The 576,716-nt window shown below is 45.8% G+C and overlaps 1 protein-coding gene and 1 pseudogene across 1 annotated transcript; both read left to right on the top strand.

Annotated features, from left to right (window-relative positions):
- Nucleotides 1–191,198: 191,198 nt before the first annotated feature.
- Nucleotides 191,199–417,419, top strand: LOC138247076 (IgGFc-binding protein-like; annotated as a pseudogene).
- Nucleotides 332,082–477,736, top strand: LOC138247075 (IgGFc-binding protein-like). The gene is made up of 5 exons (XM_069201820.1): nucleotides 332,082–332,246; nucleotides 428,116–428,714; nucleotides 455,182–455,749; nucleotides 474,657–475,252; nucleotides 477,149–477,736. The coding sequence occupies exons 2-5, from the start codon at nucleotides 428,382–428,384 to the stop codon at nucleotides 477,734–477,736; spliced, it is 2,085 nt and encodes a 694-aa protein (XP_069057921.1). The 5' UTR covers nucleotides 332,082–332,246; nucleotides 428,116–428,381.
- Nucleotides 477,737–576,716: the final 98,980 nt, after the last annotated feature.

Here is a 576,716-nt window from a genome sequence, read left to right as displayed (position 1 = left end):
ACCACATTCACCACCCCACTATCAGAGTTGCTGGCTGGCTAACACAATTCCCAAAACAAGACAGCCACGGATGAGTAGAAAGAGAAATAAACTAGAAGGGTAACCCACACATTTCAAGACTGTTCAACAGCCCTAGTGTAATAAGGATGTTAAGTTGGCCTGAATCATGGTCACAATTGCAATAAGGAGAGATTCATAAAACATATACAGTTATCATATAAACCCAATAAAAACCTTTATCAGAAACAAACATTTAGCATTTGACTGTAATGCTCATAACAGCCTCTAGAGAACACCACAATGAAAATGTTACCATATAGTTAGCCCCTAAAATACATAACTCCATGAAATGAAAATGACTGAAAGTATTGCAGTGTAACCATACATTTAGCTCCTAGAGGACATAGTGCATTTCACATTTTCGAGGCTAGCAGGTCTACTGCAATTATATTACAAACAAGACCCTTAACACACAAACTACTCTGCTGTAAAACAAAAGTTCCAGCCATAAGAGAGATTACAAAGACACTGAATGGAGGAAGGGGCAATAATTCTGGGATACCCACTAACCTAGTGTGGGGACCCAGAGATGATCTAGACAGAAAGAGCAGGTTGTGGTGAATGTTTTGAAGGTGGTCCCATTGTCCTAGGACCACCACAGGCTGATTTACGTACAAAACTGTTTTGTAAAAGAATGCCCTGGAAAGCACTATGGGACGACCAAGTGCAGCAAATATTGTAGCATGTTGACTGTAATGCTCAGAACAGCCCCTAGAAGATACTACCACAAAAATATAATTTGTAAGAAACATGGTCATGTAACTAAATAATTAGCCCCTAGAGGGCATAACCACACAAAAATAGAATGGCACAAAGTAATGTAATGCAACCACATACGTAGCCCTTAAAGGACATAGGGCCACATGTACGAAATACAGGTTTTGCGACTCTCAATTTGCGAGTCGCAAAACCTTATGTACAACAGTGTTTCCGATTTGCAAGGGGGTCGCAATGACCTACCTCATGAATATTTATGAGGTAGGTCACAATTTGCGACCCCATTGGGATTGGCCGCCCTCACAGGGATGGTGGCCTGGTGGAGACAGCAGACCACCATGTCTGTGACTGCTTTTTAAATAAAGCATTTTTTTTTTTTTTTAATGCAGCCCATTTTCCTTAATGGAAAACAAGAATCATTTCAAAAACAAAAAATGAAAAGTTTTCTTTTCATTTTTTCAGAGCAGGCAGTGGCCCATAGGACCACTGCCTGCTTTGAAAAAATATTTTCACTGTCATTCACAAAGGGGAAAGAGTACAATGGGAACCCCTGCCTGTTTGCGAATGGGTTGCTTTGAGACTGGATTCACTATCACAAAACAATTATACATGGGATTGCAATTCGGAAGAGAACACCTTTTCCTAATTGTGTACAATTCTGTAAATAGATTATTAAATTGCAAAAATGGGTCTGTATATTGCAAATTCCACATCAAAAACAGCCACCTATTTACAAGCCTATAAGATCTTCTATAAAACTAAAACCCTTAGAACACTAACTACTCTAAGTTATGGAACAAAAGTTCCAACCATAAAAACAACTTAAAAAGGGACTGCTGTGTGGGAGGGGTTATTATTTTGGTGTCCCCACTAACCTAGTGTGGGGACCCAGAGATTACCTAAAGAGAAAGAGCGTGTCAAGCTGAATGTTTTGGTGTTGCTCACATTGTTCTTGGAACACCACAGGCTGAGATCTGGGCAAAAATGTTTTGAAAAAGAATGGTTGCAAAGCATTATGGGGGAACTTTTCCCAAGTGCAGTGAATATTGTAGTATCAGCTCTCCTTCTGTGCTGGGAGAGCACCGTTGAGGATTTCTGTGTTTTTTAGTAAAGCATTTATCAATTATATGTGTTTTGGAGGAAGCTATGGCACATGAAGGGGAGAGCCAAAGGAAATGACTCTGATTAGGTAACAGTGTGAACAATGTGGCCAGCGCTGTAAAACTAATAATGGAGTTTGCGCTGTTGGCACTGTGAGCGCTGTGACTGCCATAGCCGCCGTGGTGCACGAAGGGGAGAGAAAAAAGAAAAAAAACTGTTTACCCATGCTGAAATATATTGGCAATCATGCAATTATCCATGTACAGGGTCAGTCTGCATGGCGGTAACAAAACCAACCCAAGGAAGGACGAACGTAAAGCATTTACTAATGACAACACAGGATTTTTTAAAGGGAAGCGCATGAACGAGTGAAAGTGATAGACATGACATGGGAGTAGTTAAATGCCCACAATACTTACAACAGGTCAAAGTGCTTGCACACTCGACCTACAAATAAGATAAACTCTGTTCTCTTTCACAAATAACCACTCATCTCCACAAAGACACCACGCACACTCTCACTGATGAGAAACCATAAACAATTGCTTTTCACATTACTGTGACAGCCAATGTCGTTTTGCTTTCCTACATTAAGACTAGCAGAGAGGCCATACTGCCTCCAATGTATTTAGCCTCTTTTTCATGCTTGGCAGCTCGAAGAATGAATTTCAAAATCACCTGTTTAGTTTTGTGAAGTTTACATTTCCTCTATCGTTCCTGAATGCCTTTTGCACCTTTCTCATGACAACGCTATACACCTGCAACCATACATGCCATGGCCAGTTAACTCCACAATCTCTGTTCATACTTCACATCTGAAGTACAAGCTCATGGGTACTCCGGTACAGAATGGGGCACAGGTCAGTTCTGAGTTCTTTCCAATTTCAAAGCAACAAGAAGGGCCATTATTTCGTCTGCAGCTTATCTCTGCCCAGAGATGATGGAAAGAAATACTATGGCTCCCATTAGGCACTCCTTTCCTTGTGTCTCCATTAACAGTAAGAATAAAATTCAAGATATGCAGTGTTGTTGACAAAGTTATTCATTTCAACCAAACCTTACACTGATCAAGAAAACTGACTATAATAGAAGTCTATCAGAAGCAAGTCGATTGCAAGATGTATTACTACCTAAGATTCTGGAACTCTACTTCAATCAAAATTATGGTATGTTATGAAGATTTCTAGGGCACATCACCTACGGGGTATTCTGGTGCCCAAGAAGGAGGTGGGGAGCGGCTCTGACTGGGAACCGAATGAAGGAGCAATGTTTTCAGTTTCTTGTGTAATTCAAGTTTGGAAGTGTTGCATCTGATCTGTAACCGAAAAAGGTGTGACCTCTGGCTGGCACTATAGATGAGGGGACGTGAGTGTGTGAAAACAGGGCTGACTGCAGAGGCCTCCTAACTTTTTGCCCCCATTTTTCACTTTTTGCTGGTGTTTTCCTGACTCTGATGGTGCCCTGAGTACTGCTAACCAGTCCCAGGGCCTGTGCTCTGTATACAATGAGTATGCAAATTAGGCTAAATATAATTGGCTATGCCAACCTACCTATAAAGTCCATAGTATATGGTAGGGCATGTAGGTTTTGGGACCCCAGCATAGGTAGTGCCCCATAGGTGTACTGCTGAGGTGCCTAGTGTCATTGTAAAGGCAGGCCTGCCTTGCTGGCTGCTTTTAAACTAAAGTTATATGCAAATTTGACTTTGGAATTAAAAGCACTTCCAAAGTCTTAAACAACCTTATTGTTACATATAAGCCACCCCTAAGGTGTGCCCTATATGCCCCTAGGGTTGGGTGCCATGTAACTATAAGCAGGAACCTTATAAAAATTGTTTTATAAGCCCTGGTGAGGTAAAACTGCCACATTCATGTTTCCCTCACTGTAGTGAAGGGCCTCCATAGGCTAGTGTGGGGAGACTTCATTTTAATTAACAAAGTCCTCATAAGAGACAGATACCTTCAGTTTGGTATCCAAATGATTGTTATAATAAATCCCACAACTTGCCATTGTTGTATTTAATACAACTAGTGCAGGTAAAGAGTTTTAAAACTCTAAGTAAAACTTGCCAACTTCAGCTCTTTGGTGCCCTTCTCTGATTGTCCAGCCTCTGGCAGGCTGGCCAGGTTGCCTTGATGATGTGTGAAGTGGCCTGAGCTGAACACAAAGGATGTGCCTGGGAGAGGCAATCTGCCTCAGCAGATGGTGAAACAGGATGGGGGAGAGCAGCCAAACTGGTCTTCAAAGGCAAACAAGGACATTTGGAGCAGCTCTGGGCCTCCCACATTTCCTGCAACCCCAGACAATTAGGTGCCCTCTTGATTAGATTAGGAAAGGACAGGAGAGGGGTGTGTTTGGGATTTTTAGCCACACCAGTGGGTGGGCTCAGTCATATCTAACCTCCAAAAATCACTTTCAGTCATGTTGGATTTTTGAAGAATGTTGCTCCCTGGGATGGATTTTTGCCACACTTCCCAGGAAGTGGTCCTCAAAGGGGAAAGAGCCTGCCTGAGATTGGAAAACCAGGACCCTCCTGCTTTCACCCCAGGAGCAAGGATGAATATTGCAGAGCTGCATCCACACCTCAGGTTCCTACAAGGAACAAGACAAAGAAGAAGAAGGACTGCTGGACCCCTGACCTGTGCCTGCACACTGCACTCTGAAGGACTGCACCAGCTGCACTCTTGGGCTTCACCACTACAAGGACTTTGACTGTCTTTCACTGCTTCAAGAAGGGACTCCCTGTTTGCTTCAGGTACAAAGGATCTGCCCAGAGTCCCCTGCATCAAGTCCTGCAAGCAGAGCCCAGCTGACCAGCGTCCAGTGGCCATTTGAGTATTCTGACCAGGTGCATTCTGGGAATTGTAGCCGCAACTCCCAAGGAGCAACTCAGAGCTTCTGTAACCTTGGTTCAAGTTGCAAACACTTCAAGGACCCAAAAAGGACCTCTGGAAGAAGATCCCGAAGTTTGGAGATCTTTGGAGCATCTCCATAAACTGAAGAGGTGCATTGTGGAAGTTGTAGTCCCAGGCCCCAAAAGGCAGACCAGAGCCTCTGAACCCATGGCTGTTGCTGTGGACCACTTTCCTGAATCAAGAAACAATTCTGAAAGTAAGTGTAACAGTGTTACCGCGTGGGTGGCCTGAACTCTGGACTTTGTCCCTGTCCAGTGTGACCTTTTTTAACCTTGTGTGCACTAGTTGCTTCTATGCGCTAGAAAACATAAATTCTTTAAACATTCATATCTCTGGTTCCCCTTATGCAATTTTAAACATTTTGGTGTCATTTTAAAAATAAAAATATATCTATTTTTATAAATTGGTGTTGGATTTTTGTTGTGTTTTGTGTCTCACTTATTTATTGTTTTATGATTTTTGTTACACACTTGTCTCCTAAGTTAAGCCTTGTCGCTCGTTACCAAGCTATCAAGGGTTGAGGTGGGTTTAATATATTGAGACCTAACTGGACCTAAGTGAAGGTTAGTGGTCTGTTGCTACGTGTAGGTACTTACCTGCCCTTACCAATATTCCACTTTCCAACAGTGGGCACGGAGGAAGTTGGCAGAGTGAAGGTGTCTGGCCAGGGTGCGGAAATTGATGGAAGTGTTGAGGTATGCAGACCCTTGCTTGTGTAAAGCTCTGTAGGTTTGAGTGAGGAGTTTCAAGAGGGAGTGTTTGTGAATAGGGAGCCAGTAAAGGTCACAGGGGGGGTAGGGGCGTGTGTGTGTATGTGTGTGTTGTGTGTGTGTGTGTGTGTGTGTGTGCATGTGCGTACACACATGCGTCTGTTCATCTGTCCAGTTGGAAGATGACCAGTGCTTCAGTGATGTACGTCCAGGTGCTTACTGGGAGCCATAAGAAGACTTTCTTAAGGAATTGGAGGGTGTGGAAGCAGCTGGATGTGAAAGTGTTCACCTGCTTAGACACTGAGATATGAATATTGATCACAATCTTGAGGTTAATATCAGAATTGTTGGTCCTACTTCTGAGAGCCATCAGGCTGTGGGCCAGAGGGAGGGATCTTACCTGAAGAGGACCACTTCCATCTTGTCAGAGTTGAGCTTCTGGCAGCTGGACCTAATGTAGTTTATTGCTTCAGACATGCAGCTGGGAAACTTCATCTGGTGCTGGAGGTGTTGCTGCATGGGAAGAGGATGAGCTGGGTGTTATGCTGAGTTAGTGGTATCGAGTGATACTGTCATGTGAGGGTATGTAGATGTTGAAGAGTGCTGGGGTGAGCGAGGAGCCTTGAGGGATGCTGGCATTCAATGCCTTCTCCCATATTTACTTCTAAAAAAACTTACAGACTTTCCTTTCAGGTGCCACTATGGAGACAACCCTTAAAAAGGCACACAGCTGCCTTCACTTACCAATTCTAACCTATTGCTCTGCCTAGGAATTAATAGTCATCCAATAACATAACAATCTAAAAATTCCACATACTACATTGCCAGTATTTGACTTTTTGGTGGCTTGTGAAGCACTTTGGGATTAATTTGGCTAAATCATTGTTTACAAATCCCATAATTTAAAAAAAGGCAAGGCAGTGCATAAACATGAAGGTATCCATGAAACAAACTGAGACAACTGATGCACATGCTCTACTCACTGCTGTACCTCTTTCTGGCAGAGCGTTCTGCTGCTTGCAGATTGATTGACACTTTCTACTAGGCAGCGCAATACAGAATTAGTTCACATACATGTGCTAGTTATGAAACAGTATTAACAAGGGTAGATACATAAGAGATTTTCTACAGCCTCTTTTCATTTAGGTTTGCACTATATAAAACCCCACAGACACAGATGGGTAGTGTCTACTTATACGTACTTCCTCTGAAGTGATCGTTGCTTAAATACGCTCACAGCCATGTAGATACCATGTAGATGCCCCCTCAACGGTGCTTTAAGGTGGACATTCATAAATCACAGTATGCATCTGCTCAAATCTACAGAAGTGGTCAGCTTCTCTTGCCATATGTTGTTACTTCTGAAAAATCGACTTATTCCTAAATTCTATCAGAGATTAAGTGTTGTGATTTAACATAATCCACTGATAAATCCCTGAAATGTCCAATGGCTATACCATGATGTGGGTTTAGAAAGTGCATGATCGCTCAGGGGTTTCTTGGCACTATATAAATGCATGTTTATTGTTTCACAACCCAAAGCACTTAGGGGCAGATTTATGAAAAGTGGCGCTGCACCTAGTGCAGCGCCACTTTTGTTGCGCCCCTTAGTGCCCCCAAAGGGCACCATGTGTGTGCCGTATTTAAAATACGACGCATCATGGCGGTAGTTAGGGCGACTAGTATCATAATTTTATATGCTAGTCAGGCCCTTTGCAGGATTAGCGGAAAAAATTAAGATGCTAACCCTGCATAGCACCCAGAGGCCCACTGAAAACAATGGGAGCCTCTTTTTAATGCCTGCTTTTAGCAGGGATTACAAAATGCCGATTAAAATGAAGCAAAGAAACTTCTTAGATTTATTTGCACCATTTTATTCACCCCCACCAGCGCTGGAACGCCCCTCTCCCATACATTATGCATAGTGGAGGCATAATGTGGTGCAAGGGGTTACAGAGTAGCACAGTGCAAGCATTTTTGGCCGTCCAACACCACATTAGCATAAAAAAAATACTTTAATGTGGAGTTGGAATGGCACTAGGAGGCCCACAAAAATCTGGCCCACAATTTATCATTCTCGAGTGAATGAAAGATGGAGTGGGATCAAATACATTTTCCTTTGCTTTAGTCCAGTCCACTCAGCCACTAGACCCTGCTCAGTGAGCAGTGAGTTCCTTACACACTAAGCGCCTGTCCTCCACTCACAACTGGAAACTGCAATGTCCAAAATGTTCAGCCTACTCCTGCACCAACACAGGCACTGCAGTGAAGAGTGCCTGCATCACTTGATCTAAAACCCGCTAACACTAAGGGACAGATGGTACAGAGAAGACGGCACTGCCTCACAGGCCAGTTCACCCTATTAACCCATAAACGTGCTGTGTGCAGCGGCTTCATGCATGCAGGGAAAACTGTAGGAAATAAGCCACGAGTGGGGCAACCCATTTCTCTATCTCCCGGCCATCGGTGAGCAATCAGAGCAGCGAGGGTCTGCCTTACACTAAGAAGAATGTTACTGTAATCAGGAACCATAATATCTCCCCAGCCAACCTCACACATGCAAGGATCTGCAGATTCAGCCAGATCAATGACATTCTCAACCCCACACAATGCTCTTGTGAGCATTTGCAGCAACAATTTCATAAATGAGGCTCCCAATATTCAGATGTCACTTATTTTACACATAAATAGTAAAAGAAAAGTGACCATCCTGTCTGTCACATCAATCAAGTGCAAAGTGAAAAGGAGTTATAAAAAGCATTTGCAATGTGTTAGGGGTGACCACCCTAAGGCTGTCAGGTCTAATACAATACAATAAATCTTGCATTTAGTTAATTGTCATCTTTTGACAACAGCGCCCACGAGCAACAAAAAAAAACAACATGAGTGGAGATTGAGAAAAGACGACTTAACAAAATAAAGTTAGCTTTAAAAAATAAAACATTGCAATTTTGTTTGTCCTGCTGGGCACATTTTTGCCAGTCAAAAGCCTTCATTTTGCTGGAAGTTAGAACAAAATAGTACCTCAATCATGTCCTGAGTAGCCGACGGGCACTAATTAAGTTGAAATCAATTATTGCTTGATCCCTACTCCACACAAAGAAATGGAAGGGAGGTCATGCGAGTCTTGATGAATTACGAGGCTGTAAAGAAGAGTGTCACGCAATCCAACAAATGGTGAGCGACAGGCGGGCTCCAAGCCCCGTACTAAACACATGGGAGTCTGGCATACGAGACGCAAGCGCATGTACTCACAGGCTTGACCCTAAAAAATGGGTGTGGGCACATAGTGACTATTCATTATTTTATTGGAGAAAGTCCTTTTGGAATAATAAAAGGGCATGTACCATTTTCCAGCGGTAATGCAGGTTGGATGAAAAGAGGAAAGAAAGCTTCATGGAATGTGGAGGAAGTAAAACAGTGCATTTTAGCATCCCAGGAAAAGATTAAGGAATGTTTTAATGCTAAACATGGTGTAAGAAAGGTTAAGTTGGGAGTGGATCAATGGGTGCTTGTGAAATCCACTAAGCAAGTTGCTAAAGGAAAAGGTTCAGAAATCCTAAACAAATTGTAAAAGTAATGAACAATACGGTGGAATTGGATGATGGAAGTATCCATCACATGACTTGTTTAGAAATGGCCAGGTGCAATGTAGACAAGATGGAAAACAATGATCATCGGAAAAAAAATGGAATGACAAGTATTGGTGGATAAATATTATAAATATTATTCCAGAAAGTACAAATGAAGAAACAGTGAATCAGAGTGAGTTGTATGAGTTGAGAAGTACAAGTAGTCTTGACTGTGACAATCAGAGTACTGGCACAGAAAGGGTTAAGACATGTGCTTTTGGTAGAAGTATAAATAATAAAAAAAAACGTAGAGGACTATGATTGTAGTTCAATTTTTCCATACCTTTTTAGGTTATTTATATATGGTATTGTTTAAAATGTTGTATTAGGATATTGCACTATCCAGGCTGAGCCTGGAGATTTAAGATTGATTAAACAAGTTTGAATTCTACCTGCCTTCCAGTGCTAGCTCTCTCTCTTATGGAAGTTTGGGAGGTTGCAGAGTGTTAAAATACGCTAGTGTTGGCACCCTTCTAACCACCACCAGTTTATATGGAAGCACACCAGCAGAAACAGCAATTCTTTTAGATAGATAGATAGATAGATAGATAGATAGATAGATAGATAGATAGATAGATAGATAGATATACATTTAACTGCATTTGTTTTTGTTTCTCCTTAAATCTTTAGACCATTATCTTTAGGAGTGCCCAGTAGTGTTTAATGTTATTAATAAAGAGAAGGGATGTGTGGTATTAGTATTATCTTTAATAGGAGTTTATATGTTGAATATAGAATGTAGAGTTCAAATTAGTCAGTAGGTTCCAGTAGGTTCCAGTAGGTTCCAGGTATATTAGTAAAAGAATATAATGTTGCTGACAGATGATGCAATACTTGTATGGTGTCGGTACCAATGTCTTTTACCTCTGCGAGGTTGGTAAATAAATAAGGATTTCCATAACCGGATTGTATTGGAAGTTTCTGCACCTCTCATGTTGTCCATCTTTATCCTTGTCCTCTTTTAACTCCTTGTCCTGTTCCACCTTGACCTGGTATGGAAGATCCTGATACTCCTGGGCCTCTGTGACATGATCTACATTTTCCCCTTGTTTGTGGTCCCACTGGTCCTCCTTGTCCTGTTCTTTTCCTGCTGAGTTCCCATGCAGCTCCAATGGATTTTGATGCATCCCTAGATTTAGAAGAACTTAGAAACCTAGGGATGTGTCAAAATCTTACACCTTCCCAGGGGAGGCTAACGAGGAGAAATATCTCTATTTCTCATTGTTTCTTCATCTTTCTATGTGTGCTACATTCTGCAGCACACATAGATAGAGAAATGTGCCTCCCAGGATTGTTTTTATGCAAGAAGGTATACCTTCCTGCATACAAACAATCCAACATGCAATGTTGCTGTTCTACACTGCATGACGTCCTCATAAATGAGACCCCAAGTACTTATTTCATACAGAAGACAACAGGGCATCTATTAAGTCCAAGAGGTCAGAGTAAACTGATCTGTCAGGTTAAACGCTTTATTGAAGCAGAACATACTAGTATTCAAAGGTATACAGAACATTCAAAGCAATACAGAAAATGGAGTCAGATAAGGTAATAATAAGCACAACTAAGAGAGAATCATTATGGGAGAAAGAGAATGCAAATGAATGAATGTGAACACACTACTTCACTATTAGCATTGCAAATGCTTAATTTTAATGTGCTAAACTAACACATACGTTCTTTAGTTTCAGTTAATTTTTAGCAACTGCAGCTGAATCAGATATATTTTTGGGTTATCAAGCAATGCAAAGTCACTAAGTTTGGGTTACGTGTTCAGAAGGTTTTGTAGATGATATTACTACCTTCTCTGACAAGACTATATACTTTTCTTCCCTCCCAAATGCATGCAGGTTAGCCATGAAAACCACTGCCGGTTAAATATAGTAGCAGTTTTTTTTGCATAAGTTGGACATGTACCAGTGCCATTATTAGGTTTGGTGCAAACAGCAGTGATAATGACAGAAAGCTGCTGTTGTGGTTTATGCATTTTCAAAATGAGTTCTACCATTCCCATAGCTGATAACTAGACTCAAGTCATGAGGGTGACAAACACACAGTCTCAGTCCTCAGTCAGCTGTGATAACTCTGCTGGAACTTCAAATTATAATAGCTTTGATGGGCCTATGAGGCAAATTGCTTTTTGCTATTGGTTGTAGGATCATGACCAACAAAGGTACTCTGGTTTCAGCTGGGGACTGCCAACCTTTGTCATAATATGGCAGGACATTAGCAGTGTGTCAATTAGAATTAGAGAACTTGGCGATCCATAGGTTGACTGTTAAATGAGCCCATTTGGCCAGATACTTATCTGTAGCTGTTTCACAATTTCCCTTGGCAATGGATGTATCTTGACTTTGTCTTTCTGTTTTACAGGTCCTTGTTCATCAGGCCCTCTTGGGAGAAACTTTGTCACTGTATTCATGGAGAATTACAAAGAAGGTTCTAGTAATCAACTATTACAACTGCTCATCCACAGCTACTTCGACTTAACAAAGATTACAGTGACAGTCCAGAAGTCCAGCTTCACAAACAACTTTCAGGTGGATCAGAACAAGATGATAACCTTGGAAATTCCAGAAGATGCACAAATCTCTGGGACAGTCACATTCTCAAAAGTAACCACCATACAGGCAAACAAAGACATCTCTATTGTTTCAGTTAACTCAAAGGCATTCACCTCTGAAGCCTCCATAGTGTACCCAGTAGAAGAATGGGGCACAGAGTACTATATTGTGACACCAAACAATGGACCACCAGAAGGCCTGAAAGAGTTCTGTGTCATCAACAACCAAGAAACCAACAACATCAACATATACCTTAAAGGTGCAGTCATCTTTGACAACTTGCTCTACCCGGCAGGAACTACTCTGTCAGTTATGCTCAAGCCACTGCAGGCCATCCAGATCCAGAGCGAGGATGACCTGTCAGGCACCAGGATCATGTCCTCAAAACCCTCAGGTGTGTTGACCGGCCACTCACTTACAAGTCAAAACAGCAAAGGCAACCATGTTTATGAGCAGCTGCTACCCACCACTAGCTGGGGCAACACATTTATTGTGCCCGCTGTCCCCTTTCAGACTAAATCTGACTTTGTCTTCATCGCAGCCTCAAAAAACACACGTGTGGACTTCCAAGCAGGAATCATCAAAAAAAGTCAGAACCTGGTAGCCGGGCAGGTGATTACGCTTGAGGTAACAACATTGAGACCGCTATACATTAAGGCTACTGCTGGTATCCAGGTCATACTGTACTTCACCGGCTTGACTGGAGGATATGACATCATAAACAATCCCTTCATTATCAACATACCAGATGTTGGAAGTTACTGCACATCCTACTTCACGTACGGACTGGACAAGTTTGATAACTACGCCATCCTGGTGACTGAGAGGTCAGCAACTAGGGAGATTACTTCAAACAAACTGCCACTCTCTGGACAGCAGTGGATTCCAATTGAGGGCACAGATTACTCTTGGAGTTACTTTCCTGTAGGCAAAAAACTGAGCAGTGACTTGATAGAAGGCAAATCGCCATTTATGCTCCTTAATTTTGGAGTATCGCAAAGAGACGGGTATGGATCACTGGGTATTTGCATAGATGGTATGTATAACAGATTTCTTACACTATCTAAACCAGTAAGCATGTCTGCATATCTTAGGGACTGTCTTCCTTAGTGTATGTCTGACAAGTAAATCCAAATGTATAGAAGGATGCATATGGGAAAGTAGTAGAAATATCTGAGTCTATCAAGGAGAGCATACTTGTTTATTTCCAGAAGTATGTTCTTCAGCAAATAGGTATATCTGAGTGAAACTAAGAGGGTATACACCAGCAGCATATATATATATATATATATATATATATATATATATATATGATTGCCACCTTTCACACCAGAACCTAAAGACACTTGCAGCGGAGTTCCCCAAGGATCCCCACTCAGCCCCACGCTTTTCAACATCTACATGACCCCGCTCGGTAAGATCACCAAACAACACGATTCAAACATAGTTTCCTATGCGGATGATAATCAACTGATCCTCTCCCTGTCAGAGGACTCTGTGCAAGCCAAGAGCAATTTTCACAACGGGATGAGAGCAGTCGCCACCAGGATGGAGGCCAGCTGCCTCAAGCTAAAGTCGGATAAGAGAGAGATCCTCATGATCGGCTCCACCCATACTGCCTGGAACGACTCCTGGTGGCCCACCGCTCTGGGTAATGCCCCTGCATCCACTGACCATGCACGGAACCTGGGCTTCATCCTGGACTCCTCTCTATCAATGACCCGCCAAGTTAATGCTGTCTCCTCATCAAGCTTCCACACCTTCCGTCTTCTGCAGAAGATTTTCAAATAGATTCCACCCGACACAAGGAAGACAGTTACCCACGCACTCATCATCAGCAAGCTGGACTACGACAATGCATTCTATGCCGGCATTACCAAGAAACTTCAATCAAGATTACAAAGAGTCCAGAATACAGCATACAGACTCATCCTGGACATCCCCCAACACAGCCGAATCTCCTCCTTTCTCAGAGACCTACACTGGCTCCCAGTCAAGAAGTGCATCACATACAAACTCCTGATTCACACCTTGAAGGCACCGCACAACATAGAACCAGCATACCTCAACCACCACCTCACCTTCTACCTACCCAACAGACATCTCCGTTCCTCCCAGCTCACCCTTGCAGACATTTCCAACATCAGGAAAAGTACAGCAAGAGGAAGATCCTTCTCCTACTTAGCAGTCCGGACATGGAGCACACTGCCCCTCAAGCTCAGGCAGACTGCATCTCTAAAGCAGTTCAGGAAGGACCTTAAGACCTGGCTCTTCAATTGAGCAGCATGTCTACATTCAGTGCCTTGAGACCCTATGGGTGATTAGCCACGCTTTTCAAAGCCATGATTGATATAAATATATATATATATATTCACTGAAAAAAACTATGATTACAGGGATGTTATAGTTAGGTTCACATTTAAACAAAATTAATCTGTTAGAGTTATCTCATGTAACTATAGCTCGTGCCCTAAGGTAACGATAACTCAATATTACATTGATATTATCAATGATGTTATGAAAGATGTCATGAGGGGCATAATTTGTAGTGTAATTAGCAGTGCATGGCGAGGACGCGAGTTATAGTTACCTTAGGGCATAAGTTTTAGTTACTTGAGATAACTCTAACTATAACAGGTGAATTTTGATGGTTTTCCACATTTAAAATGTGAGCCTAACTATAAAGTCCCTGTTAATTTGTTTTTTTTTCAGTGAATTGCTGTGGTTTTAAAAATTCTGTTTCCTAACTATAACGTCCCTGTAACCTTTTTTTTCAGTAAATTTACATTTTTTTTTAAAGATATAGGCCCTCATTCTGATTCTGGCGGGTGGCGGAGGCCGCCCGCCAGAATTCAGCCCTCCATAATACCGCTCCGCGGTCAAAAGACCGCGGAGGGTATTATGAGTTTTTCCCTGGGCTGGCGGGCGGTCTCCAAAAGACCGCCCGCCAGCCCAGGGAAAAACTCCCTTCCCACGAGGATGCCGGCTCGTAATCGAGCCGGCGGAGTGGGAAGGTGCGACGGGTGCTGTTGCACCCGTCGCGTATTTCACTGTCTGCAAGGCAGACAGTGAAATACATTTTGGGGCCCTCTTACGGGGGCCCCTGCAGTGCCCATGCCGTTGGCATGGGCACTGCAGGGGCCCCCAGGGACCCCGCGACTCCCCCTCCCGCCATCCGGTTCCCGGCGGGAGAACCGCCAGGAACTGGATGGCGGGAGGGGGAGTCGGAATCCCCAAGCCGGAGCAGCAAGCTGCGCAGGCTTGGAGGATTCCTTGGGGGCATCGGGAAACCGGCGGGAGACCGCCGGTTTCCCTTCTCTGACCGCGGCTAAGCCGCTGCGGTCAGAATGCCCCGCGGGGCACCGCCGGCCTGTCGGCGGTGCTCCCGCGTGCCGCGGCCCTGGCGGTTCTATACCGCCAGGGTCGTAATGAGGGCCATAGTCATTTTCATTGTTATTCTTTAATTCAGCCACCACCTCGTTCAGCCTTTGCCCAGGCCCTGAGACCAACCCCCTATAAGCACCCAAACTTGCACCATGCACAGCCTTCACCTGTGCGCACAAGGGGCTGTCTGCAAAGCCTGGCCTTCATCCAGTCCCTGTAGCCAACCCCCCCCTAACCACCCAACCCTACGCTGCACACTTCCCTTTGGCCGTGCACTGTGAAATCTGGTTGCAGCCTAACTCTTTGGGTGTGAGAATTGGTGTAAGAGGGTATATCTAGGGGTGAGTGTGGTTGTGAGAGTTTCTGTCTGGGTGTAAGAGTGCGTGCATCAGTGTCTCAGTGGGTGCGTCAGTGTCTGCACAGGTCTGTGAGTGGGTGCATGAGGGTGTCAGTGGGTCTTTGAGTGGGTGTGTGAGAGTATGAGTGTATCTGTGAGTGGGTAAGTGGGTGTCTGGATGGGTCTGTGAGTGGGTGTGTGTAGGAAAGTCCTTTTTTTTGCCTGATCACCCCCACTCTTTCTGGATAGGTACTGGTGGTTACTGACTCTTGGCTGTGCCCTGGGTACTGCTTACCAGTCCCAGGGCCAGTGCTCTGTGTAAAATGGATATGCAAATTAGGCTAATTATAATTGGCTAAGTTAACCTACCTATAAGTCCCTAGTATATGGTAGGGCATGTAGGTTTAGGGACCACAGCATAGGTGGTGCACACCTAGGTGCATTGCTGAGGTGCCCAGTGTCATTTTAAAAGCCAGCCTGCCTTGCTGGCTGCTTTTAAATTAAAGTTATATGCAAATTCGACTTTGGAATTAAAGGTACTTCCAAAGTTTTAAACTACCTTATTTTTACATATAAGTCACCCCTAAGGTGTGCCCTATGTGCCCCTAGGGCTGGGTGCCATGTAACTATAAGCAGGGACTTTATAAAAATAGATTTATAAGCCCTGGTGAGGTAAAAACAGCCCAATTCGTTTTTCCCTCATTGAAGTAAATGGCCTTCATAGGCTAGAATGGGCAGACTTTATTTTAAATTTTAAAGTCTCCTTAAATGTTACATACCAAGAATTTGGTATCAAATTGATTGTTATAATAAATCCCACAACTTCCAGTTGTTGGATTTAATATAACTAGTGCAGGTAAAAAGTTTAGACTTTACCTAAAAAGTTGCCAATTTCAGCTCTGCATTGTTTTTGCTGCTGTGCTCTGATTGGCCAGCCTGCAGCAGCTTCTGCCAGGCCACTTTTATGAGGTGTGAAGTGGCCTGGCTTTACACAAAGGAATGTGCTTGGGGGAGAGAATCTCCCCTCAGCAGATGGGGAAGCAGGAAGGGGGAGGGCTGCCAAACTGGTCTTCAAAGGCAGAGAAGGACATCTGGAGCACCCAGCAACACCCCCACATCCTGCAACCCCAGACAGCTAGGTGCCCCCTTGATTAGATTAGGAGAGGGCAGGAGAGGGGTGTGTTTATGATTTTTAGCCACACCAGTGGGTGGGCTCAGCCAGATCTCTCCTCTAAAAATCAGATTCATCCATTTTGGATTTTTAGAGACTATTGCCTTCTGGGATGGATTTTTGCCACACTTCCCAGGAAGTGGTCATCACAGGGGGACGACCCTGTCCCTGATTGGAGGACCAGGGCCCCCCTGCTTTTCACCCAGGAGCAAGGATAAAACTGGCAGACCTGCACCCACGCCTCAGATCCCCACCAAATTTCAAGAAGAAAGAACTACAAGGAGAAGAAGGACTGCCCTGCTGGACCCCTGGCCTGCACCTGGACCCTGCACTCAGAAAGACTGCACCAGCTGCACACTTGGGCTTCACCACAAGAAGGACTTTGCCTTGCTTCCACTGGTTCAAGGAGGGACTCCCTGTTTGCTACAGGTGAAAAATTGCTAACCAGAGTCCCCTGCACCAACTCCTGAAAAAGTGACCAGCTGACCACTGCCCAGTGGCCAAAAAGGAGTTTGCGCCAGGTGCACTCTGGGAGTTGAAGTCCGCACTTCCCAAGGACCATCACAGAACTTCTGGACCCTTGGGGTGAGCTGTGGACCCCAAAAGAACCTTAAAAGAACATCTGGGTGAAGCCCCAGAAGTTTGGAAAAGATTGGAGAAATTTTAGAAAAAAGCTCCATAAAGTGACCGACTCGACGCGGAAATTCTAGCCGGCTTGCCTCAACCGCGACCCGGCCTGACTTCGTGGTTCGTCCCGGTCAAGAAAAACATCCGAAAAAAAGACTAAGTCCGAACGTAAAAAGTTGACCGGGACCTTCCAGCCATCGTATCCGAGAAGGGCTCCACGGACGTCGGATCAAGATCCAGGTTTACCCCGGTCGAAGGATTTTCATCTCGAAAAAACGACTAAGTCCGAAGGTAGAAATCACCACCGAGGAAACCGACTTCGCGTATCCGGACAAGGGCTCCAGGAGGTCGGATCCAACTGGCAGGTTCGTCCCGGTGAAGAAAAACTTCAAAATAAAGACTAAGTCAGAAGGTAACTTTTTAACCGAGGCTTCCCGCGACCTGTAGCCGAGCAGGGCTCCATCGCGGTCGGCCTGAAAGTTTGACTTTGTCCCGGTCCTGGTGCAACCAGATGACCCGATTGGCGCTTTTTGTTTCTATGCGCTAGAAAATAATAATACTTTAAAAATTCATATCTCCGGTTCCCCTGAACCGATTTTAATCGTTTTTGTGTCATTTTAAAGATAAAAATATAAGCTATTTTTATAAATTGGTTTTGGATTTTTAAACTGTTTCCTGTGTTTTATTTAATTACTGTTTTGTGATATTTGAATGCTTTACACTTTGTCTCCTAAGTTAAGCCTTGACGCTCGATGCCAAGCTACCAAGGGTAGAGCTGGGATTAATTTACTGAGACCTAACTGTACTTTTGTGGAGGTTTGTGGCTTGTTGCTAGGTGTAGGTACCTACCTGCCCTACCAATAACCCATTTTCCAACATAATTGGAAGCAGCGACGGGATCCTGTACTTGTGTTCAATATCACGTTACAGTTTTAGATAAAACAAATTAAAAATCCTTTAAATTGTCCTAGTGCAAAAATTGTTTTTAATTTTTAATTTTAATTTTTTTTAAAATTAATTTGGATTAATTTCAATTATTGAATTTTTGTAATTTTTCTAAATTCTTGTTTCCAATTTTTGCAAAAAGCTTTTGTTGACACAAAACTAGGGAACCATGGAGCTTGATCTGGCTAGCCTACCCACACTGACAGTAGTCCAGCTTAGGGGGTTGTGTATTGAGAGGGGGTTGCCTGCAACCACTAATCTCAGGAAGGAAATCCTGATTAAATCCCTGACAGCATGGGCTGAGGCCCAAGAGGTAGAGACAGAGGAAGCTCCAGAGGAGGAACCAAAAGAAGATGATGCTAACTCTAACCATTCAGGGGAGGAAAGGCATCAGACCCCAAGTGAGGAAGAGGAGGAACGGTCCTCACTGGACACAGTCACTAGGGGCAGACCCAAAGCTAGTGGTAGGAAGAGGGTCCTTTCAGGAGGAGAGAACCCATCCATCAGGGAGAGAGAGCTGGAAGCCCAGCTAGCCTACATAGCTTTGGAGGCAGATAAGCTTGCCCTAGAAAAAAAGAAGTGGGCAAGCAAAGAAAAAAAAGATGGAAGCAGCGAGAAAGAAACTGAGGTGTCCCCGGGTGGGGGTTTTGCCCCCAGATTACCCAAAGGGGTGGTTCCTGCCTATGTAGAGGGGGATGACATCGATAAGTGGCTGGGGGCCTTTGAGAGGGCCCTCCAGATGAGGAAAGTCAAGCCTCAGTACTGGGGTTCACTCCTTTGGGAGTTAGTTCCCAACTCTGGGAGGGATAGGCTCCTAACCATGAGTGGGGAGGATGCAGACTCATACCCCAGTATGAAGAGATGCTTGACTAAAAAGTTTGGTCTAACCCCAGAGCAGTATAGGCTTAAGTTTAGGGACACCCAAAAGACAAGCACCCAGTCCTGGGTGGACTTTGTGGACATTTCAGTGAAAGCACTGGAGGGCTGGATACAGGGCAACAGGGTAAGTACCTTTGAGGGGCTGTACAATTTGATTATGAGGGAGCACCTTCTAACTAATTGTGTCCAAGAGAGGCTCCGCCAGTATCTAGTAGACTCTAGGATGACCAACCCCAGAGAGCTGGGGGAGGCAGCAGATGACTGGTTAAGAACTAGGGTTAACCAGAGACCCCCAGGGGGTGATCAGAAAAAGGGAGGACATGGTTCTTCTCAGGGGAAGAACCAGGGGAAAGATGACAAAAAACCCAAAGAGTCCTCACAAGAGTCCCCAAAAACTTCTCAGGGAGGGGGAGCCCCGAGCCAATTCACTTCTAAAGGGAAAGGGTATCAGGGAAAGAATTTTGATCCTGCTAAAGCAGGAAGGTTTCAGGAGCTTGCTAAGGCCGGCAAGTGTTTTGACTGTTATCAGCCAGGACATAAAAGAGGAGATGCTATCTGCACCAAGAAGCCCCCCACTGGTGGGCAATCCCAGGGGATTGCTAGTGTAGGGTTGGGGGTGGAAGTTGGCCAGGGGTGGAATCAGGGTACACTGAAGTCACCTTAGTATCCGTGGGTGGGGTGGACATTGCAACTATGGCCACCTTACCTCCCATCATGCAGAGGTATAGGCAGAGGCCTAAAGTCAATGGGACTGAAGTGGAAGCTCTGAGAGATACAGGAGCCAGTGTGACCATGGTTGCAGAAAAGCTGGTTTCTCCAGAGCAGGTCTTACCTGGTGTCTTCCACCAGGTGACTTATGCAGATACCAGAACCAAACTCCATCCCATGGCTATGGTGAGTCTGGAATGGGGAGGTGTGACTGGCCCTAAAAAAGTAGCTGTAGCTCCTGCCCTCCCAGTAGAGTGTCTGCTGGGAAATGATCTTGAAGCATCTGAATGGTCAGAAGTGGAGAGAAGGGTCCATGCAAAGATGCTGGATCTCCCTGAATGGGTGTGTGCTGTGACCAGGTCACAGGCAGCACAACAGGGAAATGCTGGACACTTGGACCCTGGAACAATGGGCCAAGCCTCCAAGAAGAAGAGAAAGGGCACTGGGTCTGGCTTGCCAGCCCCAACAAGTACAGAGGGTCAGGAAGAATCCAACCCTGAGGGGGAGGATCTGAACTCTGAGGGAGGGACACCTTCCCTGCAAACTCTGCCTGACTTGGCAGAACTGCAAGGGGCAGGTGGGCCCACCAGAGAAGATTTGTGCCAGGGACAAAGAGAGTGTCCCACTCTTGAGGGCCTGAGGCAGACTGCTGCCAGGCAAGAACAAGGGGATACCAGTGGTACCCACAAGGTTTACTGGGAGGATGGAGTTCTCTACACTGAGGCTAGGACCCTCAAAGAAGGGGCTACTAGGAGAGTAGTGGTCCCCCAAAAGTATAGAGAATTCCTCCTTACCTTAAGCCATGATATCCCCTTAGCTGGTCATTTGGGACAGACCAAGACCTGGAACAGGCTGGTCAACCATTTTTTTTGGCCAGAAATGTCAGAAAAAGTCAGGGAGTTTTGCAGCTCCTGTGTCACCTGTCAAGCCAGTGGCAAGACAGGGGGCAAGCCAAAGGCTCCCTTAATTCCACTGCCAGTGGTTGGGACTCCCTTTGAGAGGGTGGGGATTGACATTGTTGGTCCCCTAGACCCACCAACTGCTTCAGGTAACAGGTACATTGTGGTGGTAGTGGACCATGCCACCAGGTACCCTGAGGCAATACCCCTCCGGACAATCACTGCACCCACAGTGGCTAGGGCCCTACTTGGTGTGTTCACCAGAGTGGGATTCCCAAAGGAGGTGGTCTCAGATAGGGGCACAAACTTTATGTCAGCCTATCTGAAAGCCATGTGGGAGGAGTGTGGTGTTACTTATAAGTTCAGCACACCCTACCATCCACAGACCAATGGTCTGGTGGAAAGATTCAATAAGACCCTGAAGGGCATGATCATGGGTTTGTCTGACAAACTCAGGAGGAGATGGGATGTCCTCCTCCCATGCCTGCTGTTTGCCTACAGGGAGGTGCCACAGAAGGGGGTTGGATTCAGCCCCTTTGAGTTACTGTTTGGGCACCCTGTAAGAGGCCCATTGTGCTTGGTGAGAGAGTCTTGGGAAAAGCCTCTCAAGGAAGCCAAGGAGAATGTGCTGGATTATGTACTAGGCCTGCGGTCTCGCATGGCTGAGTATATGAAGAAGGCAAGCAGGAACCTGGAGGCCAGTCAGGAGCTCATGAAGCTCTGGCATGATCAAAAGGCTACCATGCCTGAGTATCACCCAGGACAGCTGGTGTGGGTTTTGGAGCCCATGGCTCCTAGGGCACTACAGGCCAAATGGACTGGGCCCTATCCAATCCTAAAGAAAAAAGGTGAGGTCACCTACTTGGTGGACCTTGGCACCCCCAGGAATCCTCACAGGATCCTGCATGTTAATAGGATGAAACCCCACCAGGACAGGGCAGACATGACCATGCTGATGGTCACTGATGAAGGGAAGGAGGAGGAGGGTGAACCTCTGCCAGACCTCCTGTCCTCAAAGGAAAAAGATGGGTCAGTGGAGGGAGTGGTACTCTCTCCCAAACTGACAGATCAGCAACAACAAGACTGTAAGCAAGTCTTGGGACAGTTTGCTAGTCTGTTCTCCCTGACCCCTGGACTCACCAATTGGTGTGTCCATGATGTTGACACTGGTGACAGCTTGCCTGTCAAGAACAAGCTCTACAGGCTGTCTGACCAGGTCAAGGCCAACATCAAAGCTGAAGTGGCTAAGATGTTGGATCTGAAGGTAATTGAGCACTCTGATAGTCCTTGGTCCAGTCCAGTGGTACTGGTGCCCAAAGCTAGTCCCCAAGGTGGGAAGAAAGAATTAAGATTCTGTGTGGACTACAGAGGTCTAAATGCAGTCACTAGGACTGATGCTCACCCCATACCTAGAGCTGATGAGCTCATTGACAGGTTGGGGGCTGCCAAATTCCTGAGCACATTTGATCTGACCTCAGGATATTGGCAGATTGCCTTAAGTCCAAGAGCTAAGGAGAGGTCAGCATTTTCCACACCAGAGGGCCACTTTCAGTTCAAGGTGATGCCCTTTGGGATGAAAAATGCTCCTGCCACCTTCCAACGGTTGGTGAATAGAGTCCTATCTGGGTTGGAATCTTTTAGTGCAGCTTCTTTGGATGATATAGCTGTATTTAGTTCCACATGGAGGGACCACCTGGTCCACCTGAAGGAAGTGCTTCAGGCCCTGCTTCAAGCAGGCCTGACTATCAAGGCAAGCAAGTGCCAGATAGGGCAAAGTTCTGTTGTGTACCTGGGCCACCTTGTTGGTGGAGGCCATGTACAACCTCTCCAGCCCAAGATCCAGACTATCCTGGATTGGGAGGCTCCAAAAACCCAGACTCAGGTCAGGGCCTTTCTTGGCCTGACTGGGTATTACAGGAGGTTTGTTCAGAATTTTGGGACCATAGTGGCCCCTCTGACTGAGCTTACCTCCAAGAAACAACCCAAGAAGGTCATTTGGACCCCAGAGTGTCAAAAAGCTTTTGACACCCTAAAACAGGCTATGTGTTCAGCACCAGTGTTACTGGCCCCTGACTATAGCAAGGAATTTGTAGTGCAAACAGATGCTTCAGAGGAAGGGATTGGGGCAGTGTTAGCACAAGTTAATGAAGAGGGCCATGATCACCCAGTTGCCTTCATCAGCAGGCGACTACTCCCCAGAGAGAAAAAATGGAGTGCCATTGAGAGGGAGGCCTTTGCTGTGGTTTGGTCCCTGAAGAAGTTGAGGCCTTACTTGTTTGGCACTCACTTCCGTGTACAAACTGACCACAGACCTCTCAGATGGTTGATGCAGATGAGGGGGGAGAACCCAAAACTGTTAAGGTGGTCCATTTCCCTACAGGGGATGGACTTCACAGTGGAGCACAGACCTGGGACTGCTCATGCCAATGCAGATGGCCTTTCCAGGTTTTTCCACTTAGCTGATGAGGACTACCAGGGTGTAGGTTAGTACCCATCACCTTTCATCTGGGGGGGGGCAGTGTAGGAAAGTCCTTTTTTTTGCCTGATCACCCCCACTCTTTCTGGATAGGTACTGGTGGTTACTGACTCTTGGCTGTGCCCTGGGTACTGCTTACCAGTCCCAGGGCCAGTGCTCTGTGTAAAATGGATATGCAAATTAGGCTAATTATAATTGGCTAAGTTAACCTACCTATAAGTCCCTAGTATATGGTAGGGCATGTAGGTTTAGGGACCACAGCATAGGTGGTGCACACCTAGGTGCATTGCTGAGGTGCCCAGTGTCATTTTAAAAGCCAGCCTGCCTTGCTGGCTAGGGCTGTGAGTGGGTGCGTGAGGGTCTGAGTGGGTCTGTTAGTGGGTGCATGAGTGGGTCTGTGAGTGGGTGCATAAGGGTCTGAGTGGGGCTGTGAGTGGGAGAAAGAGAGAGCGAGAGAAAGAGAGTGAGAGGGAGATAGTTAGAAAGTTTTTTAGGCTTTGATTGATGATATACTTATAATGAGATATTTCTGGACAAATTGAAAAGAAACATGTATTTGTCAATTAAAAAGAGTGAGAGCACCTTTCAGTATGAGCCTTAAACATTTCAGGGTTAAAAAAAATTAAAGGAGGGAAATGATCATGGACATGCCAGGAGCAGAAATCTCAACTTCCAGTGTGAGGGTCTGAAACCTTGACCATTAGGATATAGACATTTTTTTAATTTTTTTTCATTTTGTGCCCTTTATGGGCTATCTGGGACCGCGGGGTAGCCTCAAGACTTCCCCCACGGTCCCTGCTGATTGTTTTTATAAATAAATTGTTGCATTGTTCAGGCTTTCTGGGACCGCTGGGGGAGCCTCAAGGCCTCCGCGTGGTCCCAGCTGGCTACCGCCTCCTGCGTGAGCCGGCATTGAGCCAGCAAGCAGGGAGCTGCTTTTAATATCTGCATGCAAGGAAGACAGATGAAAACTCAGCTTTCTGACAGCAGGACCCGTTTGACAGCTGCCGCTGTCAAAAAGCAGCATTATGTTTGCTTTTGCTTGGTGAGAGCAGTCAGCTCCCACCAAGCATAGACAAACAGCTATGTCCTGGGTGTGGGCACCCTGGGATATAGCAGGAGCCGGTCCAGAGGGTGGCGGTCCCCAGAGCTATCTGTAGCTCCTCGAAGGGGGGTGCAAGAGAACCTAGCTGCCTTAGATGGTAGTTGACTGTTCTAGCAGGACAACCTGGATGTTGGCTGGAGGGCTTACCTCATTCTCTAAATCTAGAAATAAATAAGAACTATCAATTATACATGATGGCTGGAGAGTTGTTTTCAAGTAGTGCCTAAACACTACAGGGGTTCCTCTGAATGTTTGGGGGCCTCCTAAAGGGTTGGGGTCCCTGCGCCACAGGGGTTGCAGGGCCTATGTTACCCACCGAGTAAATCATTACAAGGGAAAGTTTTCCTAAACAATGCTAGCCCTTCTATGGGTGAGCCCAACACAGGAACTGCTGTACAGTGGAGACTGGGAGACCCTGCTGCCTCTCCAGAAATGGCAGAGGGCTCTGTTTGGTGCCCTCAGTCCTGACCTCTAACACCTCCTGGTGGTCATGTAAAGACACATCCTAGACATCTGTCTCTAACCACAGATCTTCAGCAGTGGTTCTTAGCCAATTAAAACTATTACACTGGTCTGTACATTGTGGCAAGCTTGACAACCTCATGCCTAGGGGCATATTTATACTTTTTCACGCAACATTGCGCTAACGCAGTGTTGCGTGAAAAAGTATACCGCCAGCTAGCGCCATTCCAAGACGCCGGCCGGGCGTCATATTTATGGAATGATGGTAGCCGGCGGTAAGGCCTGGCTAGCATCATGAAAAAGGACGCTAGCCGTATGGGGGAGGCGTAGGGGGAACATGAGATTGTGCGTCGAAGGATGGCGCTAGTATGAGCAAAAGCATAAAAAAATGTCTCTAACCTGACTAGCGACATTTTTTGATGTAAAACCCCAATGGACATGACTCGTGTCTTATTAAAGACAGGAGTCATGCCCACCACCCCAGTAGCCATGCCCAGGGGACCTATCTCCCCAGGGCATAGCCATTGGGCCCAGTGCCATGTAGGGGGCCCCAGATAGGCCACCTTTGGCACTTTGCAATTTTTTTTTAAAATACCTGTACTTAGCTCATTCACCTGGGATGGGCTCCTCCCATCCTCTGGCATCCCTCTGGTGTGGGTGGGGGAGTCCCTGGGGCTAGGGAAGGGCACCTGTGGGACCATTCCATGGTCTCTGACCATGGAAATAGGCCCACAGGTCCCCTAACACCTGTCCTGACTCAGGTGTTAAATAATGTCGGTAAGCAAGCTTAGCACCATTATTTAAGGTCCCCTTCCCCCGTGCGTAATTTTTGCATGGGGAGATAAATATGCCGCTAAGGCCGTACCGTCATTTTTTGCACGGGAACGCCTACTTTGCATCTCCTTGATGAAAGGTAGTTTTCCGCAAGCAAAAAATTACGTTAACTCCAAAACATTGGGGCTAGATGTTTCTAGCGCCAAAGTATAAATTTGTAATTAGCTTTGCGCCAAATTTATGTTACAAAAATGACTCAAATTCAGGTCAAAGCAAGTATAAATATGGGGGCTAGTGACTTAGCTTTAATAGACATGAGACAAGGGTGTTTTTTCAAATCTAATAGTAGACATGCTTCCAAATTGCTGTGAATATTGAATAACACACTCTTTAGAGTTTTTGTGTTCCTCTCTAACAATGATTGTAAATGTCACAACTTTGACCATGCCTTTCAATACGCTTTTTTTTCGGACTGTCGGCAAGATATTTATCTGCCCATAAAAGTGGCAGATGGTGTACTGCACTGGAGTCCAGAGCTGGGACACTTTTTTTAGGTTGTGGTGCTTGTCTGTGGCATTCATTAACTAAAATCACAAGGCTTCTGAAAAATATTGGTGTTGATACAAGTGATTTTAGCAAGTTTGGAAAACCCCTTCTCAAGTAAAGCGTGGGCTAAGTCCTCATCCATTTTGGTGTTAAAGCGATGCCTAGTGGTGCATTTTGGACTCCACATATATTTTTTAGCTTTGTATTACACAAACATGGCCCAAGGGCATTGATGCACTTTACATGAACACCAGTTTACATTACACAAGTTTGGATTCATTTGAATTTAAACACAGGAGATTAAGTGATTTGCTCGGAATCAAAGGATGTTGTACACGTGCTGCTACTCAAGCCTAGTTCCCCAAATCGAAAGTCAGCAGCTCCGGCTGTTGGGCCACATCCTCTGATGTTGATTGATCTGTGAAAGTCCTACATATGTTTGATGACATTATGATTATGTAGAGTGAGGACATTCTCTGTTTAAATTGCTTTGTGAAGTAAAAAGCACAGCAGCAACAAATACTAAAAGGTTTACTCAGAGCCTTTGCTTGGGAATACTTGCATGGATTTGTAAGAAAACTGAACTTAGGGACATATTTCAGAAGCTTTGTACCAGTGCTTCAAAGTGAGGGGCTGGCATCAACTTATATCATTGAAGTCTTGGGATTGTGAAAAATCCTAGGTTCTCACAAAGGACAAGTGTAGCAAATGCATTCTGCAGGGGTGTGATACAGGTGTAGTATAGAGCTGGTGGTATATTTTGGAGCACACTCTTGCAAATATAGTGCACTGTCAGGGCTGTGGAATTTAATAAAATATCTACTTGTCCATGGGACAGGTTGCTTCTTAAATCTATTGTACTTGCCCTGTACAAAATCTACTTGTCCATTTGGTGCCATGTAGTGTGGCAACAAAATATGGCAGCACTCTCATTATGTAAGAGCCCTGATAATAGCCTCTCTGGTCATGCTAAGGCTAATTATATAGTAGAGCTTGAATACTTGCAATTTCAATCCCTACTATAGCAATTTCCTTATGTTGCTACCTTTCCTCAGATCTACATGCAGGGACTGGAGAAAGTAGTAAGCAATAGTTCCAGGGCTGGAATGCCTTTGTGTCTGCAAACCTACTAACTTGCATGTTTTAAAGATGTTCAGTAGCTTTTCTTGAATCTTTTCTATAAACTGAAAAAGTTGGAAATTTACTCCTGACAACGGCAAAAGTAGAAGTTCTTCCAGGATCGGGAAAAAAAGTGGTTGGAGTCAACATGAACTTATAAACGCTCAACAGATTTTTGTATGAGCAAATATACACATGCAGATATTTTCTAGGAGTATGATTTCCTGGTCTACTTCTGTACGTTCTTGTGAATTAATGAAAGCCACTAATCCAAAGACATTTAGCATGTGTGCACTTTTGTGACTTTTTAAAGAATTGGGTCCCTAATTAGGTCTGGTGTTAACCAAGACATTTTCTTTTTATTACACTTCTATTTATCTCTCTTTCTTTTGGCTGGCTTTACTGTGAGTGATCACATTCTGCTGTTCTGCAAGGAGCATTTTGGCACAGAAAGTAGTTTTTTCAGTGCTAGGAACTACTGTGGCAGTCAGTGGCATAACGAACCAGGACGGGCCCTTCTGCAAAGAACATGGAGGGGCTCCCCTCTCCAGACTCACTCAGGGCAGGTGCTGTGCTGAGGGGGTGGCCTTGAGGGGTCCCTGCACAGTAGGGGCTGTGAGGCCTTTGTTACACCACTGGTGGCAATATGTGCTTTTTGAGACCAAAAAAACTTTTTTTGCTTTTTGCTAGTGTTCACTACAATGGTGAGGGCCTGGCAGCTCTCACAACAATAAAGTATTACAAAAGGCATGTGGAAACAAGGCAACCATTGATGAAACCAAAAGACTCACAACGAATGTCGGATTGGTTGGCTTTGCTAGTGCTTGTTTATTTTCATGCTTCCCATAATCTTGTTGAAAATGGTTACACTGATTTTCGGGAAATACTAGCATGCATCAACTAATTTTACTAAATGGCGCTTCAAAGAAATAGCACCTAATGTCATAATAGCGAAACAACATTATTTTCCTACTTGCATTTTTGTTTCTGAAAAATTTATTTTGAAAGTAAAGAATCATCACTATTGCTTACAAGCTTCTGCACACATTTGCATCTAATCAAATGTTTGTACTTTTTTTTACTGGAACCACTGTCAGTATTGCAGTGTAAACTTAAACCGTTTATTTACAGTGCTCACCCTGATAATAAATGCTTTTCAATAATGAACCATAAATACAAGTTTGAACACCATTAACTTACAGATGCACATATTACCTCAACTACAGACAGTCCTTTTTCTGTAAACTAGCAAACAAAGGGTTTGTTCTGCAGGGGGTTACACCTACATGTCCCAAGGACAAAATAAACATGAAAACTTGTTGCCCTTGACCTCAAACAATATGTACAGGGCAACAGGCAATAGGCATTCCACTTCCCTGACTGTCATGTACAGATAGCACATTTTCCACCAAAATATCCACTAACTATGTACAGATCTACTGATAAAACTGTATGACACACAAATGACAATATATAAAAATTGGGTTTCATTGATTAGTTTTCGATTGTGAGTCGCCAAGTAAAATGCTTTGATGAGTCTTGATCCTTTTAAAATTGTTGTTTCCATTAGACATAATTAAAATTAAAAATGTGCTTGTTTATGCTTTCCTAAGTGCTGATTTATTTTAGAATATGTGTACATTTCATTTACAGGTATTTACATTGTTGTGTGTTACGAAAATGACATCCTACGACCTTTCATTTCACACATTGTATCCAGAAATGTTGTCATATAGTTCACATTAAAAACTTCTCTCAGCAGTAAGAAAAAGAAAAGTTAACACCAATCCCCATTTTAAAAGAATAAGCAGCAGTTTGTCAGAAGAAGCCTGAGAGCCTGAAATTTGTCCTCGAGCTTTGAACTGCAGCAGAAGTGACTAGACAAATACAAAATTTAAAGGCATCTTTATTTATTGCTTAGACTTTCACAAACCACAAAACTTCATCTGGCAACCCACCAGTGGGTTCCGGCCCATTCTTTGGGACACATTGGTCTACACTGAATAACTTCTACGTTATATGCAAAGCTCTTTTTTAGCTATTCAGGGTAGTTTGTACTTAGGCCTTGTTGAAAAGTGGATTATTGGTAAGGGCAGGTAAGTACCTACACTTAGCAATAGGCCACTAACCCCCAACTGGGTCCAGTTAGGTCTCAATAAATTAATCCCAGCTCAACCCTTGGTAATGAACAGTTAGACTTAACTTAGGATACAGGTGTGTAAAGCAGTTAAAAATCACAAAATAGTAAATAAGTAAAACACAAAACACAATAAAAATACAACTTGAATTTATAAAAATAGATTATATTTTTATCTTTAGCTTCAAAATGACACTAAAACAGCAAAAATCCAATGTAGGGAACCGGAGAAATGAATTTTTAAAGATTAAAAGTAGCTCTGGTGCTTAGAGGCAAATAGCGCTCAAAGGGTTAAAAAAAGGTCATGCTGGATAGGGACAAAGTCCAGAGTTCAGGCCACCCACAACGTAACACTGCTACACTTACTTTTAGAAGTGTTTCTTGATACAGGAAAGTGGTCCGCAGCACCAGCCAAGGATTAGAGGCTCTGCTCTGCCTCTTGGGGTCTGGGACTGCAACTCTCACAATGCACCGCTCAACTTATGGAGCTGTATACAAAAATTGCTCCTAATTTCTCCAAACCTCTGGATCTTCTTTCAGAGGTCCATTTTGGGTCCTTGATGTGTCCACAACTTGATCCAGGGCTCCAGAAGCTCAGGGTTGGTCCTTGGGATTTGGGAAACCAATTCCCAGACTGTGTCTGATCCGAATTCTGAAAAGGTCACTGGACGCTGGTCAGCCTAGCTCTTCTTGCAGCACTTGATGCAGGAGACTCTGGGCAGTTCCTTTGTACCAGAAGCTTAAAGGGAGTCCACTCCTGGAGTTGCAGAAGCAAGGCATAGTCCTTTTCTTGATGAAGCCTCAAATGTGTGCCTGGTGCAGTCTTTGTAAGTGCAGCGCGCAGGTACAGGCCAGGTGAGAAGACCATGTCCACTCACCTGAATTCCAGGTTCTGCAGGAGCGAAGATAATAATACCCTCACCCCTAAACACTATCATCTTGTATCTGAAATGAACAGTGAACGAGCGAATAGCCTCCAGGGGAAAGGGATAGGGAACAGGGATTTGGCAAGGGAAGAGAAACAAAACACTGGTTCATGAAGGAGTGTCACTGTTGTTCTAAGAAAGTTGCCTCAGGGGTTGGTGCAGGAATTCTAAGACCAAAAACAAATCAAAAACAAAAGAACTACAAATAGCACAGAGTCTTTCAGCAAAATAACAATTATTATTATCATTCGATTGGGCAATCACCAAATCTTTCAGCAAAGTCACAATAATTATTAACGCTTGATTGCTCAACTATTAAGCACGCTTTTGTAACTCACAACAAAATCGTTATGATATCAAACTTATGAATTTGTCTTTTGTTATTCGTTTTCACACAATAGACTTGCTCCAAAACAATCAGAATAAACATTTAAGTTTGCATAGATATCGAGCAACGCTTTCAGGAGTTCACAACACTTAACTTCAATGCTGCTTTTAAAAATACTTCTCAAGCTGTCTTTGGAAAATAGTCTTGTATCACAGGTTTCTCAGCTTCGACGAATGTCTTTCATAATGTACCAAAAGGTCACTAACCTCAAGAAGGCTGAAAACAGAGAGACGAAAGGGGAATTACTCATGAACCTACTTTTCCCAGAATGTGTCAATTAAGATGGAATACTGCTCGTAAATTCTCCAGCTGCTGCGAAAGTAATCTGCTTCAGAAAGGGAAGCTCTGATGAAGCCTCACACTAAAAAGACCACTCTGGAAAAAATCACGGAACTCCAGCTGAACCGGGAACACCTGCAAGCGAAGAAAGACTCAAAGCCCAGCACAGGAAACACCTTGGCAGTTCTAAATATAGGCTGGTGTGCAGCGTGAGTGTTGTGGATGCTGTGCTGGTGATGAGTCATCAGACACATGCTGGTGATGAGTTGTTGGAAAATGGGTTATTGGTAAGGGCAGGTAAGTACCTACACTTAGCAATAGGCCACTAACCTCCACTTAGGTCCAGTTAGGTCTCAGTAAATTAAACCCAGCTTTTTTAACCCTGGGTCTCCCTGTCTCTGCTTGTCAGAGTGGGAGTGGGATTTACTCTCCTCCTTCTTAGGGTTCTGGGGTACAGAGTGAGTCTCTGTGGGGGGCTTACCACCTCCCTCCTTAGGTTTTTGGGGACCTGACCCCCCCTTCTTGGAGTCTCCCCCCTGGGACTTGACAACCACCCTGGTTCTCAACCACTCATCAGCTGCCTCCCCTAGCTCTCTAGGGTTGGTCAGCTTAGAGTCCACTAGATGCTGGCGTAACCTTTCTTGGGTACAATTGGTCAAGATGTGCTCTCTCATGATCAGATTGTATAACCCCTCATAAATTTTTACTTTGTTACCAATAATCCAGCCCTCTAGTGCCTTAAGTGAGGTGTCTACAAAGTCAACCCAAGACTGGGTACTGACCTTCTGGGTGTCCCTGAACTTCATTCTATACTGCTCTGGGGTCAGACCAAACTTCTTGGTTAAGCACCTCTTCATACTAGGGTACGAATCTGCCTCCTCCCCCTTAAGGTCAGAAGCCTATCCCTCCGTGAGTTGGGGACCAACTCCCACAAAAGGGAACCCCAGTATTGAGGCCTAACCCTTCTCATTTGGAGTGCCCTCTCAAAGGCCTCCAACCACTTGTCTATATCATCCCCCTCTACATAAGCAGGAACCACCCCCTTGGGTAATCTGGGGCAAACCCCCCCACCCATGGACACCTCAACTTCTCTGTCGCTGCCACCATCTCTTTTCTCTCTCTTTGCCCACTTTTTCTTTTCTAGGGCCAGCTTCTCTGCTTCCAAAGCTATAAATGCTAGCTGGGCCTCCAGCTCTTTTTCTCTGAGGGACAGGTTCTCTCCTCCTGAAGGGACCCCCTTCCCCAACTAGCTTTGGGACTGCCCCTAGTGACTGTATGTAATGAGGACCGGTCTTCCTCATCCTCACTTAGGCTCAGATGCCCTCCCTCCCCTGAGTGGTGAGAGCTAGCATCCTCCCCTACTTCTCCCTCCTCTGGAGCTTCCTCTGGGTCTACCTCTTGGGCCTCAGCCCATGCTGTCAGGGATTTGATCAGGAGATGCTTCCTGAGGTCAGTGGTTGCAGGCAACCCTCTTTCTGTACACAACCCCCTAAGCTGGACTACTGTCAGTGTGGGTAGGCTAGCCAGATCAAGCTCCATGGTTCCCTAGTTTTGTGTCAACAAAAACTTTTTGCAAAAATTGGAAACAAGAATTTAGAAAAATCACAAAAATTCAATAATTGAAATTAATCCAAATTAAAAACAATTTTTGCACTAGGACAATTTAAAGGATTTTTCATTTGTTTTACTTAAAACTGTAACGTGATACTGAACACAAGTACAGGATCCCACCACTGCTCACCAAAAATGTTGGAAAATGGGTTATTGGTAAGGGCAGGTAAGTACCTACACTTAGCAATAGGCCATTAACCTCCACTTAGGTCCAGTTAGGTCTCAGTAAATTAAACCCAGCTCAACCCTTGGTAGCTTGGCAATGAGCGTCAAGGCTTAACTTAGGAGACTGAGTGTAAAGCATTCCAATATCACAAAACAGTATTTAAATAAAACACAGGAAACAGTTCAATAATCCAAAACCAATTTATAAAAATAGATTATATTTTTATCTTTAAAATGATACCAAAACGAATAAAATCGGATTAGGGGAACCGGAGATATGAATTTTTAAAGATTTTTTTTTTTTTTAGCGCCTAGAAACAAAAAGCGCCAATCGGGTCATCTGGTTGCACCTCGACCGGGGCAAAGTCAAAGTTTCAGGCCGACCGCGATGGAGCCCTGCTCGGCTACAGGCCGCGGGAGGCCTCGGTTAAAATGTTACCTTCACACTTAGAGGGTCATTCTGACCCTGGCGGCCGCCACCGACCACGGGAGCACCGCCAACAGGCTGGCGGTGCTCCAACGAGCATTCTGACCGCGGCGGTTCAGCCGCGGTCAGAAGCGGAAAGTCAGCGGTCTCCCGCCGACTTTCCGCTGCTCGTGTGAATCCTCCATGGCTGCGGAGCGCGCTCCGCAGCCATGAGGATTCCGACCCCACTTACCGCCATCCTGTTCATGGCGGGAAAGCCGCCATGAACAGGATGGCGGTAGGGGGGGTCGCGGGGCCCCTGGGGGCCCCTGCCGTGCCCATGCCAATGGCATGGGCACGGCAGGGGCCCCCGTAAGAGGGCCCCGCAAAGTGTTTCAGTGTCTGCCTTGCAGACACTGAAATACGCGACGGGTGCCACTGCACCCGTCGCACCTTCCCACTCCGCCGGCTCGATTACGAGCCGGCATCCTCGTGGGAAGGTCGTTTTCCCCTGGGCTGGCGGGCGGTTTTTCAGCAACCGCCCGCCAGCCCAGGGGAAAACTTGTAATACCCGCCGCGGTCTTTTGACCGCGGCGCGGTATTTCAGAGGGGGGAATTCTGGCGGGCGGCCTCCGCCGCCCGCCAACATTGGAATGACCCCCTTAGTTTTTTTTTTCGAAGATTTTCCTCAGCGGGACGAACCTGCCAGTCCAATCCGACCTCCTGGAGCCCTTCTCCAGATACGCGATGCTGGAATCCTCGGTGGCGATTTTTACCTTCGGACTTAGTCGTTTTTTCGAGGTGAAAATCCTTCGACCGGGGTAAACCTGGATCTTGATCCGACGTCCATGGAGCCCTTCTCGGATACGATGGCTGGGAGGTCCCGGTCAACTTTTTACCTTCAGACTTAGGGGGTCATTCTGACTCCCGCCGGGCGCGGTCACCGCACGCCCGGCGGGAGCCGCCAAAATACCGTACCGCGGTCGGAAGACCGCGGCGGGTATTTTGAGTTTTCCCCTGGGCTGGCGGGCGGCCTTCAAAAGGCCGCCCGCCAGCCCAGGGGAAAACGACCTTCCCACCATGAAGCCGGCTCGTAATCGAGCCGGCGGAGTGGGAAGGTGCGACGGGTGCTACTGCACCCGTCGCGTATTTCACTGTCTGCTATGCAGACAGTGAAATACAAGCGGGCCCTCTTACGGGGGCCCCTGCAGTGCCCATGCCATTGGCATGGGCACTGCAGGGGCCCCCAGGGGCCCCGCAACACCCCCTACCGCCATCCTGTTCCTGGTGGCCGAACCGCCAGGAACAGGATGGCGGTAGGGGGTGTCAGAATCCCCAAGGCGGCGCAGCATGCTGCGCCGCCTTGGAGGATTCTGACGGGCAGCGGAAAACCGGCGGGAGACCGCCGGTTTTCCTGCACTGACCGCGGCCAAAGCGCCGCGGTCAGAATGCCCTAAGGGGCACCGCCAGGCTGTTGGCGGTGGTCGGTGGCCCTAGCGGCCACCGGTCGCCAGGGTCAGAATGACCCCCTTAGTCTCTTTTTCGGAGATTTTTCTTTACCGGGATGAACCAGCAAATCAGGCCGGGTCGCGGTTGAGGCAAGCCGGCTAGAGTTGCTGCGGCGGGTCGGTCCCTCTATGGAGCTTTTTTACAAAAATTCTCCAAACTTCTCCAAACTTCTGGGGCTTCTCCCAGATGTACTTTTAAGGTTCTTTTGGGGTCCACAGCTCACCCCAAGGGTCCAGAAGTTCTGAGATGGTCCTGGGGGGGTGCGGACTACAACTCCCAGAATGCACCTGGCGCAAACTCCTTTTTGGCCACTGGACAGTGGTCAGCTGGTCGCTTTCTTCAGGAGTTGGTGCAGGGGACCCTGGATAGCAATTTTTCACCTGTAACAAACATGGAGTCCCTCCTTGAACCAGTTGAAGCCAGGCAAAGTCCTTCTTGTGGTGAAGCCCAAGTGTGCAGCTGGTGCAGTCCTTCTGAGTGCAGGTTCCAGGTGCAGGCCAGGGGTCCAGCAGGGCAGTCCTTCTTCTTCTGTTGTTCTTCCTTGTTGGATGTGGTAGGGAACTGAGGTGTGGGTGCAGGTCTGCCAGTTTTATCCTTGCTCCTGGGTGAAAAGCAGGGGGGTCCTAGTTCTCCAATCAGGTGCAGGGTCTTTCCCACAGTGATGACCACTTCCTGGGAAGTGTGGCAAAAAGCAATCCCAGGAGGCAACATTCTCTAAAAATCCATCATGGCTGAATCTGATTTTTGGAGGTTACATCTGGCTGAGCCCACCCACTGGTGTGGCTAAAAATCATAAACACACCCCTCTCCTGCCCTCTCCTAATCTAATCAAGGGGGCACCTAGTTGTCTGGGGTTTCAGGATGTGGGGGTGTTGCTGGTTGCTTCAAATGTCCTTCTCTGCCTTTGAAGACCAGTTTGGCAGCCCTCCCCCTTCCTACCTCACCATCTGCTGAGGGGAGATTCCTTCCCACAGGCACATTCCTTTGTGTGAAGCCAGGCCACTTCACACCTCATCAAGGCAGCTTGGCCAAGCTGCTCAGGCTGGCCAATCAGAGCACAGCAGCAAAAACAATGCAGGGTTGAAATTGGCAACTTTTCAGGTAAAGTTTAAAACTCTTTACCTGAACAAGTTATATTAAATCCCACAACTGGAAGTTGTGGGATTTATTACAACAATTAATTTGATACCAAACTCTTGGTATGCATCATTTAAGGAGACTTAAAAAATTAAAATAAAGTCTCCCCATTCTAGCCTATGAAGGCCATTTACTACAATGAGGGAAAAACGAATTTGGCTGTTTTTACCTCACCAGGGCTTATAAAACTATTTTTATAAGGTCCCTGCTTATAGTTACATGGCACCCAGCCCTAGGGGCACATAGGGCACACCTTAGGGGTGACTTATATGTAAAAATAAGGCAGTTTAAGACTTTGGAACTACTTTTAATTCCAAAGTCGAATTTGCATATAACTTTAATTTAAAAGCAGCCAGCAAGGCAGGCCTGCCTTTAAAATGACACTGGGCACCTCAGCAGTGCACCTATGGGTGCACCACCTATGCTGTGGTCCCTAAACCTACATGCCCTACCATATACTAGGGACTTATAGGTAGGTTAACGTAGCCAATTATAATTAGCCTGATTTGCATATCCATTTTACACAGAGCACAGGCCCTGGGACTGGTTAGCAGTTCCCAGGGCACCATCAGAGTCAGGAAAACACCAGCAAAAAGTGGAAAATGGGGGCAAAAAGTTAGGGGGCCTCTGCAATCAGCCCTGTTTTCTCACGAGTCATCAAACACTTCTGATGATTCATATGAAGAAACTCGATGTCTCCACAAACAGCTTGGTACACAGTTCACAAATGGAACAACACTTGCTTTTATCAATATAAACAAACATGCAATGTAATATTCGGTCTTCAGACGGAAGATCGTTTTCCTCACAAGTTACAGGGAAGAGCTGTGCTGTAAACACATTCATGGCATGTTTTATCTTTTTTCATACATGCTGATTTATTTTGTGAGGGAACAGCAAGAAGCATGCGTGTGTGAGTGCGAGTCCTAACACCAGGGGTCCAGTAGGGCAGTCCTTCTTCTCCATTATCTTCTTCCACCAGTGATCTGAGGTGTGGTTGTAGCTCTGCCATATTTATCCTTGCTTCTGGGATGGAAAGTGGGGGGGGGGCATCTGTCCAATCACAGGCAGGCCACCACCCTCTTCGATGACCACTTCCTGGGAAGTGTGGCAAAAATCAGTCCCAGGGAGCAACATTCTTTAAAAATCCCAAATGGCAGAATCTGAATTTTGGAGGTTAGGTCTGGCGGAGTCCACCCACTGGTATGGCTAAGTACCCTTAACATAGCCCTTTCCTCGTCTAATCAGGGGGCACCTGACTGTCTGGGTTTTCAGGAAATGGGGGAGGTCCTGAGCTGCTCCAAAAGTCCTTCACTCCTATGGAGACCACTTTGGCTGCTCCCCCCAAATCCTGTTTCACCATCTGCTTAGGCACATCTCCTCCCCGAGGTACTCCCTTTGTCTCTAGCCCAGGCTACTTCACACCTCATCAAGGTAGCCTGGCCAGGCTGTGAGAGGCTGGCCAATCAGAGAAGGGAACTACAGAGCTGAAGTTGGCAACTTTCAGGTAGAGTTCTAAAACTCTTTCCCTGAAGTAGCTATATTAAATGGCAAGTTGTTTATTTGTTATAACAATAAGTTTGATACTAAACTTTATATATGTAGCTACTTCTGAGACTTTATTAATTAAAATAAAATATCCCCATTTTAGCCTATGGAGCCTATTTACTACAATGAGGCAAAAACAAATTTGGCTATTTTTCCTCACCAGGGCCTATAAAGCATCTTTTATAAGGTTGCTGCTTATAGTAAACTGCACCCAATCCTGCCGGCACTTAGGGTAGACCTAAGGGGTGACTTATATGTAAAAAAGGTAGTTTAGTACTTTGGAAGTACTTTTTGTTTCAAATTTACATTTGAAGGTAACTTTAATTGAAAAGCAACCAGAAGGGCAGTCCTGCCTTTAAAAGTACACTGGGCACCTCAGCAGTGCACCTATGGGTGCACTACCAATGCTGGGGTCCCTAAACCTACATTCCTTACCGTATTCTAGGGACTTATAGTTAGGTTGGCATAGCCAATTATAATTAGCCTAATTTGCATACTCATTTTAATGAGGACACATTCCCTGATACTGTTTAGCAGTGCCCAGCACATCATCTGACTCGGGAAAACACCAGCAAAAAATGGAAAATGGGGGCAAAAAGTTAGAGGGCTACTGCAATCAGCACAGTTTTCTCATAAGCCTTCATACTTTTTGTTCCACATAAGGTATCAATACCCAAATTGTGTTCTTTTTCCCTAACAGCCTGGAGATTCTATAGGTACACTGGGTTTGTGGATTTGCATGGAGGGAACCAACATAATGTGGTGCATAATAGGCAAAATATAGCAAAATGTTAATTTATTTTTTGAAATAGGAAACAAGTGCTCTGCGCCAAGTGTCTGGTTTTTCCTAAGAACGGCATCAATGAAAGCTTGGCAGTGGCAAAATCACCATCTGCCCTGCTTCTAGGACCACACAGAGCTATATCAAAAAACTAATTTTTACCACAGTTTTGGCATTTTTCTAAAAGGTATTCAGTTTTTCCTAATTTTTGGACTGTTTGTGCTTTCAACCTACTTTCAGTTTGTGATGAAAACAGGTGTGAAATCCTTTGCTGATGCCAGAAAACTATACACTTCTGAAAAGTAGACAAAAATTCTGAATTCAGCAAGGGGCTATTTGTGCAGATCCGTCAAGGTTTTTCCAAAGAAACTAACTGCTGAAATCAAATATACTGAAAATGAGAAGGAAAAAAACTGTAATCTGTCGCAAAGTTTACATCTGAAGCTTCTTGTCAATTTAGGACATTTTGAAGGCATCTTTATTGCTTGTTCACCTTGTGAAGTCCATGAAATTCGTTAGACATCAACAATTGCCCTACAATTCACCAGTGGATCACAAACCACAGTTTTGCAAACTCTTTTCTATCTGTATGTAAGTATGGGTTTTTTATATAGTGCAAACCTAGCTGTAAAGCAGCAGAACGCTGTGCTTTACATGAGGGTTTGGAAGCTAATTCACAAGACTTGAAGACTGTGTACTTCAAGTGGAAATTACACTAATATGTGCATTTAGGTCCAGTGAGATTATGTGATGTCCCAGAATCACACATTGTTGGGTCTGGCTGCTGAAGCCAGGATTTGAAACTGGGTTCCCAAGTTCCAAAGACAGCAGCTCCAATCACTAGGCCACATCTCCTCTTTAAATGCATCTTAGTGACCAGCAGTACCTCTGTTGTTCTAGTGCTAAAACTAAACATGGATTGCTGTACTCTTGAGGCTCCAACACTAGTATCTAACCTGAACAGCATTGCCCTTGTGTTATGGTACTGGAATCAACCCGGCAGGGAGCAATTCTGTCAGACAACCCAGACCATAGTACTTAATAATTGCACCACATCTTGGCTGCAGTATACTAGCTGAACCAGTACTGTTATCAACTTTGATGATCAGTAGTGATCCTGTTATTCCAGACCATGAACCAAACCTTGATGCAGTACCCTAGCTTTTCCATTACTGGTACCCAACTCAATAATCTCCTCCTGTTCCATTACTGGAATCAAACCTCTCATGTCTTACAAATATGGACTATACTGGTCGAGCATATCATATTTTACCTGTAGTACTTCTGCTAATGATGTACCTCAAGAGGTATGATTCATAACTGTGCATGTCTCTGTGAAACCCATTTTACATTCTTAAGTGTATCAATCAGAATTCATCACTCCTGACCATTAGTTGCTGCTTTAGAAGTACAAGACATAACAGACCAGTCCCAGTTTTTTGGCAGTCAGCTACCAGCTCAATGACTACAAGTTATTCTCAATTCAGAAACATGCACAAGCCATTGATTCTCCCAGACACTGGCATTCGACAATTGTGACCCATTGACAAAGCTGAACTCCCTGGCTAAGAGCTTGAAATGTATTCCAGTATGGTAATGCCTGCAATTGAGGTAAACCCATGACTTTTATGCAGTTCATCACTAATTTCAGGAAGGTTTGCAAATTCAAAGAACTCACCTGTGTTGCAGAATAATACCACTGCTGCTGCCTGGTTCTCAAACAATAGAGAGGGGGTAAAATCCATCCCTAAACCTCTGACCTTGATGGAGGCTGTGCACAAGAGCAAAGGTCTGATGGCCACGATGTACGTTTTCCCAGTGTTAAGCTTCAGCCAATGGCATCTGAGCTGCTCCCAGACCTCCAGAACAATAGCATTCCATGAAAGTGTTGTCAGACAAACATCCTGAAAGTCTGTACAAATTTTGTGTGTCATCAGAGTTTGAGTAGAATATGAGGCCATGATATCGGATGAGAGTTGCAAGAGGTTGTGCACACAGATTGAAGTGGTGCGGGCACTGCAATGCATTTTAGTGAGAGAAGATGAAAAAGGGCTCTGAATAATAGTATTCGGATTTTATCCAGGTAGATGACACGATTGAGCACAGTGCCACCAACACCAGATGTCTGAATTTTAAGTAGGGGATTGCTGGGCTTCCCTCTTGAAGAATGTGCTAAAGAAAGGTAATTAGCTTAAATACAGAGAGAAATCATTTTCCAAATCATCCAAACTGGAGCAAACCTATATGACTAGATGAAAAAATCTGTTAGTCGGACGTCATCTGTGTGATCAGCAGGGAGGAGATGCCAAGTGCTGATCAGCTGTGGAGCAGCAGGCCGTAGAACAAACTGGTGTCAGACCACTGCTCTGTGCTCTGTCAAAAAAAGTTCTACAGATGGAGCTGGGAGCAGAGGAGCTGCAGCAGCTCCTCAGGCTGTAGCGGGTAAGCCATGTCTCTCTCTTTTTTTAAATAATTTTTTGAACAGGCTGGCAACATCATCCTGACACGTTGCCTGCCTCTGCTCTTGCTATAGTACTCATGTGCCAGGGGCACCCGCATGTCCTACCTCTTACTGTGTAACTTGTGAGCAATATTGACAGTCATGCCTGGGGGTGCGTACCCTGCTGTGGAGTGCTTGAGGGGAATAGCAAGTCCTGTTTCACTGCAAGTGCAGCACCAGTCTGGACCCTAAGGCACTGCCTGCGCTAGACAGTCTCTCAAGTGAATGACATCTGGAGGGCAGATAAAATGTCCCAATGGAAGAATACGCTACTATGGGCATGAGGTGTTCTGCAGTGATAACCTTGATAGGATCACCTCTTGTTTTGCACTACAGAAGATGTGCGGTTATCTATGTTAATAAACAGAGAGAATAAGGCTGTCAATTGTGGGTGGTGCTGAAAGACTTCTCACCAAGGGAGCAAAGCAATGCACCACTATTGATAATTTCTGCGGTGAAGCTTCTTATTACCTCTTGCATTCTGTTACTTGTAGTTTACACAGTCCCATGCTTGACACATGTCAGAAAGTACCAGAAAAGAAAACAAATACAAAAAACTCAACAGTGCATTGCTATTGCCTCCTCGGGCCACTTGAGACCCTTGATTCAGGACATGGTATTTGATGGCTGACTTGTATTTGGGTGGGCGGTGCTGGCACCCTTTACTGCGCCCTCTCTCCATGATTCACAAAAATATGTTATCAGTCCTGCCCCTGGCACTGCCGGGTGCCTGGTGAAAACTGTCCCATGGATAGTGCCGTTCTGCAATGCTAGCTGCCAACCAAGAGAGGCACTTGTAAATAATTGTCTTGTGAGTTATAATATGACAGGGGTTGTATAGGGGCGGGCTCTCTTCGCAGGGATCTGCCCAGACCTCTGCTGGCACGGGTCAGCTCTGGAGGAGTTGTAAAAAGTTTCTGGCATTGCCCCTAGCTCTGTGCAGTCTTGGTTTTGCAGTAGGCGAGAAAAGGGATCCACATGCTTTCTGCATTGATTTCCATACAACCTGTGTGCGTCTTATTAGGCAAACTGAGAGTGGCCTTTTGCCCCCTGCTGTGATGGAAAAGCTGTGCTTGCTCACGGTGGTGGGAAGGAAAGGAATAGCGTGTTCTGTTCGGTGTACACAGAAGAAGGACGAATGATGTGATCTCTCCTCGTTAGCCTTCTATTTCCAATACGGGAAAAAATAAAACGGAACAAGTGTGAGACTTACTCTAATGCCTGTATGTTCCACAAACTTATCTGACTGGATGAACAAATCTGTTAGTCTGACATCATATGTTTGATCAGCAGGGAAGCAATGCCAATTGCTGATCAGCTGTGGAGCAGCAGGCTGTGCCTGCTGGAACAAACTGGTGTCAGACCACTCCCCTCAGCTCTGTCAAAAAGAGTTTTACAGATGGAGGCTAATAACGCCAACAAGCAAAGGGAGCTTTAAAGGGCATTACCTTCAAAGAAGGTAATGGCACATCAGTGTGTCACACTGAATAAACATGCAGCAGTCACAGAGCAGAGAGTTGGGGGATGGCGGGAGGGCAGATGGTGTTCTTGCTCGGAATTAAAATAACAAAGTTCGAAGTGGATTAAAGCAGTACTTAAGCCATAGTACTCTGATAATAAGAACACACCAGAAACAACAGGAAATGGCATGTTACAAGCAATAGAAATGGAGAGAAAGTAAGTGGCAAGCACGCAAACTAAAGAAACTTAAGGGCGGGATGTAAGACTCTTTCAAGCTTTATACAAAATACAATGGATTTCACAAGCACAGCACAAACGATAAGCAAACAAAACCTAAAAATTGTGTTGTAGTTTTAAGTGTGAGCTTGAAAGATGGCGTGTTTATAGGACAGTAGGGAGTTTTTTTATTTGTTTGTTTTTAACATAGTAGTTGGATTTTGTTTTCAGTATTTAGCAAGAGAGGAAAAGCAGTTACGTGTGGTTGAAATTTAGGCATAACTGTTGTCGTACTTTTGAGAGAGATCAGCCTCTGTTAAGCCACATGTGAAGGCAGTTTCTGAGACAGATTCGGGAGACATTTTCCTTCAGTCATGTGTGAGCATCTACAAGTCTGATACAGTATGAGCGTGTGAAGAATGAGGGATTTCAGTGATGGTGAGGTGGTTTTCTGAGCCTACAACTAAGAATAGTTACATTGAGGAAATACTGTCTAGAGAGGGATCAACAAGTCAAGCAAATGTCCTAAAAAGTGAGCGGTAGCTTTAGTGTGTTGCTGGTGGGAGTGGGTTGGAAGAAGGAAGACAGAGTATTTTGTATTGGAAATCACTTACAACCACAGGGCAGGAGTATTAAGTGTTATAACAGGTTATAGCCTCAGTACAATTAGAAAGAAAAGGTTGGGGTTGCCAGGTGGATGTTAACTGCGCTACAGGTAATATGTTAATTGGCAACACCTCTGTTCTTCTCAATGTAACTTTTTTTTACAGTGGGGAACCCTCATTATCCTTCAACCTTATCAAAGTTGGGGCTGTTTCTCACAATGAATAGGCATTTAGGAATTTGCTTGGTCCTAGGCGAATATTGACAAACTAATATTTCTGGGTATTCACTACTTTTCTTGTGTACACCCCCTGAAACAACAAAATCCCCAAACCCTAAGAGAAAGCCTCAGTAGTGAGGCCAACACCTTACCTTCCTAATTTCTTGAATCACAAAAATAGTTTAGTCTTGTAAATTCCACTATTCACGTGTTTGCCTTGTTCTTAACTCCCAAATCGCTCTTTGAAATTACCCTACATGTACAGGTATCTGAATGTCTAAGCTATTTTTTGTATCTTATAAAATGTTCATATGCTCATTCACACAATCTATTTTGGTTACAGGAAAACTCTCCTGTAGCTCAGTGTCCTGCCGGAAGAAGGAGACGTGCAAGCTCATCAATAACAGCCCAATGTGTGTCCCACAGTCAGAATCTGTATGCTGGGGATGGGGAGACCCACATTACCACACATTTGATGGGTACAACTATGATTTGCAGGGCACTTGCACCTACACCATCGCCTCAACGTGTGGTGCAGACAAAACCCTGCCGGTATTCAATATCAAGGCCAAAAACGAGAATAGAGGAAACACAAGAGTATCCTATGTCAGCTTTGTAACAATAGAAGTCTACAACTACACAATCTCTCTGATAAGATTTGAATACGGTCAAGTGAGGGTAAGTATCTAAAGAATCATTTTTTATGTTTTCCAACAGTATGGTTTTGTTGAAGAACACATTATGGTGATGAAGCCCTCGGCATAAGGTGTTTGGGGGTAACTATACAATCTGTTTTCCCATGGTTTAAGATAATCATAAACTTTCTTAAGTCAGACAAAACAGTTGTTATGTTTTGGAAAGTTTTTAAACTTTGTCCAGGAAAGATGAGTCTGATTTACTAAGTCTTATCCCAGACTTTAGATAGTTTCATGACAGCCTTCAGGCAGTGAAATCATTTATCTATGATGGACAATATTCTTAGATTTTCTTAAAAAGGAAAGTCAATCGTAAACAGGTGTAAAGCTCAGTAAATAGGAAAGCTAGTACTAACATTATTTCAAGGCTGTAAAGATGGTATCTTAAACCAGCAAAAAGTTCCATAAATTAGTGCTGTGGCAAGGGCAGGAATTTACTGTATTGAAAAGAGTACATTGCTTTCCTTCCTCTGTCCCTGCACTGGCCCCGTTTTGACTGCCTAGCGCCATTGCAGGCACCCTTGCACAGTGGTGCAAGGTAGTCTGCATTGTAAGCAGGATTGTTGTTCTGTAGGAAGGAACACCTTCCTGCACAAAAACAATCCCCTGATGTATTTTCATCTTTCAATGTGTGATGCAGAAAGACGAAAACATGAAGAGAAATAAAGATATTTCTCTTGTTACACCTCACCTTGGAAGGTGTAGCATCTTGGTGTATTCCCAGGTCCACCACTCCTGGTAAATCTGGTACTGGGTCACAATCTATGGATGTTGCTTGGGGGTACCCATTCAACACCCATGGAGTGATGGAAGGCAGCGATTTGCGCTGCATTTCATTACTCCAGAGTTATCACGCCTCTCAGGGTTGTGTAAGGTGGCCTTGAGTGGCATGATAAATTGCATTTTGGGCTTGCGTTATGCATGCACCAATTTGCGTGGTGCAAGAGTGGCACACTTCCAGTTATAAATATGCCCCATATTGGAGACAGCCTTTCAAAAAAGGATGAATAATCGTCTGTAAATCAGGCCCTCTTGCTGTATCTTGATTTCAGGAAAAAAGTCTGATTTACTCCACATAGGCATAGAAAGGAATTCTTTTTTGCAACCATGTATTGTAGCGTGCACAACAAAGGGTCCACTGCCTATTCTCTCATATGCATGGAGCACCTAATTACAGTTTGCAGTGTGGACCCAGTCGCCAAATCTGTAATATCTTCAAAGATAAGCATGTATCTGCCAGTGCAGCATTGCTTTTTTTTATTTGTTTGCCCTAACTTTCTCAATTCCTTTACCATCAGTTTCAGGCATTATTCTTAATTTATTGTTGTGCATTTGTTCCTCATAGTGCATATTACGTCTAATGTCAAACAGTGCTTACCCAACCTGTTTTCCTATTGAAGGGTGGATATTTCTTTGCTGTTAAAAATTTAGGTCATTGAGTTATTGTCACCCTCCATTTTGTAGAGTTTGGACAGAAGCTGTAAATACCCGATGACCATGGCCAGGTGAGGTGATAGTACTATATTGTCTGCCCCATAGACCCTTTTTCTTCTTTGTGATAGAATAAGAAGTAAATTAATGTATTAATTAGTGGTATTACCATTTGTGAGATAGTCAATCTGTTTTTAATATCTTTTTATTGATATTTTCAAAAGGAAACAAGTGGTGGGAACCGAGTTGTGCTCTATGAAAAATCAGATACGTTAACAACTACTATATAATCTCAGTCTTTCGCATGCCGTCTCACTGAACACAAATTTTAGCAACACATACAAGACTGAGCATAGTCGGTAAGCCAGCCCTTTTATCAGCTACAGTCACAGGTTACTTCTGCTAGGCCCCAATCATGCTGCTGGTGGGCATGACTGAGCTAGAAGGTCTAATTGAAAGTAGTCCATCAGACGTTTACATGCATCCTTAAATATTTTCCTCATATCCTGCATATTAAGTGTGACTATTTCCATGACACTTAATGACCAGAGCCTCCTTGACTATTTTGTGATGTCTGCTGCAAGTGATTTCTTATAATGAGCTGCTAATTCTTGCTTCGTCATTGGAAACATATGTGATATGACTATCCAAGTTAGTATGACATTCCCATTGCTTCAAGACAGGAATTCCAATTTTCTCCAAAGGGTACCAAAGAATTTTGCCTTAACTGTGTTTGCTGGCTGTTTTACTCTGTGCACTTTACCACTGCTAGCCAGGGGACAAGGACCTGCACTCCTCCTTTCAGCATGATGAACTTGCTATAGTATATTCATCTTGCATATACACACTAGCATATTGTACAAAATGCACTCAGGGCTTGTAAGGAAAATATCACTAGTGGACTGCAGCACCTATTGTGCCACCCAATACAGTAATAATGTAAAACATGGCTTCATGCATACTAGTCTGACTTTGGCTGCAATTCGACCAGTTCACACCAGGTCAAAACCTCCCTTTTTATTATTAATAAATCACCCTTATGTATGCCTTGAAGCTCACAAAGCAGGGTGCATAGTATTTAAGAGTAGAATATGCAGAAATGTAATGTTAATATTCCCCTACATCAACTAGCCTGAAAAGCTATTTTTTCACTATGACAGGTCTACATAGCACATCAGAGTAAATATTAAAATCCTAATACTGTGTCTTGGATGTCTCTGGAATGGGACTAGATACAAAAATAATTAAACAACTATTTTTGATAGTCATTAAAAATCCAATTCAATGGTGAAGTCTGATTTTAATTAATATGAAAAAAACGTGATTCTTAGAAAATGTTTTCTCTGCCTGAAGTTCTTTAACTCTAAGGCCCATATTTATATTTTTTGATGCAAACCAGCGGCAGCTCTGGTTTGCGTAAAAAAATTTAACGCCATTTCATAGCGCCACCCGGGTGTCAAATTTATACTTTGACACACGGCGGTGCAAACCACTGGTGAGAATCATTTTTTTTTACTCAAACCAATGTGCCACGTCGTAAAGAAAAATGACATTAATGCAGCAAAAATGACTTTGATCCGTTTTACGACATCGCAAACCGGATACATGCCATTTTTTTACGCAATAGGGTCAAAAAGCGTCGCAAATACTGCAAAATGTGCAAAGGAGCCCCAAAATGGATTCCAGAAGCTATGATAGACCCCAGGAAGATGACAACTGACCAGGAACCAGTCAGGAGGACACACACAAGACCCATAAGAGGGAAAAGAAGAAAAAGAAGTGTCGGTTCAGTGCAGAGAAGCATGAAATACTGGTGAAAAAGGTGACAGAACACCGGCACCAACTTTTTGTCACCTCTAAATTGCCAATTGGTAGGAGAGAGGCAATTTGGCAACAAATTGTCGATAATATCAACAGTGTGGCAGAAGTACGGAGAACAATCACCGAGTGTAAGAAACGCTGGCATGACTGCAAGCGCAGGATAAAGGAAAAGATGGCAAGGAACAGGAAGGCAGCACTGCAGACTGGAGGTGGGAGTCCAGCACCGCAGGAGGCCCTGGACCACATGGAGAAGATGGTGGCAGCCGTCATCCCTGAGGAGATCGTCACAGGGATTCAAGGACAGGACAGCACAGACTACCAGAAACAACACAGATGCAGGGTGGGTTGCTTAGGGAACTAAAATGCCTAATTGTTAACTGCAAGCGGGGGGGCATACCTACTACACAATGCATGTACGCCATGATAATCAGGTAGTGGAAAGGGCAAAGGGGCATGGCACGGGGGCATGGGCGGTGCTGGGCAAACCTGGGGCACAGCACAAAACTACACCACCAACCTTTGCATGGGGGTATGCTGCCATGCAAAGGATGTTGGAAAGGCAAAGCCAGTTCAGGAGGCTAGGGTGCAACGTAAAACTGGCAGCCTGTCACACAACAGCTGTCATTCTCGCTACATGAAGTAGGGCGCAATGAACAGTCTCAGGCCATATCCGCAAGTGGAATTTAACATTGACAACAGTTGCCACTTCCACCTCTGCTGTGTGTTTAGTTTAGTTTAGTTTATAAGATTTGTAAAGCGCATGGTGACCCGAAGGCATCCCAGCGCTAAAAGCAGCAACGCACAAATAGGAGGGGGGATCAATGCTAATTACAGAATAAAAAAGTTTTGAGCTTTTTCCTAAAGAGGTGCTCGGAGGATTCATAGCGGAGCTCCAAAGGAAGGGTATTCCAAAGGTGGGAGGCCTTACTGGAAAAAGAATTGTTGCCCCAGGCTCTCTTAGATCGAGAAATGTGTGCATACCTAAGAGAGGAGGAACGTAAGCAGGAGTATGCAGGGAGATCCGTTTCCTTAGAGAGATGGGACCTTTACCATGTAGGTCCCTATGGACAATGCAGAGAGATTTAAAATGGATCCGTTCTTTGATGGGGAGCCAGTGGAGGGTGGAGATAGCCAATTTGGCGCATGAATATTTTGAGGAGTGAGTAAGAAGCCTGGCAGCTGCATTTTGCACTCTTTGCAGCTTCTTTATAACATAAAAAGGGGAGCTAAGGAACAGAGAGTTTCCGTAATCCAGACGGGAAAGAATTAAGGCTTGGATGAGAATTCTTCTGGCTGTAGGAGGAAGAAGAGAGAGAATCTTTCTGAACATGCGCATAAGACCAAAGCAGGTAGAAGAAACTTTACTGGCTTGAGAGTCCATAGTAAGCCTGGGGTCAAGCATTACACCTAGAGTTTTAACCTGAGATTTGGGGGGAGGAAGAGTACTGAAGGCATCTGAGAGCGAGGGAAGGGGAAGATGGGGGGGACCGTTGCCCAAAACCAGGACTTCCGATTTTCCATCGTTAAATTTGAGTTTGGACTTGGTCATCCATTTGGCGATGTCACTCATGCAGCGGGAGAGATTGGTCACCGGCGAGTCTCCAGAGCTGGAGAGGGATACCACTAACTGGGTGTCATCTGCATAGGTGACCAAGGACAGATTATGAGGGGCAACTACTCTAGCTAAAGGTGACAAGTAAACGTTAAAAAGAGTGGGGCTAAGGGACGAGCCCTGGGGGATTCCACATGCCAAGGGGAAAAGGCCAGAAAAGAAGGTCCGGTCCAAGACTTGGAAAGATCTGTCTCTAAGGAAGGAGGAAAACCAAGAGAGGGCGGAACCTCCGACTCCTACATCCGATAGTCTCCGACAGAGAAGATCATGGTCGACAGTGTCGAAAGCTGCACTTAGGTCAAGCAGGATGATGGCTACGTGAGACCCTAGGTCTAAGAGCTGGCGGGCCGTCTCAGTTACTGAAAGGAGAGCTGACTCAGTACTGTGCAAGGCTCTAAAGCCCATTTGGGTGGGATGAAGAAGTTCATTGCTTTCGAGATAGTTGGTTAGTTCAGTGTTGACATGTTTCTCAAGGATTTTTGCGGAGATAGGGAGGAGGGCAATAGGTCTGAAATTTTCCAATAAAGTGGGGTCAAGTTTGGGTTTCTTCAGAAAGGGCTTAACCACAGCATGTTTAAATGACTGGGGAAGGGAGCCCGAGGATAAGGAGCTGTTATGAATTTTAGTGAGAGGAGGAGCAATGGTGCCTGCTACCTGCAAGAGAGCAGAGGGAGGGGCGGGTCCAGAGGGGAGCCGGATTTAATTTTGGACAGGAAATTAATGGTCACCTCCTCGGTGAGAGGGGGGAAGGAGGTTAGAGAGACTCCTACAGGGAGGGAGTCAGTGTCATTACAAATAGAGGGATCATTCATATAGATGGGAAACCCAGAGTATATACTGATGACTTTGTCCTGAAAAAAGGATGCCAGTCGATCACTGTGGGAGACGGAGGCTTCCGTCATAGGGGTAGAAATGGGAGGGGAGGTAAGGTCTCTAAAAATTAGAAAAATGTCTTTCTGAGGACATGAAGAACATTCTATTTTTCCACCATAAAAGGTAGACTGGGCAGTTTTAATATTGTGGTGATAGGTTCTGACTGATTGCTTGTAGATCTCTCTGTTAGAGAGACTGTAGTTTTTAAGCCACAGTCTCTCAAGTTTTTTACAGTTCTTTTTGAGTTCAAGCAGGTAAGGGGAGAACCAGGGTTTAGATTTGTGGGGTGAGGGAACCACTCTGGTTCTGATGGGTAGAACAACATCCAAGGAGGATGAGATCCATTTATCAAAAGAGTCTGCAGTTTCTGGGGCAGATGAGTGACCAGTTTTGCCATAAGTCAAGAGGGCCTTACGCCATTCTTCAGGGTCCAGTTTTGACCAAATGCGTCCAGATGTGGTGGTGCTGGGGAGGTGCCCTTGGGTGGCATCATACGGGAAAGTGAAAGTGAGAAGGGAGTGATCGGTCCAGAGTAATGGCAGGGGAGGGGCCGTCAGCAAGTTGGCAATATTGCTGAATATAAGATCCAACGTGTGACCCTTCTGGTTGGTAGGGCCAGATACATGCTGAATTAGTTGGAGTGCTGCGAGAGAGGTTGCCAGTAATTTAGCCGAAGGGCAGTCGGAGTTGTCGAGATGAATATTAAAATCTCCTAAAATAGTTAAGTTGGAGAGATTGCAGATATGACTGGCTGCAACCTCCGGAAGAGAACCCAGGAAACGTAGCACAGGTCCAGGTGGTCGATAGAGCAGAATTCCTGAAAAGGTGAAAGTGGGGGACAAACATAGTGAGAACATTAGGCTCTCACAATCAGGGATATCTAAGGGTAAGGTGGTGCATTTAATAGTAGTTTTATGAATGATAGCTATTCCACCACCTCTGGTGGAGGGCCTATCTAGATGAATCATGGAATAAATGGAAGGCAGAGAGTTACAGATGTGTACTGTAGAATCTTAATCGAGCCAGGTTTCAGTAAGAAACAGTACATCAGGCAAAAGATCTTCAAGGAGATTATTGATGTGTAGAGAATGAGCGGAGAGGGATCGGCAGTTAAGCAGCATCATTCTTGCTGGGTGGGGAGAAGGAATTTAAGAGGACGTGGAGGGCAGGGCGGTCCAACCACAGCGTGGGCAGGAAAGGAGGAAGGGGAAATGAAGGTCGCTTGAATGGGTGAGACAGGAATTAGAGGTCCTACAAGCCAATAGCTGCGAAGAAGAGTAGACTAACCTCATTGGGGAAAAAAGAACAGCATCTCTGGGCTCAGAATGCTCAGGACGCTCCAGGGCGCGGACGGGCGCAGATGGGCTTGTCTTTGGCGTGCCAGCGGCGTGCCCGCTACGCGCGTCCGCTGCGCGCCTGGCTCCCCTCTGTCATTAAATACTGACGAGAGGCAGCCTGAGCCGGCTTAGGGGAGAGAAAAAGACTATACCGTCAACCTAACAAAATGGCGGTATAGAAATGTCCCAGACAGGAAGAAGGGTAAAAGAAAGCTGAGCACCCGGTAGCCACTAACCACGGGCTCCGTTGCTCAAACACGGTGTGAATAAAGAAACAGAAGTCAAAGGTAAGTTTAAAAGGCCCAGAGTGAAAGACCCATGAATAAAAAGTAATTATTTAAAAATCGTAATTCTTTTTAAAAAAGCAGTCAAATTCAACAAACAGTAATTATTTAAAAATCGTAATTTTTTAAAAAAGTAGTCAAATTCAACAAACAGTAATTATCACAATCATCAATGTTAAAAAATGGGAGCCTACTCGTGTGTCACTCGATGTGCGGCCGGCTCCCCTCTGTCATTAAATACTGACGAGAGGCAGCCTGAACCGGCTTAGGGGAGAGAAAAAGCCTATACCGTCAGAAATGTCCCAGACAGGAAGAAGGGTAAAAGAAAGCTGAGCACCCGGTAGCCACTATCCACGGGCTCCGGTGCTCAAACACGGCGTGAATAAAGAAACAAAAGTCAAAGGTAAGTTTAAAAGGCCCAGAGTGAAAGACCCATGAATAAAAAGTAATTATTTAAAAATCGTAATTCTTTTTAAAAAAGCTGTCAAATTCAACAAACAGTAATTATTTAAAAATCGTAATTTTTTTAAAAAGCAGTCAAATTCAACAAACAGTAATTATCACAATCATCAATGTTAAAAAATGGGAGCCTACTCGTGTGTCACTCGCTGCGCGCCGGCTCCCCTCTGTCATTAAATACTGACGAGAGGCAGCCTGAGCCGGCTTAGGGGAGAGAAAAAGACTATACCGTCAACCTAACAAAATGGCGGTATAGAAATGTCCCAGACAGGAAGAAGGGTAAAAGAAAGCTGAGCACCCGGTAGCCACTAACCACGGGCTCCGGTGCTCAAACACGGCATGAATAAAGAAACAGAAGTCAAAGGTAAGTTTAAAAGGCCCAGAGTGAAAGACCCATGAATAAAAAGTAATTATTTAAAAATCGTAATTCTTTTTAAAAAAGCAGTCAAATTCAACAAACAGTAATTATTTGAAAATCGTAATTTTTTTAAGAAGCAGTCAAATTCAACAAACAGTAATTATCACAATCATCAATGTTAAAAAATGGGAGCCTACTCGTGTGTCACTCGATGCGCGCCCGGCTCCCCTCTGGCATTAAATACTGACGAGAGGCAGCCTGAGCCAGCTTAGGGGAGAGAAAAATACTATACCGTCAACCTAACAAAATGGCGGTATAGAAATGTCCCAGACAGGAAGAAGGGTAAAAGAAAGCTGAGCACCCGGTAGCCACTAACCACGGGCTCCAGTGCTCAAACACGGCATGAATAAAGAAACAGAAGTCAAAGGTAAGTTTAAAAGGCCCAGAGTGAAAGACCCATGAATAAAAAGTAATTATTTAAAAATCGTAATTCTTTTTAAAAAAGCAGTCAAATTCAACAAACAGTAATTATTTAAAAATCGTAATTTTTTTAAAAAGTAGTCAAATTCAACAAACAGTAATTATCACAATCATCAATGTTAAAAAATGGGAGCCTACTCGTGTGTCACTCGATGCGCGGCCGGCTCCCCTCTGGCATTAAATACTGGCGAGAGGCAGCCTGAGCCGGCTTAGGGGAGAGAAAAATACTATACCGTCAACCTAACAAAATGGCGGTATAGAAATGTCCCAGACAGGAAGAAGGGTAAAAGAAAGCTGAGCACCCGGTAGCCACTAACCACGGGCTCCGGTGCTCAAACACGGCGTGAATAAAGAAACAGAAGTCAAAGGTAAGTTTAAAAGGCCCAGAGTGAAAGACCCATGAATAAAAAGTAATTATTTAAAAATCGTAATTCTTTTTAAAAAAGCTGTCAAATTCAACAAACAGTAATTATTTAAAAATCTTAATTTTTTAAAAAAGCAGTCAAATTCAACAAACAGTAATTATCACAATCATCAATGTTAAAAAATGGGAGCCTACTCTTGTGTCACTCGCTGCGCGGCCGGCTCCCCTCTGTCATTAAATACTGACGAGAGGCAGCCTGAGCCGGCTTAGGGGAGAGAAAAAGACTATACCGTCAACCTAACAAAATGGCGGTATAGAAATGTCCCAGACAGGAAGAAGGGTAAAAGAAAGCTGAGCACCCGGTAGCCACTAACCACGGGCTCCGGTGCTCAAACACGGCGTGAATAAAGAAACAGAAGTCAAAGGTAAGTTTAAAAGGCCCAGAGTGAAAGACCCATGAATAAAAAGTAATTATTTAAAAATCGTAATTCTTTTTTAAAAAGCTGTCAAATTCAACAAACAGTAATTATTTAAAAATCGTAATTTTTTAAAAAAGCAGTCAAATTCAACAAACAGTAATTATCACAATCATCAATGTTAAAAAATGGGAGCCTACTCGTGTGTCACTCGCTGCGCGACCGGCTCCCCTCTGTCATTAAATACTGATGAGAGGCAGCCTGAGCCGGCTTAGGGGAGAGAAAAAGACTATACCGTCAACCTAACAAAATGGCGGTATAGAAATTTCCCAGACAGGAAGAAGGGTAAAAGAAAGCTGAGCACCTGGTAGCCACTAACCACGGGCTCCGGTGCTCAAACACGGCGTGAATAAAGAAACAGAAGTCAAAGGTAAGTTTAAAAGGCCCAGAGTGAAAGACCCATGAATAAAAAGTAATTATTTAAAAATCGTAATTCTTTTTAAAAAAGCAGTCAAATTCAACAAACAGTAATTATTTAAAAATCTTAATTTTTAAAAAAAGCAGTCAAATTCAACAAACAGTAATTATCACAATCATCAATGTTAAAAAAAGGGAGCCTACTCGTGTGTCACTCGTGTGTGCAGGACAAGTAGCTAATGGCAGTTACGTGCCCATGGATCAAACATACCCAAATTAGAGGGTTCAGAATGACAACGTTATCAATCCCCTGTAATCAATAACAATGTAATAATCCTGTCAAATGCTTATGTCCATAGTCGCTACAAACATCAGCCATTGTCAAAAACATTATGAGGTACACAGCAGTAATGTCATACACATGCTGCACAAGTCAGGGTCTACCCTCTGCTTGGATCACAATAGTTGCAATGCCACCATGCAACACCCCAACTGTCATAGTGCTAAGATAACAGCATTGAGGGGGAGGACATATGTTTCCGGCTAGTGAAACACACCCGCACAGTCAGAAGAGGAAATGGAACACTGCTAGGACCATCAGAGCAATCCAATGTAGCACATATTCCCCAACATCAACATTACACACTACCAATGCTGACACCTGTATTGTGCCATGCCAATGCTATACATAGTATATGCTAGGTCTCAGCAACATATAGCTGGATGTCCGCAGAAACCACAGTACCGAGACTGCACTCATTGTTGCCACAGACGACATTAGGACCATGCTCAACGAAGGAGAAACAGCTGTCCATGGGGTCAGTCAGTCCACTACAGGTGAGGAGGGTGTCCATCTAGGATAGACACAAGCATTGTACAATCCCATCCACATTTATGTTCCTAATTGCGGACAATTGTCAACATCATTTGATACCACCAATACCTGTCCTACAACAAGCACACAGAAGCACATGCAAGCACCCATGTGGGCATGAGCTGCATATATACCTATGACATTGCACTCAAGTGCCACATAAACGTAGCACAACATGTGGAGCTAGATGCTGCTAGGAATTCAAACATACAGTCTAACATGTTCATTAGTGAACAGGGAGGCTCAAGTCTGTGGGTAATACTTCGGCATCCCTACTCTATGTGAATCGGTATATGACTTGCTGACTAACTCATGAAAATGGCTCTCTCCAAATATTTCATTACAAGAAATGTAACAACAAATGTCACCCTATTCAAATCGCCATGCCTACAGGGCTGCACTACAATCCCAAAATATGACTCCATGCCACTGATTGTCCAACTCAAATATGGAAAAACAAGTCAAACTCCAGTCAAGTCACATATCAGATCATGTGCCAGCACATCATACCTTGCTATGTGTCCAGCACACAGGAGTCAATCACACAACAGCTGCAAACACAACACAGAACTGAAATATCAACAACTACTGGATATGTCTGGGTCCGCAAATCGAGCCGCTTCTCCAATTGTGTAGAGGGCAGGTCCACTTGTAAAGCATGGAAGGGTGAAATGTGTTCAATGTATGTGCACTGTACAGCACTTTGAAGAAACAATTACTGTGTGTGACATTATATCTGAAAGTCCAGCCCCTCAGGCATGATGACACTCCAACAGACATACCACTGCAAACATGTATAGACCCTGTCACTCCAGTGAGTGATACACACACATATGCACACATGCAGTGGTCCTAACTACCATGTGGTCAGAAACATGATTCACCAATTGGTTGCAGATTCAGTTATAGAGTGTACTCAATTTCATCATTTGTTGTTATGAGAGACATGCAAAGCCACATTCCTGGTGCACTGCAATACCAGTCACTCAGGTATTGTGGCTTGTGCATCAAGGGACAGTTACTGTGTGATGCTCAGGTGGGTTGAGTTAAGCTCATGAGTTCTTATGTTTTCTATGGTCCCTTACATGTGGACCTGTGTTGTGTGTAGGTTACATATGCTACATTTACAGTGTAAATGAGCCACATATGCCCTCTATGACACCATAATGGCAGGGATCCTGTGCGTTACTTGATGATAATCTGACGCTAAACATGGATTGGCCACTTATCTAAATTAATACAACAAAGAAATATATGCTGACGGTGTATATTTTGGTCATCCATGACAGAATGCATGGGCACAGGTGTAATTATTGCACCTAAAATGTGTCACTCATTACCCTGTGTACCCATATCTGGTATTGGAATTCACAGTTAGCCACATTCATCAACTTACATTAGCCAAGTTGGGAGATCATCGGGTATACAGCAAACTGACACTGTCCCATTATTGAAACATGGTTTAGCAAATGTCCTACTGTGGCAATCATGATGATGTAGGTTTCAATTTGTATGCACCTTGGGAATGGCAGCAGTCACAGGAATGCTGGTCTTCTGATTTTTGCATACACCCATTTTGTGATAGCCTTCATACTTGGAAGTTAGCTATTGTACATATGCTGCACTAGATCAGCAGGGGTGTAGCAAACGTAAAGTAGCAAAGTATTTGGGGACTTTATATGTATGATGGAATTGGTCTGGGGTGCCTTGCACAACATCATGCAAGTTATACATTGTGACCATGCCTTCACCAACTTCAGGTATCCCATGATGACCCAATAACTTATGAGAAGTGCATGGCTATAAAGTAACACAGAAGGCAAATGCATCAGCTCTGTTCCAGCTACTGTGCCCAAGGCAATTTAAAACACACAGGAACAATAAACAGAGGTCCAGGGATATATTTTTATTCCTCAATTTGTAGCACTTGCTTCATGTTTTACGCTACAGCTATGGAAAGTAGCACCAAACATTTAGATATGAACCTGTGTGCATTACTTTGGCATCCATTTCTAAGTTAATTGCAGCACAAACCAAGTCCAACTATCAGCCTAAGATATTACCTGAGGTTAGGAAGAACTTTGAACGTATGGCCCGGAATACAGTTCAGACATGTATTCCAAATAATTGGGGACCACATTAATTCCTTGCTTTAGCTTGTGAAATACATCTCTTTCCTGGTACACTCACAGACCATGGATAAAACATATGTTTGAGCCACATTTCCATCATCTAGTGACGTGAAAGCAGAACTAATTTGCAAGATCAAGTTGTGTTTTGTAAGTTTGTGCAGCTGTTGCGTCAACAAATGACTGTAATGTGTAGCAAGTATTGTATAACTCAGGGCCACTGTATATTTAACTTGCATTCCACATGTCCAAAAACATTGCCTGCAGCATATCAACAAATCTGCTACTGTCACTACAGAGCATTTAAATGTGCACATTACTCTGAATTGTACTCATCAACAGGGCCACCAATCACAACACCCTGGTGGTCCAGCAGGTCTTGCTCTCTGGCAACAAGGTCATACCAGCGGTGCTTGAGTTGGTGGTTGTTGCGCGGTGTGTTGAAAATTCTCCGCAGATGGTGCAGCACCTTGGGCCACCTGAGCCTCCTTGCCTCTGTGTGATACCCCTGTATCACCCTGCCACCTGCCTCAATCATCAGGGTGAGAAAGTGGCACACCAGCCAAATGAATGACCCCAGCTCCTCCTCACCCATTCTCCCCAGACGTGGCCTAACCAACATGACCAAAATAATAGTAATAGGAAAGGGTACAGAGGAAAATAAAGGGAAAGGAGGGAGGAAAATGAAAGTAAAGTAACCCACAAACAGCCCAACTATCCCCAAACTAACAATACCCACTACACACTCCCAACAGTACAAAGACAAACTTAGACACCAATTATGACAAAAACACACTTACAATGAACAACTGAGACAATTACAAATAAAACAGATGACAAATAGGATGGCACACAGGAGACAAAAGCACAATGTGGACAGACAAAACTCTCAGCACAGCCAAACAGGAAAATCACAGGCTGCAAAGTGAAAGTGAAAGTACACCCACTGTACCATTTCTGTAAACAGGATATCCTATTACATCCCTTCCTGCCTCAAATGCGGTGGGTTTTTATTATAATGCATCATACTTTTATGACGGTTACGGTCTGTGCATCAAATTATTTTGACGCAAATGCTTAAAAATTCCCCAGTATTCATAGTTCCAAATATTTTTAATTGGTAACCAATTTAATGGGGTACAGTGTAGGAATTACCGCTCGAGGCCAATGGATGTATAATGGCTGTGGGTGTCAATTATCAAAGCATATCAGCAAATTTTGACGCATATACGTCTTTTTTGACGTGTTTGTGTCAAAATAAATCTTTTACTGTGTTTGTGTCATTTCTATCATTTTTAAAGTACATGAAAGCTGTAACTGTACAGAGATAGGCTGTTTGCACCTGCATTGTGTGTTCCAGTGTTTGGGCACATGTGGCAGACCACACTACCGCGGACCATAATACTCATGTTGTTGTACTAGATGAGCACTCTTCACTGACGCAATAGATAACCAAACTTTTTTAATACAAATTTGTATTACCCAGTTTGAGCAGGTTGTGTGTCAATAGAGGATAGCAAGGCTACGCAACTTAAAGCATTAACTCATTGCCTGTGTGTTAATGTCTGTGAACTGGCTATTTCCATTGTAGTTGGGCCTCTGTGTGAACGTCACAAAATGTGCTTTCATTAATGTGCTTGTATGCATGTGTTGTAAATGTGGATGACCATCAGATGCTATTCAGTGTAGAAATGAGTCAGGATATGTGTTTGTCAGACACGTAGCATCTAATGCTGTGTGAACTGCACTGACTTTTGGGACAATACATCTCCCATGACAAACTATGCACAGGATAGATAGAGGACGGTTGATAATGGCAATGAGTAAGCCATCACATGTAGAGGCATGTTGGATACCACATCCTGGTCACTTGTTTGTATACTACCCATGAGTCAGTCATTTGAAAATGCTATGTAGGTACTGTGTTTGTGACACAGAGTCGCAAAACCAATCCAAAAATGTAATGTCACTCCACAGTTTGAGTCATATATATGACCTATGTTTCTCGTGTGGCAGTGGAGGACCAGCAGACCAAGCTGCATGTGCTCACATATTTTCAATGGTTAATTGCACAAAGGTGTCCAGTTCAAGTGTGTGGCCATGTATACCCTGTGTCATTATTGTCCTCCATGTTGTCACTGTTACGTGCATGTCTACTCATTAGTCTGTGGATCCATTCCCTGCATTAACAGAGTATCCTTCAAAGCAGAATTGACCGAAAGCCAAAGAGGAATCGGCAACACGCATGGCTATGGCACTGCAGAAGTTTTATGAGGCTGATAAAAGGGCAACCTTGGTGTGCTCACAAACGTAATGGATCAGCAAATAGAACCCGGCAGCTTTCATCACAACATTTGTACACAGGGTGGCGTTTAAAATTCCCACTGCAACAGTGAACATCAGTGCCTCTGTGCTGATTATTCTCACAGCTAGTCACCACGCAAGCACCATCATTGGGTTGCAGTCAATGTGAATCTGTGTGTGGACCGTCAGGGCACAAACATGTGCTGTCCTTTCATACATATTAGCAAACGTTGTTTGTTGTGCTGGAGGCACCATATCCAATCCATGCATACAGCCATAGTACCCTGTCACTGTTTGTCACTCATGCATACATAAAACCCAGGCAAGGGATAGGGCCGGGATTAGGCTATTTGAATACATGTCCCAGACCTTGATACCATATGTAAACTGATTAATCTATACAATATATTTGTGGATTCATCGTAGACACAATACCCCAGGAGGAAAGTGAGGGCATGGAAAGCAACAATGAGAGAAATGTAGCCACAGGGAACCTCTATGGTAACACAAAGACAGGAACCAATCAGGCTAACAGAATGCACACTCTGTCAAGAACTAACATGAACAAGGCAAATGCACAGTGAGCAGATTCAGACTGGGAAAAGCTCGAACAAGGATATACATAAAATGGCAGCTTCTAAGCAGTTCCAGGCAGCAGCAATGGCAGGGCAGGTTCAAATGGCTGGTCTGCATGGAAGTACTCACAGGTGTGTGCAGCTTCAGTCTCTCACAAGTCCTGTAGGTGTGAATCCAGTTCAAAGAGCCAACAGTGCCTTTCACATGGGAAGCAATGGACAGGTGATTGCAGGTCCTACAGACTACCAGGCAGTGCATTTATGGACCTGAAGTCCATGCAGACAGATGCACTAGGACTATGGCATGCCATACTAAAGAGGGAAGCAAACTGGAGTCATGACTGTGGCAGAACTTATAACCTGGGATGGCATGCACAGGGCATGTCTTGTGAGCAATGCTTGTCATACCTGGGGCACTATGCTATCCATTTGCAGCTTACATGGACTTCTTGTCACACATGCTCCTTGCAGAGATGGCTGATGTCACACTTACTTCTGTCAAGGGTGTGGTCATACATTCCTGTTACCAATGCAATTGCACATCCACTGCCTCATGTATGAAGCAGTTTATTTACTTGTGATTGATGATGTCTTAGTTCTGTGCAATATGCGCTTTATTATCTGTTGTTATTTGCATCTGTCATTTGTCCATAGGTGTGTATCCCATTGGGTCAGGAATTCAAACATGGCTAGCAGTGTCACAACCTCAGTGTCTTCCTGGCCACATGTCAATGTAGTGGTGTATGTGTTGTGTGTCCTACAGGGTTGCTGTGTTGTGTGTATATCAGTAGGTTTCTGTACTTACTAACAAGGAAGCCATTTCCATATCGTCCATCCTGGAAGTGTTGATTGATGGTGTGGTGGCGGAAGATGAACGAATCATGTACACTCCCAGGATACTTTGCCACGATGTTGGTGATCAATCCCCGGTGATCCACAATGGCCTGCACATTGATGGTGTGTTTGTGCTTCCTGTTGCGGTATAGATGCTCAGTTGCAGCAGGTGGCACAATCCGTACATGTGTGCCGTCAATGGCACCAAGCACATGTGGGAAGCTGTTGATTTGGTAGTAGCCCTGTTTGGTCTCCTGCTGCTTCAGCTGTGTGTTGGGGAAGCTGATGTGGCGGGGTGTGAGGGAGATGATGGCCTCCAGTACCTTGGGTAGGAAGGCGGAGAATGAGGGCTGTGAGATCCCGGCAACCAGGGCACCAGTGGTTTGAAAAGAGCCACTTTCCAACATGTGGAGGACAGCTAGCAGCTTGGTCTCTGGTAGAATGATGTGGGGTGCCTGCAAGCTGGGTGCCAACTGTGGCGCAATGTGGCCCAGCAGCTGCTGTATGGCTTGCCAGTCTAGTTTGTACCTCTGGATGATGTCATGTTCCCTGAGACCCAGAATGGTTGTCCATGGCCGGAATATCCTCTCCTGCCTTCTGCCTTGCCTTTGGGCTCCCTGTTGGTGTTGTGGAAGCTGCTGGTGTTGGTCCTGTGCTCTGAGACTTCGTGCATGCTGGATGAATAGCACCTCCATGTCTTCCTTTTGGAGCTCTGATGTTGCTTCTGTGTGTTTTCCTTAAGTACTGGTGTGTTTGCCCATTTTAATGCCTGCCCCGACCCAGGCATTATTTTTTGACGCAAATTGGGCTGCGCACCATTTTCCAACTCCACCTCCCAGTTGTGCGTCATTTTTGTGCGGTTGGATAAATATGGCGCACGGGTGATTAAGTCATTTTTTGGACGGGAGCGCCTACCTTGCATGTCATTAACGCAAGGTGGTTTCACGCATCCAGAAAATGACGCACACGGTGGAATTTTGGCATCCGCGGGGTTGCGTGTCAAAGTATAAATATGGTGTTAGGTTTGTGCCAAAATTGCGTCAAAAATTTTGAAGCAAATTCGGCACAAACAGAGTATAAATATGGGCCTAAATTTGCATTTGCTCTCCCAATTCAGCCAGCCTGTCATTAGCATGTAAAAAGGCATTAAAAAAGTGTGGAAATTCTTTCCAGCAGCAAACAATGGGCTGACGTGAATGGGCAAAGAGTCATCTCTGCCTCTGAACCTCCACGAATATGGAAGGTGTGGGCTGTGGCATCCTTTTATCATGATAGTGTCAAATCCTTTTTGGGTGTCAAAGCCCCATCAAAAGGTCTGCTGAGTACATATATAACAATTTGGGGGCACATGAAAGGCCAAGAATGAGATGGCGAGATGATTGTCTCAGTGGTTCCCAAATCTGTGCCCCACAAAACCCTAGTGCACCATCAAAACTAGCCAGGGGCACCGAGAACAGATGCACCTAATGAGCTGTGCTGATGGTGCTAATTAATCTTCTGACTCAATAGGAAATCAAGCTTTAAAACTGTAAATTGATATTGTACTTGGTCTTTTTGTTCATTCCTCTGTTACTGGATTTTGTTAAGTTCCACATCAGCCAAATAATTAAAACATACAGGTACCAAAGACCAATTTGGGATTTTCATAGAATACTACACTTGACACACAGAGGGAATTTCACACACTCTCACACCACCTACTGTCAGGAGATTGAATGATATTCATGTAAAACCACTTCAATCATTTCTGCACAATATATAGAACATGGTTGTCATCTAATCTAGCCACTATTCTTAGCCCTGCTTGAGTCTACTGCTTTGCTGATTCTCCCCCCTATTTTTCCTCACAATTAGCCAATCTATACCACCACACTCAGACTTAGAAAAATGCATGTAAAGCCATCACCTACTTACAGCTGCTTACCCTTATACCATCAGATTATTGTGTTTGGAGGGTACACTTCCCGTGCACATCGGCGTTCTGTGTGCCACCATCAGTGGCACACATTTCTGGCACAGTCTGGCTTGCCTACAGAGCTGCACCAATCCAGAGAAAAGGTTAGATTGCAGCTCTGTTGGTGTGCACAAGGTTTACAATGCAAATGTAATCCCACTTTGAGCCATAAGAATGGGCTATAAGTAGGATGCATGATTTCCGTTTTATCTCATGCCTATAGTGATCACGTTATTTTTTCTAATAAAACTTGTTTTGGAGCAGAAATGTCATGCAAGAATATGTCCAACATCTATTTTAATTTCGCACTGAAGCTCTATGTAGGTGCCACCTAAATGTTTTGCATGTGAATACATAACCCAAATACCTTTTTCTTGAGATACGATTAACAGTGGAGACCTTAATAGAACCCGTAGTCTTCACAAATATTTAAAAGAAAGTGTAACCTGCAACGAACAGTCCAGGCCAGATATAGTTGAGCCTTCCTACCAGGCTTGCTTTTTCCTTTGGCATGGAGATCCTGCAATAGTACAGTTCCCAACTACCTGGCTCGTACAAAGAATTAAGTAGACATAGAAAGAGGCATTCCAGTGGAATTCAGGGGAGCTGTTGCCGTGCTACCTGCCTCTCAAGGTGCCTTTCGGGTGAAGCAAAAATGGTGCATGTATCCTATAAAGCATCTCGTTTTAGCTTGTAAACGTAGGTTCAGACGGAAGTACTGATCACCCATTGTCTGCTGTAGACCAGGTCAAAAAGACTGTCTTCAAGCTTGCAGGCACTGTATGCTCACAAGTAAATGTAAAACTAGCATACCTATCATTAGCCCATAGCACAGCTTTGGAATCACTTTCTTGATTTATTATATTTTTATTTGTTGTTTGTACAATTTGTTTGACTGTTGATAGAGCGTTCCGTACTAATAATTTACCTGTATTTGGACGCTCTTTAGGCCGATGAATCTTTTGGCTAAGTGGGACTCTCTTCACCCGAGATCAGTCAATTTAATCAAATCAATAATCAATAACGAACATAAGCAATACCCTGATCAACATAACACTTAACAATTAATCCAGAATACATTTCGGCGAACCATGACCTTTCAGTCAGGAATAACCACACCAGTTTATTCAAAGTTAGTGAATTTATTTCCCTATATTAACAAAGCTAGCACAATATAGATGTGTCTCAACACCAAATGATAAACATAAATGAACATTAATAGCTGTCCATAACGGCGAAAAAGATGCAATCTATGCAGCATTTGAATAACAAGGCATTCGATAATAGCAATCCAAATCACTAGAACTATAATCTGTAATGGGCTAATTGCATACATTGGTCAGCATAGCAAGGTCTCAAATTGCATCGTGCAACAAAAGGAATCCTCATCTAACCTCAAATTAGCATCGGCATGTGGGACTTCATGCAAAAACAATTTAGCAACATTAATTTAGAAAACTCCTAACTAGGGCTCTTATCAAAAATCAGCAGTTGGTTACCTAAAAGAAACACAATGCAATTGTACAATTTCCTTTCATATTTACCAATTACAATCAGCATTCAAGGAAGTCTTCGTCTCACAGGTACCGTTTCTCGATCAGCATGGGACGGGGCAAAGGGGCAGGGGTGGACGGGGCAAGTTGCCTCACGGCGGCAAAATAAAACTACTACTTCATGCAAAAGGGATCAAAGTTAAAGTCTCTAGGGCAAGAATCATTTAAAGTCTCTTTCTCTCGATTAGAGAAAGCATCAAAGTCTCTTTCAAAATGGCGTCACAGCAAGATGGGCCATATTAGCTGCAATGTCCTGCAAAATGGCGGGTATCGGGTTGGTAATGGCTGCAATGGCTATGATGGCTAACTTCTTCTCGTGCACCTGGTTTAAATAGACAACAGTTCAAATCCAGTAGGGTCTTCCATTGGAGGGTTCATAGGTTGGCTTCAAATTGTCCAATCAAAAACAACAGTTCTCAAGCTTTTACTTAAGCATACATTATCCTTGGAGACGGGTACGCAAGTTGCAACATTTTATACCAATTAACTCATTTTCAGAGCTTCCATTGTCCGCACCTGCAGATTGACCTTGGAGCAAAGAGAAAAATGCCAGGCTGGCACGAAACCTTAAGATAAGCATGTGAACGATCTCAGTGGAAAAGTACAGCTTCAAGCAAAAATACACGTTTATTAGCACATTGGAAAAATACGAGCATCTAAATCGTGAGACCAGGCTACTAGGCCGAAGCCTGCACTAAAGTAATGCTAAGCTAAAACATTTTGAACAAGCTAATCTTAGCACACGTTTATGATTATGTCGGATTAGTGCAATTCTAATACATCACGTTATATAAAGCACGCTTATAAATGTCGGCAAACTACTCTGAGGGCACATTTTGTCCCCGTACAATCTTTATTAGTTCGGTTAAAGTCACACATGATTATTGCAGCACTACGTTTACGCGTCAAATAAATGTAAAACCTTCATTTCAGCTTCATCAATCCCTCCTCTGATGACTACTTGTCATCACACCAAATCATGCCCACAAATTTTATTCCATTAACATTCTGTCAGTTCTCTTTTCCTTTTAATTCCCCTAGTTTTCTCTTTATATTCTTCTGCCATTCTTTTCATCATTTTCTCTTCCTTCCTTCTTTTAATTCTTTCCATAATCATTATTATTCCCCTTTTTATTCCCCAAATTCCAAATATGCAAATCAGTACTATTAAAATTCCCTGTATTATTTTTAGTAATATTCCATTCCAAATTCCCCCAATCCAATTTCCCACTGAAGCAAGTCCTTTTCCAACCTTCTCCCACACTCCTGGTTCTTTCAGTTCCTTCAAATCTGCACTCTCTTTTGTTAGATTAGCAAGCATAGTTTTAATTTTCACACTGTTGTCGGGAATATACGTGCAACAGTGGCGCGCACCAAGCATTTTGCAAACGCTGCCATCCTTTGCTAAAAGAATGTCTAAGGCAAGCCTGTTTTGAAGAGTCATAGCTCTTTCCGCTGCAAGTTCAGCATCTATCAGGATTATAGCACCTGAAAACTTTGTCAACATGTTATCCACTATAGTAGACAACTTTCTTATTTTGATGGAATTCAGCACAACTCCCAACGAAGGAATCATGGCTCCAAATATATCTCCTACCACAGCAGCTGCGGTCTCTCTTTTCTGGATACGATGGGATCCAGATGTCTTTGGAATCATCGATAGGTCATCCAGTTGATAAACCTTTGGGAACACTATACCCAAATAACATCTCCCCCACCATCCCTTTGGAAGACGATAATAGGCATTATACCCACAAATGTAATATACACCTGGTATGACAGGGTCAAGTCCGTTCATCATGAATGTCCATTTGGCCTTAAAGATAAACGTATGTTTACACTCACTCGCTCCTACGAAAATGTTATCATAATAAGATTCACCTCGATATATACAAAATTTCCCTACATGCCAAGCATCTAAAGCTATTCTCCCTTGTGTTTTTATTGCGGCAAAATCATAATGATCTACTGAAGTCCTCTTACTTAACCCCTTAGCTGCTGGGCCTTTCCCTCCCCAGTGCTGAGCCCTTTTTTGGCTATTTGGGGTAGTTCGCGCTTAGGGCTTCATAACTTTTTGTCCACATAAGCTAACCACGCCAAATTTGTGTCCTTTTTTTCCAACATCCTAGGGATTCTAATGGTACCCAGAGTTGGTGGTTTCCCCTGGAGGAGACCAAGAAAATAGCCAAAATACAGTGAAAATTTTGTTTTTTCCAAAAAAATGGGAAAAAAGGGCTGCCGAAGAAGGCTTGTGGTTTTTTCCCTGAAAATGCCATCAACCAAGGGTTTCTGGTGCTGAAATCACTATCTTCCCACCTTTCAGGAACGGGCAGACTTGAATCAGAAAACCGAATTTTTCAACACAAATTTGGCATTTTACTGGGACATACCCCATTTCTACTATATTTGGTGCTTTCAGCCTCCTTCCAGTTAGTGACAGGAATGGGTGTGAAACCAATGCTGGATCCCGGAAAGCTAAACATTTCTGAAAACTAGACAAAATTCTGAATTCAGCAAGGGGTCATTTGTGTAGATCCTACAAGGTTTTCCTACAGAAAATAACAGCTGAAATAAAAAAATATTGAAATTGAGCTGAAAACAACAGCCATTTTTCTTTATGTTTTACTCTGTAACTTTTTCCTGCGATGTCAGATTTCTGAAAGCAATATACCGTTTTGTCTGCTGGACTCTTCTGGTTGCGGGGATATAAAGGGCTTGTAGGTTCATCAAGAACCCTAGGTACCCAGAGCCAATAAATAAGCTGCACCCTGCAGTTGGTTTTCATTCTATACTGGGTATACAGCAATTCATTTGCTGAAATATGAAGAGTGAAAAAGAGGTATCAAGAAAACCTTTGCATTTCCAAAATGGGATCAAGATAAGGTTTTGAGGAGCAGTGGTTATTTGCACATCGCTGAATTCCGAGGTGCCCATACTAGCATGTGAATTGCAGGGCATTTCTCAAATAGACGTCTTTTTTACACACTCTCTTATATTTGGAAGGAAAAAATGTAGAGAAAGATAAGGGGCAATAACACTTGTTTTGCTATTCTGTGTTCCCCCAAGTCTCCCGATAAAAATGATACCTCACTTGTGTGGGTAGGCCTAGTGCCCGCGACAGGAAATGCCCCAAAACACAACATGGACACATCCTATTTTTTTTAAAGAAAACACAGCTGTTTTTTCCAAAGTGCCTACCTGTAGATTTTGGCCTCTAGCTCAGCCGGCACATAGGGAAACCTACCAAACCTGTGCATTTCTGAAAACTAGAGACCTAGGGGAATCCAAGGAGGGGTGACTTGCGGGGCTCGGACCAGGTTCTGTTACCCAGAATCCTTTGCAAACCTCAAAAAGTGGCTAAAAAAACAAGTTTTCCTCACATTTCGGTGACAGAAAGTTCTGGAATCTGAGAGGAGCCACAAATTTCCTTCCACCCGGCGTTCCCCCAAGTCTCCCGATAAAAATGATACCTAACCTGTGTGGGTAGGCCTAGCGCCCGCGACAGGAAACGCCCCAAAGCGCAACGTGGACACATCAAAATTTTTGGAAGAAAACAGAGGTGTTTTTTGAGAAGTGCCTACCTGTAGATTTTGGCCTCTAGCTCAACCGGCACCTAGGGAAACCTACCAAACCTGTGCATTTCTGAAAACTAGAGACCTAGGGCAATCCAAGGAGGGGTGACTCGCGGGGCTCGGACCAGGTTCTGTTACCCAGAATCCTTTGCAAACCTCAAAAAGTGGCTAAAAAAACAAGTTTTCCTCAGATTTCGGTGACAGAAAGTTCTGGAATCTGAGAGGAGCCCCAAATTTCCTTCCACCCGGCGTTCCCCCAAGTCTCCCGATAAAAATGATACCTCACTTGTGTGGGTAGGCCTAGCGCCCGTGACAGGAAACGCCCCAAAGCGCAACGTGGACACATCAAAATTTTTGGAAGAAAACAGAGGTGTTTTTTGAGAAGTGCCTACCTGTAGATTTTGGCCTCTAGCTCAGCCGGCACCTAGGGAAACCTACCAAACCTGTGCATTTCTGAAAACTAGAGACCTAGGGCAATCCAAGGAGGGGTGACTCGCGGGGCTCGGACCAGGTTCTGTTACCCAGAATCCTTTGCAAACCTCAAAAAGTGGCTAAAAAAACAAGTTTTCCTCAGATTTCGGTGACAGAAAGTTCTGGAATCTGAGAGGAGCCACAAATTTCCTTCCACCCGGCGTTCCCCTAAGTCTCCCGATAAAAATGATACCTCACTTGTGTGGGTAGGCCTAGCGCCCGCGACAGGAAATGCCCCAAAACAGAACGTGGACACATCACATTTTTTCATAGAAAACAGTGCCTACCTGTGGATTTTGGCCTCTAGCTCAGCCGGCACCTGGGGAAACCTAGCAAACCAGCACATTTTTGTAAACTAGAAACCCAGGGGAATCCAAGATGAGGTGACTTGTGGGGCTCGGACCAGGTTCTGTTACCCAGAATCCTTTGCAAACCTCAAAATGTGGCTAAAATACCACGTTTTCCACACATTTCGGTGACAGAAAGTTCTGGAATCTGAGGGGAGCCACAAATTTCCTTCCACCCAGCGTTCCCCCAAGTCTCCCGATAAATATGATACCTCACTTGTGTGGTTAGGCCTGGTGCCTGCGACAGGAATAGATCACACAACGGTCAATGTTGGTCCTTACGTGAGGCAGCTGTTGACCCTGGGGTGATCCATTCCTGACACAGGCACTAGGTGTAGGCACTCAAGTGGGGTAGTGTTTTTATCAGGACAGGTGAGGAGTCACTGGGTGGTAGGAATGTTGTGGATCCCAGCATATTCCTGTAGTTTGTGTGACAGAAATGCGAGAAAAATAGAGTTTTTTCTCAACATTTCAGCTTTGCAGGGTATTCTGGGTAAGAAAACTTTGGGGAATCCACACAAGTCACACCTCTGTGGACTCCCCCGAATGTCTAGTTTCCAGAAATGTTTGGGTTTAGTGTGTTTCTCTATATGGCCGCCGAATCCAGGACCAAAAACACAGGTGCCTGCCTTACAAAACCAGTTTGTTTTGCCATAGACAATTTTGATGTCTCCACAATATGATTTGGGTGGTGGAATTTGGGGCTGAACTAAATTGGTGAGCTCCCAAGAGAGCACTCTCTCTCTGCTTGCCGCCGCATTCACCTGCTCTCTGGGTTGGCCTAACCCACTATTACCCAGTTGCACGAACAGCTTGCGAAGGGACAGCAGGACTGTCCTCATCACCTCCCTCATAATGTACTGGAAGAGGAGTTTTCGAATGGGACTCCTCTGACTGAAAAATCACTCCCAGAGTCTGCGCCATTGTCCTATCCCTCAGATGCTGTCTCAGTATCTGATGTCTCAGTCTCTGATCCTATGTCAGAGCGGTCCTCTATAACCCGAGTGCAGGCAGCAGTCATCCATCAAGATGCCATCTCTGCTATTGGCTAAACTGTTGCTCTAAAACACTAGCCTACGTAGACAGTCACAAAATCGATGGTGTGTGTGAGATACGTGCAACAGTAGAGGCCACCTTACCTGCGCTTCTTCCCTCAATCAGCACGTACTTTCAAGACACTCAAAAAACACCTTGTCACATACCATTCGTCACAGTCTTTAGCACCTCCTGCGCCCAGTCCAACAATCATTATTGGTGCTCCCACTCCCTCCTCCTCGGATTCCCTCATTACCACCCAGCAAAAGTGCCCTTCATCTCTCCATAGACTTTACTAATGTACTCAGCTATTTACATAAAATACAGATGTGCTCTTTGCAGTAGGCATATAAACCTTCTGCGCTTCTTTATGGCACTAAAACTGCCACTAGACAAGTCGGACCCTTTTCCCCCCAGGGAAACCACACACATATTGACAAAAGTGATGTATATATGACAGCCAACCACCTGAAACTCAACTCAAGCAAAACCGAAATAATCCTCTTTGGCCCTCACCAAAAAAACCTGGGACCCCCCATGGTGGCCCACCACGCTAGGCCCTGCACCCACCCCCGCCAACTACGCACGCAACCTCAGCATCATCCTAGACTCCTCCCTCTCTATGACCCAACAAATCAACGCTCTTACCTCCTCATGCTTCAACAAACTCCGTATACTGAAAAACATTAAAATGGATCCCCACAGAGACCAGAAAAACTGTCACTCACGCACTCATCAGCAGCAGGCTTGATTACAGAAACGCCCTCTACGCCGGCACCACTCTAAAACTCAAGTGCAAACTACACGCATCCAGAACTCAGCAGCACGACTCATCCTCGACCTCCACCGACACGAACACATCTCTCCACACCTCAAATCCCTCCACTGGCTCCCCATTGACAAAAGGATCACCTTCAAGATCCTCATCCTCACACACAAATCACTCCACAACACAGGCCCTGCCTACCTCAACGAGAGTCACCTTCCACACCCCCACACGAAACGTCCGTTCAGCTGACCTCTCTCTCGCCTCTGACCCCCGCATCAAACACACCACCACCGGGGGCAGATCCTTCTCCTACATTGCACCCAAAACATGGAACGCACTCACAACTCACATTCGCAAGACCCAAAACCTACTTCTTTTCAGGAAGGGCCTCAAAACCTGGCTTTTTGAACAGTGAACCTCCTAGCCCCTTTCCCTCCCCCCCATCCCCCCCCCAGCGCCTTGAGACCCTCACAGGTGAGTAGCGCGCTTTATAAATCTCTTTGATACAGATCTACCTATATATATATATATAAATATATCTATAGATATATCCATGTACCTAGATATATCTATCTACATAGATATATATATATAGATATATACATATATTTTTTTTTAGTTGTTGTATGGTTTCCTTGGGGGCCAAAATGGCCCCCAGGGAAACCCTACAACATCTAAAAAAAAAATTGCCCCCACAGGGGGTCACCCTGCCCACGGGCGACCCCCTGTCATTTCATTTTTATTTTTGTATTTTTTATTTTTGAAAAAAAAAAAAATCCCCTGGGGGGGGGGGGGCGCGATCGCGCCCCCCCCCTCCCCAGGGGGCACCTACCTTTTTATTTTTTTAGGAAAATTATGCCGGGGGGGGGGGGCGGCCCGTTTTCCGGGGGGGGGCTGCCCCCCAAAAGTGAAATCCCTGGTGTCTAGTGGGGTTTCCTGGCCCCCGATCGCAGCTGTGCTGCGATCGGGGGCCAGGAAACCGTTTCAGAAGGCCTCATAAGAAAGGGGAGACTCTCCCCTTTCTTACGAGGCCTTCTGAAACTGTTTCTGGCCCCCGATCGCAGCACATCTGCGATCGGGGGCCAGAAACAGTTTCAGAAGGCCTCGTAAGAAAGGGGAGAGTCTCCCCTTTCTTACGAGGCCTTTTCAAAATGTTTCCTGACCCCCCCGATCGCAGCTGTGCTGCGATCGGGGGAGCCAGGAAACCTGAAAGTGTTTCCTGGCCCCCGATCGCAGCACAGCTGCGATCGGGGGCCAGGAAACACTTTCAGGAAGGCCTCGTAAGAAAGGGGAGACTCTCCCCTTTCTTACGAGGCCTTCCCGAACGTGAAAAAGGCCGTTTTCCCCATGAAAGCAGGAAGCGGCCGCAAGGCTGCTTCCTGCTTTCATGGGGAAAACACCTTTGCAACGTCAGCGCGCCTCGCGGCGCGCTGACGTCACAAAGGGGCGGGTGGAGGGCGGGGGGAGACACAGTAGCTTCCGTGTCTCCCGGGGGGGGGAAAAAAATAAATCCTCGGGTGCGACGCACCCGAGGATTTATTAATGCCCTTCCTGGTGTCGGCCACTGGTCGTGACCCGCACCAGGGAGGGTGTGTGGGCGTCGGCCAGTGGCCGACGCCCGCATTTAAGAGGTTAACTCTGTTTCTAATTTCGCATTCATTTGTGCCCTTCTATCATCTGTGCGATCTAAAAAGCTTATTTCTACTGCAGAGAGCGAGCAGGTAAGGTTTTCCCTATGAGCGTGAGCCGTTTCAAAAGGTTGCATTGGCTCGAAAAATTCCCTCATTATTTTAGCATCCCAATCTTTAGCAATCTGGCTTAGCTGCGCTATTATAGGAACATATGCAAAGGTAACATCATAATTCGAGTAAAAATACTGTATGTTAGTTTGACCATAAAATCTAGACATTACTATACTACACGTAATCCCGTATGTAAGAGGCATGTGGTGATAAGTCACCCCTTCCTTTACTGATGTCGGTATCTGTGTACACACATAATAATCTTTCGCATCCATAGTCTCAACATATTCTGTTAGCAAGCGATAGAAAACATTATACAAAAGATCTTTCTTATCATGCAAGTGTCTCTCATCTAATTCTAGTCTTTTCAATGCGGTTAGTTCAGTGACATTAACAGGAGCAAAAGTAGAAGCATCAATTTTCTCATTCTCACCCTTACCATGCATTCCAAGCACAATTGCCATTATTATTAGTACACATGCAATTACCAAGCCTACACACACATATTTACAATATTTCTTTCTACTGTTTTGCGTCATGATCTGTATAGAATCAGAGAGCTAGAAGCACCTATAAAGAAACTATTTAGCAATTCAGTTACAAAGCTGAACGAGCGCAATGTTCACACAGTTTTCTTCAAGAGGCCAGTCACTTATCGGTTAGCAGCATTTGTCTCAATTCGGCAATAACTCAGTCTTTTATCAGTTCAGCAAGTGTCTTATCCGGTTTAGCAATGTCTCAGCTGGTTGTATCACGTTAGATTGTAGCAAGCAATGTCACTTATCACCCTTTCAATCAACAGTGTCCATGAAACTTTTCTTTTCTATTGGTATCTCTTCTTCTTCGTTCTCGAGGCTTAGAGATACAAATTCGTCAGTCCAACCGTCATTGACTGCATAGGCCCATTCTGGACCGGAATATCTCCTGTTTGGTATCCTTTTCCTTTTCAATTTTGCTTCTCTTTTCGATTCTGCCTCACTAGTACTCTCCTCTTTTGCCAAGTCTTTTCCTTCAGTTGAGGATGGTACCACGACAGTCACTTCCTTTCTTTTCTCTTTCACTTTTGGCCTTTCTCCGTCGTTCAAACTTTCTTTAGTCCTTTGTTTTATTGGTGATATACTTAATCTCCTCTTTGCACCGTGTCCATTTGATGGACCTGCGATCTTTTCTGTGGAAGCTTGAACTTTTTTGTTCTGTTCTGCCTTGTCCCCTCCTTCTGGGGAATCAATCACGTTCTCTTTTTCTTTTTCTGTATCGTCTGCTTCTGGGAAAGCCCTCCTCTGATCAGGCTCTCCTGCTTTTTCACCTCTTTCGAGCCCTTCGTCACCGTTACTTTCTTCAGACTCTTTATCACTTTCAGCTGCTTCAGGCTCTTTGTCACCTTCAGCTGCTTCAGGCTTTTTGCTACCCTCAGCTGCTTCAGGTTCTTTGTCACCTTCAGCTGCTTCGTCGCTGTCTGAACTTTCTCCTTGGTCTTCCCCAAGTGAGTTGGTTGCTTCGTCCTCAGAGAATATTTCTCTCTCTTCTGTTCCTGCCTGTTCGCTTTCAGTTCGGTTTTGCTCTGTCTCAGCGCTCAGCACTGTTTTATCAGGCACTGGCAGTTTCAGCGCTTCAACTTCCTCATCTGTGGGACACAACACTTTCTTTGTGTGACTGGCGTGAATCCAGTTGGGAACTCCCGCACACTTCACAGCGGTAGTGGTCGTCAGGATCACTTGGAATGGGCCTTTCCAACGGGGTTCCAGACACGACTTTCTCACGTGCTTCTTTACCACGACCCAGTCACCTGCTTTCAGTGTGTGTCCTGGACCTTGGATCGGTGGCAAGGTGGTCGCTTCCACCTGGTGAGAGAAAGAGCGAACCACGTCAGCCAGACCTTTGCAGTAGTCTAACACCATATCATCTGTAATATTCAGAAGCGCGTTTGCGGGAACTGCAGGAAGTCTCATGGCCCTGCCCATGAGAATTTCGTGCGGAGACAATCCGGTCTTTCTATCAGGGGTGTTTCTCATTGACATTAAAACCAAGGGCAATGCGTCAGGCCATTTCAAATTTGTCGATGCACATATTTTCGCCATTCTTGATTTCAATGTACCATTCATTTGTTCCACCAGTCCTGAGGCTTCAGGGCGATAGCTACAATGCAGTTTTTGCTCAATGTTCAGCGCTGCGCAAAGTAACTTTATCACCTCGTTATTGAAGTGACTTCCCCTATCTGATTCTAAAGAGATCGGGAATCCGAAACGTGGTATTAACTCCCTCAACAATAGTTTTGCAACTGTAAGGCTGTCATTTCTACGTGTGGGGTATGCTTCAATCCAGTGACTAAAAATGCACACAATCACCAACACATACTTCAGACCTCCATGCACAGGCATCTCAATGAAGTCCAGCTGCATCCTACTAAACGGGCCACTGGCCCTGCCAATGTGGCTCGCGTTCACAACTGTTCCCTTCCCTGGGTTCATCTGCTGGCAAATGACACATCGATGGCAAACTGCTTCTGCAGCTTGACGAAATCTGGGGTTAAACCAATCAGTTTTGAACAATCTTATCATGGCATCTCTCCCTAGGTGAGCCTGCCCATGATAGAACCGCGCAAGCTGTGATAAGAGACTATTTGGCAAAACAAATTTTCCCTCATTTGAAACCCATAACTCATCTGGTCTCTTTATACATTGTGACTTAATCCAGGAATCTCTTTCATCCTCCCTGACGTTATTCTGTAATGATTTTAGTTCATCTATTGTATCTACGACCTTCAAGGCAAATGCTTCAGCTGGTTCGAGTTCTGGTTCACTTATCGAATTCCATTCATCCCTGAGTAATATACAGTTCAAGGCACAAAATCTTGCGACTTGATCCGCATATGCATTTCCCAGAGAAACATAGTCCTGTCCTTTTGTATGAGCACTACACTTTACCACTGCAACTTCGGCTGGCATCTGAATGGCGTGTAACAATTCCCTTATTCTCTCCCCGTTTTTCACTGGGGATCCTGAAGAAGTCAGGAAACCTCTCTGTGACCATAGTTGTCCAAAGTCGTGCACAATTCCAAACCCGTACTGACTATCAGTGTAAATGGTGACTTTCATCAATGCAGACAGTTGACATGCCCTTGTAAGGGCTACAAGTTCTGCTACTTGTGCAGAATAGACTCCTTGAAGCCAGGACGCTTCCAAGACACCTGTTACAGTACATACAGCATATCCTGCTTTCAAAATTCCCATCCCATCTCTTAAACATGAACCATCAACGAAAACAATTTGGTCATTTTCATCAAGCTTAGTATCCTTAATGTCAGGTCGAGGTTTTGTGCAAAATTCAGTCACCTGAAGGCAGTCATGCTCGACGTCTTCAGCGTTCTCAATTTCAGCATTTTCACCGGGAAGCAAGGTTGCTGGATTCAACGTAGTGCACCTTTTCAGCTGCACATTCGGTGAGCCCAGAATTATCGTTTCATACCTTGTGAGTCTCGCTCCAGTCATGTGTTGCGTTCGGGAGCGGGTCAAAAGTATCTCAACTGAGTGAGGGACCATGACTGTTACTGGGTGTCCCATCACTATTCCTTCACTCTGAGTGAGGCTGATACCAACTGCTGCTACGGCGCGCAAACACCCTGGAAGTGCTGCTGCGACCGGATCCAAAGTAGCTGAAAAATACGCTACTGGTCTGTTTATGCCACCATGGTCTTGAGTCAAGACAGACAAAGAACATGCATCACGTTCGTGACAAAACAATATGAAAGGCTTTGTGTAATCAGGCATACCTAAAGCTGGAGCCCTGCACATGCATTCTTTCAGTTCAATAAAGGCATCCATCTCATCTCCTTTCAGCTCAATTTGATCCAAGGCATCCTTCTGGGTCAGCTTCAGTAAAGGCTTTGCTAGAGTTGAGAAGTTGGCAATCCACTGACGACAGTAGCTTACCATTCCCATAAACTTCCTCACCTCCCTCCTTGTCTTTGGTGGACTCAGTTGAAGTATACTCGTTATTCTTTCCTTCATTATTCTCCGTGACCCTTTCTCTATCTGGTGACCCAAGTATTTCACTTTCTTCTGACAAAACTGCAATTTGGAAGGAGACACCTTGTGTCCATTCCTTCCCAAATGGTTCAACAGAGCAATGGTTTCGGCTGTGCAGCCACTTTCTGTCTTTGATGCAATCAGTAAGTCATCGATGTACTGTACTAGGGTTGACTCGAATGGCAATTCTAATGCTTCCAAGTCTTTCTTTAGGATCTGATTGAATATTGACGGTGACTAGGAGAACCCTTGAGGAATTCGACACCAACTGTGCACTCTGTCTAAGAATTTGAAACAAAAGAGAAATTGGCTGTCCTCATGAAGAGGCACCGAAAAGAATGCTTGTGACAAGTCGATGACTGAGAACCACTCAGCATCGCAAGGGACTTGAAACATTATCACAGCTGGATTTGGTACGACAGGGCAGCATTTGACTATGATGTCATTTATTTTCCTCAAGTCCTGTACAATTCGGACCTTTCCACTCGGCTTTATTAGTCCCATGATTGGTGAATTACATGGACTGCTTAACACTTCTTTCAGTACTCCCTGTTTTACAAATTCGTCAATGAGTTGGGCAACTTTCATGAGGGTGTCTTGTGCCATGTGGTATTGTGGGGTCTGGGGAAAGGTTGCATTGGGCTTTACAGTCACTTTCACTGGTTCCACTCCTTTCATCAATCCCACCTCTTTCCCTGTCATATCCCACACTTCCTTTCCGACTGTTTCCCGTAATTCAGCTGGAATATCTTTTTCAGTTATCATCGGGAAGAGACAAATCAGAGGATACTCTTCATCGACAGTTTCCATCTCATCCCCCTCTACACTGTCCTCTTCTTCCCCATCACTGCTCGTCTGAATTTTAATTCCCTCGTTCGAACACATAATCGAACAACCCAATTTGCACAATAGGTCTCTCCCTAACAGTGCTATCGGACTTGAGTCACATACTACAAATTTATGTAACCCTTGGTAGTTACCAATGCTGACTGGTACCGGATCTGTGATTGGGTTTGTCAGGTGCCTGTTTGCTACTCCCACCACTTGAACTGTTCTCCCTGAGAGTGGCAAATTTGGTACTTCACTGCTCTTAACAGTTGAACGTGTGGCTCCTGTGTCAACCAAGAATGAGACACGATGACCCATTACTCTTCCTTCCACGTACGGACCCTTTCGATCAACTTCCAAGGATGCTGCAAGCACACAATCTCCTTCCTCTCCTGAACTTTCGCTCTCCCATACATTGTTTATTCCACTCTCACTGTGTAATGGGAACTGTTGTACGGTGCCATTTGTATTCATTACCTGACCCGAGACCTGTGGAGGAACCATCACTTGCTGCTGACTCATTGGTGCCAAGGGTATTTGCATTTGCTGATTAGGTACCATGGGAAACTGCTGTTGCATTGGCTGCATTTGCGTCATCTGCATACGGGGCATCTGCATCTGCTGCGGCTGCATGGGCTGTAATCCCTGTAGCTGATTTATGGTCTGAAAATTTGGGTTTGGACCTCTCATTTTCGGTCCCCTCATTGTCTGAAATGCATTGACATCATTGTTTTGCTGACCAACACCTGCACCTTCCTGCACCACCATTGGGCACTCGCGTTTCCAATGACCGACAATTCCGCACACGTGACACGGCATCACCTTTTTCAATGCTTGCACACCATTCGGAGTCACAACAGTGTTCAAATCCGGACCATTATTCACAAAACCTCCTCTGCCTCTGCCTCTCGCCTGTGGCTGAAACGTCATATTTCCCTGCAACTGCGGCTGCGGTTGCGGTACCTGTTGTTGGAACCCTTGCAACCCTTGCAAACCTTGCAGACCTGTCTGAGCTGCTTTAAGCTGCATCATCATCACTTTCTCTTTCAACTTTTTCTGTTTCACTTCAATTTCGTCGGTACAGTATTTCGCATAATTCAACACCTCATCAATAGGTTTCGACTGCCAACAAATCAAATGCGACTTTATCATCTGACTTATCTCTGGTCTCAGCCCTTCCACAAATCTAAACACAAAATGAAGCATGTCCTTCGCCTCTATTGTTTCCGTACCACTGTAGTTCGTGAACGCTTTCAACAACCTCTCATAGTAACTATGAATCGACTCTTTAGCCTTTAGGGCAGTTCGATCGATCTTCTGCCAATCCACATTTTTCGCGGCAACCTTCGTCTTCAAATGCTCAATCACCTTATAGTACAAGCTCATCACCATAGGTGATGGTGCACCCGTATCCCTGTCTCTCTCCGGTTCACTTGTCGGCCAACCTACAGCTCTTTTGCAATCCTCCCACAAATCTGCCGGAACCACAATCTCAAAGAGAGTGTTCAGGTCTTCCCAGAGACATTTTGCAAGCTTCACAAACCTATCAGTCTGTTGATACCATTCAATCGGTTTCTCTCTCAGTTTGGGAAAATCATCCGTAAAAGACTGGATGTCGCTTCTGTGCCATGGTACATGTATTAAATTTCCCCCCTGCTGTCTCCCTCATTGGTAACATGGTTACTGCATCGCTACTCTGTGGTCTTTTCTCGTTGAGCTCTGGGACACTGTCTTTCCTCTTTTCCTTTCTCTTTACCCATCTGCTCTTCCATTTGTCTAAGCACCTCCACACTTGTGCACTCTGCAACAATTCTCTAAGGTGCGCCTTCATGCCTGCTGACCTCATGTGTTCAAAATCTGTGGTCCCGAAATCCAACCTGTAGCTCCTGCTCAAGTGTTTTGTCTTGTCTATGTCAACCCCGTTTTTGTCAGCTATTTCTTGCAAGCTTCTATGTACCTTGTTCACTTCTCTCGTAATCCTGGGACATAGATACCTCAGCTCTTCTTCCGAGTAGGACTCTAACCTATTCACACCCATAGTCCCTTCCACCAATTCTTGTGCTTCCATGTTCAACCTGACCCTATTCAGATAATCTTCTCCCTTCCCACTGGCTGAGCTTTGTGTGGAATTCAGACTGTTGAACCACTGTGTCAGCTGTTGCGCATTCAACCCCATCAGTGTAGCATTCACATCGACTGCCATTGATGGTTGCGGCAACTTTTCAGTGTTCGATGATAGCGGTATCATCAGTGGGGGACTCGACCTCACCAGCGTTGACTGAGCACATATGGGACTAAACTCCATCAAGGACCCAGATCCATTTGGCTGAGCCGCTATCGGAGTTATCCCTGGAGTGTTTTCTATGCACCTCCTTTCTGTCCCATTCTGCAGCATTGATCCCTGACCGCTCATACCTAAGTTAGACTGACTGTACAAAGGTACCGGTGGACCTACAGTAATAGGTAGTGATATCGCGTCTGGGTTCTGTCCATTTCCCATGTTCTGAGACATGTTCATTCCCACACTATGGGTCATCATTGCCGGCATGCCCATCTGACTCCCCGTCATCTGAGCATGTGCGTTTCCCCCCTGCATCTGCTTTTGAGGCATCAAAAACTGGGTTGATTCAGCTTGTGCCAGTGTTGGGTTGTGACCATTCTGTCCTCCCATTACGGTTGGATCTAGAATCATTCCCGTACTGTTGTCACTGCTGTAGTACCTTGGGACCTGCGGCTGATAATTTTCTGCTGGTTTCAGTATGGGCACATCTGGATATATTCTCCTAACCTGCGGTATCTGCGGGGTGAACAGTAAACTCGGGTCCTTAGATCCCGATGATGCTCCTGAACTCTGAGTTTCACTGTTCTGTGCTGGTGCCGGAGGGGCAGAACTGGTACTTGGACCTTGTCCACTCTCTGCATAAGGTGGTGGACGGTCGTTCAGCAATTGCATGATTAACTCCTCATCCTCTAACTCCTCTTCTCTTCTCAACTTTTCCTCGTCCTCTCTATCCTTGGAACACCTCCTGTTTGTCTTACAGGTAGCTTTCTTACCTGTCTCCTCTTCTTCCTTAGTAATTGCGGGAAACAATTTTATCCCCTGCAATACATCTGACCTCCACACCTTCTGTGCATTATCCCACCTAGCGTCCGCTAGTGTCTTTTCTACCTTCCTTATCCTAGTCTCGAACTTATTTTGCTGCTGCTGTCTAGCCATTAGTTCCCAAATCGCTAGAGCCTCAAACTGTGCTGGCCTTGGAGGTACCTTCATGTCGTACATCGCGAATCTCAAATTCTCTAGGATCCTTATATTGAATGTCCCATGAATCGGGAACGCTACGCTCCCATGTTTCTCTGTCAGCTTGTGCCATTGCTTTAGCCAAAGACACGGAGCTACCCCCTTTTCCTCCATTACAATGTAAGCTGGTGTACCTTCGGGTGGCGTTTCCTCTCCTACGCTCGCTTTAATGTAAGACTCTCCCTTCATCGCACTCCTTAATGCTTTAAAAAATTTCATTTTCTCGTCTTTTATTTCACAAAGTTTGTAATCAATAGGTGACTTTAATTCCCGGAATACTCTTCGCCTGCCTTTCCCCTTCCAATCGAGCCCCACGGACTGCGTCCAATCCGTGCGCGACCCTTCTCTACAACCAACCTATCCCAGCGCGGCTCCTAGTGACGTCACACTCGCACACTCTGCGGCTGACAAAGCCTCGCGGCTTGTCCTCCTTCACTCAGCTCCTCTCGTAACAACTTCTGGCATGTATCGCGAGCTACCAAAAAAATTTATAATAAAACAGATCTGTCGGTTTACTACAGGAAGGGTAACACAATCGCTTCAGGACCTTAGGGATTTTTCACTAGCCTCGGCAGTTATTCCATCTTTCTCGGTCCCCACGTTCGCAAGCAAATCTGACCCGCAGACTGCTCTCAACTTGTCAGTGATCTATTCTAGTGCACTTTAGAATTTTGTCAAAGCCCGAAGTTTCTTTCACTCCCTTAACACACGTACCGACTCGTTGACCACGCCCGATCAACCTACTAAACCGACCAGACCACAACATAAAACAAGTGTCTCATACACTTTTCAACATACTCCGGAGTCTCTTGACCTCGCAGGGCCCGTCTCAACAATAACAACCACGTGGACCTTTTTCTGCACAAAGCGCCACATACACATGAAGTTCGACGACTTCCCTACTCTCACACTCGGAGTCGCACCTCCGCTATTTCTATGAAGTTCGACGACTTCCCTACTTCTACACTCGGAGTCGCACCTCCGCTATTCTCTAAAATCCTCGCAACCTTTTCACACAATCTGCGGCAATAAGCTGTGCAAGCGCAAAATCCTAACTTCACTCATACCATCACTAGTACCGCCAACGCTGATCTCACACCTCCATTCTCTTCATTCGCAAGCTCCGAGATCCCGGGAAAGTCGTGGTGGACTTAGCCCACCATCATTCTCTCAATCTGTTTTATCCAAGAAAAATCTAATTCAACTTCTCGAGTGGGGTCTCAAAGGGCGTAACCGTTAATTCAACACCATGTACTTTAAGAGTACGGGGTCCCAAAAGGCGAAACCATCCTCTGCTACCATCTACAAAGGGGCAGGGGTGGACGGGGCAAGTTGCCTCACGGCGGCAAAATAAAACTACTACTTCATGCAAAAGGGATCAAAGTTAAAGTCTCTAGGGCAAGAATCATTTAAAGTCTCTTTCTCTCGATTAGAGAAAGCATCAAAGTCTCTTTCAAAATGGCGTCACAGCAAGATGGGCCATATTAGCTGCAATGTCCTGCAAAATGGCGGGTATAGGGCTGGTAATGGCTGCAATGGCTATGATGGCTACCTTCTTCTCGTGCACCTGGTTTAAATAGACAACAGTTCAAATCCAGTAGGGTCTTCCATTGGAGGGTTCATAGGTTGGCTTCAAATTGTCCAATCAAAAACAACAGTTCTCAAGCTTTTACTTAAGCATACATTATCCTTGGAGACGGGTACGCAAGTTGCAACATTTTATACCAATTAACTCATTTTCAGAGCTTCCATTGTCCGCACCTGCAGATTGACCTTGGAGCAAAGAGAAAAATGCCAGGCTGGCACGAAACCTTAAGATAAGCATGTGAACGATCTCAGTGGAAAAGTACAGCTTCAAGCAAAAATACATGTTTATTAGCACATGGGAAAAATACGAGCATCTAAATCGTGAGACCAGGCTACTAGGCCGAAGCCTGCACTAAAGTAATGCTAAGCTAAAACATTTCGAACAAGCAAATCTTAGCACACGTTTATGATTATGTCGGATTAGTGCAATTCTAATACATCACGTTATATAAAGCACGCTTATAAATGTCGGCAAACTACTCTGAGGGCACATTTTGTCCCCGTACAATCTTTATTAGTTCGGTTAAAGTCACACATGATTATTGCAGCACTACGTTTACGCGTCAAATAAATGTAAAACCTTCATTTCAGCTTCATCACTGTTACCAACTTGAACAATGAATGTGATTTTTGCATTGTACAGATGACTCGGTACTTCCACTAGTTATTCTCCGGCAATCTGCACCACCATTCTTGAGACACAGTGTATACATTTTCATTTCTCTCCAAAAAACTTTGTAATCAATCATATTTCCCCTGACCTCTACAATCTATTCTTTATGTTTTATTTTGTTGACAACAGTCTTTTGCATTTCTTGTGTACATTTGCAATCTTGTTTAAGGGCTGCTGCTTATGCGACCTGCATGCCCACAGCATTAGTTCTTTCACTAAGCACTTTAACTCCTTGTTACCCACTGTCTAGTTTAATCCTTGGGTGATTTTCTAGATCTAGTCTGTCAAGTATTGCAATACCAACTCAACAGGTGCAGACTTTTCAAACTGCAATACACATTACAAGTGAGAGCTAATTAACATACTTGATGTCAACACGAGAAGGGATATTAGAGAAATCCTAAATATATATAGAACACCAAAACCTTACCAAAGTGGACTAATGGCTAATAGGATTAGCAGAGAAGCTTTCTTATAATTCAAAAGTGGCTCCTTCACAAATAAAGAGTGCCAAAGAATGTACCTGGAGGGACTCCAGGAAAGGTGGACCAGTTCCCCACCAGTAAAAGTAGGCAGAGCACAAAGATAGTCAGTGGGATTCCTTGAAAGCCCCAAATGACTTTCCAGGGAGACTTATTCCTCTTTTGACCATGGGAGTGGGTGTTCAGTTAAAAGAATCTCATGGGGGCTCAACAGCCCTGATAGCGCGTCCAGTCCTTATAAATTACTTATACTTGGACACGCCGGAGGTCGGTGAATCTTTTGACCGGGTTGAGGTCTTCTCATCCAAAGAATTGTCGGATCCCTCAATTCAATAGTCAATAACCATTTATAATCAATAACCAATACTCAATTAGTAATCAATCAACAAATTAGTTGAACAAAAAATCAATAATTGAACACACCATGACCTTTCAGTCATGAATAACCACACCTGTTTATTAAAGGTTAATGAGTTTATTTCCCTATATTAACAAAGCTAGCACAATATAAGTAAGTCTCAAAATCAAATGGTATACATATACGAACATTTCTAGCTGTCCATAGAGACGGAAGAAACGCAATCTAGGCAAGATTTGGATTAAAATGCACTCGGTAATAGTAATGCAAATCACTAATATGAGTAACTGAATTTGACTAATCGCATTCATTGGTCAGCATAACAAGATTTCAATTCAGCATGGTTCATCAAATGAATACCTCAACTAACCTCTGATAAGCATTGGCATGTGGGGCTTCATGCAAAATAATTTAATCAACATAAATTTAGAAAACGTCTAGCTTAGGCTCTGTCAAAATAAGCAGTTGGTACCTAAGAAGGAAAATACAATGAATAATACATTTATCCTTTCATAATTACCAAATACAATCAGCATTCAAGGTAAGTCTTTGTCCTACAGGTACCGGTTCGATCAGCATGGGGCAAATTTCAAAGGAGGCAAAGTTGAAGTCAAGTTTTCCTTGCAGCAGCAAGGAAAATGGGGCAAACATTATTGCATGGGCAAGACGTGGTAAAGTTAAAGTTAAAGTCTCTAGGGTGAGAATTCTTTAAAGTCTCTCTCTCTCAGGGATAGAGAAAAAGCATCAAAGTATCATTTAAAATGGCGTCTTGATTCTGGCTTCAAAATGGCATCAAAGAAAATGGCTGGCTTCTCTTTGTCCGGTGGGTTAAAAGTAAGAAAACGTTCCAAATTCTTCAGGGTCTTCCATTGGAGGGTTCATAGGGTGGCTTCCTTTAGACCAATGAATAGTGTCTTTCTCTTAGTACTCATTTATGCATAAGGTGTCCTTGGAGCTTTGGAACACAAGTAGCAACAAAGTTTGCCAATTATTTCTGTATCAGTGTCTTTATTGTCTGCACCTGCAGAAACTGACCTTGCTTCAAAGGGGATGAAACTTGCCTAGCACGAAACCTTGAGATAAATGTATTAGTCATTCTACTGTAAAAATACAGCTTTAAAAACACAAAATATATGTTTGTTAATACAAGTGAAAATCACGCTGTTAAAATTGAGACCAGGGGACTAGGCCAAAGCCTCTGCTAAATTTAAGCTAAGCATATAACAGTTTTAACAAGAAAATCATAAGATACATCTACAATTATGACAGATTACTACTTTGTCGATTCTTCATGATTAATCAAGCTCACTTATACTAAATAGCGAACTATTTCGTGGGCACATTTTCTACACACATTATATTTTTCTTTGCTAAAATCATGTTGCCTTATACGATTTTGTTACATGATATATGAATGCTTGTTAGCCTTTCTTTTTCGAGGAGGTCAATCAGGTTTTCTCCTTCTTTTCCCGTCTCGTCTGCTTCTGGGAAAGCCCTCCTTATATCAGGCTCTCCTGCTTCTTCACTTGAGATAGGACCTTTGTCACCTCCTGAGGCTTCTTCTCCCTTTTCCTCAAAAGGAACGACCTTGTCTTCTTCAGAGAATATTTATTCTGTCCCAATTTCTTCTTTTTCGCTTTCAGTCATGGAACCCGAAGGAATCTTACGCATTCCCAGATTTACAAGTCTTAGAATGCGTCAGATTCCTATGCCACGTCAGGCGTTGCATAAGAATGATGCAACAAGGAGAAATATTGTTGTTTCTTCCCATTTTTTCCTCTTTGTATGTGTGTTTCATTCTGCTGCCCTGTGCCACGGGCCTCGTAAAGGAGGACCTCAGTGTCTGAAAACCCCATTACCCATGACTTCAGTATGCACTGCATAATCCTGTGCAAGATTAGTGGTTTGCTGTTTTACCAAATGGATATATCACAGGCATATTGCAAATATGCAAGGTCTTGTTTAGAAGTTCACTGAGAGGACTGTAAAGAAAATGCTATAACCTAGGGAGAGTATTTAATGTCAAGTTTGCTCTTCTGTTGATTCAAAAGATACATAGGGGACCAATCTCTGCAGATCATTCCTTTTTTTTATTACAATGTTTGGGTAGTCAGCACAATATAATTTATGTAATATTGGGGTAATGTGGATGCTCAAGTATTTGATACTGCCAGTTACCTATTTCGGACAAGACAAGAACTGAATTTTGCTTTTGGTAATGAGGAATGATGTACACTCATCTCCAATTTGAAAAAAAATTACCTCAAAGCTGGATACTTTGCTAAAACACAGTCCAGTCTGTATTGGTACATGCTTGGATATTTTGGGATTCATTACAGTCAGCGGGATATCATTGGCAAATAAGTTTATGTTATACAAGAACCCTTGAAATTCATGCCGCAAACCTCTGAGCTTTGTCTATTCAATTCGGCTAGGAGTTAGACCAACAGAGCAAACAGTAATAGGGAGAGTGGGCCTCGCTGAGGGGTGCCTTTAGAGAGGGGTACTCTTTTTTTATCCTAGTTGACTACTAACAGCCCTGGGGGGACCATGTAAACAAAAGAAATTAACCTCTGGATGTGGGGGCCCAATCCAACTTTTGTGATGGCCTGCTTTAGAAATGCCCACTTCAAACAGCTTTTCTGCATCAATTGCAAGGACAAGCATTGGGATAGAGCTCCTGTTGGATTTTTTAATGAGTTATAACATGTGCCAAATATTGTCAAACATTTGTTTATTTCTGATCAACCTGGACTGGTCAGGGATTACCAAGTATGGCATACATCCCTCCAGTCTGCTGGTCAGTACTTTCATATAAATATATCTTAAAGTCCCATTATGTAATAATATAGGTCTGTAATACTAGCACTGCTCCGTTGATTACATCTGCTTTCCCCAGTTACTAGATACCTGTACCAAATACATGTAAAAAGTAGTATAGAACAGTTAAGGCCAACATAGAAAAAAATCGTTTGTAGAAGATGTTTCTAAAACATTCCAGGCTGAGGTACTGGGTTTTTCAGAACCGGTACTGATCCGGTAACCTAGCGGTGCCAGGGTACACCCAAAGACCTCGGGTACTTTCCTGATTCAGACCACAGAAACTCAGAGTCTTCTAGGTGAAGTCAAAGATCGAATTTATTGGCTGCAACCAAGTAACAAGCGTCCTAGAAGTACAACAGCACGGTTTGTATGTTCTCAGGAGACTGTGTTTCAATGCAAAGTCAGGTTTCCTTATATACAGTTTTTTAAGCTTCAGGCAAACATTCTTGACATTTTGGTTGGTCATTCACATGTTTTCACTACAAAAGAAAAAACAGTGTCATATGAAACCCAATATTTCATGTCATCCAACCCATAATAAATTACCCGGCAAGGCCTAGTATTTTACATCAGATAAGTGTGGACCCCCAATAAAAATGGGCACCTCCCCCTCGTAAAGTAAGAAGAAGAAAAGAGCAGGTGCAGGTGTGAGCAAGATTAGGCAGGGTGTGTGAGCGATAATAAGGGTTTTATGGCATGGTGTGCCTTGATGCTATCTGATTCGGCCACTGGGAGAGGGACTGACCAAACAGGTTTGGCCTGAGGCAATGGTTCCAGCTTGCCCAGGTCAGAGAAAAGTCAATCAATGTGTACGTGTCCTTGGAATCAAATCTGACTGTATTATAAGCCTATGTGAGGGCAACTTTTAAAAATGGCTGCCGTGTATAAAATGGGAGCCACGAGTGCAGGACGAAAATGGCGATTTCGAGGTGAAAACGCTGCTGGAATTGAGCGAAAATGCTCATGCTTAGTGTACTAGTCATTATCGGTCTTTTGATACTAAAATCGTACTGCTGTGGCAAAGTAAATTACATGGGTCCAGAATTTTTAGAACCACAAGGCCTGGCAATGTGTGGGATGTAAGTTTTTAATAACTAATTCTACTTTTTCTACCAAGATCTCACACTCCAGGTTAGTTACTGTTGACTGTGGCAGAACAGGGAGTTATATGGTCTCCAGAAAATCCTCCGGACCTCTGGGTGTTGACTGTTGTACAAATCCCAATAGAATTCCTGGTAGATCCCCTGTTTAGCTGTTTCTGTTTTGAAAAGGGAGAAATTCTGTAGTAGTATATTTGCTGTTCTAGTGGTGGTTTTACAGCCTTGAAACCTGACTGCCAGTAACTTATCAACTTTAGTAGCTTAGGACTGTGTTTTAAGTGGAACAGAGTTCTTTCCGAGCTTTCTGTCAGCAATAGGTAGTTGTCTCCTTAATTTAGTCACTTCCCTCATCAAGTAGAGGGTTTTGTTTTACTTTTATTGCACTTATTTGTCTCAAGGATTCTCCTGTTCTTTGGTTCTGGCGAGTACCCACCTGTGACACAGGTACACTCTGATCAAAATCACCATACCCTGGAGTAGTGCCTTGAAGGCATCCCAAATAACTTGAGGTGGGGTTGTTCCTATGTGATTCAGCTCAAAGTATTCACAGATTTAATCTTTTATCTCCTTTTCTATAATCTGCCTTCCATGATGATAGATCAAACATATGTATTTCCTAGATCTACATGCTTCCCCTCAGGTGAGATTCCCATATTATGGGTGCATGCTCTGCAACTGCTATGAGACATATCTCAAAAAACTCAACATTTAGTTCTTGATTTAGCTGACTGTGCTTGTGCCTCAGACCAAATCTATTCTATAACAGAATCTGTGGCTATGTGAGAAGAAGGAACACTCCTTCTGCAGTGAATTTGTCTCCCACAAAGTGTCCACCAGTCCCCCCTCTACTATATGCAACTTGAAGGCCCTGGACATCCCCGTGCTCTATCTAGCTCTTAATTTGAGGCAAGAATGAAATCGTCCACCCACATCACTTCTCCCTGTCATTGATAATATCTAGGGCTTAAAACAAATTAAGTTCCTGCTGTACAATTGGTTCATAGGATACTGGTATAGTAACATTGTGTGATGTTAGTTTGCCTTTGATGATTACAGCTATGATTGTTTTAAATATATCCATAGGCAGAATTTTGTGCAGGGCTAACAGAACCAAACTTATATTTCTCTTATGCTTCTGCCCTTTGATATTGCGTGATATTGTACAGAGTAGGTTCTGTGGACAAGTAGTTGGGTATCTCTCGAGAGAAGGGGCATTTATTTAAACCATACCATGTCAGTGTGATCCCTCATTATACCACTCAACATCTTGTGTTTTTTAACCAGGATTTTTAGACCATGCATGTTCCATGACAGGGGGCTAACCATTGAGTAGAAGCAGAACAATAATGAGCTCTTAGCTGGGTTGGTGACTAACTTTAGTTCCCCTGTGTTTGGTAGGCATGTATTAGCTCCAAGTTAAGATGCATTTGGTAAATTCCTGCCCCCTTTCCCTAGTTGTTGCATAAGCATAGAACCACAAAACAACTGTTTCCCTATTGGTGTATAAAAGTTGCTGTGCCAAAGAAATCAACCCCATGCTCAGATTCCCCCACCTATCTCTATTAGCGAAGAAGCACAATACCACTAGGAACAGGACAATCATGCTATGCCCAGGTTAGCACATCTCATCTCTTCTAACAAAAATGTTACTTAGAGGGCATGTTCCCATTGCCTCCTCCCTTGGGGTTGCAGATCTTCTTTCCTTTCCCCCAGCTGGTCTGTCATGAATCTTTGGGATGGTAATGGGTGGTTTCCCGTCAGCATACTCAGGCACTCCTTGACTTTCCCTATGATCTGATGGTGTGCTCCTGCCCTTGAAGGCTCGGATTAAGGCAAAGAAGAATGCCAACCTGTTCTGTCTATTTCTAAGCTCAGCCACGATTTTAGATAAAGCCCTCCTGGTGGCTAGGTAACCTTGGATAGGCCCAGATAAAGTTGCATAGAGCATTCCTCAAAGACAACAGCTTCCTGCCATTTCACAGCTTCCTGCTTTCAGAATGTCTTCCTTCCTCTTTGATGTGATCTCAATTTAGCAAATACATCACTTGGACTGGGTTTCAAATTGGGAGGAACTGTGAGCCTGTGGTATGTCAATTTCCTTGGGGAGCCCTCAGCACTGATAGCCTGGATGAAGTCTCCCACCAAATGCTACTGCATTTGTTCCTTCAATGCATTTGTGAGAATTCCCTATGTGGATATTGTCTCTGCAAGATTAGTACTCCAAGTCATTGCATTTTATTTTTATTTCATTCATTTCTTTTTTTGGTGCTCTCAGGGTTGTCTGGCCCTCTTCCTTCTTAGATTGTAGTCTTGAGATTGAGTTCTCATTGCAACTGACACTGTCTCCGATGGCCCAACATCACTGGACAGGCTTGCCAGAGAGGTCTGCATTTTGATCCTGGCTGTCTGCAATTGTTCTGTCAGCATGGATGTTAATTTGTCCTGCAGGTACACTAAGTGGGAGAGCAGGTCAATGGCAATGCATTATTTCTTTTGAAGTTAGCAATTATTGAATCCGGAGATTGCGAAGAGGCCAACTTTTTTTGGTGAGACAGTTAACAATCATCTATATGTCTGGTATTCCAGCAGGATTTGAGATCTCGCTGGGTCTATTCTTTTCATGTGGCCCACTGGCTTTGGCCACTTAACTCAGGGGTCCACTGTCGCTCACCCCAATAATGTTCTGGGTAGCTCTGCACCCTGGTCCGCCAGCTTCCATTCTCCCCACTACATCAGTCAATCAATCAGTGTTCTTGGGCTAATCACTGGTTAGGGTCTCAGGGCACTAGAGTAGGACAGCTGCAGTTCAGTCGAAGAGCCAGGTCTTGAGGTCCTTCTTGAATTGAGGCAGTGATGGTGATTGCCTGAGATGTAGCGGGAGAGCATTCCTGGTCTGCACAGTGAGGTAAGAGAAGGACTTTCATCCGGCTGCATTCTTGTGGATCCTTGGGATGGTTGACAGGGCCAGTTCAGTGGAGCGGAGATGTCTGGTGGGCAAGTAGAAGAACAGGCGGTGGCTGAGGTATGCAGGTCGATGTTGTGGAAGGCTTTGTAGGCATGCATGAAGAGCTTGATGGTGATTCTTTTGTTGATCAGGAGCCAGTGAAGGTGTTTCAGGTGAGGTGTGATGTTGCTGTGGCTGGGGAAGTCCAGTAAAGTCTGGCCAAGACGTTCTAGATTCTCTGCAGTTTCTTTTGGAGTTTTTGGATGGTGGCGGCATAGAGCGCATTGTCGTAGTCTACCTTGGTGGTGATGAGCAACTGGGGGACAGTTCTCCTGGACTCGTTGTGGATCCATTTGAAAATCTTTCTGAGCAGACAGAGAGTGTGAAAACAGGAGGATGAGATGGCAGTATTGGCAGTTCATTGACAGTGAGGAGTCAAGGATAATGCTGAGGTTGCATTTGTGGTCGGTGGATGTGGAGCGGGGTTCAGAGCGCTGACATCCATCAGGATTCATCCCAGGTGGAATGAGTGAAACCCAGGAGGAGTACCTTGGTTTTGTCGGAGTTGATTTTGAGGCAGCTGTCCTTCATCCAGGCGGCAACTCTCTTCATTCTGTTGTGGAGGTTGCTTTTAGCAACTGTAGACTCGTCGGTGAGGGAGAGAATCAGCTGGGTGTCGTTGGCATAAGAGACGATGTTGAGTCTGTGGTTTTTGACAATGTTTGCAAGCAGACCATGTAAATATTGAAGAGGGTGGGGCTCAGAGAGGAGCCCTGAGGAACTCCACAGCTGATCTCTGTCAGTTTTGAGGAGAATGGTGGGAGCCTGACTCTCTGGGTTCTGCTGGGGAGGAAGGAGTGGATCCACTCTAAGGCTTTGCCATGAATGCCCCCATACCTAAGCAAAGGCATGAAGTCTGCATGAGCAGCTGTAGCGAAGCGTCCAGCAATCAGCATACAGTTGTGGTTCTCTGGCTGGATCCTTCACCTAACGTGTAAGGGACAGGGAAGTGTTTTATATTAAAACAGCTGATGTTCTGAGAAAATATCCTTACGTAAGGATGTGTGTTTTTCTATGAATGTTAGAGACAAAGCCTCACTATATATGTAAAAAATGTCAATAGTGACAAGTTAAAGGGACACATGAGTATATGTAAAGAGACACTATAAAATGTTAACATGTGGCTGAAAAGGTACCGAATTTCAAGAGTCAGAGTCATTTTTAAAATGTTCAATCAATTTCAGGAAAATAGAGGACAGGAAATCTTTCACTTTGGCAGGTGTTAAAGTTGGAAAGGCATCGCCGAGAAGGACCAAGGAGCAGTCGTGTTCCATAGCCTGAGCCTCAGCCAGGGCAGCAGCATTCCGTGGTGGGCCCAATGATGAGTTAAGGGCTGCATCCTCCAGGAAGGGCAACTCATAAGCAGCTTCTCGTAACAAGCGCATCCTCAATGCGCGTGTCCGGTAATGAACCCTCAGCGAGAACATCAACTGATCAGCGTCCAATGAAAACAAGTGCTGCGTAGAAAGACAAACTTCCAGAGCATGTTCGAAAGAGCTCCAGAGGCACCTAAACATGGGCTGCACACAATGTAAAACCGGTCTGAATGGCAGGGACAAGTCACACTCCAATTGCTCCAGGAGTGTTGCTCCAAAATACTGCATCATGCGTTCACGACACAGCTGCATTGATTTGAGTACTTTCATTCCTCCTTGTCTCTGTGGGACAGCCATTGCGCATAACAAATAGCAACAGCAAGACGCCAATTATCATAGCCAAAGTTATTGGAAATCCCCCGAAAATACTGGAGAATGTTGAGTGGAGGGCTGATGGTATTAAGCCGAATATGGAGAAGGTGTGATCAATAGCGGAACCAACAGCCTTAAAGAAATTTGCGATTCCAGTAGTACTGGACACATTAAATATCCGTCCCACGAGTTCACCAAAGTGTCTTGGAAAGTTGGTACTTGAAAGGGACTGTATCTCTGCTGGCAACCTTGCCACCTGAAGTGCATAGGTCACGCGTGCAGATGTGAGAGATTGAAACAGTAAAGACTTGGGTCTACTCAACTTGTCAAAATTCACATTAGAAGTAGCAATATGGGGCCAAATATCAGCTACTTCTTTTAGGCCCCCATTACAACACTGGCGGTCGGTGGTATAGGCCGGCGGTAATAAATATGATATTATGACCACGGCGGAAACTGCTCAAACAGACAGCTACATTAACACATCGACCGCCAGGGCAGATTCAACAAGCACCATGGCAGTGACCGTCAACAGCCAGACGGAAGACAATTTTCCACCCACAGTAATGATACACCTATCCGCCACCTTTTCCGGGGCGGTACCAACGACATCAAAAGCCTGGCAGAAACACTGCACAGAAGGGAAGCGACTCACCTCTGGAGACTCAAGGAAGAACCATGCTGCCATGGAGCCGAGTTGCATGTGTTCCTGATGTTGTTTTATGTCCTGCTCCACTACGAAATCCAACGCCGGCGAAGACGACCACGGTGAGTACAGCCGCCTCGCACACAGGGGAGGGGGAGAGGACAAAGAGAGTGACACACACATGCAACACCCCCACCCCCAACACCATACACACAGCCAGACACAGCAACATAACATATTTACTGCGTACTCCACAGGAATAATGCAAGGACGAAATGAATGAGGCCCCACCTCAATCCTGCAACAACACGGAGAGAACACTGCAGGGGCATCAGGCAGGTTGAAAATAGGCACCTCAGGGGGACGGGGAACGGGGGGCACCTCAGTCGGAAGATAGTACAATGCCACAAGTCCTAGTGGGAGCAACATGCCCATTACTCTGTCCTGGGGAGTGCAAGGCCCGGTGAGCTTCATCCTGGGGAGGATGGGGTGAGTGGAGGGCTTCTCTACTGGTTCTGGAGGGGGCATTGTGCCCAGTGAGCTTCATCCTGGGGAGGATGGGGTGAGCGGATGGCTTCTCCATTGGATCAGGAGGGGGCATTGTGCCCAGTGAGCTTCATCCTGGGAAAGATGTGGTGAGTGGATGGCTTCTCCACTGGTTCTGGAGGGGACATTGTGCCCAGTGATGCTGATCTCAGGGAGTGCAAGGTCACAGTCTCTCAGCTGAGTGTCATACCCACAGGATTTGCGGGGTCCAGGCTGCACAGTAGCCCACTGAGGCAGGACTACACACTGACCGCCGGCGGTGACGGCTGTTCAGTGATGGCAGTGGTGGTACTGCTGATGACAGTGGTGGGGGGAGGCTTCAGCCCTTCTCCTGCAGCCTCAGATGGCTGCCCACTGGGGCTGCTGCTGGTGGAATTTGTGGAGGGAAGCTCCAACCCTTCCCCTCAACCTCGGATGGCTGCCCACTGGGTTTGCTGGTGCTGGTGGCGGTACTGGCAGTAGTTGGTGGAGGCTCCAGCCCTTCCCCTGCAGCTTTGGACGGCTGCACCACCATGGTTGGTGGTGGGGGCTCCGACTGAGTCCCTGCACCAGGGCCCTTGTCTACTGTCTGCTGTTGCAGGCCCCTTGCCCTTCCTTTCTGCAGCTGGGGCTGCCTCCTTGCCCTTCTTTCCTGCAGCTGGGGCTGCCTCCTTGCACTTCTTTCCTGCAGCTGGGGCTGCTTCCTTGCCCTTCTTTCCTGCAGCTGGGGCCAACTACTTGCCCTTCTTTCCTGAAGCTGGGGCTGCCTCCTTGCCCTTCTTTCCTGCAGCCTCCTTCCCTTCCTTGACGCACTTGGGGCTGGCACCCTGTCCATCTGGCTGGCTGGTGGCAGGGATCCTTTCACACCTGGAGTAGTTGGGGACACTACTGTGCCTGTGGACTGGGTGGCTGAGGTGTTTGCCTGGGTATTGACCGCCGTGGCCTGACGTGAGGGACGGGGGGAAGGACTAGGGAAGAGGTCAATTGTGGCGAGGAAAAGCTTCTTAGGGACATTTGGGTGGGAAGAGGGAGATGGTTTGGGAGTGGAAGAAGAGGGACTGTTTGTAGGAAGTGTCGGTTTGCTGTGTTTGGGTGCAGGTGCATGGGCTGGATACTGATGTGAGGTGGATGGCTGTTGGGTGTCTGAGTGCTTGCATTTGGGTACTTTGGGAGGAGGGGGGACAGACACAGTGGGAGAGGACACAGGGGACTTGTGCACGGATGTTGGGGTAGTGGCTGCCAGTGAGGGGTGTGTACTGATAGGTGTGCTGGTGATGGAGGTAGTGGATGAGGATGTAGTGCATGCATGTGTGAGTGTAGACACAACTGGGAGGGAGGTGGAGCATGAGTAGGAGGGGGCCACAGTGGAGGCAGTGGATGTTGGTATGTCTGATTCTGGATGGTGTTCGTATGAGTGCCTGTGGGATGAGGTGTGGTGCTTGTGTTTGCCATGTCCACTCTTGTGTGTTGTCCTGGGTGCATGCTCGTCTGCCTGTGAGCTTGGGATAGGTTGGGGTTGAGGGGAATGGGATTGGGTAGAGGAAGTTGGAGGGGGGAGGGAGGAAACAGGGACAATGGCTGCCATCAGAGAGGAGGCCAGAGCCTGGATTGATATCTGTTGGGCCGCCAAGCCAGTGTAAATGCCCTCCAGGAATGCATTGGTCTGTTGCATTTGGGCTGCCAGCCCCTGGATGGCATTCACAATGGTCGAGTGCCCAACAGAGATGGATCGCAGGAGGTCAATAGCCTCCTCACTCAGGGCAGCAGGGCTAACTGGGGCAGGGCCTGAGGTGCCTGGGGCGAAGTAGATGCCCACCCTCCTGGTTGAGCGGGCACAGGAAACTCTTTGAGGGGCTGCTGGTAGGGCGGTGCTGGTACGGGGATGGTGGCTGTACCTATAGCTGGGGTGGCCACAGAGGTGTCCACCACCACCTGGGTGCTTCCATCGGAAGAGGTATCATTGTCAGAACTGTCTCCTCCTGTCTCCTCCATGATGCTCCCCTCGCCCTCCGTCCCACTGGTGCCCTCACCTTCGGTGGAATCGGCCTCCTGGGTCATGTGGGATGCAGCTCCCTCCGTCACCGGTGCCTCTGCTCCTCCGCCAGATGATGCTAATGCACATAAGGACAGGGTGACAAAGCAAAAAGGGGGAGAGAGACAAAGGATTCACTTGGTCAATGGCGGCACCAACACCACAGTTGTCGTACACAACACACACACAGGGAACAGCCCTACTCAGTAGGCAATGCACTAGCAGTCACAATGCTTGTCACCAGCCCATGGATAGGGACACCTAACGCCAATTGCAGCATACCTGAGACCCACAGACCCCTGCACAGTACTGGATGGTTTGTTACAAGCCCGGTTTGAGTACTTTCAAATCAGAACCCTGCACAACATGGGATCTAACCTGCAATGCCAGGCCTGGCCTAGGGGCACCCACAAGGCCCACACCCCCTGCCCGGATACCACCCCACCAGGTGCAAGTTGTATATTAGGGTACTGTACTCACACCCTTGTTGCCGCTGTGAGGCCCCCAAGCGCCCATCCAGCTGTGGATAGGCCACGGTCAGGATGCAGGCCATCAGTGGGGGTCAGGGTTTGAGGGGCACCCCTTCCTCGTTGGGAGGCCATCCCCAGCTGGGCCTCCGCAGTCTTCCGTGCCCAGCGCCTCAGGTCCTCCCACCGTTTCCGACAGTGGGTGCTCCACCTGCCATAGACCCCCAGGATCCACACATCCTTGGTGATGGCATGCCATATTTCCTTCTTTTGATGGGCGCTGACCTGCAGAGGAAATACACACAGTGCAAGGTATAAGTCACACCGTCCTACCAGTTTCACTCATGGCCCACCATACCGCTTCCCATCCCCTTACGCACACACATGGCCTAGCATACATGCAGCACGCTTCCCAGGGCCCATCCACCCCCCCTACATGAGACCTGCACACACAGCACTCCATGCATTCACGCCCCATGCATCGTACACACTGTGTACTCACCTGTTGGTCTGGAGGCCCATATAGTGGTCGGTACTGGGGTAGAACCCCATCCACTAGTCTCTCCAACTCCGCCGAGGTGAAGGCAGGGTCCTTTCCCCAGTCACACGAGCCATGGTCGGTTCCAGACACAGGTCACAGCAGCACATGCAGTGTAGGTCCTCTTCTGTTGAAGGTCAGGTAGCAAGTGAGTGAACAGATAGAAAATGGCAGTCACATCCGCGGTGGTGCACACCGTCACAGCCGGCATACATCACTATTTGCCACTGTAACCCATAGGGCCCAATATAAACCAATGAGGAGTTGCACGGCGGATCTCGACTGCCTCCCGCAACAGTGCACAACGTCAGTGGAATTACCTCATTTCCACCTGTCCCACCATACAGGACAGGCGGATGCCATTTCAGGGGGGGGCGGGCCATGAATCCTAACTGCGTCTCAGTATACAAATACACATTATGGACATATCCCACAACATTAGCGTAACAATCACTAAATGCATTGCTCTGTAGTGGTTATCATGTACAGATAATGACCAACTACTTACTCCTTTGCCCCATAGAGTGCAACCGCTACGGCTGAATAGGAGATTGAGACATCCCCCGGTGTACAGACCCCTGGTGGACTTGGCAACTATGGAGGTCAGGCACATTGTCCTCACCTATAGACTTGACAGGGCCACAGTCACTGAGCTGTGTGCCCAATTGGAGCCTGACTTAATCTCTGCTATCCATCACCCCACCGGGATTCCCCCTCTTGTGCAAATGCTCTCAGTGCTCCATTTCCTTGCAACTGGCTCCTTCCAAGTGACAGTGGGCTTGGCAGCAGAAATGTCACAGCCAATGTTCTCAAACGTATAATACAACAAACAAGAGGTGGTAGATGCCATAAGCTCGCACATCCAATTTAAGTGTATATACACAGTGTTCTGGGAAGAAACCTGTGTTGCTGATGAGGTTCAACATCATGAGTCCCAACCTAGTACAACACCCAACCACCAGGGGTGTCAAAAATTGCTGACTGGAATAGTCAGTAATTATAATTGTCAGTGTAGACCAGGGCACACCAAAAGGTGGTCCATCATAGTTAATTTAAGTGGAAAACAAATGAAGGTCCAAAACCACGTAGTTGGTGAAGATAGAGTTGATTCTTATCATGAAAGAAAAAGTCCCATCCACAGCTTACAGCCGACACATGTTTTGTCACAATGACTTTATCAAGGCTAGTATGGAAAAGGTTGTTCAAAAGAAGGGGGACGTCCAGTAGTACACGACGATATGCGTATTCGCAATTGATGTGTAAAGCGGTGTTTTAAGCCATCTCGGGCAAATAACGTCCATGATGATGAACCGAAGATATCAAGGTGATTTCATAATGTATGAATTAGGAAAAATGGCCATGGTAAGCCTAGTTGTGGAGTTAACCATGCTGCAAAGTGTCGGTACAGATCGTATCTCAAACGTGCTGACCAGAGTGTTGTCTGCCCCGATAAAACACGTGCAGCTACATCGTTTTCTACCAGGTGGAGGATTTGGACACAGTGAAAGCTGATTTCTATGCTATGAGACATATCTCCAACATAATTGGGGCTATTGATGAAGCACATATTGTATTTGTCCCCCTTCGACAAAACGAACAGGAGTTCAGAAATCAAAAGAGCTTTCACTCCATGAATATGCAGATGGGTGCTTGGTGGACCAGTACATCTCCCACATCAATGCAAAGTATCCTGGGTCTGTGCATGATGCCTTTATCCTGAGGAATAGCAGCATCCCAAATGTGATGGCCTAACTCCAGAGGCATTGGGTGTGGCTAATAGGTGAGCCCTGGTTCCCACACAGTATATGTTGGTGTATGGTATGGGCCCTAAAGGTGAATGTGTGGCTAACAGTTTTCCCTCGATATTTGCTGGTGACTCTGGTTACCCTAACCTCTCATGGCTACTGACCCCTGTGAGGAATCCCAGGACAAGGGCAGAGGAATGTTACAATGAGGCACATGGGCAAACAAGAAGAATTATAGAGAGGACCTTTGGCCTCCTGAAGGCCAGGTTTTGTTGCCTCCATCTAACAGGTGGATCCCTGTGCTACTCACATAATAAGGTCTGCAAGATCATCGTGGCATGCTGCATGTTGCACAACCTTGCCTTCCGTCACCAGGTGCCTTTTGTGCAGGAGGAGGCGGTTGGAGATGGCCGTGTGGCAGCAGTGGACACTGTGGACAGTGAAGATGAGGAGGCAGAGCATGAGGATGAGGACAACATAAGTGCAATTATTCGTCAAGACTTCCAATGAGACACAGGTAAGACAGTGTTGATACACATGTAATTGACAGTTTGATGTTTGACATTGTCACTGACAGGCTGTGTATTCCTACTTCTCTGCCCACTCACTGTACCCTTTGGCATCTCTTTTTGGAGATGTTGGTGCCCCACTATTGCTCCTGGTGTGTTCAGTGCAGCCAACTACAGGTCTTTCCAATGTAAACATTACTGTACAGTTGAACTGCATTCTTTGAACCTTTGTTAAATGAATACATTCGGACAAATCTGACATACGCCATACTTGTGTAATATCACAGTGTGTTTATTGAAGTGCTCTGAAGAAAAGTGGGTAGTGCAATGGGCTGGGGTGATGGTAGGGGAAAGTCCAGGATGGAGTCCAGTCTATTTGTATCACAGGTGCATTGTCCAAGCGGGCATAGGGAGTGGAGCTATGGCAGTTCAAGGTGGACAGGGTGACAGAGTGATAGGAGGGTCTTATTTCCTGGTGTGGTCTCTGCAATAGTCTCTGGCTTCTGCCTGGATCGCAGGGAACATTTGCGGGGTGGTTCTCCTTCTGCAAGGGGAGGGGTGCTGGTGGCCTGTTGGTCCTGTGGCAGGGCCTCCTGTCCACTAGCGTCAGTGGATGTGGAGGGCTGTTCATCGGTTTGGCTAGTGTCAGGGGCCCGGTGGTGTGCCACCGTCTCCCTCATAGTGTTGGCCATGTTTGCCAGCACCTCTGCAATGAAGACCAGGGTGGTGTTGATGTCCTTCAAGTCCTCCCTGATCCCCAGGTACTGTCCCTCCTGCAGCCGAATGTTCTCTGCACCTTGTCCAGTATCTGGCCCAGCATATCCTGGGAATGTTGGTATGCTCCCAGGATCGCGGTGAGTGACTCCTCGAGGGTCGGTTCCCTGGGCCTGTCCTCCCCCTGTCACACAGCAGTTCTCCCAGCTTCTCTGTTGTCCTGTGCCTCTGTCCCCTGAACCGTGTGCTCACTGCCACTGACCCCAGGTCCCTGATCGCCCTGTGTTTGTGGGGTGACCTGGGGTCCCTGTAGTGGTGGACACACGGCTGATGGACGTGTCCTGTGGACAGAGGTATGGGCCCACTGGGTGGTTTCTGTGGTGGTGTTTCCTGAGGGGAGATGCTCTGTGGTGGTGTGAGATTGTGCCTGGGTAACTGAATGTCCGTAGGTCCCTGATGGGCCAGATTAGTACCCCATATCCAGGCGAGCTGCGCTGCTGTCATCACTGTGGGCCTCTTCTGGGGGGGACTGGATGTTGCTGGCACCTCTTTGCCAGTGACATTGACTGGGTTACCTGTGGGAATGTAAATGCAGTGTTATAGTTTCTGTGTGTGACATAATGTGCATGGGTGTGTTGCCCTCTATGGTTGTTATTGCCCTGGCAGCTTTGCCTTGTGTGAGTTATTATTTGGTGGGCTAGGTGATTCTCCCTAGTGTGCATGCTATGGTGATAGGTGTCCATGCAGGTCTGTGAAGGGTGTCCATGGATTGGTGTTACATGCAGGGCTTGGTATTGGGAGGAGTGGGTCGTGATGGTGGGGTATATGGGAGGTGGTGGAGTGATGGGAGTGAGGGTAAGGGTAGGGGTATGTGATGGCATGCAGGTAGGGGGGTGATAGTAATAGAGAGTTGACTTACCAGAGTCCAGTCCTCTTCCTACATCGGCCAGGCCCTCAGGATGCATGATTGCCAAGACTGTCTCCTCCCATGTTGTTAGCTGTGGGGGAGGAGGTGGGGGTCCACCACCAGTCCTCTGTACAGCAAGTTGGTGTCTTGCTGCTTTGGACCGCACCTTCCCCTGTAGGTCGTTCCACCTCTTTCTGAAGTCATCTCTTGTTCTGGTGTGCTGTCCCACGGCGTTGACCCTGTCCACGATTCTTCGCCGTAGCTCCATCTTCCTAGCAATGGATATCTGCTGCACCTGTGATCCAAATAGCTGTGGCTCTACCCGCAGGATTTCCTCAACCATGACCCTTAGCTCCTTCTCAGAGAACCTGGGGTGTCATGTGTGTGGTGTGGGTGAGGGTGTGTAGGGGTATGTGTTGGGGTGTGTGATTTGGGGTGTGTGGCTGGTGTATAGGTGATAGTGGTATGTGGCTGTGGTCTTGTCTGTGGTCTTGCTATCTCTCTTGGGGCAATTCTTTGTATTCGTAAAGGGTTGTGGGTAATGTGGGTGTGTGTTTTATATTGGTGTGGGTGTGTGTGTGTGATGTGTGTATGTGCGGTTTGAATTGTCCAATGTGGTGTTGTTTTGTTTGAGTGTGTGTATTTTGAGCGCAGCGGTATGTACCGCCAATGGTTTACTGCCATTGAATGTCCGCTGTGGTGATTCGTGGGTCATAATGTTGTGGGCGTAGTTCTGTTGGCGTAACGGTGTGGGTTTTGCTACCGCCAGTTTAACACTGACCTTTGGGCTGGCGGACTTGTGTGTGTGGCTGTATAGTGACAGATTGGTATGTGTGTGTCATATTATGGGTAGCGGAAATCCGCAGTGGCGGTGTTAGGTTGACAGCAGTCAGTATGGCGGTAAGTGGGATTTACCGTCAATGTCATAATGTGGGCCTTAGTCTAGTGGGAGGGAAAATTAAGTTCCCGCAGTGTGTAACAATCTTACAGACCGAAACAACATAAACTATTCCGGCACGCATCCCACAACAGTCTTCACCATTGAGGAGGACATAGCTGCCGTTTGAAAGCACCTGGAATGTAGGTCTTATTGAGGGGACTGGAACTCACTTCAGATAACAAGCCAAGTTTGCTGCAGACGCGTTACACGCCCCATTCAAGGACAGCTGCTTACAAACCATCAGAAGTCTTGCATTCACTACCGCTAAGAAAGACTTCTTTAATGCCACTGAGACATTTGTACGAGAATGGTAGCTCCCACACCTCATGGATGTAAATATCTCCCAGCCTTTCATATCTGCCTACCGGAATGTGTTTTAAACAGGAGGTGAATTGAAGTGTGGAAATAGGCAGATTAATGACCCCATGTATTAACCACTCAGCAGATGGTATTTCAGCCACACTAAAAGGCAACTTTTTTTACTTTTCGATGTTTAGCATGACACAAGTCGCTTCTTTCTTAGCCATTAGTTGTTGTTGTTGTGTTAAATTAAAAGTAGAAAATATTTCCCTTGCGCTGGCAGGTTGCCAGGGAACGCGACCCGCCTTCATTGTTTGAAGTGTCCAACCCAACTGCAAAATTGACCTTAGTTTACTCTGTCCACGGTGTAATGAAGACATATCTGTTTGTATGATGTCTATAGCAGAAGAGACAATGTTATTTAAGGTGTTTATCCGGTCGGACAAAATTTACAGAAGGCATTAGCTGTTGTAGATAATGGGATTAATACCCTGTCCCGTATTTGTCAATGTCTAGTTCCCCACACACTTTTTAAGTCAATCGACTTCAGCCAATATTCATAGCCTTCTATAGTCAACCGGGAAACAAAGGAATCCGAATAAATACATTTAGTATTCGTCAACAGTATGCATACATTTTCTGTAGGTGGCAATTTAAAATAATATTGGACAATGTTCCCATTGTTTGTAATTAAAAACAGCCTTTGGGGTACTTGCTCTGTGGATGAAATGATGCCCATAATAATTATATCAAAACATATCACCATGATTCTCTTTAGATTGATAAACATCTTCGTTTTCAAATACAGTGTAATACTGCAAGTCAGTCATCAGAGAATCAACTGTTTTCACATCCCAATGATCAGAACAATGTGTATTATTATATTGTTCATTGAAAGTTTAAACACATATGGTATTTGAATGACCTCTGTAGGGCCATATATATTGAATGTCACTTTATCCCAAACAATCCCTTCAGGAATCGCTATGGCAGAAATGTTCACAAAAGACAAGTCTCGGCGGACCTTGCGAGAAGAAAAATGTGGTTTTAGAACCTCATCCACCAGTTCAACTGTTGATCTTTCAGGAAGAAAATGACCATGTATTAACAAAAAGAATGTTATAACAAACCCAACCCAATCCAAAGCAGGAAAGCCAGTACAGTCAAGGAAAGCCACAGATAGTTCTATGGAATAATAAAATAAGTTGTTTATGCCAATTTATCAGCTTACGTGTTTTTGACAGTTCAGGTGTCGGAGAGGCGAATGAGTCAGAAACGTCGTCTTTGATGTTGGCAAAATAACCAGAAACTGTTCGTGCAAAAATTGGAGCCGTATTTATAGGTGGAGTTGGTGTTTCCCGTGGCGGTACAGAATAAATGGCACCATCCGTCTGTTTTGAAGCTGTGTCAAATCGATCAGTTATTTCTGTATTGTTTGATGTCAGTGGAACCAATGCAAGATCATTTTCCACCCTCTTCAAGCTCGGAGAGGTGTCAGTGTTGCTACTTACAACTTGTAGAGGAACTTCTTGACCAGTACTGAGAGGGATTCGGGAACTACTGGCTGTTCCTTTTGGTCGTCTGTGCGGGATCGGCCACATGGTGTAGTTTGACATTGTTGATGGAGACAAAGCAGTTTTCTTTGGCACCTGCCAACGGTGGTAGAAGGATAGTTCTGGTACCATGTATCCCCAAGACTGGGACTGGTACACGATAAGAAGGACCAAATTCCTTTGTCACAGCAACCTTTTCATGTTCTAGGTCCCCAACTTTAGGAATCCAGCCTGTAGGCATTACAGGTACATCCTCAGTTCCTGTGGAGGCAGCACTGGCAGAAGTTTTGTCGTCACTGAACTGTTGCAAGTCCTGTAAGACAGTGACACGTTCATTTATGTAAAATGGTGTTTCTGCCACCTCCACGCCAGGACCATCAAGATCTGGAACATACATTTGAGTTCCAAACAGGCACTCATATGATGTACGACCCCCCAGCGACCTTCTAGGCAGATTGTTAAGTGCTCTCTGGACTCCATTCGGGTGATTAAGCCAACTACGACTTGTACCTAGGACTCTGGCTGTTAAGGATTGCTTTAGATCATGGTTTAATTGCTCCACAACACTATTTTCGTTGGGATGAAATGGAAACGAGTACAGGAGTTGGACCCCCAACGAAGCCATGGCGTCCCTGAATGCCCTTGAGGTGAAAGCAGGGACCTGGTCGGAATGGAAAGTCACAACTGCATATGTACCGATAAAGACTTGCAAATCTTTAATAACAGTCCGAGCGTCAGCCGATCGTTGTGGCCACACCAACAGAAATAGGGAGCAGGAGTCTACAGCGACTAAGATGTATTTGTATGCACTGTCCGGTGTTAGGGGACCACAATGGTCCAAGTACACACATTGTAAAGGTTTGTTGGAAATTGGGAGGGATGTCTGCGGTGGGCGCGTAGCAGTGGAAACTTTAATTTGTTGGCAGATGTCACAACAAAGGACATACTGCTTAGCCTCTTTGTATAGGCCTGCCCACCAATAACGGGCTTGTAGCAAGGACATCGTAGCTGCCACACCAGCAGGGGCAGATGCCACCTCTTCATGCGCTGCTTTAATCAACTCTGGTCTTATTTCTTTGTTGGGAATATCTCAAACCCCTACGCCTGGTATCTTAACCTCAGCGTTTAGCCAGCCTCCCATTCAGTAGGAATATTTAGCAGGAAATGCTTTTGGATAGGGCGTACCATGAGCTGTAGCTTTCACTGTAGCCCATATGTCTTCGTCCAGTTTTGCACCTAAGCGGGTTACTGCAGCAACAGTGGCCATAACAACTGCTGACTTTGCAGCTTTATCAGCCAGTGTATTCCCAGCAACATGTATTCTAACGCTCTGGTGTCCAAGTGTATGTACAACATGGACGTTTTCCTTTAGAGATGCTACTTTCCCCCACAGAAGTCTGTGTTTAATAGTTTTGCTTTTAGAATCTCTGAACCCATTCTGGCGCCAGTAATGCAGCTATTCATTGAAGGTCTGGACACAGTAGTACGAATCACAAACAATCAACGTCAGTTCTGCAGGAACTGTATGTTCCAGTGCCAGAGCCTTTATCTCTGCTAGTTGTCCTGTGCAATCCTCTAGGGTTTGCGTGTATGTATGTTGGGGGCAAAATTTATTATCCTCCATGTAGCCACTTACGACTGCACAAGCAGCGGAGTATTGATGCTTTGTGCCAATTGCAGGTTGCGCTGAGCCATCGGTGTACATGACTTTGATATTGATCAATAGGCAGTGTATTTGCAGGAACTGGGTATTCTAGTTCATATTGCAAGAATTCTTGAGTTTGTAATTTTGGGTCAAAGATGTAGTCTACATCAGTGACTGTCAAAGACGTGACCCATTGAATCCAACATGGATGTAATGCCTTAGCGTTTGGAACGCTGGCTATTGTGACAGCCTCAAAGGCTGGAATGGGAGAAACAGCAATAATGCGTTTACCCTGGGCTAGAGGTCTTTCTTTAATGACATCCATTGGAACAGCAGTGAGAATTTTCTCAGTGGGAGCAACTGTTCTACTGCCAAATACAAATGTGATTTGTATGCAATTGGGACGGTCTCACCCTCATTAAAGTTTACATAGGTGAGACGAATGGCTCCAGAAATTACTCTGATGACCAAATGTGTTTTGTTGTCCCTTGTGTACAAATGTTGTGCTGAAAGCATGTCTGTTTGCAGAGCCCTGAGAATGCATGTGTGTTAGACTGTCCAAAATTTACTTGAAAAGTCTGGACGTATTAAGTCATATATTGGTTTTATGCATGTGGCATAATCAGGAATGTAAGTTCTGCCAAAATTTAGGAAACCCAATAGAGATTGGAGTTTTTTAATGGTATTTGGAGGTAATAATTGTGCAGATTTTTTCTAAAAATTGTGGTGCTAGGCTCTTTCCTTCACTCGATAGCTCATATCCCAGAAACAAGACGCTGAGGAAGGCTATTTTTTGTTTTTTTTAAGTTGAATTTGTAGCCAAATTCAGCAAATCCCACAACAATGCGGGCTACCCGTCTTAAATGTTGTAGCAATTCATCATCCGTGAGATAGATATCATCTACGTAGGACAATGCGTTAAGGGTAATTGTCGTGCAAAATTGCAGTCACATGAGCTGCGAACAGTCCTGAACTGCTCTTGTGCCCATGGGGTAAACCACAGAACTTTTCTGGAAGCCTAGTGCGCTGAAACTTGTTAAGTCTGTACTCTCAGGCGCTATATTTTGTCAGAAGAAACTATTGGAAATATCCAGTGTTGTTTTGTATTTTTTACACACTATGGCCCTCATTATGACCCTGGCGGTGTTGCACCACCAGGACCAACGGGGGCGGGAGCACCGCCGACAGGCCGGCGGTGCTCCCTTGGGCATTCTGACCGCGGCGCTTTGGCCGCGGTCAGAAATGGAAAACCGGCGGTCTCCCGCCGGTTTTCCGTTGCCCATATGAATCCCCCATGGCGGCGCAGCTCGCTGCGCCGCCATGGGGGATTCTGACACCCCCTACTGCCATCCTGTTCCTGGTGGTTCGCCCGCCAGGAACAGGATGGCGGTAGGGGGTGTCGCGGGGCCCCTGGGGGCCCCTGCAGTGCCCATGCCAATGGCATGGGCACTGCAGGGGCCCCCGTAAGAGGGCCCCGCTAGTATTTCACTGTCTGCATAGCAGACAGTGAAATACGCGACGGGTGCAGTAGCACCCGTCGCACCTTCCCACTCCGCCGGCTCGATTACGAGCCGGCTTCATGGTGGGAAGGTCGTTTTCCCCTGGGCTGGCGGGCGGCCTTTCGGCGGCCGCCCGCCAGCCCAGGGGAAAAGTCCAAATACCCGCTGCGGTCTTGCGACCGCGGTACGGTATTTTGACGGCGGGACTTTGGCGGAGGCCGCCCGCCAAGGTCCGAATGAGGGCCTATGTTGTTTATCAGTGCTGTGCTATGTTAGTTTTGTATTGCATATGTACATGTATGACTATTTAAGTGTCTGTAGTCTAAGACTATTCTGTATGAATGGTCTGGTTTGGCTACTGGGAATAAAGGATTATTCATTGGGGAGACACAGGGTTCAACTACGCTCTGGTACTCCAGTTGTGTGGGAATTTCTCTCACAGGTTCTTTGGCATCATGTTTATTGGATACTGAGGTTGAGTTTGTCCTGCATTTTAATAGGAATTACATGGTAGGGGGAATCTTTATCCCATCCTACATGGTTGTGATATAACGCAGGTGCCTGCGCCAATGCCCAATTGATGGCGTAGGATTCAGCGAGTAACTCCGGAACAAGGGGCGAGAAAGAAGGTTTAATAACATCTTCCCCATATGAGCAGGCACTAGAAGACTCCGGCGAACTATTGTGACCTCTGCTGCACTGTCTAGCAGCGCTAGTGCCCACTTCCTGTTCTTCAAGAGGACCCTCTTCTTGAGTGGCATGTCGGACTGCAACTGCTGCCACTTTTTTTCTTTTTAAATTGGGGTTTTTGATGAGGAGGTTTCTCTTCCTTTTAAACAGAAACCTCTGTTGAGCGTTGTGATTCCTGTCTCAGTTTCACGTACTCTGTTCTTCGCTCTGACCGTCCACCTCTCTCACTGCGTTTTTCCGATGAGTCCTGAAAGGAACGAGATTGGCTGGCATGCATCATTATATTGATATCCATCAAGCATTTTTATATTATCTCTATTTCGGAGATTATATCTATTCTGTGGGGTCACCGTAAGCGGAGAATCTCTCCTTTCTTTTTTAGGAGTTTGCAGTTTTTTATCTCAGCGTTTCTTGTTACCCTCAGGAGCTTGCTTGGAAAAATCTTCATTAGATTTACCCTGAAATTGTAGTTTAGTTGGTCTGGCCCCTAGACTATCTCGACCAATACTAGAATAGGTCTCTGCGATAATCTTTTGCAGCTCGCGTTCTTGATCCTGTTGAGGAACATCGTGGAGCCGCATGCGCACTGCTAATGCATCTGCTTCCCCTTTCAAATTACTCAAAATAATTGAGGATACTGTGGCAAAGTTGCCCATTAATTGCATCCCCAAGTGTAGGGCCGGGACAGGCCCGTATTCAACTTGAATCTGTTTCAACACTTCTTGTAAGTTAGCAAGTTGCGGTGTACCGTGTGTGGTAGTATAGAGCGCGGCAAATACTGTGCCCCAAGTATTACAGTTATCTATCGTGGGAACCATCCCAAATGGTGAGCACATTGTTAATATTCTTTGTTTATCCTGAGGTCCCGTATGGGGAAATACTGCTTGCAGTGCATTTATTTTTTGAGCTAGCCAAAACGGAATCTCTTCTCATTTGGCGGGTACCTTACCCATGATTGAATGTAAAGTTGCAGGGTTTTATACCTGGTGTCACTGCATGTGGTTGCACTGGAGCAGCACGTGCTGGGTTTGTATTAAATGTCTGCATTACAAACTGTACTAATCATCTGTATATAGCTGTCAGCTCAGTATATAAGCGACGGATTTCAGCTACCACTAAATTAGCTACTACAGGGTGCGGTATATAAGTGGCCAATAAAGGCCAGGTAGGACCATCATTACCTAGAGGACCTAACCTAACTGGTAAAATCGTGTGGGGTAGGACGCCATCAAGCCAATTATTATGTTCTTGATAAGATAAAGGTATTTCTAAATATAAGTATATCTGTATTGTCCAGGTACGTTTGCAGGTGTATAGTGATGAAATGCATTTGTGTTCCCATCAACTACTGAAAATTTGACCCAAAAATAGAAAAGTTCTGTTCTGTATGCTGCAGGTGCATCCACCACAAATGTGACAGGACACCCCTGAGCTGTTAGTTCATTTGCCAGTAAATGTGCAGTCAGGGGTTGTCTCATATTGACTGCTATTGCTACCTGTCGCGGATTCGCCATATTAGATGGTAAATCTGTTCAGAGATAAGCACACCAGGTGGGGATTTTCCTTTTAGGGTGCAAGCTTGAACACCATGTAGTGTCAGATAGGGTGCCCTACTTAGCTGAGGTGGAAATCCTCAATACCACAGATGTCTCCGTATATAGTACTGAGGTGTCTTTGTATATAGTGAGACAGAGATGCTCAGGAGGACCCTAAAATTAGAGCCTGACCAAACGATGACGGCGCCTTGTCACATAGGCTCTCATTATTCTAATGAGACTACTGGATTTTGAGCGGCAGAATCGTCTGTGGTGTTGGAGACTGAGTATGACCCACTACAGGTGACACCTGTCACTCCAATCCGGGCTCTGCTCCGGCTAACTAGCAGTGCCTCATCTCCACCCAAGGGCGGGACGATTGGGCAGCCGAGCGCATGACATAATTGATTTCTCAGGGAAACCATGGTCACTCAGGACTCATCCGTTTCTCTCAATTACAGTAGTCTCACATACACAATGACAAACAGAGGCAGTATATGTTTCAATAATGTTTTAATGAAGTGACTGCATCTTAGATAGCAAAGCATGGGCTGCAATAACCAGGACAATACAGCATGACAAGATTAAAATTGTGACAAGGAGAGTAAAGCATAAAAATAACACTACCATGTTGTCACTAGAGTCAATAGACTAATTCCTACCTAGGCTATAATAGAGCACAGAGTGTTAAGCTCTAATTCTGCCCTTCAGGTTCCCCTGGAAAGACATCATCTCCCATACCTGAGCAAAGGCCTGAAGTCTGCATAAGCAGCTGTAGCAAAGCATTCAGCAATCAGCATACCGTCTTGGTTCTCTGGCTAGAATCTCCCTCTGATGTGTAAGGGACAGAACACTTGTGAGACAAAACTTGTACCAAGTTCACTTGCAACCTATCTTACTGCAGCATTGGAAGAAGCACAGAGCGAGCAAGAATGTCTTGTTTGAGAACAGAGTGCTGGCCTAGGCAAAAACAGTTAGATAGAGAGAAATAAAACAAGACCATAAAAGTGGCTATTGTTACAATAATAAAACAAAGCCGAATAAATTATATCTAGGTTGAAGTGCACAGCGGCAGGCCTAGCATGTTAAAATAATGTGCATGGAGCTATGACTAAAATGGCTACACAACAGGGTGTGGTGGGGGAGGGTGTTGAAGGCAGCAGAGAGGTCCAGGAGGATGAGGGCTGTGGTTTTGCCTCAGTTGAGGAGAGTGAGGATGTCGTCCTTTGCGGTGAGGAGTGCAGTCTAGGTGCTGTGGTTGCCTCTGAAGCCTGATTGGGAAGGGTCCAGGGATTGGTTGGTGGTAGTCCACCTACGTAAACTACTTTTTTTTGTTTGTATAAAAAAACAGGACACAGACATTGATAATAAATACAGAAGCATCTTAACATGACAAGATGAACTTACAACAATCTATAAAAGCAAAATTTAGGCTAGAAATGTTAACAGAACTCTAGATATGACAGAATAAGAAAACAATAACAGAAAATGAATACCAGCCAACTATGATTACTTCACAAGAAAAAAAATTAACCAGGTGTGAAGTTACACCATGTGCTGTTAAATTTCTTAAGTTGATTAGTTCTTTTTTGTTAAAACGTGTTGAAAAAATCTCACCGATTTAATCTGATCGATTTTGATCTGCCAGTGAACCAGGAGCAGTGGGAGGGGTGAATTCTATCACTGGAGAATCAAGGAATGTGCCACCTTTTTTCTAGTAGTGAAGATTTTAGGAACCTAGACCTATTACTCAAACTCACATTACTAATAATCCCAAACAAAACTGTGAAAGGATATGACAGGAAAGTCTTATTTATAGATTGGCCACTGCCCTAAAACCTAAATTGGCTTCTTGATGTACTTCTGCAGAGGAATGATGTTGGACCCAAACCAATATGATCTTGCAATAAATAAAAACACATGATAATCTGGAATTTGTAATTATTTAAATGTTACACTTTTGCGCAAACGTAGACACTGGATCACCTATTGGTGTAGGAGCCTCTACATTATTATATATCATAGCATAGATTAGGCAATTATCAAAACTCAACACCAAACGTGCAAACAAACATGAAAGAGTATCCAATAGAGCTGCCTGATAGTATACCTCCAAATGAGGAATAGCATGGCCCTGTGCTCTTTATCTAGCTATAGTTTAGGAAAACTCAACCGGGGCAGTTGGTTATTCCAAATAAATGAATGAAACAAACAAACATAAATGACTAAGGTGGTCATTACAACCCTCGCGGACAGTGTTAAAGCAGCGGTAAGACCGCCAACAGGCCGGCGGTTAAAAGATTGGAATTACAACCGTGGCAGAAACCGCCAACAAAGACAGCCACTTTAACACTCCGACCGCCACGGCGTTACAAACAAACAGCTTGGCGGTCACCGCCAACAGACAGGCGGAGGACAATGTACCACCCACAGTATCACAACCTACCAATCCGCCACCTTTTCCAGGGCGGATTCAACGCGGACAAAAACATGGCAGAAACAGGACCTCGAAGGGGAAACCCTAACCTCTACACACCCCACGAGGAACCAGGAGGCCATGGAACCAGAGCTGCAGATCCTGCCAGCCCTTATCTTCTTGCTCCTCTACCAGGAGCACGAACGCCGGCGGCAAAGACCACAGTGAGTACTGCACCTACGACACAGGGGAGGGGGAGGGAAAAAACAGGGACACACACATGCAACACGCAACACCCCCACCCTCACCCACGACAACACACACACTAATACATCATGATACATTATAGTTACACCCCCTAACCCCCCCCCCGGAAGAATGCAAAGACCAAAGAAAATGATTGTAACCATTGTAATATATTAAAATCCAGTATGCAAAAATATATATATACACTATAAACAAAATATACACCAAGAATAGTAATCCAGGTAGTGCTCCATTGAAGTCCGTGGACCACTGGGCCCACACGGTATGGGCGAGGCCCACACAAGATCCCTGACCATGGCGGAGAGAACACTGCAGGGGCATCAGATACCAATAAAACAGACACCTGAGGGGGAGGGAAAGGGGGGCACCTCTGCTGGTTAAGTGCATGACACCAAATCCACGAGGGGGCCACATGCCCACTGTTCAATCCAGGGGAGTGCAAAGCCACAGTCTCTCAATTCTCTACAGTGGGTGGTTTGCCCACTGTTCAATCCTGGGGAGTGCAAAGCCACAGTCTCTCAAGTCTCTACAGTGGGTGGTTTGCCCACATTTCAATCCTGGGGAGTGCAAAGCCACAGTCTCTCAAGTCTCTACAGTGGGTGGGTTGCCCACTGCTGCATCCTGGGGAGTGCAAAGCCACAGTCTCTCAAGTGGATGACAGTCTCCACTGGTTCTGGATGGGGCTTGGTGCCCAGAGTGCTTCATTCTGCTAAGGACTGAGGTAGTGGATGGATCTCTCCACTGGTTCTGGAGGGGGCATGGTGCCCAGAGTGCTTCATCCTGCCAAGGACTGAGGTAGTGGATGGATCTGTCCACTGGTTCTGGAGGGGGCCTGGTGCCCAGAGTGCTTCATCCTGCCAAGGACTGAGGTAGTGGATGGATCTCCCCACTGGTTCTGGAGGGGGCTTGGTGTCCAGAGTGCTTCATCCTGACAAGGACTGAAGTAGTGGATGTATCTCTCCACTGGTTCTGGAGGGGGCATGGTGCCCAGAGTGCTTCATCCTGCCAAGGACTGAGGTAGTGGATGGATCTCTTCACTGGTTCTGGAGGGGGCTTAGTGCCCAGAGTGCCTGATCCTGCTCGTGACGGAGTAGCGTCAGTGCCCTTTGTGCTCATGGGCCAGCGGTGCATGTGGCAGCGGTGCCCTGTTCAGAGGTGCTTGTGGCGGCGGTGCCCTGTTCAGTGGTGCTTGTGGTGGCGGTGCCCTGTTTAGCGGTGCTTGTGGCGGCAGTGTCCTTTGCAGTGACTCAGCTGCTGGCAGTCCTTCATGGCCCAGCAGGGCTGGTGCTGGCAGTCCTGTCTGGCCTAGCGGGGCTGGTGCTGGCGGTCCTGTCTGGCCCAGCGGGGCTGGTGCTGGCAGTCCTCTCTGGCCCAGCGGGGCTGCTGCTGGTGCTGGCGGTGGCCTCTTGGGCAGCAGGGCAGGTGCTGGCGGTGGCCTCTTGGGCAGCAGGGCAGGTGCTGGTGGTGGCCTCTTGGGCAGCAGGGCAGGTGCTGGCGTTGGCCTCCTGGGCAGCGGGGATGATGGCGGTGGGCTCCTGTGCAGCGGGGATGATGGCGGTCTTCTCCGCCATCCTGCTCTTCCCAGACCTGCTGACTTTCTTGTGGCCCTTCCCCACCTTTGAAGGTGTTGCAACTGACTCCACACTCCCACCTGTACCCCTGGGAGCGGCTTTGGTGGCTGGAGTCTTCCCCCTCTCCCGCCGGATACTGGCCAAACTTTTGATGCTTGATAGGTGGGGGACTGTCCGTGCTGTGGCTCCGTGCCACACTGGCTGCCCTGGTGGCCAGTGCTCTCCAGATTCCGGTGACTACAGACACCATTCGTCCCGGAGATGTTGTGGCTGAGGTGCTAGGTTGGGACCTGGAGAGTCGGGCCCTAGGAGACGGACGGGGTGGGGGAGGTGTGGGAAAGAGGTTAAGGTTGGACAGGAAAAGTTTTGGGGAAACACTGGGACGGGTAGCTGGGACAGGGGGTTTGGGAGTGGAGGAAGAGGTAGTGGTTGTAGGAGGTGTTCGTTTGGTGACTTTGGGTGAAGGTGCATGCGCTGGAGGCTGTCATGAGGTGGATGGCTGTTGGGTGGGTGTGTGCCTGCGTTTTTGTATCTTGGGAGGTGGCGTCACAGACACACTGGGAGAGGACACAGGGGACATGTGAATGGCAGTGGGGGTGGTGGCTGCACGTGAGCGGGGTGTGGTGGTGTGTGCTGGCGATGGCAGTAGTGGCTGTAGATGTAGTGCATGCAGGTGTGAGTGGAGACGAGACTGGGAGGGAGGAGGGAGACGAGGAGGAGGGGGACACAGTGGGGGCAGTGGATGTTGGTGTGTCTGCATGTGTGTGATGCTTGCGTGAGTGCCTGTGGAATGTGTGGTGCTTATGTTTGCCTGAGCATCCCTTGTGTGTTGACGTGTGTGCATGCTGGTCTGAAGGTGTGCTCGGGATAGGCTAAGGTAGAGGGGATTGGGTCTGGGTGGAGGAAGTTGGAGGGGGAGGCTAGAGACAGGGACAATGGCTGCCATCAGTGCTGAGGCCAGGGTCTGAAAAGCTCGCTGAAGGGCCACCTGACCAGAATGAATACCCTCCAGGAATGCATTTGTTTGTTGCAACTGCCTTTCTACACCCTGGATGGCATTCAAAATGGTAGACTGCCCAACAGTGAGGGACCTGAGGAGGTCAATGGCCTCCTCACTGAGGGCAGCAGGGGTGACTGGGGCAGGGGCTGGGGTGCCTAGGGCGAAGGTGATGCCCACCCTCCTGGACGAGCGGGCACGGGCCAAAGGCTGAGGGGCTGCTGGGAGGGCAGTGCTGGTAGTGGTGGCGGCTGTACCTGTAGATGCGGGGGACAAAGATGTTTCCGCCACCACAAGGGAGCTCCCATCAGAGGAAGAGTCTGTGTCACTGATGTCAGCTCCTGTCCCTTGCGTGGAGCTCCCCTCGCCCTCCGTCCCACTGGTGAACTCTGAGTCCATTGTCTCGTCCTCCAGGGCCATGTGGGATGCAGCTCCCTCCTGCTCCGTTGCCACTGCTCCTCCACCTGATGATGCTAATGCACACAAGAACAGGGAGACCACAAGAAGGTGGGGGTCGACAGAAGAAAGACATGTTGAGTGAATGCATTACCACTACCGTTGGCGGACACGACAGACACAGAAGCCACCTGCACTACGCCGCACACTTGGTCTCCACTGTTCAATCCCTGGGACATGGCCTACAAGGCTATGGACAACATGTGCGCACATGGATGAAACAGGAGCCTGACTAGGTGTACTTGGCACTGTACACAGGTTGGGTGGGGTGCCACAGGCTCTACCAGAACAAGGGGACCTTGCCTCCTAAACTCGCCCTGGCCTAGGGAAACCCACAGCCCACCTCCCCACCCATACACCTCCACTGCATGCAAAATCAGAAGAATGAGAGTGTACTCACCCCCTTGTGGCTGCTGTGATGCCCCCAAGCGCCCATCTAACTCCAGGTATGCCACCGCCAGGATTCTGAACATCAGGGGTGTCATGGTGCGACAGGCACCCCTCCCACGTTGGGAGGCCATCCCCAGCTGGGCCTCCACCATCTTCTTGCTCCAGCGGCGAATGTCCTCTCATCTTTCCAGGCAGTGGGTGCTCCGTCTTTGGTAGACCCCCAGGGTCCGGACGTCCTTGGCGGTGGCACGCCAAATATCTTTTTTCTGGTGGGCGCTGACCTACATGAATTGTACAGGGGGAAAAGAAAAGTTATTACCAAATGCACCATCACAGTCATTGGTCCACATCCCTACCCTTGCCATGATGCACATGCACTCACCGTTGTTTCATGCACACCTCAATCTCCCACCCCCCCATCTTTCATCCACCCCACTCAACACAGGCATAGCCCATACAGCATGCTCCCAGTGTATTTACCTGTTTGTCTGGAGGACCATAGAGTAGCGTGTACTGGGGGAGGACTCCATCCACGAGTTTCTCCAACTCCTCCGATGTGAAGGCAGGGGCCCTTTCCCCAGTCGCACAAGCCATTGTCTCTTCCAGACCGAGGTCACAGCAGCACTTGCAGTGTAGGTCCTCTCCTGTCGAAGATCAGGTATCGAGTGATTGAACGGATAGAAAATGGCGGTCACGTCCTCAGCGGTGCGTACCATCACCGCTGGCGTACATCGTCATTGGCTTCTGGGACCCACAGGGTCCAGTGGTAACCAATGCAGCATTGCGCCGCGGTCTTCTACCGCCTACCGCGACGGTGTACAACGCCACCGCAGTTACCTCACATCCCATTGTCCCATTTTACAGGTCAGACAGCCCCCATTTCAGGGGCCCACATGGCTTATTTTTTAACTGCGTCACACATACCTAGGCCTAGCCTCAACACACATACAGGCCAATTTTCGGATTATGATTCATGTTCTGTGTAAGCTGTGGGTACGTACCTCTGAGTTGTTTGACTCTGTGCTCACTGTTGTCCTTTATAGGCACCATCCACTGGGACATGTGAGGAGATGGCGGCATCCTCCAGTGTTCAGAGCACTGGTGGACCTGTCGACAATGGAGGAAAGACATGTGATCATCACAATCCAGGAACTGTGTGCCCAGCTGTAGCCAGGCCTGATGTCAGCTATCCGCCATCCCACAGGAATCCCCCCTCAAGTGCAGGTGCTGTCAGTACTCCATTTCCTTGCAAGTGGGTAATTTCAAACAACAGTGGCCATAGCATCAGGGACGTCCCAGCCTATGTTTTCCAACGTGTTGTCCAGAGTGTTGTCTGCCCTGCTGAAACACATGTGTTGCTACATCGTTTTCCCTCAGGTGGAGGATTTGCCTACAGTGAAAGGAGACTTCTATGCCCTGGGACATATCCCCAACATCGTAGGTGCCATTAATGGGACCCATGTGGCTTTGGTACCCCCCTCAGGAGTGAACAGGTGTACAGAAACCGGAAGAGTTATCATTCCATGAATGTGCAGATGGTGTGTTTGGCAGACCAGTACATCTCCTGTGTGAATGCTAAGTTCCCTGGCTCAGTGCATGACGCCTACATCCTGCGGAATAGCAGCATCCCTTATGTGATGGGTCAACTCCAGAGGCACCGTGTGTGGCTAATAGGTGAGCACCTGGAAGCAAGTCAGTGGGAATGGTTGTTTGGGTCTGGGGATATCCCTCCAGGTTAGTGTGTGTCTAACAGTTGTCTCTCACCATTTTCAGGTGACTCTGGTTACCCCAACCTGTCATGGCTGCTGACCCCAGTGAGGAATCCCAGGACAAGGGCAGAGGAACGCTACAATGAGGCCCATGGGCGAACTCGGCGGATAATAGTGTGGACCTTCGGCCTCCTGAAGGCCAGGTTCAGGTGCCTCCATATGACGGGTGGATCCCTATTCTACTCACCAAAGAAAGTGTGCCAGATCATCGTGGCCCGCTGTATGCTTCATAACTTAGCTTTGCGACGACAGGTGCCTTTTCTGCAAGAGGGTGGTCCAGATGGCGGTGTTGTTGCAGCTGTGGAGCCTGTGGACAGTGAAGACAGGGAAGCAGAAGAAGAGGACATGGACAACAGGAACTCGGTGATCCTGCAACATTTCCAGTGAGACACAGGTAAGAATACAAACCTGCCTACTACATGTACTTTAACACTACTACCTCTCTACTGTCTATCGTTTTCACCCGGTGTATGGTCACTGAGTTGTCACTTTCCCTTACGATTTAACATATGTGTGTCCCACAGTGTGACATCTGCTTTGTTTTCTCATGGACTGGAGCTGGGTGACATAGGTACGTTGACATTACAATTGAAAGAACATTTTGCAACAGTAGTTGCTAATACACTATTCCGAAATCACAGACTGACTCCAGATTGTTTTGTGCTTCAAGGGTGTTTATTTAAGTGCTCAATATTGGAGGGGGTTGTAAAATGGTGAGGGGTGATGGTGGAGTAATGATCATGGCAGAGTCCAGTCTAATAGTCTCACAGGTGCATTGCCCAAATGAGCATAGGAAGTGGAGCTGGGGCAGTTTGAGGATGGACAAGGTGACAAAGTGGGACAGAAGGATGACATTCAGGGTGGTCTCATTTCTTGGCGGGGGTCTTGGCATCGTTCTCTGTCTTTGTCCTGGATCTCAGGGACTGTTTGCGGGGTGGTTCTCCCTCTGCAGGGGGTGGGGTGCTGGTGGTCCTTTGGCAGTGCCTCCTGTCCACTAGCACCGCCAGAGGTGGTGGGCAGTTCATCGTCCATGCTAGTGTCAGGGGCCCCTTGTTGTGCCACAGTGTCCCTCCTGGTGTTGAGTACTTCCTTCAGCACCCCTACAATGATGCCCAGGGTGGAATTGATGGCTCTGAGTTCCTCCCTGAAGCCCAAATACTGTTCCTCCTGCAGGCGCTGAGTCTCCTGAAACTTGGCCAGTACCGTTGCCATTGTCTCCTGTGAGTGGTGGTAGGCTCCCATGATGGAGGAGAGGGCCTCGTGGAGAGTGGGTTCCCTTGGCCTGTGTTCCTGGGCCTCCGTCCCCTGGACCGTGTGCCCACGACCACTGCCCCCAGGTCCCTGTTGTTGTTGGGGTGGTGGGTTAGCCTGGGTTCCCTGTAGTGGTGGACACACTGCTGATTGACGTGTCCTGAGGACAGAGGTATGGGCCTGCTGGGTGGGTGCTGTCTTTCCAGGGGGGGGAAGGTCTGTAATGGCCTGTGACTGTGTGAGGGGAACCGACTATCCCGAGGTCCCCGATGGGCCGGATTGGTCATCTAGATCCAGTTGCACAGAGCTGCTGTCATCACTGTGGGCCTCTTCTGTTGGTGGTGTGGACATGTGTGGACCCTCCTGTCCGGTGACGTTGGGTAGGGGTCCTGCAGAGGTATAAAAGGATGTTTATTACATCTGTGTGTGCCATGGTGTGCAATGGGTGGGTGTCCGTGTACCCCAGTGCTTGCATTCCTGTTTAGGACCTTGTGTGATGATGGTTTACGGGGTGTATGGGTATTTGCAGTGGGCATGCTTTGGTGATGGGTGTCCATGCTCTGTTGTTGCATGCAGGGCTTGGTGTTGGGATGGGTGGGTTGTGATAGTGGGGCATTTGTGAGGAGTAGGAGTGATATGGTGAGGGTGAGGGTGGGTGTATGTGATGGCATGCAGGTAGGGTGGGGGATGTAATAGTTAAGATTTGACTTATCAGAGTCCATTCCTCTATCTACTCCTGCGAGGCCCTCAGGATGCAGAATCGCCAAGACCTGCTCCTCCCATGTTGTTAGTTGTCGGGGAGGAGGTGGGGGTCAGCCGCCAGTCCGCTGAACCGTAAGGTGGTGTCTTGAGACCACGGAACGCACCTTCCCCCGTAGGTCGATCCACCTCTTCCTGATGTCATCCCGATTTCTTGGGCGTGTGGCTGTGTTTTGTAAATGTGTATGTATTTTGAGCGCGGCGGTGTGTACCGCCAATGGAATACCGTGGTTGAAAGACCGCTGTGTGAATTTGTGTGTCGTGATAGTGTGGGAGTATTTCTGTTGGCGTGACGGTGGTGGTTTTGTTTTCGCCAGTTTATCACTGACCTATAGTGTGGCGGACTTGTGTGGGTGTCTGAATTTTGGCGGATTCCGTGCTGTGGGTCATAATAGCTGTGGTGGAATTCCGCGGCCGCGGCGGTGTATTGGCGGTCTTCTGCGTGGCGGTAAGCGGCTTTTACCACCAATGTTGTAATGAGGGCCTAAGTACCTTATTGGATGAAAAGGACTGTATTCGTGGCCCAAACCCCGGGAGGATAACAACCTTAGAAACATTAACACTGAAATTGTTTGGTTTTCCTAGATTTAATTTATGCCACCTAGCGATGTGAATTCCTTAATTTTGTTGAGTAAATTCTGGGTATTAGATTTCTCACCCTTCATATCCACCACCAAATCATCCACATATAATTTCAATTTGGAAGCACCAGGGAGTGGAGGAAAGATATTCTCATCCTCCCGAATAGCTATTGGAAGGGGTTCAATAAACAGGGCAAACAGAACAGGGGACACTGTACACCCTTGTCTGGTTCCTCGAGTAATCTTGATTTTGCCTGCTTCAATCAAGTTAATAATCGCAGCAGAAGCATTTGCATAAAGGTTTTTAAATCAATCATTCAGTAGATTTACGAATCGTGGCTAATCACCCAAGAACACTACTTTAAAAATATCTGAAAACCAAGAAGAAAAAGATAAAGCCCCCAAAATATGTGACAGTGCATCCCACAAAAGCAAATCAAAGGCCTCTTCAGCATAATGTATCAGTATAGCTTGGTGTAGTTTATTCTTAGTGAAATAGCTGGTCGCCTGTAACACATAAGTGTTGGTTGAAATTGATCTATTCACCAAATACCCACTCTGATCTCGGAGAATCAAAGTTGCAACTACCAACATGACCCTATTTTCTAAGACTTTCATCAAAAGCTTGTATTCAAAATTTAAAAGGTTAATTGGGTAATAGGAATCAGGGTAGTCAGCTGAAATATCTTTCTTCGAGGTACTAATAAAATTTGCTTAAGTTAACAGAATGGGTACTTGCCCCTGTCAGGATGGCATTGAATAATTTAACAAATATGCCTTGCAGTTCAAACCCTATCAGTAAACCATCACTCCTTACAGCCTTCCCATTCTCAAAACCCTCCAAACTGAGCTTCATTTCTTCAACTGAAATGAGGGCAAGAGGTCTGACCCTTGAGTTGCTGATATTTCTGGGAAATATAATTTGAAGTACAAAATCAGAAATCTAGCTAGATTCCCTAACATTAGCTGATTGATAACGCAATGAGGATTGGATACAAAATGTGTGTTAATCTTGGATATGACTATCCAGGCTAACAATTTGCCATTGTGCTCATTCTCCTCGTAACAGTTTTGTTTATATTCTGTCTCCTCAGCAATTCCTCTCAAATTAAAAAATCTGTAAGTTTTTGGTTGGCTGTATCCAATCCCCACAAATTTGACTCAAAGTTTAGAGACGCAGCTGAGCCTAGAGAGAAAATATCAAGATCAAACTTCTTCTGAAGGGTTGAACCAAATTCTTTCTATTCTTACTATTCAATTCTATTCTTTCCAGTAATGCAGAACATTATTTTGCCTGTCTGCCTTAAAAGCATCCCACGCTTTGGAAAAGGGGGCAGCATACAAAGTAAACTGAAATAATTCTGTCACAAACATATAGGTTACTGCAACCCAATCAAGATCGACAACTGAACTTTGATGAAACACTACCTTCTATATAGGCGAGGGGCCCAGTCCCACGTGAAATTCAAGAGAAATCACTGCATGATCAGTGGAACTATTTGTGATAGTTTGAGACTGTAGACCAAACAAAAACTGAGATTTTTTTTTAAAAGTCTAATCTGGAAGCTACACTATACTTTGCAGGTGTATTGTGTAAGTAAAGGATATTGAAAAGCCCACAGAACAATATGGCCAAAGTCAGACTTGAAAGTGATAATAAAGCCTGCTGTCTTGGGTTTAGATTGCCTAACCTTCCTCCATATTCTTAAGAAAATTCTAATTACTCCCCAATAATAGTGCCGTTACAATGGACAGCAGAGGAATACATTGCTGCAGAGCCTCAATTTGATTAGGAATGGGTCCATAGTTATTTGCAAAGTTACACCGGCCCACCCCGACCAGGGTGATGACCCAAATCCATCTCTCTGGTTGAACCTGACAGGATAGTCTCTAGTAAAGAATAAAGTGAAGGAGTCAATACAGGAGATACATCTGCCATTTCAACAGAAGAAGGGCCAAAGGATGGTCATTTGGAGAGGACACAAGGACCTGAGCCTGAATGACCATATTTACATTAGCGGGCGACTTAGCAGAGTCTTTCTGAAGAAGTAATAAAGCCCGTAGCTTCGAATCCAGAAAGGCCAATGGGCAGACCAAAATGATTCTAAAGCAGAGCAGGCTGTGTTAAGCCTCCATATGCTTTGGTGGAGCAAAAAGGGGATATTGCCAACCTTTGCCTGCCACAACTTGAAATCCCACAGGGGGATCTAGCTTATCCACCTGCATGGCCATATTACCTTTTAAAGCTGTGCCAGCCAAGGAGAGTCCTGAACAGTAGAGCCAGTGGTCCCTACAGTGCCCAAAGTGCATTTATGAGCAACAAGAGGGGTATTTCCTTTCCAACTATGATGCTTAATTTGTGAGGCAAATCTTTACCTCACAAACAGGCACTCAATGGCCGCAAATAGGACAACAGCCAAGAAGACAGCAGGTGAAGGACTGTAACACCTAACAAACAAAGCAACATAATATTTATAGTGAAAATACAGGGGTTCACAACCAAAACCACAAGATACATAGACATTGTGTAGTTATGGTGCAGTTAAAATCTCTCTTACCATGTCAATGAACATACAACCCACTTATGGAATATCATGAGACTGTACCCAAACAGAGATTCAGGCCTCACAATCCTAGAGATAAGTTGGGTTATACGTCAACATTTCAGTTTCAGTTGTAAACATCAATGAGACCATCTTCAGGACAGGCAATTAATCTGAAGAGGAAAGACCCCTTAGGTGTTGTCATAGATTAAAAACGGCCGATACAGTTATGAAGTTCAATATCAATCCAAAGTCATAAAGTGAGTGTTTATCCAAATAGAACGCACCCGTATGTGCAGGACTGGAACTGTTTCAAAAGTGAAGTTCAAATCAATCCTCAGGGCCGCGGCATAAAAAGGTCATCTGTCAGCAGGCAAAAATGGGACATAAAGGGGGTGATTCTAACCCTGGCGGTCGGTGATAAAGCGGCGGCCAACCCGCCAACAGGCCGGCGGTCCAAAAAATGGAATTCTGACCCTGGCGGGAACCGCCAACAGAGACCGCCACTTTAACACTACGACCGCCACGGCGGTACAGACAAACAGCTCGGCGGTCACCGCCAACAGGCAGGCGGCAGACAATGTAACGCCCACCCTATCACGACTCACCAATCCGCCACCTTTTCCGGGGCAGGAGCACCGCCGATAAAAACACGGCGGAAACAGACTACGAACGGGAAAACGCTCACCGAAACACACTCCACGCGGTATCGGGACAGCATGGAACCCGAATTAAACATCCTACTTGCTCTCGTCTACCTTCTCATCTACCACGAGTACGAAGTCCGGCACAGACGACAACGGTGAGTACTGCACCTACGACACACGGGAGGGGGAGGACGAGGTTACTGCCACACACATATGCGATACACCCACCCCCCCCAACTATGTACACACCAATGCAGAGCAACAAGTCACAGTGACACCACCCAAACACCCCTGAAAAACACAAACACAGAAGTAAATTGTGAGGATGAATTTATGTAAATAATAGGCTCAGAAAAATATAGGTCGACTATGTAAAAAATATATACAGAAATCAAACTATATACACTGCCATGGTGAACCCAGGCAATCAGTCCTGTACAACCAATGTCCTTAGAACAGTCCGTGGGCCACAGTGTAGCGACACAAGGGCAAAGCCCACACCGGAGACCTGAGTCCATTGGAGAGAACACTGCAGGGGCATCTGATGGAAAAACTACAGGCACCTCAGGGGGAAGGGAAGGGGGGGGCACCACAGCCACATGAGTCCACGACACCAGATCCACGAGGAGCCACCATGCCCACTGTGCCATCCAGGGGAGTGCAAAGCCACAGTCTCTCAAGTCTCACAAGTGGGTGGATTGCCCACTGTGCCATCCTGGGGAGTGCAAAGCCACAGTCTCTCAAGTCTCTACAGTGGGTGGATTGCCCACTGTGCCATCCTGGGGAGTGCAAAGCCACAGTCTCTCAAGTCTCTACAGTGGGTGGCTTGCCCACTGTACCATGCTGGGGAGTGCAAAGTCACAGTCCATCAGGTGGATGACAGTCTCCACTGGTCAAGGAGGAGGCATGGTGGGTACAGTGAACCATTAACAGTGCATGAGACAGCAGTGCCCAGCGGAGCGGTGCTTGAGATGAAGGGCCCAGCAGAGCGGTGCATGAGACAGCGGGGCCCAGCGGAGCGGTGCTTGACAGGAAGGGCCCAGCGGAGCGGTGCTTGACAGGAAGGGCCCAGCGGAGCGGTGCTTGACACGGCGGGGCCCAGCGGAGCGGTGCTTGACAGGAAGGGCCCAGCGGAGCGGTGCTTGACACGGCGGGGCCCAGCGGAGCGGTGCTTGACAGGAAGGGCCCAAAGGAGCGGTGCTTGACAGGAAGGGCCCAGCGGAGCGGTGCTTGACAGGAAGGGCCCAGCGGAGCGGTGCTTGAGACGGCGGGGCCCAGCGGAGCGGTGCTTGACAGGAAGGGCCCAGCGGAGCGGTGCTTGACACGGCGGGGCCCAGTGGAGCGGTGCTTGACAGGAAGGGCCCAGCGGAGCGGTGCTTGACAGGAAGGGCCCAGCGGAGCGGTGCTTGACAGGAAGGGCCCAGCGGAGCAGTTCAGAGACGCCGGGGCCCAGCGGAGCGGTGCTTGACAGGAAGGGCCCAGCGGAGCGGTGCTTGACAGGAAGGGCCCAGCGGAGCGGTGCCTATCTTCACGGCGGGGCCCTGTTCAGCGGTGCCTGTCTTCACGGCGGGGCCCTGTTCAGCGGTGCCTGTCTTCACGGCGGGGCCCTGTTCAGCGTTGCCTGTCTTCACTGCGGGGCCCTGTTCAGCGGTGCCTATCTTCACGGCGGGGCCCTGTTCAGCAGTGCCTGTCTTCACGGCGGGGCCCTGTTCAGCGGTGCCTGTCTTCACGGCGGGGCCCTGTTCAGCGGTGCCTGTCTTCACGGCGGGGCCCTGTTCAGCGGTGCTCTTCTGCACGGCGGGGCCCTGTTCAGCGGTGCCTGTCTTCACGGCGGGGCCCTGTTCAGCGGTGCCTGTCTTCACGGCGGGGCCCTGTTCAGCGGTGCTCTTCTGCACGGCGGGGCCCTGTTCAACGGTGCCTGTCTTCACGGCGGGGCCCTGTTCAGCGGTGCCTGTCTTCACGGCGGGGCCCTGTTCAGCAGTGCCTGTCTTCACGGCGGGGCCCTGTTCAGCGGTGCTCTTCCAGTCAGTGTAGGGAGTCAGACCTGGGCTGGACAACCTGCTCACTCGCCCTCCGAACGTGCAGTGCCAGGCCCCTTCGGAGACGGAGTCCTGGGCCCTTTGGTGCCGTCCCTTGCAGCCGGGATGGGGCGTGTGGGGCCCTCCTGCTCCGCGCTCCTGCTGGCTGGCCTCTCCGCCCTGCTGCCCTTCAGCTCCTTTGATGGGGCTCTCGGGCCCTTGCCTCCATTGGCTGTTGTGGCAGGTGAAGTGGCCGGAGTCACCTCCATGGGAGCTGCCGTCTCAGTCCGCTCACGGCGGCCCTTCACCTTCCGGGTCCTCTTGCCTGGGGGGGGGCTGCCAGTCCCCTTGCTGCTCAGTGACGTGTCACTGCCGCCAAAGGGTGGACTCCACATTCCATGCACCACTTGTATTTTTGAAGCTGGGCTGGTGGTGGCTGAGGTGCCTTTGGGACTTTTCCCAGATGGAGGGGGTGGGTCAGGGGAGGGAAAGAGGTCAACAGTAGTGAGGTAATGTTTCTTGGGACCAGGGTAAAGGGTAGGAGTAGTGGAGATAGAAGTGGAGGAAGAGGATGTGGTTGTTGGAGAGTCAGGTGTGCTGTCTTTGGGTGCAGATGACTGAGACGTAGGCTGTCGTGAGGTGGTTGGCTGTTGTTTGGGTGTCTGCCTGCGTTTATGTGTCTTGGAAGAGGGGGTGACAGACACAGTGGGAGAGGACACAGGGGATGTGTACATGGTAGTGGGGGTGGTGACTGCACGTGTGAGGACTGTAGTGGAGGGTGTGCTGGTGATGGAAGAACTGGCTGATGTTGGTGTGCATGCAGGTGTGAGTGGAGACGTCACAGGGAGGGAGGAGGGAGACGAGGAGGTGGGGGACACAGAGGTGGTAGTGACTGTTGGTATGTCTGCAACTGGGTGTTGCTTGGGTGAATGCTTGTGTGTTCTGTGGTGCTTATGTTTGGATGAGCTGGCCTTGGGTGTTGAGGTGTGTGCAGGCTGGTCAGATGGTGTGGATGGGATAGGCTGAGGAACAGGAGACAGAGAAAGGCTGGAGGCAGTTAGAAGAGGGAGACTGGAGACAGGGACTATGGCTGCCGTCAGTGCTGAGGCCAGAGAGGTGAACGCTCGTTGACGGGCAGCCTGACCCGAATGAAGGCCCTCCAGGTAGGCATTGCTCTGTTGCACCTCCCTTTGCACCCCCATGGATGGCATTCAAAAGGGTAGTCTGCCCAACAATGAGCGTCCTCACCAGGTCAATGAGCTCCGCACTGAGGGCAGCAGGGGTAACAGAGGCAGGGGCTGAGGTGCCTGGGGCGAAGGAGACGCGCGCCTTCCTGGCCGAACGGGCACGGAGCAAAGACTGAGGGGCTGCTGGGAGGGCGGTGCTGGTGCGCTGGGTGGCGGCTGTACCTGTTGTTGCGGGGGGCACAGATGTTGCCGCCCCCGCTAGGGAGCTCCCACACGAGGACGTGTCCGTGTCGCTGGTGTCTCCACCGGCCCCCGTTGTGGTGCTCCCCTCGCCCTCCGGATCACTGGTGCCCTCGGTGTCTGTGTCAGTGCCCACCGGGGCCTGGTGACCTGCAGCTCCCTCGTGCTCCGACGCCAAATCTCCTCCGCCTGATGATGCTAATGCACAGGAAAGAAAGAATAAGGGTGGGGGGAGAAAGAAAACAAAGTTGAGTGCATGCCTTGTCAACAGCCTTGGCGGAGAGGACAGACACAGGTGCCTCATGCACTAAGCCGCGAACTTGGGGTACACTACTCTGTACTTCTGACTAGGCCAACAGGTCTGGGGACATCAGACGCGCACATGGGTGATGTTGGAACATGGACAGCTGCACTTGGCACCCTACAGAGGTGGTGGGCGGGGCCACAGGGCCATGTCTAAGGGAGGGGACTAGACTACAGAAAGCGCCCTGGCCTATGGTCACCCACAGCCCTCCTCCCCCACCCAGACGCCTCAACTGCGCGTATAGATATGAGAATGTGCTGATACTCACCCCCTTGTGTCTGCTGTGATGCCCTCAAGCGCCCATCCATCTCAGGGTAGGCCACCGCCAGTATCCGGGACATCAGGGGGTTCAGGGTACGACTGGCACCCCTCCTAGGTCGGGAGGCCATCCCCAGCAGTGTCTCTGCGGTCTTACGGGTTCCGCGGCGGATGTCCTCCCACCTCTTCCGACAGTGGGTGCCCCGTCTGGTGTAGACCCCCAGGGCCCGGACTTCCTTGGCGATGGCACGCCAAATATCGATTTTCTGATGGGCGCTCACCTGTTTGACAAGTACAGGGTGGGAAAGAGAAAACGTCACATTTCTGCATGTTTGGAGTACATGCCCCCCCCCCACCCTTGCCATGTGGGCCATACTCCCATCAGTCGTGCGTTGCATTCCTCATTTTCTCCCCACCCCACCAACTGACAGCCACCCCACTCCACACAGGCATTACCCATTCAATGTGCACTCCGTGTACTCACCTGTTGGTCTGGAGGACCGTAGAGTAGCGCAGGGTGAAGGCAGGGGCCCTTTCCCCAGTCGCAGCAGCCATTGTCACTTCCAGACCGAGTTCACAGCAGCACTTGCAGTATAGGTCCTCTCCTGTGGATGATCAGGTCTCGAGTGATTAATCAGCTACAAAATGGCGGTCACGCCCGCGGCGGTGCGTACCGCCGCGGTGCGTACCGCGACCGCCTGCGCACTTCGTCATTGGCTCCTGAATCCCATAGGGTTCAATGTTAACCAATGCTACTTCGTACAGCGGTCTTCGACCGCCTACCGCCACGGTGTGCCACGCCAGCGCATTGACCTCACATCCCATTGTCCCACTTCACAGGTCAGGCAGCCGCCATTTCAGGGCCCACATGGCTCAAATTCTACTGCGTCACACAGGCCTAGGCCTTGCTTTTGCACACATACAAACATAGCAATCAAGAAATGTTCGTGTACTTTGCAAGCTGTTTTGTACGTACCTGTGAGTTGCTTGACTCAGTGCTCCGTGTTGTCCTTCGTAGGCACCGTCCGCAGGGACTTGCGAGGAGAAGGAGGAATCCTCCCGTGTACCGGCCGCTGGTTGACCTGTCGACAATGGAAGAACGCCATATAATACTCCGATACCGACTTGACCGAGCCACTATCCATGAACTGTGTGCCCAGCTGGAGCCAGCCCTGATGTCCCCCATCCGCCAACCCACAGGAATTCCCCCTCTAGTGCAGGTTCTATCAGTCCTCCATTTCTTTGCAAGTGGGTCATTCCAGACAACAGTGGCCATGTCATCTGGAATGTCTCAGCCTAGGTTTTCAAAGATTCTGTCCAGAGTGTTGTCTGCCCTGATGAAACTCATGAGGAGCTACATCATATTCCCAGAAGAGGGTGATTTGCCTACAGTGAAGGGTGATTTCTATGCCCTTGGACATATCCCCAATATCATTGGTGCCATTGATGGGACCCATGTGGCATTAGTACCCCCAAATGACGATGAGCAGGTGTACAGAAATAGGAAAAATTACCATTCTATGAATGTCCAGGTGGTCTGTTTGGCTGACCAGTACATCTCCCATGTAAATGCCATGTTCCCTGGGTCAGTGCATGACGCCTATGTTATGCGTAATAGCAGCGTCCCCTATGTGATGGAACAGCTACAGAGACAGCGTGTGTGGCTAATAGGTGACTCTGGTTACCCCAACCTGCCGTGGCTATTGACCCCAGTGAGGAATCCCAGGACCAGGGCAGAGGAACGGTACAATGATGCCCATGGGCGGACTAGGAGGGTGATCGAGGGGACCTTCGGCCTCCTTAAGGCCAGGTTTAGGTGCCTGCATATGACAGGTGGATCCCTAATGTACTCACCTAAGAAGGTGTGCCACATCATCGTGGCCTGCTGCATGCTTCACAACCTGGCTTTGCGACGCCAGGTGCCTTTCCTGCAGGAGGATGATCCAGATGGTGGTGTCGTAGAAGCCGTGGAGCCTGTGGAGAGTGAAGAGGAGAAAGACGATGGTGAGGAAACAGACAACAGGGAAGCTGTCATACAACAGTATTTTCAGTAGCACACAGGTAAGGTTCTGCCACGCCATTTCCCATTTACTTAGCGCCTCATGCATGTCAAATTGAAGTATTTCACCACAGTTCTTTTAAATAACATATACTTTTTCCCTTCCCTTCTCAGTGCCTCATGAGTCATAGCCCGACTTCTGCTTGGTTTGGCCATGTACTACAGCGTATTTACATTGGTATGTTGTCATCACTGACTGACATCACATATTGTGAACTGTTATGTGTTGTACACTTTTTTTGAGATTACAGCATGACTCCAAACGGTTTTCTGTGCAATTACTGTTTTATTTTGTGTGCTTAGATAATGGTACATTATGTGAAAACGGTGACGGGTGGGGGTGGAGTAATGTCCATGGCAGAGTCCAGTTCTCAGTCTGACAGGTGTATTGTCCATATGCCTGTGGAAGGATGGAGCAGGGGCTGTTTGAGTTTGGACAGGGTGGCTATGTGGGACAGTGGGATGACTTCTGGGGGTATCTCATGGTGGCGGTGGTCTTGGCATGCTACTCAGGTTTTTTCTTTGGTCTTAGGCTCCTCTTGCGGGGTGGTTGTTCTTCAGCAGTGGGTGGGGTTCTTGTGGCCTGTCGTTGTGTGTGGGCCTCCTGTCCACTAGCGCAGGCGGAGGTGGTAGGCTGTTCCTGGCTAGTGACAGTGGCCCTGTGTGGTGCCACATGGTCCCGCAACGTGTCTTCTATCCTGTTGAGGGCCTGGACCATGGTCCCCATGGCGGTGGCGATGGTGGTGAGTTGGTTGCTGAACCCCATGTAGCGTTCTTCCTGCTGTGCCTGTATCTCTGTGAACCTGCCCAGTACCGTCGCCATCGTCTCTTGGGAGTGGTGGTATGCTCCCATGATGGTAGTGAGGGCCTCTTGGAGAGTGGGTTCCCTGGGCCTCTCCTCCCCCCCCTGTCGCACGGCAGCCCTCCGAGTTGCCCTGTTTCCCTGGGCCTCTGTCCCCTGGACGGTGTGCCCACTCCCACTGGCCCCAGGTCCCTGTTGTTGTTGGGGTGTTGGGTTAGCCTGGGTGCCCTGTAGTGGCAGACACACCGCTGCTTGACCTGTCCTAGAGACAGAGGCATGGGCCCGCTGGGTGGGAGCTGTGCTGGTGTTCCCAGGGGGGTTTGGGTCTGCTGTGGCCTGTGTCTGTGTTTGGGGAACCCACTGCCCAGAGGTCCCCGATGGTCCGGGCTGGTCAACATCTTCCAGGTCGACAGAGCTGCTGTCCTCACTGGGTGCCTGTTGTGGGGGTGGGATGGACATTTGAGGACCCTCCAAACCGGTGTGTTGGCGTTCGGGTCCTGCATGGGGTGAGAGAGTATGGTTATTGTTTCTGTGTGTGAATTAGCGTGCGATTTCAGGGTGCCCTTGTCCCCCAGTGCAGGCATTCCCTTGTGGGTGGTGTTGTGAGGGTGGTGTAGGGGGGGATGGGTATGTGCAGTGGTCATGCTTAGGTAATGGGTGTCCAATGTTTGTGGTGGCATGCAAGGGTTGGTGATGGGTTGGGTGGGTTGTGCTAGGGAAACATTCTCAGGGATGATGTGTGCTGGGGGGTTGGGGGTGAGGGTGGGGGTGTGGTTTGGCATGCTGGTGGGGGGGTGGGGAGGGTGAAGTATATGAGATAGGACTTACCAGAGTCCATTCCTCCGGGTACTCCAGCGAGGCCGTTAGGGTGCAGGATGTTGAGGACCTCTTGCTCCCAGGATGTGAATTCTGGTGGTGTGGGTGGGGGTCCTCCGCCAGTCTTCTGCACCACGATGTTGTGCCGCGAGACCATCGATCGCACCTTCCCCCGTAGGTCGTTCCATCGTTTGCGGATGTCGTCCCTATTTCTGGGATGCTGTCCCACCGCGTTGACCCTGTCCACGATCCGCTGCCATAGCTCCGCCTTCCTTGCTATGGTGGTGTGCTGCACCTGTGAGCCGAAGAGCTGGGGTTCCACTCTTAGGATTTCCTCCACCATCACCCTGAGTTCTTGATCCGTAAAGCGTGGGTGCCTTTGTGGTGCCATGGGGTGGTGTGTATGAGGTGTGTGGTGGTGTATGTGGTGATGAGTGTGTTGGTGTGTGGTGCTTTGTGCTTCTATGTGGTGTGTGTGATGTTGTAGTGTGCCTCTGTGTGTCTGGCTCTCTATTCTGTGATGTGTCTCTCTCTCCTTCGTCTCTGATTGTTGGTTGTAGGGGTTTGTGGGTGATGTGGGTGTGTGTTTTATATGATATTGGGTGTGTGGGAGTGTTGTGTGTATGTGTATCAGGTGTGTGTTTTTTAAATTGTCCAATGTGGTTGTGTTTTGTAAAGGTGTGTGTATTCTGACCGCGGCGGTGTGTACCGCCAATGGACTACCGCGTTTGAAAGACCGCCGCGTGGATTTGTGGATCGTAATGGCATGGGCGTACTTCTGTTGGCGTGGCGGTGGAGGTTTGGTCATCTCCAGTTTATCGCTGGCCGCTGATGTGGCGGACTGCAAGGGAGGTCGGATTTTTGGAGGTTTTTCAGTTGTGGGTAAGAATGTCCGTGGTGGCTGACCGCGGCCGCGGCGGTATTGTGGCGGTCTTCTGACCGGCGGTAAGCGGCTTTTACCGCTGAGGTCGGAATGACCCCCAAAGTCTCCACAGTGTGACAAATGAGACCCATTAGAGAAATAGAATAAAATGTAATAAACAAAATGATATAAAAATGATGAAAATCCAGTAAGGGGAACCAGAAGTATGAAGTTTTAGGTTTAAATAGAAATAGCACCAAAAAGCACAAAGCACTACTGATAGTCAATGGTCACAGTAGAGTAGAACCTAGGGCAATTTTTGTCTGACTCAGATAGAAAGCAGAATGGATATGCCAGCCAGATCCATCATAGTCAAAGATTTTACCTACTGATTTAAGGCATGATTTAGGGTAACTATGTCACAAATATGACTGGTATTCCGTCCGCCGTATTACAATTTCCATAGGATGTAATGGAATTATAATATTGTTGACGGGATATCCGTCAAGGTGCCCCGGACCTCAAGAGAGGCACTTAAAGCCAGCTTCACAGAGTGTTAGACAGAGGCCAACAGCAGGATCTACTCCAGGTTCATTTGTCAGCTGGGTACTTACAGAAAAATTCCTCTTGCAGCCTGGTATGGTCTTGTAGCTACACAGGACGTCAATAAGCTAACCCTTTGAGTCCAGATGTTTGTCCGGGTACAAGAGGGAGCAGGTTAATTTCTTCAGAACTCCTTTCTTGTCACAGACAGCAAGCCCAGACTTCTTGTGTTCATCCCCATGGTCAGAAAGTTTTCTGAAAAGGTTGTCTTGAGGGTCCACTTTTATTTCTGGCACTAGCTGGTGGGAGGGATTGACTTTGGCCCCATCCTATACAATATCATAAAGGTTCCCAGGCTCTGACCTACCTACTTCTGTAGTAGTTCCTGTCTGCCTTACTGCAAAGATGCCCAAAATGCCATGCTACAGGGCATTTTCAAGATGGCAAAGGTCTTCAGTCTCATTAAACGTAGACTCTGAGGGCTGTTGGTGTGAGTGGTCAGTTTATTATGGTAATCCTAGTGTCCTTCCACATCTAACACTGGAGCAGGTATTGTACCAATATCAAACAGATATCTGGTAGGACAAATGAAGAGTCATTCAGCAAGTAGATGGGGAATTCACACAACTTGTATTAGCATCTGTTCCAATTCCTTCAAGTGTGTATTAATTGCTACATGCATACCCATCAGACCTGTCAAAAAGGATCTGATATTGTGCTGGCAAAAGAAAGCCTACAGCCCCCACCTTTTTTCTGATCTAAAAGGAGTCACCCTTGCCCATTCAGGCTAGCTTGTCAATCACAGTGACCTACTTAATAGCTCCTGCGATGAATTTCACACATTTTCACACCTATTCAAAGGCTAATCAATGCCTGTGAGAAGCAGGAGAGCCAATGCAAATTAGTCTCCAGGAAATTCAAGCATGAAAAGGTAACTTTCTAAATGTGACTTTTTATTAATATCTACTAAAAAGAAAGGACTTAACCAATTAATTGAACTTTTATTAATCTATTACAAACAGTTGTTTAGTTAGATTTCTAGCTGGTTCTTTTCCTGTTTCTCTATAGGCCAGTCTGTATTCCTACAGTAAAATTTACATCTGGGTACTAGTCACTGTATGGAAGTGTTAATATTACCTTTCTATATGTCCTCATTTAAATGTCATGTACCTTGCATTCTGAGCTGTGAGGCCTGTATGAGATCTATATTGGTGTGATTTATTAATATTTACAAGCAAGGTTTTTGCTGGTCAAAAGGGTTTATTTTGACTAATTGATATTTTACACTGCTGCGGCCAGGCTACATTCATAGCCTGAAGCAATGTTTCCACTACCACTGTAGTGGATGGCACAATAGGTGCTGTAATCCACTACTTTTAACTTCCAGGCCATCAGTACATTTTCTACAGAATATACTAGGGACCTAAAGGTAAGTTAAATATTTCAATTAGGATTGAGCCAATGTAACCATGCTTAAATGGGGAACACATACACTTTACTATTGGTTAGCAGAAAATTGCACACATTTTAAAGCATATTTTTAAAGCCAGCAAAAGGAGAAAAATCCAAGGTGATCATGCAGAAAAGGCAAATTTCCTACACAAGCAATCAGCATACCTGGCCCAACTAATACACATTTCACATTTCACCACCAGCTGTGTAATATATAGATCCACCCTTCAAAGGTGATGGAGTGGAGTTTTCTATATCTCAGTCTAGTCGAGTGTAATCATTAACTAACCCCTGTATGGACCTTTGTTGGTTGACGAAGAGAAATGAAGAGCAATCATCTACATAGTCAATAAATTATTATATAAAGATTTAGTGTGAGTTAAACAGCTTTATTTTCACATTTTTTAGCTTTTCATCTATTCATTTATTAGGCATTAATCATTGGACTCAGCATTAAAAGTTAATATAATCAATCAATATTTGATTATAAAATAAATCAAAATATTATTCAAGATCACAGTGAAAATAGTAATAATACAACAAGCGTGTTCCATAAAAGAAACTCCCCATTCTAAATAAGCTGCGATAAAGAGTGGAAAATTGTCAGTTCAGATGCCCATTAAGAGTTCAGATGAGAGAGACATCTATGTGCAAGCATAAAGTCTTTGCAAATCAGACTGGAAATTATTCAGTCATAACTTAATTATGCATATAAAACTAGGCTAAGTAACCTCACATGTAGAGATGTCCAAGCAATCAGAGATGAGTATTTTTAGACTTTTCATCCTTGGCATGGTCTCCCTTAACTTTTTGCCTCTGTTCCCCAGGTTATTGATGTGTGCTGGACTCTGATTTTACTGTTTTTGTTACTCTGGGCACTTTACCACTGCTAACCAGTGCTAAAGTGCAAGTACTCCTGTTTAAAATGTGTACGTAATTGGTTGTCCATGATTGGCATATTTGTTTTACTGTTAAGTCCCTAGTAAAGTGCACTAGAGGTGCCCATGGCCTGTAAATCAAATGTTACTAGTGGGCCTGCAGCACTGGTTGTGCCACCCACATAAGTAACCCTGTAATCATGTCTCAGACCTGCCACTGCAGTGTCTGGGTGTACTTTTACACTATGAATTCGACTTGGCAAGTGTACCCACTTGCCAGGCCTAAACCTTCCCTTTTCTTACATGTAAGGCATCCCTAAGGTAGGCCCTAGGTAGCCCCAAGGGCAGGGTGCAGTGTATGGATAAGGTAGGACATATAGTAATGTGGTTTATATGTCCTGACAGTGAAGTACTGCCAACTTTGTTTTTCACTGTTGCAAGGCCTGTCTCTCTCATAGGATAACATGGGGGCTACCTTTCAATATGATTAAAGTGCAGATTCCCCTAGAGAGTAGATGAACATGTGGAGTTTGGGGTCCCTGAACTCACAATTTAAAAATATATCTTTTAGTAAAGTTGATTTTGAGATTGTGCGTTTGAAAATGCCACTTTTAGAAAGTGAGCATTTTCTTGCTTAAACCATTCTGTGACTCTGCCTTGTTTGTGGATTCCCTGTCTGGGTCAGCTTGACAGTTGGGTTGTTTTTCACCTCGCACTAGACAGTGACACAAAGGGAGCTGGGGTGTAACCTGCATTTTCTGATTAGCCATCTCTGATAGGAGGGAGGGGTGGAGTGGTCACTCTCATCTGAAAGGACTGTGCCTGCCTCTGACAATGCAGACTCCAACCCCCTGGTATGTGTCTGAGGTATTGCCTGGGAAAGGCAGGATTTCACAAGTAGGTGTGAGTCCCCTTTGAAGAAAGGTGACTTCAAAGACTAAAATGGGTATAAGAAGGGCACCCAAATCTACAGACTTTAGAAACACTTCTGGGACCAAGAGGAACCTCTGCCTGGAGAAGAGCTGATAGCTGAGGAAGAAGTGCTGCCCTGCCTGTGACTGTGCTTTGTGGAGCTTTCCTGCAGTGCTGCTTCTGCCAGAGTAAGAGGGCAAAGACTCGACTTTGTGTGCATTCCATCTTGTGAAGAAATCTCCAAGGGCTTGAGTTAGAGCTTGCCTCCTGTTGTTTGAAGTCTCAGGGACAGCAAAGACTTCTCTCTGTCAGCACCTGGAGTCTCTGGAGAGACTCCTGCTCTGACAAGTGGTGCCCTCTCCAGTTCCTGGGCCCTTGAAAAGAAAGCTGGTGGAAATCCAAGGAAATCGACTTCGGACGACTCCGGACCGCCGCCACTGCTGAATCCGGTAACGCCGCCTGCACCCGATGCCGTGACCCTCGCTGGAACGCGATGCTCTTCGCAGGCCCGACGCCGCTGCAGCCCCGCTGAAGTCTGCGACTCCGTGGAAGTCGCTGCACCACGTCGTGACCAATGCCGCTCGAAGTGCACGGATTCAACGTTTCGCACAGACGCCGCGATCCCCGACTTCGCGCATCAGCTTGTTTTCACTCTTCACCAAAGGTACTGTACTTGGGGGTCTACAGGACTCCGTGTCCGGCGCCGCTGGTGTCGGCTTGTTGGGAACGACTCCATCACGACGCCGTGTTAACATCTCATCGAAGCATTTTTGTTTCTAAGCGCTATTTTTGAGTTTAATCTCTAAAAATGCATAACTTGACTTGTGTATGTCGGATTTTTTGTCGTTTTGGTCTTGTTTTGTTTAGATAAATATTTCCTATTTTTCTAAACTGGTGTTGTGTCATTTTGTAGTGTTTTCATTAAGTTACTGTGTGTGTTGGTACAAATACTTTACACCTAGCACTCTGAGGTTAAGCCTACTGCTCTGCCAAGCTACCAAGGGGGTAAGTAGGGGTTAGCTGAGGGTGATTCTCTTTTACCCTGACTAAGAGTGAGGGTCCTTGCTTGAACAGGGGGTAACCTGACTGTCAACCAAAGACCCCATTTCTAACAAGTCTGTAGTCAGAATATCAAGGACAGGCATTCCACTGTACTCTAGAAATACACACTAATATAAACAGACAAATTCTATGTTGCTACAATATTTTCTGTCATCTTCTTCATCCACCTATACAATATCAACAAACTCCTAGGAACAAGTTCACTCCCCACGCTATCACCAGAGTATATAAGACTCTCAGACGTTTAGTCCTTGAAGAGTTACACCAGTGTTTTCTTGCGGTCCAAAACATCTTCCAATGAATCATTCTTCCTTCTGTTTTCATGTCCTCCCGATGAGCATCTCACTATCAGTTGTCTAATACAAAACAAGTGTCTTTCAATAGTTCGCAGTAGGCTTCTAAATTTGCGACATCTGCAGTAAAGCAAAAACACATCAACCACAAACAAATATTCAATTAAAAAAGGCATTTCTGTGTTACTGCATCATTTTTATGGTAACATGGCATCAACAGCTAGACTAACATAGTTCAGCACTTTACTTGCTTGCAGGCCTACAACAATTAAGTATGGTTTTCCATTTAGCATATGTTTTATTCAAATGTCAGTTTGTGCACATTATTAATAGAAGTGTTTTTAATAGCAAATTACATTTGTTGCAGCAACGTCCCCCTTCTTATGGTTGAAAAACCACCCCAAATTAATCTTTAGAGTACACTCTCACCTGGCTGAATCATTCTTTTTATTTTTAAGAATTTCAGCTTAACTATTTACACTGTCTTTTCTTTCTCTTCTCCATTTCTAATTCTTTGATTTTTCCTTTACTTTCCTTATTTTCTTGTTAAATATAATCTAAATCCTCTATATAATACATATAATATTATCAAGAAAACACCAATGATAAGTATAGGTCTTAATATGACTCTGAAAAGTCATCCCCCTTTTGTTGCAAACCAATTGCCTATTGTTGAAAACAAATAGATTGTCGAAATTGTGTGAAGCCGGATATGACTATGTTGTAAGAGAGGATCGAATTCCAGGCATCTGTCCTTAATACTTAATATGCTTTTGCTTGCGAATGTTTAGGGTTATTCCTTCAATTTTTTTCGACGCTTGATACACATCCTTTGTGAGAAAATCGCACATATTGTGAAAAAAACGCCAAAGCTATTATGTGCTTGAAAATCGTACATGAGACACATAAAGAAAATAAAAGGAAGATATCTATTCAAGATGTTTTCACTCACTTTCTAAAGGGATGTGGTGAACATTGCTAGCACAGTGAATAATGCAGTTGCATGCATCTAGCATCAAATATACTGTGAACATTTTCTGCTGAATAAAACCTTGTTGTGAATAAAAATTATGCAAAAAGTATGCTCATAAGAAAAACATAAACTAAGTAAAATATTGAAAATTGGTTATTAGGAACGTAAGTGTGAAAGCGCTCATGAAATCAAATTTCACTGGAACTATCTTGCCAACTTCTGACGAGCAGGTGTAGTAGTGCTAATGTTTATAACGGAGGTACCAATGAAAGTGGCTAATGATGATTCTGTGGTTATAGTACTGTTCAGTTCACAGAGCAGAAAATGGCAATTGGAAATGATAATGATGTTCTGTTAAAAGACATTTAGCTTTTTCATGAAGGATACGTTGATCATGCATATTTTGCTAACAACCAGGGCTTGCTTTTATAGGTGAACAATGAGAAGTTAAGTATTCCTGTTATCCTGAATGATGGTAAACTTCGGCTTTTTCAATCCGGAGGCCTCATCCTCATTCAAACTGATTTCACTCTTAAAGTGTACTATGACTGGAACTACTTTCTAAAGATCGAGATCTCAAGCAGCTTCTTTGAAAATATTTGTGGCTTGTGCGGAAACTACAACGGAAACCCTAATGATGATTTCATGACGCCCTCGGGCGTACTGGTTATGAATCCAATTGATTTTGGGGCAAGCTGGAAAGTACAAATGGAGACGGTACCTGTTGGCATAATTGTAATGGTGTATGCAAGACTTGCAGTGCAGACCTGGTGAAAAAGTACGAAGACCAGGCTGTCTGTGGACTCATAACCAAGTTGGTGACTGGACCTTTCAGAGAGTGCCATGCCGTAATTGACCCCAAAATCTACATGGACAACTGTGTCTATGATATGTGCATGAACGACGGATTTAAGCAAATTTTATGCGAGGCTCTGAAAACATACGCCGATGCTTGCCTGAGAAAGAAAGTGAAGATCTATGAGTGGAGAAGTATAGCAGAATGCCGTGAGTAGAAACTTTCACTTACTTGTTGTGACAGTAATGACCAGGCAGTATTTACATAGGCACTTTCAGGGTTTTCTTTATGGAAACAAAGCCATCAAGCAAAGCAATATATGGGTTATAGTGTTTTTCTGGATGGCTATGTGTATGCACACACAAAATGCAGTGCTTCCTGCAAGCAAAGCAGAGAGTGAGAGTAAAGTTACAACTTACTCATAAGGGGCCATAAGTATCAAAGCGAATGCGAAAAGCCCTTTCAGAATGTATCAAAGGCATTCTGAAAGCAATTTTAAGGAATCACTAAAATAGCGATTCCTTAAAATTGCGACCCTGTTTAGAGAGTCGCAAATTGCGACTCTCTAAATAAGAAATCGCAAATAAGGACTCCTTATTTGCGATTTCTAACGCACATGTATGAAGCAATTCCTTAATGCGAATTGGGCATTAAGGAATCGCTATTCCACCAAGTTGAAATGGTGGTAACCATCTACAATGCATTTTTAAAATTTACCTGTAAAGCACACATGCCCTTTTGGCATGTGTGCACCTTACATGTTGTTAAAAAATGTTTTGCGGTGCAGCAGAGGGGACCTTAGGCCCCCAGCACCCTGGACTTTGCATTTCCCAAAATTGCAAATTCCAATTAGGAATTCGCAATTTGGGACATGCAAAATATTCACAAATATGGGCCGACAGGCCCATAGATGCGAATGGGGGCTGGTATCACAATTTGCGATTCGGTAATAGCATTTGCGATTTTTAATAAATCGCTATTACCGAATCGCAAATATGATACACTGTATTTTGCGAATCAGAAATAGCGATTTCTTAAAAATCGCTACTTCCGATTCACAAAAGGTTTTTTCATACATCTGGCCCATGATCACTTACCTTTATTAAAAACCCTCTTAACTGCTAACAGAGTGAGGGAAGAACCAGAATAAACAGCTATTCAAATTGTGTAAGGACAATTACTTGTGAATCACTGGTGATTGGAATTTTTCCCCACAACGTAAGAGACCATTAATTTCTTCTAACAAGCGCTCTTCCCCCTGGCCTGGAGAGGATTTGACAACGTGTTTTCAGACGCTGAAAGTAGAAGTGGTGGCTGGTAATTCAAGCATGGGGGAGGGCCACCCACCTACATGTACATCCACTCATACTCATCCATTCACAAGCATGCACACTATACACCCACCATTCACAAGCACATAGACACAGTCACAATCATTAACAGCACGATAACACAAATACACATCCATTACCTCTATGTCCCTTGTCCTCGACCCAGTCCTAACTGAATGAGTTAATGCCCAATTAACGACAGGAAACAAACCAGGAAATGCTTGCTGACCCCACCCACCCTCCAGCTAAGACAAATAATGCTAACTTTACCTTAGCACTTCCTGTTTGGTTTACCTTGGTCCAAAGACTCAACTAGATGATGAGGTGGCTGCGTGCCTTCTCGCCTCCATCGTGTTGAAAGGTATCTTTCTGTGCCGGGCTCAGGAGGACCCTGGAAACCTCAAGGGAGCGGCAGAAGACAGAGCAACGTGCTTGGTATCCTATCACATCCTACGGGCAGGTGGGTGATTGCCTCAGGTTGCTGGGCGGCGGGGGTTCCACTGGCCCTGTATGGAGCAGTGCTGCCCGGGGCTGTGGGGTTGTCCTGTTGTCCCGGTATCCTGCTGACAGCTGTATGTTGCAACAGCGTACCATCCTGCTACCAGGTGGGTTTCCTCCTCTGCAGTATGCTTGCGGTAGAGCGTGGCTGGACTGTTACAACGTGCTACGATGTGCAGTGTTGGCAGGCTTACTGCTGGGAGTCTGCGGGTCCATTCTGCAGTTGCTGCATGCCGCTGGGCTCTGTGGTGTCCGTGAAGGGAGAGCGGTGGGTGCGGCCTCTAGCTTACGCGTGTACATGAGGCTCACTACTTTCGTGTTTTTTTAATTAGCAGGTTGGTGTAAATGGTATTGCTTACCTGATAGGAGACAGCTGTTTTGCCCTGCACGCGCCATGGCCTCTCTGATATAAAAAGGCTTCTGGCGAACGGTTTTCTGTTGGATATTGTAATTTGTTGTTTGATATACCTGTGTTTTCTGCAGCCATACACACAAGCAGCAACATTGCTCCTCTGCATCCCAGGCTTCATCAGCATTTTCTCTGTGCTCCTTATCTTCTTCTCAGCCTCCTTCTAAGAAAATGAAGAACTGATTTGGGGTTAAGTTGAGGAGGAATATTTTAGAAATATTGCCGTCTTTACAAAAGAAGAAAAGAGCCTCTCTTGATAGACTGGGGTAAGATTGTTATTCTAATATCTCCAGTTTGGATTCAGCTGATGACTCTTCACATGGTTCACCAGACCATAGGGGCAAATATCTTTCTAAAGACATGTTGCCAGTTGTATTCACCCATGTCAAGGACAAAATGGGGTTTCCTGCGGATTCTGTGCCCAGTTCCTCCAGGGACACTTTTTAAGAAGCAGATGAGTACAGCATTGCCTCTTCATCAATTTGTCATTGATGAGTTGCTCAATGAATGTTCCTTGGCATTGACACTCCCCTTTACAGGGTCTCACCTGTTTGGCCATGACCTGGAGAACAAATTGCATTAGGCTTTTAAAGAGAAGAAGCATTAATTGTCCTTTCGGAAACATCAATGCAATAGGCAGTCCTTTTTTGGGTCATCATCTAAATCCTTTCAACAGCCTTCTCGCTGGCAGTAAACCACTGCAGGGAGCCAAAAAGTTCAAGGATAGAGATTTCAAGGGAAGTTTCAGAGAAAACAGCACCGAGACTCACGACTTGACAATCAGCGGATCGGACTATGCTGCCAGCACCTCAACTGAAAAGCCTCTTGTGGTTGGTGAGAGGCTCCAACTGTTTCAGGACCACTGGGGTCTCACAACATCCGACAAATGTGTATTGAACATCTTGGCCATCGGGTACCAGCTCAAGTTCCTGTTGTCTCCTCCTCGTTCAGGGACTGTGGTTACTCCTCTTCTGAAGGGCCCAGTCCAGGAACAGGCATTATTGACAGGGATTCAGTCTCTTCTTATGAAGAAGGCAATTGTTCCGGTTTCCCCTGTCCAGCGGGGAACAGGAGTCTATTCCATCGTATTCCTGGCCCTGAAGGTGACGGGGGGCTTCTGGATTGATATCAACCTCTTATCTTTGAACAGATTTATCTGGAAGATCCCTTTCAAGATTGAGACCCTGCAATGCCTTATTCCCTTGATACAGAAGGGTTCTGTCATGCCTGCACTGGATATTTAAGATGGGTACCTTCACATCCTCATGGTGCAGAACTAACAGAAGTAGCTCCAGTTTGCAGTGATGGGTCACCATTGGCAGTACTGTGTCCTTTCCTTTAGCCTTCTATCATCTCCCACAGTGTGTACAAAGGTAGCACCTCCCGGGGTGGCTCATCTTCAGGGTATTTCAGTATTCCCCTATCTGGATGACTGGCTTCTGCAGGCTCCTTGAATTTCCCCCAGTGGAACCGTCAGCCTGCAATTCATAGGCTGTTTATTGGCACAGAATTCAGCACCTTTCAGGACATAGTGTTTCTTCCTCACTCCAGCCTTCTATGTCTTTAGTCCCTGTTGCAGGCATTGTTGGCCTAGAAATCCACTCCATTTTTTTCAGTGGATGGAAAAGCAGAGGCACATGGCATCAACTGTGTTCATGGTTCAATGGGCCAGGCTGCATCTCCGGGCTTTTGTTGTGGCATCTTCACAGGTTTGAACAGTTTCCCATCCAGGACATAGCTCTGAAGATTCCTGGGTCACCAGCCATTGTCTTCCGTCTACAATGGTGGTTGGACCCCTCCAATCTCAACAGGGGTGTGTTGATGCATGGGATGGGGAGCTACGTTGAATCAGACATCTGTCCAAGCCTGCTGGCTTGGCTGCCATCGGAGGTGAGACGATCATCCAATTGTAAGGAATTGTCAGAGGTGGAGAGGGCCCTCCACCATTTCCATTTCACATCTACTGGGATGCAATGTGTTGATCCAGTTGGATAACAACATGACTGTTGCCTACGTCAATAATCAGGGAAGAACTCACAGTCAGTCACTCAATCAGGTGACTTGTTCCCTGGCACTTTAGGTGGAGGGTCATCATTAGTCCATCAGATCTCCACACATCAGGGGTGTGGACAATGTAGTGGCAGACTCCCTGAGCAGGAAGTTTCCCTCCTCTCTCGACCTGGGACACGCTCCTTGGGTGTTTAGTTTGATTTGCAGGAGCTTCGGGTGTCCCCTGTTGGATCTGTTTGGATCAAGGTCGATCTCGCTTCGGCTTCTGTTCTGTTCCAGTAGTCCAGAGGAGGGTTCTTGGAGAATGGATGCATTGTCAATCTGATGGCCTCCTGGCCTGCTTTATGCATTTCCTTCCATTCCTCTCATTCAGCCCAGGTTAATGAAGATATAGCAGGACAGAGCACAGGTGGTAGCTGTGCTCCCCTTTTGGCCATTGCGGTCTTGATTCCCTTTGTTGTCTAGCCTGGCTGTTTGTCCTCCTTGGATCCTGCAGAGGGACTAATCCCCATTGTCCACACTTCAAGATTTCCCTAAGTTTGTGGTTTGGATATTGAACAGCGGGCTTTGCTGAGGCAAGGTGTGCCCGCTCATGTTATAACAATGGTGCAGGGCTACTGTAGGAAATCTACCCTGTCTTCTTACACTAAGCATTGGGCTAATTTTGGTTCATGGTATTCCCTTTATGGTCTTTATTCTGCTCATGTTCAATTTCTGCTGTCCTTCAATTTTTGGCAGATTGGTTTGAGAAGGGATATAAGCTGTCTACTCTGAAGGGTCAGTGGGCTGCTATTAAGTCACTTTATGATCCTGGCTCTCTTTCTGAGTCTTCTGACTCCTTGATGTCCAAGTTGTTTTGCAGTTTCTTTCTGCCCACTTCCTTGGTGAAGTCTGATGTTTCAGTGTGGAATCTTTTTTTGGTTCTTCGAGCTCTTAGGTCTCTACCGTTTGAGCCTTTGCCCTCAGTAGACCTGAAATGTCTTTCCTTTGAGGTTGCATTTCTGGTAGCAATTACATCCACTAGAAAGCTGGGTGATTTGACTGCTCGGTTGTTTCTTAGTAAATGTTTGCACTGTTTGGAGGATGCTGTGGTTCTGAGACTTGATCCAGGGTTTCTTTCTAAGGTTGCTTCTAAGGTCCATGCTTCCCAGGAACTTATCCTACCCTGTCTCTGTCCTTCTCCTTCATCTCCCGAAGATCATCTGTTGCACAGTCTGGATCTTAAGCATGCTTTTTCTGTGTATGTTGACCAAACAGGAACTTTTAGGATTTCTAACAGTCTTTTTGTGACTTTTGGTCTTGCAGGTCGTGGGAAATCGGCCTCCAAGTTGACTCTCAGTTGATTGATAATGGATACAATTTCCTTGGCATATCAGGGTGCTGGTGTACCTTGTCCTGGGAGTGCCCAGGCATGTTCATCTAGGGGCCTCTCAACATCTTGGGCTGCTTTTAAGGTTGTTCCCTTGGATGGGATTTCACGAGCAGGCACCTGTGCTTCCGAATCCATGTTCATCAGACAATATCACCTGAAATGTGCACAGCCTGCCCACCTGAACTTTGACAGGGAGTTTTACAGGCTGTGGAAGGGTCTACCACCGTCTAATTGTTTTTTACTGTATCATTAAATCACTGCCATCTGTATGTGTCTGGTTGGTGTGGTCCTTCACTGTTGGTTGGGCATTCACAAAGGCCCTAGTGTTGGATTGATTTGGTACTCCTCATTTAGTTAGGGCTGGGTCGAGGAACGTAGAGGTAATGCCCTGATTACTTATCGGTAATCCTCATTACTCTTAGTCCTACTCGTCCTTGACCCAGTTGTACTTCCCAGCCACCCTACCGATACCAGGCCTTTGTGGTGCTTGGTATGACAGGAAATGCTAAGGTAAGGTTAGCATTATATGCCTTAACTGGAGGGTGTATGGCGTCAGCAAATGTTTCCAGTTTTATTTCCTGTCATTGATTGGGCATTAACTCATATAGTTAGGACTGTATCAAGGACAAATAGGACTAAGAGTGTTGAGGATTACTGGTAAGTAATCAGAGATTTCATACATACAGAAACATACACCCATTCAAGCATGCACCAAACAATTTAAAAAAGTACAAGGTCGGAAGGGTGATATTTGGTGGTGGGATGGAAGCCTCAGTGGTTCCTGGAGGATTAGGACTGATGCCTCCTCTCACTGGCTGACCTTGTTATGGGTTTGTCACAGAGTGGGATAAGGTCAGTGAGACTGTTGACCCCACCCCATTCTATGATAAGTCATAACTAATGGACAGTCAGTCCCAGGCATTTCAGGGCTTAAAACTGAAGCGCCCAGGTCTAGGTGTATCTCTGACATGCCCACTAGCCATAAAGGGAAGGACCTCCAAGCTCTGTGCTGGGCTGAGGAGATTACACCCACAGGGCTGTGAATCCTTCATGCCCGCGAAGTTCAGCTCAGCCAGTCAGGCGTCTGCACTTCAGAGCTGCACAGCACGTGGCTATCTGACCTGAACATAAAGAGTGTCTGTCAAGCTAACCTTTGCTCAGCCTGACAGACACTTTTCATGTCTACAAAAAGGTGAGGGGGGCTCTGCTCTTAAGGACGGGCCACTACTGGGAAGGAGATGGATGCTTTTGACTGCAGAAAATCTATAGCTTCAGAACCAGAGAAGTTTCCCTTCTGAAAGAACAAAGAGGAAATGTACTGTAGAATTTCTCATGCTGAATGGGGAGATTGTGAGAGTCACATGTGGAAAACTGTATAGCTATTGGGTAAATGGAAGCAAGAAAACTATCCTGGCCTACGTGGTCACATAAATGTATGTCAAGTTGCAGTGTAATGCCAAGTTATTACAATTCAAAGGGAACATGGCACAAAGCAGTGAATCTAAACCTAAACCTACAATTCAACACAATTTAAAGAACAAATTGTCCTAGATTTAAAATGCAGACTATGGTGTATACTGAAGGTGTGTGCTACCTTTCATGTTGCTGCCTTCAGATTATGGTACATATGTGATATATATTATTACTTTTTATAATTATTCATTCACATAAGACTTTATTAATATTGTTTGCAAAGCAGAATATTCATAGAGAAACAGCAAGAATGTGCATGGGTGTCTCTGAAGAATCTGAAGGATTGAGATGTAACTGTGAGGTATCTGCTAAACCGAAAAAGTAGCATCAGCAATCCCACATGAACTATAAGGAGCACCCTTTTACAATGGAAATCAATAGAGTGCCCATGAACTGGGGAGAGTAAGATAGATGGGATAAAGAAAGGTGGGCCAAAAAGTAACCCTCTGATTTTCAGTTAAGTTGTTAAAGTTCCTCAGGAATCTAGAAGTTGAGACATAAGCCAAGTGGTTTAAGGTAGTCTGTACTAGGCAGGGCAAGAAGGACGATAGAAGAGAAGGGGTGCATTATTTTAAGCCCTAAAACCTCATGAAACTAACAGGGTTTTTCAATTAATGTAATACACACACATCTTGTAAATAAATAACCAATTAGCAGATCCTACCCTAGAGAAACTGTAGAACTATAAGTGGAGTGATAATAATAGTAGTGGTAAATCCAAGTGCTATCCTATGGAAGCCAAGATTAGACATTTTGATCGAAGTCCATAATGGCTATTGGCAGAACTTTCTTTGGCATCTTTCATTTCTGACTGCGTAGTTCAAGCATCAGAATTATTTCCATCTGGGAGTGGTATAAAGACCAAGCATGCCAGATTGGGGTGTGAGACCAGGTTTCAGTGGATAGAATTTATTACTTATTTTATTTATCTGTAGATTGCATGCTTGCCTGATGCTGGCTATGCCACGTTCATCTTACTATGACAGCCATTACCAATAATCAGACAGTAGGATGTTTGGTAGATGGGACATTCCATCATAAATGTGGCAGCTGTCTGGGCCCCTGTATTGCAAATGCATTGTAGACTAAGGCACATGTAATACTGTGGTTAAGAAATCCACAATGTTTTGAAGGATTTTCCCGCACAGGGAACTCAAGAAAAGGCCCATATTTCCTTAGATAGTATCTTCATATGGAGAATTGTTCACATATGGCATTTAAAGTAATCATTTGGGGAAGAAATTATATACAATGAAGCCAAGTATGCAGTAATACTGCCTGTAATATGCATATATGAATGATGTTTGCTCCAGATATATATCTAAGCATTCTTTCACTAAAAGTTAATTCATATGTTTACATTTTTCAAAAATGTACAATTGTGACACAGTTACGCAGCTGACATTCTTCTTTGTCATCTTCCTGAATCTCTGTAGCTGTCCAGTGCCCTTTGAACAGTCAATTTGTACCATGCGGCAGTGCATGCCCTGCCACCTGCAATGATGCCGCTCTTCCTGAGATGTGTTCAGAAGCCTGCGTGGAGTCCTGCCAGTGTAATCCAGGCTTTGTGCTGAAGGAGGGCAAGTGCATTGCCAAGAGCACCTGTGGCTGTGTCTTTGAAGGGCGCCAGTATGGCCCAGGTCAGACATTCTGGCGCAATGATAAGTGTACGGAAAAGTGTGAATGCAGTCCAGAGACCAACAAAGTTAACTGCAAAGAGGCCAAGTGCAAATTAAATGAAAAATGTGATGTTGTCAAAGGCATCCGAGACTGCTACCCTACAAGCTATGGCACCTGCTCAGCCTCTGGTGACCCACACTATGTAACCTTTGATGGTGTGAGATACAACTTTATGGGTACTTGTGTCTACCTGCTTGCAGGATTGTGTAAAAAGAGCAATGATTTGACGGTTTTCCAGGTTTTTGTCCAGAATGATAACAGAGGAAGCAAAGTTGTATCCTTCACATCCCTTGTACAAGTTATGGTCTATAACTTTGATATCACCATAAGCAAGGAGTATCCAAACAAGATCATGGTATGTATTTATACACATTCAAGAAGCTTTACATAATAGATTCTTGATAAAAACACTTTAACAGTTAGTTTTCTAAAATAAATATTTTTAATTGCCTAGTGTCTTGCAGGAGCCAGCACGCCCCCTGTGCTTTTGTGGGACTCCAACGGGAGTTCTGGGGGCCTCACTGGCTCCTTTCAGGACACCCACGGGATCTTGGAAACCCAAAAGAACATTTCTATAAAAATCTGGGGACTGAATCCTCATGTCCTGAAAAGGAGGCATAGGGAGAGAAACCACAATAAGGAGGGCCAAGGGAGATTTAGAAACCAGCAAGTATTATCTACCAGCTATATCAATATAACACACAACATGAATGTATGGGTTTGCATCAAAACAAAGGCAGGCTAACCGTCAGGGGTATTCCTACTTTAAGGACGAATTCCCTCATCCTCCGAAGGTGGCATGCTTCATCATAGGGAATCTCCCTGCACCATGGTAGCTCATCATGGTACAGACTACAACTCATCAGCCAAGAGAAAGAGCTCAGAGAATGTTTTCTGTGATATAGTCAGTAGCCTATGGTGAGCTACAGTGTAGAGAGGTGAGCAGAGTGTGTGAAAGGTCAAAGTGAAAGCTTAAAACTGGCTACATGGTGTGCATATACCTTTATTCATGCGCCCCTATGTCAGGATCAAAAATAAGGGACAGTGCAGGATTAGATTAAAGCTGCTCGGGTGTGTCACACAAAATGGTCAGCATGTTTCTACTGTGTTAACCCTCAACAGAGGTGTATTTGTAATTCATCAGGACCAAACAGTAATACTTCTGCTCCTAGGATGTCAGCATAACCATCCAGATATACAAAGTTTTTAACCTTAATATCTCAAATACTATTGAACGAAGTTACACCAAATCACAAAAAAAAAGTGTTTTCGACCAAGCTCTTGCTTTCTGTAAAATTTGATGTAATTTTGCTCAGGCACTTTTCGTGGTATCACTGTTCAATATATATGAATATATTGTATGGGAATATGAACGGTGAAACTGCTTTATTGGGACTAGGACCTGCTTGAATCTTTGCAGAACGGAGCTGAGTTGGATGAACTTTTTTTTTGGAAAGTTTCACGAAGACTCGTAAAATGGCTCTAAAGTCCAAAGTTATTAGCAAATCAAAAAACACTCTTCTTATGATAACTAGGTCTTAACTATAACTACAGAGTGGCAATTTTATATATATATATGTGTGTGTGTGTGTGGGTGAATATGAATGTGTGCATATGTATATATATATATATATGTATATATATATATATATATAGTCACTGAAAAAACAAAGCTCACAAAGACACAATAGTTAGGAAATAGAATAAAAACATATTAGATATTCACTATAGCCTTAGGACCTGCTGTAGCGGCCTCTACTGGCCATTAAAGGCCCGCTCTCGCGTTAAAGGCCCGAGCCGAAGGCAAAAACAATTTTTAGGGGAACACTGGGTGTGAGCCCTGGTCATGTCATGGTTTTCACTGGGCTTACCGTCGAAGTTGATGAGGGTTGGGGAACGACCCCGGTTCCGGCAGGTTCTGCTCTGGCCGAGGTAGGGGCGACCCCTTCCGGTAGCCACGGTGCTGTTTGACAATAGCAAGCCACTACAGTCCATGCCCTCCAGAAGGAGTCCCAGAGGAAAAACCCCAATAGGGTAAAAAACCTCCAACAGGAACTCCCTGAAACAGAAGGAGGACACCAAGGCGTTAGAACTGAAGATCCGAGAGTACAGGAAGAATGGAGACGAAGACAGGTCAGGAAATACTGGATTCACAAGAAGAAACCAGCCGGAGCGTGACTACCACCAAAGGAGTGTTGCAACGCAATGAGAAAGAAGCTAAAGTCCCCTTATATTCCCATAGACAGGAAGTGAAAAACAGGAAGTAGAAATACCACCATCTTGGATTGGGGAACAGGTTATTTTAAATGATAGGGAATATGTGCCTAGAAAAAGGAAAGCAATGCATGCAGGGAAGAGAGGATGTGAACAGCATGCTGGGAAAGGAGGAAGCATGCATAAAAAAAAATCATGTGCATGCAATCGGCTTTTGCCCTTGTAACCGGTAAGTAAGTGACAAGAGGGTTTCTACATGTAAAGGATTATGTAAATGCACCTTTAGAATGTTCAGCGCACTAAATGCGCTGTACGCGGCAGGTTCGAGACCCGACTCCGAGTCTCTTCCCCTGCCGCGTCTGCCCTTGATGTATGAAGCAAAAGAAGGGAGTGCGGCGAGTGCCGCGACCCCTGACCTGCGTCGCGGCCTCTCCCCCGGTCCGCCTGCAACCCGCGGCTTTCCCCACGGCTTGCCTGCGGGCCGCGGTGTTCAGAGAGTGCGCGCCGCGGCGGCCCGTGCTTGCGGCCGCGGCGCAACAGTAGGTCCCCTCCCCGAGGCCCCAGGTTTGTGAGGGAAGAGTCGAAAAAAGCGACGGACCAAAAGAGGAGCATGAACCGAATGGGCATCTTCCCAGGAACAGTCACTCATAGGATAGCCCTTCCAATGAATAAGATATTGGAGGCGTCCATGGAAAAACCGAGAGTCACAGATTTCCTGGACCTTGTACTCGGGCACATTATCAACCAACAGAGGGGGAGGACAGGAGAATTGTCTGTGAAAAGGATCAGGAAGGTAAGTTTTAAGTTGAGAGACATGGAATACAGGGTGTATCTTCCAAGTCCGGGGCAGGCGAAAAAATCTTCTTGAGAATCATGAAGGGACCATAAAAACGGGGTTTGAATTTGTTCTGAGTAAGTCGGAGAGGTAGGAATCTAGAGGAGAGCCAAGCTTTATCATGGACCTGATAGTGAGGAGCCGCACATCGTCTCTTATCAGCTTTCTTTTTCATGCAAGACTTAGTGGCCACAAGGATGGAATGGATAACACGTTGGACACCCCGTAGCTGTCGAATATAGGAGGAGATGGCAGGAAGATTGGAAGTATCTTTCAGGGCAGTTGGAAAGGCCTTAGGATGGAAACCGTAGGAGCCATAGAAAGGAGAGACCTTCGAGGCGCTGTGAATGGAGTTGTTGTAGGAGAATTCTGCAAACGGTAAATAGGTAGCCCAATTACTCTGCGTAGCATTGCAGAAGCTACGTAAATATTGTTCGAGGCCTTGATTGAGTCGTTCTGTCTGCCCGTTAGTTTGAGGATGGAACCCTGATGATAAGGCCACTTCGATTCCCAAGGTCTTACAGAATTGTTTCCAGAATCGGGAGATATATTGAGGACCCCTATCCGATATAATGACCTGAGGTAATCCATGAAGTTGAAAGATTTCTTGTATAAAGAGTTGACCTAATTCTTTGGCCGTTGGTAACTTTCTTAAGGCCGTGAAGTGAGCCATCTTAGTGAAGGAGTCCACGGTTACCATTATTACGTGATTTCCATTTGAAGAGGGTAATGAGCACATGAAATCTGTGGAGATGGTGTGCCATGGACCTGGGGGAACAGGTAGTGGGTGAAGTAATCCTACTGGTTTAGTATGGGGTCTCTTGGCTTGAGCACATATAGGACAGGATGATACATATTCTTCAGTATCTGTCTTGAGAGTTGGCCACCAGAAGGAGCGAAGCAGAAGTTCTTGAGTAGCTTTCATTCCTCGATGACTTGCGATGGGGGAATCATGGCACATACGTAAGGCTTCAGTCTGTACTAGTTTAGTGAGTAAGAACAGGGCCTTATCATGATAATGATACCCTTGATCTATATGAAGTTGCGGACGCAACTTATTCAACTCTGTGTCTTCTAGACGGGCATATTCGGACCAGACTTGGTCTAAAAAAGTCTGTACTAAACCAATGATCTTGTTATTGTCAAATAGGTTCTGAACATGAGAATTGCTGCACTCAGGGTAACGTCGGGACAAGGCATCTGCCAGGATGTTCTGAGAACCAGGGATGTATGTGATATAAAAGTCATATTGGCTGAAAAAGAAAGCCCATCGAGCCTGCCGGCTATTCTGACACTGAAAGTTTCTTAAGCACTGTAGATTTCTATGGTCTTTCCGGGCTTCAAAGGGTTCTTTTGAACCCATCAGAAAGTGTCTCCATTCTGTGCATGCATTCTTTAAGGCGAATAATTCACGTTCTAGCACGGAATAGTTTCGTTCTGAGTTGGATAAAATGGGGGAAAGGTAGAATACCGGGTGCTCTAAATCATCATCGTCTTGTCTTTGCAGTAAGGCAGCCCCAATGGCTCTTTCGGAGGCGTGTGCGCCAACAATGAATTGTTTGCTGGTGTCTGGGTGTCGTAGAATGGGGGCTTGAATAAAGGCTTTCTTTAAGTCTTGAAAGGCTAACTCTGCGTCTTGTGTCCAACAAAAGCCCTTCTTTAGATGGTCTTTTTTAAGGGTTTGAGTAATGTAGCTGGTTCTCTGGGCAAAGTCTGCTATAAATTGTCGATAGAAATTGGCTAATCCCAAAAAACACTGAGTCTCCTTGATGGAAGAAGGAGATGGCCAATTCAATATGGCTTGCACCTTGTCTGAATCCATAGCGACTCCAGTTTGGTTAATGCAATATCCCAAGTACTTTACTTCCGTCTGATCAAACTCGCACTTTTCAGGTTTGCAGAATAAATGGTGTTGTCGGAGTCTCTCTTGAACTTGGCGAACATGCTCAGTGTTCCTCTGGGTGAACAGAAAAGATCAAAATGTCGTCGAGATAAACCACTACTGTTTGTTGCAAAAGATCGGAAAAGATAGAATCCGTGAACCTTTGAAAAATGGAAGGGGCATTGGTGAGTCCGAATGGCATTACTCGATATTCGTAGTGACCAAAAGGTGTTCAAAAAGCGGTCTTCCACTCATCACCTTCTTTAATTCTTAAAAGATAGTAGGCTCCTCTGAGATCCACCTTGGTGAATCTCTTTGCCCCTCTGACTTCTTCTAGGATGTCCCTAATGAGGGGTAACGAGTACCGATCTTTAATAGTAATCTTGTTTAATCCTCTGAAATCAATACAGGGACGCAAATCTTTAGTCTTCTTAGGCACAAAGAAGAGAGGAGCCCCTGCAGGTGAAGAGGAGGGAGCAATCAACCCACTCTGTAGGTTCTCCTCAAGGTATTCTTTAAGAATCTGCTTCTCAGGTTCTGTGAGAGAGTACATTCGCCTGAAAGGAACCACTGTATCTGGTTCTAAAGGAATGGCGCAATCGTATTCTCTATGGGGTGGCAGTTCAGGTCTTTCTGGCTTCTGGAATACGTTGGCATATTCCTGATAATGCCTGGGAACTCCCTGTAGGATGTTAATAGAGCATCCCACCTTAGGGGGTGCTGCTAAGAGACCTTTTTGGGACCAATAATCCCCTGCTAGGTAGCAGTGGTGCTGGCAAAAGTGAGAGGATAAAGAAATAGTTCTTGTTTCCCATTTGATGTAAGGGTTGTGCCGTGTCAGCCATGGAATTCCCAGGATCATGACGTGGTGTGGTGATTAAATTAAATCAAACGAAAGGTTTTCTTGGTGTTTCCCAAACTGTAGACAGAAAGTAGGGGTGGTATATTGTACGGGTCCTGAGGCCAAGAGTGATCCATCCACCGTGTGTACTTGTTCTGGTACTTCCTTAGGTATTTGTGCTATCTTTCGTTCTTTGGCCCATGCTTCATCTAAATAGATGCCACTGGCTCTGCAGTCCAATAAAGCCAGGGTTCTTTCTTCCCGGCCATCAGTTAAGTGAAGGATAACTGGTAAAAGAAAAAGAGCAGTTCCTTCCTCCCTGGAAGGACAAATGAAAGGTATTTCACATTATCCCATCCTCACCCTTCTCACTGAGGACGGGAGTTGGCGTTTCCCAAAGGCTCGGTTGAACGAATGGGGCAGGTGCGAATTAGGTGACCAGCTGCACCACAATATAGACAAAGTCCCTTCCTTCGTCTGTGTTCTCTTTCACTAGCTGATAAAGGTCCTCGAGCCGTATCAATTTGCATTGGCTCTTCCTCGGTAGCCCCCTTAGGTTCAGGACGGACTTCCTCGGTACGATGAGAGAAGGTGCAAGACATCACTGAGTGTGATGGCAAACAACTCTTCTTTTTCTCCATTCTTCGTTCATTCAACCGATATTCTATCATCAGAGTCTGGTCCATCAATCCTTTAAGGTTCTCTATTCTAGCAGAGTGCACCAGTTTGTCCTTAATGTCCTCTCTGAGACCTCTGCGGAACAGTGTCACCAAGGTACGTTCCACCCAGGATGTTTCTGCTGCTAATTGTCTGAAACGGGTGATGTATTGCAATACATCTTGATTCCCTTGTAGGATATCGCAAAGAGCTTCTTCTGCTGAAGCCTCGAGTCCAGGGCGCTCAAACATCTCTTTAAAGGTAGTGACAAAGGTGGAATAATTAGACAGGCAGGGATCATTTCTTGTCACTGAAGGAGTGGCCCAAGCCAAGGCTGGCCCCGATAAGGCGCTAATCAAATACCCCACTTTGGTCTTGTCTTGCACAAATTGCGAGGGGCGAAAGGCAAAATAAACCATCAAGGCATCCAAGAATTCTCTCAATTTGTTAGGATCCCCGGAGAAACGAGGTGTAGTGGCAGATACTGAGGGGACATCAGTGGTCCTGGATGCAAAGGCTTGTCGATAGACGGTATTTTCAGTACGTAGCTGTTGGAGTTCTTGAGCCTGTTGTTGTATCGTCATGAGCAGGGTCTGGCTGGTAGGTTCCGTATTTGCCACTGGATTATCCATGATTCCGGACTGCAACTGGATTTTTGGGCGTTGCAATCTGTCACGGTTTTCACTGGGCTTACCGTCGAAGTTGATGAGGGTTGTGCAACGACCCCGGTTCCGGCAGGTTCTGCTCTGGCCGAGGTAGGGGCGACCCCTTCCGGTAGCCACAGTGCTGTTTGACAATAGCAAGCCACTACAGTCCGTGCCCTCCAGAAGGAGTCCCAGACGAAAAACTCCAATAGGGTAAAAAACCTCCAACAGGAACTCCCTGAAACAGAAGGAGGACACCAAGGCGTTAGAACTGAAGATCCGAGAGTACAGGAAGACTGGAGACAAAGACAGGTCAAGAAATACTGGATTCACAAGAAGAAACCAGCCGGAGCGTGACTACCACCAAAGGAGTGTTGCAACGCAATGAGAAAGAAGCTAAAGTCCCCTTATATACCCATAGACAGGAAGTGAAAAACAGGAAGTAAAAATACCACCATCTTGGATTGGGGAACAGGTCATGTTAAATGATAGGGAATATGTGCCTAGAAAAAGGAAAGCAATGCATGCAGGGAAGAGAGGATGTGAACAGCATGCTGGGAAAGGAGGAAGCATGCATAAAAAGAAATCATGTGCATGCAATCGGCTTTTGCCCTTGTAACCGGTAAGTAAGTGACAAGAGGGTTTCTACATGTAAAGGATTATGTAAATGCACCTTTAGAATGTTCAGCGCACTAAATGCGCTGTAAGCGGCAGGTTCGAGACCCGTCTCCGAGTCTCTTCCCCTGCTGCGTCTGCCCTTTATGTGTGAAGCAAAAGAAGGGAGCGCGGCGAGTGCCGCGACCCCTGACCTCTCCCGCGGTCCGCCTGCAAGCCGCGGCTTCCCCCACGGCTTGCCTATGGGCCACGGGGTTCAGAGAGTGCCGCACCGCGGCGGCCCGTGATTGCCGCCGCGGCGCGACAGGTCAAGCAACAGCAACAAACCCTGTCAGGGTGACACAAAAAGTCACTAAATTAACCTGTGCTTGACCCTGGGTAGCTAGGCACAAAACGAGCCAGTCTAAGCTTAGAGGCAATGTGTTAACTAGTTATGCAGTACACAAACAGCAACACAGTGAAAGCACAACACAATAAAAATCCAAAATCAATTTAGTAAAATAAAGAACATTGTGATAAATTATTTGAAATCAAAACCATCAAAATTCAATTAGTAGAACCAGAGTTATGATTTTTTAAAGTTTAAAGTTCAAAATAGCCAGTCCTCAATTGTAGAAAATGGCCCTCCGGGCACCTTTAGCACTACAGCCAAGGGTCCAGGAGTGGAGGGAGACCTCTTGGGGGTGCAAGACTCACTCAGGCTGGGTCCCGGTGCAGTTTAAGATGCTGGGAGCCTGTTATGTCCTGGTCGCTCAGAAAAGGAGACCAGCTGAACTAGCCCTTGGATTCACTTCTGGAGTCCTGGGTGTAGGTGGTGATGCAGGTCTGGTCTCTTAAGATCACAAACAGGCTCCAGGCAGCAAAGAGGTCCTTCCAGGTACAGCAGCAGTGTGGCACAGTACACACCAGGTCAAAGCAGCAGGCAGTCCACTGAGAGTCCTTCCATATGTCTACTGGTGAACTGAGGAGGATGTCTGAGAGCGCTCATTTTATACCCTGGTGCCCTGCTCCTAGAAGCTGGGAGAAGTTTCTAGAAGGGTTCTCAGAAGGGCCAGGAATTTCCTGCCTCCCCTGCCCTGGCTCCTAGTCAGTTGCATTGACAATACAGGGTCATTACGCCTATTGTGTGGTGGCAGAGCCCAGCCTATTCAGTTGCAAGTGGGGCTACACTTAGCTTCGCCCCCCACTACCAGCAAGTCAATTAATGGCACATTCAGGCTCTGCTAATCCCCCTGTTGTGTGACTGTCTGGGGGGAATTCACAAACTCCTAGCTGTCAGTTGCACATAGTCATGTGCTCTACGGCAGGCTGCAGGCACAGAGGGCTAAGGGCAGGAAAATGCCAACCTTTTTAAAAGTGGCATTTTCAAACTTGTGATGATAAATCCGGCTTCACCGTTAAAAAGGGTTTATCAATTACAAGTTCATAAGTCCCAAACATAACATATCTATCACCTCTGGTTTAGGAATTAGAACATATTATTTTTAATAAGGAATCCCCAATGTTACCCTATGGGAGGGGTAGGCCTCTCAGAACGCATTTGGGAGTTTTTCACTACTAGGACATGTACAACTAAAAAGTACATGTCCTACCTTTTAATTACACAGCACCCTGCGCTATGGGCTACTCAGGGCCTACCTTAGGGGTAATTAATATGTAATAAAAGGGGACTTTAAAGCTTGGCAAGGGGTTTTAAATGCCAAGTCAACACTTCAGGCTGCAACTGCAGGCCTGGGACAAGCTTTAAGGTGCCACTAAAGTGGGTGGCACAATAAATGCTGTAGGCCCACTGGTAGCATTTAATTTTGAAGGCCTGGGTATATGGTATATCATTCTACAAGGGACTTACATGTAAATAAATATGCCAATCAGGTATATTCTAATCAAACCATGTTTAAGGGAGTGAGCACATGCACTTTAACATTGGTTAGCAGTGTTAAAGTGCACAGAGGTCAATGGCCAACAGAGCAAAAATCCAGACAAAATGGAGGCAAGTAGACAAAAAGTTGGGGGGAAGACCACAGTAAATATGATAGATCTAACAGACGTTATAGTTAGGTTCAGATTTTACATGCACAAAACCATACAAGTTCAACTGTAAATTGCACCCTAGCCATGAACTACTACTTACCCCACATATTACAACAGGGATGATTTCTTCTATGACATTATTAATAATATAACTGAAACATTTGCAAAAAACGTATTGATGAGAAAAGTGTGCATGGTGCGGGCACAGCCTAAACCGCTAAACAGAATTATATCAAATTTGGCAGAAAGGTAGCTCTTGGTCTAGAAAGACCCTGTTTCGTTCTTTGGTCTAAATCCATTCAGTCAACAGCAATGTTGAAATTGGCTGGCAGCAACCTGACTAGAAAGTTGCAGCTACCAATTTATGTATCATGGAACGGTTCCTGGAGTGCAGCGTATGTTTGTTTTACAATTGCAAATTTGGGGCACCGGTCAGACCCCTCACGCTAGCACCAGTTGTTGAGTGTGCGGGGAAGAGATGTACTGTGGCAGCGCCCAGTATTTCAAGACGGAATTGGAGAATCCCACCAACACTGGAGTTCTCCCCGAGGTGAGCAACACCGTATCTATGTCATTGAAGCTGACGCGGTCCTGTGCATGCCAAAGTTTATACTAACTGCAGCATTAACATGTTCCAAAACTAACTAGGACAGGAACTTTTATAACTTTTGAATGAGACAACCGCGGTGAGCAACTTAATCAATATTGTGTGGCAGTAAGCAAAACCTATGGCAATCTTCTGACTTTGGGTGTCTGCAGAGGGAAGCAAGGGAGGGCACTTGCCCTTCCTAAATTTAGGTACAGCCTGGTGTGCAGGCTCACAGTGCAGCATAACACCACGGGACACCCCCCCGAAAAGTTTTCTGCAGATGCCCATGCTTCTCACTGAGGCAGAGAAATTAAACTGAAGCCCTACAATGTGCCAACTTATCAGATCACTGTGAACACTTCAAAGCTGTGCCAGCAGAATTCAGTGTGTGTATTTACAATATCTGACAATTACATTTAGGCTCATGATTATCATAACTATAGTCGCAGTTGGACTATTGCTGACAAACACAGTCCCAATCAGACAAATGTCAATTCCGAAACAAAGTGAGACCAATAAATCACATATGGAAAGTATCACTGAATTCATTAAGTCGCCTGTCTGCAAAGTTGAAGGTCTATGAATACTGTGTGCTACACCACTGCAAGCATAATCAGTAGCAATCTATGCTGAAAATACAGACTTTGACTGACATTGCCAATCATATGAAAGTACCATACAAAGAACCAGCATCACAACTAGCCTCGAACAGAGTGGATAAAGTATAGATCAATTACATGGTATGTAAAGGAGATAAGAAATTGGAAAGCTGTGTCCACGACAATTATGTAAACTGTGGTAGATAACACCTGTTTGTTCTGGTTGTTCAAATGTGTTAAAGCTATTCAGGCCAGAACCTACTACAACGTAATCATTTCTAAAAGTGACACTGTGGTGAGCAACGTAACCAACATTGTGTGTTAGTATGCTGTATTGACGGCAATCCTCTGACTGAGGTGGACAAAGTACATGCAGAGAACTGCTACAATGTGTTAAGTTGTCAGATTACTTTGAACAACTCAAGCCACGCCGGAGCGGCTTTCAATGCTTGATCAACAATAATTGACATTTACATTTATCCTCATTACCATGGTAACCAAAGCCCATTGGGATTATTTCTGCTAAAATAAAGAATGTTTGCAAGCAGACAAACTTTAATTATGAAATAAAGTGAGACCAATATATCACAAATGTATCAATGAATTCACTAAAGCCGCCTCTCTGCAAAGTTTAATGTACATGTGAATTACACCACTGCAAGCATAACTGGCAGCAACCTATGCTGCAAATACAGATTTTGAATGACCTTGAAAATCACAAGAAAGTAAGATGCAAACAATTAGTATTACGACTATCCCCAGACAGAGCGGAAGAAGCATAAACCAATTATATGGTTTGTGAAAGAGATAAGAAATAGGAAAGCTGTGTCTACAGTAATCATCTACCCTGAGAGGGATAAAATCTACTTCTTTGTTCAAACTGCATCATTGTTTCCAACTCTTCACATCCTTTGATAATATTCAGACTAAGGGCCTGATTTAGATATTGGCAGACGGGTTACTCCATCACAACAGTTAAGAATATCTCATAGGATTCAATGGGATTTCAATTTCGGCAGAAGGGGTATTTGTCACCTTTGTGACACAGTAACCCATCCGCCAATATCTATCAGGCCCTCTATCTGAATTTCCAAAATACTAGGCCCATGGAAGCCACGTCTATGGCAATTTGTCTACTAAAACAAAGTTAAATATAGTAATTACACATTGTCTCAACTAAGAAAATCCTCTCAAATGACTCGACAGGTTGTGCTGGAGTGGCTATATCACAAATACTTTGACACTGCTTGAAAGCCATTTCATATAATAAGGGAACCATCAAAACATGTTTCATAAACATACTGCTAAATAAATTGCAGATACAGGAGTCAATAATACATGCCTATAACCAACATCTTCATAGCTGTAATAATTTATTGTGAGTTTTTTCATGTTAGTTTACAAAGTGGTAGACATAAATCTTTGCTGCTTCAAAATCAAAACTAATTACAGAGCAGCCTATACCCCTATTTACACAATGGAGGTCGGAAAAGTGAAACAAACCAACAATTTAAGGGATCTACCAACAATGTTGTGGATGGATCGATTGAAGCAAGAACAGAAGCTCCATTAAAACAATTTTTAATCCAAGCAGAATGCATATATAGGAAAGGGATCTTGGATCCAGCCCCAGTGGAAAAATATACACACTCACAGACCCACTTACACACTCTCTCAAACCCCCATACTATTCCTTAAACACCCACTCATAAGCTCTGGCAGGCACTCACACACCCACTTAAACATTCACAAAAGCACTCACACATTCACTCATAGACCCATGCAACCACTCACACATCCACTCACAGATCCATACAGCCACTCCCATATCAATCACACACCCATACAACCACTCACATACCCACTCACACACCAATACAATCACTCACACACCCATTTAGCCACTCATGCAGCCACTCACACACCCATAGAACCACTCACACACCCACTCACAGACTCATACAGCCACTCACACAGCCACTGGCAAATCCATACACCCACTCACACACCCACAAAACCTCTACACTCCCATTAATAGACCCATACAGCGGTTTAGGCTGTAGTTGTGTCTAAAATCCCTGGAAAAATGCATGGGGAAAACACATTGGGGACCCCCTATTTTTCTCGCTCACCGCTTGACAAATCCTCCCGAAACTTTCAAGACAACAGCTGTGTTGTGAAGGTTCGACAAAAAGTGCCAACGTTATTGGCAACAAAAAAAAGATTTTCTTATGGAAACAAGATCCTAACTATAACTACCTACTGGTGACTGCCAGTAGGTAATTGTTAGAACTGGCATCCTTGACGTGGTTTCTACTGTCTTTCTGCCTCTGCTTCCTGTGTTTTTGACTGTGTGCTGGACTTGGATTTTGCTGGTTTTGGTACTGTGGGCACTTCACCACTGCTGATCAGTGCTAAAGTGCAACGGCTCTCTGTGTAAATTGCAACTTTAATTGGATTTTGCATGATTGGCATATGTCATTTACTAGTAGGTCCCCTGCAGAGTGCACTAGAGGTGCCCAGAGCCTGTAAAACAAATGCTACTACTGGGCCTGCAGCACTGGTTGTGCCACCCACAAGTAGCTGTTGAAAAGTAGATTATTGGTAAGGGCAGGTAAGAACCTACACTTAGCAATAGGCCACTAACCCCCACTAGGTTCAGTTAGGTAACTGTGTGCAGTGAGGACCGGTCTTCCTCATCAAGGCTCAGATTCCCTCGCATGAGTGGTTGGAGCTGGCATCCTCCCCTACTTCTTCCTACCCTTCCCCCCCGCCGGAGCTTCCTCCGTGCCCACTTCTTGGGCCTCAGCCCAGGCTGTCAAGGATTTAACCAAAACATTCTTCATGATGTTAGTGGTTGCAGGCAACCCCCTCTCAGTACACAACCCCCTAAGCTGGACTACTATCATTGTGGGTAGGCTAGCCAGATCAAGCTCCATGGTTCCCTAGTTTTGTGTCATCAAAAACTTTTGCTAAAAATTGGAATCAAGAATTTAGAAAAATCACAAAAATGCAATAATTGAAATTAGTCCAAATTAAAAATCAAAAACAAGGTTTGCATTAAGGCAATTTAAAGGCTTTTTAATTTGCTTTACTTAAAACTGTAGTGTGGTACTGAACACAAGAACTGGATCCCACCACTGTGCACCAAAAAATGTTGGAAAGTGGATTATTGGTAAGGACAGCTAAGTACCAACACTTAGCAATAGGCCACTAACCCCCCACTACGTTCAGTTTGGTCTCAATAAACTAACCCCAGCTCAACCCTTGGTAGCTTGGCAACGAGCAACAAGGCTTAACAATTACAACCCCGGCAGTCGGTGGTATGTTGGCGGTAGTACCGCCAACAGTCTGGCGGTACATACTGCCATATAATGACATTGGGGATTTGGCTAAAGCCAAAACTGCCAATGTACCACACCGACCGCCAGGGCGGTAACGACCACCAGGCTGGAGGCAATATGACCCCACCCACCGCCATGGATTCCTTAGCTTTTGTACAGCCACGAAAACCATGGAGGTAGGCACTATCAGTGCCAGGGAATTCCTTCCCTGGCACTGATAGGGGTCTTCCCTGCCCCCGTCCCCCTCCCCAGGGTCCTCCACCACCCCCCTCCCCAATCCGTCCCCCCCAACATTAACACATACACACGGCAAAGAACACGCACACACACATGCATACCCACATTCACCTACGCATGCATACATTCATTCACACACACATCACTACACACTGACATACATTCTAGCACACATGCATTCACACATCACACACGCCCCACACCTGCATACATGCACGACAGACACAAACACAAACACCCCCACTCACACACACAACACCCCCACCCCCTGTCCTGACAGAGCACCCGACTTACCTGCTTGCATGGGGTCCTCTGACAGGAGACGGGATGTGGCGCTGCTGCCAGCAGCAGCGTCCGCCAGCGGAACCCTGCCAGGCAGTATCATGTGTCATGATACGGTCAGCGGCATTCTTCTGATGTGGCGCTGCTGCTGGCAGCAGTGCCACCTTACCGCCGTAATGACCGTAGCCGGAATTCCGCCAGCCTTCTGGTGGAATTCCAGCCACGGTCATATTTTGGTGAATGGTAGGTAGCCACGGCGACGGTCTAGTGGCGGCCGTATCCGTGGCAGTAAGCAGCATTTGCCACCATTGTTAAAATGAGGGCCAAAGTGTGTAAAGCATTCAAGTATCACAAAACAGTAATTAAATAAAACACAGAAAACAGTTTAAAAATCCAAAACCAACGTATAATAATAGGAAGTATTTTTATCTTTAGTTTGACACCAAAATGAATAAAATCGAATAAGGGAAACCGGAGATATGATTTTTTAAAGAATTACTGTTTTGTAGCGCATAGTAACAAAAAGCGCCAATCTGGTAATCTGGTCGCACCTTGACAGGGGCAAAGTCACATTTTCAGGCTGACCGTGATTGAGCCCTGCTCGGATACATCAAGCGGGAGGCCTCGGTCAAAAGTTTTCGTTGGGACTTAGTCGTTTTCTTGAAGATTTTTTTCAGCGGGATAAAGTCACAAATCCGATCTGACCTCCCTGGAGCCATCTTCGTATACACATCACTGAGACCTCGGTTACGATTTCTACATTCAGACTTAGATGATTTTTCGGGATGAAAATCTTCATCTGGGCCAAAGCTGAATGTTGATCCGACGTCCTTGGAGCCCTCCTCGGACACGCTGCGCAGGAAGTCCTAGTCAACTTTTTACCTTTGGACTTAGTCCGTTTTTTGGAGGTTTTGCTCTCCGACGTCGGACGACTCTCCACAGCTAGCCGATTTTGAGTCAACGTCATCAGATTGCCTTTCCAGGGGCCCCCGGTGAAATCCTGGAAGTCGGGGGTTCCAGAGCTTTTCGGCGGGTGGAACCTGCAAGTCAGGCTGGGTCTCGGCGGTAAGCCAGCTTGACTCTCGAAGCCAGGTTGGTCGCTTTATGAAGCTTTTTACAAAAAGTTCTCCAATCTTCTCCAAACTTCTGGATCTTCTTCCATAAGGTCTTTGAAAGTCCTTTAGGGGCCCACAGCTTACCCTAAGGTTCGAGGAGCTGTGAGTTGCTCCTTGAGAGTTAGGACTCCAACTCCCAGAATGCACCTGGCTCAAACTCCAAAATGACCACTGGAGAGTGGTCAGCTGGTCAGTTTCTTCAGGATTTGATGAAGAAGACTCTGGTTAGCTATTTGTCACCTGTAGCAAGCAGGGAGTCCATTCTGGAACTAGTTGAAGCCAGGCAAAGTCTTTCTTATGGTGAAGCCCAGGTGTGCAGCTGGTGCATTCCTGCAGAGTGCAGTGTCCAGGTGCAGGTCTTCTGATGCTCTTCCTTGTAGGGATCTGAGGTGTGGGTGCAGCTCTGCCATATTTATCCTTACTCCTGGGGTGGAAAGCAGGGGTATTGTGGTTGACCAATCACAGACAGGCTGCTTCCCCCTTTGATGACCACTTCCTGGGAAGTTTGGCAAAAATCAATCAGAGGGATCAGCATTCTTCCAAAATCCAACATGGCTGAAAGTGATCTTTAGAGGTTATATCCGGCAGAGCCCACCCACTGGTGTGGCTAAAAATCCTAACCACACTCCTCTCATGCCCTCTCATAATCTTATTAAGTGAGCACCTAATTGTCTGGGTTTGCAGGAAATATGGGAGGTCCTGAGCTGCTCCAAATGTCCTTCCCTGACATTGAAGACCAGTTTGGTTGCTTTCTCCCCATCCTGTTTCACCATCTGCTGAGGCAGATCTTCTCTCCAGGCACATCCTTTGTGTTCAGCCCAGGCCACTTCAAACCTTATCAAAGCAGCCTGACCAGGCTGCCAGAGGCCGGCCAATCAGAGAAGGGCACTACAGAGCTGAAGTTTGCAACTTTCAGTTAGAGTTTTAAAACTCTTTACCTGAACTTGTTATATTAAATCTAACAATGGCAAGTTGTGCGATTTTTTATAACAATTAATTTCATACCAAACTCAAGGTATCTGCCTCTTATGGGGACTTTGTTAATTAAAATAAAGTCTCCCCATGTTAGCCTATGGAGGCCATTCACTACAGAGAGGTAAAAACGAATTTGGCTGTTTTACCTCCCAGGGCATATACATTTTTTTATAAGGTCCTTGCTTATAGTTACATGGCACCCAACCCTAGGGGCACATAGGACACACCATAGAGTTGACTTATGTGTAAAAATAAGACTTTGGAAGTACTTTTAATTTCAAAGTTGAATTTGCATATAACTTTAGTTTAAAAGCAACCAGCAAGACAGGCCTGCCTTTAAAGTGACACTGGGCAACTCAGCAGTGTACCTATATGCTGGGGTCCCTAATCCTACATGCCCTACCATATACTAGGGACTTGTAGGTAGGTTGATACTGCCAATTATAATTAGTCTAATTTGCATATCCACTTTACACAGAGCACTGGCCCTGGGACTGGTAAGCAGTACCAAGGGCACAGCCAAGAGTCAGTAACCACCAGTATCTGTCCAAAAGGTTTGGGGGTGACTAGGGCAGAAAGGAGGGCTTTCCTACAGTAGCCCCCTAAACATGGCTCAGACCTTCCACTACAGTGTCTGTGTGTGCAGTTTTAAACTGCCAATTCGACTTGGCAAGTGTACTCATTTACCAGGCCCAAACCTTCCCTTTTTGTAAATGTAAGGCACCACTAAGGTAGTACCTAGGGAGCCCCAAGGGCAGGCTGCAGTGTATGTTGAAGGTAGGATATGTTCAAATGTGTTTTACATGTCCTGATAGTAAAATCCTGCCAAATTCTCTCTCATAGGTTAACATGGGGACTGCGTTTAAATTTCTTTTAAGTGCAGTTTACAATCGGGAGCAGATAGCGAGTTCAGTTTGGGTTCTCTGAACTCACAATTTAAAAGTACATCTTTTGGTAAACTTATTTTTTTAGATTGTCAGTTTGAAAATCCCACTTTTAGAATGTGGGCATTTCCTTGCTTAACCATTCTGTGCATCTGCCTACTTGTGGAATCCACGTCTGGGCCAGACTGACAGTTGGGCTGTTTGTGAATTCCCACTAGACAGTGACACAAATAGAGCTGAGGAGTGTCCTGCATTTTCTGATGGGTCTCCTGGGCTAGAGTGGGGGAGGGAGGAGCTGACACTTACACCTGAAAGGGCTGTGCATGTCTTCACACAATGCAGTCTCCAACCTCCTGGTGTGTGTCTAGGGCCAGGCCTGGGAAAGGAAGGATCTTGTGAACAACATAGACTTTCCTTTGAAGTTTGCCTACTTCAAAGGCAGAAATAGGTATAAGTAGTGGACCCAAAACCCCAGACTTTAGATTATATTTGGATCAAGAGGAACCTCTGCAAAGAGCTGGAGGAGGAGTACTGCCCCTTTGCCTGTAAGTGTGCTGTTCTGGGTTGGCCTGTAGTTGCTGCTTCTACCTTAGAGAGGACAAAGACTGGACTTCACTGTGTTTTCCTGCTTGTGAAGTGTATCCAAGGGCTTGGACTGAGCTTGCCCCCTGTTCTGAAGTCTCACGGCCATCAAAGACTTCCTCTGGCAACACCTGGACTCTCTTGCTGAGACTCCTTCCCTGCAAAGTGGAGACCTATCCAGTCCCTGGGCCCTAGAAAGGAGAAGCTGGTGGAACCAAGGCTGAAATCCACACACTGGAGCCGAGCGGGAGAAAAATTGACACAGCACCTGCATTGTACCTGGAAAATCAATGCAACTCCCGCTTGCCGAAATTGACGCATCACCCATGCAGTGTGGCTCTTCGTCATCGAGCGTCAGGAGTTCACACACACCATCGCTCGGTGTTAAAACCACAGTAAACCTGCACGGACCTGAAGGTGCTCATCCGAAACTCGACGGACCTGTCTTCTGCAGGAGAGAAAAGCGATGCATTGCCTGCCCGACCAGAGAAGAATCAACGCAGGCCTCACTTTCGAGTCAGGAATAAGTACATCACATACTTTTCCGATACACGCTCATGATAGAGCGTTCCGGCTTAATAATTTACCTGTATTTTGGACGCTCTTTTGGCCGATGAATCTTTTGGCTAAGTGGGACCCTCTCCACCCGAAATCAGTCAATTTAATCAAACCAATAATCAATAACGAACATAAGCAATGCCCTGATCAACATAACACTTAACAATTAATCCAGAATACATTTCGGCGAACCCTGACCTTTCAGTCAGGAATAACCACACCAGTTTATTCAAAGTTAGTGAATTTATTTCCATATATTAACAAAGCTAGCACAATATAGATGTGTCTCAGCACCAAATGATAAACGTAAATGAACATTAATAGCTGTCCATAACGGCGAAACAGGTGCAATCTATGCAGCATTTGAATAACAAGGCATTCGATAATAGCAATGCAAATCACTAAATCTATAATCTGTAATGAGCTAATTGCATACATTTAGTCAGCATAACAAGGTCTCAAAATTGCATCGTGCAACAAAGGGAATCCTCATCTAACCTCAAATTAGCATCGGCATGTAGGACTTCATGCAAAACAATTTAGCAACATTAATTTAGAAAACTCCTAACTAGGGCTCTTATCAAAATCAGCAGTTGGTTACCTAAAAGAAACACAATGCAATTGTACAATTTTCTTTCATATTTACCAATTTCAATCAGCATTCAAGGAAGTCTTCGTCTCACAGGTACCGTTTCTCAATCAGCATGGGACGGGGCAAAGGGGGCAGGGGTGGACGGGGCAGTTGCCTCACGGCGGCAAGATAAACTACTACTTCATGCAAAGGGACAAATCAAAGTTAAAGTCTCTAGGGTAAGAATCATTTAAAGTCTCTTTCTCTCGATTAGAGAAAGCATCAAAGTCTCTTTCAAAATGGCGTCGCAGCAAGATGGGCCATAATAGCTGCAAAATGGCGGGTAACGGCAATAGTGGCTGTAATGGCTACCTTCTTCTCGTGCACCTGGTTTAAATAGACAACAGTTCAAATCCAGTAGGGTCTTCCATTGGAGGGTTCATAGGTTAGCTTCAAATTGTCCAATCAAAAACAACAGTTCTCAAGCTTTTACTTAAGCATACATTATCCTTGGAGACTGGTACGCAAGTTGCAACATTTTATACCAATTAACTCACTTTCAGAGCTTCCATTGTCCGCACCTGCAGATTGACCTTGGAGCAAAGAGAAAAATGCTAGGCTGGCACGAAACCTTAAGATAAGCATGTGAACGATCTCAGTGGAAAAGTACAGCTTCAAGCAGAAATACACGTTTAATAGCACATTGGAAAAATACGAGCCTCTAAATCGTGAGACCAGGCAACTAGGCCGAAGCCTGCACTAAAGTAATGCTAAGCTAAAACATTTCAAACAAGCAAATTATAGCACACGTTTATGATTATGTCGGATTAGTGCAATTCTAATACATCACGTTATATAAAGCACGCTTATAAATGTTGGCAAACTACTCTGAGGGCACATTTTGTCCCCGTACAATCTTTATTAGTTCGGTTAAAGTCACACATGATTATTGCAGCACTACGTTTACGCGTCAAATAAATGTAAAACCTTCATTTCAGCTTCATCAATCCCTCCTCTGATGACTACTTGTCATCACACCAAATCATTCCCACAAATTTTATTCCATTAAAATTCTGTCAGTTCTCTTTTCCTTTTAATTCCCCTAGTTTTCGCTTTATATTCTTCTGCCATTCTTTTCATCATTTTCTCTTCCTTCCTTCTTTTAATTCTTTCCATAATCATTATTATTCCTCTTTTTATTCCCCAAATTCCAAATATGCAAATTAGTACTATTAAAATTCCCTGTATTATTTTTAGTAATATTCCATTCCAAATTCCCCCAATCCAATTTCCCACTGAAGCAAGTCCTTTTCCAACCTTCTCCCACACTCCTGGTTCTTTCAATTCCTTCAAGTCCGCACTCTCTTTTGTTAGATTAGCAAGCATAGTTTTAATTTTCACACTGTTGTCGGGGATATACGTGCAACAGTGGCGCGCACCAAGCATTTTGCAAACGCCGCCATCCTTTGCTAAAAGAATGTCTAAGGCAAGCCTGTTTTGAAGAGTCATAGCTCTTTCCGCTGCAAGTTCAGCATCTATCAGGATTATAGCACCTGAAAACTTTGTCAACATGTTATCCACTATAGTAGACAACTTTCTTATTTTGATGGAATTCAGCAAACTCCCAACGAAGGAATCATGGCTCCAAATATATCTCCTACCACAGCAGCTGCGGTCTCTCTTTTCTGGATACGATGGGATCCAGATGTCTTTGGAATCATCGATAGGTCATCCAGTTGATAAACCTTTGGGAACACTATACCCAAATAACATCTCCCCCACCATCCCTTTGGAAGACGATAATAGGCATTATACCCACAAATGTAATATACACCTGGTATGACAGGGTCAAGTCCGTTCATCATGAATGTCCATTTGGCCTTAAAGATAAACGTATGTTTACACTCACTCGCTCCTACAAAAATGTTATCATAATAAGATTCACCTCGATATATACAAAATTTCCCTACATGCCAAGCATCTAAAGCAATTCTCCCTTGTGTCTTTATTGCGGCAAAATCATAATTATCTACTGAAGTCCTCTTATGTAGTTCTTTTTCTAATTTCGCTTTCATTTGTGCCCTTCTATCATCTGTGCGATCTAAAAAGCTTATTTCTACTGCAGAGAGCGAGCAGGTGAGATTTTCCCTATGAGCGTGAGCCGTTTCAAAAGGTTGCATTGGCTCGAAAAACTCCCTCATTATTTTAGCATCCCAATCTTTAGCAATCTGGCTTAGTTGCGCTATTATAGGAACATATGCAAAGGTAACATCATAATTTGAATAAAAATACTGTATGTTAGTTTGACCATAAAATCTAGACATTACTATACTACACGTAATCCCGTATGTAAGAGGCATGTGGTGATAAGTCACCCCTTCCTTTACTGATGTCGGTATCTGTGTACACACATAACAATCTTTCGCATCCATAGTCTCAACATATTCTGTTAGCAAGCGATAGAAAACATTATACGAAAGTTCCTTCTTATCATGCAAGTGTCTCTCATCTAATTCTAGTCTTTTCAGTGCGGTTAGTTCGGTGACAGTAACAGGAGCAAAAGTAGAAGCATCAATTTTCTCATTCTCACCCTTTCCATGCATTCCAAGCACTATTGCCATTATTATTAGTACACATGCAATTACCAAGCCTACACACACATATTTACAATATTTCTTTCTACTGTTTTGCGTCATGATCTGTATAGAATCAGAGAGCTAGAAGCACCTATAAAGAACTATTTAGCAATTCAGTTACAAAGCTGAACGAGCGCAATGTTCACACAGTTTTCTTCAAGAGGCCAGTCACTTATCGGTTAGCAGCATTGGTCTCAATTCGGCAATAACTTTTTTTTTTTTTCTCCAGTTAGCAACGTTGTCTCAAATCGTGTTTAAGAGTCAATCAGGTTTTCAAAGTCTTATCAAGTTAGCAAATGTCTCATCCGGTTTAGCAATGTCTCAGCTGGTTGTTTGTATCATGTTAGATTGTAGCAAGCAATGTCATTTATTACCCTTTCAATCGACAGAGTCCATAAAACTTTTCTTTTCTATTGGTATCTCTTCTTCTTCGTTCTCTATCTGGTGACCCAAGTATTTCACTTTCTTCTGACAGAACTGCAATTTGGAAGGAGACACCTTGTGTCCATTCCTTCCCAAATGGTTCAACAGAGCAATGGTATCGGCTGTGCAGCCACTTTCTGTCTTTGATGCAATCAGTAAGTCATCGATGTACTGTACTAGGGTTGACTCGAATGGCAATTCTAACGCTTCCAAGTCTTTCTTTAGAATCTGATTGAATATTGACGGTGACTCAGAAAACCCTTGAGGAATTCGACACCAACTGTAAACTCTGTCTAAGAATTTGAAACAAAAGAGAAATTGGCTGTCCTCATGAAGAGGCACCGAAAAGAATGCTTGTGACAAGTCGATGACTGAGAACCACTCGGCATCGCAAGGGACTTGAAACATTATCACAGCTGGATTTGGTACGACAGGGCAGCATTTGACTATGATGTCATTTATTTTCCTCAAGTCCTGTACAATTCGGACCTTTCCACTCGGCTTTATTAGTCCCATGATTGGTGAATTACATGGACTGCTTAACACTTCTTTCAGTACTCCCTGTTTTACAAATTCGTCAATGAGTTGGGCAACTTTCATGAGGGTGTCTTGTGCCATGTGGTATTGTGGGGTCTGGGGAAAGGTTGCATTGGGCTTTACAGTCACTTTCACTGGTTCCACTCCTTTCATCAATCCCACCTCTTTCCCTGTCATATCCCACACTTCCTTTCCGACTGTTTCCCGTAATTCAGCTGGAATATCTTCTTCAGTTATCATCGGGAAAAGACAAATCAGAGGATACTCTTCATCGACAGTTTCCATCTCATCCCCCTCTGCACTGTCCTCTTCTTCCCCATCACTGCTCGTCTGTATTTTAATTCCCTCGTTCGAACACATAATCGAACAACCCAATTTGCACAATAGGTCTCTCCCTAACAGTGCTATCGGGCTTGAGTCACATACCACAAATTTGTGTAACCCTTGATAGTTACCAATGCTGACTGGTACCGGATCTGTAATTGGGTTTGTCAGGTGCCTGTTTGCTACTCCCACCACTTGAACTGTTCTCCCTGAGAGTGGCAAATTTGGTACTTCAATGCTCTTAACAGTTGAACGTGTGGCTCCTGTGTCAACCAAGAATGAGACACGATGACCCATTACTCTTCCTTCCACGTACGGACCCTTTTGATCAACTTCCAAGGATGCTGCAATCACACAATCTCCTTCCTCTCCTGAACTTTCACTCTCCCATACATTGTTTATTCCACTCTCACTGTGTAATGGGAACTGTTGTACGGTGCCATTTGTATTCATTACCTGACCCGAGACCTGTGGAGGAACCATCACTTGCTGCTGACTCATTGGTGCCAAAGGGATTTGCATTTGCTGATTAGGTACCATGGGTAACTGCTGTTGCATCGGCTGCATTTGCGTTATCTGCATACGGGGCATCGGCATCTGCTGCGGCTGCATGGGCTGTAATCCCTGCAGCTGATTTATGGTCTGAAAATTTGGGTTTGGACCTCTCATTTTCGGTCCCCTCATTGTCTGAAATGCATTGACATCATTGTTTTGCTGACCAACACCTGCACCTTCCTGCACCACCATCGGGCACTCGCGTTTCCAATGACCGACAATTCCGCACACGTGACACGGCATCACCTTTTTCAATGCCTGCACACCATTCGGAGTCACAACAGTGTTCAAGTCCGGACCATTATTCACAAAACCTCCTCTGCCTCTGCCTCTCGCCTGTGGCTGAAACATCATATTTCCCTGCAACTGCGGCTGCGGTTGCAGTACCTGTTGTTGGAACCCTTGCAACCCTTGCAAACCTTGCAGACCTGTCTCAGCTGCTTTAAGCTGCATCATCATCACTTTCTCTTTCAACCTTTTCTGTTTCACTTCAATTTCGTCGCTACGTATTTCGCATAATTCAACACCTCATCAATAGGCTTTGACTGCCAACAAATCAAATGCGACTTTATCATCTGACTTATCTCTGGTCTCAGCCCTTCCACAAATCTAAACACAAAATGAAGCATGTCCTTCGCCTCTATTGTTTCCGTGCCACTGTAGTTCTTGAACGCCTTCAACAACCTCTCATAGTAACTATGAATCGACTCTTTAGCCTCTTGGGCAGTTCGATCGATCTTCTGCCAATCCACATTTTTCGCGGCAACCTTCGTCTTCAAATGCTCAATCACCTTATAGTACAAGCTCATCACCATAGGTGATGGTGCACCCGTATCCCTGTCTCTCTCCGGTTCACTTGTCGGCCAAGCTACAGCTCTTTTGCAATCCTCCCACAAATCTGCCGGAACCACAATCTCAAAGAGAGTGTTCAGGTCTTCCCAGAGACATTTTGCAAGCTTCACAAACCTGTCAGTCTGTTGATACCATTCAATCGGTTTCTCTCTCAGTTTGGGAAAATCATCCGTAAAAGACTGAATGTCGCTTCTATGCCATGGTACATGTATTAATTTTCCCCCTGCTGTCTCCCTCATTGGTAACATGGTTACTGCATCACTACTCTGTGGTCTTTTCTCGTTTAGCTCTGGAACACTGTCTTTCCTCTTTTCCTTTCTCTTTACCCATCTGCTTTCCCATTTGTCTAAGCACCTCCACACTTGTGCACTCTGCAACAGTTCTCTAAGGTGCGCCTTCATGCCTGCTGACCTCATGTGTTCAAAATCTGTGGTCCCGAAATCCAACCTGTAGCTCCTGCTCAAGTGTTTTGTCTTGTCTATGTCAACCCCGTTTTTGTCAGCTATTTCCTGCAAGCTTCTATGTACCTTGTTCACTTCTCTCGTAATCCTGGGACATAAATACCTCAGCTCTTCTTCCGAGTAGGACTCTAACCTATTCACACCCATAGTCCCTTCCACCAATTCTTGTGCTTCCATGTTCAACCTGACCCTATTCAGATAATCTTCTCCCTTCCCACTGGCTGAGCTTTGTGTGGAATTCAGACTATTGAACCACTGTGTCAGCTGTTGCGCATTCAACCCCATCAGTGTAGCATTCACATCGACTGCCATTGATGGTTGCGGCAACTTTTCAGTGTTCGATGTTAGAGGTATTATCAGTGGGGGTCTCGACCTCACCACTGTCGACTGAGCACATATGGGACTAAACTCCATCAAGGACCCAGATCCAGTTGGTTGAGCCGCTATCGGAGTTATCCCTGGAGTGTTTTCTATGCACCTCCTTTCTGTCCCACTCTGCAGCATTGATCCCTGACCGCTCATACCTAAGTTAGGCTGACTGTACAAAGGTACCGGTGGACCTACAGTAATGGGTAGTGATATCGCGTCTGGGTTCTGTCCATTTCCCATGTTCTGAGACATGTTCATTCCCACACTATGGGTCATCATTGCCGGCATGCCCATCTGACTCCCCGTCATCTGAGCATGTGCGTTTCCCCCCTGCATCTGCTTTTGAGGCATCAAAAACTGGGTTGATTCAGCTTGTGCCATTGTTGGGTTGTGACCATTCTGTCCTCCCATTGTGGCTGGATCTAGAATCATTCCCGTACTATTGTCACTGCTGTAGTACCTTGGGATCTGCGGCTGATAATTTTCTGCTGGTTTCAACATGGGCACATCTGGATATATTCTCCTAACCTGCGGTATCTGCGGGGTGAACAGTAAACTCGGGTCCTTAGATCCCGATGATGCTCCTGAACTCTGAGTTTCAGTGTTCTGTACCGGTGCCGGAGGGGCAGAACTGGTACTTGGACCTTGTCCACTCTCTGCATAAGGTGGTGGACGGTCGTTCAGCAATTGCATTATTAACTCCTCATCCTCTAACTCCTCTTCTCTTCTCAACTTTTCCTCGTCCTCTCTATCCTTGGAACACCTCCTGTTTGTCTTACAGGTAGCTTTCTTACCTGTCTCCTCTTGTTCCTTAGTAATTGCGGGAAACAATTTTATCCCCTGCAATACATCTGACCTCCACACCTTCTATGCATTATCCCACCTAGCGTCCGCTAGTGTCTTTTCTACCATCCTTATCCTAGTCTCGAACTTATTTTGCTGCTGCTGTCTAGCCATTAGTTCCCAAATTGCTAGAGCCTCAAACTGTGCTGGCCTTGGAGGTACCTTCATGTCGTACATCGCGAATCTCAAATTCTCTAGGATCCTTATATTGAATGTCCCATGGATCGGGAACGCTACGCTCCCATGTTTCTCTGTCAGCTTGTGCCATTGCTTTAGCCAAAGACACGGAGCTACCCCCTTTTCCTCCATTACAATGTAAGCTGGTGTACCTTCGGGTGGCGTCTCCTCTCCTACGCTCGCTTTAATGTAAGACTCCCCCTTCATCGCACTCTTTAATGCTTTAAAAAATTTCATTTTCTCGTCTTTTGTTTCACAAAATATGTAATCAATAGGTGACTTTAATTCCCGGAATACTCTTCGCTTGCCTTTCCCCTTCCAATCGAGCCCTACGGACTGCGTCCAATCCGTGTGCGACCCTTCTCTGCAACCAACCTATCCCAGCGCGGCTCCTAGTGACGTCACACTCACACACACTGCGGCTGACAAAGCCTCGCGGCTAGTCCTCCTTCACTCAGCTCCTCTCGTAACAACTTCTTGCATGTATCGCGAGCTACCAAAAATATAAAACAGATCTGTCGGTTTACTACAGGAGGGGTAACACAATCGCTTCAGGACCTTAGGGATTTTTCACTAGCCTCGGCAGTTATTCCATCTTTCTCGGTCCCCACGTTCGCAAGCAAATCTGACCCGCAGACTCTGCTCTCAACTTGTCAGTGATCTATTCTAGTGCACTTAGAAATTGTCAAAGCCCGAAGTCGAAGTTTTTTTCACTCCCTTAACACACGTACCGACTCGTTGACCACGCCCGATCAACCTATTAAACCGACCAGACCACAACATATAACAAGTGTCTCATACACTTTTCAACATACTCCGGAGTCTCTTGACCTCGCAGGGCCCGTCTCAACAACAACAACCACGTGGACCTTTTTCTGCACAAAGCGCCACACGCACATGAAGTTCGACGACTTCCCTACTCTCACACTCGGAGTCGCACCTCCGCTATTTCTATGAAGTTCGACGACTTCCCTACTTCTACACTCGGAGTCGCACCTCTGCTATTCTCTAAAATCCTCGCAACCTTTTCACACAATCTGCGGCAATAAGCTGTGCAAGCGCAAAATCCTAACTTCTCTCATACCGTCACTAGTACCACCAACGCCGATTCCACACCTCCATCCTCTCCATTCGCAAGCTCCGAGATCCCGGGAAAGTCGCTGTGGACTTAGCCCATCATCATTCTCTCAATCTGTTTTATCCAAGAAAAATCTAATTCAACTTCTCGAGTGAGGTCTCAAAGGGCGTAACCGTTAATTCAACACCATGTACTTTAACAGTACGGAGTCCCAAAAGGCGAAACCGTTAATTCAACACCATGTACTTTAAGAGTACGGGGTCCCAAAAGGCGAAACCGTCCTCTGTTACCATCTACTGATAGAGCGTTCCGGCTTAATAATTTACCTGTATTTTGGACGCTCTTTTGGCCGATGAATCTTTTGGCTAAGTGGGACCCTCTCCACCCGAAATCAGTCAATTTAATCAAACCAATAATCAATAACGAACATAAGCAATGCCCTGATCAACATAACACTTAACAATTAATCCAGAATACATTTCGGCGAACCCTGACCTTTCAGTCAGGAATAACCACACCAGTTTATTCAAAGTTAGTGAATTTATTTCCCTATATTAACAAAGCTAGCACAATATAGATGTGTCTCAGCACCAAATGATAAACGTAAATGAACATTAATAGCTGTCCATAACGGCGAAACAGGTGCAATCTATGCAGCATTTGAATAACAAGGCATTCGATAATAGCAATGCAAATCACTAAAACTATAATCTGTAATGAGCTAATTGCATACATTTAGTCAGCATAACAAGGTCTCAAAATTGCATCGTGCAACAAAGGGAATCCTCATCTAACCTCAAATTAGCATCGGCATGTAGGACTTCATGCAAAACAATTTAGCAACATTAATTTAGAAAACTCCTAACTAGGGCTCTTATCAAAATCAGCAGTTGGTTACCTAAAAGAAACACAATGCAATTGTACAATTTTCTTTCATATTTACCAATTTCAATCAGCATTCAAGGAAGTCTTCGTCTCACAGGTACCGTTTCTCAATCAGCATGGGACGGGGCAAAGGGGGCAGGGGTGGACGGGGCAGTTGCCTCACGGCGGCAAGATAAACTACTACTTCATGCAAAGGGACAAATCAAAGTTAAAGTCTCTAGGGTAAGAATCATTTAAAGTCTCTTTCTCTCGATTAGAGAAAGCATCAAAGTCTCTTTCAAAATGGCGTCGCAGCAAGATGGGCCATAATAGCTGCAAAATGGCGGGTAACGGCAATAGTGGCTGTAATGGCTACCTTCTTCTTGTGCACCTGGTTTAAATAGACAACAGTTCAAATCCAGTAGGGTCTTCCATTGGAGGGTTCATAGGTTAGCTTCAAATTGTCCAATCAAAAACAACAGTTCTCAAGCTTTTACTTAAGCATACATTATCCTTGGAGACGGGTACGCAAGTTGCAACATTTTATACCAATTAACTCACTTTCAGAGCTTCCATTGTCCGCACCTGCAGATTGACCTTGGAGCAAAGAGAAAAATGCTAGGCTGGCACGAAACCTTAAGATAAGCATGTGAACGATCTCAGTGGAAAAGTACAGCTTCAAGCAGAAATACACGTTTAATAGCACATTGGAAAAATACGAGCCTCTAAATCGTGAGACCAGGCAACTAGGCCGAAGCCTGCACTAAAGTAATGCTAAGCTAAAACATTTCAAACAAGCAAATTATAGCACACGTTTATGATTATGTCGGATTAGTGCAATTCTAATACATCACGTTATATAAAGCACGCTTATAAATGTTGGCAAACTACTCTGAGGGCACATTTTGTCCCCGTACAATCTTTATTAGTTCGGTTAAAGTCACACATGATTATTGCAGCACTACGTTTACGCGTCAAATAAATGTAAAACCTTCATTTCAGCTTCATCACTCACCTGTGCGTCTTTATTTGTGACGCATACCAGGTACTGTGTGTAAAAACAACACATCCATTGATTTCTATGAATTAAGACTCTTTTTAATTTAAAAATTAATTACTTTGCTTGTGTATGTTGGATTTTTGTTGTTTTGGTCTTGTTGTATTCAGATAAATATTGGCTATTTTTCTAAATTGATGTTGAATACTTTTGTGGTGTTTCCCCTGTGTTACTGTGTGTGATTTTACAAATACTTTACACCTTGCCTCTGAGATAAGTCTGACTGCTTGTGCCAAGCGAACAAGGGGGTGAGAAGGGGTTATCTTAGCTGTGTATCTCCCTTACCCTGACTAGAGTGAAGGTCCCTGCCTAGACGGAGTGCAACTGACTGCCAGAGACCCCATTTCTAACAGTAATATATATATTACTATTACTATATAATATATATTTATATATATTACTTAAAACAGCTCCCTGCTTCCTGAAGCAATGGCACCAGATAGCCTGTAAATGGCATTTTGTATAAATAATAAAATTAAAATGAATAAATAAATGTGTAGGGACCATTGGGGAGCCTGTTGAGGCAAGGATTGCAGCTCAAGAAGAGAGCCTTCTTGTTACATGGCGTGTTGTGGGTCAGTTATATGTGAACCTCCACCAAAACCTAAAGTCAAATATATTCAAGAGGGGAGGGGATGTGGTGTAACAACCAGAGGCGCCGCCTTTGAAACTGTGGAACCAGTTTTGAGTCTCAGGGTCAGTTCAATGTCCTGTGATTCTCGGCAAATCACTTCATCTCCCTGTGCCTAAAATTTAAAAAATGGATGCATCCTTGTGTGCTCATGTAATGCGCTCCAATACCATGGGGTCGAGTTTGTGCTATATAAAACAGCAAAAAAACATTTTAAACAAGCCCAGTATCTCGCAGCTTCTAAAAACTTTTATCTTGCAATTCTCTCACCTATAAAAGCCAGCAGTTAATGGAGAGAAGATGGAGTGGCAACAAACACAAGCCTGATGGCCACAAGAATCCTAAAGCTTAGTAAAAGCACAGAACATCCACAAGACAAGAATAAGTGATTCTGCAGACTACCAGAACATTCAATACAGTGTAATTTGACTGCTTTGCTGTTCAGAGGCACACACTACAAGTGCAACAAGTATGACTGCACAGTTCATCTACACTTCACTAGGGCACTATTGGGATAATTGGCAGGCGTTGGACTAAAACCAGGTTCTGGCTTAAGAGTAGCAGTTTGAACCAGATGGTTCACACTCTCTTCTAGCACTGCTTGTTGAGCCTCTGTTTTATTGGTATCTAATTTCCAGAACAGTGGGGAACATATGCAGATCTTCATTTGGACTGTTTAACATTGTCTACTTGCTTCGAAGAGCTATAAAATGTTGAGATGAGGAGAAAACCATGAGATTCGATTCTCTGAGCACATGAAGAGTCCAAGTTACATATGTCCTACTCATCTCACTAACAGTTCTGGGGTGGAACTTGGAGTTTAACTCCTTGAAAATGAAGTGATGCAGTGTGTGATATGAGGCAAGTGACCTCTATTTTAATTTTGCTTGCAGAAATGGAGGACAATAATGAATTTGCGCAATACAATCATATCTAAAATGTTCTGCCCACCAGTTTTAAAATTCACCAGATGCCACTGATGGCTCCTATTCCACAAAATTGCTTTCACAAGTGCCACACATTTCTCACAAGACTGAAAAAGATATTTGTGAATATGTAGAAGACGTGTCATCATTTCAGCTACCAGAGCACCTTCCTTTACTATGAGAAAACCATGACAGAAAACTATTTTTCACTCAAGCATAGTTCATCAAATCCCAGCAGAGGGTAAGCATTTTTCACTGAGTAAAATCAGTTTAGAACTCATCAGAACTCCTAGACGTGGAATGGCACCACGACAAATGATTTATATTGTGACTACAATCCTTTAACACCCATTATAGTTGTTCCTCTTGTGGCCTTCGAAAGCAGGCTCTCCCTACAATCGATTTCATACGACAAAAATGAAAGTGCGTCATCACCCAAAAAACAAATCTGATAGGCATACTTCTTGTAAATCTCTTCCTAAGTAGCCCCATTAAAACAAGCTACCTAAGCAAAATATATAAGTATTTATTTGTTGTTAATACCTTTTCATGGTCTTTGGATATTGAGAGTACTCCCTCGAACTTCAGCACAAAAAGACAGCTGCAGGTAAAAAAGGCATATGCAGAGGCAACAATGGGTTAGACAGATGCAGGTTCACACATAAAGGTAGGAATCCATCCTGGGAAGGGAAAAATGGGTTCCTGTTCTAGACGTGTGGATATCTCACAGTGTCTTTATGGCCAGGTGGAGGGCAGCATATTGTTAGCCCACTCTGACAGTACAAATACACCCTGAACTGCCTGAGTATGTAACTGGTTAATAGATGTTAGTAGTGATGTCTACATTCTGATTTCTGTTTACAGCTCAATGGTTTGTTAATCAACCTGCCCTACAGCGTCGACAACCTCTCCATTTACACGCAAGGATATCAGTGCTACGTACAAACCAGTTTTGGTCTACTCGTCACCTTCGACTGGAAGTCCTACGTTTCAGTCAAAATCCCGAGCACGTACGCGGGTGCCGTGTGCGGTCTCTGTGGTGACTTCAACGGGGATAAAAGCAAGGAGCTGACCATGAAGAACAATAGCTTAACAACAGATGCAACCGCCTTTGGGAAGAGTTGGAAGGTCAGGGACGTGCCCGGCTGCTCCGAACGTGACAATACTGATTGTTCTGATCTGACGTCTGTGGAGAGGGAGCAGAGAGAGAAGAAAAAAGACTGCTTTATACTGGTGGATCCCAGTGGCCCATTCCGGGGCTGCCATGCTGTCATTGACCCACAGGGTGCTTTCAAAGACTGTGTGTATGACACTTGCTTCTACAAAGGGCGCCAGGACATTATATGCCAGGTCATCGCTAGCTACGCTGCTGCTTGCCAGGATGCTGGAATTACTGTGTACCCCTGGAGGTCTGCCAATTTCTGCAGTGAGTATATTCACAATTTAAAGAATGGTAGTTTTGCTAACCTTTCTGAGGTAGACACTGGGTTAGACTAAATTGCTGTTAATGAACATAAATACACATTTCTGAAGCAAAAGTACGCCACAGAAGACTCCAAATCACTCTTTGATGATTTTGCTCTATGATTCACAGATTTCGAGTGTATCAACTACTGTCCACATTTCTGAAAAATATATGTCAAGAAAGTTTAGGGTGTTGTCATTTAGCTAAGTCAGCTTTTAAAAAGAAGCAACCTCGTATATCCAGCTATCACTTCCTGCCCTGCAGAGTGCATCTTTACAGCAACACTTTGAGGTAAGAAGGAAAGGTAAAATTAACAAAAATGCTTAGATTTTAATAAACATTGCAGTAGCGAGAGAAGGGACACCACACAAACAACCTCTTGTAAGGGAGATGGAGTTGACATCTCAGTTGTTGGATTATTTCTGCTAAATATATACTTTTCTAATTTAATTTGAGTATTTCGCATCTGATGGTGATTTCTTTTGCTCTGAAGAAGCGCATCTAACCATATTTTGTTGTGCTATTTGAAGTTAATGTAACTTGCTGTCAATTATGTTTTCCATTTTAAGGTAAAGATAAGATTTAGGTAATATGAAACACAAAGAATATTACTCCAGTTTTTCAAAAGCATGTACTTTTACTGGTAGACTAAACAAACTAATGTAATAAGTTAATTACTCTAATCTTGAAATTGCTCTTATGCATAGCTATTGCCAATGTTAACATTTTTGTACATGCCACTTAAAAATAAGTGCATTAACATCATTCTAACACACAACAACTATTTATTTCCTCAACTAACTCTGTCCAAAATCCCATCCATGTAGCACAGAGCAGACAAGGGCCAGTAACATGAAAGTATGGAGAGTAATTTGGGTCATCCAAAGTGTTGCACTGAAGACGTTTTGTGCCAGTAGTTCATTTTGTAAAAGGAGATGCTGTAGCTAGAGTTTTCAGGTGTAGCTGAGCTAAGTATTGATGGTTCCTTTAGAACGCGCTGTCAACGAAGATGTCTATAGTCACTGGTTCATGTTTAAGGTTGCTTGAAGGACGGTGGTGATTACAGGAGCAATAATTTCACACAAGAGTTCCAGAGGCAGGGTTCAGAGGGGTCAAATCACCTACCACCTACCACAAAAGGTGGAACACAGAAAGTTTACATTTGGAAGATTAAGAGGAAATATTAGAGGGTCTTATTTTGTAAGTAGTCAGAAAACATGATTGGATTTATGCAGCTCACATGGAACCTAAACTGGATCTTTGCTTCCATCTGCAGCCAATGAAGGACCCTTCTGACTGCTGTAAAAGTTGGCATTTTCTATACATGTGTGTGCAGTTAGTCCCGGATATGCTGCATTTATAACCAGTTCTAGTTTTGCCATACCTAGATAGAGGACATTACAGTAAACTAATGTAGAGATTACCCTTTCTATATACAAAGGCTGGGAGAGTGGCGTGCTCTATCAACAGCAAAGACTCAGGTTTATTGTTTTTAAGCTTAGGACAATTTTGCTTCTTCCAGGGTTCCATATGTTTGAGACTAGCTAGAAAAGTGAGGACCACTAGATTCTAGGTATGGAAATTATTGATTTCCTGTAGCAGGGCTAGGCACTGTTATGTCAGCTACCTCCGATCTCGTGGACCTACGCTGGCCCATGTGGACGCTCACCAACTCTCCCCCTCCCCTGATTGCCCCCCATCCTTCCTCCCCCCTTTTCCCTCCCCTCCCCGACCTCTCCTGTGCCTTTGACCCCTCTTTTCTTTTCACCATCAATCAGTCAATCAGTGCTTGTGAACCCCTGCGCACACAGTGGATTTGATGGGCTGCCGCTTGCTATGTACTTAGGGCTGCACCTGTTTTGTAATATATGATTGCTTCATGTATCAAGTTCTCCAGCCCATTTCTTTACCCTCTGTTTTGTTTTAACCCTTCATTAAAGAATTGCGAAAAAAAAGAAAGAACACTGAGAACCTTTACTGAATGTATTTATTATCATCTTAGTAAGAATGGTATATCATGTGGTGTTTAGATATGTGACTTATCTGTAAGATCTTCAGATGCATTTTGAAAATGAAGGGAGGATCAACGACAAGTATGTATGAGTGTTACAAACATGAGAGATCAAAACAGAGAAAAGGAATGGGGGTTTATGTGTTTAATGGGATTGTTAGAGAGAGTTACTTAACTGCAGCAGTGATATGTCATAAGGGTTTCCATCAATGGATCAGGGATGGCAAACTCTTCTTTTCCATGTAACATAATTAGCACAGAACATTTATTGTATGTTGGCTTCTTTTTCTGGACCACTGAAATTTAACCATTAATTTTTCTGGAATTTTGGGAAAACTTAACTTGATGAGCCATGTGTGAACTATCCAGACTCCAGACACATACAGAGAAATATCATAGAGAAATTACATAGAGTGGTGGACACTGTTTCAAGAGTCAATCATTGCTTATGGCCTCTCTGTTATCTCCTAATTTCAGGTCCAGCCTGTGGAACTAATAGTCACTATGAAATGTGTCCCAGTGGCTGTCCCACCACTTGCTCCAGCTTTACTCGCCGAGTGGAATGTAATGAAAACTGCAAGGAAGGCTGTATATGTGACGATGGTTTTGTACTCAGCGGTGGCCAGTGTGTTCCCCTCTCCAAGTGTGGATGTGAATACAACGGTATCTACTATAAGTCTGGAGATGTGTTCTACCCCAAAGGACAATGTTCCATCGAATGCACCTGTGTGGGAGGTGGAATCGTGGACTGCAAACCATTTTCTTGCAATACCAACGAGGAGTGTAAGATAATTAATGGCATCCAGAAATGTCACCCAATTGGTTCAGCCCAGTGCTGGGCGGCAGGCGATCCTCATTACCTGACTTTTGATGGGCGGCCTTTTGATTTTCAAGGCACCTGCACATACACACTGTCAAGAACCACCCCCCTTATAACTAGATTGGTTCCCTTCACCATCAATGTGGAGAATGAAAAGTATGGAAACGGGAAAGTATCGGTGACAAAGATGGTTGTGGTTGAAGTCTTTGGATACAGACTTATGCTCCTGCAGAAGAAGAGAGGAGTTGTCAGGGTAAGCCAGGATCATGATCTGACAATGCGTCACCCATTGCAAAGTTCTAAACTAACCCTAACTCAGTCAGTCATTCGTCACATTAAACCTTGTTGCTGACATCTATTGAGATCTGCAAGTTCTGCATTACCTCCAAGGTGGATAAACTAAGTAGCATCAAGTTGTGTAACATTAACATATTTACAGTCCTTAAAAACTTAGAAAGTGCATTATGAAGTGCTACATATAAGCAATATGTTATACCTCATGTTCCAATATCCTAGTGGCTGAAACATACAACTGCCCCATCCCTTTGCAATTATCCTCAGAATATTAACAGTAGCACTTAATTATTGATCTTTTACACTGACCTGAAAAACCACTGTCAGTCAAAGTCAAATGTTAGTTTATTAGTTAATAAAAACCATAAAACCATAAAAGCCATCCCTCTCCATGGAACCATCCAAAACATTATAACCTTTGATAATGCATAATACGTACACTCCTCATTTGGCTGGTTTACAAATATAAAACATGGGTAAAATTATAATTGAATAGTAAGAGGACAAAGTCTATACAATGGACACATAAATACCTCAAGTGGCTGTTTATAGGTGTAAGCATCATTACAATCTTGATTACAATGACATATGCACCCCGTAAACGTATTGTATGACTCTTTGTAGATGTACAAATGTGTAACATGTTTTAAAAGCATGGCTGGTCACTTAATTATGTGGTTCCTAACCCCCAAACCCTCAACCCCCGAAGGGCCATTAAAATAAAATTGAACTAGCACACAATCACTACACCGTCCCTAAGATTCTGGGGGGTACAGAGGTAAGTGAGGTAAAAGTCTCCAGAAATTGAACCAGCCTAATGTTCAGAATCTCATTTCTGAGATGGAGTGCTTCAATTAAGGCGTGCCTATACGTTCTGATCCCTAGGTTGTTAAATTCATTCTTCAACATTTTTTCCTGTTGAGTCACCAGGGCTGGGCAGATGCAAACCACATGCTCCAATGTCTCTACGGCCTGGTGGCATAGGCGACATTCCTGATTGGCACTTGTGTCTCATTCCTCCATTTTGGGCAAAAAATCTAACTTGGGGATCTATCCCCAACCCTAGTTTTAAAAAACGTTGTTTAATTGTCAAGATGTAGAGTGCAGCCATCAATAATGATTTCCTATGTATTGTATACGATTTAAGGAGTAACCAGCCATGCAACCTTTTGGCCAGTTCCTCCCTGTCTTCTAGCCAGCTATGCAATTTGCTTGATTTATTCACCACCTTCTTATATACTGGACAAGACAGTGACAGGTCCCAAGCATCAGCCAGATCAAACCGCTTTAGGCCTATTTCCAGGTATTCCTTATAGTTACAAAAAATCTAACTTGGGGATCTATCCCCAACCCTAGTTTTAAAAAACGTTGTTTAATTGTCAAGATGTAGAGTGCAGCCATCAATAATGATTTCCTATGTATTGTATACGATTTAAGGAGTAACCAGCCATGCAACCTTTTGGCCAGTTCCTCCATGTCTTCTAGCCAGCTATGCAATTTGCTTGATTTATTCACCACCTTCTTATATACTGGACAAGACAGTGACAGGTCCCAAGCATCAGCCAGATCAAACCGCTTTAGGCCTATTTCCAGGTATTCCTTATAGTTACTGTTGCCCCTTTCTTGGTTGATTTCCTGCCATACTAGTTTAGCCAGTGTCCCATCAGAGGCTTGCCGCAACTTATGACAGCATTTGACTGGTCTAGCTATGGTCTGCTTTACTAGGGAGAATTCTAATCTGACCTAGGCTGGTTTAGCCGCTCTGGGTTGTTGTAAAATGTGCTTATATGAGTTTACCAGGAGACTCCATCCCCCTCATCATCTCAGTACCACAAGCCAATGTTGGCAGTTGTTTTACTCTCATTAATGCTGTTAAGGGCTTGCTGGAGTGCCTACGAATGATCTTAGCTAGAGTTCCAAAAACGTGAGTAAGTGAGTGTGCCTTGTTCGTTATCCCTTACCTGTGACATGCATAATTTCCTCTTGAGTCTATTGTGACCCCTAGGTATGTATAGGTAGTCACCTCCTCTATTGTCTTACCATTTAGGTACCATTTGCATTGATTAGAGGGCCTGCGATTGAGGGCAATATTTTTTGTTTTGTTCTGATTTATCTCCAGCTGATTTATTTTAGTATACTCTCCTAGGCTATCCATCAGTTTACACATTCCTACTCTGGTATTACTTAACAGGAGCAGGTCGTCCGTGTAAAGTATGTTGAATAGCTGATATCCCCCTAGGGTGGGTGAGTGGGCAGATAGACTATTTAGCCGTGTGGAGAGATCTGCAATATAAAGATTAGAAAGTATCGGAGCTAGGACGCAGCCTTGTTTCAGATCGACTGCTGTTTTGACAGCCTTGGATAGATCTGTGCCATCCCCGAGTTTAACCATGTATCCGAGTACAATAGTTTTATAGCATTTAGAATATTTGGGAGGAGCCCCCATAGCTGTAGTTTTGTCCATAAGTTACTGCGGGGTACACAGTCAAATGCTACTTTAATGTCAACAAAGCACATATATAGTGGAGTCCCGGTTGCTTTTGCCCTATTGATGGTCAGACCCAGAGCTATGAGGTTCCTTATTGTCCTTTGTCTTTTAATAAAGCCCGTTTGATTTATTGGAAGCTTACCATTTCCGACTGCCCATGATTCTAGGTGCTGCAGCAAGTAGGTAGAGAAGTATTTAAGATCCACATTTAGGAGGGCGATTAGTCTATAATTGTTTGGGGAGGCAGCCGTTCCCCCTTTGTATATCGGATAGATTATTATTGAGCCCTTCCAACTTGCCGGAGCCTTTCCAGTTGACAAAACATAGATAAACAACGCTGCCGGAAAAACTGCCCATCTTTTCATTGATTCTTTTAATATTGCTTGTGGTAAACCATTTGGGCAGGGCGCACAGTCAGATCTGGAATTCCCAATGTTCTTTGTTATCTGGGACACAGAGATCTCCAGAGTATTCATGTCATCTTTCTCGCATTGAGTTTGCATTTCTCTTCTGGTGTTGCTTTCCCTGAAGTGAGTTTTCAAGAAGTTGGCCCAGACTTCTTCAATTATGTTAGCATTATTTGCGGGTGCTTTTGGGCCTTTTTCAATGTTGTTAATCAGCCTCCAAAAGCGTTTTGAATCTGATAAACGTGACCCATAATGTAATTTAGCCCATAGTATTTCTGGCTGGAGGTTTTAAAGCACCATCTTTCCTTTTTTAGGAGTTTTCTTTGCTCCTGGAGTGTGCTGAGGAGTGATCCTTCCTCAGGGGCTCATTGCAGTTACCTAAGCAGCAGCTTACATATAGCTGCTTTCTTTGTGCGGATTGCACCTGGCCACTCCAATACCCTAATTTGACTCCCTTTCTGTTTTTTTCCCATGGGTACTGGCTAGTGAGATCCTTGGTTAAGACCTCCCAGGCTGAGGTCAGATTTGTGGTCCCCCATATCCGTGAGTTCCAGTCTACGCAGGGCCTTTTCCGCTTGGGTTCTAATGGAGTTGGCGAACCATTTTAGTCATTTGAGGTTTTCAGTGCCAACTTCCCCCGTAAGGCATTCCACTTTTTCCAATTTACACCCTGTGTACTGTGTCTGAATTATGTGTGGGTTATGATGGAATTCTGCCCACTCCCGCATTTTGAAATCCCTCACCCGGTTATACAGTGTAAAATTAGCCAACATGTAATCCAGGTACGATACCATTTTCTCATCAGGTCTTGTCCATGCGGGGGCGTGTTGGCTGGAATCAGATCATTTAGGGAGAAGAGACCTGTGACCTCACATCTCTTTATTAACTTCTGTCCCAGTTTGTCCTCTTTATGTTCAATGGGATAATTCAACTTGGCACTACTACAATTGACTGTGTTCTGCATCTGGACTATGGAATAAATTGTGGTTGAAGTCACCCGAGATCAACCAGTGTGCCGGAAATATTGTGCTTTTTATGTAAAGTAGTTGTTTTATCAGGTTGTTAGCTTCAATAGGAGTTTTACCAATACCTAAATGCCATCCATTTATGTATTATTTTGTCTCTCAATGCAGCTCAAATCACTTGCCAGCACAAGTAGGGAAGGCTAGAACAGCAGGTCTATATGGACAGAGATTAGGGACTATTAATCGAAGAGGACCTGGAAAAAGCTTGGCTGCTAATGAAAAGTGGGCTAGGAAAAGAACAAGGGTCTCTCTCCCAAACATGAAGGGTGGATGTTTTTAAAAGACTGCTTATGGTTTGCACGTTCCTTTCAAAAGCCCCTGCAGTATTATTCATGGATATTGTACAGAGCGGGGCTCACATGAGAGGATCTGAAATGCTCTATAGAGCAGTACCGTGGCTCTCACTATTCTGCCCCTGTGGTTTTTCATCAAGTATCAATCAGATTGGTGCAGCATAATCTGAGGTTACATCTTGGTGTTTAGGAGAGAACCTATTTTCAGAGGTGCACAGTACTTTGAATTTAGTTCTTGGCTGAACTGGTTTTCATTCGATTAAAACAGAGGTTTAGGGCCACATGTCCAAATATTAGCTGCCAATGTCAAAGGCACTGTTTATTATTCCCAATGGGGTCACAAATGACCTACCTATTAAATATTCATGAGGTAGGTTGCAATTTGTGACCCCAATGGGAATGGCCGAATTCACGGGGATGTTGGCCTGCTGGGGAAAGCAGACCACCATGTCTGTGACTGCTTTTAAATGAAGCAGTGTTTTGTTTATTCTTCCTTAAAGGAAAACAGGATGCATTTTTAAAAAATGAAAAGTTTTCTTTACATTTTTTCAGAGTAGACAGTGGTCCGTGGGACCACTGCACTGCCTGCTCTGAAAAAATATTTTCGTATCCATTCACAAAGGGGCAGGGGTCCTGGTGGGACCAATCCCCATTTGGGAATGGGTTACCACTAATTTGAAATTGATGCTAACTGCGATTGTTCTGTGACTGCATTCACGGTCACAAAACAATAATACATTGCACTGTGACTAGCATTTAGGAAGGGAACGCACCTCCATAACTGCAACTCGCAAACCCTTTTTGTGATTCGGTAACTAGATTACTGAATCACAAAATTGGGTCTTTGCATCGCAAAATGCTTTTTTCTTGTTGCAAACGGGCCGATTCTATGTGAATCGGGCTGTTTATGACAAGAAAACAGCTTGTACATCTGGCCCTTGGTGCTTACTTCTGCATTCACTGGAGTTTCCGGAGTTTTCTCTTTAGAATATAGTTTTACACTCTATTACAAAAGTCTCATTTTCATAGGCAAACCTTGAGTGCTTTTGATGATTGTTTAATCGGAATCGCAAGAGCAACCTTTTCTGTCTCATCTTCTAAACCTGCTAGATCAACAAGACCTTTCAACCAGACCATTGCTCATAATAAAAAAAACACAGTAGTGGAAGCTTAGTGCAGGTTTTGTGGCCACTCGGTCAGAAGTACAGCATTGCCACGGTTTCCTATGTTCAAGACTTTAGTTTTGCAACCTTATTAGTGCAAATGGTCCTTCCTGCTGTATCACATATGGCCATTAGATATCTTAGAACAAACATCCAGATTATTTTTATGTGGTATATGGACTTGTCATCAGTGTACAATTCAAAATATAACTAGAGTAGAAAAATGACCTCTCAAAGTGCCAGTATGTAAATATTGAGTAGTGACAGAGTCAGGGGATCAATACATGTCACAGTGTTTTGGATTAGAGGAAGCCAGAGCAAGTAATGCCAGTTGACAATCCCCTTGTTTGAATAATTATGTGCTGATTAACAATGTTGTGTCCTACTGACTGAGATTTGTACTAGAGGTGGGTTAGAACTGTGGGATGATAGGAGGTTGTCTCTAATGCCTTCCAGTGTGGGTTCTGTGTTCTTGTGCCCCTGGCAAAGCTGGCCCCGAGACAAGGATGTTGGGTGCTTCCACAAACTTGCAGAATTGTTGCGTTGCCTCCCAGTATTGTTATGGGGATACATGGAAAGAGAAACAACTAATTCCGCTGATGGCAAATGTACCCAACATGTGCATGTGTGCACACTTGTGAGAGTGGGGAGGGGGGCTGGGCAACTGTTTGATAACATTTTTTTATATGGCATTAAGACTGTACTTAAGGTATTCTGAATGCTACTGTCAAATGCAATAAAGACTGCCTCCAGGATATTACTAAGCAGTGCAGATTGGAAATGATAAAGATGGTCCATTGGTCTATAGGATAAGCTGTAGTTTTTCATAGAATGGAAAGATTAGCATGAAGGCAGTTGGAACTACACTATAGTTGAGGAATTAAACAGATCAGAGTTGTATGGAACAACTGCTCAGACATTCATTAGTAGTCCACTAAGGCTAAGATTTTGGAAGCCTTCAGTTTTGCAGGTACTAGTAGATTTATTGTTGGCTCAGAAGTGTAAAGGAGCTCACGCGTTTTGATATGTTACTCATCTCTGGACTGGTGGATAGTAATAGATTTTCATTTGAAGAGTTTAAGGAGATCTTTGTGGAAATCAGGAATTGCTGTGAAAGTAGTTTATATGGTAGCTGAGTGTGAGTTTTCATGATAGCTGACAACTTATACACAGAAGTAAAAACAGTAAAATAAGTGCATACTTTGAATAATAGAGATGTAATCAGTTACCATAGAAAGCAACTGTGGAGGAACAAATTACAACTGTTGTTATGCTGTTACCTAGATTGAGTGACTACATTTTCTGCAGCAAGGAAGTCACATTAGCCAAAAAAGTGACCCAAACATGCACGCAAAAAGTTGAGTTGAGATTTACTTTCCAATGTAAATCATTATTTGCATTAGAAAGTTGCCTAAAGAAATGCAAAGTAGTGATATACATTACGGTGCACGTATCATGGGTAGAACATCGGTGTTCCCTGAAACCACTCATTGGTGTTAACACAAATCCATACCTACTAACATTTCTAAACAGGGATTAGCACCAACCCAATTATGCCTTCTCAAACCAAGTGTGACAGTGAAGCATTTTCAAAACGTCTTTATATTTTTACAACTTTATATGTGTACTGCACTGTACAGTGCACATACAAAGTGGGAAAGTTAAAAAAAGAGTAGTTTTGCACTGTGAGGGTTTCCTTCCAATACAAAACATATGCATCAAGGAAAACACACACCCATGCTTTGGCACACAGCAGCCTAAAGTTCTCCAGTGCAGGGGAAGAGAAAAATAGGCTATATCTTTGGGTGCTAACCTGCGTTGTGCCAAGACGTAATGTAACACATACAGGTAGTAGTGGTCCATTTACTACACCTCCACTCAAATGCGTATTAGTATGATGGGAATGGTCAATAGCAGTATAAGCAATCTATGTGGTGCTGGTCAGGTATGAAAGCCCGTCTACCCGAGCTAATAGCTCATTGGTTCCATTAGGAACCAATCTAAATTATTTACCGAAAATGACCCTCCACAAATATTAAAGTTGCAAGAAATTACTCAGTTCAAAATCATTTTGCAGTAAGGATGCATGGAAAAGCCGATGAATTTCAGCTCCTTTTATTGGCATACAATGTTGATCACCTACAACCGAATTGTGTTTCGTCACTTTTGTGACTTTTTCAAGGCTATAAAAGTGACAAAAAATATCAAAATGTAATGATATAACTGGGACGCATACGTTTAAAACACAGATTCCTTGTATGTGTCAAAAGGGTGCTGCTAGTGCCAATGTGAGGGTGATTATAGTATCACGTGAGAAATGGTGATTAAAAAAAGGGAAGCCAATTCCAAGAGATATTGAGTGTAAAGGATAAATGGATGTGACTGGTACTTTAAGGTCATGTTAATGCCCTAGAGAACCAGTATGGTGCCACTGCCAGAGGGGAGTAGGGTAAACATGTTAAAGTGGAATCAAAAAGGAAAATAAAAAAGAGGAAAAGAGTAACTAGACACATACTGTATTCAAACCGTGAAACAAACCTAATGATGATGTCATGAAATAAGTGGTACGGGCCCGTGTGAGGAATCTTCACTTTACTGCTAACCCTTACAATATCTGTTTTACACCTCACATGGACTCAAAACAAATAGGATCTTTGGATGTAACCCTTTACATGGAGGACGCTAAAATACTACCTAAGATCTCCAGGAAGCCCACTTCATGCAATTCCATATTACATGCATAAAGTGGACACCCAAAAGTAAAGATTGATTTCATCCCTTTAGGTGAATGACCCATCTAAGATATAGTTGTAGTGATGATCACGTATTTGAACATGAACTAGGCCTGTTAGAAAAGTGTTTCAGACAGAGGGGTTATCCTGAGTCTGTACTAATCAGAGCCAGGGAGAAAAGCTCCAATAGAACTAGTTGTTTGCTCACTAGGGAGCATGCTAAAAAGAAAAAGGACAAACGCCTTAACCTTATTACTACAACAGACAGAGTCATAACATATAAAGTATTCCACAGAAACACTGGCATTTACCTAAATTGGACAACACGTTGTCTAAGTTCATTAGCACCAGGCCCAGTGTTACACACAGTAGGGGCAAGACTTTAATATATGCAAGCTAGATCCCTCCAAGTTCACAAAGGCCACTTAGAACCTGGCTACCAGACAGACTCAAGGGTTTTTACAGATGCATTCACTGTAACGTGCCGGTTTACAATGGATAAGAATCATGACATATGTCACAAAAGATTTAATGAATTGCAATTTCAAGATTGTGGTTTATTGCATTATATACATCAGTGAATGGATATATGTTGGCAGCACTATACGTCCTCTCAAAGAAAGGATTCAGGAGCACATCAGGGCAATCAAAATAATAATCCCAATGATCCATTAGCAGTGCATTTCATTACAATTCAAAAGGGAATATAAATCATTGATGTGAAATGCTATGAATTAGCACAAGTTGAAGCCAATGTCTAGGACTCAGGTCTACTGACTCCAAAAACAGCAACATAGACCCTGGACTAGTTTTCCTTCCTAGAGTTGTTGAAGCTTTTCTTGTTCTTTATAGTGTGGATAATAATTATGCTGTAGTGATGCTCACAAGGTAGTCACAGTTTTATTAAAAAAAGAGGAAACTGGTCAAACTTCCACTGAAAAAGGTTTCTGTCAAAGACAAACCGGAGACCTGGGATGGAGGTCACTTAGCTTCTAGAAAGCCACCTGGTGCCAAGGAAAGCCATAACTTTCACAAGCTTTTGATTGATTTCACCTCCTTTCAATGTTCTTGTCATATTTGGGCACAGATTTACTTACATTTTGCATCAGAGTTGCATCACATTTGTGGCTTAGTTCCGGTGCAAAATCCTTCTTGGTATTCACTAAGCCATACAAAGTCGATTTGCGTGGTTTTGCATTGTTTAATAAATAGAAAGTAATACAATGCAGCACCCCACGTTATATTGGGTAGGCATCACGTAAATAGAGCATGGGGGTTTCCATGCATCCACCCATATACTTCCATTACGTGAAAGAAAAGTAAATCTGGCCCCAGACTTATAGAGCCAGAGAGCGTGCGCGCATGTGAGTGTGTGTGTGTGTGTGTGTGCCTATCTTCATAATGGCCTAGTTACGCACACTAGGGTATCACTAAACCTTACAATCAAATTACCCTACAGACCATAATCTTGTATCCTCATTCTCTTGATATAAAGTTAGAATCTTTTGCAGTAATTAAACTAAATCTAAAAAAGAAACAAAAGCAATGGAAAATGTCCCATAGTGATTGAAAAGAGCTAAGTATTATTTTTTTTCCAGCAAAATGTCTACAGTGGGCATGCTTTTGATGCACTGCATTTCTGCTGGCTAACAGTTCAGATGACAACCAGCACTGTGATCTCAAGAGTAATAATTTGAAAGCTAATAATGCAATGTTTTACTTTTTGATAGGTGAACGGACTTAACAAAAACCTCCCGCTGACCTTGCAGCAAGGACAAATTCGAGTCTATCAGCATGGAATCCGAACCATTGTGGAAACTGACTTCGGTCTAGCAGTCAGCTACGACATGATTTACCAAGTTGTGGTCACAGTCCCTGGAAATTACAGGGGTAAACTAGAAGGCCTGTGTGGCAATTACAATGGAGACACCAGAGATGAGTTCCTCCTGCCCTCCAACACTCTGGCTTTAGATGCTACAAAATTTGGCACAGGATGGAAAGTCAATGTTGAGGGTGTGAACTGCAGTGAAGGCTGCGGTGGCAGTGGTAATGCATGCCCATTCTGTTCAAATGCAAAAATGAATGTCTTCCAGCAGGACAACTACTGCGGCTTCTTCAAGCAAGCAGGAGGTCCTCTAAGTGCTTGCTATGCCACCATCAACCCGGATCTATACTACAACAACTGTCTCTTTGACCTATGTGCTGGCAATGGCGACCAGAACATCCTGTGTCACAACATCCAAAGCTGTGTGGCCGCATGACAAGCTGCTGGGATCACTATCCAGCCCTGGAGAAGTGCTTCCTTCTGCCGTAAGTATACCCTAAAACGGCCATACCTTCAGGTGTAGCCAGCATTCCCCCCCTCCTATTTCACTCTGAAATAGCTTTTCTTTCACCTTAGTATAAATAATTTCTTCTCTGCCTCGCACTTGTCAAGAAGTTTACTCTTACATCATCAATATATATTTGTGTTTCGGCTCTTGCGCTCTGTTTAGTTATCTGCCATCACACCAAACTGTTTAATTCGGTGTATTTCTGATGCTCCTTTTTACCTGTTACACATATGTACCCATCTCTCTGAACATCTCCGTGTTCTGCCACTCTTGATGAGTTTCCTCTTGTTTGGTTATTTTTAGTTTTGCTTTACGTGTTGAAGCTGCAGCTCCTTCTCTTCCTCAAGGTCCTCTGATCCATTTTTCTACCCCTTCCTTTGCATTTTCATGCTTCTTCCTCACACTCACTCATCACTTTCTCAAACCATATTCGTATTCTACACTTCATGCACATTCTTTCGCTCTCTTTGTCCCCCTTTCAGGTTCTATCAGTCCATCACTCTTCTTATTTCAACTGCTTCCATCCCTTACTGTCCATGATGTACAAACCTATGTCACTTTCATAATCTCCTCTCTTCTTCTTTCTATAGCTGCCTCTCTCTTGCCTCCTCTCTCTCTTAATCTTCCTCTTTGCTTGCTTGTTCCACTCCATCATTGTGTCTCACATTCAGTCCTTACACTGCAGCATACCCTATTCCTGGTGGGCATAGTCTTATCCCCAACATAAATGATGTCTCAATTTCCTCACTAAACAACTATTCTATTGTATGATGCTTATAAAGAGCCTCTGTTGTTTTTTTCCCCGTTTCTGAAAATCATACCTCCTTGCTATGACATATACTTGTTACCCACTGTGACTTCATAAACGCCTTCCAGGCCAGGTGACAGGACTCTGAGAGCCTGCAGTGCATCTCTACTTGTCTGCTTTTAATGCAGAAAGCCCAGCTACAGGAGGGTGAAGGATGGTAGTGGGTTTTTGATTAACAATGGAATGCAAGGTTGTTAGACTTGGCATCCTTGACGTGGTCTCCCCTAACTTTTCCCCTCTGTTTCCCAGGTTGTTGATGTGTGCTGGACTCTGTATTTGTTGTTTTTGTTACTCTGGGCTGCATCCCAGGCGGCTGACGAGGAGCCAGGATCTCACTTGATCTGTTGGGAGGATGGCCTCTTGTATAGTGAGCCTAAGGTGCCAGCCCGTGTGTTGGTGGTACCCCAGTGCTTTAGAACCTTCCTACTGGGTCTGGCTCATGACGTGCCTTTAGCTGGACATTTGGGTCAGGGCAAGACCTTTGACAGGCTTGTCACCCACTTCTATTGGCCCCAAATGTGCAAGCACTCTGATGCCCACTGTTGGTCTTGCCAAACTTGTCAGGCAAGTGGAAAGAGTGGGGGGAAATGTAAGGCTCCCCTCCAACCTTTTCCTGTTGTCAGTACCCCCTTTGAAAGGGTTGGTATTGACATTGTTGGGCCTGTTCATCCCAAGACAGCCATGGGCAACAGGTTTATCCTGGTCTTGGTGGACCATGCCACCCGGTACCCGGAAGCCATTCCTTCAAGATCAATCACTGCCCCTGGTGGGCTGTGCCTTGATGGGAGTTTTAACCCGCATGGGGTTACCCAAGGAGGTGGTGTCCGATAGGGGTACCAACTTCATATCAACTTATATGTAGTCTCTGTGGGAGGTGTGTGGGGTAACGTACACCTTCACCACATCTTACAATCCCCAAAGCAATGGTCCTCTTGCCATGCCTTCTGTTCGCTTACAGGGAGGTGCCTCAAAAGGGACTTGGCTTTAGTCCTTTCTAGCTGGTCTATGGCCACTCTGTGAGGGAACCATTAAGTCTGGTGAAGGAGGCTTTGGAAAAAGCTCCTAGTAAACCCCCCTGGATGTATTCAGTTACATGCTGGCTCTGAGAAACCAGACTGTCCAGCTTCAGGGGTCTCACGTGGGAGAACCTAGATGCAAGCCAGGAGGATATGAAATGCTGGTTTGACCAGAATGACACTCTGGTCAAGTTTCAACCTGGTTAGAAAGTGTGGGTGATGCCACCAGTGGAGCCTAGGGCTTTCCAGGACAAGTGAACTGGGCCATTTGAGGTGGTGGAGCACAAGAGTGAAGTCACCTACCTGGTGGACTTGCAGACTCCCAGGAACCCTTTGAGGGTCCTGCGTGTGAACCGGCTCAAGCCACACTTTGAGCCGAGTGGATTGTCCATGCTCCTCGCAACAGATGACTGGGTGGAGGAGGAGAGTGAGCCTCTTCCTGACCTCCTGTCTGCAGGAGAGAAAGCTGGGTCTGTGGAGGGATTGAACCTCTCCCCCTCCCTAACTGCAGAGCAGCAGAGGGACTGTCGCCAGGTGCTGGGACAGTTCGCCTCACTGTTCTCCTTGATACCCGGGGACACACACTTGTACACACATGATGTGGAGACTGGGGACAGTACACCCATTTAACAAAAGGTTACAGGGTGAATGACAAGGTCAGGGCTAGCAACAAAGATGAGGTAGCCAAGATGTTAACCCTAGGGGTTATTGATCAATCCAGCAACCCTTGGGCCAGCCCTGTGGTTGTGGTCCTAAAAGCTGCTTCACCTGGTGCCACCTCAGAACTCCAGTTCTACTTGGAGCTGCCAAATACTTAACGTCTGGGTATTGGCAGACTGCCTTGACTGAGGGGGCTAAGGAGAGGTCTGCATTTTCTACCCCAGATGGGCACTTTCAGTTTAAAGTTATGCCATTTGGGATGGCAAATGCCCCTGCAACCAGGTGTTGACTGGATGAGTTCAGTGCCGCCTACCTGGATGACATTGCTGTCTTTAATCCCACATGGAAGGAACATTTGCAACACCTCTGCAAAGTGGTGGAGGCCCTGCAAAAGGCAGGCCTCGCTGATAAGGCAAGCAAGTGCCAAATAGGATTCAGTTGTGTACTTGGGACACCAGGTAGGGAGTGGCCAGGTTACAACCCTACAGCCGAAGATTGACACCATTCTGGCTTGGGAGCCACCCAAGACCCAGACTGAGGTGAGAGCCTTTTTAGGCTTCACTGGCTATTAAAGGAGGTTTGTCAAGGGGTATGGCACCATTGTTACCCCCTTGACTGAGTTGACATCCAAGAAGCAACCAAAGAAGGTGATCTGGACTGAGGCTTTCCAGACCGCTTTTGATGCCGTGAAGGCTGCTATGTGCACAGTACCTGTGCTGAAGGCACCTGGCTACTCCAAGGAGTTTGTTGAGCAAACAGATGCCTCAGAGCATGGTATAGGAGCAGTAATCTCACAGCTTAATGAAGAGGGCCTAGATCAACCTGTACCATTAGCAGGAGGTTACTTCCCAGGGAACGTAGGTGGAGTTTAATAGAGCGTGAAACGTTTGCTGCGGTCTGGGCGCTGAAGAAGCTAAGACCTTTACTTGTTTGGGGCTCACTTCTGGGTTCAGACCAACCAAAGGCTCCTCAGATGGTTAAAGCAGATGAGGGATGAGAATCCAAAATTGTTGAGGTGGTCCATTTCTCTACAGGGGATGGACTTTACGGTGGAACTCTGCCCTGGCACAGAACACACCAGTGCTGATGGTCTGTCCAGATTCTTCCACCTTAGTGATGAGAACTCCCATGAGGTTTGGTAGTTGCTCCCCACTTTCAGCTGGGGGGACATGTGTTAGACTTGGCATCTTTGGCGTGGTCTCCCTTAACTTTTTGCCTCTGTTTCCCAGGTTGTTGATGTGTGCTGGACTCTGTTTCTGCTGTTTTTGTTACTCTGGGCACTTTACCAATGCTATCCAGTGCTAAAGTGCAAGTGCTCCTATATTAAATGTGTATGTGATTGGCTTTCCATGATTGGTATATTTGAGTTACTGGTAAGACTCTGGTACAGTGCACTAGAGGTGCCCAGGGCCAGTAAATCAAATGCTACTAGTGGGTCTGCAGCACTGGTTGTGCCACCCTTATTAGTAGCCCTGTAAACATGGCTCAGACCTGCGACTGCAGTGTCCGTGTGTGCAGTTTCAAACTGCCAGTGCGACTTGGCAAGTGTACCCACTTGCCAGGCATAAACCTTCCCTTTTCTTACATGTTAGACAACCATAAGGTAGCCCCAGGGGCAGGGTGCAGTGTATGTTTAAGGTAGGACATATACTAATGTGTTTTATATGTCCTGACAGTGAAATTCTGCCAAATTTGTTTTTCACTGTTGCGAGGCCTATCTCTCTCATAGGTTAACATGGGGGCTGCCTTTAAATATGATTAAAGTGTAGATTACCTTTGGGAGCAGATAGATATGTGGAGTCTGGGGTCACTGTACTCACAATTTAAAAATACATCTTTTAGTGAAGTTGGCCACTTTTAGAAAGTAGGCATTTTCTTGCTTAAACCATTCTGTGACTGCTTGTTTGTGGATTCCCTGTTGGGGTCAGTTCGACAGTTGGGCTGTTTGCACCTCTCCTCTAGACAGTGACACAGTGGGAGCTGGGGTGTAGCCTGCATATACTGATGAGCCATCTGGGCTGAGGGGAGGGGAGGAGTGGTCACTTACACCTGAAAGGGCTGTGCCTCCCCTCACACACTGCAGTCTCCAACCCCCTGGTGTGAGTCTGGAGCCTGGCCTGTGCAAGGCAGGATCTCCCAAACAAGAGAGACTTTCTGTTGAAGTAGGCCTACTTTAAAGGCAGAAATGGGTATAAGAAGGGCACCCAAACCTCCGAAACTTAGATCACTTCTGGAAATCAAGAGGAACCTCTGCCTAGAGAAGAGCTGAAGAGCTGAGGAGAAGTGCTGCCCTGCCTATGACTGTGCTTTGTGGAGCTATTCTGCAGTTGCTGCTTCTGCCGGTGCAAGGTGACACAGACTGGACTTTGTTGTGCATTGCTGCTTGAGGAGAAATCTTCAAGGGCTTGTCCTGAGCTTGCCTCCTATTGTCGAAGTCTCAGGGCCATCAAAGACTTCCCCAGCCAGCACCTGGACTCTCTGCTGAGACTCTTGCCCTGCCAAGTGGTGCCCTATCCAGTTCCTGGTGCCTTGAAAGGTGAAGCTGGCCGACCAAGACTGAAAATCCACGCACGGCGACATTTTCGACGACCCGCCGGCTTCGTGGCTGAAATCTATGCTCCACCTGCATCGCGGCTGGAAGATCGACGCACGCAGCTGGAGAAACGACACGCAACCCCCGCTGACGGAGGCTGATAACGTCGCAACCCACATAGCGTGGTTTTTCTGATACCGTGCTGCTGGATTTTCGCAAACCTCGCTGGGCGCGGAACAACAACGCAAAGCCTGCCCGGACCTGATGTGCCTGTCCGGATCGATGCATCGCTCTCCTGCGGAGAGGAAAAACTACGCACGCCGACCCGACTGGAGGAGGAACGACACACTGTCTCACTTGCGAGTGAGAATTCGACACATCACTGGCCTTTTCCGACGCACACTCGCACGTGCGGTGTTATTTTGCCGCAACCCAGGTACTTTTTCACGCTAACAGCGTTCACACTGCTTTCTAAGAATTTAAGACTCTTTTTGCTTTGTAATCCATAACTTCACTTGTGTATGATGGATTTTTGTCGTTATGGTCTTGTTTTGTTTAGATAAGTATGACCTATTGTTCTAAACCTCTGTCATGTCATTTTGTAGTGTTTTTACTGAGTTACTGTGTGTGTTGGTACAAATACTTTACACAGTGCTTCTGAAGTTAAGCCTTCCTGCTTGTGCCAAGCTACGAAGGGGGTGAGCGGGGATCAACTGAGGGTGATTCTTACCCTGACTGGAGTGAGGGTCCTTGCTTGGACACGGGTTAACCTGACTGCCAACCAAAGACCCCATTTCTAACAAAGCTATTACTTTTTCAGATTTGCATCAGGGAGGAAAGGGCATACTAAGCATGGCTGTCCCATTATCCTTTGCCCATGCGTAGAAGTTGAAGGCAGGGGCAGATGATTATGGGGTGCCATAGATAACGTAAAACTATAGATGGGTAAAAAGTGAATGATGTGGAGGTTTCACATTGTGGTTTTGAGTGAATCAAGCAATCAGTTAGTACTTGTAGAGCGCAGCTTATCACCCGTGGGGTCTCAAGGCGTGGGGGTGAGCATGCTGATCATTCAAAGAGCTAGGTCTTGAGATCCTTCTTTAATTCCTTCAGTTTTGTGGCCTGTCTAACGTTGAGAGGGAGTGCATTCCATGTGTGGGCTGCAAGGTAGGAGAAGGATCTTCCTCTAGCTGTGCTTTTCTTGATTCAGGGGATGGCGGCGAGGGCAAGATGGGAGGAACAGAGTTGCCTGGCAGAGGTATAGAAGGTCAGGCAGTGGTTGAGGTTGTCTGGTCCGATGTTGTGGAGTGCCTTGTAGGCATGAGTCAATATCTTGAAGGTGATGTGTTTGTCGATCGGGAGCCAGAGTGGTTATCTGTGATATCACAGACAACTCAAGCTTTCCACTTGGTTCTATTTGAAGTCACTCAGACCCCCTTGGTCAAAAACATCCCCATAATTTACTGTACTATGGGATCATTACAACCATGGCGGACGGTGTTAAAGCTGCGGAAATACCGCAAACAGGCTGGCGGACAAAAAAAGGGAATTACGACCCTGGCGGAAACCGCCAACAAAGACAACCACTGTAACACATCGCCCGCCACAGCGGTACAGACAAACAGCGTGGCGGTTACCGCCAACAGACAGACGGGAGACAATGTACCGCCCACAGTATCACAACAGGCCAATCCGCCACCTTTTCCGGGGCAGATTCACCGTGGATAAAAACACGGTGGAAACAGCTTTTGCTATGGAAAAACGCTCACCTTCTACACATCCCACGAGGAACGACGACTCCATGGAGCCGGAACTCCAAATCCTACCTGCCTTTGTCTTTCTGCTCCTCTACGACCAACAGCGATGTAGGCACAGAAGATACCGGTGAGTACTGCATCTACGACACAGGGGAGGGGGGGAGGCAAAAGTTAGGGGGACACCCACCAAACACCCCCACCCCCACCCTCGCATATTACAACATACACACCAATGCATTTACAAAATTCACATGAACAACCCACAATCCCCCCGGAAGAATGCAAAGACAAAGCGAATTTCGGTCAAACATTGTAATGTGCCAATATACATGTCATACAAAAAAATACTGATATATATCTCGAAATCTGTCATAATTATATATACAGTACAAGAAGTAGTGCAGATATGTACACAACAATGTCCGTGCACCAACAGTCCAAAAATGCATGGGCGAGGCCCACAATAGATACCTGACCAAAATCCGAGAGAACACTGCCGGGGCATCAGATAGAAACACTACAGGCACCTCAGGGGGAAGGGAAAGGGGGGCACCTCAGCCAGATGAATGCAAAGCCAGATCCACAACGGGGCTCCATGCCCATTGATGTATCCTGGGGAGTGCAAAGCCACAGTCTCACAAGTCTCTACAGTGGGTGGGTTGCCCACTGTTACATCCTGGGGAGTGCAAAGCCACAGTCTCTCAAGTCCCTACAGTGGCTGGGTTGCCCACTGATTCATCCTGGGGAGTGCAAAGCCACAGTCTCTCAAGTCCCTACAGTGGCTGGGTTGCCCACTGTTACATCCTGGGGAGTGCAAAGCCACAGTCTCACAAGTCTTTACAGTGGGTGGGTTGCCCACTAGACCATCCTGGGGAATGCAAAGCTACATTTTCGCAAGTATCTGCAGTTCTCTACTGGTACTGGGTGGGACTGGTGCCCAGACAGGATGAGTCTCCCCGTGAAAGTTCATGTCCTGTCACTGTCCCTGCTGCACATGGGATAAGGATGTCTGATGTGGCGGCCTATTCATACCCCCACGGTGTTTGCCTTGTTCAGCGGTCTTCACCATGGCGGTCTTTGCCCTGTTCAGCGGTCTTCACCATGGCAGTCTTTGCCCTGTTCAGCGGTGCTTAGCCATGGCAGTCTTTGCCCTGTTCCCCGGCGCTTAGCCATGGCAGTCTTTGCCCTGTTCAGCGGTGCTTAGCCATGGCAGTCTTTACCCTGTTCAGCGGTGCTTAGCCATGGCAGTCTTTGCCCTGTTCAGCGGTCTTCACCATGGCAGTCTTTGCCCTGTTCAGCGGTCTTCACCATGGCGGTCTTTGCCCTGTTCAGCGGTGCTTAGCCATGGCAGTCTTTGCCCTGTTCAGCGGTGCTTAGCCATGGCAGTCTTTGCCCTGTTCAGCGGTGCTTAGCCATGGCAGTCTTTGCCCTGTTCAGCGGTGATTAGCCATGGCAGTCTTTGCCCTGTTCAGCGGTCTTCACCATGGCAGTCTTTGCCCTGTTCAGCGGTCTTCACCATGGCGGTCTTTGCCCTGTTCAGCGGTGCTCTGACATGGCGGTTCGGATACTGACATTGGTGTGTGGCATGACGATCTCCACACTGGACATTGGTGTGTGGCATGACGATCTCCACACTGGACATTGGTGTGTTCCATCATTGCCCAGTGGGGCTGTGGGATCCTGGTCCCTCCTGGGCTGTGACTCTGGCGGTGGTCTCCTGACCAGTAACGATACTTGGGCCCTCCTGGGCTGTGACTCTGGCGGTGGTCTCCTGACCAGTAACGATACTTGGGCCCTCCTGGGCTGTGACTCTGGCGGTGGTCTCCTGGCCAGTAACGATACTTGGGCCCTCCTGGGCTGTGACTCCGGCGGTGGTCTCCTGACCAGTAACGATACTTGGGCCCTCCTGGGCTGTGACTCCGGCGGTGGTCTCCTGACCAGTAACGATACTTGGGCCCTCCTGGGCTGTGACTCCGGCGGTGGTCACCTGACCAGTAACGACGGTGCTGGCGGTTGTGTCTGGACCGCCGGAAATGATGGCGCACTTCTCCGCCGTGACACTCACAACAGCCTGGGAAGACTTCCTCAGGACCTTCCCCACCTTCTTTGGAGTTACAGCTGACTCACCAATCGCCTTCAATCCCATTTCACTTGTTGTCCCACCAGGAGTCTTGACACGGTCCCGTCATCCACTCTCCAATTTCAGAGCCTTTACAGGGGGTGGGCTGCCAGTGCCTTGGCTCCGGGTCCTACTGCCTGCCCTGGTGGATGGTGCACTCCAAAAACCTGGAACACGCACCACCGGCACTGGAGGCTTTTTCGCTGAGGCGCTACGATGAGACTGATGAACTGGAGGGGGGGGCAAACAGGTCAATTTGACATAGGGTCAGTTTCTGATGGATACTGGGATGGGTAACTGGAGGGGGTGTGGGAGTGGAGGTAGAGGAGGTGGTTGTAGGAGGTGTCACTTTAGGTGTCTTGGGTGCAGGTGCAGGTACTGGAGGCTGTCGTGAGGTGGATGGATGTTGGGTGAGTGATTGCCAGCATTTGGGTACTTTGGGAGGGGGCGTCACAGACACACTGGGAGAGGACACAAGGGACGTGTACATGGCAGTGGAGGTGGTGAGTGCAGGTGAGCGGCTTGTGGTGATGGGTGTCCTGGTGCTAGTCCTAGTGCCTGTAGATGTGGTGCATGCAGGTGTGTGTGTAGACAACACTGGGAGGGAGGAGGGAGAAGAGGAGGAGGGGGACACAGTGGAGACAGTGGATGTTGCTGTGTCTGTATGGGTGTGATGCTTGTGTGAGTGCCTGTGGTGTGTGTGGTGCCTATGTTTGCTTGAGCTAGTTTTGGGTGTTGACTTGTGTGCCTGCTGGTCTGTAGGTGTGCTTGGGATGGGCTAGGGTACAGGGGATTGGGTCTGGGTGGAGGAAGTTGGAGGGGGGAGGCTGGACACAGGGACAATGGCTGCCATCAGTGCTGAGGCCAGAGATTGCAGGGTTCGCTGAAGGACAGCCTGACCAGAATGAATGCCTTCCAGGACTGCATTACTGTGTTGCAACTCTCGTTCTACACCCTGGATGGCATTCACAATGGTAGACTGCCCAACAGTGAGTGACCTGAGGAAGTCAATGGCCTCCTCACTGAGGGCAGCAGGGGTGACTGGGGCAGGGCCTGAGGTGCCTGGGGCGAAGGTGATGCCCTCCCTCCTGGGTGAGCGGGCACGGGGCGAACGCTGAGGGGCTGCTGGGAGGGCGGGGCTGGTAGGGGAGGTGGCGGCTGTACCTGTAGAAGTGGGGCGCACAGATGGTGCCGCCACCACAGGGGAGCTCACATCGGCGGACGAGTCCGTGTCGCTGGTTGGTGATCCTGTGGCCGATGTGAAGCTCCCCTCGCCCTCCGTCCCACTGGTGCATTCAGAGTCTGTGGTGTGGCCCTCCATGGCCATGTGGGATGCAGCTCCCTCGTGCTCCAGTGCCACTGTACCTCCGTCTGATGATGCTGATGTACAAAAGGACAGGGAGAGCAGGAAAAGGGGGGGAGACAGAACAATGAGAGTTTTAGTGCATGGCATACCGCTACCGTTGGCGGACAAGACAGACGCAGCAGCTCCATTCACAACGCCGCGCTCCTGCCCTCTGCACATGCAATTTCTGGGTTATGGCCTACATGGCAATGGTAGAAATCTGCGCACATGGATGGCAAAAGGGGCAACTATACATCAACTTGCCTCTATTCTGAGCTGGGGTAGAGTCCCACATGGCCTACATTACGGAGGGGCCTTGCCTACCTAACTCGCCCTGGCCTAGGGACACCCACAGCCCACCTCCCCCACCCAGACACCTCCACTGCACGCAAAGTCCACAGAATGAGGTTGTACTCACCCCCTTGTGTCTGCTGTGATGTCCTTAAGCGCCCATCCAACTCCGGGTAGGCCACCGCCAGGATCCGGAACATCAGGGGGGTCATGGTGCGACGGGCACCCCTCCCACGTTGGGAGGCCATCCCCAGCTGAGCCTCCGCCGTCTTCTTGCTGCAGCGGCGAATGTCCTCCCGTCTCTTCCGGCAAGGGGTGCCCCGTCTCTGGTGGGCCCCCAGGGTCCGGACTTCCTTGGCGATGGCACGCCAAATGTCCCTCTTCTGGTGGGCGCTGACCTACATGACATGCACAAGGAAAGAGGAACAGTCATTACCTACTGCACCGTCAATGTGAGTGCCCCCCTCCCAACTCTGTCCATGTGGCCCATTCATCCCCAAACATTTCTGTTGTAAGAACTCTGCCCCCTTCCCTCTCCCACCCAGCACTGTCCACCCAGGCCTAGCCCATCCAACGTGCTCCCTGTGTACTAACCTGTTGGTCTGGAGGACCGTAGAGTAGCATGTACTGGGGGAGGACCCCATCCACAAGTTTCTCCAACTCCTGTGCAGTGAAGGCAGGGGCCCTTTCCCCAGACGCAGCAGCCATCGTCGCTTCCAGACCGAGGTCACAGCAGCACTATCAGTGTAGGTCCTCCCCTTTCGAAGGTCAGGTATCTAGTGATTGAAGAGATAGAAAATGGTGGTGACGTCCGCGGCGGTGACGTCCGCGGCGGGGCGCATCATCACCGCCAGCGCACCTGTTCATTGGCTCCTGAGACCCATAGGGTCAACTGTTAACCATTGCAGCATTGCGCCGCGGTCTACGACCGCCTACCGCGACGGTGTCCAACGCCAGCGCAGTTACCCCACAATTTCATTGTCCCAGTTTGGAGGTCAGGCAGCCGCCATTTCAGGGGCCCACATGGCTTCATTTACTACTGCGCCACACATACCGAGGCCTACACTCAAAACATTTCCCGGATGGGTTAATTGTCTGTTGTAGTCTTGTGTGTGACTGTGGGTACATACCTGGAGGTATGGTGACAGTTTCTTCGCTGTTGTCCTTCTTAGGCACCGTCAGTTGGGACATATTGGAAGATGGCGGAATCCGCCGGTGTACCGACCGCTGGTGGACCTGTTGACAATGGAAGAGAGACATTTGATCGTGACCTACCGGTTCGACCGTGCCACAATCCAGGAACTATGTACCCAGTTGGAGCCAGACCTGATGTCACCAATCCGCCATCCGACTCGAATCCCCCCTGACGTTCAGGTGGTGTCATTTCTCCATTTCCTTGCAAGTGGGTCATTTCAGACTACTGTGGCCATGGCATCAGGGATGTCCCAGCCTATGTTTTCCAACGTGTTGTCCAGAGTGTTGTCTGCCCTGCTGAAACACGTAAGGAGATACATAATTTTCCCTGAGATGGAGGATTTGCCTACAGTGAAAGGTGACTTCTATGCCCTTAGACATATCCCCAACGTCATAGGTGCCATTGATGGGACCCATGTAGCTCTGTCCCCCCCGCAGGAGTGAACAGGTGTACAGGAACAGGAAGAGTTATCATTCCATGAATGTCCAGATGGTCTGTTTGGCAGACCAGTACATCTCACAGGTAAATGCTATGTTCTCTGGCTCAGTGCATGACGCCCACATCCTGCGGAATAGCAGCATCCCTGATATGATGGGTCAACTCCAGAGGCACTGTGTATGGCTATTGGGGGACTCTGGTTACCCCAACCTGTCCTGGCTATTGACCCCAGTTAGGAATCCCAGGCCCAGGGCAGAGGAACGGTACAATGATGCCCATGGGCGGACTAGGAGGGTGATCGAACGCACTTTCGGCCTCCTGAAGGCGAGCTTCAGGTGCCTCCATATGAAAGGTGGGTCCCTATTCTACTCACCGAAGAAGGTGTGCGACATCATCATCGCCTGCTCCATGCTCCATAATTTGGCATTGCAACGCCAGGTGCCTTTTCTGCAGGAGGATGATCAAGATGACGGTGTTGTAGCAGCGGTGGAGCCTGTGGAGCCTGTGGACAGTGATGAGGATGAAGCTGATGAAGAAGAAAACGACAACAGGGAGTCAGTCATACAGCAATATTTCCAGTGAGACACAGGTGAGTACATTTTCAGGTTTAACATAACATTAACTTTCACACGTCTACCTCTATCCTGTACCCACATTTCACTCACTATTTGTTAACTGAGTTGTCCCCTTCCATTTCAGTTTCACAAATGTGGTAACCTACGTGTCAACAGCTTGCACCCTTGAAAGGCTTGTGATGTGTGACATTGGTATGTTGGACTTCCAATGGGTAACCATTTTTGACACTGTAATTGACAATACAAAGTTCAAAATCATTGACTGACTCCAGTTTTATTAGTGTTTCAAGGGTGTTTATTTAAGTGCATAACAACGAAGGGGGTTGTGAAATGGGGATGGGTTATGGTGGAAGAATGTCCATGGCAGAGTCCAGTCCATTAGTCTCACAGGTACATTGCATATCTGGCCATTGGAAGTGAAGCTGGGGCAGTTCCGCTTTGGACAGGGTAACAAAGCTGTACAGTGGGGGGACAATCAGGGTGGTCTTATTTCCTGGCGGGGGTCTTGCCATCTTGCTCTGTCCTGTTCCTGGATCTCAGGGACTGCTTTCGTGGTGGTTGTCCGTCTGCAGGGGGTGGGGCGCTGGTGTGTTGGTCCTGTTGCGGGGCGTCCTGTCCACTAGCGCCGGCGGAGGTGGTGGGCATTTCATCGTCGTGGCTAGTGTCAGGGGCCCCTTGGAGTGCCACGGTGTCCCTCAAGGTTTTTTGAATGTCTGTCAGCACCCCTACAATGGTGCCCAGGGCGGAGACGATGGTCCTGAGCTCCTCCCTGAACCCCAAATACTGCTCCTCCTGCAGTCGCAGGGTCTCCTGCAACTTATCCAGGACCGTTGCCATCGTCTCCTGGGAATGGTGGTATGCTCCCATGATGGAGGAGAGGGCCTCGTTGAGAGTAGGTTCCCTTGGCCTGTCCTCCCTCTGTCGCACAGCAGCCCTCCCTGTTCCCCTGTGTTCCTGTGCCTCCGTCCCCTGGACTGTGTGCCCACTACCACTGCCCCCAGGTCCCTGTTGTTGTTGGGGTGTTGGGTTAGCCTGGGTGCCCTGTAGTGGTGGACACACCGCTGATTGACCTGTCCTGGGTAGGGAGGTATGGGCCCGCTGGGTGGGTGCTGTGCTGGTGTTACCAGAGGGTGGAAGTTCGGTGTTGGGCTGTGGCTGGGCAAGGGGAACCGACTGTCCTGAGGCCCACGATGGTCCGGGCTGGTCATCAAGATCCAGTAGGGCAGAGCTGCTGTCGTCACTGTGGGCCTCTTCTGGGGGTGGAGTGGTGTTGTCTGGACCCTCTGGTGTGGTGACGTTCCTTCGGGTTCCTGCGGGGGTATAAGTACATGATTATTGCATGTGTGTGTTTCATGGTGTGCAATGGTTGGGTATGCGTGTACACCAGTGCAGGCATTCCTGTGTGGGGGCTTGTGTGCTGAATGTTGGGGGGTGTTCTGGGTATGTGCAGAGGGCATGCTTTAGTGATGGGTATCCATGCTTAGTTGTGTCATGCAGGTCTTGGTGTTGGGATGGGTGGTTGGTGTTATGGGTACATTAGTGAGGAGTTAGGGTGATAGGGGAGGGTGTGAGGGTGGGGGTGTGTGATAGCATGCAGGTAAGGTGGGGGATATGATAGTTAAGATTTGACTTACCAGTGTCCGTTCCTCCAACGACTCCTGCGAAGCCCTCAGGATGCAAGATGGACAAGACTTGCTCCTCCCATGTTGTTAGTTGTGGGGGGGGAGGTGGGGGTCCGCCGCCAGTCTGCTGAACCGCGATGTGGTGCCTGGATACCATGGAACGCACCTTCCCCCGTAGGTCATTCCTCCTCTTCCTGATGTCCTCCCTATTTTTTGGATGCTGTCCCACAGCGTTGACCCTGTCGACTATTCTTTGCCATAGCTCCATCTTCCTGGCTATGGATGTGTGCTGTACCTGTGAGCCAAATAGCTGTGGCTCTACCCGTACGATTTCCTCCACCATGACCCTGAGCTCCTCTTCGGAAAAGTGGGGGTGTCTTTGGCGTGCCATGGGTTGGTGTGTGTGATGTGTGAGGTGGTGTATGTGTTGATGAGTGTGGTGAGTGTAGTGGTATGTGGTGTTTTGTGCGTGGATGTTGTGTGGGTGATGGTGTAGTGTGCCTCTGTGTGATGGGGTTCTCTATTCTGTGCTCTCTCTCTGGCCTTCTCTCTAATTTTGGGTGGTACGGGTTTGTGGGTGATGTGGGTGTGTGTTTTATATTGTGTTGGGTGTGTGGGAGTGGTGTGTGTCTGTGTATCAGGTGTGTGTATTTGGAATTGTCCAATGTGGCGGTGTTTTGTATATGTGTGTGTATTTTGAGCGCGGCAGTGTGTACCGCCAATGGAATACCACGGTTGAAAGACCGCTGCATGGATTCGTGGGTCGTAATAGCATGGGCGTGTTTCTGTTTGCGTGGAGGTGGAGGATTTGTTTCCGCATGTTTATCGCTGACCTTTGGTGTGGCGGGTTTGTGTTGGTGTCTGAATTCAGCGGATTCGGTGATGTCTGTCATAATAGCTGTGGCGGTCTACCGCGGCCGCGACGGTGTATTGGCGGTCTTCTGCACGGCGGTAAGCGCCTTATACCGCCAATGTTGTAATGACCCCCTATATGTTCTTTGTTTATTCTATATGTTCTTTGTTTATATTACCATTCCACTTCTCTTCAAAATATAATTCTTTTCTGTGGACATCGTTTAATGCTGATGTAGGAAGGAGTAAACACTGGCAGAATTTCAGCCATGATACTCCTCTTATGAGAAGGAAATTAAGCCAGTGTATTCTCCTCCAGATTTAGCACATCTTCTGAAATCAGAGGGTTTCCTCTAGAACCCAACTTTAATTCATGCTCTTTATCTCTATTACCATCTAATTTTGTTGTCTCCATTCCTTCACCACAGAAATAATTTTGTTGTCTCTTAATGTCTCCAGATGCTGCTGCTTGGCACAGGTAGTTGACTGTCCACTTATATGGTGACACAGGGTTAGCACTAGCTCTGAGATGTCAACTGAAGTGTCTGTGTTGTCTGTCTTTGATGGTCCTATACAGGATGCAGGTGGACCATTGCGTAATTTGGGTCTCCAGATTGAGGGTGCAGCTGGATTAGACACAACACTAATAGGGTTGGGTGGCTGTCCATTTGAATAAGTAAGCATATTATTGGTGTAGGTTCCTTGGGACTCAGTTGGGCATTGTGAGAAACTAGGGCTGATTGCAGAGGCCCCATAACTTTTTGCCCCCATTTTCCACTTTATGCTGGTGTTTTCCTGACTCTGATGGTGCCCTGGGTACTGCTAACCAGTCCCAGGGCCTGTGCTCTGTGTAAAATGGATATGCAAATTAGGCTAATTATAATTGGCTAAGTTAACCTACCTATAAGTCCCTAGTATATGGTAGGGCATGTAGGTTTAGGGACCACAGCATAGGTGGTGCACACCTAGGTGCATTGCTGAGGTGGCCAGTGTCATTTTAAAAGCAAGCCTGCCTTGCTGGCTGCTTTTAAATTAAAGTTATATGCAAATTCGACTTTGGAATTAAAGGTACTTCCAAAGTCTTAAACTACCTTATTTTTACATATAAGTCACCCCTAAGGTGTGCCCTATGTGCCCCTAGGGCTGGGTGCCATGTAACTATAAGCAGGGACTTTATAAAAATAGATTTATAAGCCCTGGTGAGGTAAAAACAGCCAAATTCGTTTTTCCCTCATTGAAGTAAATGGCCTTCATAGGCTAGAATGGGCAGACTTTATTTTAAATTTTAAAGTCTCCTTAAATGTTACATACCAAGAATTTGGTATCAAATTGATTGTTGTAATAAATCCCACAACTTCCAGTTGTTGGATTTAATATAACTTGTCCAGGTAAAAAGTTTAGACTTTACCTAAAAAGTTGCCAAATTCAGCTCTGCATTGTTTTTGCTGCTGTGCTCTGATTGGCCAGCCTGCAGCAGCTTCTGCCAGGCTGCCTTGATGAGGTGTGAAGTGGCCAGACTTCACACAAAGGAATGTGCTTGGGGGAGAGAATCTCCCCTCAGCAGATGGTGAGGCAGGAAGGGGGAGGGCTGCCAAACTGGTCTTCAAAGGCAGAGAAGGACATTTGCAGCACCCAGCAACACCCCCACATCCTGCAACCCCAGACAATTAGGTGCCCCCTTGATTAGATTAGGAGAGGGGTGTGTTTATGATTTTTAGCCACACCTGTGGATGGGCTCAGCCAGATGTAACCTCCAAAAATCAGATTCATCCATGTTGGATTTTTAGAGACTGTTGCCTTCTGGGATGGATTTTTGCCACACTTCCCAGGAAGTGGTCATCACAGGGGGACGACCCTGTCCCTGATTGGAGAACCAGGGCCCCCCTGCTTTTCACCCAGAAGCAAGGATAAAACTGGCAAACCTGCACCCACACCTCAGATCCCCTCCAGAAATCAACAAGAAAGGAACTAAAGAAGAAGAAGTACTGCCCTGCTGGACCCCTGGCCTGCACCTGGAACCTGCACTCAGAAGGACTGCACCAGCTGCACACTTGGGCTTCACCACAAGAAGGACTTTGCCTGGCTTCAACTGGTTCAAGGAGGGACTCCCTGTTTGCTACAGGTGAAAAATTGCTAAACCAGAGTCCCCTGCACCAACTCCTGAAGAAAGCGACCAGCTGACCACTGTCCAGTGGCCAAAAAGGAGTTTGCGCCAGGTGCATTCTGGGAGTTGAAGTCCGCACCCCCAAGGACCATCACAGAACTTCTGGACCCTTGGGGTGAGCTGTGGACCCCAAAAGAACCTTAAAAGAACATCTGGGTGAAGCCCCAGAAGTTTGGAAAAGATTGGAGAATTTTTGAAAAAAAGCTCCATAAAGTGACCGACCCGACGCGGAAATTCTAGCCGGCTTGCCTCAACCGCGACCCGGCCTGACTTCGTGGTTCGTCCCGGTAAAGAAAAACATCCAAAAAAGAGACTAAGTCCGAAGGTAAAAAGTTGACCGGGACCTCCCAGCCATCGTATCCGAGAAGGGCTCCATGGACGTCGGATCAAGATCCAGGTTTACCCCGGTCGAAGGATTTTCATCTCGAAAAAACGACTAAGTCCGAAGGTAAAAATCACCACCGAGGAAACCGACTTCGCGTATCCGGACAAGGGCTCCAGGAGGTCGGATCCAACTGGCAGGTTCGTCCCGGGGAAGAAAAACATCAAAAAAGAGACTAAGTCAGAAGGTAACTTTTTAACCGAGGCCTCCCGCGACTTGTAGCCGAGCAGGGCTCCATCGCGGTCGGCCTGAAAGTTTGACTTTGCCCCGGTCCTGGTGCAACCAGATGACCCGATTGGCACTTTTTGTTTCTAAGCGCTAGAAAATAATAATACTTTAAAAATTCATATCTCCGGTTCCCCTGAACCGATTTTAATCGTTTTTGTGTCATTTTAAAGATAAAAATATAAACTATTTTTATAAATTGGTTTTGGATTTTTAAACTGTTTCCTGTGTTTTATTTAATTACTGTTTTGTGATATTTGAATGCTTTACACTTTGTCTCCTAAGTTAAGCCTTGACGCTCGTTGCCAAGCTACCAAGGGTTGAGCTGGGATTAATTTACTGAGACCTAACTGTACCTATGTGGAGGTTAGTGGCTTGTTGCTAGGTGCAGGTACCTACCTGCCCTACCAATAACCCATTTTTCAACATAATTGGAAGCAGCGACGGGATCCTGTACTTGTGTTCAATATCACGTTACAGTTTTGGGTAAAACAAATTAAAAATCCTTTAAATTGTCCTAGTGCAAAAATTGTTTTTAATTTTTAATTTGGATTAATTTCAATTATTGAATTTTTGTAATTTTTCTAAATTCTTGTTTCCAATTTTTGCAAAACGTTTTTGTTGACACAAAACTAGGGAACCATGGAGCTTGATCTGGCTAGCCTACCCACACTGACAGTAGTCCAGCTTAGGGGGTTGTGTATTGAAAGAGGGTTGCCTGCAACCACTGATCTCAGGAAGCAAATCCTGATCACATCCCTGACAGCATGGGCTGAGGCCCAAGAGGTAGAGTCAGAAGAAGCACCAGAGGAGGGAGAAAGAAGGGAGGATGCAAGCTCTAACCACTCAGGGGAGGGAAGGCATCTGAGCCTAAGTGAGGATGAGGAAGAACGGTCCTCAGTAAATACAGTCACTAGGGGCAGACCCAAAGCTAGTGGTGGGAAGGGGGTTCTTTCAGGAGGAGAGAACCCATCCATCAGAGAAAGAGAGCTGGAGGCCCAGCTAGCATACACAGCTTTGGAAGCAGAGAAGCTGGCCCTAGAAAAGAAAAAGTGGGCATACAAAGAGAAAAGAGATGGAAGCAGCGATAAAGAAGCTGAGGTGTCCATGGGTGGGGGAGTTTGCCCCAGATTACCCAAGGGGGTAGTTCCTGCTTATGTAGAGGGGGATGACATAGATAAGTGGCTGGGGGCCTTTGAGAGGACACTCCAAATGAGAAGGGTTAGGCCTCAATACTGGGGTTCCCTTTTGTGGGAGTTGGTCCCCAACTCAGGGAGGGATAGGCTTCTGACCTTAAGGGGGGAGGAGGCAGATTCATACCCTAGTATGAAGAGGTGCTTAGCCAAGAAGTTTGGTCTGACCCCAGAGCAATATAGAATGAAGTTCAGGGACACCCAGAAGGTCAGTACCCAGTCTTGGGTTGACTTTGTGGACATTTCACTAAAGGCACTAGAGGGCTGGATTATTGGTAACAAAGTAGATACTTATGAGGGGTTATACAATCTGATCATGAGAGAGCACATCTTGACCAATTGTACCCAAGAAAGGTTACGCCAGCATCTAGTGGACTCTAAGCAGACCAACCCTAGAGAGCTAGGGGAGGCAGCTGATGAGTGGTTGAGAACCAGGGTGGTTGTCAAGTCCCAGGGGGGAGACTCCAAGAAGGGGGGGACAGGTCCCCAAAAACCTAAGGAGGGAGGTGGTAAGCCCACCACAGAGACTCCCTCTGTACCCCAGAACCCTAAGAAGGAGGAGAGTAAATCCCACTCCCACTCTGACAAGCAGAGACAGGGAGACCCAGGATTAAAAAAACTCTTGGACAGTAGGGCTTGCTTTGACTGTCAGCAGACAGGTCACTTCAGAGGAGATGCAGCCTGTCCAAGGAAGGTGGTTAGCACTGGGCTGTCCAGTGTAGCCATAGAGGAGGATTCCTCAGATGATGAAGTCCTCCTAGCATTGTGCTGGGAGACAGGACCAGATGGTAAGCTGGTGATCCCTGAGGGTGGGAGTAGGCACTTCCACCACATTCAAGTGAATGGGATCCCTACCACTGGCCTGAGGGACACCTGTGCCAGTCACACTATAGTGAGTGACCGGTTAGTGACCCCAGACATGTATGTCCCAGGAAAGACAAAGAAAGTCAAGATAGCCACAGGGAAGGTCACCTCCAAACCTGTAGCCATAGTGCCCCTAGAGAGGGAGGGTATCCTTGACTGGATTAGGGTGGTAGTCAGTGCTGACCTTCCCCTAGATTGTATCCTGGGCAATGACCTTCCAGAGGTGAGTCTGGTCACAGATGGGGTGGTCGCCCAGGGCGCCCCCCCAACCCAAAGTCCTGGGGAGTCAGTCCCTACAGTTAGGAGACAGGGGTCCCCAAGAAAAGGAAAGAAGAAAAGAAAGGGTAGGCCACTCTTAAAGAGAGTTCCAGGGAGCCAAGGGCCTTCTGCCCCAGTAAGGGGGGAGCCCAGAGTTGGCACTGGTGAGGCCTCACCTGACCCCAAGGAAATCCTGAGTAGTCAAGCAGCTGTCCAGATGCAAGGTGTTGCCCCTGCACTGACAGAAGGGAGAGTGGAAGGAGGGTGTCTGCCACAGGAGGTGGTAGCCCCCCACTCTAGACAGCAAGAGGGGTGCCAGGACCCCAAAGAAGCCCCTAAAGCAGCTCAGCCACCTGTCAGTGGAGAGCTTAGGGTGTGGTTCTGGGTACTGACAGCTGTCAGTAGCCTCTGCTGGGTGCTAGCCTTCCTGGCAGCACTGTACTTGGCCTGGGAGGCAGACCCCAAGGCCAATAGCAAAGTAGGCCCCCTGACCCTGTTGGTCATGGTGGGGTTGCTCAAGTGTTGGGTGACCTCTTTGGGTAAGCTAGGTGTTGCCCTAGCAAAGTTAGGAGTAGGGGAGGTGGGCACCTCACTACCCAAGTTGGCAGAGAGAGAGGAGGAAGACCCCCCTAGAGGGAAGTTTCAGTTTGAGTTGGGTCCTTTTACTGTTGGGATGGCTTCACTACCCAGAGGGAGTGACCCTGACAGGAGGATATAAGGCAGAGTAGGCCCTGCAAAGGTACAGCCAGTTTTCTTCACTGTCTTCCTCGCCTAACAAGCCAGGAAGACTCTCCCAGGGTTGGGCTGAGTCTCCTGGGCGTGTGGGCTGGGGGGGGGGGTTGTGTGAGAAACTAGGGCTGATTGCAGAGGCCCCATAACTTTTTGCCCCCATTTTCCACTTTATGCTGGTGTTTTCCTGACTCTGATGGTGCCCTGGGTACTGCTAACCAGTCCCAGGGCCTGTGCTCTGTGTAAAATGGATATGCAAATTAGGCTAATTATAATTGGCTAAGTTAACCTACCTATAAGTCCCTAGTATATGGTAGGGCATGTAGGTTTAGGGACCACAGCATAGGTGGTGCACACCTAGGTGCATTGCTGAGGTGGCCAGTGTCATTTTAAAAGCAAGCCTGCCTTGCTGGCTGCTTTTAAATTAAAGTTATATGCAAATTCGACTTTGGAATTAAAGGTACTTCCAAAGTCTTAAACTACCTTATTTTTACATATAAGTCACCCCTAAGGTGTGCCCTATGTGCCCCTAGGGCTGGGTGCCATGTAACTATAAGCAGGGACTTTATAAAAATAGATTTATAAGCCCTGGTGAGGTAAAAACAGCCAAATTCGTTTTTCCCTCATTGAAGTAAATGGCCTTCATAGGCTAGAATGGGCAGACTTTATTTTAAATTTTAAAGTCTCCTTAAATGTTACATACCAAGAATTTGGTATCAAATTGATTGTTGTAATAAATCCCACAACTTCCAGTTGTTGGATTTAATATAACTTGTCCAGGTAAAAAGTTTAGACTTTAGCTAAAAAGTTGCCAAATTCAGCTCTGCATTGTTTTTGCTGCTGTGCTCTGATTGGCTAGCCTGCAGCAGCTTCTGCCAGGCTGCCTTGATGAGGTGTGAAGTGGCCAGACTTCACACAAAGGAATGTGCTTGGGGTAGAGAATCTCCCCTCAGCAGATGGTGAGGCAGGAAGGGGGAGGGCTGCCAAACTGGTCTTCAAAGGCAGAGGACATTTGCAGCACCCAGCAACACCCCCACATCCTGCAACCCCAGACAATTAGGTGCCCCCTTGATTAGATTAGGAGAGGGCAGGAGAGGGGTGTGTTTATGATTTTTAGCCACACCAGTGGGTGGGCTCAGCCAGATGTAACCTCCAAAAATCAGATTCATCCATGTTGGATTTTTAGAGACTGTTGCCTTCTGGGATGGATTTTTGCCACACTTCCCAGGAAGTGGTCATCACAGGGGGACGACCCTGTCCCTGATTGGAGAACCAGGGCCCCCCTGCTTTTCACCCAGGAGCAAGGATAAAACTGGCAAACCTGCACCCACGCCTCAGATCCCCTCCAGAAATCAACAAGAAAGGAACTAAAGAAGAAGAAGGACTGCCCTGCTGGACCCCTGGCCTGCACCTGGAACCTGCACTCAGAAGGACTGCACCAGTTGCACACTTGGGCTTCACCACAAGAAGGACTTTGCCTGGCTTCAACTGGTTCAAGGAGGGACTCCCTGTTTGCTACAGGTGAAAAATTGCTAAACCAGAGTCCCCTGCACCAACTCCTGAAGAAAGCGACCAGCTGACCACTGTCCAGTGGCCAAAAAGGAGTTTGCACCAGGTGCATTCTGGGAGTTGAAGTCCGCACCCCCAAGGACCATCACAGAACTTCTGGACCCTTGGGGTGAGCTGTGGACCCCAAAAGAACCTTAAAAGAACATCTGGGTGAAGCCCCAGAAGTTTGGAAAAGATTGGAGAATTTTTGAAAAAAAGCTCCATAAAGTGACCGACCCGACGCGGAAATTCTAGCCGGCTTGCCTCAACCGCGACCCGGCCTGACTTCGTGGTTCGTCCCGGTAAAGAAAAACATCCAAAAAAGAGACTAAGTCCGAAGGTAAAAAGTTGACCGGGACCTCCCAGCCATCGTATCCGAGAAGGGCTCCATGGACGTCGGATCAAGATCCAGGTTTACCCCGGTCGAAGGATTTTCATCTCGAAAAAACGACTAAGTCCGAAGGTAAAAATCAACACCGAGGAAACCGACTTCGCGTATCCGGACAAGGGCTCCAGGAGGTCGGATCCAACTGGCAGGTTCGTCCCGGGGAAGAAAAACATAAAAAAAGAGACTAAGTCAGAAGGTAACTTTTTAACCGAGGCCTCCCGCGACTTGTAGCCGAGCAGGGCTCCATCGCGGTCGGCCTGAAAGTTTGACTTTGCCCCGGTCCTGGTGCAACCAGATGACCCGATTGGCGCTTTTTGTTTCTAAGCGCTAGAAAATAATAATACTTTAAAACTTCATATCTCCGGTTCCCCTGAACCGATTTTAATCGTTTTTGTGTCATTTTAAAGATAAAAATATAAACTATTTTTATAAATTGGTTTTGGATTTTTAAACTGTTTCCTGTGTTTTATTTAATTACTGTTTTGTGATATTTGAATGCTTTACACTTTGGCCCTCATTCTGACTTGGCGGGCGGCGGAGGCCGCCCGCCAAAGTCCCGCCGTCAGGTTACCGTTCCGCGGTCGAAAGACCGCGGCGGTAATTCTGACTTTCCCGCTGGGCTGGCGGGCGGTCGCCTTCAGGCCGCCCGCCAGCCCAGCGGGAAAGAGGCTTCCACGATGAAGCCGGCTCGGAATCGAGCCGGCGGAGTGGAAGCTGTGTGACGGGTGCAGTTGCACCCGTCGCGTATTTCACTGTCTGCGCAGCAGACAGTGAAATACATTTAGGGGCCCTCTTACGGGGGCCCCTGCAATGCCCATGCCAGTGGCATGGGCACTGCATGGGCCCCCAGGGGCCCCGCGACCCCCCCCTACCGCCATCCGGATCCCGGCGGTCGGACCGCCGGGATCTGGATGGCGGTAGGGGGGGTCGGAATCCCCTCGGCGGCGCAGCAAGCTGCGCCGCCTTGGAGGATTCAATGGGGCGGCGGTACACTGGCGGGAGACCGCCAGTGTTGCCGGTCCGACCGCGGCTTTACCGCCGCGGTCGGAATCCCCATTGGAGCACCGCCGGCCTGTCGGCGGTGCTCCCGCGGTCCTCCGCCCTGGCGGTCTTTGACCGCCAGGGTCAGAATGACCGCCTTTGTCTCCTAAGTTAAGCCTTGACGCTCGTTGCTAAGCTACCAAGGGTTGAGCTGGGATTAATTTACTGAGACCTAACTGTACCTATGTGGAGGTTAGTGGCTTGTTGCTAGGTGTAGGTACCTACCTGCCCTACCAATAACCCATTTTCCAACAGGCATGGTGTGTTGTTTAGTTCAACTTGGGTGCTTGTGTCTACTCTTCCTTTGACTGGCGGAGTGTGGAGGTTTGCCTCCTTGCGTAGCCTTGGTGGGGCCGCCCCTGAGTTGTTCACTGAGACCTATATTGGGTACAGAGGGACACCTATATTGGGTACAGAGGGGTAACTTCACAATGAACTGAAGAATTAGGAGGTTTGTGGGCATTTAACGATAAGGGCTCTTTATTAGGTGTTGCGCTTTTCTTAAGCTGTTTCCTAAGCTTTTTCTTTGTTCTCCGATAGCGTGGCTGAGTGATCTGGATTAAAGGAGATTCTGCCACCTTGATGTCACCTTTAGCTAACACAGCGTTGTTGTGTGTACTACTCTCAAAGTTAGGAGATAGTTGGTTTGAGGGTGGCTTTTAAGTGTGTTATCTCTGTTCTCCTTGAGGGCCTTCCCCTTTCCTCATTTGTGTTATGTTGAACATCTAAACGTTTTCTTTCTCTTACATATGTTCAGGGTTTGCTGTAGAAATACTATTGCTTGTAGATGTTCTGGCCACGCATCTAACTGTGGTGACCAGCTTCAATAGACTCTTTGGGAGTGAGCCCATTTTGTCAATGATGGGGTGCATGAGCACAGCCCTCCTTCCACCTTGCCTTGGATTTTGGCTTCTACAGAGTCCAGCTTAGTAATCAGATCCGATGGGTAGAAGGCCAGTGATTGTAAAAGGTCAATTTGAAGCGGCATTTTGTATGACTGCCATAATAGTGCTTTGGCTATTGCCTCTTGGGAGGCACTAATCGAGGACATAAACAGGTCAGCAGATTGGGGAGGCTCTGGAAGTTCATGCCTTGTTGTGGTGGATGCTCTGAGAGGCTCTGGGGTGAGCTACAATGTTTTTTTATTTGTATGTCAATGATGGGTCAGAAGGTTGCTGAGAGATTGCCTAGTTTATAATTGACTTGAACTTTGTTGCACTGTTTGCATTCAGGATAGTGGATTTAAGTGGTACCGTCTGAGAAGAAGCAAGACAGCTAGTGTGGATTTGAGCGAGAAATTGATTTTCATGCTCTGCTAGTGTGTCAGCGGCGTGAAGCTTAGGGGAAGATGTTAACCCTTCATTTCGTCCATGACGTGGCCCTTCTAAAGTGTAAGGTCCACCGTAGGTTGTGGGGGAGATTGGCTTCATCACCAGTGCACGCTTGGAACCGACTCAGCCTTGGGCAGGAACGAGTCCTATGAGTAGATCTAGAAACTTTCTAAGTGTGCCCCACACTGAACAACAGGTGCCAGTGACTGAAAGAATGTATGGGCGGTGAGGAAGTTCAGGGTTAAATTTCACTTCTAAATTTCTACAGTAATTTGCAGGTGGGAATAAAGAGGGAGTTCATCTGTCAACCGGAAACTGGGAGAAAAATGTTGATCTTTCAATAAATTAGTAATTCAGTCTTTCGCCTCTATATCAACAAGGTATTGCCTCCCCTTGTCAGATACCCATGAATCAGATGTTTTTCTTATTTCTTTCTCCAGCCCTCAGCTGTCCACCAAACAGCCATTATGCTGTATGTGCAGACAGCTGTTCCACATCTTGTGTCGGAATCACAAATCTACCTAAGTGCCCAACATCTTGCAAGGAGGGCTGCGAATGTGATGATGGATTTGTATTTGATGGCCAAGGATGTGTCTATATTGAGAATTGTGGCTGCTTCGAGAATGGAAAATACTACAATGTAAGCATTATTACTCTATATACCTAATTAGCTAAAAAGAGTGAGAAGCTTGGGGAGAAGAATGATGATGCATATAATTTATTTTCAGTGGCACACAATGGATTTCAGTATCTAAATCTCTCTGTCTGTTTCTCTCTCTCTCTCTACCTATACATACATGTATATACATAATATATACCCATACAAATATATATGTACAGACACATGTATATATATATATATATAATAATAATATGTATATGTATATATAACAACATATAATATGGCTCATTCACAAATACGCATGATATTGCAGAAATATTGGCATATATTGAAAAGTGATCAGATCATAGAAAAAGGCATCAGAAAAAATACCCAGATAACTTACAGGAGAGGTAAATCTATGCGTGATGCACTTGTAAGAAGTGATATCAGACAACATGATAACAAACAGATGTGGCTAACTCCTAATGATGGTTTATAAATGCTCCAAATGTAAGGCATGTAAAAATGGCGAGAGCATTAAGACAGTTGTTAAAAATGGAAAAACCATTCATAAGAATAAGGGAGTATATACGAGTTAGAGTGATTATGTTATTTATGTACTCAAGTGTAGCTGCCTTAAGATGTATATAGGCAGCATGAAATTGCAGGTACATAAACGCATCCTAGAACATTTGTGAGCAGTCCATTACAAAGATGATTCTTATCCGGTAGCTAGGCACATTCGAGAAGTACATGGAGGAGACATAACGAATCTAAAATACAGTGTGAACGATGGGATACCTAAGGACCCCAGGGGTGGAGATAGAGAGAAGAAGCTAAGAACTCTTGAGTCAAAGTATACATTAGCGTTTGATACTAAAGAACCTAACGGATTAAATAAGAGTGAAGAGCTACATATACATTTAAAGATTTAAATCACTTCATGGGTAATTATTGATCATGACAATCTTTTGTATATGAAGCCATCCGGGTTGATTTTCTAAAATGTGAAAATGTTATTTCAATCATAAGAGTGAAGTGATACGTGGATTAACATGTAATACAGCATGGGGAACAATGAGTTGATTGAATATGTTGAAATTGGTGAGGAGGTTTTTTTCATCGTTTCCGTTTACTATTCAATAAAACTTAATGAATATTGGGATTTTTTCACATTCCTTCTTATGATATATACATTATTATTTTCACATAGTATTTTATATATTTATAGATAAGCCCACATTATTGTTTGTAATGATTTAAATAGCATTTGAGGTGAAATAGATTTGGCAAGATTATTCACCTAGGATGAATGTTTTGCCATAGAGATTAGGCAGAGTATTGTTTAGCAATCGTCATCATTATGCCGAATGTTTGGCCGATTTCACAGAAGCATAGTAAATATGTGATATATTAATTTTTACTGTATGATTTGGTATATAAACTACGAGTAATTATGTATTTAGATTGCATCAGTGTAAGAAATAGATTGTAGTGTGAAATAGATTTGGCGTGAATATTCACCTAGGAAGAATGTTTTGCCATAGAGATTAGGTAGAGTATTGTTACGCAATCGTCATAATTATGCCGAACGTTTGGGCGATTTCACGGAAGCATTGTAAATACACAATATATTAATTTCTACAGTATGATTTGGTATATACATAATGATTATTTATGTATTTTGATTGCACAAATGTGAGGAAATAGATTGTAGTTGAATGGACAGGAAAAGAGACGATCGTATTAAATTGTATAAATAGTGAATAAAGATGGCAGCCAGCAGGCCGATGAAGGCAGTCATGCCGAAATGCATTCCTGTTGTGCTTGCACAATAAAATTCAAGATTACACGCTCTGGTGTGCTGTTCCCCTGATTTATTATTAGAGGCAAGTGTGGATATATACATATATATATATATATATATATATATATATATATATATATTGAATTAAAAAAACAAAGGCTAAACCTTAGTTAGAATTAGGAAAACTTAATTTTAAAGTTATAGCTATAACATATAATTATAATTTACCCACAACCTTAAAATTACTGTAACTCCAATGCAGCTCCAAACAGTGTTGTCAACTCCCTTGGCACACTACATTAACTATAATTGAGCCTTCGTGATTCACTGCTTATACACTTTCATTTTACGTCATCTACACCATCATAGCATTCATAACAATACATATAACATCTCAAATAACATAATTTGTGAGAAAACTGTGCATAGCAGAGTGCTGAGTTATAGTTAATGTAGTGTGTCTAGCGTGCTGATGCCACTATGTACAGAGGTGGTGCTCAAGTGAAAGTAATTTTAGTTGGTGAGTAAATTATAAATTTATATGTAGAATGGAATGGCATGTTGTAGAGTGTAGTGGAGTGAATAGTCATAGGGCCTCATTTACAAGGATTTAGCGCTGTTATAGTGTAATTGTGTCTGATGCTGCAGCAGCGCTACAATAAATCCAGATTTACAAAGTGACACTAGAGGTCTCTAGCATCACTTTTCCTTGCCTAACATCATTTTTTAACAGCGCCGGATCTGGCTGCATTATATACTGACAATGATTTGCAAGGTAGGCATTCCCTCTTAAAAAATGACGTTGGGCAGCTAGCGCCATATTTACAAGCCTTCCGAAAAATGGCACACGTCTAGGAAAAGTCGCACTAACTCTGACTAGCATTAAAATTTAAATGCCTGGTCATACCAGATGTTAATATGACTCAGATACAGGTATATAAGGAGAACACATCCAAAACACTCTGGCAACCTGGAGTACACAATGGATTTACTCTTGCTACAATTTGGGGCACAAATGAGACCACTGCAACCCTCACCATCACCACCACATCCACCTGCACCACCACAGTCACCACTACCTGGACCGGAGAGGCAGCACAGAAGAAAAGAGCGCATCTACTGCCAGCGGTCATCCCTGACTGCCCTCAGGGAGGAGGAAATTGCGCAGAGAGTCCATCATACAACTACTCTATCTCATTGCACCCCAACTGCAGGCAACGATTGAGAGGGCCACACTATCGGGGCCCCTACCAGACTCCTAGCTGTTCTTCATCTGCTTGCATCTGGATCCTTTCAGACCACTGCAGCACGATTGGGCCGAGTAACACAGCCACCCCTGTCTGCACTCCTGCCTTCTGTCCTGGATGCAGTCCTCCGTCTCACACCCCGCCACATCTCTTCCACAACACCCAGCAATTACAGCAGGAAATTAAACAGGACTTTTATGCCTTTGCTGGGTTTCCCTATGTGCTCAGTTTGTCGGACTGCACCATGTGCAACTTGAACCTCCTGATGAATCTGAACACATATACCACAACAAGAAACACACCCACTCAATGAATGTGCAGGCCATTGTGGGTTGTGCATCAATGTGCTGGTCAAATACTCGGGCAGCATCCATGATAGTTATATCTTCTGCCAATCCATCATCAACAAAAGATTTCTGGATGGCCAATATGGAAATGGCTTGCAGGTAAGCAGACAACAGGAAACTAACAGACAGAATAGCAAATAGAGATGGGGACACAATACACAGACAATATTCTGTCTGCACACATCGGGACAACACAATGAGGCCTGTCACACCTACATGCACCATGCGTTCATGCACATATCTAATGCAAATAATCCTGACATACAGGTAAATACATCTCAAGCCACTGCTGCACATGTTGCAGACAGGATATTTGTTCTACATCTGTGTGTGCAAGGGAAGTGTAACATCTATACTGGGGGTTGTCACATGCAACACACATGGGACATCAGCAGTGTCATGGGCCAAAAATCACGGACTAGTGGCCTCAGTTACCAGGCCCTTGCACCACTCTGTGCCACCAGAGCAAAATTTTATGGGTACTCCGCTGGCACAGTGTGCCAGTCCACATTTACAAGGCCATGCAAAACCACCTTGTGTGACTTTTCATGGCCTTGTAAATATGGACAACTTACACGCACAACGCTATGAGAAAGGGGCGTTCCAGGGATGTTACTTGGAGTATGCCCATGCAATACCCATGGAAGCTGAAGGTATCTGACGTATTCACAGATTTACAAGACTGGGAATTTTTTTTTGCCATCTCAGGCGGGGTGCATGAGTGATGTAATGGGGAGAATCATCTTTATAACTGCCGGTAACTTCCTCTCTCTATATGTGTGCAGAATGCAGCACACATAGTAAGATGGAAACACCTCTTGTGATGTTTGTGCAGGAAGGTGTTCCTTTCTACACAAAAACAATCATCCCCACAATGCAGGCATCCATGCACCATGGTTCAAGGCTGCCTGTGTTGGTGCTAGGCAGCAATTTGTGTGTCAGTGTAGAGGAAGGGAATAGAAAGATGTTGTATCTTGTAGATATAGGGCTTTCCTGCCCTTCCCTGGTGGCATATGGCAGCACAGAAAGGCACTTGCTGTGGGGCCCTGTGCCATGAGCCTCCTATATGAGGTCCTAGGTGCCAGATGACAAACCATGGCCCATATGCAGGTGACATGTAATAGTACAAATGTACAATGCTATGTCACATAACTCACAACTCACGTGTGAAGTGTAACGCTACACACAGAGATCACTCACTATGCTTTGGAAGCAGCTGCCTTGGCTGAAAAGTGCTCCCACATATACAAATTCCATCCTGAAAGCTAAGTGAAACAACTACAACCCCTGATGCAACTTGTGTGTAAGTCTAGTTGCATGAACCCCAAATTTGCATGAGGCCCCAAGTAATGTGTACCATTTCCCCTTCTTAGAGACATTGGGGGTCATTCTGACCTCGGCGGTAAAATGCCCTTACCGCCGGTCATAAGACCGCCATAACACCGCCGCGGCCGCGGTCAACCGCCACGGTCATTCTGACCCACAACGGCCAAACCTCCAAAAATCCGTACTCCACTGCAGCCCGCCACATCGGCGGGCAGCGGTAAACTGGAGATGACCAAACCTCCACCGTCACGCCAACAGAAATACGCCCATGCCATTACGACCCACGAATCCACACGGCGGTCATTCAAACGCGGTATTTCATTGGCGGTACACCCCGCCGCGGTCAAAATACACACACATCACCAAAACACAGCCACATTGGACAATTTGAAATACACACACCTGATACACATACACACACCACTCCCACACAATCAACCAACTATAAAACACACACCCACATCACCCACAAACCCCTGCGACCCTAATTACTGAGAGAAGGAGAGAGAGACACAGCAGACAATCCATAGCAAGACACACTGAGGCACACTACACCATCACACACACCACATAGTAGCACAAAGCACCACTCACCAACACACTCCTAATCACATACACCACCCCACACCTCACCCACACCACCCCATGGCACCCCAAAGGCACCCACGCTTTTCGGACCAAGAACTCCGGGTCATGGTGGAGGAAATCCTAAGAGTGGAACCCCAGCTCTTCGGCTCGCAGGTGCAGCACACCAGTATAGCCAGGAAGGCGGAGCTATGGCAGCAGATCGTGGACAGGGTCAACGCGGTGGGACAGCATCCCAGGAATAGGGAGGACATCCGCAAAAGATGGAACGACCTACGGGGGAAGGTCCGATCGATGGTCTCCAGGCACAACATCGCGGTCCAGAAGACTGGCGGCGGACCCCCACCCACCCCTCCCGAATTTACATCGTGGGAGCAAGAGGTCTTGACCATCCTGCATCCTCAGGGCCTCGCAGGAGTAGCCGGAGGAATGGACTCTGGTAAGTCCAATCTCAACTACTATATCCCCCCCACCCCACCAGCATGCCAACCCACACCCCCACCCTCACCCCCAACCCCCCAGCACACATCCTCCCTGACAATGTCTCACCAGCACAACCCACCCATCCCAACACCAACTCCTGCATGCCAACACAAATCATGGGCACCCATCACCTAAGCATGACCACTGCACCAACCCCTCCCCCCCACTAAATACCCTCACAACACCTCCCTCCAGGGAATGCCTGCACTGGGGGACAAGGGCACCCACAACACGCATGCTATTGCACACACACAAATAATAACCAAACTCTCTTACCCCATGCAGGACCCGAACGACAACACACCAGCCAGGAGGGTCCAGAAGTGTCCATCCCACCACCGGAACAGGCCCACACTGAGGATAGCAGCTCTGTCGACAGTGAACCTGATGACCAGCCCGGACCATCGGGGACCTCTGGGCAGTCGGTTCCCCTCAGGCAGCCACAGGCCACACCAGACCCGACCCCCTCTGCCGACACCAGCACAGCTCCCACCCAGCGGGCCCATGCCTCTGTCTCTAGGACAGCTCAATCACCGGTGTGTCTGCCACTACAGGGCACCCAGGCTAACCCAACACCCCAACAACAACAGGGACCTGGGGGCAGTGGTGGCGGGCACACCGTCCAGGGGACAGAGGCCGGGGGAAACCGGGCAGCTCGGAGGGCTGCTGTGCGACAGGGGGGGGAGGAGAGGCCCAGGGAACCCACTCTCCAAGAGGCCCTCACCACCATCATGGGGGCATACCACCACTCCCAAGAAACGATGGCGACGGTACAGGCCAGGTTCACTGAGATCCAGGCACAGCAGGAGGAACGCTACATGGGTTTCAGGGAGGAGCTGAGAATCATCGGGACCGCAATGGGGACCATCGTCCTGGCCCTCCACAGGATAGAGGACGCGTTGCGGGACCATGGTGCACCACACAGGGCCCCTGTCACTAGCCCGGACCAGGAACAGCCTACCACCTCCGCCGGCGCTAGTGGACAGGAGGTCCCAACACCTCGACAGCCCCCCAGAACCCCACCTCCTGCTGAAGAACAACCACCCCGTAAGAGGAGCCTGAGACCAAAGAAAAAGACAGAGTAGGATGTCAAGACCCCCGCCTGCAGGACATACCCCCTCAAGTCTTCCCACTGTCCCACATTGCCACCCTGTCCAACCATGAACTGCCTATGCTCCATCCTTCCACAGGCAAAAGGACAATGCACCTGTGAGACTGAGAACTGGACTCTGCCATGGATATTCCTCCACCCCCACCCATCACCCTAAGAATCACATGTACCGATATCTAGCACTGTAAATAAATCACATTTTGCACACAAATCTGTTTTGAGTCATGCTGTATTATTGACAAATGTATTACATATTACTGTTCGATTTCTGTTCTGTCAATTAGTCATGACAACATACCAATGTCAATACGCTGTATTTCATGGGCGAACCAAGCAGAAGTCAGGTACTGAGTCAGACAGCACTGAGAAGGGAAGGGAAAGGCAAAAATCAATGACAAACATCTGTGGGGAACTACAGAAAGTACAGATGCAGGAGGCTATAAGCAATTGTGAAATGGCGTGGGTGATTCTTACCTGGGTGTTACTGGAAATACTGTTGTATCACTCTGTCCCTATTGTCTGTGTCGTCCTCTGAGTCTTCCTCCTCTTCACTCTCCACAGGCTCCACGGCTTCTACAACACCACCATCTGGACCATCCTCCTGCAGGAAAGGCACCTGGCGTCGCAAAGCCAGGTTGTGAAGCATACAGCACGCCACGATGATATGGCACACCTTCTTTGGTGAGTACATTAGGGATCCACCTGTCATATGCAGGCACCTAAACCTGGCCTTCAGGAGGCCAAAGGTTCGCTCAATCACCCTCCTAGTACGCCCATGGGCCTCATTGTAGCGTTCCTCTGCCCTTGTCCGGGGATTCCTTACTGGGGTCAGTAGCCACGGCAGGTTGGGGTAACCAGAGTCACCTATTAGCCACACACGTTGTCTCTGTAGCTGCTCCATCACATAGGGGATGCTGCTATTTCGCATCACATACGCGTCATGCACTGACCCTGGGAACTTGGCATTTACATGGGAGATGTACTGGTCAGCCAAACAGACCACCTGGACATTCATCGAATGATAATTCTTTCTGTTTCGGTACACCTGCTCATCGTCTTTTGGGGGTACCAAAGCCACATTGGTCCCATCAATGGCACCAATGATGTTGGGGATATGTCCAAGGGCATAGAAATCACCCTTCACTGTAGGCAAGTCACCCTCCTCGGGGAAAATGATGTAGCTCCGCATGAGTTTCATCAGGGCAGACAACACTCTGCTCAAAATCTTAGAAAACATAGGCTGAGACATTCCAGATGACATGGCCACTGTGGTCTGGAATGACCCACTGGCCAAAAAATGGAGGACTGACAAAACCTGCACCAGAGGGGGAATCCCTGTGGGTTGGCGGATGGGGGACATCAGGGCTGGCTCCATCTGGGCACACAGTTCATGGATAGTGGCACGGTCAAGTCTGTATCGAAGTATTATATGGCGTTCTTCCATTGTCGACAGGTCCACCAGCGGTCGGTACACGCGAGGATTCCTCCTTCTCATCGCAAGTCCCAGCGGACCGTGCCTAGGAAGGACAACATGGAGCACAGAGTCAGGCAAACCACAGGTACGTACAGACAGCTTGCACAGTTAAAGAATGGCAATGGGTTGAAAGGCGTGTATGTGTGGCAATGCAAGGCCTAGGCCTGTGTGTCGCAGTCAAAATTAAGCCATGTGGGCCCTTGAAATGGCGGCTGCCTGACCTGTGAAGTGGGACAATGGGATGTGAGGTCAATGCGCTGGCGGGGCACACCGTGGCGGTAGGCGGTCGAAGACCGCGGCGCAAAGCCGCATTGGTTAACATTGAAGCCTATGGGTTTCAGGAGCCAATGACGAAGTGCGCCGGCGGTTGCGGTACGCACCGCCGCGGGCGTGACCGCCATTTTCTATCTGCTTAATCACTCGAGACCTGATCATCCACAGGAGAGGACCTATACTGCAAGTGCTGCTGTGACCTCGGTCTGGAAGATACAATGGCTGCTGCGCCTGGGGAAAGGGCCCCTGCCTTCACGTCTGAAGAGTTGGAGAAGCTCGTGGATGGGGTCCTCCCCCAGTATGCGCTACTCTACGGTCCTCCAGACCAACAAGTGAGTACACCGGGTGCTAATGGAATGGGCTATGCCTGTGTGGATTGGGGTGGATGTAAGTTGGTGGGGTGGGGGGCGAATGAGGAGTGCAACGCCCGACAGATGAGAGCATGTGCCATATGGCAAAGTGGGTGGGTGGGGGCCAATTACATCTAACATGCAGGTCATTGATGATTTCCTCCTTTTCACCCTGTACATGTCTAATAGGTCAGCGCCCATCAGAAGATCGAGATTTGGCGTGCCATCGCCAAGGAAGTCCGGACCTTGGGGGTCCACAACAGACGGGGCACCCACTGCCGCAAGAGGTGGGAGGACATCCGCCGCGGAACAAGGAAGACCGCAGAAACACTGCTGGGGATGGCCTCCCAACCTAGGAGGGGTGCCAGTCGCACCATGACCCCCCTGATGTCCCGGATCCTGGCGGTGGCCTACCCTGAATTGGATGGGCGCTTTAAGACATCACAGCAGACACAAGGGGGTGAGTATCAGCACATTCTCCTATTTTTCTGCGCAGTGGAGGCGTCTGGGTGGGGGAGGAGGGCTGTGGGTGACATTAGGCCAGGGCGCTTTCTGTAGTGTAGTCCTCTCCCTTAGGCATGGCCCTGTGCCCCCAGCCCCCACCTCTGTAGGGTGACAAGTACAGCCATTGAAGGTCCAGCATCTCCCATGTGCGCGTTTGACGTCTCTTGGCCTGTTGTCTTAGTCAGTAGTACTGAGTAGTGTACCCCGAATGCGCGGCTTAGTGCATTAGGCACCTGTGTCTGTCCTCTCCGCCAACGGTGTTGACATTGCATGCACTCAACCTGGTCTTCTTTTTTCTCCCCCCACCCTTTCTCTTCATCTTCTTGTGCATGTGTGCATTAGCATCATCAGGCGGAGGGGATATGGCATCGGAGCACGAGGGAGCTGCAGGACACAAGGCCCCGGTGGGCCCAGGAACAGACACCGAGGGCACCAGTGATCCGGAGGGCGAGGGGAGCACCACGACGGGGACCGCTGGTGAGAGCAGCGAAAGCGACACGTCCTCGGATGGGAGCTCCCTAGGGGTGGCGGCAACATCCGTGCCCCCCGCCTCTACAGGTACAGCTGCCACCCAGCGCACCAGCCCCGCCCTCCCAGCAGCCCCTCAGTCTTCGCTCCGTGCCGGTTCGCCCAGGAAGGCGCGCGTCTCCTTCGCCCCAGGCACCTCAGCCCCTGCCCCTGTTGCCCCTGCTGCCCTCAGTGCGGAGCTCATTGACCTGGTAAGGACGCTCATTGTTGGGCAGACGACCCTTTTGAATGCCATCCAGGGTGTGCAAAGGGAGGTGCAACAGAGCAATGCGTACCTGGAGGGCATTCATTCGGGTCAGGCTGCCCATCAACGAGCGTTCACTGCTCTGGCCTCAGCACTGACGGCAGCCATTGTCCCTGTTTCCAGCCTCCCTCTTCTGACTGCCTCCAGCCTGTCTCTGTCTCCTGTTCCTCAGCCTATCCCATCCACACCATCAGACCAGCCTGCACACACCTCAACACCCAAGAGCAGCTCATCCAAACACAAGCACCACAGATCCCGCAAACACTCACCCGAGCAACACCCAGATGCAGACATGCCAACAGCCACTGCCACCCCTGTGTCCCCCTCCTCCTCGTCTCCCTCCTCCCTCCCTGTGACGTCTACACTCACACCTGCATGCACCCCAACATCAGCCAGTGCTTCCATCACCACCTCACCCTCCAGTACAGTCCACACTCGTGCAGTCACCACCCCCACTGCCATGTACACGTCCCCTGTGTCCTCTCCCACTGTGTCTGTCACCCCCTCTTCCAAGACACACAAACGCAGGCAGCCACCCACCCAACAGCCATCCACCTCACGACAGCCTACAGCACCAGCACCTTCACCCAATGACAGCACACCTGACTCTCCTACAACCACCTCCTCTACCTCCACTTCCATCTCCACTTCTCCTACCCTTTACCTTGGCCCTAAAAAGCTTTTCCTGGCTAACCTTAACCTCTTTCCCCCGATGACCTCCCCCATCCATCTTCAAAGAGTCCCAAGAGCACCGCAGCCACCACCAGCCCAGCTTCGGGTGTCACTGTTGTGCCTGGGTTCTGGAGCCCACCCTTTGCCAGCAGTGACACATCGATCAGCAGCAAGGACACGTCCAGCCCCCCCCCCGGCAAGAGGACCCGCAAAACCAAGGACCGCCGTGCGAGGACCGACAGGGCTGCCCCCAAGGAGCAATGTGCGGCCACTTCACCCCCAACACCATCTAGGGGAGGCAAGGGCCCGAGAGCCCCATCAAAGGAGCGGAAGGCCAGCAGGAGCGCGGAGAAGGTGGACCCCACATGCCACATCCCAGCTGGGAAGGAGGACACTAAGGAGGCCAGGAGTCCGTCCCCGAAGGGTCCAGAAACGTCACGGTCCGAGGGCGACTGAGCAGGGAGTCGAGGCCAGGTCTGGCTCCCTTGACCTGCTGGATGAGCACCGCTGAATAGGGCCCCGCTGTGGAGAAGAGCACCGCTGAACAGGGCCCGCGGTGCAGAAGAGCACCGCTGAACAGGGCCCCGCCGTGGAGATAGGCACCGCTGAACAGGGCCCGCGGTGCAGAAGAGCACCGCTGAACAGGGCCCCGCCGTGGAGAAGAGCACCGCTGAACAGGGCCCGCGGTGCAGAAGAGCACCGCTGAACAGGGCCCGCGGTGCAGAAGAGCACCGCTGAACAGGGCCCCGCCGTGGAGAAGAGCACCGCTGAACAGGGCCCGCGGTGCAGAAGAGCACCGCTGAACAGGGCCCCGCCGTGGAGAAGAGCACCGCTGAACAGGGCCCCGCCGTGGAGAAGAGCACCGCTGAACAGGGCCCGCGGGGCAGAAGAGCACCGCTGAACAGGGCCCCGCCGTGGAGAAGAGCACCGCTGAACAGGGCCCGCGGTGCAGAAGAGCACCGCTGAACAGGGCCCGGGGTGCAGAAGAGCACCGCTGAACAGGGCCCCGCCGTGGAGAAGAGCACCGCTGAACAGGGCCCCGCCGTGGAGAAGAGCACCGCTGAACAGGGCCCCGCCGTGGAGAAGAGCACCGCTGAACAGGGCCCGCGGTGCAGAAGAGCACCGCTGAACAGGGCCCCGCCGTGGAGAAGAGCACCGCTGAACAGGGCCCGCGGTGCAGAAGAGCACCGCTGAACAGGGCCCCGCCGTGGAGAAGAGCACCGCTGAACAGGGCCCCGCCGTGGAGAAGAGCACCGCTGAACAGGGCCCCGCCGTCTCAAGCACCGCTCCGCTGGGCCCCGCCGTCTCAAGCACCGCTCCGCTGGGCCCCGCCGTCTCAAGCACCGCTCCGCTGGGCCCTTCCTCTCAAGCACCGCTCCGCTGGGCCCTTCCTCTGAGGCACCGCTCCGCTGGGCCCTTCCTCTGAGGCACCGCTCCGCTGGGCCCTTCCTCTCAAGCACCGCTCCGCTGGGCCCCGCCGTCTCAAGCACCGCTCCGCTGGGCCCTTCCTCTCAAGCACCGCTCCGCTGGGCCCTTCCTCTCAAGCACCGCTCCGCTGGGCCCCGCCGTCTCAAGCACCGCTCCGCTGGGCCCCGCCGTCTCAAGCACCGCTCCGCTGGGCCCTTCCTCTCAAGCACAGCTCCGCTGGGCCCGTCCTCTCAAGCACCGCTCCGCTGGGCCCTTCCTCTCAAGCACCGCTCCGCTGGGCCCTTCCTCTGAGGCACCGCTCCGCTGGGCCCTTCCTCTCAAGCACCGCTCCGGTGGGCCCTTCCTCTCAAGCACCGCTCCGCTGGGCACCGCCGTCTCAAGCACCGCTCCGCTGGGCACCGCCGTCTCAAGCACCGTTTATGGTTCACTGTGCCCACCATGCCTCCTCCTTGACCAGTGGAGACTGTCATCCACCTGATGGACTGTGGCTTTGCACTCCCCAGGATGGTCCAGTGGGCAGCCCACCCACTGTAGAGACATTGAGAGACTGTGGCTTTGCACTCCCCAGGATGGTCCAGTGGGCAGCCCACCCACTGTAGAGACATTGAGAGACTGTGGCTTTGCACTCCCCAGGATGGTCCAGTGGGCAGCCCACCCACTGTAGAGACATTGAGAGACTGTGGCTTTGCACTCCCCAGGATGGTCCAGTGGGCAGCCCACCCACTGTAGAGACTTGAGAGACTGTGGCTTTGCACTCCCCAGGATGGTCCAGTGGGCAGCCCACCCACTGTAGAGACATTGAGAGACTGTGGCTTTGCACTCCCCAGGATGGTCCAGTGGGCAGCCCACCCACTGTAGAGACATTGAGAGACTGTGGCTTTGCACTCCCCAGGATGGTCCAGTGGGCATGGTGGCTCCTCGTGGATCTGGCGTCGTGGACTCATGTGGCTGTGGTGCCCCCCCCTTCCCTTCCCCCTGAGGTGCCTGTAGTTTTTACATCTGATGCCCCTGCAGTGTTCTCTCCAAAGGACTCAGGTCTCCTGTGTGGGCTTTGCCCTTGTTTCTCAAGACTTTGGCCCACGGACATGCTGAATTCGTAGGATGTGCAGGACTTGTTACTTCAGTTATACACTGATGTGTATGTCATTAGTTTTGTTGTGGATATCTTTCATGGTTGTACTCTAATTTTCTGGAGCTTTTTGGTACATAAATATTTATTCCAAATATGATTACGTCCTGGCATTTTTCAGGGGTGTTTGGGTGGTGTCACTGTGACTTGGTGCTCTGCATTGGTGAGTACATAGTTGGGGGGGGGGGGGGGGTCGCATATGTGTGTGCCCTTGACCTTTCGTCCTCCCCCTCCCGTGTGTCGTAGGTGCAGTACTCACCGTTGTCGTCTGCGCCGGACTTCGTACTCGTGGTAGATGAGAAGGTAGACGAGAGCAGGTAGGATGTTTAATTCGGGTTCCATGCTGTCCTCCTTCCTCCTGGAGTGCGTAGTGGTGAGCGTTTTCCCGTCCGTAGTCTGTTTCCGCCGTGTTTTTATCGGCGGTGCTCCCGCCCCGGAAAAGGTGGCGTATTGGTGAGTTGGAATAGTGTGGGCGGTACATTGTCTCCCGCCTGTCTGTTGGCGGTGACCGCTGCGCTGTTTGTTTGTACCGCCGTCGCGGTCGGAGTGTTAAGGTGGCTGTCTGTGTTGGCGGTTCCCGCCAGGCTCAGAATCCCATTTTTTTTACCGCCAGCCTGTTGGCGGGTTGGCCGCCGCTTTAACACCGACCGCCAGGGTTAGAATCACCCCCATAGTACAGTGAAGGAAGTTGTTTTGCTGGACTGCAGATGACCACACACAAATCTGAAGGATACATGTGTTGTCTGCACAAATTTGTCACAACTTTGTTACACATGAGCACAATGTTACACCACTGTGACATCCAACCATTGATTAGGAAATGGAAGTTGTCACATCATGTCACTCAATTAGGATGTGTTAGGGCATACTGTGTAGATGGCATCATGTCAACTGTAATGGCCAATGTAGGAGAATCCAAGACATGGACAAATGTAATGCAGACCAACACCAACATCTGGGGAGGAACACGGACCCATACATGTGTCTGTGGCAGCCATGTCTGGCATGTCACCAAAAACCTAGGATGGACCTACATAAAAGATTTACAGCCCCATTCTGTCTCACAACACATGCAAGGGCAACACAAAACATTGAGTATACTTAAGCGATGGGAATCAGCCCCCACCAAATCCTGCTGCACAAATAGGCCAGTCAGGAAGTTGAATTGTATGAGATATCTTCCACTGCATTTGACATCACATACAGTGAGCGTAAAGGCCCCTGTAAATGGCAGAACAGTGGCATGATTGACAGATTATGTGTTCATAATTGGGAGATGTGCATGACAATACCAATACACATGACACACATGGGCAGGATATATACAAAGGCAGTAATCTAAAGCAATGACACTTTAAAACTTTAGCTTTTCTGCAGACCAAGGTTACGGGATTCAGCCATGGGTGATGACTCCTTTTGCAAACCCACAAACAGACACGGACCATGAACATCATGGAGGGGTCCTTTGGGTTGCTAAATGCCCACTTTTTCTGCCTTGATGTATCAGGTGGGCGAATGCTGTATTCTCCACCCATGGTCTGCAAGATGATCCTGGTATGTGCCATTTTACACAATATCTGTGTGAAATCAAGGTACCCTGGGATAAGGAGCAGAAGGCTCCCCAGGAAGAGAATGAGGATGAGATCCAAAATCATCCAGACATAAAGAATCCTGCTGCTGGTGTACAGTGACATGCCCATGCTGGGCAGCATTTCTTTTTGTGAAAACATGTATGTCATGACTGCAAAACATGGTAATAGATAATCCTTTACAACATATGTCTTGGAGTGTTTGTCACAGTCCTATTTCCAAAATCAACAACATCCATGAAATCATGAGTAGGCCTCAAGAGTCATTAATCTAGTGTGAACATTGTTGTCATCCTCTAAGTACCATACACAGTGCACCGAGGCCCGAAAAGTATAGTGTATAATGTTTGCCTTGCCTGCCAAACAAACATGTTTAACTGAAAACACTCATATCTGCCCTCCTTGAACCATTTGAAGCCAGGCAAAGTCCTTCTTGTGGTGAAGCCCAAGTGTGCAGCTGGTGCAGTCCTTTAGAGTGCAATGTCCAGGTGCAGGTCAGGGGTCCAGCAGGGCAGTCCTTATTCTTCTGATGTTCTTCCTTGTAGAGATCTGGTAGGGATCTGAGGTGTGGGTGCAGCTCTGCCATATGTATCCTTGCTCTTGGGTGAAAAACAATGGAGCCCTGGTTCTCCAATCAAAGGCAGGGTCCTCCCCCCTGTGATGACCACTTCCTGGGAAGTGTGGCAAAAATCAATCCCGGGGAGCAACATTCTACAAAAATCCATCATGGTTGAAAATTATTTTTGGAGGTTAGATCTGGCTTAGCCCACCCACTGGTGTGGCTAAAAATCTTAAGCACACCCCTCTCCCGCCCTCTTCTAATCTAATCAAGAGGGTACCTAATTGCTTGGGATTGCAGGATGTGAGGGAGGTGCTGGGTTTCTCCAAATGTCCTTCCCTGCCTTTGAAGACCAGTTTTGCAGCCCTCCCACCTTCCTGCTTCCCCATCTGCTGAGGCTGATCTCCTCCCCTAGGCACATCCATTGTGTTCAGCCCAGGCCACTTCACACCTCATCAAGGCAGCCTGGTCAGGCTGCCAGAGGCTGGCCAATCAGAGAAGGGCACTACAGAGCTGAAGTTGGCTACTTTTCAGGTAGAGTTTAAAACCCTTACCTGAACTAATTATATTAAATCCAACAATTATAAGTTGTGGGATTTATTATAACAATCAATTTGATACCAAACTCGAGGTATCTGACACTTAAGGGGACTTTGTTAATTAAAACAAAGCCTCCCCATTTTAGCCTATGGAGGCCATCCACCACAGTGAGGAAAACACACATTTGGCTATTTTACCTCACCAGGGCTTATAAAACAATTTGTATAAGGTCACTGCTTATAATTACATGGCACACAGCCCTAGGGGCACATAGGGCACACTTTAGGGGTGACTTATACATAACAATAAGGTAGTTTAACACTTTGGAAGTACTTTTAATTCCAAAGTCGAATTTGCATGTAACTTTAGTTTAAACGCAGCCAGCAAGGCAGGCCTGCCTTTAAAATGACACTGGGCACCTCAGCAGTGCACCTGTGGCGTACATCACCATTGGTTACGGTAACCCCTAGGGCCCAATGACAACCAATGAGGAGTTGCACGGCGGTACTCGACCACCTACCGCAACGGCACACAACGTCAGCGGCATTACCTCATGTCCATCCACACAGAACAGGCAGGCACCATTTCAGGTGGAGGGGGGGGCAGGCCATGGCACCTAACTGCGTCACAGCACACGTAGGCACCATTTGGGCCTATACAATAACACACTGTTTCTGTCACAACATGCAATACACTGTACATTTTGGAAATGTTGAACACTGACCAGATGCCCATTGTTTTGCCCCTTAGATTACAACTGCTGTGGATGAATAGGAGATGGAGACATCCGTCCATGTACAGACCCCTGGTGGACTTGGCAACAATGGAGGACAGGCACATTATCCTCACCTACAGTATTGACAGGGCCACAATGACGGAGCTGTGTGCCCAATTGGAGCCATACCTGATCTCTGCTATCCATCACCCCACTGGGATCCCCCCTCTTGTGCAAGTCCTATCTGTGCTCCATTTCTTGGCAACTAGCTCCTTCCAAGTGACAGTAGGCTTGTCTCAGCCAATGTTCTCAATAGTGCCGACCAGAGTGTTGTCTGCCCTGATGAAACACATGCGCAGCTACATTGTTTTCCCCCAAGTGGAGGATTTGGCCACAGTGAAAGCTGATTTCTACACAATGGGGCATATCCCCAACATCATTGGGGCAATAGATGGTACACATATTGCATTTATCCCCCCACAGAAAAAATAAACAGGTGTTCAGAAATCGTAAGAGCTTTCACTCCATGAATGTGCAGATAGTGTGCCTGGCGGAACCAGTACATCTCCCATGTCAATGCAAAGTATCCAGGGTCTGTGCATGATGCCTTTATCCTGAGGAATAGCAGCATCCCATATGTGATGGCTCAACTCCAGGGTGTGGCTATTAGGTGAGCTCATGGTCCCCACCCAGTATTTGTTGGTGTATGGGTATGGAGGCCCTAAGGGTTATTGTGTGGCTAACAAGTATCCCTCGATATTTGCAGGTAACTCTGGTTACCCCAACCTCTCATTGCTACTGATTCCAGTGAGGAATCCCAGGTCAAAGGCAGAGGAACGTTACAATGAGGCACATGGGTGAACAAGAAGAATTATAGAGCGTACCTTCGGCCTCCTAAAGGCCAGGTTTTGGTGCCTCCATCTAACAGGTGGTTCCCTGTGCTACCCACTCAAGAAGGTGTGCCAGATCATCGTGGCATGTTGCATGTTGCACAACCTTGCCTTACGTCGCCAGGTGCCTTTTTTGCAGGAGGATGAGACTGGAGATGGGCTTGTGGCAGTGGTGCAGCCTGTGGACAGTGACTAAGAGAAGGCAGAGGATGAGGATGTGGACAGCAGAACATCAATCATACAACAGTACTTCCAGTGACACATAGGTAAGACACTGTAACTTCACCTTCCATTGCAGTTTTGTATTGTAAAGCTTCACTGGCAGGCTGATATTCCCACTACTGTGGCCACTTACTGTACCCTTTGACATGTCTATTTAGAGATATCTGTACCCCACTCTGGCTCTTGGTGTATTGACTGGAACAAAATACAGGTCACACCTACATATACATTACTGTACAGTTGAATTGCATTGTTTACAGATTGTTAAATGAATACATTGCTCAATCACTTGACAAAGTGATTTATTTATGTGCTAATAAGTGGATGGGGTATTGCTATAGGCTGGAGTGGTGGTGGAGGAGAGTCCAGGTTAGAGTCCAGTCTATTTGTATCACAGGCGCATTGTCCAAGGGGGCATAGGAAGTGAAGCAATGGCAGTTCAAGGTGGACAGGGTGACAGAGTGGGACACAAGGGTGACAATCAGGAGAGTCTTATTTCCTGGCGGGGTTCTTGGCAATGTTCTCTGGCTTCTGCCTGGATCGCAAGGACCGTTTGAGGGGTGGTTCTCCTTCTGCAGGGGGTGGGGTGCTGGTGGCCTGTTGTTCCTGTGGCGGGGCCTCCTGTCCACTAGTGTCAGCGGAGGTGGAGGGCCGTTCATCGGTGTGGCTAGTGTCAGGGGCCCATTGTTGTGCCACTGCCTCCCTCATGGTGTTGGACATGTCTGCCAGCACCCCTAAAATGGTGACCAGGGTGCTGTGGATGTCCCTCAGGTCCTCACTGATCCCAAGGTTCTGTCCCTCCTGCAGCCGCCGGGTATCCTGCAACTTGGCCAGTATCTGGCCCATCGTCTCCTGGGAATGGTGGTATGCTCCCAGGATGTTGGTGAGTGCCTCCTGGAGAGTTGGGTCCCTGGGCCTGTCCTCCCCCATCACAAACAGTCCTCCCAGCTTCCCTGTTGTCCTGTGCCTCTGTCCCCTGAACCGTGTTCCCACTGTCACTGACCCCAGGTCCCTGATCCTCCTGTGTTTGTGGTGTGCCCTGGGGTCCCTGTAGTGGTGGACACACTGCTGATTGTTGTGTCCTGGGGACAGAGATATGGGCCCGCTAGGTGGGTGCTGTTCTGGTGTTTCCTGAGGGGGGAGGCTCTGTGGAGGTATGGGACTGTGCCTGGGTAACCGACTGTCCGGAGGTCCCTAATGGGCCAGGTTGGTAATCCAGATCCAGGCATGCAGAGCTACTATAATCACTGTGGGCCTCTTCTGTGAGGGGACTGGATGTTGCTGGCACCTCCTCTCCGGTTAGGTTGTGTGGGGGACCTGTGAGGATGTAAATGCAGTGTTATTGTTTCTGCATGTGCCATCTTGTGCATGGGTGTGTTGCCCTGTAAGGTTGTGTTTTACCCTGACAGCTTGTGTGAGTGGGGATTTGGTTGGCTAAGTGATTGTCTCAAGTGTGCATGCTTTTGTGATGGATGTCCTTGCAGGTCTGTGATAGGTGTCCATGCATTGGTGTTGCATGCAGGGCTTTGCTAGTGGGAGGGGTGGGTTGTGATGGTGGGGTGTATGTGAGGTGGTGGAGGGATGGGAGTGAGGGTAGAGGTGGGGGTATGTGATGGCATGCAGGTAGGGGGGTGATAGTAATAGAGATTTGACTTACCAGAGTCCAGTCCTCCTGCTACTCCTGCCAGGCCCTCAGGCTGCAGTATTGCTCCTCCCATGTTGTTAGTTGTGGGGGAGCGGGTGGGGGTCCGCCACCAGTCCTCTGAACTGCAATCTGGTGTCTTGAGACCACGGAACGCACCTTCCCCCGTAGGTCGTTCCACCTCTTCCTGATGTCATCCCGTGTTCTTGGATGCTGTCTTACTGCGTTGACCCTGTCTACGATTCTGTGCCATAGCTCCATCTCCCTAGCAATGGAGGTGCGCTGCACCTGTGATCCGAACACCTGTGGCTCTACCTGGACGATTTCCTCCACCATGACCCTGAGCTCCTCCTCAGAGACCCTGGGGTGTCTTTGAGGTGCCATGATGTGGTGTGAGTGATGTGTGAGCTGGTATGTGTTGTGATGTGTGAGGGGATGTGTTAGTGTGTGTGTTGTGTGAGGTGCATGGATGTTGTGTGAGTGATGGTGTTGTGTGTCTGTGGATGCTAGTTTGCTGATGGTGGTGTCTCTCCCTGTGCTTCGTTCTCAATTTGTGTCGTAGGGGTTTGTGGGTGATGTGGGTGTGTGTTTTATATTGTATCGAGTGTGTGGGAGTGGTGTGTGTATGTGTATCAGGTGTGTGTATTTGGAATTGTCCAATGTGGTTGTATTTTGTAAATGTGTGTGTATTTTGAGCGCGGCGGTGTGTACCGCCAATGGAATACCGCGGTTGAAAGACCGCCGCGTGGATTCGTGGGTCGTGATAGTGTGGGTGTATTCCTGTTGGCGTGACAGTGGAGGTTTTGTTATCGCCAGTTACCCTTCTCCTTACACCTAGTGAGCATGCCTAATAGCGGCCCTATTTAGGGGATCCTAGACCCTAGTGAATGCCCCTGACCTTCCAGCACATAGAGAGGGCAGAAACATGTTGGTCCCTGTTTTTTAGGCTCTACGAGACATTAACACTCAACTGAGTCCCCATTACATTTTAGACCTACCTGCGTACACCTGTATTAAAAATACCCAACCAGGATTGGTGATACGCACGACATTTTTATTCCTAACCTCATCTGGATCCCTGTTATTTATCCAATAAGATTTATTTCAGCAGTCCCTCAATTGTTCCTTTAACAATGAGGTGGAGTCCGCCCAGGTAGTATTATCTTACCTGGGTGGGGCTTTGTGGTCAAATGATGAAGCATGACACTATAATGTGTGTGAGACCACCTAGTCCGTAAAGGGGAACTCCCTCTTTTGAGACACAACCATAGCTACTCTTTAACGCACACCCCCATCTAGTATTTATCTACACCTAACCGGTATCAGTATTTGAGGACGCACTAATCCAGCTGCACCCTCCTCTCCGACCTCACACTTCCAGTGGTTTATTGTAAGAAAGTACCCACACTTTTTTCCTGCTGTCAGTGTGTTTTGACTGTGATCACTGTGATCCTGCTACCCAGAATCCCAGTGACTGTGCTCTCTCCCTCTACATTTGGTTATTTAGGACTTTGCATACCCCACAATAGGCATACTGGTGCCCCCATATAAGATCCTACTATATGGAACTTAGATATTCAAGGCATTGGGGCCCCAGGGGTTCTCCATGGGCTGCAGCATGTATTGTGCAAATTGTGTCTGCAGGCCTGCCTTTGCAGCCTGTGTGAAAAGGTGCATGCACCCTTTCACTACAGCTCACTGCACCAGGTCACTCTAAGTCACCCCTATGGTAGGCTCTCCTAGCCCAGATGTCAGGGTGGAAGTACCTGTGTGCGAGGGCACCCCTGCATGAGTAGAGGGGCCCCTACGAACTCCAGCTCCATTACACTGAACTTCGTAAGTGCGGGTAAGCCATTGTACCCTTGTACTGGACACAGGTCACTCATTGTGACCAGCTACATAATGGCATGTTTGTTATCAAATGTTCAAAATCATACCCCAATACTGTTGCCAGTATTGGTTGTATGATTCCATGTACTCTGGGGGCCCCTTAGAGGACCCCCAGATTGCTCCTTCTAGTCTTCTGGGAGTTACTGGGCAGCCTGCACGTTTGCCACCTCTCAGACAGGTTTCTGCCCTCCTGCTGCTTGACTAGCTCAGGCAGAGTAAGGCAGAACAAAGGATTTCCTGTGGGAGAGGGAGGCAGCACCCTCTTCCTTGGAAATAGGTGTTACATGGCTTGGGAGGGGTAGCCTACCCAAGCCACTGGTATGCTTTGAAGGGCACATTTGGTGCCCTCCTTGCATAAACTGGTTTGCACCAGTCCATGGACCCCCGGTCCTTGCTCTGTGCGTAAATGGACAATGGAAAGGGGAGTAACCACTTGCCTGCCCATCACCACCGCAGGGGTGGTAGCCAGAGCTCCTGCAGGTGGCCACTTGATTCAGCCATCTTGAATCCAAGGTGGGCAGAGGCTCCTGGGAGCATCTGAGTGGCCAGGTCAGGTAAGTAACGTTACAGCCCCCTCCTGATAGGTGTTCACCCTGCTAGGTGACCAATCCCCCTTCCTGGGTTACTTAGGCTCTCCCTCTTGGATGAGTCCTCAGATTCAACATGCAAAATTCCAGCAGGACTCCTCTGCAACGTTTACTTCATCTTCTGGCCATTGGGACTGCAACTGGACCCTCCAGGAACCAACAATCTGCAACTTCAGAGACGACTCTGATCTGCAACATTGTTTCTCCAGCTCCTTCCAGCAACTGCAACATTCCCCCTGCTGTGCATTCTATGAGGTAGATGCATCTTCAGTCTGAACAAGAAGTATGAAGGAATTTCCCTTGGAGTGAAGAAGTCACTCCCCTGCATCCACAGGCACTAACTGCAACGACGACCGGCTGAGTGGATCTTCTCTCCTCCTGAGCTGCGTGGATCAGTGATGGTGGTCTGGAGTGGTCCCCTTGGTCCTCTCTACCAACTGCCCAACTTGGGAGATGGTACCCCTGTGCACCACTAATCTTGCAGCTACCAAGGGTTGTCTGTTCCTCCTCAAAAGGATCTTCAGTCTCCAGCAACTCTTCCTGCAATGCGCAGTCTCCTGCCTGCTGCTCCAGTGACGTAGGACACTTCAGGTGTCCGGAGTGGGCCTCACTGCGACTCCTGTGCCTACTGCCCTGGGTCACCTGTGGGGGCTGCTGCCTCCTCTTCTTGTGACTCTCCCAGCTGCTGAGGGCCACTCCGGACTCCCCTCCTTGGGTCGAGACCCCTGGATCTTGCTGGTCCTCTTCAGCCTTGTAAATCCCTCTTCTCCAACTCTTGCATTTGCCAAGGCTTGGTGGTTTTCCAGCACTACTGACTGACTACATCACGGCTGCGGACATAGGTCATCACTTGCATCACTTCTGGAACTCCTCATCTGCTCCTGTGCTGCACTGCTGACTTTCTTTATCTACCATCTACCTGGTCCTGTATCCACAGAAGGGTGGGTAGTGGCTCCTGCCACAACCAGACACTCTATCATGAACTGGACTTTGTCCCCTTCCTTTGCAGGTCCTCTTCTGTCAAGATCTACCTTTGAGTTCTTCCAATTCTTGTATTTTCCAAAGTCCTCCTGTTGAATTGTGGGAAAATCAGATACTTAACTTTTCTCTTCTGGTCGCTGGGGGACACCCTAGCACTTACCTTTTGGGCTTCCTAGTTCCTCCAGCTCCCTTTTCCTGATTCCACATCCTCGGGTGGGGGGACTGTCTTTCACATTCCTCTTTTTTAGTATATGGTTTGGGCCTCTCCTATGGCACTATTTGCTATTGCTTTTACCAATGCCTATTGCTTTCTATGCTATTATTGCTAATGTGCATGTTATAGTGTGTTTACTTACCTGCAGCTGGGGTATTGCCTATACAGTATTTTTAGTATTTAGTATTTGTGTTACTATAATAAAGTACCTTTATTTTGTAACACTGTGTGGTTCTTTCATGTGTGTAAGTGCTGTGTGGCTGTAGTGGTATGCATAAGCTTTGCATGTCTCCTAGATAAGTCTTTGCTGCTCATCCACAGCTACCTCTAGACATCCCTGGCTTCCTACTCACTGCCTACACTAATAGGGGATACCAGATAAAAGGTGTTAACACCATAGGTGCTCACCAAACACCAAGCCAGCTTCCTACAGCTATTGCTAGAATATTAACACATGAACATCAACATAAACAGTGAGGTCTATATCTTATTTGATGTAATTCTAGGATGTTACTTTCCTTTGCTCAGTGTACAAGGAAGCTCTGAAGATGTTTATTCAAGTGTTTGACAGTTGTTCGGACTTCATCTTGTACCTTGTTTATATATGGGCTGCAATATAGATCATTGACAATAAAGAAATACAGAAACAGTGTGTCAAAAATATTGTTTTCAAAAATATTGCAGCCCTATATTTATAATGGAAAAAGAAAAATTGTTTGTGTCAAAATATCAATTATATGAATACTGACCAAAAACAGCCAAAAATATTGTTATTTTAATATATTAATTTTAAAGTGAGCATATTTTTAGGGTATCATCCGTATCGCATGGGTTGGTTCATGTGGACCACTGCAGGTTTATGGCAGCAAATAGTACGTCTACAATCTCCGGTGGTTAACACACATACTGCACATGACCACTGACATGGACAAAGACATGGCACTTGTATCAACAGACCTAGAGAAGGCCTTCAATACTGTCATTTGAGGCCATCTCATGGCAGTGCTTTGAGGGATGGGCTTCAGCCCAGTGTTTCAGGCTGGGAACAATTGCTATATGCAAGACCCTTGGCTCGGATCCAGGGGGTAGTGGGAGGGAGGTTTCAGAGGCCTGAACTGTTGAGAGGGACACTCAATAGGGTTGTCCCACTTTGACACTCCTTTTTACCTTGGCTGTGGGGCCGATGGCTATTCTGTTGCGTTGGGAGCTGTAGCCCTGGGGTATACGAGTGGGTGAACAGAACCGCATTGTCTCATTATATACAGATGATGCTTTGATTTACCTCCAATCGCCCCCATAATTGGTCCCATCCTTGATGGGGTGTATGGTTGCTTTTGGTCAGGTGTCCGGCCTGCACGTCAACATTCAAAATACCTTATTGTTTCTGCTGAGGAGGCTGGCCGCGTTGATGCTGGGTGATTGCCTGAGCTTGGGATCCGCTGGGAGAGGGAGAGCTTCCATTACTTAGACTTGATGGTCACACATACGAGGACGTATACAAGTGCCTGAATGTGGACAGAGTGTTGAGGGGGCTGACCGGTTTGGGGGGTTTTGGAAGACACTGCCCCTGTCGGCGATTTGACAAGCCGCTATTGCGAAGATGGTCTTCCTCTCTTGTTGTGTATATCTTGTCCAGAACTCACTGGTCCCACTAGGACATATGGTTTTAATCGCCTCAGCACCCTATATATCTCTCTGGTATGGGCAGGGAGGTGCAGTCAGGTCGCCCCGACGGTTCTCACTACGGACATAGAGGAGGGGGGAATGGCACTTCCGGACATGCAAATGTATTATTTTGCAGTGCGGCTCAATGGTTAATGGACACTGTGGGAAAGTGCCCTTCTTGGCATGGATACCCCCCACTTTTTGCCTGATATTGATGCCAACTTGACTGAGAGTGTGCTGGGATCCTGCTAACCACGCCCCAACACCAGTGTTGTTTCCCAAAATCTGTCCCACAGTTCCCACAATTGGCACACCCCTGGCACACAGTTAAGTCCCTTGTTAAAGGTACCCATAGTACCAAGGGCCCTTTGTCCCGGGAAGGTCCCCAAGGGCTGTAGCACGTATTATGCTACCCTCGGGGCCCCTCACCAAGCACATGCATATTGCCATTGCAGCTTGTGTGTGCTGGAAGAGGGAAAAAGACTAAGTCAACATGGCACCCCTCTCAGGGTGCCATTCCCACCAACCACTGTCTGTGGCATAGGTAAGTCACCCCTCTAGCAGGCCTTACAGCCCTAAGGCAGGGTGAACTATACCACAGTTGAGGGCATGGCTGCATGACCAATATGCCCTACAGTGTCTAAGTCTATTCATAGACATTGTAAGTGCAGTGTGGCCATATTGAGCTTATGGGCTGAGAGTTTGTCATTACGAACTCCACAGCTCCATAATGGGTTCACTGAATACTGGGAAGTTTGGCATCAAACTTCTCAGCACAATAAACCCACCCTGATGCCAGAGTTTGATTTATTGAAAAATGCACTGAGGGGGCAGCCTGCCACTTTCAGATCCTTTTCTGCCCACATGGGGTGAGAGCCTTTGTGCTCTCTCTGGCCAGAAACAAAGCCTGCTCTGAGTGGAGGTTCTTCACACCTCCCCCTGCAGGAACTGTAACACCTGGCAGTGAGCCTCCAAGGCCGAGGCCTCTTGTTACAGTGCCCCAGGACACTCCAGCTAGTGGAGATGCCCGCCCTCCGAACAAAGCCCCACTTTTGGTGGCAAGTCTGGTGGGAAAATTAGGGAAAACTGGGGGGAGTGACCTCTCCAGATAGAACCACCCCTAAGGTGTCCAGAGCTGAAGTGACCCCCTCCCTGCAGAATCCTCCATCTTGGTTTGGAGGACAGGAACCAATTGGGTTAGGTCTGTGCCCCCACCTCCAAAGGCAGTGCCACAGGAAGGGTGTAGCCAGTCTCAGGGACAGTAGCCCTTGGCTACTGCCCTTTGACCCATGTAACACACCTAAATCCAGGATGTAAAGGCTCCCCTGAACATAGCTCATCAGATTCCTGGCGACCTCAAGAAGACGACAAGAAGACGTACTGCTAAGCTGACCCTTAGCAGAGAAGATTCAAAAGACCAACTGACTTGGCCCCAGCCCTAGAGGCTTGTATCCAGCTTCTGAAGTCCTGCTAAAAGAAGGCAACCCATCCTGCAGGACCAACAACCTCTTAAAAGCCTCAAGAGAACTGCCTGTACCCCAGAGGGCCAAGAACTCCCATGGACAGCAGCCCTGTCCAAGAAGAAACTATCCAAGGATTCCAGAATCACCCCAGATCCGCGAGTCCTAACCACTCTACACGCGATGCCCACAGGTCGTGTCCTGGTGGCCCAACCGAATGGAGCCGGTCCCCAGACGATTCTGAGCAAGTGCCCACCCTGGGTTGACCCCTCCTGTCTAACACAACATCGCCTGAAGCCTAAATCCTGAAGACCCCCCCTGACCGCGACAGAAGTGGATAAAGATTTCCATCGCCAAAAGGTACCCCTGCACCCGCAGCCCCATGGCCTTGGGGATCTGTCCTTCAGTGCAGCAACATCCAGCAGGTGGCCCTCCTCCTTGTCCAGTCTGTGGTTGTCCGCAATGACCCCCTGGACCCAGCCTGCAGTATCTTTGTGACCCCCGGAGTCCCCCCATAGGAAAGCATTGGGAGCCTGATGCCGTGTTTGCACCCTGCAACCGCCCCCACCCCCCCGAGGGGGTGTGTTTGGTGCTGACCTGTGGCCCCCTCAGGGCTCCTCTAAATCCCCCAGGTCTGTCATGGGTACTTACCTGCAAGCAGGCCTTGTTCCGAGTGCCCCCAGCCTCCATAGAAGTCCATGTTAAATCAACCTCAGATTTGACCTCTGCACCTGGCCGATCCTGTGTTGCTGGTGGTGGGTGTTTAGGATAACTTGAACCCCAACCTGTGGACATCCTAACCCCGGATACTGGAACGGTAAGTCTTGTACTTACCTTGAAACTGTGCTAACCTTTCTTTCCCCAAATACTGTTTCTGAAAATTGCAATGTCAACTTTTAAAATACATATTTGGTACTTTTTTTAAAGTCATTTATCTTGCCAAATTGAAACAAACTGGTATCGATATAAATGATAAATACTTACTTGCGAATTTACTTATCTGCAACTTGAAACTTGCGATTCTAGAAATAAAGTAACAAAATATATTTTTGCTATATAAAAACCATTGGCCTGGAGTTAGTCATTGAGCGTGTGCTTCATTTATTGACTGTGTGTGTGTGTGTGTACAACAAATGCTTTTCACTACTCTCTGATACGCCAAACTGCTCAACCACACTAACACAAAAAAGAGCATTAGTATTATCTACTTTAGCCTCTGTTAAGCGCCTTGGGAACCCCTGGACTCTGCGCACACTATGGCCCTCATTACAACCCTGGCGGTCGGTGTTAAAGCGGCGGTAATACCGCAAACAGGCCTGCGGAAACAAAAATGGGATTACGACTGTGGCGGAAACCGCCAACATAGACAGCCACTTTAACAATCTGACCGCCAAGGCGGTACAAACAAACAGCGCGGTGGACACCGCCAACAGACAAGCTGATGACAATGTATCGCCCACCCTATCACAACACGGCTATCCGCCACCTTTTCCGGGGCAGAACTAACGCGAATGAAAACACTGTGGAAAAAGTACACAGAAGGGAAAACACTCACCTCTCCACACCCCACGAGGAACCAGGATGCCATGGAGCCCGAACTGAAGATCCTGCCGGCGATGGTCTTTCTGCTCCTCCATCAGGAGCTCAAACGGCGGCGGCGACGACCACAGTGAGTACTGCACCTGCAACACAGGGGGGGAGAAGAGAGTGACACAAACACGGAACACGCAACACCCCCACCCCCACCCTCACCCACAATACCATACACACAAACACATGCTGCAACAGTACACATACACTCCCACCCCACCTTGAATAACGCAAGGACAAAAGGAAATGATTTGAACGATTGTAATAAAAACAAGCATTTGCAATGCAATAGGTCTCGCATTTGCTTGAGTTAGAGCTATTGACATTGTAAATTCATAACTGGACTTCTCTTGCCACACAAATTGGTCAACTCTGCCTCTTAATTTCGTCTTATCCTGCCATATAATTGTGAGGCCTGCATATAACTAAAGCACTTCCACTTACCTTCATCCTCTATCTGCAACAAAAAATGAAAATGTTGTCATTTAGCATCCTAATTTAAATTTGCCATGCTAATTCTAATAGAATACCACTTCCACCATCTCACCATCAGAGTTGCTGGCTGGCTAACGCAATTCCCCAAAAAGACACAAGACAGCCACAGTAGAGAAATAAACTAGAAGGGTAACCCAAGCATATCAAGAGTGTTCAAACAGTCATAGTGTAATAAGGATGTTAATTTGGCCTGACCATAGGCATAGTTAAAAGCCCACAATACTTACAACAGGTCAAAGCGCTTGCGCTCTCAACCTTAAAAGGAGAAGGTGATGTGTCTTTGTGGGGATGGGTATTAGGTGTGAAATGTGTGTCTGTAGATCTATTAGGGCAGTGCTGTGAACTCCAAGCAGAAGGCAAAATAAGTGTTACAGGACGGACTGTACATAACGCGAAGGAGCATTATATGCAGTGCAGTACTTGAAACTGACATATCGCTGTAGGCACTCAACTATTCTGGTGTGCCTAGTTGTTGCTAAGAACTGCTGGTACAATCCCATTAAGAGTATGGCACTCCTTATGGTAAGTTGCGGAAGATGCCCATTTGAAGCACTGAGAAGTTTGTCTACGCATGGTTGTCTCTGACAGACGATTCTGGAGTAATGTGCCTGGTCCGGTGCACAGCTGGATGTACACAGCAGTCAAGCTAATTGTGGGGGTTGTCGGTGGATGTCTGTCTTAGCACATGAGTAACACTGCATGTCAGTGCAGCGCTGTCAGAACATCGATTGGTAATGACCATTAGGAAAGGGGAGTGCTGCACTGCTGTCTCCACCAGGATTAGAGGACTGTGTGCCAGTGCAGAGCTGTTTGAGAGTAGGGGGGTGTGTATGTGCGCGCTAGTAAGGTAATTTCCAAGAATGGGCGCTGCTAATGCATGGCTCTGAGTGTCCGGTTGCCATACCAATCTGGACTGGGGGGTGGCTGCATTACGCTCTGAGCACTGGGCTGGGGGCATAGCGTGTCCTCCTGGCTGTGCAATGCCTGTGCTGCAATGCAGTTTTCTTTTTGTTTTAAACAACTTTATTTTTAATTTTATTTGGTGCCGAAGTAAGAAATGTTTATAGTAGAAGCATGCAGGTGAAGGGTGAGAGTAGTGTTCAGGTTATGTGAATGGGCTTCTAAGCAGCTAGTAAGTTTTGTTGTCACAAGTGAGTTTCAAATGGGTGCCTCATAAATACGAGGGGGTGCGCAATGTTTGTAAGACTGTCGCCGGAGACATACACAATTAAAAATATATCTAAATCAGTCACCTCTTTCGTTAATCACTGGCTGCATCATTTTTGCAGAAGGATGATGTTTTTAATTAAAGTTACTGGGAATAAGCTGGCTTCGGTTTCCTATAATACGTTCAAATTTTTTATCCTTTAAGTAGCCGCTGTGTAATGATTTAAAATCTTTTGATTATTCTGCTTACCTTTGCTGCTGGTTCCTGTTACGCAACAACAAACATATTTCTGTCCTATTTAATCCCCTATGCGCAGCCCCCACTGTGTTATTCCATCAGTGATTCCAAGGGAAGGAATAGAATAAATTGCCCAATGGAAACATTACCATATATCTCGTTCTTTAAACCTGTGCGTGCTGTCGAGCTTTGGAATTATTAATTCAAATTACATTTTTGTTTAAGCCCGAGGATGCCTCACCCACTTTGTATAGACAACGGTATATTCAAACATGGGGATATCCCAGCCACTTTTATATACGAACATGTTTTAACAAATAATTCAAGAGAAAACAACCTGACTATAATAAACAGAAGTGCAATAGAAAGGAAAAACAAGACAAGCATTTGGAATGCAATAGTCTTGTGTTTGCTCGAGTTAGAGCTCAGAGCAGCACTGATCGGCGAAGAGTTGGAATGTGCTGCTCCCTCCGCCGAGCCCTCCTCCCTGTGATTCTGCTGTGCCTCTTAAATGGTGACATGCTGCGAATGGGCAGCGGGAGAGACCAGCTGTTTCATGTTTCTCAGTCCATTTGCGAGACGCGTAGCCGAGAATTTGTTTTAGCTCATAAAAGCAGGAAGACATGTCCCTGGATGCCAAACAAAAACAAGCATTTGAACCGCAATGGGTTTCGTGTTCACTCGACTTAGAGCTATTAGTGTTTTCCTGCCAGACAAACTGAAAATAAAATAAAACAGTTCTCATAAGCGGCCAGTTCAAAGCGACACCGTGAGCTCGCAGAGACAGACAAAAGGAACAAGCATTTGAAATACAAGAACAGAAAATGCGCGAGGGAGAGTAAGTAATGGAGTAAACAAAGTCACACATGACTGCAGATGAAAATAAGTAATAGTCCAGAGCCCTGTAAATAGAAACAGCCTGGAGCCACTGAAACATCCAGCTCTCTGGTCAAATGCTATTAGCCCTTGAACAAAGTAATCCCTAAGCACATGCTACATAGGCACAAGTGGAAGGGTACAAGTACTAGGGCCATGCTCCAGGGGAGTGTACAACTGTAGAAAAGGTGGAACAAAGAGCAGGATTGACCACTAGCAAGCAAGAAATTTTTATTGGCACTGAAACAAACCAGTGAAAAAGCAGTGACCCCACAAAGAAGTATAGAAGTATATACTAAAGTATATACAAGAGGTCTCGAATGCTCGACCTAAAAAATCCATCAGTCAAAACTCAAAATCCAGTATATACAATTATGTACACCAACTACACAAGTCCGGATAGTGCACCAATCATTGTCCGAAGGACCACTGGGCCCAAAATGCATGGGCGAGGCCCACACTAGAATGCTGACTCGGAGAGAACACTGGAGGGGCATCACATAGAAAATATACAGGCACCTCGGGGGGGGACCTCAGCCTGATGAATGCACAATACCACTGCTCCACAAGGGGGCTTCATGCCCATTCATGTATCCTGGGGAGTGCAAAGCCACAGTCTCTCAAGTCTCTCCAGTGGGTGGGTTGCCCACTGCTTTATCCTGGGGAGTGCAATGCCACAGTCTCTCAAGTCTTTTCAGTGGGTGGTTTGCCCACTGCTTTATCCTGGGGAGTGCAAAGCCACAGTCTCTCTAGTCTCTCAAGTGGGGGGTTTGCCCACTGCTTTTTCCTGGGGAGTGCAAAGTTACAGTCTCTCAAGTCTCTCCAGTACGTGTGGGTTGCCCACTGCTTTATCCTGGGGAGTGCACAGCCACAGTCTCTCAAGTCTTTTCAGTGGGTGGTTTGCCCACTGCTTTATCCTGGGGAGTGCAAAGCCACAGTCTCTCAAGTCTTTTCAGTGGGTGGTTTGCCCACTGCTTTATCCTGGGGAGTGCAGAGCCACAGTCTCTCAAGTCTTTTCAGTGGGTGGTTTGCCCACTGCTTTATCCAGGGGAGTGCAGAGCCACAGTCTCCCAAGTCTCTCCAGTGGGTGGTTTGCCCACTGCTTTATCCTGGGGAGTGCAAAGCCACAGTCTCTCAAGTCTTTCCAGTGGGTGGGTTGCCCACTGCTTTATCCTGGGGAGTGCAAAGCCAGAGTCTCTCAAGTCTTTTCAGTGGGTGGTTTGCCCACTCCTTTATCCTGGGGAGTGCAAAGCCACAGTCTCTCTAGTCTCTCCAGTGGGGGGTTTGCCCACTGCTTTATCCTGGGGAGTGCAAAGCCACAGTCTCTCAAGTCTTTTCAGTGGGTGGTTTGCCCACTGCTTTATCCTGGGGAGTGCAAAGCCACACTTGAACTGAAGGCGCCATTTGTGCAAAATGGATCCATGGTGCTTGCACTTTACTCAGTCAGGTTCAGGTTGGGGGTTCGGTCCCTTCCCCGACCCCACACGCACACACCCAAAGGGGGACCACACAGCACACTCAGGGTCAGTGGCGAAACGTGGTAGGATCTGCAAATAACATTTGTCATCTGAAATGTGCCCTTCCTCTCCCTGTTTTATAATCAGCAGGACGTTTTTGTGGCCCTTTGTTATGATTTCTGCAGGTTCTGGAGGGTCATCTGGGGCTTCAACCCACACCTCAGCACTGAGGTTTTTATCTGCTGCACCACAGCTTCCCTTTTCTTGCACTGTCAGAAGGGCTGGGGCAGACTCCTTCTTTACCAAACCTCCATTCACTGCACTTTTGACAAGTTGGGCCATTCTGTCTCCAATTTGTATGAATGAATCAGATTCTTTTCTAGTTATCAGCATAATTTTGATTTCTCCTTGTTAATCTGCAGCAATCAATCCCCCTAAAACCTGATCAATTTGCCATATCTGTCCTGGTAACTTTCCTCTCCCCAACTGCTCTGTGACTGCTTGTGGGACAGGTTTCTCTTGTGCATGCTGCACAGTTTTTTTCAAATCTAGGGCAATGTGCATCTCTCTCATCTCTGCCCACCTGTGAGTGGCTTTTTCTCCCAGCTGTCCACATTTCTGGTGCACCCACTTAGCCATCCCCACTAAGTCAGAATTCTGGGTGTACACTTCAGACTCTCAATTTTTCTCTTTAACATCTGCAAGGGAATTGAACCAGTTATGTACAAGCCATGTGGAAAACCAAACGGCTAAACCATTGGCAATGAACCAAGAATCAGTGTAAAAATGACACATCTCAGGCAGCTCTTGCTTTAAAATCTGACACACATTGTACAACACTGTTCCTTCTCTTGTGCTAGAAAACAACATTTCAGTCAATGAATCATTAGTCAAACAAACATGTTTTTTATCCTCAGGGGACATGAATTCAAATGGTGCACTCAATTCCACTGGTGACTCTTTTACCTGTGGTACCCTCTGCACCCTCTCCATATCCTGAAAAGGGGCTTGTGGCACCTGTTCATTCTTCCCCTGTTCCTGATTTACATGTAAATTAGTGTTTCCCTCTTGCACTGCACAGAAACCTAAAGTCATTATTTCATTTGCCAAATCACAAGCGCGCAGCTGCTTATATTTTTTCCTAGGGACCATATGCCAAAGTGTTAGGATTTCACTCAGATGAGGGCTATTCTGTTTCCAAAAATCAAACAAGCAAATGAAACTCGGTGTCTCTTGCTTAGTGCAAACAGTAAGAAACTCTAAAATCTTTCGTTTTACTTGTGCCAGTAACTGCACATTTTGCGACTGTACCTCGTAAATCACATTCTGAGCTCTATTCTCTGTGTTATCAGTTAAGGAATGCACTTCAGCTGTCAAAAAACCTGGCTCACATGGAGGCTCAGACTGGCTCACAGCTGTCTTAACCCCCTCATTACTGGAATGGGAAAAGACAGATTCTTCTAAAACAGCAGTTTTATAGATTTCAGCATTATCTTGCATTAACGTGTTCTGGCTAATTTGCTCACGTAAATTCTTATTTTCATGTTCTAACTGCCTACATCTCTCCTGCATTTTTCTGTAAGCACATAAAAGTATCCAAACCCTTCTGTCAAAAACAAAAGGAACATCATTGCTTCGAAAAGGCACATTTTCTAAATATGCTTTATCACAGCAAGAAAACATGTTTCTCACAGCACCATCAGGCAGTTTAACTACATATGTATTTTCAAACATGGTCTGCCGTGCTTCTGTAATTCTCTAAACAACAAAAAAACAATTACACTTTTAAATTGTGCACGTAGAAATCTATAATTCGACTTTCAAGACTGCTGACTATGCCAAAATGTTCTGCTTTCCTACATATCTCCTATCGGAGCTTACAAAACCTCTCTGGAATGCACTTCTGAGTTCAAAGAAGACCTTTATTGTTGTTAATTCTTCCCCACCCACAAGTTCTTGAGAGACTAATTAGTAGATTTCAAGCACAAAGTAGTCGCAGCAAGAAAACAAAATATATCACAGTACTTCTCAGTTGCAATGTACACAGCAAATATATAATATATTCAAAGCAAAGCATAAAAGTCAAATTCATCACCGTATGAGCAAGTAGGACCTATCTTTAGCTTCATCTTTCTGGGGTCTGCAAGTTGATGACTCCGGTCAACTGCGAGAAAGAGATTATCTACCCACATGGGAGACTGGCAACTGACGTCTAGCTCCAGCCTGAAGTCAAGCAGATTTGATTCTAACTCACTGTAGCCCAGAGTCATCCTTACAAAAGCGTGCCTCCTCCTCTCAGACTCTGGAAAACTATGCAAGCCCTTGGAGACTGGCCAGATCTCCTAGACTTCTCCTATTCCCAAGGCTGAGCAGAAAAGAAAAACACCAAATGTACTCTCTCTTATCAGGTCTAGTCTGGTGTGAAGAAACCAGTTTGGTCCATCTTGTGGAAAAACACAGCTATCTAATGTCTCAACTGCAATGTCTAACTCCACGTTAAAGCCAATAGGCAGCTAACCTAAATATCAAATGTAATGTCTAATATCATGTCAACGCCAATAGGCAGCTGAACTGAATACAACATGTCAAAGCCAATAGGCAGAATACAGAATGTAATGGCTAATGCCATGTCAAAGCCAATAGGCAGCTAAACTGAATACAGCATGTCAAAGCCAATAGGCAGAATACAGAATGTAATGGCTAATGCCATGTCAAAGCCAATAGGCAGCTAAACTGAACAAAACATATAGGGCCTGATTCTAACTTTGGAGGACGGTGTTAAACCGTCCCAAAAGTGGCGGATATACCACCTACCGTATTACGAGTCCATTATATCCTATGGAACTCGTAATACGGTAGGTGGTATATCCGCCACTTTTGGGACGGTTTAACACCGTCCTCCAAAGTTAGAATCAGGCCCATAATGTGCTACTGGTGAACATTGAGCAACTAATATGCGCAGTGGTGAAACACAAAGTCATTGGTCAAACACAATTAATAGCATCACAGGGGGGCACAGAGGGGCCCGCCACCGCAAGGGAGCTCCTATCAGAGGAGGAGTTGCTGTCACTGCTGTCACCGCCATGGAGCTCCCCTCCCCCTCCATCCCACTGGTGGCTTCAGACTCCGTTGTTTTGCCCTCTAGGGCCAAGTGGGATTCAGCTCCCTCCTGCTCCGGTGCCACTGCTCCTCCACCTGATGATGCTATTGCACACAAGAACAGGGAGACCACAAAAAGGGGGGGGGGAAGACAGAAGAAAGACATGTTCAGTGCATGCAACACCACTACCGTTGGTCGGACACTACAGACACAGCAGCCCTCTGCACTACGCCATGCACTTATAGTTCCTAGATTTATCTCATGCCCATGGGGTACAAGGCCTAAGCCCGATTGCTGCACACCTGGAAGTCACAGGAGCCTGACTAGGTGTAGATGGCACTAACCACTAGTGGGGTTGGGGTTCCACTAAACCTACCTCACAAGGGACCTTGCCTACCAACCTCACCCTGGCCGAGGGGAACCCACTGCCCACTGCCCACTGCCCACCTCCCCCACCCAGACACCTCGTAATGCGTGCAGAGTCAGCTGAATGTGACTGTACTCACCACCTTGTGGCTGCTGTGATGCCCTCAAGTGCCCATCCAAATCCGGATACGCCACTGCCAGGATCCGGTACATCAGGGGGGTTATGGTGCGACGGGCACCCCTCCCACGTTGGGAGGCCATCCCCAGCTGGGCCTCCGCCGTCTTCTTGCTCCAACGGCTAAGGTCCTCCCATCTTTTCTGGCAGTGGGTGCTCCGTATGTGGTGGACCCCCAGGGTCCGGACGTTCTTGGCGATGGCACGCTAAATATCCTTCTTCTGGTGGGGCGCTGACCTAGAGGAATAGTACGTGGGAAAAGGAAAATCTTTACCCGTCCGGACCGTCATACTCATTGGCCGACGTTCCCGCCCTTGCCCTGACGCACATACACTCACCGTCTGCTCATGCAGGCCTCAGTCCCCCCATGTATCTTCCATCCACACCACTCCAAACAGGCATTGCCCATGCAGCATGCTCACAGTCTACTCACCTGTTTGTCTGGAGGACCGTACAGTTGTGTGTACTGGGGGAGGACCCCATCCACTAGTTTCGCCAACTCCTCTGAAGTGAAGGCAGGGGCCCTTTCCCCAGACACATGAGCCATCATCGCTTCCAGACTGAGGTCACAGCAGCACTTGCAGTGTAGGTCCTCTCCTGTTGAAGGTCAGGTATCAAGTGAGTGAACAGACAGAAAATGGCGGTCACGTCTGCGGCAGTGCGTACCGTCACCACCGGTGTACATCGTCATTGGCTCCTCGGACCCATAGGGCCCAATATTAACCAATGCAGGATTGCGCTGCGGTCTTCTACCGCCTACCGCGAAGGTGTACAACGCCAGCGCAGTTATCTCATATCCCCTTGTCCCACCTTACAGGTCAGGCAGCCGCCATTTCAGGGGGCCACATGGCATTAATATTAACTGCCTCACACCAATGTAGGCCTTGCATACACATATTAACAGGCACAATGCAGATTAAGAAATGTGTGAAAAAGACATTTTGTGATACCTCAGTGTTAGCTGACTCTCTGCTAGCTGTTCTAGTCCATATGGAACGTCCGCTGGGGCAGGTGATGAGATGGCGGCATCCTCCGGTGTACAGACCGCTGGTGGACCTGTCAACAATGGAAGAGAGACAAGTAATAGTCACCTACAGACTTGCGCAACAATCCATGAACTGTGTGCCCAGATGGAACCAGACCTGATGTCAGCTATCCGCCATCCCACAGGGATCCCCCCCTCTAGTGCAGGTCCTGTCAGTACTCCATTTCCTGGCAAGTGGTTCCTTTCAAACAACAGTGGCCACTGCATCAGGGATGTCCCAGCCAATGTTCTCTAACTTGTTGTCCAGAGTGTTGTCTGCCCTGCTTAAACACATGAGCAGCTTCATTGTGTTCCCTCAGGTGGAGGATTTGCCCACAGTGAAAGGTGACTTCTATGCCCTGGGACGTATCCCCAACATCACAGGTACCACTGTTGAGACACATGTGGCCTTGGTACCCCCCCGCATGAGTGAACAGGTGTACAGAAACCGGAAGAGCTACCATTCTATGAATGTGCAGATGGTGTGTGTGGCCGACCAGTACATCTCCAATGTCAATGCCAAATTCCCTGGTTCAGTGCATGACGCTTACATTCTGAGGAATAGCAGCATCCCTTATGTGATGGGGCAACTCCAGAGGCACCGTGTGCGGCTAATAGGTGAGGACAAGGAACCTATACAGTGTGCATAGTTGTCTGGGTATGGGATGGTCCCCACGGGTTAGTGTGTGTCTAACAGTTGTCCCTCGACATTTGCAGGTGACTCAGGGTACCCCAACCTGTCATGGCTACTGACCTCAGTGAGAAATCCCAGCACAAGGGCAAAGGAATGCTACAATGAGGCACATGGGCGAACTAGGAGGGTGATCGAACGGACCTTCGGCCTCCTGAATGCCAGGTTCCGGTGCCTCCATATGACAGGTGGTTCTCTCTACTACTCACCAAAGAAGGTGTGCCAGATCATCGTGGCCTGCTGAATGCTGCACAACCTGGCTTTGCGAGGACAGGTACCTTTTCTGCAGGAGGATGGTCCAGCTGGAGGTCTTGCGACAGCTGTGGTGCCCTTGGATAGTGAAGAAGAGGAGGCAGAAGAAGAGGATATCGACAACAGAAACAACGTTATCCAGCAATACTTCCAGTGAGAAACAGGTAAGAAGATGTCACTGCCTCACACATCTCATACTATTGTTTGACTTATGTCTGTCATTTTCACTCAGTGTATGGACCCTTACTTGTCACTTTGCCTTTCCATTTAACAGATGTGGGTCCCACTTTGTGACCTCTGGTATATTTCCTCCAGCCCTACAGCTGTGTTTCATCGGTATGTGAATTAAATTGACATTGCTATATTCCATAGTTATTGCAATTACACATTTTTGAAAGCACAGACTTACTCCAGATTTTTTTGTGATTGATGTGTGTTTATTTCTGTGCAAATAAGTGGAGGGGGTTGTAAAATGGGCAGGGGTGATGGTGGAGGAATGTCCATGGCAGAGTCCAGTCTATTTGTTTCACAGGTGCATTGTCCAAAGGGGCATAGGAAGTGGAGCTAGGGCAGTTGAGGGATGGACAGGGTGAAAAAGTAAGACAGAAGGGTGACATTCAGGGGGGTCTCATTTCCTGGCAGGGTCTTGGCAATGTTCTCTGACTTGTTCCTGGATCTCAGGGACTGCTTGGGGGGTGGCTCTCCATCTGCAGGGGGTGGGGTGCTGGTGTCGTGTTCCTGTGGCAATGCCTCCTGTCCACTAGCGCCGGCGGAGGTGGAGGGCTGTTCATCATCCAGGCTAGTGTCAGGGGCCCCTTGTTGTGCCACAGTGTCCCTCCTGGTGTTGACAAGGTCCTGCAGCACCACTGCAATGGTGGCCAGGGTGGTGTTAATGGACTTGAGCTCCTCCCTGATCCCCAGATAGTGTTCCTCCTGCAGCTGCTGGGTCTCCTGAAACTTGGCCAGTACCGTTGCCATCGTCTCCTGGGAATGATGGTACGCTCCCATGATGCTGGAGAGGGCCTCGTGGAGAGTGGGTTCCCTGGGCCTGTCCTCCCCCTGTCGCACAGCAGTCTTCCCAGTTCCCCTGTTTTCCTGTTCCTCTGTCCCCTGAACCGTGTGCCCACTGCCACCAGGTCCCTGATTTTCTTAGGGTGGTGGGTTTGCCTGGGTTCCCTGTAGTGGTGGACACACTGCTGCTTAAAGTGTCCTGGGGACAGAGGGATGGTCCCGCTGGGTGGGTGCTGGGCTGGTGTTTCCTGAGGGGGGAGGCTCTGTGGTGGCTTGTGCCAGTGTGAGGGGAACCGACTGTCCCGAGGTCCCAGATGGGCCCGGCTGGTTATCTTGATCCAGTTGTGCAGAGCTGCTGTCATCTCTGTGGGCCTCTTCTGTGGGGGGGGGGGGACTGGATTTGTCTGGTACCTCCTGTCCGGTGACATTGGGTAGGGGTCCTGCAGGGGTGTAAAGGCATGATTATTGCATCTGTGTGTGCCATTGTGTGCAATGGGTGAGTGACCCTGTACTCCAGTGCTTGCATTCTTGTCTAGGTCCTTGTGTGATATTTGGTTTGGGGTCTGTGTGGGTATCTGTAGTGGACATGCTTTGGTGATGGGTGTCCATGCTTTGGTGTTGCATGCAGAGCTTGGTGTTGGGATGGGTGGGTTGTGATAGTGGGACATATGTGAGGTGTTGGAGTGATGGGGTGAGGGTGGGAGTATGTGATGGCATGCAGGTAGGGTGGGGGATATGATAGTTAAGAGTTGACTTACCAGAGTCCATACCTCCTGCTACTCATGCGATGCCCTCAGGATGCAGTATTGCCAAGACTTGCTCCTCCCATGATTGTTAGTTGTGGGGGAGGAGGTGGGGGTCCACCGCCAGTCCTCTGTACTGCAATCTGGTGTCTAGAGACCACGGAACGCACCTTCCCCCGCAGGTCGTTCCAACTCTTCCGGATGTCATCCCTAGTTCTTGGATGCTGCCCCACTGCATTGACCCTGTCGACGTTTCTGCGCTATAGCTCCATCTTCCTTGCAATGGAGGTGTGCTGCACCTGTGAGCCGAATAGCTGTGGCTCTACCCAGACGATTTCCTCCACCATGACCCTGAGCTCCTCCTCAGAGAACCTGGGGTGTCGTTGAGGTGCCATGATGTGGTGTGGTGGTGTGTGTTGTGATGTGTGAGGGGATGTGTTGTGTGTTGTTTGAGGTGCGTGGATGTTGTGTGAGTGATGACGTTGTGTGTCTGTGGATACTAGTGTTGTTTCTGGTGGTGTCTCTCTCTGGCCTTCTTTCGAAATTTTGGGGGTAAGGGTTTGTGGGTGATGTGGGTGTGTGCTTTATATTGGATTGGGTGTGTGGGTGTGGTGTGTGTATTTGAATCAGGTATGTGTATTTCGAATTGTCCAATGTGGTTGTATTTTGTAAATGTGTGTGTATTTTGAGCGCGGAGGTGTGTACTGCCAATTGTTTACCGCGGTTGAAAGACCGACGCGTGGATTCGTGGGTCGTGATAGTGCGGGCGTATCCCTGTTGGCGTGACGGTGTCGGTTTTGTTATCACCGGTTTATCACTGACCTTTGGTGTGGCAGACTTGTGTGGGTGTCTGTATTATGGCGGATTCCGAGCTGAGGGTCGTAATAGCTGTAGCTGAATTCCACTACCGCAGCCGTGTGTTGGTGGTCTTCGGCACGCCGGTAAGCGGGATTTACCACCAGGGTTGTAATGAGGGCCTATATCTCATTTTGATATAGTGTATACAGAGCCAGCTTTCTACAGACTCAAATAACTGGGAGAAGTGGCTGCTGCAGGGCATGACCGAGTAGGATACCCTGGCACGTCTGTTGATGAGGAGTGGTCCCTCTGACATGCCTACACCCTACATGGTACAGCATACATCCCGGGTGTGATAGATGGCAGTGAAGAGGGTACTACATCAGGTCCCCTTTGATAGGGAACTGCAGATCTGGGACCTTTAACCCTTTTGGTCCGAAAAGTGAGACATGTCCATGGTTAGATGAAGTAAGGGGGGATGCCTACTTACAGAGGACCTCTGCCGAAGTGAAATTTTCATCACTTTCCAAGATGCGCATGACACTTTCAAGGTAAGGCAGAGCCACTTCCTTCATCAGGCCAAGCTAGAGGACACAACTAAAGAAGTTTGGTACACGTACCTGGCAGCTCTGCCGCCTTCACACACATTGGGCGGCTTGATCAGATGGGGAGAGGGTACACAGCTCATTACATTTTTCTATAAGGCTCCCAAAGCAGACCTATCCAAAACTCCTATCGGGGAGGGCGGCACTGGAGGAAGAATTGGGGTTCCAATTCAAGGTTTTGGTTTGGGCTATTGCATGTGGCAAATTGTTGCACTTTGATTTTCTACATCTTACTAACATGACTCCCCTTTAAGCTTCATGGAATAGACCCCACTAAGGCAACAAAATGGTTGTGTTGATGGGAGGAGAATACTACCTTTCTACACCTGGTATGGCAGTGTGCTGAGGTCCTTGATTTCTGGAGAGAGGTTGTCACCAGAGTTGGGGTAACCACAGGTATAGTTATCCCTTGCACACCTGGGTTATGCCTACAGGGGATGGTGAAGAGGCCAAGCTGATGCAAAACATCCTACAAATTCCTACAACTAGCATTGCTCCTGGTTAAGCTTAGAATGACCTTAGGATGGATGGGATTCTGGTTACCTGCGGGTCAGTAATGTGCTAGAATGTGGAACAGTGGAGGAGCATCACCTCCATCTTTGCCACACAGGTGAAGGGCCACCTGAAGAGGTGACGGCCTGGAGGTAGCTGTTAGATGAGCTTAATGAATATGGGACTCCGGACTCTGACTCTGATCAGAGTGAACAGGATACATAAGCGTGTAATCGCTGTTGGTTGATGGGGTCACCTAGTGTGGATTTAATTGATTCATAACATTCTGTACTGTTTAGTCCACACATGGAACATACTGATTGCATATGTTGATATGCAGTGAATGTTACGTTCACTGTTCTGAAAAATGCAAAAATAAAGGTTTAAAAAAAGTAGACTATTTAAAACATCTACTCCTAATATAAAAGTGTGTATATGTAAATATATCTCTTTAAAACTCAAATCAATAAAAAAGAAGCAATTTAAAAAATATTCTAATCTTAAGGTTTAACAGGAAATTAAATTAAAAATTAACCTTAAATATCAAAATAAACACAAAATAAAATGTATTTAGTTCTAGTGTACTATTAATTTGAAAACAAAACCATTTTATTTAACATATATTAACACTTTAATAACTACATTTTTTCTAAACTATATCAATAAAAAATGAAAATGCTATTTATATAAAACATTTAATAACTAAAGAAATATAGTAAAAATATTTCTGTACAAATGACACACATTTCTAAACATAATTTAAAAACATAATTATAACCATTAACAACACTGTAAAAAATATTTAAAAAACACTGTGATAATAGTAGGGAAAATGTTGAATTTCAGATGGCTTAGATTTACTATAACCACTCCTTTCTAAGCAACAGTAGAACATGTGTTGGACTGTGGATGGGTTAGGTTTACTATTCCTACTCCAGTCTGAGCAACAGTAGGGAAAGTGTCAGACTTCGGAGGGGTTAGACTTGGTATTCTCACTCCAGTTTAAGCAACAGTAGAGAAAGGACTGAACTTCGGAGAGGTTTGATTTACTATTCACACTCTAGTCAAATAAACAGTAGGGAAAGCGTTGGAATTTGAAAGACTTACATATAACAATAAAAGTTCAAGTCATTTATTAGGACTATTTTACTATGTAGTAAGGCATAATAAATGATGGTACATAGAAAGTATTACTATTATATTCATTAACACATATTAAAATATAATTTAAAATTGTAAAAAAATGATTTAACTAAAATAAAAAATAAACTATACTTTGAAATTAACACAATAAATTAAAATGTATAATGCCACAACTACCCAATTAACAACAATAATAATAAATTTAATAATTTACAGTAAACAATTATATTTAATTAAAATTAATAATAATTATTAACTTCCTACCCTATACCCCTACGAACCTGACTTCTACTACATTACAGCATACTGTTGTTAATAACAGAAAAAATGTATATATATATATATATATATATATATATATATGTTAAATATAACACAATAACATTGAAAAATATAAACTATCAATTAACCTAATTTATAATCAAAGAAATACTTACTTTACAATAAAAAAATGACCGTCCAATGTATATAAATATAAATTACTTATCTTTCCACCATATTCCCCTAAAAAACACCTACCCGCTACAAACATAAAACAAACTATTAGTAATAATTACATTAAAATATAGATACAAATTAAAACCATTAATAAGAAATATAAACAAATTGAACAATTAACATAAGCAACAAATAGTTAATTAAAATACTTGCCATTACATTTAAAAAATATATAATTTAATTAACTTCCCACCCTATTTCCCTACAAACCTGACAACCTACCACTAAACTTAAGATCACTAATCAAATGTTCAAATAAATTATTAAAACACTTAAAATTATAAACTTTCAATACAAATTATACTAACAAACTAAAGTATTAACTACAACATATAACATTTATTAAATGGCATTTTTTACAACTATGTAAATTAAATCAAAATGAAGAACAACTATACTTTTTAAAACAATATTTCTTTTTTCAGCTGTCTATTTTTGTTCATTTTTACTGATGTCAAACAACATTTTAGGTACATTGATACAGAGTGCAGACACATCTGTTGCTCTATGTGATCTAAAAGCTCCTTTATACTTTGGATTATTGATCTGAAAAGCTTTAATTTTGGTTCTATGACTGATAAAACAGGTATTATAGCCAGAAATAATTTCAGGGTCACCCTGAAGCTTGCCTTTTGACCCAAAAAATCATATTCATGGTCAAATCCAAATACGCACACATTATAGCTGTGCATAATTTACAGTTGTGAGCACCAAGATGAGGCTAGATCCCATTTGGGCTAGCTTAACAATAATGGCTCCATACATGGCAGCTCTGGTCAATCTATATATACAGCAACCTTAGTAACTAGTTTCTTTATAAGCATTGACTGGTATCTGCACTGTTTGTCTAACAGTGACCGTCAAAGCGCAAGGAGTGCTGATGAGAGTGACTGAATCAGGCTTGGGCTCATTGCTGCCTTCTGTGGCTCCTGTAGATAGTTCTCCCTTCTCTCCCCATGTCCCAGTAAACCAGGAGGTTGGGGGTCCAAAGGTAAATCATACACCATCAATCAGTATTTGTTTCCTCACCCTTGAGACTTCCTACCTGCTCCCATCACCTGTCTATGAGTGCAGCTGTTTTGTCACTCAGTTCTCCCCTTTCGCACTGCCTACCTGTTTGTTCCCCTGTGAGTTGCCCCTTTGTGCTACTAGCACCTCCTCAGCAGCAGTAATTGAATCATGGACACTTGCCTGTGGCCACGAACCTCCTCCTTGGCTGTGGCAGTGGTACCCCGGGCATGCGCCTGCCTCTCTGGGCCTCTGGGTATATATGTGGTTGATTACAGTTTCTGGTTCCCATAGTCCCTGCTGCCAGTACTTCTCTCCTCCCCATTCCAATTGCTGTGGTTTCCTTTTGCTTTCCTGGGGTAGATTTCCTCTCCTCCAACAGGCTCTGGCTTCTCCTCTTCGGCTTTGCCATTTAAGCCTCGGCAGCTCCTCGATCTCCCCTTGTGCGGCTATTGTCCTGCCTTCTCCACTTTTCATAAGCACATCATGTCACATAGTGAGACCCGTTCTCAGTCTTCTCGGTGACTAGAACGTTGCCCTTGTTTCCACCATGTGTAAAGATGGCGGCCAGCTTGTAATTATTGCCCAGACCCTGGAACTCCTTACAGCATGGTAGAGGATGTGCCCTTGATGTTGGCTTCACCGTGCCACTTGGGAAAATATAAGAAAATAATATTTGATGCTTATTTGCAGTGTTTATTAACATTCAAAATATTAATTGGATTTTGGTTTGTGTTTTTAGTTCTGCGTAAAATTCTTCTGCATGTCTAGCTTTCTGCTCAAAGCCTCCTTAATTGTTTGAGTTCCTTCTCTTATGCCATGGAATGTTTAAGTTATGGGTCACCAACTGGTATGATTCTTTTGTCAGAGTTCCAATTTTTGTGTTAAGATATCACTTTAATAGTTAACCAAGTTGAGTGCCCAATAATCGTATCAGAGGACTTGTTGCTTCTAAAACTGGAAATGTCTGTAGAGAATCATGGTTATAACATCATGACTAACCTCTTTCATGAAATCCTCATCCGGAGATGCATTTGACAGAAGGACAGGAGACATATTTGCATAGCAGTAACTTATGATCATCTAGAGTGTCATTTAGGTCAGTGGAAATGCTGTTAAAGTGAATATTAATGACCATTTAGTACCTCTTCCCTGCCATAAATTGACTCGGAATCTGAATAAAGATCGGTGGTTGAATGTAATAATTCTGAGTTACTTATTAGGGCTGGGACAGAGATTTGATCGCTGGGGTTTAGACTATCGCACCTCTTGTAACCGCATATTCCCTCAGTAATAAATGTATTAGTTTGAGCAGAACAATCCGATATAGTTTGTGATAACGCGTCCCAATCTAGATATTTTACTTGCTCTGGGACTCGTTTTAGGCCAATGAATTTTTTGACCCTGATTGAAGTCTCCTTAGAACTAGATAGCTAATCAACATGTCAATCAATAGATCAGTAACTTCGTCAATAATCACAATAACAATTCAATCAGGTTAAACAATGACATCAATAATGTTACGACACACCATGACCTTTCAATCATGAATAACCACACAGAATTTAGAAAGATTTATGATATTTATTCCCTATTCATTACAATTCTCAAGTCTCAATACCAGAAAACTAATTAGCAATGTCATAATATAGCAACTCGAATAAGACTTCATCAAAGCAAAGATCATGAACATTAGAACATAGCACAACGTAATCATTGATTAACCTTAGCAGAGTATCATTAGCGCATTATTCAACAAAGCATAGATTCAGTCATTTGTCTATTTGCGTCATTCAGTGAACTCCTTAACTAACCTCGAATTAGCATCAGCATGTTGGGCTTCATGCAAAACAATTTAGCAACACCAATTTAGAAAACATCTAACTATGGTCTCTGTCAAAAGAAGCAGGTGGTACCTAGAAGACAAGGCAAACAGACAATTTACATTTGCATCATTACATAGTTACCCTCCGTAATGGGTCAGCATACAGAGTCAGTCTTCGTCCTCAGGACATCAGTTGATTTGCCATCAGCCAGGAAACTCAGCAAAGTTTAGCAAGATGGGGCAATAGGAGTACTTCCCTCATAAGGAGGAAAAGCATAGAAAGGGCTCAGCAAAATAGGGTAAGGATGATTCGAAGAATCATACAGCAAAGTCTTTAGGCAGAGTGACAGAGTGTCTAGATAACGGCAAGTATGGCTTCTCGGGTCTCTTGATTTCTCCTCGGGTCATACAGTTATACCAAATTTGTTGTACAGTCTCCTAATTTCCGACTGGACAAGTTTTGGTGCACCATTATCTCCAACCAATGATCCTTTTGTCGTTTCATTAAGATTGTCACCCCATAACAGTTCTCACGTAGTTTATTGGCTCTTGTGATTGACGTCTCCATCAGGTAGGATGTCAGGTGAAAAACTCTCGATTTATACTGTTTTAGCACCGCATTTGTGTAATTTTTTTTAGGAAAAACCGCGCAAACTTGCAAAATACAATTGTCTTTTGTAAGCTTGCACCGTTTTTGCGTCAAAAAGCGGCGCAAATGCGGTGCTAAAAAAGTATAAATATGGGCCTTAGTCTCTCAGGCTCAGTCTGTATTCCCATTGTCTAAAGCAGATTAGGCGACCTTGTACCTATTGCATGTCTACACTGTTGCACACGGCAAGAATGTCTCCTTGAGCAAGTCGAGTCTCATGAGAACGGATCCACTACGGTTACATACATCCTCTAGCTTTTGGAAAAATACAAGTACATGTCCTTCAGCAAGTCAGCACATTGCACGTTAGAAAAACACATTTAATATGAAACCGGGCAGCTAGGCCCTGACTCATGCTAACTAAGGCCTAGTGTTTAATTAGCAAAACCTTAACATATAATCCTAATATTAGTACAAAATCATACATTAGTACATTAATAATTCCTCATTAGTCAATTTCATTAATCATCATATACATTGGTGGCCACTCCCCGTGGGCACATTTCGAACACATGTTTAGTAAAGCACATTAATACATTTTCTATACTGCATTATTACGCATTAATCCGCAAACATTTCATGTTAATTTTTGGTTACAAAAACTACACTCCATCATTTGCAGTTTTCTTTTCTTTTTTTCATTCAGTAGCTTGCACAGTGAGGCTTGTTTTTGACTTATCTCTTTTGATTTGGCTACCCCAGGCGCCTTTTCCTGATTATTGATGTTCTTTTAGATTGCTTTGTGTCATTTGATCCAGAGCTTGGAGAGGTAATGTAATTGAGCGTGACAGTAATGAAATGGGTAATGTAATGGGGTAATGGAAGTGATGGGAGTAACAAAGCTGGAGAAGAGTGGCTAGGATTTTATTTGATCCAGCAATTTCAAATAATACCTCCGCAAATTCTATGCTTCGCAAGTAGCACCTTCAGTTTCTCTGTTAAATAGTTGTAAACTGATTAGTTGACTGAGATATTTCTGTGCTGTACTACAGTCCTACAACACCTATTTTAGCTGCCAGAAAACATTATGGAGGTCATTACAACCTCAGCGGTCTTTTTTGAAGACCGCCGAGAGATCGCCGTGCGGAAGACCGCCAGTGGTGGTGGTTTTCCGCTTGGCCTATTATGACCGTTGGCAGCTCTCCGTCCTTTTACCAACGGTGGTGTGGTGTCGGCGGAGCTGCCCCCATGGCTCCCGTCCCCTCCCGGAGGATCGTCGGACCAGGTAAGTCGATCGTCCATGAGGGGAGATGGTGGGGGGGTGTTGTGTGTTGTGTGGGTGCATGGGGGTGTGCGTGTGTGTATGTAGAGGGGGTGTGTGAGGTCGTGTATGCTTGCAGGGGTGTTGTGTGCATGGGAATGAGTGCGTGTATGTCTGTGGGTATGTCCGTATGGATGTGTGCGTGTATGTTTGAATGTGGGTGTGCGTGGCTGACTGTGTGTGTGGATGTAGGCATGTATGTCGGTGTGTGCCTGTGTAAGTGTGTAGGTGGTGCCTGCGTGCGTGTCGTGTGGATATGGGTGATGTGATGTTGGGGGTCGGGGTGGGGAGGGGGGCCCTGCCACCATTGGGGGATGGCAGGGGTGGTGGGGGGGGTAAGGGAGGGGGTCGGGGTGGGGGTGAGGGGTGGGGGAGACCCCTATCAGTGCCAGGGAAGGAATTCCCTGGAACTGATAGTGCTTACCGCCATGGGTTCAAACCGCTGGAAATCCACGGTGGTAAGCCGGGTCCAAATACCGCCGGCGGTCTAGTGACGGCCGCCGGGCTGGAGACCCAGGTCTCCAGGCCAGCGGTCGTCTCGGCCCTGGCGGGCGGAACGGAGAACCAGCGGATGACCATGGCAGTAACCGCCATGGTCATAATTCCACAAAGTAAGACCGCCAGCCTGTTGGCGGTCTTACCGCCAGTTTAACACCAACCGCCAGGGTTGTAATGACCCCCTATGTACTTAAATGCTTTAGGTAAGTACTTCAGGTACAAGGTTCATCTAATTCAGCACAACTCAGCACAAAGTGCTATTCAAGGAGTTTCGAGGGATTCAAGGTAAACACCAAGCAGGGCCTTTTGTTCTCGTTGGAGAGCCCACACTATGTGGCAGATTTATGGAAAGTGGCGCTGCACCGAGTGCACTGCCACTTTCCCTGTACCCCTTAGCGCCCCTCTACTGCCACCATGTGTGGGCTGTATTTAAAATACGGTGCACCATGGTGCCGGGTAGGTAGCAATAGAATCATTATTTTTGATGCTATTGATGTACTCTGCAGGAGTAGCACCAAACTGTTGGTGCTACTCCTGCAGAGTACATAGGGGCCCATTCTAAAGAATGGATGCCCCCTTGTAACGCCTGATGTAAGCAAGTGTTAAATGTGCCGTGAAAAATGACGCAAAGAAATCTCATAGATTTCCTATCACCATTTTTTCAGCCCCCCTAACAGGGGAAGGCCCCCTTTGCATACATTATGCCTGGCACAGGCATAATGTAGTGCAAAGGATTACAGAGTGGTGCAATGCAATACAGCACAGGGATTTCGGCCTTGTTGGGCCACATTAACATCAAAGATAATGACGTTAATATGGTGCAAGGTCAATATGCCCCTATATTTTTTATCCCAACCCCCAAGCTGCACCAGGTGCTACCTTCACTTCAGCGTCCGTAATGTTTTGCAACCCCTCAACCAGATAACAGCACTTGATCAGGCTGGCAGTCTAGCAGGCAGACAGGTCTAATGACCGATTGGCAATAATGAGGCAATTTAATAATGCCATTCCTCCAACCCAATGCTGGCAAGTTCCGAACACCCAACCAGAGGTGGTCTCGCTTCTCTCCTGCACCACTCATGTGCCCACAAAAACCTTCAGAAGTAGCAAAGTATAATTAGCGATAATCCATTTGACCAAGATGTAGCATCTCAGGGTATGGTACAACCAAAACATAGTAAGGTGAGAAGGAAGGGCATGATTGAAACATGTCTCTGTCTTATTGAGCTATGAGGGTTCTGTACTGGTTGCATCCAATGCTATCCCAGAAACACAACACAAATTCCTGCCCAATCATATGATGTCTGTTGCACTGTTTGTCCTTTGGCACGGTTGTTTCCAGAACTGAGACACATCATTTCCTCAGCCTTGACACAACTACTAAATCCAGTCTTTAGAACAAACAAAGCCTATGCAGGAGAATTGCACTCCTTCAGAAGAACTGGAGCCACCATGGATGTTGCCTAATCAAGAACTATTTTTCAGCAATTTTTGCAAACTTCAGAACCAGAGGAAGAAACTGACTGCCAACGCTGTAGTCTTTGCTGAAAGGTTCCACAATAACTTAAACTATGTTTGTGGAGTCTCCACTGTAATATTTAGTTTGGCTACACCTCTGAGTCAACCTTCCAGCAACATAGACGTGACATTAACAGGGAAATCCCTGTAAGCAAACCTGTAGATGTTGTGGTATAGTATGTTCATCTATAGTACAAATCTTAACTATTCTGACAAATATGATCTTCTTTAAGGTGTCCTCTTCTTCCTTTGTTATGGGATGGGGGCACCACCAGCTTCTAGTAAGGTGATTTAATGGATAACGTAGTATCAATACATTTAAAGTGTAGGCAGATGGTGGGGTATGGGCACAACCCCTTCAGTCACTGGCTTTTCTGCTTTTTCTCCATTGGTGTCAGCAAATGGCATTTTGAGGACGGTTCCATTGTTACTCTGACTTTATATGATATGATAGAACTATATAAAGTAGCTAATTATGGGGCGCTTTATCTTTTCTACGGCCTAATTGTTGCAATTCCTGCCTTCCTTGCTCTGCCCCCTACCACGATTCACAGTTCTGGTGTTATTTGTGCACCATCCGGCCTGTGCTCAGTATTGGCTTGCAAGCCATAACCATAAACACAACACTACTGCTGATTGGATTGTAATAAAGAAGCCTTGCATGATTCGTTAGAACTGTCCAATTAAATGCTTATGTTCAGTGTCAAAGGCAGTTAGTGTGTGGTTGCACCACAGTATGTTGTGTGTATTGAAACATCCAAAGAAATATGTTTTCTATCATCATATCAAGAGTTTAACTTCTTTGAATGAGAATTGTTGTTTCAGGAACTACTTTCAATAGGGGAAACCATTTACTATTGAAATCACATGGTGGTGCTATAAGCTTTTGAAGATAAAATGGTGCACGGTCTGTTAAGTATCAGTGTGTGTTTAGCCTTTATCAATTCACTAAAATGCACAGCAGCTTCTTTACATCCCTCACCATTTTCTTCATCCCAGGCCTAACAAAGTGAGGTTTATGTTGTTCCTGAGGACGCATTGCCGAACCTCGCCTAGAAACAAAGAGACATAGTTATGGTGTAGTGCAGTGAAGCAAGTCATCTTGCTGCCCTGCACTGCGTATAGGGAAAGGGCAGGAATGGGCCATATTTAAAGGACTACTGTGCATTCCTACATTTTCCCCTGCGTTGGCGTCCTTTTGGCTGCCTAGTGTCAACTCAGGCACCCTTGCACTACAGTGCAAGGGTGCCTTCATTGCATGCAGGATTGTTTTAGTGAAGAAGGGGCACCTTACTGCACAAAAACAATCCTGGAAGTCGTTTTCCTCTTTCTATGTGTGCTACAGAATGCAGGACACATAGTGCAAAAAAAGGAGAAATAAACATATTTCTCCTCTTTCCCCCTCTCCTGGAGATTGGTATCTTTTTGGTGCATTCTCAGGTTTACCTGTTCTTGTAAATCTGGGAATGTGTCAACATCCATGATTGTTTCGTGGAAACACCCATGGAAACACCCCCCTGATGCAGAGTATTACAACAAAGCAATTTGCGCTGCGTTACATAAATTGAGATTTATGAAGGCACGCAGGGCCACACAATGTGGTGCATGTGCGACGCAATTCCAATATGCAATTTCTCGAGCCATGCAAGGCTACCTTGTGTGTCCCTGAGGGACTTGATAAATCCAGAGTAATGCAACACAGTGCAAATTGCTGTGTAAAGTTACTCTGCCCCAGGGAGTCATTCCATGAGTGTTGTGTGGATGTTCCCACACAACACCCATGGATTTTGACACATTCCCAGATTTACTAAAAGTGGCAGACCTAGGAATGTCCCAAAATGCTACACCTTACGAGGTAATGCATGACAAGGAGAAATATCTTCATCTCTCCTAGGGACTTTCTCATTCTATGCATTCTGCTGCACACATAGAAAGAGGAAAATGCCACAGGATGGTTTTTGTGCAGGAAAGGTGCCCCTTCCCACACAAAAACAATCATCCTTACAACAGAGGCAACCTTGCACCATGATGCAAGGGTGCCTGGGTTGACTCTAAACAGTCAAAACAACATCAGCACAGGGACAAAGGCAGGAATGCACTGTATTCTTTTAAATACAGTGTATTCCTGCCCTGTCCCTGTGACGCACCACAGAAAAGTGATTTAAATATGGCTAAAAGCTTTTTTCATGCGCCTGAATTTTCCTCCCCTTGCTAGTTCCTGAAAAACATCCAAGAAACACCATCTCCCCGATACAGAACCAGTACAGTATTGGTAAGGGAGGGGGGGACTTCAGGGCTGTGACTAGGAAGAGCAAGTTGCAAAGCAATGTCAGGCTAGTGCCTTGAGAATAAAAGTTTATGATGAACGGATCAGGCCTATAACTATGATAGGATAACTGACACAATATCATGATAAAAATATTGTTGCCAAAAATAGCGTGTCAAAAATGTATTTTCCCATATTATTGTGATTCTATAATTATAATCTGAGTACAAAAGTATAAGAAAAAAATAGCGTTTACACTATTATTATCCGAAAATAGACAAAAATATCTATATTTTAATGTAAATAAGGTAAATAGTGTTTAAAGTAGTAAGTGTTTACTATCTGAATATATCATTTTAATATAATCCAAACTATATATATTCAACTCTTAATATGTAATACTATATATATAAATACATACTTATATAAATACACATATATCCAAGGTATCTGTGAGATTTGAAGTAACAAAATACCTAACCGTAGGCTTTAACATGAATTAATTACAACTCACACTTAACTCTCACCTAACTCACGCCTATCAACTTTGCAATAAATATGTCATGTTTAGCATAATATTGTATGATAAACAGATCACGCCTATAGCTATGATAGGATCAGCTAAGATAGGATCACTGACGCAATACTGTGATAACAAATATCATTGTTAAAAATAGTGTGTCAAAAATGTTGTTTACCATAATATTCTGATGTTATACCAATAATGGGAAGTACAAAAATATCTGGAAAAAATATCATTGACACTAATGGTGTCCAAAATATACACACATTTCATTTTTATAAAATAGAGTTCAAAATAGTAAGTGTTAACTATTTTGTATTCAATTAATATTTAATACTACATATATATATAAATATATACTATAAACACACATGTATCCACGGTTTGTCACACTGGGAGACCAGCATTAAATTAATTACCTACTATGGTATTTGTGAGATTTGAAGCAATAAAATACCTAACTGTAGGCTTTAACATGAATTAATTACAATCCACTCTTGAATGCCTATCGACTTTACAAAAATTATGTCAGGTTAGTTCCTTTAGCATAAAATATCATGGTAAACAGATCAGTCCTGTAGCTATTGATAGACCTGGCACCTTTTAGCATGTTCCCCCTGACGTTTTTGCTTTCTGACTTCCTGTTTTGACTGTGGGCTGAACTTTATTTGTGCTGGCTTTAGGACTCTGCGCACTTTTTCACTTCTGACCAGTGCTTAAGTGTGCTCTCTGTCTAAAATGTGATACATTGGGTCTCTCCTTGATTTGCATATTTGATTTACTGGTAAGTTCCTACTAAAGTGCACTAATGGGGCTTATTTACAAGGAGCTTGCTCCACCGTTGCGTCATTTTCTTTGACTCAGTGGTGGTGCTCTGTTATCTCCATATTTACAATGCAATGCATTTGGCCAAATACGCCAGTTTTCCTGGCCCTTGGTCAAGAAATCCAGCTTGATCCACCAGTGTCACTCTGATTTTAAAGTATGCAGATCGGAGGTTCCATCAGAAAAAATCACTTACAATAGAAGCAGTGATATTTACAAGATTTTCAATGTTTGACTCTTCTTCAATATGCGTCATGCATAGCCTGCAGTGCATCAGAATTCTTATGCCTCCAAAACCCAGGTGTAGGGATGTCTGAATTTCACATCCCCACTAGTTATAGTAGGTCTATACATGTGAAAATCATGTTGTAGGACCCCTTGACCAACCTGTGGCCATAGCGCCTATGATTCCATCAGCCACTGCAGCAAGGCTATGTGATGTTGTGCACTTTTTGCAAGGGACAGGCCAGGATTCTCACTTCTCCTTGAAGGAAGGAGTTCCCAAGTCCAGGCCTGTCACTCACTATGTCACACATACTCAGATCTCTACATACACATAAGTAGGCTATGCTCATTGTAATGTGACACATATCAATGCTGCATATATTACCTCTTACATCCAGGACCAATCTAAAAGTTTAGAAGGTAATATTCCACCATTTTACAGTCTCTTACATTGGTCATCACACATTAGGCTCCCTCTAACTATCTGAAATGACGCATCGCCTCAGTTTTTTGACGCATGGTTCAGTTCTGACACCAACTTCTACAGTGCAATACTTTCTGAGTGGATGTATTGCAGCATCCTCAGCTGGGTGGGTTAGTATTTTTGACACAACCTGAGACCCTATGCCATGGTGCACCGTATTGTAAATGAGGCACATAAGCTTTTTTGACACAGCACAAGCTTTTTTTGCACATCACTGCCTCAACACAGCGATGCGTCATTTCTTGTGAATGAGGCTCTATGTGTGCCCAGGGCCTGTAAGTTAAATGCTACTAGAGGGCCTGCAGCACTGATTGTGCCACCCACTACAGTAACCGTTCAAACATGTCGCAGGTCTATCACTTACAAGACTGTGTGTGCAATTGTAAACTGACATTTCGACCTGGCAAGTTCACTCACTTACCAGGCCCAAACTGTCCTTTTTATTACATTTAAGTCATCCCTGTGGTAGGCCCTAGTTAGCCTCCAAGGGCAAGGTGCAGTGCACAGTATTTAAAAAGTTGGAAATGTACTTTTAAGTTTAACGTGTCCTGATAGTGAAAATATCATAAATTCATTTTTTACTATTGCCAGGACTGCCTCTCCCATAGGAAAGAAAATATAGAAATGTGGAGATTGGTGTCTTTGGACTCACAATTTAAAACATATTTTGGTAAAGTTGGTTTTTAAATTGCAGGTCTGAAAATTCCACTTCTGAATACACATCTGAGCTTATGTGATAGCTACATGTACATTCTTTCCAGACAGCCACAACTCAGGAATGAATTGATCTGCATACTGATAGTCTTTCTGGGCAGGGAGTGGGAGAAGCAGTTCACACTTACGTCTGGATAGGTTATGTCCTGTCCTCACAGAAGGGCTGATTTACCCACTACTGGTAGTCTGGAGCCAGGGCTGGGTTGAAAGGAATCCTTGTGCACTTCCGAGAGTTCCTTTAATGTCACCCCTTCATCGAAGGCCTTTTTGGGTAGAAGTACTGGACCGGTGACACCATATAATTTGAACATTTCTGGACTGAGAACATTCTACCAGGAAGAGGGACTGGTGTGCAGCCAGGAGAGAGTGCCACTTTGCTGGTTGCTTTGCTGAGTTGGCCTGCTGCCTGCTGCTTCTTTGCTGGGAGTGAGAGGACTATCCTTAACTCTACATCCTGCAATCAAAAGTTTCTCCAAGGGCCTGAATGAGGCTGCCTCCTCTTTCTGAAGACTCAGGGACATCATAGACTTCACCGGCATCTTGCTACCAGCAGTTGGCTCCTGTCCTGTGAGTCCAGCTCTGTCCGGCTCTGCCAAGTGGTGCCAAAATCTGTCCTGGGCCCTTGGACGGTGACTTTGATGCTGCAACTTAAGGAACTGATGCATCAACACCAGCAAGTCACTTGAAACTGACACATCAAAACCCACATGTCCATTGCAACTGGCACATCCTGCTGCAGAAACGATGCTTCGCCAATGCCTGCACCGAAGCCACGGACATCAATCGCCGACTGTTCAACACAACGACCCAAATTTCAACTCAGCTCTGACTTGGCTGAATAAGCACCGGTGCATTGTAACTGGTAATCATTGCTTCTAGACATCGACTCATCAGTAATGTTGGCTGATCAGGAAATTACGAATAGCCTGCAACAGCAACACCCCCCCTCTGTTAGATCAAAGCATTGCCCCAAAGCATCGACTTAACCAAGGTACTGTCAGTGGGTCTACGCAACTCCTATACCCGGCCTCTGCTCCATTGCTGTCGGACTGAACTTTTGAATTTGCTCCACTCCAGCACAACCAGATAGCTCCAATTGCACCTATTGTCTTCTAAGCACTGCATTTTGATTTATCTTTGAAAATACATACCTTCAATCAATCAATAAATCAATCAATGTTCTTGTATAGCTTGGCTACGTCCCAGGGTGCTAGGGGATGGCAGATGCAGTTCAGTCAAAGAGCCAGGACTTGAGGTCCTTCTTGAATTGAGGCAGTGAGGGTCATTGCCTAAGATTTAGTGGAAGAGTGTTCCAGGTCTGCGACTTGGCTTGTGCATGTTGGATTTTTGTCGTCTTTGTCTTGCATTACACAGATAAATATTGTCTATTTTTCTAAACTGGTGTTGAGTCCTTTTGTTGTGTTTTTACTGTGTTACTGTGTGTGTGCACAAATACTTTATAATGGTGAGTACAAAAATATCTGAAAAAAATATAATTGACACGTATATCGTCCAAAAATAGACACAAAAAATCATTTTTTAATGAAATAGTTTAAAGTAGTAAATGTTAACTAATTGAATTTATAATTTTAATATCATGTAAATTAAGTATATTAGACTAATATTTAATACTATATATGTATATACATATATATATATATATATATATATATATATAAATATATATATATATATATAGATATACACTTATATAAGCACACATATATATTGTTAAATTAGATAAACATATATTTTTTAATATAAATAGAGTTTAAAGTAGTAAATGTTAACTAATTGAATATATGATTTTAATATAATTTAAAGTAAATATATTCAACTAACATTTAATATTATTTAAAATATATCCATGTTAGACCTGAAAGCCTAAGGGCGGTCACCCCTAACTTTTTGCCAGCCTCCCTCCACTTTTAAGATACTGTTTTTGCTGATTTTTAGACTCTGCACACTTTACCACTGCTAACCAGTGCTAAAGTGCATATGCTCTCTCCCTTTAAACATGGTAACATTGGATCACACCCAATTGGGCTATTTAATTTACTTATAAGTCCCTAGTAGAGTGCACTATATGTGCCCATGGCCTGTAGATTGAAATCTACTAGTAGGCCTGCAGCACTGATTGTGCCACCCACTTCAGTAGCCCCTTAACCTTGTCTCAGGCCTGCCATTGCCAGCCTTGAATGTGCAGTTTCACTGCCAATTCGACTTGAAATTTAAAAGTACTTGCCAAGCCTAAAACTCCCCTTTTTTTACATATAAGTCACCCCTGAGGTGTGCCCTAGGTAACCCCTAGGGCAGGGTGCTGTGTGGGTTTTTACACTACTGTGAGGCCTGCTCGCTTCATAGGCTAACATTGGGGCTGCCCTCATACATTGTTTGAGTGGTAGCTGCTGATCTGAAAGGGGTAGGAAGGTCATATTTAGTATGGCCAGAATGGTAATACAAAATCCTGCTGACTGGTAAAGTTGGATTAAATATTACTATTTTAGAAATGCCACTTTTAGAAAGTGAGCATTTCTCTGCACTTAAATCTTTCTGTGCCTTACAATCCACGTCTGGCTGGGTTTAGTTGACAGCTCCTTCGTGCATTCACTCAGACACACCTCAAACACAGGATACTCAGCCTCATTTGCATACATCTCCATTATAAATGGGTCTTCCTGGGCTGGGAGGGTGGAGGGCCTGCTCTCACACAAAGGACTGCCACAACCCCTACTGGGACTCTGGCAGACAGGATTAAACTGAAAGGGGACCTGGTGCACCTCTAAGCCACTCTTTGAAGTCTCCCCCACTTCAAAGGCACATTTGGGTATAAAAACAGGGCCTCCGCCCTACCACCTCAGACACTTCCTAGAGAAGAAACCTGAACAAGAACCTGCACCCTGACCAGAAGAACTGCTGGCTGCCTAAAGGACTCGCCTGACTGCTTTCTGAAGAGGACTGCTGCCTTCCTGTTGCCCTACTCTCTTGCTGCTCTCTTGCCTTGCTGCTGAAGTGCTCTCCAAGGGCTTGGATATAGCTCGCCTCCTGTGCCCTGAAGTCTCAGGACCAAAAAGACTTCTCTCCTGCAGCTGAAATCCCCACGCGGCGAAAATTTGACACACCGCCTGCCAATAACAACACACAGCCTGCTCGCTGTGAAAATTTCACTGCACGCTGAGCCCGGAACGGCGCAGCTCGACTTCACAAACAGAAGATCGACGCAGCGCCAGCGACGTGGCAGGAACTTCAATGCACAGCCCTAATGGATTGACGCAAGCCGACTCAGAACGACAACGCCTGACTTCTTGAGAGGAATCAACTCAGCGCCGGCTGCACAGAAGAAAATTCCATGCATCGCCTACCGGAATCGCCGCTGCCGCTGTGACTTCGCTCCGCAAGCCCAGGATTCCACGCATCGTCCAGAGGATCCAAGTCCCCACGCTGGAAATCGATGCAATGTCTTCCCCGTGTGGAAAAAAACAACGCTAGTCCGTGTGCGAAGGGGCGAAACCGATGCACACTCACCATTTTCCACACACCTCCTACCCTGCGGCCTCTTGCGAGGATTTTTCAACGCAAACCAGGTACTTTGCCCTACAAGAGGCACTTGTTGTTTCTAGGAGAACTTAAGACACTCTTTATTGCTCTTACAGTAATCTTTTAACTCTAAAGACACTTGATATCACTTTCAGTGATTTCCCTACATTTGCTTATTTCATCTTTAACCGTTTTGACCTGCATCTATTCAGATAAATATTATATATTTTTCTAAACACTGTGTGGTGTATTTTTGTGGTGTTATATTGTGGAATTGTATGATTTATTGCACAAATACTTTACATATTGCCTTCTCTAAGTTAAGCCTGACTGCTCAGTGCCAAGCTACCAGATGGTGGGCACAGGATAATTTGGATTTAGTGTGACTTACCCTGACTAGAGTGAGGGTCCTTGCTTGGACAGGGGGTAACCTGACTGCCAACCAAAGACCCCATTTCTAACAATCAATATATATATATATATATAGTAGCTATAGCTTGCACCCTAAGGTAACCATAACCCGTATCCTTGCTATGCTCAGTTTTCTTATCAATAATTTTATTGAAGATGTTTCAGTGATAATATCAAAGATGCCAGACAAGATCTCATCAATTATGTAATATGTGGAGTAATTAGCTGTGCATGGCAAAGGCAGAAGTTATAGTTACCTTAGGGCACAAGGTAATGTTACTTAAAGGAACTTTAACTATAACTGCTGTGGTTTTGTACAAGTTAATTCAGAACCTAACAATAACGTCCCTGTAACCTTTGTTTTTTTTTCAGTGAAATTCTATTGTTTTTTAACATAAAGCAATTTTAATTACTATACGTTATTCCAACCCTTTGGCCTTTTCGTGGCGGTTTTACTGCCATGAAAAGGCTGGCAGAGAACAGGTAGAGCAGGTAGAACAGGTGCATGGGGGCCCCTGTACTCCCCATGCACTTAACGTGGCAGTACTGGGGCCCCCCTGCCCAGCACCCTGCAGGTGTCAGCATTGCCGCCAGCTCGATTATGGGCTGGCAACAATCCTGCCACCACTTTCCTGCTGGGCTGAAAGGCAGAAACCTTGGTTTCCGCCCATCAGCCAAGCAGGAAAATCATAATGGGCCTGGCAGGGAGATAGCCAGTATGGAGACAGCCTCCCCATCAAAAGTTCGGAGGACGGGTCATCCCATCTACCGAACTCGTGATCAGCCCTGAGTGGCAGCCGGGGCTCTGAGGCTGCCCTCTCCATTGATCTTCTTATTGAGTGCCGGGTGGGCCTTTCAATGTAGTCATCTATCTTTTTGTTGAGTACTGTGATTTTCAACTTGTGCTTGGAGAAACCAACTTTAGAAATCGGTTGGGAGGAGCTGGACTCTACCTGCCACCTGGTTTTGGGTCTCTGTGGTGGGGTTTGGGTTGGGAAGGTTTGGTCCTTTCTCTTTCTCCTCCTTCTTTTGAACTGCTCTTTCCCTTTTTGGGGTTTTACTTCTCTTTGGGATTGCAATTGTTTTTTTTCTTTAGGTCTGTGGCTCATTTTTCTCTCTACCCGCCTGCTCTTCTTCTGTTGCGGTGGGTGGGGGGGGGGGCTGGTCTGCCCGCAGATTAGAGAGCAAGCATCTATGTTAAACTGTTCCCCAGTTGTAGGTGTCATTGCCCGTGGCCTCGGCCCTATCTGGCATTGAGTGTAAGGAGGGGGTTGGTTTGCCAGTATGGGGACCAGGGGTGGGTGTGGGGTTCGGTTCCGGAGTTGGGCAGGTTTGGATTGGGTTCACTGCTTTTTCTTTTTGCAGGGCATTTGGGGTAGTTTTTTAGGACTGTGATCTTGAAAATGGCTTCTTATGATAAAGGAAGTGTGTGCATCTGTATTGCTCTACTTTAAACTAAAAAGAAACGATGCCAAAGAACGCAGCACACTTAGTCTGAGTAATTAATTTATTAAGGCACTTCCCAGATATCAAATAAAAGTACACGAAAATATGAACATAAATATTTAACTTGAATGCAGTGAAACACGTGTATATGCCAAAAAACTCACAGCAGTTAAACAATAACAATGATAGGCAAAAGATGTGCAATACATCAACAGTGAATATATGCAGTGGATATATATATATATAGTCAAGCTAAATAATTAAGAATTAAAAAGCTTCACCATAGGGGTTGAATCCATATCCTTTCCGGCATCAAGCCGAGGAACCATGAACATCTGATGCAGGAGAACATCCCCAACATGAGATCCTGAACACAGCATCCACCTTCAGTTATGAAATTCAAGTGCTGGCTGTACTCGGTCTGTGTCGAAAACATGCAAATGAACAGACCCTGCCCATTGCGCATTCCGGAGACAGAGCTATACTTTTCCTTGATGAAAACATTCCCAGCCTGAGACTCTGTTATCATGTCTCCCTTCCACATCCTCCAAGTTTTGTTCCAGCACGGTGTACTCCTGTGCTTGTGAGAACAGCACAAACATGTTCTGTGTGGAAAACAAGCTCAGTGTGGAAAAACCCTGCACCGCCGTTGTGACAGCAACTGAAGATAAGCACAAAATGGAGTCAGTGGTCAAGATGGAGTCGGTGGTCAAATACACATAGCATTACAGCATCCTGGTTCAGTATCACTCTTGGCGAATTGGTGTATTTCGGCCTGTTAGGTGGTAGAGTAGCCTGTGGGGATGATGGTATAATGGTAATTACTAGCAATGGCAGCAGTCATGGTCAGCAGCTGCATTTTCTTTCTTGCACCAACAACGTGGTTAAGTCTCCAAAAAAGTACAAACTCAAACGGGAAGATTTATATGCTTCGGCCACAAATTCTCTGCCTGCAGGTGATGCATCTTTCTCAGAATGAGGGTACATTGTTAAAGGATCTTGGGCATTGGGGCTTATCCCTTTCCTTGTTTTACTTCTTCACGGGGGTGTTTGCGCTTTTGGCATCGGACAAAAGGTGGCTGGTCCTGCGAGAAAGAACAGATTTGGGGGAGGCTGGTTGTTCGCGACCATACAAAAGGACAGGGATTTCTTCACTCTGTGTTGTTTATTCGCCGAATGAAGATAACGCCAAAGTCTTTGATTTTCTTCTAACCCAGCTGCATCTGTGTGCCCCACCGATATTGTTTGTTGGAACTTTAATATGACGTTGAGTCTCAGAATTGATATTGCTTCTCAGATGGGGTCCCCTCACCAGCTCCATTATGATCAGACTCGTCGGGTTAAATATCGGCTTCAGAGGCGGTCCACCAGTTAATCTCTTCCTACGTTTTGGTAGATACCTGGCATTTCAAGCATCCTAGGGAACCCAGATGTACGTTTTATTCCGCTCCTCAGAGCGTCTTTTGGAGGCTAGATATGTTTCTGATCAGCAATACACTGGTTCCCTCTTCAAGAATTGTACTCAATCCGATGGTCCAGTCGGATAGTAATTCTCTCTCTTTGTTTATTCAACTTGAGGATCCCATTCAGGCACAGGGCACTCGGAATTGGACTTTTGAACATAGACTCTCACTGGAAGACAGTTATGTCAGCTCTATGATTTCTAATCTAAGGCAGTTTCTCCAATTTATTACTGGATCAACACCACTGTCCATTGTTTAGAATTCTCTCAAAGTGCTGTGTCGAGGATAGACACGCCAATTTATCTACCACAAATGGAGAATGATTATTGAGGAGGAAATCTCAACTTGATGGATTCTTAGTTCTCTGGAATCGGAATTGGGATATAGCTTTATGGTGAAGGATGGGCTTCAGGCTGACCAGGTGATAAAGCAGTCCACTGTCCTCTGGACTTCTCTCAAAAACAAATCTGGGACAGAGTAGTCAAAAAAGGAAGGGCCCAGCAGATATCTTCTTTTGAGAAAAGTGTAGAAATGGAGCAAATTATATCATTTAGGGCAAGGGCTAGATCTAGTTCTAACATCATCAAGCAAATCAGGGATGCAGATGTTCTTATTTCTGATCCAGTTGCAATCTGTGAGATTTTCTGCAGATTCTATTGGGATCTTTAAAGGGAGGACTGTTTTCCTCCCACTGAGAAAATCTCTGGATTTATTCAGCAACACTTTGACCATCAAGTGACTCTTTTTCAGCAGTCTAAGTTGGAGGCACCTATTTTTCTCACTGAAGTAAGAGATGCCATGGGGTCTATAGCTAGGGGGAAGACTTTGGGCCCGACCAGATGCCCTAAGAGTTCTATATTGTTTTTTCTCAAATTTTAGTGGTGGTTCTGAGGGACCTTTTTAGTTCTTTTCATTTGTCTGATAGGGTCCCGGAGTCTTGGAGGGAGACAAACATTGTTATATTTCCAAAAAAGGAAAAGGATCCCATTCTTTGTGGGTCTAACTGGCCCAGTTTGCTAATCAATACTTATTCTAAGATCTATAAATGGGTCCTAGCTTGGGCACTGTTATCTTGTTGCTGGTCGACCCAAACACCAATGGTTTCAGACCCGGGCCGAGATACAACATTGCATGGTAAGAAGGCAATTACAGCCCTGGAGGTCACCACAGTGTGTCAAGGTCCATTTGTTGTGATCTGTTTGAATGCCAAGAAGGCCTTTGACTGAGTTTAATTGCCCTTCCAGTGAAAGGGGGTTATGACGTCTGCTAGCTTGTGCCCTATCTTAGTTAGGAGGCTCTATTCAGATCTAAAGGTGAAGATTCTCAGGTGGGTGCCATATAGGATCCTACTTCTATTCTCTGCGGTACCCGGCAGGGGTCCCCCTCGTCCTCTCAGCTATTTGCGTTATACCTACATCCATTTATTCAATCATTGAGGACTGAGGAGATCCAACCCCTGAGACTGCACCATTATGTAGTAAAAATCTACGCTGATTACATTACCGTTCTGACTCCTACTCCAATTGTGGGTTTGTGGGTCATGGTCGCTGCTGCTCAGTAATTTGATGCAGTAGCTGGGTACAAGTTTAACTTGGATAAGACTCAGATCTTATCCAATTTAACACCACCCTATCAGAATGAGAGGTGGGTGCAGTCCCTGGTGTATCTCAGGGTTACCTTATCTATTAATACCTCTGAGATCTCAGAGAATAACTTTGGTAAGCTGTACCAACACTCAGCGGATGTTTTTCTCAAATTTAATCTCTTTCATCTAGGTTTTATTGGCCGTAGTAATCTTATTAGGATGATCATTCTTCCACGTTGTCTTTATTTTTTTTGTTGCTCCCATTATTTCTCCCTGTGGCTTTTTTCACCAAGGTTGAGGTGTTGTGGCAGAAGTTTATTTGGAGCAACCGGACGCCTTGATGCAAGATCCAGTTCCTGCAACAGCCAAAGGAAGATAGCATGGTCTCAATCCTGCTTTTATTATCCAGCATCTTTTTTTTTTTTTACATTTTTGGATGGTGTTAAGGTCGGAGGGCTGGCCTCTGGGTCGCATCTTGACGGAGTTTCTTCTGCTGGGTGAATCGATACTGGGGCTGGTATTGTTGACACAATGTACTTTAAGCAAACTTGCTTTAAGACACTTAAAGTTTTTCATATTATTTGAGATACTTTTAAGAGATTATTTCCTGGCATTACTCTGTCCAATCCACTCACATATTTGGGTTACTGCCCCAGTCTCCCTCATAGTAATCATGAAGGCTTCAGGGAGCTCTGGTGAAGTGTTAATCTTCTGACCCTTGGCCAATTTTTCAATGGGAATGTTCTTTCTTTGTTTGATAACCTACAACAACAGGCGCCTCTTCCTCATACTGCCTTTTTCCGACACTTTTTCTTCAGCCTTAAGGACGATGATTTAAGTTGGTTTCATTACCCTTGGATCTCATTAAGTGGGTCCAACTGAAGAGAAACATAGGGCAGGTATATAACTAAAACTGCAAATCTTCTCATAATCAGGGGAGGATTTGTTTCTGCAAAGTGGAGCACTTTGCTTAATTTGGAGTGACGTGCTGGTGACCTCCCCGCTGGCCCCTTACTTTCCCACTGGGCTGACCAGCAGAAACCAAGGTTTCCGCTTGCCAGCCCAGTGGGAAAGGTGCGGCAGGATTGTCGCCAGCTCATAATAGAGCCGACATCAATGCTGGACATCAGCACCCTCGAAATGAGCTTTGTCTGCATTCCAACAGCCACCTCGAGGCTGGAGGTCTGCGGACTGCCAGCTTCGTAATCAGGCCCTTAATGTCTGACAACTACTGAGCTGTCAAGCCAGGCCTGAAATGGGGGGCAGAAGAATCTCCAGTCTATAAAGAAAGGGAATTGAAGAATAAAAAGCTAAATTTCACGTACACCTAATCTACAAATACCTAGGACTTTTTGATAGACTCATATCAAAATAGCTGAAAAATCAAAACAGTAGATATTCAATTAGAAGTAAGAATTACTTTTTATTTTTGAATAACTCTTCCCAATTGTGACAAGTCTACTGTTTGCAGAACCTCACAGTTTAAAAAAATAAGAAAATATTTCTGAAAATCTTTCGATGGATTTCTATTGTAACTTTTTTGTATATACTAGTCATACATTTTTCATGCTATGTTATTCATCGTATAATTAAGCCTTTCTTTTCAATGCTTAATTCTGAGTATTTTCTCACAACGACAGATTGTCCCTTGCTTCCAAACTATATATAGAGCTATGAAACAGGTTATTGTGCGCCAAACAAATATCCTTTAGCATTACTTTTTTTAAAAAGTAGATGTTCCTTAGAGTGAGGGTTCTTGTGAAAAAAATGAAAACATTGTAATGCTTGTGCTTAACCATTTTACAGCCTGGCGAAGAGGTTGTGTCCAGTGACTGTGAGGAGATCTGCACTTGCAATGCTCTCAGTGGGCTATCCTGTAAAAAACTCAGCTGCACCATTGACGAGAAGTGCGTTATACAAGATGGTGTTGCGGGATGCGTCGACAAAGGTACACTCTACCCTCATCTTCAGTGGGGTTCCCTTACCCGGCTTGTCCTTTTGTATTCATTAAACAGCAGCAAAATGATCAGCACCAAATTAAAACTTTTATGCCCACCATCTCCTTCATCTTAACAAATGTGCATGAAACTCAAAATATCAAGAGACATCTCAAGTAGATATGTAAAATTGTGGAAAAGTTATTAACAAATCCAGGCCCATATTTATAGTTTTTTAACACCACTTTTGCGTCATTTTGTATGCTAAAGCGGCGCTTCTTTTGCGTAACAAAATAATGCAAATTTGGCACTAAAAAAGTCTAAATATGGGCCCCAGTGTTACTTCAACTCCGGACCCTTTTCAATTCGTGCAGTGGACTTAACTCGCTAAAATCCGGTTGAAGTGCTTATTTATCAAACATGGATGGAAACCTGTTTGCTCTCTTTAATTATCTCCCTCCTTGATGGATCTTCAAGAAACTAGACATACTAAAAGAACAATAACCATAGTAAAAGTCTGTCAACTTCCATGCAGATTCATTATGCAGTGCTAACTTTTGACCGTGCCCCTCTGAATAGATCTCCACAAGTTTGAAAATACCAAGAGGCAGATGTAAGGAAAGTGGTGCTGCACCCAGTGCAGCGCCACTTTCCTTGTGCCCCTCAGCGCCCCCCTACAGCCACCATGTGTGTGCCATATTTGAAATATGGTGCACCATGGCGCAGGGTAGGGGGCAATAGCATAATTTTTTATGCTATTGATGTACTCCTCTGGAGTAACGCCAAAATGTTGCAGAGTACATAGGGGCCCATTATAAATAATGGTATGCCCCCTTTTAACGCCTACTCCGAACCAGCGTTAAAAGTGGCGAAAAAAATGGCTCAGGGAAATCCCTTAGATTTCCTTGCTACATTTTTTCGTCCCCCTAACGGCAGAACGCCCCCTTGCATACATTATGCCTGGCGCAGGCATAATGTGGCAAGTGAAAAATGCAACATTGGCACTGCCTTAGCATCAACAAAATGATGCTATGGCGGCGCTAAGGTGGTGCTAGGGGCATCTAAATATGCCCCCAAGTGTAAACCACACACGCTAGTGTCTGTGGAACTTTTGAGGAAATTCATTAAGCAGTTCTAAAATAATTGGCAAATCAAACAATATTATTTCAATACTCTAAAAAAAATACCAAATGGATTTAAATCAATCCTCAAAATAACGCTTTCACTTTGCATTTTACGTTCATGCCAAGTTGGTTCTAAATCCAGTCAGTAGTTCTTGCTGTATCAGAAAGCAAACTTTCATATGAGAGCTAGAATGAGAATCATTTGGGAGCATATTTAAAGAAAGTGGCACATCGGTCCTGATGCACCACTTTTCTTGCGTGCCCCTACCGCCACCTAATGACTCTATGGTTGCACCGGATTTACAATATGGCGCACCATGGCGGTATTTAGGACAATAGCGTCAGAAATGTTTAGGGCCATATTTATACTTTTTGACGCAAAACTGCACTAACGCAGTTTTGCGCCAAAAAAATTAGCGCCGGCTAACGCCATTTTGAAGCGCCATGCGGGCGCCGTATTTATGTAATGGCGTTAGCCGGCGTTAGCCGACCGGCGCTGCCAGGTGTGCGTGAAAAAAAACGACGTACACCAGGCAGCGCCGGCGTAGGGAAAAATGGTGTTTGGGCGTCCCAAAATGGGGCAAGTCAGGCTGAGGCAAAAAAATCGTCTTAACCCAATTTGCGCCATTTTTTTTGGGCGCCCAGACGCCATTAACATGACTCCTGTCTTAGCAAAGACAGGAGTCATGCCCCCTTGCCCAATGGCCATGCCCAGGTGACTTCTGTCCCCTGGGCATGGTCATTGGGCATAGTGGCATGTAGGGGGGCACACATCAGACCCCCCCTATGCCACAAAAAAAAATTAAAAAAATACTTACCACAACTTACCTTTTCTTCCCTGGGATGGGTCCCTCCATCCTTGGGTGTCCTCCTGGGGTGGGCTAGGGTGGCAGGGGGTGTCCCTGGGGGCAGGGGAGGGCACCTCTGGGCTCATTCTGAGCCCACAGGTCCCTTAACTCCTGGCCTGACCCAGGCGTTAAAAAGAGGCGCAAATGCGGGTTTTTTTGGCCCGCCCACTCCCGGGCGTCATTTTTGCCCGGGAATATAAATACCACGCAAATGCCTGGGAGTAATTTTTTAAGACAGGAACGCCTACCTTGCATCTCATTAACGCAAGGAAGGTGTTCACGCCAAAAAATGACGCTAACTCCATGAACTTTGGCGCTAGACGCGTCTAACGCCAAAGTATAAATATGGAGTTAGTTTTGCGTCGAATTTGCGTCGAAAAAAACGACGCAAATTCGGCGCAAACGGAGTATAAATATGCCCCTTACTCTATTGTGGTGCTTTGCAGGATTAGCGGCAAATATATAATCCTGCAAAGTAAATGGGAGAGTCATTTTAATGCCTGCCTTAGGCAGGCATTAAACGTGACGCTAAAATGGTACATTCCACTGCGCCAGGCATAATGTAGTGCAAGAGGTTACAAAGAGGTGCAATGCACGCATTGTGCCACTTTGTAAATATGGCATCAAAAAAAGGTCACGTTAACACCACATCAGCGTAAACAAAATGACGCTAATGTGATGCAAAGTGGCAGAATATACCCCTTGATTTTTAACCACCACTCCTTTTAATGGTCTTCGATTGGACAGACCTACACAAAACCAGACATGCCTAAACTATGCTAAGCAAGCGCGGTGCTTTGTAGATTCATCACACGGTTCCAAAGATTTGAGAAAAAAATAAGCATTGACAAAGCCAATAAGTCTGCCTTTTACTTTAATGGCAGTGCTTCTTTAATGATTAGTGATTTGTTTGTGTGATTGTCAAGACTTTGGAGAGAGTGAATGTGAAAATGATGATTCATGGATATATGATTGAATGCATGGATGATTTACTGCATTTTGGAACGACAGAGTGCAAAGAAAGATGAATGGATGAGTTAATGAATGAACCAATGGCTGTGGGAATGGATGAGTGTATGGAAGGATGAATAAGTAAGATGAGTAGAGAGTAAATAGATGCATACAATCATGTTGGTGGGAGGATGCTATTCTCCACTGCTGCTGCTGTTGCCACTGCTGCTCACTCACACAGCATTTCCATCAGTCATTTCTTGAGGCTATTTTTGTAATTGAAATTTGAGCCATGAATCATGGAATGTTCTGTGATGCCATATTACTAGCACTATTTAGCTCAAATCACCCCTTTAAAAAGGAAGAAATCGACCAATCCAACAAATGTATTGGAAACAGCTTATTACCACATAAATGAAAAAGAGAGATACTAAACATTGGCTTATTATCAAAACCTTTGAACTCAAACTACCCAGACCAAGATAGCAGCTAGCCTCAAACTAACAGCTTGAGTAGCAGAAGTACCTTTCTACTCCATGCTGAGAGGAGAAACACTTAAAAACCGTGCATGCTCAGAGAAGACTGTAAGCACTTGAATTAATAATTTCAATCTCTTTTTTGGGCATATTTTTTCATGAGATTTCCTTTTTGTGATCAGAGTCTATGTCCTGTTCATGTATGTGAAAAGATAACATCTTGTGTAAAATTCTGTAATTAAATTCCTAGAGGGGAAATACTAATCACTAATGCATACTCAGAGAAGATCTTAAGCAGTGGACATGAAAAACCACTAAGCATTTCCAAACAATTGTAGTGCATTTTACAGTCATGTTCTTTAACATGTGACCTTTTATGATCAGTGTCTGTCCTGTTTACACCCATTCACACCTGCCATGAATCAGTGGCAACAGAAGCATCCCTTAGACCGAGTAAAACCACTTGTGACACCAATTGTTGCATGTTCAGTGATGCCAAATGTCAATGTCTATGCTAAAGACAGAAGCAAATTGTGGTATCCTAGCAACTTAAACTGTGCTGCTGGTGTTCTAGAAAGGCTTCAGGAGAGCAGAGGCAGTTGCAGTAAGAGATGACACAGAGAAGACTTGGATGGGGTTTGTTGTTCTGGACTAATAAATCTATATATATGAACATCGCGCGGTGCAGTTCTTAAAAATGGCGACGAGGATGGGATTCGCAAATCTACTGTGTCCAAGAGGCTGGTCTTAAAGAACAAATAGGAACAGACAACCCCTGTCTTCTTACTGTTAGGTGGGACAACCGAGGTTAGGAGTGTTTCTGCAATATCCGGTGAGTTGCAGAGTGGATCGTTGGTGTGACTTACAATCGGTTTAATAATGTATTTTTTTTGTCAAGTGGGAAGCCATGTGTGCACGCACTGCACTTTGAGCACCGGCATTGAGGAGCTAGTCCTGCGTTATTTGGGTCCCGGCGGCACATTGGGGAAACATGTCTTGCATTAAGAAGGAATTTGGTTCAGCACTCAAGGTTGTTGATGTTGGCCCAGTCGTGAACTGTGCAAAGGAGAAATGCAAGGTTAAAACACAGGAGAGCATGTGTGTGTATGTTTGAAAACACACAAGTTCATGTGTGTTTGTTCAAACTCACCATATGCCTGAGTCGAGCCTCGTGGAGGGTCGCGCTTACAGCAACATGGTAGAAGTAGATGCCTGGTGTTTCCTGGGGAACGCGTCGTGCGTCTGGTCAAGGCACGTAAAGGAGAGCCCGTGCGACGAAACGAACGTCTGTTACAAAGCGTAAAGTTCGCTCAGAAGAGGAATGTCAGTACGGAAGAGATCCTATGAATCTGAAGAATTAGAAATAGCATTGTGGCTGGATTGTGGACTAGGAATGCAGAACAGAACTGAGTGAATAACTGACAACGGTGACTACATTTATTGTTTTAGTTTATTTTGTCTGTTGGACTTGTCAGAAAGTGTAACAAGACTGAAGTGGCATAAATTGCTGAGCATATTAATTATTTTTTGTAGTAAGGACCATTTTTTTATAGAAACAGATCAGTTTGTTTTAGATTGTTATGGATGAATCAATTTTAGCTCTCCAAAAATGTTTACAAAGTCCTGGGACTCCGGTGATGGCATGGGAAGACTGACGTGAGTCTTTTGAGACTTACTTAGAGGCTCTTGGAGGGATAACTTTTGAAACGTCACGTAAACTTGCAATTTTGAAGCATTGTATGGGCATAGAAGGGAGAAAGGTTTTAAAAACTTTACCTAAACCTACACGCAGTGTTACAACCAACCATGAAGGGGATGGGGATGAAGTGTCAGAAGCTGAGGACACCTCATCAGATGAGTATGTGAATGCGATGAAAGCTCTAGAGGATAATTATGGTAAGAAGACTAGTATTGTGGTAGAGAGGCATACTTTCTTTACAAGGTCTCAGTTACCCCGGTGACTCTGTGGAACAGTTTGTATCTGCATCAATAAAATTAGCTGTTACTTGTAAATTCAAGGATCTACACAAGGAAATTATATATAGCCAGGCGCATAGAGAATACGTCCAGATATGTCAAAGAACTTAATGATGAACAATATCAAGAAAGAAATGACAATGGGAAAGTGAACATAATACACAAGGGTAGAAGAGCTGTGCTGCTGATTTTCTAGAATGGCTTCAGGAGAGCAGAGGCATTTGCAGGAAGAGATGACACAAGAAGACGTTGATGGGGTTCTTGCTCTGGACTTAATAAATATATACATATATGAACATCCCGCGGTTCGGTTCTAAAAACAAATACCCCCAAAAGCTCAGATGCAATACAACCCGCTCCAATAGAAATAGCTCTTCACAAGATGCTCACCCATGTCAGGGCTACTTTTGAAGCCATTCCAAAGTTACTTGATGGTGATCAAACAACATTAGTAATTTTAACAACATCTATCCAAATAAAACTCTCAACGACAGCCACAAAGTTTATAAACTGAGCCTGATAATTTGAGGATGACTGATAAGTATCTTATTTCATAAGATGGAATTATTCCTGATGACATTAGAATAGTTTGAAAATGACTTTCTAATTACTTCACAAGCACTAACAAGATAAAAGTGTTCACAGATGATTGACCCAATGTGATAACAACACAGTTGTGTGAAATTGAAAAGCAGAAAGAATTTACTAAGTCCCCAGATGGAGCTGTCAGAGGGCCACACTCAGATAAGAGTTACTGGGCTTGGTGTCATTTGCCAGTGGTGTCCTGGGGTCTGTCCCATTATCGGAACTGACTTGCTAAACAAAAGACATAATAACTCACTATCCAGCTTAGTGCTTGCCTTAAAAGAGTACTTTAATATCACAGCAAAACATAATACTGCACAATGAAGGGGGTTAGTACAGGAATAAGAATCTCATCTAGAGATCCCATCTCCTTTGATGTCCTATTCCTTATTGCAACCCAAATATCCATGGGATTTGTTGTGAATAACAGGTCATAGGCAACAATAGGCACATGCCTAAGTTCACTAAGCAACCACCATGTTAGTCAACAAGTAGGTAAGTTCTTCTGGTCTTGAACAGTAAAAGATCACACTTTTAATGTTACTTCCCTATTTGCAGGTCTATTGGTTCACTTGAAGAATACATTCTCTCACTCTTTCTTTTCAGTGTCTCATGCATTCCCCTCATTCACTTTGCAGAGGATGCCACATAGCATACTAGTTGGGTTCAAGCCGGCGACATCTTTATGTGTTGCATAGAGATACAAATAGCAGCCTCCTCTTCACTGTGGCTCCTTAAATGAACAATGTGGCAGGCTTAGTCAATGGGTGCTTCTCTTCAGCAGTTGTTGACTCCAAGCCTGGGGCAGGCTCTCTCATATAGTGGCAAAGATGATCTTTGCAGAGTATGCAGCACAAGACACAAATTTCTTATAGATCCGCTGCCATGGTGCAGGCAGCACAGTGTTGGTTGAGTTTACAGTATTCATCATGCAGTTTGTACCATGAACCATGCAGTGAGACCTGGTGACTCAGTATGTCATAGATCGGTGTCAGTTGCCCTGCCAATGCAGGTCATTTTTTTTTGGGTGCTCTAAACACCCAGAACTTGTCTAAGCTTAACCTCCTGAAAAGTCTTTCCTCCTTCCCTCTTTGAGTTTGCAGGCAGGCTTCTAGGCATTATCCTGATGGACAATTTCTCCAGCAAGTTGCAGAGACTTCAGTTGATGTCCCTAACCTCTGGAAAACTGGAAGTCATGCAAACACCAGTCCTGGTTTCACAGCAGCTCTTTGAGTGCTCTGTTGGGCACACCCTTCCTTGATCAGTGAAGCAGCTGAGAACTGGAAATAAAGTGAGATGTTTTGGATCCCACTGTTACACTCTTTTACCAGAAAGGGGGTGAGTATCCGCTGTCTGAGATCTTGGAATGGGGTTTGGGTGTTTCCCTCTCAAATGTCATTTTCAGGCTGTTGTGCACAAATAGCCATTGTGCAAGATGATGCTCTCTCCATGAGGAATTTTGCGTATAAATGTACACAAAGTACTGTGAAGACTCTAATTTGCTTTCCTGAGCTGCAGGAATGTAGTTAATACACTTCCTATCTTAGAAAGCTATGTCTCTTTTCCATTGTGTGTCTGCTAAAACTGGAGCATCCACAATTTCCCTAATTGGTACAAGCATCCAGACCCCCAACACATATTGAGTTTTGCTTCAATACATGTGATACCCATCAACCAGGCATACACACACGCAATACACAACTGTTGGAAAACAGCCTCTCTGAAGGGTCACCCCAAACTTTTTGCCTTCCTCCTCTTTCTTTTCTGACCTCATTTTTGCTGGCTTTCGGACTCTGCACAGTTTACCACTGCTAACCAGTGCTAAAGTGCACATGCTCTCTCCCTTAAACATGGTAACATTGTTTCATCCCCAATTAGCATATTTGATTTACTTAAAAGTCCCCAGTTAAGTGCACTACATGTGCCTAGGGCCTGTAAATTAAATGCTACTAGGGGGCCTGCAGTAGTGATTGAGCCACCCACATAAGTAGCACCTTAACCATGTCTCAGGCCTGCCATTGCAAGGCCGGTGTGTGCAGTGTCACTGCCACTTTGACTTGGCATTTAAAAGTACTTGCCAAGCCTTAAACTCCCCTTTTTCTACATATATGTCACCCCTAAGGTGTGCCCTGGGTAACCCATAGGGCATGGTGCTATGTAGGTAAAAGGCAGGACATGTACGTATGTGTTTTACATGTCCTGGTAGTGTAAAACTCCTAAATTTGTTTTTACACTGCTGTGAGGCCTGCTCCCTTCATGTGCTAACATTAGGACTGCCCTCATACATTGTTTGAGTGGTAGCTACTGACCTGAAAGGAGCAGGAAGGTAAAATTTAGTATGGCCAGAATGGTGATACAAAATCTTGCTGATGGGTGAAGTTGGATTTCATATTACTATTTTAGAAATGCCACTTTTAGAAAGTGAGCATTTCTCTGCACTTAAATCTTTCTGTGCCTTACAATCCACGTCTGGCTGGGTTTAGTTGACAGCTCCTTGTGCATTCACTCAGACACACCCCAAACACAGGATACTCAGTCTCACTTGCGTACATCTGCATTTTGAATGGGTCTTCCTGGGCTGGGAGGGTGGAGGGCCTGCTCTCACACAAAGGACTGTCACCCCCCCTACTGGGACCCTGGCAGATAGGATTGAACTGAAAGGGGACCTGGTGCACTTCTAAGCCACTCTTTGAAGTCTCCCCCACTTCAAATGCACATTGGAGTATAAAAACAGGGTCTCGGCCCCTACCAACTCAGACAGTTCCTGGAGAAGAGAACCAGAACCTGCATCCTGCCAAGAAGACCTGCCTGGCTGCTCAAAGGACTCACTTGTCTGCTTTCTGTGAAGAACTGCTGCCTTGCTGTTGCCCTGCTGCCTCGTTGCTCTCTGGCTGTGGTGAAGAAGTGCTCTCCAAGGGCTTGGATAGAGCTTGACTCCTGTTCCCTGAAGTCTTAGGACCAAAAAGACTTCACTTCTACAAGAAGGACTCCCTGTGACGCGAAATTCGATGCACAGCCTACCAGAAACAACGCATAGCCTGCATTGCAGTGAAATTTTCACCACATGCCAAACTGGAACGACACAGCCCAACTTCGCAACCAGAAGATTGATGCAGAGCCAGCGTATCGACCGGAACTTCAACGCACGAGCTTACCGGATCAACGCATAGCCGAGACGGAACAACGCAGCCTGACTTCCAAAGAGGAATCAACGCAGCGCCTGCCGTTCGGTAGAAAATTTGACACAATGCCTACCGGATCGATGCAGCTCCTGTGACTTCGTCCTAGCAGTGCCGGAAATCCACGCATCGTCCCCGGGGTGTCTGAAACGTAACCCGAAGAGGATCCATGACCGAGCGCTGGAAATCGACACACAGCCGTCCCTGCGTGAAAACTAAATGATGCATCACCTTGTGCAGCCCGAGAAATCGACGCACACCCTTTTGTTTCCACGCATCTCCTCCTCTGCGGCCCTTTGTGAAGATTTTTTACGTGAACCAAGTACTTAGTGCTTGAAAGAAACTTTGTTTGCTTTTAAAAGCCTTAAGACACTTTATATCACTTTTCAGTAATATCTCTTTACATTTACTTATTTCATCTTTAATCGTTTTGACCTGCATTTATCCAGATAAATATTATATATTTTTCTAAACACTGTGTGATGTATTTTTATGGTGCTATATTGTGTTAGTGTATGATTTATTGCACAAATACTTTACTCATTGCCTCCTACGTTAAGCTTGACTGCTCAGTGCCAAGCTACCAGAGGGTGGGCACAGGATCATTTGGATTGTGTGTGACTTATCCTGACTAGAGTGAGGGTCCTTGCTTGGACAGGGGGTAACCTGACTGCCAACCAAAGACCCCATTTCTAACATGGTGCCAACCTCTGTTAGTACAGAGATTGGAATTTAGCCCTGAACATTTAATGAGGGCCTTACACATGACAAAATCTGGCTCTGCTAGGTTAGAATTTATTGGGAGAGATAATTACCTCCCATGAGAAAGTGGGTTATTTCCTGGGATGGATGGTAGTCAACTACAAGTAATAATTCATGGGAGGTCCAGTGAAGATTTCAGTAATTTCAACCTGAGCTCAATCTTTGCTAGCTATAGCAAAGAGTAGATAGACTTAACTTAAGAAAATGTGTAACCCATTTACAAGTACCAAAAGAATTGACAACTAAAGACAGTAAAAATATTGTTCAAATTTGTAAAAATAGAGACCATATTAATTAACAAAATGGCACCAAAATGCAAAAATCCAATTAAGGGAACAACAGATCTGCAGCAGTTCCTCTGTGCCCTACTTCAAAACAAAAAACACCTATATTGAATCTCTCTACCTAAATTCAGCATGTCAGAATCTTTCTTTCCTGTGCAGAGCTCCTGTGCACACCCTAGAGTTGTGGCCAGGGAAATGATCAATCGGTCTTCTGTGGGCCATCAGAACTGATTCTGGAGGCAGCTCCCTTCCCATTAGATTGGCACAGCAGAGGCCCAGCTGTTGGCTACATCTGCCTGTGACACAGTGAAGTTAATTAAGTCTTCATATAAAAGGAACGGACCACTCCCCCACACACTTTGGCTCAGCTCTAGAAGCAAATTCACTCCTCATCAAATGTACTATTAAGATCTAGTGTGACAGTGGGAAGCGCATGAAAATGGGCTCTCATAGGCTTCAGGCAGGTAAAGGATTTTCAAATGTACATATTTTAAAATATTTAAAACAAATCCAACATTACTAGTGAACTGGGCCTGTAATAAATATTTTAAAAATGCTGGATATTAGTTTTGTAGTTCTTTCTTAAATGAATATAATATAATTTACTTTATTACCTCCCAGTGTATTCCTTTTGAACAGCTAACCCTGCTACAGGGGTGGTGTGAGAAAGTAGCCTCTTTCTAGCCTTGTTAACCTCGCTTTTGGCCTGTTTGTGAGTATATGTCAGGTGTTTTTCACTGTCTCACTGGGATCCTGCTAGCCAGCACCCAGTGCTCATAGTGAAAACCCTATGTTTCCAGTATGTTTGTTATGTGTCACTGGGACCCTGCTAGTCAGGTCCCCAGTGCTCATAAGTTTGTGACCTATATGTGTATGTTCCCTGTGCGATGCCTAACTGTCTCACTGAGGCTCTGCTAACCAGAACCTCAGTGGTTATGCTCTCTCTTTACAAATTGTCACTAACAGGCTAGTGACCAATTCACCAATTTACATTGGCATACTGGAACACCCTTATAATTCCCTAGTATATGGTACTGAGGTACTCAGGGTATTGGGGTTCCAGGAGATCCCTATGGGCTGCAGCATTTCTTTTGCCACCCATAGGGAGCTCTGACAATTCTTACACAGGCCTGCCCTTGCAGCCTGAGTTAAATAACGTCCACATTATTTCACAGCTATTTACCACTGCACTTAAGTAACTTATAAGTCACCTATATGTCTAACCTTTACCTGGTAAAGGTTGGGTGCTAAGTTACTTAGGCGGTCATTTTGACCGTGGCGGGCGGCGGTCGCCGCCCGCCAAGCGGTTACCGCCGAATGACCGCACCGCGGTCAAAAGACCGCGGCGGTCATTCCAACTTTCCCGCTGGGCCGGCAGGCGACCGCCAAAAGGCCGCCCGCCGGCCCAGCGGGAAAGCCCCTGCAATGAGGAAGCCGGCTCGGAATGGAGCCGGCGGAGTTGCCGGGGTGCGACGGGTGCAGTGGCACCCGTCGCGATTTTCACTGTCTGCAAAGCAGACAGTGAAAATCTTTGTGGGGCCCTGTTAGGGGGCCCCTGCACTGCCCATGCCAGTGGCATGGGCAGTGCAGGGGCCCCCAGGAGCCCCACGGCACCCGTTCCCTCCATCCTGGTTCTGGCGGTGGACACCGCTAGAAACAGGCTGGCGGGAAGGGGGTTGGAATCCTCATGGCGGTGCTGCGAGCAGCGCCGCCATGGCGGATTCCCTGGGCCAGGGGAAAACCGGCGGGAAACCGCCGGTTCCCCTTTTCTGACCGCGGCTTTACCGCTGCGGTCAGAATAGCCCAGGAAGCACCACCAGCCTGTTGGCGGTGCTTCCGCCGCCCTCCGCCATGGCGGTCATGGACCGCCAGGGTCAGAATGACCCCCTTAGTGTGTGGGCACCCTGGCACTAGCCAAGGTGCTCCCACATTGTTCAGGGCAAATTCCCCCGACTTTGTGAGTGCGGGGACAACATTACACGCGTGCACTATACATATGTCACGACATATGTATAGCGTCACAATGGTAACTTCGAGCATGGCCATGTAACGTGTCTAAGATCATGGAATTGTCACCCCAATGCAGAGACAATTCCATGATCCCCCGAGTCTCTAACTCAGACCCGGGTACTGCTAAACTACCTTTCCCGGGGTTTCACTGCAGCTGCTGCTGCTGCCAACCCCTCAGACAGATTTCTGCCCTCCTGGGGTCCAGCCAGGCTTGGCCCAGGAAGGCAGAACAAAGGACTTCCTCAGAGAGAGGGTGTTACACCCTCTCCCTTTGGAAAAAGGTGTCAGGGCTGGGGAGGAGTAGCCTCCCCCAGCCTCTGGAAATGCTTTCATGGGCACAGATTGTGCCCATTTCTGCATAAGCCAGTCTACACCGGTTCAGGGATCCCCCAGCCCTGATCTGGCGCGAAACTGGACAAAGGAAAGGGGAGTGACCACTCCCCAGACCTGCACCTCCCCTGGGAGGTGCCCAGAGCTCCTCCAGTGTGCTCCAGACCTCTGCCATCTTGGAAACAGAGGTGTTGCTGGCACACTGGACTGCTCTGAGTGGCCAGTGCCAGCAGGTGACGTCAGAGACTCCTTCTGATAGGCTCCTCCAGGTGTTGCTAGCCTATCCTCTCTTTATTTAGGGTCTCTGCTTTGGGGAATTCTTTAGATAACGAACGCAAGAGCTCATCAGAGTTCCTCTGCATCTCTCTCTTCACCTTCTGCCAAGGAATCGACCGCTGACTGCTCTGGAAGCCTGCAAAACTGCAACAAAGTAGCAAAGACGACTACTGCGACCTTGTAGCGCTGATCCGGCCGCCTTCTCGACTGTTTTCCTGGTGGTGCATGCTGTGGGGGTAGTCTGCCTCCTCTCTGCACTAGAAGCTCCGAAGAAATCTCCTGTGGGTCGACGGAATCTTCCCCCTGCAACCGCAGGCACCAAAGAACTGCATCACCAGTCCTCTGGGTCTCCTCTCAGCACGACGAGTGAGGTCCCTTGAACTCAGCAACTCTGTCCAAGTGACTCCCACAGTCCAGTGACTCTTCAGTCCAAGTTTGGTGGAGGTAAGTCCTTGCCTCCCCACGCTAGACTGCATTGCTGGGTACCACGTGATTTGCAGCTGCTCCGGCTCCTGTGCACTCTTCCAGGATTTCCTTTGTGCACAGCCAAGTCTGGGTCCCCGGCACTCTAACCTGCAGTGCACGACCTCCTGAGTTGTCCTCCGGTGTCGTGGGACCCTTCTTTGTGACTTCGGGTGAGCTCCGGTTCACTCCACATTATAGTGCCTGTTCCGGCACTTCTGCGGGTGCTGCTTGCTTTTGAGTGGGCTCTTTGTCTTGCTGGACGCCCCCTCTGTCTCCTCACGTAATTGGTGACATCCTGGTCCCACCTGGGCCACAGCAGCATCCAAAAACCCTAACCGCAACCCTTGCAGCTAGCAAGGCTTGTTTGCAGTCTTTCTGCACAGAAACACCTCTACAAGTCTCTTCACGACGTGAGACATCCATCCTCCAAAGGGAAAGTTTCTAGCCCTTGTCGTTCTTGCAGAATCCACAGCTTCTACCATTCAGTGGCAGCTTCTTTGCACCCACAGCTGGCATTTCCTGGGCATCTGCCCACTCCCGACTTGATCGTGACTCTTGGACTTGGTCCCCTAGTTCCACAGGTACTCTCGTCAGAAAATCCATCGTTGTTGCATTGCTGGTGTTGGTCTTCCTTGCAGAATTCCCCTATCACAACTTCTGTGCTCTCTGGGGAACTTAGGTGCACTTTGCACCCACTTTTCAGGGTCTTGGGGTGGGCTATTTTTCTAAGCCTCACTGTTTTCTTACAGTCCCAGCGACCCTCTACAAGGTCACATAGGTTTAGGGTCTATTCGTGGTTCGCATTCCACTTCTAGAGTATATGGTTTGTTTTGCCCCTGTAACTATGTGTTCCCATTGCATTATATTGTGCCTATACATTGTTTGCACTGTTTTCTATTGCTATTACTGCATATTTTGGTATTGTGTACATATATCTTGTGTTTATATGCTATCCTCATACTGAGGGTACTCACTGAGATACTTTTGGCATATTGTCATAAAAATAAAGTACCTTTATTTTTAGTATATCTGTGTATTGTGTTTTCTTATGATATTGTGCATATGACACCAGTGGTATAGTAGGAGCTTTACACGCCTCCTAGTTCAGCCTAAGCTGCTCTGCTAAGCTACCTTTTCTATCAGCCTAAGCTGCTAGACACCCCTCTACACTAATAAGGGATACCTGGACCTGGTGCAAGGTGTAAGTACCCCTTGGTACCCACTACAAGCCAGGCCAGCCTCCTACATTGGTTGTGCAGCGGTGGGATAAGTACTTGCAACTACTTACCACTTTGTCATTTTGTACCTTTCATAAGAGAAAAATATACAAAACAAGTTCAGTGTATGTAAACCTAACCAAAAAGTTTTGCTTTTCTTCTCTTACTCTTTTGCTAAGTGCTGAAAAGTACCTCTAAAACTTTCAAAAAGTTCTTAAAACGTTTAACAAGTTTTTTTTTTCTGTTCTTTAAAAAGTTCTGAAACGTTTTCTTTCTTTTTCTGTCCCTTAAACCTTTTCTATAATGTCTGGTACAGGTCAAACTGTTGATCTGACTAAACTTGCTTATGACCACCTTAGCTGGAAAGGAGCAAGGAGTCTCTGCATTGAAAGAGGTTTAGAGGTAGGGAAGAATCCCTCAAGAGAACTGTTAGTTAATATGCTCATTGAACAAGATAAGACCTTAGTTGGCACTTCTGGTGAGAGATTAGCTGATGGTTCCCACTCTGATTCTGGGGCACCCCCAGTGAAAGGGTTAGAAAGGGACCTTCCCAATCTGCCCCTTAGCAGGCCACCTAGCATGGCTGGTACTAATGTGAGTTCTCATCATAGTATAGAGGTAACCCCTTTAGGCCAGGTTGTTAGAGTGCTATCTGTTAGGGACAGGTCTCCCTCTGTTCATTCTCACCATTCTTCTGTGTCAAGGCATGCCCAACCCACCCTCCCTGAAGACAGAGTGTTAGAAAGGGAACTTAATAGATTGAGAGTGGAAGAATCCAGGCTGAAGCTCAAGAAGCAACAGCTGGATTTAGATAGACAAGCATTTGACTTAGAAAAAGAAAGACATAGGTTGGGGTTTGGACCCCATGGTGGCAGCAGCAGTATTACAGATAGTAATCCTGTAAAAGAGCATGATTCTAGGAATCTGCACAAGATAGTTCCCCCTTACAAGGAGGGGGATGACATTAACAAGTGGTTTGCTGCACTTGAGAGGGCCTGTAATGTACAGGGGGTCCCTCAAAGGCAGTGGGCTGCTATCCTATGGCTATCTTTCAGTGGAAAGGGTAGGGATAGGCTCCTTACTGTTAAGGAAAGTGATGCCAATGATTTTACAGTTCTTAAGAATGCACTCCTAGATGGTTATGGCTTAACCACTGAACAGTACAGGATCAAGTTCAGAGAAACCAAAAAGGAGTCTTCACAAGACTGGATAGACTTTGTTGACCATTCAGTGAAGGCCTTGGAGGGGTGGTTACATGGCAGTAAAGTTTCTGACTATGAAAGCCTGTATAACTTAATCCTGAAAGAGCATATTCTTAATAACTGTGTCTCTAATTTGTTACACCAATATCTAGTGGACTCAGATCTGACCTCTCCCCAAGAATTGGGAAAGAAGGCAGACAAATGGGTCAGAACAAGAGTGAACAGAAAAGTTCATACAGGTGGTGACAAGGATGGCAAGAAGAAAGATGGTGAGAAATCTCAGGATAAGCATGGGGATAAGGGTAAAACCAAAGATCCTTCTTCAAATCCTAAACACTCTTCAGGGGGTGGGGATAAAACAAATTCTTCCTCTTCTTCACAATCTACACAATTTAAAAAGCCTTGGTGCTTTGTGTGTAAAAATAGAGGCCATAGGCCAGGGGATAAGTCCTGTCCAGGTAAACCCCCTGAGCCTACCACCACTAATACATCAAGCTCTAGTGCCCCTAGCAGTAGTGGTACTAGTGGTGGGACTGCTGGCAACAGTCAAGCAATGGGTGTAGTTGGGTTCACTTATGGGTCCATCATAGAAACTGGGGTAGTCAGTGCCAAGACAGTTTCTGTCACACCTAGTGGCATTGGCCTTGCCACAATGGCTGCTTGTCCACTTACAATGGATAAGTACAGGCAGACAGTTTCAATAAATGGTGTTGAGGCCCAGGCCTACAGGGACACAGGTGCCAGTATCACTTTGGTGACTGAAAACCTTGTGGCTCCTGAACAACACATCATTGGACAAAAGTATAAAATTATTGATGTCCATAACACCACTAAGTTTCTTCCCTTAGCTATAGTTCAGCTTAGTTGGGGTGGAGTTACTGGCCCTAAGCAGGTGGTAGTATCACCTAGCTTACCTGTAGATTGTCTCTTAGGTAATGACCTAGAGGCCTCAGGTTGGGCTGATGTAGAGTTTTATACCCATGCAGCAATGCTGGGTATCCCTGAGGAATTGTTCCCTCTCATTTCTACTGAAATGAAAAAGCAAAGGAGAGAAGGCCTGAAAACTCAGGATCCCTCTCCAACAACAGGTAAAAAGGGTATCACAGTATCCCCTAACCACCCTGCCATTCAGGATACCATTCCTGTGGCGGGAGAAACCTCTCCTGGGGTGGCACCTGTTCCAAGGGAATCATCAGCTGGCATAGCTGTACTCCCTGAGGTGGAAGTACCTCTCTGTGGGATAACTAACATTGGTGAGAAAAAGAGCACCATTTTAGTTAACATGTAGCATCCCTCCAACCCTCCCAGAGAAACTTTAGTGCAGAAACCCTGCACTGCCTCACAACACTTAGGACAGCATCCCTGCCCTAGTGTGGAGCTCATAGGACAGCATCCCTGCCCTGCTCCAACTCAAGAGAAACAGCAGCCCTGTTCTCTCTTCCAGCCATATGGACAACGTTTTTGCCCAGCTATGGCTTTACTGAGACAGCATCCCTGTCTGGCATTTTCATCACTACAAATAGGTTCAGTGGACAATTCCCTCTGCTCTAAACTAAAACTTACTGATAGAAACTCTGAAAATATATCTTCACATTGTTGCTTTGCTAAAAAACTTCAAACAGGGTGGTTTACATCCCCACAGGGAAGTAACCATATAGTGGATGATAAAGGGAGTAACCAGTCTATTGCAGAGCTACTCTCTACTTATCACCACTTAGACAATAAAGTCTCAACTGGCCAAGGTTAGCCTTATTGTCCTTCGTTTGGGGGGGGAGGGGTTGTGTGAGAAAGTAGCCTCTTTCTAGCCTTGTTACCCCCACTTTTGGCCTGTTTGTGAGTATATGTCAGGTGTTTTTCACTGTCTCACTGGGATCCTGCTAGCCAGCACCCAGTGCTCATAGTGAAAACCCTATGTTTCCAGTATGTTTGTTATGTGTCACTGGGACCCTGCTAGTCAGGACCCCAGTGCTCATAAGTTTGTGACCTATATGTATGTGTTCCCTGTGTGATGCCTAACTGTCTCACTGAGGCTCTGCTAACCAGAACCTCAGTGGTTATTCTCTCTCTTTACAAATTGTCACTAACAGGCTAGTGACCAATTCACCAATTTACATTGGCATACTGGAACACCCTTATAATTCCCTAGTATATGGTACTGAGGTACCCAGGGTATTGGGGTTCCAGGAGATCCCTATGGGCTGCAGCATTTCTTTTGCCACCCATAGGGAGCCCTGACAATTCTTACACAGGCCTGCCCTTGCAGCCTGAGTGAAATAACTTCCACGTTATTTGACAGCCATTTACAACTGCACTTAAGTAACTTATAAGTCACCTATATGTCTAACCTTTACCTGCTAAAGGTTGGGTGCTAAGTTACTTAGTGTGTGGGCACCCTGGCACTAGCCAAGGTGCTCCCACATTGTTCAGGGCAAGTTCCCCGGACTTTGTGAGTGCGGGGACACCATTACACGTGTGCACTATACATATGTCACGACATATGTATAGCGTCACAATGGTAACTCCGAACATGGCCATGTAACATTTCTAAGATCATGGAATTGTCACCCCAATGCCATTCTGGCATTGGGGAGACAATTCCATGATCCCCCGAGTCTCTAGCTCAGATCCGGGTACTGCCAAACTACCTTTCCTGGGGTTTCACTGCAGCTGCTGCTGCTGCCAACCCCTCAGACAGGTTTCTGCCCTCCTGGGGTCCAGCCAGGCTTGGCCCAGGAAGGCAGAACAAAGGACTTTCTCAGAGAGAGGGTGTTACACCCTCTCCCTTAGGAAAAAGGTGTCAGGGCTGGGGAGGAGTAGCCTCCCCCAGCCTCTGGAAATGCTTTCATGGGCACAGATGGTGCCCATTTCTGCATAAGCCAGTCTACACTGGTTCAGGGATCCCCCAGCCCTGCTCTGGTGCGAAACTGGACAAAGGAAAGGTGAGTGACCACACCCCTGACCTGCACCTCCCCTGGGAGGTGCCAGAGCTCCTCCATTGTGCTCCAGACCTCTGCCATCTTGGAAACAGAGGTGCTGCTGGCACACTGGACTGCTCTGAGTGGCCAGTGCCAGCAGGTGACGTCAGAGACTCCTTCTGATAGGCTCCTCCAGGTGTTGCTAGCCTATCCTCTCTCCTAAGTAGCCAAACCTCCTTTTCTGGCTATTTAGGGAATTCTTTAGATAACGAATGCAAGAGCTCATCAGAGTTCCTCTGCATCTCTCTCTTCACCTTCTGCCAAGGAATTGACCGCTGACTGCTCTGGAAGCCTGCAAAACTGCAACAAAGTAGCAAAGACGACTACTGCGACCTTGTAGCGCTGATCCGGCCGCCTTCTCGACTGTTTTCCTGGTGGTGCATGCTGTGGGGGTAGTCTGCCTCCTCTCTGCACTAGAAGCTCCAAAGAAATCTCCACTGGGTCGACGGAATCTTCCCCCTGCAACCGCAGGCACCAAAGAACTGCATCACCGGTCCTCTGGGTCTCCTCTCAGCACGACGAGCGAGGTCCCTTGAACTCAGCAACTCTGTCCAAGTGACTCCCACAGTCTAGTGACTCTCCAGTCCAAGTTTGGTGGAGGTAAGTCCTTGCCTCCCCACGCTAGACTGCATTGCTGGGTACCGCATGATTTGCAGCTGCTCCGGCTCCTGTGCCCTCTTCCAGGATTTCCTTTGTGCACAGCCAAGCCTGGGTCCCTGGCACTCTAACCTGCAGTGCACGACCTCCTGAGTTGTCCTCTGGCATTGTGGGACCCTCCTTTGTGACTTCGGGTGAGCTCTGGTTCACTCCACTTCATAGTGCCTGTTCCGGAACTTGTGCGGGTGCTGCTTGCTTCTGAGTGGGCTCTTTTTCATGCTGGACGCCCCATCTGTCTCCTCACGCAATTGGTGACATCCTGGTCCCTCCTGGGCCACAGCAGCATCCAAAAACCCTAACCGCAACCCTTGCAGCTAGCAAGGCTTGTTTGCGGTCTTTCTGCACGGAAACACCTTTGCAAGTCTCTTCACGACGAGGGACACCCATCCTCCAAAGGGGAAGTTTCTAGCCCTTGTCCATCTTGCAGAATCCACAGCTTCTACCATCCAGTGGCAGCTTCTTTGCACCCACAGCTGGCATTTCCTGGGCATCTGCCCACTCCTGACTTGATCGTGACTCTTGGACTTGGTCCCCTTGTTCCACAGGTACTCTCGTCAGGAAATCCATTGTTGTTGAATTGCTGGTGTTGGTCTTCCTTGCAGAATTCCCCTATCACAACTTCTGTGCTCTCTGGGGAACTTAAGTGCACTTTGACCCACTTTTCAGGGTCTTGGGCTGGGCTATTTTTCTAACCCTCACTGTTTTCTTACAGTCCCAGCGACCCTCTACAAGGTCACATAGGTTTAGGGTCCATTCGTGGTTCGCATTCCACTTCTAGAGTATATGGTTTGTGTTGCCACTGTACCTATGTGTTCCCATTGCATTCTATTGTGACTATACATTGTTTGCTCTGTTTTCTATTGCTATTACGGCATATTTTGGTATTGTGTACATATATCTTGTGTATATTTGCTATCCTCATACTGAGGGTACTCACTGAGATACTTTTGGCATATTGTCATAAAAATAAAGTACCTTTATTTTTAGTATATCTGTGTATTGTGTTTTCTTATGATATTGTGCATATGACACCAGTGGTATAGTGGGAGCTTTACACGCCTCCTAGTTCAGCCTAAGCTGCTCTGCTAAGCTACATTTTCTATCAGCCTAAGCTGCTAGACACCCCTCTACACTAATAAGGGATACCTGGACCTGGTGCAAGGTGTAAGTACCCCTTTGTACCCACTACAAGCCAGGCCAGGCTCCTACAGGTGGTCTCTCTTTTAGGGTTGAGGGGCTGTGCCCCTCGGAAATTCCTACCCATTCATATAAAAAAGATTAAATAGATTGATTTGTTTAGAGATACAATCAAATCTCTGAGCAAATCGATGCATTTAAGTCTGGGCTGCCTGTTCCCAGCTGCCTGCCCAACCTCTCTTTGAAGCATGAGACGGAAGCCAGACAGTAAATCAGCTTTCTACACTGTGATGCATGACGCAGGGCTGACTGCTCTAAAGCCCTTAATTTCCATTGTGGTCTATGGAAGTATCCACTATAGGCCAGTGACGCTTTTAGCATCATGATTTTGGTTTTCGGAGTCTTCATCCCTGAGTGAGGGTAGCCATCTGTCATTAACATGCATAGATCCCACCCTTTCCCCAGATCACAGTAGGAGTGGATTCAAGCACGTGTGATTTTGTGCCCTGTCTTCAGTAACAATAAGTGTTATAATGCTAATCTTGTGTGATTTCTATTGTACTGAGACCCCTTGTCACACTAACCTCCCCCATGTGACACCCTAGGCCCTGGCTGCAGATTGCTGGCTTCTTTAGAAGTGGAGCTGCTATATTTGTTCCTCATGAAAAAGTTCCAAAAGGCGAACAGGGTTCTTGCTCTCTTGCAAAATGGGTCCAAATATCCGAGTCAACCGCAAGGGGAGAAATATGTGCTTACAGTAAAGGCAGCTATCTGCTCTATGGCGTTAAAACTGGCCCTATCTTCATGCTCTTAACATTAATGCCACAAACATGGATTGATATACAATGAATGTTCAAATGTATGTAATGTGTATCAGCCATTTAGTTCCTGTTATTTCACATGTTTTACTTAATGTTGCAATCCCCAAGAGAGTTTGCTGTTTCATCATGCTGTGTTTCTGTGCATTGTATTACTCTTACATAGTGCATACTTGTGCCAGGTGTGATTGAGAGCGCTGGTGCTGAGGCTGAAGGCAAAGAGAAGTGCCTCACAGTGGGTTGGTCTCTCTCCAGAGCACACATAACAATGGTCATGTATTCCAGTTGCAAATGAAATTCAGTAGAAATGTGTGTGAAGTGGTGAGTAGAGATCAAAATATTTAGAAGGCAAAAGCAAAATTAAATAAAGTGCTTAAATGTGAATGAATGCAGTGTTATGTTTGGGATGGTAAAATGAGAGGGATGTGAGGGAGTGCATTTAGGGCTGTAGAGGAAAGAGAGGAGGTTGAAATTGTGCAGCTGGATGAGATGTAAATAGAAAAAGGGCATACATACTGAACACAAAGAACACATAACTGAATGCCACACTTCTTCCAGACGCCTCAATAATATTTAATTCACAGTGTCACAATTTCAGAATTCAAACATTTCCAATGTTAATTATTTACAACTAATCACTGTTGTTACTCATTTATCTTACACAGCTAACAACCATTGACAAAGCAAGTTCTGACAGGTCTTAGGTTATGTCAGTTGTTGTGTTATATTTCTGGATGCAATAACATCTCAGAAAGAAACCAAAATACAGGCCTGGTGACACACTATGGGAAACACAGAAATGTATTTTACACGTTCCCTTTTAGAAAGCCTCCACTTTTGTTCCTCCCACTTAAAGATGTGTCTACACATATTTCTGCACATATTTCTGTATGATTGATTGCAGGCAGCATCTGTGGGTGCTTCCTGATGCCTGGTGAGAGAATTTACTTCCAAGGTTGATGCTGCATGCAGTGCAGGACACTGGGCAATCAAGCACTTTAGAAGACCCGAAGTTGTCGAGCTGTACAATTTGCATATTAAAATAACTGTTGAACATATTAGTGCAGTAAGATATGGGGCAGTTTTTAATGTGCTTAGTATTTCAAGACTATGGCCCTCATTCCTACTCTGGCGGGCGGCGGTCGCCGCCCGCCAGGCGGGAACCGCCAATTGGCCGCTACGTGGTCAAAAGACCGCTGACGGCATTCAGACCTTCCCGCTGGGCCGGCGGGAAGGAGGGCTGCAACACAGGAGCCGGCTCCGAATGGAGCCGGCGGTGTTGCGGCCGTGCGACGGGTGCAGTTGCACCCGTCGCGCTTTTCACTGTCTGCTAGGCAGACAGTGAAAAGCTGGCTGGGGCCCTGTTAGGGGGACCCTGCACTGCCCATGCCAGTGGCATGGACAGTGCAGGGCCCCCAGGGGCCCCAGGACACCTGTTCCCACCAGCCTCTTCCTGGCAGTGACAACCGCCAGAAACAGGCTGGCGGGAAGGGGGTCAGAATCCCCATGGCAGCGCTGCTTGCAGCGCTGCCATGGCGGATTCGCCCAACCGGGGCTAAATCGGCGGGAAACCGCCGGCCCCGGTTTTCTGACCGCGGCTTTACCGCCGCGGTCAGAATGGGCAGGGAAGCACCGTGACCCCCTATATGTTCCCACTGCTTTATAAACCTTGCTTTCTCACTAAATTCATTTGCTTTCAAATGCACCATGTCAATCTTTTTTCAACTTTTTCTTGGGAGGACGACTCATCTTGGACCACAGGTTTGTAAATTAAGCTTGTTCGCTTTACTCGCTACATAAAAGTCATACCCAACTTTAATCGCCCACCACTTTCAAATGTCACCAAGCGCAATGCCCTGCTACCGTGAAAAATATGCTTTAATGTCTTTTCACTGTGATCACAGGTTTAACTTTAAAACTTTACAAGTCCTACTTTTAAATACCTTTCAGTAATGTAATGCCTACTTAGGAGTGACCTTTTGATATTTAGCAGGGTCTAGACCTGTCAAAGGGATTATTTTAATAGGTTAAATTGGCAGTTTTAAAACTGCACAGCCAGGGTACAGTAGTAGGCCTGCAGTCATGATTTACACTGCCTCTGTAGTGGTGCCAGACTGTGCTCTGCAATCCAATAGTAATATTTACATTACATTCCCTGGGTTCACTTTGTACCATGTACTCACAACTTACAGGTAAGTTAAATATGCGCTTTAGGAGTATAATCAATTTGAATATATTTTAGGGGTCAGGCCACATGTACTGCCCCATGGTCCGAGTGCACGGAGTAAAAAAAAACATAACCATGAGTCCAAAATAATGGAGGTGGCCATGCAAAAAAGAGGCATTTTCCTACACCTCTCATTTATGATTTTCCCACTGAAAATGAAAAATAATTAAAGCACTAAAATGTGCATGCCCAGTATTTACCAGAGACTTTTCAATCAATAAATATCAGAAGGTTTGAGCTGTCAACATTTATCTGGTGAGGTGAGATTTAACTCAGTGGTGATAATTCCACTATGTGCAGAAACAGGACTTAATGACCGACTGAAATTTGTTGGCCATCTCCCAATGAGGGCCCTGAAAGTGATATACATTGTTGATCAATTAGAGGCCTGGGGACAGATGTATCAAAAAAGCCTTTTGCGAATCGGTAATAGCAAATTTTAAGAAATAGCTATTTCTGATTCGCAAAATGCTATGTATCATATTTGCGATTCGATAATAGCAATTTCTTAAAAATCGCAAATGCTATTACCGAATCGCAAATAGCGATACAGCTCCCATTCGCTCCTAACTGGAATTCGCAAATTTGGAAATGCAAAACCCCAGGGTGCTGGGGGCCTAAGCCGCCCTCTGCTGCACCCCAAAGAGTTTTGGGGACATGTTAGGCACACACATGCCAAAGGGGCATGTGTGCGTTACATGTCAATTTTAAAAATGCATGTGAGAAAACAGGGCTGACTGCAGAGGTCCCCTAACTTTTTGCCCCCATTTTCCACTTTTTGCTGGTGTTTTCCTGACTCTGATGGTGCCCTGGGTACCGCTAACCAGTCCCAGGGCCTGTGCTCTGTGTAAAATCAATATGCAAATTAGGCTAATTATAATTGGCTAAGTCAACCTACCTATAAGTCCCTAGTATATGGTAGGGCATGTAGGTTTAAGGCCACATCATAGGTAGTGCACCCATAGGTGCACTGCTGAGGTGCCATGTGTCATTTTAAAAGCAGGCCTGCCTTGCTGGCTGCTTTTAAATTAAAGTTTTATGCAAATTCGACTTTGGAATCAAAAGTAATTCCAAAGTGTTAAACTACCTTATTTTTACATATAAGTCACCCCGAAGGTGTGCCCTATGTGCCCTTAGGGCTGGGTGCCATGTAACTATAAGCAGGGACCTTATAAACGTAGCTTTGTAAGCCCTGGTGAGGTAAAAACAGCCAAATTCGTTTTTCCCTCATTGTAATGAATGCCCACCATAGGCTAGACTTTAATATAACTTGTTCAGGTAAAGAGTTTTTAACTTTACCTGAAAAGTTGCCAATTTCAGCCCTTCGTTGTTTTTGCCGCTGTGCTCTTTATGGCCAGGTTGCCTTGATGAGGTGTGAAGTGGCCTGGCTTCAAACAAAGAGATATGCCTGTGGGAGGGAATCTTCTCTCAGCAGATAGTGAGGCAGGAAGGGGGAGGGCTGCCAAACCGGTCTTCAAAGGCAGAGAAGGACATTTGGAGCAACCCAACGTCCAGATTTTGGATTTAATATAACTTGTTCAGGTAAAGAGTTTTTAACTTTACCTGAAAAGTTGCCAATTTCAGCCCTGCATTGTTTTTGCTTCTGTGCTCTGATTGGCCAGCGTCTGGCAGCCTGGCCAGGCTGCCTTCATGAGGTGTGAAGTGGCCTGGCTTCACACAAAGAGATGTGCCTGTGGGAGGGAATCTCCCCTCAGCAGATGGTGAGGCAGGAAGGGGGAGGGCTGCCAAACTGGTCTTCAAAGGCAGAGAAGGACATTTGGAGCAACCCAGCAACACCCCCACATCCTGCAACCCCAGACAACTAGGTGCCCCCTTGATCAGATTAGGAGAGGGCAGGAGAGGGGTGTGTTTATTATTTTTAGCCACACCAGTGGGTGGGCTCAGCCAGATATAACCTCCAAAAATCAGATTCAGCCATGATGGATTTTTGAAGAATGTTGCCACCTGGGATTGAGTTTTGCCACACTTCCCAGGAAGTGGTCATCACAGGGGGAAGGACCCTGCACCTGATTGGAGAATCAGGACCTCCCTGTTTTTCACCCAGGAGCAAGGATAAAACTGGCAGACCTGCACCCACACCTCGGTTCCCTTCCACATCCAACAAGGAAGAACCAAAGGAGAAGAAGGACTGCCCTGCTGGACCCCTGGCCTGCACCTGGAGCCTGCACTCAGAAGGACTGCACCAGCTGCACACTTGGGCTTCACCAAAAGAAGGACTTTGCCTGGCTTCAACTGGTTCAAGGAGGGACTCCCTGTTTGCTACAGGTGAAAAATTGCTAACCAGAGTCACCTGCACCAACTCCTGAAGAAAACAACCAGCTGACCACTGCCCAGTGGCCAAAAAGGAGTTTGCGTCAGGTGCATTCTGGGAGTTGTAGTCCGCACCACCAAGGATCATCTCAGAGCTTCTGGACCCTTGGGGTGAGCTGTGGACCCCCAAAAAACCTTAAAAGAACATCTGGGAGAAGCCCCGGAAGTTTGGAGAAGTTTGGCGAACTTTTGAAAAAAAGTTCCATAGAAGGACCGTCCCGCTGCGACAACTGTAGCCGGTTTGCCTCAACCGCGACCCGGCCTGATTTGCAGGTTCGTCCCGGTAAAGAAAATCTCCAAAAAAGAGACTAAGGGCCAGATGTAGCAAGGTTCCAAATTGCGAGTTGCAATTTGCAAGTCCCAGCAACTCGCAAATTGCAACTCGCAATTTGGAATGCAGAAAGGTGTCTCAGACACCTTCTGCGAGTCGCTATGGGGTCGCAAAGACCCACCTCATTAATATTAATGAGGTGGGTCGCAATTTGCGACCCCATAGCGATTCAGGTCACTCACGGGGATGGTAGCCTGCTGGGAACAGCAGACCACCATGTCCGTGACTGCTTTTAAATAAAGCAGTCTTTTTTTTTCAAAGTGCAACCCGTTTTCCTTAAAGGAAAAAGAGCTGCACTTTGAAAAAAAAAAAACGAAACCTTTAGTTTCGGTATTTTTCAGGGCAGGCAGTGGTCCATTGGACCACTGCCTGCCCTGAAAAATTATTTGTTTGGCCAGACACAAAGGGGAAGGGGTCCCATGGGGACCCCTTCCCGTTTGCGCCTGGGTTACCATCCACTTCAAGTGGATGGTAACTGCGATTTCATTTGCGACCGCAATCGCGGTCGCAAATGAAAATGCATACCATTGCGAGTCGCAAATAGGAAGGGAACACCCCTTCCTATTTGCGAGTCGGAAATGCATTTTGCGAGTCGGTTCCGACTCACAAAATCCATTTCTACATAGCAAAGTGTCTTTAGCGACTCGCAAACGGCGATTTTCGCCATTTGCGACTCGCTAAAGCTTTGCTACATCTGGCCCCAAGTCCGAAGGTAAAAATTTGACCGGGACCTCACAGCCAGCGTATCCGAGGAAGGCTCCAGGGACGTTGGATCAAGATCCATGTTTACCCTGGTCGAAGGATTTTCACCTCGAACAAAATGACTAAGTCCGAAGGTAAAAATCTCCACCTAGGATTCCAGCGACGCGTATCCGGAGAAGGGCTCCAGGAGGTCGGATTGGACTGGCAGGTTCGTCCCGCTGAAGAAAATCTTCAGAAAAGAGACTAAGGCCCATATTTATACTTTTTGACGCACAACTGCGCCAACGCAGTTGTGCGTCAAAAATGTTACCGCCGGCTAACGCCATGCGGGCGCCGTATTTATTGAATGACGTTAGCCGCCGCTGCGGACTGGTGTGCATAAAAAAAAATGACTCACACCAGGCAGCGCCGGGGTAGGGGAAAATGGAGATTGGGCGTCAAAAAATGGGTCAAGTCAGGTCTGAGGCAAAATTTGGGCCTCAACCCGATTTGCGCCATTTTTTTTGACTCCCAACCCCCATTGAAATGACTCCTGTCTTAGCAAAGACAGGAGTCATGCCCCCTTGCCCAATGGCCATGCCCAGGGGACTTATGTCCCCTGGGCATGGTCATTGGGCATAGTGGCATGTAGGGGGGCACAAATCAGGCCCCCCCATGCCACAAAAAAAATACGAAATAAAATACCTACCTGAACTTACCTTTCTTTCCCTGGGATGGGTCCCTCCATTCTTGGGTGTCCTCCTGGGGTGGGCAAGTGTGGCAGAGGGTGTCCCTTGGGGCATGGGAGGGCACCTCTGGGCTCCTTCTGAGCCCACAGGTCCCTTAACGCCTGCCCTGACCCAGGCGTTAAAAAACGGCGCCCATCAGGCTGGGCGTCGTTTTTTAAGGCTGCACCCTCCTGTGCGTCAAAATGACGTCACAGTATAAATATGGGGCACAGGCCTTAAAGTCATTTTTTGGAAGGGAACGCCTACCTTGCATATAATTAACGCAAGGCTGGTTCCCCCTTCCAAAAAATGGCGCACATGGTGGAACTTTGACGCCCGCTGCTTCGGACGTCAAAGTATAAATATGGGGCAGGGTTTGCGCCGATTGTGCGTCAAAAATTTTGACGCACATTCGGCGCAAACAGAGTATAAATATGCCCCTAAGTGCGAGGTAAACTTTTGACGAGGCCTCCCGCGGCCTGTAGCCGAGCAGGGGTCCATCGAGGTCGGCCTTAAGCTTTGACTTTGCCCTGGTCGAGGTGCAACCAGATGACCCGATTTGCACTTTTTGTTTCTAGACACTAAAAAAACAATAATTCTTTAAAAATTCATATCTCCGGTTCCCCCTATCTGATTTTATTTGTTTTTGTGTCATTTTAAAGATACAAATTTCATCTATTTTTATGAATTGGTTTTGGATTTTTAAACTGTTTCCTGTGTTTTATTTAATTACTGTTTTGTGATATTTGAATGCTTTACACTCTGTCTCCTAAGTTAAGCTACCAAGGGTTGAGCTGGGTTTAATTTACTGAGACCTAACTGGACCTAAGTGGAGGTTAGTGGCCTATTGCTTAGTGTAGGTACCTACCTGCCCTTACCAATAACCCATTTTCCAACAATGCATTTTTAATGCATTTTTTAAATTTGCACATGGTTACCACCAAGTTTTACTTGGTGGTAATTGCGATTCCTTAATGCCAAATTTGCATTAAGGAATTGCTTGATACATATGGTTTAGAAATCGCAAATAAGGATTCCTTATTTGCGATTTCTTATTTAGAGAATCGCAATTTGCGATTCTCTAAACGGGCTCACAAATTTAAGGAATCGCTATTTTAGAGATTCCTTAAATTTGCGTTGCGAATGCGTTTCATAAATACTGAAAGGCATTTTTGCATTCGCAAACGGGCATTCGCACTGTTTGCGAATGCAAAAAGGCTTGATACATCTGGCCCCTTGTCCCTGAGTGTGTGCTGATAAGTAAACTCTATAATGATAAGTGACCAAGCTCAACTGAACCTGTTCAAAGGCGGAACAATACACTCAGACACAGCATGGATTGGTAAATGGCTAACTTAGTCCTGTCTTATAAAAGTTATTTTTCATTGGTACTTTGGGATATCATTAATGCATTGGAATTGACTTTCAGGTGGATAGTTTGGCCCCATATTCTTCTTTGTGTTTAGGACAAAATACCATAAACAGTAGCTTTGTTTTCCTAAGACTTGGCACTGCAATTCTAGAAGGGAATCAGGCTTTTTTCATCATTTACCCATTTTGGATAATGATACAGCGCAGCAGGAATAACTTGAAATATTCTAAGTCTGCCAACTGCATGCAGCATCAAAATCTACCCCTCCACCCCATAGAGAATGCATCTTGGTAGGTGGAAGGAAATAGACTAGTTCCCATTCTCTGTATTCAGGTGAGGGGTCCTTATAGTGACTCGAGAGATCATGGCCAAATTAAGTGGATCAGGCATTGGTTGAGGGTATTAAGCAACACAGTAAGTGCCAGGTTTGAAAGACCACGCCAAGTAAAGTGAAAGTACTTCCTCAATGTCTTTAGATTTAAAAATAGAATGAGAGTTTTACTGCTTGTCAGAAGGGGAGTCCAGATAAACCTGAGTGGCATATCAATAGTGAATAGTATTTTGAATAGCACAGCAATATGTGATTGAGTAGTTTGAAAAGTACAGAAAATAAGGCTTTTATTATTGTTATAAATACTGCAGCTAGAAAGGACTGGATCCACCTGCAACAGGATCAGAATGAAATGCATTTAGGCTCTCAGGTTTACAGTTCAATCCAAAAGATTTGATTTTAAGCCACCAATCGGAACTATACATGTCCAGTTAGATCCAGGTTTGTGAGCATCGGGTCCATTCAAGATGGCCCCCTTGCATGTTCACCATGACAGGATCCTCGATCGGGTTGAAGAGATAGGATCAATGGAGGGCACTGATGAGTCCACAGTAGCAGCCAGCCCATGTCAGTTGCAATGCCTATAGAAAACAAAACGTCCACTGTGTTTGTTTGACCATCCGGTTGATATATGATAGTGTTTCTTCTACTAATACCAAAATAAAAACGCTTTAGATGGGCCAGGTGTAGGAAAGTACCATCTTGCCTGGCATGTTACCCCCATTTTCACTGTGTTTTTGTTTGTTTTTGCTCTTGTGTAACTGGGATCCTGCTAAGCAAGACCCCACTGCTCATAATGTATGCCCTTTAGGTGTTCCCTGTGTGGTGCCTAACTGTATCACTGAGGCTCTGCTAACCAGAACCTCAGTGTTTATGCTCTCTCTGCTTTCTAAAATTGTCACTGCAGGCTAGTGACTAATTTTACCAATTCTCATTGGCACACTGGTACACCCATATAATTCCCTTGTAAATGGTACTCAGGTACCCAGGGTATTGGGGTTCCAGGAGATCCCTATGGGCTGCAGCATTTCTTTTGCCACCCATAGGGAACTCAGGTAATTCTTACACAGGCCTGCCACTCCAGTCTGAGTGAAATAACGTCCACGTTATTTCACAGCCATTTTTCACGGCACATAAGTACCTTATAAGTCACCTATATATCTAATCCTCACTTGGTGAAGGTTAGGTGCCAAGTTACTTAGTGTGTGGGCACCCTGGCACTAACTTTGTGAGTGCGGGGACACCATTAAATGCTTGCACTATTCAAAGGTCACTACCTATGTATAGCGTCACAATGGTAACTTCGAACATGGTCATGTAACATGTCTAAGATCATGGAATTGTCACTCCAATACCATTCTGGTATTGGGGGGACAATTCCATGATCCCCCGGGTCTCTAGCACAGAACCCAGGTACTGCCAAACTGCCTTTCCGGGGTTTCCACTGCAGCTGCTGCCAACCCCTCAGACAGGATTCTGCTCTCCTGGGGTCTGGGCAGCCCCCGCCCAGGAAGGCAGAACAACGGATTTCCTCCGAGAGAGGGTGTTACACCCTCTCCCTTTGGAAATAGGTGTGAAGGGCTGGGGAGGAGTAGCCTCCCCCAGCCTCTGGAAATGCTTTGATGGGAACAGATGGTGCCCATCACTGCATAAGCCAGTCTACACCAATTCAGGGATCCCCCAGCCCTGCTCTGGGGCGAAACTGGACAAAGGAAAGGGGAGTGACCACTCCCCAGACCAGTACCTCCCAAGGCAGGTGCCCAGAGCTCCTCCATTGTGTCCCAGACCTCTGCCATCTTGGATTCAGAGGTGTTGGGGGCACACTGGACTGCTCTGAGTAGCCACTGCCAGCAGGTGACGTCAGAGACCCCCTCTGATAGGTTCTTACCTCTCTTGATAGCCAAACCTCCTTTCTTGGTAGCCAAACCTCCTTTTCTGGCTATTTAGGGTCTCTCCTCTAGGGTATTCTTCAGATAACGAATGCAAGAGCTCACCAGAGTTCCTCTGCACTTCCCTCTTCAACTTCTGCCAAGGTTCGACCGCTGACTGCTCCAGGACGCCTGCAAAACCGCAACAAAGTAGCAGGACGACTACCAGCAATATTGTAGCGCCTCATCCTGCCGGCTTTCTCAACTGTTTCCTGGTTGTCACGTGGGCTCTCATTATCCTAAATGAGACTACTGGATTTCTAGGTAGCAGGATCGTTCACGGTGTGGGGGACTGAGTCTGACCCACTTGGAGGGACCTCTGTCACCCTAAATCCGGTTTTGCTCCGGCTAACTAGAAGTGCCTCATCTCTCCCAAGGGGAAGGGATGATTGGGCAGCCGAGCGCATAACATCTTTGGAACTTCTCAGGGAAGTCGTGGTCACTCAGATCCAAACCAGCTCTCTCATTTACAGTATGATTTCATATACAAATGACAAAGGCAGTTTGAGTTTTATAGATTGTTTTAATAAAACGACTGCATTTTAGATATTAAGGCGTGAGCCGCAATAACCAGAACCATACAACACAGTAGGATTGAAATAGTCACGAGGCGAGTGAAACATTAGAATAACGCTATCATGGTGTTAATAATTTCTACTCTCTCTCAGCTAGTTCTATTTCGAGCACAGCATGTTAAGCTTCTAACTTGCCTTTCAGATTTCCTGGGAAGCCATCAACCCTCATACCTGAGCAAAGGCCTGTGATCTGGTTCAGCATCTGCAACGACCCTCTTGCGTGTATTGGGACAAGGAAGTGTTTTTATAACTAACATGTCAGTGTGATCACAAAATGTCCCTACGCAAGAATGACAAAGACTAAACTCCTACCACGTCTATTGGCAATGTACCAGACTGTATCCTTGACTGAAGCACAGAGTGAACAAGAATGTGTTATTGAGGACTCCAGTGCTGAAGTAGGCTAAACAGTGTGATATAAAAAATAAAACAAGACCGTAGAACTGGTTATTTGAAAAATAACAGTATGAAGCCGAATAAAAAGCATTTAGAGCAAAGGGCACAGAGGCTCTAAGCTGCGAGCAAAGGAATAAAATACATCCAGGGCAAAGTGCACAAAGGCCTAAAGCCTGAAGCTAACTCGCAAAGGATACATAAATCTGACCACACTACACCCTCCCCTTGTCGGTAGCAAGTGGTTCTAATAATATAAAAATATGCCCCAGATAAAAAAAAAATACAGCAAATATATTTAGACAAGTTCAGAGGACAGCAAAGCAGAAAACTAATTTATATTGAGAAGCATGTGACGTTAAAGCCAAATTTGTTACAATGTCAATTTCAATTAAAAAAATCCAATTATTAGACAGAAGCCACGGAAAGCAGGAGATCCTCCACTTCGACAGATGTCAATATCGGAAAATCCGCGCCAAAAATTATCATGGAGCAGGTGTGTTCCAAAGCCCCAAAACCATCCAGGGCGGTACCCCGTGCATGGCCTATGAATGAGACAATACCATCTTCCTCCGGGAAGGGAATCTCATAAACTGCCTCACGAAGCAAACGCAACCGTAGTGCACAAGTCTGGGAATGAGCCCTAATCGGGAACATCAACAGATCAGTGTCGACCACTGGGGGGCGCTGCAGTGAGAGACAGAGAGCCAGTGCATGTTCAAACGAGCACCAAAGGCACCGAAACACGGGTTGCACACAATCCAAAACCGGTCGGAATGACAGAGACCAGTCACACTCCAATTGTCCCAGGAGTGTTGCTCCAAAATGCTGCATCATGCGTTCACGACACAGCTGCGCTGACGGGAGCACCAATATGGGATCTCGTCGCGGTGGGACAGCCATTGCAGAAGAACAGCAGCAACAGCAAAACACCAGCCAACAAAGCCAAAGTAATCGGAAATCCCCCCAAAATGCTTCCGAAAATAGAATGAATAGCCGAAGGTATTAAACCGAATATGGAAGAGAAGGTATGAGTAAAACCAACACTAACGGCTTTGAAAAAATTTGCAATTCCAGCAGTGCTGGACGCATTAAATATACGTCCCATGAGTTCACCAAAGTGACTCGGAAAGTTAGTATTTAAAAGGGACTGTATTTCCGCTGATGACCTTGCCACCTGAAGTGCGTAGGTCTCGCTAGCAGATGTAAGGGCCACATGCTTTTGAAACAATAGAGCTTTCAGTCGACTCAACTTGTCGAAATTCACCTTGGAAGTAGCAATATGAGGCCAGATGTCCGCTACCTCCCTAATTTGAGTGGGGGGAAACAACACATTCCCGCAGCACGTAACGGCCTTGGTGACAACGACCACGTAAACTATTCCGGCACGCATGCCACAACAGGGTTCACTGTTAAGAAGGACATAGCTGCCGTTTGAAAGCACCTGGAAAGTGTTTTTAATTACCGGGACTGGAACTCCCTTAAGATAACAAGCTAAGTTAGCAATCGAGGCATTACACGCCCGTGCAAAGACAGCTGTTTACAAACCATCGAATGGCTGACATAAGTTTCGCATTTGCTACAGCTAAGAAAAACCTCCCTCATACCATTAAGACATCTGTATAGAAAGGGAAGCTCCCACACCTCATGTATGTAACTGTCTCCCAACAGTTCATATCTACCCACCGGAATGTGCTTTAAACAAGAAGTAAATTGCAGAGTGGAGATAGGCAAATTAATAACCCCGTGAATCAACCACTCAGCTGACGGAATCTCAGCCACAGTAAAAGGCAACTTCTCCAACTTTTCAATATTTAACATAACATACGTCGCTTCCTTCTTAGCCATCAGTTGTTGTTGACGTGTCAAATTAAAGGAAATGAATATCTCCCTGGCATGAATGTGCTGCCACGGAACGCGACCTGCCTTCAATGTCTGTAGAGTCCAACCCAACTGAATGATGGACCGCGTTTGACTCTGCCCATGATATAAAGAAGACATATCCGATCTAATAATGTCTATAGCAGAGGAAACAACGTTGTCAATTGTGTATACACGGTCTGATAGGGTATGCATCCCATTATCCACAACAGACAAAGCTTGTATCAAATTTTCCTGATCAATTTGCCTCAACCGGGCCGCTGCCTCCTGTTGTGAAAGTTTCCATATCTCATTATACACTTCATACAAAAAACGTTTCTTCTGTGGTACTCTTGGTCCTGACAAAAAATCTTGCAAGTCAGTATCATTAGACAGTAACGAGTAATGAGATGTGTCTTAACTGCATCCAGCGTGGATGACTTCAACCATTGCTGACAAAGTTTCCCCACGCTATATGTAGTAATGATATCAGCATGTTCTGGTGATATGTAGCAAGGGTCTGCCCTACTAGTCCTGAACCCCCCTGAAGAGGTTACAAAACGTTGATGACACCTATTAGTGTCTATGGGCCACAATAACCACCCGCCTGGACGTGTCAATGAAGTGTTAAGCGTACCATTCTGTACCCAGTCTGTAAGCTCACTAAACGTGGCATTAATATATTGCTGCCAATTTTTCATTTTGGAAGGGACAGGTATGCCAGGCATATTCAATTCCCTAATTGTTGCTAAGCCCAAACAGCTAGTCTGTTGTACAGTGTCATTTAAGAAAATCATTTGGACAGGAATAATACATGCCCTAAACAATGTATCCCTACCCCGCATTTGCCAATTTTTCGTTGCCCAAACACTTTTTAAATCAACAGTTTTGGACCAGTATTCATACCCCTCAACAGATAGTTTGGATACAAACAAATTTGAATACAGTAATTTAGTATCAGTCAATAACATTTGCTTATTAGCATGCGGAGTAACTCTAAAATAATACGACTTAGCACTTTGTTGATGATGCCCAGAAAAATATGCAAATTTGTCAGAATAAGTTTTAGAACTCCCCTGTGGAGGAGTCGGGCAATGTTCCCATTGCATATACTCAAATATTGATTTAGGGCTACTGGCTTTATGAATAAAGTGGTGTCCATAATAATTGTAACAAAACATGTCACCATAATTATCTCTAAACTGGTAAGCATCTTCATTTTCATAGACAGTATAATACTGCAATTCTGTCATCATAGAATCAACTGTTTTCACATCCCAATCATCAGAAACAATGCCGGGTATAACGATATCATTCATTGACAATTTGAGAACATACGGTATCTGAATCATCTCAGTGGGACCATGTTAGAAATTGGGTTTTTGGTTGGCAGTCAGGTTGCCCTCTGTCCAAGCAAGAACCCTCACTCTAGTCAGGGTAAGTCACACACAATCTAAAATCAGCCTGTGCCCACCCTCTGGTAGCTTGGCACGAGCAGTCAGGCTTAACTTAGAAGGCAATGTGTAAAGCATTTGTGCAATAAATCATACAACACCATAATATAACACCACAAAAATACACCACACAGTGTTTAGAAAAATATATAATATTTATCTGGGTATTTTCAGGTCAAAACGATCAAAGTTGCAATATGAATTTGTAAAGATATCACTGAAAAGTTATATGAAGTCTCTTAAGTCTTTAGAATATAAACAAAGTCTCTTTCAAGCACAAGTACCTTGTTTAGAGTGGAAAAATCTCCTCAGAGGGCCACAAAAGGAGAGGTGCGTGGAAAAAGAGTGTATGCGTCGATTTCTCCCCAGCACACACGGACTTGCGTCGTTATTTTCCACGCGGGGAAGTCGTGCGTCGTTTTCCGGCGCGCGGACAGTCTCTTTCTGTGGATCGCGGGGATTACCAGATGTCCCGGGTCTGTGCGTGGATTTTCCTGCTTGTTTTCCGGCTGCGTGTCGTTCTGCGGGGCTGCGCGTTGAAATTACGATCTCACGGCAGGCGTCGCGTCGATTTCTCCTCTAGAGGTCGGGCGGCGTTGTCCTTGCGAAGCCGTGCGTCGGATTTCCGGTCGTCCCCCGAGCGTCGCGTTGCTCAGCGTCGGTGTGCGCCGTTTTTCTCGCCGCGGAACAAGCTCTGCGTAGAAATTTTTGGCGCATGGAGCGTCCAGGTGAAAAAGGGAAGTCTTTTTAGTCCTGAGACTTCAGAGAACAGGAGGCAAGCTCTATCCAAGCCCTTGGAGAGCACTTTCACAGCCAGACAAGAGTTCAGCAAGGCAGCAGGCCAACAGCAAGGTAGCAGTCCTTTGTAGAAAGCAGACAGGTGAGTCCTTTGAGCAGCCAGGCAGTTCTTCTTGGCAGGATGTAGTTTCTGGTTCAGGTTTCTTCTCCAGCAAGTGTCTGGTGAGGTAGGGCAGAGGCCCTGTTTTATACCCAAATGTGCCTTTGAAGTGGGGGAGACTTCAAAGAGTGGCTAAGAAGTGCACCAGGTCCCCTTTCAGTTCAATCCTGTCTGCCAGGGTCCCAGTAGGGGGTGTGGCAGTCCTTTGTGTGAGAGCAGGCCCTCCACCCTCCCAGCCCAGGAAGACCCATTCAAAATGCAGATGTATGCAAGTGAGGCTGAGTACCCTGTGTTTGGGGTGTGTCTGAGTGAATGCACAAGGAGCTGTCAGCCCAGCCAGACGTGGATTGTAAGGCACAGAAAGATTTAAGTGCAAAGAAATGCTCACTTTCTAAAAGTGGCATTTCTAGAATAGTAATATTAAGTCCGACTTCACCAGTCAGCAGGATTTTGTATTACCATTCTGGCCATACTAAATAGGACCTTCCTGCTCCTTTCAGATCAGCAGCTGCCACTTCAACAGTGTATGAGGGCAGCCCCAATGTTAGCCTATGAAGGGAGCAGGCCTCACAGTAGTGCAAAACGAATTTAGGCGTTTTACACTACCAGGACATGTAAGCTTCACAGGTACATGTCCTGTCTTTCACCCACACAGCACTCTGCTCTAGGGGTTACCTAGGGCACACATTAGAGGTGACTTATATGTGGAGAAAGGGGAGGTTTAGGCTTGGCAAGTACTTTTAAATGCCAAGTCGAGGTGACAGTGAAACTGCACACACAGGTCTTGCAATGGCAGGCCTGAGACAAGGAAAAGGGGCTACTTAAGTGGGTGGCACAACCAGTGCTGCAGGCCCACTAGTAGCATTTAATCTACCACCCCTATGCACACAGGGTGCACCTTACTAGGGACTTATAAGTAAAGTAATAGTCCAATCAGGTATGATTCAAGGTTACCATGTTTTAAGGGAGAGAGCATATGTACTTTAGCACTGGTTAGCAGTGGTAAAGTGAGCAGAGTCTAAAAACCAGCAAAACTGAGGTCAGAAAAAGAAAAGGAGGAAGGCAAAAAGTTTGGGGATGACCCTGTCAAAAAGCCAGGTCCAACAGACCACATATATCAAACATCACTCTATCCCACACAATCCCATCCGGAATTGGTACAGCAGAAATGTTCACAAAGGACAAGTCTCTTCGAACCATATGTGACGAAAAATGTGGTTTCAACACTGTCTCCACGTGCTCAATGTAAGATCGTTCAGGAAGAAAATTACCATTTATCACCAGAAAAAAGGTAACTACAAACCCCAGCCATAGGAAAAGAGTCATCACAGTCATAAAAAGCCACAGATAGTTCCAAGGAACAACAAAATATGTATGTTTGAGCCAACACAGCAGCTTACGTGGACCCAGGGCTGGTGTTGAAGAGGACGAGGAGTCCGACACGGTATAATCAGTGGTGTTGAAGCAGCCCGAGGCAGTTCTCGCAAAAGGTGCAACCGTAAACAAAGAAGCAGATGGTGGCTCTCGCCTTGGCACGCTATAAACCACATGTTCAGCAATATCAATAGAACTTACAGCAACTTGATCAAAGGATTCCAAATTATTTGCCGTCAGTGGAACAATCGCAAGATCAGCTTCCACCCTTCCCAAGCTCGGAGAGGAAATATCGTCGGTGCAAATCACCTGCAGCGGAACTTCTTCCCCAGTAGTGAGAGGGATTCCGGAACTGGGTGTCCCTCTTGGTCTGCTGTGCAGAATCGGCCACATGTTGTAACTTGACATTATCAATGGAAACAAAGCGATTCCCTTTGGCCCCTTGCAACGGTGGCAAAATTACAGTTCTTGTGCCGTGGATCCCTAGCACAGGGACAGGCACCCGATAGGAAGGACCAAATTCTTTTTTTACTGCGACCTTTTCACGCAAAAGATCCCCAATCCTGAGAATCCAACCAGTAGGCGTTACTGGTTCATCCTTAATTCCTGTGGAGGCAGCACTGGCAGAAGAGTTATCTTCACAGAATTGTCGTAAATCCTGCAAAACAGTGACACCATCATTTATGTCAAAGGGCGTATCTGCCGTCTCCACACCAGGACCATCTAGATCATCTAGATCAGGAATATACATTCGTGTTCCAAACAGGCACTCATATGAAGTACGACCCCCCAGGGACCTTCTAGGCAAGTTATTAAGTGCTCTCTGTACTCCATACAGGTGGGCTAGCCAACTACGACCCATACCTATAACTCTGGCCGTTAAGGATTGCTTTAAATCGCGATTTAAACGCTCCACTACAGAATTTCCCTCAGGATGAAATGGAGACGAGAACTGGAGCTGGACCCCCAACGAAGCCATGGTATCCCTGAATGCTTTAGAGGCAAAAGCAAGGCCCTGGTCCGAATGAAAAGCCGCAACTGCATATGTATCGACAAAGATGCACAAATCTTTAATAACAGTTCGAGCGTCAGCCGAGCGCTGTGGCCAGACCCACACAAATCTGGAGCACGAATCTACAGCAACCAATATATATTTGTATGCACTATCTGGTGTCAGTGGACCACAATGATCCAAGTACACACACTGTAAAGGTTTATTTGATATCAGAAGGGGCGTCTGCTGCGGGCGTCTAGCCGTGGAAACTTTAATTTGTTGGCAGACATCACAACAAAGGACATACTGCTTTGTCTCCTTATAGAGACTAGGCCACCAGTAACGAGCCTGTAAGAGAGAAATGGTCGCAGCCACGCCTGCATGTGCAGATGCCACCCCCTCATGTGCTGCAGTAATTAATCGAGGTCGCTCAATATTATTGGGCATTTCACGTACACCAACGCCTGGGATTTTAACTACAGCATTTAGCATACCACCCATGTAGTAACTATATTTAGAAGGGAATCCTTTAGGAAATGGCGTGCCATCAGCCGTAGCCTTTATGGCAGCCAAAATCTCTGTGTCTGGTTTGGAACTCAATCGAGTTACTGCGGCCACAGTGGCAACTGCCACTGCCGATTTTGCGGCTTCATCAGCCAAAGTATTCCCAGCAACGTGTATTCCAACGCACTGGTGTCCAAGTGTATGCACAACATGGACTTTAGGAAGCGTTCCCTTCAGATCCGCAACCTTCCCCCACAGCAATCTGTGTTTAATGGTGTTACCTTTTGAATCTCTGAACCCATTCAACCTCCAGTAGTGTAAATATTCATTGAAAGACTGAACACAGTAATAGGAATCACAAACCAGCAATGTAAATATTGCCGGATCCGCATGTTCCAAGGCTAACAATAGAGCTTTCAGCTCAGCCAACTGTGCTGTACAATCTCCCAAGGTTTGTGTATAAGTATGTCGGGGGCAGAACACTTCCCCCTCCATATAGCCGCTCACCACCGCACATGCAGCAGAATACTGTTGTTTAGTCCCAACCGCTGGTTGAGCAGAGCCATCGGTATACATGACCACCTGATATTGGTCAATAGGCAATGTACCAGCGGGAACTGGGTACTCCATTTCATATTGAAGAAATTCTTGAGTCTGCAGTTTAGGGTCAAATATGTAATCTACATCAGTGGCTGTCAAAGACGTTGCCCATTGTATCCATCGCGGGTGTAAAGCTTTCAAATTAGGAACACTCGCTTTAGTAACAGCCTCTAGGGCCGGAATCGGGGAAACTACAATGATGCGTTGGCCCTGGGCAAGAGGTTGTTCTTTAATCCCAGCCATCTGTACAGCAGTGAGAATTTTCTCAGTCTGTGCAAAACGTTGTTCTGCAGCCGAATACAAGTGGGACTTGCATACTATTGGGACTGTCTCACCCTCATTAAAGGTGACATATGTAAACCCAACGGCCCCAGGTATAACCCTGATGACCAGATGCATTTTATTGTCCCGAGTGTATAAATGCTTTATTGCTAAGAGATCAGTTTGCAAATCTCGAAGAATATGTGTATGCTCATTTGTCCAAAATCTACTCGAAAAATGTGGGCGAATCAACTCGTATAATGGTTTTATACATGTAGCGTAATCAGGAATGTAAGTTCTGCCAAAATTTAGAAACCCCAATAACGACTGGAGTTTCCGAATCGTATTAGTAGGTTGCAACTGAGCACATTTTTCCAAAAAGTGTGGCGCTAAGCTCTTGCCCTCATCCGACAACTCATATCCCAGGAAAATGACACTGAGGAAGGCAATCTTTGATTTTTTTAAATTAAATTTGTAGCCAATTTCAGCAAATCCCACAACAATGCGCGCTACCCGCCTTAAATGTTGCAGTAACTCATCGTCTGTCAGATAGATATCATCAACATATGACAAAGCTTCAGGGTCCAACTCGTGCAGAATTTCAGTTACACGAGCCGGAAATAGTCCTGGGCTATTCTTATACCCCTGAGGCAGACGACAAAACTTTTTTTAAGAGCCAAACGCACTAAAACTCTTATAGTCCCTGCTTTCGGGGGCTATATTTTGGCAGAAGAATCCATTTGAGATATCTAATGTTGTTTTGTATTTATTACGCACAATATTATTCATGAGCGCTGCGCTGTGTGAATTTTGTATTGCATATGTGCGTGTATGTCCATTTAAATGTCTGTAATCCACCACTATCCTATAAGAATGGTCCGGTTTAGCTACTGGAAATAAGGGATTATTCATCGGCGAGACACAGGGTTCAATTACCCCCTAATTCTCCAATTGTGTAAGTATTTTCCTTACCGATGCCCTCGCTTCAAATTTTATAGGATATTGCGGTTGCGGCTGAGGTTCGCCCTTTATCGGAATTACATGATAAGGTGAATCCCTATCCCACCCCACATTATTTCTATATAAGGCAGGAGCCTGTGCCAGAGCCCATGTTTTACTATAGGACTCTGCTAGTTCTCCCGGAACAAGTGGTGAGAATGAAGGTGTAATAACCTCCTCTCCAACTGGACAGTCACGAACAAAGTCAGGGGGCCAATCCTGTTCGGCCAGCAGAATGTCATACAATTTGACCACACGGTCCTAAAAGATGGCATTTAAAGTGCGCTCAATATCCCCTTCTAATTGCAAAATTACTGTATAAACTCTATCGGGATCAGAGACACGCATATCTGCTGTTTCGACTTGTATGAAGTCATCAGTTGCTTTCACCTCCAGATGTTCTAGAAGATTCCGGCGAACTATTGTGACCTCTGCCGCGCTGTCTAACAGTGCTAACGCCCATGTCTTGTTCTTCAAGAGAACTCTCTTCTTGAGTGGCATGTCTAACTGAGACTGCCGCTACCTTCTTCTTTTTAAATTGCTGCTATTGTTGGATCGGTTTCTCTTCTGTCTTGACAGAAACCTCCGAAGAGCGTTGTGATTCCTGTCTCAGTTTCACGTACTCTGTTCTCCGCTCTGACCGCCCACCTCTCTCATTTTTCTTTTCCGATGAGTCCTGAAAGGAATGAGATTAGCGTGTATCAGTATATTGATATCGATCAGGCGTCTTCAAATTATCCCTATTCCTGAGATTATACCTATTCTGCGGGGTCTCCGGTTGCGGAGATTGTCCCCTATCCTTTTTAGGTGTCTGCTGTTTTTTCTCCCAGCGCTTTTTAGTACCCTCAGGTTGCTGTGGTTTAGTAATATCTTTACTATTATTACCCTGTAACTGTGGTTTTTGCGGTCTAGCCTCTAGGCTATCACGACCGATACTCGAATATGTTTCTGCTATTATTCTCGGCAGCTCCCGTTCTTGATTAATTTGCGGGACGTCTCGAAGACGCATACGCACTGCTAGCGCTACTGCCTCTCCTTTGAGATTACTCAAAATAATAGAAGAAACTGCGGCAAAATAGCCCATCAGCTGCATCCCCAAATCGCAGGCTGGAGCTGCCCCATATTCATCTTGAATTTGTTTTAGCACTTCCGGTAGATTAGCCAATGTTGGAGTACTGTGTGCTGTAGTGTAGAGCGTGGCAAACACCGTGCCCCAAGTATTGCAATGATCCACAGTAGGAACCATTCCATACGGCAAACACATCGTCAATATTCTATGTTTATCCTGAGGTCCCGTATGGGGAAACACTGTTTCCAGCGTATTAATTTTTTGCGCCAGCCAAAATGGAGTTTCCTCACGTTTAGCTGGTACTTTACCCATAACTGAGTGTACAGTTGCCGGATTGATACCCGGAACCACTGCATGTGGGTGCGCCGGAGCAGCACGCGCTGCATTAGTATTTAAAGTCTGCATTACAAATTGAACCAGTCTTCTATTTGTAGTCGCTAAGTCTATATATAAACGACGAACTTCAGCCACCGCTAAGTTAGCAACCACAGGATATGGTGTATATGTAGCCAACAAAGGCCAGGTAGGACCATCATTACTCAGTGGACCTAACCTAACTTGTGCTACTGGGTGTGGGAGGGCGCCATCAAGCCAATTATGGTGTTCTTAATAAGATAAAGGAATCTCTAAGTATGCATATGCCCTGTATTGTCCAGGGACATTCGCAATAGTGTTATCATGAAAAGTGTTTGTACCCCCATCAACTGCTGGAAATACGACCCAAGAATAAAAAAGCTCTGTTCTATAAGCTGCATGGGCGTCCACTACAAACGTGACTGGACCCCCCTGGTTCGTGAGACCACGTGCTATCAGATGTCCTGGGAGCGGTTGGCGCATATTAAGCGCTACATTACGATTTGCCATTATAAAAACAACACTAGGTCAGAGAAGGCACACCAATATCGGGGTTTTCCTTTCAAAGTTCAAGCTTGAACAACTGACCACTAAGTAATAGGATGTACCTATCTCGTGGTGGCGGAAATCCTCAGCGCCACGGACGTCTCCGTTTACGGAACCGAGGAGTCAATATATATATGAGACCGAGAGAGTCAGCCGGACCCGAAAATTAGAGCCAGACCAATCGTTGGCGGCGCCATGTCACGTGGGCTCTCATTATCCTAAATGAGACTACTGGATTTCTAGGTAGCAGGATCGTTCACGGTGTGGGGGACATGTCAGTGTGATCACAAAATGTCCCTACGCAAGAATGCCAAAGACTAAACTCCTACCATGTCTATCAGCAATGTACCAGACTGTATCCTTGACTGAAGCACAGAGTGAACAAGAATGTGTTATTGAGGACTCCAGTGCTGAAGTAGGCTAAACAGTGTGATATAAAAAATAAAACAAGACCGTAGAACTGGTTATTTGAAAAATAACAGTATGAAGCCAAATAAAAAGCATTTAGAGCAAAGGGCACAGAGGCTCTAAGCTGCAAGCAAAGGAATAAAATACATCCAGGGCAAAGTGCACAAAGGCCTAAAGCTTGAAGCTAACACGCAAAGGATACATAAAACTGACCACACTACATGGTGGTGCATGCTCTGAGGGCTGTCTGCCTTCACCCTGCACTGGAAGCCAAGAAGAAATCTCCTGTGGGTCGACGGAATCTTCCCCCTGCTAACGCAGGCACCAATAGACTGCATCACCGGTCCTCTGGGTCCCCTCTCATCCTGATGAGCGTAGTCCCTGGAACACAGGAGCTAGATCCAAGTGACCCCCAAAGTCCAGTGATCCTTCAGTCCAAGTTTGGTGGAGGTAAAGTCCTTGCCTCCCCACACTAGACTGCAAACCTGTGTACTGTGTGATTTGCAGCTGCTCTGGCTTCTGTGCACTTCTCCAATGATTCCTTTGTGCACAGCCTTGCCTCGGTCCTCAGAACTCTGTCCTGCAGTGCTCAACCCTCTGAGTTGGACTCTGATGTCGTGGGACCCTCCTTTTGTGACTCGGGTTCCACAAATCTTCTAAGTGCCTGCTTTGGTACTTCTGTGGGTGCTGCCTGCTTCTGCGGGGGCTCTCTGAGTTGCTGAGCACCCCCTCTGTCTCCTCCTCCAAGGGGAGACATCCTGGTCCTTCCTGGTCCCCAGCAGCACCCAAAAACCTCTACCGTGACCTTTGCAGCTAGCAAGGCTTGTTTGTAGTATTTCTGCGTGGAAACACTTCTGCAACTTCCAGCACGCCGTGGGACATCTTCCATCCAAATGAGAAGTTCCTAGCCCTTTTTGTTGTTGCAGAATCTTCGGCTTCTTCCACCCAGAGGAAGCCCTCTTGCACCTTCATCCGGGGTTTCCTGGGCTCCTGCCCCCTGACACTATCGCGACTCTTGGACTTGGTCCCCTTGCCTTACAGGTCCTAACGTCCAGGAATTCGTCTTCAGTGTTTTGCTGGTGCTTGTGGTTCTTGCATCACGACTATTGTGTCTTTCTGGGGTAGTAGGGTAACTTTACTCCTACTTTCTAGGGTCTTGGGGTGGGGCATTTTGGACACCCTTACTGTTTTCTCACAGTCCCAGCGACCCTGTACAGTCTCCTATAGGTCTGGGGTCCATTCGTGATTCGCATTCCACTTTTGGAGTATGTGGTTTGTGGTGCCCCTAGACCTATGTTCACCTATTGCATCCTATTGTGATTCTACATTGTTTACACTACTTTTCTTACTGTTGCTTACCTGTTTTGGGTTTGTGTACATATAACTTGTGTATATTACTTACCTTCTAACTGAGGGTATTCTCTGAGAGACTTTTGGCATATTGTCATAAAAATAAAGTACCTTTATTTTTAGTAACTCCGAGTATTGTGTTTTCTTATGATATTGTGCTATATGATATAAGTGGTATAGTAGGAGATTTGCATGTCTCCTAGTTCAGCCTAAGCTGCTAGAAACACTTAGGGCCATATTTATACTTTTCGACGCACAACTGTGCCAACACAGTTGTGCGTCAAAAAATCTAACGCCGGCTAACGCCATTCTGAAGCGCCATGCGGGCGCCGTATTTATTCAATGACGTCAGCCGGCGTTAGCCGGCGGAGCTGCCTGGTGTGCGTAAAAAAAAATGACTTACACCAGGCAGCGCCGGCGTAGGGGAATATGGAGCTTGGGCGTCAAAAAATGGGGCAAGTCAGGCTGAGGCAAAATTTTCGACTCAACCCGATTTGCGCCATTTTTTCTGACTCCCAACCCCCATTGAAATGACTCCTGTCTTAGCAAAGACAGGAGTCATGCCCCCTTGCCCAATGGCCATGCCCAGGGGACTTATGTCCCCTGGGCATGGTCATTGGGCATAGTGGCATGTAGGGGGGCACAAATCAGGCCCCCCTATGCCACAAAAAAAAAATAATAATAATACTTACCTGAACTTACCTTAAGTTCCCTGGGATGGGTCCATCCATCCTTGGTCGTCCTCCTGGGGTGGGCAAGGGTGGCAGGGGGTGTCCCTGGGGGCATGGGAGGGCACCTCTGGGCTCCTTCCGAGCCCACAGGTCCCTTAACGCCTGCCCTGACCAGGTGCAAAAAAACGACGCAAAAGCGGCTGGACGTCATTTTTTTTTACCCGCCCACTCCCGGGCGTCATTTTTGCCCGGGAGTGTAAATACGGCGCACATGCCTCGGAGTCATTTTTTAGAAGGGAACGCCTACCTTGCATATCATTAACGCAAAGTAGGTGTCCACGCTAAAAAATTATGCAAACTCCATGAACTTTGGTGCTAGACGCGTCTAACGCCAGAGTATAAATATGGTGTTCGTTTTGCGTCGAATTTGCGTAAAAAAAAACGACGCAAATCCGGCGCAAACAGAGTATAAATATGGCCCTTAGATTCTACTAATAAGGGATAACTGGACCTAGGTACCCACTATAATCCAGGCCAGCCTCCTACACCAGGAGTGGTGTTAATCCCCAAAGGATTTTCTTGCTCCTAAACTGGACCTGATCAACAAATTTACAATGTAAATAGTGATGCACACTAGTCCTTACAATGAAAGTGAGACAGATATTAAAATAATCATTGCAGAAATGTTTAGAAGTCATTTCAGTCATCCAAATCAAATAATAGTACAAAGCTCAGAGCGAAATGGAAGTGATAATAGGAGAACAAAATATATTTCCGCTCAAATAAACTAAGTCATAAAACAGTGATCAGATCAACATAGTGTTGCCTGCTGAAGATCAGGGCAAAGTGAGCCCAATGGGAGGCCTTTCTCTATAATGCAAAATGCAATTAGGATTATTCATGGAATACATGAGTGTAAGCATCCCACAAGTTGAACTAATTGGGTTACAGGAAAATTATACTGCTTCAGAAATCACATTTTACATCACTATCCCACAGATTCACATAACGCAGTTTGCATCCCTTCCTCCACCTCAATATGTAGAATAAGTGTCACTACTTAATATACAGGGCCAAGTTCTTTTGAGAAACAACAGTAATAGGTCTCAATAGGTAGGGCCTTAGGAACATCCACTCTCAGTGAAACAATGAGCTTGTGAAATCTAACGAAAAAAAACATTAGTTTGTAGCTGTAAATGTGACATGACATCTCATAGCAACATTTACAAAGTTCCTAGTATATGAATCGTCTGTGCAGATGTTGATACAGAAACAAAAGATTTAGATGCTGAAAAGTTGGCTATTGACAGTACCAATGCAAAAAGAACAAGTGATGGACGGAATGCTGAACAATGTCAAACATTCACCCCCAGTACAGAGATCTGGGCCTAAATCCATAATTTTTTTTGCTGCCCATGCCATTCCAGTTTGGACCCAGCCATATGCAAATCAGTCTTGACCCTGTTCCCAGTGGGAACAGTCGAGCCCGAACTGCCCTGGGACCGGTTTCTGGGTTTCACCCCTCATCAGCCAGGCTAGCTTGAGTTCTGTCTGGGCATACCCTTCCCACTTGACAAATGCAAAAAGAACAAGTGATGGACGGAATGCTGAACAATGTCAAACATTCACCCCCACTACAGAGATCTCGGCCTAAATCCATCTTTTTTTTTCTGCCCATGCCATTCCAGTGTGGAGCCAGCCATATGCAAATCAGTCTTGACTCTGTTGCCAATGGGAACAGTCCAGCCCGACCTGCCAGGCCAGGTCTTCCCTGGACTGGAAACAAGCATCCTGGGACCCATTTCAGGGTTTCACCCCTCATCAGCCAGGCTAGCTTAAATCCAGTGGCATGGGAAGCACGGGACCCACGTCTGGGCATACTCTTCCCACTTAGGGCAACAAATGCAAAAAGAACAAGTGATGGATGGAATGCTGAACAATGTCAAACATTCACCCCCAGTACAGAGACCTGGGCCTAAATCCATTGTTTTTTTGCTGCCCATGCCATTCCAGTTTGGATCCAGCCATATGCAAATCAGTTTTGACCCTCTACCAACCATCTTGAAAATGAGGCTTACATTACCTAACATTAGCATAAGCACAGGTCCCTCGAAATAATGTTGTTATTTAAACTACATGCTAATTTTTCTTTAGCGTGTTGATGCCGTTGTGCAGCTCCTCTTCACCATACACAAAAAGATTAACGTTGCAGAATAATGATTACAAAAGTTTATTGTTTCAGTTGGAAAATGCAAGAGTCCCAATCATTAATATCCAAACACTTTTTTCTGGCTTCTTAGCTCTCTTTGGTACATTATTTCATACGAACACATCCTCTGGCCCAATAATCTTGATGGAAACCCCCAGCAAGCATGTCTTCAAGTGCACCATTAATGTAGGACGTCAGTTCTCGATTGGCCGTTGCCTCTCAGGACACGCGATTCTTCATGATAAGCACCTTTTCTTTCTTTTCTTAATGGTTTGTGAGAGAATTGTTCCCCCAGCGCATACAGTCTCTTTCTGTCTCTAGTCTGTTGCTATCAAAAACTGCTTTAGAAGAGCACGTAATTCACTTTATCGAGAACGGCGATGCTAGCAGAACACTTGAAATGTGTTGGATGACGTCACGAGTGGCCTTCTAAACACTTAAGCCCTGTCACTTGAAAATAATTCCTGGAAACGGAGACTGTTCAAATTCCTTCTAGCTTTTGAAAAATGACATAAAATCTCACTTTCGGAACTGTGTTCCGGGAGGCTGGGGGTTAGATTTAGGATGGGAGTAGGCAATGAAACTTTGGTTTACAAAGCAGCTCATTCGTAGGCCTGTTGAGCTGTCAAAGTAATGCTTGGGGTGAAATAGTGTCAGTTCACTCCTAACAATGAAATATCCACTCACAGGCACCTAGGTGTCAATAGTGCAGCAGGTGCAGAGGCACCAGGGCCCAGGGGTCTGAAGAGCCCACTTGCACACCATTTATAGCTGTTACTGTTATTGTATACGCAACCCAGGTGATGGGGTTCATTTTTTTCTTGCGTTAGGTCCTATGACACCTTTACTACACAGCTGATAGCGTAAGCACAGAAGGTGGTGTCGCACCATCTTCCTCGCCAGATCGTATAAATTGTTGCTGTTGCATAATTTGCTAAACTCTAAAGTGCACATCCTTCTCTCTCTTACAGACCCTTGCAAATCCATGAAATGTCGAACAAAAGAGACCTGTAAGATCAAAGATGGAACCCCAGTGTGTGTACCAGACTATATTGGAACCTGCTGGGGATGGGGAGACCCTCACTACCATACCTATGATGGGTACAACTATGACTTCCAGGGCACATGTTCTTACACCATTTCTAAATACTGCGGCACTGACCCTACACTCATCCCATTCGCTATCGACGAGAAGAACGACAACCGAGGGAACCAGGCTGTCTCGTACGTGCGACTGGTTAACATCTATGTGTATGGCTACAAGATATCCATCTACAAGGGCGAAATTGGAAAAATAAGGGTGAGTGATCCAAAATGTATTACATTTGTATTTGTGTAGTATGTTGGCTGTAGTGTGATTTCAGTTTTTTTTCTGATTGAGTATATTTGTGATATTCTGCTGTGGTGTGAATAGAACATTGGGCAATGGATGACTAATGTCTGAGGAGGTTCCTCTGTATAAGAAAATCAGTCATTGTAACAAGTTGTATATTGTGACTTATTTTTGAATAATTTACTTTCAGGCGATATGTGAACTTGAATTTAGGGTTTACTGTAGTGGTGGGAATGAAAATGACCAACTCACATTAAAGGCATTACATACGGATGGCAAAAGTGGGCAGCATAACTAATGAAGGCCAACTTCTAACTTAGTCTCTAGGTTAAACATACACATTTACATGACACTTAACTACTCAAGAACTACCTCCAAGCCGTGAACCATCCAGCCACACTAAATTCCCAGATGCTGTCCTCACACCTCTCCAGGTTAGACAAACCCACTAGTTTCATATACACAGTAACCAATATTAAAAACACCATAAAAAGAAAAACAAAACCTTCAGGATAAAATATACCCAAATACAAAATAATTTTACTTGTGAGGTACCCAATATCTTCTATAACCCACCCTTGTGACATAATGATTATTTTCATACCTTCTAACTGGACCCCAACTCCTCCTTACACTAGTACTAGTGCCTCAAGACACCAACCACAACTGTCTTCAATTGCTGTCAAAGGTTTCCCAGTTACACTTTCTGACATTTTCACTCTCCTCTGGTTCCCCTAGGTCCAAAAACACATTGACCTCGCTGTCTGCTCCCATACAATCATCTCCCTTCTTCTAAACAGTTAAATCAGATTAGGAACATTTCTTTCACTTACTACTCTTCTTACATTCCACACCTTGCCATTGTCCACCCATACTTAGATTTACGAAATTTCTGCTACCTTGATAGTCAGCCACATTGTAATATGTTGTGGCTTGTGGCCTAATGCAAACCATCCGGCCAAAATACGGGTTTGCGTCTTTGCAGTTTGCTTATTTTTGGCATATGTACTCCTCCCTGTAACACTTTTTCAGCCTTTCCTTTAACCCCTTCGCTGCCAGGCCTTTTCCCCCTCCTGTGCCGGGCCTTTTTTTGCCTATTTGGGGGAGTTCGCACTTAGGCCCTCATAACTTTTTGTCCACATAAGCTAACCAAGCCAAATTTGCGTCCTTTTTTACCAACATCATAGGGATTCTAGAGGTACCCAGACTTTGTGGGTTCCCTTGAAGGAGGCCAAGAAATAGGCCAAAATACAGTGAAAATTTCGTTTTTTTTAAAAAAAATGGAAAAAGTGGCTGCAGAAAAAGGCTTGTGGTTTTTCCCCTGAAAATGGCATCAACAAAGGGTTTGCGGTGCTAAACTCAGCAGCTTCCCAGCTTTCAGGAACAGGCAGACTTGAATCAGAAAACCCAATTTTTCAACACAATTTTGGCATTTTACTGGGGCATACCCCATTTTTGCAGTTTTTTGTGCTTTCAGCCTCCTTCCAGTCAGTGACAGAAATGGGCATGAAACCAATGCTGGATCCCAGAAACCTAAACATTTGTGAAAAGTAGACAAAATTCTGAATTCAGCAAGGGGTCATTTGTGTAGATCCTACAAGGGTTTCCTACAGAAAATAACAACTGAAAAAGAAAAATATTGAAATTGAGGTGAAAAAAACATAAATGTTTCTCTACGTTTTACTCTGTAACTTTTCCCTGCAATGTCAGATTATCGAAAGCAATATACCGTTACGTCTGCCGGACTCCTCTGGTTGAGGGGATATATAGGGCTTGTAGGTTCATCAAGAACCCAAGGAACCCAGAGCCAATAAATGAGCTGCACCCTGACGTGCGTTTTCAATCTATACCGGGAATAAAGCAATTCATTTGCTGAAATATAAAGAGTAAAAAATTGCTATCAAGAAAACCTTTGTATTTCCAAAAAGGGCACAAGATAAGGTGTTGAGGAGCAGTGGTTATTTGCACATATCTGAATTCCGGGGTGACCAAACTAGCATGTGAATTACAGGGCATTTCTCAAATAGATGTCTTTTTTACACACTCTCCTATATTTGGAAGGAAAAAATGTAGAAAAAGACAAGGGGCAATAACACTTGTTTTGCTAATCTATGTTCCCCCAAGTCTCCCGATAAAAAAGATACCTCACTTGTGTGGGTAGGCCTAGCGCCCGCGACAGGAAACGCCCCAAAGCGCAACGTGGACACATCCAAATTTTTTGAAGAAAACAGAGGTGTTTTTTGCGAAGTGCCTACCTGTAGATTTTGGCCTCTAGCTCAGCCGGCACCTATGGAAACCTACCAAACCTGTGCATTTCTGAAAACTAGAGACCTAGGGGAATCCAAGGAGGGGTGACTTGCGGGGCTCGGACCAGGTTCTGTTACCCAGAATCCTTTGCAAACCTCAAAATTTGGCTAAAGAAACACATGTTCCTCACATTTCTGTGGCAGAAAGTTCTGGAATCTGAGAGGAGCTACAAATTTCCTTCCACCCAGCGTTCCCCCAAGTCTCCCGATAAAAATGATACCTCACTTGCGTGGGTAGGCCTAGCGCCGGCGACAGGAAACACCCCAAAGCGCAACGTGGACACATCCTAAATTTTGGAAAAAAACAGAGGTGTTTTTTGCGAAGTGCCTACCTGTAGATTTTGGCCTCTAGCTCAGCCGGCACCTAGGGAAACCTACCAAACCTGTGCATTTCTGAAAACTAGAGACCTAGGGGAATCCAAGGAGGGGTGACTTGCGGGGCTCGGACCAGGTTCTGTTACCCAGAATCCTTTGCAAACCTCAAAATTTGGCTAAAAAAACACATGTCCCTCACATTTTCGTGGCAGAAAGTTCTGGAATCTGAGAGGAGCTACAAATTTCCTTCCACCCAGCGTTCCCCCAAGTCTCCCGATAAAAATGACACCTCACTTGCGTGGGTAGGCCTAGCGCCAGCGACAGGAAACACCCCAAAGCGCAACGTGGACACATCCTAAATTTTGGAAAAAAACAGAGGTGTTTTTTGCGAAGTGCCTACCTGTAGATTTTGGCCTCTAGCTCAGCCGGCACCGAGGGAAACCTACCAAACCTGTGCATTTCTGAAAACGAGAGACCTAGGGGAATCCAAGGAGGGGTGACTTGCGGGGCTCGGACCAGGTTCTGTTACCCAGAATCCTTTGCAAACCTCAAAATTTGGCTAAAAAAACACATGTCCCTCACATTTCTGTGGCAGAAAGTTCTGGAATCTGAGAGGAGCTACAAATTTCCTTCCACCCAGCGTTCCCCCAAGTCTCCCGATAAAAATGATACCTCACTTGCGTGGGTAGGCCTAGCGCCGGCGACAGGAAACACCCCAAAGCGCAACGTGGACACATCCTAAATTTTGGAAAAAAACAGAGGTGTTTTTTGCGAAGTGCCTACCTGTAGATTTTGGCCTCTAGCTCAGCCGACACCTAGGGAAACCTACCAAACCTGTGCATTTCTGAAAACTAGAGACCTAGGGGAATCCAAGGAGGGGTGACTTGCGGGGCTCGGACCAGGTTCTGTTACCCAGAATCCTTTGCAAACCTCAAAATTTGGCTAAAAAAACACATGTCCCTCACATTTCTGTGGCAGAAAGTTCTGGAATCTGAGAGGAGCTACAAATTTCCTTCCACCCAGCGTTCCCCCAAGTCTCCCGATAAAAATGATACCTCACTTGCGTGGGTAGGCCTAGCGCCGGCGACAGGAAACACCCCAAAGCGCAACGTAGACACATCCTAAATTTTGGGAAAAAACAGAGGTGTTTTTTGCGAAGTGCCTACCTGTAGATTTTGGCCTCTAGCTCAGCCGGCACCTTGGGAAACCTACCAAACCTGTGCATTTCTGAAAACTAGAGACCTAGGGGAATCCAAGGAGGGGTGACTTGCGGGGCTCGGACCAGGTTCTGTTACCCAGAATCCTTTGCAAACCTCAAAATTTGGCTAAAAAAACACATGTCCCTCACATTTCTGTGGCAGAAAGTTCTGGAATCTGAGAGGAGCTACAAATTTCCTTCCACCCAGCGTTCCCCCAAGTCTCCCGATAAAAATGACACCTCACTTGCGTGGGTAGGCCTAGCGCCGGCGACATGAAACACCCCAAAGCGCAACGTGGACACATCCTAAATTTTGGAAAAAAACAGAGGTGTTTTTTGCGAAGTGCCTACCTGTAGATTTTGGCCTCTAGCTCAGCCAGCACCTAGGGAAACCTACCAAACCTGTGCATTTCTGAAAACTAGAGACCTAGGGGAATCCAAAGAGGGGTGACTTGCGGGGCTCGGACCAGGTTCTGTTACCCAGAATCCTTTGCAAACCTCAAAATTTGGGCTCAAAAAACACATGTTCCTCACATTTCTGTGGCAGAAAGTTCTGGAATCTGAGAGGAGCTACAAATTTCCTTCCACCCAGCGTTCCCCCAAGTCTCCCGATAAAAATGACACCTCACTTGCGTGGGTAGGCCTAGCGCCGGCGACAGGAAACACCCCAAAGCGCAACGTGGACACATCCTAAATTTTGGAAAAAAACAGAGGTGTTTTTTGCGAAGTGCCTACCTGTAGATTTTGGCCTCTAGCTCAGCCGGCACCTAGGGAAACCTACCAAACCTGTGCATTTCTGAAAACTAGAGACCTAGGGGAATCCAAGGAGGGGTGACTTGCGGGGCTCGGACCAGGTTCTGTTACCCAGAATCCTTTGCAAACCTCAAAATTTGGCTAAAAAAACACATGTCCCTCACATTTCTGTGGCAGAAAGTTCTGGAATCTGAGAGGAGCTACAAATTTCCTTCCACCCAGCGTTCCCCCAAGTCTCCCGATAAAAATGATACCTCACTTGCGTGGGTAGGCCTAGCGCCGGCGACAGGAAACACCCCAAAGCGCAACGTGGACACATCCTAAATTTTTGAAAAAAACAGAGGTGTTTTTTGCGAAGTGCCTACCTGTAGATTTTGGCCTCTAGCTCAGCCGGCACCTAGGGAAACCTACCAAACCTGTGCATTTCTGAAAACTAGAGACCTAGGGGAATCCAAGGAGGGGTGACTTGCGGGGCTCGGACCAGGTTCTGTTACCCAGAATCCTTTGCAAACCTCAAAATTTGGCTAAAAAAACACATGTCCCTCACATTTTCGTGGCAGAAAGTTCTGGAATCTGAGAGGAGCTACAAATTTCCTTCCGCCCAGCGTTCCCCCAAGACTCCCGATAAAAATGATACCTCACTTGCGTGGGTAGGCCTAGCGCCGGCGACAGGAAACACCCCAAAGCGCAACGTGGACACATCCTAAATTTTAAAAAAAAACAGAGGTGTTTTTTGCGAAGTGCCTACCTGTAGATTTTGGCCTCTAGCTCAGCCGGCACCTAGGGAAACCTACCAAACCTGTGCATTTCTGAAAACTAGAGACCTAGGGGAATCCAAAGAGGGGTGACTTGCGGGGCTCGGTCCAGGTTCTATTACCCAGAATCCTTTGCAAACCTCAAAATTTGGCTAAAAAAACACATGTTCCTCACATTTCTGTGGCAGAAAGTTCTGGAATCTGAGAGGAGCTACAAATTTCCTTCCACCCAGCGTTCCCCCAAGTCTCCCGATAAAAATGACACCTCACTTGCGTGGGTAGGCCTAGCGCCGGCGACAGGAAACACCCCAAAGCGCAACGTGGACACATCCTAAATTTTGGAAAAAAACAGAGGTGTTTTTTGCGAAGTGCCTACCTGTAGATTTTGGCCTCTAGCTCAGCCCGCACCTAGGGAAACCTACCAAACCTGTGCATTTCTGAAAACGAGAGACCTAGGGGAATCCAAGGAGGGGTGACTTGCGGGGCTCGGACCAGGTTCTGTTACCCAGAATCCTTTGCAAACCTCAAAATTTGGCTAAAAAAACACATGTCCCTCACATTTCTGTGGCAGAAAGTTCTGGAATCTGAGAGGAGCTACAAATTTCCTTCCACCCAGCGTTCCCCCAAGTCTCCCGATAAAAATGATACCTCACTTGCGTGGGTAGGCCTAGCGCCGGCGACAGGAAACACCCCAAAGCGCAACGTGGACACATCCTAAATTTTGGAAAAAAACAGAGGTGTTTTTTGCGAAGTGCCTACCTGTAGATTTTGGCCTCTAGCTCAGCCGGCACCTAGGGAAACCTACCAAACCTGTGCATTTCTGAAAACTAGAGACCTAGGGGAATCCAAAGAGGGGTGACTTGCGGGGCTCGGACCAGGTTCTGTTACCCAGAATCCTTTGCAAACCTCAAAATTTGGCTAAAAAAACACATGTCCCTCACATTTCTGTGGCAGAAAGTTCTGGAATCTGAGAGGAGCTACAAATTTCCTTCCACCCAGCGTTCCCCCAAGTCTCCCGATAAAAATGATACCTCACTTGCGTGAGTAGGCCTAGCGCCGGCGACAGGAAACACCCCAAAGCGCAACGTGGACACATCCTAAATTTTGGGAAAAAACAGAGGTGTTTTTTGCGAAGTGCCTACCTGTAGATTTTGGCCTCTAGCTCAGCCGGCACCTAGGGAAACCTACCAAACCTGTGCATTTCTGAAAACTAGAGACCTAGGGGAATCCAAGGAGAGGTGACTTGCGGGGCTCGGACCAGGTTCTGTTACCCAGAATCCTTTGCAAACCTCAAAATTTGGCTAAAAAAACACATGTCCCTCACATTTCTGTGGCAGAAAGTTCTGGAATCTGAGAGGAGCTACAAATTTCCTTCCACCCAGCGTTCCCCCAAGTCTCCCGATAAAAATGGTACCTCACTTGCGTGGGTAGGCCTAGCGCCGGCGACATGAAACACCCCAAAGCGCAACGTGGACACATCCTAAATTTTGGAAAAAAACAGAGGTGTTTTTTGCGAAGTGCCTACCTGTAGATTTTGGCCTCTAGCTCAGCCGGCACCTAGGGAAACCTACCAAACCTGTGCATTTCTGAAAACTAGAGACCTAGGGGAATCCAAAGAGGGGTGACTTGCGGGGCTCGGACCAGGTTCTGTTACCCAGAATCCTTTGCAAACCTCAAAATTTGGCAAAAAAACACATGTTCCTCACATTTCTGTGGCAGAAAGTTCTGGAATCTGAGAGGAGCTACAAATTTCCTTCCACCCAGCGTTCCCCCAAGTCTTCCGATAAAAATGATACCTCACTTGCGTGGGTAGGCCTAGCGCCGGAGACAGGAAACACCCCAAAGCGCAACGTGGACACATCCTAAATTTTGGAAAAAAACAGAGGTGTTTTTTGCGAAGTGCCTACCTGTAGATTTTGGCCTCTAGCTCAGCCCGCACCTAGGGAAACCTACCAAACCTGTGCATTTCTGAAAACGAGAGACCTAGGGGAATCCAAGGAGGGGTGACTTGCGGGGCTCGGACCAGGTTCTGTTACCCAGAATCCTTTGCAAACCTCAAAATTTGGCTAAAAAAACACATGTCCCTCACATTTCTGTGGCAGAAAGTTCTGGAATCTGAGAGGAGCTACAAATTTCCTTCCACCCAGCGTTCCCCCAAGTCTCCCGATAAAAATGATACCTCACTTGCGTGGGTAGGCCTAGCGCCGGCGACAGGAAACACCCCAAAGCGCAACATGGACACATCCTAAATTTTGGAAAAAAACAGAGGTGTTTTTTGCGAAGTGCCTACCTGTAGATTTTGGCCTCTAGCTCAGCCGGCACCTAGGGAAACCTACCAAACCTGTGCATTTCTGAAAACTAGAGACCTAGGGGAATCCAAGGAGGGGTGACTTGCGGTGCTCGGACCAGGTTCTGTTACCCAGAATCCTTTGCAAACCTCAAAATTTGGCTAAAAAAACACATGTCCCTCACATTTTTGTGGCAGAAAGTTCTGGAATCTGAGAGGAGCTACAAATTTCCTTCCACCCAGCGTTCCGCCACGTCTCCCGATAAAAATGATACCTCACTTGTGTGGGTAGGCCTAGCGCCCGCAACAGGAAACACCCCAAAGAGCAACGTGGACACATCACAGAAAACAGACCTGTTTTTAGCAAAGTGCCTACCTGTAGATTTTGGCCTGTAGCTCAGCCGCCACCTAGGGAAACCTACCAAACCTGTGCATTTCTGAAAACTAGAGACCTAGGGGAATCCAAGATGGGGTGACTTGTGTGGCTCGGACCAGGTTCTGTTACCCAGAATCCTTTGCAAACCTCAAAATTTGGCTAAAAAAACACATGTTCCTCACATTTCTGTGGCAGAAAGTTCTACAATCTGAGAGGAGCCACAAATTTCCTTCCACCCAGCGTTCCCCCACGTCTCCCGATAAAAATGATACCTCACTTGTGTGGGTAGGCCTAGCGCTCGCAACAGGAAATGGCCCAAAACACAACGTGGACACATCACATTTTTTCATAGAAAACAGTGCCTACGTGTGGATTTTGGCCTCTAGCTCAGCCGGCACCTAGGGAAACCTACCAAACCTGTGCATTTCTGAAAACTAGAGACCTAGGGGAATCCAAAGAGGGGTGACTTGCGGGGCTCGGACCAGGTTCTGTTACCCAGAATCCTTTGCAAACCTCAAAATTTGGCTAAAAAAACACATGTTCCTCACATTTCTGTGGCAGAAAGTTCTGGAATCTGAGAGGAGCTACAAATTTCCTTCCACCCAGCGTTCCCCCAAGTCTCCCGATAAAAATGACACCTCACTTGCGTGGGTAGGCCTAGGGCGCGGCGACAGGAAACACCCCAAAGCGCAACGTGGACACATCTTAAATTTTGGAAAAAAACAGAGGTGTTTTTTGCGAAGTGCCTACCTGTAGATTTTGGCCTCTAGCTCAGCCGGCACCTAGGGAAACCTACCAAACCTGTGCATTTCTGAAAACGAGAGACCTAGGGGAATCCAAGGAGGGGTGACTTGCGGGGCTCGGACCAGGTTCTGTTACCCAGAATCCTTTGCAAACCTCAAAATTTGGCTAAAAAAAACACATGTCCCTCACATTTCTGTGGCAGAAAGTTCTGGAATCTGAGAGGAGCTACAAATTTCCTTCCACCCAGCGTTCCCCCAAGTCTCCCGATAAAAATGATACCTCACTTGCGTGGGTAGGCCTAGCGCCGGCGACAGGAAACACCCCAAAGCGCAACGTGGACACATCCTAAATTTTGGAAAAAAACAGAGGTGTTTTTTGCGAAGTGCCTACCTGTAGATTTTGGCCTCTAGCTCAGCCGGCACCTAGGGAAACCTACCAAACCTGTGCATTTCTGAAAACTAGAGACCTAGGGGAATCCAAGGAGGGGTGACTTGCGGTGCTCGGACCAGGTTCTGTTACCCAGAATCCTTTGCAAACCTCAAAATTTGGCTAAAAAAACACATGTCCCTCACATTTTTGTGGCAGAAAGTTCTGGAATCTGAGAGGAGCTACAAATTTCCTTCCACCCAGCGTTCCGCCACGTCTCCCGATAAAAATGATACCTCACTTGTGTGGGTAGGCCTAGCGCCCGCAACAGGAAACACCCCAAAGAGCAACGTGGACACATCACAGAAAACAGACCTGTTTTTAGCAAAGTGCCTACCTGTAGATTTTGGCCTGTAGCTCAGCCGCCACCTAGGGAAACCTACCAAACCTGTGCATTTCTGAAAACTAGAGACCTAGGGGAATCCAAGATGGGGTGACTTGTGTGGCTCGGACCAGGTTCTGTTACCCAGAATCCTTTGCAAACCTCAAAATTTGGCTAAAAAAACACATGTTCCTCACATTTCTGTGGCAGAAAGTTCTACAATCTGAGAGGAGCCACAAATTTCCTTCCACCCAGCGTTCCCCCACGTCTCCCGATAAAAATGATACCTCACTTGTGTGGGTAGGCCTAGCGCTCGCAACAGGAAATGGCCCAAAACACAACGTGGACACATCACATTTTTTCATAGAAAACAGTGCCTACGTGTGGATTTTGGCCTCTAGCTCAGCCGGCACCTAGGGAAACCTACCAAACCTGTGCATTTCTGAAAACTAGAGACCTAGGGGAATCCAAAGAGGGGTGACTTGCGGGGCTCGGACCAGGTTCTGTTACCCAGAATCCTTTGCAAACCTCAAAATTTGGCTAAAAAAACACATGTTCCTCACATTTCTGTGGCAGAAAGTTCTGGAATCTGAGAGGAGCTACAAATTTCCTTCCACCCAGCGTTCCCCCAAGTCTCCCGATAAAAATGACACCTCACTTGCGTGGGTAGGCCTAGGGCGCGGCGACAGGAAACACCCCAAAGCGCAACGTGGACACATCTTAAATTTTGGAAAAAAACAGAGGTGTTTTTTGCGAAGTGCCTACCTGTAGATTTTGGCCTCTAGCTCAGCCGGCACCTAGGGAAACCTACCAAACCTGTGCATTTCTGAAAACGAGAGACCTAGGGGAATCCAAGGAGGGGTGACTTGCGGGGCTCGGACCAGGTTCTGTTACCCAGAATCCTTTGCAAACCTCAAAATTTGGCTAAAAAAAACACATGTCCCTCACATTTCTGTGGCAGAAAGTTCTGGAATCTGAGAGGAGCTACAAATTTCCTTCCACCCAGCGTTCCCCCAAGTCTCCCGATAAAAATGATACCTCACTTGCGTGGGTAGGCCTAGCGCTGGCGACAGGAAACACCCCAAAGCGCAACGTGGACACATCCTAAATTTTGGAAAAAAACAGAGGTGTTTTTTGCGAAGTGCCTACCTGTAGATTTTGGCCTCTAGCTCAGCCGGCACCTAGGGAAACCTACCAAACCTGTGCATTTCTGAAAACGAGAGACCTAGGGGAATCCAAGGAGGGGTGACTTGCGGGGCTCGGACCAGGTTCTGTTACCCAGAATCCTTTGCAAACCTCAAAATTTGGCTAAAAAAACACATGTCCCTCACATTTCTGTGGCAGAAAGTTCTGGAATCTGAGAGGAGCTACAAATTTCCTTCCACCCAGCGTTCCCCCAAGTCTCCCGATAAAAATGATACCTCACTTGCGTGGGTAGGCCTAGCGCCGGCGACAGGAAACACCCCAAAGCGCAACATGGACACATCCTAAATTTTGGAAAAAAACAGAGGTGTTTTTTGCGAAGTGCCTACCTGTAGATTTTGGCCTCTAGCTCAGCCGGCACCTAGGGAAACCTACCAAACCTGTGCATTTCTGAAAACTAGAGACCTAGGGGAATCCAAGGAGGGGTGACTTGCGGGGCTCGGACCAGGTTCTGTTACCCAGAATCCTTTGCAAACCTCAAAATTTGGCTAAAAAAACACATGTCCCTCACATTTTTGTGGCAGAAAGTTCTGGAATCTGAGAGGAGCTACAAATTTCCTTCCACCCAGCGTTCCGCCACATCTCCCGATAAAAATGATACCTCACTTGTGTGGGTAGGCCTAGCGCCCGCAACAGGAAACACCCCAAAGAGCAATGTGGACACATCACAGAAAACAGACCTGTTTTTAGCAAAGTGCCTACCTGTAGATTTTGGCCTGTAGCTCAGCCGCCACCTAGGGAAACCTACCAAACCTGTGCATTTCTGAAAACTAGAGACCTAGGGGAATCCAAGATGGGGTGACTTGTGTGGCTCGGACCAGGTTCTGTTACCCAGAATCCTTTGCAAACCTCAAAATTTGGCTAAAAAAACACATGTCCCTCACATTTCTGTGGCAGAAAGTTCTACAATCTGAGAGGAGCCACAAATTTCCTTCCACCCAGCGTTCCCCCACGTCTCCCGATAAAAATGATACCTCACTTGTGTGTGTAGGCCTAGCGCTCGCAACAGTAAATGGCCCAAAACACAACGTGGACACACCACATTTTTTCATAGAAAACAGTGCCTACGTGTGGATTTTGGCCTCTAGCTCAGCCGGCACCTAGGGAAACCTACCAAACCTGTGCATTTCTGAAAACTAGAGACCTAGGGGAATCCAAGGAGGGGTGACTTGCGGGGCTCGGACCAGGTTCTGTTACCCAGAATCCTTTGCAAACCTCAAAATTTGGCTAAAAAAACACATGTCCCTCACATTTTCGTGGCAGAAAGTTCTGGAATCTGAGAGGAGCTACAAATTTCCTTCCGCCCAGCGTTCCCCCAAGACTCCCGATAAAAATGATACCTCACTTGCGTGGGTAGGCCTAGCGCCGGCGACAGGAAACACCCCAAAGCGCAACGTGGACACATCCTAAATTTTAAAAAAAAACAGAGGTGTTTTTTGCGAAGTGCCTACCTGTAGATTTTGGCCTCTAGCTCAGCCGGCACCTAGGGAAACCTACCAAACCTGTGCATTTCTGAAAACTAGAGACCTAGGGGAATCCAAAGAGGGGTGACTTGCGGGGCTCGGTCCAGGTTCTATTACCCAGAATCCTTTGCAAACCTCAAAATTTGGCTAAAAAAACACATGTTCCTCACATTTCTGTGGCAGAAAGTTCTGGAATCTGAGAGGAGCTACAAATTTCCTTCCACCCAGCGTTCCCCCAAGTCTCCCGATAAAAATGACACCTCACTTGCGTGGGTAGGCCTAGCGCCGGCGACAGGAAACACCCCAAAGCGCAACGTGGACACATCCTAAATTTTGGAAAAAAACAGAGGTGTTTTTTGCGAAGTGCCTACCTGTAGATTTTGGCCTCTAGCTCAGCCCGCACCTAGGGAAACCTACCAAACCTGTGCATTTCTGAAAACGAGAGACCTAGGGGAATCCAAGGAGGGGTGACTTGCGGGGCTCGGACCAGGTTCTGTTACCCAGAATCCTTTGCAAACCTCAAAATTTGGCTAAAAAAACACATGTCCCTCACATTTCTGTGGCAGAAAGTTCTGGAATCTGAGAGGAGCTACAAATTTCCTTCCACCCAGCGTTCCCCCAAGTCTCCCGATAAAAATGATACCTCACTTGCGTGGGTAGGCCTAGCGCCGGCGACAGGAAACACCCCAAAGCGCAACGTGGACACATCCTAAATTTTGGAAAAAAACAGAGGTGTTTTTTGCGAAGTGCCTACCTGTAGATTTTGGCCTCTAGCTCAGCCGGCACCTAGGGAAACCTACCAAACCTGTGCATTTCTGAAAACTAGAGACCTAGGGGAATCCAAAGAGGGGTGACTTGCGGGGCTCGGACCAGGTTCTGTTACCCAGAATCCTTTGCAAACCTCAAAATTTGGCTAAAAAAACACATGTCCCTCACATTTCTGTGGCAGAAAGTTCTGGAATCTGAGAGGAGCTACAAATTTCCTTCCACCCAGCGTTCCCCCAAGTCTCCCGATAAAAATGATACCTCACTTGCGTGGGTAGGCCTAGCGCCGGCGACAGGAAACACCCCAAAGCGCAACGTGGACACATCCTAAATTTTGGGAAAAAACAGAGGTGTTTTTTGCGAAGTGCCTACCTGTAGATTTTGGCCTCTAGCTCAGCCGGCACCTAGGGAAACCTACCAAACCTGTGCATTTCTGAAAACTAGAGACCTAGGGGAATCCAAGGAGAGGTGACTTGCGGGGCTCGGACCAGGTTCTGTTACCCAGAATCCTTTGCAAACCTCAAAATTTGGCTAAAAAAACACATGTCCCTCACATTTCTGTGGCAGAAAGTTCTGGAATCTGAGAGGAGCTACAAATTTCCTTCCACCCAGCGTTCCCCCAAGTCTCCCGATAAAAATGGTACCTCACTTGCGTGGGTAGGCCTAGCGCCGGCGACATGAAACACCCCAAAGCGCAACGTGGACACATCCTAAATTTTGGAAAAAAACAGAGGTGTTTTTTGCGAAGTGCCTACCTGTAGATTTTGGCCTCTAGCTCAGCCGGCACCTAGGGAAACCTACCAAACCTGTGCATTTCTGAAAACTAGAGACCTAGGGGAATCCAAAGAGGGGTGACTTGCGGGGCTCGGACCAGGTTCTGTTACCCAGAATCCTTTGCAAACTTCAAAATTTGGCTAAAAAACACATGTTCCTCACATTTCTGTGGCAGAAAGTTCTGGAATCTGAGAGGAGCTACAAATTTCCTTCCACCCAGCGTTCCCCCAAGTCTTCCGATAAAAATGATACCTCACTTGCGTGGGTAGGCCTAGCGCCGGAGACAGGAAACACCCCAAAGCGCAACGTGGACACATCCTAAATTTTGGAAAAAAACAGAGGTGTTTTTTGCGAAGTGCCTACCTGTAGATTTTGGCCTCTAGCTCAGCCGGCACCTAGGGAAACCTACCAAACCTGTGCATTTCTGAAAACGAGAGACCTAGGGGAATCCAAGGAGGGGTGACTTGCGGGGCTCGGACCAGGTTCTGTTACCCAGAATCCTTTGCAAACCTCAAAATTTGGCTAAAAAAACACATGTCCCTCACATTTCTGTGGCAGAAAGTTCTGGAATCTGAGAGGAGCTACAAATTTCCTTCCACCCAGCGTTCCCCCAAGTCTCCCGATAAAAATGATACCTCACTTGCGTGGGTAGGCCTAGCGCCGGCGACAGGAAACACCCCAAAGCGCAACATGGACACATCCTAAATTTTGGAAAAAAACAGAGGTGTTTTTTGCGAAGTGCCTACCTGTAGATTTTGGCCTCTAGCTCAGCCGGCACCTAGGGAAACCTACCAAACCTGTGCATTTCTGAAAACTAGAGACCTAGGGGAATCCAAGGAGGGGTGACTTGCGGTGCTCGGACCAGGTTCTGTTACCCAGAATCCTTTGCAAACCTCAAAATTTGGCTAAAAAAACACATGTCCCTCACATTTTTGTGGCAGAAAGTTCTGGAATCTGAGAGGAGCTACAAATTTCCTTCCACCCAGCGTTCCGCCACGTCTCCCGATAAAAATGATACCTCACTTGTGTGGGTAGGCCTAGCGCCCGCAACAGGAAACACCCCAAAGAGCAACGTGGACACATCACAGAAAACAGACCTGTTTTTAGCAAAGTGCCTACCTGTAGATTTTGGCCTGTAGCTCAGCCGCCACCTAGGGAAACCTACCAAACCTGTGCATTTCTGAAAACTAGAGACCTAGGGGAATCCAAGATGGGGTGACTTGTGTGGCTCGGACCAGGTTCTGTTACCCAGAATCCTTTGCAAACCTCAAAATTTGGCTAAAAAAACACATGTTCCTCACATTTCTGTGGCAGAAAGTTCTACAATCTGAGAGGAGCCACAAATTTCCTTCCACCCAGCGTTCCCCCACGTCTCCCGATAAAAATGATACCTCACTTGTGTGGGTAGGCCTAGCGCTCGCAACAGGAAATGGCCCAAAACACAACGTGGACACATCACATTTTTTCATAGAAAACAGTGCCTACGTGTGGATTTTGGCCTCTAGCTCAGCCGGCACCTAGGGAAACCTACCAAACCTGTGCATTTCTGAAAACTAGAGACCTAGGGGAATCCAAAGAGGGGTGACTTGCGGGGCTCGGACCAGGTTCTGTTACCCAGAATCCTTTGCAAACCTCAAAATTTGGCTAAAAAAACACATGTTCCTCACATTTCTGTGGCAGAAAGTTCTGGAATCTGAGAGGAGCTACAAATTTCCTTCCACCCAGCGTTCCCCCAAGTCTCCCGATAAAAATGACACCTCACTTGCGTGGGTAGGCCTAGGGCGCGGCGACAGGAAACACCCCAAAGCGCAACGTGGACACATCTTAAATTTTGGAAAAAAACAGAGGTGTTTTTTGCGAAGTGCCTACCTGTAGATTTTGGCCTCTAGCTCAGCCGGCACCTAGGGAAACCTACCAAACCTGTGCATTTCTGAAAACGAGAGACCTAGGGGAATCCAAGGAGGGGTGACTTGCGGGGCTCGGACCAGGTTCTGTTACCCAGAATCCTTTGCAAACCTCAAAATTTGGCTAAAAAAAACACATGTCCCTCACATTTCTGTGGCAGAAAGTTCTGGAATCTGAGAGGAGCTACAAATTTCCTTCCACCCAGCGTTCCCCCAAGTCTCCCGATAAAAATGATACCTCACTTGCGTGGGTAGGCCTAGCGCCGGCGACAGGAAACACCCCAAAGCGCAACGTGGACACATCCTAAATTTTGGAAAAAAACAGAGGTGTTTTTTGCGAAGTGCCTACCTGTAGATTTTGGCCTCTAGCTCAGCCGGCACCTAGGGAAACCTACCAAACCTGTGCATTTCTGAAAACGAGAGACCTAGGGGAATCCAAGGAGGGGTGACTTGCGGGGCTCGGACCAGGTTCTGTTACCCAGAATCCTTTGCAAACCTCAAAATTTGGCTAAAAAAACACATGTCCCTCACATTTCTGTGGCAGAAAGTTCTGGAATCTGAGAGGAGCTACAAATTTCCTTCCACCCAGCGTTCCCCCAAGTCTCCCGATAAAAATGATACCTCACTTGCGTGGGTAGGCCTAGCGCCGGCGACAGGAAACACCCCAAAGCGCAACATGGACACATCCTAAATTTTGGAAAAAAACAGAGGTGTTTTTTGCGAAGTGCCTACCTGTAGATTTTGGCCTCTAGCTCAGCCGGCACCTAGGGAAACCTACCAAACCTGTGCATTTCTGAAAACTAGAGACCTAGGGGAATCCAAGGAGGGGTGACTTGCGGTGCTCGGACCAGGTTCTGTTACCCAGAATCCTTTGCAAACCTCAAAATTTGGCTAAAAAAACACATGTCCCTCACATTTTTGTGGCAGAAAGTTCTGGAATCTGAGAGGAGCTACAAATTTCCTTCCACCCAGCGTTCCGCCACGTCTCCCGATAAAAATGATACCTCACTTGTGTGGGTAGGCCTAGCGCCCGCAACAGGAAACACCCCAAAGAGCAACGTGGACACATCACAGAAAACAGACCTGTTTTTAGCAAAGTGCCTACCTGTAGATTTTGGCCTGTAGCTCAGCCGCCACCTAGGGAAACCTACCAAACCTGTGCATTTCTGAAAACTAGAGACCTAGGGGAATCCAAGATGGGGTGACTTGTGTGGCTCGGACCAGGTTCTGTTACCCAGAATCCTTTGCAAACCTCAAAATTTGGCTAAAAAAACACATGTTCCTCACATTTCTGTGGCAGAAAGTTCTACAATCTGAGAGGAGCCACAAATTTCCTTCCACCCAGCGTTCCCCCACGTCTCCCGATAAAAATGATACCTCACTTGTGTGGGTAGGCCTAGCGCTCGCAACAGGAAATGGCCCAAAACACAACGTGGACACATCACATTTTTTCATAGAAAACAGTGCCTACGTGTGGATTTTGGCCTCTAGCTCAGCCGGCACCTAGGGAAACCTACCAAACCTGTGCATTTCTGAAAACTAGAGACCTAGGGGAATCCAAAGAGGGGTGACTTGCGGGGCTCGGACCAGGTTCTGTTACCCAGAATCCTTTGCAAACCTCAAAATTTGGCTAAAAAAACACATGTTCCTCACATTTCTGTGGCAGAAAGTTCTGGAATCTGAGAGGAGCTACAAATTTCCTTCCACCCAGCGTTCCCCCAAGTCTCCCGATAAAAATGACACCTCACTTGCGTGGGTAGGCCTAGGGCGCGGCGACAGGAAACACCCCAAAGCGCAACGTGGACACATCTTAAATTTTGGAAAAAAACAGAGGTGTTTTTTGCGAAGTGCCTACCTGTAGATTTTGGCCTCTAGCTCAGCCGGCACCTAGGGAAACCTACCAAACCTGTGCATTTCTGAAAACGAGAGACCTAGGGGAATCCAAGGAGGGGTGACTTGCGGGGCTCGGACCAGGTTCTGTTACCCAGAATCCTTTGCAAACCTCAAAATTTGGCTAAAAAAAACACATGTCCCTCACATTTCTGTGGCAGAAAGTTCTGGAATCTGAGAGGAGCTACAAATTTCCTTCCACCCAGCGTTCCCCCAAGTCTCCCGATAAAAATGATACCTCACTTGCGTGGGTAGGCCTAGCGCTGGCGACAGGAAACACCCCAAAGCGCAACGTGGACACATCCTAAATTTTGGAAAAAAACAGAGGTGTTTTTTGCGAAGTGCCTACCTGTAGATTTTGGCATCTAGCTCAGCCGGCACCTAGGGAAACCTACCAAACCTGTGCATTTCTGAAAACGAGAGACCTAGGGGAATCCAAGGAGGGGTGACTTGCGGGGCTCGGACCAGGTTCTGTTACCCAGAATCCTTTGCAAACCTCAAAATTTGGCTAAAAAAACACATGTCCCTCACATTTCTGTGGCAGAAAGTTCTGGAATCTGAGAGGAGCTACAAATTTCCTTCCACCCAGCGTTCCCCCAAGTCTCCCGATAAAAATGATACCTCACTTGCGTGGGTAGGCCTAGCGCCGGCGACAGGAAACACCCCAAAGCGCAACATGGACACATCCTAAATTTTGGAAAAAAACAGAGGTGTTTTTTGCGAAGTGCCTACCTGTAGATTTTGGCCTCTAGCTCAGCCGGCACCTAGGGAAACCTACCAAACCTGTGCATTTCTGAAAACTAGAGACCTAGGGGAATCCAAGGAGGGGTGACTTGCGGGGCTCGGACCAGGTTCTGTTACCCAGAATCCTTTGCAAACCTCAAAATTTGGCTAAAAAAACACATGTCCCTCACATTTTTGTGGCAGAAAGTTCTGGAATCTGAGAGGAGCTACAAATTTCCTTCCACCCAGCGTTCCGCCCCATCTCCCGATAAAAATGATACCTCACTTGTGTGGGTAGGCCTAGCGCCCGCAACAGGAAACACCCCAAAGAGCAATGTGGACACATCACAGAAAACAGACCTGTTTTTAGCAAAGTGCCTACCTGTAGATTTTGGCCTGTAGCTCAGCCGCCACCTAGGGAAACCTACCAAACCTGTGCATTTCTGAAAACTAGAGACCTAGGGGAATCCAAGATGGGGTGACTTGTGTGGCTCGGACCAGGTTCTGTTACCCAGAATCCTTTGCAAACCTCAAAATTTGGCTAAAAAAACACATGTCCCTCACATTTCTGTGGCAGAAAGTTCTACAATCTGAGAGGAGCCACAAATTTCCTTCCACCCAGCGTTCCCCCACGTCTCCCGATAAAAATGATACCTCACTTGTGTGTGTAGGCCTAGCGCTCGCAACAGTAAATGGCCCAAAACACAACGTGGACACACCACATTTTTTCATAGAAAACAGTGCCTACGTGTGGATTTTGGCCTCTAGCTCAGCCGGCACCTAGGGAAACCTACCAAACCTGTGCATTTCTGAAAACTAGAGACCTAGGGGAATCCAAGGAGGGGTGACTTGCGGGGCTCGGACCAGGTTCTGTTACCCAGAATCCTTTGCAAACCTCAAAATTTGGCTAAAAAAACACATGTCCCTCACATTTCTGTGGCAGAAAGTTCTGGAATCTGAGAGGAGCTACAAATTTCCTTCCACCCAGCGTTCCCCCAAGTCTCCCGATAAAAATGACACCTCACTTGCGTGGGTAGGCCTAGGGCGCGGCGACAGGAAACACCCCAAAGCGCAACGTGGACACATCTTAAATTTTGGAAAAAAACAGAGGTGTTTTTTGCGAAGTGCCTACCTGTAGATTTTGGCCTCTAGCTCAGCCGGCACCTAGGGAAACCTACCAAACCTGTGCATTTCTGAAAACGAGAGACCTAGGGGAATCCAAGGAGGGGTGACTTGCGGGGCTCGGACCAGGTTCTGTTACCCAGAATCCTTTGCAAACCTCAAAATTTGGCTAAAAAAACACATGTCCTTCACATTTCTGTGGCAGAAAGTTCTGGAATCTGAGAGGAGCTACAAATTTCCTTCCACCCAGCGTTCCCCCAAGTCTCCCGATAAAAATGATACCTCACTTGCGTGGGTAGGCCTAGCGCCGGCGACAGGAAACACCCCAAAGCGCAACATGGACACATCCTAAATTTTGGAAAAAAACAGAGGTGTTTTTTGCGAAGTGCCTACCTGTAGATTTTGGCCTCTAGCTCAGCCGGCACCTAGGGAAACCTACCAAACCTGTGCATTTCTGAAAACTAGAGACCTAGGGGAATCCAAGGAGGGGTGACTTGCGGGGCTCGGACCAGGTTCTGTTACCCAGAATCCTTTGCAAACCTCAAAATTTGGCTAAAAAAACACATGTCCCTCACATTTTTGTGGCAGAAAGTTCTGGAATCTGAGAGGAGCTACAAATTTCCTTCCACCCAGCGTTCCCCCACGTCTCCCGATAAAAATGATACCTCACTTGTGTGGGTAGGCCTAGCGCCCGCAACAGGAAACACCCCAAAGAGCAACGTGGACACATCACAGAAAACAGACCTGTTTTTAGCAAAGTGCCTACCTGTAGATTTTGGCCTGTAGCTCAGCCGCCACCTAGGGAAACCTACCAAACCTGTGCATTTCTGAAAACTAGAGACCTAGGGGAATCCAAGATGGGGTGACTTGTGTGGCTCGGACCAGGTTCTGTTACCCAGAATCCTTTGCAAACCTCAAAATTTGGCTAAAAAAACACATGTTCCTCACATTTCTGTGGCAGAAAGTTCTACAATCTGAGAGGAGCCACAAATTTCCTTCCACCCAGCGTTCCCCCACGTCTCCCGATAAAAATGATACCTCACTTGTGTGGGTAGGCCTAGCGCTCGCAACAGGAAATGGCCCAAAACACAACGTGGACACATCACATTTTTTCATAGAAAACAGTGCCTACGTGTGGATTTTGGCCTCTAGCTCAGCCGGCACCTAGGGAAACCTACCAAACCTGTGCATTTCTGAAAACTAGAGACCTAGGGGAATCCAAGGAGGGGTGACTTGCGGGGCTCGGACCAGGTTCTGTTACCCAGAATCCTTTGCAAACCTCAAAATTTGGCTAAAAAAACACATGTCCCTCACATTTCTGTGGCAGAAAGTTCTGGAATCTGAGAGGAGCTACAAATTTCCTTCCACCCAGCGTTCCCCCAAGTCTCCCGATAAAAATGATACCTCACTTGCGTGGGTAGGCCTAGCGCCGGCGACAGGAAACACCCCAAAGCGCAACGTGGACACATCCTAAATTTTGGAAAAAAACAGAGGTGTTTTTTGCGAAGTGCCTACCTGTAGATTTTGGCCTCTAGCTCAGCCGGCACCTAGGGAAACCTACCAAACCTGTGCATTTCTGAAAACTAGAGACCTAGGGGAATCCAAAGAGGGGTGACTTGCGGGGCTCGGACCAGGTTCTGTTACCCAGAATCCTTTGCAAACCTCAAAATTTGGCTAAAAAAACACATGTTCCTCACATTTCTGTGGCAGAAAGTTCTGGAATCTGAGAGGAGCTACAAATTTCCTTCCACCCAGCGTTCCCCCAAGTTTCCCGATAAAAATGACACCTCACTTGCGTGGGTAGGCCTAGCGCCGGCGACAGGAAACACCCCAAAGCGCAACGTGGACACATCTTAAATTTTGGAAAAAAACAGAGGTGTTTTTTGCGAAGTGCCTACCTGTAGATTTTGGCCTCTAGCTCAGCCGGCACCTAGGGAAACCTACCAAACCTGTGCATTTCTGAAAACGAGAGACCTAGGGGAATCCAAGGAGGGGTGACTTGCGGGGCTCGGACCAGGTTCTGTTACCCAGAATCCTTTGCAAACCTCAAAATTTGGCTAAAAAAAACACATGTCCCTCACATTTCTGTGGCAGAAAGTTCTGGAATCTGAGAGGAGCTACAAATTTCCTTCCACCCAGCGTTCCCCCAAGTCTCCCGATAAAAATGATACCTCACTTGCGTGGGTAGGCCTAGCGCCGGCGACAGGAAACACCCCAAAGCGCAACATGGACACATCCTAAATTTTGGAAAAAAACAGAGGTGTTTTTTGCAAAGTGCCTACCTGTAGATTTTGGCCTCTAGCTCAGCCGGCACCTAGGGAAACCTACCAAACCTGTGCATTTCTGAAAACTAGAGACCTAGGGGAATCCAAGGAGGGGTGACTTGCGGGGCTCGGACCAGGTTCTGTTACCCAGAATCCTTTGCAAACCTCAAAATTTGGCTAAAAAAACACATGTCCCTCACATTTTTGTGGCAGAAAGTTCTGGAATCTGAGAGGAGCTACAAATTTCCTTCCACCCAGCGTTCCCCCACGTCTCCCGATAAAAATGATACCTGACTTGTGTGGGTAGGCCTAGCGCCCGCAACAGGAAACACCCCAAAGAGCAACGTGGACACATCACAGAAAACAGACCTGTTTTTAGCAAAGTGCCTACCTGTAGATTTTGGCCTGTAGCTCAGCCGCCACCTAGGGAAACCTACCAAACCTGTGCATTTCTGAAAACTAGAGACCTAGGGGAATCCAAGATGGGGTGACTTGTGTGGCTCGGACCAGGTTCTGTTACCCAGAATCCTTTGCAAACCTCAAAATTTGGCTAAAAAAACACATGTTCCTCACATTTCTGTGGCAGAAAGTTCTACAATCTGAGAGGAGCCACAAATTTCCTTCCACCCAGCGTTCCCCCACGTCTCCCGATAAAAATGATACCTCACTTGTGTGGGTAGGCCTAGCGCTCGCAACAGGAAATGGCCCAAAACACAACGTGGACACATCACATTTTTTCATAGAAAACAGTGCCTACGTGTGGATTTTGGCCTCTAGCTCAGCCGGCACCTAGGGAAACCTACCAAACCTGTGCATTTCTGAAAACTAGAGACCTAGGGGAATCCAAGGAGGGGTGACTTGCGGGGCTCGGACCAGGTTCTGTTACCCAGAATCCTTTGCAAACCTCAAAATTTGGCTAAAAAAACACATGTCCCTCACATTTCTGTGGCAGAAAGTTCTGGAATCTGAGAGGAGCTACAAATTTCCTTCCACCCAGCGTTCCCCCAAGTCTCCCGATAAAAATGATACCTCACTTGCGTGGGTAGGCCTAGCGCCGGCGACAGGAAACACCCCAAAGCGCAACGTGGACACATCCTAAATTTTGGAAAAAAACAGAGGTGTTTCTTGCGAAGTGCCTACCTGTAGATTTTGGCCTCTAGCTCAGCCGGCACCTAGGGAAACCTACCAAACCTGTGCATTTCTGAAAACTAGAGACCTAGGGGAATCCAAAGAGGGGTGACTTGCGGGGCTCGGACCAGGTTCTGTTACCCAGAATCCTTTGCAAACCTCAAAATTTGGCTAAAAAAACACATGTCCCTCACATTTCTGTGGCAGAAAGTTCTGGAATCTGAGAGGAGCTACAAATTTCCTTCCACCCAGCGTTCCCCCAAGTCTTCCGATAAAAATTATACCTCACTTGCGTGGGTAGGCCTAGCGCCGGAGACAGGAAACACCCCAAAGCGCAACGTGGACACATCCTAAATTTTGGAAAAAAACAGAGGTGTTTTTTGCGAAGTGCCTACCTGTAGATTTTGGCCTCTAGCTCAGCCGGCACCTAGGGAAACCTACCAAACCTGTGCATTTCTGAAAACGAGAGACCTAGGGGAATCCAAGGAGGGGTGACTTGCGGGGCTCGGACCAGGTTCTGTTACCCAGAATCCTTTGCAAACCTCAAAATTTGGCTAAAAAAACACATGTCCCTCACATTTCTGTGGCAGAAAGTTCTGGAATCTGAGAGGAGCTACAAATTTCCTTCCACCCAGCGTTCCCCCAAGTCTCCCGATAAAAATGATACCTCACTTGCGTGGGTAGGCCTAGCGCCGGCGACAGGAAACACCCCAAAGCGCAACATGGACACATCCTAAATTTTGGAAAAAAACAGAGGTGTTTTTTGCGAAGTGCCTACCTGTAGATTTTGGCCTCTAGCTCAGCCGGCACCTAGGGAAACCTACCAAACCTGTGCATTTCTGAAAACTAGAGACCTAGGGGAATCCAAGGAGGGGTGACTTGCGGTGCTCGGACCAGGTTCTGTTACCCAGAATCCTTTGCAAACCTCAAAATTTGGCTAAAAAAACACATGTCCCTCACATTTTTGTGGCAGAAAGTTCTGGAATCTGAGAGGAGCTACAAATTTCCTTCCACCCAGCGTTCCGCCACGTCTCCCGATAAAAATGATACCTCACTTGTGTGGGTAGGCCTAGCGCCCGCAACAGGAAACACCCCAAAGAGCAACGTGGACACATCACAGAAAACAGACCTGTTTTTAGCAAAGTGCCTACCTGTAGATTTTGGCCTGTAGCTCAGCCGCCACCTAGGGAAACCTACCAAACCTGTGCATTTCTGAAAACTAGAGACCTAGGGGAATCCAAGATGGGGTGACTTGTGTGGCTCGGACCAGGTTCTGTTACCCAGAATCCTTTGCAAACCTCAAAATTTGGCTAAAAAAACACATGTTCCTCACATTTCTGTGGCAGAAAGTTCTACAATCTGAGAGGAGCCACAAATTTCCTTCCACCCAGCGTTCCCCCACGTCTCCCGATAAAAATGATACCTCACTTGTGTGGGTAGGCCTAGCGCTCGCAACAGGAAATGGCCCAAAACACAACGTGGACACATCACATTTTTTCATAGAAAACAGTGCCTACGTGTGGATTTTGGCCTCTAGCTCAGCCGGCACCTAGGGAAACCTACCAAACCTGTGCATTTCTGAAAACTAGAGACCTAGGGGAATCCAAAGAGGGGTGACTTGCGGGGCTCGGACCAGGTTCTGTTACCCAGAATCCTTTGCAAACCTCAAAATTTGGCTAAAAAAACACATGTTCCTCACATTTCTGTGGCAGAAAGTTCTGGAATCTGAGAGGAGCTACAAATTTCCTTCCACCCAGCGTTCCCCCAAGTCTCCCGATAAAAATGACACCTCACTTGCGTGGGTAGGCCTAGGGCGCGGCGACAGGAAACACCCCAAAGCGCAACGTGGACACATCTTAAATTTTGGAAAAAAACAGAGGTGTTTTTTGCGAAGTGCCTACCTGTAGATTTTGGCCTCTAGCTCAGCCGGCACCTAGGGAAACCTACCAAACCTGTGCATTTCTGAAAACGAGAGACCTAGGGGAATCCAAGGAGGGGTGACTTGCGGGGCTCGGACCAGGTTCTGTTACCCAGAATCCTTTGCAAACCTCAAAATTTGGCTAAAAAAAACACATGTCCCTCACATTTCTGTGGCAGAAAGTTCTGGAATCTGAGAGGAGCTACAAATTTCCTTCCACCCAGCGTTCCCCCAAGTCTCCCGATAAAAATGATACCTCACTTGCGTGGGTAGGCCTAGCGCCGGCGACAGGAAACACCCCAAAGCGCAACGTGGACACATCCTAAATTTTGGAAAAAAACAGAGGTGTTTTTTGCGAAGTGCCTACCTGTAGATTTTGGCCTCTAGCTCAGCCGGCACCTAGGGAAACCTACCAAACCTGTGCATTTCTGAAAACGAGAGACCTAGGGGAATCCAAGGAGGGGTGACTTGCGGGGCTCGGACCAGGTTCTGTTACCCAGAATCCTTTGCAAACCTCAAAATTTGGCTAAAAAAACACATGTCCCTCACATTTCTGTGGCAGAAAGTTCTGGAATCTGAGAGGAGCTACAAATTTCCTTCCACCCAGCGTTCCCCCAAGTCTCCCGATAAAAATGATACCTCACTTGCGTGGGTAGGCCTAGCGCCGGCGACAGGAAACACCCCAAAGCGCAACATGGACACATCCTAAATTTTGGAAAAAAACAGAGGTGTTTTTTGCGAAGTGCCTACCTGTAGATTTTGGCCTCTAGCTCAGCCGGCACCTAGGGAAACCTACCAAACCTGTGCATTTCTGAAAACTAGAGACCTAGGGGAATCCAAGGAGGGGTGACTTGCGGGGCTCGGACCAGGTTCTGTTACCCAGAATCCTTTGCAAACCTCAAAATTTGGCTAAAAAAACACATGTCCCTCACATTTTTGTGGCAGAAAGTTCTGGAATCTGAGAGGAGCTACAAATTTCCTTCCACCCAGCGTTCCGCCACATCTCCCGATAAAAATGATACCTCACTTGTGTGGGTAGGCCTAGCGCCCGCAACAGGAAACACCCCAAAGAGCAATGTGGACACATCACAGAAAACAGACCTGTTTTTAGCAAAGTGCCTACCTGTAGATTTTGGCCTGTAGCTCAGCCGCCACCTAGGGAAACCTACCAAACCTGTGCATTTCTGAAAACTAGAGACCTAGGGGAATCCAAGATGGGGTGACTTGTGTGGCTCGGACCAGGTTCTGTTACCCAGAATCCTTTGCAAACCTCAAAATTTGGCTAAAAAAACACATGTTCCTCACATTTCTGTGGCAGAAAGTTCTACAATCTGAGAGGAGCCACAAATTTCCTTCCACCCAGCGTTCCCCCACGTCTCCCGATAAAAATGATACCTCACTTGTGTGTGTAGGCCTAGCGCTCGCAACAGTAAATGGCCCAAAACACAACGTGGACACACCACATTTTTTCATAGAAAACAGTGCCTACGTGTGGATTTTGGCCTCTAGCTCAGCCGGCACCTAGGGAAACCTACCAAACCTGTGCATTTCTGAAAACTAGAGACCTAGGGGAATCCAAGGAGGGGTGACTTGCGGGGCTCGGACCAGGTTCTGTTACCCAGAATCCTTTGCAAACCTCAAAATTTGGCTAAAAAAACACATGTCCCTCACATTTCTGTGGCAGAAAGTTCTGGAATCTGAGAGGAGCTACAAATTTCCTTCCACCCAGCGTTCCCCCAAGTCTCCCGATAAAAATGACACCTCACTTGCGTGGGTAGGCCTAGGGCGCGGCGACAGGAAACACCCCAAAGCGCAACGTGGACACATCTTAAATTTTGGAAAAAAACAGAGGTGTTTTTTGCGAAGTGCCTACCTGTAGATTTTGGCCTCTAGCTCAGCCGGCACCTAGGGAAACCTACCAAACCTGTGCATTTCTGAAAACGAGAGACCTAGGGGAATCCAAGGAGGGGTGACTTGCGGGGCTCGGACCAGGTTCTGTTACCCAGAATCCTTTGCAAACCTCAAAATTTGGCTAAAAAAACACATGTCCCTCACATTTCTGTGGCAGAAAGTTCTGGAATCTGAGAGGAGCTACAAATTTCCTTCCACCCAGCGTTCCCCCAAGTCTCCCGATAAAAATGATACCTCACTTGCGTGGGTAGGCCTAGCGCCGGCGACAGGAAACACCCCAAAGCGCAACATGGACACATCCTAAATTTTGGAAAAAAACAGAGGTGTTTTTTGCGAAGTGCCTACCTGTAGATTTTGGCCTCTAGCTCAGCCGGCACCTAGGGAAACCTACCAAACCTGTGCATTTCTGAAAACTAGAGACCTAGGGGAATCCAAGGAGGGGTGACTTGCGGGGCTCGGACCAGGTTCTGTTACCCAGAATCCTTTGCAAACCTCAAAATTTGGCTAAAAAAACACATGTCCCTCACATTTTTGTGGCAGAAAGTTCTGGAATCTGAGAGGAGCTACAAATTTCCTTCCACCCAGCGTTCCCCCACGTCTCCCGATAAAAATGATACCTCAATTGTGTGGGTAGGCCTAGCGCCCGCAACAGGAAACACCCCAAAGAGCAACGTGGACACATCACAGAAAACAGACCTGTTTTTAGCAAAGTGCCTACCTGTAGATTTTGGCCTGTAGCTCAGCCGCCACCTAGGGAAACCTACCAAACCTGTGCATTTCTGAAAACTAGAGACCTAGGGGAATCCAAGATGGGGTGACTTGTGTGGCTCGGACCAGGTTCTGTTACCCAGAATCCTTTGCAAACCTCAAAATTTGGCTAAAAAAACACATGTTCCTCACATTTCTGTGGCAGAAAGTTCTACAATCTGAGAGGAGCCACAAATTTCCTTCCACCCAGCGTTCCCCCACGTCTCCCGATAAAAATGATACCTCACTTGTGTGGGTAGGCCTAGCGCTCGCAACAGGAAATGGCCCAAAACACAACATGGACACATCACATTTTTTCATAGAAAACAGTGCCTACGTGTGGATTTTGGCCTCTAGCTCAGCCGGCACCTAGGGAAACCTACCAAACCTGTGCATTTCTGAAAACTAGAGACCTAGGGGAATCCAAGGAGGGGTGACTTGCGGGGCTCGGACCAGGTTCTGTTACCCAGAATCCTTTGCAAACCTCAAAATTTGGCTAAAAAAACACATGTCCCTCACATTTCTGTGGCAGAAAGTTCTGGAATCTGAGAGGAGCTACAAATTTCCTTCCACCCAGCGTTCCCCCAAGTCTCCCGATAAAAATGATACCTCACTTGCGTGGGTAGGCCTAGCGCCGGCGACAGGAAACACCCCAAAGCGCAACGTGGACACATCCTAAATTTTGGAAAAAAACAGAGGTGTTTTTTGCGAAGTGCCTACCTGTAGATTTTGGCCTCTAGCTCAGCCGGCACCTAGGGAAACCTACCAAACCTGTGCATTTCTGAAAACTAGAGACCTAGGGGAATCCAAAGAGGGGTGACTTGCGGGGCTCGGACCAGGTTCTGTTACCCAGAATCCTTTGCAAACCTCAAAATTTGGCTAAAAAAACACATGTTCCTCACATTTCTGTGGCAGAAAGTTCTGGAATCTGAGAGGAGCTACAAATTTCCTTCCACCCAGCGTTCCCCCAAGTTTCCCGATAAAAATGACACCTCACTTGCGTGGGTAGGCCTAGCGCCGGCGACAGGAAACACCCCAAAGCGCAACGTGGACACATCTTAAATTTTGGAAAAAAACAGAGGTGTTTTTTGCGAAGTGCCTACCTGTAGATTTTGGCCTCTAGCTCAGCCGGCACCTAGGGAAACCTACCAAACCTGTGCATTTCTGAAAACGAGAGACCTAGGGGAATCCAAGGAGGGGTGACTTGCGGGGCTCGGACCAGGTTCTGTTACCCAGAATCCTTTGCAAACCTCAAAATTTGGCTAAAAAAAACACATGTCCCTCACATTTCTGTGGCAGAAAGTTCTGGAATCTGAGAGGAGCTACAAATTTCCTTCCACCCAGCGTTCCCCCAAGTCTCCCGATAAAAATGATACCTCACTTGCGTGGGTAGGCCTAGCGCCGGCGACAGGAAACACCCCAAAGCGCAACATGGACACATCCTAAATTTTGGAAAAAAACAGAGGTGTTTTTTGCAAAGTGCCTACCTGTAGATTTTGGCCTCTAGCTCAGCCGGCACCTAGGGAAACCTACCAAACCTGTGCATTTCTGAAAACTAGAGACCTAGGGGAATCCAAGGAGGGGTGACTTGCGGGGCTCGGACCAGGTTCTGTTACCCAGAATCCTTTGCAAACCTCAAAATTTGGCTAAAAAAACACATGTCCCTCACATTTTTGTGGCAGAAAGTTCTGGAATCTGAGAGGAGCTACAAATTTCCTTCCACCCAGCGTTCCCCCACGTCTCCCGATAAAAATGATACCTGACTTGTGTGGGTAGGCCTAGCGCCCGCAACAGGAAACACCCCAAAGAGCAACGTGGACACATCACAGAAAACAGACCTGTTTTTAGCAAAGTGCCTACCTGTAGATTTTGGCCTGTAGCTCAGCCGCCACCTAGGGAAACCTACCAAACCTGTGCATTTCTGAAAACTAGAGACCTAGGGGAATCCAAGATGGGGTGACTTGTGTGGCTCGGACCAGGTTCTGTTACCCAGAATCCTTTGCAAACCTCAAAATTTGGCTAAAAAAACACATGTTCCTCACATTTCTGTGGCAGAAAGTTCTACAATCTGAGAGGAGCCACAAATTTCCTTCCACCCAGCGTTCCCCCACGTCTCCCGATAAAAATGATACCTCACTTGTGTGGGTAGGCCTAGCGCTCGCAACAGGAAATGGCCCAAAACACAACGTGGACACATCACATTTTTTCATAGAAAACAGTGCCTACGTGTGGATTTTGGCCTCTAGCTCAGCCGGCACCTAGGGAAACCTACCAAACCTGTGCATTTCTGAAAACTAGAGACCTAGGGGAATCCAAGGAGGGGTGACTTGCGGGGCTCGGACCAGGTTCTGTTACCCAGAATCCTTTGCAAACCTCAAAATTTGGCTAAAAAAACACATGTCCCTCACATTTCTGTGGCAGAAAGTTCTGGAATCTGAGAGGAGCTACAAATTTCCTTCCACCCAGCGTTCGCCCAAGTCTCCCGATAAAAATGATACCTCACTTGCGTGGGTAGGCCTAGCGCCGGCGACAGGAAACACCCCAAAGCGCAACGTGGACACATCCTAAATTTTGGAAAAAAACAGAGGTGTTTTTTGCGAAGTGCCTACCTGTAGATTTTGGCCTCTAGCTCAGCCGGCACCTAGGGAAACCTACCAAACCTGTGCATTTCTGAAAACTAGAGACCTAGGGGAATCCAAGGAGGGGTGACTTGCGGGGCTCGGACCAGGTTCTGTTACCCAGAATCCTTTGCAAACCTCAAAATTTGGCTAAAAAAACACATGTCCCTCACATTTCTGTGGCAGAAAGTTCTGGAATCTGAGAGGAGCTACAAATTTCCTTCCACCCAGCGTTCCCCCAAGTCTCCCGATAAAAATGATACCTCACTTGCGTGGGTAGGCCTAGCGCCGGCGACAGGAAACACCCCAAAGCGCAACGTGGACACATCCTAAATTTTGGAAAAAAACAGAGGTGTTTTTTGCGAAGTGCCTACCTGTAGATTTTGGCCTCTAGCTCAGCCGGCACCTAGGGAAACCTACCAAACCTGTGCATTTCTGAAAACTAGAGACCTAGGGGAATCCAAAGAGGGGTGACTTGCGGGGCTCGGACCAGGTTCTGTTACCCAGAATCCTTTGCAAACCTCAAAATTTGGCTAAAAAAACACATGTTCCTCACATTTCTGTGGCAGAAAGTTCTGGAATCTGAGAGGAGCTACAAATTTCCTTCCACCCAGCGTTCCCCCAAGTTTCCCGATAAAAATGACACCTCACTTGCGTGGGTAGGCCTAGCGCCGGCGACAGGAAACACCCCAAAGCGCAACGTGGACACATCTTAAATTTTGGAAAAAAACAGAGGTGTTTTTTGCGAAGTGCCTACCTGTAGATTTTGGCCTCTAGCTCAGCCGGCACCTAGGGAAACCTACCAAACCTGTGCATTTCTGAAAACGAGAGACCTAGGGGAATCCAAGGAGGGGTGACTTGCGGGGCTCGGACCAGGTTCTGTTACCCAGAATCCTTTGCAAACCTCAAAATTTGGCTAAAAAAAACACATGTCCCTCACATTTCTGTGGCAGAAAGTTCTGGAATCTGAGAGGAGCTACAAATTTCCTTCCACCCAGCGTTCCCCCAAGTCTCCCGATAAAAATGATACCTCACTTGCGTGGGTAGGCCTAGCGCCGGCGACAGGAAACACCCCAAAGCGCAACATGGACACATCCTAAATTTTGGAAAAAAACAGAGGTGTTTTTTGCAAAGTGCCTACCTGTAGATTTTGGCCTCTAGCTCAGCCGGCACCTAGGGAAACCTACCAAACCTGTGCATTTCTGAAAACTAGAGACCTAGGGGAATCCAAGGAGGGGTGACTTGCGGGGCTCGGACCAGGTTCTGTTACCCAGAATCCTTTGCAAACCTCAAAATTTGGCTAAAAAAACACATGTCCCTCACATTTTTGTGGCAGAAAGTTCTGGAATCTGAGAGGAGCTACAAATTTCCTTCCACCCAGCGTTCCCCCACGTCTCCCGATAAAAATGATACCTGACTTGTGTGGGTAGGCCTAGCGCCCGCAACAGGAAACACCCCAAAGAGCAACGTGGACACATCACAGAAAACAGACCTGTTTTTAGCAAAGTGCCTACCTGTAGATTTTGGCCTGTAGCTCAGCCGCCACCTAGGGAAACCTACCAAACCTGTGCATTTCTGAAAACTAGAGACCTAGGGGAATCCAAGATGGGGTGACTTGTGTGGCTCGGACCAGGTTCTGTTACCCAGAATCCTTTGCAAACCTCAAAATTTGGCTAAAAAAACACATGTTCCTCACATTTCTGTGGCAGAAAGTTCTACAATCTGAGAGGAGCCACAAATTTCCTTCCACCCAGCGTTCCCCCACGTCTCCCGATAAAAATGATACCTCACTTGTGTGGGTAGGCCTAGCGCTCGCAACAGGAAATGGCCCAAAACACAACGTGGACACATCACATTTTTTCATAGAAAACAGTGCCTACGTGTGGATTTTGGCCTCTAGCTCAGCCGGCACCTAGGGAAACCTACCAAACCTGTGCATTTCTGAAAACTAGAGACCTAGGGGAATCCAAGGAGGGGTGACTTGCGGGGCTCGGACCAGGTTCTGTTACCCAGAATCCTTTGCAAACCTCAAAATTTGGCTAAAAAAACACATGTCCCTCACATTTCTGTGGCAGAAAGTTCTGGAATCTGAGAGGAGCTACAAATTTCCTTCCACCCAGCGTTCCCCCAAGTCTCCCGATAAAAATGATACCTCACTTGCGTGGGTAGGCCTAGCGCCGGCGACAGGAAACACCCCAAAGCGCAACGTGGACACATCCTAAATTTTGGAAAAAAACAGAGGTGTTTCTTGCGAAGTGCCTACCTGTAGATTTTGGCCTCTAGCTCAGCCGGCACCTAGGGAAACCTACCAAACCTGTGCATTTCTGAAAACTAGAGACCTAGGGGAATCCAAAGAGGGGTGACTTGCGGGGCTCGGACCAGGTTCTGTTACCCAGAATCCTTTGCAAACCTCAAAATTTGGCTAAAAAAACACATGTCCCTCACATTTCTGTGGCAGAAAGTTCTGGAATCTGAGAGGAGCTACAAATTTCCTTCCACCCAGCGTTCCCCCAAGTCTCCCGATAAAAATGACACCTCACTTGCGTGGGTAGGCCTAGCGCCGGCGACAGGAAACACCCCAAAGCGCAACGTGGACACATCCTAAATTTTGGAAAAAAACAGAGGTGTTTTTTGCGAAGTGCCTACCTGTAGATTTTGGCCTCTAGCTCAGCCGGCACCTAGGGAAACCTACCAAACCTGTGCATTTCTGAAAACTAGAGACCTAGGGGAATCCAAGGAGGGGTGACTTGCGGGGCTCGGACCAGGTTCTGTTACCCAGAATCCTTTGCAAACCTCAAAATTTGGCTAAAAAAACACATGTCCCTCACATTTCTGTGGCAGAAAGTTCTGGAATCTGAGAGGAGCTACAAATTTCCTTCCACCCAGCGTTCCCCCAAGTCTCCCGATAAAAATGATACCTCACTTGCGTGGGTAGGCCTAGCGCCGGCGACAGGAAACACCCCAAAGCGCAACATGGACACATCCTAAATTTTGGAAAAAAACAGAGGTGTTTTTTGCGAAGTGCCTACCTGTAGATTTTGGCCTCTAGCTCAGCCGGCACCTAGGGAAACCTACCAAACCTGTGCATTTCTGAAAACTAGAGACCTAGGGGAATCCAAAGAGGGGTGACTTGCGGGGCTCGGACCAGGTTCTGTTACCCAGAATCCTTTGCAAACCTCAAAATGTGGCTAAAAAAACACATGTTCCTGACATTTCTGTGGCAGAAAGTTCTGGAATCTGAGAGGAGCTACAAATTTCCTTCCACCCAGCGTTCCCCCAAGTCTCCCGATAAAAATGACACCTCACTTGCGTGGATAGGCCTAGCGCCGGCGACAGGAAACACCCCAAAGCGCAACGTGGACACATCCTAAATTTTGGAAAAAAACAGAGGTGTTTTTTGCGAAGTGCCTACCTGTAGATTTTGGCCTCTAGCTCAGCCGGCACCTAGGGAAACCTACCAAACCTGTGCATTTCTGAAAACGAGAGACCTAGGGGAATCCAAGGAGGGGTGACTTGCGGGGCTCGGACCAGGTTCTGTTACCCAGAATCCTTTGCAAACCTCAAAATTTGGCTAAAAAAACACATGTCCCTCACATTTCTGTGGCAGAAAGTTCTGGAATCTGAGAGGAGCTACAAATTTCCTTCCACCCAGCGTTCCCCCAAGTCTCCCGATAAAAATGATACCTCACTTGCGTGGGTAGGCCTAGCGCCGGCGACAGGAAACACCCCAAATCGCAACATGGACACATCCTAAATTTTGGAAAAAAACAGAGGTTTTTTTGCGAAGTGCCTACCTGTAGATTTTGGCCTCTAGCTCAGCCGGCACCTAGGGAAACCTACCAAACCTGTGCATTTCTGAAAACTAGAGACCTAGGGGAATCCAAGGAGGGGTGACTTGCGGGGCTCGGACCAGGTTCTGTTACCCAGAATCCTTTGCAAACCTCAAAATTTGGCTAAAAAAACACATGTCCCTCACATTTTTGTGGCAGAAAGTTCTGGAATCTGAGAGGAGCTACAAATTTCCTTCCACCCAGCGTTCCCCCACGTCTCCCGATAAAAATGATACCTCACTTGTGTGGGTAGGCCTAGCGCCCGCAACAGGAAACACCCCAAAGAGCAACATGGACACATCACAGAAAACAGACCTGTTTTTAGCAAAGTGCCTACCTGTAGATTTTGGCCTGTAGCTCAGCCGCCACCTAGGGAAACCTACCAAACCTGTGCATTTCTGAAAACTAGAGACCTAGGGGAATCCAAGATGGGGTGACTTGTGTGGCTCGGACCAGGTTCTGTTACCCAGAATCCTTTGCAAACCTCAAAATTTGGCTAAAAAAACACATGTTCCTCACATTTCTGTGGCAGAAAGTTCTACAATCTGAGAGGAGCCACAAATTTCCTTCCACCCAGCGTTCCCCCACGTCTCCCGATAAAAATGATACCTCACTTGTGTGGGTAGGCCTAGCGCTCGCAACAGGAAATGGCCCAAAACACAACGTGGACACATCACATTTTTTCATAGAAAACAGTGCCTACGTGTGGATTTTGGCCTCTAGCTCAGCCGGCACCTAGGGAAACCTACCAAACCTGTGCATTTCTGAAAACTAGAGACCTAGGGGAATCCAAGGAGGGGTGACTTGCGGGGCTCGGACCAGGTTCTGTTACCCAGAATCCTTTGCAAACCTCAAAATTTGGCTAAAAAAACACATGTCCCTCACATTTCTGTGGCAGAAAGTTCTGGAATCTGAGAGGAGCTACAAATTTCCTTCCACCCAGCGTTCCCCCAAGTCTCCCGATAAAAATGATACCTCACTTGCGTGGGTAGGCCTAGCGCCGGCGACAGGAAACACCCCAAAGCGCAACGTGGACACATCCTAAATTTTGGAAAAAAACAGAGGTGTTTCTTGCGAAGTGCCTACCTGTAGATTTTGGCCTCTAGCTCAGCCGGCACCTAGGGAAACCTACCAAACCTGTGCATTTCTGAAAACTAGAGACCTAGGGGAATCCAAAGAGGGGTGACTTGCGGGGCTCGGACCAGGTTCTGTTACCCAGAATCCTTTGCAAACCTCAAAATTTGGCTAAAAAAACACATGTTCCTCACATTTCTGTGGCAGAAAGTTCTGGAATCTGAGAGGAGCTACAAATTTCCTTCCACCCAGCGTTCCCCCAAGTCTCCCGATAAAAATGACACCTCACTTGCGTGGGTAGGCCTAGCGCCGGCGACAGGAAACACCCCAAAGCGCAACGTGGACACATCCTAAATTTTGGAAAAAAACAGAGGTGTTTTTTGCGAAGTGCCTACCTGTAGATTTTGGCCTCTAGCTCAGCCGGCACCTAGGGAAACCTACCAAACCTGTGCATTTCTGAAAACTAGAGACCTAGGGGAATCCAAGGAGGGGTGACTTGCGGGGCTCGGACCAGGTTCTGTTACCCAGAATCCTTTGCAAACCTCAAAATTTGGCTAAAAAAACACATGTCCCTCACATTTCTGTGGCAGAAAGTTCTGGAATCTGAGAGGAGCTACAAATTTCCTTCCACCCAGCGTTCCCCCAAGTCTCCCGATAAAAATGATACCTCACTTGCGTGGGTAGGCCTAGCGCCGGCGACAGGAAACACCCCAAAGCGCAACGTGGACACATCCTAAATTTTGGAAAAAAACAGAGGTGTTTTTTGCGAAGTGCCTACCTGTAGATTTTGGCCTCTAGCTCAGCCGGCACCTAGGGAAACCTACCAAACCTGTGCATTTCTGAAAACTAGAGACCTAGGGGAATCCAAAGAGGGGTGACTTGCGGGGCTCGGACCAGGTTCTGTTACCCAGAATCCTTTGCAAACCTCAAAATGTGGCTAAAAAAACACATGTTCCTCACATTTCTGTGGCAGAAAGTTCTGGAATCTGAGAGGAGCTACAAATTTCCTTCCACCCAGCGTTCCCCCAAGTCTCCCGATAAAAATGACACCTCACTTGCGTGGGTAGGCCTAGCGCCGGCGACAGGAAACACCCCAAAGCGCAACGTGGACACATCCTAAATTTTGGAAAAAAACAGAGGTGTTTTTTGCGAAGTGCCTACCTGTAGATTTTGGCCTCTAGCTCAGCCGGCACCTAGGGAAACCTACCAAACCTGTGCATTTCTGAAAACGAGAGACCTAGGGGAATCCAAGGAGGGGTGACTTGCGGGGCTCGGACCAGGTTCTGTTACCCAGAATCCTTTGCAAACCTCAAAATTTGGCTAAAAAAACACATGTCCCTCACATTTCTGTGGCAGAAAGATCTGGAATCTGAGAGGAGCTACAAATTTCCTTCCACCCAGCGTTCCCCCAAGTCTCCCGATAAAAATGATACCTCACTTGCGTGGGTAGGCCTAGCGCCGGCGACAGGAAACACCCCAAATCGCAACATGGACACATCCTAAATTTTGGAAAAAAACAGAGGTGTTTTTTGCGAAGTGCCTACCTGTAGATTTTGGCCTCTAGCTCAGCCGGCACCTAGGGAAACCTACCAAACCTGTGCATTTCTGAAAACTAGAGACCTAGGGGAATCCAAGGAGGGGTGACTTGCGGGGCTCGGACCAGGTTCTGTTACCCAGAATCCTTTGCAAACCTCAAAATTTGGCTAAAAAAACACATGTCCCTCACATTTTTGTGGCAGAAAGTTCTGGAATCTGAGAGGAGCTACAAATTTCCTTCCACCCAGCGTTCCCCCACGTCTCCCGATAAAAATGATACCTCACTTGTGTGGGTAGGCCTAGCGCCCGCAACAGGAAACACCCCAAAGAGCAACGTGGACACATCACAGAAAACAGACCTGTTTTTAGCAAAGTGCCTACCTGTAGATTTTGGCCTGTAGCTCAGCCGCCACCTAGGGAAACCTACCAAACCTGTGCATTTCTGAAAACTAGAGACCTAGGGGAATCCAAGATGGGGTGACTTGTGTGGCTCGGACCAGGTTCTGTTACCCAGAATCCTTTGCAAACCTCAAAATTTGGCTAAAAAAACACATGTTCCTCACATTTCTGTGGCAGAAAGTTCTACAATCTGAGAGGAGCCACAAATTTCCTTCCACCCAGCGTTCCCCCACGTCTCCCGATAAAAATGATACCTCACTTGTGTGGGTAGGCCTAGCGCTCGCGACAGGAAATGGCCCAAAACACAACGTGGACACATCACATTTTTTCATAGAAAACAGTGCCTACGTGTGGATTTTGGCCTCTAGCTCAGCCGGCACCTGGGGAAACCTAGCAAACCAGCGCATTTTTGAAAACTAGAGACCTAGGGGAATCCAAGATGGGGTGATTTGCGGGGCTCTGACCAGGTTCTGTTACCCAGAATTCTTTGCAAACATCAAAATCTGGCTAAAAAACACTTTTTCCTCTCATTTCGGTGACAGAAAGTTCTGGAATCTGAGAGGAGCCACAAATTTCCTTCCACCCAGCGTTCCCCTAAGTCTCTCCATAAAAATGGTACCTCACTTGTGTGGGTAGGCCTAGCGCCCACAAAAGGAAATGGCCCAAAACACAACATATTTTTTCACAGAAAACAGAGGTGTTTTTTGCAAAGTGCCTACCTGTGGATTTTGGCCTCTAGCTCAGCCGGCCCCGGGGGGGGGGAATGCCCTAAAATAAATTTGACCCCCCACCCCCCCAAACCCCCCCTGCCCAGGTGCGACCCTTGCCTACGGGGTCGCTACCCCTGCGTGACATTGGCGCCAAAAAACAAATTCCCGGTGCCTAGTGGTTTCTGCCCCCTTGGGGGCAGATTGACCTAAAATCGACCAATCTGCCCCCAAGGGGGGCAGAAATGGTCTAAACACAGTTTGCCCCCCAGGGGAGCGACCCTTGCCTGATGGGTCGCTCCCCATCTCTAAAAAAACAAACATACAAAAAAAAAAAACACACAAAAAAAATTTGCCCTGGCGCCTAGAGGTTTCTGCCCCCCCCTGGTGGCAGATCGGCCTAATAATAGGCCGATCTGCCCCCAGGGGGGGCAGAAATGGCCTAAAATAAATTTGCCCCCCGAACACCCACTCCCCCCCCCCCGGAGGGACCCTTGCCTATGGGGTTGCTCCCCCTGCGTGACATTGGCGCCAAAAAACAAATCCCCGGTGCCTAGTGGTTTCTGCCCCCTTGGGGCAGATTGACCTAAAATCTACCAATCTGCCCCCAAGGGGGGCAGAAATGGTCTAAACACAATTTGCCCCCCAGGGGAGCGACCCTTGCCTGATGGGTCGCTCCCCATCTCTAAAAAAAAACCAAACAAACAAAAACAAAAACACAAAAAAAGAATTTGCCCTGGCAACAAGAGGTTTCTGCCCCCCCTGGGGGCAGATCGGCCTAATAATAGGCCGATCTGCCCCCAGGGGGGGCAGAAATGGCCTAAAATAAATTTGCCCCCCGAACACCCACTCCCCCCCCCCCCGGAGGGACCCTTGCCTACGGGGTCGCTCCCCCTGCGTGACATTGGCGCCAAAAAACAAATCCCCGGTGCCTAGTGGTTTCTGCCCCCTTGGGGCAGATTGACCTAAAATCTACCAATCTGCCCCCAAGGGGGGCAGAAATGGTCTAAACACAATTTGCCCCCCAGGGGAGCGACCCTTGCCTGATGGGTCGCTCCCCATCTCTAAAAAAAACCAAACAAACAAAAAAAAAAAACACAAAAAAAAATGTGCCCTGGCAACAAGAGGTTTCTGCCAGATCGGCCTAATAATAGGCCGATCTGCCCCCAGGGGGGGCAGAAATGGCCTAAAATAAATTTGCCCCCCCGAACACCCATCCCCCCCCCCCCCCCAGAGCGACCCTTGCCTACGGGGTCGCTCCCCCTGCGTGACATTGGCGCCAAAAAACAAATCACCGGTGCCTAGTGGTTTCTGCCCCCTTGGGGCAGATTGACCTAAAATCGACCAATCTGCCCCCAAGGGGGGCAGAAATGGTCTAAACACAATTTTCCCCCCAGGGGAGCGACCCTTGCCTGATGGGTCGCTCCCCATCTCTAAAAAAAAACAAACAAACAAAAAAAAAACACAAATTTTTTTTTTGCCCTGGCAACAAGAGGTTTCTGCCTCCCCTGGGGGCAGATTGGCCTAATAATAGGGCGATCTACCCCCAGGGGGGGCAGAAATGGCCTAAAATAAATTTGCCCCCTGAACCCCCACTCCCCCCCCCCGGAGCGACCCTTGAGGTTTCTGCCCCCCCTGGGGGTAGACCGGCCTAATACCAATAGGCCGATCTGCCCCCAGGGGGGGCAGAGATGGCCTAAAATAATTTTGCCCCCCCCCACCCCTACCCCCCCCCGGGGAGCGACCCTTGACTACAAGGTCGCTCCCCTTGTGTGACGGCGCAAAAAAAAGATCCCTGGTGCCTAGTGGTTTCTGCCCCCCTTGGGGGCAGATTGACCTAAAATCGGCCGATCTGCCCCCAAAGCGGGCAGAAATGGCCTAAATACATTTTGCCCCTCCAGGGGAGTGACCCTTGTCCAAGGGGGTCGCTCCCCATCTGTAAAACAGAAAAACAAAAAAATCCCTGGTGCCTAGTGGTTTCTGCCCCCCTTGGGGGCAGATCAGCCGAATCAAAATAGGCTGATCTACCCCCCCCAGGGGGGCAGAAATGGCCTAAAATAATCCCCCCCCCCCCCCTAGGGAGCGACCCTTGCCTAAGGGGTCGCACCCCTTGCGTGAAATTCACGCCAAAAAAAAAACTCCCTGGTGTCTAATGGTTTCTGCCCCCCTTGGGGGCAGATTGGCCTCATCAAAATAGGCCAATCTGCCCCCAAGGGGGGCAGAAATGGCCTAAATATAATTTGCCCCCTAGGGGAGCGACCCTTGCCTAAGGGGTCGCTCCCCACCTAAAAAAATAAGAAAACATAACAAAAAGAAAAAAAAAAAAAGATCCCTGGTGCCTACAGGTTTCTGCCCCCCCTGGGGGCATATCGGCCTAATAATAGGCCGATCTGTCCCCAGGGGGGGCAGAAAAGGCCTTCCCAAAAAATTGCCCCCCTGGGAGCGACCCTTGCCAAAGGGGTCGCTTTGTTGCGTGACATACGCGCGCAAAAACAAACTCCCTGGTGTCTAATGGTTTCTGCCCCCCTTGGGGGCAGATTGGCCTTATCAAAATAGGCCAATCTGCCCCCAAGGGGGCAGAAATGGCCTAAATATATATTGCCCCGTAGGGGAGCGACCCTTGCCTAAGGGATCGCTCCCCACCTAAAAAAAAAGAAATCATCAAAAAAAAAAAAAAAAAAAAAAAAAAAGGTCCCTGGTGCCTAGAGGTTTCTGCCCCCCATGGGGGCAGATCGGCCTAATAATAGGCCAATCTGCCCCCAGGGGGGGCAGAAAAGGCCTTCCTAAAAAAATGCCCCCCTGGGAGCGACCCTTGCCCAAGGGGTCGCTCCCTTTTGCCAATTTCAAGGGAAAAAAAAAAAAATCCCTGGTGTCTAGTGGGGTTTCAAAAGCCGGATTGCAAGCAATCCGGCTTTTGAAACCTGTGAGAGACTTCAAAGGGAAGGAAATACATTTCCTTCCCTTTGAAGCCTCTCGGGGCCTCCCCCATGGGATTGAAAAAGAAATGCAAAAGCATTTCTTTTTCAATCGCGCTGGAAGCTCTGCTTCCAGCGCGATGGGGGAGACCCTGTGACTAATCAGCGCCCGCTCGCGCGCTGACGTCACAGGGGGGGTTGGGGGGGGTCGGGGGTGGGAGGGGAAGGGCTTCCCCTTCCATCCCTGACTTGGGGGGGTGGGGGGGAACCCCTCAGAGGGAGCGAGAGCGCTCCCTCTGGGCTCTGTGCACAGGACGTAATGGTTACGTCCTGGGCACAGCAGCACTGTGCCTCAGGACGTAACCATTACGTCCTGGGCACAGAAGGGGTTAAAATCTTACAACCATCTACTCTCCACCGCATTTCTTCCCCATCCACCTAGGAACAAAGTTTAGTTTACAACCTCTCAATAAATTGCATTGTGAAATGGTAGTAAGATGATGTGTATGGTTCTGTATATCAGCAGTATGCTTTTAAAGCTTTCTTCTAAAACAATCCATCCCTCATGGACAACTGAATTGATTGTTTGATAACAATGTTACATCTTTCTTCTTGGGCATTGACCTTGGGAGAAAGCAAAACAGTACATCTATGCACTATTTCATATAATCTCAAATATTCACACATGTGTGCACTTAACAAAGTAACATACATCATCAAAAAAACGGTGTCACATTTTCTGTAGTCACCTTGCTAACCATACACACCTCACACTTTATGAATAAGTGTATCCAAATCCATGTCTGACACCATTGGGTACCCGACATATGCATATCTCAGTAATTTAAAAAGAAATATGTGACATACATATCTCCATACATATCTCCATAAATGTGGCGCTAGACTGGTCTAGCACCACAGTATAAATATGGAGTTAGTTTTGCACGCAATTAGAGTAAAAACAAATTACACTAATTCGGTGCAAACAGAGTATAAATATGCCCCTGCGTATGTAATAAATACATTCCTAAACATTTGTCAATATCCTGTTACTAGTTTGTGTGTTCTGCATATTTAAATGTGTCATGTCCATGCCCAGTTTTTTTACCTCCATCTGTAAATGATATGTTTGCAATGTAGGCAAGCACATAGAATAAACTGGCATCCGATTTTACTTGTTTCTGTTGTGAGTCAGACAAGACCTTACAGAAGCACACATGATGGGTGGTTAAAAATACTGTGTGGGCAAAATATTGTGTCAAGAATATTGAGGACAGACCTATCATGAAGGTAAGTTTCTATAGCTAAACAAAATGTATAATATTATATATACAGAATATCAACTATCACAGCATCATGAAGGTAAATATATATAGGTAAACATAAATGACTTATTCTTAATTCTATAAATACATACCTTGGCAATATATACCTGTAAGGTCTGAAGATGTGAAGCTAAGAATAGTAAATTGTAAAGTCAGCTACTTGTGGTCATGATTCTTCACAATTGAGTATTTTTCTCTGAATTCACTAACTTGCCATTGTGCAGGCCTTAATTATTTCAACTCTTGACTGTGATAATGTCATATTTAGAAGCTACCAAGTCTGCTGTGAAAAGACTCCAGATTGCACAGAATGTGGTGGTTCCCCTACTCTGTCATATTCTAAAATTAGCATCAACCTTTCTGCATCCCCCGAAGCTTCATTGGCTCCTGGTTTACAAGAGAATCAAGTATAAGGCTCTTTGCTACATGGATAAAGCTATGATAAAGTCTGACCCTCAATTTCTTAGCCAGATGGACCATCCCTATTGTCCAGAACGATCCTTGTGCCCAGCAAGCCATAACCGAGCCGTAATCCTCTAGTACGATCTGGCAAGTCATTCTTATGCCTTTCTAGTACCTAAACTCTGGAACCCCATTCCTCTTAAGGTACAATTTTGTCCTTCTTTTGAGAAGTATAAGAAACTATTGACAATATGGTTCTTTTAACTACTGGTGCTTGAGCCTTTGCTGTAGCAGCGCTGGAAAGCTCTGTGTGCTTTAGAAATGAATTAAGTGGAATTAGTGGTTAAATATATCTCCATGCAAGTCAAAGATCCTGGAATGCAAGTTTTCAAATAAAGATGTTAATGTTTTAAGATCAACCAAATAAAAAATAAACCTCCCCATATCTGCAACATTTTCTTGTTTTTGTTTAATTTAATTTGCTAATCACATAGTACATTTGATTGAAATGCCATTTAAAGAACATTGTACTAAATATAAGAAAGAAAAGAGGAACAGTTCCCCGATGTAAAACTATAACAAAATAAAGACTGACCCTACTCCTTTAAGAAACTTGGAAGGCTGAGTGAAGGCCTTCAGTTTGACATTTAGACAGTCAACTATGTTGAGCAAAGAAAAATACATATATGCAGGATCCAGTGTCTTAGAAACTGGGTTTCTGGTTGGAAGAGGTATGCACCCTGTCCTAGCAGGAACCACAATCCTAGTCAGGGTAAGTCACAATCACCGCCTAGGTTAGACTGTGCTCAATCTCTATTAGCTTGGCACTGAGCAGTCACTCTTAACTTAAGAGGCAATGTTTAAAGTATTAGTGCAACAGTAAAACGGTGAAAACACCACAGAACAATTACCAGGCTAGGATTATAGAGCTTAATTGAATAAATAAAACAAGACCAAAATGACAAAAATATAATAAGTAGGAGCCAAGATATGATTTTTTTAAATAAAAAAAACAATTAGTGCATAGAAGCAATACACGCTAAAATAGGACTTCTGGTCGCGTTGGATCGGGACATATTAAAAATTTCAGGCCGACCATGATGGAGCGTGGGCTGGATACAGGGACCCACTTGGGCCTGCTGAACCAAAATACTTTGATCCGGAATGCATTGCCGTCGACTAAGATGCTAGGTGCAGCCAAAGCGATTCATCAGTGTTGAGCCACATGGTGGACAAGATGCATTGGTTTCCTCAATGCAATTATGGTGATGTGTTGGTTCCGAGTGTGAAGCACTGGTTCCAAAGGAGACGCAGCTGGCCCGCTCCACGCAATGACGAGGATGCGCTGGTTCTGACTCACGCAAAGTTATAGATACACTGGTTCTGATGAGGATACATAGGTTCTGGTTGAAGCAGCACTTTATACCCACTTCCAAGCGCCTAAGACTGGTTTGGAGCCTCTTGGTAGGGCACGACGTGCAGTAAGCAAAGTCCAGATATTGCAGCAGAGCGCGCTGAAGTCTTTTGTGTCCCTGGGACCTGAGAAAACAGGAGATCAGTCAGCTGGCCCTTGGGGACACCGTTGGTTCTCGGTGGTAGAGGTGTAGGTCCAGTCCTTCTCACTCCCAGGCAAGAAGGCAGCAGACAGAAGGTCAGCACAGCAAAGCAGGTGTTGAATAGCCATTTTAGTGCTGCTTCTAGGCATGTTATTTTAGCAACTAGGCCTGCCGCTTGAGCAATTTACCAAGGTTACATTTTTATTCTGCTTATTTTTAATATTTCAGCATCGTGCACATTCATTGTGTTGTTTTATTTTCTTTTTCCAGTTCTGTCACCTAGGAAAGCATTGCGTTTCTTAGGAAGACATTCTTCTCACTTTGTGCTTTCCTCAAGGCAGCAGCGAGATAGAGTTGCTGGCAAAGTGGTACACTGCGTCTCCAACACTCAAAGAAACATAACATTAGTTGTTTTATTATGAAAACACTTCTCCGTCCCATGAACGTTAGAGGGAGATTCCAGCCAGATAATCATGGCTGTACTCTGATTGAGTTTGCTAAAGCTGCTTGCTGAGAATACCGGTTCCCTGGCTGACATGTGGATGTTATCTTGCTAGACAACAGGCTTCCTTGCTCAGGTATAGGGGATGATGTCTTCCCAGGGAGGAAACCTGAAGGTTGGATTAGGGCTTATCATGCTGTGCTCTATCATAGCTTAGGTAGGAACCACATATATTAAGCTTAGTGACAGTATGGTGGGACTTTTCTTGTGTTTCACTTTCCTTGTCACTATTTTGCTTCTAGCGTGTTTTATCATTCTAATTATTGCAATTCATGCCATTTTATCAAAGATGCAGTTACTTCAAACAATCCTATTGAACCATTCTCTGCCTCTGTATGTCTTTGCATGTATGAGACTAATGTAACTAAGAGAAAAGGAGTGGATCTGATACACCCCGATTTCCCTGAGAAGTCATTATTGTCATGCGCCCGGTTGCCACAATCATCTCTGTTCACAGACTGAGATGAGGCTTTGCTAGTTGGCCGAAAACGGATTAGGCTGACAGTTGTTACATGGTGTGGGATTAGACTCAGTCTCCCACAATTCAGGTGATGCTGCCACCCAAATCCAGCAGCCTCATTAGGATAATGAGAGCCCACTTGACAGAGGAGTGCAACAAAGTAGCACAGCAGTCCTTGTTCCTGGCAGAGTATCCACAAGTCCAAGTGTTTTCTGAGTTGGTGGTGTCAGAGGTCCAGGACTTATACCCAGTTGAGCCTTTGAAGTGGGGAAGGCTTCAAAGAAAGGTCTTTGAAAGGCAGAGAGGTCCTTCATTCCTGCCCTGGCTCCAGACTCACTACCTGTGAGTATGCAGCTCTTTGTGTGGGGACAGAACACTGCCTATTCAAGTGTGTCAGCCACTCCCTCCCATCCTTCCTAGGATGGCCCATCAGGCTGGATGGCTCAGCAGTCACACATAAGCTCCCTTTGTGTTTGGCTGTCTAGTGGGACCGCACAAGGCCAACTATCACCCCACCTCAGATGTGTATTAAGAGACAGGCATTAGGCACCAATTGGCTAAAGTAAGAAAATGCCAACTTACTAAAAGAACTTTAATTTAAAATCCGACTTCACCATAAGTTGTGATTTTAAATTGTGAGTCCAGAGACACCAACTCAACAAACTTATCACTTCCAGGTTGTGAATTATATTTATAAGATGTAATAAGGTAATCCCAATGTTAACCTATGGGAAAGATAAGCCTTGCTACAGTGAAACTGACCTTGGGCGTTTATCACTACCAGAACATGTAAAACATAAAAGTACATGTGCTGACTTTTAAATACATTGCACCCTGCTCTCTGGGCTGTCCAGGGTCTACCCTAGAGGTGTCTTATATATATAAAAAAAAGAGGAAGGTTTGGGTCTTGCAAAAGGGTTATTTTGCCAGGTCAGCATGGCAGTGTAAAACCGCACACACAGGCTCTGCAATGGCAGGCTTGAGGCATGGTTAGAATCCTACTTAGGTGTGTGGCACAATCAGTGCTGCAGGCCCACAAGTGACATTTAATTTACGGGCCCTGGGAACCTGGTGTACCCATTAATAGTGTCTTATAAGTAAACTAAATATGCCAATTGAGGGTAAGCCAGTGTTGCTATGATTTAGGGGAGAGTGTACAAGGACTTTTGCAATGGTTAGCACTGGTAAAGTGCACAGAGTCCTAAAGCCAGCAAAAATGAAGTCAGAAAAGCAAAGGAGATAGGCAAAAAGTTCAGGGGAAGACCACCGTAGGGCTGTCAGGTCTAACACAGTTCAGAAATGTTGATCGGAAACCAAAGAGGTGGATTGGCTGTTTATGAGTTCAGAAAGAACATCCATGTTCAATGGCTAAGGTCACAAGTAAATAACTTCTCCTTTTTGCCACAACATTATTCTGACATACATACAAAGTAGAATACACCAGCAAGCTAACCCAACCTTAAAGTATAATCTGGTCTATAGAGCCTGTTTAGGCTGATAAATTATGACACGAAGTCTGACCAGCTAGCCTATCTGTCTAGGAATCCATGTCCAAATGAAAATGTGAGGCAAAGGTAAGGACTGACCAGCATGCAGCAGACATACAAATTCCAGGAATTAGGACATTTTTCATCAAAGTGAAAGTAGCTGCCTTCCCCTTTGTAGAACTGGCCCGAAGCTTTCCAAGTAAGGAAGTATTATCCTTTTTATAACATATATTGCAAGAAAGTATCCATATGGCTACAATCTCTTTAGAGAAAGTCTTTTTGAGATACAACCATAAAGTCCTCTTGACATCAAGGGGATATAATGGCTTTTCAGATAGGAATCCTAGATTTCAGAATAAAGCAGGTGAGGAAATAGTCTGATTGATGTAAAAATCATGAAGTATGAGAAGAATAGAAGTATGAGTTTATAATGACACGTTTTGTAACAGGGAAAAAACATTTATGGTTCTTGTTGGACTTTTTTGCTTATGCAGGGTCATCCCCATGTGGAGTTTGGGGTCTCTGAGCTCACAATTTAAAAATACATCTTTTAGTAAAGTTGATTTTGAGATTGTGTGTTTGAAAATGCCACTTTTAGGAAGTGAGCATTTTCTTGCTTATACCATTTCTGTGACTCTGCCTGTTTGTGGATTCCCTATCTGGGTCAGTTTGACAGTTGGGCTGGTTGCACCTCACACTAGACAGTGACACAAAGGGAGCTGGGGTGTAGTCTGTATTTCCTGATGAGCCATCTGTGCTAGGAGGGAGGGGAGGAGTGGTCACTCACACCTGAAAGGGCTGTGCCTGCCCTCACACAATGCAGTCTCCAACCCCCTGGTGAGTGTCTGGGGCCTGGCCTGGGCAAGGCAGGATTTCACATTCAAAAGAGACTTTACTTTGAAGCAGGCCTACTTCAAAGGAGAAATTTGGTATAAGAAGGGCACCCAAAACCACAGACTTTAGAAATACTTCTGGAACCAAGAGGAACCAAGAGGAACCTCTGCCTGGAGAAGAGCTGAATAGCTGAGGAAGAAGAGCTGCCCTGCCTGTGACTGTGCTTTGTGGTGCTATCCTGCAGTTGCTGCTTCTGCCAGAGTCAAAGACTGGACTTTGTGTGCCTTCCATCTTGAGAAGAAATCTCCAAGGGATTGATCTAGAGCTTGCCTCCTATTGTTTGAAGTCTCATGGACAGAAAAGACTTCTCTCTGCCAGCACCAGGAGTCTCTGGAGAGACTTCTACTCTGGCCTGTGGTGCCCATCCAGTTCCTTCATGGGACCCTGAAAGGAGAAGCTGGCAGCCTAAGGACAAGGAAATCCACACACAGAGCGCCGCGCGGGGAAAAGTTTGACGGGACTCCGATCTGCAGCTGAAAAAACGACGCGCCGCTGCCTCTGCAGCTGAGAAATGACGCTCGCAGGAACCGAGACCGAAGAATCGACGCACGGAGCAGGAGAAACGACGCGCAGCATCGCTGACGGAGGCTGGGAGATCACAACCTGCTCTGCGGGGTTTTCGGATCATCGTGCAACTGAATTTCCAACTCACGTACCGCCGTTCGGGGTTATTTGTGACGCTCACTCTACCGTGCGGGGTTATTTTTGATGCGCCCCAGGTACATTTTCACGCAAGCAGGGCTAGTGTGTGTTTAAAACTGATTAGAGAATCTTTTTGATTTTTAATTGATAACTTGACTTGTGTATTGTGGATTTTTGTCGTTTTGGTCTTGTTCTGTTTAGATAAATATTTCCTATTTTTCTAAACTGGTGTTGTGTCATTTTGCAGTGTTTTCATTAAGTTACTGTGTTTGTTGGTACAAATACTTTACACCTAGCACTCTGAAGTTAAGCCTACTGCTCTGCCAAGCTACCAAGGGGGTAAGCAGGGGTTAGTTGAGGGTGATTCTCTTTTTCCCTGACTAGAGTGAGGGTCCTTGCTTGAACAGGGGGTAACCTGACTGTCAACCAAAGACCCCATTTCTAACAGTTCTTTATATCTCAAAGACCGAAGTTCATTTAAACTAGGGGCATCTCTAATAGCCAGCAGTCCAAGAAAATCAGCCTTGCTTATTGGTTCAAAAGGTGGAAACACCATGTTAAAGTATACCATTTTATATAGACCCATGTTCCCAAGCCCTCCAAGAAGTTCTTAATCCCCGGATGCAGGAAATTGGGTTGCAGGTTGAGGAGAGTAAAACCCTAGTCAAGCAGGAAGCCAGAAGGGTGACACACTCTGTCTGTGCCATTCAGTGTCTGTCTGGCACAGGTCTCCAGCCCCCTGTCTCAATCACAGTGTAGCAGCCCCTCCAGGTCAGAAGTGGCTGCACTAGAATCAACCTTGGGGTGCTGTGTTCTCTGAGTTGGCAATCCTGATCCACTGGTCCACCAGCTGTAGACTGTTTCCACCTCCTGCACCTCCATCTGGGCATCTGTTTCTTCAGCTGTGGAGTGGTACCCCCAGAAAACTGAACTGGTAGGGTGCCTTGGGCAGTCACCCCGCCCAGTTCTACTGACACTGTGGGGCTCCCACCAGTGGATGGCATCCTGGTACAGCCTGTGGCCCTACTGGGAGCTCCCCAAGTACTGGTGCTGGAAATGGAGCGCCCTGGGCCTCTGGGCACCAACCCCCCCCCTCCTATGCTTAGAAGTGACATAAGAACCCTTTCCCCCTCACACTATACTGTGACACTGTGTACTTCGACCCTCTGGTACTATCCCAGGGGACAAGCTCTTTTGCAAGCTCCCTGGGGTCAGTAATCTTGCAGTCAACCAGGTGTTGGCATAGCTCTGGAAGACAGTGACTGGACATGCGCTCTGCAGTGTTTAAATTGCACAGCCCTTCATAGGTGTTTACCTCACTACCCTTTGCCCAACCATCCAGTGCCTTACACAAGTAACTCTCAAAATCCCACAGGTCTGGTGAGACAGTTTTTGACTGTCCATGAATCTCAAACTGTACTCTTCTTTGTTGGATCCACATTTCATGACAAGGCTCCTCTTGATGGGGGATAACTCATCCTATCCCTCTTCTCTAGGCCCATCATTAGGTCTATGCCTCCAGAGGCCACCTCTTCAATACTCCTAGAAGATCCTGTGCATTTCTAGAGCTACTTCATATGCCTCACATGTCTATGTCATCCTCCACCTCAAAGCCAGGCACCAATCCTATGGGTTTATGGATCCTTCCTTCACCGCTGAACACTGTTTTTTCACTGCCACCATTCCTGCTGGACTACAACAGTTGTTTGGTCTTCAAGTCCAGCTCTTTAAGACCCAGTTCATGAGCCTACAAGATTTGTCTCTCTTCCAAGGCTTTCTCAGCATCAGCCATTCTCTCCTATACCAAAGCTCTTTCAGCCTCAGCTTTTCTTCCTTCTGCAGCCATTTTGGCCAGCTGCAGCCTCAGGTCCCTCAGCCTGTCTGTCCTTTAACTTCTCAAGAGTATTGGAGGAGACACTGCTTCCTACATTGGATCCAGCAGGGGACTCTATATATGTGGAGTCTCCTATATCCTCTGGAGTAATTGCCAAGTCATTTTCCTCTTCCTCTTCATCCTTCTCAAGCCCATTACCCTCTTGGCGCCCTGGTTTTTTCTGGGGCCAGATGTTAAAAGGGCTCCTCCTTCTGTAGCAACAGAGCTGCAAAGTATTCCTCCTCAGCCTCTTTCTAAAGGTCATTAGTTTATTGGTCCTCTGTTGAAGCCACGCCTCCAAGCAGCCTGCTCCCTCAAAAGTATACAGGGCTGCCTAAAAGTCCTGTTTTGTGGACCTCTTCTTCACAATTACGCCCTTCTCTGTCAATGGTGGCTGGTATTTGAATATAGTGGTGGGGCACAAATACAAACGTGCAATCTGTGCTGTGCAAATGCGACTCATTACCTACTTGCTTCCATTCACCTGCTAACCCACCTGCACTCGACAGTTAACTCACCCATTGTCTTTGTTCACCTACCCATTTATATTTACTCTTTCACATTAAGCTATACCCTGCCATTCACCCAACACGTATACCTAGCCACCCACATTTTTCCAACCCCTGCAATCACTGACTCATTCATTAATTCACACAAACACACATAGCCTCACCTATCCAGTAACCAGATATTTCAGTGATAAAAAGCTACACTTACAGGCTTTGGTGATGTTTGTTTTGTTTCACCTGAAGATTACATCTGTGATATGACTTAAGATGTAGAAATTAATCTGCACAAAATAATAAAATAAAAAATCAAATAAGCATCACTAGTCATGAAAATAAAGTACTGAGCCCATTGCTGCTTCAGCGAGACACCAGCACTTACAGAGATAGGGAAGAGACTGGAGAGCTGAGAAAACAGATTTTCACGTATTTTCTAAAAATAGATACTCCAAGACTCCAACTTACTAGTCTGTGTTTTTCCAGGCAGTGCTCGGCTCTGGTGTCCTAGGCTTTAGGCCATGTCCGGTCAAACACTCTTGTGTCCAAGACAAGATCCGAATGATGTTATTTATGCCCTTAAATTTCTCGGTCTCAGCTCTTCTGCTTCTTGGGATGGGGCATAGGGTATTTCAAGCATCACCTACTTCTTAAATAAAATGAGTACATAAGATCTGTGATGTCCGGTGACATTCTTATCAAACCACCCTTTCCCATATTGTCATAGAGTCGGGTGCGGTCCTTAAGGCTTGCTGATCACACCCCACTCTTTGAGGAGATGGGAGAGGGTGGGGTAACAGCAGCTGAGCGACGTGTAGCATTTAAAAGCCCAGGCTGGATAGAAAAACACCTGAGGCTGTTTTATATAAGTGCTTATGGTAGAGGAGGATATAAGCCAGGGACGTCACTGCATCATGAAAAATCACAAGGGCTGTGCTTGGGCAAGCCCTGTCAGTTCTGCTGTGCAGCATTAGTGACATATTAACACAGGCGCAGTGAGGCTTATGAAAGTGCATGACTTTTACTCGGAGTAACTTAAAACTACCTAAATGGAGAGGCCACAAAAGGGTATGGGTGCAGCCCCTTAGCCCTTTAACACCAGCCGCCCATGCTCTTCATACAGATATCCTTGTGTTCCCTCATATTGTAGAAAGATAGATAGTCAAGATTTAGGATTATTCCCATTCTGGCAAGGTATCACCTGTGAAAAAGAGTCCCAAGTTTATGAAGATAAAGCAGGAGTCAAATTAAGAAAAAATACTAAGGCCCATATTTATGCTTTTTTAGCTCCGCATTTGCGCCGCTTTTTGACGCAAAAGCACAGCAAACTTACAAAATACAGTTGTATTTTGTAAGTTTGTGCCTCTTTTGCATCGAAAAAAGGACGCAAATGGGGTGCTAAAGGTAGTATAAATATGGGCCTAAAGGAGAGAAAAATGAGAAATTAAAAAACTCGTAATGGTCTCAGAAATGAGATGGTAGTGTATACCAAATCATTGCACGGCACTGCACAAACACGTCCTGATCCTCACTGCTGATCACCAATGTAAGAAATTGGGTTACTGGTTGATATAGGTGTGAGCCCTGGTCAAGTAGAAACCGCAATCCTTGTCAGTGTAAGGCATAAGCAAACCCAGATTTACCAGTGGTGAACCTGATGGTAGCTTGCCACAGAGTAGTCAGGTTTAATTTAGAGGCAATGCGTAAAGTATGTGTGCAACACCACACAAGAAGATCGTACATGATTTTTGAAAAATAGAGCAAAATTTAATAAATATAAAAATACCAAAACAACAAAAATCTAATCAGTAGACCCAGAGTTATCAATTTTTAAAGCGTAAAGTGTAAAATAGCACCTATAAGTACAAAGTGTCCACTGCCACTATCTGGTCATGCTGGACCGGGTCAAAGTCAAAACTTCAGGCCGACTGTGATGGAGCGTGGGTAGGATACAGTCCCAGATTATTCCCTCTGAAGGTTTACCTCTCAGGTTTTGTGACAATAGTCTTGTTTGCGTTGGAGCGAGCCGCGAGGAGTAAGGAGAGAGTCATGGGAGGCTGTCGGCATGGGGTGAAGAAAGGGCCCGGTGTTGCAGACTGGCTTGTTGACCATCCCCAATGACAGTTGCTGCTGTACGAAGAGACAGGGCTGGCGGTGACTCTCACTGTTTTTTGGTGTGGGCGGAGATGTCTTAGTATGAACGGGGTGGTTCGCTTTGCAGACGCCAAGAGTCAAAAGCTGGATTTACCAGCCCTTGAGCCACATCAAGGGTCCAGGTCTTGAGAGGCACCGCCTGAGGGTAAGGAACTCATTGCAGCTTAATCCAGGAGCTGGTTTTATATCCTTGAAACTTAGATCAGGAGGCCAGCAGACTAGCCCTTGGAGTTTCTCTGGGGTCCTGGGTTCAAGATGAAGTTTCAGGTCCATTTCTTCTTCCCCAGGCAAGAGGGCAGCAGGCAGCAGTTCAGCACAGCAGGGCACAAGTTTCTTTAGAGCAGCTGTCCAGCAGAGTTGCAGTTCTTGTAGCATCATAGCAGTCTTTCTTCCTGGCAAAGAATCTACAAGTTCAGAAGTGTACTGAATAGTTAGTGTCTGCATCCAGTGTTAATACCACGTTGTGCCTTTGAAGTGGGGGAAAAGCTTCCAGGAGTTTCCCTCTGAAGTCACCATGCATCCTGCCGTCCCTGTTCTGGCTCCAGAGTAACTAAAGGGGTTATGCAGACCCTTATGTGAAGGCAGGACACAACCCATCCAGGTGTAAGTGGAGCTCTTGCCAGCTGCTAACTACCATCCAGCTGGAGATGGGCCCATCCAAGCACACCTAACCTCCCTATTTTGTGTGGCTGTATAGGAGAAATATACAAAGCTCAACAGTCTTGTGACCAGAGACAGGCTACAGGCAGTAAATGGTTAAGGCAAGAAAATGCCAACTTTCCAAAAGTGGAATTGTTAGAATTGCAATTTAAAATCCAACTTCACCATACGTTATGATTTTAAATTGTAGTTCCAGATACACCAACCATGGACTGTGTAGTGGATCTTATTTATTTTTATTGGGAATCAGGAGACAGCTTAGCCTTCTGGCTCGCAGGCCTGCTCCCCGTCACCTAGTGTGACTTTTAACCTACTTAGCTTGCTCTGTTTTAGTGCATTTATTTAATTATTTCCTCCAAGATGGCTGCTGTGTTTATAGTTAGGAAGCTGTTTTGATTTTCACATTACCAGTGTACCTCTGTGAAGGCATCACTATCAGCATCAAAGACAAGTGATATACGTAGGTATTCACATCATGTCCCTTTCCCACTTATGTGTGACAGAAACATGATGTACTTTTGGAAGGAATTGTTTATGTGAGTGCCGCCCCAAGCATGCCTTCTTATCCATTGCTTGGGAACATACCTGCATCAGGGATCCTACAAGATCTATGTAAGAAAATGGGTTATTGGTAAGGGCAGGTAAGTACCTACACTTAGCAATAGGCCACTAAACTCCACGTAGGTCCAGTGAGGTCTCAATAAATTAAGCCCAGCTCAACCCTTGGTAGCTTGGCTATAGAAATAAAAAGCACCAATCTGGTCATCTGGTTGCACCTAGAACAGGACAAAGTCAAAGTTTAAGGCTGACCGCGATGGAGCCCTGCTCGGCTACAGCAAGCGGGAGGCCTCAGTCAAAATTTACCTTCAGACTTAGTCGTTTTCTTGAATATTTTCTAAAGTGGGATGAGCCTGCAAGTCAGGCCGGGTTGCGAATGAAGCAAGCCGGCTAGAGTTGCCGCGGCGGGTCAGTCCCTTTATGGAGCTTTTTTCCAAAAGTTCTCCAGACTTCGGAATCTTCTTCCAGATGTTCTTATAAGGTTCTTTTGGTGTCCACAGCTCACCCCAAGGTTCCAAGAAGCTCTGAGTTGCTCCCAGAGGATGGCCAATCAGAGCAGAGCACTACAGGGCTGAAGTTGGCAATTTTTTACGTAGAATTTAAAACTCTTTACCTGAACAAGTTATATGAAATCCAACAATTGTAAGTTGTGGGATTTATTATGTAAATTAAAATAAAGTCTCCCCATTTTAGCCTATGGAGGCCATTCACTACAGTGAGGGAAACACTAATTTGGCTGTTTTACCTCACCAGGGCTTACAAAACTATTTTGATAATGTCCCTACTTATAGTTACATGGCACCCAACTCTAGGGGCACATAGGACACACCTTAGGGGTGACTTATATGTAACAATATGGTAGTTTAGGACTTTGGAAGTGCTTTTAATTATAAAGTCGAATTTGCATGTAACTTTAGTTTAAAAGCAGCCAGCAAGGCAGGCCTGCCTTTAAAATGTCCCTGGGCACCTCAGCAGTGCATCTATGGGTACACTACCTATGCTGGGGTCCCTAAACCCACATGCCCTACCACATACTAGGGACTTATAGGTAGGTTGACATAACCAATTATAATTAGCCTAATTTGCATACTGATTTTACACAGAGCACAGGCCCTGGGACTGGTTAGCAGTACCCAGGGCACCATCAGAGTCAGGAAAACACAAGCAAAAAGTGAAAAATGAAGGCAAAAAGTTAGGAGGCCTCTGCAATCAGTCTTGTTTTCTCACAATCTGTATAAATACATCTCACACAGACAAGGTTATCAGAGGGATCCCTACCAGATGTCATCAATGCTACCTTTGCTACACGTCGCCTTGATGCAGACCCAGCCTTTGTGTCCCCACAAAGTCTGATCTAGAGACCTCATTCCAAGGTAACAAGGGTTTGGGGGAGCTTCTCATGGACTTGGTACTAGCAGATTAGGTTTAACCCACCTAACTCTTCAGGTTAGAGATTAGGTTCATCATGCTAGGGTATTAGGTCCCATTTGACATCCCATGTTATTGCAAGATGGTGGGGGTCTTTATATTCACGACTCTCGTTTTTGCAATTCTGTTTCTTGCACTGTTCATTATCCTACTCATTGCAGCCCATGCATTTTACAGTAGATTGCAGTCTTGTTAATAAAACCTATTGAAAACTTTACCGCATCTCCTTCAATGCCTGTGTGTGAATGAGACTTGTTGCTCATGTGAGAAAAGGGTGATCTCCGTTTAACCACAACTCCCCTGAGATGTTGCACTCTTGAGTCCATGCGTAAAGGCTGCCACAAATCACCTTTTACTATTTGGGTTTTGGGTGAGGTACTGCTTTTGAGCCGGGACGATTGGGCCGACAGTTGCGACTTTTTGTAGGATTGACCTAGTCGCCTGCAAACAAAAGTAATGTCATCCCTAAACCAGCAGTCTTGCCTAGAGCAAGAGTCCAACTACAACACTGCAGGCTTCAATCAACTTGCTGGTGTAAAGAAATGGCTCCCTGTTGCAGTTACCCCCCACTTTTTGCCTGATACTGATGCTGACTTGACTGAGAAGAGTGCTGGGACCCTGCTAACCAGGCCCCAGCACCAGTGTTCCTTCACCTAAAATGTACCATTGTATCCACAATTGGCACACCCTGGCATTCAGATAAGTCCCTTGTAACTGGTACTTCTAGTACCAAGGGCCCTGATGCCAAGGAAGGTCTCTAAGGGCTGCAGCATGTCTTATGCCACCCTAGAGACCCCTCACTCAGCACAGACACACTGCTTACAAGCCTGTGTGTGCTAGTGAGAACAAAATGAGTAAGTCGACATGGCACTCCCCTCAGGGTGCCATGCCAGCCTCTCACTGCCTATGCAGTATAGGTAAGACACCCCTCTAGCAGGCCTTACAGCCCTAAGGCAGGGTGCACTATACCATAGGTGAGGGTACCAGTGCATGAGCACTGTGCCCCTACAGTGTCTAAACAAAACCTTAGACATTGTAAGTGCAGGGTAGCCATAAGAGTATATGGTCTGGGAGTCTGTTTTACACGAACTCCACAGCACCATAATGGCTACACTGAAAACTGGGAAGTTTGGTATCAAACTTCTCAGCACAATAAATGCACACTGATGCCAGTGTACATTTTATTGTAAAATACACCACAGAGGGCACCTTAGAGGTGCCCCCTGAAACTTAACCGACTATCTGTGTAGGCTGACTAGTTCTAGCAGCCTGCCACAAACCGAGACATGTTGCTGGCCCCATGGGGAGAGTGCCTTTGTCACTCTGAGGCCAGTAACAAAGCCTGCACTGGGTGGAGATGCTAACACCTCTCCCAGGCAGGAATTGTCACACCTGGCGGTGAGCCTCAAAGGCTCACCTCCTTTGTGCCAACCCAGCAGGACACTCCAGCTAGTGGAGTTGCCCGCCCCCTCCGGCCAGGCCCCACTTTTGGCGGCAAGGCCGGAGAAAATAATGAGAATAACAAGGAGGAGTCACTGGCCAGTCAGGACAGCCCCTAAGGTGTCCTGAGCTGAAGTGACTCTAACTTTTAGAAATCCTCCATCTTGCAGATGGAGGATTCCCCCAATAGGGTTAGGATTGTGACCCCCTCCCCTTGGGAGGAGGCACAAAGAGGGTGTACCCACCCTCAGGGCTAGTAGCCATTGGCTACTAACCCCCCAGACCTAAACACGCCCTTAAATTTAGTATTTAAGGGCTACCCTGAACCCTAGAAAATTAGATTCCTGCAACTACAAGAAGAAGGACTGCCTAGCTGAAACCCCTGCAGCGGAAGACCAGAAGACGACAACTGCCTTGGCTCCAGAAACTCACCGGCCTGTCTCCTGCCTTCCAAAGATCCTGCTCCAGCGACGCCTTCCAAAGGGACCAGCGACCTCGACATCCTCTGAGGACTGCCCCTGCTTCGAAAAGACAAGAAACTCCCGAGGACAGCGGACCTGCTCCAAGAAAAGCTGCAACTTTGTTTCCAGCAGCTCCAAAGAACCCTGCAAGCTCCCCGCAAGAAGCGTGAGACTTGCAACACCGCACCCGGCGACCCCGACTCGGCTGGTGGCGATCCAACACCTCAGGAGGGACCCGAGGACTACTCTGATACTGTGAGTACCAAAACCTGTCCCCCCTGAACCCCCACAGCGCCGCCTGCAGAGGGAATCCCGAGGCTTCCCCTGACCGCGACTCTTTGAACCTAAAGTCCCGACGCCTGGGAGAGACCCTGCACCCGCAGCCCCCAGGACCTGAAGGACCGGACTTTCACTGGAGGAGTGACCCCCAGGAGTCCCTCTCCCTCGCCCAAGTGGAGGTTTCCCCGAGGAATCCCCCCCTTGCCTGCCTGCAGCGCTGAAGAGATCCCGAGATCTCTCATAGACTAACATTGAAAACCCGACGCTTGTGTCTACACTGCACCCGGCCGCCCCCGCGCCGCTGAGGGTGAAATTTCTGTGTGGACTTGTGTCCCCCCCGGTGCCCTACAAAACCCCCCTGGTCTGCCCTCCGAAGACGCGGGTACTTACCTGCAAGCAGACCGGAACCGGGGCACCCCCTTCCCTCCATTCTAGCCTATGTGTTTTGGGCACCACTTTGAACTCTGCACCTGACCGGCCCTGAGCTGCTGGTGTGGTGACTTTGGGGTTGCTCTGAACCCCCAACGGTGGGCTACCTTGGACCAAGAACTGAACCCTGTAAGTGTCTTACTTACCTGGTAAAACTAACAAATACTTACCTCCCCTAGGAACTGTGAAAATTGCACTAAGTGTCCACTTTTAAAACAGCTATTTGTGAATAACTTGAAAAGTATACATGCAATTTTGATGATTTAAAGTTCCTAAAGTACTTACCTGCAATACCTTTCGAATGAGATATTACATGTAGAATTTGAACCTGTGGTTCTTAAAATAAACTAAGAAAAGATATTTTTCTATATAAAAACCTATTGGCTGGATTTGTCTCTGAGTGTGTGTACCTCATTTATTGTCTATGTGTATGTACAACAAATGCTTAACACTACTCCTTGGATAAGCCTACTGCTCGACCACACTACCACAAAATAGAGCATTAGTATTATCTATTTTTACCACTATTTTACCTCTAAGGGGAACCCTTGGACTCTGTGCATGCTATTCCTTACTTTGAAATAGCACATACAGAGCCAACTTCCTACATTGGTGGATCAGCGGTGGGGTACAAGACTTTGCATTTGCTGGACTACTCAGCCAATACCTGATCACACGACAAATTCCAAAATTGTCATTAGAAATAGATTTTTGCAATTTGAAAAGTTTTCTAAATTCTTAAAAGACCTGCTAGGGCCTTGTGTTAGATCCTGTTTAGCATTTCTTTTAGAGTTTAAAAGTTTGTAAAAGTTTGAATTAGATTCTAGAACCAGTTGTAGATTCTTAAAAAGTATTCCAACTTTTAGAAGCAAAATGTCTAGCACAGATGTGACTGTGGTGGAACTCGACACCACACCTTACCTCCATCTTAAGATGAGGGAGCTAAGGTCACTCTGTAAAATAAAGAAAATAACAATGGGCCCCAAACCTACCAAAATACAGCTCCAGGAGCTTTTGGCAGAGTTTGAAAAGGCCAACCCCTCTGAGGGTGGCAACTCAGAGGAAGAGGATAGTGACTTGGAGGAAAATTCCCCCCTACCAGTCCTATCTAGGGAGAACAGGGTCCCTCAAACCCTGACTCCAAAAATAATAGTCAGAGATGCTGGTTCCCTCACAGGAGAGACCAACACCTCTGAAATCACTGAGGATAACTCCAGTGAAGATGACCCCCTGTTAGCCAGGATGGTCAAAAGATTGGCTTTGGAAAAGCAGCTCCTAGCCATAGAAAGGGAAAGAAAAGAGATGGGCCTAGGTCCCATCGATGGTGGCAGCAACTTAAATAGGGTCAGAGATTCTCCTGACATCCTAAAAATCCCCAAAGGGATTGTAAAAAAATATGAAGATGGTGATGACATCACCAAATGGTTCACAGCTTTTGAGAGGGCTTGTGTAACCAGAAAAGTAAACAGATCTCACTGGGGTGCTCTCCTTTGGGAAATGTTCACTGGAAAGTGTAGGGATAGACTCCTCACACTCTCTGGAAAAGATGCAGAATCTTATGACCTCATGAAGGGTACCCTGATTGAGGGCTTTGGATTCTCCACTGAGGAGTATAGAATTAGATTCAGGGGGGCTCAAAAATCCTCGAGCCAGACCTGGGTTGATTTTGTAGACTACTCAGTAAAAACACTAGATGGTTGGTTAACTGGAAATGAAGTGTGTGACTATGTTGGGCTTTATAATTTGTTTATGAAAGAACACATTTTAAGTAACTGCTTCAATGAAAAGTTGCATCAGTATCTGGTAGACCTAGGTCCAATTTCTCCCCAAGAATTGGGAAAGAAGGCAGACCACTGGGTCAAGACTAGAGTAACCAAAACTTCCACTGGGGGTGACCAAAAGAAAGGGGTTACAAAAACTCCCCAGGAAAAAGTGGGTGACACTAGAAACAAAGAAAAAGAGTCCTCTGTAGGCCCCCAAAAACCAGAACAGGTGGGTGGGCCCCAAGACACAACCCAAAACAAAGGTGGGTACCAGGGTAAGAACTGGGATGCCACTAAGGCATGGTGCCACAACTGTAAACAGTCTGGGCACCACACCAAGGACACTTCTTGTCCCAAAAACAAACCCCAGAACAAGATTCCAGGGGTAACCAGTGTAGCCATGGGAGATGACTCCTCAGATGAGGAGGTCTTCATAGCCTTCAACTGGAAACAGGGCCCAACAGGTGAGTTGGAGATTCCAGAGGGAAGTAGACACTTCCACCACCTACTGGTGAATGGAATCCCAACCACTGCCCTGAGAGACACTTGTGCCAGTCACACTATTGTGCATGACAGGCTGGTGCTCTCAAACCAGTACATCCCAGGTGAGACTGCCAGGGTAAGAGTTAGCCTAGACAGGGTCACTAAGAGGCCTGTGGCTTTAGTACCCATAGAAGTGGGTGGCACTCTTAGCTGGAGAAGGGTAGTAGTCAGTACAGACCTCCCCCTTGATTGTCTCCTTGGAAATGACTACCCAGAGGTTAGTCAGAGCCCAAGAGAGGAACTGGTCCAGTGCCAGTCCTCTCCCAAGGATTCTGGAAGTCATGCCTCTGCAGTAAATGCAAGTAGGCCCCAGAAGAAAAAGAAAAGGAAACAGAGTAGGAAAGGTGGACAACCTTTAGCCAAGGTTCCAGCAAGCCAAGGAGATTCTGCTCCAGTAGGGGAAAACTCCAAAAAGGGCTCTGATAAAGTCCAACCTGACCCACAAGAAGTCCTGGCTAGTCAGGCAACTGTTAAACCTGAGTGGGTGGCTCCTCAGCTAACAGAAGAAAGAGTGGAAGAAGGGTGTTTACTACAAGATGTGGTAACCCCCCACTCTAATACAGCAGACAGGCAACCTGAACCCAAAGAAGCCTGTAACTTAGCCCCTCCCCTTTTAGGTGAAGAGCTAAAGGTGTGGTTCTGGGCACTGACAGCTGTCAGTGGCCTCTGCTGGGTGTTAGCCTTTATGGCTGCACTATCCTTAGCATGGTGGTCTGACCCCATGCCAAATAGCAAGTTAGGCCCCCTGACCCTATTGGTCATGGTGGGGTTACTCCAGCTCTGGGTAACCTCTCTGGGTAAGCTAGGGGTAACCCTGGCCAAGATAAGGTTAGCAGAGGTGGATACCTCTAAGACCAAAATAGAAAGAATGGGTGGAGACATTGAAGAGGCAGACAAGAGGCAATTCAGACTAGGTCCTATCACTGTGGAAGTAGGTCAGTTCCCCAAAGGGAATGACCTGAACAGAAGGATGTAAGGCAGAGTAGGCCCTGCAACTAACCAGCCTATTTCTCCTACTCTTCCTCGCCTGACAGACTAGGAAGACTCTCCCAGCTTGGGCTGAGTCTCCTGGCCTGTGGGCTGGGGGGGGCTTGTGTAAAGAAATGGCTCCCTGTTGCAGTTACCCCCCACTTTTTGCCTGATACTGATGCTGACTTGACTGAGAAGAGTGCTGGGACCCTGCTAACCAGGCCCCAGCACCAGTGTTCCTTCACCTAAAATGTACCATTGTATCCACAATTGGCACACCCTGGCATTCAGATAAGTCCCTTGTAACTGGTACTTCTAGTACCAAGGGCCCTGATGCCAAGGAAGGTCTCTAAGGGCTGCAGCATGTCTTATGCCACCCTAGAGACCCCTCACTCAGCACAGACACACTGCTTACAAGCCTGTGTGTGCTAGTGAGAACAAAATGAGTAAGTCGACATGGCACTCCCCTCAGGGTGCCATGCCAGCCTCTCACTGCCTATGCAGTATAGGTAAGACACCCCTCTAGCAGGCCTTACAGCCCTAAGGCAGGGTGCACTATACCATAGGTGAGGGTACCAGTGCATGAGCACTGTGCCCCTACAGTGTCTAAACAAAACCTTAGACATTGTAAGTGCAGGGTAGCCATAAGAGTATATGGTCTGGGAGTCTGTTTTACACGAACTCCACAGCACCATAATGGCTACACTGAAAACTGGGAAGTTTGGTATCAAACTTCTCAGCACAATAAATGCACACTGATGCCAGTGTACATTTTATTGTAAAATACACCACAGAGGGCACCTTAGAGGTGCCCCCTGAAACTTAACCGACTATCTGTGTAGGCTGACTAGTTCTAGCAGCCTGCCACAAACCGAGACATGTTGCTGGCCCCATGGGGAGAGTGCCTTTGTCACTCTGAGGCCAGTAACAAAGCCTGCACTGGGTGGAGATGCTAACACCTCTCCCAGGCAGGAATTGTCACACCTGGCGGTGAGCCTCAAAGGCTCACCTCCTTTGTGCCAACCCAGCAGGACACTCCAGCTAGTGGAGTTGCCCGCCCCCTCCGGCCAGGCCCCACTTTTGGCGGCAAGGCCGGAGAAAATAATGAGAATAACAAGGAGGAGTCACTGGCCAGTCAGGACAGCCCCTAAGGTGTCCTGAGCTGAAGTGACTCTAACTTTTAGAAATCCTCCATCTTGCAGATGGAGGATTCCCCCAATAGGGTTAGGATTGTGACCCCCTCCCCTTGGGAGGAGGCACAAAGAGGGTGTACCCACCCTCAGGGCTAGTAGCCATTGGCTACTAACCCCCCAGACCTAAACACGCCCTTAAATTTAGTATTTAAGGGCTACCCTGAACCCTAGAAAATTAGATTCCTGCAACTACAAGAAGAAGGACTGCCTAGCTGAAACCCCTGCAGCGGAAGACCAGAAGACGACAACTGCCTTGGCTCCAGAAACTCACCGGCCTGTCTCCTGCCTTCCAAAGATCCTGCTCCAGCGACGCCTTCCAAAGGGACCAGCGACCTCGACATCCTCTGAGGACTGCCCCTGCTTCGAAAAGACAAGAAACTCCCGAGGACAGCGGACCTGCTCCAAGAAAAGCTGCAACTTTGTTTCCAGCAGCTCCAAAGAACCCTGCAAGCTCCCCGCAAGAAGCGTGAGACTTGCAACACCGCACCCGGCGACCCCGACTCGGCTGGTGGCGATCCAACACCTCAGGAGGGACCCGAGGACTACTCTGATACTGTGAGTACCAAAACCTGTCCCCCCTGAACCCCCACAGCGCCGCCTGCAGAGGGAATCCCGAGGCTTCCCCTGACCGCGACTCTTTGAACCTAAAGTCCCGACGCCTGGGAGAGACCCTGCACCCGCAGCCCCCAGGACCTGAAGGACCGGACTTTCACTGGAGGAGTGACCCCCAGGAGTCCCTCTCCCTCGCCCAAGTGGAGGTTTCCCCGAGGAATCCCCCCCTTGCCTGCCTGCAGCGCTGAAGAGATCCCGAGATCTCTCATAGACTAACATTGAAAACCCGACGCTTGTGTCTACACTGCACCCGGCCGCCCCCGCGCCGCTGAGGGTGAAATTTCTGTGTGGACTTGTGTCCCCCCCGGTGCCCTACAAAACCCCCCTGGTCTGCCCTCCGAAGACGCGGGTACTTACCTGCAAGCAGACCGGAACCGGGGCACCCCCTTCCCTCCATTCTAGCCTATGTGTTTTGGGCACCACTTTGAACTCTGCACCTGACCGGCCCTGAGCTGCTGGTGTGGTGACTTTGGGGTTGCTCTGAACCCCCAACGGTGGGCTACCTTGGACCAAGAACTGAACCCTGTAAGTGTCTTACTTACCTGGTAAAACTAACAAATACTTACCTCCCCTAGGAACTGTGAAAATTGCACTAAGTGTCCACTTTTAAAACAGCTATTTGTGAATAACTTGAAAAGTATACATGCAATTTTGATGATTTAAAGTTCCTAAAGTACTTACCTGCAATACCTTTCGAATGAGATATTACATGTAGAATTTGAACCTGTGGTTCTTAAAATAAACTAAGAAAAGATATTTTTCTATATAAAAACCTATTGGCTGGATTTGTCTCTGAGTGTGTGTACCTCATTTATTGTCTATGTGTATGTACAACAAATGCTTAACACTACTCCTTGGATAAGCCTACTGCTCGACCACACTACCACAAAATAGAGCATTAGTATTATCTATTTTTACCACTATTTTACCTCTAAGGGGAACCCTTGGACTCTGTGCATGCTATTCCTTACTTTGAAATAGCACATACAGAGCCAACTTCCTACAGCTGGTTTGTCCCACTGAAAAGATTTTGACTTCTAGAAAAGTTTCTAAATTCAAATGTTGAGGACTTCACCGGGAACAATGTCAAACAGCAACCTGACAATGCCTTCCTATGGCCCAACTTTGGACTTTAGCGCTCTGACTTTTTCTGCCTTCGAAGTCAAGAGCGTCAAACTTCCCACCAGAGCCGAGGCTTCCACCAAAGACCCATGCTTCAGCCAGCCACGGTCGACAAGCCCCTAATCGAATCCAGTCTGCAACCAGACCTGCCAACGACCTCATTGACAAGGACTTTTCTCCAGTAAACCTTTCACCGGGACATACCTGCTCCCTGCATCTGACCTAGTCTAGCGTGACCAGATTTCCACAGCTGCCACTTTGCACTTTTTGGTGCTAGAATTATGTATAATTTCCGAAAATCATATCTCTGGTTCACCACCTCAGATTTTGTTGCTTTGGTGTCTATCCACTCTTTAAGATTTACTCTGCTCTAGGACTGAGAGTTTTATTATTCTGTGTTTTCTACTTTTTAGCTATTTTGGTACTCTTACATATTTTATACATGTCTCCTAAGTTAACCCTGTCTGCTCTGTGCTGGAGGTACCAAGGGCTGAGCTCAGGTTTAAATTATTGAGACATAGCTTGATTTAGTAAGTAAGAGTGCCATTAGTACTCAAAGGGGACTACCATGCAATTCAACTAATAACCCACTTTCTGAGAAGACACAACATACAGATATTATAGAGAGTAGGGCTACTTAATTACATCAGCTGAAACCACCAGAATGAATAGTAAGGACTGCATGCCAGTGGCAACCTGCCATCGTACCTGCCCTGGATTTTTGCAAGGAACTGAAACAAGACAACCTGAGTTCTAGGAGGGCTCCGAGGGCTCCGAGGGCTCCGAGGGCTCCTCTCCCTGAGTCAATTTTGAAAACCATGGGGTCAAATAGCGCATTTTAGACCAGTTTTCACTTAAATTTGCCAAAAGCTATTAGCTTTAAAAGGGCACTCATTAAATATTCAGACACTTTCATGGAGTGCTAATTAACTCTGATAGTCCTAATGAATTCATCCTGATCCTTTTCAAAACTGTGGTAGGAGGGCCCCCCTCACCATATGCCAATAATGATCCCCAACATGCTCAGCCCAGCAATTTGTCATGCCAGTGCGAACAGCATGTGCACACTTCATGTTGGCGCATATGCCGATGGTCTGTGCATGCTTCAGCGTTCAGCAAAATGCTGTACAGACTTTTCTTTTTTCATCCCACTTTTTTCCAGATACCCACACAAGCTGTAACAGGTTAGGGTGGCTGGCGGACGCTGTAGTGCTGAAGCTTGAAGTACATGGGGCTACCTTGACTAAATACAGTGCTGAGCAGTGACAGAGGGGAGCCCATGTCCTGCAGCAGGCCACCGAATTCTGAATTTGCCTGCCCTGAACATTCTGCCTGATGGATGGTTGGTGCAACTTTAGGCGCATGTGCCAGACATCAGACGGAATTCACTGCCTCAGTGTCTGATCCTCACTCACAGGATTTTTGTCTACTAAAAAAATAGTGAATAATGGTTTATTATTCACAATTAGTAAAGTAGAAAAAGGGACAGAAAATAGGGAGAGCGGACCCCAGAAAATCATATGAGTATGTCATCCATGATGCATGTGTTAGCACATAAAGCCAGACCTGCTGGCTTTTCCCATGCCTAATTTGAATGAGTTTGATGCCTTTAGCTTTCACTGTTTCTGTCTGTAGTTTAGAATGGGTCAGGTACACTTGTTGTGTAGCCATTTTAGGTATAGTTCCATGCACTTTATTTTAATACACTAGGCCAAGCTGCTGTGCACTATAACCTAGATATATTTTATTCATTTTTATTTTATTGTTGTTACAATAGCCACTTTTACGGTCTTATTTTATTTTCTGTTTATCTAACTGTTTTTGCCTAGGCCAGCATTTGTTTTTTCAAACAAGACATTCTTGCTAACTCTGTGCTTCTTCCAAGTCTACAGAACCGTACATTGCCGGTGAACGTGGTAGAGGTTTAGTCTCCAACATTCCTAGAAAATATGCATCCTTACATAGGGAAATTTTCTCAGAACATCAGCTGTTTTATTATAAAAAACACTTCCCTGTCCCTTACACGTTAGAAGGAGATTCCAGCCAGAGAACAACAACTGTATGCTGATTTCCGAATACTTCCCTACAGATGTTAACGCAGACCGCAGGCCTTTGCTCAGGTATGGGGGATGATGTCTTCCCAGGGGATCCTGAAGGGCAGAATTAGAGCTTAACATGCTGTGCTCTATCATAGCCTAGGTAGGAGTTAGTCTATTGACCATAGTGACAACATGATAGTGTAGTTTCTATGCTTCACTCCCCTCATCACAATTTTAATATTGTCATGCTGTGTCGTCCTTGTTATTGCAGCTCACGCTTTGCTATCTAAGATGCAGTTGTTTTATTAAAATCATTATTGAAACATATACTGCCTTTGTTTGTCATTGTATATATGAGACTAAGGTAACTGAGAGAAACGGATGAGACCTGAGTGACCACGGCTTCCCTGAGAAACCAGTTTTGTCATGCGCTCGGCTGCCCAGTCATCCCTGCCCTCGGGTAGAGATGAGGCACTGCTAGTTAGCCGGAGCAAAACCCAGATTAGAGCGACAGGTGTCACCCGCAGTGGATTAGACTTGGACTCCCACGCCGCGGGCGATTCTGCCGCTCAAAATCCAGTAGTCCCATTAGAATAATGAGAGCCTACGCGAAACACGAAGGTCAGAATTTCCATGGGAATGAAGCACTGGTTTGATCAACCAAATTAAAAGGACTTATATATTTGCATGTAGTGTTTCATCCTTCACGAGAACCAAGCTGAATATAGCATTCTTATGGTGGGTAGACAAAGTCAGATAGGAAGTATATGAGAAGGGATATGACATGCTGTAGGAAGGATTTGAGAAGGTGTGGATTCCATTATTTTTTTCAAATGGTGATTGAAATGTTTTAGGGCAATAGGTTTGCAAGAGAAATTTAGGGGATGAGTGTTTCATTCAAGGGAACTATTACTGTTTTACGGACAGGTGGGTGATATAAGATTTTTATTCTCATTAGTTTAGGTGTCTTTGTTTAAATCTGCACAGAGTCACTGGAAGAAGGACAAGATTGTTGAATTGATTAGTTTGCATTCAAGTGACTCCCTGAGGATAGCGGTAAGCACACTCTTCCCACCCTCTACACCTCATCAGTATTTCTGTTGTTTTGAGGTGGAGGATGCTGTATCCGAGCGGCAGGATAAGGTCAAATACTGGTATGGATGGTGATGATAGTCAAGTTTCTATGTGAAATAGCTTCCAGCTCCAGGGTCAGACTGGAACAGAAAATACTCATAGACACTAAAATAAAAGTGGCCCCTATGAGGGAATCAGATTACTAAAAAAGTGGCTCTAATTTGCAAATCAGGAGCAAGATAAGGGAGACTGCATACCTTTGTTCCTACTGCAGGCAATGTTTATGATAAAAGGGAAATCAACAATACAAAACAGCCCTGCTGACCATAAAACAGGGCCACAAACAGCCTAAACACCAGCCCAAGACCTGACCAGTCAGACCAGCGCTTCGGGCACTGCCAGGCTGCTGGACTCTGTCCCGATCAAAGTCTTGGAAGAGGACAGATAGGAAAGTGGAATTAGAGGCTGCAGACCTATAGATCAGGGTGGCAGCTTTGCTACAATGTGAATGAGACGTGCCACTGTGTTTACAAGAAGAACTTCTTTTAACCCCTTCGCTGCCAGGCCTTTTCCCCCTCCTGTGCCAGGCCTTTTTTTTGCCTATTTGGGGCCCTCATAACTTTTTGTCCACATAAGCTAACCAAGCCAAATTTGCGTCCTTTTTTTCCAACATCTCAGGGATTCTAGAGGTACCCAGACTTTGTGGGTTCCCTTGAAGGAGGCCAAGAAATTGGCCAAAATACAGTGAAAATTTCGTTTTTTTGTAAAAAAAATGGAAAAAGTGGCTGCAGAAGAAGGCTTGTGGATTTCCCCCTGAAAATGGCATCAACAAAGGGTTTGTAGTGCTAAACTCAGCAGCTTCCTAGCTTTCAGGAACAGGCAGACTTGAATCAGAAAACCCAATTTTTCACCACAATTTTGGCATTTTACTGGGGCATACCCCATTTTTGCAATTTTTTGTGCTTTCAGCCTCCTTCCAGTCAGTGACAGGAATGGGCATGAAACCAATGCTGGATCCCAGAAACCTAACCATTTCTGAAAAGTAGACAAAATTCTGAATTCAGCAAGGGGTCATTTGTGTAGATCCTACAAGGGTTTCCTACAGAAAATAACAGCTGAAAAAGAAAACTATTGAAATTGAGGTGAAAAAAACATAAATTTTTCTCTACGTTTTACTCTGTAACTTTTCCCTGCAATGTCAGATTATGGAAAGCAATATACTGTTACGTCTGCTGGACTCCTCTGGTTGCGGGGATATATAGGGCTTGTAGGTTCATCAAGAACCCGAGGAACCCAGAGCCAATAAATGAGCTGCACCCTGCAGTGCGTTTCCATTCTATACCGGGTATACAGCAATTCATTTGCGGAAATATAAAGAGTAAAAAATTGCTATCAAGAAAACCTTTGCATTTCCAAAAAGGGCACAAGATAAGGTGCTGAGGAGCAGTGGTTATTTGCACATCTCTGAATTCCGGGGTGACCATACAAGCATGTGAATTATAGGGAATTTCTCAAATAGATGTCTTTTTTACACACTCTCCTATATTTGGAAGGAAAAAATGTAGAGAAAGACAAGGGGCAATAGCACTTGTTATGCTAATCTATGTTCCCCCAAGTCTCCCGATAAAAATGAAACCTACCAAACCTGTGCATTTCTGAAAACTAGAGACCTAGGGGAATCCAAGGAGGGGTGACTTGCGGGGCTCGGACCAGGTTCTGTTACCCAGAATCCTTTGCAAACCTCAAAATTTGGCTAAAAAAACACATGTTCCTCACATTTCTGTGGCAGAAAGTTCTGGAATCTGAGAGGAGCTACAAATTTCCTTCCACCCAGCGTTCCCCCAAGTCTCCCGATAAAAATGATACCTCATTTGCGTGGGTAGGCCTAGCGCCGGCGACAGGAAACACCCCAAAGCGCAACGTGGACACATCCAAAATTTTGGGAGAAAACAGAGGTGTTTTTTGCGAAGTGCCTACCTGTAGATTTTGGCCTCTAGCTCAGCCGGCACCTAGGGAAACCTACCAAACCTGTGCATTTCTGAAAACTAGAGACCTAGGGGAATCCAAGGAGGGGTGACTTGCGGGGCTCGGACCAGGTTCTGTTACCCAGAATCCTTTGCAAAGGTCAAAAGTTGGCTAAAAAAACACATGTTCCTCACATTTCTGTGGCAGAAAGTTCTGGATTCTGAGAGGAGCTACAAATTTCCTTCCACCCACCGTTCCCCCAAGTCTCCCGATAAAAATGATACCTCATTTGCGTGGGTAGGCCTAGCGCCGGCGACAGGAAACACCCCAAAGCGCAACGTGGACACATCCTAAATTTTGGGAGAAAACAGAGGTGTTTTTTGCGAAGTGCCTACCTGTAGATTTTGGCCTCTAGCTCAGCCGGCACCTAGGGAAACCTACCAAACTTGTGCATTTCCAAAACCTAGAGACCTAGGGGAATCCAAGGAGGTGTGACTTGTGGGGCTCGGACCAGGTTCTGTTACCCAGAATCCTTTGCAGACCTCAAAATTTGGCTAAAAAAACACATGTTCCTCACATTTCTGTGGCAGAAAGTTCTGGAATCTGAGAGGAGCTACAAATTTCCTTCCACCCAGCGTTCCCCCAAGTCTCCCGATAAAAATGATACCTCACTTGCGTGGGTAGGCCTAGCGCCGGCGACAGGAAACACCCCAAAGCGCAACGTGGACACATCCTAAATTTTGGAAAAAAACAGAGGTGTTTTTTTTTGCGAAGTGCCTACCTGTAGATTTTGCCCTCTAGCTCAGCCGGCACCTAGGGAAACCTACCTAACCTGTGCATTTCTGAAAACTAGAGACCTAGGGGAATCCAAGATGGGGTGACTTGCGGGGCTCGGACCAGGTTCTGTTACCCAGAATCCTTTGCAAACCTCAAAATTTGGCTAAAAAAACACATGTTCCTCACATTTCTGTGGCAGAAAGTTCTGGAATCTGAGAGGAGCTACAAATTTCCTTCCACCCAGCGTTCCCCCAAGTCTCCCGATAAAAATGATACCTCACTTGCGTGGGTAGGCCTAGCGCCGGCGACAGGAAACACCCCAAAGCGCAACGTGGACACATCCTAAATTTTGGAAAAAAACAGAGGTGTTTTTTGCGAAGTGCCTACCTGTAGATTTTGGCCTCTAGCTCAGCCGGCACCTAGGGAAACCTACCAAACCTGTGCATTTCTGAAAACTAGAGACCTAGGGGAATCCAAGGAGGGGTGACTTGCGGGGCTCGGACCAGGTTCTGTTACCCAGAATCCTTTGCAAACCTCAAAATTTGGCTAAAAAAACACATGTTCCTCACATTTCTGTGGCAGAAAGTTCTGGAATCTGAGAGGAGCTACAAATTTCCTTGCACCCAGCGTTCCCCCAAGTCTCCCGATAAAAATGATACCTCACTTGCGTGGGTAGGCCTAGCGCCGCCGACAGGAAACACCCCAAAGCGCAACGTGGACACATCCTAAATTTTGGGAGAAAACAGAGGTGTTTTTTGCGAAGTGCCTACCTGTAGATTTTGGCCTCTAGCTCAGCCGGCACCTAGGGAAACCTACCAAACCTGTGCATTTCTGAAAACTAGAGACCTAGGGGAATCCAAGGAGGGGTGACTTGCGGGGCTCGGACCAGGTTCTGTTACCCAGAATCCTTTGCAAACCTCAAAATTTGGCTAAAAAAACACATACTCCTTACATTTTTGTGGCAGAAAGTTCTGGAATCTGAGAGGAGCTACAAATTTCCTTCCACCCAGCGTTCCCCCAAGTCTCCCGATAAAAATGATACCTCACTTGCGTGTGTAGGCCTAGCGCCCGCAACAGGAAACGCCCCAAAACGCAACGTGGACGCATCCCATTTTTTGAAATAAAACAGTGCCTACCTGTGGATTTTGGTCTGTAGCTCACCCGGCACCTAGGGAAACCTACCAAACCTGTGCCTTTCTGAAAACTAGAGACCTAGGGGAATCCAAGATGGGGTGACTTGCGGGGCTCGGACCAGGTTCTGTTACCCAGAATCTTTTGCAAACCTTAAAATGTGGCTAAAAAAACACATGTTCCTCACATTTCTGTGGCAGAAAGTTCTGGAATCTGAGAGGAGCCACAAATTTCCTTCCACCCAGCGTTCCCCCAAGTCTCCCGATAAAAATGATACCTCACTTGTGTGGGTGGGCCAGGTGCCTGCAACAGAATAAGGCCCAAAACCTGAAGGGATAGAAGGGATAGTTGGGGGAGCCACGCAAGCCAAACCTCCCTGGACTCCTTGGGGTGCCTATTTTTAAAATGTTTCTGGGTTTTGTAGGTTTCCCTACATGACAGCCGCACCCTGGACCAAAAACATAGGTGGCCCCCCCCCCCCCCAAACACAGGCATTTTTGGAATATATCACTTTGATGTGTGCACATACGTCCGTGATGTGCCAAACACTAAAATTGTGAAAAGAAACACACTTAGGTTATGTGAAGAAGACCCCTCACCCACCAACCAAGTTGGTGGCATGCTTCATCATCGGGGTCCCACCCGAGGCACCTAGCGTGTCACAGGTGTGCTGCGACGCCTGATTACAGCGGAGCAGGTTTTGTCTTTTTTTAAAACACATACTGGTTGGATTTGGCACGAGGGTGAGTGATGGTCCAGTGGATCAAATTTTATTAACAAGAGATTTCACAAAAATGAAATGCACTGCTAATAACTGAAAGGCAAAAAAGTGAACCAATGACTCACAGCTCGTGAGCTGTAAAGCCGCTACAAGGCACCAACCGCTTTACAGGCCATTCACACACCTTTCATACATGACACGCAGAAGACCATTCACACCGCCAGCCACGGGCCCAGCACATTACAACACTCACATCGACAGACCGCGCCACTCAAGGGCCCATCCCTTACATACGCCCACATGCCTGATACAAGAATCACACCAGCTGATGGGAGTGTGGACTGCCGTTCGGCTGGCACCGCCAGCCAAGCGCCACCCCACGCACACCGCCAGCCAAGCGCCACCCCACGCACACCGCCAGCCAAGCGCCACCACATGCACACCGCAATCCCTTTTTTTTATTGATAAACAACAAAGAAACTACTAATTATAAAATAAGCACAAAACTACAAACACAAAAGCTCTAACTAAATACACAACAGATGCCAACCGTGAAACATATGAAAATATAAAACAGACAGCTTACGCTCAAGGTATTTCCCAGATTTTTTTTTGGGTATGGTAACTTCTGTAACAGCCGGGAACACACAGCCCAGGCTTTGAAGGGCATTCGGGGCAGTACATCCGGCTCTCCCTCCGGATTAATCTCCGGGCACATACTCTACATTTCTTTGTGGGCATGTCTTTTTTGGGAGTGGGAGGAATGTGATCTGGAAAGTGCCGATCTTTCAATCTAGCCACATCCTCCACCACTTCTACTCTAGGAACTCTTGCCGGTTCCACCACAATAAGGCTTTCTATCACCGACTCCTGAAATTTAACAAATGTCATCCTTGACTCGGGTGAACAATCCTTGTATACAATAAAGGCATTAAAGGTTGCCAAATGAAATAAATGTAGGGCCAACTTTTTATACCACACATATGACTTACGAAGAGCAGTGTAAGGTTCTAACCTCTGATCTACTCTATCAACACCACCCATGTGCCTATTGTAGTCCAAAATGCACACAGGTTTGCGCACTTCCGCAACCTGACCCCAAACAGCCACAGGGGAAGTACTCTCATCATGGATGGTCGATAGCATGTACACATCCCTCCTGTCTGAAAATTTCAGAGCTAGCAGCTCATTATTCCGCAAGGCACTGCACTGTCCCCTCTCAAGTTTTTTACAGACAAGCTCCCTTGGATAGCCTTTCCGGTTAGAACGGATTGTGCCACAAGCAACAGTGTCCACCCTAAACAACTCCTTGAACAACTGCACTCCAGTGTAGAAATTATCTACGTACAAATGGTGACCTTTGTTAAACAGCCGTCTAGCAACTTCCCACACAATTTTTTCGCTAACTCCAAAAGTGGCCGGACAACCAGGAGGGTCAATACTAGAATCCCTACCAGTGTAGACCCGGAAATTATACACATATCCTGTACTGCTTTCTGACAGCAGATACAATTTAATCCCATACCGTGCCCTCTTACTAGGAATGTACTGCTTAAAAACTAAACGCCCCTTGAAAAGGACCAAAGACTCGTCCACACTTATCTCTTTGCCTGGGACATAGACCTCTGAAAACCGATCCACAAAATGATCAAGGACAGGCCTAATCTTAAAAAGGCGGTCACAATCAGGGTGATCTCGTGGCAAGGCTAAAGCATTGTCTACAAAATGCAGCATACAAAGAAGAAGCAAATACCGATTACGTGTCATAGTTGCAGGAAATATAGCAGTTGCCATCAAGGGACTAGTAGACCAATAAGAAGCCAGTGACGGCTTCCTGATCAACCCCATCAAAAAAGACAAACCTAAAAACCTTTTCATCTCATCCAGATATGTGGGAACCCAATGAGTAGCTCTAGACTGAGGCTTAAGTCTGGCAGCGTTGTCCCGCAAATATTGCTCTGCATACACATTTGTCTGCTCCACAATCTCTTCCAAAAATACATCGTCCATAAACAAGTGAAAGAAATGGACAGGCAGAAAGTTTTCCGTATTAACTCTACACCCTGGGAGACCAGTAAATGCAGGTAACTGTGGCTGCTCCATGTTTGGGGCAATCCAGGTGTCAGGTCTTCCAATGGGAAACCCTGCAGCCCCAGGCTGCTGCACTCTTGGCACATCAATGTCGTCCTCTAACACAGGCCCTTCATCTGCACTGAGAGTAGCTTCCTCATCAGAAGAATACTCTCGGACAGAAAACTCACTTCCAGAATCTCCTGCTTCCTCCTCTGCCTCAGATGCAGAGTCAATGTCGTAATCATGGTCTGAAGACGACTCAAAGAGCATGCGAACAACCTGCTGAGCGGTCACTTTGCGGCTAGCCATGATCCTAACAACAAATGGATTGCCAACAACAACTAGCACTAAAATAAGTAATAAACAAAGTGTAGCTTTATCACAAAGAGTTATGTACTACAAAAAACTATACCACACAGTTGCCTGAAATAGCTACTCACCAAGCAACTACTCTGCACAGACAGCAATCACCAATGATATCCCACTAAAAAGAAAAAAGTAAAAAGCAATTTAGACATATGACAACACAAACACCACTGTGCTCAAATCTAAGGACAATGTCAAACACACAATACTGCATTTAGTACACCACCTACAAACATGTCAACAATACTCCTTTGGAGTAAATTGCGTTCACTTACCTAAAACATGCAACTATGCAAACCACAGGACAACTACTGCCAAAACCGCAAAGATCCACAGCAAAGGAAGCAAAAGCGTTGAACTAGAAGAAAAAGAAGAAATAAATTGTTATAATCACAAATACAAATACTTTGCCAGTTGACAAACACCCCACCACCACGAACTTAGAAGTTGTCCCTGGTACCTAAGTGGATCCTGCCCCCCTCGGGGTAGATGGGCGTAAAAGAATTGGCCAATCTGACCCCAAGGGGGGCAGAAATGGGCAACACCTCTGTGCCCCCTTTCAGGGGGCGACCCTTCCCCAAGGGGGCACCCCCAGCACAACACAAAACAAAAAAATCCCTGCCGTATTGGTGGTCTCTGCCCTCCTTGGGGGCAGATGGCCCTACAAAATTACGGGCAGAGATGGGCAATACAAATTTTCCCCACCTTAGGGGGGGCGACCGTTGCCCAAGGGGTGCCCCCAAACACACACCAAACACAATCCCTGGCACCTAGTGTGCTTCCACCCCCCCACCACCGGGGCCAGATCGTCCAAAAAATGGCTGGTCTGCCATCGGGGGGGGCCGAAACAGAAAAAAAAAGCTCCCCAGGGGAGCGACCCTTGCCCAAGGGGTCGCCCCCAAAAACAAACATAAAAAAAGATATCCCTGGTGTCTAGTGTTTTTCGCCCCCCCCGGGGGCAGATCCGCCGAAAACTCGGCGGATCTGCCCCCAGGGGGGGGCGAAATACAAATAAAAATTGCCCCCGGGGGGGCGACCCTTGCCCAAGGGGTCGCCCCCAAAAACACACATAAACAAAGATATCCCTGGTGTCTAGTGGTTTTTGCCCCCCCTGGGGGCAGATCCGCCGAAAAAACGGCGGATCTGCCCCCGGGGGGGGCGAAATACAAATAAAAATTGCCCCCGGGGGGGGCGACCCTTGCCCAAGGGGTCGCCCCCAAAAACAAACATAAAAAAAGATATCCCTGGTGTCTAGTGGTTTTCGCCCCCCCCTGGCGGATCTGCCCCCAGGGGGGGGCGAAATACAAATAAAAATTGCCCAAGGGGTCGCCCCCAAATTTAGGCAAAAAGAAAATCCCTGGTGGCTAGTGGAGATTCCTGCTCCCCCGCCCCCCAAAAACGGAGAGGACTCACCTTTGAGCTCCTGCTCCGAAGACGCGCTGGAAGCAAATGGCTTCCAGCGCGCCGGCAACACTAGATGACGTCAGCGCGCTGTGCGCGCGCTGACGTCATCGGATTGCCGTGGGGGGGGGGCGGGGGTGGAAGGGGAAGGTCTTCCCCTTCCATCCCCGTCTGGGGTGGGAAAGGGGGTGCACGGGGGGCGCGCTAGCGCGCCCCCAAGTTCCCCTGTGCCTAGGACGAGATGATCTCGTCCAAGGCACAGGGGAACTGTAGCCTTGGACGAGATCATCTCGTCCAAGGCACAGAACCGGTTAAGGTTGCTTGGGAAGATTACACTTTTGCCCATATTTAAAAGAAAATGACAGAGTGCAAAGTTGCGCCAAAATTCGTAGCATGGAACTCCATCATTTCACAATGCAGGGATGCACTGTATTTAATTGAATAGGGCACACCCCTGTGTTTTGTCCCCCTGCACTGGCGCTAAATTAAGCTGCCTGCACCAACGCAGGCATCGTTGCACCATTGTGCAAGGTTGTCTATTTGAGGGGTCTGATTGCTTATGTGCAGGAAGGTGTCATTTCCTGCACATAAACAATCACTAACGGCGCTTTGGCACTTCTGTGTGTGCTGCAGAATGCAACACACACAGAAGTGCCAAAGCATCATTTTGAAATAATTGTTTATGTGCAGGAAGAGACACCGTCCCGCACATAAACAATCATATCTGGCATTTTGCTCTTTCTATGCCTGTTGCAGAGTGCATAAAATGAGGAGGAATAAAAGTATTCCTCCTCTTTGTGCCTTTCTAATTCCACCCCTAGGGAGGCGTTAGATTTTGGCGCTACTTCAGGTTTACAAAATCTGGTAAATCTGAGGCAGCGTCAAAATGCAATGGGTGTAGCTGTGGCACGTCCACAGCAACACCCATTGCACGCCCCTTCCAGGCAAAGGGCTACATGCTGAATTTACAAGGTGGTGTTAAGCCACAAAAAGTGACTTAACGCCACCTTGTAAATATGACGCAGGGCATAGCACCACCGGATCATCACTAAAACTGACACTCCGGTGGTGCTAGGGGCTCTTAAATGTGCCCCTTTGTGATTAGTATATTGAGCTCAGGTGTTTATGGATGAGTTTTGGGATCTGTGATCATGGAGCATTTCGGTATGTTGGATGTTTTAAAGATAGTACGTGTGGAAGAATATTCTGAATCTTTAGGGTTTGTATGCAAGTTATACTCATGTTGACAGAAGTCTACAGAGGAATCAGGATTATAGTTCCTGGGATGAAAGTACTTGTACGGGGGAGAGATGGAGAGTATGGCTTGTAGTTTTCATATAGTTTCATGCATTTGGCAGTAGATATCAAATTTTTACTCTGGTCAGTACTGAGTGTGAAGCAAGTAATAACATGTCTCACAGGAATCATGCTTATGAAAATCCTTAGGTGGAGATTTAGTTTGTTTGTTGTTGTTTTGGTTTAGCTTTACTGGAGCAGCATGAGGTAGGGAGATGGTGGCAATCATGAGGTCTGTGGGCAGTAGCGTAACAAACGTCCCACAGACCCTGTGCTGCGGTGGTCTGAGCTCCAGTGGGCCCCCTCAGCACACTACACTGTGCACAGGCAGCAGGCACTTGACTGGGCCGATGGGTGAGAGTGACCCTCCAGATACTTTCCAAGGGGCCCCTCAAATTATGTTACACCACTAGCTGGCAGATTTGTCCTTACCAGTATTTTGTACTGTGTCAGTGCAGGAGTAGGTCTGTTCATGGATACTACTACTAAGCTGTCGACTTTCATTCCTCAGGGGGCATCTGGATGACAGCAGCGAGATGGGTTTATTGAAGGTGGATAAACTAGTGTTGTCGTAGTCAGTAGAATTGGTATGCATAGTATAAGTGCTAATATCACTAGCCACAATGAACTAAGGCCTGATTACAATTTGAATTTTACTGGCGCTTTGCATGTGAATTTACTGTTATTATGGTAAATCAATTTCATTACCATCCAATTACAAGTTAAATCACCTGGAAAAAAGAATTTCTGTGTGGGACCTATTTTTCCAGTCATAAAACCACACAAACCTCCTAATTTCATGAAGTTTAAGGCATACCTTTTCCACATGCATATTTACCAGCAAGAAAAATCACATATGAATTTACCACTCAACTTGTAATCAGTGCCCACAACGAAAAATACTTTGCCCCAGATTTACAAAGGTTTTTTGCCAGGTTTATGTTACGATTTTAACGTAGACCTGAAGCAAAAACGTATTTTGTATTTACAAAACAATGCAAAATGTTTTTTTGTTGTTTTGTAAAAAAAAGTATTACAACACATTGCGCTGCCTTACTTTACTTTTCGCCAGCGAGTGTTGGCGCATGGGCATTACCATGCATCCACCCATGGATGTGACGCAAACCCATATCTATAAAGGCTTGTAGGCATAGATTTGTGCCAAAACTCTGTGCCATCTTGATGGTGGTGTAGCAAGGAGAAATGTCTTAATTTCTCCTTGTTTGTTATTTTCTCTGTCCATGTGTTCTGTGTATGCCTACCACAAGGCAGACACCCCTGCACCATGAATTCTGGCTCACACAACTTGTATTTAGGGCTGTAGTTGCAAAAGTATAAGGCAGTAAAGGTGTGGTACCATAAAAGAAAACACATGCCCAGTCTGCACTAGAAAAATCCAAAACACATGCCAAGTTGAAAGATCTCTGAAATAAGAGCAACATGAGTGCAGGCAAGTACATCAATTCAGGCTAATAATTTCCTGGTGAATAAGAAAAGAGAGTAGAAAAGTATTCATGAGCTAACTGAGAAAGAAGCTCTTACTTGAAATAACATTAGGCATTTAGATACCTAGGGCAAATGTGCAAAGCAGTTGTATAGTCACAAATGCAGAGTTTACAACGTAAAAACTGCTTTCAACTATGTCCTAAACCCATTTTAGGAGTCAGTAACTTTCTAATGACTTCTAAAGTGGGTTTAGCAATAGATAATGAATCGGTATAAAGAAGTGACGTTTTGTAGGCATCACTTCCAAACAGGTATTCTTCTTCATATGTTTCAATGGCTTTGGACCCAAATAGCCTTGGTAACCCATTTGCAAAAGGGAAGGGATTCCCCTTACTCTTAGTGAATATTCATAAACGTTTGTCTGGGAGTAGTTTAGGAGTAGGCAGTGGTCCATGGGTCTATCTGCAAACTCTCAAACTAAAAACAGGTACCTCCCTGTATGCAAAGAGAAGCCATGGCCAGAGGATGTCCCACGAACACCTTATGGGTTCTGACAGACCCATAATCATGCCTTTCAGGGTGCAGTTGAACCTTTCAACCAACCCATTTCCTTTGGGGAGGTCAGCATTGGTGAACTTGTAGGTCACCCCACACTCCTCCACACATAAACTTCATATAGGTAGATATGAAGTTGGTACCCCGGTCAGAGACCACCTCCTTAGGGAACTCCATGTGGCTACAAATCCCCACCAATGCCCAGCACACCACAGGGGCTTTCGCTGATCTCAGAGCAGATATGTGGATTTACTATCGCCCAACGCGTGGGACATATTGTTTGGGGTCAAGGGCAACAAGTTTTCATGTTTATTTGGTCCTTGGGACAAGTAGGCCCAACCCGCTGTAGAACAAACCCTTTGGCTGCCGGTTTATAGAAAAGGCACTGTCTGCAGTTGAGGTAATATGTGTAGCCAAAGGTTAACAGTGTTTGAATTTGTATTTATGGTTCATTATTGACCAGCTGCAGACTCAGGTCCCTCAGCCTGTCTGTCCTTTAACTTCTCAAGAGTATTGGAGGAGACACTGCTTCCTACATTGGATCCAGCATGGGACTCTATATATGTGGAGTCTCCTATATCCTCTGGAGCTATTGCCAAGTCATTTTCCTCTTCCTCTTCATCCTTCTCAAGGCAATTACCCTCTTGGCGCCCTGGTTTTTTCTGGGGCCAGATGTTAAAAGGGCTCCTCCCTCTGTAGCAACAGAGCTGCAAAGTATTCCTCCTCAGCCTCTTTCTAAAGGTCATTAGTTTATTGGTTCTCTGTTGAAGCCACGCCTCCAAGCAGCCTACTCCCTCAAAAGTATACAGGGCTGCCTAAAAGTCCTGTTTTGTGGACCTCTTCTTCACAATTACGCCCTTCTCCGTCAATGGTGGCTGGTAATTGAAAATAGTGGTGGGGCACAAATACAAATGTGCAATCTGTGCTGTGCAAATGCGACTCATTACCTACTTGCTTCCATTCACCTGCTCACCCACCTGCACTCGACAGTTCACTCACCCATTGTCTTTGTTCACCTACCCATTTATATTCACTCTTTCACATTAAGCTATACCCTGCCATTCACCCAACACGTATACCTAGCCACCCACATTTTTCCAACCCCTGCAATCACTGACTCATTCATTAATTAACACAAACACACATAGCCTCACCTATCCAGTATCCAGATATTTCAGTGATAAAAAGCTACACTCACAAGCTTTGGTGATGTTTGTTTTGTTTCACCTGCAGATTACATCTGTGATATGACTTAAGATGTAGCAATTAATCTGCACAAAATAATAAAATAAAAAATCAAATAAGCATCACTAGTCATGACAATAAAGTACTGAGCCCATTGCTGCTTCAGCGAGACACCAGCACTTACAGAGATAGGGAAGAGACTGGAGAGCTGAGAAAACAGGTTTTCACGTAAGTTCTAAAAATAGATTCTCCAAGACTCCAACTTACTAGTCTGTGTTTTTCCAGGCAGTGCTCGGCTCTGGTGTCCTAGGCTTTAGGTCATGTCCGGTCGAACACTCTTGTGTCCAAGACAAGATCTGAATGATGTTATGTATGCCCTTAAATTTCTCGGTCTCAGCTCTTCTGCTTCTTGGGATGGGGCATAGGGTATTTCAAGCATCACCTACTTTTTAAATAAAATTAGTACATAAGATCTGTGATGTCCGGTGACATTCTTATCAAACCACCCTTACAAATATTGTCATAGAGTGGGGTGCGGGCTTTAAGGCTTGCTGATCACACCCCACTCTTTGAGGAGATGGGAGAGGGTGGGGTAACAGCAGCTGAGCGACGTGTAGCATTTAAAAGCCCAGGCTAGATAGAAAAACACCTGAGGCTGTTTTATATCAGTGCTTATGGTAGAGGAGGATATAAGCCAGGGACGTCACTGTATCATGAAAAATCACAAGGGCTGTGCGTGGGCAAGCCCTGTCAGTTCTGCTGTGCAGCATCAGTGACATATTAACACAGGCGCAGTGAGTCTTATGAAAGTGCATGACTTTTACTCGGAGTAACTTAAAACTACTTAAATGGAGAGGCCACAAAAGGGTATGGGTGCAGCCCCTTAGCCCTTTAACACCAACCGCCCATGCTCTTCATACAGATATCCTTGTGTTCCCTCATATTGTAGAAAGATAGATAGTCAAGCTTTAGGATTATTCCCATTCTGGCAAGATATCACCTGTGAAAAAGAGTCCCAAGTTTATGAAGATAAAGCAGGAGTCAAATTAAGAAAAAATACTAAGGCCCATATTTATACTTTTTTAGCTCCGCATTTGCGCCGCTTTTTGACACAAAAGCACAGCAAACTTACAAAATACAGTTGTATTTTGTAAGTTTGCGCCTCTTTTGCGTCGAAAAAAGGACGCAAATGGGGTGCTAAAGAAGTATAAATATGGGCCTAAAGGAGAGAAAAATGAGAAATTAAAAAACTCGTAATGGTCTCAGAAATTAGATGATAGTGTATACCAAATCACTGCACGGAACTGCACAAACACGTCCTGATCCTCACTGCTGATCACCAATTTAAGAAATTGGGTTACTGGTTGATATAGGTGTGAGCCCTGGTCAAGTAGAAACCGCAATCCTTGTCAGTGTAAGGCATACGCAAACACAGATTTACCAGTGGTGAACCCAATGGTAGCTTGGCACAGAGTAGTCAGGTTTAATTTAGAGGCAATGCGTAAAGTATGTGTGCAACACCACACAAGAAGATCGTACATGATTTTTGAAAAATAGAGCAAAATTTTATCAATATAAAAATACCAAAACAACAAAAATCTAATCAGTAGACCCAGAGTTATCAATTTTCAAAGAGTAAAGTGTAAAATAGCACCTATAAGCACAAAGTGTCCACTGCTGCTATCTGGTCATGCTGGACCGGGTCAAAGTCAAAACTTCAGCCCGACTGTGATGGAGCGTGGGTAGGATACAGTCCCAGATTATTCCCTCTGAAGGTTTAGCTCTCAGGTTTTGTGACAATAGTCCTGTTTGCGTTGGAGCGAGCCGCGATGAGCAAGGAGAGAGTCATGGGAGGCTGTCGGCATGGGGTGAAGAGAGGGCCCGGTGTTGCAGACTGGCTTGTTGACCGTCCCCAATGACAGTTGCTGCTGTACGAACAGACAGGCTGGCGGTGACTCTCGCTGTTTTTTGGTGTGGGCGGAGCGGTCTTAGTGTGAACGGGCTTGTTCGCTTTGCAGACGCCAAGAGTCAAAAGCTTGATTTAACAGCCCTTAAGCCACATCAAGGGTCCAGGTCTTGAGAGGCACCGTCTGAGGGTAAGGAACTCATTGCAGCTTAATCCAGGAGCTGGTTTTATATCCTTGAAACTTAGATCAGGAGACCAGCAGACTAGCCCTTGGAGTCTCTCTGGGGTCCTGGGTTCAGGATGAAGTTTCAGGTCCATTTCTTCTTCCCCAGGCAAAAGGGCAGCAGGCAGCAGTTCAGCACAGCAGGGCACAAGTTTCTTTAGAGCAGCTGTCCAGCAGAGTTGCAGTTCTTGTAGCATCATAGCAGTCTTTCTTCCTGGCAAAGTATCTATAAGTTCAGAAGTGTACTGAATAGTTAATGTCTGCGTCCAGTATTTATACCACGTTGTGCCTTTGACGTGGGGGAAAAGCTTCCAGGAGTTTCCCTCTGAAGTCCCCATGCATCCTGCCGTCCCTGTCCTGGCTCTAGAGTAACTAAAGGGGGTATGCAGACCCTTATGTGAAGGCATGACACAACCCATCCAGGTGTAAGTGGAGCTCTTGCCAGCTGCTAACTCCCATCCAGCTGGAGATGGGCCCATCCAAGCACACCTAACCTCCCTATTTTGTGTGGCTGTATAGAAGGAATATACAAAGCTCAACTATCAAATATACCCAGTCTTGTGACCAGAGACAGGCTACAGCCAGTAAATTGGTAAGGCAAGAAAATGTCAACTTTCCAAAAGTGAAATTGTTAGAATTGCAATTTAAAATCCAACTTCACCATATGTTAGGATTTTAAATTGTAGTTCCAGATACACCAACCATGAACTGTGTAGTGGATCTTATTTATTTTTATTGGGAATCAGGAGACAGCTTAGCCTTCTGGCTTGCAGGCCTGTTCCCCGTCACCGAGTGTGACTTTTAACCTACTTAGCTTGCTCTGTTTTAGTGCATTTATTTAATTATTTCCTCCAAGATGGCTGCTGTGTTTATAGTTAGGAATCTGTTTTGATTTTCACGTTACCAGTGTCCCTCTGTGAAGGCATCACTATCAGCATCAAAGACAAGTGATATACGTAGGTATTCACATCATGTCCCTTTCCCACTTACGTGTGACAGAAACATGATGTACTTTTGGAAGGAATTGTTTATGTGAGTGCCGCCCCAAGCATGCCTTCTTATCCATTGCTTGGGAACATACCTGCATCAGGGATCCTACAAGATCTATTTAGGAAAATGGGTTATTGGTAAGGGCAGGTAAGTACCTACACTTAGCAATAGGCCACTAAACTCCACTTAGATCCAGTGAGGTCTCAATAAATTAAACCCAGCTCAACCCTTGGTAGCTTGGCTATAGAAATAAAAAGCGCCAATCTGGTCATCTGGTTGCACCTAGACCAGGACAAAGTCAAAGTTTAAGGCTGACCGCGATGGAGCCCTGCTCGGCTACAGCAAGCGGGAGGCCTCAGTCAAAAGTTTGCCTTCGGACTTAGTCATTTTCTTGAAGATTTTCTAAAGCGGGATGAACCTGCAAGTCAGGCCGGGTTGCGAATGAGGCAAGCCGGCTAGAGTTGCCGCGGCGGGTCGGTCCCTTTATGGAGCTTTTTTCCAAAAGTTGTCCAAACTTCGGAATCTTCTTCCAGATGTTCTTTCAAGGTTCTTTTGGTGTCCACAGCTCACCCCAAGGTTCCAGAAGCTCTGAGTTGCTCCCAGAGGATGGCCAATCAGAGCAGAGCACTACAGGGCTGAAGTTGGCAACTTTTTACGTAGAGTTTAAAACTCTTTACCTAAACAAGTTATATTAAATCCAACAATTGTAAGTTGTGGGATTTATTATGTAAATTAAAATAAAGTCTCCCCATTTTAGCCTATGGAGGCCATTCACTACAGTGAGGGAAACACTAATTTGGCTGTTTTACCTCAACAGGGCTTACAAAACTATTTTGATAATGTCCCTGCTTATAGTTACATGGCACCCAACTGTAGGGGCACATAGGGCACACCTTAGGGGTGACTTATATGTAAAAATATGGTAGTTTAGGGCTTTCGAAGTGCTTTTAATTATAAAGTCGAATTTGCATGTAACTTTAGTTTAAAAGCAGCCAGCAAGGCAGGCCTGCCTTTAAAATGACCCTGGGCACCTCAGCAGTGCATCTATGGGTGCACTACCTATGCTGGGGTCCCTAAACCTACATACCCTACCATATACTAGGGACTTATAGGTAGGTTGACATAACCAATTATAATTAGCCTAATTTGCATACTGATTTTAAACAGAGCACAGGCCCTGGGACTGGTTAGCAGTACCCAGGGCACCATCAGAGTCAGGAAAACACAAGCAAAAAGGAAAAATGAAGGCAAAAAGTTAGGGGGCCTCTGCAATCAGCCTTGTTTTCTCACAATCTGTATAAATACATCTCACACAGACGAGGTTATCAGAGGGATCACTACCAGATGTCATCAATGCTACCTATGCTACACGTCGCCTTGATGCAGACGCAGCCTTTGTGTCCCCACAAAGTCTGATCTAGAGTCCTCATTCCAAGGTAACAAGGGTTTGGAGGAGCTTCTCATGGACTTGGTACTAGCAGATTAGGTTTAACACACCTAACTCTCTTCAGGTTAGAGATTAGGTTCATCATGCTAGGGTATTAGGTCCCATTTGACATCCCATGTTATTGCAAGATGGTGGGGGTCTTTATATTCACGACTCTTGTTTTTGCAATTCTGTTTCTTGCACTGTTCATTATCCTACTCATTGCAGCCCATGCATTTTACAGTAGATTGCAGTCTTGTTAATAAAACCTATTGAAAACTTTACCGCATCTCCTTCAATGCCTGTGTGTGAATGAGACTTGTTGCTCATGTGAGAAAAGGGTGCTCTCCGTTTAACCACAACTCCCCTGAGATGTCGCACTCTTGAGTCCATGCATAAAGGCTGACACAAATCACCTTTTACTATTTGGGTTTTGGGTGAGGTACTGCTTTTGAGCCGGGACGATTGGGCCGACAGTTGCGACTTTTTGTAGGATTGACCTAGTCGCCTGCAAACAAAAGTGCTGTCATCCCTAAACCAGCAGTCTTGCCTAGACCAAGAGTCCAACTACAACACTGCAGGCTTCAATTAACTTGCTGGTTTGTCCCACTGAAAGGATTTTGACTTCTAGAAAAGTCTCTGAATTCAAATGTTGAGGACTTCACCAGGAACAATGTCAAACAGCAACCTGACGATGCCTTCCTATTGCCCAACTTTGGACTTTAGCTCTCTGACTTTTTCTGCTTTCGAAGTCAAGAGCGTCAAATTTCCCACCAGAGCCGAGGCTTCCACCAAAGACCCATGCTTCAGCCAGCCACGGTCGACAAGCCCCTAATCGAATCCAGTCTGCAACCAGACCTGCCAACGACCTCATTGACAAGGACTTTTCTCCAGTAAACCTTTCACCGGGACATACCTGCTCCCTGCATCTGACCTAGTCTAGCGTGACCAGATTTCCACAGCTGCCACCTTGCACTTTTTGGTGCTAGAATTATGTATAATTTCTGAAAATCATATCTCTGGTTCACCACCTCAGATTGTGTTGCTTTGGTGTCTATCCACTCTTTAAGATTTACTCTGCTCTAGGACTGAGAGTTTTATTATTCTGTGTTTTCTACTTTTTAGCTGTTTTGGTACTCTTACATGCTTTATACATGTCTCCTAAGTTAACCCTGTCTGCTCTGTGCTGGAGGTACCAAGGGCTGAGCTCAGGTTTAAATTATTGAGACATAGCTTGATTTAGTAAGTAATAGTGCCATTAGTACTCAAAGGGGACTACCATGCAATTCAACTAATAACCCACTTTCTGAGAAGACACAACATACAGATATTATAGAGAGTAGGGCTACTTAATTACATCAACTGAAACCACCAGAATGAATAGTAAGGACTGCATGCCAGTGGCAACCTGCCATCGTACCTGCCCTGGATTTTTGCAAGGAACTGAAACAGGACAACCTGAGTTCTAGGAGGGCTCCGAGGGATCCTCTCCCTGAGTCAATTTTGAAAACCATGGGGTCAAATAGCGCATTTTAAACCAGTTTTCACTTAAATTTGCCAAAAGCTATTAGCTTTAAAAGGGCACTCATTAAATATTCAGACACTTTCATGGAGTGCTAATTAACTCTGATAGTCCTAATGAATTCATCCTGATCCTTTTCAAACTGTAGTAGGAGGGCCCCCTCACCATATGCCAATAATGATCCCCAACATGCTCAGCCCAGCAATTTGTCATGCCAGTGCGAACAGCATGTGCACACTTCATGTTGGCGCATATGCCGATGGTCTGTGCATGCTTCAGCGTTCAGCAACACGCAGTACAGACTTTTCTTTTTTCATCCCACTTCTTTCCAGATACCCACACAAGCTGTAACAGGTTAGGGTGGCTGGCGGACGCTGTAGTGCTGAAGCTTGAAGTACATGGGGCTACCTTGACTAAATACAGTGCTGAGCATTGACAGAGGGGAGCCCATGTCCTGCAGCAGGCCACCGAATTCTGAATTCGCCTGCCCTGAACATTCTGCCATGGAGCAACTCTAGGCGCATGTGCCAGACATCAGATGGAATTCACTGCCTCAGTGTCTGATCCTCACTCACAGGATTTTTGTCTACTATAAAAATAGTGAATAATGGTTTATTATTCACAATTAGTAAAGTAGAAAAAGGGACAGAAAATAGGGAGAGCGGACCCCAGAAAATCATATGAGTATGTCATCCATGATGCATGTGTTAGCACATAAAGCCAGACCTGCTGGCTTTTCCCATGCCTAATTTGAATGAATTTGATGCCTTAAGCTTTCACTGTTTCTGTCTGTAGTTTAGAATGGGTCAGGTACACTTGTTGTGTAGCCATTTTAGGTATAGCTCCATGCACTTTATTTTAATACACTAGGCCAAGCTGCTGTGCACTATAACCTAGATATATTTTATTCAGCTTTATTTTATTGTTGTTACAATAGCCACTTTTACGGTCTTGTTTTATTTTCTGTTTATCTAACTGTTTTTGCCTAGACCAGCACTTGTCTTTTCAAACAAGACATTCTTGCTAACTCTGTGCTTCTTCCAAGGCTACAGAACCGTACATTGCCAGTGAACGTGGTAGAGGTTTATTCTCCAACATTCCTAGAAAATACGCATCCTTACATAGGGACATTTTCTCAGAACATCAGCTGTTTTATTATACAAACACTTCCCTGTCCCTTACATGTTAGAGGGAGATTCCAGCCAGAGAACCACAACTGTCTGCTGATTGCCGAATGCTTCTATACAGATGTTAACGCAGACCGCAGGCCTTTGCTCAGGTATGGGGGATGATGTCTTCCCAGGGGATCCTGAAGGGCAGAATTAGAGCTTAACATGCTGTGCTCTATCATAGCCTAGGTAGGAGTTAGTCTATTGACCATAGTGACAATATGATAGTATTATTTCTATGCTTCACTCCCCTCGTCACAATTTTAATATTGTCATGCTGTGTCGTCCTTGTTATTGCAGCTCACGCTTTGCTATCTAAGATGCAGTTGTTTTATTAAAATCATTATTGAAACATATACTGCCTTTGTTTGTCATTTTATATATGAGACTAAGGTAACTGAGAGAAACGGATGAGACCTGAGTGACCACGGCTTCCCTGAGAAACCAGTTTTGTCATGCGCTCGGCTGCCCAGTCATCTCTGCCCTCGGGTAGAGATGAGGCACTGCTAGTTAGCCGAGCAAAACCCAGATTAGAGCGACAGGTGTCACCCGCAGTGGATTAGACTTGGACTCCCACGCCGCGGGCGATTCTGCCGCTCAAAATCCAGTAGTCTCATTAGAATAATGAGAGCCTACGCGAAACACGAAGGTCAGAATTTCCATGGGAATGAAGCACTGGTTTGATCAACCAAATTAAAAGGACTTATATATTTGCATGTAGTGTTTCATCCTTCACGAAAACCAAGCTGAAAATAGCATTCTTATGGTGGGTAGACAAAGTCAGATAGGAAGGATATGAGAAGGGATATGATATCCTGTAGGAAGGATTTGAGAAGGTGTGGATTCCATTATTTTTTTCAATTGGTGGTTGAAATGTTTTAGGGCATTAGGTTTGCAAGAGAAATTTAGGGGATGAGTGTTTCATTCAAGGGAACTATTACTGTTTTACGGACAGGTGGGTGATATAAGATTTTTATTCTCATTAGTTTAGGTGTCTTTGTTGAAATCTGCACAGAGTCACTGGAAGAAGGACAAGATTGTTGAATTGATTAGTTTGCATTCAAGTGACTCCCTGAGGATAGCAGTAAGCACACTCTTCCCACTCTCTACACCTCATCAGTATTAAGATCAAATACTGGTATGGAGGGTGATGATAGTCAAGTTTCTAAGTGAAATAGCTTCCAGCTCCAGGGTCAGACTGGAACAGAAAATACTCATAGACACAAAAATAAAAGTGGCCCCTATGAGGGAATCAGATTACTAAAAAAGTGGCTCTAATTTGCAAATCAGGAGCAAGATAAGGGAGACTGCATGCCTTTGTTCCTACTGCCGGCAATGTTTATGATAAAAGGGAAATCAACAATACAAAAGAGCCCTGCTGACCATAAAACAGGGCCACAAACAGCCTAAACACCAGCCCAAGGCCTCACCTGTCAGACCAGCGCTTCGGGCACTGCCAGGCTGCTGGACTCTGTCCCGATCACAGTCTTGGAAGAGGACAGATAGGAAAGTGGAATTAGAGGCTGCAGACCTACAGATCAGGGTGGCAGCTTTGGTACAATGTGAATGAGACGTGCCACTGTGTTTACAAGAAGAGCTTCTTTTAAGGTTGCTTGGGAAGATTACCCTTTTGCCCATATTTAAAAGAAAATGACGGAGTGCAACGTTGCGCCAAAATTGGTAGCATGGAACTCCATCATTTCACAATGCAGGGATGCACCGTATTTAATTGAATAGGACACACCCCTGTGTTTTGTCCCCTGCTCTGGCGCTAAATTAAGCTGCCTGCACCAACGCAGGCATCCTTGCACCATTGTGCAAGGTTGTCTATTTGAGGGGTCTGATTGCTTATGTGCAGGAAGGTGTCCTTTCTGCAGAATGCAACACACACAGAAGTGCCAAAGCATCATTTTGAAATGATTGTTTATGCGCAGGAAGAGACACCGTCCCGCACATAAACAATCATATCTGGCATTTTGATCTTTCTATGCCTGCTGCAGAGTGCAAAAAATGAGGAGGAATAAAAGTATTCCTCCTCTTTGTGCCTTTCTAATTCCACCCCTAGGGTGGCGTTAGATTTTGGCACTACCTCAGGTTTACAAAATCTCGTAAATCTGAAGCAGCGTCAAAATGCAATGGGTGTTGCTGTGGCACGTCCACAGCAACACCCATTGCACGCCCCTTCCAGGCAAAGGGCTACATGCTGAATTTACAAGGTGGTGTTAAGCCACAAAAAGTGACTTAACGCCACCTTGTAAATATGACGCAGGGCATAGCACTAACGGATCATCACTAAAACTGACACTCCGGTGGTGCTAGGGGCTCTTAAATGTGCCCCTTTGTGATTAGTATATTGAGCTCAGGTGTTTATGGATGAGTTTTGAGATCTGTGATCATGGAGCTTTTTGGTATGTTGAATATTCTGAATCTTTAGGGTTTGTATCCAAGTTATACTCATGTTGACAGAAGTCCACAGAGGAATCAGGATTATAGTTCCTGGGATGAAAGTACTTGTACGGGGGAGAGATGGAGAGTATGGCTTGTAGTTTTCATATAGTTTCATGCATTTGGCAGTAGATATGAACTTTTTAATCTGGTCAGTACTGAGTGTGAAGCAAGTAATAACATGTCTCACAGGAATCATGCTTATGAAAATCCTTAGGTGGAGATTTAGTTTGTTTGTTGTTGTTTTGGTTTAGCTTTACTGGACCAGCATGAGGTAGGGAGATGGTGGCAATCATGAGGGCTGTGGGCAGTAGCGTAACAAACGTCCCACAGACCATGTGGTGCGGGGGTCTGAGCTCCAGGGGGCCCCCTCAGCACACTACACTGTGCACAGGCAGCAGGCACTTGACTGGGCCGATGGGTGAGAGGGCCCCTCCAGATACTTTCCAAGCGGCCCCTCAAATTATGTTACACCACTAGCTGGCAGATTTGTCCTTACCAGTATTTTGTACTGTGTCAGTGCAGGAGTAGGTCTGTTCATGGATACTGCTACTAAGCTGTCTACTTTCATTCCTCAGGGGGCATCTGGATGACAGCAGCGAGATGGGTTTATTGAAGGTGGATAAACTAGTGTTGTCAGTCAGTAGAATTGGTATGCATAGTGTAAGTGCTAATATCACTAGCCACAATGAACTAAGGCCTGATTACAATTTGAATTTTACTGGCGCTTTGCATGTGAATTTACTGTTGTTATGGTAAATCAATTTCATTACCATCCAATTGCAAGTTAAATCACCTGGAAAAAAGAATTACTGTGTGGGACCTATTTTTCCAGTCATAAAACCACACAAACCTCCTAATTTCATGAAGTTTAAGGCATACCTTTTCCACATTCATATATACCAGCAAGAAAAATCACATAGGAATTTACCACTCAACTTGTAATCAGTGCCCACAACGAAAAAATACTTTGCCCCAGATTTACAAAGGTTTTTTGCCAGGTTTATGTTACTATTTTAACGTAGACCTGAAGCAAAAACTTCTTTTGTATTTACAAAACAATGCAAAATGTTTTTTTGTTGTTTTGTAAAAAAAAGTATTACAACACATTGCGCTGCCTTACTTTACTTTTCGCCAGCGAGTGTTGGCGCATGGGCATTACCATGCATCCACCCATGGATGTGACGCAAACCCATATCTATAAAGGCTTGTAGGCATTGATTTGTGCCAAAACTCTGTGCCATCTTGATGGTGGTGTAACAAGGAGAAATGTCTTAATTTCTCCTTGTTTGTTATTTTCTCTGTCCATGTGTTCTGTGTATGCCTACCACAAGGCAGACACCCCTGCACCATGAATTCTGGCTCACACAACTTGTATTTAGGGCTGTAGTTGCAAATGTATAAGGCAGTAAAGGTGTGGTACCATAAAAGAAAACACATGCCCAGTCTGCACTAGAAAAATCCAAAACACATGCCAAGTTGAAAGATCTCTGAAATAAGAGCAACATGAGTGCAGGCAAGTACATCAATTCAGGCTAATAATTTCCTGGTGAATAAGAAAAGAGAGTAGAAAAGTATTCATGAGCTAACTTAGAAAGAAGCTCTTACTTGAAATAACATTAGGCATTTAGATACCTAGGGCAAATGTGCAAAGCAGTTGTATAGTCACAAACGCAGAGCTTACAACGTAAAAACAGCTTTCAACTATGTTCTAAACCCATTTTAGGAGTCAGTAACTTTCTAATGACTTCTAAAGTGGGTTTAGCAATAGATAATAAATCAGTATAAAGAAGTGACGTTTTGTAGGCATCACTTCCAAACAGGTATTCTTCTTCATATGTATCAATGGCTTTGGACCCAAATAGCCTTGGTAACCCATTTGCAAAAGGGAAGGGATTCCCCTTACTCTTAGTGAATATTCATAAACGTTTGTCTGGGAGTAGTTTAGGAGTAGGCAGTGGTCAATGGGTCTATCTGCAAACTCTCAAACTAAAAACAGGTACCTCCCTGTATGCAAAGAGAAGCCATGGCCAGAGGATGTCCCACGAACACCTTATGGGTTCTGGCAGACCCATAATCATGCCTTTCAGGGTGCAGTTGAACCTTTCAACCAACCCATTTCCTTGGGGGTGGACAGCATTGGTGAACTTGTAGGTCACCCCACACTCATCCACACATAAACTTCATATAGGTAGATATGAAGTTGGTACCCCGGTCAGAGACCACCTCCTTAGGGAACTCCATGTGGGTACAAATCCCCACCAATGCCCAGCACACCACAGGGGCTGTCGCTGATCTCAGAGCAGAGATGTGGATTTACTATCGCCCAACGCGCGGGACATATTGTTTGGGGTCAAGGGCAACAAGTTTTCATGTTTATTTGGTCCTTGGGACAAGTAGGCCCAACCCCCTGTAGAACAAACCCTTTGGCTGCCGGTTTATAGAAAAGACACTGTCTGCAGTTGAGGTAATATGTGTAGCCAAAGATTAACAGTGTTTGAATTTGTATTTATGGTTCATTATTGAAAAGCCTTTATTATTAGGTGCTGTAAAAAACGTTTTAAGGTTACACTGCATAACTGACAGCGGTTACAGTAAAAAAAAAAAAAAAAAAGTGTACGCACGTTTGACAATATGAGGCTTAGTTTAATGCTCCAAGAATGCTCTCTGATTATATGTAAATGTTTGCAGAAGCTTGTAAGCAAGAGTGATGATTCTTTGCTTTCAAAATAAAATGTTCAGAAAAAGATGCAGGTAGTAAATGAAAACCTATTGCTACTATGAAATATTAGGTTCTATTTTTTTGAAGTGTAATTTAGCAAAATGTGTTGATGCATGCTAGTATTTCCCAAAAATATTCCTAATGGAAAAACAGTTTAACATTTTCAACAAGATTATGGAAAGAATGAAAATAAACAAGCATTCGTAAAGCCAACTGATCCAACATTTTTTGTGAGTCTTTTGGTTTCGTCAATGCATGTCTTGTTTTAACGTGGCTTTTGTAAAACTTTATTGTTGTGGGAGCTGCCAGGCTTGCACCATTGTAATGAACACTGGCAAAAAGCAACCCAAAACATTTTTTGTCTCAAAATAGCACACATTGCCACTAGTGGTGTAACAAAATTCCTGCAGTCCCCGCGGTGCAGGGAGACCCCTCCAAGGGGACCCCTTCAGCACAGTGCCTGCCTTATGTGGGAGCGCGGGGGCTCCACGTTCTTTGCAGAGGGGCTCCCTCCAGTTTCGTTATGCCACTGATTACCACATTAGTTCCTGGCACTGAACAAATCTATTTTGTGTGCCAATACTCACCTTGTGGAACTGCAGAATGTGATCATTCACAGTAAAGCCAGCAAATAGATCGATAGATCGATAGATAAATAGAATATTAATAAAAGCAAAATGTCTTGGTCAACGCCAGACCTAATTAGGGACCCAATTCTTAAAGAACATCACAAAAGTGCACCCATGCTATCTGTCTTTGAATTAGTGGCCTTCCAAAATTCACAAGAACTTACAGAAGTCGACAAGGAAATCGTAGTCCTTGAAAATATTTGTGAACTGTATTTTAGCAAAAGCACTAATGCATGTGTAGATTTGCTCATGCGAAAATCTGTTGAGTGTTCACAAGTTCACATTGACTCCAACCACTTTTTTTCCCAATCTTGTAAGAACTACTTCTGCCATTATCAGGAGTACATTTCCAACCTTTTTCAGCATGGGGAAAGATTAGAGAACAGCTAGTGACCATCCTTAAAACATGCAAGCTAATATCCTTAAAACATGCAAACTAGTAGGTTTGCAGACTCAAAGGGATTCCAGCCCTGGAACTATTGCTTACTGCTTCCTCCAGCCCTCGTACGTAGATCTGAGGAAAGGTAGCAAAATAAAGGAATTGCTATTGTAGGGATTGAAATTGCAGGTAGTCAAGCCCTACTTTAGTATTTGCCCTGGCATGATCAGAGAGGCTATTATCGGAACTCTTACAGAATGAGATTGCTGCCATCATTTCTTGCCACACTACATGGCACCAGAGAGACACGTAGATTTTTTTACAGGACAAGTAGATTTAAGAAGCAACCTGTCCCATGGACAAGTAAATATTTTATTAAATTCCACACCCCTGCAGAGGGGTGGCATCTGGGTACCGAGTGGCATGGTCCACCAAGACCAGGACAAACCTGTTGCCCATGGCTGTCTTGGGGTCCAGAGGCCCCACAATGTCAATTCCCACCCACTCAAAACGGGTGCTCACAACAGGGAATGGTTGGGAGCCTTGCATCTCCCCCCACTCTTGACACTTCCCTGGCAAGTCTGGCAAGACTTACAGTATGCATCAGAGTGCCGGTGCATCTAGGGCCAGTAAATGTGGGTGACACTCCTCTCAAAAGGTTTGTCCTGAACCAAATTTCCTGCTAAAGGCACATCATAAGCCAGACCCAGTAGGAAGGTTGTGAAGCTCCCGGGTTCCACCAGCACTCATATAGCACACAGGAGGCCATCCTCACAGTAAATCCAGGGTGATCCAGGCTCCTTGACAGTGCCCTGGTCTGCAGCCTGCCGCCACAAACACTCAAGAGAAGGGAATGTCTTCTGCACCTTGCAGAACTCCTCCCTGGTGGGACCCCCCCTTCTTGCTGCCAATAGGTCAGCTCAGGCACAACCCCCAGTTCAGCCACTAGTTTTCCTGTAGGCTCCAGGGAGTCCTCAGGTGGACCGTGGGAGCTTCTGGGGCATGTTTCCCACACTCCTTGCCTCTCCTATTCCTGGCAGGCACCTGAGCCACTCTTTCAGTGTCCAGGTCCTCCTGATCACTCTGACTGGCTGCCATAGACCGGGTGGTCACACATGTCCACCCAGGCAGACCCAACATCTCCAAGTGTGACAGGCATGCCACCTCACTCCATCATGAATCCTCCAGGTCGTTACCTAGCAGACAATCACCAGGCATGGTTGGACTCACACCTACCCTCAAGGAACCTGAGACCCCCCTCATTCTGTCCCCTAGTGAGACAAGGGTCATTTCTTCTGGTTCCCACCATTCTCCTGGAACCAACTCCTCCAAGTAGGACCCTCACTCCAGGGGAAGGTAGCAGATGAAAAACGACCTGTTGATGATGGTCTGGAGGTGCGGGGCGATGATGTCATCGGCTTTGTTGAAGATGAAGTGTGGGCAGGAGTCCGAGGGGGCTCGGAGTTCATGGTGACTTTGGTCTCTTCCGTGTTGATGTGAGTCCAGGCGTTGAGGGTGATGGCTGGGGTTGTAGGTTCTGTGGTGGTTGGCTGGGTCTGGTGTCCGAAGCTGTCGTGTAGGTCAGTGATCTTACGATGGAAGAAGGTGGCGAGGGAGTTGCAGAGGTCTTGTGGGGGGCGTGATGGCGTTGGCGTTAGGGTTGGAGAGCTCTTTGACAATGTTGAAGAGTTATCTGCTGTTGTGGCTGTTTTTGTCCAGTCTTTCTGTGAAGAAATTTCTTTTGGCGGCGCGGATCAGTTGGTGGTGTTCGCGGGTAGCGTTCTTGAGGGCAGTCATGTTGTCTGCGGTGTGGTCCTTGCGCCAGGCTTTCTCAAGGGTACGTCTGAGGGGAGCGAGGTTGTCTGCGCAGTAGGTGATCCAATTCGTGAGGCTGAGGGCTGCGTCGTTGGGGTCGGAGGAGAAGGTGGGTTGGTTGTCGTTGAGAGTGGAGAGAAGCTGTTCCTCGGGGATTTTGTTCCACTGTCGACGTGGGATGGGTTGTGTGCGGAGGTGGCGAGTCTCGCGTCGGAAGGTGAAGTGGACACATCTATGGTATGGTATGAGATATGTCTACAGGGCTTCCCATGTGGGTGGCAAAAGCAGTGCTGCAGGCCCACAGGTAGCATTTGATTTACAGGCCCTGTGCACCTCTACTGCACTTTACTGGGGACTTACTAGTAAATCAATTATGCCAATCAGGGATAAGCAATCATAATCACAATTTACCCAGGGATCACTTGCACTTTAGCACTGGTCAGCAGTGTTAAAGTGCTCAGAGTACCAAAACCCAGCAAAAACTAAATCCAGCACACAGTTAAAAATACAGGAAGACAGGGGAAACCACACCAAGGAGGCCAGGTCTAACAAATGCCAAAAGGGAGCTAACTAAAGGCAACCCTTAACTCAATGGAACTGGCTCAAAGCTGACTATTTGTGTATTTGTTCGAAACCAAAGGTCTTGGCTATGTCATACGTACAAAATTATGTGCAGTGCAGCACTTTCAATCAGTTGTGAATGGGAAGTCACATGCATTGGCACATGAGACTGTCTCATTGGTGCAGCAGCTTGTATTTAGTATATGTACACATTTTCATAACCACTTGGATTCATCAGCGACTTTTGCTTTCCAGGGTATTCCGTTGTAGTGCTCTTCAACAGTGGAGTAAAACATCACAAAGACCCAATAATTGATTTTCTGCACATGTTTTCTGATTGTAATTCAGCATATTAATTGTGTAGTGAACTAACATATATGTGTCCATTCTAGCACTTCCCTGTGGTGAGAACAGTCACTATGAGGTCTGTGGGAACGCCTGTCCAGCCACCTGCTCTGACAGAACTGCCCCTGCGACCTGCACTAGACCCTGCGTGGAGACCTGCCAGTGTAATGATGGTTATGTCCTTAGTGTCGACAAATGTGTCCCTGTGGGAAGCTGTGGCTGCACTTCCAATGGCCTCTACTACAAACCCAATGAGGAATTCTGGTCCGATGACAAGTGCCAAGTGCGCTGTAAGTGTGACCCAACCCTTGGCATGGTGGTCTGCAAGAACACCAAATGTAAAGACAGCGAAAAATGCATGGTGGTCAACGGAGTTCGAGGCTGCTTCCCAGTCAGCTGGTCCACTTGTACAGGCACCGGAGATCCTCACTACACCACCTTTGATGGCTATAGATACGATTTCATGGGCACCTGCGTCTATCAGCTGGTTGGCCTCGTCTCCAAGGATCCCGCTCTCACTGCCTTCACAGTCACAGTTCAGAATGATAACCGCGGAAGCAAGACAGTGTCATACACCAAAGTGGTGACACTAGAGGCCTACGGCATAACCATAACCCTCAGCAAAGATTTCCCTCGGCAAATCTTGGTAAGTATATAACCTAATCAAACAATGATCAGAAAGTGAACTGTTAAGGCTCATGGTGTCTGTGGTTGCTAGGCAACTCTATCCTGTTCAAATAGCAAAACAGTTATAACTCAAATTCAGTATCTGATAAATGAAAAAGTGAGGAAAAGGTACTTGAAATCATATTTTGCATTACAGGCATTTACATTGTGGTTCTAAACACTTGAACAGACTGGCCCATTTGGGAAATTTGGAACACTAATTTTTCATTAATAATCTTTTTTGAAAAAACTCCCTCAACTAGTGTGGCAGGGAGAGGAGCGGTGCCAAACATAAACAATCTTCCTGCAGCCTCTGCAGATGTTTTCCCTCTCTTGGGTCTGCCTCCAATAGCCCAAGTCACGTAGTTCAGCAGCCACAATACACTCCTTCCCCAACTTCTGACGTCTGTCAGTGCTCCTTCTGCAATCCTGGCTCTCCCTCTTGGAGCATGAGAAGCATGTCTGCCAAAGAATATATAAGTGCTGCTCCTACTGCCAATGTAAGAGTGAAAGCAGAGAAGTCCGTGGACAGCCTCTAAAATGAAATGAAAAAGAGATTTCCAAAACCACATTAAACCGCAGGTATCATGGCTCTTTCCCCAGAATCATCAGGCAAGATAATGCGAGCTGGTGAGAGCTCACCTACAGCTGGAGAATGGAAAATTTACTAGCTATTGAGATGGAAAGTTTCACTTCTATTAAGGACACGGAGACAATAATTCTGCATTTCTTTCTTCACTTTTTATTAATGGCAGACTCAAAGATATGAGTAAAAACAAACAATCACTATATATCCCATGAACACTAGGGGTTAGGTAGCCATTGCAACCAATAAACGATCACAACACAGTCAGATGTATATATATTTATTGTTTTTCTTGTAACTCTCCTTCACTGTAAGAAGTTAAGTTTCACGCTCCTTCAATCAGCTTTTGAGTCATTCCCATGAGAGAATCAGCACTCATTAGTTCTGTTCCTCAATAGCATACCACTAAATCCAGTTAAAGCAAGTATACAGTCATAACAATAAATATGTATTGGTACAATTGATGCACAGCATGAAAATCAACATCAATGCAGATATAAATTCATTTAATGATCAGATATGGCATACTTCCTGTAAGGTATTGCTTCTCGGGTGGATAGAGCCATCTCCTCAGGAGGTTCAGGATGGGATAATCATCGCCTCTGTGTCCTTAATAGAAGTGAAACTTTCCTTCTCAATATATAGGACATTTTTCATTATATGTCAGAACCAGGGGTGAGGAGTATTTTGCATGTTTAAAGTTTACTTGCTAACAAAGCTGCGGCATCAAAAATAGGTTTCAAATAAAACCTTTTAAAAGTGGACTCCGAAGACCAGTCAGCTGCATTCATGATATCTTCCAGCCTACCAACTACCTTCATACCATGGCCCCTCTTGTGGAGTGGGCTCCAAATTGATGGACATTGACACCTGCATCGGCCATAATCCACCGTACTCACCTGTCAATGGAAGGGGAGGATACCACCTTGAAAGGCTTTTTGATGGAAATCAAAAGTTGCGGTTAACCTGACGGTCTGACCTAAGCTGTTGTTTCCTCTTATGCTTAAATGTACCTAATCCCAAAAAGCTTAGGGGAACTCTCAAAAGCAGTTACTGACCTGATATTTGTTTTGGTCTGCCTGGATATGGTGAACGTGACACCTTCTGGTGTGAAAACCCTTGCCGTGATATCAAGGCCCTGATGTTAGAAACTCTCTTGCAAAAGATCAGACAGAGTAACATGTCTAATTTTGCTGAAATCTTATTTCTAGAGAAGCTTTTGTTATCCTGACAACTTAAAATTAAGTGCAGAACCAAGTTCATGTCCCAAAGACTGGAATATCTGTGTTCCAGAGGTCTAGATAAGTGAATGCTTTTCATTAACGTACACCTAGGGGTGTTCTCCACTGGAATGTTGTTGATGGGAAGGTGTCCTGCAGAGATCACTGATCTGAAAGATTTCACTGTGCAGTAAAACAGGCCTAACTTTGCTAATTCTGCTAAGAAATAGAGATGTCTGTAATTTCTGCTCCCACTGTATCCAGGTGTCTCTTCACACACCAATAAAGCCACCTTCTCCAAGCCGACTTGTATCGTTTGACGGTACTGTCAGCCCAAGTCTGTTGTATGAGTTGTTCAGCATTGACCGAAAGTCTGATGTTCTCCCATCTTCGCCTGAAATCCTTCATGCCATGAGTCTGAGATGGCCCTGACGTACCGATAGGTGCAGCTCCCCTGAGGGCACTGCAGAATCTCTGGAAAGGATGGCAGTGCTATTTGTGATTGCATAGAGAGCTGCAGGAGCATCAGAAACCAGGCTTGTGATTTCTATATTAGAGTCACTAAAACCAGGGATGCCTTCTGACATCGGACTTGAGCCGCCATTCTGGGTAATAGTGGGAAGGCATAGGGTTTTCCAATCATCCCGATCTGAAGGAAAGTGTCTACGTCCATAGCTCCAGGATCCAAATTCCAGCTGACGTACTGGGGAAGTTGCGCATTCACACTGGATGCAAAAAGGTCTGTGCTGCAGATACCTCATCTGGCCACCAAGGCCCGGAACACTGAAGGGTGCAGTTGCCAATTGCAGGAGTCCTTGATGTATCAGGAGTCTGCCACTGTGTTCTGTGATACTGGGAGATATTCCACTGTCACCAATATCTGACTTAGAAGACAATAAAGCCAGAAGTCTTTTACCAGCTCCACCAGTTCCTACGATCGAGTGCCCTCTAGGTAGTTGCTATATTGTACAGCTGAGTGTGGTCCACGCAAAGGATGATACAACAGGAGACTTTGTACTGGGTAAGGGACCCAGTCACAACGGAATCCGCCAGGAGCTCCAGGCAATTGATATGCATGTTCATCTCTTCCTCCGTCCATCTGCCTCCCATGGAGATCTCCCCTCATCTGCCCCCCAGCCATGCCAGCTGGCATTGGATTCTGTGATCAGCACTGGGGAGGACCCAAAGATCACTCTACCATTCCATGCATCAATGTGGTCTATCCACCATTGTAATTCCGTTTTGGCCTCTGTCGTCAGAGAAATCAGTTCTGAGTAAGTGAGGCCTCTCCAAAGATGGACTACCTTCAGTCGTAGAACCTGGTATTGCAGTGGACTAGGGAAGATGGATTTGATTGATGAGGATAAAATTCCAACTATCCTGGCCAATTGTCAGAGGGAGATCCTGTCTCTCTTCAGAACATTGGACAGTTCCTGGTGATCTTCCATTTCAGTAAACTCAGCATGGCCAATGTCAAATTTATGAGGAACCCTACGAAAGTCATGCTCCTCACCGGAGTGACTTCCAACTTCGGCCTGTTGATAACAAACCCCAGATCCTGTAGGAGGGAAATAGTTGTGTTTAGATGGCTGATGAGCCGGGAACAGGATTGGTCCATCAGGAGAAGGTGGTCCAGGTATATAATCAGCCTGATTCCTTTTGTTCTGAGGACTTCCACTACTGGTCAAAGTAGGTTGGTAAAACACCATAGTGCTGACAATAGGCCAAATGGGAGAGCCTGAAACTCGTAAATCTGGCCCCTCCAGGTGAACTGTAGGAAGCGACAGCGTAGAGGAAAGATGAGGACAGTGAGGTAAGCGTCCTTCATGTCCAGCCATACCATTCAGTCATACTGTAAGAGAAGGTCCCTCAATAGGTGGATCCCCTCTATTTTGAAGTAGCAGTACACCAATCACTCATTCCATAACCCCTTTCCCTTCTGCTCTACTGAGAACAAGTTACTTAGAAAGCCATTGGGTTGTAAGGATGACCAGTGAATAGCTGCCTTGTGGTGTAGTTCCCCTACCTCTGAATTTATCAGAGTCTTCTCGTGGTCTGCAAAGAACAAAGGGGTTGGGCGTACCAACTGTACAGGTGATCCATTGAATTCTATGTGGAACCCTTGTACTGTCTCCAAGACTTATGGGTCCACTTTAATTTCTGCCCACCTGTGAGTGAACTGTTATAGTCTCCTCCTAGCCTTTCAGAGAAAGAAAGGATAATGCTTACTGTTAACTCCTCCCCGGGCATTATCCTCTCTTCTGGAGGCTTTGTTGTATCTGCCTTACCCTCCCATGTTGGGAAAAATAGTGCCTTTGTGGCAGTCATTACAGCTGCTGTTTTTTCTGGCTTGACTTCTGTAGGGGTCTTGTTACAGGGGGCGGCCAGAGGAGCGACCCTTCCTCTTATGGCTCAAGCAAAAACCTTCCCCAAGAGAAATCTGGACCTTATCAAGTGCTGAATAAGTTGCCACAAATTTGCCCAGCTCCTTCACAAACGGGTCGTTGAAGAGATTGCCCTGAGCCACTGCCCCTGCTGCCAATGTCATCAGTTCCCCTAACTTTGGGTCTTTCTTTATTAACAGAGACCTATGTCATTCAGCAGAAAGAGTGAAGTTGGTGATGCCCAGCCCGCCACAATGTTGATAGGCAGTGGGGTGTCATTTTGCTAATCCTGTTCAGCGAACTCAAATATTTTTGAGAGAGGACCAAGGATGGCCAGAAGTTTATCCTGACATGCCCTCCAGGAGTGGTCAGTTCATTTTTTGGGGTCCCTCGTGTATTTGGAAAAGAAAGTGCACATCGTAGGATCAATGTCTGGTGTTGCTTCCACTTTCCTCCCTAAAGAGGGCCAAGGGCACTCCACGCAAATGCGGTTTCTGACGTCCTGATCTAATGGTTGCCTGATTCTGCTAGCAACGTATACTGCCACTTTGTGTTCTGGTAACCACTTGGAGGACCTTGGATGGTGTATGAAGTCTAGGTCAAACATGTCATCACAGCATGCTTCACTTTCGACGGGGTCTAAGGCAGCAGAAACAGGAAGCATTGGTCGCCCACAGTCATAGCCTTCGTCTAAGAAAACCTCATTGTCTGAATTGCTCTCCTCTTTTGTGGGGGACCGCAGTCAGAGTCCAAATTAGGGGCAAAAACGTCCCAATTTTTCCCGAGGAAATCCTCCTCCCAGTAGTGCATGTTTCAATGTGTGTGCACTCTTACGGAAGGTCTCTCGCAGCTGATCAAAACCTTCCAGGCACCCCCGTCCCGCTTCTATGTTTTCTGCAGTCCTGAGGAAGACATATCACTGGGTCCTGCCTCCTTGTCCCTGGGGCCCCCTGGTCTCCCAGATACCAGCTCATCAGTATGTCAACCTACTCCTGCAGAGGTGCCAAGGCTCTGGAAATCACCTGGAAAAAATAACTTATCTACCTCTGCAGGGAGAGGATGTTAGGGAGGCCATTCCTTCTCAGCCGTTAATTCTGCGGTATATTCATGATCTCTCAAGGCATCCATTGTTTGGAGGGTCAAAGTACCAGTAAGCACTGCCAATGCGCCCTTGCAATATGTTTATTTCGGACAGCCCCTCGCATGGTGCTCAAATAGGTCCTGCTTGAGACTGAAATGCAATTTGTAATCCAGGCCACAAGGTGGCATAATGTTGGAAGCCGCTAGGGCCAGGAAGGGAGGAATTCAACTGTCATAGCAGTGTCAGGTGAGCGCTGGTAGGAAGAGGCAGTGAGGTGTTTCCTAGCAGTGAAAACCTTTGATGTTTTCCCTAACGCGCATCAGGAGCCTGATGACAAAGGATTGTGTTGGAAGTGACTTCACATCAAGCGAGTCACAATAACAACAGTCAATGCTAAATGAACAATCCCAAACTAAACTACACAACCCAAGAGTCGTTAAGTAAAGCAGGGGCTTAACTGTTGTTAGCAGTGAAGAAAGAGGAAGAGGAACAGACGTCATTAAAATACATACATCGGTCTGTGATTGGTTTATTGGTTGTCATGGCTACCTAATTTGTGGTGTTCTTGGGATATGTAGTGATCATTTCTTTTTTACTCACCATCTTTGAATCGGCTGTTCATAAAAAGTGAAGAAAGAAATAATCCTCGCAACTGGTCATGACATATAATATTGTCAGTGGCACACGCCCTCAACCTGGGGTTCTGGAGAGTGTAGGTAGAGGCCTGGGAAAGTGGTGCAATCTAAAAAGCAAAAAAATGGCTCTGTGTCACCACTCACTGCTATCACAGCAGCGCTTGGCACCCCAACCAAAAAAAAGTGGCACATCAGAAAGCGGAAGATGTTGTGAGAGCTCAGAGGCAAAGAAGGCGGAATCACTGAGCCTGCACAGTTAGTAACACCAGAATAACATATGAGCAGGGTCATGTAAACAGTAAAGAATGATAGGACAGATCTATGTTGATCTACATAAGAGAGGTGGTGGGACATGGTTTACAGGATGACCAAGTATAAAGAAGCAGGGGCAAGAGTGCAGTTGACATTTCCTGCAACTCTGATAGTCATGTGGAATAAAAAAATGCAGTGAGGAATATGCCGATGCACTAGGATGGTGAAGCTTTGGATCAGTGCTGTGAACAATAACCCGTGGTTTAGGTTTGGGAGGGACGGGGAGTTGAGAGTGGGAGGATACGGGGGATGGTATATCTCAGTTAAATAATATTAACGTGCACTGCGCAATAAAGAAGCTAGAATAATGACGGGAAGGGGAGAGACTCAAATAACGTCTTAAGCCTAAGGAATCTGGGCAAGGGTGCACATAGTGTAGAGCATGTGGAAAAAAAAAAGTCGTCTTCATTCTAAGCATAACAAATTAGGCAACAGGGTGGTATACCCTCCCGATTTAAATGCTGGCGGACCATAGTTTGTCCACAGCGGTAACTACTCTTACACCACTATGGCCAAGCTTCTCTCACAGCCTAATGAAATAAGGGTTGTTGGATAACTGGTGATAGAGCGGTCCTTAGTAATAATTTACCTGTGTTCGGACGCTCTTTAGGCCGATGAATCTTTTGACTAAGTGGGACTCTCCGTACTCTTAGTCAGTCAATTTCATTAAATCAATGATCAATAACGAACATAAGCAATACCTTGATCGACATAACACTTAACAATTAATCCAGAATACATTTCGGCGAACCCTGACCTTTCAGTCAGGAATAACCACACCTGTTTATTCCTGTTAGTGAATTTTATTTCCCTATATTAACAAAGCTAGCACAATATAGATGTGTCTCAACACCAAATGATAAACATATATGAACATTAATAGCTGTCCATAACGGCGAAACAAGTGCAATCTATGTAGCATTTGAATAACAAGGCATTCGATAATGGCAATGCAAATCACTAAAACTATAATCTGTAACGAACTAATTGCATACATTTAGTCAGCATAACAAGATCTCAAATTGCATCGTGCGACATAAGGAATCCTCGTCTAACCTCAAATTAGCATCGGCATGTGGGACTTCATGCAAAAACAATTTAGCAACATTAATTTGGAAAACTCCTAACTAGGGCTCTTATCAAAATCAGCAGTTGGTTACCTAAAGGAAACACAATGCAATTGTACAATTTCCTTTCATATTTACCAATTACGATCAGCAATCAAGGAAGTCTTCGTCTCACAGGTACCGTTCTTCGGTCAGCATGGGTCGGGGCAAAAGGGGCAGGGGTGGACGGGGCAATTGCCTCACGGCGGCAAAATAAAACCACTACTTCATGCAAAGGGACAGTTCAAAGTTAAAGTCTCTAGGGCCAGAATCATTAAAGTCTCTTCCTCTCGATTAGAGAAAGCATCAAAGTCTCTTTCAAAATGGCGTCGCAGCAAAGTGGGCCATAATAGCTGCAATGTCCAATGTTCGTAATCGCTGGCAAATGGCTACCTTCTTCTCGTGCACCTGGTTTAAATAGACAACAGTTCAAATCCAGTAGGGTCTTCCATTGGAGGGTTCATAGGTTAGCTTCAAATTGTCCAATCAAAAACGACAGTTCTCAAGCTTTTACTTAAGCATACATTATCCTTGGAGATGGGTACGCAAGTTGCAACATTTTATACCAATTAGCTCACTTTCAGAGCCTCCATTGTCCGCACCTGCAAATCGACCTTGGAGTAAAGAGAAAATATGCCAGGCTGGCACGAAATCTTAAGATAAGCATGTGAACGATCTCAGTGGAAAAGTACAGCTTCAAGCAGAAATACACGTTTAATAGCACATTGGAAAAATACGAGCATCTAAACCGTGAGACCAGGCAACTAGGCCGAAGCCTGCACTAAAGTAATGCTAAGCTAAAACATTTCAAACAAGCAAATCACAGCACACGTTTACGATTATGTCGGATTAGTGCAATTCTAATACACCATGTTATATAAAGCACGCTTATAAATGTTGGCAAACTACTCTGAGGGCACATTTTGTCCCCGTACAATCTTTATTAGTTCGGTTAAAGTCACACATGATTATGTCACACTACGTTTACGCGTTAATAAATGTAAAACCTTCATTTTCTGCTTCATCAATCCCTCCTCTGATGACTACTTGTCATCACACCAAATCATGCCCACAAATTTTATTCCATTAAAATTCTGTCAGTTCTCTTTTCCTTTTAGTTCCCCTAGTTTTCGCTTTGTATTCTTCTGCCATTCTTTTCATTATTTTCTCTTCCTTCCTTCTTTTAATTCTTTCCATAATCATTATTATTCCCCTTTTTATTCCCCAAATTCCAAATATGCAAATTATTACTATTAATATTCCTTCTATTATTTTCAGCAATATTCCATTCCAAATTCCCCCAATCCAATGTCCCACTGAAGCAAGTCCTTTTCCAACCTTCTCCCACACTCCTGGTTCTTTCAGTTCCTTCAAATCTGCACTCTCTTTTGTTAGATTAGCAAGCATAGTTTTAATTTTCACACTATTGTCAGGAATATATGTACAACAGTGTCGTGCACCAAGCATTTTGCAAACACCGCCATCCTTTGCTAAAAGAATGTCTAAAGCAAGCCTATTTTGAAGAGTCATAGCTCTTTCCGCTGCAAGCTCAGCATCTATCAGGATTATAGCACCTGAAAACTTTGTCAACATGTTATCCACTATAGTAGACAACCTTCTTATTTTGATGGAATTCAACACGACTCCCAACGAAGGAATCATGGCTCCAAATATATCTCCTACCACAGCAGCTGCGGTCTCTCTTTTCTGGATACGATGGGATCCAGATGTCTTTTGAATCATCGATAGGTCATCCAGTTGATAAACCTTTGGGAATACTATACCCAAATAACATCTTCCCCACCATCCCTTTGGAAGACGATAATAGGCATTATACCCACAAATGTAATATACACCTGGAATGACAGGGTCAAGTCCGTTCATCATGAATGTCCATTTGGCCTTAAAAATAAACGTATGTTTACACTCACTCGCTCCTACAAAAATATTGTCATAATAGGATTCACCCCGATATATACAAAATTTCCCTACATGCCAAGCATCTAAAGCTATTTTCCCTTGTGTCTTTATTGCAGCAAAATCATAATTATCTACTGAAGTCCTCTTATGTAGCTCCTTTTCTAATTTAGCATTCATTTGTGCTCTTCTATCATCTGTGCGATCTAAAAAGCTTATTTCTATTGCAGAAAGCGAGCAGGTAAGGTTTTCCCTATGAGCGTGAGCCGTTTCAAAAGGTTGCATTGGCTCGAAAAATTCCCTCATTATTTTAGCATCCCAATCTTTAGCAATCTGGCTTAGCTGCGCTATTATAGGAACATATGCAAAGGTAACATCATAATTTGAGTAAAAATACTGTATGTTAGTTTGACCATAAAACCTAGACATTACTATACTACATGTAATCCCGTATGTAAGAGGCATGTGGTGATAAGTCACCCCTTCCTTTACTGATGTCGGTATCTGTGTACACACATAACAATCTTTCGCATCCATAGTCTCAACATATTCTGTTAATAAGCGATAGAAAACATTATACGAAAGCTCTTTCTTATCATGCAAGAGCCTCTCATCTAATTCTAATCTTTTTAATGCGGTTAGTTCAGTAACAGTAACAGGAGCAAAAGTAGAAGCGTCAATTTTCTCATTCTCACCCTTTCCATGCATTCCAAGCACAATTGCCATTATTATTAGTATACATGCAGTTACCAAGCCTATACACACATATTTACAATATTTCTTTCTACTGTTTTGTGTAGCGTACCCAGTCATGATCTGTATAGAATCAGAGAGCTGGAAGCACCTGTAAAAGAAACTATTTAGCAATTCAGTTACAAAGCTGAGCGAGCGCAATGTTCACACCGTCTTCTTCAAAAGGCCAGTCACTTATCGGTTAGCAGCATTTGTCTCAATTCGGCAATAACTCAGTCTTTATCAGTTCAGCAAAAGTCTCATCCGGTTTAGCAATGTCTCAGCTAGTTGTTTGTATCACGTTATATTGTAACAAGCAATGTCATTTATCACCCTTTCAATCGACAGAGTCCATAAAACTTTTCTTTTCTATTGGTATCTCTTCTTCTTCGTTCTCGAGGCTAAGAGATACAAATTCGTCAGTCCAATCGTCATGAACTACATATGCCCATTCAGGACCGGAATACCTTCTGTTCGGTATCCTTTTCCTTTTCAATTTTGCCTCTCTTTTCAATTCTGCCTCGCTGGTACTTTCCTCTTTGGCCAGGTCTTTTCCTTCACTTGAGGATTGTTCCACAACAGTCACTTCCTTTCTTTTCTCTTTCACTTTTGGCCTTTCTCCGTCGTTCAAACTTTCTTTAGTCCTTTCATTTATTGGTGATATACTTAGTCTCCTCTTTGCACCGTGTCCATTTGATGGACCTGCGATCTTTTCTGTGGAGGCTTGAACTTTTTCGTTCTGTTCTGCCTTGTCCCCCCCTTCTGGGGAATCAATCACGTTCTCCTTTTCTTTTTCTGTATCGCCTCCTTCTGGGAAAGCCCTCCTCTGATCAGGCTCTCCTGCTTTTTCACCTCTTTCGAGCCCTTCGTCACCGTTACTTTCGTCAGGCTCTGTATCACTTTCAGCTGCTTCAGGTTCCTTGTCACCTTCAGCTGCTTCAGGCTCTTTGCTACCCTCAGCTGCTTCAGGTTCTTTGTCACCTTCAGCTGCTTCGTCGCTGTCTGAACTTTCTCCTTGGTCTCCCCCAAGCGAGTTGGTCTCTTCGTCCTCAGAGAATATCTCTCTCTCTCCCGTTTCTGCCTGACCACTTTCAGTTCGGTTTTGCTCCGTCTCAGCACTCAACACTGTTTTGTCAGGCCCTGGCAGTTTCAGCGCTTCAACTTCCTCATCTGTGGGACACAACACCTTCTTTGTGTGACTGGCGTGAATCCAGTTGGGAACCCCCGCACACTTCACAGCGGTAGTTGTCGTCAGGGTCACTTGGAAAGGGCCTTTCCAACGGGGTTCCAGACACGACTTTCTCACGTGCTTCTTTACCACGACCCAGTCACCTGCTTTCAGTGCGTGTCCTGGACCTTGGATCGGTGGCAAGGTGGTCGCTTCCACCTGGTGAGAGAAAGAGCGAACCACGTCAGCTAGACCCTTGCAGTAGTCTAACACCATATCATCTGTAATATTCAAAAGCGCATTTGCGGGAACTGCAGGAAGTCTCATAGCCCTGCCCATGAGAATTTCGTGCGGAGACAATCCAGTCTTTCTATCAGGGGTGTTTCTCATTGACATTAACACCAAGGGCAATGCGTCAGGCCATTTCAAATTTGTTGATGCACATATTTTCGCCATTCTTGATTTCAATGTACCATTCATCTGCTCCACCAGTCCTGATGCTTCAGGGCGATAGCTACAATGCAGCTTTTGCTCAATGTTCAGCGCTTCGCAAAGTAACTTTATCACCTCGTTATTGAAGTGACTTCCCCTATCTGATTCTAAAGAGATCGGGAATCCGAAACGTGGTATCAACTCCCTCAACAATAGCTTTGCAACTGTAAGGCTGTCATTTCTACGTGTGGGGTATGCCTCAATCCAGTGACTAAAAATGCACACAATCACCAACACATACTTTAGACCTCCATGCACAGGCATCTCGATGAAGTCCATCTGCATTCGGCTAAATGGTCCACTGGCTCTGCCAATGTGGCTCGCATTCACAACTGTTCCCTTACCTGGGTTCATCTGCTGGCAAGTGACACATCGATGGCAAACTGCTTCTGCAGCTTGACGAAATCTGGGGTTAAACCAATCAGTTTTGAACAATCGTATCATGGCATCTCTCCCTAGGTGAGCTTGCCCATGATAGAACCGCGCAAGCTGTGATAAGAGACTATTTGGCAAAACAAATTTTCCCTCATTTGAAACCCATAACTCATCTGGTCTCTTTATACATTGTGATTTAATCCAGGAATCTCTTTGATCCTCCCTGACATTATTCTGTAATGCTTTTAGTTCATCTATTGTATCTACAACCTTCAAGGCAAATGCTTCAGCTGGTTCGAGTTCTGGTTCACTTATCGAATTCCATTCATCTCTGAGTAATATACAATTCAGGGCACAAAATCTTGCAACCTGATCCGCATATGCATTTCCCAGAGAGACATAGGCCCTCATTCTGACCTTGGCGGGCGGCGGAGGCCGCCCGCCAAAGTCCCGCCGTCAGGTTACCGTTCCGCGGTCGAAAGACCGCGGCGGTAATTCTGACTTTCCCGCTGGGCTGGCGGGCGGTCTCCTTCAGACCGCCAGCCAGCCCAGCGGGAAAGAGGCTTCCACGATGAAGCCGGCTCGGAATCGAGCCGGCGGAGTGGAAGCTGTGCGACGGGTGCAGTTGCACCCGTCGCGTATTTCACTGTCTGCGCAGCAGACAGTGAAATACATGTAGGGGCCCTCTTACGGGGGCCCCTGCAATGCCCATGCCAGTGGCATGGGCACTGCAGGGGCCCCCAGGGGCCCCGCGACCCCCCCTACCGCCATCCGGATCTCGGCGGTCCGACCGCCGGGATCTGGATGGCGGTAGGGGGGGTCAGAATCCCCGCGGCGGTGCAGCAAGCTGCGCCGCCGCGGAGGATTCAATGGGGCCGCGGTACACTGGCGGGACCCCGCCAGTGGTGCCGGTCCGACCGCGGCTTTACCGCCGCGGTCGGAATCCCCATTGGAGCACCGCCGGCTTGTCGGCGGTGCTCCCGCGGTCCTCCGCCCTGGCGGTCAAAGACCGCCAGGGTCAGAATGAGGGCCATAGTCTTGTCCTTTTGTATGAGCACTACATTTTACCACTGCAACTTCGGCTGGCATTTGAATGGCGTGTAACAATTCCCTTATTCTCTCCCCGTTCTTCACTGGGGATCCTGAAGAAGTCAGAAAACCTCTCTGTGACCATAGTTGTCCAAAGTCATGCACAATCCCAAACCCATACTGACTATGAGTGTAAATGGTAACTTTCATCAATGCAGACAGTTGACATGCTCTTGTGAGGGCTACAAGCTCTGCTACTTGTGCAGAATAGATTCCTTGAAGCCATCCCGCTTCCAGGACACCTGTTACAGTGCATACAGCATATCCTGCTTTCAAAATTCCCATCCCATCTCTTAGACATGAACCATCAACGAAAACAATTTGGTCATTTTCATCAAGCTTAGTATCCTTAATATCAGGTCGAGGTTTTGTGCAAAATTCAGTCACCTGAAGGCAGTCATGCTCGACGTCTTCAGCGTTCTCAATTTCAGCATTTTCTCCAGGAAGCAAGGTTGCTGGATTCAACGTAGTGCACCTTTTCAGCTGCACGTTCGGTGAGCCCAGAATTATCATTTCATACCTTGTGAGTCTTGCTCCAGTCATGTGCTGCGTTCGGGAGCGGGTCAAAAGTATCTCAACTGAGTGAGGGACCATGACTGTTACTGGGTGTCCCATCACTATTCCTTCACTCTGAGTGAGGTTGATACCAACTGCTGCTACGGCGCGCAAACACCCTGGAAGTGCTGCTGCGACCGGATCCAAAGTAGCTGAAAAATATGCTACTGGTCTGTTTACACCACCATGGGCTTGAGTCAAGACAGACAAAGAACATGCATCACGTTCATGACAAAACAATGTGAAAGGCTTTGTGTAATCAGGCATACCTAAAGCTGGAGCCCTGCACATGCATTCCTTCAATTCAACAAAAGCATCCATCTCGTCTCCTTTCAGCTCAATTTGATCCAAGGCATCCTTCTGGGTCAACTTCAGTAAAGGCTTTGCTAGAGTCGAGAAGTTGGGAATCCACTGGCGACAATAGCCCACCATTCCCAAAAACTTCCTCACCTCCCTCCTTGTCTTTGGTGGACTCATTTGAAGTATACTCGTTATTCTTTCCTTCATAATTCTCCTTGACCCTTTCTCTATCTGGTGACCCAAGTATTTCACTTTCTTCTGACAGAACTGTAGTTTGGAAGGAGACACCTTGGCCCTCATTCTGACCCTGGCGGATTGAATCCGCCAGGGCCGAGGGCAGCGAATGCACCGCCAACAGGCTGGCGGTGCATTCATGGGCATTCTGACCGCGGCGGTAACGCCGCGGTCAGAAACGGGAAACCAGCGGTCTCCCGCCGGTTTCCCGCTGCCCATGGGAATCCTCCATGGCGGCGCAGCAAGCTGCGCCGCCATGGGGATTCCGACCCCCTTCCCGCCAGCCTGGTTCTGGCGGTTTACACCGCCAGAACCTGGCTGGCGGGAACGGGTGTCGTGGGGCCCCTGGGGGCCCCTGCAGTGCCCATGCCAATGGCATGGGCACTGCAGGGGCCCCCTAACAGGGCCCCACATTGCTTTTCAGTGTCTGCTTAGCAGACACTGAAAAGCGCGACGGGTGCCACAGCACCCGTCGCACACCTTCCACTCCGCCGGCTCCATTCGGAGCCGGCATCCTCGTGGAAGGCGCTCTCCCGCTGGGCCGGCGGGCGATCTTTTGCAGATCGCCCGCCGGCCCAGCGGGAAAGTTGAAATGCCCCCCGCGGTCTTCTGACCGCGGGGCGGTGTTTGGGCGGTTTCCGCCCGGCGGGCGGCGTCCGCCGCCCGTCCGGGTCGGAATGAGGCCCCTTATGTCCATTCCTTCCCAAATGGTTCAACAGAGCAATGGTATCGGCTGTGCAGCCACTTTCTGTCTTTGATGCAATCAATAAGTCATCAATGTATTGTACTAGAGTTGACTCGAATGGCAATTCTAATGCTTCCAAGTCTTTCTTTAGAATCTGATTGAAGATTGACGGTGACTCAGAAAACCCTTGAGGAATTCGACACCAACTGTACACTCTGTCTAAGAATTTGAAACAAAAGAGAAATTGGCTGTCCTCATGAAGAGGTACCGAAAAGAACGCTTGTGACAAATCGATGACTGAGAACCACTCGGCATCGCAAGGGACCTGGAACATTATCACAGCTGGATTCGGTACTACTGGGCAACATTTGACTATGATGTCATTTATTTTCCTCAAGTCCTGCACGAGTCGGACCTTTCCACTCGGCTTTATTAGTCCCATTATTGGTGAATTACATGGACTGCTTAACACTTCTTTCAGTACCCCCTGTTTTACAAATTCGTCAATAAGTTGGGCAACTTTCATGAGGGTGTCTTGTGCCATGTGGTATTGTGGGGTCTGGGGAAAGATTGCATTGGGCTTTACAGTCACTTTCACTGGTTCCACTCCTTTCATCAATCCCACCTCTTTCCCTGTCATATCCCACACTTCCCTTCCGACTGTTTCCCGTAATTCAGCTGGGATATCTTCTTCAGTTATCATTGGGAACAGACAAATCAGAGGGTAATCTTCATCGACAGTTTCCATCTCATCCCCCTCTACACTGTCCTCTTCTTCCCCATCACTGTTCGTCTGAATTTTGATTCCCTCGTTCGAACACATAATCGAACATCCCAACTTGCACAATAGGTCTCTCCCTAATAATGCTATTGGGCTTGAGTCACATACCACAAATTTGTGTAACCCTTGATAGTTACCAATGCTGACTGGTACCGGATCTGTAATCGGGTTTGTCAGGTGCCTGTTTCTACTCCCACCACTTGAACTGTACTCCCTGAGAGTGGCAAATTTGGTACTTCACTGCTCTTAACAGTTGAACGTGTGGCTCCCGTGTCAACCAAGAATGAGACACGATGACCCATTACTCTTCCCTCTACGTACGGACCCTTTTGATCAACTTCCAAGGATGCTGCAAGCACACAATCTCCTTCTTCTTCTGAACTTTCACTCTCCCATACATTGTTTATTCCACTCTCACTGTGTAATGGGAACTGTTGTACGGTGCCATTTGTACTCATTACCTGACCCGAGACCTGTGGAGGAACCATCACTTGCTGCTGACTCATTGGTGCCAAAGGTATCTGCATTTGCTGATTAGGTACCATGGGTAACTGCTGTTGCATTGGCTGCATTTGCGTCATCTGCATACGAGGCATCTGCATCTGCTGCGGCTGCATAGGTTGTAATACCTGCAACTGATTTACGGCCTGAAAATGTGGGTTTGGACCTCTCATTTTCGGTCCCCTCAGTGTCTGAAATGCATTGACATCATTGTTTTGCTGACCAACACCTGCACCTGCACCTTCCTGCATCACCATCGGACACTCGTGTTTCCAATGACCGACGATTCCGCACACGTGACACGGCATCACCTTCTTCATTGCGTGCACACCAGTCACAACAGTGTTCAAATCCGGACCATTATTCGCAAAACCTCCTCTGCCTCTGCCTCTGCCTCTCGCCTGTGGCTGAAACGCCATGTTTCCCTGTAACTACGGCTGCGGTTGCGGTACCTGCTGTTGGAACCCTTGCAACCCTTGCAGACCTTGCAAGCCTGTCTGAGCTGCCTTAAGCTGCATCATCATCACCTTCTCTTTCAGCTTTTTCTGTTTCACCTCAATTTCGTCGCTACAGTATTTCGCATAATTCAATACTTCGTCAATCGGTTTCGACTGCCAGCAGATCAAATGCGACTTTATCATCTGACTTATCTCTGGCCTCAGCCCTTCCACAAATCTAAACACAAAATGAAGCATGTCCTTCGCCTCTATTGTTTCCGTGCCGCTGTAGTTCTTGAACGCCTTTAACAACCTCTCATAGTAACTATGAATCGATTCTTTAGCCTCTTGGGACGTTCGATCGATCTTCTGCCAATCCACATTCTTCGCGGGTACCTTCGTCTTCAAATGCTCAATCACCTTATAGTACAAGCTCATCACCATAGGTGATGGTGCACCCGTCTCCCTGTCTCTCTCCGGTTCACTTGTTGGCCAACCTACAGCTCTCTTGCAATCCTCCCACAAATCTGCCGGAACCACAATCTCAAAGAGGGTGTTCAGGTCTTCCCAGAGACATTTTGCAAGCTTCACAAACCTATCAGTCTGTTGATACCATTCAATCGGCTTCTCTCTCAGTTTGGGAAAATCGTCCGTAAAAGACTGAATGTCGCTTCTATGCCACGGTACATGTATTAATTTTCCCCCTGCTGTTTCCCTCATTGGTAACATGGTTACTGCCTCGCTGCTCTGCGGTCTTTTCTCATTGTGCTCTGTAGCACTGTCCCTCCTCTTTTCCTTTCTCTTTACCCACCTGCTCTCCCATTTGTCTAAGCACCTCCACACTTGTGCACTCTGTAGCAGTTCTCTAAGGTGCGCCTTCATACCTGCTGACCTCATATGTTCAAAATCTGTGGTCCCAAAATCCAACCTGTAGCTTCTGCTCAAGTGTTTTGTCTTGTCTATGTCAACCCCGTTTTTGTCGGCTATTTCCTGCAAGCTCTTATGTACCTTGTTCACTTCCTTCGTAATCTTGGGACATAGATACCTCAGTTCTTCTTCCGAGTAGGACTCTAACCTATTCACACCCATAGTCCCTTCCACTAATTCTTGTGCTTCCATGTTCAACCTCATCCTATTCATATAATCTTCTCCCTTCCCACTGACTGAGCTTTGTGTGGAATTCAGACTATTGAACCACTGTGTCAGCTGTTGCGCATTCAACCCCATCAGCGTAGCATTCACATCGACTGCCATTGATGGTTGCGGCAACTTTTCAGTGTTCGATGTTAGAGGTATTATCAGTGGGGGACTTGACCTCACCAGTGTTGACTGAGCACATATGGGACTAAACTCCATCAAGGACCCAGACCCAGTTGGCTGAGCCGCTATCGGAGTTATCCCTGGAGTGTTTTCTATGCACCTCCTTTCAGTCCCATTCTGCAGCATTGATCCTTGACTGCTCATACCTAAGTTAGGCTGACTATACAAAGGTACTGGTGGACCTACAGTAATGGGTAATGATATTGCATCTGGGTTTTGTCCATTTCCCATGTTCTGAGGCACGTTCATTCCCATACTATGGGTCATCATTGCCGGCATGCCCATCTGGCTCCCCGTCATTTGAGCATGTGCTGTTCCCCCCTGCATCTGCTTTTGAGGCATCAAAAACTGGGTTGACTTGGCTTGTGCCAATGTCTGGTGGTGACCATTCTGTACTCCCCTTACGGTTTGTTCTAGAATCATTCCTGCACCGTTGTCACTGCTGTAGTACCCTGGCATCTGCGGCTGATAATTTTCTGCTGGTTTCAACATGGGCACATCTGGATATATTCTCCTAACCTGCGGTATCTGCGGGGTGAACGGTAAACTCGGGTCCTTAGATCCCGATGATGCTCCTGAACTCTGAGTTTCACTGTTCTGTACCGGTGCCGGAGGGGCAGAACTGGTACTTGGACCTTGTCCACTCTCCGCATAAGGCGGTGGACGGTCGTTCAGCAATTGCATTATTAACTCCTCATCCTCTAACTCCTCTTCTCTTCTCAACTTTTCCTCGTCCTCTCTATCCTTGGAACACTTCCTGTCTGTCTTACAGGTAGCTTTCTTACCTGTCTCCTCTTCTTCCTTAGTAATTGCGGGAAACAGTTTTATCCCCTGCAATACATCTGACCTCCACACCTTCTGTGCATTATCCCACCTAGCGTCCGCTAGTGTCTTTTCTACCTTTCTCATTCTGGTCTCGAACTTCTTTTGCTGCTGCTGTCTAGCCATTAGTTCCCAAATTGCTAGAGCTTCAAACTGTGCTGGCCTTGGAGGCACCTTCATGTCGTACATCGTGAATCTCAAATTCTCTAGAATCCTTATATTGAATGTCCCATGTATCGGGAACGCTACGCTCCCATGTTTTTCTGTCAGCTTGTGCCATTGCTTTAGCCAAAGACACGGAGCTACCCCCTTCTCTTCCATTACAATGTATGCTGGTGTACCTTCGGGCGGCGTCTCCTCTCCTACGCTCGCTTTAATGTAAGACTCTCCCTTCATCGCACTCCTAAATGCTTTAAAGAATTTCATTTTCTCGTCCTTTTATTTCACAAAGTTTGTAATCAATAGGTGACTTTAATTCCCGGAATACTCTTCGCTTGCCTTTCCCCTTCCAATCGAGCCCCACGGACTGCGTCCAATCCGTGCGCGACCCTTCTTTGCAACCAACCTATCCCAGCGCGGCTCCTAGTGACGTCACACTCACACACACTGCGGCTGACAAAGCCTCGCGGCTAGTCCTCCTTCACTCAGCTCCTCTCGTAACAACTTCTTGCATGTATCGCGAGCTACCAAAAAATAAAACAGATCTGTCGGTTTACTACAGGAAGGGTAACACAATCGCTTCAGGACCTTAGGGATTTTTCACTAGCCTCGGCAGTTATTCCATCTTTCTCGGTCCCCACGTTCGCAAGCAAATCTGACCCGCAGACCTACTCTCAACTTGTCAATGATCTATTCTAGTGCACTTAGAATCTTGTCAAAGCCCGAAGTCGAAGTTTTTTTTTTCACTCCCTAACACACGTACCGACTCGTTGACCACGCCCGATCAACCTACTAAACCGCCCAGACCACAACATAGAACAACATACTCCGGAGTCTCTTGACCTCGCAGGGCCCGTCTCAACAACAACAACCACGTGGACCTTTTTATGCACGAAGCGCCACACGCACATGAAGTTCGACGACTTCCCTACTCTCACCCTCGGAGTCGCACCTCCGCTATCTCTATGAAGTTTGACGACTTCTCTACTTCTACAGTCGGAGTCGCACCTCCGCTATCCTCTAAAAGAAAAAAATTCCTCGCAACCTTCTCACACAATCTGCGGCAATAAGCTGTGCAAGCGCAAAACCCTAATCTTCACTCATACCATCACTAGTACTGCCAACGCCGATTCCACACCTCCATTCTCTTCATTCGCAAGCTCCGAGATCCCGGGAAAGTCGCGGTGGACCTAGCCCATCATCATTCTGTCAATCTGTTTTACCCAAGAAAAATCTAATTCAACTTCTCGAGTGGGGTCTCAAAATGCGTAACCGTTAATTCAACACCATGTACTCTAAGAGTACAGGGTCCCAAAAGACGAAACCGTCCTCTGCTACCATCTACTGATAGAGCGGTCCGTAGTAATAATTTACCTGTGTTCGGACGCTCTTTAGGCCGATGAATCTTTTGACTAAGTGGGACTCTCCGTACTCTTAGTCAGTCAATTTCATTAAATCAATGATCAATAACGAACATAAGCAATACCTTGATCGACATAACACTTAACAATTAATCCAGAATACATTTCGGCGAACCCTGACCTTTCAGTCAGGAATAACCACACCTGTTTATTCCTGTTAGTGAATTTTATTTCCCTATATTAACAAAGCTAGCACAATATAGATGTGTCTCAACACCAAATGATAAACATATATGAACATTAATAGCTGTCCATAACGGCGAAACAAGTGCAATCTATGTAGCATTTGAATAACAAGGCATTCGATAATGGCAATGCAAATCACTAAAACTATAATCTGTAACGAACTAATTGCATACATTTAGTCAGCATAACAAGATCTCAAATTGCATCGTGCGACATAAGGAATCCTCGTCTAACCTCAAATTAGCATCGGCATGTGGGACTTCATGCAAAAACAATTTAGCAACATTAATTTGGAAAACTCCTAACTAGGGCTCTTATCAAAATCAGCAGTTGGTTACCTAAAGGAAACACAATGCAATTGTACAATTTCCTTTCATATTTACCAATTACGATCAGCAATCAAGGAAGTCTTCGTCTCACAGGTACCGTTCTTCGGTCAGCATGGGTCGGGGCAAAAGGGGCAGGGGTGGACGGGGCAATTGCCTCACGGCGGCAAAATAAAACTACTACTTCATGCAAAGGGACAGTTCAAAGTTAAAGTCTCTAGGGCCAGAATCATTAAAGTCTCTTCCTCTCGATTAGAGAAAGCATCAAAGTCTCTTTCAAAATGGCGTCGCAGCAAAGTGGGCCATAATAGCTGCAATGTCCAATGTTCGTAATCGCTGGCAAATGGCTACCTTCTTCTCGTGCACCTGGTTTAAATAGACAACAGTTCAAATCCAGTAGGGTCTTCCATTGGAGGGTTCATAGGTTAGCTTCAAATTGTCCAATCAAAAACGACAGTTCTCAAGCTTTTACTTAAGCATACATTATCCTTGGAGATGGGTACGCAAGTTGCAACATTTTATACCAATTAGCTCACTTTCAGAGCCTCCATTGTCCGCACCTGCAAATCGACCTTGGAGTAAAGAGAAAATATGCCAGGCTGGTACGAAATCTTAAGATAAGCATGTGAACAATCTCAGTGGAAAAGTACAGCTTCAAGCAGAAATACACGTTTAATAGCACATTGGAAAAATACGAGCATCTAAACCGTGAGACCAGGCAACTAGGCCGAAGCCTGCACTAAAGTAATGCTAAGCTAAAACATTTCAAACAAGCAAATCATAGCACACGTTTACGATTATGTCGGATTAGTGCAATTCTAATACACCATGTTATATAAAGCACGCTTATAAATGTTGGCAAACTACTCTGAGGGCACATTTTGTCCCCGTACAATCTTTATTAGTTCGGTTAAAGTCACACATGATTATGTCACACTACGTTTACGCGTTAATAAATGTAAAACCTTCATTTTCTGCTTCATCACTGGCTATATGTCTGTCCTCCCAACTAGGATGGGCAGACATACAACTGTTTATTAATGTCCCTTACCGCCAGGTAAACCCTGGTTGTAAGAGACGAGAACTCCCATGGCAAAGGGACATAATTGTTTTAATTTAAAAAAATTAAAATCTTCTTTCAGGATTGTATTTTTGAAAATAAATAAGAAACTAGTCTGGTGTGAGGCCCTAGCACCAAACTGCAAAAAGCATAGAGAGGAGTGGTTTCTTTGGAAATGACTGCCAGTTTGCAGGCAGCATTTCTGTCGGGGGTGGAGTAATTTACTCAATTGTGCTGGCAAAGAAAATTGTCATCCCCCAACAATTAAATCTGTCTCTTAATTTCCAAACAAAGTGGGACGGATCCAGAAACCCAGCTATACGACCCAATCGAAGGTCGAGAAGGGAGTAGGTATTTTTGTGACCCATTTCTCTGGATTACAAATGACGAGATCAGAGGTCAGTGAAAAGTGTAGATGGGAAATTCCAGAAATTAGGCTGGGGCATTCTTAAGTATGTGTGTGTTGCATTTTATGGCCCTAATGTGGATGACCCTGAGCTGTGGCACCCTTGGCGTATAGTCTCAAAAGTATATGGGGGGGGGTTCTATCTATATATATCTATATATTGATGAATAACACTCTGGATCGGCCTAAACCCCACACAAGCATAAGCTATCACAAGAGAACAAGTAGCTTAAAACATATACTTTTAGGAGATTGTTGAAGAGAGATGATGGTAGATCAAAGGATTTATTACTTTTATAGCATGAAAAACAGACACTTCTATGCTCACAAAACACCTGCATCAAGTGTTCATAATAGGCATGCACTAATTCCCTAGCCTTTAGTGTGGTTTGGGTTATTGTCAACCAATTAATCTCTTTCATTGCGACCTTTGTTTTCAAAAAGGCAATCATATGATTATATTTTTGCATGACAATAGGAGACAGGGCATCTTTCCGAGTTAATCTCTAAGGATCAGTATTACCACTTTACTCTCAGCTCGCAAATCAGGGGGAACCACAATATTGAAGAAAGTATTCAAGTCTTCCCAAAACAGCTCTCAATTTGACACAAAACGTTGGACCTGAGTGTACCACAAAGCAGGACTCTCTCTTCGTTTTGGAAATTGATTTGTAGGTGTAGCAAGGTTGCCAAAACTCCCAGGCACAAGCACATACCCCCTCCATGTACGTCTCTAGATAGGTAAGCCCCAACTTCAGAGCCAACTTGGCTACCCACTTCTCCTGAATCCTCCTTACTCTTCTTTTTCTTTTCCCTCAAACCCCATTATCCTAGTTCTTCTCTTTAATGGTCCACCTCTCTTTGCTGGCCACTTGCTTTCTCAAACGTATCTTTAGCCCAGGAGTTATCATGCTAATAATAGTAACTTCTCTTACATGCAGCCTAATATTTTTCTGCTAATTTTTGTGACTCTGAGAGGTCAAGTTCAAATTCAGCTGTTGCCCACTCTAACAGTGCATATCCTTTAAGAGCCCATCAAGTGACTTCTTTGCATAGTTCCTGTTTATTGTATCCATCAATGTAATTTGTATCAAGGTATCCCATGATAAGTTCAGCTAACTCTACATTTAGTCTGACAACATCCAGAGGTCTCTGGGTAGCCTCTACCAAGCCCTGAATTAACCAAGGGGTATTAGGTGCATGTGCACTGCCTATGCATAGTTGAACCCATACAATTGTGTGTGAACCTGGGGCTGAGGCAACAGTTGTCATAACTAACGTTCCTATTGCTGGAACTAGAACAACATGAGGTATCCCCTTTCCTCCTGCTTCAGGCGAGCCAGCAGGGGCACTGACACTGGTATCAACAGTTTGCTGATTTGCTCTGGTTGGCTGAAGAGCATCACTAGTGTTTCTATCACTACGTGCCTCTGCCTGTGTACCTATCTCACCCCCGCCTCTTGTGCTTTCTTCCTCTTTCCTTGTCCTTGTATGAGTTAATGCAGGGTACATCATAACTCCCTCAAATACTTTTTCTCCATGCCTGTAGTTCAGCAACCCAATTTGCATCTACAACTACAGACTGTCTTTAAAGCTCAAGACTGATATTTCTTTTTCGTCTTTGGTGTGTGCAACATGATCCCTGTTTTTGAAGCCTCATACTGTCCCATTCTAGGACTAGGCCGGTATGGGTCCAACTCTTGGTTGCAAGGGAACTTAAATTTATAAGCAGCAGCATCAGGCATAAGGACGCACATTAATTCTTAAGGTAAATATGAAGCTTTCTTGGACTCAAAATGAACACCTCACCACAAAGCACACAAATCCTCAAAACACTGTAAAGCTTCAAGGCATACAATCAGCGATGCATAACCCTTCTTCTACTCAGTCGTAGGATACAGCAGATAGTTCAAGAACGATGGAAAACCACCAAAAATCCAAACTGGAAAATGGAGTTCAGGATCATGGACTGGTCTGGAGCAAATTCTAACTATCTTTAATGCACCTTCTAGCTCCCTACACCTCAGAGAAAAAACATCTTTATTTGCTATCAGCTAACAGAGCACACTTTTCTCCATCTCTCAAGTACCTATCCCTCTACTGATTGCATTCAGGCCGAATGGTCGGTTGATTTTCAGCAGTGGTGTGTAAAATGGGAGCTAGCAGCAATTTGATACAATTTCCAATAGCAGCGCAACCCATGTGGTTTAACAAAAATTACAGAGAGTCATTTTTTCAAACCATGAGAGTTTACTAATAGATTAGTCAAGATACCAAATTATTCAATCAAAACATCAGAAATCCTAAGATTCAGCATAAGTATTCAATTTAAGCAGAATATAAATAGAGATGTCAGCATGAATCACTTGAGCAGTTTAAATGCAAAACAAGGGCAGTTTTCTATAAGAGAACTTCCTTAATTGTAAACTAACTTATCTCACAGGATATGTGGACATTGTAAGCAGAAGGGGCTAGTGAGTAAATTCGAAAGCTGAACGAAATAAATGTTCAAATCGAGGAAAAAGCACATGTGTTTTAGAGTCAGGAACAAAGACTATAATGTGTTAGATAAAATAAGTTTGCCTCTCCCAATGTCAGGAAACAGTGTCCTCCCTCCTATTCTAATAGCAGCCAATTAAAAATACATTTTGTTTAACCCAAATCTTTCTCCCTTCAATTCCCAAAGTAAAGGAACCAATCAAAATATAATTTCTTCCTGAACCAAGTAAACTCCCTTCATTCCCATTGTCGAAAAAAGAAACACAGAGATACACAACCTTCGTTGTATATTCTGTCCTGATGGAAGTCATGGTACAGAAGGCTTTTTCTGACCCCCACACATGGTATAAATCACAGCTAGCTTCCAATTCATTTTATTTAATTTGAAATTTATGAAAGACAATTAACTATTCTTCCAGCTAATATATTTTACCTTGCTCCGGGAACCATGAAAACAGAACATCAAGAAACATTTTTATTTAACGTGGATAGTATTAGGAAGCCTACGTTCACTCCAGATAACTTAAGAAATTAAATTTGTTATAAGTGAATGTACTGTGATATTAATGATTATGCTTGGTTATATACAATGCAGCTTCTATATAAATGCTTAGCCACTCATCAACAAACAGAGTTAGTTTCTATTGTATATACAATTTAGGGCCATATTTATACTTTTTGACGCACAACTGCGCCAACGCAGTTGTGCGTCAAAAATGTTAACGCCATTCCAAAGCGCCTTGCGGGCGCCTTATTTATGGAATGATGTTAGCCGGCGGAGCTGACTGGTGTGCGTCAAAAAAAAATGACCCACACCAGGCAGCGCCGGCGTAGGGGAAAATGGAGCTTGGGCGTCAAAAAATGGGGCAAGTCGTTCTGAGGCAAAAAATCTGCCTCAACCCGAATTGCGCCATTTTTTTTTACTCCCACCCTCCATTGACATGACTCCTGTCTTAGCAAAGACAGGAGTCATGCCCCCTTGCCCAATGGCCATGCCCAGGGGACTTATGTCCCCTGGGCATCGTCATTGGGCATAGTGGCATGTAGGGGGGCACAAATCAGGCCCCCCCTATGCCACAATTTTTTTTTACAAAAATACTTACCTGAACTTACCTTAAGTTCCCTGGGATGGGTCCCTCCATTCTTGGGCGTCCTCCTGGGGTGGGCAAGGGTGGCAGGGGGTGTCCCGGGGGCATGGGAGGGCACCTCTGGGCTCCTTCCGAGCCCACAGGTCCCTTAACAACTACCCTGACCAGGTGTTAAAAAATTACGCAAAAGCGGCTGGACGTAATTTTTTTTGACCCGCCCACTCCCGTGCGTCATTTTTGCACGGGAGTTTAAATAAGGCGCACATGCCTTGGAGTAATTTTTTAGACGGGAACGCCTACCTTGCATATCATTAACGCAAGTTAGGTGTCCACGCTAAAAAATGACGCAAACTCCAAGATCTTTGGCGCTAGACGGGTCTAACGCCAAAGTATAAATATGGAGTTAGCTTTGCGTCGGATTTGCATTAAAAAAAACGACGCAAATCCGGCGCAAACAGAGTATAAATATGCCCCTTAGTGTTCCAAGTGCATGATTTTTATTTAGAGGGGTATTGTATCATTACGTCTAAATGAAGAACTTGAACATAATCTCTTTTTTTCCTTCTTCAGGTGAATGACGTTCTCACAGCGCTACCAATATACTTTCAAAACAACCAAATCCTGGTTTTCAGCAGTGGAAGACGTGCAATCATTAAGACAGATTTTGACGTCACAGTTACCTTTGACTGGAACAACCATGTCACAGTCACTCTGCCCAGCACTTATGCCAATGCAGTTGGTGGCCTTTGTGGAAATCACAACAAAATTGACAGTGATGACCTGATTATGAAGACCGGGAACCAAACTACTAGTGTTGTTAACTTTGCTAACAGCTGGAAGTTAAGAGACGTACCTGGGTGTACACCACAATGCAGTGGCAATTGCCCAGTGTGCACTGATGCCCAGAAACAAATCTACATTAGTGAACGGTATTGTGGAGTTATCAAGAAGGTCAATGGGCCATTCAGTAGCTGCTACACAACCATTAACCCAGAACCCTTCTTCATTAACTGCCTCTTTGATGCCTGTTTATACAAAGGCCACTTCACTGTTTCTTGCAATGCCATCACTTCTTATGTTAGAGCATGTCAAGACGCTGGGATTCAGATACAAGAATGGAGAACGCCCTTATTGTGCAGTAAGTCTTCATCACTTTCTCATGTTTCAATTAACATTAACATAATTTTTGTATTTTTTGCTCAACAGTTATAATTGAGATATCTTTATTTTTATAAGACAATTACCTTTCTAAAAAAAAAAAATTTATCAGCTGTACCACATTATTTACAGATAGGTAAACCTACTGTAAAACTAGTAGTATCTAAAGCAGTGGTTCCCAAACTGTGGTCCGGGGACCCCTTGGGGATGCAAAGCCTACTCAGGGGACTGCAGCTGCTTAGAAAATTAAATTATGTTAACAGATTAATAAAGAGTATATAAAAAATGTAAATATGAACATTTTAAAATGTTCAATAAGTGTGAAGGAATTTAAAATTGAAGGCTGTAAATTAAGTTGGTGTCCTCATTTTGATCCGTGGAAGCAGTGCAAGTGCAAACAAAATAATTTAGGATGGATGACTAGCGGCCTCATTTGAATTTAGAAAAGGTCCAACCTTCCTATTAAAATTTAGATTTTTTAATATTATTTTGGAAATTAAATACATGATGAACTCTTCTGTGTATTTATTAGAAAAATGCTTGTTTCTGTATTTTTGTATATTGTTTTGTGGTTCAAATCATCAACAATGCTTAGGCTGGAGTCTCCTGCTTCAAGTAATCACTCAGTGGGGGGCCCTGAATTCTGATAATGATTCACTGGGGGTCCTTGGATTCCAGTGTTGATTAAATGTGGGTCCATAGGAGTTGAAAGGTTGGCAACCACTGATCTAAAAGATTTCATCCCTGTGCTTCACATATTGGCCATGTTTTGGTGTCGTGGGCATTAGTACAAACCCCTTGGTTGTTTCTTTTCTATGGAACACTTTATAAGTTGCCCTACCTGAAGATCACTTCAATGTAAGCAAACATCAAAAAGGGGACAAACAGTTGGAAAGCAAAAGTTAAAGTGCATTTGGATGCAAGGGAGATCCACTAATTGTCTGCCACAAAAGCCACTTCAGTAACCATCTAAAGGGAATTTCATGAACTGTAGGTAGATTTATTCATCAGCTAGTGTAGATCAGTCTCAGTTAGGTACCCTGCACTTCTGTTGGGCCAGGAACGTGCTATTACCATCTCAAAGATCATTGCTGAGTTCGATGAGACGTGGTAGATTTTTATATGTGTTGCAGTTGGAATCCAGCTTTTGTGGTATGTGGGGCCTTTGATCATGTAGGTGATATCGAATACATTCACCTTGTCAGGTTTCTTTCAATTCAAACAAATCATAGCGCCTTTAAAATGACATCTTTGCTGTCAGTGAATTTTTTTGGTGGCCTTTAGTAGACACCATTAAAATAGTTAGAGTATGTCATGACTGGGCCTCTCTTCTCAACCAATAAGTAGTTTGCAAGAATGGAAGCTAATCTAGAGCAGGACAAATTGCATATTGTCAACCTTGATCATAGCTATCATGTTCAACCTTTGATGAGAGATATGTGGCTCACTGTTTTCAATATTGCAATTGCAGCACTGACAGGATATTAGTAAAGATGTGTGTTAGAAATGGGGTTTTTGGTTGGCAGTCAGGTTGCCCTCTGTCCAAGCAAGAACCCTCACTCTAGTCAGGGTAAGTCACACACAATCCAAAATCAGCCTGTGCCCACCCTCTGGTAGCTTGGCACGAGCAGTCAGGCTTAACTTAGAAGGCAATGTGTAAAGTATTTGTGCAATAAATCATACAATACCACCATATAGCACCACAAAAATACACCACACAGTGTTTAGAAAAATATATAATATTTATCAGGATAATTGTAGGTCAAAAAGAATAAAGTTGCAATGGGAAATTGTAGAGATATCACTGAAAAGTGATATAAAGTGTCTTAAGTCTTTAGAATATAAACAAAGTCTCTTTCAAGCACAAGTACCTGGTTTAGAGTGGAAAAATCTCCCCAAAGGGCCACAAAAGGAGAGGTGCGTGGAAAAAGAGTGTGTGCGTCGATTTCTCCCCAGCACACACGGACTTGCGTCGTTATTTTCCACGCAGGGAAGTCGTGCGTCATTTTCCGATGCGCGGACAGTCTCTTTCTGTGGATCGCGGGGATTACCAGATGTCCCGGGTCTGTGCGTGGATTTTCCTGCTTGTTTTCCGGCTGCGCGTCGTTCTGCGGGGCTGCGCGTCGAAGTTTCGATCTCATGGCAGGCGTTGCGTCGATTTCTCCTTGGAAGTCGGGCGGCGTTGTCCTTGCGAGGCCTTGCGTCAAAGTTTTGATCTCACGGCAGGGTCGCGTCAATTTCTCCTGGGAAGTCGGGCGGTGTTGTCCTTGCGAGGCCGTGCGTCAAAGTTTTGATCTCACGGCAGGCGTCACGTCGATTTCTCCTTGGAAGTCGGGCGGCGTTGTCCTTGCGAGGCCTTGCATCAAAGTTTTGATCTCACGGCAGGCGTCGCGTCGATTTCTCCTGGGAAGTCGGGCGGCGTTGTCCTTGCGAGGCCGTGCGTCAAAGTTTCGGTCGTCCCGAAGGCGTCGCGTCGTTCAGCGTCGGTGTGCGGCGTTTTTCTTGCCGCGGAACAAGCTGTGCGTCGAAAATTTTGCCGCACGGAGCATCCAAGTGGAAGAGAGAGGTCTTTTTGGTCCTGAGACTTCAGGGAACAGGAGGCAAGCTCTATCCAAGCCCTTGGAGAACACTTTTACAGCCAGACAAGAGTTCAGCAAGGCAGCAGGCCAACAGCAAGGCAGCAGTCCTTTGTAGAAAAGCAGACAGGTGAGTCTTTTGAGCAGCCAGGCAGTTCTTCTTGGCAGGATGTAGTTTCTGGTTCAGGTTTCTACTCCAGCAAGTGTCTGATGAGGTAGGGCAGAGGCCCTGTTTTATACCCAAATGTGCCTTTGAAGTGGGGGAGACTTCAAAGAGTGGCTAAGAAGTGCACCAGGTCCCCTTTCAGTTCAATCCTGTCTGCCAGGGTCCCAGTAGGGGGTGTGGCAGTCCTTTGTGTGAGAGCAGGCCCTCCACCCTCACAGCCCAGGAAGACCCATTCAAAATGCAGATGTATGCAAGTGAGGCTGAGTACCCTGTGTTTGGGGTGTGTCTGAGTGAATGCACAAGGAGCTGTCAACCAAGCCCAGCCAGACGTGGATTGTAAGGCACAGAAGGATTTATGTGCAAAGAAATACTCACTTTCTAAAAGTGGCATTTCTAGAATAGTAATATTAAATCCGACTTCACCAGTCAGCAGGATTTTGTATTACCATTCTGGCCATACTAAATATGACCTTCCTGCTCCGTTCCGATCAGCAGCTGCCACTTCAACAGTGTATGAGGGCAGCCCCAATGTTAGCCTATGAAGGGAGCAGGCCTCACAGTAGTGTAAAAACGAGTTTAGGAGTTTTACACTACCAGGACATATAACTACACAGGTACATGTCCTGCCTTTTACCTACACAGCACCCTGCTCTAGGGGTTACCTAGGGCACACATTAAGGGTGACTTATATGTAGAAAAAAGGGGAGTTCTAGGCTTGGCAAGTACTTTTAAATGCCAAGTCGAGGTGGCAGTGAAACTGCACACACAGGCCTTGCAATGGCAGGCCTGAGACATGGAAAAGGGGCTACTTAAGTGGGTGGCACAACCAGTGCTGCTGGCCCACTAGTAGCATTTAATTTACCAGCCCTATGCACATAAAGTGCACCTTACTAGGGACTTATAAGTAAATTAATAGTACAATCAGGTATGATTCAAGGTTACCATGTTTTAAGGGAGAGAGCATATGCACTTTAGCACTGGTTAGCAGTGGTAAAGTGCGCAGAGTCTAAAAACCAGCAGAAATTAGGTCAGAAAAAGAAAAGGAGGAAGGCAAAAAGTTTGGGGATGACCCTGTCAAAAAGCCAGGTCCAACAATGTGTTAGAATTATGAATTTACTTCAAGGTGGAAATTGTCCATTATTGTGTGATTATGAAAATGCTTAACACAGGTGCACAACAGATACATTTCAAATTATGAATTTCACATTGTGGTACAATTCTTTGACCAACAAAATAATACAAACATGGTATGTTACATTTTCTTTGTGGTTGGGGAAGAACTCACACATGTAGTACTTGCCAACTAACTCTGTGATGCTAGTAATTACTGGTTTATTCAGTATTTGCTGCAAAACTGATTCATAATTTTATGTATTCCTCACTTATTTTAAAAACTTGAATGAATCAAACTACATGAATGTTGCAGGCTTTCCTGATTAAATGATCTTACAATTAATTTGCACTCATTTTGCAGTCACTCGAGAAGGGTTGATTGCCCTATCACTCAGTGCATGACTCTGATCCTGGGTGACTTATGATAGTAGTTCACTATTCTTAAGTATATACATTACAAGGATACTGACACAGAGGTAATTGCTTTTTGAGGTAGAACTAGCTGCCTAGATTGCCTACTTACGTAGTCCATCATCCAGGATTGGTATAAATGTACACCCTAGTGTCATCAACTATGTTGAGTTATATTACGTTAATTCTGCTTGGTAGGAAAACATGTGGTTGAAGTAAATGAGGTTGTACTAAAAGATAAGTTAGACACACTATTAATTACAGAGAACTGGTCTGCATACTCAAAATGATGTTAAAGCTGGGAGTATGTGGCAAGCATCATTAAGGGTTTTCTGTCAATATTAACTACCGTAAGTTAGTGGTCTGGACACTTTGTTATTTTGTGTATTACCTTCTACCCTGCAAACTTTTAAAACATTTATTACATATCGTCCTCTAGGATATCCTTTCATTCTTCATATTTTGATTTAGAATGGTCATTATTAGCTTTCAGCATCAACGCTAATCCTTAGAGGATATTTCATTTACTAGTCTGACCATTGGACTAGCCAGAAGGCAGTTTTATTTTGTGAATTGCTCTTTTCCTAAACTTTTTGGAAAACAGCGTTTTTCGACCAGATCTGAATCTCTCATCAAGATCTGTTGAGCAAACCTATCTTCTGTTCTGACCATTTTTCCATAAAATCAACAGTTCCTTTTTTACTCACAAATATAAACAACAGAAAGAGAAATGATTCATATTCAGGCTTTCAGAGGATCCAACCCAGATTTCAACAAATGTCAAGATATTTTACTACCGCTTTGGAGCATGACCACATTTCTGAAAACTATTTAACCCGATGATTGGCCATATTGGTGGCAGACTTATGTGTCCTGGTTAACCCCTTAGCTGCTGGGCCTTTTCCCCCCCAGTGCTGAGCCCTTTTTTGGCTATTTGAGGTAGTTCGCGCTTAGGGCTTCATAACTTTTTGTCCACATAAGCTAACCACGCCAAATTTGCGTCCTTTTTTTCCAACATCCTAGGGATTCTAATGGTACCCAGAGTTTGTGGTTTACCCTGGAGGAGACCAAGAAAATAGCCAAAATACAGTGAAAATTTAGTTTTTTCCAAAAAAATGGGAAAAAAGGGCCGCCGAAGAAGGCTTGTGGTTTTTTCCCTGAAAATGCCATCAACAAAGGGTTTCTGGTGCTGAAATCACTATCTTCCCACCTTTCAGGAACGGGCAGACTTGAATCAGAAAACCACATTTTCCAACACAAATTTGGCATTTTACTGGGACATACCCCATTTTTACTATTTTTGGTGCTTTCAACCTCCTTCCAGTTAGTGACAGGAATGGGTGTGAAACCAATGCTGGATCCCGGACAGCTAAACTTTTCTGAAAACTAGACAAAATTCTGAATTCAGCAAGGGGTCATTTGTGTAGATCCTACAAGGTTTTCCTACAGAAAATAACAGCTGAAATAAAAAAATATTGAAATTGAGCTGAAAACAACAGCCATTTTTCTTTATGTTTTACTCTGTAACTTTTTCCTGCGATGTCAGATTTCTGAAAGCAATATACCGTTTTGTCTGCTGGACTCTTCTGGTTGCGGGGATATAAAGGGCTTATAGGTTCATCAAGAACCCTAGGTACCCAGAGCCAATAAATGAGGTGCACCCTGCAGTTGGTTTTCATTCTGTACTGGGTATACAGCAATTCATTTGCTGAAATATGAGGAGTGAAAAAGAGGTATCAAGAAAACCTTTGCATTTCCAAAATGGGATCAAGATAAGGTTTTGAGGAGCAGTGGTTATTTGCACATCTTTGAATTCCGTGGTGCCCATACTAGCATGTGAATTGCAGGGCATTTCTCAAATAGATGTCTTTTTTACACACTCTCTTATATTTGGAAGGAAAAAATGTAGAGAAAGATAAGGGGCAATAACACTTGTTTTGCTATTCTATGTTCCCCCAAGTCTCCCGATAAAAATGATACCTCACTTGTGTGGGTAGGCCTAGCGCCCGCGACAGGAAATGCCCCAAAACACAACGTGGACACATCCCATTTTTTCACAAAATACAGAGCTGTTTTTTTGCAAAGTGCCTACCTGTAGATTATGGCCTCTAGCTCAGCCGGCACATAGGGAAACCTACCAAACCTGTACATTTTTGAAAACTAGAGACCTAGGGGAATCCAAGATGGGGTGACTCGCGGGGCTCTGACCAGGTTATGTTACCCAGAATCCTTTGCAAACCTCAAAAAGTGGCTAAAAAAACAAGTTTTCCTCACATTTCGGTGACAGAAAGTTCTGGAATCTGAGAGGAGCCTCAAATTTCCTTCCACCCAGCGTCCCCCCAAGTCTCCCGATAAAAATGATACCTCACTTGTGTGGGTAGGCCTAGCGCCCGCGACAGGAAATGCCCCAAAACACAACGTGGACACATCACAGAAAACAGAGCTGTTTTTTGCAAAGTGCCTACCTGTAGATTTTTGCCTCTAGCTCAGCCGGCACCTAGGGAAACCTACCAAACCTGTACATTTTTGAAAACTAGACCTAGGGGAATCCAAGATGGGGTGACTTGCGGGGCTCTGACCAGGTTCTGTTACCCAGAATCCTTTGCAAACCTCAAAAAGTGGCTAAAAAAACAAGTTTTCCTCACATTTCGGTGACAGAAAGTTCTGGAATCTGAGAGGAGCCTCAAATTTCCTTCCACCCAGCGTCCCCCCAAGTCTCCCGATAAAAATGATACCTCACTTGTGTGGGTAGGCCTAGCGCCCGCGACAGGAAATGCCCCAAAACACAACGTGGACACATCACAGAAAACAGAGCTGTTTTTTGCAAAGTGCCTACCTGTAGATTTTGGCCTCTAGCTCAGCCGGCACCTAAGGAAACCTACCAAACCTGTACATTTTTGAAAACTAGAGACCTAGGGGAATCCAAGATGGGGTGACTCGCGGGGCTCTGCCCAGGTTCTGTTACCGAGAATCCTTTGCAAACCTCAAAAAGTGGCTAAAAAAACAAGTTTTCCTCACATTTCGGTGACAGAAAGTTCTGGAATCTGAGAGGAGCCTCAAATTTCCTTCCACCCAGCGTCCCCCCAAGTCTCCCGATAAAAATGATACCTCACTTGTGTGGGTAGGCCTAGCGCCCGCGACAGGAAATGCCCCAAAACACAACGTGGACACATCACAGAAAACAGAGCTGTTTTTTGCAAAGTGCCTACCTGTAGATTTTGGCCTCTAGCTCCGCCGGCACCTAGGGAAACCTACCAAACCTGTACATTTTTGAAAACTAGAGACCTAGGGGAATCCAAGATGGGGTGACTCGCGGGGCTCTGACCAGGTTCTGTTACCCAGAATCCTTTGCAAACCTCAAAAAGTGGCTAAAAAAACAAGTTTTCCTCACATTTCGGTGACAGAAAGTTCTGGAATCTGAGAGGAGCCTCAAATTTCCTTCCACCCAGCGTCCCCCCAAGTCTCCCGATAAAAATGATACCTCACTTGTGTGGGTAGGCCTAGCGCCCGCGACAGGAAATGCCCCAAAACACAACGTGGACACATCACAGAAAACAGAGCTGTTTTTTGCAAAGTGCCTACCTGTAGATTTTGGCCTCTAGCTCAGCCGGCACCTAGGGAAACCTACCAAACCTGTGCATTTCTGAAAACTAGAGACCTAGGGGAATCCAAGGAGGGGTGACTTGCGGGGCTCGGACCAGGTTCTGTTACCCAGAATCCTTTGCAAACCTCAAAAAGTGGCTAAAAAAACAAGTTTTCCTCACATTTCGGTGACAGAAAGTTCTGGAATCTGAGAGGAGCCACAAATTTCCTTCCACCCAGCGTTCCCCCAAGCCTCCCGATAAAAATAATACCTCACTTGTGTGGTTAGGCCTGGTGCCTGCGACAGGAATAGATCACACAACGGTCAATGTTGGTCCTTACGTGAGGCAGCTGTTGACCCTGGGGTGATCCATTCCTGACACAGACACTAGGTGTAGGCACTCAAGTGGGGTAGTGTTTTTATCAGGACAGGTGAGGAGTCACTGGGTGGTAGGAATATTGTGGATCCCAGCATATTCCTGTAGTTTGTGTGACAGAAATGCGAGAAAAATTGAGTTTTTTTTCAACATTTCAGCTTTGCAGGGTATTCTGGGTAAGAAAACTTTGGGGAAGCCACACAAGTCACACCTCTGTGGACTCCCCCGAATGTCTAGTTTCCAGAAATGTTTGGGTTTAGTGTGTTTCTCTATATGGCCGCCGAATCCAGGACCAAAAACACAGGTGCCTGCCTTACAAAACCAGTTTGTTTTGCCATGGATAATTTTGATGTCTCCACAATATGATTTGGGTGGTGGAATTTGGGGCTGAACTAAATTGGGGAGCTCCCAAGAGAGCAGAGTGCCGCCGCATTCACCTGCTCTCTGAGTTGGCCTAACCCACTATTACCCAGTTGCACAAACAGCTTGCGAAGGGACAGCAGGACTGTCCTCATCACCTCCCTCATAATGTACTGGAAGAGGAGTTATCGAATGGGACTCCTCTGACTGAAAAATCACTCCCAGAGTCTGCGCCATTGTCCTATCCCTCAGATGCTGTCTCAGTATCTGATGTCTCAGTCTCTGATCCTATGTCAGAGCGGTCCTCTATAACCCGAGTGTAGGCAGCAGTCATCCATCAAGATGCCATCTCTGCTATTGGCTAAACTGTTGCTCTAAAACACTAGCCTACGTAGACAGTCACAAAATCGATGGTGTGTGAGATACGTGCAACAGTAGAGGCCACCTTACCTGCGCTTCTTCCCTCAAGACACTCAAAAAACACCTTGTCACATACCATTCGTCACAGTCTTTAGCACCTCCTGCGCCCAGTCCAACAATCATTATTGGTGCTCCCACTCCCTCCTCCTCGGATTCCCTCATTACCACCCAGCAAAAGTGCCCTTCATCTCTCCATAGACTTTGCTAATGTACTCAGCTATTTACATAAAATACAGATTTGCTCTTTGCAGTAGGCATATAAACCTTCTGCGCTTCTTTATGGCACTAAAACTGCCACTAGACAAGTCGGACCCTTTTCCCCCCAGGGAAACCACACACATATTGACAAAAGTGATATATATATGACAGCCAATCACCTGAAACTCAACTCAAGCAAAACCGAAATAATCCTCTTTGGCCCACACAAAAACACCTGGGACCCCTCATGGTGGCCCACCACGCTAGGCCCTGCACCCACCCCCGCCAACCACGCACGCAACCTCAGCATCATCCTAGACTCCTCCCTCTCGATGACCCAACAAATCAACGCTCTCACCTCCTCATGCTTCAACACACTCCGTATACTGAAAAACATTCAAATGGATCCCCACAGAGACCAGAAAAACTGTCACTCACGCACACATCAGCAGCAGGCTTGATTACGGAAACGCCCTCTACGCCGGCACCACTCTAAAACTCAAGCGCAAACTACACGCATCTAGAACTCAGCAGCACGACTCATCCTCGACCTCCGCCGACACGAACACATCTCTCCACACCTCAAATCCCTCCACTGGCTCCCCATTGATAAAAGGATCACCTTCAAGATCCTCATCCTCGCACACAAATCACTCCACTACACAGGCCCTGCCTACCTCAACGAGAGTCACCTTCCACACCCCCACACGAAACGTCCGCTCAGCTGACCTCTCTCTCGCCTCTGTCCCCCGCATCAAACACACCACCACCGGGGGCAGATCCTTCTCCTACCTTGCACCCAAAACCTGGAACGCCCTCACAACCCACCTTCGCAAGACCCAAAACCTACTTCTTTTCAGGAAGGGCCTCAAAACCTGGCTTTTCGAACAGTGAACCTCCCAGCCCCTTTCCCTCCCCCCGCACCCCCCCAAGCGCCTTGAGACCCTCACAGGTGAGTAGCACACTTTATAAATCTCTTTGGTATATATAGATCTACCTCTATATATATATATATATATCTATGTACATAGATATATCTATAGATATATCCATGTACATAGATATATCTATCTACAAAGATATATAAATATAGATCTATATATAGATCTATTTTTTTTAGTTGTTGTATGGTTTCCTTGGGGGGCAAAATGGCCCCCAGGGAAACCCTACAACATCTAAAAAAAAAATTGCCCCCACAGGGGGTCACCCTGCCCACGGGCGACCCCCTGTCATTTTTTTTTTTAAAATTTTTTTTTTTTTTTTTTAAAACAATCCCCTGGGGGGGGGGGGGCGCGAAACACTTTCAGGTTTCCTGGCCCCCCGATCGCAGCACAGCTGCGATCGGGGGCCAGAAACAGTTTGAGAAGGCCTCGTAAGAAAGGGGAGAGTCTCCCCTTTCTAACGAGGCCTTTTCAAAGTGTTTCCTGGCCCCCCCGATCGCAGCTGTGCTGCGATCGGGGGGCCAGGAAACCTGAAAGTGTTTCCTGGCCCCCGATCGCAGCACAGCTGCGACCGGGGGGCCAGGAAACACTTTCAGGAAGGCCTCGTAAGAAAGGGGAGTGTCTCCCCTTTCTTACGAGGCCTTCCCGAACGTGAGAAAGGCCGTTTTCCCCATCAAAGCAGGAAGCGGCCGCAAGGCTGCTTCCTGCTTTGATGGGGAAAACACCTTTGCAACGTCAGCGTGCCGCGAGGCGCGCTGACGTCACAAAGGGGCGGGTGGGGGGGCGGGGGGAGACACGGAAGCTTCCGTGTCTCCCGGGGGGGGTTTAAAAAAAATAATAAATCCTCGGGTGCGACGCACCCGAGGATTTATTGATACCCTTCCTGGTGTCGGCCACTGGTCGTGACCCGCACCAGGGAGGGTGTGTGGGCGTCGGCCAGTGGCCGACGCCCGCACCTAAGCGGTTAAATCCAAGCTAGTGTTTAGACCACTTGCTGTCCCTTCACTTTATTTTGCAAGCACATGCTCTTTGCCTTTAATTACACAGGAGCTCCTATTTCAATATGGCAGAACCCTTCTGCCACCAGGCAGGTCTGTCTTCAGCTCATTAGTCACTCTCCCATTTAAACGAGCTCTGCTCCCATCAGACAGGGTCCCAAATGTTTGTTTCCCCCACTGCCACTGGCATCACTCTCTAGGGCTTTGCTGGGTATTTCGGTTGACGAAATCTAAAAGTCATATATTTAGGAAGCTGCAGATATTGTTTTTATGTTGCAGAAGTTTAAAAATGTGCTGTTGTGCTGTTGTTCTGTTATGTTTTTTCTCAAAACTGAAAAAAAGATTAATTGAATTAAATTCATTGTAAGCTGGTCTGGACTCAGGCAGCCTAAAGTACATTTTTTAAATTACTTTTCTATACAGTCATTATAAATCCGATTTAACCATCAAATCAAATTTAAATTGTAACTAGTGCATAATTTGTAATGATGTTGATAGCTTTTTCCCGAGACTAGGTATAGAATTAACTACTTTACTTACACCAAAGCGAAATAACTTGTAGGCCTTCAGTCACTGTGGGGAAAACTTTTTCAAATATATGTGACACTTTATTTTTACATTAGGCACCTTGCCTTGTGGGTCAACATTAGGCATGGTATTAATAATTAAAATAGGTCTTCCTGCATGACAAAGGCACTCTTTTCCTTGTCCGGTATCACTGCAGACTCAAGTGGTTCCCTTGACAGCCATATATTTATGTCATATATGTCGGTGGTGTAACTACACAATAGAATACATATACATATACAACTTTTACATCCCATGCCATCGATGCATTTTCTGTGTCATTCATTATCGCTTCACATGAAAAGGTAAAAAGAGTAATTAGGGGAAAACAATTTTACCAATTCTGTTTTAGGGCCGGAATATATGCAAAGTATCACAGAATAGTAGAGTCACAGTTCACACAGTCTTAACACAAGCAAACATAGGATCCAGAAAAGGCAAAAAATCAATAACCATACAGAAACAAGAATTTGCTCCATGTGAGTGCAAACAATTCTGAATGCAAGTGGAAGTGTTGATGAGGGTAGGCACAAAAGTTCAGAACCATCCACAGAGCAGTCCCATTCCTTTTATTTTTCATTTGTTTATAGTTCCAATGAATTTTAATTTATGGCAAAGTTTGTGGAATACCTGAAGACCCCTATAACTGCAGGTGAGGGGGATTGCTTACAACACCCTTCTTGTGCCCTGAACATGTGGAAAACCTCCAGCCCCTCCAGCACCTGTGAAAGAACTGGGCAATGGCTTTAGATTCTATTTTTGGGCAGAATAGGTACACCCAAAGGGAGTTGCCTACTGGACTAAACTTGTGCATTACATCCAGAGATTTGGGCATTCAGAGGCCCCTTCTGTTTACCTCCAGAGGTTTGGGCATTAGGGGCCCCTTTTGTGTTTATTTATGTAATAAATGATTTAATATTTTGTGCAGGCATCACAGTATAACCCTTCTGAAAATGCATGTATATAACGTATATTCCTGAACTGAGGCCAGCAGTGACCCTTTGTTAATGAAATGTACCCAAAGTGTGGAACCACATTGATGAACTTTTCCAATTGTCTATAACTGTGTCAAAGCCTTGCTAAAGCTCTACTTGCCTGCCCTCTTTCTGCTGAGTGTGCCCATTGTGGAAGCGCCCACCAGCCCCAAAGAGTCCTGCTGCTACAGAGATACTGAATACTGTCTCATTCCACAGCATCCCTCAACTAGAGACCAAGATGTACTGCTTGATCTTGTAAGACACTGATAATCATAAACGTCTGCTGAGGATCTGATACCCAGCACCAGTGTAAGAAATGGCTGCACAAGAGACTGGTCCTGAAAGAAGTATTTCTGAGACAGCAAGAACCCAATGTAACAAGCACACAGCTCTGTGCACTGCTTTTTATACTTTTCTACATTCTTCAATTGCTCACTCTCTTTGAGCTGTATGTGTGGTAGTCCATCTCACCCAAACAAAGGACCTATGTGGCCCAATCACCTGGACTGCTGATCTTGTTTGCCAGTTGAAACCTTTACCCTCAGTGCAATTGACATTTGGCACTGTTGATAATAGTGTGTGTACTTTATGCTATTTTATTGAAGTATTTATAAACACCTAGGTTTGTAAATCCAGCTTAATATTATATAAGGGATTCAGTACCGAATATCATGAAATATAAAGACATTGCAAGTCACAGAGGAGTTCCATACCCATATGGAGGAACAAGACCAAAGGCTGAGTTAATTTATAAGGTTATGGATCGTCAGTGCGACTCGTAATCACATATTGCAGGGGATACTTTATCTCATATGATACATGGTCACACCGCGCCTTTCACAAAAACCACAAACAGTCTTGGTTTTTAGCTCTTTCATATGAAAGATAGAGCATGTTTGCATGTTTGCAAATATGAAAAATGTAATTAGAGCCTCTGGTACAAAATGAAACACGTTGAAACCTGTTAGATATTTGTTGCCATCAATAGTAAAATAACCCTTCCATATTTTTCTAAGGAAAGCAAAAAATAATCATGCTCTTTCTGGTAGCCATTGTAAGCTAGAAAAACAGAGCAGAAGAAAAAAAGGCAAGGTTTCCTTTTTGTTGCTTTAAACAGATGCTCTGTGTTAGAGCTGACAGCCTTAGGGTGGTCACCCCTAACTTTTTTCCTACCTCCCTCCACTTTTTGGATACTGTTTTTGCTGGTTTTTAGACTCTGCGCACTTTACCACTGCTAACCAGTGCTAAAGTGCATATGCTCTCTCCCTTTAAACATGGTAACATTGGATCTTACCCAATTGGACTATTTATTTTACTTATAAGTCCCTAGTAGAGTGCACTATGTGTGCCCGGGGCCTGTAGATTAAATGCTACTAGTGGGCCTATAGCTCTGATTGTGCCACCCACTTAAGTAGCCCCTTAACCTTGTCTCAGGCCTGCCATTGCAAGGCTTGTGTGTGCGGTTTCACTGCCAATTCTACTTGGCATTTAAAAGTACTTGCCAAGCCTAAAACTCCCCTTTTTCTACATATAAGACACACATCAGGTATGCCCTAGGTAACCCATAGGGCAGGGTGCTGTGTAGGCAAAAGGCAGGACATGTACCTATGTAGTTTACATGTCCTGGTAGTATAAAACTCCTAAATGTGTTTTAACACTGCTGTGAGGCCTGCTCCCTTCATAGGCGAGCATTGGGGCTGCCCTCACTCATTGTTTGAGTGATAGCTGCTGATCTGAAAAGAGAAGGAAGGTCATATTTAGTATGGCCAGAATGGTGACATAAAATCCTAACAACTGGTGAAGTTGGATTTAATATTACTATTTTAGAAATAGCACTTTTATAAAGTGAGCATTTCTCTGCACTTAAATCTTTTTGTGCCTTACAATCCATGTCTGGCTGTGTTTAGTTGACAGTTCCTTGTCCATTCACTCAGACACACCCCAAACACAGGATACTCAGCCTCACTTGCATACATCTACATTTTAAATTGGTCATCCTGGGCTGGGAGGGTGGAGGGCCTGCTCTCACACAAAGGACTGCCACACCCCCTACTGGGACCCTGGCAGACAGGATTGAACTGAAAAGGGACCTGGCACACTTCTAAGCCACTCTTTGAAGTCTCCCCCACTTCAAAGGCACATTTGGGTATATAAACAGGGCCTCTGCCCCTACCAAATCAGACACTTCCTGGAGAAGAAAACTGGAACCAGAACCTGCCTCCTGCCAAGAAGAATTGCCTGGCTTCCCAAAGGACTCACCTGACTGCTTTCTGTGAAGGACTGCTGCCTTGCTGTTGCCCTGCTGCCTTGCTGCTCTCTGGCTGTGGTGAAGAAGTGCTCTCCAAGGGCTTGGATAGAGCTTGCCTCCTGTTCCCTGAAGTCTCAGGACCAAAAATACTTCATCTCTACAAGAAGGACTCCTTGTGCGGCGAAATTCGACGCACAGCCTGCCAGAAATGACACACAGCCTGCACTGCGGTGAAAATGTCACTGCACGCCGATTCAGAACGACGCAGCCCAACTGTGCAACAAAAAGATCGACGCAGCGCCAGTGTAGCAACCGGAAATTCAACGCACGGCCCACCGGAACGACACACAGCCGAACAGGATGACTCAGCCCGACTTCCAGAGAGGAATCGAGGCAGCGCCTGCCATGCGGTAGAAAATTCGAGGCAACGTCCACTGCAGTGACGCAGCTCCTGTGACTTTGTCCTGCCAGCACCGGAAATCTACGCATCGTCCCCGGGGCGTCTGAAAACCCCGCAACCCGAAGAGGATCCACGACCGAGTGCCTGAAATCGACGCACAGCCGTCCCTGCATGAAAACGAAATGACACATCGCCATGTGCGGCCCGAGAAATCTACGCACACCCCTTTGTTTCTAACCATCTCCTCCTCTGAGGCCCATTTGCAGAGATTTTTCACGTGAACCAGGTACTTTGTGCCTGAAAGAGACTTTGGTGGTCATTCTGACCCTGGCGGTCAAAGACCGCCAGGGCGGAGGACCGCGGGAGCACCGCCGACAGGCCGGCGGTGCTCCAATGGGGATTCCGACCGCGGCGGTAAAGCCGCGGTCGGACCGGCACCACTGGCGGGCTCCCGCCAGTGTACCGCCGCCCCATTGAATCCTCCACGGCGGCGCAGCTTGCTGCACCGCCGCGGGGATTCTGACCCCCCCTACCGCCATCCAGATCCCGGCGGTCCGACCGCTGGGATCCGGATGGCGGTAGGGGGGGTCGCGGGGCCCCTGGGGGCCCCTGCAGTGCCCATGCCACTGGCATGGGCATTGCAGGGGCCCCCGTAAGAGGGCCCCTACATGTATTTCACTGTCTGCTGCGCAGACAGTGAAATACGCGACGGGTGCAACTGCACCCGTCGCACAGCTTCCACTCCGCCGGCTCGATTCCGAGCCGGCTTCATCGTGGAAGCCTCTTTCCCGCTGGGCTGGCGGGCGGTCTGAAGGCGACCGCCCGCCAGCCCAGCGGGAAAGTCAGAATTACCGCCGCGGTCTTTCGACCGCGGAACGGTAACCTGACGGCGGGACTTTGGCGGGCGGCCTCCGCCGCCCGCCAAGGTCAGAATGAGGGCCTTTGTTTGCTTTAAAAATACCTAAGACACTTTATATCACTTTTCAGTGATATTTGTACATTAACTTATTGTATCTTTGATCGTTTTGACCTGCATTTATCCAGATAAATATTATATATTTCTCTAAACACTGTGTGGTGTATTTCTGTGGTGCTATATTGCGTTACTGTATGATTTATTCCACAAATACTTTACACATTGCCTTCTAAGTTAAGCCTGACTGCTCAGTGCCAAGCTACCAGAGGGTGGGCACAGGATAATTTGCATTGTGTGTGACTCACCCTGACTAGAGTGAGGGTCCTTGCTTGGACAGGGGGCAACCTGACTGGCAACCAAAGACCCCATTTCTAACACTCTGTGCCTTGACCTGCCTTTCACCTGGTCTGCTGGCTCTGTCAGCAGGCATTAGGACATCAGAACTCGACTCTGATAATTGTTAATGGTTGCGTTCTGATGTGCGTTACAAGTCTACAATTATAAAGACATTAGAGACAGTTGTTTATAAATGTATTGCAGAATCCCATGTATTATAAAGGAGGTACAGAGTAACCCATTTTCACAAGCCAGTTTAAGATCCTTCATTTAGCTTAATGTTTGTATTCATGGAGCTTTGAAAACAATAACTTTTTATGATGCATCTCACACAGTAGGCACATTATTTGCATTGCTTCTAAATATTCTGCATTTCAGGTTATATACAAGCTTTGTGAACAACGGAGCCTTATGATCACTAACACTTTTAAAGTAGTCCTACTTTTAGAACTGCATGACATTCAACATCTACTTTGTGTCCAATGGCCTCATTAGTGATTGCTTTCTCATAGGACCACTAGCTCATGTAATGTTGCGTTTGGACTTTAATGGTGTGCGGTGTTATAATGTGTGCCTATACATGTATTTATGATTTGGGGATTATAACTAAAGTGCTGTGTACACACCACACTCTGCTGGACACGTGGACATTATTGATGCTCAGGTGCCCTAATACACTGTGCCTAGACTCACCACAAACACCCTCTCGTGCTTCAGCATCAGACTGCTCATCCATCTGAAACCGAGCATCAAAGATGCTTAACTGACCACTGCTTCCTGTTGCAGAATGAGCACCTTTAGTAATGATTGCTGGCAACCTTCAGAGTTCTCTCATTTAGAGCTCTCAGTGACCTATGCAGATGCTCACTCTGAAGAAACCAGTCTGACAGTAAGACAATCAAGAAGGGTGAATCCAACAGACTGGCCAAAGTGTTGGGATAGATACCACAGCCTCACGGTAGAACATTGTGTAAAATAACATTCAGCAAAAGTGTCAGGCTCGCTATGGACATTCATGGCACCTGTGTGGTCACATTTTTTAGATGCTCACAGATTTTCAAGAAAAAACTCCAAAAACGTTTTCAGTGCAAGTCATTACTTCATGCGTCTTCCAAAAGCTTATGGTGGTGAAAGATGCTGGTGACCTTTAAAAAAATTAACAGGGAATGTGTGAGGTCATGGTCAAGCCTTCCAGTGAGCAGTTTGGAATGGTTGGAAAGAGACCAAAAGGCTGCAACCCAAGTGCAAAAATTTTTCCCATCGGGACACAAAAACTAAGTAAAAATGTAGGCTGGGAAGGAAATTGATCAAGAGTAGAGGGCTAGAAAGATGCAAGGCAAAACACCAGAGAAAACAGGAAACAAAAGACAGTCTTAAACAGAAAAGGAGTGACAAACTGAGAGGTACAGATGCCAAGGCCCCAATTATGAGTAGAGTGGATGAGGATGCGTCATTTACCAGTTAGTAGATTCTAATTTCAGGAGGTTAAGGCCCATATTTATACTTTTTTAGCGCCGCATTTGCGTCGTTTTTTGACGCAAAATCGGCGCAAACTTACAAAATACAATGGTATTTTGTAAGTTTGCGCCGATTTTGTGTCTAAAAACGACGCAAATGCGGCGCTAAAAAAGTATAAATATGGGCCTAAGTATTTCTGGAATGCTATAAAACCTTTTCATATGTAATGGGGAATTACATATGGACTTTGGTACTAACAGAATTAATCAGAATTCTGAAATGTTCAGTAATCTACTTACAACATAATAATATTTTCTTGCGGTGTGTTTATATTTTATTTCTTGTTCTTAATCTATCCATACACTATTAGTACTTTTTCACAACATACTTACACCACGTCATTTGTTCTCCCCTTTAATTATGCTATTATTTTTCCGGTCTTTCACGTTATTTCTTTTCATCAATCTGCTTAGAACATAATGCTTCTCAACTCATGTACTAAAAATAAATTACTTTTTTTTTCAATTACTTTTGTCGATGTACTTACAATTTAGCATTGCTTTTTAATGTACTTATTTTATATTTTTATGTACGTTATTCATTTACTCACTATGCTTAAAACATGTAATTACTTTTTATTTTATTTTTACATCATAATCGTAGTTTCCATCAATGTTTTTACATTGCATTATATTTTCTCAATGTGCTGATTACATTTTATGATCTTTTCTCAATGTACCTATGTACGTATGACACTTGAAGAACATAATAATTTGAATCGGTGCACTCACAACGTTGTCACTTTTTGCAATTGTTTTACACCATGTTTTTATTTCCTCTCAGCTCCTTCTTGCCCCATGAATATGCACTATGAGTTATGTGGAAATGGATGCCCTCTGACCTGTTTTGGTCTTTCCGCTCCAGTAGGCTGTGGGGCACCCTGTACAGAAGGATGCTTTTGCAACAGTGGCTTCATCTTGAGTGGAGACAAATGTGTGCCAATCGCACAATGTGGGTGTGTGTACAAAGAAAGATACTACAGGAGTGGACAAGTGTTCTATCCAAGCCGTTTATGCAACGAGCGCTGCACGTGCGGTGACAATGGAGCTGTGGATTGCAAAAGCATACCCTGCAGTGCCAATGAAGTGTGCACGGTGGCGAATGGCATCCAGGGATGTCAGCCAATTGGCCTTGGAATATGTGTTGCATCCGGAGATCCTCACTACATTTCATTTGATGGTCTATCCTTTGACTTCCAGGGCACTTGCACATATACATTGACCAAAGTAATTGAAAACAATCCAAGTCTTCAGACATTCTCAGTTGTAGCAGAAAATGAAAGCTTTGGTAAGGGCAATGTGGCTGTTACCAGGATGGTGACTGTATCTGTGTATGGGTATACTGTCATCATTGAAAGAGGGATGAAATGGAAAGTTAAGGTGAGTACAAAACTGCATCTAACTAAGTATATAATGTACCTTTTAATATTTGGGTCTGTCTATGATGTTACAGACAGGGATAAATCTTATGCAAATTAGTTTTGACCCTACCCTAAAAGAGACAGTGCAGGCCAAACCGCTAGTGAACGTCCCCTTTGAACAAAAGATAGACTTAGGACCAAGTTTATGAAAAGTGGCGCATCATGTCATGACATGATGCACCACTTTTCTTGAGGCCCTTTGCGCCCCCCTAACGCCACCATATGTGTGCCGTATTTATTATACGGTGTATCATGCCGCACGTTAGGAAACTAGCGTCACAAATTCTGATGCTAGATTGGCGCTTTGCAGAATTAACGCCTTTATTTTTACGCCAATCCTGCAAAGTGAAAGGAGGCCCGTTGAAAACAATGGGAGTGTCATTTTAATGCCTGCTTTAAGCAGGTGTTAAAAATTACGCTAAACATAGTGCAGTGGAATCTCATAGATTTCATTGCGCCATTTTTCTGGACCTCCTAACACCAGTAATGGTCACCTTTCCATACATTATGCCTGGCGCAGGTATAATGTGGCACAAGAGATTACAAAGTGGTGCAATGTGTGCATTGTGCCACTTTGTAAATATGGCGCAGCGTTTTTGCCAACCTAAAACCACATTAGCATAAACAAATTATGCTAATGTGGTGCAAGTGGCTCATAAATATGCTCCTTAATGTCAGAATCATTTATTGATTGAGGCAGGCGTTGAGAAGGTGATACGTTTATAAGAATTGACTACTACAAATGGTAAGTTCGAATGGGGACCATTTCAACAGTGAAAGAAGTCATTAGGCCTGGTGTTAACAGTTGAATTAACGAGCACAATGCTTCAATATTCCAGCTGCAAGAATGTCAGATATTCGACCATAATGACAGTGTGAGCATTATTTTGTTACAAACAGAAAAAAAAGTTTCTTTCCTGTATAAAATGAGTGAAGTCTTGAATTTAGTCTGTTGTTCAAAACCTTTCATGACATACCATAAATTCACAACCTCAAGCTTGCCTACAAGAAGGTCCCCGGAAGCATACCCATCACATGTGAGTGACTTCTGAGTTGATTGTCTGCCACTTCTTCTTCGCCAAAGGGTAGTCTAAACATTGTAAAATGGTCTTTGAGCGCTAAGAAGCCTCGCATATTCCATTCTGATTAACACGTTGACTGATTTCAAGTTTACTGAGGGTAGCGGGGGGTTCTTACTCCATTGCTGTGGATTTCCAATCCTTTGAAAGGGAGTGGCTGAAAGTTTGATCCGTGTTAGGATTCCTGCCTGGGTAGCAGTGGCATTTTTACCATGGTGGATACATATACCGTGGAGGAAACACTTTGGTGAAGACAAGTTGCTGTGGAAACGCCACAAATGTAGTTCAATGCTGACTGGCGTTCTACAAGGAAATGTGAGCATCAGAGTGTTGGGACTCCGTTATCCACACCTCCCTAACCATCTCCCTAACATGCGGTGGGTTATGCCCTACACGTTAGGAACACCATTCATACCCTTTCCTGATGATTCAGTAAGATAACAGTCACCTTTTGAGGCAATATCAGAATACACCGAAGTGGACAAATCACTCTAAATTGATTGGTCTGCCACCATGTCTGGTGGATCCACTATAGGTCACTGGCGGACCCAATGACCACCTCAGGTGAACTCTAGTCAGAAGTGGTTAAGCAGCCAAACGTGCACCCTGCCACTACCAGTAATTCAAAATGAGTGCGAGAAAGTGGGTGGTGCATATTATGTTAGGTTTCAATGACTCCACTTGCCATCAAATAGACTCTACACTGATTATGCAAAAAGTTATATTTCAGGTCTGGCTTTCAAATTGTTCATCACCAAATGTTTTCTTATTGACAGGTTGACGGAGAAATTAATAATTTACCATTAAACATTAATGATGGCACAATATGGATCAACCAGGAGGGGATACACATTGTTCTCCAGACTGATTTTGGTCTAACTGTGCTTTATGATAATGTCTATTATGTGATGATCAGCGTCCCGAGCACCTACAAGGGGAAACTGGGAGGTCTCTGTGGCAACTTTAATGGTAATAACAAAGATGAGTTCCAGCTGCCAAACAAACAGATTACCACAAGTGTCAAGGATTTTGGGGCTTCATGGAAAGTGACAATTGCAGGAGCCAAGTGCACGGATGATTGTGGAGGCCCTTGTCCAGTCTGTGGCCCACCCCAGATAGCACCATACCAGGGCATGAATTCCTGTGGGATGATCATCAACAAAGCTGGACCTTTCACAAACTGCCACACTAAAGTGAGCCCTATTAACTACTACAACCACTGTACATATGACTTGTGTTCTGTGGGAGGAGCTGGAGATATTCTTTGTAAGAGCCTCCAGGCATATGCAGCCGCATGCCAAGCTGCCGGAGTTACGATTGCATCATGGCGGACCACCACATTCTGCCGTAAGTCATCTTGGTAGCTAATAAGTGGAGTAAAACCAGCTTGATGATTGAAAGCATGAAGTGTATTATTTATCTTTTATGCCTTCTGAGAATGTGTCATGTGGCTTTAACGAATTGAAAATGTAAAAAGTAAAACAATTAACCCAGAATCATGAAAAGCTACAGTGACAACTCACAGAGATGATAAAAGTTGTCTTAAATAGGTAGACAGATAGACAGGTAATTAGTTAGATTGAGAACAGAAAGATTAGGTTGCAAAGGTAGATAGATAGATAGATAGATAGATAGATAGATAGATAGATAGATAGATAGATAGATAGATAGATAGATAGATAGATAGATAGATAGATAGATAGATAGATAGATAGATAGATAGATAGATAGATAGATAGATAGATAGATAGATAGACTGACTCCCAGGTAGATAACAGGCAGAGAGTGAGACAAAGAAGACAGAGTTTTAGACACACAAACGGACAGACAAACAGAGCAGTCAGAAAGTTAGACATATAGACAGGTAATAGATAAACAGAAAGAGATAGACAGGCAGGAAATTGGAATAAACAGCAGAGGTAAAACTGGTAATATAAAAGTAAAATATTTATATAAGCACTGGGCCCGATTCACAAAGGTAAACTTAAACCACAAGTTTAAGTTTACACCAAAAGTCTAAATTTAAACCTAAAATCTAACTTTGCTCGTAGTTAAGTTAGATTTCTGGTCTAAATTTACACCAAAAGTCTAAACTTGGACCAAAATTCAAACTTTTCCTTGAGTAAAGTTAGACTTTATGTCTAAAGTTAGACTTTTGGTGTAAACGTAGACTTTTGTGAATTGGGCCCACTGAAAGCAATCTAGAGAGGCATTCAAGCAGCACAAACAGGCTACATTGGCTTACAAATATAACTCTAGTCCTCAATCAAAATACATCATATTATGATATACACAGGAGGACTTAGAAATGCTCTTCATTGAGCGCATACAAAAAAAACAGAAATGACAACTTCCTAAATCACCGGATTTACTTCACCAACCCACCAAACCATTTCTCTCAGCATCACTCTTACTCGCAAGACACACCGCACATCCACAGAAGCAGAACGGGGGGGAGGGGTTGGCAATGGGGGGCTATCGTTCTTCTACTAAGCCACCAAATCCTCAAACAACCTCTCCCAACACATCAAAACCTCCTCCTCACTTTTTGAATTCTGCGAGAAGCTGAAGACGTGGCTATTCAAATAGTTTGCCTGTGTGACCATCCAGTCTGCTTGTACTCAGGGCCTGTCTCACCACATACCTACACTCATCTACTCAGTGCCTGGATACTCTCACGGGTGACAAGTAGTGCTCTACAAATCCAAATTACATTACATTACAACAGTTTCAAAGGGATAAAATTTGTTTTTTGTGAAATAGCAACAGCCAGATGAAAATGTCTACTCTAAAAGGAATTTACAATGCCATCAGCAGAGATAGGATCTGACAGATCAGGAATGTGCCCTATGATCAACATGGAGAGCTAGTTGAAAGACTCCTGCTATTTCATCTGACTCATCATCAACACTACAGTAACACCAAAATAATAAAGTAAAAATATAAAATTGTGGCACTGAAGAGAACAGTATAATGTACAGATGTGCTTCTTGCTAAAGAGCAAAATGCAGTTACTCAAAGTAAAGTTATTTAGTCGCTAAAGTGGGCTGAACCCCCTGTTGTATGCTGTAATGGAGGACGACAGCTGGCTTAAAGTCCCTTTAAGTAAATATATTGTACATATCAAAAGGTCTTGGCTAACACCAGACCTAAAAAGACTACACTTCAAGAGAGAAAGGGGAGGGAATAACAAGAAAAATAGTTGTATTCCAGTTGGAAACCAGTGGCTAAACATGGTTTGTGCGTCGTCATTTTGCTTTCGACAAACTGGATTTATCATGAAGATTATTAGATTACTTTCAATTGGATACTTCTCACATTCATACCGTACCTTCAAATGCCAGATGCAAAGGTCACATCCAATTCTATCCAAACTGAATACCACGTTCAAAATTCACCCCTTCGCACGATCAAGGCCTAATTTTATTAAAAAATGTGGACTACCAACGGTGTTTTCATCTAGTTTTAAACTCCAAGAAAGTTTATGGATAGACACCTCTGAGCAATTGCCAGATTTCATTTAACCAGTCTCAGGAAAGAACGGAAAACCTTTTGTTGTTAGGTCTGGCTTAAGCCAAGATCATTTATGACTACTGACATCTTATACATATTAAACGTATTGAGGGGCAGGGTCAATGGAACTATGCAATTTGTTAGCCACATTTTTTTCACACAATTATGGATTTGCTGCAGTTTTCAGATTATCCTTTATCTGCTGCATAATCTGCAGATTTTAAGAAAACAAATCTAGCTCAAATGTATTAAAAGTTCATTAAAATGCAGCAATGTGTTGCTGTGAAGTGTAAGTCCCTTCACAAATGTGGGCTGGTCACCTTTCCCCTGCTTATTACTGTATTTGGGTTTAAACTGGTACTAATGAGGCAAAAGCTTTTCCCATCACAAAATGTGCCAAATTATGATGCATCATTTTCTTTTCTTGTTGCATAGTCCTCCTCCAGTGGCCCTATTTATAGGAACTCTGAATTCATTGGTCTGTTGTGTCATTCTCGCCCACTACATCATACAGCATGAGGCAATGGGTCAGGCCACTTCAATCATTGGCTAGCTTCATTCTAAGTGAAAAAATTCTGCCCTTTCAGAAGAAGCTCGTCCATACACAACGCACTTTTCCTCAGTGCCGGGGACTACTAAAGCAGTGTGTGCTTTTCTACCAGATATTTTTAGTTTTTTGCCAGTTTTTTTAGGTCGAGCCTAGTCAGTGTGCATGTGCTGTCTGCAAGGCCTTCTGGATTCATTAAAAGGACTTTGATCCCATCTGCTGCTTACCATAGGTTGACTGCAGTCTTGCTCTTCTTTGCTGCCTCCTAATGGGTTTGTGCAGCCGATACGTCACTTCTGTTTTTGGCTGAGGAGCACCGGCCAAGTACAGTTTCCTTACAATTTGTATTGAGCTCTGATGTACATGTTTCTGCCCCTGCCTGCTTGCAACAAGACAACTGAGCGTCTTCCACATGTAATTGGAATACAAGTCGGAATTGAAGCACCACCGCATATACACACTATATCGCTTTTCCGTCAAATCTCAACCACCGTGCCCATCCACTTAATCAACCTTTACAATCAGGGACACATTTCTAACTGAGCACCTTCCATGTGTAGTTGAAATAACAGATGGAAGTAAGCGCCACAGCGTATACACACCATAGTGCTTACCCTTCAAATCTCAACCACCATGCCCACGCACTTAATCAAGCTTTGAAATCGTCGACACAAATCTAAAAAGCAGGTTTGTGCATTTACATGGGTAATTGCAAGAATGAGGAAAATATGTCTCCCAACCAGCAACAAAAAATCTCTATTGTACTCAGAAGTTCTATAGAGCAATTACAATCAAGATCTGTGTCCACATTTTGACTTCATACCTGTCCTCTCAACCAGAGAACACCCCTCGCAATAAGCCCAGTGCTTAAAAAAAAGGACAATTAAGTGACAAAAACCTCAAATATTTCACATAGTGCAGAAATGAGAAAATGGGGATGGGGCGTTGTGTTTGAATAATATTTTTTCTATAGCTCATTGACAGCTGTACATTACACCTTTGAACACTACCCATTTTATAGGTAGGTGGTTGATACGAAAATAATCCTATCTGCCTTTAGTTGAGACAAGTCCCGCCAGACATCTACTTCTCAGGAATGGATGGCTTATATTTTTGGTCGGCCGAATCAATGTTCACTTTTCTGACCAGACCCCGTGAAGTGTTCTAATTAGGCACACACTCTTCTTAGGAGCCGGTGTTAGCCACAATCACTCCTTAACTTAAGATACGTAAAGTCAAATACATTTTTGGTAATAATAAAGTAATCACATAGTTAGAAGTTGGGCTCATCGTCAATGCACAGCTTTAAATTGGAAGGGCAGTTGTTTTAGTCGGGATATTGCCATCGTCTATTTCTAGTTATAAAGTCCCCCTGTTTCTTGCTAGCATGGAGGATTATCAGGACCGGGCTAAATTTCAGATCGGTCAATTAGAGTAGTTCACAGATGAATACAATGTGACTGGTGTACTGCTATGCAAGAGTGCGAGGATGTTATGCACAGCTCCTTTCAGTGAAGCAATTTTTATGTTCCCTTCAAGCAGTTTGGTGTGCATGATTGGACAGCCCTGTGCACATTTCTGTTGCACTTTTAGAGCTCATGCGGGGATGTATTTGGAACAAATGACACGGGTGGCCATTCACTCACACCGTCTGGCGTTCCATGTGTACACAAACAACATAATTCAATTCACCAATACAATGGCATAGCACACCACAATCATTCAATCCACGCCACTGAATTTCACATCATGCCACAATTTTCAACAGCACATCACATAATTAAACTCAGCTACATACCAGTCCACCACACAAAATACCCTTCCACATACTTACACTCCATGATACACAATTCCACTCCACACAATTCCAGTACACTCAGTACCACATATTTACTATCCACATAATTCCACTGCACACCATGCCACATAATTCCACTACACAAATTCACTCCACATCACACAATTCCAATCCAACCCACATAATTCCACTCAACACACATACATCTGCTCTACTCATACCAAAAGACATAGGTAAAAGATATTGGCCTCATTACGAGTGTGGTGGTCTCAAGACCGCCACACTCGTGTTGGCAGTTGGACCGCTGCAGACATGGCAGTCCAACCACCCTATTATAAATGTGGCAGATGGGCCACAGTCTGACTGCCGGCACCACCAGGGTGCCGCCTGTCGACAGCCTGGCGGTCTCAACGGTCGCAAGCCAGCCTTTGCATGGCAAAAAGGGGGCATTGGGCGCCCTATGGGGCAACGCTGTTTTCTCCCGCTGTACCAGTGGAAAACTCCTAATAGGGCGGCAAGCATACCACCAGCACTGGCGGCATTCTGGCAGCAGCAGCTTCGACGGTCTTCTCTGAAGACCCCTGAAGTCGCAATGAGGCCCTTTGTCATTACAACCCAAATAGCTCTAACTCTTGCAAATGCGAGACCTACTGTATTGCAAATGTTTGTTTAAAAACTGGTGTGGTATCCTTAAGATCGCCAACAAAAAAAGTTTTTCCAAAAACCATAAAAAACCCAAACAAGCATTGATAAAGCTAAAAAACTTCCAGCCACTACCAGACGTACTGGCTTTGTCACTGCGTGTTCCCTTAGGGATTTAACAGAGTGATATAACTTGGTGAATCTGGTGAAGCACTTGATACCAGGGATTGGTTTCAATATTTTAAATAATAATTCAGTAAAATATATTCTGAATAGATATGACCATTAATGGATTAGAAGGCTGGTAAAAATAATTTTCGATTTCATTTTCATTTTGCCCTTCAGCTTTCACCTGTGGTCCCAGGAGCCATTACTCACTCTGTACGTCGACATGTGCCATTGGCTGTGCTCTTCTTGATGGAGGTCCCCAGTGCACCAACTGGTGTTTTGAGGGATGCGAGTGTGATGATGGCTTCTTCTTTGATGGGGACACATGTGTATCAATGAATGACTGTGGCTGCATGTACAATGGAAGGTACCTCAAGGTAAGTGCTGAACCTGACACTTGACGTCACTTTAGAGGAGATGTAGCCTACTGGCTGGAGCTGGCAGGCTTGAATGCCGGTCCCAACCCTTGACGCAATATTGTCTGATACCGGGCTGATCCCTTCATCTCTCTGTGTCTGCATAAGTATTTATTAAAGTCTCAGTAAAAGTATTTATAATTTTTTTTAATAAAGTGAGGAACATTACCTGCCGTACCAGGAATCCAACTTGTTATTCAGTTCAATTCAATTCGAAATACTTTTTTTTTACTCATACGAGCCATAAAAGTTACACAATAAAAGAGCATATGCTACAATATCTGATATATTAAAAAAATATTAAAATCAATAAAAAAAGTAAAAAGCAGTGAAAATAGTACATGACTTTAATATTTAGAGCAGACCCGTAAAGCACTTAGGCCCATATTTATACTTTTTAGCTCCGCATTTGCACCGCTTTTTGACGCAAAAAACGGCGCAAACTTACAAAATACAATTGTATTTTGTAAGTTTGTGCCGCGTTTGCATCCAAAAATGAAGCAAATGTGGCGCAAAAAAATTAAAAATATGGGCCTTAAGATATAGTTCAGTACAGCGTAAATAACAGCCTCGCTTACCAAATAATGTAAATAGGCAAAGGCAGTTACATAGGATCTGGTGTCTAACACTCGTAGTACTAGGCAGGGAAACTGTCTTCTTTGTGGGGTATAAAATATGCAAAATAAAATAAAGTGCATAGTGCTTTGCTCTGCCGGGGCTCCACATTGACAGATGGGAAGAGGTGAGAACCAGTTGCCTCCTGTTGAAAAAGGAATCAAAAAGTGTATGGTTTTGAGGCAGAACCTGGTTAACAAGAACTTCTGCCTCTCATTTGTGATTATCTGCAAATAAAGTGCAGGACATGCAGATAATTGACTTGGGTTTCCACCCAACCCATCAAAGCTGTCCTCCGTTCATGCCAACTGAGTCTAATGATGATATGACTCTTTTATCCTACCCGGCGAGATGTTGGGTAAACTGTCTGGGTTCGAAAAGTATTTTGGGGAGCCTAGCAAAGCTCCTTTTTAATACATTTAACCCATGGAATATCCAGACCATTTTCCAGATTCATACATTCCATGAGAATTGTTCTACGCAATTGGGCTTCTGGATTGTTCCAAAGGCTGAGCCAGAGTAACAAAGGCTGTAATTTAACATGGTCTTCAATGACCGAGTCCAATCTTATCATGGCACAAAACTGCTGCAGTAGAGTGTGGAACTGAAGCAGCCTTTTAATGAACTTATTTTCCACACTTTGAAGAGTTTTACATTTGACATTCGCCCAGATACCTGCACCAAATTAGGTGACAGAGACACATTTACTTTTAAAAATAGAAAGTAATCTGTTAACTGGTTTATGCCACAACCTTTTAGAACCTCTGAAGAGTGCACCAATCACCCTTTGAAACTGCAGGACTCTGACATTTAGTAAAAACCTACAATTAAAATCAGCATCTATCGTTACTACAAAGTATGTAAAATGAGGGGCTTTCCAGAATTCTTTGCCACCAAGTATAAATGTCCTAGTCTTAGATAATTTGGGACCACTTTTCATTACAAAGGACTTGTTATTAGCAAACTAAGGCATTTTAATTTTCATTGCATTTAGTATATGACTTAGATTGTTATTATCGATAGAGCAACTTTCCAGACTATGAAATCAAACTGTCAACATCCTGACATGAAGTATTTGAAGGTGCACCAATATGTAGTAATGAACAAAAAGTGTGGTCAGTGAAATCAAGTATTTACTTAGAATCACACAATTTGGTCAAACAGGAAAGCATCACATATATTCCAGTTTCACGCTCTGCATTTCAGTTACTAGATTGGTAGCTCTGTCGGCCCCCAAAGGTTAATGATTTGCGCTTAGTTTTTGGAGAATAAGGCCCTCATTCTGACCTTGGCGGGCGGCGGAGGCCGCCCGCCAAAGTCCCGCCGTCAGGTTACCGTTCCGCGGTCGAAAGACCGCGGCGGTAATTCTGACTTTCCCGCTGGGCTGGCGGGCGGTCGCCTTCAGACCGCCAGCCAGCCCAGCGGGAAAGAGGCTTCCACGATGAAGCCGGCTCGGAATCGAGCCGGCGGAGTGGAAGCTGTGCGACGGGTGCAGTTGCACCCGTCGCGTATTTCACTGTCTGCGCAGCAGACAGTGAAATACATGTAGGGGCCCTCTTACGGGGGCCCCTGCAATGCCCATGCCAGTGGCATGGGCACTGCAGGGGCCCCCAGGGGCCCCGCGACCCCCCCTACCGCCATCCGGATCTCGGCGGTTCGACCGCCGGGATCTGGATGGCGGTAGGGGGGGTCGGAATCCCCGCGGCGGTGCAGCAAGCTGCGCCGCCGCGGAGGATTCAATGGGGCCGCGGTACACTGGCGGGACCCCGCCAGTGGTGCCGGTCCGACCGCGGCTTTACCGCCGCGGTCGGAATCCCCATTGGAGCACCGCCGGCCTGTCGGCGGTGCTCCCGCGGTCCTCCGCCCTGGCGGTCAAAGACCGCCAGGGTCAGAATGAGGGCCTAAGATTGGAGTTTGAGAGACAGGTAGCATCCACATTTTATTTTGGCCCTTTTTACCTACCACTAGCCTTATCCAAGGACAGAAGAGTGCTACAGATAGAGACTACTTCGCCTATTCTTTTTTTCAGAATAGAGAGGTTGGTTTGGCTTCACAAGATTCTGAGCTGAGGCTGACATTAAAACTCTGCTCATATGATACATAGCCTGCAGCTTTAGTCACAAGGCCACATAGCCTTCTACAAAGGCCAACTATTTTGGGGTTCACAATTCCCAGAGCACCCTGAGCTGAGCCAAAGCTTGGCATTTGGTTTGAGCCTGGCTCGAGCTTTGTGTGGTACAGATTATCTCTGTGTCACCAGGGATGTAATGCTACAACTTAGTCTGTTATGTGGCAGTCTCATTCATTCTTCAGCTTGTACTCTCCAAATCATCAGCACTTGTGCACATGGAGTCATCTGGTGAACTTACTTGTGCATTAATTTTAGTTACCCATTTCTTAACTATGTGTACTGGCTCTGCTCCTTGTCCTGGGAGAATATTTGAATTTATGAAGTTGGAGAGGAGCAAGGACAGGCTCAATCATGGTAAGAGAAGGTTTTAAGGGTGAGGCTGTTGAAGCCAAGACTGTTGTGACAGCCTGGTGCTAGTGTGCAAGACACATGCTTATCTGATCTGCATAGTGACATAGGGTGACCATCTCCGTCAATGCTTAATTTTAGCTTGTGGTAGCAGGTGGGGCCCAGAGGCACTAATTTTAGGACACCTACACCTATTTTTACTCATCAGACATTGACCAAGAAGGAGAGGCAAAACACACAAGGGGGAAATAGGAGGAATGGAAAGATTGAAAAACAGTGACAGAGAAAAAAAAGGAAGAGAAAGAACCCAAAAACCTGAGATAAGTGGGGTAGGGAGTATCTGCTAGTGGATGAAACAGGCATGAGGTGAAATCAACACTACCTGGCCTTGATATGCAGCACCCCTGACATTTGATAAGCAAATCCTAAACTCAACCCATTATGGCCAATTGGAGATTTTCCTTTATGTATATATGCGTCTTCCAGTACAGAATCCTGATGTCCTCTTTCCATCATCACTGTGAGGTCCCAAATACACTCATATGGACTGATGCCCTCCTCTTGTCTGTAGAACTGGGAGTTTCTTTGTGTCTCCCGATGCAGAACCCTAGTATTTTCAAGGTCAGCACAGTAGGGTCTGCATATTGCCTGATACCCTCTCCGTTCCCTCAGAACTGTAAGGTTCTATGGGGGTCATTACGACGTAGCGTCCGTACCTCCAACAGGCTGGCGGTACGGAGGCCCTTATTACGACCGCAGCGGTAGTGCCGCGGTCGCACCGCTGGGGCTGGCGGTTTCCTGCCGTTTTAGCCCCGGCGGTGATAATCCGCCAGGGCAGCGCTGTAAGCAGCGCTGCCCTGGGGATTATGACACCCCTACCGCCAGACTGTTTCTGGCGGTTTGCACCGCCAGGAAGAGGCTGGCGGTAGGGGGTGTCCTGGGGCCCCTGGGGGCCCCTGCACTGCCCATGCCACTGGCAAGGGCAGTGCAGGGGCCCCCTAACAGGGCCCCGGCCAGCTTTTCACTGTCTGCACAGCAGACAGTGAAAAGCGCGACGGGTGCTACTGCACCCGTCGCACGCCCGCAACACCGCTGGCTCCATTAGGAGCCGGCTCCTATGTTGCGGCCTCATCCCCGCTGGGCCGGCGGGAGCAAACTTGGTTTGCGCCCACCGGCCCAGCGGGAATGTCGTAATGGGGGCTGCGGGAGTGCGGCCGCACGGCGGTTACCGCTTGGCGGGCGGTAATGTCGTAATGACCCCCTATGTCTTCTATTCCAGAAACCCACTGTCGTCCTCCCTTTTCTATCGGAATTATAAGGTTCTATAAGCCTTTGGTTCAAGAAACTTAGGGCCTGATTCTGATCTTGGCTTTAATGGTCCCTCTAGGTATTGACTGAAAACCTGTCTGCTGCTATGATGGTCCGCCTGCCGGATTTAGATGTTGGCAGTCCCATAGACTAGTACCCGACTTTGCCCCAACATCCCAGCAAAGAAACACTGCTTGCGTCGATGACACCATAGGCAAAAGTGACTGCCAGCAGGACCCGAGCTACCTCAACCACCGTGCAGATTTGGATGTGCAGAGTTGGTTGATTGGGGGGAAATGAGGTAAAAACTGACCTTTTCACCCAAATCCACTTCCATTTGACTGGACAAGACCTACTGTCACTGCTGTCACTGACCCATGGAGAAAACACAACCCCTTCCCCCACTGGCAGGCTCAAAGGTAGGGAACCCACACACAGGGGCACACCCTGACACTCCGTCAGGGTATGTTGAGTGGGGACTGCACATGAGGTCAGGATCACTATAGACATATAGATGTAACATTATCTTTTTTTTTAATTACTGTGACATGCATATGTCTGCAACACGATTGGGTGAGACATGGATGCGGACACTGGCACAACACACTTATCGCACACATACACAACTGTCATTGTGGTGTCATACTTCATTGACAAATGAATTGTGCCACAACAATGAAGGTACAATCAAACCTGTCAACTGTGTCCATTTGTGTGCATTGCAAGGGGACCTGTACTGATATGGTTGATCAATGTTGTTGTGCATGTTGTGTTGGTGTGTGCAACATTCAGGTGAGTGTTGTGTGGCTGATGTTGTCATATTGTGTGTAGGTGTGCCTCGTGTGAGTGTGTTTGTGTAGCTGAGTGTGCAGTTGTGTTAGTTGATGTGGTTTTGTCATGTGTCAGTGCAGTGTCAATAGTGTGAGTGTGTTGTGTCATGGTTGTATGGCAGTGGATGTGTTCGGTATGTACAGGTCCTGTGGTGTTGGAATGGCAAAGGATGACGGTGTGTCTATGGTGTGTTGAGTCGTGTCTTGTGCAGGGGCACACATATGGCTGCAGTGGAGTGTGTGTGTGTGTGTGTGTGAGACTTACCTGCATTCCATAGCCTGTACCATTTTTCGGTGTCCATTGGGTCCAGCAAGGGTCTCCTTCCATCAGCAATCTGCTAGTATGACGCCACCTGCACAGCTAACACATTCAAACCTGGTCGGCAGGAGCCCTACTGGCTAATAAGGGCGCTTCGTCATGCCGGTCTTTGGCTCAGCCCCAATACAACTAATTACGGTGGGTGGAACACCGTTGACTTTTGGTTTTCAGGTCCGACGCCGATGCTGCTTGCCAGTAACACTATCAAGATCTAAATCAGGCTCTCAGTGTCTGCATATAGTCACCAGCCTCTCATTTCTCTCACCACTCTAAGGTCTTATATATCTTCTGTCACAGAACCTTGGCATCTCAATATAGGCTGACCGCTCATCCTTTCCCTAAGTACTGTAAGATTCTAAGTGTTGTCCCTTCCATAATCCATAAAAGTGTTTGCATAAAAGTGGAAAGCCTCCCCTTTCTCTCAGAAGACTACAATTCTGTAAGTGCTCCATTCTATAAAGGGCTTGATTTACAAAGGTAAACTTACAATTTTGTGTTTGCTATTCACAAAGGGATTTATGAGTAGTATCTTTGTGAGTGTGGAGTCTCTGCACATAAAAAGATAGGACTAGGCTCTCTTTTTATGAGTGGAGACTCTACACTCATAAGGATACTACTCGTAAATCCGTTTGTGAATAGCAAGCAATTGTAAACTTACACAAAAATGTAAGTTTACCTTTGTGAATCAGACCCTGCGTATCCAATTAAGAACCAATGGCAACCCTATCTCTCAGCACCTTCAGTACCCCAGTGTCCCCATAAGCCTCTCCTTTTCCTCAGCATTATCAGTTACTATATGAACCAAGCCTTTGCATGAGGGCCCATGCCTTCCTCTTTCCCTCAGCACTGTAAGGTTCTATATGTCTTTACGTCCAGAAGCCCAGTGTCAGAATATAGTCTGATGACTCTGTGTTTTGCTCAGCACTGTACGATCTTATATATCTTCTGTTCAGAACCCTAGTATCAGCGTATGAGTTGAAGACACCCTGTTTCCCTTAGGCTGTAAGGTCCTATATATCTTCTGTTCAGAAACTGAATGTCAGTATGTGGACTGATGTCCCCCTCTTCTCTTCAGTGCTGTAAGGCCCTATATGTCTTCTTTTCTAGAACCCCATTGTTAGAGTATGTGCTGATGAACCCCTGGTTACTTCAGCGCTTTAAGGTCCTCAATATCTTTTCTTCCAGAACCCCAGTGTTAGCATGTGGACAGAGGACTCCTGTTAACTTCAGCAATGTTAGGTCCCATATATCTTCTGTTCCTCAACTCCCTCTGTTAGCAAATGGGTTGATGGCCCCCGGTTTCCCTCAGTGCTTCAAGGTCGTATATATCTTCTTTTTCTGAAACCTGGTGCCAGCATATGCACTTATGGCCTCTTTTGCTCAGCGCTGTACAGATGGGTAAGGGAGGTTGATGGGAGGTAATGTTGATGGGATGAATTAAATGGTTTACCATGTCAAGCCATTCAAGGTTTTCGGAGGTTGACATGTGAATGGGAGTGTGAAGTTTCACAGCAAAGTGAAAAATGAAGCCGATAACATCCTAACGTAATCAGCAGGTGACAAAATATGTGGTGTTTTGTTCAAGTTTTGACTGGACATGGCTTTGCACTGTCAACGTGGCAGGTCTGAAATGGGAAGGCAGTCTTTAGAGGGGATGGTGAGGATGTAAGGGGGTTTGCTCGAGTGGCTCCAATCGTAGCCTCCTTGAGTTATTTGACATAGATGTGCAGTTTATGAGATGAATCTTGGTAAGGGGAAGCGGAACAATGGTGCCCGATGATCTGCATCCTAACAGTGTAATATTTCCTGTTCCAGGTGAACGAAATGTTTGTCTCAAATGACTGCAGCCAGATATGCAGGTGCCGAGCATTCGGAGGAGTACTTTGTGAGGAGCTCTCTTGTGGAACGGATGAATTGTGCACGGTCAGACAAGGGGTTCGAGGCTGCTTCAGCAACAACGGGATATGCACCATGGGCCCAGGGGTCCAGTTTAGCTCCTTTGATGGCATGTCAGGAATGATTTCGCTGAAGGGGGCCTACGAGATAAGCTCACTCTGCAATGAGATATCCAACGCCTGGATCCGAATAGTGGTAGATTTCCAGACCTGTGGGCCAGGAGCTACAAACTTGGCGTCTCTTGTCCACATATTTTACCAAGATATATTCTTAACAATCTCAAAGAGCAAGCGGGCTTGGGTAAGTACATGTCCTACCTATCAGCTTTCATGGCATGTACTGCCTACCTAACTTTGGGCTGAACCCTATCTAGCATCACCTTCTGATTTCTTCTTACATTACGTCACTCACATAATACCTTGATGTCATTGCGATGATGGAGCTCTTTTGTTTTCTCCTGTTGTCCCTGCATCAGCTCCCTCCTCTGTCATTTCTTATATTACTCTCATGACTGCCTACTGTTGTGATCTCAAATGTCCTTACTCATCCCATTTCACACACTTCCCATGGGTATTCTCATCTCCACCACTACTATGTTCTTTCTGCTTATCCAGCCACCTCCTGTCCCTTTTCACCCATCCTCATGCATTATTGTCTCCTTTCTCGTGCCCTTTTCTTTGCTCACTCTTCTCCACATCTGTCATGGTGTTGCTCACTCTTTATATTTTCCATTCTTCAATGGAGGCTACTGTGCCTTTCCAGTCAAGTACTTATCAACTATTTGGTTAACTCATTGTCACCCATGAATAATGATGTTTAAGCTGTCTATATCGATCGTTTATCAATGAACATCAAAGTTGAAAATTATCTATCCACAATTGATGGTGTGTATACCTAAGACAAAATGTTGTCATACTATGAAGCTGTTAATTCTGTAGCTACAAACACCTAAAGTCGGCTGTGAAGTAGTTGAGTGTGCCAGGAATTTTGCAGTGTATTTCAGTGTGCTGCGGCTCGCTTTGCTAATAAGGAGGGTGCGGCGCATGGGGGGTGCGGGAACAGGTCTAAAAATTACTTTAAAAAAATAATAATAAAGTAAAAACTTCCCTCTCTCCTCGCTGGGCTGCTCCTCTCCTCCATCTTTCTGCAGGCAGGCACAGTCTTCCAGCCTGCCCTGTGGCCAATTCTGACACTGCTGAGCAGCATCAGGGTTGGCTGGGAGCACCCTAGCTGGGCACTCCCAATAGTCTGTGCAGGCTCTCTGGAGGGATCCTACTGCGCATGTGTGTTTGGCCGGCGTGAGATGGCCAGCCAAACACACATGCGCTCTGAGGGGAGTGCACTCCCCTCACTGCCCGTCACCTCCATGGCCGGCCCCGTTCACCACGAAGGGATAATAAACCTAGATTATTATCCCTTTGTGGTTAAAGGTTTGCAGCTTCTGCTGCTGACGTGGGTGATGCTCCTCTGCTCTAATGGAGGAGCCGCCTCAGGTGTATTTTAGACATGCTCTCCCAATTCAGTTCGAATTAGAAGTGGTCGGACACCTGCCTAGCAACCACACATATAAACTTACCCAGGTTGCAGTCTCGATAACTGGGGGTGCTCCAGAGAAAAATAGACTGTAATCAAACTTGAATCAAATCTCAGGGGATTGTCTTAAGACAAAGAAACTCCCAGTAAATACAAACACAAGTCAAGTATTCTGACAGACCAAAGTTGTGGTCTGTAAATGATTAGGCCACCCTTAGGCGCTACACGTTCTGCAGTTTAGAGTGTGTTGCTCTCAAACAAAAAGGGGAGAAGGGCCCAGGAGATTTAGGGTTTGACGACTAATGTGCAACTGAAAACCTCTTAGCATTCAATCTAGTTTAGTTGTAAATATTTTTGAGAACCTGTTTTTCTCCTTGAACGATGTATTGAAACGAGTAACTTGTCACAAACAGCTTCTCTCATATAATGTCTTGTTACGTCTAGTAACAAAGGTTGGGCTCAAACCGTGACCACTTTTGGAAAAGGGGAGCAAGTTTGTTTTGTCCTAGGAGTAGCAATCTGTCTGAGGTTCAACGAACACAGGCCTAGGCCACAGAGACTGTCACTAGGCTCCAACAAGATATGCCAACAGGGCGAGTTGACAGCTTTCCTTGTTGAGACTATTTTAACTTGTTATTACTCAATCAGAAACAAAATAAAGCTGCAACTGCTGGCCACCCTATTTACATTCGATCAAAATATATGATACATCTAATCCAAACCCTTGATTGGTTGCTCCTGACCTGGCTTTCATTGCTTTGGGTGCTGGAGTGGGGCTACGTCCTCCAGCGATACCAGCAGCAAGGAAAGGACGGTGGGGAAAGAGACAGTAACATTCCGCTACAAACGAGCCTTGCAGCCCACAGAGTAGTTCCCTTGACTATTTGCTCCTGACCTGGTTTTCACTGCCCTGAGTGCTAAGGTGGGACTTTATTCCCCTAGCGAAGCCTGCGGCAAGGAAAGGAATGCAGGGCAAGAGACAGTGACATTGTTCCGAAAGTGCGGCTTGCAGCCCGCAGAGCGGGCCTTGCCCGTCTTCCTTCGGCACCACCCGGAAGAGGCTGGGCTGCACCTGGTCTCTTGGTTTTGAGGTACTGGCACACTATAGCACAACTTGGTTATTGAGAGGCGAACACGCCTTAAGAGAGTATTTCACTTCAATCTGCTCATCCGCAGCCTAGCATCACTCAAGGCTTACCAACGCTGATAGTGCACAATGTGGTAATAAATTCTGGGAGCCTTCCCTTAATAAAAGCAGGAAGGAAGTAGCTGGTGTTAGCAGCACAAATCCCACTCCCTCATCACTAAACTCAACTTCCCCAGAAATACACAGGAATAGAATGAAAAAAAAAATAGCAGGAAAGAAACCGACCAGGAAGGTAACCAGGGATAATATTGACTTGACAGAATTTTCTTCATAATGCATTGAGAGATATGAGCAACTGGACATTCAGATCAGATAAATTAATAATTTCTGTTCTAAAGTTCTGGCTGAGCTAAATGCGCTAGAAGGAAAACCGACTGACATTTACATACCCCAAATGGGGTCAAGAGGGCAAAGCAATTGAAAGTTGAAAACCAGAACAAACTCACAGAGATATAAGCCATACTAGTGCAAAGAAGCCATCTATTAATTACCCAAAGCCAAGCCACCTTGGAGGCTAAGCAGGGATTTCCTGGTGCCACATCCTCCAACAAGTGGTGGCTCAGCAGCACCCAGCCAGCTACCTCCAAGGAAGCTGTGAACACTGACGACAATGGAGGTCAAGTGGAGATCTGCCAAACTAACAAGTCGGAGCGAAAAACCCAATATTGCAGTATGCAAGATGTGCGCCTGCGCATCCCTCCTGGATGTTGACCTTATACTATCCTTGAGAATGTTTCAAAACAAGACTCCCACATCTCGATCAATATCCATCTCTATTGAACAAGGTGTCACATTGGTTAATGAAGTACTCAGGCTAGTCATGTGACTTCCTAAAAGAGATCTAATTTGCAAGCTAAGTGTTATGACTAGGCCCCGCACCCAAAACCACCCCCGGGAACTGTATTAAAATCAACTTCAGAAGACCTTATTTGGTTATAGCATTGTTACATTGCCTCTCTCAATCTCTGTATACTCAAGAGGGCATTAAAGCCCAACCCTTAGGTTATTTCTTACGAGCAATACAGCTCCCCGAGATCAATTCCAGGGAGACGCAGGGTCCTCCCCGTGAAGATAGAACATTCACTTGCTTCAGCAATGGCAGCATTGTAACCTCTAGTAGCTTTGATAGCCTATAATCCATTGAACAGATAAACTGACAATTACAAGCTTCAGGATCAACGGTAAATGTCAGAGACCCTTAAATCTTCATCCCTAACAAGAGCTCGATAACTACCAGCATAGATACACAAGCAAAATGTTGGGGTCTGCTGTCATGGAATGAGGCAGGCTTGAAATCCAAGCTAAAAAACCCAGACCGGGAAAAGGCGGTGGGAAAATATCAAGTTATCTGTTGTCAGGTGACATGGTCGAAAGAGCCTCTTCATATGAACAGTTATCTGACCTTCCATGGTCCAGCTACTCCATCCACATCAGGAAGGACAAAGGGGAGTTGTTCACCTTTACTGCGACTCTTACTGGTTAGTCTGTGCAGACTGTCAGTGGTACATCTTATTATGAAATACTCCTTTTTAAACAGAAGATTACTTTTGACTTTTGAATAACACATTTTTATTATAATATTTTTGATACATCGGAGACCAGTGTAATAGATGATTTGGAAGATCCCATGTTTAAGGAGCAGAATGGCCATAGCAGGGATTTTTTTATTATCTGGGTTGGACACTTCACCATTTCAACTTGTGACCCTAAGCTTTTGGTGACTCGTGGTATGTCTGGCGAGGCTGATCATGCTATCATGCATTTTAGACACATACAGGGAAGCACTAAATAGAATTATGGGTGCGAGAAATGTAATGTTTTTACAAGAGCTTAATAGCCTGACAGCAAATCAACATTTGTGGGCCCTGGCTCCAGCTCAACTATTGATTTAATATTATTCTCAAAGGAATTGATTCAAGTTTTTGGCAAGTATGAGGTCTGGGTGAAATCCCTGAGTGAACACAATCCTCTAACCCTGCGAGCTAAAAGTTGACCTCAGTGGCTGTACTTTGAATACTGCACAGCATAGACTCTAGCTTGGAAAGCATAAGGGAGTATTCATTAAATGGTAAAGATTCCTTTCTTGTGAATGATCAGGCCCAAACATCTACTCTTTTGTAAGAAGATACTAGACCAGAGGATGTCATTCAGACTTATTCTAACCGGAGTACATACATGGCAGCCAAAATGTCTAAAAGTGCTCCCACACCTTCCAATGGCCCACGATGGTTTAATCATGCCTGTATGCAGGCCCATAAAAAGCACAAATTAGCCCTCAGTAAGCTTCCCAGAGACCAATTAGGTATAGCCTCCACCATGCAAGCATATAAATATGCCCTAGCCATTTAGAAACATGAAATTAGAGAAAAAGCATGGGATAGTTGCTATTGTCACTTTTTTTCTCAGGTGAAACCATCTCTGGGGTTGAGTTGGTGATATAAGCTGATGCATGGGTTAAACATTTAATATAATGTCCAGGAGTTACAGGCCTGAAGGTGCCATTTCTGTGAATAAGTCAATAGAGGTATCAGATATTCTGTTGGCCCTAGAAAATAGCTGGGCCGATAAAGCCCCATGCCCAGATAAAATCCTCTTGACCTTTATAAATCGCTGCCTGATTTGCTGGTCCCACTGACCACAAATGTGATTAGGTCCGTCATTGTGTTACCCTTGGTTCACACTTTAAGAAGGCAATAAAAGCTTACCCCATTGTTACCACCAAATATCACTGTTAGATAGCTCAGTGAAATAACTTGGCAGGGTTATCTTAGCTAAGTTAGAAGACTTGGCAGTAGAGACACTCAGAGGTCCAATTTTTGATTCTGCCCGAGACTGTGAACTATTAACATAGCCTTTACTTATACCTCACTATGCAAATGTTCATGAAGGACCAACAAGTTGTGTCCATTTGGAATTCATGGATTAAACATGTGCGGTGAAGCTGTTCATCGCCCCAAAGTTACAGGCAAAACACTGAAAATCTGGGCATCGATAAGGCAATAATAAATCTTCTATCTAGACTCCATGAACACACTACAGCTAAAATCCAGTTTAGTAACGGAGGGGACCTTACGGACTCATTACCCTCTGCTCTCAGGGTGAAATAGGGTTGTGTATTGGCCCCAATCCTTTTTCTACTCTATAATGATGGGCTTGAAGAACACTTGTGCTCTAAAGAAAAGGACATCCCAAGAATGGGCTCATGTTTAGTTCCTGTTTTATTATACACAGATTACGCAGTACTAATATCAAGAACAGCCAACAGCCTCCAATCACCTTTAGACACCGTCGGCGGGTTCATGGATAATTTAGGATTAAAGACAAATCTTACTAAATCCTTTGATATGAAGTGCAGCCCTAAAACAGCTAACATCCATACATTTTTGTTGGGGTGCTCAGAAAGTGTAAAGATCCCTCAGTTTACCTATCTGGATATTGCTCCTAATTGGAAGTTCCTGATGAGTGTTAGATCTGTTCAATTTCAAAGATGAGTGGGGGCAGTTTTACAACATGCTAAGTGGATCTTGAGTTTTTAGAAGATCATACCAAACTTCAGCCCCTCTTAACCTGGCTCTGAACCTGGACAAATCCAGAGACCATTTTTTCAGCAAGATTCTAACTGACAACCTGGCCTTAGGTAACTCTTTAGATATTGCCTGGCTGTAATATGTAAAACAGAGTCTTAAATAGTTAGGTCTTCCTGAAGTCTTTTCCAATCCCTCTGATAATGCAAACTGGTCTGTACAAAAAATAAAAGAGCTTTTTTTATCGCATTAGTACCTTCGACAGGAAAGGGGGAGTAGAAGGTCAGTTATTATCTAACTGTATTTTGAGTTTATAACCTGCACTTTATCTTCAAACTATCTCAAAAAATTGTCACCAGTTTCTTTTTATCTGTTGTTTCATGTTACTCTGGGTATGGCCCTATGGCCAAACCTTTTTGATTTTATTGGTTCATTAAACCAAAATAAAGTTATTTGATGATGATAATAAATCCAACAAGAAATAGATATAGCAGGCGGCTGTGAAAGAGGAGGTTTCCATACAAAATGCAGCTCTGATTAACATATCACAGCCACAATAGGGGGATTAACTACAAAATAGAAGGCTTAGATCATCTGCAATACAAGGAAAACCTGGGATCCCTAGTCATTAAAGATAGACCTAGGTCAAAAAAGTTAAAGGTGTTTTGGTTGCTATCCTTCAAAAGCCTTCTATGAACGGCCATATGTTTATTCTTTTAAATAAATTTCAAGGGCCCACAGATATCCGTTTAGGCAGAATCCTAGTCAATCATACCCACAGACAAGCCTCCTCAATATATAGAGCTTTTCAGTAGATGAAATGTAGTTTGAAGCCGCTACATAATGTTTATGGCTCAATAGGGAACCTACTCATTAGGTTTAGCTAACCTACAACAATAGCTGTCCACCAGCATCTTGTAACAACCAAAAATAATAATACATAAAATTGTCATAGCACTTAGTGTGGGTTTGGGTCAGCTCCCTTTGCCCGCCACTCATTGGAACTGTCATTCACAAAATATATCAGCCATGAGTCACCATACATAAAGACTGGCAGGTGATCATCCCCCTCCAGTCATCAGCTTTTCTAACATTATTAATAATAATAAAGAAAAGTTCACATTACAAACATACACCATGTGGAATGTTCTGCACAGTGAGTGAGAGCTCTGTGCTTGTTTGCAATAGAGTTTACAAGGGTGAATAGGACCATTATGGTGTCACCGCAAGCGATGCAGCACACCACACGGTGGCTCTCCAAGTAGCTGTTATCTGCTACACACGCTGTGAGGCTTAAAACTGCAGCGTAATTCACCCTCACAGCATGTGTGACACCCTAAGGAATTTGAGATGCGCTCTGGTGCTAAAGACACTTAGGAGCATATTTAAGAGCCCCTTGCTCCACCCGAGCATCACTTTTTGTGATGCTCCTGTGGCGCAGACTATAAAATTATATCTATAGTGCCACGCAAAGCCATTTGGCATGGCTTTGAATGGCCTTATAGATATGCAGTAAGGCAAGGCAGTGCAAATCTCTCTGGAAGCACACAACACTCATGGATTTTGATGCTTCCCCAGATTTACAATGTGATGTAAACCTGGGAATGTGCTAAAACCTTACGCCTCTTGAGGTGAGGCGTAAAGAGGAGAATATTTTTATTTCTCCTTGTTTTTTCCTCCTTCCATGTGTGTGTGTGTGTGTGAGTGTGTGTTCAGCACACATATCAAGAGGAAAACACCTCTCAGGTTTGTTTTTGAGCAGGAAGGTGCAGGAAGGTGCTGCCTCCACGACTCTTTCACTTTACCACAGCTAACCAGTGCAAAAGTGCCTGTGCTCTTTTCCTTAAACATGGTAAAAGAGGCTTACACCTGATTGGCATAATGCATTTACTTAGAAGTCCCTTGTAGTATGATATATCATGTCCCTATTAGTGGGCCTGCAGCACTTATTGTGCCACCCACTTAAGTAGCAGACTTAGAAAATGTCCCAAGACTGCCATTGCAGCATGAATGTAGATAAAACTGCCAATATGGCTTAGCAATATAACCCCCTTGCCAAGCCTTAAGCTCCCTTTTAATTATATATGTCACCCAAAGGTAGGCCTAGGTGGCCCATGGAGAAGGATGCATTGTAATAAAAAGGCTGTATGTAACTTTTACAGGGCCTGTGCTCTGTGTAAATTCAGTATGCAAATTAGGCTAATTATAATTGGCTAAGTCAAACCTACCTATAGGTCCCTAGTATATGGTAGGGCATGTAGGTTTGGGAACTCCAGCATAGGTAGTGCACCCACAGGTGCACTACTGAGGTGCCCAGTGTAATTTTAAAGGCAGGCCTGCCTTGCTGGCTGCTTTTAATTTAAAGTTACATGCAAATTCGACTTTGGAATTAAAATTAGTTCCAAAGCCTTAAACTACCTTATTTGTACATATTAGTCACCCCTAAGGTGTTCCCTATGTGCCCCTAGGGCTGGGCGGCATGTAACTATAAGCAGGGACCTTATAAAAATAGTTTTATAAGCCCTGGTGAGGTAAAACATCCAAATTGTTTTTTCCCTCATTGTAGTGAATGGCCTCCATAAGCTAGAATGGGGAGACTTTATTTTCATTTTAAAAGTCCCCTTAAGAAAAAGATACCACAGGTTTGGTATCAGATTAATTGTTATAATAAATCCCACAACTTCCAGTTGTGGGATTTAATATAACTTGTTCAGGTAAGGAGTTTTAAACCTTGCCTGAAAAGTTGCCAACTTCAGCCCTGCAGTGTTTTTGCTGCTTTGCTCTGATTGGCCATCCTCTGACAGCCTGGCCAGGCTGCCTTGATGAGGTGTGAAGTGGCCTGGCTCAACACAAAAAGATGTGCCTGGGGAGGAGGTCTTCCCTCAGCAGATGGGGAAGCAGGAAGGGGGAGGGCTGCCAAACTGGTCTTCAAAGGCAGGGAAGGACTTTTGGAGCAACCCAGTAACACCCTCACATCCTGCAAACCCAGACAATTAGGTGCCCCCTTGATTAGATTAGGAGAGGGCAGGAGAGGGGTGTATTTAGGATTTTAGCCACACCAGTGGGTGGGCTCAGCCAGATGTAACCTCCAAAAGTCACTTTCAGCCATGATGGATTTTAGAGGAATGTTGCTCCCTGAGATTGATTTTTGCCACACTCCCCAGGAAGTGGTCATCACAGTGGGAAGGACCCTGCCCCTGATTGGCGAACCAGGACCCCCCCTGTTTTTCACCCAGGAGCAAGGATAAAACTGCTAGACCTGCACCCACACCTCAGATCCCTAACAGATCCCCATCAGATTCCAACAAGGAAGAACTACAGAAGAAGGACTGCCCTGCTGGATCCCGACCTGCACCTGGACACTGCACTCTGGAGGACTGCACCAGCTGCACCCTTGGGCTTCACCACAAGAAGGACTTTGCCTGGCTTCAACTGGTTCAAGGAGGGACTCCCTGTTTGCTACAGGTGAAAACTTGCTAACCAGAGTCCCCTGAACCAACTCCTGAAGAAACCAACCAGCTGATCACTGTCCAGTGGCCAAAGAGGAGTTAGCGCCAGGTGCATTCTGGGAGTTGTAGTCTGCACCCCCCAAGGAGCATCTCAGATCTTCTGGAACCTTGGGGTGAACTGTGGACCTCAAAAGAACCTTATAAGAACATCTGGAAGAAGATCCAGAAGTTTGGAAAACTTTTGGAAAAAAGCTCCATAGAGGGACCGACCCGCCGCGGCAACTCTAGCCAGCTTGCCTCAACCGCGACCTGGCCTTCTTGCAGGTTTGTCCCACTGAGAAAATCCCCAGAAAAATGACAAAGTCCTAAGGTAAACTTTTGACCTAGGCCCCCCACGGGCTGTAGCCAAGCCGGGCTCCATCGATGTCGGCCTTAAACTTTGACTTTGCCCCGGTCGAGGTGCGACCAGATGACCAGATTGGCACTTTTTGTTTCTATGCGCTAGAAAGCATTAATTCTTTAAAAATTCATATCTCCGGTTCCCCTTATGTGATTTTATTTGTTTTGGTGTCATTATAAAGCTAAACATATTTCCAATTTTTATAAATTGATTTTGGATTTTTAAACTGTTTCCTGTGTTTTATTTAATTACTGTTTTGTGATATTTGAATGCTTTACGCTTTGTCTCCTAAGTTAAGCCTTGTCGCTCGTTGCCAAGCTACCAAGGATTGAGCTAGGTTTAATTTACTGAGACCTACCTGGCCCTCAGTGGAGGTTAGTGGCCTATTGCTAAGTGTAGGTACTTACCTGCCCTTACCCATAACCCATTTCCCAACACTGTGTACTCCACAAAACTGCTTAACTGCACCTGGGAGGACTGCCTTGCTGCATGGAGCCTATCTTAAACCCTCAAAAGCCTGTCCTGCTGCTTGAGCCCTGTTTCACTGCTTGAATAGAGGACTACCAGAGTGACTCACAGGGCTAATTGGCTGGCCTTTTAATCAGAGCCTCAGGGACAGAAAATACTCCAACCATCTTGAACCTGCAACTGGATCCAGCCTAAGTGAATCCTAGACCTCGCTCAAGTGGTTCTCTTCCTGTCCTGGACCCTTGCTAAAGGTACCTCGATAGCCAAAATCCAAAATTGGGGTCAGAGAAACCTTTTGGCTAAAAAAGGATCTGGGAACCAAAAGGAGCCTTGGATCAATCTGCTCGTCTATCTGGCTGAGGCACTATTCACTACTTTTCTCTCCTCAGAAGCAAATCCTCTTCAGTGGTGCTTCGCCCAAGGGGATTCCCCCCTTGTGGAACTCTTGTCAGCTACAGCCTCTACCTTAGTCCTGCTGGAGATTTTCTACTTCCAAAAAAGAGCCTAAGTTAGAACATAAAATTCTTCACCATGACTTCAGCCAGAGGCTCTCCGATGATGAAGCCTCTTCCTCAGACACCGCCTGCAATCTTGGCCATCTGAATTTTACCTTCTCAGAACACTTTTAGAGCCAACCAGCCCAAACCACTTTTTGCATCTGGCTCATGCTCCGACGTGGTCAGCCATTTTTCGACTTAGACCAGGTCTAGTGTGACTAGATGTCCACGGTTGGCCCTTAGATCTTATAGGCACTAGTTTTATTTTTCTAGTGATTAGATTGTTGTCATATTGGTGGCAAATAATGTATTAACATGTACTCTATTCTAAATCAGTGTGGGATTATTTGGTGTTGTGTTTCACTTTATTACTGTTTGTGTGTTGTATGAATACTCCACATATTGCCACTATGTTAGGACTGATTGCTTTTGTGCCAAGCTATCTAAGGGTTAAACACAAGTCAACTTAATAATTTTTTTGGTTCCCCTGATAGCGATTGTAGCTGTTGCTTGAACAGGGGTCACCCCCCATTCAACCAGCAATCTAATTTCTTACAGGTTGCTAGTCTTCTAATCTGGAAGGGACCTATTATTCCAATAAGTACTCCATACCTCTTCTTTTTGTCTTCCTAAGCTTTTCCAGTTTAATGCCTGAACATCAAATCATGGCTCTGTCTTATACACTGGTTGTTATGGAGTTGTGCTCAATTTCAGTGCTGCTCCTACACACTGGTTCTGTTTGTATGAAGGAATAGCAGAGATAATCTACCTTCTGCGCAAGTGGTCATTCCCCATTCTCATTTTTGGGATGGAGTACAAAACTGAGCAGACAAGGCCTCATTGAAACATCATCAGTGTACACTAAGCTTCTGTCCCCAATCTTCAGTCTGTTGCCTCTTCTTCGCATATGTCCTACCATGTAATAAGTTCTTCTCCAAATTGGTCAATAGTCATCAGTTCCTGCAGAAGTCCCTGAACTCCATTTCCTGACTGGAAATTGCTCTGGCGTGACCAGCATTCACCATATAATATGCAATTGGGCCAGTCTTCCCTGTGTTTTTTTTATTTCTTACAGTCAGTACCCTCTGTCATTTCACTTCACATCAAGAAGCAAGAGCTCAAGTAGAAAGGAGCATAGAAGAGTGAGTTGTGGGCCTTGTGTTAGTTTAAAGTTGTAGACTTTGGAGACATGCATGGTCTTGTTCTAAGGATTCTGCTTGTGATCACAACTATCCATCTCTTCCCCCGCCTGTTTTTTTCAGTATTCTGGATCTCTGTCATGTTTGGAGCTCTACCCTCCACAACTTCTGTACTCCAGTGACTTTTGGAAACCTCCAGTTGTTGATGGAAAAACATCATGAGGCATACCTATGAGCCCCTTGCGCTGCCGAAGAGTCATTGTTTGTGACCTTCGGGCGGCACAAACTACAAAATCATGTTCATGAGGCCACGCAAAGCCACTTTGCATGGCTTTCAACGGCCTCATAGATATAGAGCAAGGCAAGGCTGTCCAAATTGCTGCATTGCATTACTCTTTGCTTGTGAGGCGTTCCATTAGCATTGTGGTGGGTGTTCCCACACAACATCCATGGATTTTGATGCTTTGCCAGATTTACAAAACCATGTAAACCTGGGGTGCATTAAAACCTCACGCCTCTTGAGGTGATGTGTAATGAGGATAAATAACGTTATAGAAGGGTTAATGATCCTTATATCATCTGGGCATACAGCCTGCAGCAGACACATTTGTTCCCACATACAAATCACCTCTATTGCTTGGTTTGACAGTTTCAAAATGGCCCCAATTTGGAAATCTTGGCCACATGTTAGCTATCTGATTTGCTAATTGTTTGGTGCCCAGACACATTTTCTGTCCCAGACTGACCCTGCTGCTTCCTGTACTGTGTATGTTTGAACAACTTTTCTCTGTGACATGCTGGGTCAGTGCAAGCAAATCTCACAGGCCTTTTTCATTCAGTGTATATATTTGGAGTGTGGGAAGGCTGCACAGCTTCGACCTGTACTGTACTTGAATGTGCAAAGAAAGCCTTTTCAATGCTATATCAATTGTGAATATAAGGGAAGCCTGCTCTTCTGCTACCACAATGTGTCTTTGATGTATCCCATCCATTCCCTGAAACATCCATCCAGCTACCTCATTCACACACTCATCTGTTCATACAGTCACACAAACTCTACTGCTATGAAATAGCCTGGCTTTTTGGGTTGCGCAGTGCCTGTTTTTCCAGAGGTCTGCCTTTGTTCAAATTGTAGATCACTTCACCAGATTATAGATCCCTTCAAAAAGTGCAGGCTATTTATTAGCAAGAGCTGGACTCTGGTCTCTTTAAAAATCATTAGTTCAAGATATACTGGGTTTTGAACAGAGTTAACTTATAGAAGCTACAGGTAAGACATGTCTGCAATCCATTTTAGATGTAGAGTAAAAGGATATTGATGGGCTAGCATCCTCTGGTAAAAGGTATTTCTCTAATATTGTTATTGAACTCTCTGAAATTAGTGGAAGAACAAGTTTATAGCCCAACATTGTAACTTAGAGGCAAGATCTATTATGTGATTACATTGTTCATGTTGAGCAGGGCACTAGGGAAAGGTAGGTCTGTTAGTATTAATATTACTTAGTTAATAAGAAGTTGGTAGAAGATACGATGGAGTGAGTGGAGATTTTGCAGCATGATATAGTACTAATTAGTAACTATGGGATTTTGTGACATCTCCCCCCAAGGTTGGATCCTCTGAGAAAAGGAAGGGAGTCTGTAGACTTGAAAAGGGGGGAGGTGTAAAATGTGAGAGGGTTGGGAGCCAATAAGAAGAGGTGCCAGGAATATATAGCAACTTTACACGCAAGTGCATAGGTAAATTAATTATGTAATTGGACATTTGGGGAGATTTGTCCAAAATTGCATTTACCACTGAACATTAAATGGCTGGCATTGGGCTGAAGCAAGCAGGCATGTATATTGAGCCCTGTATGTTATGTGCTGTTTCACCAATACAGACAACCCAATAACAACATCATGGCTGCTCTTAAATATTGGGCTGAAACAACACATAGGGCCTCATTATGAACATATCGGTCTGGGCCCAGACTACCACATAATAGACTTGGCAGAACTGAAACTGGCGTAACTCTGCCACCGCAAGTCTACCACCGCCAGGCAGCCTGGTGATGGCGGAGTTACATATCTGACAGGGCAGCGCTGCAAACAGCGCTGCCCACCGGATAATGTACTTCTTTCCATCAGCCTTTCCGCTGGGGAAAAGGCTGGCGGAATGGGTGCCTCGGGGCACAGCCCCATCGCGCATGTCACTGCCCGATTTACAGGCAGTGATATCCGCGATGGGTGCTGCTTCACCTGCCACACTGCTACATTGCCGCCGGCTCCATGTGGAGCCGGTGTCAATGTACAGGCCCTACTTTCCGCTGGGCCAGCATTCTGCCGTCCCAGCGCAATGATCATTTTGTAGCCGGCGGGGTCTTCAACGTGCTGGTGGTCTTTTGTAGACAGCTAGCAGGGAACTCGGCGGGTTTTCCCGCCGAGTTCATTTTGACCACCATAATTCTTGATGCGGAAAGGCCTTTGATCAAGTGGAGCAACCGTTTGTGTTTTGCTTGAACCAGCAGGAATCCACGTACAGTAGGTTAAAGTGGGTTGATGTGATATGCACTACACCAAAACCCATGGTGTCAATTAACAAGTAATTCTCTTCTTTTATATTACAAAGAGTAATAGGCAAGGCTATCCCCTCTCCTGTATTACTTTTTACATTACAAGGAGTATTTACCAAGGCAGGCCCCTCACTCGACTTCTCCACATAGCATACAAGTAGCCATATCTTCGAATAGTCAACCCCTCTTCTTCAATTCCAGAGTAACCTGTGCAAATGATACTCCATAAATCTCTGGGCTTGACCATGAGGTATTAATTGACATTTTAGATGTGATGATAGGATTGTCAAATATCAGGCATTCTCAGGCTCAAGAAGCATCAGTGCAATCTTTTCTTATGAAGTAACATAGTAAAAGTGTCTCTTGGATATCACCAATGCATTATCTTCTGAGGAGGATCAAATTATCCTGAGAGCTATCCTAATCTATCAGGTCAGTTTGAGAATGTAACATGTGGTTATTGAAGATCTTAGCAAGATTTTGAAAGACACCTGCAGAAAACAAACTGTTAGAGATCTCTCCCCACTTTGGCCCTAATTATAAGTTGCTTGTTAAATTCTGACCCATGAGCTAACCCCGGTCTACGCATGGGCCGAAATTACGAGTTTGAAGGTATTAATCACATCTGATAATTATTGGATCCAATAAATACCTTAACAGTTGTAACATTTCAGGGAAAAGCATATAATATTTACTGTAACATGCAAGTTTTGGTACGTTAAACACTAAAATCTGCATGTTGTTCCCCAGAAACTCATAGTAAGTGGTATTTATCGCACCTGGTATATAGTGTAGAACCATTATTTATCTGGTGCGATAAACAGCATCTTTACTTGCAATCAGGCCCTTGCATCCATCCAATGTAGGTGTGTAGAAATGTAAATTTGAATCGGATTAAATGTTTGTTATAGTTATTCCTCTATTATATTGATTAACTATTATAAGGGGACTCTTGAAATTATTTTCACACATTCAAGTGGAGTGTATCACACACCAGAAAAAAATGTATTACTGTCTTCAGGTGAGGTACAATGTTATGAAAACTGTGAGTTTGGCCTCTTCAGAGGAACCCCACTGGCTGCGTTACACATGTATATCAGACAGTGTATTATGATAGTATTCTTTTAGTATACGTATCCATGACAAGGAAAATGTGATGTATGTGTGGGCAGAGAAGTGTGTGTTTACAGGCCAGATGAAAGATTGAATAAAACCTTTATACAATTTAATATCTGACTCAATCTCTTTAATATGTTAAATCTTCTTGATTTTCTAAAAAAAATAATTTCAAAGAATTGATAATTTAATCTCTTTCCTAACTAGGGTGCTTACATTCTTCCCGGTGCATTTTATTTTGGAATAATACTGCTGTATCAGTGACATACTCTCCAAAAATCTTATATTTTATTTTTAACCCCTAGGGTGCCCAGGAGGAGCTGGTCTTGTACTCGGCACCGGGCAACCGTTGCCGAGGACGAGACCAGCTCGTCCTGCTATGGGCCCCCGGGGGGAGTGTTAGCGCTCCCCCGATGGACAAGCACCCCCCCTCCCCTGGGCAGGGATGGAAGGGGAATCGCTTCCCCTCCCCCCATCCCCCTTGTGGCGTCTGATGAAGTTAGTGCGCTATTGCGCTGTGACCTCACCAGAGGCATTCCCCTCCGTGCTGGAAGCTCAGCTTCCAGCGCCGATCGGAGAAGAAATGCAAAAGCATTTCTCCTCCGATCACGTGGAGAGGGCAGATAGGCATGAAAGGTCTTTCCTCTCCTTTCATGTCTCTCTGAGCATTTCTGCTGCTCGATCGCAATGAGATCCAGCAGCAGAAATGCCACTAGACACCAGGGAATTTTTTTGTTGTTGGTTGTTTATGATATAAGGGGAGCGGCCCCTTGGGCAAGGGCGGCTCCCCAGGGGGGCAATTTATTTTTGGGCTATTTCTGCCCCACCTGGGGGCAGATCGGCCTATTATAATTAGGCCGATCTGCCCCCATGGGGGCATTGGGGGCAGAAACCCCTAAACACCAGGGATTTTTTTTTTTTTTTTTTTTTATATGTCTGGAGTGACCCCGTAGGCAAGGGACGCTCCCCTGGGGCAAAATTAGATCTAGGCCAATTCTGCCCCACCTGGGGCAGATCGGCCTATTTTTATTAGGCCAATCTGCCCCCATGGGGGGGCAGAAACCACTAGTCACCAAGGATTCTTCTTCTTTTGTCAGTTTCGCATGAGGGGTGCGACCCCTTAGGAAAGGGTCGCTCCACTCGTGGTGCAACTTTGTTTTAGGCTATTTCTGCCCCCCCTTGGGGGCAGATTGGCCTATTGTAATTAGGCCGATCTGCCCCCAGGGGGGGCAGAACCTCTAGGTACCAGGGATTTTTTTTTTGTTTTGTTTTATATGTGTGGAGCGACCCCTTAGGCAAGGGTTACTCCCCTAGAGGGAAATTATCTTTAGGCCATTTCTGCCCCCCTTGGGGGCAGATAGGCCTATTTCTATTAGGCCAATCTGCCCCCAAAGGGGGAAGAAACCATTAGACACCGTGATTTTTATTTTTTTATGTCAATTTCACGCAAGGTGAGCGTCCCCTTAGGCAAGGGTCGCTCCCCTTGGGGGGCAAATTTATTTTAGGTCATTTGTTCTCCCCTTGGGGGAAGATCGGCCTATATCTATTAGGCCGATCTGCCCCCGGGAGGCAGAAACCACTTAGGCACCAGGGATTGGTGTGTGTGTGTGTTTTGTTTGTGGGGGGCAGCCAGATAGCTTTGTAAAGGATTCAGTTGGTATTAAAGTATTAGAAACGCTCCTCAAATAAGTGGAGCTGTCCAAGGCAATTAATCACTACACATGCCTTTTGGCCTGAATCCACAAAATAAAGCAAACCAAAATCAAACAAACTAAGGAAACTGGGGCTAAACTATGGTGAAGGGACAGAGATCTCTGAAATGCCTTGCACTTACACTCGAGTCATGGCAAACGCTATGCAGGGTTTTTTGGATTTACAGTATGAACAAAACGTTAACTGAAAATCTGCTGAACTACAGCAGACATGTGGCTATTTACTCCACCTAATGAAGAAACACCATAGATGGGGAAGCTCCTAGCAGTGGCGAAGGAGGGTCGCCCCACTGGCTAAGAGCAGATATTTTATTATTGTTTTATTTTTCAGCTGCTGTCTGAGCCAGCATGTGCACAGAGGGGCGGAGCCGGGAAAGGGTGGAGGAGGAGGAGATGTGCGCACTTAAGTGCACATGTCAGTGTGGCTGACCGTCTGAGGCCGACCAAATTGACATGCGCACTCAGGTTTCTCCAACCCAGCTGTGTTGCACAGCTGGGATGGAGAAACAGCAGAGGCTCCCATGCACTGTTTGAGCAGCAGCCAAGCCCCTAAGACCAATCCTGGCGTCAGGATTGCATAGGGAGCCTGTGCTGGTATTCCAGGGAGTGCTGGAATACCATCAGGAGAGAGAGGAGCGAGGTGGCCGGCAGCAGGACAGGTACGCTTTTTAAAAAACATTTTATATTTCCCCATTCCCGTCGTCATCCCCCCGCCCCACCCTGAAAACTGTGACAGCCAGGGATGCACCATAGGTCATTGTATGCCACAGTGGCGAAAGATAACCTTCTTAGGGGCATATTTACAAGCGCCTAGCACCACCTTGCACTGCCCCAGTATCTTTTTTTTCTTGCTAAGGTGGCATTAAGGAGGCCTTTCTCCTGCGCCGTATTTACAAAGTGGCGCAATAGTTGCATTGCTCCATTTTGTAACCTCTTGCATCATATTCTGCCTGCGCCAGGCACAATGTATGCAAGGGGGGCGTTCCAACACTAGAAGGCCAGCAAAAATGGTGCAGTGAAATTTACAATATTTCACAGCAACAATTGTTCCAGCAATTTTAATGCCTATTTAAAGCAGGCATTAAAATGACGCACCCATTTTAATCAATGGGCCTCCCTGTGCTTTGCTGCACTAGTATCTACATTTTTGACACTAGTGCAGCAAAGTGCCACAATAGTGTCAACAATTTTGATGCTATTGCCCTAACAACTGCAAATTGTAAATATGACGCAACCATGGTGTCGTTAGGTGTGGCAGGGGCGACCCAAGAAAAGTGGAGCGTTGGGACCGATGCACCACTTTTTTGTACTTATGCCCCTTAGAGTGATAAAAGGCAATTCACAGAATAATGAAGATCTTTAACCCCTTCGCTGCCAGGCCTTTCCCCCCTCAGGTGCCAGGCCTTTTTTTGGCTATTTGGGCAGGGTGCGCTTAGGCCCTCATAACTTTTTGTCTACATAAGCTACCCTCCCTGGACTCCCTCAGGTGTCTAGTTTTCAGAAATGTCTGGGTTTGGTAGGTTTCCCTAGATTGCCCCTGAGCTCAGGACCAAAAACGCAGTTTGCCCCTCCCCCCAAAAACAGGTAGTTTTGTAGTTGATAAGTTTGATGTGTCCAGATAGTGTTTTGGGGCGTTTCCTGTTGCGGGCACTAGGCCTGTCCACACAAGTGAGGTATCATTTTTATCGGGAGACTTAGGGGAACATAGAATAGTACAAGAAGTGTTATTGCCCCTAGTCTTTCTATACATTTTTTCCTTCCAAATATAAGACACTGTGTTAAAAAGATGTCTATTTGGGAAATGCCCTATAATTCACATGCTAGTATGGGCATCCCAGAATTCAGATATGTGCAAATAACCACTGCTCCTCAACATCTTATCCTGTTCCTATTTTGGAAATACAAAGGTTTTCTTGATATCTATGTTTCACTCTTTCTATTTCAGCAAATGAATTGCTGTATACCCATATAGAATGAAAACCCACTGCAAGGTGCAGCTCCTTTATTGGCTCTGGGTACCTAGGGTTCTTGATGAACCTACAAGCCCTATATATCCCTGCAACCAGAGGAGTCCAGCAGATGTAACAGTATATTGCTTTAAAAAAACTGACATTGCAGGAAAAAGTAGAGAAAAATGGCTGTTTTTTTCACCTCTATTTCAGTATTGTTTTATTTCAGTTGTTATTTTCTGTAGGAAACCCTAGTAGGATCTACACAAATTACCCATTTCTGAATTCAGAATTTCGTCTACTTTTCAGAAATGTTTAGGTTCAGCATTGGTTTCACACCCATTTCTGTCACTGACTGGAAGGAGGCTGAAAGCACAAAAAAATCATAAAAATGGGGTATGTCCCAGTAAAATGCCATAATTGTGTTGAAAAATTGGGTTTTCTGATTCAAGTCTGCCTTTTCCTGAAAGCTGGGAAGCTGGTGATGTTAGCACTGCAAACCATTTATTAATGCAATTTTCTGGGAAAAAACCTCAAGCCTTCTTCTGCAGCCCTTTTTTCCCATTTTTCTGAAAAAAACGAAATTGTCACTGTATTTTGGCAAATTTCTTGGTCTCCTTCTGGGGAAACCACAAAGTCTGGGTACCTCTAGAATCTCTAGGATGTTGGAAAAAAAGGATGCAAATTTGGTGTGGGTAGCTTATGTGGACAAAACGTTATGAGGGCCTAAGCACGAGCTTCTCCAAATAGCCAAAAAAAGGCTTGACACCTGAGGGGGAAAAGGCCTGGCAGCGAAGGGGTTAAAGTGTGAGCAGCATTAACAATGTTTTGAAATGGTTAGGTGCTTATGTGAAGCATAGACCGTTTTTATTCTCTTCTCAGGTCCAAATTGTACATAGGAGTTAGTGCTCAGTTGTTGAACTAAGAAATATGGGCCTCAATCTAAGAAGGGCCTAGCATCAACTAGCGCCACATTTTTTTTTACTCTAATGTGGCATTAGATTGGCAAAAATGCTGCACCATATTTACAAAGTGGTGCAATGCACACATTGCACCACTTTGTAAACCCTTGTTCCACATTACGCCTGCCTCAGGCATAGTGTAGGCGAAGGGGGCGTTCCCCCATTTGGCAGTCCAGAAAAATGGTGCAGTAGAATCTATGAGATTCCACTCCGCCATTTTAGGCGTCATGTTTAACTCCTGATCAGAGCTAGTGTTAACATGAGGCACACAATTATTGGCCTCTATGTACTTTGCAGGATTAGTGCCAAAATGTTTGGTGCTAATCCTGCAAAGAGCCATAATAGCATTGGAAATTATGACGCTATTGTACCTAACATGCACCATGATACGCTGTATATTAAATACGGCGCACATATGGTGGCGTTGGGGGGGGGTGCAGTGGGGCACAAGCAAAGTAGCGCTTCATGTAATGAAGCACCACTTTTCCTACATCTGGACCATAGTTTCAAGAATTAAGTAACTTCACATCAAATATGCAATAATCAGTCTATCTGCATTGTATGGGAGTCATCATACATATATAATAACAGATGTTCTAAAAAATTCTATATGCACTAATAACTCAACCTTAAGTAAACATGTACCAATGTTTTTTTTTGTTTTGTTATACGACATTGACATCCTTGATGAAGCAAGATATTTGTGAAATACATTTTCCTCTTGAATTTGTGTACAATGAATTGAAGATCAGATACAGGAAGTAAAAATACGTTTCATTGGAGAAAATAAGTACTAAATCATATTTGTGATAAAGCTAATTTTTGGAATGTATAATGAGCCCTGGAGACCCCTTACAAACTTATTGCTTCCAACTCGCCTGAAATAGTCTCTGAATCTCTACCGATGCTTGTGTCTACATGTGAGAGAACAACCTCATAACTCCCTCACGCACTAAATGAAGCTTTACATAGCTCATCTTTGAAGAACCCTAAATTCTACATGTGGGCTAGTAGACTTCTCCCTGAGTCAGTGAAGTAAAAGCATTACTTTACTGTTCACTTATGGACTAACAGTCTTCTCTTCCAAAAATGTAAAATCTCATGTGTTTTCATTCCACAAACTGGATCATATCTATTACTAGATTTTCCTTTATGTTGTTCAGCAAGCGCAAGCACACACTCTCATTCTTAACTGCAATAAGTTAAATGTAATTGAGGTCTATCTGCTGCAAACTAACAGCATCCTTTCATGATTTCAGCTTAATGGACATGAAGTCAAGTTACCAGCAGAAATATCAGAGTTCTTGTTGATTAGCATCGACGACAATGCTGTGGTGGCTAAATATGCATCCGAGTCCCAGGTCACAATTCAGCTCAGCACGAGTGGATCAGTCACATTGACAGTCAGTCCAAATATGGCTAACAACTTATGTGGGGCCTGTGGAAACTTTAATGGAGACAAAGCTGACGACCTGAAACTCGCAAATGGAAGTATGGGCAGTAAAGTTACAGATGTGATAATTTCCTGGAAGGCGGATGACCTAACACCATGGTAATGCTCAGCCTAAATGTATTCCTGCTATGCAAGTCATGAATCCATTACACATTTTTGAAGAATGGAGCACTTGCCCATCTGTAAAATAGTGATTGAGCTGAGATGTAATACATTTGTGGTGTACGTATGTATTTGTATAATTTTATATGTGAGTGTGTGTGCATGTGAGCTCAAAGGGGCAAGGGGAAAGGGTATTCCTGGTAATCTATGTCATAAAAAAGGAACACGGGATTTTCTTTTTCATATGTCCTGAACAAACTTCTACATGAGTTCCAATGGATCCACACTAAATTAAGTGTCCATGTATGGGGTACTGAGAGAAATGTCCTATGTTAGATGATTAACTTATCCTACTGTACATCAGTTCTCTCTTTTTTTTCTTGTGCTATAAGACAAACATTGCATTTAGGATGAAAGCATCAGTGTAGTTACAGTTAGGACTGAGTTTGAAAAGCGAAGGCATTTTTGTTTTCTTTATAACTTTAGGGTTGTTTAATGAAACTACACAAAACGTAATTGAAAAAAAAAACATCCACTTTGGCTCCTTCAGAGAAAGTTTTGCACTGGTACTGCAGGAGCAGAGTAAAAGGAACTTTCACTAAATGTTTATAGAACCATTGCTCACTGATACAGAAAAAACTGTGTAACTGACTTACACCAAGCTTGGCACAAGTTAAGATGCTTACTCAAGGAATGTCCTTTAGTTGCTTTGGTGTAAATCCATTCAGTAGTTTTTCCAGAAATTAGCATTTAAAGAAGGACTCAGGTTGGACATGAAGGTTTTAACCATTATTAGAACATTGGAAGGTTGGCAGCTCCATTGAAAACAATGGAGTGCTGCAGGCTTTTACTGGCCGGTAAAAGCCCGCAGCGCCAACATTCCAATGTTCGCTTTGTTCACAGCAACAGCTGTGAACAAAGCCTCACGGAGCCCGAGGGGATTTTAATCCCCTCGGGCTCCTTGAGCAATTTGTTTTATCTAATAAAACATTCTGCCCTGAATGGCAGAATGTTCTAAAAGCCTTAGAACCCGCTATAGCGGGCTCTACCGGCTATTAAAGGCAAAGGCCCTTTCCCTTGTTAAATGCCCGAGCCGAACGCGGGAGCGGGCCTTTAATATCTGGTAGAGCCCGCTACGGCGGGTTCTAAAGCTATAGAAAATGTTAAAGATATATTGCCAATTTACAAATTGAGGATCCTTCACAAATCCAAAGTTAAAAAAATATTCAACTCCTATTGTCTGATGGAGGTTTTCTCTGGTCGGCCATTTCAGATCCATGGGTCAAAAGTTGAATCCACAGATCAGAAATGATTTGATTAGCTGCCCATGACATTAAAAAAAGACATTCCAATTACCATTACAGGACTCAAGGACTCAGTCACAGAGTCCTAAACAAAATACTGGAAGGGTGCGTGCAGGGTAAGCCCATGTAGGGGTGCCCTTCTATGGTGAAAAATGTACAGTTTGTCAGGGGATATGGAGATGTAGAGCCTGGATTTGTGAATCCTAACAGATCCTAGCAAAACACTCTAGTGTAGATTAGAGGATCCAAAAATAAAATCACTAAAAAGACCCTTCAATCTCCCACCATTGTGCAGGCCTTGTGCGGTGGGGTTGGCTACTGATAGAAACTCTGCTGCCAGGAGCAAACTCCTTGGAATATAAAATGTTCTAACCGCTGTAACAGAAAGTTTCAATTCTATTAAGGATATAGAGGTGGGGATTACACTCATCTTTCTTCACTTCATTTCATCCAGCATCTTTAAAACACAACTACCTTTCCCAGAAAACCATTAGGAAAAGAGAAAAACATTATAACTAATTATCAATCAGTCCATGTAACATAGTCCATCATCTCTGTTTATGCTCCCATCTTTTTTAATGTGAGAGCTGTATCCCAAAATAAGGATTTCGTTGATCAATGGCTCACTCCTGTTTGGAGGCGTCATTCCCTAAAAGAGTAAACAGACCTGTAATACCTTCTCCACAACCAATAAAAAGACCACATATCAAGTCCTACGAAACAGTAAAATGAGCAACATACAATCCATCATGTACATGAAAACAACACACTACGTAGCAGTAATAAGAGAACTTCTTCATTACAAGAAAAAACGTAAACAATGCTTATCCTCAACAAACTCCAGAATTCCACATAGATGCAAAAACCACCAAGGAGGGAACAATCAGCCTTGATACGTGTGGCAATAATCCTCACCTCTGCATTCTTAATAGAACTGAACTTTCTGTTACAGCAGCTAGGAAATGTTCTATTCTATGTAGGATGCTCATTCAAAGCTTATTTACCACCAGGGTAGTAATATCTACTACTGCTTTAAAGTAGAACATGATAACCAGTCAGCCATATTCAAAATATCCTTGAGTTGAGCCCCTAAAGAAAAAGCCTTGGAAGCCATAGCACCTCTCGCCAAGTGTGCTCCAAACAGTGATGTGTCAATACCTGCCTCCTGCATGACATACCTCACCCACTGTGCTATGATTGAAGAAGAATCCACCAGGAACAGTATACATTAAGCAATCCGAAGTTGTAGTTCCCCAGCAAGGCAAATTTCTTCAGTAAGTGCCTCATATACCTTAAAGAAGCAGACCACACACAACTTTGGAGTATCCACAAACATCGGAAAAAAACAATCCTGGAAGTACATTTAGTTTGTCTTGACATATGAAAGGTAACATATTCAGGGGTGAATACCCTTGCCTGTAATATCCAGGGCTTGTACATTCAACACCCGCTTGCAAGAGATCAAACACAGCAACATGGCCAACTTACCTGATTATTGTTTCCAGGAGAGAAATGTATTGCTTGGGCAAGAGAGAAACAAGTTGAAGACCAAATTAACAAACCACAGGGTGGAATATCTAGAGGAAGGAGGCACCGACAGTCTCACTTCCTTCGTCAGTTTCTTAACCAATGGGTGTTCCACTACTGGAAAAAGGTCTATGGGCAGATGGCTTGCTGAGATGGCTGAGCAGAAAGTATTTACTGACCTGTAAGCCATACCGTCATTAACCAAAGATGACAAAAATTCAAGATAGGAACAACTCCTGATGGCACGGAATTCACATTCCTCTGGCACACATCAACTCAACCATCTGCCCCAGGCAGACCTAAATCTCTTCTTAGTGCCATCCACCCAACCCTGGACAAAAGACTTTGAGCTGTTTCCGAAAGTCTTCTGACTTCTTACCTAGACCTGTAATCTTCCACCCCATGAGGGGCAATTTGCCCTCCAGGACCAAATGGTGAGGATTCCCCAGCAGGTCCCGCAGGATTTCTTGTCACTGGGGTAGACAGATTGGAAAATTCCAAGAAAGTTTCATCATCACTGATAACCAAACGTGTGATCTCCAAAGTGGCCTGATCACCACCAAGTTCCCCTTCTGCCGCCAGACTTGCATGGCCACTTGCATCATCATCGCTAACGGAGGAAATGTGTACCCATGTCCCCCACTCCAGTCTTGCAGAAAAGCATCCTTTGCCTCCATTTGTAGATCCGGCCTTCAACTGAAAAACTGATCCAGTTGGCAGTTGTGACAAGTGGCAAAGAGATCCACAGAGAACAGCCCCCAAAGCCTCTCTAGTATCTGGAACACCTCCCGGTGCAGTTGCCATGCCTTGAGATCCTGAAGGTGATGAGAATGACAGGACGCAACTTTGTTGGACTTCCCCAGGATGTACTCTGCTGTCACCAAGATATTGCATTCCAGACAGTGGTGCCAAAACCCTTTGGCCAGCTCCTCTAGCATCTTCAATCGTGTACGCCCCAGGCAGCTGATGTACCTCACTCCTGAGAAGTTGTTGAGTTTCAACAGCACTGAGCAACTAACTTTGTCCTGAGTCCAACACTGGACCGCAAAGGAGCCTGCCGGTAGCTCCAGGGAGGTTACGTGCAGGGATTTTTCTCCAAACAACCACTTTCCTCCTGTGGACACACACCGCCACAGCTGCCCCCCAGCCCTTTTTGCTGACATTGGATTGAATCACAATCTCCAGACTGGATCTGAAGATGGCCCTTCCATTCCAAGCCTTTATGTGGGCCATTACTTCCCACAAAGTCCCTTCTGCATTTATTCTTGACAAACCCTCCCTATAATTAAAGGGCCTTCTAGGGAGACCCTTCAGTTTATTTTCATCTTCCTTCTTTCTTCCCCGTTTGGCCAAGCCATTTTGCACACATATTGAGTCTGGTACTTCAGACTCTTAGGATACATGTAAAAAACTATCTAACCCCTTTAGAGGCCAGTTGGGAATAACAGCACTAAGCTGACAAGGAGCACAGCCCAATAATATAGCATGCCTCCAGCTGGAGGGTGTGGGCTTGTGCTTCACAACTCAGTTGCTTTTGATGATCTTTTTTTCTGCCAATCTATCACAAAAGTTAGCTTGAACCACTGTCTCAGAGCACTCACTTTAATGATGCGCCTACCCCTGGAAGCTTGCTGCCAGGACCAAACATCCTGGATTCAATGGGTCTTGCTATGAAGGGACTTGCCTTTCCTGTGGAACTCCGCTGCAGGGAGAAAACGACCATGACACTAGGGGCCTGGCTGCAATGGGCTGGGGGTGTCTGACATGGAAAGCCCGCCATAGGATGCAATTTTTCTGAACACAATTAGCCTGGCCACAGAAGGCTTACCCTCTCCTGAGAAACTACACCACCAGGAACAACCATCCCAGACTCAAATGGCCTGGCTGCAGGGGCTGGGAGCACTTGCCCTGGAAAATCTCCTTTCAGATTCTGATTTCTCAAATTGAATAGGCCCAGGTGTGAAGGGGCCCTTCCAGCATCCAGAGCAAATTTCCCCGGTGCAAGGGGACCATCATTTCTAAGCAGAAATCTCTGTTACTTGGATCAAGATTCCTGGACTCACTGTGTCTGGCTCCAGAGGGACTGGGGCTACCCACCCACTGAAAGTTCTGTTACTGGGAGCAGCCTCCTTAAAATCAAACTGCAGGGCAGCAGATGGGTTAGTGGCACCCTCCCATCAGAAACTCTACCACTGCATGCCAGCTTCCCATAAATGGCGGATCTGCAGAAAGACTTACATGCTGTCTCCACCACCAGGCACAAGCTTTCTAGATTCTCAGAAGCTGGCTGTGGTGGTTGCTTGCCTCTGGAAATTATGCTTCTGGTGCAAGTTTCACAGAATTAAGCGGCATGGTTGTGAAGAGGATGGCACACCCCCAGAAACTGCCACCAGTTGTAAACTTCCCAAATGAAAGGGCCCAGCTGCCAAGGCTCTACCAGCGCCCTCCCCTGGAAAGCCACTGCTGGGTGCAAGTATTCTGGACTCAAGAGCCCAGATGTGGAGTGACTTGTATGCCCTCTCCACCATCAGGTGCATGTGTCCCAGACACAAGGCGGCTGACTTTGGAAGGGTTGGCACCTCCCCCAGAAACTCTGTCACCAGGATCAAACTTCCAGGACTCAAAGTGACTGTCTGTGTCTTCTTCTCAGAAACTCAGCCACCTGGAGCAAACTTGTCAGAATCAAGGTGCCTGCTGTTTTTGCAACGACTCCACCACAAGGTTCAAGCTTCCCAGACTAAAGCACCTGGGTGCAGAGGGGGGTTATGGTGCCCACTCCTCCAGCTTTGTCACTAGGAGCAAATGTCCCAGATTCAGGGGTCTCACTGCAGAAGGGCAGTTGGCTCCTGTGTCTGGAAACTGCACAGATTGAGGAAAGCTTCTCAAAATGAAGGAGCCCTGCTACAGTCCCTGGAACATCTTGGACTCAAAGAACACAGTTCTAGAATTACTTGCATGCCCCTTAAACAGTTTTGAGCAAGTTTCCTGGACATAGACCCTCCTGACATATAAACCCCAAATATCCCCTTCTATGTGAAAGCTTTCTGGACTCAAGCAATCTGGATGTGGAGGGACTGGGGGTGCCTTCCCCTGCAAACCCCACCTCTGAGCACCTCTAAGGCAAAGGGCCTGATTGTGGAGGGGCTGAGGCCACCTACACTTAGAAACTCCACTGATGGGTTGAAATCGTATAGATACAAGCAACCAGCCTAATAAGGAGTGGGGGGAAAACATTTCTGCCTAGAGTAAGCTCCCTGGATCACAGAGGTCAGGCCCAGGAGAGGCAGGATGTACGCAATCCTGAAATCTCTGAGAGCAGGCTTCCCAGACTGGAGGGGCTAAGGCAAACCTCCCACATTCAAGTGGCCTTGATGCAGAGGGGCTGGCAGCTCCTATTTTCAGAAACTTCATCAGTGGGCACAAACTCCTTCGACTCAAGGAGCCCAGCTGCAGAGGAGCAGGCAGTGGCCAACCCCAAAACCTCTACCTCTGGGTGCAAGCTTACCGGAACTAAGGGACTCTTATGTGGAGGGGCTTGCTCACCTTCAGAAAGACAAGAGTAAGCTTCCATGACTCATTGGTCTCAGCTGGAGATGGTCTGGCAGAGTCCACTAACAGAACCTCTACCTTCCGCACCAAAGGGGCCTGGCTGTGAAGCAGCTGAGGCATCCGCTCCTAGACACTACACCACTGGGTGCAAGCTTTCTGGACTCAATATGCCCAGCAGTGGTGGGACCAGGGACACCTGCCCCGGGAAACCCTACTGCTGATGCAAGCTTCCTGGACAGCCAGGTGGAAACTCCGCATGCTCAAGGAGTCAGGAGGATGTCCACCATTGAAACCCACTGGCAGCAAGTTTCCTGGACTAAATAGGTCTGGCTGTGGATGGTGCAAGCAGTGCCAACCCCTGTAAAATTGCCTTCCATGAGTTAGCTTCCTGGACTCAAAGGGCCCTGCTGTGGGAGGGCTGGTTGTGTTCACCACTGAAATCAATGACACTGAGAGCAAGATTCCTATACACAAGGGGCCCAGCTACAGTGGGGCTACTGCCCTATGAAGCTCCACCCCTGTGTGCAAGATTACTGCAGCTGACCCGCAATGTGTACTGTTGAAGCCTGTGAACAATGGAGGTCAGATACCTTCAGAAGGTGAGGGATTGGGTCAGACAAGATGCCCCTCCATGCAGCCCAGCTTTGCTGTGCATGGCTGAAGGCTAATTTCAAAGGGGGCTGGGGTAAAGGACCTGGCTAGAGTCCACACCATGCACCCCATTCATGTCATGTACACCTTTAAGGCTATTGGTCCCTACCCTACTGCAGATAATCAAAGTCCATCCACTGTGCATATTAGATGCCCATGAAGGATGGGTTGAAGAGACTAGAGAGAGGTCACATCCTGCATCCTACTCTTTGCTGCGTACATCCAAATTCTGTCATGTTGACTTTGGTCTCGGGCCTGGCCTGTGAGACCCCACTGTCTACCCCTATTGTGTACAGTTGAAGGAAGTGCATAGTGCAGATTAGCTGTTGGTGTAGGGTTGGGAACAGCTAATGCATGAAGATGCATATTTGGTATAGTTAGTACATAGGAGCTTATCATAGAAACATGACATGCAGGAAAAGCCTGTGTCATATGTCTACAAGTCATGTCCTACTATGATTAATTTGGCAACAGATGTCCCTAATAGTCATAGCCAAAACGTGATAACAACTTTATGTTAGCTTTAAACATACGTTGGTGAGACAAAAACTCTTTCATGTTCAAAATGAACAAAAGAACAGAAAATCCATTAAAAACGGTTAAAGTGAAGTTAAGGCTATGTTTACTCATAACACATAATGTATGTTACAATAACCTCTGAAATTCACTGAATAAACATAGTTCAAGTGAAAACTTGTGCCATCAGCAAGCAACCTCATGTAAATGCCATCACTGAGGACATCACTAATACCATCACTGATAACATCGTCCAATTATGCCAACATTATCCTATTGCCCAAGTGCAATGACAGTGAGCCACTTGACCAGCCCCCTGCCCAGACCTCTGTGAGCAAGCAGCCTACATTGCATTTAATCTTTGCAAAGTGCAGCAAATATTGGCTAATGACTCTATACCTACAGCAAGGCTCTACAGACATTCTTCTGTACTAAATTGACACAAACTATAAAAAGTCTTCAAAGGCGCAAAACGCACCTTACGGTCTCATTTATACATACAAGGAAAACTAAACCGTCTCTCAATGGCTTCTACAGTGTACATTGTTGATCCATTTGCAGTGAAGCATAATTTTCAGCATACTCCTGCACCAAACCTTCTTTAGCTAATAAATCCCAACTTTACTCAGTTTTTGGTCATAGCATATGGTTTCGACTTTATAGTATGGTATTGCTCCCGCTCCTTAGAGGTGGGTAGTCTCTGGTGTACACAAAATTTGGTTTTAATCATAGGTGGTTAGCAACAGACTATGGCTTTTGATCTGCAGAAATATGCCCTGAGGGCCTGAATGAACCACTCTAAGAATTCACCAATGTTGCAATAATTGGAAGTAAATTCATCAGTGATGTAATTTGTGATGTCTTAGTGATAACATTTAACATGTAATGAGTGATAATATGAAAGGTCATTATAAGTGCATAACAGGGGTACATGTTATCGTTAATTTACTGAAAAATAATTGGTGAATTTCAGAGGGTTGTTGGTTTGTTTTGTAACTAATACTGAATTTTAACTATGAGTTTTCAGTATATATATATATATATATACACACATATATATATATATACACATATATATAAATATACATTTCATGTTAAAGTGATGATACTGTTAGCTACTGAAAGAAGATAGGAAGTAACATTTAAAAACCAAAGAAAACACTGAAAACCACTACTTATAGTTTACCTAGCTAATTATAACTTGTGCCCTGGCAGCACACTGCTTATTACATCGCATATTACACCAATCATGACATGTTAAATTACTTTAATGACATCATTGATATCATCAAAGCAGCCAGCCACAGCAGGGGGTTCCCCACAATGTCAGTACTCCACAAAGGTCCTGTATGCAACATACCCTTGATGGATAGTTACCCCGAGGTAACTATAACTCATCGCCCTTTGCATGCAGTTTTCTTAGCAATAATTTTATTGCAAATGTTGCAGTGATAATATAAAAGATGCCATCAATGGTATAATATGTGCATGGTTGCAGCGCAAGTTATAGATATTTTAGGGTGCGAGCTATAGTTACTTAAAAGAACTCTAACTATAACTGCTGAATTTCGATGGTTTTGTACAAAACCATAGAAATTCAGCAGTTAAATATATATATAGAGATATACCCCGTGCAGCGCAGCCTGTGGCCAGGCCTGGCGGTCAATCCTCCTGCATGCACCCAAGCCCAAGCTGTGCACTGCCTTCGGTGGTGTGCAGCATGTGTTTGGATGCACTCAGGGCTTTTCTTTCCTTTTTTTTTGGTTTTTGGATCTGTGGATTCACAAATCTGTGCATCCAGTTGAGGATCCGCGGATCCACGGTTCGGGTGAAAAAAAAGGGCAATTGTGTCTTACAGGTCTTACGGGGTCAGGATACCTTTATCCTGTCCCCTAATGCGTTTTTTCACTGCTAGTTTCCCACATCCTGAGCCGATGTGCCCAAAGAAAATGGTGGCTTCAACTTTTATGTCAAGTTGCGGCCAACTAATCAGAGCCTTGCTCTGCCTGATTTGCAGTTCCCGATCTGTTAGTCTGGATCCACAGAGGATCTGCATCCCTTTATATCTATATTTTTTGGCCTTGAATTACTCCAAAACTACTGAACGGATTCACACTAATCCACAAAAATCGTGATCTGCGCAACAGGATCTAGCTTCCTGCCAACTGTGGTGTAATTCCATTGAGCCGTTTGGGCTGTAGGTGTGTCTAAAGGTCCTATGTAAAAATGTATTGGGAAAACGTCTTTTGGACCCCCGCTTGACAGATCTTTCAAGAAAGCAGCTGAACTGACCGAAGTGTACGTTTTGAACATTTTGTAAAGATTCATCAAGCAGTGCCAAGGTTATCAGTAAAAGAAGAAACGCTCCATCTATGGAAAGTAGGGCCTAGCTATGATGCCTCCACTAGGTTACAGATGGATTTGCGGTATCTCACAAGCCAGACAGAAGGACCATGAGCCAGCTCCTTCAGTGTATCATCAGTAGTACCATTACCGAGATGTGATGGACAGGTGCTTTGGCATATGTTCCTTAATTTATTTTTTAAGTGCAAACAATGCAAGTAAATGTCATAGCCTGATGGCAAGAAAATAATGAAACTTGTCTTTTCTTTTCACTCTTTTTCTTTGCAGCTTCTAGACTTAAATGCTTGGCTTCTGAAGGACTTTGGTTTAACACGTTCCAGTTCAGAAGGTTTGGGTGAACTTTCTTCTACAGTTCTCCTATCTAACTCATCACATTTTTCCACTCTGCACCTTTTTTTGGTGGAAAGTAATTAATCTGGAACAGGATGCACTTTTCTTACGACCAAGCAAACTGCAAGATCTTTGTGAAAATGTCCTCTGATTTGAAATAAACTGTCTGAATTCGCCTAATTTGAAATGAAATGCGTGCATTCCTTCTCCACTTAATTAAACTCTTTTGGCACACATTTGTGTTTATTCATGTTGCAGTATTTTTTAATTGATTGCAAGGCTGTGCTCTATACTCTATGAATCCTTTCAAAGATACTACCCTCATAAAATATTTTGCGGTGAGTAAACGAAAGCATAGCAAAAATATTCTCGTGTGTAAATTTCCTTTTTTCGATTTTTAAAATCTTACTAAACCAAATAAATCCCCATGTTTAAAAAAAAAAGACTATTGAGGGCTATTTAGACCTATGCACTATTAACAGCTGCTTAAATGTCCTAGCACATTTTACATTGGAAAAGGGTTTGATGTTGATGACGCAGAAACGAAGGTTTTACATTTATTAGCGCATAAACGTAGTGCCGCAATAATCAAGTGTGACTTTAACCGAACTAATAAAGATTGTACGGGACAAATGTGCCCTCAGAGTAGTTCGCCAACATTTATAAGCGTGCTTTATATAACGTGATGTATTAGAATTGTACTAATCTGACATAACCGTAAACGTGTGCCATGATTTGCTTGTTTGAAATGTTTTAACTTAGCATAACTTTAGTGGAGGCTTATTCCTAGTTGCCTTGTCTCACGGTTTAGATGCTCGTGTTTTTCTAACGTGCTAATAAAAGGTGTATTCTTGCTTGAAGCTGTACTTTTCCAGTGAGATCGGTTCACATGCTTATCTTTAAGGTTTCGTGCCAGCCTGGCATCTTCTTCTTTGCTCCAAGGTCAATCTGCAGGTGCAGACAATGGAAGCTCTGAAAGTGAGTTAATTGGTAAAATATGTTGCAACTTACGTTCCCGACTCCAAGGATAATGTATGCCTAGGTAGAAGCTTGTGAATTGTTGTTTTTGATTGGACAATTTGAAGCCAACCTATGAACCCTCCAATGGAAGACCCTACTGGATTTGAACTGTTGTTTATTTAAACCTGGTGCACAAGAAGAAAGCGGCCATTACCCATTTCACCCATTGAGGACATTATTGCCCATTGCAGCCATTATGGCCCATCTTGCCGACCTCGTCATTTTGCTATCTTCTACGATGCCAATTGATGTTCGACGCCATTTTGAATGAGACTTTGATGCTTTCTCTAATCGAGAGAAAGAGACTTTAAGTAATTCTCGCCCTAGAGACTTTAACTTCGATTTGCCCCTTTGCATAAAGTAGTAGTTTTGTCCTTTTATCTTGCCGCTGTGAGGCAATTGCCCCGTCCACCCTGCCCCCTTTGCCCCCGTCCCATGCTGATCGAAACCGGTACCTGTGAGACGAAGACTTCCTTGAATGCTGATTGAATTTGGTAAATATGAAAGGAAAATGTACAATTGCATTGTGTTTCTTTTTAGGTAACCAACTGCTGATTTTTGATAAGAGCCCTAGTTAGGAGTTTTCCAAATCAATGTTGCTAAATTGTTTTTTGCATGAAATCCCACATACAGATGCTAATTTGAGGTTAGATGAGGATTCATTTGTTGCACGATGCAATTTGAGACCTTGTTATGCTGACTAATGTATGCAATTAGCCCATTACAGATTATAGTTTTAGTGGTTTGCGTTGCTATCATCGAATGCATTGTTATTCAAATGCTGCATAGATTGCATCTTTTTCGCCGTTATGGACAGCTATTAATGTTCATTTACATATATCATTTGGTGTTGAGACACATTTATATCGTGCTAGCTTTGTTAATATAGGGAAATAAATTCATTAACTTTGAATAAACTGGTGTGGTTATTCATGGCCGGAAGATCATGGTTCGCCAAAATGTTTTCTGGATTAATTGTGAAGTGTTATGTTGATCAGGGCATTGCTTATGTTCGTTATTGATTATTGATTTGATTAAATTGACTAATCTCGGGTGAAGAGAGCCCCACTTGGTCAAAAGATTCATCGACCCAAGAGCGTCCAAATACAGGTAATTTATTAGGACGGAACGCTCTATCAGTAGATGGTAGAAGAGGACGGTTACCCCCTTTGGGACCCCACTCGAGAGGTAACGGTTTCGCCCTTTGGGACCCCACTCGAGAGGTAACGGTTTCGCCCTTTGGGACCCCACTCGAGAGGTAACGGTTACGCCCTTTGGGACCCCACTCGAGAGGTATATGGTGTTGAATTAGATTTTTCTTGGGTAAAACAGATTGAGAGAATGATGATGCCCTAAGTCCCCCGCGACTTTCCCGGGATCTCGGAGCTTGCGAATGGAGAGAATGGAGGTGTGAAATCGGCGTTGGCGGTACTAGTGACGGTATGAGTGAAGTCAGGATTTTGCGCTTGCACAGCTTATTGCCGCAGATTGTTTGAAAAGGTTGCGAGGATTTTAGAAAATAGCAGAGGTGCGACTCCGAGTGTGAGAGTAGGGAAGTCGTTGAACTTCATGTGCATGTGGCGCTTTGTGCAGAAAAAGGTCCACGTGGTTGTTGTTGTTGAGACGGGCCCTGCGAGGTCAAGAGACTCCGGAGTATGTTGAAAAGTGTATGAGACACTTGTTTTATGTTGTGGTCTGGTCGGTTTAATAGGTTGACCGGGCGTGGTCAACGAGTCGGTACGTGTGTTAAGGGAGTGAAAGAAAACTTCGACTTCGGGCTTTGACAAATTCTAAGTGCACTAGAATAGATCACTGACAAGTTGAGAGCAGAATCTGCGGGTCAGATTTTGCATTGCGAAAGTGGGGACCGAGAAAGATGGAATAACTGCCGAGGCTAGTGAAAAATCCCTAAGGTCCTGAAGCGATTGTGTTACCCTTCCTGTAGTAAACCGACAGATCTGTTTTATTATTATTTGGTTGCTCGCGATACATGCCAGAAGTTGTTACGAGAGGAGCTGAGTGAAGGAGGACTAGCTGCGAGGCTTTGTCAGCCGCAGAGTGTGTGAGTGTGACGTCACTAGGAGCCGCGCTGGGATAGGTTGGTTGCAGAGAAGGGTCGCGCACGGATTGGACGCAGTCCGTGGGGCTCGATTGGAAGGGGAAAGGCAAGCGAAGAGTATTCCGGGAATTAAAGTCACTTATTGATTACAAATTTTGTGAAATAAAAGACGAGAAAATGAAATTTTTTAAAGCATTAAAGAGTGCGATGAAGGGGGAGTCTTACATTAAAGCGAGCGTAGGAGAGGAGACGCCACCCGAAGGTACACCAGCTTACATTATAATGGAGGAAAGGGGGGTAGCTCCGTGCCTTTGGCTAAAGCAATGGCACAAGCTGACAGAGAGACATGGGAGCGTAGCGTTCCCGATCCATGGGACATTCAATATAAGGATCCTAGAGAATTTGAGATTCGCGATGTACGACATGAAGGTACCTCCAAGGCCAGCACAGTTTGAGGCTCTAGCGATTTGGGAACTAATGGCTAGACAGCAACAGCAAAAGAAGTTCGAGACCAGGATAAGAAAGGTAGAAAAGACAGTAGCGGACGCTCGGTGGGATAATGCACAGAAGGTGTGGAGGTCAGATATATTGCAGGGGATAAAATTGTTTCCCGCAATTGCTAAGGAAGAAGAGGCGACAGGCAAGAAAGCTACCTGTAAGACAAACAGGAGGTGTTCCAAAGATAGAGAGGACGAGGAAAAGTTAAGGAGAGAAGACGAGTCAGACGATGAGGAGTTCATCATGCAATTGCTGAACGACCGTCCACCACCTTATGTAGAGAGTGAACAAGGTCCAAGTACCAGTTCTGCCCCTCCGGCACCGGTACAGAATAATGAAACTCCGAATTCAGAAACGCCATCGGGATCTAAGGACCCGAGTTTACTGTTCACCCCGCAGATACCGCAGGTTAGGAGAATATATCCAGATGTGCCTATATTGAAAACAGCAGAAAATTATTAGCCGCAGGTCCCAAGGTACTACAGCAGTGACAACATGACGGGAATGATTCTAGATCCAACCGTAATGGGAGTACAGAATGGTCGCAACCCAACATTGGCACAAGCTGAATCAACCCAGTTTTTGATGCCTCAAAAGCAGATGCAGGGGGGAACCGCACATGCTCAGATGACGGGGAGTCAGACGGGCATGCCGGCAATGATGACCCATAGTGTGGGAATGAACATGCCTCAGAACCTGGGGAATGGACAGAACCCAGATGCGATATCCCTACCCATTACTGTAGGTCCACCGGTACCTTTGTACATTCAGCCTAACTCAGGTATGAGCGGTCAAGGATCAGTGGTGCAGAATGGGACGGAAAGGAGGTGCATAGAAAACACTCCAGAGACAACTCCGATAGCGGCTCAGCCAACTGGATCTGGGTCCTTGATGGAGTTTAGTCCCATATGTGCTCAGTCAACAGTGGTGAGGTCGAGTCCCCCACTGATGATACCGCTATCATCGAACACTGAAAAGTTGCCGCAACCATCAATGGCAGTCGATGTGAATGCTACACTGATGGGGTTGAATGCGCAACAGCTAACACAGTGGTTCAACAGTCTGAATTCCACACAAAGCTCAGCCAGTGGGAAGGGAGAAGACTATCTGAATGGGGTAAGGTTGAACATGGAAGCAGAAGAATTGGTGGAAGGGACTATGGGTTTGAATAGGTTAGAGTCCTACTCGGAAGAAGAGCTGAGGTATCTATGTCCCAGGATTACGAGAGAAGTGAACAAGGTACATAGAAGGTTGCAAGAAATAGCTGACAAAAACGGGGTTGAGATAGACAAGACAAAACACTTGAGCAGGAGCTATAGATTGGATTTCAGGACCACAGACTTTGAACACATGAGGTCAGCAGGCATGAAAACGCACCTTAGAGAATTGCTGCAGAGTGCACAAGTGTGGAGGTGCTTAGACAAATGGGAAAGCAGATGGGCAAAGAAAAAGGAAAAGAGGAAAGACAGTGTCCCAGAGCACAACGAGAAAAGATCACAGAGTAGTGATGCAATAACCATGTTACCAATGAGGGAGACAGCAGGGGGAAAATTAATACATGTACCGTGGCACAGAAGAGACATTCAGGGGGTCATTCTGACTCCCGCCGGACGCGGTCACCGCGCGCCCGGCGGGAGCCGCCAAAATACCGTACCGCGGTCGGAAGACCGCGGTGGGTATTTTGAGGTTTCCCCTGGGCTGGCGGGCGGTCGCCAAAAGACCGCCCGCCAGCCCAGGAAAAAACTCCCTTCCCACGAGGATGCCGGCTCGTAATCGAGCCGGCGGAGTGGGAAGGTGCGACGGGTGCTGTTGCACCCGTCGCGTATTTCACTGTCTGCCAAGCAGACAGTGAAATACTTGTAGGGGCCCTCTTACGGGGGCCCCTGCAGTGCCCATGCCAGTGGCATGGGCACTGCAGGGGCCCCCAGGGGCCCCGCGACCCCCCCTACCGCCATCCGGTTCCCGGCGGGCGGACCGCCGGGAACTGGATGGCGGTAGGGGGGGTCGGAATCCCCTCGGCGGCGCAGCAAGCTGCGCCGCCTTGGAGGATTCCAACGGGCAGTGGTAAACCGGCGGAGACCGCCGGTTTACCCTTTCTGACCGCGGCTGAACCGCCGCGGTCAGAATGCCCTCGGGAGCACCGCCAGCCTGTTGGCGGTGCTCCCGTGGTCGGTGGCCCTGGCGGCCACCGGCCGCCAGGGTCAGAATGACCCCCTCAGTCTTTTACGGATGATTTTCCCAAACTGAGAGAGAAACCGATTGAATGGTATCAACAGACTGATAGGTTTGTGAAGCTTGCAAAATGTCTTTGGGAAGACCTGAACACCCTCTTTGAGATTGTGGTTCCGGCAGATTTGTGGGAAGACTGCAAAAGGGCTGTATGTTGGCCGACAAGTGAACCAGAGAGAGACAGGGATACGGGTGCACCATCACCTATGGTAATGAGCTTGTACTATAAAGTGATTGAGCATTTGAAGACGAAGGTTGCCGCGAAAAATGTGGATTCGCAGAAGATTGATCGAACTGCCCAAGAGGCTAAAGAGTCGATTCATGGTTACTATGAGAGGTTGTTGAAGGCGTTCAAGAACTACAGTGGCACGGAAACAATAGAGGTGAAGGACATGCTTCATTTTGTGTTTAGATTCGTGGAAGGGCTGAGACCAGAGATAAGTCAGATGATAAAGACGCATTTGATTTGTTGGCAGTCGAAACCTATTGATGAGGTGTTGAATTATGCGAAATACTGTAGCGACGAAATTGAAGTGAAACAGAAAAGGTTGAAAGAGAAAGTGATGATGATGCAACTTAAAGCAGCTCAGACAGGGTTGCAAGGGTTGCAAGGGTTCCCACAGCAGATACCGCAGCCGCAGCCGCAGGGAAATATGGTGTTTCAGCCACAGGCGAGAGGCAGAGGCAGAGGAGGCTTTGGGAGTAATGGTCCGGATTTGAACACTGTTGCGATTCCGAATGGTGTGCAGGCAATGAAAAGGGTGATGCCGTGTCACGTGTGCGGAATCGTCGGGCATTGGAAACGCGAGTGCCCGATGGTGGTGCAGGAAGGTGCAGGTGTTGGTCAGCAAAACAATGATGTCAATGCATTCCAGACAATGAGGGGACCGAAAATGAGAGGTCCAAACCCAAATTTTCAGACCATAAATCAGCTGCAGGGATTACAGCCCATGCAGCCGCAGCAGATGCAGATGCCCCGTATGCAGATGACGCAAATGCAGCCAATGCAACAGCAGTTTCCCATGGTACCTAATCAGCAAATGCAAATACCCTTGGCACCAGTGAGTCAGCAGCAAGTGATGGTTCCTCCACAGGTCTCGGGTCAGGTGATATGTACAAATGGCACAGTACAACAGTTCCCACTACACAGTGAGAATGGAATAAACAATGTATGGGAGAGTGAAAGTTCAGATGAGGAGGGAAATTGTGTGCTTGCAGCATCCTTGGAAGTTGATCAAAAGGGTCCATATGTGGAGGGAAGAGTTATGGGTCATCGTGTTTCATTCTTGGTTGACACAGGAGCCACACGTTCAACTGTTAGGAGCATTGAAGTACCAAATTTGCCACTCTCAGGGAGAACAGTTCAAGTAGTGGGAGTAGCAAACAGGCACCTGACGAACCCAATCACAGATCCAGTACAAGTCAGAATTGGTAACTATCAAGGGTTACATAATTTTGTGGTATGTGACTCAAGCCCGATAGCACTGTTAGGGAGAGACCTATTGTGCAAATTGGGATGTTCGATTATGTGTTCGAACGATGGAATTAGAATTCAGACGAGCAGTGATGGGGAAGAAGAGGACAGTGTAGAAGGGGATGAGATGGAAACTGTCTATGAAGAATATCCTCTGATTAACCTTTTTCCGATGATAACTGAAGCAGATAGTCCAGCTGAATTACGGGGAACAGTCGGAAAGGAAGTGTGGGATATGACAGGAAAAGAGGTGGGATTGGTGAAAGGAGTGGAACCAGTGAAAGTGACCGTAAAACCCAATGTAACCTTTCCCCAGACCCCACAATACCACATGGCACAAGACACCCTCATGAAAGTCGCCCAACTCATTGACGAGTTTGTAAAACAGGGAGTATTGAAAGAAGTGTTAAGCAGGCCATGTAATTCACCAATCATGGGACTAATAAAGCCGAGTGGAAAGGTCCGAATTGTGCAGGACTTGAGGAAAATAAATGACATCATAATTAAATGCTGCCCTGTAGTACCGAATCCAGCTGTGATAATGTTTCAAGTCCCTTGCGATGCCGAGTGGTTCTCAGTCATCGACTTGTCACAAGCATTCTTTTCGGTGCCTCTTCATGAGGACAGCCAATTTCTCTTTTGTTTCAAATTCTTAGACAGAGTTTACAGTTGGTGTCGAATTCCTCAAGGGTTTTCTGAGTCACCGTCAATTTTCAATCAGATTCTAAAGAAAGACTTGGAAGCGTTAGAATTGCCATTCGAGTCAACCCTAGTACACTACATTGATGACTTACTGATTGCATCTAAGACAGAAAGTGGCTGCACAGCTGACACCATTGCTCTGCTGAACCATTTGGGAAGGAATGGACACAAGGTGTCTCCTTCAAAGTTGCAGTTCTGTCAGAAGAAAGTGAAATACTTGGGTCATCAAATAGAGAAAGGGTCACGGAGAATAATGAAGGAAAGAATAACAAGTGTACTTCAAATGAGTCCACCAAAGACGAGGAGGGAGGTGAGGAAGTTTTTGGGGATGGTGAGCTACTGTCGCCAGTGGATTCCCAACTTCTCAACTCTAGCAAAGCCTTTACTGAAACTGACCCAGAAGGATGCTTTGGATGAAATTGAGCTGAAAGGAGATGAGATGGATGCTTTTATTGAATTGAAAGAATGCATGTGCAGGGCTCCAGCTTTAGGTATGCCTGATTACACAAAGCCTTTCACATTGTTTTGTCATGAACGTGATGCATGTTCTTTGTCTGTCTTGACCCAAGCCCATGGTGGCATAAACAGACCAGTAGCGTATTTTTCAGCTACTTTGGATCTGGTCGCAGCAGCACTGCCAGGGTGTTTGCGCGCCGTAGCAGCAGTTGGTATCAGCCTCACTCAGAGTGAAGGAATAGTGATGGGACACCCATTAACAGTCATGGTCCCTCACTCAGTTGAGATACTTTTGACCCGCTCCCGAACGCAACACATGACTGGAGCAAGACTCACAAGGTATGAAACAATAATTCTGGGCTCACCGAATGTGCAGCTGAAAAGGTGCACTACGTTGAATCCAGCAACCTTGCTTCCTGGTGAAAATGCTGAAATTGAGAACGCTGAAGACGTCGAGCACGACTGCCTTCAGGTGACTGAATTTTGCACAAAACCCCGACCTGACATTAAGGATACTAAGCTTGATGAAAATGACCAAATTGTTTTTGTTGATGGGTCATGTTTAAGAGATGCATTGGGAATATTGAAAGCAGTATATGCTGTATGTACTGTAACAGGTGTCTTGGAAGCGTCCTGGCTTCAAGGAGTCTATTCCGCACAAGTAGCAGAGCTTGTAGCCCTTACAAGAGCATGCCAACTGTCTACATTGATGAAGGTTACCATTTACACTGACAGTCAGTACGGGTTTGGAATTGTGCACGACTTTGGGCAACTATGGTCACAGAGAGGTTTCCTGACCTCTTCAGGGTCCCCAGTGAAAAACGGGGAGAGAATAAGGGAATTGTTACACGCCATTCAGATGCCAGCCGAAATTGCAGTGGTAAAGTGTAGTGCTCATACAAAAGGACAGGACTATGTTTCCCTGGGAAATGCATATGCGGATCAGGTCGCAAGATTTTGTGCCTTGAACTGTATATTGCTCAGGGATGAATGGAATTTGATAAATGAGCCAGAGCTCGAACCAGCTGAAGCATTTGCCTTGAAGGTCGTGGATACAATGGATGAACTAAAAGCATTACAGAATAGCGTATGGGAGGATGAAAGAGTTTCCTGGATTAAGTCACAATGTACAAGGAGACCAGATGAGTTATGGGTTTCAAATGAAGGAAAATTTGTTTTACCAAATAGTCTCTTATCGCGGTTAGCGCGGTTCTATCATGGGCAGGCTCACCTAGGGAGAGATGCCATGATAAGATTGTTCAAAACTGATTGGTTTAACCCCAGATTCCGTCAAGTTGCAGAAGCAGTTTGCCATCGTTGTGTCATTTGTCAACAGATGAACCCAGGAAAGGGAACGGTTGTGAACGTGAGCCACATTGGCAGGGCGGGTGGCCCGTTCAGCAGAATGCAGATGGACTTTATTGAGATGCCTGTGCATGGAGGTCTGAAGTATGTGTTGGTGATTGTGTGCATTTTTAGTCACTGGATTGAAGCATACCCCACACGTAGAAATGACAGCCTTACAGTTGCAAAACTATTGTTGAGCGAGTTGATACCACGTTTCGGATTCCCGATCTCTTTAGAATCAGATAGAGGAAGTCACTTCAATAACGAGGTGATAAAGTTACTTTGCGCAGCGCTGAACATTGAGCAAAAACTGCATTGTAGCTATCGCCCTGAAGCCTCAGGACTGGTGGAACAAATGAATGGTACACTGAAATCAAGAATGGCGAAAATATGTGCATCGACAAATTTGAAATGGCCTGACGCATTGCCTTTGGTGTTAATGTCAATGAGAAACACCCCTGACAGAAAGACTGGATTGTCCCGCACGAAATTCTCATGGGCAGGGCCATGAGACTTCCTGCAGTTCCCGCAAACGCGCTTTTGAATATTACAGATGATATGGTGTTAGACTACTGCAAAGGTCTGGCTGACGTGGTTCGCTCTTTCTCTCACCAGGTGGAAGCAACCACCTTGTCACCGATCCAAGGTCCAGGACACACACTGAAAGCAGGTGACTGGGTCGTGATAAAGAAGCACGTGAGGAAGTCGTGTCTGGAACCCCGTTGGAAAGGCCCTTTCCAAGTGATCCTGACGACCACTACTGCTGGGAAGTGTGCGGGAGTTCCTAACTGGATCCACGCCAGTCATACAAAGAAAGTGTTGTGTCCCACAGATGAGGAAGTTGAAGCGCTGAAACTGCCAGTACCTGATAACAAAGTGCCAAGCGCTGAGACAGAGCAAAACAGAACTAGAAGCGAACAGGCAGAAATAGAGGAGAGAGAAATATTATCTGAGGACGAAACAACCGATTCACTTGGGGAAGACCAAGGAGAAACCTCAGACAGCGACGAAGCAGCTGAAAGTGACAAAGAGCCTGAAGAAAGTAACGGTGACAAAGGGCTCGAAAGAGGTGAAGAAGCAGGAGAGCCTGATCAGAGGAGGGCTTTCCCAGAAGCAGACGGTACAGAAAAAGAAAAGAAAAACCTGATTGACTCCCCAGAAGGAGGGGACAAGGCAGAACAGAACGAAACTGTTCAAACTTCTTCAGAAGAGATCGCAGGTCCATCAAGTGGACACAGTGCAAAGAGAAGACCAAGTTTATCACCAGTAAAAGTAAGGACTAGAGAAACGTTGAACGACGGTGAAGGGCCAAGAGTGAAAGAGAAAAGAAAGGAAGTGTCTGTCGTGATACCAACATCAAGTGAAGAAAAAGACTTGGCCAAAGAGGAAAGTACCAGTGAGGCAGAATCAAAGAGAGATGCAAAATTGAAAAGGAAAAGGATACCAAACAGGAGATATTCCGGTCCAGAATGGGCATATGTAGTCAATGACGATTGGACCGACGAATTTGTATCTCTTAGCCTCGAGAACGAAGAAGAAGAGATACCAATAGAAAAGAAAAGTTTTATGGACACTATTGACTGAAAAACTGATAAATGACATTGCTTGCTATAATCTAACGTGATACAACCAGCTGAGACATTGCTAAACCGGATGAGACATTTGCTAACTTGATAAGACTTTGATAACCTGATTGACTCTTAAACCCGATTTGAGACAACGTTGCTAACTGATAAAAGACTGAGTTAATGCCGAATTGAGACAAATGCTGCTAACCGATAAGTGACTGGGCTCCTGAAGAAAACTGTGTGAACATTGCGCTCGTTCAGCTTTGTAACTAATTGCTAAATCGTTTCTTTATAGGTGCTTCTAGCTCTCTGATTCTATACAGATCATGACTAAGTACGCTACACAAAACAGTAGAGTGAAATATTGTAAATATGCGTGTATAGGCTTGATAACTGCATGTGTACTAATAATAATGGCAATAGTGCTTGCAACGCGTGGTAAGGGTGGGAATGAGAAAATTGATGCTTCTACTTCTGCTCCTGTTACTGTTACTGAACTAACCGCATTGAAAAGACTAGAATTAGATGAGAGACACTTGCATGATAAGAAGGAACTTTCGTATAATGTTTTCTATCGCCTGCTAACAGAATATGTTGAGACTATGGATGCGAAAGATTGTTATGTGTGTACACAGATACCGACATCGGTAACGGAAGGGGTGACTTATCACCACATGCCTCTTACATATGGGATTACATGTAGTTTAGTAACTTCTAGATTTTATGGTCAAACTAACATACAGTATTTTTACTCAAATTATGATGTTACCTTTGCATATGTTCCTATAATAACGCAACTAAGCCAGATTGCTAAAGATTGGGATGCTAAAATAATGAGGGAATTTTTCGAGCCGATGCAACCTTTTGAAACAGCTCACGCTCATAGGGAAAACCTTACCTGCTCGCTCTCTGCAGTAGAAATAAGCTTTTTAGATCGCACAGATGATAGAAGGGCACAAATGAATGCGAAATTAGAAAAAGAGCTAAGTAAGAGGACTTCAGTAGATAATTATGCTTTTGCCGCAATAAAAACACAAGGGAAAATAGCTTTAGACGCTTGGCATGTAGGGAAATTTTGTATATATCGTGGTGAATCTTATTATGATAACATTTTCGTGGGAGCGAGTGAATGTAAACATACGTTTATCTTTAAGGCCAAATGGACATTCATGCTGAACGGACTTGACCTTGTCATACCTGGTGTATATTACATTTGTGGGCATAATGCCTATTATCGTCTTCCAAAGGGATGGTGGGGGAGATGTTATTTGGGTATAGTGTTCCCAAAGGTTTATCAACTGGATGACCTATCGGTGATTCCAAAGACGCCTGGATCTCATCGTATCCAGAAAAGAGAGACCGCAGCTGCTGTGGTAGGAGATATATTTGGAGCCATGATTCCTTCATTGGGAGTTGTGTTGAATTCCATCAAAATAAGAAAGTTGTCTACTATAGTGGATAACATGTTGACAAAGTTTTCAGGTGCTATAATCCTGATGGATGCTGAACTTGCAGCAGAAAGAGCTATGACTCTTCAAAACAGGCTTGCCCTAGACATTTTTTTAGCAAAGGATGGCGGCGTTTGCAAAATGCTTGGTGCGCGTCACTGTTGCACGTATATACCAGACAACAGTTTGAAAATTAAAACAATGCTTGCAAATCTAACAAAAGAGAGTGCAGACTTGAAGGAATTGAAAGAACCAGGAGTTTGGGAGAAGGTTGGAAAGGGAGTTGCTTCAGTGGGAAATTGGCTTGGTGGCATTTGGAATGGAATATTACTAAAAATAATACAGGGAATACTAATAGTACTAATTTGCATCTTTGGGATTTGGGGAATAAAGAGGGGAATACTAATGATCATGGCAAGAATTAAAAGAAGGAAGGAAGAGAAAATGATGAAAAGAATGGCAGAAGAATACAAGGCAAGAACAAGGGGAACTAAAAGGCAAAGAGAACTGACAGAATTTTAATGGAATAAAATTTGTGGGAATGGTTTTGTGTGATGACAAATAGTCATCAGAGGAGGGATTGATGACGCAGAAACGAAGGTTTTACATTTATTAGCGCATAAACGTAGTGCCGCAATAATCAAGTGTGACTTTAACCGAACTAATAAAGATTGTACGGGGACAAATGTGCCCTCAGAGTAGTTCGCCAACATTTATAAGCGTGCTTTATATAACGTGATGTATTAGAATTGTACTAATCTGACATAACCGTAAACGTGTGCCATGATTTGCTTGTTTGAAATGTTTTAACTTAACATAACTTTAGTGGAGGCTTCGGCCTAGTTGCCTTGTCTCACGGTTTAGATGCTCGTGTTTTTCTAACGTGCTAATAAAACGTGTATTCTTGCTTGAAGCTGTACTTTTCCAGTGAGATCGGTTCACATGCTTATCTTTAAGGTTTCGTGCCAGCCTGGCATCTTCTTCTTTGCTCCAAGGTCAATCTGCAGGTGCAGACAATGGAAGCTCTGAAAGTGAGTTAATTGGTCAAATATGTTGCAACTTACGTTCCCGACTCCAAGGATAATGTATGCCTAGGTAGAAGCTTGTGAATTGTTGTTTTTGATTGGACAATTTGAAGCCAACCTATGAACCCTCCAATGGAAGACCCTACTGGATTTGAACTGTTGTTTATTTAAACCTGGTGCACAAGAAGAAAGCGGCCATTACCCATTGCACCCATTGAGGACATTATTGCCCATTGCAGCCATTATGGCCCATCTTGCCGACCTCGTCACTTTGCCATCTTCCACGATGCCAATTGATGTTCGACGCCATTTTGAATGAGACTTTGATGCTTTCTCTAATCGAGAGAAAGAGACTTTAAGTAATTCTCGCCCTAGAGACTTTAACTTCGATTTGCCCCTTTGCATAAAGTAGTAGTTTTGTCCTTTTATCTTGCCGCTGTGAGGCAATTGCCCCGTCCACCCTGCCCCCTTTGCCCCCGTCCCATGCTGATCGAAACCGGTACCTGTGAGACGAAGACTTCCTTGAATGCTGATTGAATTTGGTAAATATGAAAGGAAAATGTACAATTGCATTGTGTTTCTTTTTAGGTAACCAACTGCTGATTTTTGATAAGAGCCCTAGTTAGGAGTTTTCCAAATCAATGTTGCTAAATTGTTTTTTGCATGAAATCCCACATGCAGATGCTAATTTGAGGTTAGATGAGGATTCATTTGTTGCACGATGCAATTTGAGACCTTGTTATGCTGACTAATGTATGCAATTAGCCCATTACAGATTATAGTTTTAGTGGTTTGCGTTGCTATCATCGAATGCATTGTTATTCAAATGCTGCATAGATTGCATCTTTTTCGCCGTTATGGACAGCTATTAATGTTCATTTACATATATCATTTGGTGTTGAGACACATTTATCATTTATATCGTGCTAGCTTTGTTAATATAGGGAAATAAATTCATTAACTTTTAATAAACTGGTGTGGTTATTCATGGCCGGAAGGTCATGGTTCGCCGAAATGTTTTCTGGATTAATTGTGAAGTGTTATGTTGATCAGGGCATTGCTTATGTTCGTTATTGATTATTGATTTGATTAAATTGACTAATCTCGGGTGAAGAGAGCCCCACTTGGTCAAAAGATTCATCGACCCAAGAGCGTCCAAATACAGGTAATTTATTAGGACGGAACGCTCTATCAATGTATATTTTTATGTGTGCTAAATAATTGAGAATAAAGCATTTGGACCGAACATTTGCCTGTTGTGCATTCATATGTAAGCTAGGCAAAAGGAATAATTGCTAGCATTTGCGCCTAGTTGCCTGTTAAGGAATGTCTCTCAGAAACCATAAACAGTACAACATTTATATGCATATGCAAGGTCCCTAGAATAATTGTTATAGAATATTTTTTCATATGAATAAAACAATGACGCAGAAGAGTTGCCAGCTCAAGCTGCTGACCCACCCACACAAGGCTCTTCACAACAAAGGACCCACCTACATCAACCACCACCTGAATTTCCACCAACCTTCAGTAGATGCAAGGAGTGTGGGCCAGTGAAAGGGTGGTCCCTTTCACTGGCCCACACTCCTTGCATCTACTGAAGCAGAAGCAGGTGACACTCTTTCTCCTACACCACAGCAAAAACCTGGAACCCCCTTCCCACACAGCTCCGAACCATCAACTCTCTCCAGGAATTCCGAAGGCCCTCAAGACCTGGACGTTCGAATGAGCCATCTGAGACCTGAAATCACCTGCAGTCATCTGACTACCTAAGCGGGTGATTAGCTGAGCTCTATAAATCCTGACTGATTGATTGATTGAATGAAATAAATGGAAACTAGACTGTGGATGGCAACCTTTTCTAAACTTTCTTCATTTTTTTAAATTTAAAATATTACATTCAAATAGTGAAAACCAATGTGCAGTACATTTGGCTAAAAACAACACTGTGTTCCACTTTTCTTTAAATGAAAGACACATACTCCAGTATACACTGGGCTAAGCTAACACTGAAGTTTTAAGAACTCAAGGAGAATTTCAGTCATTCCATGAGGCAAATCGTTTTTTTCTAATTTCTAGAAAAATCCGTAGTCAGTGCAGTCTCCTCTAGGCTGTTTCTTGGCTTAAAGCTTCATTTTTTGTAGGGCTTCTACTGGAAGTTTCCCTTCACAATGCTTTATATGTTGCTGAGGTAAGTGCCTTTTTTTGTTTTTCGCATGAGTTGAACTTACTTTATCCTTCCCATTGCCTCACCATGCCTGTTCTTGTCCACAGATATTGCCCTTGCGGTAGGAAAAAATATTCATAGAAGGACGAGCTGACACCCATCTCTTTTTAGGATACTCATTCTGTCTTGAGATGCCTTATTGAAGTCTCAGGAACAGAGATGCAGAGCACCTTATGGTAAGACAATGGCAATTAGTAGCTCAGCAAGACCCAACCAGGAGACCTTTTTCACCTCATCTCTCCTCCTCCTGCTCCTCAGGGCCCCTGCGCCCTTCCACTCCTGGTTGGCACTGAGGGGGTTCAAGGCGAGACACATATCATCAAAACTTTCAGCTTCGAGGCGTTCAAAACCCAAGGATTCACAGATCACCTTCTCAAAGTTTGTGGTATTAATCACTGTTGAGATCAGTGTCGGCTGTCAGAGCATCCAATAGGTGGAGGGTCACCGTTAAACCCATTAGCTCCAAGGAGGTCCTATCAGGAAACCGAGCAAAGAGGTGAAATCGTGGTGGTCTTCCTTTACTGCTCCTCTTCCTGGTGAGCCTCACCCCAGAGAACATCCATCATCCTCGTTGCCTTTACCTCCTCAGACTCCATCACCCTGTGAGAAGGACGGACCCAACAATCACGGATAAAACAAGGACAGAGATGATGCAAACACTCATAAGAAAGAGGACCAGCAGTCATGCCATTTTAAAAACAGAAAGTCATTAAGAAGGCCCCGAATCCTAGTCAAGTTCATGACCACTCTAACATGGGAGACCACTTCTTCATCCACTTCAGATACGGCCGCAACTGTTTGCTTTAGCCAGATGTTCTGTTTCTCTATTTTTGTGTAAAAAATAAATACAAAAATAAAAAAGGATGGTTAGAAAATAATATTTTCTGTAGGCGTTTATTCATTTTGTTTGTTTTTTTCATGGAAAATGTTATATAACAACTATTCCAGGGATCAAAACGGTTCGCAGAGCTGTCCTGCTCTTGATGGCGAGAGAATCCATGGAACTTCCATTCATTTCATAGAGTAAAAGTTGTGATATGCGAGTAAATGCCAGCTACACATATTCTCATTACATGCACCCTGTTCTAAATAAGAAATGTCTCAATTTTCTCCCTGGCTCTAATCTATCAACTTCTCTGAAAGGTTTGCAGACATGGAATAAAATGCTCAACTTGCTATAACAGTAATTAAATTAAAGATTGCCTCAATAGTGACTGGCATTCAACATGCAACCAAGACTACAAGAAATACCTGCGGTCAGGATTGTACTTGTTCATTTGTTGAAATCAGACTGCTTGAACATAAAAGCCAAAGAAACGTTTCCAGGTTTTGCAAAATAACTGTTGAGTTTTGACCCACAACTACCCATTGTGCAGTAATGTGCTTACAGCTAGACCTACCCTACTATTACAGGTCTCAATTCTGACTTACCAAGACTATAAAACCAAAGTACCAAAAGCTCACCAGCAAGCACTTGATTGATCAATTTTTGTCATTAAGGTTTGGACAAATGAAGCTTGAAGCAATAACAAGCAGCAGGGTTGGGAACGTAAGATTTGAGAGAGAATGCTTTCTGTGGTGTTATTGCGGCTAACCAACATGTGTTAGTGCATCAGACCTTACTAAGTAAACTTACAAGGAGACTCAAATAGGTTGATGAACCTTTTGACTCGCTTCAAGCTTTTCCCACCATGTATCCCATGCATGCAAATCAATAATCAATAACAATTAATAACATTAGTAATCAATAGGAGTCAGTAATTGTCACACACCATGACCTTGCAGTCATGAATAACCACACTTTTAGGTAAAAGTTAGAATATTTATTTCCCTATATTAACAATGCTAATGATACGTAGGTTAATCTCAAAATTCAAATGATGAACATACATAAATAACACTGGCTGACAAAAAGCGGCAAAAGAATCACAATCTAATCAAAGCTTGAGCCACTACAGATTCTAAGTTTACAGTACAAATCAATAGTGAGAATAACTGTGCAAATGATATTACATACATTTAGATTCAGCAAAGAAAGGACATCAACAGTTGTTAACAGTCATTAGTGAGGACCCTAGCTAACATCAGATTAGAATAGCATGTTTGGGCTTCATGCAAAACATTTTAGTCAACACAAATATGGAAATACATCTAACTATGGCTCCATCAAAATAGCGGTTGGTAGCTAGAAACAAAAGCAAATAGGCATGGCAAACAGTATCATAGTCAATATACCTATCCTCAGTTTGAATCAGCAAGCAGTGACAGTCTTCGTCCTCAGGACATCAGTTTTGTCAGGTAGACATCAGGATTCAGCATAAAAAAAAGAGAAGGCAAAGTCTCTTTAAGCAATAAAGTTAAGCGCGTCTCTTCTCAAGACGGTCAAGAAAATAACAGACTAGACTCTCTAGAGCAATAGGGTGAATAGTGTATCTTCTCCCAGTGCAGTTAGATTTCCTAAAACATCCTAATTGGTCATGGGATCGCATGTTCGCACTTTGTCCAATGGAACCTACACTTCAAATCTATAATTCTACTAGTACATGGTTCACATGTCGATGTTTGGCTCCTCTTGTTCGCTCCCATCATTCGGCTTGTCAGGTAACAATATTGTTGCAGCTTATACTCCAGTCAGTATGTTCATTGTTCTCTCCTGAGAAAGTCAATCTTACACACATTACATTGAACAATGTTGCATTAGCTAGTACATCATCTCCTAACAAGCAGTTCTCATGAGAAAGACCTTTAGCTACGAGCATTTGGTCAGTACAGTGGAAAATCACAATTTAATTCTTCTAAGCATCTATTTTATAAAATGCCTTAGCAATGCAGCTTTACATGAGGCTGTGCAGCTAGGCCAAGACCTCGCTAAATTGCATAACCCTCGATATGACATATTACTACATTAATCAATCATAAGTTCATCATTTCATATTAATAAGCCATTTATAAGTACAGTTCGTGAACACTGGTGGGCACTCAAGTTGGAGCACCTTCAAATGCGTGCATTATTTTTCCCCATGGTATTACATTTTCTATGCAATTTCAACACTCGGGATACATGAATATTCATTAAAATATCTGCATTAACACATGCATTAAGGAATTGATGGACGCTGCCTTGCTGACATGTCCGTAAACACGAGTCAAAGACCTACAGGCTTTCACAGCACAACCTTGGTGCAATTTAAAAACTCTTGGTCTCAAACAGAGGCTTAAATCATCAACTCATTAGGGTCTTAATAACAGTGACTCAGAATTTGCCCCAGAGTAACAGCAGAGAGGAGTAAAATTGCAAACCTTGAAGGCTTAGTAACTCATTAGTAACGTCACCTTAATAGAGCATATGTAAATATAATCTGGAAAAGGGAAACTCCATAACACTAGGCTATAATTTCGGTGAGAGTTGAGGAACTTATGAACAACATTTCTCATCACATATAGGGCCTCACTACAGCTTTGGCGGGCGCCAAGTTGTAACCGCTGTGCGGCCGCAATGGTGCCCAATATGACATCCTCGCTGGGCCGGCGGGCGGAAACAGAGTTTCTTCCCGCCGGCCCAGCGGGAATGTGGGCCGCAACATGGGAGCCTGCTCCAAATGGTGGTGTTGCGGCAGTACGACGGGTGCAGTTGCACCCGTCGCACTTTTACTGTCTGCTGTGTGGGGCTGTGCCAGGGGGCCCCTTAACTCCCCTTTCCGCCAGCCTTTCCAAGGCGGTTCCTATTGCCATGGAAAGGCTGGTGTGAAGGGGACTCGTAATCCCCTGGGCAGCACTGCAAGCAGCGCTGCCATGTAGGATTAAAACCGCCCTCGGAGCACTGTGGCGGAAAATCGCCGTTCCCGGTTCCGCCGCGGTCGTAATATGCAAGTTTGTACCGCCAGCCTGTTAGCAGTACAACCTCCAAAACAGCTCTGGCGGTCTTTGACCGCCAGGGTTGTAATGAGGGCCCTAATGTCTTAAACATAATCAAATGAGTTTCCATCAAGGTCACAAAATAATAGCTTGAGAAACTATCTTTATAAGCAGAGTTAAAAGGAACATTGGGTCTCATGTGCAGGAAAAGGGACTTCTGCCTCAAAAGGTGAACTGAAGTAAGTCTAACTAAGGTCTGTATCTCACAAACATTAGTAAATCAATCAGTCATTTGTAGAGCAGAGCACTGTCACCCCTGGGGGTATCTGGATGCTGGGGGTTGAGGTCTCTGTCCATGAGCCAGGTCTTGAGTTTCGTCCTTCCGTGCGTTAAGGCAGGCGCTATGCAGGAGTCGGAGGGTCAGGTAGGTCCAGGACATAGCGGGGACGCAGGAGAACGAACAGCCAACACTGAGGCTAGGATGTGGGTGGTCTGTGCGAGGGCTAGCAAGGAGGAGCATAAGTGTCTGATAGGTTGACTTAAGTTCAGTCATGAAACTTTAAGTAAGAATACATTGCACAGGTTCCCACAGAGAAGGGACAAATCAAAATTAAGCATTCACTGTGAACACTGTCAGCCCATTTCATATGGGTAATGCAATAAACAGTTTCAGTCCACGGTTTCAGAGATGTCAGATAAAGGGACTTCTTCAACTCCTTTCTTTCGTGAGTGCAGAAGGTACAATCCAAATCATTAAGTTGCAAGAAACGACCTTCACATAAAACCTTAACAATAAGATTACACATTAACAAGGGAACACGTTGAGCTTATATTTGAAATTCGAAAGAGAAATGCACATCAAGCAGAAATACAACATTTCATTGATATGGAGCCCTACAATAACTTTTGCTAACTTTAACCTGGATACACCCAAACTATGGTGAACTGTTAACGGAAAAATCACACGTTGTAGTCAGTCTAAATAAGAGATTATACATGAATATGTGTAATAAATGATTATGCATGTTGTACATTAGCATGCCACAAAAAATGCAAATGAAAAATACTGACACTGTGCCACCATCACACACAACATTCACCATTTTCCTCAATGATAGTTCAGAACCCAATTACTGACTTCTGCTGCTCACATCTAGATTCCTCTAGCTTCTTCCAATTCTATTTACCCTCTCTTTTTTTCATTAATTTGCCCCCAACAGCTTTCTCTTCTCTCCTCTGTTCTGAATCCTTCTTTCCTTCAACTTGAATCTCTTTACAATCAAATGATGCAACACATTACAGAAAGAAAAGCAATGGTGTTACATACAGATCCATATATAAATCCTATCATATTGTGTACAAGATACACAGCAGAAATTGTAGGATCAAACAGTTCATATCTTTAAGATTCATATATAACATAACAACTAATAACCTACCATGTTATGAGTCTGAAGGCGTCTAATGTACGGATGCAATTGTGTTCTACCCAGGTCAGTAACACGGACTCAAGCTAAGAGTATTCCTGGCATATAATGATGAGGTGATGGGGATGATGGGGTTGAGTACGAGGAGGACGGCACGCAGTGGGGGGGATAGGGAATTGATCAGAGTGGCCCTCAGAGGCCAATCTGAGGGTTGTCAGGTGCTGCTGGGTAGGCATGCAGGTCAAGTAGTAATGCTTCCCAATCCCCTAATACGGGATATTTCCAAAAGCCCCAAACTTCTTCTCGCTTCAAGGCCACCAGCTCTGCACACCTCCACTTGTGTCACCGCCCGCCAGTGTGCTGTACTGGGCAACGTAAGGGCTTTCCAATACATAGCAATAAGTCTGCAAGCCAACAGTAACAACAGATCAACAAACCTATTTGCGGCCTTAGAAACTAGTGACCTGCAAAAAAGGCCATGCAGTGCCCCCCCATCGTGTGCAGATCAGTATGGACAGTTACTCATCCTATTTCATCTAAGATCTGGATCCAATATTCTATAGCTGTCGGACAGGCCCAGAACATGTGTTTCATATTAGCCACAGTTTGTTGGCACTGTGGGCATGTTGAGGGAGAGATGACCATGCGAGAAAGGGAGGCTGGTGTAAGGTACGCCCTCTGTAGGATGTTATTTTAGATTAACAGAAACGTTGCATTATGCAATACTTGCTTAGGTTACTCTGTGATTTTCTGCCACTTATTGGTGGCCAATTCCCTGCCCAGGTCCCTCACCCATTCCCTGTGTTTGCCACTAGGAGATCTCATGTAGCATGCACAAGCTCCAGAGCTAACCAAGGTATAAATTTGCCGCCCTTTGTACAGTAGTGTTGGTCTGGTTCCCTGTCTGTGATGCCCCAGAGGTGGAGAATCTCTGCTTGTAGGTGGGCAAATACTAGAAAATGTCCCACGTATAGCCCGTGTTCATCTTGCAGCTGCTCATAGGTTGGGACCAAGCTCTCATGGAATAAAGCATTTAACGTGTCCACTCCAGCCTCCAACCAAGTATTCATCCCCACCTCTCCCAGCGATCCACAGCAGTCCATTCAGCCCCGGTGGTAGATGTGCCTCTGGTAGGAAAGCATGTTGCAGCTCTGACCGTGTGTGAGCAAGGACAAGGGTCTCCTCAGTGTAGCATCCCACCATTTAATATGCGGGTCATTGCAGCTGTGCTGCCAAAAGATAGTGCTCCAAATTAGGAGCGCCAAGACCCCCCTTTGTAATGGGTAGTTGTACTTTTCTGATTGCTATTCGGCAGCAACCCGTTTCTCGATAAAGGACCCCAAAGTGGAATGTAAGACATGAAAGGTGGATTGTGGTATGCTGATTTGCAGATTTTGAAATAAGTACAACAAGTGGGGGAGCATCACCATTTTAGCAAGAAACACTCTACTATGGACTATGAGAGGTAGTGTTCTCCAAAAAGCCATCTGAGGTCTGAGTGATGTTATAGCCCTCTTAAAAAAATGTCGTCTAGTCGATCCCTTGTTTTGTGATAAATAATAATGCCCAGTTATCCAACCTTATGGGGTTCCCACTTCAGCCAATGACCGTCTATAAGGAATTCCTGTGAAGGGCAATAAACAGGACTTTGCCCAGAATACCCGGAGCCCAGATACAGCATGGAAATTTTGCAGAATGGCTTGGATTGGTGCAATGCCAATGCAGATGTCCCAGAAATATGGCAGGACATCATCTGCATATAAAGAGACTACATGTGTTTCTCCCAACACCCGAATGGCCACTCTTCCCCCCAGCTGATACTGTTTTTGGGCCAGAGGTTCCTTGGCTAGGGTGAACAGTTGGGGGGGCAGCGGACATTACTGCTGTGTCCCCTGATTTACCTGGAGTAGCGGGGAGATGCATTGTTCTGTCTTGACCCTCGCCAGTGGCTCTACATATAACAGCTATACCAGTGCCTGTAGCATCCCCACTATCCCAAACACCGTTAACGTGGAGAAGAGGTAGGCAAGCTCCACAGGATCCTTACCCGGTTTAGAGAGGGAGACTAATAGTGACTCCTGCATAGTCTGCAGTAGGCGGCCCTCCTCCGCTGCTATATGATAAAGTTCTAGTAAGTTTGGAGCAAGTTGGTGCTTGTATGCCTTATAAAATTCAATGGGGAGCCCATCTAACCCTGGTGTCTTATTAGAGGCTGCTCCTCGAATCAATCCCCTAATTTCTTGTATCATGAGAGAAGCATTGAGGTCCCCTCTCTCCAATGGGGTTGATGTGGGAAGGCCGACCTCCTCGAGAAAACTGCAAATACTGTCCTGCTGGGACACCTTAGGGGGTGGATTATAAAAAGTGGCGTAAATGCTTTGTGTATTTGTACCTGTTCGAGAGCAAACTCCATTGGAGATATGCGATTACTCACAATAGGTGTGGGCGGATTGGCACTGCATAATAACCAGGCCTTATAGCCTTCTGCATGTATTTTGGCCTGATACGCCTTAAAGTCAACACAACATAATTTCTCCATTAATTGGGTGTGTGTAGCTAATGCTGTTTTCAGGGCAGCCCACCCTGCATGGTTGACCCTAGCTGCAGCTTCCAGGTCTTTCAATTCTGCTTTGGTCTGTGTCAAGCCCTTGTGTAACGTTGCCCTCACTCCCACAACCATGCAAATAAAATGGCCATATAGCACTACCTTCATAGCCTCTCAGTCGGTAAGCTTAGTATTAGAAGTGCCCCAATTTTCAGCAATGTAATGCGTCAGTGTATCATTTGTGACGTCTCAGCACGCCTGACCTTCTAATAAGGCTGGCTGCAGTCTCCAGGAGGAGATCAGTAGTTGTGTTGCACCCCATTCTAACTGTAGCTGCATTTGGTTGTGGTCTGAGAAGGTCTTACCTGTATATTCCACCCCTGTTGCCATCAGGTGGGTTGCAGTGCCACAAAGGATCCTATCCAGTTGGACATGTTAGTTGTGCACAGTTGAGTGGTATGAAAAATCAATCATATTCAGGTATAGGGATCACCAACAGTCCAGAAGTGGCCAATGTGGGAGCCACTAGGAGAAAAGAGCAGAAGCCGATGCAACAGGGGAGCCAGGGAGCGGGGGTGTGAACTTTCTAATTGTGGGTAAAGTCCACAGTTAAAGTCGTCCCTGAGTATCCACTGTATGTGAGCCCAGTGTGTTAATGCTGTGGAGAGTTGACAGAACAAGGATGGTTGTGCCATATTGGTGGGTTATATGCTGCCTAGTAACACTGCCTTACCGTCCAAGAGGCCCTCTGCTAACACATGTCTACCCTCTGGATGGATGTCTGTTTTTAGGAGGTGAAAGGGGACTCCAGTGCATATCCAGATTAAGATTGCCTGAGCAAAACCCAAATATGTGGTAAAGTAGTAAACAAACTTCCTTCCCTCTCATTACATGTGTCTCTTGCAGAAATGCAATTTGTATACCCCTCCTTCTTAAATATTGCTGCACTGCACGTCTTCTGTTTGCGGTGCCCATACCCTGAATGATTCACTTAATAATCTAAAGTCTAGCCATCAGCCCAGTATAGGTAAGGCACCCCCGCGGGCTGTTGTTGTGCCATTTTGATATCATCATATGTTGTAATGCCCAGAACAGACCTGGAAAAAGAGATGCCAGCACACCTGTACTCTCAAACCAGGGCAACCCTGAAACCTGGGGCTGCCCAAACATTTGAAATTACAAACCATAGATGGGGCGCTCCTATGCTGGCCTCCATTGGCACCATCTGGATCTATGAGTCAAACTGCAGTGGGGGATGCTCAGCCCGAATGAGAACATATGCCTCTGCAATAAAAACCAGGTTGCAGTGACTGGGCGAGCAATGAGCTGAAGAACCCATGTTGTCTAAATGATCACACTTTACGGACACTCCCATGCCCCTCCACCCATAACCACAGGGAAAGACAGTGTCATCTATAGCCATAACTGACTCTATGAGGAGGATATCATAGGGTATCATCCGCCGTTTGGAGCATCACATTATGCAACAGTTGCGAAGTTACGCTGTCTTCCGAGTGCATGGAGGGAGATTCAGCCATATTGTTCTCCAGGGAGAAGTAATCTGGTGAGCATCTGTCTCCCCACAGGGATACCACCGCAGTCAGGGCCTGGGCATGCTCTTCTTTGGCCTGCTCTGGCAAGGGCTCTCCTTGTACCAGGATGTTTTGGCGGCTGCTCTTCATCCCTCTTTTCCTGTTGATATTCTTCGTGCTGTGGTGCTAACGCTCTAGGGAGCGCTGTTCCACCTAGTCCTAGCGTCAGTCGGTTCCATGAAAAAAAGGTCATAACCTTCAGCTTTGCGGGGAAAAGAAGAAAGTAATGTAGGCCTGCCTGTTGTAGCTTGCACTTCACACTGAGGAAGGAGGCACTGTGACTTTGCACCAATATGGTGTAATCAGGGAAGATGTGTACACTGGGCATTATCATGATAGAGCCGAGACGCTGCCCAAGCTGCTTGTAAGAGAGTTTCTTTGTCTCTGTAATTCAGAATGCGTGCATACTTGGGGCGACCCAGGCGACCTTTAGCTCGGGCCACTAATTTGTGGACTTTGGTGGTGAGGGAGTGTACCTCTTCCTCCAACTCCTGGAAGTCGGGCGGATTTCTCCGACCTCACTTTCTACCTGGGTGACTCTGCTGGCCAGTTTCTGTTAGTCAGCCCACAGGAGTCCGAGCTCGATTGTTACTATGTCCACATTAGCGCTGAGCTCCTGTTTGGTGGCTGCTATGGCCTGAGTATTTGGTCCAGCTTCGCGTCTGTGGTGGATTCTGTCGCCAGGAGGTGGGGTGCACTCACCTCAGTATCTGGGGTGTTTTCACAGCCTGGTTTCTGTGCTGGAGGTCCTTTCTGCCCTTGCAGCCGATCCTCGATAGGTCAGTAGTCATGCTGTGCCACTCGTCAAGGCTATGCTCCGTTATGATGGTGACATCTGTGTTCGGAGTCAATGTAGGAGACCGGAGGGTGCAGGTAGACCTTCACAAGGCCACTAGGGCCAGTCCAAAGTTGTGTGGATTATGCTATTAGGAGGCCCGTCATCGTTGCATGCTACTACAATGATATATTGTGTAGTAATGTTGCTCCGGTGTGGGACCTCCCACACCTCTATTTCCACGTGATGAGGGGGTCACGAGCAGTCCCAGGGTCTCACTCCATGCAGGCGGCGGAGGGTTCCTTCCCCCCACATTTGGCCACAGGAGCTCCCTTGTGTCGGGGTATCCAGGCAGCACTAGATAGCCCCACACCTTCAGGTGTTACATGATGTTGCCAGCAGTATGCTTCCTCGATGAGTAGTGGGCCACAAGTGGGTGTTAAAGGCACTTAATCACTGTGGAAGAGAGGGTGGGGGAAGCAGGTGGTGCCTCTGCGAGGGGGGGGCTACCTCTCCCACAGGCTTCTACGTATATGCTATGTCAGATGGTCAGTGGAAGGGAAGGCTGCTTCAGCGGCATGGGATCAACGTGTGGTGGACCCCTCTTCTCCTTGCGTGGCACGCCCATCTCTGTAAGGCTCACTCACCAGCCTGCAATTGCATCATGCATGCGGTCATGTCCCTGGCCTCCGGGCCCCCATGTTGTACACTGTTACTGTGCTGTCAGCAGCAGGAGCGCCAGGGTGTGATCTGCTGCTCCCCTGACAGAGGCCGACCTGCACTCCACACATACTGTGTTCACCAGGTCCTTGGCCTCCAGGCCCCTGTGAGGCCGACTCCTTAGGAGGTATCTCCGGTGCGCTGGAGCCTACAATTTCAGCCCAAATGTGCCCACACGTCCTCCATCTGAACCAAGCTAGTTCAAGGTTTCTGAGACGGGGATGCTGGCGGGCTCAGCAGGATCATGGGTGTCAGGAGACAGCGATCTCAAAGCCAATCTGCCATCTTGCTCAGCTGGTAACACCCCCCTAGCCGCCTTGAGTTAATTTTTTAATAAGCACAAGGTCACATTTTTCTTTTAAGGTTAAGGGAAGACTGTGTTTACTTTAGATTATAATCAGGCTTCAGATAGCAGAGCCTGATAATGAGCAGCACTCAGTTAGAATAATGGGCCAGGTTGGGATAACAGAGTTGAAGAACTGATGTAACTCTTAAAAAAAAGTACTTGTCAACTCAATTTTGGAGCATAAGAACAAAATGATGTTTCTGAATGCTTTTAATAGGGAACAATTTAAATGAAAAGTTACCTTGATGAGTAACCCTTCATTTCAATTTTCTCTCATTTCCAAATTTTGCATTTACAAGCAGTAGGCCTTTTGCTCTATGTGGCCAGTAGAGACTGTGCTATATTTATAACTGACAAATAGTCATTTTTTCCAAATGGGTGAAATTTAAGGTGAAAACTTTTTCTATGAAAAATTAAGCATAATGCCTTTATCCACTTTCAATTAAGCCAATTTCATCTTAATGTTTTATGACGCATGTTTCATCTCCTAAAATTCCTCTCATTTACATAAGTGTATTTTTCTGTTATAAATATGGCCACATGACTACAGGCCACTTGGAGCAAGATTCTTGGTGTTTGTAAATGTGACACTTGGAAATGGGAGCAAATTGAAATGATGAGTTTTATGGAATCCATATAAATAAAGTTAGCTGTTCAGTTTAATTTTCTTGACACAGTTCCATATTTATAAGTGAAATATAAAGTAATTTTCAGTAGGAGTAATTGAAGTGCAGAAACATGTTCCATATTCTGAACATTGCAGAACATTTTTTTGCACTTAAAATTTCTCCCAATTGTGTTATTCATGTGACAGCGACACATATCATGAAACGTTTGTCCTGTGCCACAAGTGCATACAACACAGTCTCTCAGTCACCCGTACAGATATATCCCATTCATACGCACACATGTTCATACATCCCCAGTGGCCACACGCTCACTGACAAACATGGTAGCTTTGTCATAGTGCCATTAGTCAAAGTATTTTGTTCAAGCCATAGTATCAGGCTTTGTGGACATTAGGGTGAAAGTCAATTAAGCTGGGCGTAGCGGAGTCTGGTAACAATGCATAAGATGCTTAGCCTCCAGTAGCTCAGAATGATTATCACTGATCAGAAGTAGTCTATCTACAGATAAGGCTGGAGACCCCTGTCCTAGATAGACGTGTGACACATACTTGTTATCTCTGGGCTCTTATCTGGCACATCTATGCAGCATTGTTAGATGCAAAGCATTTTACAGACTGCATTCTTTTGCAGACAAAATGTCTGAAGCAACTCTATTCTGTAAAATCCAGAGCTCTATTAGCAACTAACACTGTAGTAATGGCTAAGAGCAAACTAGCTGTGCTGTTTGCAAGTTTATGTACTAAGGTGGACAGCCTTTTAATCTTCAGATAATTCAAAACCACTCCTGCATAGGGAATTATAACCTCAAACATGTAATTTACAATTTGTCAAGCACTATGCTTAGCATTCCCAGGAATCTCAATTCCCTTACCACCTAATTGATCTGCATGATACACCCCAGTTAACACTAAAGATAAGTATCATCTTGCAATTAGAAGGTTTGAAATAAGCATTCTTTACACATAGAGAGTAAACTCTTGGAATGACAGGATTATTTCCAGCAAATATCTACAATTTCAAATCTGTGCAGGCATTCCCGACAACCCATCATCTGGGAATTCCATACATTTTCCTTTCTCCTTGTGAAACAAAACTTTCCATCCTGGTCAAAGTCTAGATTCAATATCAGCTGTATTCCAAGGGGTATATTATAAAGATATTCCAAGTGATACATTTAATAAGATTTCACAAAAGTGACACAAATCGACGCAAAATATTTTTTACCTATTTAGTAGTCATGGGCGGAGTTCGCTGAGTTGTGTTACGCAGAGCTCGGCGAAGTGCCCAAAAAACTCTGCTGCACTCTGCGTACTCAAGCGGCAGCTACCTCAATGCGAACGGAAGGTATCTCAATGCAAGCAGTCGCAACCATCTGCGATCACAGGAGTTCAGAAATCTCGCAAAGAGGTGGTCTTGAGTAAGGTTTTTCATGGCTCGCCCTCGCCAACGGTAATATTTACTAGGGATGGGGGATGGGGGATGAACTCCACTCAGCTCACGAAGTTTGCAGATTATTACTCACTCTGCGCTCTGCTTAGAGTGCAGAGTTCTGAAAAACTATGCGTAGTGGAGCAGAGCGGAGCAGAGTTTTTTCCTCACTCATGCTCGTCAACAGTGAGTTGGCGAGGGTGAGGAAGGAAAATCTTACTCAGGACCAACTCCCGGCGAGATTTCTCAATGCGAGTGGTCGCAGATGGTTGCGACTGCTCGCATTGAGAAACATTCTATTTGCACTGAGGTAGCTGCTGCTCAAGTAGAAAATCAACTGGAGCAGCAGAAAAGAATCAGCGCCCTCTTGCATTGTACATGGAGCCTCTCGCGCTGTTTTTTCCACGTGGGACAAACACCTGGTACTAAAAATCAGCGTAGCGCAACTCAATAGTACACAGAGATTTGCATCAAAGGTTAACGTCATGTGAAAGCAGGCATTAAAAGGATACATTTAATTTCTCCTTTCATTTCTAAATGTGCATATGTGCTGCATTGTGCAGCACACACAAAATGTAGGAAACTTGTAAAGTGTATCCATAGATAGTATTTTGTATTAGCAGGGTACCCGTTTAGTACAAAACCTATACTAGACTCATGCACTATGGTGCAAAGGTGTGTGCGTGGTGCACAGCAGCACATTTCTGTGCTGGGGCCAGAGAGAGGGGAGGAGAGTGCCACCTTTCTGTAAATATGGCGCTCTCCCGCTCTTTCCTTCTCACGCAATGAAGCCCAGAGTTTTTGGCTGCTGCGCTGCGTGAGAATCTAGTAAGCCTGGACCCAACCATTTGATTTTTCTCCTCTTCCGTACCCTACACACCCTTTGAATCATTCCCTCCCTTCTGTGCCTTCAATGCAATTTCTTCCCTTCTGTTTTCTAAACAGTCAATAAGATGCAGTCAAGCGTAACGTGGAACCTAAAGAAGTACTACACAGTATCCATATGCTGAGAATTAGAGTGAAGATTCAAATGTTTATAAGTCTTAAGAACCAAATAATAATTCAAAAATAATATGCAAAATTACTCTGATGATACTGAATAATAAACATAATACTACATGATATACCATAAGTAAGTGGGATCTGGTGACAGTTCATATCCTCTGACACAGATATAGGGAGATCCTTTGCATGGATTGTTAGAAATGGGGTTTCTGGTTGGCAGTCAGTCCAAGCAGGGACCCTCATTCTAGTCAGGGTAAGGGAGATACACAGCTCAGATAACCCCTGCTCACCCCCTTGGTAGCTTGGCACAAGCAGGCAGGCTTATCTCAGAGGCAATGTGTAAAGTATTTGTACAAACACATACAGTAAAACGGTGAAAGCACCACAAAAGGACTCCACACTAGTTTAGAAAAATAGCCGATATTTATCTTAATCACCAAGACCAAAACAACAAAAATCCAACATACACAAGAAGAGAATTTTAAAAGGTAAAATCCCCAAAAAATCCATAGACACATAATAGCCCCAACTCGGGCTATCACAACATCGTTGATGGAGTCATTCCAAACAATTCGAAGCCACTCGTGGGAAGGGAGGCACCGGTCACGGAGTTGCACAGATCCTCAGGTACAGTACCTCTGGTAATGAGGAAAACAAGCCAGTGCATGGAGTTGGGGAGGAAAGGCGTTGCTAGATCAGGAAAGGCGTAGGCTCCTCATTGCAGAACAGGGGAGGTGATGCGGTGTCGGGGTGAGGCGTTGATTCCTTACAATCCAGCCAGGTCGATGAATCCAGTGAGTCAAGATGCAGTGTGGCAACTTCTTGGGTTCATGTCATGGGGCTACAAGCGCCACAGCGGAGTCAGGTGTCATGGACATCAGTGACATGGCACTCGGGACTCATGATCTTGTGGGACTTCAGCAAGGCAGCAGCAGCTTTGGGCCTGCAGCATCGGTCGGGATTGTCGCACTCCAGCAGGGACCATAGCTTGAAGTTGCTGCCAACACGACGGAGTCGTGCAGAGGCACCGCTGCTGGAGTCGTCTGGAGTTGGTGTGCCTGGTTTTCCTTGGTCTCAAGCCAGCTTTCACTCCCAAGGTCCCAAGAAGTGGATTGGCATCACTTTGAAAGTAAGGGTCTTCAGCAGGAGTACCCAGGTGCTGGCAGGAGAAGTCTCTGATGTCCCTGAGACGTCTTAACAGGAGGCAAGCTCTGTCAAAGCCCTTGGAGAAACTTCACAAGCAGGATTTCAGAAAGCAAAGTCATGTCTTTTCCCACTTAAGGCAGAAGCAGCAGCAGCAGGCCAGCACAGTAAAGCAACAGGCAGAGTGGCAGTTCCTCCTCAAGCATCAAGCTCTTCTCAGTGGCAGAGGTTCCTCTTGATCCAGAAGTAATCTAAAGTTGTGGGGTCTGCAGTCCAATACGTATACTCATTTCTGCCCTTGAAGTAGGCAAGCTTCAAAGGGAAGTCTTTGTAGTGCACCAGACCTTACCTCTTCTTTGCCCTGCCCCAGACGCACTCTAAGGTGTTGGAGACTGTATAGTGTGAGGACAGGCACAGCCCTTTCAAGTGCAGGTGTCAGCTCCTCCCTCCCATTCTAGCCCAGGAAGGTTCATCGGGATATGCAGTACACAACTCAGCTCCCTTTGTGTCACTGTCTAGAGTGAATTCACAAACAGCTCAACTGTCAGTCTGACCAAGACGTGTATTCAGCAGCCAGACAGAGGCACAGAATGGTTAAGGAATAAAATGCCCACTTTCTAAAGGTAGTATTTTCGAACAGACAATCTGAAAAAAAACTTTACTGAAAGGGTGTATTTTTAATTTGTTCAGATACCCCAAACTCCACTTCTCCATCTGCTCCTAATGGGGAAATGCACTTAAACAATATTTAAAGGCAATCCCCATGTTAACCTATGGGAGGGATAGACCTTGCAATAGCGAAAACTGAACCTGGCAGTATTTCATTATCAGGAGATGTAAAACACGCCATTACATGTCCTGCCTTTTGAATACACTGCACCCTGCCCATGGGGCTAACTAGGGCCTACCATAGGGGGTGACTTACATGTAGTAAAAGGGAAGGTTTGGGCATAGCAAGTGGGTACACTTTCCAGGTATAATTGGCAGTGCACAACTGCACACACAGACAATGCAGTGGCAGGCTTGAGACATGTTTACAGGGCTACTTATGTGGATGGCATAATCAGTGCTGCAGGCCCACTTGTAGCATTTGATATACAGGACACACATACTAGGGAATTAACACTGAATCAAATGTGCCAATCATAGAAATACAATTACCAATATCCTTTAGAAAGAGAACACTTGCACTTTGGCACTGGTTAGCAGTGGTAAGGTGCCCAGAGTATTAAAACCATAAAAAACGAATTACAGCACAGAGTCCAAAAATAGGAGGTCAGAAGCAAAAAGTACAGAGAAACCACACCAAGAGCTGCCAGGTCTAACATGTATTAAACAGGAATACTCATGCAAAAGATTGAAAACACATTTGTTGTAAAGTTTCTCTAAGATGTATCTTTATGCAATCATTTCAGATCGGTGAGTACCAACTTCTACACAGGTAAGAGTAGGTTCAGCTTTAAGGGGTTACTTGCTCCATAGAGGAAGTCAAACGTATTAGTAACCATTACAGAAATGATTGATATTACTGACTAATATTGCTCTACGCTGGATTATTGAATTGATCAACATAGTTTCTTGTGAATCAAAAATTAAAAACACAAGATTTAAAAATCTTCTATTTGTGCAGGTTCTACAAAACTTTTGTTCCGTCAAAGTCATTCCCTATTCCTGCATCAATCTCCTTCTAAAATGGCACCTCCACTCTTCTACCGGTCATCACAAAGTTCAATCATCCAGAAATGTTAATTGACTTCAGATCAGTCAAAATAAAAAATGTTGATTCTCACTCTTATGTGTTCTTAGGTCAGCTTCACTTTCAGCATAGTTGGTTCATTCAGGAGTTGGACACCTCTGATTAGATTCCTGTGTCTTTCTTGATGGCCTGACTCCTGGTTGTTCATTGCCACTGTCACTTTGCTCATTTGTCTCTGTCTCCTTGTTGATGGTGTCTAAGATATGGATACATTCAGTCTCTCACCCCTCCTTGGGATCTTTCTGTGCCTTAGCCCCTCTCTGATCCCACTTTTCTCCCTTTGCAGGCTTAGTGTCTGCACCTATAGCTTCTTCAGCTCGGGCATATGTGTCTACTCTTGGCTCATTCACCAAGGGCCCTGCACTTGTCTCGAGTTGAATTTGAGACACTTGTGCACACTCCTCTTCTCCCTCTGGGCTTTTTAATTGCATTGGGCTTGGCCTTTGCGAGACAGCAGTGGCTATCACCACTTCTTCTCTGGCTTGTCTTACTCTCCAGGTGTGTGAATCGCATTTGGAAGCCCTCCACATTTACCAGCAGTATGCATGACCAAAACAGGGGTGATAGGGGCTCAAAATTGGGGATTCAGGCACAACTTCCTCACATGTTTCTTCACCAAAACCCAGTCATCAGGTCTGATGACCTGGCACTGTACTTGCCTTAGGAGGGGAGTCACCAACTCAACTTATTGAGATGCAGAATGCACACATCAGCCAGGCCTCTGCAGTAGTGAAGAATTGTATCATCTGTAGTATTTACAAATGCTGTTGCAGGCACAGTAGGAAGTCCAGTGGCTCTGTCTATGAGGATTTCATGACAGGACAATGCTGTCATCCTATCCAAGATGATTCTCTGACTCATCAATACCAGTGGTAGAGCACCAGCCCAACTCAAACACATGAATGCACCCCCATTTAGAAAGATGGGACTCCATTGTGCCATTTATCTGCTACACTATGCCTGAAGCCTCAGGTCTGTAACTACAGTGGAATCTTTGATCAACCTGCAAATCCGCATACAAAGGTTTCATCAACACGTTCTTGAAATTACTTCCAGGATCTGATACCAGAGAAACTGGGATTTCAAAATGAGGGATCAATTGCCTAGTTTGGCCTCAGTAAGACAGTCATTTCTCCTGTTAAAGTAAGATGCAACCCATCAAGAAAAGAGCCAGACTATCACTAAAATGTTGCAAAGTCCACCTGATCTCCTGCTGTGGCTTGTGAGGACTACAGTTCTCCTTCCTTCATTTGATGCTGGCATGTGGCACATCAATGACTCAATCCTGCAGCAAATACACAGAACCTACTGTTGAACCTGTAAGTACAAAAAAAAATGAACCATTATGTCCCAATCTATATGTTTGGCACTGTGAAAGTGACACACCTTTAGGGGCAACAAAGAGTCAGGTAACACAGGAATTCCATCTACAGAAACTCAAACCTCATCCTCATTTTTAGTACACCCTGCTCTAATCCTCCTCTGCTGCTCACACTTTGGTGCCTCCCACTGCACTCTGGTCACCTCATTCCACATATCAGCAGCAGGTAGCAAAAGGCTTATAGAAGTGTCACTCTTTGATTCATTTGAATAATCTCCATTGAAGGTGCAAGACCAAGAAGTACTATATGTGGCTATTTCATCCACGTAGCGATTAAAAGCGGTAACAAAGTCATTCCACTTTTGTATGCTGCACACTCCTGCTGCACACTTCACAACAGCTATTTCATCAGTCATCTTTAATGCATCAAGGAGACACATGATATAGTGCCCATTCTAAATGGAGAGCCAAAAGAGGTTATGAACCCCACTGGACCATACGTGCCGGCAGTAGTGAACCACATGAAACCCATACTGGCTACCAGTATAGATGGTGACTTCCAAACTGTCAGGGTCTGGTAAGAGCAATCAGTTCAGCCACCTGTGCAGAGGTTACATTGCACAAACAGGAGGCGTTCACTTCACCTCCTACTGTACAAACGGCATAAGCTGCTTTCAAAATCCTTCTTTCGTCTTCAAAGTAAGAGTAATCTACAAACAGTATATAATCAGGCTGTTCCAGAAGGAGATTTCAAATAACAGGCCTTGGCTTGGAACACAGTTCTGTCACATCAATGTAGTCATTTTAAATGTGGTGCACACATGGTGGCGTTAGGTGGGCACTAAGGGGCGCAAGAAAAGTAGCGCTGCACTTTGTGCAGCGTAACGTTTCTTAAATATGCCCCTTACTTCTTTATATGTTTTAGGAAGATTTATTTGCAATATGGCAGGAATTGTCTCTTGAAATGCTTTTCTTGTTCCTTTGCCAATGTGATGTCCTAGATATAGGACTTCTTTTTGACTGGACTGCAGCTTACTATGGGGACATCTTATGTACATTTTCAGCTAAGTGATTCAACAGAGCCATGGTATTGTGTCGGCTCGCCTCTTGTATTGTCGACTCCACCAATAAGTCATCAACGTATTGAACTAGAGCTGAGTACGGTAACTGCAAGTCTTTGGATTCTTTTTTAGTATCTATTTGAAAATTGATGGGCGTTCTGTACACTCTTTAGTAACTCAGTACCAATGTAGAATCCTATTTTGGAAAAGAATGCAAAACGGAACTGTCTATGTCTATCCTCATGCAAAGAAATGGAAAAGATTGCTTGACCCAGATCAATAACTGTAAACCACTCAGCATCACAAGGGATCTGGAACAATGTTACAGCTGGATTCGCTACAACAGGACTACATGGGTCAACAACATTATTAATGCTTTGCAGGTCTTGCAGAGCCAGCCAGTTCTGTATCCCGATGATCAAAGGATTACAGGGACTCCCTAAAATTTCCTTTATAAAACTCTGCTTTAAAATGGATTCAATTATGAGGGTAATTGAAGATACCATCTCTCGTGAAAGGTTTACTGGGGCATTTGAGAGAATTCACCTTTATTGCCATCTTCACAGGCTCAGCGCCTTTACACAAGCCAATGTCTTTGCTAGAGTAAACCCAGACTTCCGCCTACACGGAGTCCTTCAAGTCAGGTGGTAGGTATTCTTTTGTCAAAACATGGACCAGCCAATTACTGGCTTTTGGGTGCTCAGTTTAAAGTCTGCATCCTCATCATGTGTTTGGTGCTGGGCACCACTGGCGTACAGTAAATCACACATTTGAGTTTGCAACAGAAATCTCTACCTAACAGATTAACTGGATTAGAATCACATATCTCAAACTGATGGTCCTCCTCAAGGGGACCTATTTCACAGCATTGTTTTCTTCAACATGGCTATCTCCATATACAAATTCAGATCAGTCGGCACTCCTCACCCTCTTTCATTGTGCATCATCTGACTGCCACCTTGATTTCCAGCTCTCTGCATTCCCTATCATCGCTAGAACCACAGCTAGGATTTGCCATGTATGGACGATTCGAAAAATCCTTTTTGGACTAATTTAGTCTAAGCCACCATACATTTCTCCTTGATTTTCCTACGTATGGCTTCCAAATTATCAATGCAGTACTTTGAGCATTGTATGATTTCATCTAACTTTGATTGCCAACAAAACACACTTTTTTTGATATGTGCCATAATCTCCAGATGCAATTCAAGAAAGAAATGTGACACTAAAGTACTGAGATTTCCTTGCTCAGGGTTTTCAGACCCACTATGCTGACAAAAGATCTGCATCACTCATTCATAATAATCATTCACTGACTCTTTAGATTCTTCAGTAGTTCCTAAGATTTTCAGCCAATTAATCTCTTTCTGGGGAACCTTAGCTTTCATGAAGTTAATCACCTGATTACACTTTTTCATAACTGTATTAGAGGGAGCATGGGTTAGAGCATCTCTCGGTGGTTCAGCATTTGGCCACGACACAGACACCTTACACTCAGCCCACAAATTGTTTTGGACAACAATGTCAAAGAAAGTGATGTAATCCTTCTAAAGCACCTTTGACTCTTTAACAAATCTGTCAACTTGCGTATGCCACAGATCAGGGTTTTCTCCCAATTTAGGAAATTGATTTGTAAATGTGAAAAGATCACCATGGCTTATACTTCTCCTAGTGTGTAGGATCCTCACCATCTTGCCGTCCAGCATCACTGTCCTTCTTCCTCATATTATTAGCCCATAATTCTTTGATCTTTTGAGTATCACTTCACTTCTGAATGTTTTCAACCAATCCCCCAAATTGTTATTTCAAACCAAACATTTTATATTGTTAAGGGATTCTTAATTCAGGAACATTCTAAGATTTTTCTTTGAAGTCTGACTTTTGGACAGATCAACAACATATTTTGCTGCTATTCCTTGGAAAGCTTCATGAACCTCAAATGCATGCCTACCAGCCTCTCTATGCAGGGAAAGGATTTGTTTGTTATACCTGTTTACAAAGTCTAACATCTGTGTCCCCTTTAGGATATCTTCAAACTCGGCCTTTGTTTCTACAACATACAGCATTCTTGCCAGGGCCTCTTCACTTTCCATGTTGTCTGATTCAGAGCTAACATCAACCTCCATAGCAGGTTTGGGGTGATAACAAGAGTGCTCTGAGGCACTATCGGCAGGGCTGGTACCACTAAGAGCATAATTGTATTAATGGGCGACCTTATTTTACTGCTGCACTACTACCCAGATCAACAATGGGCAGGCATGCTTCTACTGCATAGTTCACTGCAACTGGTTGGTTTCCTCCTCCCGACCGAACTGGGGTGGGTGAGAAGCCAATAAATCATCCAAGAAGCCACCACTAGAGTCACTGTTGCTACCTTCACCATTATTTGCTTCAACCTCACCACCTCATGTGGTTGCTTTCTCTCTGTTTTTCCACTAGTTATAACTTGATACGTCCTAGCTCCCTCAATCACATCTTTTCTCCATGCCTGCTGTTCTGCATTCCACTTCACTTCCACCCAACCACAAACTGTCTTTTGGTCTTATACTGATATTTTTCCTTCTCCCATGCAAGTGCTGCCCGCTCCCATGCATTCAGGGATTCCTATGGGAGCTTCATTTCATACAACACTCCCCAGCAGCCTTCACTCCACAAAGACCAACTTCACATAAACAGTTATTAAACAAAATGAGAATTCTACTCTGTTTCAGTAAAAAGAAACCTCAAAGTTTTGTGTGGCTGATAGCTGTGAGAAAACTGGTGTGATTGCAGAAGCCCCGTAGCCTTATGCCCCCATCTTTCACTTTTTTCTGGTGTTTTCCTGACTCTCATGGTGTCCTGGACACTGCTAACTACTCCTAGGGCCTGTGCTCTGATTAAAATGAGTATGCAAATTAGGCTAATTATAATTGGCAGTATCAACCTACCTATAAGTCCCTAGTATATGGTAGGGCATGTAGGTTTAGGGACCCTAGCATAGGTAGTGCATCTCTAGGTGCACTGCTTAGGTACCTGTCATTTTAAAGTTTAAAGTTTAAAGGCAGGCCTGCCTTGCTGGGTGCTTTTAAACTACAGTTGCATGCAAATTCAGCGTTGGAATTAAGTACTTCCAAAGTCTTAAGCTACCTTATTTTTACATATAAGACACCCCTAAGGTGTTCCCTAGGTGCCCCCATGGTTGGTGGTGTGTAACTATAAGCAGGGACCTTATAAACTATGTTTTATAAGCTCCGGTGAGGAAAAATTGTCAAATTTGTTTTCCCTCATTGTAGTGAATAGGCTAAAATGGGGAGACTTTATTTTAATTTATAAAGGGCCATGTTTACGAAAGCTTTTTCCCATAGACACAGAATGGGTAAAATCCTTTGGTACATCTGGCCCAAAATATCAAAAGGAGCAAGACCTGTTGAGTTTGGTATCAAACTTAATGTTATAATAAATACAACAAATTGCCACTGTTGAATTTAATATAACATTCACCTAGAAAGAGTTTTAGAACTCTTCCTAAAAGCTACCAGTTTCAGCTCTGTAGTGCCCTTCTCTGATTGTCCAGCCTCCGGCAGCCTAGCCCGGCTGCCTTGATGAAATGTGAAGTGGCCTGGGCTGGACACAAAGAAAGTCCCTGGGAGAGGAGATTTGCCTCAGCAGATGGTAAAACAGGATGGGGGAGAAAAGCCAAACTGGTCTTCAAAGAAAGGAAGGGCATTTGGAGCAGCTCAGAACCTCCCCCATTTCCTGCAAATGCAGACAACCAGGTGCCCTCTTGATTAGATTAGGAGAGGGCAGGGAAGGGGTGTGTTAAGGATTTTTAGCCATAGCAGTGGGTGGACTCAGCCAGACCTAACCTCCAAAATTCAGTTTCAGACATTTTGGATTTTTAAAGAATGTTGCTCCCTGGGATTGATTTTTGCCACTTGTAGGAAGTTGGCTCTGTATGCACTATTTCAAAGTAAGGAATAGTATGCACAGAGTCCAAGGGTTCCCCTTAGAGGTAAGATAGTGGCAAAAAGAGATAATACTAATGCTCTATTTTGTGGTAGTGTGGTCGAGCAGTAGGCTTATCAAAGGAGTAGTGTTAAGCATTTGTTGTACATACACACAGGCAATAAATGAGGAACACACACTCAGAAACAATTCCAGGCCAATAGATTTTTGTTATAGAAAAATATATTTTCTTAGTTTATTTTAAGAACCACAGGTTCAAATTCTACATGTAATATCTCATTTGGAAGGTATTGCAGGTAAGTACTTTAGGAACTTTGAATAATCACAATAGCATATATACTTTTTACATAAAACACATTTAGCTGTTTTAAAAGTGGACACAGTGCAATTTTCACAGTTCCTGGGGGAGGTAAAGTAATGTTAGTTCTTGCAGGTAAGTAAACCACCTACGGGGTTCAAATTGGGGTCCAAGGTAGCCCACCGTTGGGGGTTCAGAGCAACCCCAAAGTCACCACACCAGCAGCTCAGGGCCGGTCAGGTGCAGAGTTCAAAGTGGTGCCCAAAACGCATAGGCTTCAATGGAGAGAAGGGGGTGCCCCGGTTCCAGTCTGCCAGCAGGTATGTACCCGCGTCTTCGGAGGGCAGACCAGGGGGGTTTTGTAGGGCACCGGTGGGGACACAAGCTCACACAGAAAGTACACCCTCAGCGGCACTGGGGCGGCCGGGTGCTGTGTGCAAACAAGCGTCGGGTTTCCAATGTAAATCAATGGTCGACCAAGGGGTCTCTTCAGCGATGCAGGCAGGCAAGGGGGGGGCTCCTCGGGGTAGCCACCACCTGGGCAAGGGAGAGGGCCTCCTGGGGGTCACTCCTGCACTGAAGTTCCGATCCTTCAGGTGCTGGGGGCTGCGGGTGCAGGGTCTTTTCCAGCCGTCGGGATTTTAGAGTCAGGCAGTCGCGGTCAGGGGGAGCCTGGGGATTCCCTCTGCAGGCGTCGCTGTGGGGGCTCAGGGGGGACAACTTTGGTTACTCACAGTCTCGGAGTCGCCGGAGGGTCCTCCCTGAGGTGTTGGTTCTCCACCAGTCGAGTCGGGGTCGCCGGGTGCAGTGTTGCAAGTCTCACGCTTCTTGCGGGGATTGCAAGGGTCTTTAAATCTGCTCCTCTGAAACAAAGTTGCAGTCTTTGTTGAACAGGGCCGCTGTTCTCGGGAGTTTCTTGGTCTCTTGGAAGCAGGGCAGTCCTCTGAGGATTCAGAGGTCGCTGGTCCTGGAGAAAGCGTCGCTGGAGCAGGTTTCTTTAGAAGGCAGGAGACAGGCCGGTAGGACTGGGGCCAAAGCAGTTGGTGTCTTCTTTCTTCTTCTGCAGGGGTTTTCAGCTCAGCAGTCTTCTTCTTTGGTAAGTTGCAGGAATCTAAATTCTTAGGTTCAGGGGAGCCCTTAAATACTAAATTTAAGGGTGTGTTTAGGTCTGGGGGGTTAGTAGCCAATGGCTACTAGCCCTGAGGGTGGGTACACCCTCTTTGTGCCTCCTCCCAAGGGGAGGGGGTCACATTCCTATCCCTATTGGGGGAATCCTCCATCTGCAAGATGGAGGATTTCTAAAAGTTAGAGTCACTTCAGCTCAGGACACCTTAGGGGCTGTCCTGACTGGCCAGTGACTCCTCCTTGTTATTCTCATTATCTCCTCCGGCCTTGCCGCCAAAAGTGGGGCCGTGGCCGGAGGGGGCGGGCAACTCCACTAGCTGGAGTGCCCTGCGGTGCTGGAACAAAGGGGGTGAGCCTTTGAGGCTCACCGCCAGGTGTTACAGCTCCTGCCTGGGGGAGGTGTTAGCATCTCCACCCAGTGCAGGCTTTGTTACTGGCCTCAGAGTGACAAAGGCACTCTCCCCATGGGGCCAGCAACATGTCTCGAGTGTGGCAGGCTGCTAGAACCAGTCAGCCTACACAGGTAGTTGGTTGAGGTTTCAGGGGGCACCTCTAAGGTGCCCTCTGGGGTGTATTTTACAATAAAATGTACACTGGCATCAGTGTGCATTTATTGTGCTGAGAAGTTTGATACCAAACTTCCCAGTTTTCAGTCTAGCCATTATGGTGCTGTGGAGTTCGTGTTTGACAGACTCCCAGACCATATACTCTGATGGCTACCCTGCACTTACAATGTCTAAGGTTTTGCTTAGACACTGTAGGGGCACAGTGCTCATGCACTGGTGCCCTCACCTATGGTATAGTGCACCCTGCCTTAGGGCTGTAAGGCCTGCTAGAGGGGTGACTTATCTATACTGCATAGGCAGTGTGAGGTTGGCATGGCACCCTGAGGGGAGTACCATGTCGACTTACTCGTTTTGTTCTCACCAGCACACACAAGCTGGCAAGCAGTGTGTCTGTGCTGAGTGAGGGGTCCCCAGGGTGGCATAAGCTATGCTGCAGCCCTTAGAGACCTTCCCTGGCATCAGGGCCCTTGGTACCAGGGGTACCAGTTACAAGGGACTTACCTGGATGCCAGGGTGTGCCAATTGTGTAAAACAAAAGTACAGGTTAGGGAAAGAACACTGGTGCTGGGGCCTGGTTAGCAGGCCTCAGCACACTTTCAAATCAAAACATAGCATCAGCAAAGGCAAAAAGTCAGGGGGTAACCATGCCAAGGAGGCATTTCCTTACACCACTCTTCCCAGGAAGTGGTCATCCAAGAGGGTGGTGGCCTTCCTGTGATTGGACAGTTGCCCCCCTTACTTTTCACCCCAGGGAAAGGATACATTTGGCAGATATGCACCCACACCTCAGATCCCTACAAGGAACAATATTAGAAGAAGAATGACTGACCTGCTGGACCCCTGACCTGCACCTGGACACTCCACTCCGAAAGACTGTACCAGCTGCACACTTGGCCTTCACAACAAAAAGCACTTTGCCTGGCTTCAACTGGTTTAAGTAGGGACTCCCTACTTGCTACAGGTGAGAAATAGCTAGCCAGAGTCCCCTGCATCAGATCCTGAAGGAACTGACCAGCTGACTGCTGTCCAGTGGACATTTTGGAGTCTGAGTCAGGTGCATTCTGGGAGTTGGAGTCCTAGACCTCATGGAGCAACTCAGAGCTTCTGGAACCTTGGGGTGAGCTGTAGACATCTAAAGGACCTTAAAAGACCTTCTGGAAGAAGATCCAGAAATTTGAGGAAGAGTGGAGAACTTTTGGTAAAAAGCTGCATAAAGGGATCGACCCGCCGAGGTGAGTCAAGCAAGCTTACATCAACCGCGACCCAGCCTGACATGCAGGTTCCTCCCACTAAAAAGTTCCAGTGCCCCAGACTTCCAGGATTTCACTTGGGGCTCTTGGAAAGGTGATCCAACAACCTTGCATTGAAATCGGCTCTCTGTGGAGGGTCGTCCACCATAGGAATGAAAAAACTCCCAAAAAGTGACAAAATCTGAACATAAAAATTTGAGCGGGACTTCCCACGCAGCATATCCAAGGAGGTCTCCAGGGACATCGGACCAAGGTTCAGATTTGGTCCGGACAAAGATTTCTGTCCTGAAAAATCGCCTAGGTCCGCAGGTAGAATTCTTCAGCGAGGACTCCTACAGCATATATCCAAAGAGGGCTCCAGGGAGGTCAGATTGGATTGGTGACTTTGTCCTTCTGAGGAAAATCTTCAATAAAAGACTAAGGGGGTCATTCCAACCCTGGCGGTCCATGACCGCCAGGGCCGGGGACCGCAGAAGCACCGCCATCAGGCTGGCGGTGCTTCCTGGGCCATTCTGACCGCAGCTGTAAAGCCCCGGTCAGAAAAGGGCAACCGGCGGTTTCCCGCCGGTTTACCCCTGGCCCAGGGAATCAGTGCCGCCATGGGGATTCCGACCCCCTTCCCGCCATCCTGTTCCTGGTGGTTTTTACCGCCAGGAACAGGATGGCAGGAACGGGTGTCGTGGGGCCCCTGGGGGCCCCTGCACTGCCCATGCCACTGGCATGGGCAGTGCAGGGGCCCCCTAACAAGGCCCCATAATGATTTTCAGTGTCTGCTTTGCAGACACTGAAAATCACGACGGGAGCCACTTCACCCGTCGCACCCCTACAACTCCGCCGGCTCCATTCCGAGCCGGCTTCATTGTTGAGGGGGGTTTCCCGCTGGGCCGGCGGGCGGCCTTCTGGCGGACGCCCGCCGGCCCAGCGGGAAAGCCAGAATGGCCGCCGCGGTCTCTTGACCGCGGTGCGGTCATTCGGCGGTTCCCTCCAGGCGGGCGGCTCAGAATGACCCCCTAAGTCTGAAGGTAAACTTTTGACTGAGGCCTCCTGTTTGCTGTAGCCGAGCAGGGCTCCATCGCAGTCGGCCTTAAACTTTGACTTTGTCCCGGTCTAGTGCGACCAGATGACCAGAGTGGCACATATAATGTCTGTGTGGTAGAAAATATTAATTTTGAAAATATTCATATATCCGGCTCCCCTTATCCGATTTTAATCATTTTGGGGTTGTATTAACAATAAAAATATAATCTATTTGTATAAATTGGCATTGGATTTATACTGTGCTTTGTGTTTTACTTATTTACTCTTTCATGATTTCTAAATGCTTTACACACCTGTCTCCTAAGTTAAGCCTTGTCACTCATTGCCAAGCTACGAAGGGTTGAGTGGGGATTAATTTATTGAGACTTGACTGGACCTAGTGGGGGTTAGTGGCCTATTGGTAAGTGCAGATACTTATCTGCCCTTATCAATAATCTACTTTCCAACATTTTTGGTGAGCAGTGCTGGGATCCAGTACTTGTGTTTCATATCACACTACAGTTTTAAGTGAAATATGTTAAAATCATCTAAATAGACCTAGAGCAAAAGAATTTTGGATTTTTCTAATTTGGACTTTTTTTTAATTACTTCATTTTTGATTTTTCTAAATTGTCCTGATCAATTGCTGCCAAAGTTTTGGTAACTTAAGGGAGACCATGGAGCCTGATCTGGCTAGCCTACCCACACCCACTGCAGCTGAGCATAGGGTGTTGTGAAGAAAGAAGTCCCTTGAAGCCTGGGTAGTGGAGATGGAAGCAGATAACTCTTCAGATGTAGGAAGGAAGAGGAAAGATGTCCCCTCCAACCTTCAGGAGGAGGACGACAATTGCCAAACTGTATTTTCAACAGCTAGGGCCCCATCCAGAGCTAGTGGGAGGGGAGCGTCTGTGGCATCAAACCAAGGAGAAGCAGAACTGGACCTCAGGGAGAGGGAATATAAGGCCCAGGTAGCCCTTATAGCTTTGGAGGCAGATAAGTTGGCCTTAGAGAAGAAGAAGTGGGCAAAGATTGAACAACAAGATGGTGGCAGCAACAGAGAATTTGAGGTGTTCTTCGGTGTTAGGTTTTACCACAGACTACCCAAGGGGGTTGTTCCTGCTTATGTAGAGGGGGATGACATAGACAAATGGTTGGAGGCCTTTGAAAGGGCTATCCAGTTGAGAAGGGTTAAGCCTCAATATTGGGGTTCACTCCTATGGGAGTTGGTCCCAATATCTGGGACGGATAGTTTCTTGACAACAAGGGTGGGGGGAGGAAGCAGATTCCTAACCCAGTATGAAGAGGCTTTTAACCAAAAAGTTTGGTCTGACCCCAGAGCAATACAGAATGAAGTTCAGGGACATCCAGAAAGTGAATCCCCAGTCTTGGGTTGACTTTGTAGACACCTCACTTAAAGCACTAGAGGGCTGGATACATGGTAACAAGGTAAATACTTATGAGGGGTTATACAATTTGATCATGAAGGAGCACATCTTGACCAATTGTACCCAGGAGAGGTTATGCCAGCATTTAGTGGACCAGAGAGCTGGGGGGGCAGCTGATGAGTAGTTGTCAAGTCCCAAGGGGGAGCCTCCAAGAAGGGAAGGTCAGGACCCCAAAAACCTAAGGAGGGAGGTGGTAAGCCCACCACAGAGACTCCCTCTGTACCCCAGAACCCTATAAAGGAGTATAGTAAGTCTCACTCACACTCTAACAAGCAGAGACAGGGTCACTTGGGGTTAAATAAGCTCTAGGGCAATAAGGCATGCTTTGATTGTCAGCAGACAGGTCACTTCAGAGGAGATGCAGCCTGTCCAAAGAAGTTGGTTATCACTGGGCTGTCCACTGTAGCCGTAGAGGAGGACTCCTCAGATGAGGAGGTCCTCATATCATCGGGCCAGGAGACAGGACCAGATGGGAAGCTGGTGATCCCTGTGGGTAGGAGTAGGTACCTTCACGCCATTCAAATTAATGGAATCCCTACCACTGGCCTGAGAGACACCTGTGCCAGTCACAATTGAGTGAGTGACCGTTCAGTGACCCCAGACATGTATGTCCCAGGGGAGACAAAGAGAGTCATTATAGCCACGGGTGAGATCACCAACAAACCTGTAGGCATAGTGCCCCTAGAGAGAGAGGGTATCCTTGACTGGTTTAGGGTGGTGGTCAATGCTGACATCCCCCTAGATTGTATCCTAGGCAATGACCTCCCAGGAGTGAGTCTGATCCCAGATGGGACGCCCCCCAAACCCGAAGTCCTGGGTAGCCCCCCCCCACTCTAAACAGCAAGAGGGGTGCAGGGACCCCACAGTTGCCCTTAAAGCAACTCCCCCACCTGGCAGTGGAGAGCTTAGGGTGTGGTTCTGGGCTCTGACAGCTGTCGGTAGCCTCTGCTGGGTGCTGGTCTTCATGGCAGCACTGCGCATGCCCTAGGAGGCAGACTCCAGGGCCAAAAGCAAAGTAGGCCCCCAGACCCTGTTGGTTATGGAGGGGGTGCTCAATTGTTGGGTGACCTCTTTGGGTGAACTATGTGTTGCCCTAGTAAAGTTAGGTATAGGGAAGGTGGGCACCTTACTACCCAAATTGTCAGAGAGAGAGGAGGAAGACCCCCCTAGAGGGAAGTTTCAGTTTAAAATGGGTACTCTGATAAAAATGAGTATGCAAATTAGGCTAATTATAATATACAAAGGCAGCATCACAGATATCACAACTCCGCACAACACACCAACACACAAAAGCCCACAAACACCGTAATGCTCAGCTACACAATCAAAGTTGCCTATCCCTTCTAAATTCACACTGCAAGAACACTGCAACCGCTCAGTATCTCCGGTTCAACACCAATTCTTCAACCTGAAACATAGGAACCTTGGAGAAAAGGGTGGACCTAGGGCAGATCCCGAATGATTCTAAGGCAAAATCTAACTCTCCATGAGTCAGTGAGAACTAGCCTCTGCTATCATCAGATAGAAGGAGGAAAGGATATTTTTCGAAACTCTGCTGTCCCTATTCAAATGGATTTTAGTTTCATACTGAATCATCAATTCAGTTCAATTCATAAGTATTTCAATAACAGTGAAGCATATTTTGCCCCACAGTAACAACAAGAGTACAATTGCAAACCATGAAGGTTTATTAACACATTCGCATTAACAGTTTCAAATCAGATCATTCACAAGTCAATAATCACCTGAATACAGCATAGGTAAGTATATTTCAGGCAAGTCAAAGGCACATGTAAAGTGAAGTTATTGAAAGGCTGAATGGAAAATCACTAAGGCTAACAGTTTTGGGCAGAATCGGGGAACTCATGCTTATGCTTATTGCTTAGCAGGTGTCGGCATATATAATCCTCAATAGAACCGAATTAAAGTTTCAATCAAGGCCAGAATAAAGTGCCTTGATACCCTCACAGGTGACAAGCAGCTCTCCACAAATCAACCTTGCATTACATTACAAATGTACTTGCTAGAGAAACTAGCTCTGTGAGCAGGTTTAAAAGGTGCATGGAGTCTCAAGAGCAGGGAAAGGGATAGTGGGCAGAAGTAAGTCTAACTTTGCGTTAATATGGAGTCCTTTAAAATGAAGCCTAAAATAATTTATGCTAACTTCATCATGAACATACCCTACCTATGGTTAATTGATAATGTAAAAATCACACTTTGTGGTCAGTCTAAAGTTAAGATTATGCATGAATATCAGCCCTGCCAAGTGTCACACATCCTGCATTAGAATAATGCTTTTCCTGTCATTTTCTTGCATTACCTCAATGCCTGAGATTGTCATGCAAAAGAACCGTGTCCTGAAAGGCGGTAAATCCTTCTAATTCCAGTTTCTCACTTTGTTAGGTAAGCTCAGAGTGGTGTTTGTCAAAGGCCAAAAAGTGGTGCTGGTGTACAAGGAAGGTATAAGATTCTTAATATATTACAATATTTATATGGTTCCCTCGCCTTCGTCGCTTGAGTTTGCTTGCGAGAAAGTGTCACTCAGAGGCCCTGATTTAAGAAACATGGCGCTGCACCCAATACAGATACGGCGCACCATAGCAATAGTTAGGGGAACTAGCATCCAAGCTTTGGATGCTAGTTCGGAGCTTTGCAGTACTAGCATAAACAATTGTGAACTAATCCTGCAAAGCTCATTGAGGTTCATAGAAAACAATCGTATGCCTCCTTTTAATGCCTGCTCTGAGCAGGTGTTAAAAGAGCCGAAATATATGATGCAAAGAAATCACTTAGATTTCTTTGCGCCAATTTTTGGGCCCCCTTTGCATATATTATGGGCCACATTGACATAAACAAATTATGCTAATGTGGCGCGAGGAGGCACTTGGGGCTCTTAAATCAGCCCCATAGTCTGAAATGTCACTCATAATTACCAGGAGCGGCTTCTCCACTATGGCAGAGGAACGTTGCTCTCCCCCACCCGCCAACAGCAGCAGGTGCAAACCTTTTACTACCAAAAGATAATAACCTATTGCGCATATATTATAAGCCCATAGCGCCGCCTTGCGCCACATTAGCATCATTTTTTTATACGCTAATGTGGCCCAACAAGGCCAAAATCGCAGCACCATATTTACAAAGTGGCGCAATGCATGCATCACCAGGCATAATGTATGCAAAGGAGGCATTCCTCCATTCGGGGAGGCCAAAAATATGGCGCAAGGTAATCCAAGAGATTTCCTTGCATCATTTTTGTACAGCACTTTTAACGCCTGCTCAGAGCAGGCGTTAAAAGGGGGCTTCCATTATTTATAATGAACCCTTATTTACTTTGCAGGAGTAGTGCCAATATTTTGGTGCTACTCCTGCAAAGTACATCAATAGTGACATGAAAAATTACACTATTGAAAAATACAGCACACACATGGTGGCGATATGGGGGCGCTATGGGGCGCAGGAAAAATAGTGCTACAATTGGTGCAGCGCCACTTTCCATAAATCTGAAGCTATGTTTATTATCGTTTTGTAGTAAAAGGGGCGGGCCACGGACTATAACGGGGATGAAGGGGAGTGCTCAAAACACGGCCAAAAATACATGCGCACTGTGTTGTCTCCAGCCCGCAACTGTTGGAGAGAGCAGGCAGAGGCCCCCACTCTGCATTGGAGCACCCTGGGTGGGTGTGCTGGCCAATCTGGGCACTGCTGTCATGCTGCCAGCAGCATGACAGCAGAGTTCGGATTGGCTACAGGGCAGGCTGGGAGCCTCTGCCTGCAGCTGCTGCAGAGGAGCGGTGCGGTGGTGACAGCAGCAGCAATGCAGATAATTTTTTTTTTTTCTTTTTGTTTTTTAATTAATCCGCCCTTTCCCCCGCCCCTACAAAGCGCTGCAAGCCGTTCCTGATAATTACATTGAAATTATGAAAAAGTCACACATAGCAATCTGAAACCTTGGTGGCTATGGAATATGCATAATGCATGATGTTGTTATGTGGAAAGGCTCTTCTCGATCACCCGTGTTTCAAGTTCCAAGCCCTCCAAAGAGAATGAATGGAATGATATGAAGAAGGCCTCCAAGTTAATAATACAAAAAATATTTTCTTTAGCTTTCTTTCCCCACACTGGGAGACTGTGAGCAATTTAACACATAATATCAAACACATTTCACATACAGGGCACCTTAGCAAATAACGTAATTTGCACCGTGTAATCGGTGGCTTTTACATTTTTTGGTGTTGTGCTGCTCTCTACTGGTTTTCATTAGTAGAGCAGGTAAATAAGTGTAACCTGAAACAAATGACTTAAACTAAACAAAGGTGCATATTTAATTGGCATAACAAAACTTTAGGTGGCCCTCTGCACAGTACATGCATACCTCCCCCCTCCAGGCTGAATCAGGAGCTCCCAGTCCAGGGTACAGTGCTAAGGGGGGCTCTTGGAGCTCAGGCCCCCTCAACCTTGCGGGCCATTTGTTCTACCACTACCAGGTTCCAGACCCATATCTACAAGGTCACACAAAGCCACTTTGCATGGCTTTTCATGGCCTTGTGGATCAGGAGTAAGGCAGTGCAGCGCAAGTCTCTGCGTTGCCGTACTCTGAGTCAAAGAGGAGTTCCATGAGCGTTGCAGTGGCTGTTCCCATGCAACACCCATAGATTTTGACACATTCCAAGATTTACAGGAATTTGTAAACCTGGGAATACTTCAAAAGACTGTGTCTAAGTCTTATGCGACCCCTCCTGCACAAAATCGGATATCCTTGCAATGAAGTTACCTTTGCACCAAGGAGCAAGGGTGCCTGCATTGGCAGATGGCAGCCCATTGTGTGCCAACACATGGGAAAAGGACAGGAATGTGGCGTATCCTATAGATGTGGCTCAATCCTCCCTTTTCTTTTGACACAGAACAGCGCAGAAAGAATCCTTACACCTCTGCCCTGTGCCAAAACCTCATAAATTTGTCCCCCAATTCCAACAAGGCTTGGTTCTTTCACACTCAAAACAGTAAACAAATGTCTTCATTTATCCGAGTCACAACAGTAAGCCTGCAACTGTCTATATTTTAGCAATCTTGTATGACTCAGTGTATAAACCTCACAAAGACCTTTAACAAATAAACCCCAAGCTCTAAAGGGGACAGAAGCTTCACAGTTCACCACACACTCATAAAAGACGGACATGTTGCTAATAGTATCCCAGACACTACATTGGAGAAAGGCCACCTATTCCACATACTTGTCAAAGGATGAAAGAATCTATGGTTTTACTATATTTAGCTCGTGCTTGTTAGACATGGGGTCCTTGGTTGACAGTCAGGTTACCCGCTGTTCAAGCAAGGACCCTCACTCTAGTCAGGGTAAAAGAGAATCACCCTCAGCTAACCCCTGCTTACCCCCTTGGTAGCTTGGCAGAGCAGTAGGCTTAACTTAAGAGTGCTAGGTGTAAAGTATTTGTACTTTACTCAGGACCAACTCCCGGCGAGATTTCTCAGTGCGAGTGGTCGCAGATGGTTGCGTCTGCTCGCATTGAGAAACATTCTATTTGCACTGAGGTAGCTGCTGCTCAAGTAGAAAATCAACTGGAGCAGCAGAAAAGAATCAGCGCACTCTTGCATTGTACATGGAGCCTCTCGCGCTGTTTTTTCCACGTGGGACAAACACCTGGTACTAAAAATCAGCGTAGCGCAACTCAATAGTACACAGAGATTTGCATCAAAGGTTAACGCCATGTGAAAGCAGGCATTAAAAGGATACATTTAATTTCTCCTTTCATTTCTAAATGTGCATGTGTGCTGCATTGTGCAGCACACACAAAATGTAGGAAACTTGTAAAGTGTATCCATAGATAGTATTTTGTATTAGCAGGGTACCCGTTTAGTACAAAACCTATACTAGACTCATGCACTATGGTGCAAAGGTGTGTGCGTGGTGCACAGCAGCACATTTCTGTGCTGGGGCCAGAGAGAGGGGAGGAGAGTGCCACCTTTCTGTAAATATGGCGCTCTCCCGCTCTTTCCTTCTCACGCAATGAAGTCCAGAGTTTTTGGCTGCTGCGCTGCGTGAGAATCTAGTAAGCCTGGACCCAACCATTTGATTTTTCTCCTCTTCCGTACCCTACACACCCTTTGAATCATTCCCTCCCTTCTGTGCCTTCAATGCAATTTCTTCCCTTCTGTTTTCTAAACAGTCAATAAGATGCAGTCAAGCGTAACGTGGAACCTAAAGAAGTACTACACAGTATCCATATGCTGAGAATTAGAGTGAAGATTCAAATGTTTATAAGTCTTAAGAACCAAATAATAATTCAAAAATAATATGCAAAATTACTCTGATGATACTGAATAATAAACATAATACTACATGATATACCATAAGTAAGTGGGATCTGGTGACAGTTCATATCCTCTGACACAGATATAGGGAGATCCTTTGCATGGATTGTTAGAAATGGGGTTTCTGGTTGGCAGTCAGTCCAAGCAGGGACCCTCATTCTAGTCAGGGTAAGGGAGATACACAGCTCAGATAACCCCTGCTCACCCCCTTGGTAGCTTGGCACAAGCAGGCAGGCTTATCTCAGAGGCAATGTGTAAAGTATTTGTACAAACACATACAGTAAAACGGTGAAAGCACCACAAAAGGACTCCACACTAGTTTAGAAAAATAGCCGATATTTATCTTAATCACCAAGACCAAAACAACAAAAATCCAACATACACAAGAAGAGAATTTTAAAAGGTAAAATCCCCAAAAAATCCATAGACACATAATAGCCCCAACTCGGGCTATCACAACATCGTTGATGGAGTCATTCCAAACAATTCGAAGCCACTCGTGGGGAGGGAGGCACCGGTCACGGAGTTGCACAGATCCTCAGGTACAGTACCTCTGGTAATGAGGAAAACAAGCCAGTGCATGGAGTTGGGGAGGAAAGGCGTTGCTAGATCAGGAAAGGCGTAGGCTCCTCATTGCAGAACAGGGGAGGTGATGCGGTGTCGGGGTGAGGCGTTGATTCCTTACAATCCAGCCAGGTCGATGAATCCAGTGAGTCAAGATGCAGTGTGGCAACTTCTTGGGTTCATGTCATGGGGCTACAAGCACCACAGCGGAGTCAGGTGTCATGGACATCAGTGACATGGCACTCGGGACTCATGATCTTGTGGGACTTCAGCAAGGCAGCAGCAGCTTTGGGCCTGCAGCATCGGTCGGGATTGTCGCACTCCAGCAGGGACCATAGCTTGAAGTTGCTGCCAACACGACGGAGTCGTGCAGAGGCACCGCTGCTGGAGTCGTCTGGAGTTGGTGTGCCTGGTTTTCCTTGGTCTCAAGCCAGCTTTCACTCCCAAGGTCCCAAGAAGTGGATTGGCACCACTTTGAAAGTAAGGGTCTTCAGCAGGAGTACCCAGGTGCTGGCAGGAGAAGTCTCTGATGTCCCTGAGACGTCTTAACAGGAGGCAAGCTCTGTCAAAGCCCTTGGAGAAACTTCACAAGCAGGATTTCAGAAAGCAAAGTCATGTCTTTTCCCACTTAAGGCAGAAGCAGCAGCAGCAGGCCAGCACAGTAAAGCAACAGGCAGAGTGGCAGTTCCTCCTCAAGCATCAAGCTCTTCTCAGTGGCAGAGGTTCCTCTTGATCCAGAAGTAATCTAAAGTTGTGGGGTCTGCAGTCCAATACGTATACTCATTTCTGCCCTTGAAGTAGGCAAGCTTCAAAGGGAAGTCTTTGTAGTGCACCAAACCTTACCTCTTCTTTGCCCTGCCCCAGACGCACTCTAAGGTGTTGGAGACTGTATAGTGTGAGGACAGGCACAGCCCTTTCAAGTGCAGGTGTCAGCTCCTCCCTCCCATTCTAGCCCAGGAAGGTTCATCGGGATATGCAGTACACAACTCAGCTCCCTTTGTGTCACTGTCTAGAGTGAATTCACAAACAGCTCAACTGTCAGTCTGACCAAGACGTGTATTCAGCAGCCAGACAGAGGCACAGAATGGTTAAGGAATAAAATGCCCACTTTCTAAAGGTAGTATTTTCGAACAGACAATCTAAAAAAAAACTTTACTGAAAGGGTGTATTTTTAATTTGTTCAGATACCCCAAACTCCACTTCTCTATCTGCTCCTAATGGGGAAATGCACTTAAACAATATTTAAAGGCAATCCACATGTTAACCTATGGGAGGGATAGACCTTGCAATAGCGAAAACTGAACCTGGCAGTATTTCATTATCAGGAGATGTAAAACACGCCATTACATGTCCTGCCTTTTGAATACACTGCACCC

The sequence above is a fragment of the Pleurodeles waltl genome, chromosome 7 (genome assembly GCF_031143425.1).
Source record: "Pleurodeles waltl isolate 20211129_DDA chromosome 7, aPleWal1.hap1.20221129, whole genome shotgun sequence".
Taxonomy (NCBI): Eukaryota; Metazoa; Chordata; class Amphibia; order Caudata; family Salamandridae; genus Pleurodeles; species Pleurodeles waltl.
Note: the sequence above shows the minus strand (reverse complement) of the source record. Positions and strands in the feature narration are given on the sequence as shown.

Excerpts from the sequence above, each read along its gene's own strand:
- LOC138247075 (XM_069201820.1), top strand. The coding sequence starts at position 428,382 with ATGGTGGTCTGCAAGAACACCAAATGTAAAGACAGCGAAAAATGCATG. Across the intron at positions 455,750-474,656 it reads GAGAACGCCCTTATTGTGCA|CTCCTTCTTGCCCCATGAAT; the intron begins GTAAGTCTTCAT and ends ATTTCCTCTCAG. Across the intron at positions 475,253-477,148 it reads GGATGAAATGGAAAGTTAAG|GTTGACGGAGAAATTAATAA; the intron begins GTGAGTACAAAA and ends TCTTATTGACAG.